Consider the following 576,716-nt stretch of genomic DNA (forward strand, 5'->3'; position numbering starts at 1 on the left):
TCGATCCCCACATTATATTCTTAGCATTGAAATCTCCTCCCATTATAAATCTATATTTATGGGATTCTATAAGTTGTTTGTATTGTTCACTTGTTATATTGTGCCGAGGAGGACTATAGACGGACGTGAAGGACAATGGGGTTTTGTTTTCCATTAAGGTTACCGTTGTTGCTTGAAATTCATCAGTAGATATAATATTTTCCAGCCAATGTTCAATTGATTTTTTAATAATGATAGCGCTACCTCCCCTCGCATTGTTACTCGGATGGGTTGCATGATATATTTCGTGTTTTTTAAAGTTTACGTACGAGGTTCTGACAAAGTGAGTCTCACTGACTAGACATATATCTATATTTTTTTCTTCTAATAAGAGCAAAAGTTCGTCATTGTGTTTCATTAATCCATTTGCATTCCAATGCATAACCTTCAATGTGTTAGCCATTTAATTTAAGGAAGCAAAAAAGTTTTCTTCTAACATACTTAAGCGCAAATCTAGTGATTTATTGAATGATTCAATCGCCTCCAGTTTGGATAATATTTTAATGAGCGTGTTTTCTGGTTTTTGGTTTAATGTGTTTGATGGCTGGTTGTACGAAGCTTTTGTGGCTTCGGAGTAAAGTCTTTTTGAGTTTTGGTTTAGATTTTTTTGATTTAAATTTTTTTGATTTAAATTTTTTTGAGGAATTTGGTTTAATATAGCGTTTCCACTTGGGACGGGCGGTGTTGTGTTGCATGCTACTGGTGGCAATGATTCAGCTGGATTATTTGTATCTGTGGTTTCCTTATTGAACCTCATCTTTTTATTTCTAAGTTTTTGCAATTCTTTCGCAACAATGCAACCCCTATAAGTTGCAGGATGTTGTTCGCCGCAGTTACAACACTTTGGAAGGAAAACTGTCGGTTTTTCACAATTCCTTGTTTCGTGTTTGCCTGCACATCGTGCACATCTTGGTTGCCTTGAACAGTAGTTTCTTGTATGATTATATCCCTGACAATTATTGCATTGTGGGATATGTGTGGACGCTTTCATTTCTTCTATCTTTATGGCTGTTCCCAGTATTTCCTTTATACCGAAAATTTTTTGAATATTCTCTGAGGAGTCAAAGCTCAGCACGAACATGTTTAATGGTTCTTTAGTAAAATAGTGTTTTTTGTTGTAAGCATTTAGGACGTCAAAATTTTTTTCTTTTAGATCTGAAATTATTTTTGCAGGATCGCAGGTATGATGTAGTTTTTTTGCCACAACTCGGATTGGTCGAGTTTGCTTATTTTCGTACGAGTGCCATTGAATGGCTGCTGCATTGAGAGCTTTCGATACTTCTCTGTAGTCGTTTTCATCAAATGTTGAAATTTTAAGGGAGTTGTTATCCAACAAATTGGTTAAAAACCCATGTTTTGCTGTTGGTTTCACAATATTGTGTATGGTTTCAAAATTTTCAATGGATTTTACGATTATTGGAGGTGGTCGCTGGGCCCGTTGAGCTGGATTAGGTAAACAAGCATTTGGATTGGGATTAATCACCGATTCTGTCTCATTAGGAATCGGTGGAGTTGGTACATTTTCGACTTCCACGGTGTCTGTGGCATTTTTATTCTTTCTCTTATTTCTCTTCTTCTTTTTTTCTAGAATCCATTCGGTTTCTTTTGCTAGTTCGTCCTCATCAGTAACATATTCTGTGGGATTTAATTCGCCCGCCACGTTACAATTTGTAGCGTTTGTGGGGTTTGGGGTTTCGATTTGAGTTTCTGCCTGATTATTCGATACCTTAGAACATAGTTCTTCGCATCTTTTCTTCAGTTCCTGGTTTTCTAAATGTAGCTGTGTACATACCTGTTCTAATGACTTTATTCTTTCTAACAGGTGAAGATTATATTGCTCCAGTTCCTTTAGTTTTGTTACTCGGAAATGGCTAAGGCTGTTTCTTGGGGTTGAGAGGGACGCAGTCTCCTCCATTTCCCTTTCAACAATCAAATTTAACGGTTTTTGTTTTTTTCTAAACTGATTTTTTGATATGGCAATGCTGTTTTGAGGATCTTATGAACATATGGTACTGCAGCTAGCGTTGCCACTTTTTGAAGCGACACGTACAGCTGTTTTTTGTTATGTGCTGAATTTATTACTTATCTGTCCGTATCAGATGTTGTATCGTAATTTAGCTATTTATTATTTATCTATTTTGTTTGTGAACAAAAAGTTTGTGATTTTTTTTTTAAGAAATTATATGCACACATTGCGCACCTTCACTACCGGACGGAGAGTACACGGCGCGCAAGCGATCTATTAAACAAAGGTTTGTATTGGAGTTATTGATTCTTAGTTTTTTTGAGTGGCAGATGGAGCCAATAATAACACGTCTAAGCGAAGCGAATGTTTTTGTTGTACAATGATGTACATTTTTTGTTCAGAGACTTATGAAAATAAAAGTTTTAATTGGAAATCTGCAAATATACAAACATTTTTATGAGAAAAACATATAATAACTAGTTACAGTAGCTTAACAAATTTTGTTCGACCAAACCATTTCGGGGGGGGCCCGGGCCCCCCGTGCCCCCCCCCCCCCCTGCGTACGTCGGTGGATATAATGTGTTTCGTGAGCAAGACCATGCATCCAGACATAAAGCTGCGAAAGCTCAAAAAAATCCTGCGGTGATCAACTTAAATGGCTGTTGGTTGGGAACGATAATAATCAAAATGCGTCGACTTGCAAACATCGATCAAATTCCAAGATGTTCTTTGTTTATCTACTTTTTAGTTTCCAAAAAATAAGTACCTACTCCCTATGACATGCCCGTGTTAAAATAATGAGAAAGTCGCCAATTTGTAATGAGTATTTTTGCTGGGAATTGCTTAATCAAAGTACTCCTCGTCCCGATAACTTACCAGCAGAGTGCCCAGTCCATGGAAACAGCCCCAAGTTTCATACCCGAGACCTCCACCAGGGAACCCACGGTAAAACCAGGTGTGTCCTGTTGCTACCGAAGAGGACTGCCGCATATAGGGCTACTATACAATTAGTAGCAACGTGTAGCGCAAGAGACAGGTATCGAGAGAAAAGGAAAGAGGAGAAACGTCTTTTCCGCTGAAAAAAAAAGAAACGGAAAAGTGGGAATGTGAAAAAATCGAGATGTACAGGAACCAGAATGAAGTCCGAAAATTCTACCAAAGAGAGGAATATCAAACTGATGGCTTTGGTACAGGAACATCCTCCTGTAGAGACCAGCAAGGTAATTTGGTAACTGATACAGACAGTGTACTAAAGATGTAGAAAGAACATTTTTCTTCTTATAGGACAACTGTTCTGTAGACGGCCAACTAAGTAAGTAAGTATGTATTTTTGTTGGGCTGTTATTCCTAAACTACCTTTTGGTTCATTGTGACACTATTTAAGTAGGATATTTCATAACAATTTTATACCCTACACCACTATGCGGGGAGGGTATTATATGTTGGTTTTGGCCAAAAATTTTGTAACGCGTCGAAATAATGGTCGTAGATCCATACTTATATATATCATCTAAACCTTGTAATCATGCTACAGGTCGCAATTTTGATTGGATCGTCACAAAATTTTGGGTGTTTATCAGGGTCCCGGAGGGGAAGAAGCCTATTGATTGTGGTGATGGTCGAATAATATTCAGGGGTCGGAATAGGCAAAAAACATATTTGGAGAAAAAGTCAACATTTTATTTCAAAGCGCATATCTCCGCTTCTATAAGGGGTATATCAAAAACCTGCTAATGAATGTAGAAAATATCAACTTTACAACGATGAATAGTAGGTTGTCGTAGGTGGTCAAACAACGAAGATATCGCAATAGTCGCTAATACAACCCAACTTTTCATTTTTGCGATTTTAATTATAATGACGAATGTCACAGCTTTGGATGGGGAGCTTCCAAAAGCAAAGTCTGACTATGAAAGTAGAAGATCACATCTTTATAACGATGCAAACTAGGTCGGCGTAGGTGACCAACTAACGGAGATATCCCAATAGTCGGTAATACATCCCATTTTTCCATTTTTTGGAAATCACGCTACAGGTCGCAATTTTGATCGGATCATCACGAAATTTCGAGGGTTAATGGAGGTTTCACAGAGGAAGAAGCTTATTAATTTTGGTGATGGTCGGATAATATTTAGGGGTCGGAGTGAGCAAAAAATTTATTTGGAGAAAAAGTCAACATTTTATTCCATAGCAAATATCTCAGCGTCTATAAGGGGTATACAAAAGGCAAGACCTGGCAAGAAAAGTAGAAAATATAACCTTTACAAAGATGTAACGTAGGTTGTCATAGGTGGTCAAACAACGAAGAGATCGCAATAGTCGCTAATAGAACCCAACTTTTGATTTTTACGATTTTAATAATAATGACGGATATCACACCTTTGATTGGGGGACCTTCTAAAAGCAAAGCCTGATAAAGAAAGTAGAAAATCCCATCTTTAAAATTATGCAAAGTAGGTAAGCGTAGGTGGTCAAATAATAGGGATATCGCAATGGTCGGTAATGCATCCCTTTTTTCCACTTTTTCTGCAATCACACTACAGGTCGGAAGTTTGATCAGATCATCAAAAAATTTTCTCACAGAGATAGAAGCCTATTGATGTTGGTGATGTCGACAGTAGTCAAATATAAAATGAAATATTAATTATTTTGGTTCATTTTGCCTTAAGTCATTTGGTATAAAAGCCAGATAGGTGAAAACTTTCGTATCTCCGTAAAAGAAATGTTTTCGAATGAAAAGATTATGCACAGAGGTAGTGGTGTAGGGTATCACATAGTCGGTCCCGTACCGACTATAGCCTTTTCTCACTTGTTTATTACTGCGTTGGCAACCCTAATCACTAAAAACACCCTCGGTTGCTAATTCACTGAGACGAATGGTCAGCCGACTGCTAAATATGTAGCGTGGTTGTCGATTATGCCTAACGAAAAAAAGATTAGGCGTAAAGAACGAACGTTCGGTTGCTTACTCGTATTTAGCCGTGTGTGTGAATATGTGAATATTGTGTAGCAGTTGAAGTGTACATACAGCTAATGCTAATGGTTTTACATTTCTCAAAATTGTGGAAGATTGTTCGCTCAGATGAATCTTCTGTGATTCCCAACGGCGATCATTGGACGATTGTTTACATTTTTTTCTTCGATTTTTCAAATGATCGCCCTAGAGAATCACAGAAGACTCTTCTGGAAGAGCAACAGATGATTGTTACTAACATTTTTGATTTTGTTGCATATAATTCTCATATACACTTTCTTCAGAACTTTGATATAAATGACACGTATAATATTATGAGTATTGACAAACCACACATGTCCAGGTTTTGCCAAGTTTAACCAAACGACAACATAGTGACTTAGGAAACAGCACTGAGTGCAGTTCCTATAACAAATAACCACAACATAAAGGAATAATTAAAAACGATAACAAAGCAGAAAAGAAAACAAAAGGAGAAAACTAAACAACAAATGAAAGAAACAAAAAGCAAGTATTCTATTCTTTTTTTAATTTTTCTTTACATGTTGATCTTCTGAAGATATTCTAGATGATTAATCTGCGATTCTTCCTGGGGATTCGCTTCCCAGACACAGTAACTTTATGCTAGCGATTCTCAGAAGATTGTTAGGTGCGCTCTTCCGCGATTGAATTGATCATCCCCGCGAATCTCAGATGATTATTAAGCGAATAATATTTTTGAAAAATGTTTGCAGGGATGCTGGCTTTTAAACCCTGGTCACAAATGTTTCGATTTTTGCCAATGCGTGTGGAACTACTGTGCCCTGCTCCACAGTGGCACCGTTTAGATTGATTTACGTCACAAAATTTTCCATTTTTATAACTTAGAGTTGCACTTCTAATTGGCCATTGTAAATATTGAACATAAATCAGACAGTTTCATGCAGTTCCATGCGCATTAATTGCACTTTAATGACATGTAATGCAATTTACATTGACCCATTATAGTTCGCCTTCATTAGATTTATTATGTACATACATATGTATGTAAGTACATACACATTTACAAGTCATATATACATATGTTTGTACATACTTAGAATGTAGAAACATAGATTACGAATAGCGAATCGGATCGGAGTATCGCGTGCATACATGAATATAAATTATAATGGGTCAATTTTGCCATGTCATTGATTACCTTCAGAACAAGTTTATGGAAAACATACATTATGAGTTTTAATTTTCTACATTAGCTTCATGTTTTGTTGTACTTATGCAGGGGTATTCAATATATAATACAAACATCCAGCAACACATATTTAGGGATTTTCATGAGGTATTCACCATATTTTCTGTATGGGACTAGAAATTAGAAATTTGGGACGCTTAAGTATGGGCTGATCGAATATTGGCTATACAACAGGAATTCTTTGTTCTTCAAAATTATTTATTCATTCAGAATTGTATGGCTTTTCTTCAGAAATTATGAAATTGTCGAAAAACAAGTAAAAAAGTGTCAGTCGGCTTTGCCTACAGATATATACCCTCAGCCAATGTGAAGCGAAACTTTCACCTCCGGACAGAACGAATGTATTTAAGGTATCTTCAGAATTTTGTGGCCCTTTTTGGACATTTGAACTTGCCGACAAAAATGTGGAATAGGAATTAACTGCACTGCACTTAGTAGGGCAGGTACCCTTAGGGAGGACCGATATGGGGCATTATAGAAGTTAAACTAAATTTTGATTAAATATTAGGAGAACCAAAGTTTGGACCAAATTGGTTGCCCCATTCAAGTGATATCGTCCTAGCATTTTAGTGACATTTTTTAAATATTGGGGAGATGTACCGAAAGTTGTGGACCGGTTTTGCCCATGAGACTAAGTTTGGATATAATATGACGAAGGCCAAACGTTGGACCAAATCGGTTGACCAGTTCGAGAGTTATCGTGCTCTCCGACCGCCACATATGGTGCCATAGGGATTTTTACACCTTTCGGGCTGTTTTCCCAAGAAATATGGACTTGCCCCGGAAAAAACTTTTACCGTCGTAATGGGGGTAGCGAATGCAAATCGCTTCAACAAAAATCAAAGTGATTCGAGAGCAGGTCTTAAAGTGAACTTATCCGAAATTTTGTGTGGGACCTACCAGAAGGTGTAGACAAATATAGTCCATATTCGAACGTGATCTATATCTAGTAGATATATTAGGATGTGCAAAGTATAGATTACATCGGCCACTCGCTTCAAGAGTTATCGTGCGCAAAATTTTTCCGAACATTTTTGAAGTTTTGTGGGGGAGGTACCTGAAGGAGTGGACCGATATAGCCCATCTTCGAACTTAAACTATGTTTTGATAAAATATTACGAACCAAATCGACAGATCCGTTCGAGAGTTATCGTGCGCTCCAACCACTACACAAGGTGTCATAGGGGCTTTTTGCACCTTTCCGGCCATTTTCTCAGGAAGTATGGACTTGCCCCTGATGAAACTTGTATCGTCGTATGGAGGGAAGTGAATACAAGTTGTTGCAACAAAAATCAAAGCGATTCGAGAGCAGGTCCTAAACTGAACATATCCGAAATTTTGTGTGGGAGGTACCCGAATGAGTGGGCCGATTGAGTCCATATTGGAACCTCATTTAAGTCACGATGTGCAAAGTATGGACCAAATCGGTTACTCCCTTCAAGAGTTATCATGCCCACAAATTTTCCGAACACTTTGGAACTTTTGTGGGGGAGGTACCGGAAGGAGTGGACCGATATAGCTCATCTTCGAACTTAAACTAAGTTTGGAACGGTTCATCCGTTCGAGAGTTATCGTGCGCAGCAGCCAGTCAGACAGACGGACGGACATTGCTAAATCAACTCCAAATTGTCTGAAACACATTTCGTCTAAACATACTTGGGGTCTAAAACCATTATTTCGATGAGGCACATTTTGCCCGTATGAAAGTGTATATACCCTTTCTAGCCTAAAGGCTCAGGGTATAAATATGGGGCGTTTTGGATCTTTATGTAAGTATGTATGTACATATGTCTCTTATACAGTTGTATTGGGAACCGCGAGAACTATCCGAAATTAAGTTATAAATTTATCCACGAACATTCTTGAACTTTTGTGGGGCAGGTGCATTAAGGAATGGACCTAACTACTACATTACCAAACAATTTTGAAATTGTGTGAGAGAGGTACCTGAACGAATAGGCCAATACTGGCCATATTTCTATCTCTAAAATCGGTTGATCTGTTCGAGAGTTATCATGCGCACCAGACAGGCAGACAGACGGACAGACAGGGCTAAATCAATTCAAAATTGTCTGAAACGGATTGTCTGAAAAATTATTTCGATGAGACACATTTTTGATCGCATCAAAGTGTGTATACCCTCGTAAGTCTAAAAGACTTCAACATTTTTGTAACGTTCATCAAACATCCCCTCCTCTGGTAAACATGGAGTTTTTGTTTTTTTTTTTGCACCATACGATCCTAAAAACAACAAATACAAACAACCCCCATTTGCTCAAATTTTATTCTGTCTGTCCTTGTTATTGTTGTCCATTTACGTTGGACATCTGTCTGATCGCTTAGGGGATTTCCTTCTACCCTTATCCATATGGCCACAAAAATATCAGCAGCAGCTACACAATACTCCCTACGAGTATGCAAGTACACATGTATGTATGTATGTGTGTATTTATGTTTTTATGTATGAACTTGTTTTTGTACATTTTCATTCTTCTCTACGTTTATTCAATTACTGAACCTGGCAGTTTTGTTTTTTGTTTATGCCATGTTTTACAGCAGCAGCAGCAGATGTGCATTTTCCCCGGTTCCCCACCAACTTTTTTGAACAGCTCGTATGTCATGGGGGTAGTGAATGCTTGGCCTGTTCAAAGTACGCCATGCATATGTCGCCAGCAGGATCACCATATCAGAATCAGGAAGTATTGGTATGATGAAAAAAGATGAAAAAATGACATTGAGTTTTTTTTTCATTTTTGTATATAATATTTTTGTTTGCTATTTAGAGTTTTCGTGAAATTTTTGGAAGATGCCATTCTGTTGAAAGAATTTTGAATATTTTTAAATATTTGTATACTCTCAGTCTTTATGCTAACGAAGGTATAAAAACTTTGATAGATCAAAAATGTGCCTTCTTGAAATAATGGACCAAAGTACTACGTTTGGACGAAATCCAATTCTGAAAATTTAGTCAATTTAGCCTTGTCGTCCTTCTGTATATCTCTATAACTTTCAATTCGATTTGGTCGAAATGTTGCACCTGGTGATATTTTTATTTTATTAAAACGTACAAAAATTTCGATGATGGACCAAGTTCATACTTCATACTTTCGGAGGCAAGTTCATACTTCAGAGATAATTACCCTATAGCTGCGAAAACCTATGACCACAAATTAAAATGACTGAAGGGAAAGCTATCTGTTGGATAGAGTACCCAATTAGGTCCGCGTCGCACAGTGTCACGACCGTGGCCAAAAATGGTAAAAACTAAATACTTCGTTGAACAAATTTATTGATGGGGAGTGATAGAAAACATATTAATTAAGAAGAATCTGAATTTTGGTACTGATACGTGAAGTAGTTTTTGCTATATGAGGATTTAAATCCGACAATTTTAGTTAATACGTATTTTTGTGTGTTTTTTTCTAAAATTAATAAATTATATTATGCGTTAATATTTAAAATTTAAAAGTAACGGTCGCTGCAAAAATTGTTCCTAAGTTCTCTTGGGATGTAATAAACTTGGCTACACCTTTGTTTGCATGTAAATATTAATCATATGGTGTTTACATTTACCCAAACATGTATTACTAAGTTTATTAATTTTCTGAAGCAAATTTTAAATTGAGTGGAGTGGGAAAAAAATTGTATAAAAGTGTATATCGATATTTTTTGCTGTATGAGTAGTAAAAAGTGACTACTTCAAATATATAAAGGTCCCAGCTGCAGAGGTTTGCAGACGAATGTGTCACTTCTCTTTTTCAGCGACCACCTCACTGAGAGGATACCCCCTTTTTTAACAAATCGTTTTGCGGTGTTGGCTATAGCCCGAAAATGAATGAACCGATCATCATATATTTTTGTGGGCTTATTAAGTACCTAATAGTCTTGCTTTAAAACGAGAGAATTTTTAAAAATATAAATTTTTAAAAAAATGGTGAACAGCGAATATCAAAATTCTATTTTTTACAACAAATATACCGTTTTTTGACAACTAATCGGTCAAAAAAAATTTTTTTAAGGAAATTTCTCATATATAAGGACAAGAGTTTGATATATTCAATATGCTCATAAACAATATGAAGACTAAACACCAAATTTCAGTCATATCGGGTGGATATTGAGGCCACAACACTCAAAACACCGAAAATGAGGAGGCACGGTTCTATGGGGGCTATAGGAAGACGAGGACCTATACCGACATATTTCTGGTGGAAGGATATAAGTCCCCCAACGGGGGATAATCAGGCTAAAACCTCCAAAATACCGAAAATCGGGAGGTACCGTCCTATGGGAGCTATATGAAGGCGTGGACCTATGCAGACAAATTTCATGGTGAAGGTATAATGCCCCCTGCGAAGACTAAATACCAAATTTCAGCAATTTCGGTGCAATAATGAGGCTAAAATCTTCAAAATACCGATAATCGGGAGGTACCGTTATATGGGAGCTATATCAAAACGTGGACCTAAGCCCACAATTCTCTGTTGGAATGTTTGATACCTCTGCCGAAGACTAACCACAAAATTTGAATACTTTCGGTTGGTCATTGTGTCTTAAACATTCAAAATACCGAAAATCGGGAGGTACGGTTCTATGGGGGCTATATCAAAACGTGGACCGACCAACCCAAATTTTTGTCCTGAAGATTGTAAGTCAATAATAGGTGCGTGTACCAAAATTGATGCACCTACGACAACTCCTTCTATTTTGGCCACAGTTAATATGAACTCGCGACATAGTGCGTCGTTGTAGTTTTTCCAAACTTACATCAAATTCGAAGATGTCCTATATCGGTCCACTCATTTCGGTACCAATGCGATGGTAGCGATTTATCTACACAAGGCCGTCCTACTGGTGCTTCGGAGGAATTTAAAAGCATATTCTTACAAATCCGAAATGTAGTGTTCTCCAGTATTATCAGTGGCAAACTTTACGACAAGTTAACTAACTATTCTTCGGAAAGAAATTTAAAATCATCAAACTTCCCATCCGAAGGCCGACGTTCTGTTTCTGCACTCAATTCAATATCCTGTTCAGCTCTATACAATGGGGGGATATACATACTAAGGCTTAATATTCGACATTGGATCTCAGCAACAGACCGCCAGATTACTGCCTTCCCAAAGTGTCATTAACATTAATGACCTCGACTTCTTTGAACAGGTCTCTGTCCTAGCGGTACGTTGATCTGATCCACAGAGTCTGAGATGAAGATGTCCCTGAGATGACCCTTAATTAGCTACCAATGGCTATCAAAGATACACCCATAGGTATCAGCCTTGTCAAGGATCGCAAACCTCTGATCATTCAGTACCAACCAAATGATTCGGGTTAGGCAAGCAAGGTTCCTGCAAAGGACAGGTATTCCCATTGACCTTGCTCGTCATCGCAAACATACAAGGTTGACGCGAAGATGTAGTGACTAAATTGATTTTGGTCCCTTCAGCATCTGAGATGAGTATGACCCTTGATTAGCAACCAATGACGACCACTGATACCCCATTGATATCAGCCTTTCAATGTTCGCAAACCTCAGACTATTCGGCACCAATCGTCTCTCAGCTTTTTCAATATGCATTGGGTTAGACGAGCAAGGTTTCTGTGAAGAACTGAGCTTACCACGTACCCTGTTCATTTTCGCAGGCGTAAGTGAATTGATTGTGGTTTCTTCAGTAGTGGTCTTCTCACTAACCTTCATTCTTACCGAGGCATACGAAAGAAACGAATGAACCGGTTCTGGCATTGTCGACTTCTTTGCGTCAAGATACTTTTCTCAGACAACTTCATCCTTTTCACAACCACTGGTACTGGTTTCGGGTTGGTTGATTTTGGACTAGCGGCCTTTGAAGTGGTCAACACTGTCACAGACGCACCATTACTCCGTCTGCACGCGTTTGCACTACCGGATGGTTTCCTACTGCCCACCAGGCAGCTGAGAGCAACAGCGAAACCGTCTCTAAGAATTTGTGTGTCCTCTTCGCTTGTTTTAGCTTCTTCTCAATTTTCTTGAAAAACTGTGACTTAACCGCCTTGGTCTAGGACTTGCAATAAGTTGGATATCTAAAGGTCTCAACACCTTTCAACCTTCACAGATTGAGACTGGGTTATCACTTTTAGATTCCTCAATGAGGTGGATGGGATAGCTAACCTCAACCGTTACAGGTTGCGGATATACCAAAGCAGTACTGTTACCAGAACAGAAGATGACATATTTCGGTGAAAGATAGTTCCTTTCAAAGCTCCTCACAAAATTGAGGTTCCTTGTTATCAGTTGAAATATCCTTTCCCTGATGGTTTTTGGATCCTTATCAATGTAGCGACAGCAGAATGAAATTGCCCTTCGGTAAAATTTTTTCCATGCTTCCTTTAATTTGGCATTTTTGGAGGTTTTTTTAGTTTGGAGGATAATTCTCCCTTACCAAGTTCCTCCTCCAATGCTTCGCATCAAAGAAGTATTGGTCTGTCGGGTTTTTTTTTCCGACGCTAACACATTAGGTCCGATGGAACAGCTCGATTCAGCACCCTTTCCAATAGTTAGGGATGCAGTTTCATCCTCTTCCGTCAATGTTAAATTATCAAAGATGCAGTCTTCCCTGAAACTTTCTCCTCGATGAAGTTGAGAACCACCCTGTTTGAGCTTCAAGTGTGTTAATACTACCCCATAAAATGTGATGTGAGTTAGCACCACTACCTATTAGAACTTCCTTAACAATTACTTTTGGTCTCCGGACAAGCCGCAAAACTTCCAACAAATGTGATAATGTTGGCGAGTCGACAGTCGAGTCCTTTGTTTCAGTGCAATGGCGCCCGACGTTGACTACTTTGCATATGTTTCTTCAGAGAACATAAAGTCCCGCAGACATCGATAGTACATTAGCCATCGATTACCGCTGATTTCCTGATCAGGGTTAACTCTATCGATAACGGCCACTCGAAATTCGTCTAGAAGCATTGATAGTTTGGTGTTCTCTTGTTGTCGGCGTTGCTACCCGTGAGATGATATCTTGAGACTACATTGTGGCTTTGGTTAGATTGTGAGTCTTTTTATAGCAAGCAGAGGAGTTAGAGTGTTTGAAGTCCGAACTCGTGTTCGGTATCTCGACCTGTGGGTTGGGTCTCCCTTCATCTTTCTCGCGCACAGGGGTAGAGCCCGTCGCTGTGTCAGTCGTTGCTTGGTTTATCTTGGGTCTGCTTCTGAAAGGGGTGAAATTTCTTTTCAGAATCCCCAGTCTTTCCAGAAAATTCAGTGCTCGGCTTACCTTCTTTATGTCCGCGCTTACTGTGTCGCCCTCAGGCAAAGGATTCTCGCGAAAGTCTCCTATGCGTTTATCATAACAAGGTTTACTCGGATAATTTGAAGGTGTATATGTCCTTTTCTTCTTCAATGGTTTCGCAGTGTTCCGCTCTTCGGTATATCTTATCCTCGTTTCCGCTTCCAAGGAAGTGCAGGGAGCATTCTACTGCTTTTGTTAAGCCAAGTTTGGTGTTGTTGAGTCCCTGAAAACAGCTTCATTTCTGTTGTGAGCTATTCGTTGCTCTCGTTCACTTCGTCCAGCATCTTACTCCTCATTAGTGTGAATTTCTACAACGCACAGTGGTTCAGAATCGATTTTTCTGGCCAAAGCCCCAATTTTTTGTCGTCACTGATTGTTAATTTCTATATGGGTTTATATAGTAAACATATTGAAACTACCCAGCAAACCAATCGTAGCGACATCGTAACGAAATCGAACCAATTTCGGATCCGTCCGATTTCGGATCCGAAATCGTAACGATATCTTTACGAAAGTTGTATGAAGTGGTTGACATAATTTCGGAACGAAATGTCGTAGCGAAATCAGATCGATTCCGTTCAGAATTCGGAACGAAATCGGAAGAAAATCCTTGGGATATTCGGAATGCGAAATCTGTACTTTCGTACAGATTTCTGAACGATTTCGGAATAATGTCTTATGAAAATCTGAGGTACCTTTCGAATTTTCGTAAAGATTTCTGAACGATTTTGCAATAATGTCGTATGTATATCGAAGGAAAAAATTTTTCTCTGACGCCTCGGTGGAAAAAATAGCATTCCGAATATCCCAAGGATTTTCTTCCGATGTCGTTCCGAAATCCATCCGATTTTTCTCCTACATTTCGATCCGAAATTATGTCAACCACTTCAGATATCGGGCGTAACGTCCGAATTTAGATACATACATATATACAAAAGGCGGTTGTTGTGCGAAGGGAAATTTGTTTCCGACATTTCGATCCGAATTCGTACCGAAATCGGAAGAAAAACACTAGCATATTCGAAGGGAAATTTACTTCCGACATTCTCTCCAAAATCGGAACGAATTCACCTACGAAAATTCGTATAGAAATCGGAACGACATCTGAACGATTTTGCTTCCGAAATTGTTCCGATGTGTCGGACATCCGACATTTGGTTTGCCGTCTGTCCGGTCGTCCGTCTGTCTGTCTGTTGAAATCAAGATACAGCTCGCAATTTTAAAGATAGAGAGTTAAAATTTGGTACAGAAGTTTTTATTACTTGCAGGAAGGTTGGTATTGAAAATGGGATATATCGGTCCACGTTTTCATATAGCCCCCATAGAGCGGTACCTCCCGATTTTCGGTATTTTTAAGGTTTTAGCTTAATTATCCTACCAAAATGGCTGAAATTTGGTACGTAGCATTCTTTAGGGGTACAAAACTTTCCTCCAGAATTTTGTCGGTATCGGTCCACACCTTCATATAGCCCCCATAGAATGGTACTTCCCGATTTTCGGTATTTTGAAGGTTTTACCTTCATTATCACACCGAAATGGCTGAAATTTGGTACTTAGTCTACGCTGGTGGTATAAAACTTTCCCCTAGAACTTTGTCAGTATCGGTCCATGCCGTCATATAGCCCCCATAGAACGGTACCTCACGATTTTCGGTATTTTCAAGGTTTTAGCTTCATTATCCTACCAAAATGGCTGACATTTGGTACTTAGTCTTCGTTAGGGGTATAAAACTTTCCCCCAGAATTTTGTCAGTATCGGTCCACACCTTCATATAGCCCCCATAGAACGGTACCTCCCGATTTTGGGTATTTTTAAGGTTTTAGCTTCATTATCACACCGAAATGGCTGAAATTTGGTACTTAGTCTACGTTGGTGGTATAAAACATTCCCCCAGAACTTTGTCGGTATCGGTATATGCCTTCATATAGCCCCCATAGAACGGTACCTCCCGATTTTCGGTATTTTGAACTTTGTGGCCTCAATATTCCACCGAAATGGCTGAAATTTGGTATTTAGACTTTGTTGGGGGTACTCAAACTTCCCCTTTAAATTTGTCGGTATAGGTCCATGCCTTCATATAGCCCCCATGAAAAGGTACCTTCCGATTTTTCGTATTTTGAAGGTTGTGTCTTCAATATTCCACCAAAATGGCTGAAATTTGGTATTTTGTCTTCAATGTGATATAAAACTGTTCGCCAGAAATATGTCTGTACAGGTCCACGCTTTCATATTGCCCCATTTCTGACATAAATTCGTCGGTATAGGTCCACGTTTCGATATAGCCCCCATAGAACGGTATCTCCCGATTTTCGTAATACTGAAGATTGTGACGTCAATATCCAACCGAAATGGCTGAAATTCGTTATTTCGTCTTCCAAGAGTTATAAAATATTCCAGAGGAGTATTATCAGTATAGGTCCACGTCTTCCTATATCTCTATAGAAGAGTACTTCTTGATTTTCGGTATTTTTTTAATTTTTAACCAGGAAAAAACGATTCTGAACCACTGTGCAACGGTTGTGTAGGTTTTGCTGTTTCTGTCGGATTCGGAGTCCGAATCGCTTCCAGTTTCTGATAGTTGGGCCAAGATTTAACCATCCCTGAGCATCTCTGTATACTCTTCCCTTTTTGCTCGTAGACTGTAACAAGACCTATCTTTGGGGAAAACTTCGAAACGATCATCGAACAGACAAAGGAGTTGTCCAAAACAAGATTTGAGGAAAATATTAATATGTGCAAAGGTTGAACCAATATCATCAGTCATCTAGGGGAGGTACCCGAAGGAGTAGACCTAATTGTTCATCTCCGAACTTGATGTAAATTTGGAAGAAATATTACGATGTACAAACTGTTACTCCTTCCAGAGTTATTGTGTTATCGTAAGCCTGACAGTCAGACGGATATACATACATAGCTGGATCGTATCCAAGTTGTCGAAAACAACCCACCTGGGGATCTAAGGCAATGATGATGGTCTCGCTGAAATTATGGCCTTTGCGGACCTAAAGTAAAAAAAAGAAAATAGTTAAGGAACAATGCCTGAACATGTGGGTCCATGTTTTGGTTCTTCGCTTTAGAATCTTCAAACCGAACATGATGGATACACATTTTACGTACATACAATATAAACTTTGTTTCCATATAAGAGTTCCTCTACATTTTATTTATAAAATCTATAAAAGCAAACATAATAAAGAACAACAACAACAACTCAAAAATATACACATCACTCATTCAGCGTACACCGTCAGTCAGTCAGGCAGTCGTATGCTTCATCATCAACGCTGATCGTTTTGAAAAACATAAACCATTCCATTGTGAGGTTTATGTTGGAGTCATCAAAGCTAAATAAAAAAAAAACCCCAAAACTTTGTGTGTGGGTTTTCGGTTGAATATTTTCTATTTTCGTTTCGTTGTTCTATAATTCTAAAGTGCGGGAGTTTGGTTTTTGTATTCAAATATACAAATACACGTATGTGTGCGTGCTTTTTCAATACGACTCCAGCGGTTTTCATGTGCAAAAGTTGTAGGGTAACGACGACGATGATGATGATGATGTTGAGGTTGTTGCCGATGATTTGTATTCCAGTTATGGAAGTTGATGACTAAATTCGTTAATTAGCTTTTAAAATGCATGAAAACACTCAATTTAGAATTTTCAAAGTTCAGCCGAAGGGGTTACCTATCTCTGTGCTCTTTCTCTATTCTACTCGTAGGTGCTATTATATAAAAACAAACTGAATTTTTTTGACGGAATATTTCTAAATTGAATTTTTACCGGATGTTAGCATAGGATGTGATATGCAGGTTCTTTCTGTTGCTACTAATTACGTTTCGTTGGTGTTTGTTTTTTTAATACTAAAATTATAATATTTATCGCTTGTATTTAAACATTATATAATGTAAACATTGGTAAGCATAACCTTGAGAATAATGATATCAACATTTTAATATAGAGAATTTTTGTTTCTCTCTTTTGTATTACCTCAGGCCTTTAAACAAAGGTACCTCCTAGAAAAAAATGGTTTGGCGACCCAAATATGTTTGGTATAAATCTAAATCATTGATGTTGTTGTTGTAACAGTGTTTATTAGTATGTTTGTCCTATGTTCATTCAGGCTCTGGGTCTATCTCCAGTTCCAGGAAAGTGGCTGATTCGATGGGATGTACCCCCAGATCCACTGGAGTTAGATGAGTAGGTTTGGCTGGGCAGTTGAAAAGGTGTTTTATGTCGTGCGGGCCCATGCCGCATACTGGGCAGATGTCCTGCACGGCGCGGTCGATTTCCGCCCAATAAGAATTTAGGCGAATGCAATATCCCAAACGTAATTGAGCCAAAACTCCTGTAGTTTGTCGTGGCAAGTGACGCTCCTCAGCTGCGATACATGGGGGATGTATTTCGAGGACTTTATTCACACTATATTTGCTTATGGCCTTAGCAACTGCATCCGTGTGAATACTATTTAAACCTGCTTGATATGCCTGTTGATCTGAGGTTCTCTCCGAACGAATGTGTTTACGGTGTACGTGTGTGTCGTATGCCCGCGGGCATAGGGAAGTTGTTGTTGGTGGCCATCACTGCTTTAGAGCATGAATATCCTTCCTAATATGCCTGAATGTGTCGGGCCTAGCCAACAGATGATGATTGGGTGATTGGGCTCCCACGGTAACACTCAAGCAAGTACTGCAACGAAAGCATCTCATTGTGTTGCTTTACTGCAAGAATCTTTGCCTCCTCATGTAGATGGTCCACTGAAGACTTGAGGTGGCACCCTGTTGCTGTTCTCAGTTCGGCATTCTGGCTGGTTTGAATCTTTTTACAATTCGTATCACAAAATCCCGGGGACCAAACTGGCGACGCATAGCTTACCACAGACCGACCTATAGCGTTATATGTGGTCAACAAGGTTTCTTTATGTGCACCCCAAGTGCTGCAGGCTAGGGACTTCAGTTTGTCGCAGATAGCTGTGGCGCTCGGGCACGCACAACTTGAAACTACATACTGTCGAATGTGAATGTGTGTGTGTGAATTTTGGGGCAGTTTGTAGTCGGAATTCTGCTACCGTCGACCACGATATTCAATTCTCTTCCAAACTGCGCTGTCCATGTGGTGAACAGAGTGGCTGTTGATTTTGTGGCGGAAATCTGCATATTCCTCGAATGGAAAAAGGTTAAATAGGAGTTCAGTCTCTCACAGATGTCATCATGATAGGTACCTGACGCCAGGATCGTGCAATCATTCGCATACGTTACGATCTCGATGCCGTCTGGAGGGGCCGGAATACAGGAGAGGTAGAGGTTAAAAAGTTCCGGAGATATCACCCCACCTTGGGGAACTCCCTGTTTTACTCTACGGGGTTTGGACTTCTTGTTCCTGAATTGCACGTACTACTGGTGTCCACACATATAATTGACTATCCAAGGTTTCAACCTTGGCCGGAGGGTTGTCTGCTCAATGCCCTCAAACAGCGTGGTGTGCCTGACTGTATCAAAGGCTTGTGATAAGTCAAGCGACACTATCACTGTTCTATCGCACGGTCGTCTCTGGTTGACTCCTTGACAAATATGTGTGGTAATGGCGTGCAGCGCAGCTGTCGCGCTGTGCTGCTTACGGAATCCATGCTGATGATCAGCAACTTGATAGCTATTTTCGATACTGGGGAGGACTAAGGCTTCAAGGATCTTTGCTACGGGCGACAAAAGCGAAATCGCCCTGTACGATTCACTTTTGCTGGCATCCTTGCCGGGCTTCCCTGCCCATTTTCCAGACTTCGGCAACAATGAGGGTGGACAGCGACATGTTGAGAACTTGAGTGAGATATTCCACACCCGGCTCATCCAGCTGCTTCAGCATTACCATGCAGATTCCATCAGGGCCCAACGCTTTGGATGGTTTAGCGTTCCTGATGGCATTTGCAACATCATCCATTGTAAACTGTGGTGGTTCCTCCTCGGCAGGAAGAGATCTGATGCGACGTAATACTCTTCTCTTCTCCCTGTCACTCTCTGGGTGCTCGACAAACTGTCGATTGAAATAACTTGCGCACCCCTTCAGGTCAGTCAACGTAACCTCGCCAAACGTGACTGAGGTCCTATCTTCCCTTCTTTCAGGGTTCGAGAGTGACTTAACCGTTGCCCACAATTCATCTATACCGTCTCCAATATTGCAACTCTTCAGATGATTTAACCACTTTTTCCGCTTATGCTCGCCGAACAGCCTGTTAACTTCCAGTGTCAGCTCCCTGACTCTGGGGTCATTCGGGTTGGTTCGACGAAGCTTATCACCCTCATTTGCTAATCCCGTCGCCTCTGCTGGGAAGTTTGGTCTTACTTCGGGTATTCGACCAGCAGAGATATGGCGAGCGGCTGCAGCAGTGATGATGTCTCGGAACGTCCTTTCCGCTACCCGAACATGAGAAGGATTGGACAGTTCTCCGAAGAGTTGATTGCTGAACTCTCTGAAACCCGGCCAAACAGCTTTATTATGATTGACGAATGTGCGGCATTCGGAGGTAATGAAATCAGGTGGTCTGCTAATGCAGACAATTACGGGGAGATGGTCTGATCCAAGGGAAATGACGTGTTTCCAGGTAACGTCATTTGTCAGACCAGGTGACACGATGGTAATGTCTGACGAGCTGTGACACTCTCCTCTAATTCTGGTAGGGGCGTCCTCATTGACCGTGAAAAACGTAGAGCTATCCATCTGCTCAGCCAGCGCTGTACCCCTCTTGTCGTTTGTGAGGGCCGAATGCCACATCTCATTATGCGCATTAAAGTCCCCCAGGACCAGACGCTTATGACCTTCCAAAGCGGGCTAATGTCGGGCTCGTAATCCGAGATATAGTTATTTCTCGGCGGGATGTATTGGCTCAGCAACTCTATCTTGGCAGTTCCACACCTGACTGCTACCCCCATACATTCCATGTACGGGTCATTAGAGACAGGCTGAAGCGAGATAGATCTGTATTGAAGAGACTAGTGCAACAGGAAAGCTAATTCCCCACCTCCACTTCTGGTGCGATTCTTCCTTAGCACGTTGTAACCATCACAACGTTGTAAGCTACAGTTGTTGTTGAGCTTAGTTTTCTGCACCTCCGACTCATGAAATCTACTATTTCCTCGATCTTACCTCGGAGTCCATTGCAATTAAATTGCAAAAAAGATGCATTTTCCGGGATTGGGACAATAACGGCAGGGGTTAAAAACTGCATGTGCGGTTGTTGTCGAGGGGACTGCGGGGGAGTCTCATAATCAGACGACGAGGGAGTTTCGTAATCCGATGACGACTTACTGGGGACTGTATTCACGCAGCATGCAGCAACATTGTCCCTGTTGTAGTCCCTCACGTGGATGTGGGTGAAGATGCGGATGTGGCAAACCGAGCACTAATATATTGGTCCTGGGTTTTCCTCCGTCCCGGTACGGACGTATATATCCAGGCGTATATATCAGATTCGAATATGGACCATATCAGTCACCCAAGCAGGATTTCAACATTTTTTCTCAAATGTGGAGCTTAAGAACATGTTTTGCGCTCGTTTTCTAATTTATTGCAACAGGTAGACCGCGCGCGGCCCCTATTACAAGGGTACACATATTGCTTCCTGTTTTAATCCACAGTAAGCTCTAAAATACGCTGCCGGCACCAACTAAAATGACTGGCGCGTCCATAAATACTCTTGTCCCTGAGTGTCTATTGACGCCTTCATGGCAAGACTGTGAATGATCATTTCCCATAAGCTTGTCTGGAGGTTGGGATTCTGCCTACCGATAATTGCCAATATGCCTGATCGCTGATTTTGCCCGACCCTAATGGAAAATCAGCGAAAGAACTGAAAGGCTATATCGATGAGGGTAAGTCAGAGCTAGTCTGTAACCATTGGTCTTCTATTCGGCATAGCTAACGTTGAGTCTGGAGGACTCCTTGTGGCTCTGGTTAGTTTGTGAGGCTACAGTTGTATCTTTCCGGTTGGTTTGGAGTCCTGACTTGGATTGGGTATCTTCGCCTTGTGCTCGCCATTTATTGTCAACTGCATACTACTTATTGTCTTCATACTCAAAGCCGCTAGCTGACAGGCCATCTACTGTGCAACAAGGAAGTTAAAGGATTCCTTGACTCCCGCGGACACAATGTCTCGCAGACGATTTTCGTTTAGCAGTCTTCGATAATTACTGATTTTCCCCCATCAATATCTGCTCCACTGATGACGTTCACTCGAAGCTCGTCTGGCGTTGTTTGGTGCTCTTATTTTCGTCATTGGTACCCGTGTGATGAGATCTGACTTTCTTTAGTTTGTGAGGGTACTTTGGCAGTATCTCTCCGGATCAGTCTTGTCATATCAAGCAAAGGATATATAGCGTTTGGAGTCCTGACTCGAATTGGGTCTCTGTTCACCTTGTTTTTCGGTGGTTCTGCCTACTAAGTATTGTCAGAACCCATGTTGACAATACTCTTCTACAGGGGATAGTCTTCGTACTCACAGTTGCTAGCTTAATGTTCCCCGAGCAATCGAGTGTGCTGAGCACGAAGTCCAAGGGTCCGTTGTTCTCACAGCAGACAAGCATGACACAGCTATAGGGAGCATCGCTATCGAACTGAACATATTTAGGAGATCCTCACCGCCTAAGAATACAATGTTTCTGATCATATGCGAGATCTTTGATCAGCAGCCATCGTTATGCTGATTTCCCCATCAAGATCAGCTCTATTGATGACTGTCACTCGAAGCTCATCTGGAAACTTTCGTCGTTTGACGCTATTCTTTTCGGCATTGCTACAAGTGAGATGAGATCAAGAGGATGCCTTGTGGGTTTGGTTTGAGAGCCTACTTCATCAGTATATTTCCGACTCTCAGTATTAGAGGGTTTGGAGCACTGACTTGAATTAGGTTTATTTCTCCTTGCTTTTGGTTGTTGTCGTTGTAGCCCCTGCAAGTTTTCTAAGTATGTATGTTCGAGGGAAGAAAGAAAATAAAGAGAAAGAAAGATTTAAGGTTAAAAATAAGACATTTTACATATCCACGTCCATTCCAAGGAATATTGCTGCTTGGATTGGATGTGTCCAAAGTGGGTCCAAAGTGTGGGTTTTTGTGGGCACATGAAAAGATGCCTATTGATGTGCGGAGACTGTCCACAATCTGGGCACTCGTTTTGCATTTCAGGGTTTAGGCGGCATAGGTAACTATTTAGGTACCTCGATAGTCCAGATCTGAGCTGTGGTAGAATGCATCTGGGCTCTCGTGGTAGCTTAGTTTCCTGATTGGAGGAGGTCTACCGCCTAGGACGACACTATAGGTGTATGCATCTATAGCTTCTTGCACAGCATCTGTATGAGCTAGGTTTATTGCTCGTTTAATTTCTGCCTCATTGGGTGTGTTCCGTGGGAGAAGGGTGTGTTTGTCCCTCTTGAAGTCCCACCTGATTGGTGTGTCCCTTTCTGAGGGGGGATTTATGAATGTGAGGTGATTTGAGTGGTTTGGGGAGAGACACTTCAGTTGGTGTTGTTTTGTGAGGAGTTTTGAATGTCATTTGACATTCAGCATCTGGCATTCATGACGCAAATGGTCTTCGGGCGTTTTAGAGTGACATCCCGTTGCTAGTCTGAGGGCAGTATTTTGTGTTATTTGGAGGTTATCCCACTGAGTGTCACTAATTTTGGGGGTCCAGACTGTGGCCGCGTAGTCAAGTAGCGGACGGCCTATGGCTTTATAGGTTGTTACAATGGTTTCTTTTTCTTTACCACATGTGCTTCCAGTTATGGCTTTGAGGATTTTGTTTCTGCCACCTACCTTTTTTGCCGTTTGTTCAGAGTGCTTACTGAACTGAAAGGTATTGTCGAAGGTAACTCCTAAGATTTTTAAGGTTTTTGACAGTAGGTGTGGTACTGACGTTGATATTTATTTTTATTGGTGTATTTACCTCTTTTGTCCAGGTTGTGAACAACGTCGCGGAGGATTTGGGAGCTGAAAGTTTTAGATTTCGACTTTCGAAAAAGTTATTTAGTCGATTTTCTATAGTGTAGATTTTTCTGTCAGACTTAGTACACTGCAGTCGTCTGCATAGGATATAAGACTGATGTCTGGAGATGGGGTTGGTGCTTTCGCCACATAAAAGATGAAGAGTAGTGGCGATAGTACTCCTCCTTGAGGAACCCCTTGTTTGTTGCGTCGTTGTTTGGACTTGGTTCCTCTGAACTCGACGTAGGACTGTCGTCCGGCCAGGTAGTTTGCCATCCATCTATTCAACGAATTTGGGAGAGTTGTCTCTTTGATATCATTCAGGAGTGTGGAGTGGCAGACTGTGTCAAAGGCCTTTGACAGGTCCAGGGCTACAAGTACTGTTCTCTTGTGAGGTCTTTTACTATTGAGCGACTCAGCTATGGTTGCTGTTATTTCGCAGAGAGCTGTGGTCGTGCTCCTTCCCGCACTAAAACCATGTTAGTGCTCTGCGAGTTGGAGGTGCTGGGAGAAATTTGGGAGAAGTATGGCTTCTAGGATTTTTATCACCGGAGATAGCAGGGTGATTGGCCTGTATGACGATCCTAATTGGGGGGCTTCCCAGGTTTGGGGATGGGGATAATTTTGCCTATTTTCCACATATCTGGTATCTCAAGGGAGTTTAGGTAGATATTGAAGGAGCGGGCTAGGAAAGAAATGCCTTTTGGAACCAATGTGCTTTAGCATTTTGGTGTCCAGACCGTCCGGACCGATGGCCGTCGAGCTTTTGGAAGTTTTGATGGGGTTTACAACATCTTCTTCGGTTATTTGGATGGGTGGCGTGTCTGGCTTTAATGACTGGAAGTGACGTTTCAACATCCGGAGGAGGCGGTTTTCCCATGGCTTTTGGGAGTATTGCTATCAAAACTAACTGCTATTTTGTCGTTTCTCCTTGGATTGGAGAGATTTTTTATGGTAGACCATAGTCTTTTGGTGTCCAAGTCGGATTCTTTCAAGTGTTTCCTCCATTTGTCCCTATGGTTATTGATAGGCTCAATTTCTTTGTTCAGAACAGGTATTCTCTGATCAGCTGGATCAGTTGCTCATCCCTTTTATTGGCTAGCCTTGTATTCCGTTTGCTAAGAAGATATCTACAGGATCCCTTGTGGTTTTGTTTAATTTGTGAGCCTGTATTGACAGTGATACCGGCTCTCAGTCTTTTGATATCAAGCAGGGAATGTACACCCTGTTTTTGGGTGGAGAAGGGTCAAATCTACACGCCCAGGTGCGTAGGGCTCAGTGCTGCTGCTGTATGTGTTTTTGGTTTATCTTGGGGCTGATTCGTGGAGTCCCGACACAAGTTTGATCTCTTGGACCTTAGGTTGGGGTTCTGTTCACATTGTTTTCCCGTGCAGATGGGTTGGTCTTGGTCGAATCTAAACGCTCAGGGGTCGAAAGTGGCAATATTTCAATCGTCCCAGCCTTCTTGGTTTCTTGATGATGGTTTATCTTGATGCTGAGTCTTGGAGTCCTGACTCAAGGTGGGTCTCTTGGATCTTGGTTTGGGATTCTTTCCACCTTAGTTTTAGGTGGAGTGGGATTGATCTCCCAGGTGTCGAGGGCGGCACTGAGTCAGTCGTCCAAGCCTTCTGCATTCATGGTTTATCTTGAGACTGGTTCTTGGAGTCCTGACACAAGTTGGGTCTCTTGGACTTTGGTTTGGGATTCTCTTCACCTTGTGTTTTGGTGGAGAAGGCTTGGTCTTGGTCACATCTACACGCCTAGGTGTCGAGTCCGGCACTGAGATAGGTATCCCAGCCCTCTGCGTTCTTGGTTTATCTTGGGGCTGGTTCGTGGAGTCCTGACTCAAGTTGGGTCTCTTGGACCTTGGGTTGGGTGTTTTCACGTTGTTTTTAGGTGGAGAAGCGTTGGTTTGGGTCGAATCCATACGCCTAGGGGTTGAGACCGGCACTCAGTCAGTCGTTTCAGCCATCTGCGCCCTTAGTTTATCTTAAGACTGATTATTCCCCTTTGACGTCACATTCTACAACTCCTACCGGTGTGGGAGACTGCCACCGATGTAGAAGGTGTTGAGGTATAAAGGAATGGAAGGAAGAGGCAAATCAGTATCGCTCGATGTGGTCTTTAAGTGCTATTGGGGTTTAGGTTTCATTGTACCGGACTGTATATTTGATAGGATCTTCATCGCCCGAGAACACAATGTCGCCAGACGATCTTAGATCAGCACCCATCAATTGTCGCTTGTTTTCCCATCAGGGTCAGCTCTATCGATTTCGATCACTTGAAACTCTTCTGGAACCATTTGTCGTCATTTGGTGCTTCTCGTTACGGCTTTGCTACCCGTGATATGAGATCTGGAGGATTCATTGTGGTTTTGGTTATTTTGTGAGGCTCTAAGTCTTTTGATAGCAACAGATTAGGTAGAGGGTTTGAAGTCCTGGCTTTGATGTGGTCTCTTGGCATTACGCGTGGGTCAGATCAAGATTTCTCTTGGTCAAGTGAAGGTATCTCCTTTCGAATTTGTTCACCACTATCAACTTACAAATTCTCGGCGTGATGGACAACGGTTTCGGTGAAGAACATCCTCTTTTCTTAGGCATCTTGGTGACATTCTTGACTTATTTGTTTGGCGAGGTTTTTTTCTCAACTACATCCAGCCTCGTATGACCATTCCTCCTGGATTTTGAGGCACAACAAATGAATAACCAATGGAAAATTGTTCCCGATGTGGCCTTTAGGGGCTACAGAGGTAAATTTTTAACTGAATTTACCCTCTGTAAATATCAAAGAGAGAGAGAGAGAGTTGATATAAGCATTTCTCTCGAAGAAGTTAGGGAATCTCCTTTCGAATTTGCTCACCACAATCAAGACGCACTTTTCACCGTCATAGACAAGGGTTCCCTGCGACAAATTTTCTTAGAAATTGAGTACATCGGCCTAAGATAAACATTTATTTTCCATAGCCATTTGCACGTTATAATATTCTTCGACTTTTTGTTGGTCGAGCTTCCTTTCTCAACTGCATCCTGCCTCAGACGTATTATTTTATCGGCTTTGGTCAATGGACAGATCAGATCTTTTGAATTCGCTACAGTCCTGGCTTCATAGGGTTAGTGTTTTCTACTGACGCTGCTGCCTGTTAATCGACTCCTACAGCCGCTGGGTCAACTGTGGTATCAACTTTGTCCTCATATAAACTGTCCCTGGCGCCACTACCCTGACTGAACCCCCGGACCACTGTTTGTTCCAGAAGAGATAGCCGTTGTCTGTTTTGTTTAGGTCGATCATAATTCACCAAATGTACATTTAAAAACCCGATCCCTGATCAACTTTCCCGTCGACCGTATAATGCATCTTTCTGGTCCTGCCCAGCAAAAATTCGGATCCGGTAGTCATTACGTAACCCATTACAAAGTAATGTAAACAAACTTATTTTCCCATTACAAGTAATCTGAAAAGTAATGGGATACTTCTTAAAAAAATTACAAGGCAAACCTACTTACTTTGCTCCTCACTAAGTAATGAGGACGGTGGCACAGTGAGTGTGTGTCCGACTATAAATCCTAGGGTTGTGTGTTCAACGCTCACTGTCAGCACGCGAGTTTTTTTTTTTATTAAAAAATAACAATTCGTGGTGCACATGTGCACTGTACATTTAAGTTCTTAAGCAACCCTTAATGTTTGTGTGCGTGGCATACATAGTATTTAGTGTCTTTGGCTAGAAATCAGAGGGTTCGTGTGTTCAACTCACACAGCAAGCGAAATAAAATAAAGTAAAATAAAAGTAAGAAGTGTGATGAAATTAAAAAGAATCTCTACATCAACTGTTCTAAAAATAGATTTTTTTCAACTTACTTTTCAACTTCTAGTGGCCACAGAATAACTACAAACTGAGTGCGACATGCCCTTTTAAAAATAATGGGGAAGAAAGGGGGTTTGCGAGTAGTTACGGCTGCCAAAAATCCCTTACAAAATCCATGATTTTGGGAGGACTTTTTTTGCTGGGTGGTTTTATCATTTTCCATTGGCATTGCTTTAGTGTTGTTTTTATTTTTAATAATTTTCCAGAATGCATGTGTCATTATGTGATGGGGGTATAGGGGTCCATCATAGCATTGCCCTGCTTTCCCATCGCACAGACTTGACAAGTACGACTTTACTACATTAAAGCGTCCAGTTATAAACAAGTTTCCGTTCTAACACAGTGGGTACCCTGACTGCAAATCTTGGAATACCGACAGGTACGCGTTCGACTGACATCCCGGCATTAGCGGATCTCTGATTTGCACTTTGATAACCTTTGGTCGTTCACTATTTCTTCTGCTCAATATTTCCAATATATTAAGCAAGGACAATTTCTGAGGCTACCTTAGCAGTGGTATCTTTTCGGCCCTCAGTCTTTTGATAGCAAGCAGAGGTGGTAGAGGGTATGTGGATATTTATATTTGGAGCCGGAAGTTTGTGTAAGTCTAACTACCTACTTATCAACCGGAAATAATACTCAGATTGCAAAAAATGTAACCCTTATACTTGAGATCCTTACCTTACCAACCAACATTAAAGGAATACACCAAATGTCACCAACAATTTGTAGTTTGTGTACACAACAGCAGTGTAAAACTTGTACCCACATGTTGTAGGTCTCGTCGTCGTCACATCAACATCTCCACCACCTTTGTGGCATTGAGACTTACAACATTTCATTTTTTATCACACTGACGCTTCATTTTTTTGTTTTTTGTTTTATCTTTTGCCTTTGGGTACGCACGTTTCCGTATGTGTGGCATAGCCAGAGCGTTGGGTACGACATAATTATGAAAACAAATAAGCAAAGAGGAAAAAATAACAACTCGATGCAAAAACAAAAATGATAAAAAATGAATTTCTTTGGAAAAACATAAGGTTTTTTATTGCGTATTTTTTACACATGCAAACATACCATATGTATGTTTTAGCGCGTATGCTTATATAGGTGTGTATGCACGTATGAAGCAAGGTATATTTTTCTTAGCACTGGTCTGCTGTAGACATGTAGTGTTGCCATTTCTTAATAAGAAATGTCTAATATTTAGAATAATTAGCTGTATTTAATTTGCAGCCACATTTTAACGCATAATGCAGTTTTTAGTGGTTCAACTTGACCTGTTAACACTTCTTGACCCCACTAAGGCATCAACCTTCAAAAAAGTGTTTATTCTCTCTAATAAAAGATATGTATATTGCTATGACTAAGACAACACTGAAAATTGGTACAATTGGTGTTAAAAGGTCATAGCGATTCGAGTGAGGCCGCTAAACTGTATAATTTCTTCCAAATGTACATCAAATTTCAGAAGCAATTTTTCAACGATATAGGTACATAATTTTTACGACCATTAAGTTCACATATGGACTATATCGGGCAAGAATAACTCCCTCAAAATATCAATAATATTCATTTAAGTGTATTTGAAGAGCTGTTTGAGAAGTGTTTGTAAATTTTCATCGTGATTCATTGCGCTTGTAATGTCCATTCTTCCAAACATAATGACCCAAAAGCTCAAAGAAATCATGCTGTGATTAACTTAAATGGCTGCTTGGCTTCTATAGACCCTTTCTGAAAGAAAGGGTGCTTCTATAGAACCTTTCTCAAAAAAGGGTGCTTTTATGGACCCTTTCTGGAATAAAGGGTGCTTCCCTTTCTGAAAGAAAGGGTGCTTCTATAGACCTTTATGAAAGAAAGGGCGCTTTTATGATTCTATAGATCTTTCTGAAAGAAAGGGCTCTTCTATGAACCCTCTTTGGAAGAAAGGGGGCTTTTATAGACCCTTTCTGGAAGTAAGTGTGCTTCTATAGACCTTTTCTGAAGGTAAGGGTGCTTTTATGGACCCTTTCTGGAAGAAAGGGTGCTTCCCTTTCTGAAAGAAAGGTTGCTTCTATAGACCTTTCTGAAAGAAAGGGCGCTTTTATGGACCCTTCCTGAAAGAAAGGCCCTTTCTGAAAAAAATGGTGCTTCTATAGACCCTTTCTAAAAGAAAGGGTGCTTCTATGGAAAGAAAGGGTGCTTCTAAGAACCCTTTTTGCTTCTAAGAACCCTTTTTGAAAGAAAGGTACTTCTAAGAACCCTTTTTGAAAGAAAGGGTGCTTCTAAGAACCATTTTTGAAAGAAAGGGTGCTTCTAAGAACCCTTTTTGAAAGAAAGGGTGCTTTTAAGAAAACTTTTTGAAAGAAAGGGTGCTTCTAAGAACCATTTTTGAAAGAAAGGGTGCTTCTAAGAACCCTTTTTGAAAGAAAGGGTGCTTCTATAGACCTTTATGAAAGAAAGGGCGCTTTTATGGACCCTTCCTGGAAGAAAGGGCGCTTTTATGGACCCTTCCTGGAAGAAAGGGCGCTCTTATGGACCCTTCCTGGAAGAAAGGGCGCTTTTATGGACCCTTCCTGGAAGAAAGGGTGATTCTATAGATCTTTCTGAAAGAAAGGACGCTTCTATGAATCCTCTTTGAAAGAAAGGGGCTTTTATAGACCCTTTCTGGAAGTAAGTGTGCTTCTATAGACCTTTTCTGAAGAAAAGGGTGCCTTTATGGACCCTTTCTGGAAGAAAGGGTGCTTCCCTTTCTGAAAGAAAGGTTGCTTCTATAGACCTTTCTGAAAGAAAGGGCGCTTTTATGGACCCTTCCTGAAAGAAAGGGTGCCTTTCTGGATGAAAGGTCCTTTCTGGAAGAAAGGCCCTTTCTGAAAAAATGGTGCTTCTATAGACCCTTTCTAAAAGAAAGGGTGCTTCTAAGAACTCTTTTTGAAAGAAAGGGTGCTTCTAAGAACCCTTTTTGAAAGAAAGGGTGCTTCTAAGAACCCTTTGTGAAAGAAAGGGCGCTTCTAAGAACCCTCTTTGAAAGAAAGGGTGCTTCTAAGAACCCTTTTTGAAAGAAAGGGTGCTTCTAAGAACCCTTTTTGGAAGAAAGGGTGCTTCTTAGAACCCCTTTTGAAAGAAAGGGTGCTTTTAAGAACCCTTTTTGAAAGAAAGGGTGCTTCTAAGAACCCTTTTTGGAAGAAAGGGTGCTTCTAAGAACCCTCTTTGAAAGAAAGGGTGCTTCTAAGAACCCTTTTTGAAAGAAAGGGTGCTTCTAAGAACCCTTTTTGAAAGAAAGGGCGCTTCTAAGAACCCTTTTTGAAAGAAAGGGTGCTTCTAAGAACCCTTTTTGAAAGAAAGGGTGCTTTCAAGAACCCTTTTTGAAAGAAAGGGTGCTTCTAAGAACCCTTTTTGAAAGAAAGGGTGCTTCTAAGAACCCTTTTTGAAAGAAAGGGCGCTTCTAAGAACCCTTTTTGAAAGAAAGGGTGCTTTCAAGAACCCTTTTTGAAAGAAAGGGTGCTTTCAAGAACCCTTTTTGAAAGAAAGGGTGCTTCTTAGAACCCCTTTTGAAAGAAAGGGTGCTTTTAAGAACCCTTTTTGAAAGAAAGGGTGCTTCTAAGAACCCTTTTTGGAAGAAAGGGTGCTTCTATAGACCCTTTCTAAAAGAAAGGGTGCTTCTAAGAACTCTTTTTGAAAGAAAGGGTGCTTCTAAGAACCCTCTTTGAAAGAAAGGGTGCTTCTAAGAACCCTTTTTGAAAGAAAGGGTGCTTCTAAGAACCCTTTTTGAAAGAAAGGGCGCTTCTAAGAACCCTTTTTGAAAGAAAGGGTGCTTCTAAGAACCCTTTTTGAAAGAAAGGGTGCTTCTAAGAACCCCTTTTGAAAGAAAGGGTGCTTTTAAGAACCCTTTTTGAAAGAAAGGGTGCTTCTAAGAACCCTTTTTGGAAGAAAGGGTGCTTCTATGAACCCTATTTGAAAGAAAGGGTGCTTCTAAGAACCCTCTTTGAAAAAAAGGGTGCTTCTATAGACCCTTTTTGAAATAAAGGGTGCTTCTATGAACCCTATTTGAAAGAAAGGGTGCTTCTAAGAACCCTCTTTGAAAAAAAGGGTGCTTCTATAGACCCTTTTTGAAATAAAGGGTGCTTCTATAGACCCTTTTTGAAATAAAGAGTGCTTCTATAGACCCTTTTTGAAAGAAAGGGCGCTTCTAAGAACCCTTTTTGAAAGAAAGGGTGCTTCTAAGAACCCTCTTTTAAAGAATGGGTGCTTCTAAGAACACTCTTTTAAAGAAAGGGTGCTTCTAAGAAACCTTTTTGAAAGAAAGGGCGCTTCTAAGAACCCTTTTTGAAAGAAAGGGCGCTTCTAAGAACCCTTTTTGAAAGAAAGGGTGCTTCTAAGAACCCTTTTTGAAAGAAAGGGTGCTTCTAAGAACCCTCTTTTAAAGAAAGGGTGCTTCTAAGAACCCTCTTTTAAAGAAAGGGTGCTTCTAAGAAACCTTTTTGAAAGAAAGGGCGCTTCTAAGAACCCTTTTTGAAAGAAAGGGTGCTTCTAAGAACCCTTTTTGAAAGAAAGGGTGCTTTCAAGAACCCTTTTTGAAAGAAAGGGTGCTTCTTAGAACCCCTTTTGAAAGAAAGGGTGCTTTTAAGAACCCTTTTTGAAAGAAAGGGTGCTTCTAAGAACCCTTTTTGGAAGAAAGGGTGCTTCTATAGACCCTTTCTAAAAGAAAGGGTGCTTCTAAGAACTCTTTTTGAAAGAAAGGGTGCTTCTAAGAACCCTCTTTGAAAGAAAGGGTGCTTCTAAGAACCCTTTTTGAAAGAAAGGGTGCTTCTAAGAACCCTTTTTGAAAGAAAGGGCGCTTCTAAGAACCCTTTTTGAAAGAAAGGGTGCTTCTAAGAACCCTTTTTGAAAGAAAGGGTGCTTCTAAGAACCCCTTTTGAAAGAAAGGGTGCTTTTAAGAACCCTTTTTGAAAGAAAGGGTGCTTCTAAGAACCCTTTTTGGAAGAAAGGGTGCTTCTATGAACCCTATTTGAAAGAAAGGGTGCTTCTAAGAACCCTCTTTGAAAAAAAGGGTGCTTCTATAGACCCTTTTTGAAATAAAGGGTGCTTCTATGAACCCTATTTGAAAGAAAGGGTGCTTCTAAGAACCCTCTTTGAAAAAAAGGGTGCTTCTATAGACCCTTTTTGAAATAAAGGGTGCTTCTATAGACCCTTTTTGAAATAAAGAGTGCTTCTATAGACCCTTTTTGAAAGAAAGGGCGCTTCTAAGAACCCTTTTTGAAAGAAAGGGTTCTTCTATAGTCCCTTTCTGAAAGAAAGGGTGCTTCTATAGTCCCTTTCTGAAAGAAAGGGTGCTTCTATAGTCCCTTTCTGAAAGAAAGGGTGCTTCTATAGTCCCTTTCTGAAAGAAAGGGTGCTTCTATAGTCCCTTTCTGAAAGAAAGGGTGCTTCTATAGTCCCTTTCTGAAAGAAAGGGTGCTTCTATAGTCCCTTTCTGAAAGAAAGGGTGCTTCTATAGTCCCTTTCTGAAAGAAAGGGTGCTTCTATAGTCCCTTTCTGAAAGAAAGGGTGCTTCTATAGTCCCTTTCTGAAAGAAAGGATGCTTCTATAGTTCCTTTCTGAAAGAAAGGGTTCTTCTATAGTCCCTTTCTGAAAGAAAGGGTGCTTCTATAGTCCCTTTCTGAAAGAAAGGGTGCTTCTATAGTCCCTTTCTGAAAGAAAGGGTGCTTCTATAGTTCCTTTCTGAAAGAAAGGGTTCTTCTATAGTCCCTTTCTGAAAGAAAGGGTGCTTCTATAGTCCCTTTCTGAAAGAAAGGGTGCTTCTATAGTCCCTTTCTGAAAGAAAGGGTGCTTCTATAGTCCCTTTCTGAAAGAAAGGATGCTTCTATAGTTCCTTTCTGAAAGAAAGGGTTCTTCTATAGTCCCTTTCTGAAAGAAAGGGTGCTTCTATAGTCCCTTTCTGAAAGAAAGGGTGCTTCTATAGTCCCTTTCTGAAAGAAAGGGTGCTCCGATAGTCCCTTTTTGAAAGAAAGGGTTCTTCTATAGTCCCTTTCTGAAAGAAAGGGTGCTTCTGTAGTCCCTTTCTGAAAGAAAGGGTGCTTCTATAGTCCCTTTCTGAAAGAAAGGGTGCTTCTATAGTCCCTTTCTGAAAGAAAGGGTGCTTCTATAGTCCCTTTCTGAAAGAAAGGGTGCTTCTATAGTCCCTTTCTGAAAGAAAGGGTGCTTCTGTAGTTGATAGGTTCCAAGAGAAATAAAACGGCAACCCTACCTTTGGATGATCTCTTTTTCCACAACACCAAGGCGAAAAACATTTTATTTTTTATTTGTAGACTCCGTTTTGTTCATTTCTGTGTAAAATATTAATGCGATGTAAAGAGCAGCAACTTTCAAAGTGAACAAAACACAAATGTTGTTATTTTCCCTCATGGCATTAATTCCCCCTTTTTACCCTTTAAACGGTGGCTAACTCTTCCCTTTTTGGCGTCGGCGTCAATGTTATTACAAAACGGAAATTAATGATGGCCGACATAAAAGGTGAATGTGTGCATCACTTACATACATACCTACAGCAGTTGTTTGTATCTCCAGCTAGATATTGGCACAAAAATCCGCCAGCTTGTGCGTGAGTGCAATTTTCATTGGAGAGGGTCTGATGACGAAGATGAGTGTATGATGAGTTTTTCAATGCTTTGGTGGTATCTTCTCGTTGGTGTTCCACAACAAAATGCCAATGCTTTTATTTTTATACGACTTCTCTGTTGAGCAGGAGGGATTTTTTCGATTTTCTTGAAAAATAAAAAACGATTCACAAGAAATTGTGGTTACAATGTTGCGGTGTGGAGAAACAGGAACTTAGTGTATGATGACTCACTCACTCGTGTGATGGGGTTTTGTAACGAGAAATAGCATTTTGAAAGCGTTTTTATGGAAATGTTTTGCTTTTGTAGACAACATCAAAGAGTGATCCCATGTTGCAAGAAGGTCTTATAAACTAGATGCAATGTAAAGGGAGAAGAGACTTGGAAAAATACAGATTGTCTTCTATACGCTGCGTTATATCTCCTCATATATCTTATGACCTATTTAAGTGGAAGTCCCAGTAATGTTTCCTAATAAGTAAACCAAACGGCCTTCGGCCAATCCAAAACTTAATGGTCTTCCACCGGGGCTAGATTTTATATTAAGGTCCAACATTTTCTTAATTGCAATGATGTAATCCCTAATGAATCCGGTACCCTGCGAATCAAGTTCGCGTAAAAAAACAATAATATCCGATGAAAGTAATTTCTTATGTACTTCTTAAGCGATTGACTTCTAATGATGATGGCCATATAACGAATTTAATGTCAATATTTTAACATTGTGAAGTGAAATCCGCCGCTTAACATTTCTCCAGCAGCTATCAACAGCATATGGGTAAAAAAAAGAAATATTCAAGTACTTTCGGAAACAACCACAAAAAACCAGATACAATTGCTGGTCAATACATTAACTCTTTTGTTGTGCAAAACAGCAGAAGGCCACAATTAAAATTGTGAATATGGATGGCCAAAAGGATGGAAGATTTAATGATTTTAGAGGGTGGTGGAGAGGAAAAACCACAACAAGTACCCACGTTTTGCAAACGTCAAATATTTATGGCCCTGGCCATGATTACCTACCTGTCAGTTAAGTACTCAATGTGAAATAGTCGAACAACGAACATACAATTATTATCGCAACAACATCAGAGTTATCCCGCTCGCCTGCATCCCCCGCCAACACTTGCCCATATAAGAAGCTGACAAATCTGTTGACAAACACAAAACATACACACAAGCGAAAATTTGAATATTTGAAGAAACAAACATATGCATTAATTTGTCTTAAATGGGGGAGGGGGGAGATTCTTAATGGATGAAAAACTGGTTTTCGGTTATGTGTGTAAATTTTTTGGAAATAATTTCTCACCGTATTGAGTCCCACATTGAGGGGAGTTGAGCGGGGTAATTTGGTTGGGGAAAAAATTCGGAAAAGAAAAAATAATTTTAAACAAAGCAATTTTTTTACTGCTTTCAATGGACCAGTAGAGAACAGTGGTTTCATGGATACTCAATGATGATGAGCTATACACCAAAGTAGGCAAAATGCCCCTAATAATGGGAATTATTACAAATATTCAATAATTGTAGATTTAAAAAAGTATATTTTCAATAATCGTGGATTTTTTAAAAAATATTTTTCAATAATCGTGGATTTTTAAAAAATATTTTTTTCAATTATCGTGGATTTTTTAAAAAATATTTTTCAATAATCGTGGATTTTTTAAAAAATATTTTTTCAATTATCGTGGATTTTTTAAAAAAATAATTTTTCAATAATCGTGGATTTTTTAAAAAATAATTTTTCAATAATCGTGGATTTTTTAAAAAATATTTTTTCAATAATCTTGGATTTCTTAAAAAATATTTTTTCAATAATCTTGGATTTCTTAAAAAAATGTTTTCAATAATTTATGGATTTTTAAATTTTTTTTTAAAAAATATTTTTTCAATAATCGTGGATTTCTTAAAAAATATTTTTTCAATAATCTTGGATTTCTTAAAAAAATGTTTTCAATAATTTATGGATTTTTAAATTTTTTTTTTAAAAAATATTTTTTCAATAATCGTGGATTTCTTAAAAAATATTTTTTTTTCAATTATCGTGGATTTTTTAAAAAATATTTTTCAATAATCGTGGATTTTTTAAAAAATATTTTTTCAATTATCGTGGATTTTTTAAAAAAATAATTTTTCAATAATCGTGGATTTTTTAAAAAATAATTTTTCAATAATCGTGGATTTTTTAAAAAATATTTTTTCAATAATCTTGGATTTCTTAAAAAATATTTTTTCAATAATCTTGGATTTCTTAAAAAAATGTTTTCAATAATTTATGGATTTTTAAATTTTTTTTTAAAAAATATTTTTTCAATAATCGTGGATTTCTTAAAAAATATTTTTTCAATAATCTTGGATTTCTTAAAAGATATTTTTTCAATAATCTTGGATTTCTTAAAAAATATTTTTTCAATAATCTTGGATTTCTTAAAAAAATGTTTTCAATAATTTATGGATTTTTAATTTTTTTTTTAAAAATATTTTTTCAATAATTGTGGATTTTTTAAAAAATATTTTTTCAATAATCGTGGATTTTTTAAAAAATATTTTTTCAATAATCGTGGATTTTTTAAGAAATATTTTTTCAATAATCGTGGATTTTTTAAAAAATATTTTTTCAATAATCGTGGATTTTTTAAAAAATATTTTTCAATAATCGTGGATTTTTTAAAAAATATTTTTTCAATTAACGTGGATTTTTAAAAAAAATATTTTTTTAATAATCGTGGATTTTTTAAAAAATAATTTTTCAATAAGCTTGGATTTCTTAAAAAATATTTTTTAAATAAGCTTGGATTTCTTAAAAAATATTTTTTCAATAATCGTGGATTTCTTAAAAATAATTTTTTCAATAATCTTGGATTTCTTAAAAAATATTTTTTCAATAATCTTGGATTTCTTAAAAAATATTTTTTCAATAATCTTGGATTTCTTAAAAAATATTTTTTCAATAATCTTGGATTTCTTAAAAAATATTTTTTCAATAATCTTGGATTTCTTAAAAAATATTTTTTCAATAATCTTGGATTTCTTAAAAAAATGTTTTCAATAATTTATGGATTTTTAATTTTTTTTTTTAAAAAATATTTTTTCAATAATCGTGGATTTTTTAAAAAATATTTTTTCAATAATCGTGGATTTTTTAAAAAATATTTTTTCAATAATCGTGGATTTTGTAAAAAAATATTTTTTCAATAATCGTGGACTTCTTAAAAAATATTTTTTCAATAATCGTGGATTTTTTAAAAAATATTTTTTTAATAATCGTGGATTTTTTAAAAAATATTTTTTCAATAATCGTGGATTTTTTAAAAAATATTTTTTCAATAATCGTGGATTTTTTAAAAAATATTTTTCAATAATCGTGGATTTTTTAAAAAATATTTTTTCAATAATCGTGGATTTTTTAAAAAATATTTTTTCAATAATCGTGGATTTTTTAAAAAATATTTTTTCAATAATCGTGGATTTTTTAAAAAATATTTTTTCAATAATCGTGGATTTTTTAAAAAAATATTTTTTCAGTAATCGTGGATTTTTTAAAAATTTTTTTTTTTCAATAGTCTTGGATTTTTTAAAAAATATTTTTTCAATAATCGTGGATTTTTTAAAAAATATTTGTTCAATAATCGTGGATTTTTTAAAAAATATCTTTTCAATAATCGTGGATTTTTTAAAAAATATTTTTTCAATAATCGTGTATTTTTTAAAAAATATTTTTTCAATAATCGTGGATTTTTTAATAAATATCTTTTCAATAATCGTGGTTGTTTTAAAAAATATTTTTTCGATAATCGTGGATTTTTTAAAAAATATTTTTTCAATAATCGTGGAATTTTAATAAATATTTTTTCAATAATCGTGGATTTTTTAAAAAATATTTTTTCCAAAATCGTGGATTTTTTAAAAAATATTTTTTCAATAATCGTGGATTTTTTAAAAAATATTTTTTCAATAATCGTGGATTTTTTAAAAAATATTTTTTCAATAATCGTGGATTTTTTAAAAAATATTTTTTCAATAATCGTGGATTTTTTAAAAAATATTTTTTCAATAATCGTGGATTTTTAAAAATTTTTTTTTTTCAATAATCTTGGATTTTTTAAAAAATATTTTTTCAATAATCGTGGATTTTTTAAAAAATATTTTTTCAATAATCGTGGATTTTTTAAAAAATATTTTTTCAATAATCGTGGATTTTTTAAAAAATATTTTTTCAATAATCGTGGATTTTTTAAAAAATATTTTTTCAATAATCGTGGATTTTTTAAAAAATATTTTTTCAATAATCGTGGATTTTTTAAAAAATATTTTTTCAATAATCGTGGATTTTTTAAAAAATATTTTTTCAATAATCGTGGATTTTTTAAAAAATATTTTTTCAATAATCGTGGATTTTTTAAAAAATATTTTTTCAATAATCGTGGATTTTTTAAAAAATATTTTTTCAATAATCGTGGATTTTTTAAAAAATATTTTTTCAATAATCGTGGATTTTTTAAAAAATATTTTTTCAATAATCGTGGATTTTTTAAAAAATATTTTTTCAATAATCGTGGATTTTTTAAAAAATATTTTTTCAATAATCGTGGAATTTTTATAAATATTTTTTCAATAATCGTGGATTTTTTAAAAAATATTTTTTCAATAATCGTGGATTTTTTAAAAAATATTTTTTCAATAATCGTGGATTTTTAAAAAATATTTTTTCAATAATCGTGGATTTTTAAAAAATATTTTTTCAATAATCGTGGATCTTTTAAAAAATATTTTTTCAATAATCGTGGATTTTTTAAAAAATATTTTTTCAATAATCGTGGATTTTTTAAAAAATATTTTTTCAATACTCGTGGATTTTTTAAAAAAGATTTTTTCAATAATCGTGGATTTTTTAAAAAATATTTTTTTAATAATCGTGGATGTTTTAAAAAATATTTTTTTTAATAATCGTGGATTTTTTAAAAAATATTTTTTTTAATAATCGTGGTTTTTTTAAAAAATATTTTTTTTTTAATAATCGTGGATTTTTTAAAAAATATTTTTTTTTTAATAATCGTGGATTTTTTAAAAAATATTTTTTAAATAATCGTGGATTGTTTAAAGATTATTTTTTTTTTCAATAACCGTGGATTTTTTAAAAAATATTTTTTTTTAATAATCGTGGATTTTTTAAAAAATATTTTTTCAATAATCGTAGATTTTTTAAAAAATATTTTTTCAATAATCGTGGATTTTTTAAAAAATATTTTTTCAATAATCGTGGATTTTTTAATAAAATATGTTTTCAATAATCGTGGATTTTTTTAAAAAATATTTTTTCAGTAATCGTGGATTTTTTAAAAAATATTTTTTTCAATAATCGTCGATTTTTTAAAAAAATATTTTTTCATTAATCGTGGATTTTTTAAAAAATATTTTTTCATTAATCGTGGATTTTTTAAAAAATATTTTTTCATTAATCGTGGATTTTTTAAAAAATATTTTTTCAATAATAGTGGATTTTTTAAAAAATATTTTTTCATTAATCGAGGATTTTTTAAAAAATATTTTTTCATTAATCGTGGATTTTTTAAAAAATATTTTTTCAATAATCGTGGATTTTTTAAAAAATATTTTTAATAATCGTGGATTTTTTAAAAAATATTTTTAATAATCGTGGATTTTTTAAAAAATATTTTTTCATTAATCGTGGATTTTTTAAAAAATATTTCTTCAATAATCGTGGATTTTTTAAAAAATATTTTTTCTATAATCGTGGATTTTTTAAAGGGATAATCGTGGGTTTTTTAAAAAATATTTTTTCAATAATCGTGGATTTTTTAAAAAATATTTTTTCTATAATCGTGGATTTTTTAAAGGGATAATCGTGGGTTTTTTAAAAAATATTTTTTCAATAGTCGTGGATTTTTTTAAAAAAATATTTTTTCAATAATCGTGGATTTTTTAAAAAATATTTTTTTCAATAATCGTGGATTTTTTAAAAAATATTTTTTCAATAATCGTGGATTTTTTAAAAAATATTTTTTCAATAATCGTGGATTTTTTAAAAAATATTTTTTCAATAATCGTGGATTTTTTAAAAAAATATTTTTTCAATAATCGTAAATTTTTTAAAAAATATTTTTTCTTCTTATGTTAATTTGGCTTGAGGTCGGTAAAATAAAAAACAGACAAAGTTTGTTTTTTAAAAAATATTTTTTCAATAATCGTGGATTTTTTAAAAAATATTTTTTCTATAATCGTGGATTTTTTAAAGGGATAATCGTGGGTTTTTTAAAAAATATTTTTTCAATAGTCGTGGATTTTTTTAAAAAAATATTTTTTCAATAATCGTGGATTTTTTAAAAAATATTTTTTTCAATAATCGTGGATTTTTTAAAAAATATTTTTTCAATAATCGTGGATTTTTTAAAAAATATTTTTTCAATAATCGTGGATTTTTTAAAAAATATTTTTTCAATAATCGTGGATTTTTTAAAAAATATTTTTTCAATAGTCGTGGATTTTTTAAAAAATATTTTTTCAATAATCGTGGATTTTTTTAAAAATATTTTTTTCAATAATCGTGGATTTTTTAAAAAATATTTTTTCAATAATCGTGGATTTTTTAAAAAATATTTTTTCAATAGTCGTGGATTTTTTAAAAAATATTTTTTCAATAATCGTGGATTTTTTTAAAAATATTTTTTTCAATAATCGTGGATTTTTTAAAAAATATTTTTTCAATAATCGTGGATTTTTTAAAATATATTTTTTTCAATAATCGTGGATTTTTTGAAATATATTCTTTCAATAATCGTGGATTTTTTAAAAAATATTTCTTCAATGATCGTGGATTTTTTAAAAAATATTTTTTCAATTATCGTGGATTTTTTAAAAAATATTTTTTCAATTATCGTGGATTTTTTAAAAAATATTTTTTCAATTATCGTGGATTTTTTAAAAAATATTTTTCAATAATCGTGGATTTTTTAAAAAATATTTTTTCAATAATCGTGGATTTTTTAAAAAATATTTTTTCAATAGTCGTGGATTTTTTAAAAATTATTTTTTCAATAGTCGTGGATTTTTTAAAAAATATTTTTTCAATAATCGTGGATTTTTTAAAATATATTTTTTTCAATAATCGTGGATTTTTTGAAATATATTTTTTCAATAATCGTGGATTTTTTTAAAAAATATTTTTTCAATAATCGAGGATTTTTTAAAAAATATTTTTTCAATAATCGTGGATTTTTTAAAAAATATTTTTTCAATAATCGTGGATTTTTTAAAAAATATTTTTTCAATAATCGTGGATTTTTTAAAAAATATTTTTTCAATAATCGTGGATTTTTTAAAAAATATTTTTTCAATAGTCGTGGATTTTTTAAAAAATATTTTTTCAATAATCGTGGATTTTTTAAAAAATATTTTTTCATTAATGGTGGATTTTTTAAGAAATATTTTTTCAATAATGGTGGATTTTTTAAGAAATATTTTTTCAATAATCGTGGATTTTTTAAAAAATATTTTTTCAATAATCGTGGATTTTTAAAAAAATATTTTTTCAATAATCGTGGATTTTTAAAAAAATATTTTTTCAATAATCGTGGATTTTTTAAAAAATATTTTTTCAATAATCGTTGATTTTTAAAAAAAATATTTTTTCAATAATCTTGGATTTTTTAAAAAATATTTTTTCAATAATCGTGGATTTTTTAAAAAATATTTTTTCAATAATCGTGGATTTTTTAAAAAATATTTTTTCAATAATCGTGGATTTTTTAAAAAATATTTTTTCAATAATCGTGGATTTTTTAAAAAATATTTTTTGAAAAATATTTTTTTCAAAAATCGTGGATATGTTATCCACCTTGTAACCACAGTCCAAAAGAAAACTACACCCGCACTGGATGCCTTTTTAAGCCCCTAAAAATAAACCCAAACCTCTCAAACAAAAAAAACCGCACACAAGCATTGGGAACAACGAAGCTGATGAAAAAGAATCAACAAAAAAAAACTTCAAAATTAAAGAAAATATTAAATGTCGAGTTGTTTTTTCTTCTTCTTTCGAAGTTTTTCGCTGGAACATCAGCAGTGATCGGCTACAACAGCAACGACAGGCGAGACAAGAAACATATTTCTTATTTTTATTGCCTTTTTTCTGGGCAATGGCAACAACAACAACAACAACAATTACTACTGTGGCGCACCCCGTACCATTAACACATAACCGTCGATCAATGTTTCGATTAAACAAAAAATCCGGCAGCAACAAGAAAAACAACAACAAAACGAATTAAAACTCGAAATTTGTTTAAGCGAGTGAAGAAAAAGTAATCTGTTGTTGTTTGTTTTTTTGAGGCGATTTGCTGTTGTTGTTGTCTGACGTTGTTTTTGGCATTTTCAAGCCAAACTTGAAAGCTTTTCAAGTTGTTGGTAAATTGATGGTGTTGATGTTGTTGTTGTTGTGTTTTTATTATTTTAGACTTATTTGCGTCATGTTTTCTTTTTTAGAGATGTTGTTTGTGGGAGGTGGTAGGGGGAATGTTGCTAGTGCTGCTGCTTGCTCCCAATGTGGTTACTCCTCTGGCATTGTTTATTATTTTAAACTGTTGCTGCTGCTGCTGCCGCGGCTGCAATGATTGATGGTGCAAATTGCTGTGGTTATTTGAAGATATTTTTGGATACGTTGTTACCCCACCAGCTCCATGAAAAAGCCAGAGCATATGTATTTAGCTGCCATAGAAATGAAACATGGGGTATTACGGTACCAAGCAAGCAGTCTAGCTAGCTGCTAGCCAGTCAACCGCATAATGAAAACAATGACAGTTGATATCATAAAATAAAATAATGAACATGAATTATAATCACATCTAAAATAAATAGGTTGTGCGGAGGAGATACAACCAACCAGTGGAACTGCTATCGCGTCATTAATTGGGAATACCTGTTTCTAATCTGGAGATTTTCCATTTGATTATAATGTTGTAGTCATCATGATCACACTCAAGCCAGGGATGACAATTACGATGCGATGTTGGTTCGAAGAGCCAAAATTTAGCTTACTTATTAACAAAAGATTATCCACGTTGAGATCTCCTTCGAACGAGAGATCTCCTAAAACCGCGATGTCCGGCGAACGCGTGCCTATCGGTGTTCCAAGGTTTGCAGTTTGGGTACCAACTGTATTAAAACGGAGCCTCGTTGATAACTGGCCGCCACAACGTATTAAGACCCAGTTGTCAAGTCCTTGTCATGGCAGAGGAGGACTATGTCATGGTGGCCCTCTACACACCTGTCACACATGGGTTCGGGGAGAAAGTGCCAGTTGATAGTGGTTAGCAAATTCGAAATTAAATATCCTCACTTGCCCCAGAGAAATCCTGATCACAACAAACACACTCTCATCCCCATGTCCACATAGGGCAAATTGAGTTTAGCATCAACCCGAATTGATCAATGGGTGATTCATCATTTGTTGTTCAATACCATCCTCAACGAGATTTTATGCTACCACATCGGCAGGATACATCTCGAAAACATCCATTGAGCATTTTGAGGAGCAAACATAAACTCGGACCAAAGAAATTGTTACAGCAAAGGTACGTAAATGTAGCAAATAAAGTACGGACAGACACAACACGGAAGTTGGACATCGGTGAGCTATCATCAAAACAGATAGCCACAGCGTATTTCACTCAACTGAGCGCTTTCATTCCTCGTGCCGAAAACATATCTACCCAATGGCAAAGAATTGCCCACTCCCACTCCACCAAGGAACCCATGGTATAGAGAAACGTTTATTTTTTCACAAAGAAAGCTTATTCAGAGAAAACTTGATGCATAGCACAAGAAGTGGTGCGTCTGTTCAGTACAGACCTATCTCGCTTGAGCTGGCTGTAAAGATCCGTTCAATGAGTGTGTGGGGTACATTCAGGTGTGGATCTGTCGCGGTAGAGTTGTTTAAAGCATACATCCCGCCGATAAATAGCTGTGCTCCAGGTTATATGCCTAACTGAGTGATGGCTGAGTACATTGATAGTTCTACGTTTTGCACGATAAGGACGCCCTACCAGGATCTCTGCAAAGTGTCAAAGTTCGGCAGACGTAGCCATCGCGTCACCTGGTCTGACAAATGACGTCACATGGCAACTCGTCGTTTCTCTTGGGTCAGACCATCTCCCCTTAATTGTCCCCATCAGCAGATCGCCGTTTTCATCCCCTCTGAACACCGCACTTTCATCAATCATTGAAAAAGTAATTGGTCGAGTTTCAGAAAGTTCACTAATCACCGCTTCAGAGATCTATCCAACCCTTTTGATGTTCGGCTAACAGAAAGGACGTTCCGTTACATCAACACTGCTGCAGCCGCTCTCCATATACCCGCTGATCGAATACCCGAAGTGAGAAAAAATTTCTCAGCAAAGGCAACGGGATTACGAAGTGAGCATGATGACCTTCATCGTGGAAACCCCAGTGCCAGCTCCCTGACACTGGAAGTTAACAAGTTGGTCAGTGAGCATAAGCGGAAGAAGTGTCTAAATCATCTGAAAAGTTACAACATTGCAGCCGTAATAAGCGAATTGAGGTCAACGGTTAAATGACTCTCGAACCCTGGAATGAAGGAAGATAGGACCTCAGTCACGTTTGGCGACGTAACACTGAGTGATCCTAAGAGGTGCGCAAGATATTTTTATTGACAGTTTGTCGAGCACTCCGGGAGTGATACGGCGAAGAGAAGAGTACTACGTCGAATTAGATCTCTTCCTGCCGAGGATGAACCACTAAAATTTACGATTGTAATTAGAAACGCTAAATCTTCCAAAGCGTTGGTCCCTGATGGAATCACCATGATAACGCTGAAACAGCTGGATGAGTCAAGAGTCGAGTACCTCACTATAGTTCTGGACCTGTCGCTAGCCACAAATATCGTTCCCGAAGTCTGGAAAATGGGTAGGGTGGTCCCAATACTGAGGCCGGGACGATTTCGTTTTTGTCGGCGGTAGCAAAGACCCTTGAAACTTTAATCCTCCCCAGCGCCAGCATGGATTCCGTAAGCAGCGCATCATGACAGTAAGGCCAGAACAGAATCAATCGTTGCTTGCTTCATAAAATGTCAAATTATAAAGAAATGTCAGAGCCTCTTTGCAAATCCGCCTGCGTTCCCCTCTAGCAGGCTCTGGCATTCCTTTATAATTTGACATTTGGAAAGCACGCAAAGCAAGCAACGATTGATTCTGTTCTGGCCTGTAGCGCCGCACGCTATCTCCACACACATTAGTCGAGGACTCGACCAGAGCAAGCCGTGTGATGGTGCCCCTCGACTTATCCAAAGCCTGAAAAGTGTCAAAATCAATTGTATGTGTGGACGCCAGTCGTACGTGGAATTCAGGAACACGACTTTAAAGCACCATAGAATGAAACAGGGAGTTCCCAAAGGTAGGGTGATGTCTCCGGAACTGTTTAACCTCTACCGCTTCTGTATTCCACCCCCTACTATCTTGACGTCAGGTTCCTTCCCTGATTTCATTAAATCTACTAAATCTACGGCCACTCTGTTTAGCAGTTTAGAGGCTACCTTCGACAAGCTGAGATGTGGGTACAACGTCCGCAAGTTCCTAGCCGGTAACACTTGGGATGCGGATAAAGAAACCTTGTTGACCACATATAACAAGATTAGTCGGTCCGTGGTAAGCTATGTAAACCGCGAATATAAGTGCAACGGGATGGAAAAATATTCAAACCTGTCAGAATGCCGCCCTGAGAACTGCGACAGAGTGCCTCCTCATTCTTCCGGCACCTAAACACATTGGCATGCTTTCGTTGCAGTACTTGCTAGGATCATCAGGTATTTCAGAAGCGATCTGGATGATCTAAGAAGAGGTGTCCAACATTGCAAAAGAGAACCCCTACATCAAAAAGCCTAGGAAAACATCCAGTAGCTTTGTGGGTACAACCCTCGAAGCAGAACTGGAGATAGAGCCAGATTAAACAGAAAAACGAACATACAAACATATCATACATTATTACAAAAACAACAATAGATCAGTGCCGTTCGTTGGTATTGTTGATATTACGAAGTTTTTCGGCAAATCACACACACACGACCCAAACGCAAAGAAAGAGAGTACATGAGAGAACCAATGTTTTGATTTGTTTTTGTTTTGTAGCTGGCGTCCATACAAACTCACTAACACACTGTCATAAAGTACCAAAGTTTTTAATACAATCACATTTTTGTCTTCTCTCTTCTGGGTCGGTACTGCAATAGATATGTAAAGCAGTGTTCACCAGCGAGCCCGTACTGAGAGCAACTGAGCATACATTACCGTGTGTTTTGGATTGAAAGTTACGATAATTTGCTCTCAGTAGCAGCTCGCTGGTGAATACTGATGTAAAGCAACAAGTAGAGAGGAATGGAAATCTTTACTTAGTTCGGCTTATAGACAAATGTTCTGTAGAGGGCCAACTAAGTAAGTAATAAGAATACACTCTGGTCTTCTACAATAAGACCAAAAATCCTCTTTTAATGAACACCAAATTGCCTTCTCGTTTAAAATCTGAATGTCTTCTTGTATGAGACCTTCTCATAGATAACCAAAATGATTCCTCAGAGGAGACAAAAGGTCTTCCCATAGAAAACCAACAGGTCTTTTCATAGAAAACCAACGGGTCTTCCCATAGTAGACCTTTTGTATCCTCTGAGAACATATTTATTTGTATTCTCTGAGAAGGTTTCCAACAAAAAGACCTACTGGTCTTCAACGAGAAATTTGGTCCTTGATGAAAAGACCTTTTGGCCTTCAATGGGGGAATACCTTGTTACCTCTCTCAGAAGATCTGTTGATCTTCTATCGGAAAATCTTTTGTCCTCTCTGAGGAGACACGTTGGTCTTCTTGTCTCCTGCGGTCTTCTATAGGAAGACCTTTTGGAATTCTATAAAACCACTTGGTCCTTTATCAGAAGACTATCTGATTTTCTGTAAGGAGAACGTTGGTATTCTATAAGAAGACCTTCTTATCTTCTATAAGAAGTCTTTCTGGTCTTCTACGAGAAGGTATTACCGTCTTCTATAGACAGATCTTCTTTATACCCTTAGCCTTTAGGCTAAAGAGGGTATTTACACTTTGATACGACCAAAAATGTGCCTCATCGAAATAATGGTTTTAGACCCCAAGTATGTTTCTACGATATCCGTTTCCGTCTGTCTGTCCGTCTCTCTGTCTGGCTGACTGGTGCGCACGATAACTCTCGAACGGATCAATCGATTCGGTTCAATTTTTGGGTATCGAAATACTTTGTCCAGATTTGATTTAAGTTCGAAGATGGGTCATATAGGTCCACTCCTTCAGGTACCTCCACCACAAATGTTCAAAAATTGTCGCAAAACTTGTGCGCACGATAACTCTTGAAGGGAGTAACCGAATTGAATCAAACTATGCATAAGGTAATACTACCTCTAGGCATACATAAAGTTCGAGTATGGATTATATCGGCCCACTCCTTCAGGTACCTCCCACACAAAATTTCGGATAAGTTCAGTTTAGGACCTGCTCTCGAATCGCTTTTATTTCTGTTGCAACTACTTGTATTCACTTCCCCCCACACAACGGTACAAGTTTCATCAGAGGCAAGTCCATACTTCGTGAGAAAATGGCCGGAAAGGGGCAAAAAGCCCCTATCACACCTTGTGTAGTGGTTTGGGCGCAAGATAACTCACCAACGGATCTGTCGATTCGGTCCAAAATTTCGCCTTCGTAATATTTTATCAAAACATAGTTTAAATTCGAAGATGGGCTATATCGGTCCACTCCTTCAGGCACCTCCCCCACAAAACTTCAAAAATGTTCGGAAAATTTTTCCGCGCGATAACTCTTGCAGGGAGTGACCGATGTAATCTATACTTTGCACATCCTAATATATCTACCAGATATAGATCAGGTTCAAATATGGACTATATTTGTCTATTCCTTCTGGTACCTCTCACACAAAATTTCGGATAAGTTCACTTTAAGACCTGCCCTCGAATCACTTTGATTTGTGTTGAAGCGAGTTGCATTCGCTACCTCCATTACGACTGTAAAAGTTTTTTTCAGGGGCAAGTCCATATTTTTTGGGAAAACAGCCCGAAAGGTGGAGAGCACGATAACTCTCGAACTGTTCAACCGATTTGGTCCAACATTTGGTCTTCGTCATATTATATCCAAACTTAGTTTCATGGGCAATACCGGTCCACAACTTTCGGTACTTCTCTCCAATATTTAAAAAATGTCACTAAAATGCTACGACGATATTACTTCAATGTGGCAACCAATTTGGTCCAAACTTTGGATCTCCTAATATTTCATCAAAATTTAATTTAACCTCTAAAATGGCCCATATCGGTCTCCCCCTAAGGGTACCTGCTCTACATAAGTTCAACATTTGTGTCTTAGTGCAGTTAATTCCTAATCGGCAAGTTCAAATATCCAAAAAGTGCCACAAAATTCTGAAGAGATCTTAAATACATTCGATCTGTCCAGAGGTGAAAGTTTCGCTTCACATTGGCTGAGGGTATAAATCTGTCGGCAAAGCCGACTGACACTTTTTTACTTGTTTCTTCTATAGAAAGACAATTTGGTCCTTTATAAGAAGTCCTTTTGATTTTCTAAAAGTAGAAATTTGGTCTGCTATAAGAAGACCTTCTTGTTTCTATTAGAAGGCCTTCTGGTCTTCTTCGAAAAGTCCTTCTGGTCTTCTAGGAATACCTTCTTCTATAAGAAGAACTTCTGGTCTCATACATATAAGAAGACCTGCAGATCTTCTATAAGAAGGCCTTCTGGCCTTCTATTAAAAGAACTGCTTGTATTTTATAAGAATACCTTTCGGTCTTCTATAAGATAGCCTTCTGGTCTCCTATAAGTTGACCTTCTGGTATTTTATTAGAAGACTTTCTAGTCTCTTGTAAGAAGGCCGTCTGGCCTTCTATAAAAAGTACTGCTGGTCTTATATAAGAATACCTTCGGGTCTTCTATAAGAACTCATTCTGGAGAACTTCTGGTCTTCTGCAAGATAACCTCCTGGTATTCTTATATAAAGTCTTCTGGTCTTCTATAAGAATACCTTTTATTCTATTCTATAAATATACCCTCTAATCTTCTACGAGAAAACAATTTATTCTTCTATAAGAAGGCCTTCTCGTCTTCTATAGAAAACCGTTTGGTCTTCTATAAAAAGACTTTCTGGTCTTCTACAAGAAACGCTTTTGAGAAGACTCTTGATCTTCTGCGAGAGTGGTTTTGGTATTGTATGAGGGGACTCTTTGGACTTTTATGAGAAGAACATTTGGAGAAGACTTTTTAATCTTCTTTAATTGTTCTATGGGAAGAGCAACTATCGAAGAGGTTTTTTACGATTTTTAGGGGGACCCCGAGTGGAAATTAGGTTGCAGTTTTTTGAGGAAACAGAGTAGACAACGTGCTTGGATTACACTGTGCAACATTTTTAAGGTGATCTTGTGCAAACAATTCGAACTGTGGATTTTTTGAAAGTGCAGACCCAAACGACAAGAAACCCTAGTTGGGTTTTGTTGTGTCAGATCCAGCTCGGATTTTATGGCCCCATCTAAACATGGTTAAATATTGAGTTTTTAAAGAAATTCGGGGCTATATCTCTGAAACCAATGCGAATCTTCTTTGACCTCTGAAGCAAATTTGTAGATAAGGACAAGAATACAATATTTGGAGAATTAATGAACTCGAAAAACTACATTTATCCACAATTTTTATACATTTCGCACCGTATCTCCAAAACCGTTCATTTTTGCTGAATATTTTCTTTCGGAAAAATATTCCCTGGAATGTAATACACAACCCTTCTGAACATGTCATTGTTGTAAAATGCCTCTACGCCGTACATTTTTCAACGACGATTTAATAAAAATGTCAATAATGTTGTGAAATCCGAAATGCGAGAATAAACTGTTGGTGTGAAGTGTGTTTGAAATACGTGTTGTAAAAGATATGATGCAAAATACCGCTGAAACAACATGAAGTAAGCATTTTAGAGTTTCAGAATGTTCTAAAGAATTGATAAGAACTTTATTTGGAAGATTTTCGCAAAAGGTTACTTGGTTCAACTCAAACCAGAATTTCAGCAATTATGTAAAATTTTCTATATTTTATAGATTTTGATGCCCTAGATGGAATTTTTCTTATGTGGTTTTTTCCAAAGATAAGTTCTACTGGTTCAGGGCTACAATATTGCTAAAGACAGCAAGGCCAAAGTCCTATTCGTTTTTGAGATAAAGGCCTGATAAATGCACAAAAGTGTATATTTAGCCCGGTTTATATGAGGCCATAAAATCCGAACTGGATCTGACAGGACAAAACCCTACTAGGGGTTTTGTAATCTAAATATGTACTTTCAAAAATTGCATACTAGAAGTTATTTGCATCTTCAGTGTTGCATAGTGTTATTGAACTCTTTGATCGACGACTGGAGTTCCAACTCTCTGATTGACCAAAGGATTGGGAATCGGATTAGTCACGTGAAATAACTAAGGTTTATGTAATATTTTTCAGTAGTGACTGTAAATGAGGGTTTCTACAGTTATGTGTAAGTATGTAGTTACTCAAATGTTTATATAAACATATGTATTTATTATTTATAACCAAGATGATTATCATGTTTGAAACAAAAACTCCATGAATTCCTTTCATTTTCAGGCATCATATTTAACGAAATATTTCCACTTATTTACATACATGTATAAGTATGTATGTATATACATATGTATGTATATTTTTAAAAAAAATATCCCAATAACAACAACAAGAAAATGTGATAAACAAATAATTGCCAAAAAAACATAAAAGAGAGTTATTTTAATGGAATTTTTTTATTAACTTTATTTTTATGTTCTTTTGTTCGGTTGGGGCTAATGAAGCCGCCCGCCAACCATGTGATTGTGAGGGAGGGGGCTTTTTGTACTGTGCGCTATACGTTTTTTGGATATTTTTTGTTGCCTCTCCAGCATGTCTGCACGATGACACACTGACAGTTGACACACATTCCTTCCATTTATGTGGTGATAATGTACGATTGGGGTACCACCAACAAGCTACGACGCTGCGATCAGTTGTCGGATGGGTAGCCAGACGGGTACGGCGATATGTGTTGGGGGATTTTGTGTTTTTTGGCATAACATGAAACATGTGAAACAATGAGACGTTGTTAAAGAGACCAACGCCTTAAAAACTCAACTTCATTGGCTAACGGTTACTTTCTATTTTAACTCGCTTTTGATGAACAATCATCCATCCATCGTTGGTCGTCTATCGGATCAAATTTGCAAATCTTAGGGTATTTTTTATTGGGAGTTTGTTTTTTTTATGGCGGAGGGATCTTTATTTTATTATTTCCCAAAAAAAAATATTTATTTACAAACACTTATCTTTTGCTTGAAATTTTCTCATGAAATTTCGTAAAGATTTCACTTGACTGGCAGTTGTTATTTGGTTTTTTATGTCTAATGTCAAAAAATTTCAAATAAACTTTTAATGTTTTGAGATTATTGACCCTGGAACACATATTTGCTATTATGAAGAAATGATGGTTGGATCGGCACACCCACTTATGCTTGTCGTTTGAAAAAAAATGACGGTGGTAATAAAGTTTCCAAGAGAAAATAAAAAATTGTGTTTAAAATATGAATATTATCAAATAATGTTGTTTGTATGGAAAAATCCGAAATGGATAATACACCTTTTTCAGATGTAATTCGAAAACTGTTAGTTGAAATTCGTAACATTCGATTTGTTATTCGAATTATTCCATTTGTAATTCGAATTATTCCATTTGAAATTCGAATTATTTCATTTGTAGTTCGAGTTATTCTATTTGTAATTCGAATTATTCTATTTGTAATTCGAATTATTCTATTTGTAATTCGAATTATTCCATTTGTAAATCGAATTATTCAATTTGAAATTCGAATTATTTTATTTGAAATTCGAATTATTCCATTTGCAATTCGAATTGTTCCATTTGTAATTTAATTTGTATTCAATTTGTAATTATTCCAGCAGGCATATGGCGAGCGGTTGCAGCAGTGGTGAAGTCTCCGAACGTCCTTTCCGCTACCCGAACAGCAGAAGGATTGGGCAGTTCTCTGAAGCGGTGATTGGTGAACTCTCTGAAACTCGACCAATCAACTTTCCCCGATTGACGAATGTGTGGCGTAATGAAATCGGTTGGTCTTCTAATGGAGACAATTATGTGGAGATGTTCTGATCCAAGGAAAATGGCGTGTTGCCAGGTAACGAAATCGGCCTGTACGATTCACTTTTGCTGGCAGCCTTGCCTGGCTTCAGTAGCGGAACCATCCTGCCCATTTTTCAGACTTCGGGAACAATGAGGATGGCTAGCGACAAGTTGAGAACTTTAGTGAGATACTCCTCTCCCGGCACATCCAGCTGCTTCAGCATTACCATGGAGATTCCATCAAGGCCCAACGCTTTGGATGATTTAGCGTTCCTGATGGAATTCGCAACATCATTTATTGTAAATTGTGGTGGTTCATCATCTCTTCGTTGTGCTCGATTGAAATATCTTGTGCACCTCTTCGGGTTAGTCAACATAATGTCGCCGAACGTGACTGAGGTCCTATCTTCCCTCCTTCGAGAGTGACTAAACCTTCTTCGGATGATTTAAGCACTTGTTCCGCTTATTTATTTTATTTTATTTTATTTTATTTTATTTTATGTTATTTTATGTTATTTTATGTTATTTTATGTTATTTTATTTTATGTTATTTTATTTTTATTTTATTTTATTTTATTTTATTTTATTTTATTTTATTTTATTTTATTTTATTTTATTTTATTTTATTTTATTTTATTTTATTTTATTTTATTTTATTTTATTTTATTTTATTTTATTTTATTTTATTTTATTTTATTTTATTTTATTTTATTTTATTTTATTTTATTTTATTTTATTTTATTTTATTTTATTTTATTTTATTTTATTTTATTTTATTTTATTTTATTTTATTTTATTTTATTTTATTTTATTTTATTTTATTTTATTTTATTTTATTTTATTTTATTTTATTTTATTTTATTTTATTTTATTTTATTTTATTTTATTTTATTTTATTTTATTTTATTTTATTTTATTTTATTTTATTTTATTTTATTTTATTTTATTTTATTTTATTTTATTTTATTTTATTTTATTTTATTTTATTTTATTTTATTTTATTTTATTTTATTTTATTTTATTTTATTTTATTTTATTTTATTTTATTTTATTTTATTTTATTTTATTTTATTTATTTATTTATTTATTTATTTATTTATTTATTTATTTATTTATTTATTTATTTATTTATTTATTTATTTATTTATTTATTTATTTATTTATTTATTTATTTATTTATTTATTAATTAACACTGAAGCCTTCAAGGCCAATAATTAGTATTGACATATTATATGCCCAATAGACGAAGCATAGCACGCTCATTTGATAATCCCGTCGCCTTTGTTGGAAAGTTTTCGTCTTACTTCGGTATTCGACCAGCAGGTATATGGCGAGCGGCTACAGCAGTGATAATATTTCCTTTCCGATTTGAGAGTTCTCTGAAGCGGTGATTGATGAACTCTCTGAAACTCGGCCAATCAGCTTTACCATGATTGACGAGTATGCGGTGTTCAGAGGTTCAGAGAGGTGGGGAGATGGTCTGATCCAAGGGAAATGACGGGTTGCCAGGTAACGACATTTGTCAAACCAGGTGATACGATGGTTATGTCTGGCGAACTGTGACACTCTCCTCTAATTCATATCGGTCGTATGTGCTAATTCGTCTGTTAGCACATAGTTTCCTGCTTTCTTCCCAGTCTTAGGCATATTTCCCCTGAGGTCCTTCTCAAATCTATTTAGCTGTCTACGATTGATAATTTGATTCTCACCCAATCAATCCTTCCACTAGGCACTTGACACTCACTCCACTCTTCTCAACCTGTGACCCGTTCATAAAACACTCAACTATGCTTTTCCAACGTGGATTGTTTCTAATTTAAATAATTAAATATCATGTAAAATTATATACTTTGTACTTATGTACTTATATGAATGTGTGTATGTAAATTTTACATACATACATATGTACATTTATGATATACTAAGTTTTCGGACGACCAACAAGCAACCAACTAACTATCCGTGGCTTGTCTATTCTTCTCCACTTTTGTATGCCATGCGTATGCCCAGAAGTTTAAATGTAGAACAACATTACAATACAAAACAATACATACTTACGTTGGTATGTACATATGTAATAAAACAACAACAACATTTATCCTTGAAACGCATACAACAATCAAATAATTATACAAAAAAAAAAAAAACAAAGTAAAGAGGTGCTCGGAGCAAGAAGTGAATAAATGTGTATTTACATAAAGAATGCAACAAAAACAAATAAAATACAAAAACAACAACAAAAGCTCTTGACAAAACAAAGCCAAAGTTGTGTGTTGTGGCCAAAAGAGGTTTTATGGCGGCTCGGCTGAAGAAGGTAAGGGGCGATCGGTAGTGGGAAGTAATGCAGAAAAAGGAAGTTCTAGAAAGTGGAAAAAACCAACATATGCTGATGGAATATATGTACATATAGTATGTATTGTATGTGTATTGTCAGGACAACTAAACAAAGCAACTAACGTACATAAGTACACGTAAGCCCACGAACATCCGTTTCCATGCATTTTAATAAGGTCTATTGTTGGTGCCATAGAATTGGTTATTGGTAATTTTGTCATTTATGAGAAGACTTTTTGTCTTCCAAGAGAAAACATTTTGTGTTCTACTAGAAGACCTTCCTTTCTTCTACAAGAAAAAATTCTGATCACCTATAAGAACACATTTTAATCTTCTTCGGGAGACCTTATGCGAAGACCTTCTGATTTTCTATAAAAAGAATTTTTAGTCTTCTATGAAAAGACCTTTTGGTCTCCTATACACACAGAAGAATATATGTTAGAAATATGTTTGGTTCCAAACAAATATATGGAAGGGACTGGTTGTAAACACATTTAAGTTTGGATCCAAACATATTATGTTTGTGTCCAAACAAATACATGTTTGCAACATTTTGTACAATAATATATACATATATGTATCTCAATTTTATTTGTTTGGGTACCAACATATTTTTTATGATGGAACATATTTTTTATGGGTGGAGAGAGGATTTTTGTAAAGGAGTGTAACAACAGGGCTCTCGCTTATTTTATAATAAAGACCCATGTGTATGGTGCAATAGAAGTCACAGAAGCGACGACGGGAGGGTAAAAAATTTGTTTGCTTTGGTGGTGTATATGCGGTATAGGACCAAACGCGTATGTTTCGTGCTTTGTTGTTGTTGCGATTTATTCATCCACAAGCAGTCACTTTATTCTGTAACTCACAGTTAACCAACCTAGCAAGTGAAGAGGATTATTTCTTCTTCAGTTTCCTTCAGACAATCGTTGAGTAAAGACGGTAAAGTGAGTAAATAAATCAGCGTTTTGCGTTTTCTTAAAGTAATGGTGCTTTTTAGTAAATTAAATGCCCAATAAATTTTATAATTGGAAATTGTAAAATTGAATCAAAAAGGTGAATGGAAATATTTTATTGAACAAAGAAGAAATCGCATTTAATATTGGTAATAACAATAATACCAATTTTAAAATACATGTACATATATATTTGAAATATGCATGTACCTATTTCAGATGTCGATTTCCCCTTGATGATTTAAATTTTGAGGAGAATGTGTTTTTAACAAGAAACGTTCAACGATGTTTCTATATTTTAAAATTAATAGCTTTTATTTGTTTTTCCTTCTAAACGTGTGACACTATTTATTGTATTTGGAATTTTGTATGTACCTATACGTCTGTTGTTGCTTTTGTGTTTGGTATGTCTATGCATTTCAATAAAGAAAAACCACCACGATTTATAAATGTGTGTATGTGTATGGTTTTTGTGGATTTTGGGTTATTATTTATATTTCATCTAAACAAATAGTTGTTTGCACCTAAACATATATTTGCTTGTAGGACCCAAAAATATGTTATGTTTGGGACTGTTGCAAACATAAATATGTTTGCTGCAACATATGTTTTGGACATATGTTAACGAGGCCATTTTTTCCCTCCGTGTAGGAAGAATTTTTGCTTTTCTATGAGTGGACCTTTAATGAACAGAGCTTTTGGACTTTTATGAGAAGACATTCTATTAGAAGACCCTTTGGTCTTCAACGAGAAGACCTGATGGCCTTCTATGAGAAGAGTTTTTAATCCTTTGCGAGAAGACCTACTGCTCTTATTTCAGAAGAACTTTTTGGTGTTCTATGAATAGACTTTTTTGACTTCTTTGGGAATGCTTTTTGCTGATCGTTGAAAATACCTTTGGACACCTATCAGAGTTCCCTTTAGTGGGAAGGCCTTTAAGTCTTCTCTGAGAAGACTTTTTGGTATTCATTGGGAAGACCTTTTTGGTCTTTGGTCACCTATGAGAATTACTTTTGGGTTACTATAGAAAGTCCTTTTGATAATCTATGAGAAGATTATTTAGTCTTCTATGGGAAAATCTTTTGGTCTTTTAGTATAAGACGACCTTTACGTCTTCTATTGGAAGGCCGTTTTGTCTCTATGAGAAGATCTTATGGTCTTATCAGAGAGTATATTTTCATTTTGTTTATTTTATCAGAGGATCGTTTAGACTTCTATTAGAAGATCTGTTGGTCCTTTACGAAATGACCTGTTGGTCTTCTCTAGAAAGACACTTTTGACCTTCTAAAGAAACCCTTATGGTCTTCTATGATAAGAACTCTTGGTACTCGATGAGAAGGCCTTTTAGGCTTCTATCTCAGGACATATTGGTCTTCTATGAGAAAACCTTCTGGTCCTCTACGCGAAGATCATTTAGTATTCTATGAGGAGATCTTTTGGTCCTCCATGAGAAAATATTTTAAAACTCTATCAGAGGAACTTTAAGTCTTCTATGAGAAGACATTTTCGTGTTCTTTCAGAGGGATTTTTGGTCATCTATGGAAGACCTTTTGGTTTCCAATGAGAAACTCTTTTACTCTTCTACGAGAAGACTATTTGGAGTTCTATTAAAAAAACCATTTGTTCTTCCATGAGAAGAGCTTTTGGTCTTCTATAAGAGGACTATTTGGTATTCTATGAAAAGATCTTCTATTATTCTATCAGAGGAAATTCTGCTGTTCTATGAGAAGACCTTTTGATCTTCCATCAGAGTAGCTTTTAGTCTTATGTGAGAAAACTTTTTGAAAAGATCCTTTAGTCTTCTACGATGAGAACACATTTTAGTCTTCCATGAGAGGAGCTTTTGGTCTTTTGTGAGAAGACTTTTTGGTCTTCTATGAGAAGATCCTTTGGTCTTACAGGAGAAGATCTGTTGGTATTCTATTAGAGGAACTTCAAGACTTCTATGAGAAGAACTTTTGGTCTTATTTGGGACTCTTCTAAGGGAAGACTATTTGTTCTATTAAATGACCTTTTGGTATTTTATGAGAAGACATTTTCCTCACCAATGATAATTCCATTTGGTGTGCTATGAGACGTTTTTTTGGTCTTCTATGGGAAGGGCTTTGGTCTTCTCTGAGAAGACCTATTGGGCTTCAAGGAGAGTACTCTATGGTCTTATATAAGAAGACGTTTTGCTTAAAAGATGTGCTCTCCCATGAGAAGAACTCTTGGTATTCTATCAGCGGACATTTAAGTCTTCTATGAGAATACCTTTTGGTCCTCTTTGAGAAGATTTTTGATCTTCTATGAGAAATGCTTTTGGAGAAGCGCCTTTGTTCTACTATGAGATGACGGTCTTCTATGAGAAGATTTTTGTAGTCTTCGGTGAGAAGATCTTTTGGTCTTCTATGAGAAGACCTTTTGGTTTTTTCTGAGAAAAACTTCTGGTCTTGTATGAGAAGACCGTTTGCTCTTCTATGAGAAAACCCTTGGCTCTACTATGATAAGACCTTTGGATCTTCTATGGGAAGAACTTTTGGTCTTCTATGATAAGACGTTGTTGTTATAACAGCATATGATATACTGGCCAGATGTTTTGCACGGTCTCATCAATTCTGTCCTATAGAAATTTAGATGGCTGCACCATCCCGAGCGTGGTTAAGCTAAATATACTGAGGTTTTTCGTGACAGATGATGTTCCTCAGCTGCGATAGATGGATGATATTTTCGGAGAACCGATGATGGTGGACTGATTAGAATGGTTCTCACCTTAACACCCGAGTAAGAACTGAAACGGAAGCATGACATTGCGTTGTTGCTCTGCGTGTTGCGTGTGCGTTCAAAAATACAAAAACAAAATACATGTATTTGTTGTTGTTTTCAATTTGAAATACATGTATTTTGTTTTTGTATTTTTGAACGCACACGCAACACGCATAGCTATAAGTTTCGCCCTTATGTCAAAACTTTGTTGGGGAAATTACAACAAAAATATTGTTTTTATTAAGGGATTTGACATTTCATATTCGAACAGCTGGTGTGATACCACTACCTTGGTATTTGTGCCATGGAACTTACACAAACGAACGACGACCTGAACAACCGTGCCGAGTGCTGAATCATCGAGTGACAGAACCCCTAAAACAGGAGAGTCGAGGGCCCGAGCAACCATACGAACCCCTAGTGGCCGAACATCTACAACACGAATCGCCGAACCATACGAAACCCGAGTGGCCTAACATCAACACGAATCACCGAGTGGTCGAACACCTACGACACGAAGCGCCGATCTACCCCGCTACGAGCCTCAAATTGCCTATTACAGAACAGCGAATCATCAAGTTCCCGATTATCTTTAAATCGCCTACTACAGAACAGCGAATCACCGAGATCCGGATTATCATAAAATCATTCACAACGCAGCAACGAATGTCCATTCCGGTCGTTCTTCCGTCTATTGCTGAACACCGAGTCATTTACGAATCGCCGCATCCGATCCTAATAACGAGTCGTTGGGCCCTACCAATCCAACAACCGTGGTCCTGCCCATACTTACCTATGGGGGGCTGGTCTGGTGGCAGGCTCTTGGGAACAAAGCGTTACTCTTCAGACTATCAAGTGTACAAAGAACCGCGTCATTGCTGATTACCGGATCGATTAAAAGCACTCCTCAAGCTGTTTTAAACTACATCTTGGATTTCAAACATTTAGATATCCTAATCCAGCGGCGAGAACTGCTTTTAGGATTCAGGATTTTGGCGTGGTTCACACTTTGGACACTCGAATGTCCTAAAACTAAATGATAGTCGACTTGAGTTAGGTGACAGTGGTTACGTAAGCGATTATATGCCTACCTCCTTCAAGATCGACACCCTAACCGTCATCCTCCCAAGCAGGGACGCATGGGCTGAGTGCATATATCCTATGGATGGTCTGGCAATATACACAGACGGGTCCTAGATGGAAGAAGGTGCTGGCGCTGATGGAAGAAGGTGCTGGCGCTGATGGAAGAAGGTGCTGGCGCTGGCGTCTACTGTTTCAGGAGGAGATTCTTGCTATCAGGTGAAAGGGCTTGAAGGCAGTCTTACAGGACTGGTGACTACATATGTCTATAGTCAGGCGGCTCTCAAGTCATGGACCATAAATAGACGATATCGTAAAGCTATGTTGGGTTCCGGGTCACAGCAAATTTGGGGAAACGAGGTAGCAGATGAACTAGGGATAGGTAATGGAAAGCAATAATCGATTTTTCGACTTTTCGATTTTGGTCTAAAACTAAAAATGCGATTTTTCGGTTTTGCGATTATTTCAGATGTCTTAAAACTTGACTTTCGACTTTTTCATAGCCGCAGAAAATCAATTATAATCGACTATTCGTCGATTTTCGAGTTTTCTTTTGAAACTGTAAAAACCGCCGCTGTAAAACCGCCATGCCACAATCTATGGCAGGGGTGCTCACATTGAAGATGTGTTTCTCCGTTGCAGGCCAAACAACGACTGATGCTTACTCTCAATTTACGCTACCGCGAAGAAATGAGCAGCCCTGATCTATGGGCAAACTCGAAAATCGATCACAAGATAATCGGTTATGCGATTTTCACTCTAGACAAAAGTCGACTACGATTTTTAGGTTTTTGACTGCAAAGAGTCGATTAATCGATTAACCGAAAGTCGACTTACCTATCCCTAAGATGAACTAGCTCGAGGTGGCTCTAAGTATATCGACTTATCAGTTGATGAAACCGTCCGGCCACCGATGTGCTACTACATCGGCAAACTTCGGTAGATCTTCAATCAGAGGGCACATCAAAGATGGCTATTGGAACCTGGTTGTAGGGTATCCAAGGCGATCTGGCCTGTGGTCTCTCGTCGAAGAACGGCGTCCCTTCTCTCACTTAATAAGTTAGGGATGAAAATCGCGGTGGGACTTATAACAGGTCACTGCAGAGTGAGATCTCTAACCTCAAAATGGGATGACAGTGGCATAGACTACTGCAGACTGTGTGAAGATGCGGATGAGATAGAGACTGTCGAACATTTGCTTTGTAGGTGCCCCTTGTTGCAAACAAGGAGATACCGAACACTGGGCAGATATGAGATAGACACTCTGACTTTCCTGTCTAACATAGATCCCATTGTTCTACTCAACTTTGCCAAACATCTATCATGGCATGGGAAGGGTCCTTAACTATTAAATACTAATCAAACCTCATCTATTTTCCAGTACAATATCATCTATACCTTGGCATCAAACTTCTCATCTCTACATCTTCAGCTCACCTGTACTTCACCATCATCTCTACCCTATCATCCTCATCTTACTGTACCACATCAACATCCTCACATCTTTAAATCTGCAAATTCAACCTACACAGGATGAACATAATGGACCAACGGTCTCCGAGTGAAGCACCACTTATGTCGTACGACGCTTCCAACCACAAATACTGAATACAAGTTGCCGAACTCCCAGTCAATTATCCGACCTACCATTTGCTATTTAAACACTTCTTATCGCATTTAAACATCTGTAGATTATAATTTAGTTTTACATCAATAAAAATCCGATTTAACCGCCAGGAAAGGGAGATTATTCGTGTTAATATTCTATAAGGTTTTGTGGGCCCTTATGGCGACCCAGGACACGACTAAGTCTATCCCAGCCTAGGACAAAACCACGTTATAGTTGGCTCGACGAAACTCTTCACGCTCATTTGCTAATCCCGCCACCTCTGCTGGGATATTTAGGTATTCCAACAGCAGGTATATGATGATCCGCTTCAGCAGTGATGATTTGGAAAGTCCTCTCTTCTACCGGAATATCAGAAAGTTTAGGCAGATCTCTGAAGAGCGCATTAGTAAACTCTCTGAAACTAGACCAAGTAGCTTTCCCATAATTGATGAAAGTGAAGCGTTCAGAGGTGATGAAATCGAAAGGTCAACGGATTTAGAAAATTATTGGGAGTGGTGATGTCATTTGTCCGACCAGGTGATAACATGTTTATATCTGGCTAACTGTGACACTCTCCGCAAAATCTGATAGGGGGATGCTCATTAACCGTGCAAAACGTAGAGCTATCAATCTGATACCCCTCAGATCATTGCTGAGGACCAAATGTTACAACTCATGATGAGCATTAAAGTCCCCCAAGAGAGGTCCAATTCCACGACAGCGGGTTCTTTCGTACCGTATTGACCCGGAACAACACAAAATCATCGTTGCAGCCAGCGGCTGCCACCTCCGTGTACATATGTTTGTATTTGTTTCGTTTTTCTGTGTTGGGAGCAGCATATCCCGGAATGTCTGTTCCGAATTCTTTTGGTCTCTGCCGGGACGGAGGAAAACCCAGGACCAATATATCTGTGCTCAGTTTGCCACATCCGCATCTTCACCCACATCCAACCTTCGGTGAGATGCAATAGATGTCAGGAGGGGGTGCATCTAAGGGGTTGCTCTGGACTTGTCCACATGAGGGACTACGACAGGGACCAGTGAGTCGTCTTCGGATTACGAAACTCCCTCGTCGTCTGACCACGAAACTCCCCCGCAGCCCCCTCGACAACAACCGCACACGCAGCCTTTAACACCAGCCGTTGTTGTCCCAATCCCAGAGAATGCATTCTTTTTGCAATTTAATTGCAATGGACTCCGAGGTAAGATCGAGCAAATAATAGATTTCATGAGTCGGAAGAAAATCAAGGTCGTTGCGGTGCAAGAAACCAAGCTCAACAACAACTGTAGCTTACAACGTTGTGATGGTTACAATGTGCTAAGGAAAGATCGCACCAGAAGTGGAGGTGGGGGATTAGCTTTCCTATTGCACCAGTCTGTCCAATACAGACCTATCTCGCTTGAGCCTGTCTCTAATGACCCGTATATGGTATGTATGGGGGTAGCAGTCAGGTGTGGAACTGCCGAGATAGAGTTGCTGAACGTATACATCCCGCCTAGAAATAGCTGTATCTCAGATTACGTGCATAACATTAGCCCGCTTTTGGAAGGTCATAATCGTCTGGTCCTGGGGGACTTTAATGCGCATCCTGCGTTACCTGGCAACCCGTCATTTCCCTTGGATCAGACCACCTCCCCATAATCGTCTTCATTAGCAGACCACCCGATTTCATTACCTCTGAACGCCGCACATTCGTCAAACATAAGAAAGCTGATTGGCCGGGTTTCAGAGAGTTCACCAATCACCGCTTCAGAGAACTGCCCAATCCTTCGGATGTTCGGGTAGCGGAAGGGACGTTTCGAGACATAATCACCGCTGCAGCCGCTCGCCATATCCCTGCTGGTCGAATACCCGAAGTAAGACCAAACTTCCCAGCAGAGGCGACGGGATTAGCAAATGAGCGCGATGAGTTTCGCCGAACCAACCCCAATGACCCCAGAGTCAGGGAGCTGACACTGGAAGTTAACAGGCTGGTCGGCGAGCATAAGCGGAACAAGTGGTTAAATCATCTGAAGAGTTGCAACATTGGAGCCGGTATAGGTGAATTGTGGGCAACGGTTAAGTCACTCTCGAACCCTGGAAGAAGGGAAGATATGACCTCAGTTACGTTTGGCGACGTTACGTTGACTGACCCGAAGAGGTGCGCAAGTTATTTCAACCGACAGTTTGTCGAGCACCCCGAGAGTGACAAGGCGAAGAGAAGAGTGTTACGTCGCATCAGATCTCTTCCTGCCGAGGAGGAACCACCACAGTTTACAATGGATGATGTTGCCAATGCCATCAGGAACGCTAAATCATCCAAAGCGTTGGGCTCTGATGGAATCTCCATGGTAATGCTGAATCAGCTGGATGAGCCGGAAGTGGAGTATCTCACTAAAGTTCTCAACTTGTCGCTATCCACCCTCATTGTTCCCGAAGTCTGGAAAATGGGCAGGGTGGTCCCACTACGGAAGCCCCGCAAGGATGCCAGCAAAAGTGAATCGTACAGGCCGTTTTGTCGCCCGTAGCAAAGACCCTTGAGGCCTTAGTCCTCCCCAGTATCAGAAATAGCTATCAAGTTGCCGATCATCAGCAAGGATTCCGTAAGCAGCACAGCACGACAACTGCTCTGCACGCCATTACCACACATATTTGCCAAGGACTCAACCAGAGACGGCCGTGCGATAGAACAGTGATGGTGGAGCTTGAGTTATCACAGGCCTTTGATACAGTCAGGCACTCCACGCTGTTTGAGGACATTGAGCAGACAACCCTCCGGCCAAGCTTGAAACGTTGGATAGTCAATTATATGTGTGGACACCTGTCGTACGTGGAATTCAGGAACAAGAAGTCCAAACCCCGTAGAGTGAAACAGGGAGTTCCCCAAGGTGGGGTGATATCTCCGGAGCTGTTTAACCTCTACCTCTCCTGTGGGGTCACATTCGACACTACTTTCACGTCGTGCGCGCACGCCACAGCTATCTGCGACAAACTGAAAAGTAGGAACAAGGTCCTCAAGTCCCTAGCTGGCAGCAGATAAAGAAACCTTGTTGACCACATATAACGCGATAGGTCGGTCTGTGGTAAGCTATGCGGCTCCAGTCTGGTCCCCGAGATTATGTGATACGAATTGGAAAAACATTCAAACTTGCCAGAATTCCGCCCTCAGAACAGCAACAGGGTGCCTCCTCAAGTCTTCAGTGGACCATCTACATGAGGAGGCAAAGATTCTTCCAGTAAAGCAACACTATGAGATGCTTTCGTTGCAGTACCTGCTTGGATGTTACCGTGCGAGCCATCCCAATTACCATGTTGTAGGTAGGCCCGGTACATACAGGCAGATCAGGAAGGATATCCATGCTCTAGAGGGAGAGGTCCAACGATACAGGAGAGAACCCCTAGATCAACAAGCGTATCAAGCAGGTTTAAATAGTAATCACGCGGATGCAGTTGCCAAGGCCTTAAGCAATTATAGTGTGAATGAAGTCCTCGAAATACATCCCCCATCTATTGCAGCTGAGAAGCGTCTGCTGCCACGACAAACTAGAGTAGTTTTGGTTCAACTACGCTCGGGATTTTGCAGTGGCCTAAATTCTTATTTGGAGGAAATTGACCGCGCCGTGCAAGACATCTGCCCAGTATGTGGCATGGGCCCGCACGACACAAAACACCTTTTCAACTGCTCAGCCAAACCTACGTATCTAACTCCAGTGGATACGAACATACAAACATAATAACAAACACTGTTACAACAACAACAACAACAGAAAGGTCAGTCGGTTATGACCTTTCAAAAATGGACTTATGTTGGGTCAATAACTTGGAATACACCTATTTATTGGCGGGATGTATACGTTAAGCAACTATACCTCGGAAGTTCCACATCTGATTGTTACCCCCATACATTCCATGTGCGGACCATTATAATCAGGCTCAAGCAAGGTAGGTCTGCATTGAACAGAGTAATGCAATAGGAATATAATATAAGAAATATTTTTTCAAGATGACAAGATGACTCATATTTCGGGAAAACTTTTTTGCCTTCTATGAGAAGACCCTCTGATCTGAAAGACCTTCTTGTATTCTATAATAAGACCCTTTTTATCATTATTGACGCCTCATATTACGGTACTACGCAATTGTAGGTATTGGTTCTTTAGACTTTTGAACAAGCATTTTTTGGCTGTGTAGGTATAACCTACATTTCTTCAATCCTGCTCCAAAAGCTGAATATGATCCCCACTTATAATGTCCACAACAATAGCAAGTACAAAAAGGAATGACATACATATATTTGTGTAGCTGTGTGCGTGTAGTGGTATAAAACAAAATGAATAAAGGACTTTCTTGTTGGCCTTATAATAAACCTATCATAAATCCACCCTTAACCAGCTGGTCAAAGGAAATAAAATATGTAGTTGGCGGGTAACCGAAAGAGGGTGGTTAGTTGATAGGGATATTATATTACAATGACAGTTACACACACACGCAAATGCGAACCTAAATTCTCCCTCTTGCACACACACAAATACATAACCTTCGTAAAATCTCCTACCCCAAATATCGCATGATTAACGTCTCTCTGAAAATAGAGTGGCAACATCGGCGAAGGAAATATCAAAGAGAATGCGGCATTTATTTTGAATCATTTTCACCATCACTCACCATTGTGTCCTTAATAGTTTTGACAATTCCTTCTCCATTGTGTGGTGTAATTATGAAAGCATTTTTCTCTTATCTTTAGGTATATGAAGTAGAGCTTACTCTTAAATGAAGTAATGCTTAAGAGAAATGTGTCCTTTTCATTGTGTATCCTGCTTGTAAGATTATTTCGTTAATGCAAATGTTAAAGAAAACAAGTTATCGACAACATAGACCTTTGATATTGAATTTTCCATTTGGTTCGGTAGGTACAAAACAAAACTCATTTCTCAAAAGCTAAAGAATTTCACAATATACGAACGAGGTGCACCTCCTCTATGGCATAAAAAGAAAGCACATTTTTATATTTTAAATTATAGCTACAACTTTTTCATAAATAATATTGCATAAAACATCGCCAACTATTTTTAAACGAAAAACGTCACAAAAACCTTTCTCCCGTCTAATCATAAGTTATGGTGCCTCTCGTTTAACAAATAACATCGCGATATTTAAAATAATTTAAATTACCGTTATTGCGAACCATTCTTTTGAATTGAAATTCGAATCTTTTTTTAAAACAAAACAAAAACTTGTTGTCGATAAATAACCAAAAATTATTGTTCAACAATTGCTGATGGTGAAGGCGAGGATACCGATAATGATCATTAGCTTCATATTGAAGATCGTTGATGTTATCGTCAATTCATTGAGTCAACTCTATGCTAATTTCATAAAAAAATATATATATTTTTTAAAGATTTTTACAAGATAACAAAGAGGCAAGTAGGCGTGGATTTTTTAAAGATTTTTACAAGGTAACAAACAGAGAAGTAGGCGTGGACTTTTTTAAAGATTTTTACAAGATAACAAAGAGGAAAGTAGGCGTGGATTTTTTAAAGATTTTTACAAGATAACAAAGAGGCAAGTAGGCGTGGATTTTTTAAAGATTTTTACAAGGTAACAAAGAGGCAAGTAGGCGTGGATTTTTTAAAGATTTTTACAAGGTAACAAAGAGGCAAGTAGGCGTGGATTTTTTAAAGATTTTTACAAGGTAACAAACAGAGAAGTAGGCGTGGATTTTTTAAAGATTTTTACAAGGTAACAAACAGAGAAGTAGGTGTGGATTTTTTAAAGATTTTTACAAGGTAACAAACAGAGAAGTAGGTGTGGATTTTTTAAAGATTTTTACAAGGTAACAAACAGAGAAGTAGGCGTGGATTTTTTAAAGATTTTTACAAGGTAACAAAGAGGCAAGTAGGCGTGGATTTTTTAAAGATTTTTACAAGGTAACAAAGAGGCAAGTAGGCGTGGATTTTTTAAAGATTTTTACAAGGTAACAAAGAGGCAAGTAGGCGTGGATTTTTTAAAGATTTTTACAAGGTAACAAAGAGGCAAGTAGGCGTGGATTTTTTAAAGATTTTTACAAGGTAACAAAGAGGCAAGTAGGCGTGGATTTTTTAAAGATTTTTACAAGGTAACAAAGAGGCAAGTAGGCGTGGATTTTTTAAAGATTTTTACAAGGTAACAAAGAGGCAAGTAGGCGTGGATTTTTTAAAGATTTTTACAAGGTAACAAAGAGGCAAGTAGGCGTGGATTTTTACAAGGTAACAAAGAGGCAAGTAGGCGTGGATTTTTTAAAGATTTTTACAAGGTAACAAAGAGGCAAGTATGCGTGGATTTTTTAAAGATTTTTACAAGGTAACAAAGAGGCAAGTAGGCGTGGATTTTTTAAAGATTTTTACAAGGTAACAAAGAGGCAAGTAGGCGTGGATTTTTTTAAGATTTTACAAGGTAACAAAGAGGCAAGTAGGCGTGGATTTTTTAAAGATTTTTACAAGGTAACAAAGAGACAAGTAGGCGTGGATTTTTTAAAGATTTTTACAAGATAACAAAGAGGCAAGTAGGCGAGGATTTTTTAAAGATTTTTACAAGGTAACAAAGAGGCAAGTAGGCGTGGATTTTTTAAAGATTTTTACAAGGTAACAAAGAGGCAAGTAGGCGTGGATTTTTTAAAGATTTTTACAAGGTAACAAAGAGGCAAGTAGGCGTGGATTTTTTAAAGATTTTTACAAGGTAACAAAGAGGCAAGTAGGCGTGGATTTTTTAAAGATTTTTACAAGGTAACAAAGAGGCAAGTAGGCGTGGATTTTTTTAAGATTTTTACAAGGTAACAAAGAGGCAAGTAGGCGTGGATTTTTTTAAGATTTTTACAAGGTAACAAAGAGGCAAGTAGGCGTGGATTTTTTTAAGATTTTTACAAGGTAACAAAGAGGCAAGTAGGCGTGGATTTTTTTAAGATTTTTACAAGCTAACAAAGTGGCAAGTAGGCGTGGATTTTTTAAAGATTTTTACAAGGTAACAAACAGGCAAGTAGGCGTGGATTTTTTAAAGATTTTTACAAGGTAACAAACAGGCAAGTAGGCGTGGATTTTTTAAAGATTTTTACAAGGTAACAAACAGGCAAGTAGGCGTGGATTTTTTAAAGATTTTTACAAGGTAACAAACAGGCAAGTAGGCGTGGATTTTTTAAAGATTTTTACAAGGTAACAAACAGGCAAGTAGGCGTGGATTTTTTAAAGATTTTTACAAGGTAACAAACAGGCAAGTAGGCGTGGATTTTTTAAAGATTTTTACAAGGTAACAAACAGGCAAGTAGGCGTGGATTTTTTAAAGATTTTTACAAGGTAACAAACAGGCAAGTAGGCGTGGATTTTTTAAAGATTTTTACAAGGTAACAAACAGGCAAGTAGGCGTGGATTTTTTAAAGATTTTTACAAGGTAACAAACAGGCAAGTAGGCGTGGATTTTTTAAAGATTTTTACAAGGTAACAAACAGGCAAGTAGGCGTGGATTTTTTAAAGATTTTTACAAGGTAACAAACAGGCAAGTAGGCGTGGATTTTTTAAAGATTTTTACAAGGTAACAAACAGGCAAGTAGGCGTGGATTTTTTAAAGATTTTTACAAGGTAACAAACAGGCAAGTAGGCGTGGATTTTTTAAAGATTTTTACAAGGTAACAAACAGGCAAGTAGGCGTGGATTTTTTAAATATTTTTACAAGGTAACAAACAGGCAAGTAGGCGTGGATTTTTTAAAGATTTTTACAAGGTAACAAACAGGCAAGTAGGCGTGGATTTTTTAAAGATTTTTACAAGGTAACAAACAGGCAAGTAGGCGTGGATTTTTTAAAGATTTTTACAAGGTAACAAACAGGCAAGTAGGCGTGGATTTTTTAAAGATTTTTACAAGGTAACAAACAGGCAAGTAGGCGTGGATTTTTTAAAGATTTTTACAAGGTAACAAACAGGCAAGTAGGCGTGGATTTTTTAAAGATTTTTACAAGGTAACAAACAGGCAAGTAGGCGTGGATTTTTTAAAGATTTTTACAAGGTAACAAACAGGCAAGTAGGCGTGGATTTTTTAAAGATTTTTACAAGGTAACAAACAGGCAAGTAGGCGTGGATTTTTTAAAGATTTTTACAAGGTAACAAACAGGCAAGTAGGCGTGGATTTTTTAAAGATTTTTACAAGGTAACAAACAGGCAAGTAGGCGTGGATTTTTTAAAGATTTTTACAAGGTAACAAACAGGCAAGTAGGCGTGGATTTTTTAAAGATTTTTACAAGGTAACAAACAGGCAAGTAGGCGTGGATTTTTTAAAGATTTTTACAAGGTAACAAACAGGCAAGTAGGCGTGGATTTTTTAAAGATTTTTACAAGGTAACAAACAGGCAAGTAGGCGTGGATTTTTTAAAGATTTTTACAAGGTAACAAACAGGCAAGTAGGCGTGGATTTTTTAAAGATTTTTACAAGGTAACAAACAGGCAAGTAGGCGTGGATTTTTTAAAGATTTTTACAAGGTAACAAACAGGCAAGTAGGCGTGGATTTTTTAAAGATTTTTACAAGGTAACAAACAGGCAAGTAGGCGTGGATTTTTTAAAGATTTTTACAAGGTAACAAACAGGCAAGTAGGCGTGGATTTTTTAAAGATTTTTACAAGGTAACAAACAGGCAAGTAGGCGTGGATTTTTTAAAGATTTTTACAAGGTAACAAACAGGCAAGTAGGCGTGGATTTTTTAAAGATTTTTACAAGGTAACAAACAGGCAAGTAGGCGTGGATTTTTTAAAGATTTTTACAAGGTAACAAACAGGCAAGTAGGCGTGGATTTTTTAAAGATTTTTACAAGGTAACAAACAGGCAAGTAGGCGTGGATTTTTTAAAGATTTTTACAAGGTAACAAACAGGCAAGTAGGCGTGGATTTTTTAAAGATTTTTACAAGGTAACAAACAGGCAAGTAGGCGTGGATTTTTTAAAGATTTTTACAAGGTAACAAACAGAGAAGTAGGCGTGGATTTTTTAAAGATTTTTACAAGGTAACAAACAGAGAAGTAGGCGTGGATTTTTTAAAGATTTTTACAAGGTAACAAACAGAGAAGTAGGCGTGGATTTTTTAAAGATTTTTACAAGGTAACAAAGAGGCAAGTAGGCGTGGATTTTTTAAAGATTTTTACAAGGTAACAAAGAGGCAAGTAGGCGTGGATTTTTTAAAGATTTTTACAAGGTAACAAAGAGGCAAGTAGGCGTGGATTTTTTAAAGATTTTTACAAGGTAACAAAGAGGCAAGTAGGCGTGGATTTTTTAAAGATTTTTACAAGGTAACAAAGAGGCAAGTAGGCGTGGATTTTTTAAAGATTTTTACAAGGTAACAAAGAGGCAAGTAGGCGTGGATTTTTTAAAGATTTTTACAAGGTAACAAACAGGCAAGTAGGCGTGGATTTTTTAAAGATTTTTACAAGGTAACAAACAGGCAAGTAGGCGTGGATTTTTTAAAGATTTTTACAAGGTAACAAAGAGGCAAGTAGGCGTGGATTTTTTAAAGATTTTTACAAGGTAACAAAGAGGCAAGTAGGCGTGGATTTTTTAAAGATTTTTACAAGGTAACAAAGAGGCAAGTAGGCGTGGATTTTTTAAAGATTTTTACAAGGTAACAAAGAGGCAAGTAGGCGTGGATTTTTTAAAGATTTTTACAAGGTAACAAAGAGGCAAGTAGGCGTGGATTTTTTAAAGATTTTTACAAGGTAACAAAGAGGCAAGTAGGCGTGGATTTTTTAAAGATTTTTACAAGGTAACAAAGAGGCAAGTAGGCGTGGATTTTTTAAAGATTTTTACAAGGTAACAAAGAGGCAAGTAGGCGTGGATTTTTTAAAGATTTTTACAAGGTAACAAAGAGGCAAGTAGGCGTGGATTTTTTAAAGATTTTTACAAGGTAACAAAGAGGCAAGTAGGCGTGGATTTTTTAAAGATTTTTACAAGGTAACAAAGAGGCAAGTAGGCGTGGATTTTTTAAAGATTTTTACAAGATAACAAAGAGGCAAGTAGGCGTGGATTTTTTAAAGATTTTTACAAGGTAACAAAGAGGCAAGTAGGCGTGGATTTTTTAAAGATTTTTACAAGGTAACAAAGAGGCAAGTAGGCGTGGATTTTTTAAAGATTTTTACAAGGTAACAAAGAGGCAAGTAGGCGTGGATTTTTTAAAGATTTTTACAAGGTAACAAAGAGGCAAGTAGGCGTGGATTTTTTAAAGATTTTTACAAGGTAACAAAGAGGCAAGTAGGCGTGGATTTTTTAAAGATTTTTACAAGGTAACAAAGAGGCAAGTAGGCGTGGATTTTTTAAAGATTTTTACAAGGTAACAAAGAGGCAAGTAGGCGTGGATTTTTTAAAGATTTTTACAAGGTAACAAAGAGGCAAGTAGGCGTGGATTTTTTAAAGATTTTTACAAGGTAACAAAGAGGCAAGTAGGCGTGGATTTTTTAAAGATTTTTACAAGGTAACAAAGAGGCAAGTAGGCGTGGATTTTTTAAAGATTTTTACAAGGTAACAAAGAGGCAAGTAGGCGTGGATTTTTTAAAGATTTTTACAAGGTAACAAAGAGGCAAGTAGGCGTGGATTTTTTAAAGATTTTTACAAGGTAACAAAGAGGCAAGTAGGCGTGGATTTTTTAAAGATTTTTACAAGGTAACAAACAGAGAAGTAGGCGTGGATTTTTTAAAGATTTTTACAAGGTAACAAAGAGGCAAGTAGGCGTGGATTTTTTAAAGATTTTTACAACGTAACAAAGAGGCAAGTAGGCGTGGATTTTTTAAAGATTTTTACAACGTAAAAAAGAGGCAAGTAGGCGTGGATTTTTTAAAGATTTTTACAAGGTAACAAAGAGGCAAGTAGGCGTGGATTTTTTAAAGATTTTTACAAGGTAACAAAGAGGCAAGTAGGCGTGGATTTTTTAAAGATTTTTACAAGGTAACAAAGAGGCAAGTAGGCGTGGATTTTTTAAAGATTTTTACAAGGTAACAAAGAGGCAAGTAGGCGTGGAATTTTTAAAGATTTTTACAAGGTAACAAAGAGGCAAGTAGGCGTGGATTTTTTAAAGATTTTTACAAGGTAACAAAGAGGCAAGTAGGCGTGGATTTTTTAAAGATTTTTACAAGGTAACAAAGAGGCAAGTAGGCGTGGATTTTTTAAAGATTTTTACAAGGTAACAAAGAGGCAAGTAGGCGTGGATTTTTTAAAGATTTTTACAAGGTAACAAAGAGGCAAGTAGGCGTGGATTTTTTAAAGATTTTTACAAGGTAACAAAGAGGCAAGTAGGCGTGGATTTTTTAAAGATTTTTACAAGGTAACAAAGAGGCAAGTAGGCGTGGATTTTTTAAAGATTTTTACAAGGTAACAAAGAGGCAAGTAGGCGTGGATTTTTTAAAGATTTTTACAAGGTAACAAAGAGGCAAGTAGGCGTGGATTTTTTAAAGATTTTTACAAGGTAACAAACAGAGAAGTAGGCGTGGATTTTTTAAAGATTTTTACAAGGTAACAAACAGAGAAGTAGGCGTGGATTTTTTAAAGATTTTTACAAGGTAACAAACAAAGAAGTAGGCGTGGATTTTTTAAAGATTTTTACAAGGTAACAAACAGAGAAGTAGGCGTGGATTTTTTAAAGATTTTTACAAGGTAACAAACAGAGAAGTAGGCGTGGATTTTTTAAAGATTTTTACAAGGTAACAAACAGAGAAGTAGGCGTGGATTTTTTAAAGATTTTTACAAGGTAACAAACAAAGAAGTAGGCGTGGATTTTTTAAAGATTTTTACAAGGTAACAAACAGAGAAGTAGGCGTGGATTTTTTAAAGATTTTTACAAGGTAACAAAGAGGCAAGTAGGCGTGGATTTTTTAAAGATTTTTACAAGGTAACAAAGAGGCAAGTAGGCGTGGATTTTTTAAAGATTTTTACAAGGTAACAAAGAGGCAAGTAGGCGTGGATTTTTTAAAGATTTTTACAAGGTAACAAAGAGGCAAGTAGGCGTGGATTTTTTAAAGATTTTTACAAGGTAACAAAGAGGCAAGTAGGCGTGGATTTTTTAAAGATTTTTTCAAGGTAACAAAGAGGCAAGTAGGCGTGGATTTTTTAAAGATTTTTACAAGGTAACAAAGAGGCAAGTAGGCGTGGATTTTTTAAAGATTTTTACAAGGTAACAAAGAGGCAAGTAGGCGTGGATTTTTTAAAGATTTTTACAAGGTAACAAAGAGGCAAGTAGGCGTGGATTTTTTAAAGATTTTTACAAGGTAACAAAGAGGCAAGTAGGCGTGGATTTTTTAAAGATTTTTACAAGGTAACAAAGAGGCAAGTAGGCGTGGATTTTTTAAAGATTTTTACAAGGTAACAAAGAGGCAAGTAGGCGTGGATTTTTTAAAGATTTTTACAAGGTAACAAAGAGGCAAGTAGGCGTGGATTTTTTAAAGATTTTTACAAGGTAACAAAGAGGCAAGTAGGCGTGGATTTTTTAAAGATTTTTACAAGGTAACAAAGAGGCAAGTAGGCGTGGATTTTTTAAAGATTTTTACAAGGTAACAAAGAGGCAAGTAGGCGTGGATTTTTTAAAGATTTTTACAAGGTAACAAAGAGGCAAGTAGGCGTGGATTTTTTAAAGATTTTTACAAGGTAACAAAGAGGCAAGTAGGCGTGGATTTTTTAAAGATTTTTACAAGGTAACAAAGAGGCAAGTAGGCGTGGATTTTTTAAAGATTTTTACAAGGTAACAAAGAGGCAAGTAGGCGTGGATTTTTTAAAGATTTTTACAAGGTAACAAAGAGGCAAGTAGGCGTGGATTTTTTAAAGATTTTTACAAGGTAACAAAGAGGCAAGTAGGCGTGGATTTTTTAAAGATTTTTACAAGGTAACAAAGAGGCAAGTAGGCGTGGATTTTTTAAAGATTTTTTCAAGGTAACAAAGAGGCAAGTAGGCGTGGATTTTTTAAAGATTTTTACAAGGTAACAAAGAGGCAAGTAGGCGTGGATTTTTTAAAGATTTTTACAAGGTAACAAAGAGGCAAGTAGGCGTGGATTTTTTAAAGATTTTTACAAGGTAACAAACAGAGAAGTAGGCGTGGATTTTTTAAAGATTTTTACAAGGTAACAAACAGAGAAGTAGGCGTGGATTTTTTAAAGATTTTTACAAGGTAACAAACAGAGAAGTAGGCGTGGATTTTTTAAAGATTTTTACAAGGTAACAAACAGAGAAGTAGGCGTGGATTTTTTAAAGATTTTTACAAGGTAACAAACAGAGAAGTAGGCGTGGATTTTTTAAAGATTTTTACAAGGTAACAAGGAGGCAAGTAGGCGTGGATTTTTTAAAGATTTTTACAATGCAATATTCACAACAAATATGAGGTGTGTTGTGCATTATCAATGTATTGATATGACGTTAATATGTACATATGTAAGAATGTATATCTGTAGATTATTGTATAATTTCCATATACAGTCGGACCTCGATTATCCGTGATGGTCGGGACCGGAGCCATTACGGATAATCGATTTTCCCGGATAATGGAGGCAATGCTTTTATGGAGTTTCTGAACATATTTTTAAGTAAAAATTACATAATATTGTACAATAATATGAAAATTTGCTATTTTTATTAAATTTGTTACGGTAATCCGCCAAATTTCAAAAGTATACATAATATCATCATCATCAGATTCATCTGAATTGACTTTGCCCCATGGTTTTTGTTATACCATAAATACACAAATTGTGTAATACGGGAGAATTTCCAGTTTTCGTTTGTTTACCTTTTGTTTGCTTCATCAGATTAATTGGAAAGTGTGTTTTTACTCCCGGGCAATGAAGTTTACAACGAAAAATAGAAGAAATGGAAAAAAGTCCAACATTTCTTTTCTATCACGGATAATGGAGGTTCCCGGATAATCGATTCACGGATAATCGAGGTTCAACTGTACTAATAAAGCTATGAACTTATCGCTGAATCGGTGTAGGAGAATCATATGAATGTTACCATCCAACATTGATGTCATTAACATGCATTTGTTTGCACTGCGTGTTACCAACATTCAACGAGTACATCATCGTCATCGTCAATAAAGCAACAGCAATAATTCCTATTTTTGTTGTTGGCGACATGGCGACGTGGAATAAGAAGAGATGGCAAGGTGTTGAAATTAAAGGATGAATATATTCAAGAGAATTTACAATTTTAATTAAATTTTTACTAAAACCCTTTTGATGCAAACATGACCTTACAGAATGACTTAAAGAATTCATTGCTATATGTAGTTTCGGACCTCTCTTGTTATTACAACTCTCCTGATTAAGAATAGCTTGGAGCTATGATATTTTATGGCAACATCAGCAGTAGTGCCATCAAAAAAACATTTTCAAAACATTTGTTACTCGTTCTCGAACTGATGTTTAGCTGTTGTAGCTGATGATGATTTCAGCAAAAAAGTAAACAACAACTAAAAAAAATAAACTTTGAACACAAAAAAATATGCATTCGTACAATTTTAAATACATTAACTTGCTGTAGCTTAAAATGCAAAGCACAATAACGACAGATTTGTAGTAAATTAATCCATATTTGCATTTGGCAATTTTCCTTGCGGCAATTTGTCGGTAGGAGAGGGTGTTGAGAGGCAAAGGGTTACCTCACCTACCTCTCTCTCTCCATCAAACTGACAATGGCCGCAAAGAAAATTGCCTAGTATAAATATGGACTTAGCTAAAGATTTTAAAAGTTATGCGCAACTTTTTCACTTATTTTTAATAACATATGTATCAAAATAGAACATATTTCCTCAAAATATAAAATAATTAATAAACCCCCGTAAAGTCATATATAAATAAATTAATTGTTTAATATTAATTTAAGTATTTTGTACGTCATATTTACATTAGATATTTTTGCCGGATTAACCTTCTTTATGTGGATTTTTATGATGTATACACAATTAACTTGACTTTAAAATTCTGCGGATTTTTTTAATCCAGTTATATGTACGCGTACTTTTAGTCTCTTTTGCATTCTATCAGGCATCTACCTTGTAATGCTAAATGATTACTCTAAATATGTATTTAAGTTGTAAACGCTTCGCATGTACACATTATAAACATATAAAAATGGGTACATACATATGTACGTACATATAAATTAATGTACTAAATGTGCAAATTCATGCAAATATTGTAAAGTACGCAAATATGTTTTTATGTGTGTGTATGTTTGTCTAGTAAATAGGTTTCATAAACATATATTATCAGATATGTCGTAAGTAGTACGTACGTACATTTTACTGTCATGGCTCTGCCCATTTTATTGTTTAACACTACCATAGAAATAATGAGCTCTTAATGTAATTGGTTTACAACTCGAAATGCCTCCTAACTATAGATAACCTTCAAAAGGTTGTTTGTCTATAGGGAAGGCAAGGATCTATAGAAGCACCCTTTCCCTTGGAAAGGTTCTGTCTATAGGGAAGGCAAGGATCTACAGAAGCACCAATTCCTTTGGAAGGGATCTATTTAAGCACCCTTTCTTTTAGAAAGGGTTCATAGAAGCACCCTTTCTTTCAGAAAGGGTTTATAGAAGCACCCATTCTTTCAGAAAGGGTTTATAGAAGCACCCTTTCTTTCAGAAAGGGTTTATAGAAGCACCCTTTCTTTCAGAAAGGGTTTACAGAAGCACCCTTTCCTTTAAAAAGGGTCTATAGAAGCACCCTTTCTTTCAGAAAGTGTCTATAGAAGCACCCTTTCTTTCAGAAAGTGTCTATAGAAGCACCCTTTCTTTCAGAAAGTGTCTATAGAAGCACCCTTTCTTTCAGAAAGTGTCTATAGAAGCACCCTTTCTTTCAGAAAGTGTCTATAGAAGCACCCTTTCTTTCAGAAAGTGTCTATAGAAGCACCCTTTCTTTCAGAAAGTGTCTATAGAAGCACCCTTTCTTTCAGAAAGTGTCTATAGAAGCACCCTTTCTTTCAGAAAGTGTCTATAGAAGCACCCTTTCTTTCAGAAAGTGTCTATAGAAGCACCCTTTCTTTCAGAAAGGGTTTACAGAAGCACCCTTTCTTTCAGAAAGTGTCTATAGAAGCACCCTTTCTTTCAGAAAGGGTCTACAGAAGCACCCTTTCTTTCAGAAAGGGTTTACAGAAGCACCCTTTCTTTCAGAAAGGGTTTACAGAAGCACCCTTTCTTTCAGAAAGTGTCTATAGAAGCACCCTTTCTTTCAGAAAGGGTCTACAGAAGCACCCTTTCTTTCAGAAAGGGTTTACAGAAGCACCCTTTCTTTCAGAAAGTGTCTATAGAAGCACCCTTTCTTTCAGAAAGGGTCTACAGAAGCACCCTTTCTTTCAAAAAGGGTTTACAGAAGCACCCTCTCTTTCAGAAAGGGTTTATAGAAGCACCCTTTCTTTCAGAAAGGGTTCATATTAGCACCCTTTCTTTCAGAAAGGGTTCATATTAGCACCCTTTCTTTTAGAAAGGGTTTAGATTAGCACCCTTTCTTTTAGAAAGGGTTTATATTAGCACCCTTTCTTTCAGAAAGGGTTTATATTAGCACCCTTTCTTTCAGAAAGTGTCTATAGAAGCACCCTTTCTTTCAGAAAGGGTTTACAGAAGCACCCTTTCTTTCAGAAAAGGTTTACAGAAGCACCCTTTCTTTCAGAAAGGGTTTATAGAAGCACCCTTTCTTTCAGAAAGGGTTTATAGAAGCACCATTTCTTTCAAAAAGGGTTTACAGAAGCACCCTCTCTTTCAGAAAGGGTTTATAGAAGCACCCTTTCTTTCAGAAAGGGTTCATATTAGCACCCTTTCTTTCAGAAAGGGTTCATATTAGCACCCTTTCTTTCAGAAAGGTTTATAGAAGCACCCTTTCTTTCAGAAAGGGCTTATAGAAGCACCCTTTCTTTCAGACAGGGTTCATATTAGCACCCTTTCTTTCAGAAAGGGTTTATATTAGCACCCTTTCTTTCAGAAAGGGTTTACATTAGCACCCTTTCTTTCAGAAAGGGTTTATATTAGCACCCTTTCTTTCAGAAAGGGTTTATAGAAGCACCCTTTCGTTCTTTCTTTCTTTCTTTCTTTCTTTCTTTCTTTCTTTCTTTCTTTCTTTCTTTCTTTCTTTCTTTCTTTCTATAGAGGCACCCTTTCTTTCAGAAAGGGTTTACAGAAGCACCCTTTCTTTCAGAAAGGGTTTACAGAAGCACCCTTTCTTTCAGAAAGGGTTTACAGAAGCACCCTTTCTTTCAGAAAAGGTTTACAGAAGCACCCTTTCTATCAGAAAGGGTTTACAGAAGCACCCTTTCTTTCAGAAAGGGTTTATAGAAGCACCATTTCTTTCAGAAAGGGTTTATAGAAGCACCCTTTCTTTCAGAAAGGGTTTATAGAAGCACCCTTTCTTTCAGAAATGATCTATAGAAGCACCCTTTCTTTGAGAAAGGGTTTATAGAAGCACCCTTTCTTTGAGAAAGGGTTTATAGAAGCACCCTTTCTTTGAGAAAGGGTTTATAGAAGCACCCTTTACTTAGGAAGGGTATATAGAAGCACCCTTTACTTTAGAAAGGGTCTATAGAAGCACCCTTTTCCTTTGGAAAGGGTCTATAGAAGCATCCTTTTCTTTGGAAAGGGTCAATAGAAGCGCCCTTTCCTTTGGAAAGGGTCAATAGAAGCACCCTTTCCTTTGGAAAGGGTCAATAGAAGCACCCTTTCCTTAGGAAAGGGTCAATAGAAGCACCCTTTCCTTAGGAAAGGGTCAATAGAAGCACCCTTTCCTTTAGAAAGGGTCAATAGAAGCACCCTTTCCTTTAAAAAGGGTCAATAGAAGCACCCTTTCCTTAGGAAAGGGTCAATAGAAGCACCCTTTCCTTAGGAAAGGGTCAATAGAAGCACCCTTTCCTTTAGAAAGGGTCAATAGAAGCACCCTTTCCTTTAAAAAGGGTCAATAGAAGCACCCTTTCCTTTGAAAAGAGTTTATAAAGCACCCTTTCCTTTGAAAAGGGTTTATAAAGCACCCTTTCCTTTGAAAAGGGTTTATAAAGCACCCTTTACTTTATAAAGGGTCTATAGAAGCACCCTTTCTTTAAAAAGGGTCTTTAGAAGCATCCTTTCCTTTGGAAAGGGTCAGTAGAAGCACCCTTTCCTTTGGGAAAGGTCAATAGAAGCACCCTTTCCTTTGAAAAGGGTTTATAAAACACCCTTTCCCTTAGAAAGGGTCTATAGAAGCACCAGTTCCTTTGGAAAGGGTCAATAGAAGCACCCTTTCCTTTAGAAAGCGACCATATTGCTGCATGCTACGTGAACACAGCCCCTAGTGAGCCGTCGTCAACAGAATACGAGACTCAATCGCAGTCTCCCACCAGCAACCGCACACGCAGCACTTAACGAAGCAAAATTCATCTTTTTTGCAATTAAATTACAATGGACTCCGAGGTTAGATCTACGATATGGAGGATTTCATGAATTGGAAGAAGAACTGCAGCTTACAGCATTGTGATGTTAAAACGCACTGAAGAATGATAGCACCAGAAGTGGAGGTGGAGGACAAACATTCCTGTTGCACGGGTATACAAACCTATCTCGTTTTAGCAAAGCTCTAATGACCCGTACACGGGGGTAGCAGTCCAGGTGTGGAATTGTCGAGGTAGAGTTGCTTAACGTATGCATCCCGCCGATAAATAACTGTACTTCAGGTTATAGGCCAAACATTAGGCCACTTTTGGAAGGTCATGCGTTGTGACAATCGGTCCTCAGGAATGACCATGACGGTCAATGAGAACGCCCCTACCAGAATTACGGAGAGTGTCACAGTTCGCCAGACATAACCATCGCATCACTTGGTCGTTTGGTCGTTTCTCTTGGGTCCGACCATCTCTCTACAATTGTCTCCATTAGCAGACCGCCCGATTTCATCACCTCTGAACGCCGCACGTTTATCAATCGTGGGAAAGATAACTAAAACCCCGCTTGCCATATAACTGCTGGTCGAATACCCGAAATGAGACAAAATTTCCCAGCATGGCGACGGGATTAGCAAATGAGCGTGATGAGCTTCGTTGTGCTAAAGAATTGTAACATTGAAGCCAGAATAAATGAATTGTGGGTAACGGATAAGTCACTCTCGAACCCTGGAAAGAAGGAAGATAGGAAAATCCTTGGTGTAAGTAACACGACCCTTTTTGGCCCGGTAACGTTACCTATGAGTTCAGATTACCAAGTTTTGCTTACACGGGAGATATCTATAAACTCATAGATAACTACGCGTAGAAATTACGGGCATTAGTCGAGGACTCAATCAGAGCAAGCATATCAAAAGCCTTTAATACTGTAAAACACTCCACGCTGTTTGATGACTACCCTCGGCCAAGTTTGAAACGATAAATAATCACTTATATGTGAGGAAGACACCCGTATAGTGAAACAGGGAGTTCCCCAAGGTGGGGTGATATCTCCGCAGCGATTTAATATCTACCTCTCCTCTATTCCATCCCCTTCATATGGTATTGAGATCGTAATGCGGATCATTGTACAATCTTGGCGTCAGGTACCTTCCCGGATGTCATTGGTGAAAGGCCAAACTCCTATTGGACTTATCTTACCACGTTTTCACTTGAGGAATGCACAAATACCCACCACTAAATCTAAGGCCACTCTGTCCACCACATGGACTCCAGAGGTAAGCACAGTGTTTAATGTTCCGATCGATGGAAACATAATTCCGACAGCCAACTACGCCAAAATTCTAGGAGTCACATTCGACAGAATTCTCTTGTCGTTTACGCATATCACAGCTATCTGCGACAAGCTGATAAGTAGGAACGAGACCCTCAACGTAGAACCACCCTTCCTTTAAGAAAGAGTCTATAGAAGCACCCTTCATTTGAAAAAGGGTCTGCAGAACCATCCTTTCTTTCAGAAAGGGTCTATAGAAGAACCCTTTCCTTCAGAAAGGGTCTATAGAAGCACCCTTTCCTTCAGAAAGGGTCTATAGAAGCACCCTTTCTTTTAGATAGCGTCAGTAGAACCACCCTTTCTTTCAGACAGGGCCTATAGAAGCGCCCTTTCTTTCAGATAGCGTCAGTAGAACCACCCTTTCTTTCAGACAGGGCCCATAGAAGCAGATAGGGTCTATAGAAGCAACCTTTCTTTTAGAAAGGGTCTGTAGAAGCACCCTTTCTTTCAGATAGCGCCCTTTCTTTCAGAAAGGGTCTATAGAAGTACCCTTTCTTTCGGATAGAGTCTGTAGAAGCACCCTTTCTTTTAGAAAGGGTCTGTAGAAGCACAATTTTTTTCAGATAGGGTCAGTAGAAGCACTCTTTCTTTCAGATAGGGTCTATAGAAGCAACCTTTCTTTGAGAAAGGGTCTATAGAAGCAACCTTTCTTTGAGAAAGGGTCTATAGAAGCACCCTTTCCTTCAGATAGCGTCAGTAGAACCACCCTTTCTTTCAGACAGGGCCCATAGAAGCACCCTTTTTCAGAAAGGGTTTGTAGAAGCACCCTTTTTCAGAAAGGGTTTGTAGAAGCACCCTTTTTCAGAAAGGGTTTGTAGAAGCACCCTTTTTCAGAAAGGGTTTGTAGAAGCACCCTTTCTTTCAGAAAAGGTCTGTAGAAGCACCATTTCTTTTAGAAAAGGTCTGTAAAAGCACCATTTCTTTCAGAAAGGGTCTGTAGAAGCACCCTTTCATTCAGAAAGGGCCTAGAGAAGCACCCTTTCATTCAGAAAGGGCCTAGAGAAGCACCCTTTCTTCAGAAAGGGTCTATAGAAGCACCCTTTCTTTCAGAAAGGGCCTATAGAAGCACCCTTTCATTCAGAAAGGGCCTATAGAAGCACCCTTTCTTTTAGAAAGGGTCTGTAGAAGCACCCTTTCTTCCAGAAAGGGTCTGCAGAAGCACCCTTTTTTTAGAAAGGGTCTGCAGAAGCACCCTTTTCTTCAGAAGGGGTTTATAGAAGAACCCTTTCAATTAGAAAGGGTCTGCAGAAGCACCCTTTCTTTCAGAAAGGGTCTATAGAAGCATCCTTTGTTTCAGAAAGGGGTTATAGAAGCGCCCTTTCTTTCAGAAAGGGTTTATAGAAGCGCCCTTTCTTTCAGAAAGGGTTTATAGAAGCACCCTTTCTTTCTGAAAGGGGTTTATAGAAGCACCCTTTCTTTCTGAAAGGGGTTTATAGAAGCACCCTTTCTTTCTGAAAGGGTTTAAAGAAGCACCCTTTCTTTCTGAAAGGGTTTATAGAAGCACCCTTTATTTCAGAAAGGGGTTATAGAAGCACCCTTCATTTCAGAAAGGGGTAATAGAAGCGCCCTTTATTTCAGAAAGGGGTTATAGAAGCACCCTTTTTTCAGAAAAGGGTTTACAGAAGCACCCTTTCTTTCAAAAAGGGTTTATAGAAGCACCCTTTATTTCAGAAAGGGTTTATAGAAGCACACTTTCTTTCAGAAAGGGTTTATAGAAGCACCCTTTCTTTCGGAGAGAGTCTGTAGAAGCACCCTTTCTTTTAGAAAGGGTCTGTAGAAGCACAATTTTTTTCAGATAGGGTCAGTAGAAGCACTCTTTCTTTCAGATAGGGTCTATAGAAGCAACCTTTCTTTGAGGAAGTGTCTGTAGAAGCACCCTTTCTTTCAGATAGCGTCAGTAGAACCACCCTTTCTTTCAGACAGGGCCCATAGAAACAGATAGGGTCTATAGAAGTAACCTTTTTTTTAGAAAGGGTCTGTAGAAGCACCCTTTCTTTCAGATAGCGATCTTTCTTTCATAAAGGGTCTATAGAAGCACCCTTTCTTTCAGAAAGGGTCTATAGAAGCACCCTTTCTTTCAGAAAGGGTCTATAGAAGCACCCTTTCTTTCAGAAAGGGTCTATAGAAGCACCCTTTCTTTCAGAAAGGGTCTATAGAAGCACCCTTTCTTTCAGAAAGGGTCTATAGAAGCACCCTTTCTTTCAGAAAGGGTCTATAGAAGCACCCTTTCTTTCAGAAAGGGTCTATAGAAGCACCCTTTCTTTCAGAAAGGGTCTATAGAAGTACCCTTTTTTCGGATAGAGTCTGTAGAAGCACCCTTTCTTTTATAAAGGGTCTGTAGAAGCACAATTTTTTTTCAAATAGGGTCAGTAGAAGCACTCTTTCTTTCAGATAGGGTCTATAGAAGCAACCATTCTTTGAGAAAGGGTCTGTAGAAACACCCTTTCTTTCAGATAGCGTCAGTAGAACCACCCTTTCTTTCATACAGGGCCCATAGAAGCACCCTTTTTCAGAAAGGGCCTATAGAAGCACCCTTTCATTCAGAAAGGACCTAGAGAAGCACCCTTTCTTCAGAAAGGGTCTAAGAAGCACTCTTTCTTTCAGAAAGGGTCTATAGAAGCACCCTTTCTTTCAGAAAGGGTTTATAGAAGCATCCTTTATTTCTGAAAGGGGTTATAGAGGCGTCATTTCTTTCAGAAAGGGTCTATAGAAGCACCCTTTCTTTTAGAAAGGGTTTATAGAAGCATTCTTTCTTTCTGAAAGGGGTTAAGAAGCGTCATTTCTTTCAGAAAGGGTCTATAGAAGCGCCCTTTCTTTCAGAAAGGGTTTATAGAAGCACCCTTTCTTTCAAAAAGGGTTTATAGAAGCACCATTTCTTTCACAAAGGGTTTATAGAAGCACCCTTTCTTTCAGAAAGGGTTTATAGAAGCACCCTTTATTTCAGAAAGGGTTTATAGAAGCACCCTTTCTTTCAGAAAGGGTTTACAGAAGCATCCTTTCTTTCTGAAAGGGGTTATAGAAGCGCCCTTTCTTTCAGAAAGGGGTTATAGAAGCGCCCTTTCTTTCAGAAAGGGTTTATAGAAGCACCCTTTCTTTCAAAAAGGGTTTATAGAAGCACCATTTCTTTCACAAAGGGTTTATAGAAGCACCCTTTCTTTCAGAAAGGGTTTATAGAAGCACCCTTTATTTCAGAAAGGGTTTATAGAAGCACCCTTTCTTTCAGAAAGGGTTTATAGAAGCACCCTTTCTTTCAGAAAGGGTTTATACAAGCAGCCTTTCTTTTAGAAGCGGTCTATAGTAGCACCCTTTCTTTCAGAAAGGGTCTAAAGAAGCACCCTTTCTTTCAGAATGGGTCTATAGAAGCACCCTTTCTTTTAGAAGCGGTCTATAGTAGCACCCTTTCTTTCAGAAAGGGTCTATAGAAGCACCCTTTCTTTCAGAAAGAGTCTATAGAGGCACCGTTTCATTCAGAAAGGATATGTAGAAGCACCCTTTCTTTCAGAAAGGGTCTATAGAAGCATTCTTTCTTTCATACAGGGTCTATAGAACCACCCTTTCTTTTAGAAAGGGTCTATAGAACCACCCTTTCTTTTAGACAGGGTCTAAAGTAGCACTCTTTCTTTAAGACAGGGTCTATAGAAGCACCCCTTCTTTCAGAAAGGGTCTATAGAAGCACCCTTTCTTTTAGAAAGGGTATAAAGTAGCACCCTTTCTTTCAGACAGGGTCTATAGTAGCACCCTTTTTTTCAGAAAGGGTCTATAGTAGCACCCTTTCTTTCGGAAAGGGTCTATAGAAGCACCCTTTCTTTCAGAATGGGCTTATAGAAGCATCCTTTCTTTCAGAAAGGGTCTATAGTAGCACCATTTCTTTCAGAAAGGGTCTATAGAGGCACCCTTTTTTCAGAAAGCGTCTGCATAAGCACCCGTTCTTTAAGAAAGGGTCTGTAGAATCATTCTTTCTTTCAGAAAGGCTCCATAGAGGCACCCTTTCTTTCAGAAAGGCTCCATAGAGGCACCCTTTCTTTCCGAAAGGGTCTGCAGAAGCACCCTTTCTTTCAAAAAGGGTCTGTAGAAGTACCCTTTCTTTCAAAAAGGGTATATAGAAGCACCCTTTCTTTTAGAAAGGGTCTGCAGAAGCACCCTTTCTTTCAGAAAGGTTCTTTTAGAAAGGGTCCGCAGAAGCACCCTTTCTTTTAGAAAGGGTCTATAGGACACTCCCCGGAAGGATTGACTACCGGTCCTCCATTAAAAATTTAACAATTTTACACTTAAATACAGATTAAGACCATTAGTCCGACTAGTCTTTGCGATTGAAACGAGATCAGTAACAATATTTTTAGAGGAATATATAGACTTCGAAATTACCCAATATATGAGGCCCCTGCTTCCTACTGCAGGTATTGTTTGTTATCTATTTTACAATGCTATTGGATAGGTCAGTAATATAATACAATTTTCCGTTGGAAACTTCCAAAACTTCTTTTGTCTTCTAGGACTGTCTCTCTACAGAAGACCTCCTAGAGGTCTTTTGTTTATAGGTTTAGTTGGTTTAAACCTCATCAATTGGTTTAAACCTCATCGTTTAAAATCCGCTGCATTTATGTTATTTCCTCCATTTATATTTCAGAGAAATATATGATAGTTGTTTTCATCCACATCCGCTGTGGCCCAAAGCTTCGAACCCAGACGTAACATTAAGTAGAATTTCCAACTGGTTTTCATCATTGAGTATTTATTTCATTAACAAGTCTTGTGTTTTTTATTGAAATGTATTTCAGGTGAAGTCGGGATTAACGTTATTCGTGGAAATTATGAGTCATTTCACAATCATGATTAGCTTCATCTACCACACACGTCCGTCCCCCCTTCTCCATTCACTCTTTGATATATCATGTTAAAAATCGCAACATGTACATATGTATGTCGGTGGAATAACATTAAGAATGAATGATTGATGTTTTAATTAAATGATTTAAACAAATCTATGAACATAAATAAATATGCATAAAGAACATTTATACAAACATATATACATGTATATGTATGTTCGAGTGCATGTATTTAATAATATGCATAATTTCATTTTGAAGCCCAAAGACAAATATAAGTAATCAACAAACTTGTTAAAAATTCAAATTAATAAAAATAATATGTGTAATTAAAAATTAAAAAAAAATTACCAGTAGCCAGTTAATTATTAAAATAACAATAAAGAAACTATATATACTTTAGAAAAAAAAATAATTATTTAAAAAAATATTTTTTTATTTACCACAACAAAATTTTAATACATTTATTTCTAGACACTCGAGAGAATATGAGATTTACATTATACGAAGATGAATGGGTTTTTTTCATATGTTATTTATAGGAAAAATTACACTCTAACCCAATACCACAATTGAAATAAAAATCTACGAATAAGAATGGCAATTACTCTCCATTCGTTATTACGATCACAGATTTTTAAGAGATAATAGCTAATAAGATTTCTGATAAATTTTTATTTTCAGAATACTGAACTTCTGGGATTAAAAATCCAGTGCTCATAGAAAAAAAAATTGTGCAAGAACTACCTCTAGTGCTGGATATTTGCATTAAAATTACAGTGTCGACACTTCTCAACACTAGTTTTGTTGATGAAAGCAAAGACTAAAACCAAATTCAAACAAACTTAACACAGCTCCATGATAACTACAAAGAGGGTTGTTAGAAATAATAAAGCGATCGATATGTTACCATACTTTTTACATTTTAAAATTGTGTGGGAAAAAATGACCAAATTACTTATTAACAATAATTGGTATGTTCCTTTACTTTTGAAAATGGTAAAACCGGCAAAAGTAGCAAAAGTTGTAATCTGCTTCCATATGAATTGTATGGTGTCTGAAGTAAAGGAACGCTTTTCGAGTGAAAAGTTGTAAAACTTGAAGATTCTTGCACGTAAAGGAACAGAGCTAATAAGTAATTATCATATTATATTATTTGCAATTCTTGGCAAAAAAACATAAGCAAACATTTGGTTATAAAAATAATTACAAGATCAAAAGGGAAGAAATAAATAAAAAAATTATGGAAAACGAGATGACAAGTAAAATTACTTATTTTGTAGTTTGTGAATTCTATTTTTTTTAAATTAAAGGTATCAAATCCCAGCAAAAGCGGTCCATCTGTGCAGTAGGAGAAACACCATGTAGGCGTCCCTGGAGACACACTATATCTATTTTCCTTTTGTTGCTAATATTAGCTCTGTTCCTTTACGTTCAAGAATCTTCAAGTTTTACCACTTTTTACTCGAAAAACGTTCCTTTACTTCAGACGCAATATAATTTATATGGGAGCATTTTACAACTTTTACTACTTTTGCCGTTTTTACAATTTTCAGAAGTAAAGGAACAGACCAATTTATTTAATTTTCAGTGGAAAATCAAATACTTTTCGTTAACAACCTTCAACTGTTAAATTAAATCTTTTCCGCCAAACTTCTTCTTTGTCAAATCAGCTGACTACTTGCAAGTGATTGCAAATTATTGTTCGATAACATTCTGCAAATTTTTAGCTTCGAAAGAGTAAAATTCATTGAGAGAAGTTACTGAGTACTTGCAAGCACTTTTTACTTGCGAAGTTATCGAACAGACCTAATTATTACTCCTAATTATTATTATAATAATCTATTCGATAACTTTGCAAGTAAAAAGTTCTTGCAAGTGCTAGCAAGTTCTCTCAGTAGTGCGATTCTCTAACTCATTTTTTTAGTTACCGATAAATGGCGGCAAAAATAAAATGTTTATAATTTCGGTAATTAACGATTTTGATCGGTAAGTCAGCGACCAATAAAAGGTAGTTGTAATGCTACCCATTTTTGTCGTTAACTCAAATAATGAGTTATGGCCCCGGCACATACGGTCCGTTGTGAGTCGCGTTACGCGTTGAAAACAACAACCACATGAAAAACGTGTAAGTGATGTCAAGTTTGTTCTTGAGTTTTTCATGTGGTTGTTGTAACGCGACGCTCAGCGCGCCGTATCTGCAGCGGCCTTTAGAGAATCGCACTACAGTTCTCTTTTATTGAATAAGTTTGTTATAGAACAGTTTTTAGTAAAAGTTTGTACAAATTTTTACAAATGTTTGGGTTATCGAACAAGCCTAATAATTTATTATGGTACAATTACACCATGCAACACTGAAAATGAAAACAACGCATAACTGCAAGTATCGGATAACTGAAATGCCATTAAAGTCTATTAATACACTTGCCATTGAAATCACTCTGCTTCACTGAAATAATAGACTATTTTTCAATAAATCGATAAATTACACTGTGCAACAAAATGGAGCTCAAAGTCTGGGGGGTGGAAAATTCCTTTTGGGGATAAAAGCTCTTGGTGTGTATATACAGAACCCAGAAGGACAGATCCGCCGTGAGTCGAACTTTTGAGATATGGCGTGATGAATATTTTGCTGGAGACCCTATAAGACCGCAGATATTAGCGTTATATCTTTGTCCGCTTTTGTTTTAGCTTATTTTTGAGATCACATTTCTGCAGCCAAATCAAATGAGGATTATTTTCGTAGAACATTTTGACCTTCTATCTCGCTTCCTTCAATGCCCTTTTCGTCCTTTATTTTAAGAGCCGCTATAGAAGTACCACAAGATGACGTTTTTAAGCTTTGAAATGTTCTGCAAAAATGTCGTTCAGAAAATTTTAGGTACGGCTGTCATTGACAACTAATCGATTTTGTCGCGTTTTCATAGTCATTTTTGCCATTTACCCCTGTTTGCTCAGAAAAAACTGTGTTTTGTGTTTTTGTATGTTCTGTAACGAATATTCAAAAAACAAAATATAGTCTTTTTCTGAACAAAAACAGGGTAAATGCACAAAACCACCACGAAAACGCGACAAAATCGATTTGTTGTCAATGAGAGCCGTACCTAAAATTTTCTGAGCGACATTTTCGCAGAACATTTTGAAGCTGAAAAACGTCATCTTGTGGTACTTTTATAGCGGCTCTTAAAATAAAGGACGAAAAGGAAATTGAAGGAAGCGAGATAGAAGGTCAAAATGAACTACGAAAATAATCCTCATTTGATTTGGCTGAAGAAATGTGATCTCAAAAATAAGCTAAGGCAACAGCGGACAAAGATATAACGGTAATATCTGAGGGCTTATAGGGTCTCTAGCAAAATATTCATCACGCCATATCTCAAAAGTTCGACTCACGGCGGATCTGTCCTTCTGGGTTCTGTATATACTCACCAAGAGCTTTCATCCCCAAAAGGAATTTTCCACCCCCCAAAATTTCGGTTCACAGTGTTATAGAACAAGGTCGGGGTTTCCTAGAAAATAAATTTATGAATATTTTAAGTGTTTTCCCGCGGCAATAAACGAATTAGAACAAATAAACAAATGATCACCAATGCAGAGGGGGTGAGGTAGGGGATGGAAGATACCAAAGAACGGTCCTGACCGGCTTTAACATGGCAAAGCCCAGGATTTATCTTGGTCCCTCTTTCATCTCAAGTGGACACTGACCTCCCCGTGGTGTCAGCTGGGGAACTGCCTTTAACACCCGTTAAAAGTAGTGAGCTAACGTGTGCCGCGCGTTCAACCATAAGAACGTTAAAAACTTGGGTTTGGGCGTCGGGTTAGTAACACTCCCCTAGAAAAAAGAGCCTACGCAAACGTTTTAAGGACCATGGCCTGCGAATCTGCACCTGGAATGTTCGCACTATTAATAGAGAACGTGCAGTTTACGCACTGGCAGATGTACTTACTGCCATTAAGGAAATACGATGGCATCACAACAACACCTAAAAGTGACGCCACAAGGCATGAGTTTGGTTGCGGATTCGTAGTTAGTCGGAGACTAAAACATCTGGTATCCAACTTCACCCCAGTGAATGAAAGACTTGCTGCAATTCGATTAAAAGCTAAATTCTTCAACATCAGCTTTATTTGCGCTCATGCTCCCACTGAAGAAAAGGACGAACAGACCAAAGATATATTTTACGAGCGCTTAGAAGAAACATATGACCGTTGCCCTGCCCATGACATTAAAATCATTCTAGGCGATTTTAATGCCAAAATTGGAAAGGAGAATATCTTTGGCCCAACAGTCGGGAAATTCAGTCTCCACAGTGAAACATCTGACAATGGTATGAGGCTGATAGACTTTGCAGCTGCAAAAAACATGGTAGTTAGCAGTACCAGATTTAATCATCTCGATATTCATAAGGGCACCTGGCTGTCCCCAGATCAAAGAACAAGTAATCAAATTGATCATGTTGTGATAGATGGAAGACATTCATCCAGCGTGTTGGATGTACGATCGTTCCGAGGCGCAAACATTGATTCGGACCACTATCTTGTTGCAGCAAAGGTACGTACCCGTCTAAACGTTGCAAATAAAGCACGAACAGACACAACGCGGAAGTTGGACATCGATAGGCTGCAAACACAACAGATAGCCACAGCATATTCCACTCAACAAGAACTACGAGAGAGTTATCGAGAGAAAAGGAGAGAAGAGAAACGTCTTTTCCGCAAGAAAAAGAGAGAAATGGAAAAGCGGGAGTGTGAAAAAATCGAGATGTACAGGAGTCAGAACGAATTCCGAAAATTCTACCAAAGAGTGAAACATCAAATAGATGGCTATTGTACGGGCACATCCTCCTGTTTAGACCAGCAAGGTAATCTGGTAACAGATACAGATATCGTGCTCAGAATATGGAAGGAGTATTTTTCCAATCTGCTGGTATTCAATAGTAGCGAAGAAGATGATACCACAAATCCAGTCCGAGAAGATGGTATAGAATGTATACCACCCAATATGAGGTAAAAACAGCAATCAACCGGCTGTAGAATAATAAAGCAGGAGGAGCCGATGGCTTACCAGCCGTGCTGTTTAAAACCGGAGGCGACGCGCTGATAAGGTGTATGCATCAGCTAGTTAGCACCATCTGGCAGTAAGAACGCATACCCGACAATTGGAACCTGAGCATCCTGTGTCCCGTCCACAAGAAAGGAGATAAGACCGTATGCTCCAATTAGGAGGGCATAAGTCTTCTCCCTATTGCCTATAAGATAGTGTCAGGCATATTGTGCGAACGACTAAAGCCAATGGTCAACGAAATAATAATAAAGCGGCAGAAGCCGATGGCTTACCAGCCGAGCTGTTTAAAACCGGAGGCGACGCGCTTATAAGGTATATGCATCAGCTAGTTAGCACCATCTGGCAGGAAGAACGCATACCCGACAATTGGAACCTGAGCATTCTGTGTCCCGTCCACAAGAAAGGAGATAATACCGTATGCTCCAATTAAGGGGGCATAAGTCTTCTCCCTATTGCATTTTGAAAGTACATATTTAGACTACAAAATCCATAGTAGGGTTTTGTCCTGTCAGATCCAGTTCGGATTTTATGTCCTCATCTAAACCCGGCTAAATCTACACTTTTTGCATTTATCAGGCCTTTATCTCAGAAACGAATAGGAATTTGGCCTTGCTGTCTTTAGCAATATTGTATCCCTAAACTAGTAGAAAAACCAAAATCTATAAAATATAGAAAATTTTACATAATTGCTAAAATTCTGGTCAGTATTGGCTAAACTATTGAGAATTGAACCAAGTAACCTTTTGCAAAAATCTTCCAAATAAAGTTCTCAACAATTCTTTAGAACATTCTGAAACTCTAAAATGCTTATGGTCCGTACTGTGGCGCGTGCGCGTTGAAAACAACAACCACGTTGAAAACAACAACAACCGTTGAACGTCGTGTTACAACAACCACATGATAACTTCAAGACCAAACTTGGTATCACTTATGCTTGGTTTACATTTACGAAATCCACTCGATTTCAACTGTCAATTCCTTTGCGTATACGTCAAATGAAAACACATCTGAAATCCATTGGATTTAGTTTGACGTTTAATCAATGAAATTGACAGTTGAAATCGATTGGATTTCGTAAATGTAAACCAAGCATAAGTGATACCAAGTTTGGTCTTGAAGTTATCATGTGGTTGTTGTAACACGACGTTCAACGGACCGTATGTGCCGCGGCCAATACTTCATCTGGATTTCATTTGACGTTTAACCTATGGATTCGACAGTTGAAATCGAGTGGATTTCGTAAATGTAAACTAAGCACAACAGTTTATTCTCGCATTTCGGATTTCACTACATTATCGACATTTTTATTAAATCATCGTTGAAAATGTTCTGAATAGAGGCATTTCACAACAATGACATGTTCTGAAGAGTTGTGTATTATATTCCAGGGAATATTCTTCCAAAAGAAAATATTCAGAAAAAAACAAGAAAAAAGGCTATAGTCGGACGGGGCCGACTATGTGATACCCTAAACCTTTACCCCTGGGAATTAGCTTTCCACATACTAGGAACAAATAAACTTATTGTAACAAGTAATTTGTGCATTCTGGAGCCGTATCACACCAAGCTTAAATAATAGCTTCGTTCCCGTACTTTTTTATAGTAAAACTCGTAAAAGAGAGATAGAGAGATAAATTGTTGTCACAAAAAAGTTTTTTCAAAAAGTTCGGGAACGGAAAAATGGAAAATACGTCAAAAAAAACTGGAACAAATGTCAAAGTCGGCGTATCAGCCAATCAGACGCCGGCAACCATGTTACTATTTTTTACTCGCCCAAATTTGTCGTGTAAAAAGTTTTTAAAGAGAGCGTCATTCAGCGCCATTTTTGTTTAAAGAGAAGTGAACATTTTACAACTTTTTTGTGTACGGGAACGCTTTTTCGAGTAAAATGTGTAAAAGTCGTAAAAATTGTAAAAAACTTTTTAGTTCTGGAACACAGCTAATAATATAATAATTGTTTCACAAACATCTTAGAAGAGACAACGGGAGACTTCTCTCATATCAATGAGTGAGTGTACCCCGATTCATATTCGCTCAATGATATGAGACCCACAGCTTATCTCCGAGTCCGAACGGCGTGTCCTAAGACACCACTTGTAGAGAAGTTTTACATGGCTGAAATACTCAGGAAATGTCTCAACCCTTATGGCCCCGGCACATACGGTCCGTTGTGCGACACGTCATGCGTTAAAAACAACAACCATATGAAAAAAGTGTAAGTGATGCCAAGTTTGTTCTTGAAGTTTTCATGTGGTTGTTGTAACGCGATGCTGAACGGACCGTATGTGCCGGGGCCTTTACTGAAGGATATTTCGGCACCGATGAACATTTGATTTTGCCTGGCTGGGGAATAGTTTTTAAAAAGGTGGCAATGTATGTATAAAAATCCAATTGGACAATTAAAACGTTAGGGCACCATGTAATTTGCAATATTGCAACAACTGGGAATGGGAAAATGTGGTTCTCCACACAAAACCCATTATATATTAAGCAGTAGACCCATTATCTAGCAGACACGTTATTGCAATTTGCATGTAGTCTACTTTGCCGGTATATGTCCTCCAGGAAATAAAATATAGACCAAATGTTTTTTTGTATTTTTCATACAAATGTAATGGTCCATTTGATAATTTACTACTAATTTTTACTATTTTTTCCGATAACATAAAGGAAAAACTGTTATCGTAGTAAAAAATAGTAGCTTCTTGCAAGTTCTGGAACATAGCAATTATCTGATCGCCATCTCGAATTGCAAGCTGCTTCTATGTCATATTATCTTACCTTATTTAAAATTTCGAGGCGATCGGACTATTATTGCGACATACAGAGCAACTACAAATTCGGATAAAAATTATGTTTTTGGTCCATTTCACCCGCTTAATATTTCAATATCATCACAAATTAAAATAGCGATCTATTCTGATGTGAAACCGACCTCCATACCAAATTTCGTGACGATCGGTCCATAATTGGGGCCTGGAGTTTGATTGCAATTTATAATGGACAGACGAACGGACGGACACACATCTCAAAATCGCTTTATCTCGCCGAGATATGAAGATTGGTATACCACATTGGGGGTCTCCGACAAGTATTTCGCGGTGTTACATGAATTTTTACCAAAACAAACTTATAATACCCTTTCCACATAGTGCTGTAGGGTATAATTAACGGTTTTGGGAGTACGGTGCGAAATTTATAAAAATTGTGGAATTTTTGCATATATGTTGAAATTTGAGGCAATAAATGTAGTTTTTCGAGTTCATTATTTCTCCAAATATTTTATTTTTGTCCTTATCTAAAAATTTGTTTCAGAGGTCAGAAGAAGATTCGCATTGGTTTCAGAGATATAGCCCCGAATTTCTTTAAAAACTCAATATTTAACCATGTTTAGATGGGGCCATAAAATCCGAGCTGGATCTGAACAACAAAAACCCAACTAGGGTTTTTTTGTCGTTTCGGTCTGTAATTTCAAAAAAATTTTCAGTTCGAATTGTTAGTACAAGATCACCTTAAAAATGTTGCACAGTGTTATTGATATACTATTGGTCTGTTCCAGTACTGCAAAAATCTACTACTTTTTACAACGATAATAAATTTTATTAATTTTCTCGTTTAGAGTTAAGCTTAATGATCTGAAATTATTTGCAAGTGAAAAAGGAAAGCCATGGACTCGAACCCACATAGTCACCAAATTACGTTACCTGGTTTCATTGGTGGTAAAGCAAATCTTCGGACGTATCGACTATGTAATGGCTTCTCTGTCCTAGAGCTTATCGTTTTTCAAATGCAAATGTGTTTTTATACATTAACGGATATTTGGCCGTTGAAATGTATTTTCTTCACAACAACCGCTTTTTGCGATGCCTTTGAAGTTATGAGTTTTGGCTTTGAACGCTAACACGCCGTGACAACATTTTTTTTCACTTGCAAATAATTTCAGATCATTAAGCTTAACTCTAAACGAGAAAATTAATAAAATCATTAAAAAAATGATCTTCGCCCTAACAGGCAAAATTTCAAAAAATAAAAAATAGGCTGAGCCCGGCTGGGATTTGAACCCACGTCCTTGAAAACATATCAAAAAAATGTTGTCACGGCGTGTTAGCGTTCAAAGCCAAAACTCATAACTTCAAAGGCATCGCAAAAAGCGGTTGTTGTGAAGAAAATACATTTCAACGGCCAAATATCCGTTAATGTATAAAAACACATTTGCATTTGAAAAACGATAAGCTCTAGGACAGAGAAGCCATTACATAGTCGATACGTCCGAAGATTTGCTTTACCACCAATGACACCAGGTAACGTAATTTGGTGACTATGTGGGTTCGAGTCCATGGCTTTCCTTTTTCACTTGCAAATAATTTCAGATCATTAAGCTTAACTCTAAACGAGAAAATTAATAAAATCATTAAAAAAATGATCTTCGCCCTAACAGGCAAAATTTCAAAAGATAATAAATTTTTCCTTTATGTTATCGAAAAAATAGTAAAAATTAGTATATAATTGCAGTACTGGAACATACCATATGATACCTACTGCCCAGCAAAAATATTTGGAAGTAGTGCAATTTTAGGTTAGGATTTCACTACATCTTTCGATGCAGTCAACACGGAGTTATTAACAAATGCACTCCGTTCTGTACATTTTATAAGCACTCTCTTAAGTATAGTACACATTGACAAGCAAAACTGACAGTCATCGAGGTCTATTTCGTGAATATCAAAGCCTAACTGAAAAATTTCTTTTGTAATCTCTAAATAACACCGTATATATTGTATTTCAAACGTTTTTAGCTAAATAAAAGTTGTTATTTGCCCGAAAATTGTCCTAAAAGTACGTTGACTGTCAGTTTTGAATGATAGTGTGTACTCCCCTTTAAAGATCCCTACAAACAGCAACATATTTAGGGATAAAAAAGAGTGTATACATTTCTATGAATTTGTTATTAAATAAAGGAATACAAACTAAAGTTGAGAACATTTTTCCGGTAATCCACGAGACGAAAATTCTTTTGTAGTGGAGTTGGAGTTCATGTCGAAATTTGAATTGGTGATGGGAAGACAATCATGATGAAATTAGGTGTGTTCGTTTACTCAAAAAAGTCCAGTAACTTCTTGTAAAGAGTTGCCGCATCTTTACGCGGCTGAATGTGTGCTGAAACACGATTTTCGTATGCTTTGACTTTCGACTTAAAGCCAGAAGAACATGCAACTTAATGAATTAAGCCAGAAATCCTTTTATGTGACGAGGCCTTTAGAATCATATAAATTCAGGGATTTGTTAGGAATATATTAGGAGTATTTTCTCAATCAAAAACCAAGGGATTGACATATAAGGATACACCTATATTACCCTCCAAAGTTTTTGGCACTTTTAAAAAATGGCCCGATTGCAGCAAAAACTGTACGTTTTAGAGAAAAAAGTTATTTTTTAAATATAATTTTCATAAACAATTTTAAGTTTTCTCGCAAAAAAATTCTCGTCGTTAAGTGGGTTAAGAATGTGGATAATGCACGAATTAATTTGAGCTCTGTTCCTTTACGTGCAAGAATCTTCAAGTTTTACCACTTTTTACTCGAAAAGCGTTCCTTTACTTCATACACCATACAATTCATATGGGAGCAGTTTACAACTTTTGCTACTTTTGCCGGTTTTACCACTTTCAAAAGTAAAGGAACAGACCATTGATTTAAGACGCGTTGACAACGGACCGTTATGCGTCGCGTCGCGCATTAATAACAACAACCACTTAAAAAATATGTAATGGATGCCAAGTTTGTTCTTGAAGCCGCGAGACTTAAATGTCCCCGGCACATACGGTCCGTTGAGGGCCGTGTTTCAACAACCACATGTAAAAGTCAATAACAAACTTGGCATCACTTGCACATTTTTCATATGGTTGTTGTTTTTAACGCGTGACGCGACTCACAACGGACTGTATGTGCCGGGTCATAATAGTGTTGTCAACTTTTATTTGAACTTTTCATTCATAATTATGCTTTTTAATTTTACCGATTTTTGTCGGTAACTCAAAAAATGTGTTAAGCCCTAAACACATCCAACGATTGAGTAAAGTTTTGTGTCGTTTCTGGTAGAAGAATAAAGAAAAATTGCAACTTGGCAGCAATTTGTCCTTTATTCATCTACTAAAAATGGCACAAAACTTTACTCAAACGTTGGATGTGTTTAGGACTTTAGAGGATCGCACTACACATAAAAGAATAAAGAAAGTTCGATCTATGTTGTCCTTGTTTTTTAAAGGTGAAACACAATGAGAAATTCATGCTTATCCAGGCCTGAATTTGTGTAAAGGAATAAAGAAATCCAAAATCGCATTTGAATTAGGTAGTACATGGCCTTTATTCATTTACTTGAAATTGAGCGTGAAGCAAGCATCAAAAGTCATTGTGTTTCTACCTTAAAGGCCACAACAAAATCAATCGTCGCTTGCTTTTCTTGCTTCCCCAAATGTCAAATTATAAAGGAATGCCAGAGCCTCTTTGCAAATCCGCCTGCGTTCTCCTTTAGGAGGCTCTGGCGTTCCTTTATAATTTGGCATTTGGGAAGCAAGCGACGATTGATTCTGTTCTGGCTTTTATTCCGTCATTAGAATTGACGCCCAATTCGGCTTTAAGCTGAAAGCACATCCAATGTTTGAGTAAAGTTTTGTGTCATTTCTGGTAGAATAGAGAAAAATTGAAACTTGGTAGCAATTTGTCTTTAATTCGTCTACTAGAAATTACACAAAAATGTACTCAAACGTTGGAGAAGTTTTCAGCTTTACTGTGTCAAGATCCAATTTCATGTAAAAATTGATATTTGGCCATGTCACCTTTCTGTATTTCGTCACAATGGATTTCGCTCAACGTGGCAACGCCAGCTCTCGTCTTATTGGAAATGTCAAGTAGAAGCAACACGAACGAACTAACGAGAACAAAAAGATTGGAAGCAAAGAAGAGGATTAATTTTCAGTCGCAAAAGAAATAATCAATAAAAGCCATACACAGTGAAATAGCGGAGAAACAATCGAGGAAGTGTGAAATTTGTAAGAAAAGTTAAAACAAAAAGAAAACTACAAAACACAACGGAAAGGGCGGTTGTTCAGTGTGTGTTGTGTAAAACAAAAAAGAAAGAAGCGAAAAACAAGAAATATAATGAATTATTTGTTGTGATATAACACGAAAGAACAAAAGAAATATGTTAAAATATTATCCCAAAAGTTTGTCGTCTTCGTCCGCCATTTGTGCTTCAATTTTCACGATTTGCAAAGGTGAACGACGAATGAAATGAATGTGTCTGTCTGCAATGCCGCGGTTCGCCCCGCTGCCACACACGAAGTTGAACAATACCCGTCTTTAGTTCATCAAAAAGGTGTCGTTTTGTTGTCTTGGACTTTTATGCAAATTATTAGTGTTTTTTTGTAAGAATATCGGAATAAAAACACAAATCTCCCAAGAAAAATGCAGATGGAAGAAGAAACCCTGACAGATTGTCTCCCGGTCATAAAATGTGTGTGAGTGATTTTATCATGAAACGAGACATGGCAGAAAGGGAACAAGCGCAAAACTTTGACAACTTCAACTCAATTGGAGTTGCCACATGTATTCCAGTAGGAACAAACATTCATTCATTAAATGTGGGAAATGTTTAAATGCCGCGAAAAATGCTTAAGCTCTGTTCCTTTACGTGCAAGAATCTTCAAGTTTTACCACATTTTACTCGAAAAGCGTTCCTTTACTTCAGACACCATACGAGTCATATGGGAGTAGTTTACAACTTTTACTACCTTTGCCGGTTTTACCATTTTCAAAAGTAAAGGAACAGGCATTTAGTTTTTTTTTGCATAATTTCCCAAATGCATTGAAATTAAAACACTAACGGCAATTTCACATAAATACTAACACATACACAATTCAACCAAAAATAGCTCATTTTTCACGCTTATTAGCGTAAACTGCCATCAAATCTTTGCCAATTTGTTGTACGTTTGATTTGTGTAACCCACTTTTTTAGTTTGTTGAATGCGATCGCTCGCGTGTTTACACTAATTTCTCGAACATCACAATTATTTTATTGCAAATTAGATTTTGTGCATTTCCAATTCAAATATGGTAATGTTCCAACCATAAACTGTTGGTTCGTTGTACTTTGCTCTATTCTTCAACTCGTACCTGCCGCTTAACATCACTGCTACTGTTCAACAAATAAAATTATTTATTAAAAAGCTTGACACCGATTTGCTGCAGTCAGTCCGTCTGTCTTCTATACAAAAAACTGAAATTTTAAAATACCATCACCGCCCACCACTTGCGCTGTTTGTTATTTTTGTTTATATCGCTTTGTCCGCGCCAATTTTTTTTAATTATTCTCACTTCTCCCTTCCCCCCTTTTCCAATACATTAAAATGTGCAATTTATCGTATTCGCCAACCAAAAGAAGAGATGATGCGCAAAACGATGTTGCAAAAAACATAGAACAATGCAGAAGCGAAAAAATACAAGTGCGAAACAAGAGCACCACACAAAAGTCCAAAAATAGAAGCAAAATCAATCTCCTCCATCTGTTTCGTATTGTTGCTTTCGTCCGTTTCTTTTGTTCTTTGGCGCAAAAGTGAGACAGATGTATTAATATATTCTCTATCTACTTGTCATGTAGTGTTGCCATACTTGGTTTTTGGGGGAGTGCCATATGTTTTGAATAAACGGTAAATTTATTGAAATTAGAAAAGTTGATGGGTAGTAGAGCTGGCAAAAAATCGATGGCACTATCGATAGTATCGATTACATTTTAAAAATTCAATATCGATATAGTTTTTTTCTATCGATATTGTTAAATTAAAAAATCCCTATCCTAAAATCCATTGAAATAAATAGAAATTACGCGGATTTTCGGTTTTGTGCAGTTGTCAATTCCATACAATATCTGTCAAATAAATGACGTAAACTCCCAAAAGACCTGTTTTAAGTGCAAGTGTAAAATGCGTATAAGTAAAGCTGAAAACACATCCAACGTTTGACACAAAATTTTACTCAAACGTTGGATGGGTTTCCAGGTTAAGTCCGTAGTCACACGTACAAATTTTTCGGAAAAGTAAATTGTATTTTTTTCAAATCAATGTCGATGACAAATTAACGATAATATCGATAGCTATCGATTTTTTAAATGAAATATCGAAAATATCTAATGTTGGGAATATCGATATTTTGCTAGCTATAATGGGTAGTTAACACATCGGTAGTAAAACATTCCATTGCTGAAAATTAAAGCTGTAAACACATCCAACGTTTGAGTAAAGTTTTGTGTCATTGCTGGAAGAAGAATAAAGACAAATTGAAACTGGGCAGCACTTTTTCCGTTATTCATCTACGAGGAATGTCACAAAACTTTGCTCAGACGTTGTATGTGTTTATGGGGTTTCTACACGGTATGTTTTTTACATATTCATGCATAGCAACTGTCACTTTTTTTCGCCCATATGTAATTCCTTCTGCACGGCAAAATTTTATTTTTCATTCGTTTTCTGTTGTTTTCTTTATTTATATCGCGTACAAACAAAACAGCTGTTTACCTTTGGTTGTACAGACGAGAATAGAGCGCGTTCTATTCAAAAAATATACATATGTATGCACATAACACTTTGATGCATTGAAATTTCTGTATGGTTCACACCATGTGTAAAAAATTCAGATTTGCAAAAAGTGACAGTTGGTATGCACAATTATGTAAAAAACATACCGTGTAGAACAGCTTTTAGGGCTTAAACTTCTGGATTTCAAGTGCAGTCCGCATTGTCATCTTTGAATGACGATTTTTCGCAATTATCGATAACTATCTACCCGTCCAACAACCACAAAATATTTAGTGGTTGTATGAGCATTGTTCATTTAGTTTTTTAATAGTAAAAGTAGCAAAAGAGAGAATTTCTCTCTTCTTTCAGAAAACTGCGAAAATTGCTCTCACGTAACAAATTTGCACAAAAGTAAAGTAAAGGAAAACCAGTAAGGAAAGGTTCAAAGTCGGGCGGGGCCGACTTTATAATACCATACACCACTGTGAATATTTAAAATACATATGGGAGCTAAATCCAAATCAGAACAGATTTCGATATAATTTTTCACATTTATTTGTAGATCAAATTTCGTCACATAGTCCAAATTTCATCAAAATTGGACATATATAGCGTGCTAGTGCATCAAATACCTCAAATCGGTCGAAAATATAAATGGGAGCTATATCCAAATCTGAACCGATTTCGATATGATATGGCACAGTTATTTCTAGGTGAAATCCCGCTAAACATTCAACATTTCATTGAAAATGGACTAATATGGCGTGTTTCGTGCATCAAATACCTAACATCGGCCGAGAATATATATATGGGGGCTATATCCAAATCTGAACCGATTTCTATATAATTTGGCACACTTATTTCTAGACTAAATTCCGTCGCACATTCCATCCAAAGGAATTGACAGATGAAATCGAGTGGATTTCGTAAATGTAAACCAAGCATTAAACTAAGTTTGGACAAAATTTTAAGGCCAAATTTTGGACCGCAGCGGCTGATCCTTTCGAGAGTTATCGTGCGCTCCAGTCACTACACGTGGTGCCCCAGAAAACAAACGTATACCATCGTAATGGGGGCAGCGTATACAAGTTTTTACAATTGCAATGTTCAGAAATTTTGTGTGAGATGGTACCAGAAGGAATTGAAACATGTATATAGTCCATATTCCAACCGTATCTATGTAGAAATATTACGATGTGCAAAGTATGGACCAAATCGGTTACTGTTACCGTGCGCACTATTTTTGTCAAAAGTTTTGAACTTTTGTGGGGGAGGTACCGGAAGGAGTGGACCGATATGGGTCATCTTCGAACATAAACTAAGTATGGACAAAATATTACGGGTGCCAAATTTTGGATCGAATTGGTTGATCCATTTGAAAGTTATAGTGCGCTGCATCCACCACACATGGTGCCGTTGGGGTTTTTAAAGCTTTCGGGCCATTTTCTGAGGAAGTATAGACTTGCCCCTGCTAAAACTTGTACCTAAAACAAAAATCAAAGCGATTCGAAATGAGGTCCTAAACGGAAAATTTTCGAAATTTCACGAGATACCGGAAAGAGTGGACCTTTATAGCTCATCTTCGAACTTATATTAAGTCTAGACAAAATATTACAAAGGGCAAAGTTTGGACCAACTCGGTTCATCCGTTTGAGAGTTATCGTGCGCACCAGTCAGACACACTGACGGAAGGACATTGCTAAATCGATTCCAAATTGTCTGAAACGGATTTCTTCCAAACCATGGCACAATTACCAAGGTAGTGGTATCACACCAGCTGATCGAATATAAAATGTTAAATTCCTTTATAAAAAATTATTTTTGTTGTAATTTCCCCATCAACATAAAGGACATTTTGACATAACATATTCAACAATTTACGATACCACTACCTGGGTAATTGTGCCATGTTCCAAACATACTTGGGGTCTAAAACCATTATTTCGATGAGGTACATTTGAAAGTGTATACACCCTCGTTAGCATAAAGGCCTGGGTACATAAGCAGCCTTGCCTGATTGCCGTACTTTCTTGCTTCATTTCTGACATAACAAAAATAAAAGAATAAAGAAGGCCGTGCAAATTTCCAACTGGGTTGCCCTTTTGGTTTTTTTTGTTTGTTTTTTATTCTTTTATCAGAAGCAAGCAAGGCAAGCAGGCGAGGCAGCTTATGTACCCAGGCCTTAAATGCTGAGCGTATGAAAGTAGCGTTTCAACGTGTTGTGGAATTCCGTTAGCTGTGGGTTTTCTTAGTGTTTTTTTGTAATGTCAATAAATAATATATGTCCCATCTCTAACCAATGAGAGAATATATCGAAACAAATTAACTATGACAGGAAAAATACAAATTTTAAAAATTTTTAAAAAACCCAAATATTTTAAGAAAAACTGCGAAATTTGAATCAAAAGTAAACGGTTTAACGACTAGTATGCACTCAAATCATAGCAAATTTTGTCTTCTCTTTCATTCCAGTTACATTTCTTGACCAATGTTTCAAATTTGCGTACACATCTAGAAACAATAATCAAATACCTGCCAGAAAGTCTGTATACCAAAAAGATATTTTGGCAGGTCTCTTCTCTCTCGTTAATTTTGAAAATAGAAAAATTGAAAAGTATACTGAAAACACCAAAATTGTGAGAAATAAAAAACTGTAAAAATAGCAAATATGAATGAAATTGTCGATAAACTTGCAAAAGCTTTCAATTTTGAATGTCATCTAGTGTCAGACTTTCTATGGATATATTAGGGTATAATTGGCATCAATGGAAAGGTCAATAATTCTTCCAAATATGACTTAAGGCCTGCGTACATAAGCTTCCTTGGCTTGCTTTCCTGCTTCATTTTTGATATAATAAAAATAAAAGAATAAGGAAGGCCGAGGAAATTTCGAACTGGGTTGCCCTTTTCTTTTTTATTCTTTTATCAGAAGTAAGCAAGGTAAGCAGGCAAGGCAGCTTATGTACTCAGCCTTTTACGTTGGCGGTGCTTGCCTTCCAAAACTAAAATTTTGGTGTGTTTAACACTCTAAATTGGTTGGTTTTTACGCTGTTTTGGAATATTTTTTGTTTCCCCATGCCTATTTTTGCATCTGTTCGTGACATTTTGTATTAACAGCATAAAACAATACGCCCTTCAGAGGGGAAAGGGGGATAATGCTACGCTCATCGTTTCTTAAAACAATCTTCGCTACAACACACATCTATTCAATCTATCTAATTGAGTTAAACTCAGTGGTCAATTATTGTTAAGTTACTTGACCACTAGAAACCCTGAATGTCAAATTATAGGCAAATCCGGCCAGAAATTGTAGCTAAAAACGTCAAAATACCGGAAATCGGGCGGTACCGTTATATGGGGTATATAAGAAAACGTGGACCTATGTCCATAATTTTTTGTATAGAAGTTTCTTGCTCACTGTAAACCCTAAATTTCAAATAATAGCTAATTCGGTTTGAAAATGTAGCTAAAAACGTCAACATTTCGTTATATGGCGGCTATAACAAAACGTGGACCGATAAAGCCCATCTTCGAATTTGATCTAAGTTCAGACCAAAAACACATGTGTACAAAATTCCGGCCGTGTTCCTCGATTCATTCGGAAGTTAGCGTGTTTACAACAGACGGACGAACAGGGCTAAATCGACTTAGAATTTTACGCTGATCAAGAATATATCGCACCTGTTCAACAAAATGGTAGTAACTCAAAATTTTGATTTTTTTTCACTTTTTATCAAAAAACGATACACCATGATCAACTCTACGTACTGTAAAAATCTCGTATTGTTTTGTCTACTCTTCCGTCGAAAATACTTTTAAGTAACTCTTCATGTCTTCAATGTAACTACTATGTATCAAGAAAAGAGTCGTATTTCTAGTTCCACCCACGTATATCAGGTATTTACATCGCCATTTTTTCAACAAAAGAGTAGTATTTCGAATTGTTCCCTCTTTGTGTCATCAATCGCCGCCCATTTATTCAGTTAAAAGGGCATAAGTCGTAATAATTCTCTGCTAAAATCAAGAATTTTTTCAACAAAATGGTAGTAACTGGAAAATTGGTTAGAAATATAATTAAATATTTAACGAAATAAAAATAAATATAATGCTGTAGTACAGTGAGCAATATATCCTTACGATGGCATAGTTTTTACGGTTTTTTTTTTTTTATAATATACCTTTAATATTAACATAAATAATTTTTTGTCTCTACTGAAAACTTGGCAATTTCGATTTGGTACCCTTTTGATGAACAGGTGCGATATGTATATTCATAAACTTTTTAAGAATTTTGGGTGGGAGGTACCCTAAGGAGTGGAACGATGTAGTCCATGTTCTAACCTGATACATGACTGGATAAAATAATACGATGGGCAAAGTCTGTACCAATCAGAAACTCCCTTCGAGAATTATCTTGCGGATTTGCCATTTTGGCTGGTGCCGTCAAGGTTTCATGGAGATTTTAAGCTAATATCTCAAGAAGTATGGACTTCCGCAAGAAAAAAAATTGTACCGTCGTAAAGGGAGCCGCAAGGAAAACTTACTGAAAAAAATTCAAAACGATCCGAGAGGTGCTCTTAAACTTCACGTTATCGGAATTTTGTGTGGACCGGTATAGTCCATATTCGAACCAGATCTATATCTGGAAAAAAGCAAAAATGTTGAACTTTTGGGGGGGAGGTACCCGAAGGAGTGGACCTATGTAGTCCGTATTCGAGTCCGATATATATGTGGAAGGAATAATACAATGTGCAAAGTTTGAGCCAAATCAATTGCTCCCTTCAAGAGTTATCGTTCACTCTATTTTAAAGAAAAAATTTTGAACTTTTGTGGGGGAGGTACCCGAAGGAGGGGACCGATATGGCCCATCTTCGAACTTAAACTAAGTTTGGACAAAATATTACGAAGTGCAAAATATGGTTCGAATCGGTCGATCCGTTCGAGAGTTATCGTGCGCACTAGCCAGACGACAGACGGACGGACATGGCTAAATCGACTACAAATTGTCTGAAACTAATTTCGTCCAAACATACAAACATACCGCCATTTCGATGAGGCACATTTTTGGTCGTATCAATGTGTATACACCCTTTCTAGCCTAAAGCCTGAGGGTATAAAAATCTACTTTATAGATATAATGTTTCAGATCCCACAAATGTTAGGACCAAATCAGTTTCAGACAACTATGGATCTATTTAAGTAGTACCCGCTTGTTTGGCAAGCAAGAGCAAAGTTTGGGAATCGTAATGTTTTTCCTAACTTCCAAGATGGACTTATGGAAATCCGCTATTGCTCTTGCACCTTACGAAATCTATACTTGTGATCGATAAAAACACACAATATGCGATAAATTCTAATTAGCTACCATCAGCAAGCATAGTTCACACATTCTATTAATTTCACCACACTGTTACCATTTGACATTCAATTAATCTGGTAACACTCGCACATTTACTTTATAAATCGATAAAAGAGCGAGACAACCGTACACAACAAACCAAAACTTCAACTGAACGAAGAAACGAATAAAAACGAAAATGGCGAACAAACAACGACGACGAAGAACAACGAATGTAATGACGAAGAAACAGAAAAAAATCATTTTCTAAATTATTATTCGAAATTACTCTTTGCCAGTGAAATTCCTTCATGTCTGCTGTGTCTCTGTAGATTTGGAAATGTGCAAATTAACAAAAATGCCAATAAAAATGAATCAAATACAAAAGCAAATGAAGAGAAAAGTTTAAGAAAATCTGTTTAGCAAAAAGACCAACAACTAAACCAACAAAAAATGAATAAAAATTGTGACGAAAAATAAGCGAGCAGAAAAGCCACCAAAATTTAGTGTGTGGAACCGACCACACGAAGGAAAAAAACCATAGAAGTGAAACGACGACGACGAAGACCTTGGAAGGAACAAAAAAATAAAAAAAAAAACATCAAAAACATCGTCCAAAAAGAAGAATTTGTTGTGTGTGGAGTGCGAAAAAAAACAAACGAGCAAAAATTTCCCCCCCACTTTTGAAAAAAAAGAAGTGCAAAATCCAAAAAGAAAATCAAGTTTTTATGTTTATGTGTGAGAAAGAAGTAGAATAAAAAAACAAACATCTTTGAAAAACATAATTAATAAAAATAAGAAGCCAAAACAAGAATTTTGAGAAAGAAAATCATGAAAAGTGAATTAATTAAAGAATCAATGTGAATTTCAAGAAGTTTGTGTACTGAAATATCCATAGATAAATAAAAATCTACAATTAAAATTTCTGGAGAATTGCAAGAATTGCGTGGATAAAAATTCATTTATGATTCGCTGTGCGAAAGTTAAGCAGTGTGAAAAAGTAAAAGAGTATGCAAAACAAGAATACATAATATAATATCAAATTCAAGTGAAGTGAAATAAATTATACAAATAAAACAAACCCCCCCCTCACACAGTAACTTAAAAGCTATTTAATTTATTTGTGACGTCAAAAACTGCCGCCAACGCCGTCAGCGATCTTCATTGTGTTTTAATGTAGCAACAATTTGCGTGAGTTCCACGAGTGCGTGCGTTTTGTGCAAAAAATTCAGCCAACAACTACTGTGTCCCCCATCATTTATTTCAATAGAAATTTGATGCCAAACATTTATTGGAAGCATCCTTACGTCAGGCATTAGTGCAAGCCACGAAACAGTACCCTCCACCACATTAACAACAATTTCACCTTAAAATTAAAATCTAATTTATTTTGTTTATAAAGTGACAAATGCCAGGGTGCGGGTAATCAAAACAAAAACGAAAAAAAAGAAACAACATATCTATTTGAAATTGATTTCTATTTAAAAATATAAAAAAGAAAACTGCAACAAAAGCAGCAACAACAATTGCTAATTAGCAACAGTGCAGTAGTGCAACAGCTTGATTTTAATGCAACCAACTACACCCTCTCTCTCTCCCCTCAAACAACTACAGCAACAACAAGCATAAATTGTAGTAAATAAAATTACTTAATTTTGCAGTTATTCAGCACCGCTGTCTCAGTCGTCGTTTGCATTCGTTTCATTTTTTTGTGCAAAATTATGCTAAACTAATCAGAAAAAAACTGGCAACAACAGCAACAACAATACAAAAACTACATTTGCAGTAATTTTTTTGTCCATCAAAAGTGCATTCAACTGATATCATTTTATTTGTGCTATTGGTGGCCTCTCAATTACACATTTGCGAGAGTATAATTTATAGAGACAGAATTCTCCTCTCCAGTATCTATGATCACTGTACTGTCATCATCTTCATCTCTAATCACAATTGGATTGGATTAAGCAACAGCAGTTTATGCCGCAAAGGTAAGTTCAGCTTTGTAATTGACTGGGTGCAACTATTTATTGGTATACATTTTTTAGAAAATGAGGAGGATTTGGAACAAACATTGGTGGGTAATATTTCAAGACATCTGGAGGCATAAGTTGAATATACGGACAGGATTCGGATCGATGATACAAAATTTTCGGTTTGAAGGAACATTTTGTTCGCGTTAGCCGAGATTTGTTCCTGTCCATAGGAGAAAGTCTTAAATCCCCAGCCGAAGGCCGGCTATATATGAAAAAAATCCGATTTAAACTAACATATCGTCAAAACCATGGGATTTTTTGAACTTTTGGAGCCTACATATATTTCGGGAAGTATGGACTTCCTGCCCATGATATATATATTGACGTGATAAGCACTGCAAGCCCTATTTCAGGTCGATCCGAATCCAGTCCAAACATTCATCCTGCTCCCATCTGGATACACTGTGCATTGCAGAAGTAAATTCATATTCGACTAAGGTCTATTTTAGAGGTTCCACTCGTTTCCTCGTTATGCTGATCCCAATGATTATTTGGAGAAATTTCATTTCATGTTGATGTCCAGTTTACAACGATCAATATTTTTTGTTGCGGAAGTCTGGGGTGGTTATTCTGAACGAAAATTCCCCGTGAGTTTTGTCCCTCAGCCGTTTCAACTTAAAGGAGGAAGTGAGAAATCTCACGGGGGTTTCATATAGAATAAACCCCTATACTTCAAAGTTCCCTAAGCACTGTATCTATACATTTCGAGGCTTAGAATTAGTCCAGTTTAAGGGCCCCTCGCAGCGTTGGTGCCCTATTAATATCCATACATGTTTTTATACCCTCAGCCCTCAGCATTTATGGTAACGAGGGTATATGCACTTTCATACGGGCAAAATGTGCCTCTTCGAAATAATGGTTTTAGACCCCAAGTATGTTTGGACGAAATGTGTCTCAGACATTTTGGAGTTGATTTAGACTTGTCCGTCCGTCCGTCTGTCTGTCTGTCTGCCTGGCTGGAGTGAACGATAACTCTCGAACAGATCAACCAATTCGGTCCAAAATTTGGCTTTAGTAATATTTTGTCCAAACTTAGTTTAAGTTCGAAGATGGGTTATATCGGTCTACTTCTTCCAGTACCTCTCCCACAAAAGTTCGGAAATGTTCGGAAAATTTGTGCGCACGACAACTCTTGAAGAAAGTAACTGATTTGGTCCATACTTTGCACATCGTGAAATTTCTACCAGACTTAGATAAGGTTGCAATATGGTCTCAATCGGTTCACTCCTTCGGGTATCTCCCACACAAAATTTCGCAAAAGTTCAGTTTAGGACCTGCTCTCGAATAGCTTTGGTTTTTGTTGTAGCAACTTTTATTCACTACACCCGAATCATTTTGATTTTTGTTGAAGCAAATTGCATTCGCTGCCTTAAATACGAAAGTAAAAGTTTTTTCAGGGGCAAGCCCATACTTCTTGAGAAAACAGCCCGAAAGTTGTAAAAACCCCGTATACTTCGTTCGTCCACACTTTGGATATTGTAACGTTTCCTCTAATATTAGATGAAATTCGAAGGTTGTGCTTATAGGTCCACTCCTTCCGGTACCTCCCCCACAAAAGTTCGAAAATATTCGCTAAAATGGTAGGCGCGATATCACATAGACGTAGCAACCGATTTGGTCCAAACTTTGGACCTATCTGTCCAATCCTTATGGTACCAACCACACAAATGTTCAACATTTTTGTGTGGTTAAGGGTCTGTTCGTGGATCCTTTGCACATTTTTACCAAAGATTTTCCTAGTGGCCCTGTGATAAAAATGCCCTATCTATCGATATTCCCGCAAATTTTTGAGCTCAACATTTTGAAAAACCCCCCTAAATACATAAGTTATTTTTTTTTTTTTTTGAAAAAAGTATTTCAATCCACACAGGCTGAGGGTATATCTCTGTCGGTAAAGCCGACTGAAACTTTTTTACTTGTTCTTGAGGAAGTTCATAATTCCGAAGACATAGTTCTTCATGTTCCGTATGTACCCTTGAATTTCTCGCACTGTTTTGAAGATAAACAAGATTTATTACATGGGTTGTGAATTTTAGCATTCGCCTATTCCAACATCGGCTACGCGATAAAATCTCTCTTTAAAAAGTATATGTTTTAGTGGTGGCCCGCTTTCTCCCGGGAATTAATGGATAAAATCCAACACCGGCTACGAGTTAAAATCTCCCCTACTGTCATTGTTGGGTTTTAAAAAATAATCAAGGGTACTTACGGAACTTTGGGTCTTCCAAGCCGAGATCTTCACTATCAAAAAAAAAAAGCAGCAGAGTTGATAAGTAACTTGAAGAGGCACATAGCAGGACCGGTGACAATCTGCGTGGATAGTCAAGCGATCCTTAAATCGCTTAGGTCCCACTCCATCAAATATGCAGCGGTTTTGGACTGCAAGATGAGTGAACACAATTTGCAATCTCTGACAACTTCAACATCTTCAATATCTCTCAAATCTCTGTTATATACATTATTCCTTATTTCCCCGACACCCTCTTCGGCTAAGCTATATAGAGGTTCCATACGATCAAAATTTTGCCTCGTCGAAACAATGGTTCCATAATGGATCCCAAGTGTTTTTGGACGGAAATCCGTTTCAGTAAATTTAGGGTTGATTTAGCCATGTCCTTTTGTCTGTCTGGCTGTTGCGCACAATAACTCTCGAACGGATCAACCGATTTTATTTTGTCTAAACTGAGTTCTCTGAGTTCGAAGATAGGCCAAATCGGTTCATTCTTCCGGCACCTCTTCAACAAAAGTTAAAACATTTACAATGAACATGAACTGTGTCGGTCCACTCCAGTTTTTGGTCGGAATTCTGCTAACGTCGACCACGACATTCAATTCTCTTCCAAACTGCGCCGTCCATGTGGTGCACAGAGTGGCCGAAGATTTAGTGGCGGATATCTGCATATTCATCGCGTGGAAAAAGGTGGTAAGATCGGTTACATAGGAGTTCAGTCTCTCGCAGATTTCATCGGGGTAGGTACCTGACACCAAGATCGTACAATCATCTGCATACGTTACGATCTCAACGCCGTCTGGAGGGGTGGAATACAGGAGAGGAAGAGGTTAAACAGTTCCGAAGATATCACCCCACCTTGGGGAACTCCCTGTTTCACTCTACGGGGTTTGGACTTCTTGTTCCTGAATTCCACGTACGACTGGTGTCCACACTTATAATTGATTATTCAACGTTTCAAGCTTGGCCGGAGGGTTATCTGCTCAATGTCCTCAAACAGCGTGGAGTGCTTTTGATAAGTCAAACGCTAACATTACTGTTCTGTCACACGGCGGTCTCTGGTTGAGTCCTCGACAAATATTTGTGGAGATGGCGTGCAGCACTGTTGTCGTTCTGTGCTTGAGGAATCCATGCTGATGATCGGCAACTAGATAGCTATTTCTGACACTGGGGAGGACTAAGGCCTCAAGGGTCTTTGCTACAGGCGACAAAAGCGAAATCGGCCAGTACGATACACTTTTGCTGGCATCCTTGCCTGGCTTCAGTAGCGGGACCACTCTGTCCATTTCCAGACTTCGGTAACAATTAGAGTGGCTAGCGACAGGTAGAGAACTTTAGTGAGATACTCCACTCCCGCCTCATCCAGTATTACCAACGCTTTGGATGATTTAGCGTTCCTGATAATATTCGCAACATCATCCATTGCAAACTGTCGTAGTTCATCCTCGGCAGGAAGAGATCTGATGCGACGTAGTACTCTTCGCCCTGTCACTCCCGGAGTGCTCTACAAACTGTCGATTGAAATAACTTGCGCACCACTTCGGGTCAGTCAACGTCGCCAAACGTGACTGAGGTCCTATTTTCCCTCCTTCCGGAGTTCGTGAGTGACAACCCTTGTCCACAATTCACTTATTCCGGCTCCAATGTTACAACTCTTCACATGATTTAACCACTTGTTCCGCTTATGCTCGCCGATTAGCCTGTTAACTTCCAGAGCCAGTTCCCTGACTCTGGGGTCATTAGGGTTGGCTCGACGAAGCTCATCACGCTCATTTGCTAATCCAGTTGCCTCTGCTGGGAAATTTGGCATTACTTCGGGTATTCGACCAGCAGGTATATGGCGAGCGGCTGCAGCAGTGATGATGTCTCAGAAGTCCTTTCCGCTACCCGAGCATCAGAAGGATTGGGCAGTTCTCTGAAGCGGCGATTGGTGAACTCTCTGAAACCCGGCCAATCAGCTTCCCCATGATTGACGAATAGGTGGTCTGCTAATGGAGACAATTATGGGGAGACAGTCTGATCCAAGGGAAATGACAGGTTGCCAGGTAACGTCATTTGTCAGACCAGGTGACACGATGGTTATGTCTGTGACACTCTCCTCTAATTCTAGTAGGGGCGTCCTGATTGACCGTGCAAAACGTAGAGCTATCAATCTGCTCAGCCAGCGATGTACCCCTCTGGTCATTTCCGAGGGCCGAATGCCACATCTCATGATGCGCATTAAAGTCCCCCAAGACCAGACGATTATGACCTTCCAAAAATTTGCTAATGTTAGGCCTGTAATCTAAAATACAGCTATTTCTCGGCGGAATGTATACGTTCAGCAACTCTATCTCGACAGTTCCACACCTGACTGCTACCCCCATACATTCCATGTACGGGTCATTAGAGACAGGCTCAAGCGAGATAGGTCTGTATTGGACAGCCTGGTGCAATAGGAAAGGTAATCCGCCATCTCCCCTGCTGGTGCGATCTTTCCTAAGCACATTGTAACCATCATAATGCTCTAAGCTGTGGTTGTCGTTCAGCTTGGTTTCTTGCACCACCGCGACCTTGATGTTCTTCCGACTCATGAAATCTACTATTTCCGCGATCTTACCTCGGAGTCCATTGCAATTAAATTGCAAAAAGGATGAATTCTCTGGGATTGGGACAACAACGGTTGGTGTTAAAGGCTGTGTATGCAGTTGTTGTCGAGGGGACTGCGGGGGAGTTTCGTAGTCAGACGACGAGGGAGTTTCGTAATCCGACGACGACTCACTGGGGACTGTGTTCACGCAACATGCAGCAACATAGCCGCTGTCGTAGTCCCTCACGTGGACACGTCCAGAGCAACCCCTTAGATGCACCCACTCCTGACATCTATTGCATCTCATCGAAGGTTGGATGTGGGTGAAGATGCGGATGTGACAAACTGAGCACAGATATATTGGTCCTGGATTTTCCTCCGTCCCGGCACGGACCAAAAGAATTCGGAGCAGGCATTCCGGGATATGCTGCTCTTAACACAGAAAAACGAAACAAATACAAACATATGTAGACTGAGGTGGCAGCCGCTGGAAGAAAGATGATTTTGTGTTGTTCCGGGTCCATCCGGTACGAAAGAACCCGCTGCCGTGGGATTAAAAAATACCCTTGAGTCTCATCTGTACTACACCTTTTAACATTTACTACTACAACGTCATCCCCATAAGCCTCCGTCTTAGATTTTAGCTGGTCGATACACACTAGAATTATGTATTATTGCCAGAGGTTATACCTCCCTGAACCCCTAGATCAGCAAGCCTATCAAACACGTTTGAAGAGCATTCACACAGATTCACTACAATCATTGGAGGGATGCGGTACAGGTTAACAACAACAGCCTTGGAGTAAATACACAATCCCACGGCAGCGGGTTCTTTCGGAATATAAATGTTTAACTCTTCGGGGTTTCGACTTTTTATATCAGAATTCCACAAACGACTGGAATCCACACCTATAGTTTATTATTCAAAGTTACCAACATGGCTGGAGGGAAGTCCTCAAACAGCTCGACATATTTGACGTTATTGAAAGTTCAGAATTGTTCTGATTCAGTTCTTGACTGAAATTTCATTTATTTTTTCATGTGTGGAAATGGATGCATGGTAATGTTGAACAACTGGGAAACAGCTATAACAAGCGCATCACTTCGGATCTGTTCGGATCATCCTACTTTCCCTGATTCAATACTGATTTAACTTTTGACCACAATTGCATTTTTCCCAATAATGTTGTTGACCTACTAGGCTATTGATTCAAGAGTAAGTTCCCTAACTCTTCGGTATTCGGTGTTAGTAAGTAGGACGAATCTCATTACTCTCATTTGCTAGTCACATCGCCTCTGCTGGGAAATTTGGTCTAATTTCGGGAGTTCGACTAGAGCGGCAGCAGCTGTGATAATGTCCCAAAAATCGGTCAGCTACATCTGATTTTTCAAGCTTTGCGATGGTTGTGGACAATAGTTGTTTAATTCGGCTTTTCATCGTGATTACATATGTAGTAAGATTTTTTTCTACTAACGTTCGTGTGTGTGAATGAATTTCCCACGTCCCGAGTGGCACCACGAATGTGTCCGTGGCCACTTGTAATGATAGAAAAACCATAACACTCTTGGTATATTCTATTACCACTTTCATTGATTGCCTCAACCAGTGTTCCTTTAAATAGATCAAACTTTTGGGTTCAATTGTGTTTCTTAAGTAAACATTGAGTGGGATTTTCTTTAGAAGAAGTGAAAATGCACAAGATTGGTTTTTGTTGAAAATGTTTTTCACTTAAACCACCTATGAAGCCGGTTAGGCCAAACATCATTCATCACGAATAGCAAGCAAACCATAAACACCTCAATCAACTTTTTCTGTTCATTCCTCGCATTGTCTCGTCTCTTATATTTTCAAATTTTCATTAATGTTTTGTTTTGCCTCTTTTCCTTTTTAAAGTTGTTTTCTTTTATTTTCTGTTGTTGTTGTTTTATCTGCCCCTTGTCTTGCTCCAATAGTAGTTGTCTTCGTTTTTGTTGTGTTTGTTTTTCCCTAACAATGTTGTTGTTGTGTTTCTTTTTGTTCCTTACCTTTTTATCTTTGAAAGTTGCTGCTGTTTTTTGTTTTGTTTTTATCTACTTCTCGTTTTTCTTCTTCTATGGTGCTCAATTCATTATTATATTGTTTGTCTAGGTGTCGTTGTTGTTGTTGTTGCTTGGGTATTCCATAAAAATTATTGAACTGCCGTGCGCGTAGTAAAGTATGTTTAGGGGAGAAAAATATAACCGAGGGAAAAGAAAATAATCAACATTTGTCTTTGGAAAATAGGCAAAGATGAGTTGGGAGTTTTTAGAAGTTGCAAAGGCATGAGAAACTCAAATCACAATAATATAAAATGAAGTATGTTTGTTGTCAAAAGTTGTTAAAAGAACTCAGAATGGCCGACCTTTCTGTAGGCCTTGGAAATTCCACACTATTTAACCCGCTCTAAAAGTTTTCCCTGAACAACACTTGTTTTGATACAATTACCGCAATTCGTTTGATATTTATTCGATGGCGACAACCCTGTTATTGAAAATATGAACCCCTCCCCCCTTCTCTCCTTCTATTCTCCAATGACTACTCTGTTGCATATTTTCTTCCACAACTAAATTTCTGATAAATAAAAATTTCTTTTTCATTTTCTTCTTGCTTTCAACTTACTCCGCTTCTTACTATTTTTTATTGTCATTTGATTGTTTTTGTTTCAATTTTCTTAATGGAAAAATATGGTGGTCGTCGCCGCACACTCAAAGCAACAAACAAACAATTGGTGTGCCAGGAAATAGAAGGAAGGTAACGAACGAGGAACATTAACGGCAATAGATGATGAATGGATGGATGGGGGCATTAAACATGCCGACTGTAATGGTATTGGTGATAGAATAAGCAAAGAACAGCACTACCCAGCAAAATTCAGGAGTTAAAATTAAATTGCAGAGAATTGCTCAAAATTCTAAGAAATGAAATGGTGAAAGTGGCAGTGATCCAGAGGTTTACGTTTTTCCCTTTGACTTATCCATAGACCGTCCTATTGCTTTATAAGAGGTCAACAATCCTGTTTTTATGCCCGACACCATAAAATGGAGGGTATAATTATAACCTCAGCATTTATGCTAACGAGGGTATATACACTTTCATACGGGCAAAATGTGCCTCATCGAAATAATGTCCAAGTATGTTTGGACGAAATGTGTTTCAGACAATTTGGAGTCGATTTAGAAATGTTCGTCCGTCTGTTTGGCTGGTGCGCACGATAACACTCCAACGGATGAACCGATTTGCTCCAAAATTTACGCAATATTTTGTCCAAACTTAGTTTAAGTTCGAAAATGGGTTATATCGGTCCACTCCTTCCGCTATCTCTCCCACAAAAGTTCGAAAATGTTCGGAAAACTTGTACGCACGACAACTCTTGAAGGAAGTAACCGATTTGATCCATACTTTGCACATCGTGAAATTTCTGCCAGACTTAGATGGGGTTCCAATATGGACTCAATCGGTCCACGCCTTCGGGTATCTCCCACACAAAATTTCGGATAAGTTCACTTTAGACCCTGCTCTCGAATCGCTTTGATTTATGTTACAACAACTTGTATTCACTGCCCCTCATACGACGGTACAAGTTTCATCAGGGGCAAGTCCATACTTCCTGAGAAAATAGCCTGAAAGATGCAAAAGGCCCATATGACACCGTGTGTAGTGGTTGGAGCGCAATATAACTCTGGAACGAATCTGCCGATTCGGTCCAAAATTTGGCCTACGTAATATTTTGTCCAAACATAGTTTAAATTCGAAAATAAGCAATATCGGTCCACTCCTTTAGGTACCTCCCCCACAAAAGTTCGAAAATGTTCGGAAAATTTGTGCGCACGATAACTTTTGGAGGGAGTAACCAATTTGGCCCATACTTTGTACTTCGTTAAATTTCTACCAGACTTAAATGAGGTTCCAATATGGACTCAATCGGTGCACTCCTTCGGGTACCTCCCACACAACATTTTGGAAAAGTTCAGTTTAGGACCTGCTCTCGAATCGCTTTGATATTTGTTGTAACAACTTGTATTCACTGTCCGCCATACGACGGTACAAGTTTCATCAGGGGCAAGTCCATACTTCCTGAGCAAACAGCCTGAAAGGTGCAAAAAACCCCAATGACACCGTGTGTAGTGGTTGCAGCGCAAGATAAATCTCGAACGGATCTGCCAATTCGGTCCAAAATTTGGCCTTTGTAATATTTTGTCCAAAGATAGTTTAAGTTCGAAGATAAACCATATCGGTCCACTCCTTCAGGTACCTCCCTCACAAAAGTTCAAAAATGTTCGGAGAATTGTGCGCACGATAACTCTTGAAGGGAGTGACCGATGTAATCCATACTCTGCACATCCTATTATATCTACCAGACATAGATCAGGTTCAAATATGGACTTTATTTGTCTTCTCCTTCTGGTACCTCCCACACAAAATTTCGGATAAGTTCACTTTAAGACCTGCTCTCGAAACACTTTGAAGCGATTTGCTACCTCTATTAGAACGGCAAATGTTTTTTTTCAGGGGCAAGTCCATATTTCTTAGGAAAACAGCCCGAAAGGTGTAAAAACCCCTATGCCACAATAACTCTCGAACTGTTCAACCGATTTGGTCCAACATTTGGTCTTCGTCATAGTTTATCCAAACATAGTTTCATGGGGCAATACCGGCCACAACTTCCGGTACTTCGCCCCCAATAAAATGTCACTAAAATGCCAGGACGATATCACTTGAATTGGTCAGCCAATTTGGTCCAAACTTTGGTTCTCGTCAAAAATTTTTTTTTGGTCTTTTCAAAATTTAGTTTAACTTGTAAAATGGCCCATATCGGTCCTCCCTAATGCCAAGTTTACACTTGCGCTCCAAAATCCATTGGATTTCACGAAATCCTGAAATACACCCCGGTGTTTACACTTATTTTTTGTTGATTTCAAACATATGACAATGATCAAGGTAGATGCATATGCGCAGCTGATTGAACATGAATTTTCAAGACAAGTTGTTGTAAATTGAATTAAAGATCAAAAATATTCGACAATACAGAACTTTACAACTTTATTTAAAAAATTATCGTAAAATTATCTATATATCATATCAATTGTGTATAGTACCAAAAAATAAAAAAATAAATAATGATTTTATAGTTGAGACATCATAATAATAAATTTTGATAGATAAAAGTTGTGCTCAGACCTACAAAATATTAGTACATGCAGTAGTTGTCCCGTTTAGTACTAAAAATGAGTTCCCGTATTCCGAAATCTAGCAAGACATGCACTTCTCTTTAAACAAAAATAGCGCCGAATAACACCCTCTTCTCCTGTTTTCTGCCATACAATTTTGGCCTATCAGAAACTAGCAGCAAGCATGTTCATATGTTCATTGGTATCTAATATTATAGCTGATACGTTGATTTTGACATTTTTGCTGGAGTTTTTGCAATTTCCGTCATTTCCCGTTTCCGTATTTTTAGGAAATTTGTATAGGGGAGACATTATTTTACAATTAGATCCATTTTCTAAAATTACCATTAAAAAAATAGCATTGTAAGAAAGTTTTTTAATATTTTTGACGTTGTTTACAAATTTTGATACTAAAATTTGTTGTTTCAGCAATTCGCACATCTACCTTGTTTATTGTGATACGTGAAAAGTGTTGCAACTTTTGGTACTTTTTTAGGCAAAAGCAAGGTTGTATATCATGTGTACTGTGATTTCGATGTTGATTTCGCTGAAATCACGAAATAAGATGATTTCATTTTTGTATGCGAAATCATGATAAATTTTGCATGATTCCGCGCGAAATCACGAAACGCCTTCGAAATCACGAAAAGACGCCGAATGTAAACCAAACATAAGGATACCTTCTCCACAAAAGTTCAACATTTGTGTCTAAGTGCAGTTAATTCCTAATCCACATTTTTGTCGGCAAGTTCAAGTGTTCAAAAAGGGCCGCAAAATTCTGAAGAGACCTTCAATACATTCGATCTGCCCGTAGATGAAAGTTTCACTTCACCTTGGCTGAGGGTATATCTCTGTCGGCAAAGCCGACTGACACTTTTTTACTTGTTAAGATAGAGCTTTGTAATTTGGTATAGAACTTTCTATTACTCCTAGGGTGTTTGGTATTGCAAATGGGCTATATCGGTCCACGTTTTGATATAGCCCCCATATAACGGTGCCACCCGATTTTCAGTATTTTTAAGGTTTTAGCTTCATTATCACACCGAAATTACTGAAATTTGAAATATACAACATTCTCCCAGAGTTCTGTCGGTATAGGTCCACGCCTTCATATAGCCCCCATAGAACGGTACCTCCCGATTTTCGGTATTTTGAAGATTGTGGCCTCAATATTCCTCCGAAATGTCTAACATTTGGTATTTAGTCTTTGCTGGGGGTATAAAACTTTCCCCAGAATTTTGTTGGTATAGGTCCACGCCTTCATATAGCCTCCATAGAACGGTACCTCCCGATTTTCGGTTTTTTAAGGGTTGTGGCCTCAATATTCCTCCGAATTGACTAAAATTTCGTATTTAGTTTTCGTTGGGGGTATCCAACTTTCCCCTGTTATTTTGTCGGTATAGGTCCACGCCTTCATATAGCCCCCATTGAACGGTACTTCCCGATTTTCGGAATTTTGAAGGTTGTGGCCTCAATATTCCTCCGAATTTGCTGAAATTTGGTATTTAGTCTTCATTTGAAGTATAAAACTATCGCCTAGAATTTTGTTGGTATAGGTCCACGCCTTCATTTAGCCCCCTAGGACGGAACCTCCCGATTTTCGATATTTTGAAGGTTGTGGCTTCAATATTCCTCCGAATTGGCTGAAATTTGTGGGTATAGGTCCACGCCTTTATATAGCCCCCATAGAACGGTACTTCCCGAATTTCGGTATTTTGAAGGTTGTTGACTGAATATTCCACCGAATTGGCTGAAATTGGATGTTTAGTCTTCATTTGGGGTACAAAACTTTCCATATGAAATTTGTCGGTATAGGTCCTTGCCTTTATATAGCCCCCATATAACGGTACCTCCCGACTTTCGTAATTCTAAAGGTTTTAACGTCAATATCCCACCGAAATTACTAATTTTTGTTATTTAGTCTTCCAGGGGGTTATAAAGTATCTCTGAAAAGAATTATTAGTATATGTTCACGTCTTTCTTTATCCCCCATAGAAGCATATCTCTTAATTTTTGGTATTTTTTAGGTTTTAGCCACATTATCTTACCGAAATATCGGAAATTTGGTAATTAGTCTTCTTTGAGTCTAAAAACTTTGTGCAGGAATTTGTCGGTATAGTTCGACGAAATTTGCTGAAATTTGGCAATTAGTCTTCTTCGTAAACGAAAGGAAGCTAATTGTTCCATATTACTTCAATATAACTCGGGGTGGAGGGTATAACAAGTTCGGCACGGTCGAACTTCACACCTTTCTTACTTGTTTTTTGATGTCGAAATAACAGTGACCTGGACGTTATGGGCCGTATCAGGTCAACATTGCTTAAAATAACACCCCATTTTGTTGTTGTTCTAGAAAAGCTGGCAGTTAAACAAATGCAGCGTGTCGTGTGGTCCCAATCCAGATGCCGGACATGTTTGGGTATCGTGGCATCAATTTGAATTGAGGCGGCATCATTGTCCGGATCTTAACTGGGCTAATCCACGCGTGTTTGCCTTGGCAGCTGGCGTTCTTCGGCAGCGATGGGTGGGGTTTTGTCCCCAAGTACGGTATTCACACTGTATCTCTGTACTACCTGTGCGACTGAATCAGTGTGAATGCTATCAAAGCCTGCCTGAAAGGATTGTTTGTCTAGAGGTTCTCGTTTATACCTTTGGACCTCTCTCTCTCTCTCTCTACATAATGAACATCTCTTTTGACGTGCCTGAAGGAGGGAAGCCTTTCCATTAAATCGTGACAAGAATGCTCACGGCGATAACACCCAAACAGGTACTGCACCGACAACATCCTGTTGTGCTGATGCATCGGTAAAACCTTCGTCTCTCATGAAGATGGTCCACTAGTGTCATGAGGAGGCACCCTGTTGCAGTCCTCAGGGCGGCATTCTGACAAGTTTGAATATTTTTCCACTGCATAGCGCTAACATAGCTTACCACAGACCGGTCTATTGCTTTGAAAGTGGTCAACATGGTTTCTTTATCAGCACTCCACTTGCTGCCGGCCAGCGACTATAGGACCTTGGTCCACTGAAGACTTGCTGTTTCCAAGGCGGCATTCAGACAAGTTTCAATCTCTTTCCAATGCATATCAACTAAATTCGGGGACCAAACTGACGCCGCATAGCATACCATAGACCGACCTATCGCGTTATATGTGGCCAACAAGGTTTCTTTATCTGCACCCCAAGTGCTGCGGGCTAGGGACTTGAGGACCTTGTTTCTGCATTTCAGTTTGTTGCAGATAACTGCGGCATGAGCGGGCATGAGCGGACGAGATGAACGTAGTGTCGAATGTGACTCATAGAATTTTAACTGGTAACTGTTTAGGTACCTAGAGATGCCAGACCAAAGTTGTGATAGTATTGATCTGGTCTGTCTAGGTAGTACCCTCTCATCCTCGCTTATGGGTGGTGGTCTTCGACCGATCACAACACTGCTTGTGTATGAGGAAATATGGTTCTCCACAGTCGTTGCGTGAACCTGTTTGAGGGCGCTTTGAATATCATCATTTGATGAATTATGGGGGATTGGGGGAATGTTAGGAAGTTCCTTGCGAAAATCGTGTCTGATAGGCTCGCGACTTTCGTTCGGATGGAGGTATGTTGCAGCTCACATGGTTAGGGTGGTCAAGTTTTTGTAATTTTATTGTGTGTTGCCTTGTAAGGAGGGTACAGTGTGGTTTCACCGGGAGAAGCTTGGCTTCAAAGTGTATGTGGTCTTCGGGTGCCTTGGAGTGGCGGAGATGACTTTTCCTATACAAAAGTTCACCGGAGATGACTTTTCCTATACAAAAGTTCACCGGAGATGACTTTTCCTATAGAAAAGTTCACCGGAGATGACTTTTCCTATATAAAAGTTCACCGGAGAAAACTTTTCCTACATAAAAGTTCACCGGAGATGACTTTTTTTATAGAAAAGTTCACCGGAGATGACGTTTCCTTTACAAAAGTTCACTGGAGATGACTTTTCCTATACAAAAGTTCACCGGAGATGGATTTCCTATACAAAAGTTCACCGGAGTTGACTTTTCGTGTAAAAAGTTCACCGTAGATGTCTATTCCTATATAAAAGTGCACCGGAGATGACTTTTCCTATAGAAAAGTTCACCGGAGATGATTTTTCTTATACAAAAGTTCACCGGAGATGGATTTTCTATACAAAAGTTCACCGGAGATGACTTTTCCTATACAAAAGTTCACCGGAGATGACTTTTCCTATACAAAAGTTCACCGGAGATGGCTTTTTCTATAGAAAAGTTCACCGAAGATGACTTTTCGTGTAAAAAGTTCACCGTAGATGTCTATTCCTATATAAAAGTTCACCGGAGATGGCTTTTTCTATTGAAAAGTTCACCGGAGATGACTTTTCCTATGCAAAAGTTCACCGTATATGACTTTTCCTATACAAAAGTTCACCGGAGATGACTTTTCCTATAGAAAAGTTCACCGGAGATGGATTTCCTATGCAAAAGTTCACCGTAGATGACTTTTCCTATACAAAAGTTCACCAGAGATGACTTTTTCTATACAAAAGTTCACCGGAGATGACTTTTCCTATACAAAAGTTCACCGGAGATGACTTTTCTTGTACAAAAGTTCACCGGAGACGACCTTTCCTATACAAAAGTCATCTGCATCTATTCAAACCTGCTTGATAGCCTTGTTGAGATAGGGATTCTCTGTTGTAACACAAACTAGAGTAGTTTTAGATCATACCTTCCTAGTCAAAAATAGAATCGTATAATTACGCCTTCGAGATTTCGGTTAGACTTTAGCAAAATTTTGTAGGAACAAATTACAGTCGGGGCAACTCTGACCATTATATTCCGCCATTAATATCACTTAATGCTAAGGTAGATAGGTATATTATTTAGGGGAAAAGAGTCAGGAAAACGAATGGCAATGAGGAAGGGAATCGCATAAAAATAAAATCGACGAAAACCATTAAATAAGGCTAAACCTCAAGTAGAGTAAAAGAGCTTGGACAAATACAACCTAATTGATTGCTGAATAAAATGGAAACGAATGATTGCTTGGTTGGTTGGTTTATTGGCGGGAAGTCGTCATCCCTTGTGGTTGGAATAATTTTTATTACACGCTCCTCACTTCAATCAATTACTTTAAAAAATGTGTTTAGGTCTTTATGAGTGAGTGTATTTGCTGTGGTCGTATTGACGACAATATGAAATAGGAGGGCACAACCGCTACACTTTCTCGCTCTCTACTTTGACGACAGAACGAAGGGGGCCAATCTCGCTATTTTTGTTTTCATTTGTTTTTTTTTTGTTCTTCTTGCAATACGGTTATGTGTTATGCCATTCATCACATTTCGGACTTTCAGTTTTGCGCCAGAAAGAAATTTAAAACAGCAACAACCACAACAAAGTAAGAACAAACAATTTTTTGCATAAACTTTGCTGCCTGAGGCAAAGGAAAGAATGAAAAAAAAACACACTGCACACAAACAATACGCAAAAATATTTGTAGCAACAACAAACATTTTTTTCTTTTCTTGCATTCTCTTTTTCGTCACCATCACCTCTCCGTCGTAATCAAGACGAATTAAAAAAAATCAGTCCTCATCCATTCACCACATGTAGGTGCTGCGTACGAGAAGAACACAACGCAGGTCGGCCTCTGCATGGCATTCGGCATTCCACTCATACGCCACGGCACGGCTATTTGTTACTCCTCACACACAACTTTTGTTTTTATAACAACGTACGTACATATAACAATTTTGTTTTGATTATAAATTTTCGTTAACCATTTTCTTTTCTGTTTTTATGGGGAATGTGGTTTGGTGGTGGTGCTGCATTTGTTGTGAGTTTCATGGTTGGCATGGATAATTTTAACTCTGACATTTCTTTTGTTTTCGGTTTTTTCAATGTGTTTTTGGAGGGACCATTTTTTTAGTCTGGAATTTCAGATTTTTCCCTTGAAATATCTGTAAAATGAGTAAGAGACAGTCCCAAACACTCAAGGTTATCAATATAAATAGACATAAATATCGTTTAGGGGCACCTCTCGGATCGGCTTATCCGGATCTCAAGAATATGTAGTGGCCTGGGAAGTCCATAATTCCGTAAATATGGGTCTTCACTTTTTCGGCTAAATTAAGACCATTATGTTGCTTAGGGAAACTTCTTGGATCGAGTTGATATTATTATGATAAGTTGTCCTTGTTATTCTCATCTCAACGATATACTGCTTAAGTCTCGTCTAGGGGCACCTCTTGGATCGGGCTTAAAATTTTACCACAGGTAGTCCTAGGCACCTTGATCACAACGACATATAAATTTCCCCGGGAAAGTCCATACTTCCCGAGATATGGTTCCTGCCTTTTCGGAAATGACTAAATTTAACACCGTTGTCTTGTTTATGGGCACCTCTCGGATCGAGCAGAAACTTATACCATAGGTAGTCCTTTGGAACCTGATCACAACCATATAGAGCTCTCCCCGGGGGAAGTCCATACTTCCCGAGATATGGGTCTTGACATTTTACATATGCAATATGGGTATCGTTTAAAAGCTTATGGTGAGTACTTTTGTTCGCGTAGCCCAGTTTTGCACATGTCCATAGGAGAAAGTCTTAAATCCCCCGCCGAAGGCCGACTACTTAAGAAAACTTAAAATTTTGAAGAAAGTTTTGTTCGCGTAGCCCACATAGAAGAAAGTCTTAAATCGACGGCCAAAGGCCGGTCTCTTCTGAAAACTTACAATTTTGAAGAAAGTTTTGTCCGCGTAGCCATCTTTTGCAAATTAATGACGGCATTAGAAATTACTCTTCCTGAGCTTAAAAATGATACCCATATTGCATATGGTGAGTAAAAAAGTCAAGATCCATATTTCGGGAAGTATGGACTTCCCCCGAGAAAGCTATATATCGTTGTGATAAAAATGCCAAGGACTACCTATGGCAAAAATTTCAGCCAGATCCGAGAAGTGCCCATAAACAAGCCAATGGTGTTAAAGACATTTCCGAAATGTAAAGACTTATATCTTGAGAAGTATGGACTTCCCCCGGAAAAACTATACATCGTTGTGATCAGGATCCCAAGGACTACCTATGGCAAACATTTTAGTCCGATCCGAGAGGTGCCGATAAACAAGTCAACGGTGTTGAAGTAACACATTTCCGGAATGTCAAGACCCATATCTGGGGAAGTATAGACTTCCCCCGAGAAAACTATTTATCGTTGTGACCAGGATCCCAAGGACTACCTATGTACTAAATTTCGGCCCGATCCGAGTGGTGCCGATAAATAAGTCAATGGCTTTAAAGACATTTCCGAAATGTCAATACCCATGTCTCGGGAAGTATGGACTTCCCCCGGGAAAACTATAGATCGTTGTGATCAGGATCCCAAGGACTTCCTATGTCAAAAATTTCAGACCGATCCGAGAGGTGTCCACAAGCAAGTCAACAGTGTTGAAGTAATACATTTCCGGAATGTCAAGACCCATATCTGGGGAAGTGTGGACTTCCCCCGGGAAAACTATAAATCGTTGTGATCAGGATCCCAAGGACTACCTATGGCAAACATTTTAGTCCGATCCGAGAGGTGCCGATAAACAAGTCAACGGTGTTGAAGTAACACATTTCCGGAATGTCAAGACCCATATATGGGGAAGTATAGACTTCCCCCGAGAAAACTATTTATCGTTGTGATCAGGATCCCAAAGACTTCCTATGTCAAAAATTTCAGCCCGATCCGAGAGGTGTCCATAAACAAGACAATGGTGTTAAAGACATTTCCGAAATGTCAATACCCATGTCTCGGGAAGTATGGACTTCCCCCGGGAAAACTATAAATCGTTGTGATCAGGATCCCAAGGACTACCTATGGCAAAAATTTTAGTCCGATCCGAGAGGTGCCGATAAACAAGTCAACGGTGTTGAAGTAACACATTTCCGGAATGTCAAGACCCATATCTGGGGAAGTATAGACTTCCCCCGAGAAAACTATTTATCGTTGTGATCAGGATCCCAAGGACTACCTATGTACTAAATTTCGGCGCGATCCGAGTGGTGCCGATAAATAAGTCAATGGCGTTAAAGACATTTCCGAAATGTCAAGACCCATATCTTGAGAAGTATGGACTTCCCCCGTGAACACTATATATCGTGGCGAGCAGGATCCCAAGGACTACCTATGTCAAAAATGTCAGGCTGATCCGAGAGGTGTGCCTAAACGAGACTTGATCCCATCTTGGACTTATCAATGGATTAGGTCCCTTTGTAATTAGATCCTTAGATCCTTACCTATCTGAGGCGGGTAAGAAGTAAGTCAAGGTCCATATTCGCTGTCTACTATATATCCTTGTGACCATGATAACAAGGACATCCCAAGTGTTGCCGGCGTTTTATCTGGAGAATATCTATTTAGGAGCCGTGGTGCAATGGTATGCACAACCGCCTTGCACGCAGAAGGCCGAGAGTTCGATTCCCCGGCTAGGCAACATCAAATTTTCAACGGTGGCAAAATACCCCTTCAGTAATGTTGGCGACATTTCCTGAGTATTTCGGCCAAGTAAAACTTCTCTACAAGTGGTGTCGAAAAGTTCGGACTCAGCGATAAACAGTAGGCCCCATTATCATTAAGCTAATATGAATCGGTGTGCACTCATTGATATGAGAGAAGACTCCCTCGTCCCGCCTGGGAATTATAATTGTATCTATAGAAGACCCTTTTAGGAGGTTTTCTATCTTCAGAAGACCCTTTAGGATGTTTTCTATCTATAGAAGACCCTTTAGGAGGTCTTCTATTTATAGAAGAACCCTTTAGGAGCTATTTTGCCTACAGAAAGGTACCTTAGAATGTTTTTTTTTTGATAAGTCAAGCGCCAACATCTCTGTTCTATCACAGGGTTTGCTTTGCCTAAGTCCTCGACTAATATGTGTGGAGATTACCATGGAGATTTCATCAGGGCCCCGATGCTTTGGATGATTTAGCGTTCCTGATGACTAGACAGCGAAATCAATTATCAATAATATAGAGAAATGTATAACCACAGCCACAACCTTCAAAATACCGAAAATCGGGAGGTATCGTTCTATGGGGACTATATGAAGGCCTGAAACTTAACCGACAAATTTTAAGTGGAAAGTTGTTTATCCCCAAGGAAGATTTAATACCAAATTTCAGCCGTTTCGGGAGGATATTGAGGTCAGAAATCCGGAGGTACCGTTCTATGGGAGCTACATAAAGACGTGGACGAATACCGACAAATTTCAGGTGGAAGGCTTTATACCCTCAACGAAGACTAAATACCAAATTTCAGTCTTTTCGGTGGGATATTGAGGCCACAACTTTCAAAATACCGAAAATCGGCAGGTACCGTTATATGGGGGCTATATGAAGACGTGGACGCATACCGACAAATTTTAGGTGGAAAATGTTATACCCCCAATGAAGACTTAATACCAAATTTCAGTCTTTTCGTTGGGATATTAAGGCCACAACTTTCAAAATACCGAAAATCGGGAGGTACCGTTCTGTGGGGGGCTATAAGAAGACGTGGACTCATACCGACAAATTTCAGGTCAGAGGTTTTACACCCCCAACGAAGACTAAATACCAACTTTCAGCCATTTCGGTGGGATGTTCAGGCCACAAATCCTTGCATATGGTTTTGCATATGCTCATTTTATGCAAATATGTAAAAATATGTCAAAATATGCAAAATATGCAAACATTTCTGGGCCTAATTAATTTCACTTTGTGATAAAAACTCATCTAATCAGATTTTCTCTACGACCATCCTAACCATATATGCATTTGCATAAAATTCTGCTGTCTACTGATGACATTCGCAACATCATCCATTGTAAATTGTGGCGGTTCATCATGGACAGGAAGAGATCTAATGTGACGTAGTACACTCCTCTTCGCACTCTTCGCTCGACATACTGACGATCTGTAAAAAACTTGTACACCTCTTCGGAGCAGTCGGCGTAACGTCGTCCCTCAAACCTTAATAAAGTTCGAAAATGGATTATTAGGTGAATTCGGCTTTCGAAATGTAAGGGATCTCTATGCACCCAGAAATCTTAGACACTTCGGGGCTTTCCACCATCGGTAACTTGCGTACGCGTCTGGTAGCACTTAGAAGAGAAAGATGAAGGGAAAGGATATAATCTGGCAACAACGATCTGAACCCCATTTGCAATGTTCTCAGTCACAAGTTATGTTGCAGTGACAGTGTCTAGTTTGTTCTTGCAAAATATTGTTATATTGTTTTATATTTTTTCCATGGAACAATGCACAAACCCTTCTTCATTCCCCACCAAGCTGCTGTAAACGGAAAGCTAAAAATAAAAATTACGATAAACTCGTAGCTTACGTAGAATAGCCAAGGATGAAGGTTATAAGTTCATAACAAATAAAACCAAAGGGGATACGAATGTTCATATGTGGATGGATATGTACATATAGTGTCCATACCAACCACATACATTCATCTATCCTCCATATTGTTCATTGAAAAAAGAAGTCTCTGATGTTTGTAAAACAGCAACAATACCTGGCACCATTACATTTTTACGTTACACATTACCAATTTTTCGCTTTTGGAAATCCATCCATTGCTTGCTTTGGCTTGTTTTGCGCCGACATGGAATTGCGTTTCTTTTTTTTTGTCGAGAGTCATCCAAAGCATATGGTGGGGGGATGGCCTTTTGTAAGTAATATCAAACAGTGGTTTTGGGGGATATAAATAAGAAGACGTCATTAAAAGACCACCCCCCTCAACAAGCCTTCTCTCTACAGAAGTCATACTTAAGAAACATTCTATACGTAAAAGACCCCTTTAGAGGGTCTGGAGAAGAATCCTATAAGAGGCCTCCAATGGACAGAAGATCTTTTTGGGGATCGTCCATCTAGAGATGACCCTCTTTTGGGGACCCAAAGACAGAAGACCACTATAAGAGGCCTACGCTGTTGTTATATGCTGCTACAACAACAACAACGTTGTTGAAAAGAACCCTTTAAGTCGTCCTCTATCTAGATAATACCGATCTAGGAAGAGTTCTTCATAGAGAAGACACATTTATGATGGCTTCCATCTAGAGAATACACCTTAACGAGAGCTTCGGTCTATAGAAAAGCCATTTTGGAGGTCTTCTATGTAGAAAAGATCTATTTCTAGATGACGCCTTTAAGAAGAAGAACCTTTTAGGTCGTCCTCTATATAGAGATTATCCCTTTATGACGTTCTCTATCTAGAGAAGGTCCCTTTTTTGATGGCGTATATCTGGAGAACATCCCTTTAAGAAGCCATCTGTTTAGATAAAAACTCTCTTAGAAGTTTCTTATTAGACAAAAAACCACTTTTGGAGATTTTCTATCTATAGAACACTCCTTTAGGAAATCTCCTATATATAGAATATCCTTAAGGAGATATCCCCATTAAGAGGTCTTTTACTTATAAAAGATCGATTCAGGATATCTTCTACCTATAAAAGATCCCTTCAGGAGGTCTTCTACCTATAAATGATTCCTTCAGGAGGTCTTCTACCCATAGAAGACCCCTTCAGGAGGACTTCTACTTATAGTAGACCCCTTCAGGAGGACTTCAACCTATAGAACACCCCTTCAGGAGGTCTCCTACTTGTACAAAACTACTTCGGGAGGCCTTCTACCTGTAGAAGTCCTCATCAAGAGGACATCTACCTATAGAAGACGCCTTCAGGAGGACTTCTACCTATAGAAGACCCCTTCAGGAGGATTTCTACCTATAGAAGACCCCTTTAGGAGGTTTTCCACCTATAGAAGAGACCTTCAGGAGGTGTGCTACCCCTTTGTGAGGTGTCCTATTTATAAAAGGCCCCTTTAGAAGGTCTTCTATTTATAAAAGGCCTCTTTATGAGGACTTCTACCTATAGAAAACCCCTTCAAGAGTCTCTTTATGAGGTCTTCTGCCTAAATAGGACCCCTTCAGGAGGTCTTCTACTTGTAGAATATCCTTTAGGAGGTCTTCCACTTTTACAATACCCCTTTAGGAGGTCTGCTATTTATAGAAGCCGCCTTTAGGAGATCTTCTATTTTTAGAAGACCCCTTTGGGAGGTCTTCCATCAATAGAGGACCCCTTTAGGGAGTCTTCTATCTATAAAATACCATTTAGAAGGTATTCTATCTAAAGAAGACCCATTCAGGAGGTCTTCTATTTTTAGAAGACCCCTTTTGGAGATGTTCTATTTATAAATAGAAGACCCTTTAGGAGGTCTATTTATAGAAGACCCTTTAAGAGGTTTTCTATTTTTAGAAGACCCCTTCAGGTGGTCTTATACGTATAAAAGACCACTTCAGGAGGTCTTCTATTTAGAGAAGACCCCTTTAGGAAGTCTTCCATCAATAGAAGAGCCCTTTGGGAAGTCTTCAGTCTATAGAAGACCCCTATAGGGAGTCTTCTATCTATAAAAGACCCGTTAGGAGGTATTCTATCTAAAGAAGACCCCTTTAGGAGGTCTATAGAAAACCCTTTAGGAGGTCTTCTATCTATAGAAGACCCCTTATGGAGGTTTTCTGTATCTGGAAGGTCCCTTTGAGTGGCATTTTATCTCTAGAAGACCCCTTCAGGAGTCTCTTTTTGAGGTCTTCTGCCCATAGAAGACCCCTTCAGGAGGTCTTCTACTTATAGAAGATCCTTTAGGAGGTCTCCAATTTTTACAATACCGCTTTAGGAGGTCTGCTATTTATAGAAGCCGCCTTTAGGAGATCTTCTATTTATAGAAGACCCCTTTCGGAGGTCTCCCATCAATAGAGGACCCCTTTAGGAAGTCTTCTATCTATAAAATACCATTAAGAAGGTATTCTATCTAAAGAAGACCCATTTAGGAGGTCTTCTATTTTTAGAAGACCCCTTTTGGAGATGTTCTATTTATAAATAGAAGACCCTTTAGGAGGTCTATTTATAGAAGACCCTTTAAGAGGTCTTCTATTTTTAGAAGACCCCTTCAGGTGGTCTTGTACGTATAAAAGACCACTTCAGGAGGTCTTCTGTTTATAGAAGACCCCTTCGGCAGGTTTTCTATTTATAGAAGACCCCTTCAGGAGGTCTTCTATTCATAGAAGACCCCTTCAGGAGGTCTTCTATTCATAGAAGACCCCTTCAGGAGGTCTTCTATTCATAGAAGACCCCTTCAGGAGAAAACCCTTTATGAGGACTTCTATCTATAGAACACCGCTTCAGGAGTCTCTTTATGAGGTCTTCTGCCTATAGAAGACCCCTTCAGGAGGTCTTCTACTTATAGAAGATCCTTTAGGAGGTCTTCCAATTTTAGAATACCCCTTTAGGAGGTTTTCCACCTATACAAGAGCCCATCAGGAGGTGTGCTACCTATAGAAGATACCTTTGTGAGGTCTTCTCTTTATAAAAGACCCCTTTGGGAGGTCTCTATATGAGAACTTCTTTTAATAAAAGGCCTCTTTATGAGGACTTCTACCTATAGTAGACCCCTTCAGAAGTGTCTTTATGAGGTCTTCTGCCTATAGAAGACCGCTTCAGGAGGTCTTCTTCTTATAGAAGACCCTTTAGAAGATCTTCTATTTATAGAAATAAAACCCCATTGGGAGGTCTTCCATCAGTAAAAGACCCCTTTAGGGAGTCTTCTATCTATAAAAGACCCGTTAGGAGGTATTCCGTCTAAAGAAGACCCCTTTAGAAGGTCTGTTATCTAAAGAAAACCCTTTAGGAGGACCTCTATCTATAGAAGACCCCTTATAGAGGCTTTCTACATCTACAAGATCCCTTTGGGAGGTATTTTAGCTCTAGGAGTCCCCTTCAGGACGTCTTATACTGATAGAAGTCCCCTTTGAGAGGTCTTATCTTGGGAAAACCCTCTAGGAGGTCTATGAAGACACATTTAGAAGGTCTTTTATCTACAGAAAGGCCGCTTAATAGTTCTTTTACCTGTAGGAGAACCTTCTAGGAGGTCTTTTGTATAAAAATAAAACATTTGGGCGGTCTGCTATATATAAAAGCCATTTAGTAGGTCTTCTATCTGTAGGAAACCCCTTTAGGAGTTATTCCATCTATAGAATACCCCTTTAGAGGTCCTTTTATGTACAGAAAAGTCATTTAGGATATCATCTACCTATAGAAGATGCCTTTAGGTTTTCTATTTATAGAAGGCCCTTTTAGACCACTTTTGGTGGTTTTCTATCTATGTAGAAACCCCCGCCTAACTTTTTCTATCTATAGAGGACTCTTATAGTTAGTGATACACATCTAAAACCACTGTGTGTTGGCTCATTGCTCTTGTTTCTCCCGCACACCTTTGTTCAAGACTGGTTGGTTGGTTGGTGCTGTCGTTATCCTTTTTTGTGTAACAAAACAAAAAACATGCACATAATTTTGTTCGTTTTCATTTTATTTATTTTTTGGCTATTTAATGGCGAAGACTCTGACGACTACTTTTTGTGTTGAACATGGTTAACATTTTTACGAGTGATTTCAAGGTCTGGTCCATCAGGGAAACAAGTTTACTTCATGAGAGGCTGCTGGCTGCTGTTATGTATTGTGCCCATAAATACGACGAATTGCATGCATGCCTGCATCAGGATCAGCAGCATTCCTAAGAAAATGTTCACTGATGTGTTTTCGTTTTCTTTGTTGTTGTTGTTATCGTTAAACTGTTTTGCCACAACACAATTGTCGAGACTGTTTCATAGATCTCGACTTATTTTACCTTACCTATCCGCAGCCTATCTACAACATGTGAATGTGGCACGAGATACACATTGCGTCTGTCTGCCTGCACTTTGTGGTCGTTAAGTGGATTGAAGGTGGTGGAATAGCAGCAGTGTTAAGGTTTTGTTGTCCTTTCATTCAGTGTGTGCAGATGATAATGATGATGACGAAAAACGAAACTTTTAATTGCACATTATGTTGCTTAGCTTGGTGGCGTAGGTCTTGTCTATGTTGTTGCCTTAGTGGTTACAAAAATGTTGTACCTTCCTAGCGTGGTATTTAGATGGCCATATAATTGACGTGTAAAAAATGTGAATAGGTGAATATGACCGAAGGGGAATTTGGTATGGTAATGCCAATGTCATGGACAGACTTCTACTCATTACAGAAATGAAACAGACCTTCAAAGGAATCACTCAAATTTACCTCCCAAGGAAATTTTCTTCCTAATGGCTACCAAACATGGTATGTGTACTTCCCTTCAAAATTGTCCTTTAAAATCATTCAAAAATCCAGGATGCCTTTAAAAATCTTTACAAAATCACGATCATTGTCCTCCACAGTGGTCTTCTTAAAAATTTAAATCATATGTTTTTTTTGTTGGGTTAAGTGGTCTTCCATTCATTGACCCCATATCAGCAGGAAAGCTATACAATGTTGAAACCCCTTATAATGCACAACTAATTATTGTTCCTTTCATTGCGACAAGACGGAAATAAAATCACTGACCTGTGACAACAATTAAACCTATACAACACTTATCGCCTCAAAAAGGCTTTGTTTGAAAGAAGTTTGGAAATGTTGTTTTTTTATTCTCAAAGACGGATTACTTTGTTGCATGGATGGAGGAAGCCTTATATAACTCACGACAATTGCCGAAAAAACCAAACCTAAGCGAAACCCTTTTCAAAAGCAATTCAAACTGGTTTTTTGATCTTAAAGATCGATCATTTTGGGGCAGTCAGACAGTCAGCCAACCAGCCAGCTATCCAGACATACAGTAAGGGACAAAAGTGAATAATAATTTAAATTAAACTTTGAGGATAATTGATCTTAATTGAATTCAAAAAAGTTTCGAATCAGAAGTCTTTCTATTTAAAGGATGACCTCTTATGGAGGTCTTCTATATACAGAAGACGTATTTAGAAGACTCCTTTGGAGGCCTTCTACGTTCAAAAATCACTATATGTTGGTCTTCTATCTACAGAAGACCTATTTAGAAGACCCCTTTGGGGGCCTTCTACGTTCAAAGATCCCTTTATGTTGGCTTCTATCTAGAGGATACCCCTCTAAGACGTTTTATATCTAGAGAATACCTCTTTGTAGATAGAAGGCCTCCTAAAGGGTCTTCTGTAGGATATCATCTACCTATAGAAGATCCCTTTAGGATGTCTTCTATTTATAGGGCCCCTGTGTCAGACCATCTTTGGTGGTTTTCAATCTATCTACGTTCAAAGATCCCTCTATGTTGGTCTTCTATCTACAGAAGACCTCTTTAGAAGATCCCTTTAGAGTCCTTCCACGTTCAAAGATCCCTTTATGTTGGCTTCTATCTAGGGGATACCCCTCTAAGATGTCTTATATCTAGAGAATACCTTTTTATGGTGTGTTCTGCGGGTAGAAGGCATCTTCTTTCTACATACTATTTCTTTACTAGGTCTTCTATCTATAAAACAAGTAAAAAAGCATTAAGTTCGGCCGGGCCGAACTTTTTATACCCTCCACCATAAAATATTCTGAACTAAAATGGAATAATTGGTTTTCATTCCTGTCCCCAACTTTAAGTGGGTACGTTAAAATGTCAGATAATGTACATAAAATGCTTCATTCGGAAGGCTCATTTTTATGGTGCCTATATCTAACTATGTATATTGACAATGGTGGGCTAGAAATTGGGAGGTACCGTTATATAGGGGTTATAATAAAACATGGGCCTATGTTGACAGTTTTTGATGGTAGCCTTTAATGTCAAATAACTCCTAATTCGGTTAAAAATTTTAGCTAGAATCCTCAAAATACCGAAAATCGGTAATATTATAGCTAATTTGGTCTAGAAATGTGACTTAAAATGTCAACATACCGTAAATCGGGGGTACCGTTATATGGGGGCTATACCAAAACGTGGCCCTATGTCCACGAGTTTTGTTATATATATTTATTGACACTTAAGAACCCTAAATGTCAAATTATAGCTAAACCGGTCTGAAAATGTAGCTAAAAACGTCAAAATACGGTAAATCGGGGGGTAACGTTATATGGGGGCTATACCAAAACGTGGACATATGTCCACAACTTTTGTTATATAAGTTTATTGATACTTAGGAACCCTAAATGTCAAATTATAGATAAATCGGTCTGAAAATGTTGCTAAAACCGTCAAAATACCGTAAATCGGGGAATACCGTTATATGGGGGCTATACCAAAACGTGGACCTATGTCCACAACTTTTGTTATATATGTTTATTGACACTTAAGAACCCTAAATGTCAAATTATAGCTAAATCGGTCTTAAAATGTAGCTAAAAACGTCAAAATACCGTAAATCGGGGGGTACCGTTATATGGGGGCTATACCAAAACGTGGACCTATGTCCACAACTTTTGTTATGTAAGTTTATTGATACCTAAGAACTCCAAATGTCAAATTGTAACTAAATCGGTCTTAAAATGTAGCTAAAACCGTCTAAATACCGTAAATCGGGGGGTACCGTTATATGGGGGCTATACCAAAACGTGGACCTATGTCCACAAGTTTTGTTATATATGTTTAGTGACACTTAAGAACCCTAAATGTAAAATTATAGCTAAATCGGTCTGAAAATGTAGCTAAAAACGTCAAAATACCGAAAATCGGGAGGTATCGTTATATGGGGACTATACCGAACCGTGGACCTATCTTGCGAACGGACGGACGGACGGACATGCATAAATCGACTCAGAAAGTGATTCTATGTATATCCCTAGAAGGAACTATGGGTCTATCTCGCTTCCTTTTGTATGTTACATACAAATGCACTAACACATAATACCCCTTACCACATAGTGGTGTAGGGTATAATAAGGGGTATTCTGAAGTTAGAGAACCTAGTAAATATGTCTTCTCTAGACAGAAACCCTCTTCAAGGGATCTTCTTTACATAGAAGCCTCCACAAATGGATCTTCTTTCGATAGAAGGCCTCCTGAGCAAATGTTCTGTAGATAGAAGGCCTTCTAAAGGGTCTTCTGTAAATAGAAGGCTTCCTAAAGAGATCTTCTCTAGACCGAAGTCCTTTTAAAGGGTTCTTCACTCGATAGAAGCCTTGATAAAGTGGCCGAAGGGCTCCAAAAGAGATTTCTGGAGATCACCATAAATGGGTCTTCTCTGGATAGAAAACGTCTTAGAGGGGTACTCTCTAGATAAAAGACTTGCTTGCTGAATGGGTCTTATCCGAATGCATGCCTCTTATTGATTTCTTCTCTTAATAGATGACCTCATGAAGAAACCTTCTTTAAATAGAAGACGTTCGAAAGAGGTTTCTTTGGAGTCTTCTCTGGACAGAACACCTCTTGAATTGGTCTTATCTGGATAGAATGACTCTTATTGGTTTCTTTTCTTGATAGAAGACCTCATGAAGAGTTGTTCTATAAATAGAAGACGTTCGAAAGAAGTCCCTTTGGATATATTGCTCCTACACGGAGTCCTCTCTAGATAGAATATCTACTAAAGAGCTCTTCTCTAGATTGAAGGCGACCTAACATGATTTTCTTTAGCTTGAAGACGTCTTAAAAGGGTCTTCTGTAGACAGAAGGCATCAAAAATGGTTTCCCTTAAGAACGTCATATGTCTTGAGAATACCCGTTTAGAAGCCTTATCTAGAGAAGTCCATGTTTGGATGCCTTCTGTCTACAGAAGACCGCTTTAGGGCGTCTTTAAGCTAAAGAAAACCCTTTTAGGCGTCTTCAATCTAGAGAAGAGCTCATTAGAACGTTCATATCCAAAGAAGATCTCTTTAGGAGTCCTCCTGCATAGAGAAAAAGCCCTCCTGCATTAAAAAATAACCACTTTAGGACGTCTTCTATTTAGAAGAACTCTTCATGAGGTATTCTATCTGGAGAAAAAACCAATAAGAGACATTCTATTCGGATAAGACCCATTCAAGAGGTGTTCTTTCCAGGGAAGACCCCTTCAGGAGGTCTTTCATCTAGAGAATAACCCTCTAATACGCCTTCTATCTAGAGAAGACCCTTTCTTCCACAGGCTACCAGACAAATTTCTGCAGGTAAAAAATTGTAGAACTGATTTTTCGACATTTGTATGACTATTATTTCACAATGAAGAAGAAAATGAACGAAAAACAGAAGAAAAATTAGAATGCTTACAAAACAAAATTAAAAACTGTGATATAAAAGAAGAAATTTGATTTTATGTTTCTTTTTGACATTGCTACCAGAGCTACAATTTTTCCGTTCCTTTACTTTTCTGCTAAAAATGTTCATGAGAGAGCAATTTTAAACAAGTAAAGGAACAAAGCTATAATTGCTCCACAAATATGAGAAAATATGAGAGAAGTCTCCCTTGTGCCTTCTGAGATGACTGTGGAACAATTATATTAAATTCCACAAACATCCCAGAAGGGACAAGGGAGACTTCTCTCATATCAATGAGTGCCCCCCGATTCGTATTAGCTTAATGATAATGGGACCTACTGTTTATCGCTGAGTCCGAACGGCTTGTCTTTCGACACCACTAGTAGAGAAGTTTACATGACTGAAATACTCAGGAAATTTCGCCAACATTACTGAGGGGTATTTTGCCAACGTTGAAAATTTGATGTTGCTAGGCCTGGGAATCGAATCGCAGAACTTCTGAGTGCAAGGCGGGTGTGCATACCATTGCACCACGGTGGCACCCAAGACCCCTTTAGATCGTCCTTTATCTAGAAAAAACACTTCTAAGACGCCTTCTATTTAGTGAGGACCCCTTTATAATGCCTTTTATAGAGGGAAGACCTCTGTAGGACCCCTTATATCTCCTGAAGTCCACTTTTGTTGCCCTTAGACCATTTATGATGACTTGTATCCCTTTAGTAGGCCTTCTGTCTGGAGAACAACTCTTTTGGAGGCTCTCTGTCTACAGAAGACCCCTTTAGAAGGCCTCCTATCTATAAAAGATCCGTTTAGAAAGCATTCTATCTACAGAAGATCCGCTGGTTTTCCATATACAGAATACCTCTTTAGGGGACTTTCATATACAGAAAAGGAGTCTTCTCTCTCCTCTTTATGATGACTTCTATCGTGGGAAGATCCCTTTTGGGGCCCTTCGAACCTTTATGATAACTTCTTTTGAGAGAAGGCGCCTTTAGGATCAGTTCTATCTCCAGAAGTCCCATTTTGGAGCCCTTCGACCCCTTTATGGAGGCTTTTATTAAGAGAAGATTACTTTAGTAGGCCTTTTATCTAGAGAAGAGCTCTTTAGAAGGCCTTCTGTCTACAAAAGACCTTTTAGGATGACTTCTATTCACAGAAGATCCGCTTGGAAGGCCTTCTATATACATAGGATGCGCTTATGATGGTTTCTATCTAGAGAAGATGCCTTTTAGAGGTATTCTGTCTAGAGAAGACCCAAAAGACCCCTTCTTCTATCTAAAGAATACCTTTTTGGAGGTTTGCATCTACAGAAGACCTCTAAAGGTGGTTTTTTATCTATAGAAGATACCCTTTAGGAGGTTTTCTATGTCCAGAAGACTACTTTAGGAGGGTTTTCATATACAGAAGACCCTTTAAAAGCCTTCTCTCTACAGAAATTCTCTTTCAGAAATATTATAGCCACAGACTACCACTTTAGAAGAACTTTTATCATTACTTTAAATTGTCTTCCATATAAAGAACACCCCTTTTAATAGGCCTACCATCTATGGAAGATCCCTTTGGGAGGGATTTTATTCATAGAAGACCCCTTTCGGAAGTCGTCTATCTAGAAAAGACCCATTTAGGTCCTCCTTTGTCTAGAGAATACCCCTCTAGGACGTCTTCTATCTAGAGTAAAGTCCTTTATGATGGCTTCTATCTAGAGAAGACCGATTCAAGATACCTTCTGTCTGGTGGAGACCTCTCCTAGAGGCCTTCTATCTACAGAACACCTCTGGAAAAGGCTTTCTGTCTACAGAAGACCTCCCAAGATGCCTTTTTAGGAGGTCTTCTTTCTATGGGAGGTCATTTACCTACAAAAGTCTCCTATAGGAATTCTTCTGTCTATAGAGGAGGACTTCTATCTATCAGCCTGATCATGAATGTAAACTCCCTGAAAACTCACGGGGAGGTGGTATTCATGATAGGGCTGTATAAAAACAACCCTTTAGTAGGTCTTCTATCTTCAGAAGACACCTTTAGGAAGACTGCTATCTGCAAACGATCCATTTAGTGTCCTACTATCTATACAAAACGTATATGGGAGATCTTCTATCTATAGAAGATCTCTTTAGGATGTGCATTTTATCTATAGAAACCCTTTTAGAAGCTCTTCGATTTGTGCAGGATATTTTTGTCTTATGTATCTAGAAGACCACCTTACAAGTTCCATCTATAGACGGCCCCTTAAATAGGTTTTCTATATATAGCAGACCCCCTTAGGAATTAGAGTGGAGAAAATCTTTTTAAGAGAAGTTCCATCAAGAGAGAGCCCATTCAGTACATCTTCTATCTATAGAATACAGCTTTAGGACGCCTTGTTTCTGGAGGCGACCCCTGTAGGAGGTCTTCTACCTAGAGACGACTTCTTAGGAGGTTTTCTATCCAGAGAAGACTTCTTAGGAGGTTTTCTATCCAGAGAAGACTATTTAAGGTGATTTTGTTTATTTAGAGAAAATACCGTTAGGAGGTTTTTTTAAGTACATATATAAAAGTTCTTTGGGAATGAATGACGGAAGTTTGAGATTATTTCAAAGAATACAATAAAAACTATTTATATTCTTCCGATTCGTTTAACACTAATATTATAGGCCTTAGATCATTACCAAAGACTCCAATTTCTCCAGGAAACATATGATATCTTCATTTTAACATCAGAAGATCACGTGCCCAATCTGCTGGGTAAAAAAATAGTCGAGATCCACACCCCGGTAAATAACATGGATATGTTTTACAAAGCTCGATAGATGGCATCTCTCTATTCCAAGCTGGATGAATCGCAATTTTATTAAAACCGATCATATATGTCGCAGTATTGCGGTAGGGTCCTTCTTTGTGAGAGGTCCTTTGGGAATGCTCCTGGGAAATAGTTTTTCCTATTAAAACCAGTTTCACCTTTGAATATAGACTTGGATATTAAACTACTGTCCCTTTTTTGTTATGTTTTCCCTATTTATTTGTATTTCCCACTGCAACATTTTGTCCTTAACTGTAACACATATCACACAAAAAAAGGGAAAATACAAGGGGTCAGAAGGGAGAGCTGCCGCCAAAACAACACCACAGTAGAAAATACAATGCAATACCTTGTTTTGTATTGTTTGAAAAAAAGTACCTTTAAACTTTTTTTACAAAATCCCAAAAAACTTTATTTTCTGATTCTCCATTGTTGTTTTGAGATTTTATTTCGAATCCAAAATGCTTGACAACTGTTGTGTGGCGGCAAGGCAGCTTCCTGCAGCAGTAATGAATGCAGCAACAGCAGTTGTTCAATTCTGGTTGTACTCTACAATTGTAACTAGCAACGTTTTTTTACTTACCACCAATCTTTCTTTGCCTACCTAACTACCTACCAACCTACCTATGTACATGCATACACACAGGGATGCAACACAAAAGCAAAGAACTATGCAACATGCTTCTTTTTTAAGTCAGCCAACAAAAAGTTTCTCTTTTTTCTGTTGCTGTGACCATTGAAATGCCGACACCAATTTTTTCTCATTCTTTCCTTTTACAAATTCACAGTAAAACAAAATTTTTTTGTTGTTGTCCAACCATCCAAGCACACAAAAAATATCGACAGACTTTATTTGTGTGCTGCTGCCCTGCCTGCCATTGACTCTTCAATGTTTAAGCTTTACCTTACCTATAACAATAAGCTCTAAGCTTCTTAAGATCGTTGGCAAGGTAAACTCTAAACACCAACAACAGCAACAAAAAACTTTTCCTTTTTTCCAACATGAGGGGCAGGCAAATTCAAATAAAATAAACCGCTGAGCTCCTAAAGAGCTCTGTGGTTATACGCTTTTTATTCAGTGATACTCTCTCTAGGTCTTTTTAAATGGTTGCATGGTGTGGATGTAGGGTTGTCAGTGTTTGCCGTTTTTCGTGGTGGGAAAGATTTATTTAGAACGACAGATTAGATTAAACAATGGATCCCTGCAAGAAAGCTTTTTTATATAGAAGGCCTTTTCCGGAAGTCTTCTTTTCAAAGAAGACCCCTTTAGGAGTTCCTCTGTGCATGGAAGACCCCACTAGGAGGTCTTCAATCTACAGAAAACTCCTTTAGGAGGTCTTCTATCCACAGAATACCACATGAGGAAGTCTTGCATCTACAGAAAGTCCGATTAGAAGGTATTTTATTTTTGGAAGATCCAATTGGGAGGTATTCTATGTATAGAAGGACCCGTTAGTAGGTATTCTATGTATAGAAGACCCGTTTCGAAAGTTTTCTTTGTAAAGAAGTCCATATCGAAGACCCTTAAGAAGTCTTCGATCTACAGAAAACCTCTTTAGAAGGTCTTCTATTAATAGACGACCTCTTTAGGTGGTACTCTATCAATAGACGATATCTTGGGGAGGTCTTCAATCAGTAGACGATATATTTAGTAGATATTCTATCAATAGACAATCTCCGTAGGACATTTTCTATCAAAGGACGACCTATTCAGGAGGTCTTCAATCGATAGACGACCTCTTTAGGAGGTCTTCTGTCAACAAACGACCTCTTTAGGAGATTGTCAATCAATAGACGACCTCCTTAGGTAGGTTTATATCAATAAACGACCGCCTTAGGAGGGCTACTATCAGCCGACGACCTCTTTAGGTGGTCCTCTATCAATAGACGACCTCTTTAAGAGGTCTTCAATCAGTAGACGATATATTTAGTAGATATTCTATCAATAGACAATCACCGTAGGAAATCTTTTATTAAAGGACGACCTATTCAGGAGGTCTTCAATCAATAGACGACCTCTTTAGGAGGTCTTCTGTCAACAAACGACCTCTTTAGGAGATTTCCAATCAATAGACTACCACTTTAAGAGGTCTTCAATCAATAGAACAACTTCTTTAGGAGATCTTCTATCAATAGATGAAGTCTTTAAGAGGCCTTGTATCAATACACGACCTCTTAGGAAGTGGTTGGACCCTCTCAGGAGGTATTTTATCTATACACGACCTCTTCAGGATCTTTAATCAATAGCAGACCTCTTTATGTTGCCTTCAATCTTTAGGAGGTCTTCAATCAACAAACGACCTCGTTATGAGGTTTTCTATCAATAGACGACCTCCTTACGAGGTCTGCTATCAATAGTTGACCTCCTTAGGAGATCTTCAATCAATACACGACCTCCTTTAAGAGGTCTACAATCTTCTTAAGAGGTCTTCTATCAATAGACGACTTCTTTAAGAGGTTTTCTACACACAGAAGACTTTTTTAGGAGGTCTTCTATCAATAGACGAACTTTTTGGGACGCCCTTAGGGGGCTCCTTTCAATAGACGACCTCCTTACGAGGTCTGCTATCAATAGACGACCTCTTTAGGAAGTCTTCTATCAATAGACGACCTCTTTAGGAGGTATTCTATCAATACACGGCCTCTTTAGGAGGTATTCTATCAATAGACGACCTCTGTAGGAGGTCTTCTATCAATAGACGACCTCTTCATGAGGTCTTCAATCAATAGATGACCTCTTTAGGAAGTCTTCAATCAATAGACAACTTCTTGAGGTGGTTTTCTATCAACAGATGACGCCTTTAAGAGGCCTTCTGTCAATACACGACCTCTTTAGGAAGTCTTCTATCAATAGACGACCACTTTAGGAGGTATTCTATCAATAGACGACCTCTGTCGAAGGTCTTCTATCAATAGACGACCTCTTCATGAGGTCTTCAATCAATAGATGACCTCTTTAGGAAGTCTTCAATCAATAGACAACTTCTTGAGGTGGTTTTCTATCAACAAATGACGCCTTTAGAGGCCTTCTTTCAATACACGACCTCGTTAGGAAGTCTTCTATCAATAGACGACCCTTTCAGGAGGTCTTTTATCTATACACGACCTCCTTAGGAGGCCTTCTATCAATAGACGACCTCTGTAGGAGGTCTTCTATCAATGGTCGACCTCTTTAGGAGGTCTTCAATCAACAGACAACCTCTTTATGAGGTCTTCAATCAATATACAACTTCTTCAGGTGGTTTTCTATCAACAGATGACACCTTTAATAGGCCTTCTGTCAATACACGACCTCTTTAGGAAGTCTTCTATCAATAGACGACCCTCTCAGGAGGTCTTCTATCAATAGACGACCCTCTCAGGAGGTCTTTTATCTATAGACGACCTCTTTAACAGGTCTTCTATCAATAGTCGACCTCCTTAGGAGGTCTTCAATCAATAGACGACCTTTTCATGAGGTCTTCAATCAATAGATGACATCTTTAGGAAGTCTCCAATCAATAGACAACTTCAGGTGGTTTTCTATCAACAGATGACGCCTTTAAGAGACCATCTGTCAACACACGACCTCTTTAAGAAGTCTTCTATCAATATACGACCCTCTCAGGAGGTCTTTTATCAATAGTCGACCTCTTTAGGAGGTCTTCAATCAACAGACAACCTCTTTCGGAGGTCTTCTATCAATAGACGACCTTTTTAGGACTCCCTTAGGGGGGCTCCTATCAATAGACGACCTCCTTACGAGGTCTGCTATCAATGGCTGACCTCTTCATGAGGTCTTCAATCAATTTATGATCCTCTCAGGAGGTCTTTTATCTATAGACGACCTCTTTAGGAGGTCTTCTATCAATAGACGACTTCTGTAAAAGGTCTTTAATCAATAGACGCCTCTTCAGGAGGTCTTCAATCAATAGACTACATTTTTAGGAACCTCTTAGGGGGGCTCCTATCAATATAACCTTCTTACGACGTCTGCTATCAATAGTTGACTTCTTTCAATCAATACAAGACCCCTTTAGGAGGTCTAGAATCTTCTTAAGAGGTCTTCTATCAATGGAAGACTTCTTTAAGAGGTCTTCTACCCACAGAAGACCTTTTTAGGAGGTCTTCTACCCACAGAAGACCTTTTTAGGAGGTCTTCTATCAAGAGACGACCTTTTTAGGAGGTCTTCTATCAATAGACGACCTTTTTAGGACGCCCTTAGCGGGATTCTTATCAATAGACGACCTCCTTACGAGGTCCTCTATCAATAGTCGACCTCTTCTACCTACAGAAGACCTTTTTAGGAGGTCTTCAAACAAGGGTTTTTCAATCAATATCAGACCCCTTTAGGAGGTGTTCAATCAATAAAAGATTTTATTGGGAGGTCTTCAATCAACAGACGACCTCTATAGAAGGTCTTCTATCAATAGACGACCTCTATAGGAGGTCCTCTATCAATAGTCGACCTCTTTAGCAGGTCTTTAATCAATAGAAGACCTCTTTATTAGTTCTTAAATCAATAGAAGACTTCTTCTTTCTTTAGACATCAATCAAAACACGACCTCCTTAGGAGGTCTTCTACGTATAGAAGGTCCCTTTACGAGGTCTTTTATCAATGGACTACCTCTTTAGAGGGTCTTCTATCATTGGACTACCTCTTTAGGAGGTCTCCTACCACCTTCCATCAATAGACGACCTCTTTAGGAGATCTTTTGTCAATTGACGACCTCCTTAGGAGATTTTTTGTCAATAGACGAGCCCTTTAGGATATCATCTATCAATAGCTAACCTCTTTAGAAGGTCTTCAATCAATGGACGACCTCTTTAGGAGATCTTCAATTAAGAGACGACCTCTTCAGGAGGTCTTCTATGGAGAGACGACCTCTTCAGGAGGTCTTCTATGGAGAGACGACCTCTTTAGGAGGTATTCTATCAATAGACGATGTCGTTAGGAGGTCTTCTAGCGATAGACTACCGCTTTAGGATATCTTCAATCAATAGACGATCTCTTAAGGAGATATTCTGTCAATAGACAACCTCTTTAGGAGGTCTTCGATCAATATACGGCCTCTTTAGGAGGTCTTCAATCAATTGACGACCCCTATAGGAGGTCTTATATCCATAGATGACCTCTTTAGGAGGTATTCTCTCAATAGACTTCCTTTTTATAAGGTCTTCTATAAAAAGACAACCTTTTTGGAGGTCTTCTAACAACAGACGACCTCTTTAGGTGGTCTTCTAACAATAGGCACCTTTTTTAGGATTTCTTCTATTAATGGACAACCTCTTTAGGAGGACTATCAATAGACGACATCTTTTGAATGTCTTCTATCATTAGAGACGTCTTTAGAAGACCTCTTTAGGAGCACTTCTATCAATAGACAATGTCTTTGGGAGGTCTGCGGTCGATAGATGACCTGTTTAGGAGGTCCTCAATCAATTAACGATTTTTAGGGGGTCTTCCATTACTAGACGACGTCTTTTGGAGGTCTTCTATCAATAGCAGACGCCTCTAGGATAGCTTCTACATAGAAAAAACTAATTTAGGAAGTCTTATGAAGGTCTTCTATCTACAGAAGACACCTTGTGGAGGGCATTTGTCTATAGAAGACACCTTTATGAGGTTTCTATCTACAGAAGACCGCTGTATGAGGCCTTCAATCAATAAAGGATCCTTCTAAGAGGAGGTCTTCTAACTACAGAAGAAAAATGTAAGAAATCTTATATCTATAGAAGACCCCTTTAGTGGGTATTATATCAAATGAAGACCCCTTCAAGAGGCAATCTGTCATAGAATACCCCTTTATGTGGTCTATATCCATAGAAAACCCCTTTAGAACATCTTCCATGTATAGAAGGTCCCTTAAGGTGGTCTTCTATGTGTAAAAGCCCGCTATAGGATGTCTTTAATCAATAGGCGATCTCTCAAAGAGTTAGAGAAAACTACTTTGTGAAATTTTAAGGCAAATGAAGACACTTTTAGAAGGTCATCTATGTACGAAAGGCAAATTTCTATCTACAGAAGACCACTGTAGATTGGAGATAAACTATCCACCACCCTTTTCTGAAGGCTTTCTATCAATGACAGACCCCTTTAGGGTCTACAAAAGGAGAAAAAGCCCTTTGGGGGCCCTTCCATCCTTTATAAGGTCTTATATCTGCTAAGACAGTGTTGCTTACGTAATTAGCAGCAGAACACAAAAACCACCACCATTAGTTTTACACACAAACTATACCCACACAAGAAGCGTAAGCGCAAGTAACACAAACGCATATGAACTCGTGCAAAGGACTTAATGTCGCTTTTTCTCTGCTGGCCAACAATGCTGTAGAGGATCCCTTTGGGATGTCTTCTTTCTGTAGAAGACCGTTATAGGAGGCCTTCTGTATATAGAATACCTTCTTAAGAGTTCTATGCATAGAAGACCCCTTTAGCCTCATTTTTATAGAAGATCCCATTGTACCTTTAGAACCAAATGAAAAGTTTAATATACCCTCTATATTATGATGGAGAATATACATACATAAAAATAAAACCTGAACCGACAACCCTGCTTAACCAACCAGCCCAGCCATCACATTCATATGACAACGGACGCGGCACCACTAAACAATGCAATTTGCAAAAATGCAATTGAAGGGTTTTTAAATACATTTCAAAATCAATTTTCGTTTTAATTCGACGGGGTATGGGTTTGCTTCTTTTTCATTGTTGTTGTTGTTGCTACATTGTCTTGGTTTTCTTTTTCACTTTTCAAAAGATGGAGGGAGAGTGGTGAGCGAGAACTACCGACCGGCATTCATTATCCAACAATATAAAGTCACCCTGGAATATTGTTGTTGTTGTATCTGTAGATTTGTATGTCGATAGGAGGGGGGTATTGTTTTTTTATTGAAATCTGCCTATAATAAATGTAAAACCATTGTTGTTGTAGATTTATGCAAATTTCAGAACAAAACATTCTTGCTTGCAATTTGAGGTTATTATTTTAATTTTTATTTTTTAATTAAAACATATTTTGAGATCTATTTGCAAAGGTCAGTGGTTGTATTATGATTTACAAGCTTATAGGTTTTATAGTGAGAGAAGGGTAGTTAAGGGGAGATTTGGTGTATTGGATGTGATTTCAAATTCAATAGCATAGAGTTTTTTAAAATGATGAAATTGATAAGTTATTTAGGAACTATTTTTAGACCGTTAGCAAGTGTTCTAACCATAGAACACTGTTTAATGGCCTTTTACTTACGGAAGGTCCCTTTAAGAGGCCTTATATAGTGAAGACACCTTCAGGAGATCATCACCCTGAGCAGGTATGTTTTTATAAAAAGACTCCTCTAGGAAGTATTCTCTCTATAAAAAATCCCATTGGGAGGTCTTCTATCTAAAGAAATATCGTTTAGAAGGGCAATTATGTAAAGAAAATCCCCTTAGGAGGTCATTCATGTATACAGGAGGCTCTTAGAAAGGCTTTTATTTATATAAGACAGTCATTTATCTATAGAATATCCCTTTAGGAAATTATTGGCCTATAGAGGCCCTGTTAGGTGTTTATCAATATACCGACCTCTTTAAGATGTATTCAATCAATAGAAGACTTCTTTAGAAGGTTTTCAATCAACAGACGACCTCTTTAGCAGATCTTCAATCAATAGACGACCTCTTTCGAAGTCTTCAATCAATAGAAAACCTATTTAGGAGGTCTTCAATCAATAGAAAACCTCTTTAGGAGTACTTCAATCAATAGATGACCTCTTTAGGAGGTCTTCAATCAACAGATGACCTCTTTAGGAAGTCTTCAATCAGTATAGGACCTCTTTATGGCGTCTTCAACCAATAGAAGACTTCTTTAGAAGGTTTTCAATCAACAGATGACCTCTTTAGGAGGTCTTCAATCAATAGAAAATCTCTGTAGGAGGTCTTCAATCAACAGATGACCCCTTTAGGAGGTCTTCAATCAATAGAAAACCTCGTTAGGAGTACTTCAATCAATAGATGACCTCTTTAGAAGGTCTTCAATCAATAGAAAACCTATTTAGGAGGTTTTCAATCAGTATAGGACCTCTTTATGACGTCTTTAATCAATAGAAGACTTCTTTAGAAGGTTTTCAATCAACAGATGACCTCTTTACGAGGTCTTCAATCAATAGAAAACCTCTTTAGGAGGTCTTCAATAAACAGATGACCTTTTTTGGAGGCCTTCAATCAATAGAAAATCTCTTTAGGAGTTCTTCAATCAATAGATGACCTATTTAGAAGGTCTTCAATTAATAGAAAACCTCTTTAGGAGGTCTTCAATCAATAGAAAACCTCTGTAGGAGGTCTTCAATCAACAGATGACCTCTTTAGGAGGTCTTCAATCAATAGAAAACCTCTGTAGGAGGTCTTCAATCAATAGATGACCTCTTTAGGTGGTCTTCAATCAATAGAAAACCTCTGTAGGAGGTCTTCAATCAACAGATGACCTCTTTAGGAGGTCTTCAATCAATAGAAAACCTCTGTAGGAGGTCTTCAAACAATAGATGACCTCTTTAGAATGTCTTCAATCAATAGAAAACCTCTTTAGGAGGTCTTCAATCAGTATAGGACCTCTTTATGACGTCTTCAATCAATAGAAGACTTCTTTAGAAGGTTTTCAATCAACAGATGACCTTTTTAGGTGGTCTTCAATCAATAGAAAACCTCTTTAGGGGGTCTTCAATCAACAGATGACCTCTTTAGGAGGTCTTCAATCAATAGAAAACCTCTTTAGGAGTACTTCAATCAATAGATGACCTCTTTAGAAGGTCTTCAATCAATAGAAAACCTCTTTAGGAGGTCTTCAATCAGTATAGGACCTCTTTATGACGCCTTCAATCAGTAGAAGAAGGTTTTCAATCAACAGATGACCTCTTTAGGAGGTCTTCAATCAATAGAAAACCTCTTTAGGAGGTCTTCAATCAACAGATTACCTCTTTAGGAGGTCTTCAATCAGTATAGGACCCCTTTATGACGTCTTCAATCAATAGAAGACTTCTTTAGAAGGTTTTCAATCAACAGATGACCTCTTTAGGAGGTCTTCAATCAATAGAAAACCTCTTTAGGGGGTCTTCAATCAACAGATGACCTCTTTAGGAGTTCGTCAATCAATAGAAAACCTCTTTAGGAGTACTTCAATCAATAGATGACCTCTTTAGAAGGTCTTCAATCAATAGAAAACCTCTTTAAGAGGTCTTTAATCAGTATAGGACCTCTTTATGACTTCTTCAATCAATAGAAGAGGGTTTTCAATTAACAGATGACCTCTTTAAGAGGTCTTCAATCAATAGAAAACCTCTTTAGGAGGTCTTCAATCAACAGATGACCTCTTTAGGAGGTCTTCAATCAATAGAAAACCTCTTTAGTAGTTCTCCTATCAATATATGACCTCTTTAGAAGGTCTCCAATCAATAGAAAACCTCTTTAGGAGGTCTTCAATCAGTATAAGACCTCTTTATGACGTCTTCATGCAATAGAAGACTTCTTTAGAAGGTTTTCAATCAACAGATGACCTCTTTAGGAGGTCTTCAATCAATAGGCGATCTCCTTAGGAGGTCTTAAAGTGATAGACGACCTTCTAAGGAGGTCTTCTATAAAAAGACGACCTCTTTAAGAAGTCGTCTATCAATAAACGACGACTTTAGAAGATTTTTTTTTTATAAAAAGATGACCTCTTTAGGGTGTTTTCTATCAATATACGATCTCTTTAGGAGGTCTTCAATAAATAGACGACTTCTTTTGGAGGTCTTATATCAATAGACGACCTCCTCAGGAGGTCTCTTATCAATATACGACCTTTTTGAGAGATCTTCTATCTATAGGTGATATCGTTAGGTCTTCTATAAATAGACGACATGTTTAGATCTCTGTGGGAGGTCTTCAAACAATATATGACCTTTTTAGGTGGTCTTCTGACATTAGACGACCACTTTAAGAGGTCTTCAATCAATAGAAGAGTTCTTCAGAAGGTCTTCTATCAATAGACACCCTCTTTAGGAGGTCTTCTATCAATAAAAGAAGTCTATAAGAGGTTTTCAATCAATAGAATACCTCTTTAGAAGGTCTTCGATGACCTCTTTAGGAGGTCTCCATTCAATAGTCGACCTCTTTAGGTTGACTTCTAACAATAGACAACATCTATTTTTTAGGAGTTCTTCAATCTGTAGACGACCGCCTTAAAAGGTATTCTATCAACACACGCCTCTTTAGGAGGTTTTTCATCAATAACAAAAGTCTATAGGAGGTTTCCAATCAGTAGAAGACCTCTTTAGGAGGTTGTCAATAGATGACCTCTTTAGGATTTCTTCAATAGATGACCTCTTTATTAGGAGGTCTTCAGACAATCGAAAACTTCTTTAGGAGGTCGTCAATCAACGGAGGACGATTTTAGGACCCCTATAGATGTGCTCGAATTGTCCGTCCTTTCCATCAACTGAACATCAAGATATTTAAGTTTACATCTGCAATTACTACCCAAAAAATGTTTCCATTTTTTAAATTTTTTTTTATTTTTATTTTTTTCAATTTCAGAAAAACAACATATTATTGAATTACAACAACACAAGACCACCAAAAAATTATTGAAAAATTGAATTAAAATATATAAAACCGGATAATTTGTATCACATTTGTTGCACAGCCAACAACAGAGCTAAGCGTCTTTTGGCAAAGCCTCAAACAACAAACACAGCAGCCGCTGCCAATATAGAAACCCTATTTCTATCAATTAAGAAGCAAAAGATCAAGAAGGAAAAAAACGCCACGCCAAATTAAGGCAATTGCGCGTAACAACAACAAAATAAAAATTACAAAATACCAGCAACAAAAAGAAAAACAACGGCAACAAAATGGCTCAACGAAGTCATCAATATTTTAGTTTACGATGGAATAACTATCAGAACACCATGACTTCGGTGTTCCAACAACTGCGTGAAGATCTATCATTTGTTGATGTCACCCTATCCTGTGAACATGGTTCACTCAAGGCCCACAAGGTAAGTTGAAAATGAGTTTTGTTATCTTTGAATGGACTAATTGAATTTGTTGTTTCTTCTTTTCCTTTCCTTTAGGTGGTCCTATCCGCCTGCTCATCATATTTTCAAAAGCTCCTGCTTGAGAATCCCTGCAAACATCCAACAATTATATTGCCGGGCGATATTATATTCACAGATTTGAAAACCATCATTGATTTTGTATATCGCGGTGAAATTGATGTTACCGAATCTGAATTACAGGTAAGTTTACGAAAATAGTTGACTTTCAGTGGGTTAGCGATCAAGAAAAAGTAGAAACGTATTTGTCGATATTGATTAAGTTTCAAGGAAGTTATAGAATAAAATAAAGGAAGAAGAGTTGTCTTCCCAGGTCTTCCAACTGTAGAAGTTCCCTTTAGAAACCCTTCTATCTAAAAATACCGCTTTAGGAGGACTTCTTTCCATATAATATTAAATCGATTATGCGATTTCCCCTCCAGTCAAGAGTCGACTATGGTTTTTAGACTTTTGATTGCAAAAAGCCGGTTTATCGGAAGTCGACTTACCGATCCCTAGTTGGAGGACTTCTTTGGATACTCTAACCACAAAAGTTCAACATTTTGATGTGCCAAAAAGGGTTACAATTCTTTTCCTAAGGAAATCTATACTTTACATTTTCGAAAACTTATAGACCAAATATCGATTTAAATTCAAACTAAAGATCATTTCTTTTATCATCGTTTTGAAATTTATGTCGTAGGCACTCTTTTCGGTCCTGATTAAAACTAAGTATTTCTTCGTGGGGAAGTTCTTTAACAATTTTTTAATTACTCCAATACATACATTCGGAGGTATGGACCTCGAAAAAACACCAATAAAAACTTCGTTTTGTAAAAAATTAGGGAGTAAGAATACCGAGTACAAGGCTGTATTTTCCGGGAGGAAATTCCTATTTTCCGAAATGAAGGGATCAAATCGATAGTTTAAAAAACTCGCTACTGTCACAAAGCTTAGATAGGAAACAAGTAAGCAAAGGCTATAGTAGGACGGGGCCGACCATGTGATACCCTACACCACAACCTGTCGGAATTAGCTATGTAAAACCGCCTTGCACGCTGAATGTCCGGGTTCGATTCCCATCATATTGTCAATGGTGGCAAAATACCCCTTAGTAATGTTGGCGATATTTGCTGAGTATTTCAGCCATGAAAAACGTCTCTACAAATGGCAACTTAGGACACTATCAATAACATAATATGAATCAATTGATATAAGAGAAGCCTCCCTGGTCTTTACTGGGATGTTTGTGGAAAAATATATAAATTATACATTTCTAAATAATATTCGAAAATTGGAAAATTCACATTTATTAGCCCCTCCTGCTACATCTTCAAATTGTCTTTGAGTATCAGGTTGCTCTTTGGAATACACCTAAAATAAATACATATATACCACGCAATTTGATTATTGGGAAAATTGGGAGTTTATTGAAGATCTATCGTCCAAAATTGTGCACTTGTATTTCACATATGCTTCGAAAATAGTTCATTGTGGGCATATATTGTGATATCTAAAATATATTTTATACCGGTAGAAATAACTAATAATGAATAGAAATTCAAAAATTTTGCATGCAAACAAATTTATAAATCCCAAAATTATTCATATTCAATTAAACAGCAACAAAGGGAGTATAAGTCAGCGGCTCTAATGGTGATATACCTTTAGCCTCTAAAAATATATTTATTTTGTAACACGAGATTGCTTCAAAATACGTGGAATCTGTAGGTATCGTAATATGGGGATATACCAAATCAATTTTAGTAAGCTAAATTCTACATTTTGGAAATATTTGAGAATTATTTTTTCAGATTTGTAATTTTAGTTGGAGCCGGCAAGGATGTTTGGAACTTCTGAACTATTATCTCAGGAAGTATGACTTACCTTGGGAAAGGGACCAGAATACAGAACGTAAAAAGAACCTTCTTCAAAAAGAAAATAATAATCAAATAGATCCGATACGGGTTTTCAAACTGCACTTTTCCCAAATTTTGTGTGGGAGGTACTCGAAGGACGGATAGATATGGTCCATATTCCGACCTGACACATGACTGGATGAAATAATACGATGTGTAAAGTTTCGACCAATCAGAAAATCCCCTTGAGAGTTAACTTGCGGATTTGCGGCGCAAGTACAATATGCTGAAAAAATTCATAACGATTCAAAGGGACTCTTAAATTTCCCTTTTCCGAATTTTGTGTAGGAGGTACCCTAAGGACCGATATAGTCTTATCCGATCTATATCTGGAAGGAATAATAATATATGGAAAGTTTGGAGCAAATCGATTGCTCACTTCGCCAGTTATCGTTCACACAAATTTTCGAAAACAATTTTGAACTTTTTTGGGGGGGTGTGGACCAACATAGCCTACATTGGAACTTAAACAAAGCTTGGGCAAAATATTACGAAGTATAAAATTTGGTTCTAATCGGTAGATCCGTTCGAGAGTTATCGTGCGCACCAGCCAGCTAGACATTAAGAGAGACAGATGAACGGACAGGGCTAAATAGACTCTAAATTGTCTGAAACGAATTTCGTCCAAATATACTTGGGGTCTAAAACCTATATTTCGATGAGACACGTCTTTGGTCGTATTTTGTTTGTATCCCCTTTACCCTAAATCCTGGCGAAGCGACCCCATGTTGCAATATTTGTATAAAAATCCAATTTGACAACTGAACTGAAAAATTCTCTGTCATGATAGAGACGATTTGTAGCATGGGAGAAAACTGTGGTTCTCTACACAAAACACATTATATATATCAGGCAGAAGGTGCGTTATCTAGCAGACACATTATTGCAATTTGCATCAGGGGGAAGATCAGTAGTTATTTTTCCATATGTAGGCTGCCTTGCCGGTATATGCCCTCCAGAAGTGAAAATATGGACCAAAAATTAAATTTGTATATTTTTCATACAAAAGTAATGGTCTATGTCAACAGTTAAATAATATCAGATAATCATGCAAAATTATAGACACTTTCATCAACCTAAACTCTTACCTCGTGCAAAATTTCGTGACTATTGAGCTATAATTGCGACCTCTAGCCGGTTTATGATGACACTACAAACAAAAAACTGGATATATTAGGAACTGGAACTCTGTTATCTGATCACGTACATCAACATAATTGACATCAATTAAAAGGTCAAGAGATCGTCTTCCAAATGTAACTCACGAGGGGGGAAGGTGTCTTTCAGGAACAAAGATATAAGCTGTTTATTAAAATTTTTCACAAATTTCACACAAAAGTTGTGGTCCATTTAACCCTCTAAACATTATCTGATCGCCATCTTAAATTGCAAGCTTCTTCTTTGTCATATACTCTTACCTTATTTAAAATTTCGAGGCGATCGGACTATTATTGCCACCTACAGAGCAGCTACAAAATCTGATAAAAAATATGTTTTTGGTCCATTTCACCCGCTAAATATTTCACAATCATCACCAATCAAAATAGCGATCTATTCTGATGTGAAACCGACCTCCATACCAAATTTCGTGACGATCGGTCCATAATTGCGGCCTGGAGTTTGATTACAATTTATAATGGACAGACGGACACACGGACGGACGGACGGACACACATCTCAAAATCGCTTTATCTCGCCGAGATATGAAGATTGGTGTACCACATTGGGGGTCTCCGACGAATATTTCACGGTGTTACATGAATTTTCCCCAAAACAAACTTATAATACCCTTTCCACATAGTGGTGTAGGGTATAAAGAGATTTTCGGGCTCAGGCATTGTTCCAAACATAATCGAACTTTATATTCCTTTAACTCCTCCTGGAGTTCCACATGCTCCTTTAGCTCTAATTATTTTAGCTTCTACCTATACTTCCTTATCGCCTAAACTTTTTAAAATAATTCTACTAAGCCATAGCTTGTTTAGCTCTGCAAGTAGCTCTGGTTCGGATTGGTCCAAACACTCAAGTATTTTTTCTGAATTTATGTCTATATTATGTTTTCTCAATAGGCAAATGTCATAAAACGTGTAATCTATTCGCCATTGGATATTACATCCTCGATAACAATACGCTCCATAGGCATATGACTTGTCTTAATCCACATTCACTTCGTTTTAGTCAATCTGTAGTTGATCTACTAGACATGTGTCTCCTCCGCCTGTTTGTCTGGCTGAAGCGCTCGTAAACTCGAGGACCAAACTTTCTTAAAAAACGAAGATCAAAATTCGAAGATGGGACTATATTGGCCTCATCCTTCGTATACCTTCCACACATGAGTTCCAAACATTTTGATTAAGTGCAGATTAAGGTGTGTTGAAGGATAGTTTTGACAAATTTTATGGATGTATTTCTGATTACAATGATACAATTGTTTTCAAGGGAAGTCCATACCTCCTGATGTGATGGCCCGATTGATTAAACAAATTTTTACGATAAATGGCTTGTGGACACTATATCTATCGAAAAGAGTGATTCACATTGACCCACACTTTGCACATTATAATAATTATTTAAAACTTAAATCAAGTTTGAAGACTGACTCCACTTCATCCTTTTGGACTACTTTCCCAAAAAAATTTTCGTTTAAGAGCAGTTCAAGGTTTGTTCTTGTGGTCCTGAATACAAGGTAATATTTTTTTTTTTTGTGGAGAAGTTCATACTTTTTAACATAATGGCCGGAAGGTTAGGTTAGATTTAAGGATGCGCGGCCCTAATTCATAATAGCCGCTTCACTCGGAGACCATAGGTCCAATGTGTTCATCCTGAAAGTAGAAAGAAATAGAGGAATAAATACGAAGGGTTCGTATTAGGAGAAGATAGTAAGGTAAAAAGCGTAAATTGTACAGATTGTAGAGAATGAGAAATGAAAAAATTGAAAATTTTTAATTTTTTGTATCATAATCACACATTACACCCAGTTTTGTGTGGGTCTTGCACTATTTTCCCAGAGCCAATTGCACGACTTTGAAAAACGGACAAGGGTTGCATGATCTGTTGATGAGACTCCAGTGAGGGTAGATATCTCGTAGTCACCCAGCAGTCTCTGCCTAGTGTTACTATCGTCTCTAACTCTCCCTCATGCACACAAAGCCTACAGAAGTCAAGTTCTTGACCTGATGCGACAGTGTCCCGTGATTATACCTATCGCGATTCCCTTCTCGGACTTACTAAGCGAGAGTAGGGATAGAGTTCTGCGTGCCGATATAACTGGCCAGATAAGTTTCGCCACCCGACACTTCGGTTCCTCATACCAAGCTCTGGTAGGTAGATTTCCGCCGTATTAAAGTCTAACACTGGCGCAATACAGTCGCTAACTTTAGAACCGTCCTGTTGACCGGTCGCTTGTAAGATGCTTGCGTGTCCTACTTGTGAAGTAGGACAAAATTTAATCCATAATGGCCCAAAACCTTAAAAAATCCTACGGTGAGCAACCAACATCGTTGATGGTCACAATCCTAAAATCCCTTTAAAAAGTCTTGTGCCATATGATGTATTTTACAAGAGGAAGACCTCTTCTTCTATAAGAAGACCTTCTTCTATAAGAAGACCTTCTTCTATAAGATGACCTTCTTCTATAAGAAGACCTTCTATAAGAAGACCTTCTTCTATAAGAAGACCTTCTTCTATAAAAAGACCTTCTTCTATAAGAAGATCTTCTTTTATAAGAAGACCTTCTTCTATAAGATGAACTTCTTCTATAAGATGAACTTCTTCAATGAAAAGACTTTCTTATATAAGAAGACCTCATTTTTTAAGAATAACTTCTTATATAAGCAGGTCTTCTTATATAAGGAAACCTCCTTTTATAAGAAGACCTTCTTCTATAAGAAGACCTTTTTCTATAAGAAGACCTTCTTCTATAAGAAGACCTTCTATAGGAATACCTTTTTCTATAAGAAGACTTTCTTCTATAAGAATACTTTTTTCTATAAGAAGACCTTCTTCTACAAGAAAACCTTCTTCTAAAAGAAGACTTTCTTCTCTAAAAAGACCTTCTTCTATAAGGAAACCTTCTTCTGTAAGAAGACCTTTTTCTATAAGAAGACCTTTTTCTATAAGAAGACCTTCTATAAGAAGACCTTCTATAAGAAGACCTTCTTCTATAAGAAGACCTTTTTCTATAAGAAGACCTTCTTCGATAAGAAGACCTTCTATAAGAAGACCTTCTATAAGAAGACCTTCTTCTATAAGAAGACCTTTTTCTATAAGAAGACCTTTTTCTATAAGAAGGCCTTCTTCTATAAGAAGACCTTCTTCTATAAGAAGACCTTCTTCTATAAGAAGACCTTCTTCTATTAGAATACCTTCTTTTATAAGAAGACATACTTCTATAAGAAAACCCTTCTATAAGAAAACCTTCTGCCATAAGAAGACCTTCTATAAGAAGACCTTCTTCTATAAGAAAACCTTCTATAAGAAGACCTTCTTTTATAAGAAGACCTTCTTTTATAAGAAGACCTTCTATAAGAAGACCTTCTTCTATAAGAAGACCTTCTTCTATAAGAAGACCTTCTTCTATAAGAAGACCTTCTTCTATGAGAAGACCTTCTTCTATAAGAAGACCTTCTATAAGAAGACCTTCTTCTAAAAGAAGACATTCTTCTATAAGAAAACCTTCTATAAGAAGACCTTCTTTTATAAGAAGACCTTCTATAAGGAGACCTTCTTCTATAAGAAGACCTTCTTCTATAAGAAGACCTTCTTCTATAAGAAGACCTTCTATAAGAAGACCTTCTTCTAAAAGAAGACATTCTTCTATAAGAAAACCTTCTTCTATAAGAAGACCTTCTTCTATAAGAAGACCTTTTTCTATAAGAAGACCTTCTTCTATAAGAATACCTTCTTTTATAAGAAGACCTTCTTCAATAAGAAGTCCTTCTTCTATAAGAAGTCCTTCTTCTATAAGAAGTCCTTCTTCTATAAGAAGACCTTCTTCTATTAGAAGACCTTCTTCTATAAGAAGACCTTCTTCAATAAGAAGACCTTCTTCTATAAGAAGACCTTCTTCAATAAGAAGACCTTCTTCTATAAGAAGACCTTCTTCTATAAAAATACCTCATTCTATAAGAAGACCTTCTTCTATAAGAAGACCTTCTTCTATAAAAATACCTCATTCTATAAGAAGACCTTCTTCTATAAGAAGACCTTCTTCTATAAGAAGACCTTCTTCCATAAGAAGAACTTTTTCTATAAGAAGAAGGCCTTCTTCGATAAGAAGACCTTCTCCTATAAGAGGACCTTCTTCTATAAGAAGACCTCCTTCTATAAGAAGACCTTCTTTTATAAGAAGATCTTCTACAAGAAGACCTTCTTCTATAAGAAGACCTTTTTCTATAAGAAGACCTTCTTCTATAAGAATACCTTCTTTTATAAGAAGACCTTCTTCTATAAGAAGTCCTTCTTCTATAAGAAGTCCTTCTTCTATAAGAAGACCTTCTTCTATAAGAAGACCTTCTTCTATAAGAAGACCTTCTTCAATAAGAAGACCTTCTTCTATAAGAAGACCTTCTTCTATAAAAATACCTCATTCTATAAGAAGACCTTCTTCTATAAGAAGACCTTCTTCTATAAGAAGACCTTCTTCTATAAGAAGACCTTCTTCTATAAGAAGACCTTCTTCCATAAGAAGACCTTTTTCTATAAGAAGAAGGCCTTCTTCGATAAGAAGACCTTCTTCTATAAGAAGACCTTCTTCTATAAGAAGACCTTCTTCTATAAGAAGACCTTCTTCTATAAGAAGACCTTCTTCTATAAGAAGACCTTCTTCTATAAGAAGGCCTTTTTCTATAAGAAGACCTTCTTTTATAAGAAGACCTTCTTTTATAAGAAGACCTTCTTCTATAAGAAGACCTTCTTCTATAAGAAGACCTTCTTCTATAAGAAGACCTTCTTCTATAAGAAGACCTTCTTCAATAAGAAGACCTTCTTCTATAAGAAGACCTTCTTCTATAAAAATACCTCATTCTATAAGAAGACCTTCTTCTATAAGAAGACCTTCTTTTATAAGAAGACCTTCTTCTAAAAGAAGACCTTCTTCTATAAGAAGACCTTCTTCTATAAGCAGACCTTCTTCTATAAGAAGACCTTCTTCTATAAGAAGACCTTCTTCTATAAGAAGACCTTCTTCTATAAGAAGACCTTCTTCTATAAGCAGACCTTCTTCTATAAGAAGACCTTTTTCTATAAGAAGACCTTCTTCTATAAGAAGACCTTCTTCTATAAGAAGACCTTCTTCTGTAAGAAGACCTTTTTCTATAAGAAGACCTTCTTCTAAAGGACTACCTTCTTCTATAAGAAGACCTTCTTCTATAAGGAGGCATTTTTCTATAAGAAGACCTTCTTCTAAAGGACTACCTTATTCTATAAGAAGACCTTCTTTAATAGGAAAACTTTCTTCAATGAGAAGACTTTCTTCAATAAGAAGACTTTCTTCAATAAGAAGACTTTCTTCAATAAGAAGACTTTCTTCAATAAGAAGACTTTCTTCAATAACAAGACTTTCTTCAATAAGAAAACTTTCTTCTATATGAAGACCTTCTTCTATAAGAAGACCTTCTTCTATAAGAAGACCTTCTTCTATAAGAAGACCTTCTTCTATAAGAAGACCTTCTATAAGAAGACCTTCTTCTATAAGAAGACCTTCTTCCATAAGAAGACCTTCTACTATAAGAAGACCTTCTTCCATAAGAAGACCTTCTTCTATAAGAAGACCTTCTTCTATAAGAAGACCTTCTTCCATAAGAAGTCCTTCTTCTATAAGAAGACCTTCTTCTATAAGAAGACCTTCTTCTATAAGAAGACCTTCTTCTACAAGAGGACCTTCTTCTATAAGAAGACCTTCTTCTATAAGTAGACCTTCTTTTTCTATAAGAAGACTTTTTCTATAAGAAGACCTTCTTCAATAAGAACTTTCGTCTAAAAGAAGACCTTCTATAAGGAGACAATTTCTGACAAGAAGATATTTTTCTATTTACGCTGGGAATTTACAAAACTCCTGAGTCAACTTCGAAAATTTTATTTCTTTATAAAACAAGTAAAAAAGTATCATTTTTGGTCGTATCAAAGTGTATAATTAGAATTATATTCGTAAGACATTTAGGTCAACCTGGTATTATTATACCCTCAGCCTTTAGGCTAAAGAGAGTATTTACACTTTGATACGACCAAAAATGTGCCTCATCGAAATAATAGTTTTAGACCCCAAGTATGTTTGTACGATATCCGTTTCAGACAATTTTGAGTAGATCTAGCAATGTCCGTCCGCCTGTCTGTCTGTCTGGCTGGCTGGTGCGCACGATAACTCTCGAACGGATCAATCGATTCGGTTCAAATTCTGGGTATCGAAATATTTTGTCCAGATTTGATTTAAGTTCGAAGATGGGCTATATAGGTCCTCTCCTTCATGTACCTCCCCTACAAATGTTCAGAAATTGTGGCAAAACTTGTGCGCACGATAACTCTCGAAGGGAGTAACCGAATTGAACCAAACTTTGCATATGGTAATACTACCTCTAGGCATACATCAGGTTCGAATATGGATTATATCGGTCCACTCCTTCAGGTACCTCCCACACAAAATTTGAAATAAGTGCAGTTTAGTGACACCTCACTAATCGTTATGAAATTTTTTGTAACAGGATGTTCGTGCGGCCCCCGTTACGTCATTGTAATTTTTTTCGTGGGCAAGTCCGTAGTTCCCGAGATAATGGCTGCACTATGTCGCGAGTTCAAATAAACGGTGGCCAAATATAAAAGGTGTTGGCATTGTTAGATGAATTTTGTGTATAAATACTTATAGCTCACTGACAATGTGGAGACTCAATCGGTTTAAGGGTAAGTTTAGGGCCTGTTCAAGAATCGCTTTGATTTTTGTTATAGCAACTTTCACTCTATAATGTTCATCAGGGCCAAGTCCATACTGCCTGAAAGAAAAATAGCCTGAAAGGTACAAAAAAGACCTATGACACAGTGTGTAGTAATTGGAGCGCAAGATAACTCTCGAACGGATCTGCCGTTTCGGTCCAAAATGTGGCCTTCGCAATATTTTGTGCAAACTTAGTTTAAGTTCGAAGATGGGCTATATCAGTCCACTACTTCCGGTACCTCCCCCACAAAAGTTCGAAAATGTTCGGAAAATTTGTGCGCACTATAACTCTTGAAGGGAATAACCGATTTGGTCCATACTTTGCCCATCGTGAAATGTGTATCAGACTTAAATAAGGTTTCAATATGGACTCAATCGGTTCACTCTTTCGGGTACCTCCCACACAAAATTTCGGAAAAGTTCAGTTTAGGGCCATTTCTCGAATCGCTTTGATTTTTGTTTTAGCAACTTGTATTCACGGCCCTCCATACGACGGTACAAGTTTAAGCAGGGGCAAGTCCATACTTCCGGAGAAAATAGCCTGAAAGTTGCAAAAAACACCTATGACACCGTGTGATGTGGTTGGAGCGCAAGATAACTCTCGAAAGGATCTGCCGATTCGGCCCAAAATTGGCCTTAGTAATATTTTGTCCAAACATAGTTTAAGTTTGAAGATAAGCCATATCGGTCCACTCCTTCAAGTACCGCCCCCACAAAAGTTCAAAAATGTTCGGAAAAATTGTTCGTACGGTAACTCTTGAGTGACAGATTTGGTCCATACTTTGCACATCGTGAAATGTGTACCAGACTCAGATAAGTTTTCAATATGGCCTCAATCGGTCCACTCCTTCGGGTACCTCCCACATTCACTTCAAGACTTTCTCTCGGATAGCTTTGATTTTTGTTGAAGCAACTTGCATTCGCTGCCTCAATTACGACAGTAAAATTTTTTTCAAGGGCAAGTCCATGAGAAAAAAGTCCGAAAGTTGTAAAATAAATATTGTCGAAACTCAGTTTAAAACAAGTGAGCCAAGGCTATAGTCGGGTCGTGGCCGACTATGTGATACCCTACACCACTACCCCTGTTCATAAGCTTTTGACTAATAAAATTCAAAATATTGAAATTGGGATAGCTTTGCGCCTTTGCTCTGAATGTCTTCATTACATAGGTCAATTTTTTTGAAACGCATTTAAGTGCATCGACAGTACAACCCAAATAAAAAATGGAAAAGTGGGATGTATGCCAATAGGCTTCTTTCTCTTTTAGACCCCATCAACCCCCAAAATTTCGTGAGGATCCTATCAAAATTTCGTAGTGTGATTGCACAAAAATGGAAAAAGGGATGCACTACCGACTATTGCGATATCTCTGTTGTTTGACCACCTATGACAACCTACTTCACATCGTTGTAAAGGTGATATTTTCTACATTCCTTGCCAGGTTTTGCTTTCGATATACCTCCTACAGAAGGGAGATATTAACTTTGAAATAAAACGTTGGTCTTTTTTCCAATTTATTTATTTTTGTTGTCACATTCCGCTCCTGAATAATGTTCGACCATTATCAAAAATCAATAGGTTTTTTCCTCTGTGGGACCTCCAATAACACCCAAAATTTCGTGACGATCCAATTAAAATTGCGACCTGTAGCGTGATTTCCAAAAAAGTGGAAAAATCGACTATTGCGATATCTCCGTTATATGGATACCTACGCCAACCTGTTTTACATCATTGTAATGATGGGATTTTTTATTTTCATTGTCAGACTTTGCTTTTGGAAGGTCCCGAACCATAGCTGTGATATTCGTCATTATTATTAAAATCGCAAAAATGAAAAGTTGTGTTCTATTAGCGGCTTTTGCGATATCTTCGTTGATTGACCACCTACGACAACCTACGTAGCATGGTTGCAAAGGTGATATTTCTACTTTCATTATCAGGTTTTGCTTTTGATATACCCCTTTTAGAAGCGGAGATATTCGCTTTGAAATAAAACGTTGACTTTTCCTCCAAATAAGTTTTTTGCCCATTCCGACCCTGAATATTATCCGACCATCACCAAAATCAATATGCTTCTTTCTTTAGGATCCCCATTAGCCCCCAAAATTTCGTGACGATCCGATCAAAATTGCGACCTGTAGCGTGATTACAAGGTTTAGATGGACAGACGGACAGACTGACGGACGGACACACATAGCCATATCGACTTAGCTCGTCGAGACATTCATTTTGGTATATATAAGTATGGGTCTACGACCATTATTTCGATGCGTTACAAACTTTTTGGCCAAAACCAACTTATAATACCCTCCCCACATAGTGGTGTAGGGTATAAAAAGGCCTATCAATCGATATCCCCGCAAATTTTTGCGCTTTAATCCTATCTATATTGTTTTGAAAACCTCCCTAAATAACTAAGTTTTTTTTGGAAAAAAAGTATTTCAATCCACACAGGCTGAGGGTATATCTCTGTCGGTAATGTCGACTGATACTTTTTTACTTGCTCTATAAGAAAGACATTCTTCTATAAGAAATTTACCCTGGGAATTTACAAAACTCCTTGAGTCAACTTCGAAAATTTTATTTCTTTATAAAATGAGAATTATATTCATAATACCCCGTTTACACTTAAACGGATTAACCCAGTGGGTTTGGGTTTCAAATGTCAATTTCATAGTGTAAACGTCAAATAAATCCTCATGAAGTGGGTTATCCTGGCAAAAAACTCTAATGTAACCGTACTATAAGACATTTAGGTCAACCTGGTCTTGTTATTTTTCTTTTTGTTTACAGTCATAGCCTGAGGATAATTAGCTGTCAGCAAAGTCGGCTGATTTTTCTTTAATTCAATGAGGACTTATCTGAATTTGAAAATCCGTTTTATGGTCAACAATCTCAATTCAAACATACATCGTTCGTTATTTTATTACACTTAACACGACTATATGATGACTATTGTGATGTAATCACGGCCTTTTGTGTAAACAGAACTCTGGTAACAAAGACAGGCCTAATTCTGATTACAGCTATTAATGCTGTACTAAATGTTATTTTTAGAGTTTGTATATGTACCGGATTAAAACAAAGTCTAAATGGTTTATGTCTCGGCTACGATACCTCATGTGGTGAATTCTTTGCACATACTTTCAACACATCGCTTTATGTGTTAAAATTAACTGTCTTTAACATGCATGGTTACCCTGTTATATCTGGAATATTAACAGGGTGACATATTTAATGTTTAGTTATTTAACAGAGGTTATGACTGTTACATTTAAAATACAAATAAAAATAGAATTTTATTGTTCGGCATTTTTAACTTTTTGTGAAAATATCATTCAAATTTTATGTAAAAATATGTTGTCCCTATTATTAGAAGTTCCTTGCACACTAATGGTCTGTTTCCATAAGACGATTCGAATTGGACTTTTTTTTTTGGAAAAATTAATCAAATATTTTTTATTAGACAGAGGTTTGGTAGTATTTCGAACGAATTTGAATTCGAATCGTCTTTGTGAAACAGGACCTGAGTTCAAGCAAAATAACATCAATAAATTTTCCAACGGCGTTTAAACCCCATATAAAGCCAAACATATAATCAGGTTGTTCTCTTCGGGTATGCTCGAAACATGTTTTAATGGACGACTTGTTTCAAAAAGTTCTTGTTTTTGCAGGAAATTCGAAATTGTTTTTTTCATTAAATCCTAACTAATCCTATTATCCAATCAATGGTTTCATTACCATTAAAAAAGTAGAACCTACTAAAATTTATTGCAATATAAACCTATTTGCATTCATGTAGGCTATCATGTGGTCCTTTGATCCTTCCCAACAACATATAGCTAGCTCATTTTTAACATTTTTTTATTTCTGAAGAACATTCCAAACTCCTTCCTCGAAAGAAAATGGGTTGAGTGGCAGGGTGGGAGACAGTTATATTGATTGTGCGTGCAACTTTTTTTACATTGCAAGAAATACATATGTATGTACGTTAGTCTCTGCATCTACCTTAATCAAAATGAGAGAGTGCCTGTGTGTGTGTGTTAGCATTTGCCTTCCAAAGGATTTTCGTATGTCTTGCCGTCACTACTTCGTGTTCTGCATCACACCGAACATCGTTTTTTGCAGTTCGTGTGCTACTAACGTAGCTGTTGTTTTAATTGCAATGTAGTGGTCACTTCGTTGTCGTCGTCGTCGTCATCGTTGTCGTTATTTCCTGTGTTTGGTAGTTGTCGTTTTTTTCAACTTCGTTTCCTAATCCTTTACAACTACTTCGTGTCTGCCTAACAGTGTTTGTTATTAATCGTAGAAATATTGTCGTGGAGGACTAGACATCATCATCGTTATTTTGTTGTTTATTTGTGTGAGTCTAGTTGTTGTTCTTGTCGTGCTTTGTCGGCTGTTAAATAGGTGGTGGTTGGTGGTAATTTCTTTGGCTTATATTACAGGGTGTTGCATTGTGGATTCAATTGGGATTTCGTGGAAATTTTAAATAAGACATATAAAAATGTAAAATATACTAATTTAGCATAGTTTTTGATTTCTGAACAAAAAATATAATTTACATACTTTTTGTGATGTTCGAAAAATATTGAATTTCCTTTTTTTGATATAAAATTTGAAAATTTTTGAATGTAAGCTATAATAGGCACTTAATATAAATTTATAATAATATGCAATGCGAATTTTAGTACATAAAATTTGTTAACCATATTCGAAAAATTTCGAACTTAATTTCAACATTAAATAGTACTCTTATGTGCTATGAAAGTATTTGCCAGCAAACTATTATAAGAGCTCAATACACATAATACAAATTTGATTACATATAATAGTGATTTTGCTAAGTTCGAAATTTTTCGAACTTAAATTTTATGTCTAAATATGGACCCTGAAATGTAAAATTGACTTAACTTGCTTATCTTTTTGATTCCAGAACAATAATAATATAATTTACATAGTTTTTCTGAAGTTCGAAAAAATTCGAAGATTAAGTTGTGGCCTTAACATACCTAAAAAATTTAAATGAAAGCAAATAAGCATTTAATATCAATTTCTAATAATATGCATGACGAATTTTAGTACGTAAGGCAATTTGTAACATGTTCGAACATGATTCGAACTTAACATTTACATTTAAAATACTCTTATGTGCTGCAGGCGTACTTGTCAGCAAAATTGTATGAAATTAAAAGAAAATTTTAAAAAAATTGGCTGCAAAATCCTTATTTTCACTAGTTCGAATCTTTTCGAATTTAAATTTTATTAATAAAATTCGATATTAAGACGTAAAATAGCAAAATTGTATGAAATTAGGAAACAAATCAAAATATTTCCTACAAAAATCGTAATTTTGGTAAGTTCGAAAATTTTCGAACATAAATTTTATGTCTAAAATTCCACCCTAAGACGTAAAATAGACAAAATTAGCTTATCTTTTTGATCCCAGAACAAAAATAATATAATTTACATAGTTTTTCTGAAATTCGAAAAAATTCGAAGTTTATGTTGTTGCCTTAACATATCTAAAAAAATTGAAATGAAAGCAAATAAGCATTTAATATCAATTTCTAATAATATGCTTGACGAATTTTAGCACTTTGACAATTTTTAACATGTTCGAAATTTTTCATTAAAAATACTCTTATGTGCTGCAAACGTACTTGTCAGCAAAATTGTATTAAATTAGAACAAAAATTAAAAAAAATGACTGCAAAAATCCTTATTTTGGCAAGTTCGAAAATTTTCGAATTTAAATCTTATCAATATAATACCGAATTTTATTGATAAGATTTAAATTCGAAAAATTTCGAACTTGCCAATTGGTAAAATATACCAATTTAGCGCAGCTTTTGATCACTGAACAATAATAATATAGTTTTCTTAGTTTTACTGATGTTCGAAAATTTTCGAACAATAATTGGTAGCCTTAACTTATAAAAAATAATGAAAAGTAATAAACATTTAATATCAGCACATCATAATAGGCATGACGAATTTTAGTACATTAAACTATTTTTATCATTTTCGAAAAAATTCGAATTTAATTTCGAAATTAGAAATATTCTTATGTGTTATGAAAGTACTTGCCAGCAACATGTTATGAAAATAGGAAACAAATTAAAAATATTTTCCACAAAATTCGTGATTTTGGTAAGTTCGACAAATTTCGAACATACATTTTTTTTTAATAAATTTCGGTATTAGGATGCAAAATTTATTAATTTAGCATAGCTTCAACCACTGAAAAATAAACATAATATTTACATATTTTGTGATGTTCGAAAATATTTCGAACTTCAAGTTTTTGCTTTAACATTACAAAACCTGTCTAATGCAAGCAAAAAAGCGCCCAATATAATTTAATAATATGAACTAATGTTATAATACATATTAAACAATTTATAGCATGTTCGACATATTTTCGAAATTTTACATTTAACAAATATTTTCGAACTTTATTTAAAATATAAATTTTTGTCTTGAGGCGTAAAATAGCTGAATTTTGGACTTGTCTGCAAAACTTTATGAAATTAAAACAATTAAAAAGGTAAATAAACAAATTTAAAAAATGTCTAAAAATCGATATTTTGCTAAGTTCGACAAATTTCGAAGTCAAATTTTATTAATGAAATTCGAAATTAAGACGTAAAATAGACTAGTTTAGTATAGTTTTTGATCTCTGAAGAATAAAAATATATTTTACATTGTTTTTTGTGAAGTTCGAAAATTTTCGAACACCTAGTTTTTGCTTTAACATACTAAAAATAAAAATAATGACAGCAAATAAGCATTCAATATATTGTTATAATAATATGAACTAAATATTTTAGCATATTAAAAAAATTTTAACATGTTCGAAAATTTTCAAACTTTTTTTTACATTAAAAAACTATTTTCGAACTTTATTTAAAATATAAATTTTGGCCTTGAGGCGCAAAATAGCTGAATTTAGGACTTGTCTGCAAAACTTTATGAAATTAAAACAATCAAAAAAATAAACAAATTTAAAAAAAATTTCTAAAAATCGAAATTTTCCTAAGTTCGAAAATTTTCGAAGTTAAATTTTATTAATGAAATTCGGTATTAAGACGTAAAATAGACTAGTTTTGTATAGTTTTTGATCTCTGAGGAATAAAAATATAATTTACATTGTTTTTTTGTGAAGTTCGAAAATTTTCGGACTACGAGTTTTTGTTTTAAAATACTAAGAAAAATAATGACAGCAAATAAGCATTCAATATAATGTTATAATAATATGAACTAAACATTTTAGCATATTAAAAAATTTTTCGCATGTTCGAAAATTTTCGAACTTTGTTTTTACATTAAGAAATTATTTTCGAACTTAAATTAAAAATATAAATGTTGGTCTTGAGGCGTAAAATAGCTGAATTTACTACTTGTCTGCAAAATTTTATGAAATTAACACAATTAAAAAAAAATTATACAAATGATAAAAATGTGTACAAAAATCGATATTTTGAAAAGTTCGAACATTTTCAATGCAAAATTTTATAAATGAAATTCGGTATTAAGACGTAAAATAGTTTAATTTAGCATTGTTTTTGATCTCTGAGGAATAAAAATATAATTTACATAGTTTTTTGTGATGTTCGAAAATTTTCGAACGCGGAATTTTTGCATTTAAAATACTAAAAAAAATAATGACAGGAAATAAGCATTCAATATAATGTTAAAATAATACACACGAAACATACTTAAATATTAAAAAATTTTTAGCATGTTCGAAAAATTTCGAAGTTTGTTTTTACATTAAAAACTATTTTCGAACTTTAATTTAAAATATAAATTTTGCTCTTGAGACGCGAATTTAGCATAATTTTTGATTTCTCAACAACAAAAATAGAATTTACACAGTTTTAGTGAAGTTCGAAAATATTCGAACTTACATTTTTTGTATAAATGTTGGTATTATAAGACCTAAAATAGGTCAAATTAGCATAGTTTTTGATCCACAGTATAATTAAAATACAATTTACACAGGTTTTGTGATGTTCGAAAAATTTCGAACTTAAATTTTATGTATTAAAGATCCGAAATAGACTAATTTAGCATAGTTTTTTGATCTCTGAACAATAAAAATATAATTAACATAGGTTTTTGTGATGTAGGAAAATTTTCGAACTCGGAGTTTTTGCTTTTAAAATACAAAAAAAAAAAAAAAAAAAAAAAAAAAAAATAATGACAGCAAATAAGCGTTCAATATATTGTTAAAATAATATGCACGAAACATATTTGAATATTTCGAAAATTTTCGAACATTGTTTTTACATTGAACAAATATTTTCGAACTTAAATTTAAAATATAAATTTCGCTCTTGAGACGTAAAATGGTCGAATTTAGCATAATTCTTGATTTCTGAACAATAAAAATAAAATTTACATAGTTTTTGTGAAGTTCGAAAATATTCGAACCTACATTTTTTGGTATAAATGTTGGTATTATAAGACCTAAAATAGGTCAAATTAGAATAGTTTTTGTTCTCTGAATAATAAAAAAAATTACATAGGTTTTGTGACTTTCAAAAATATTCGAACATACAATGTTCTGATGTTTGAAAATATTTGAAATTAAATTCTTTGTATAAATGTTGGAATTATAAGACCTAAAATATAGTTTTTGATCAATGAATAATTAAAATACAATTTACACAGGTTTTGTTATGTTCGAAAAAATTCGAACTTAAATTTTATGTATCAAATTCGGTTTAAAGTTCCGAAATAGACTAATTTGGCATAGTTTTTTGATCTCTGAAAAATAAAAATATAATTAACATAGGTTTTTGTGGTGTTCGGAAAATTTTCGAACGTGGAGTTTTTGCTTTTAAAATACAAAAAAAAAAAAATAAAATAATGACAGCAAATAAGCATTCAATATAATGTTAAAATAATATGCACGAAACATATTTGAATATTAAAAAATTTTCAGCATGTTCGAAAAATTTCGAACATTGTTTTTACATTAAACAAATATTTTCGAACTTAAATTTAAAATATGAGTTTTTGTTCTTAAGACATAAAATGGGCGAATTTAGTATAATTTTTGATTTCTCAACAACAAAAATAGAATTTACATAGCTTTTGTGAAGTTCGAAAATATTCGAACTTAATCGAACTTAATTTTTTATATATGTTGGTATTATAAGACCTAAAATAGGTCAAATTAGAATAATTGTTGATCTCTGAATAATAAAAATACAATTTACATAGGTTTTTTGATGTTCGAAAATTTTCCAACATAAATTTTATAAATAAATGTTGGTATTAATACTTAAAATATGCTAATTTAGTATAGATTTTTATTTCTGAATAATAAAATTTACCACTTACAAAGTTTTAGTGATGTTCGAAAATATTGGAACTTAATTTTTGGATAAATGTTGGTATTATAAGATCCGAAATAGGCCAAATTAGCATAGTTTTTGATCTCTAAATAATAAAAATACAATTTTCATAGGTTTTTTGATGTTCGAAAATTTTCGAACACAAATTTTATAAATAAATTTTGATTTATGACCTAAAATAGGCTAATTTAGCATAGTTTTTGATTTGTGAATAATACGATTTACAACCTACATAATTTTAGTGATGTTCGAAAAGTTTCGAACTTGAATTTTATATATAAAATTTGGTACTAAGCCTATTTTAGGTATTTAGCATAGTTTTGTTGTTTTTTTAATCAATTTATATAGGTATGGTGATGTTCGAAAATTTTCGAACTTTAAATTTTCACTTAAAAAATATTCAAAAATAATACTACTGAAAGTAATAACACAATTCCATAATTTTTTCTTTGTTTTTAACATTTGAACCAATATCCGAAATTATATTCGCCTAAAATTTTATGTTATTAAATTTCGAAGATTTTTGCATTCGAAAAAAATTCTACATGTAATTGTACTACAACATGGAACTATGTGCGTTTGTCTTATTTAAACCCAATATTTTTTTTTTCATTTTTGAGACAATGTTCAGACTATTTGTCGACTTTGTCTACCCCATTCCTTGGCGTGGAACAACGACTGACTGGCCATTAAGAAAAAACATGTTTTATGCTCTCTTTTTTGTTCGGGATTTCCTCGTTGTTATTATTGCACAACTCTTCCTGAAGGACAAAAAAAACGTAACCACTACAAGCAACTTATTCCAATTTTTTGTTATTGTTTTTTTTTCTTTCTCACCATCATCGTCATCTATACTTCCCACATCCAACTCCTTCTCACCTCGAAGAAGTGACTACAACAACATTTCATTCATTCCTTAATACATACGCATGGACATACATATGCGGCGCCACGTAAGCGTGTTCTAATTTTTTTCCTTTAAGCCAAAAACCCAGGAAATCGCATCGCAAAAAAATGGGTAACCAATTTTTTTTGCTTACCTTTCCACCTACTTGACCTCCACTTGGGAGATTTTGTTATTGCTGTCGTTTTCTGCCAACGACGTCGTCGTCATCATTCCAGGACAGCGTCGTCTTTTATAGACGTTTTTTCTGGCCTAGACAGCAGCCGTGGACACACGATGAAGAGTAGGAACAAAAAAAAAAAAAAAAAAATGGAACAACTTTTGAATTGCTTAGCGTGTGGCCTGAGGAGGATGGATGAGATGAAGTGAAATTTTTTCTGAAGGAATATGTTGTGGGTTGTTGGAATGAAAAAAAAAAAAAAAAAAAAAAAACATAAAACGGACCAAAAAGCCACGATGAAGCAGCATTTGTAGGATTAGATAAGGAGATGAGGGCGCGCTGTTGATGAGGATGGTTAAAGTTGGTGTTGGTTAAGCAGAGCTGGCTCGTCGCCTGATGACGGTCGGTGATTAAAATGTCAGGGTGGTAATGGTGGTGGCGCGGTATTGAGTCATGTTGCATATGGTGTCACTTGGATTGCAAACCAGCAATAGTTTCCCTCCATTTGTATATATGTGTGTGTGTGTTTTGTGTCCATTCTCAATTTACATCTTTTTCCGTGATGTGACTGCCGCCAGTCTTTGCCAGCTAAGCCACACTCTTCTTGTAAGTTAGTCACAACTACTTTGTTGCTTGTTGTTTTTGTTGCTGCTGCACCAAGTTTGTTGATAGCTTATTGCTGCTGTTGTTGGTTGTTTGGTTGGTGTTCCTTGGCAAGGCAACCAGCCAGCCAAGCCACCACGTTAAAAGATAGCATTTCAGTCGACATTCATGGTTAATGGGACTCGCGAAAATCATTTTTTCCTCGTCTGTGTAGTTGTTGTTTTTTTCGTTCATTCTTCCGCCGATATCTTTTGCCTTACCACAATGTGCCCTAACTCATCTCACCTCACCCTCCTTCCTAAACTCATGCTGCTGTTGTAATGTATCCTCCTCAATGAAAGAGCGCAACCACAATGACAACCTTTGGAGTGAATGGCTGTCTGTGACTCTGACTTGGGACTTGTTGGCCACCAGAGTGTCAGGGTGTTTGCTTGTGTTTTGTGAATTTCTGATGAGCGTTGATGTCGCTGTTGTTGTTGTTTTTAGAAAAAAAGTCTGAGAGTACTTTTTTTGAATTGCATATTTTTTATTCAAACTTCCACAAACTTTCTGCCGCTGCTATTTCTTGGAGATGATAATGATATGTTTATTGTTGTTGTTGTTTGCAGTTGCTTGTTTGATTGCGTCAAAGAGTGCAATTTTTTGTGTGTGTCTTTGTGGCAATGGGAGAAAACAAATCAACTTTCTAAAGGGCAATACATTGGGTTAAAATCAGAAAATAAAAAAAAAAAAACACCAAGTATTTTTCACGAATGTTCGAAAATTTGTCGAACATGGAAAGTTGAATTTCGAAATTATTGAAAACTTTAAAGAACAAATAAGAAATTAATTTCAAATTATACAAAATTTCAAACATTGATTTAGAAAAATAAAAGAGTTAATCGAAATAGGGAAAAGTACAAATCCCTAAATTTTTTTTATAATATGCCAATATTTTCCAATGGTAAGATATATGTGAACTTCCGGATTATATTTATCAAATGTCAAATAAAAACAATTCCTGTTTTTCAATATTCGACATTGTAACTAACTTTTGAATTAAAAAATAAATAATTAAAAAATTAAGGTACAGTGTTTTATTTATAAATGCACACTGTACCTTAATTTTTTACCTATTTATTTTTAATTTTTTAGATTCACTTTGGCAGTTTTGTTGAGATGTGTGTTTTACTTACCATTTGTATGTAAGTCAAGCTTAATCTCATACTTGTTGTTTTCAAATTTAAAAACAACAAGTTTAAAGTGGGATGTAGTTACAATTGATTACGTTAGGGGATGGCAGAGAAGACTAGTTTCGTCCAACGCCACTTGGACTCATCAGTTCTCTTAGTTCTTTGTATTGAAACAAAGAACCCTTCCCCAATTTTATGACGACTCGAGCTGAAGAATAAGTGTGACTGATGAATTCGTTTAAATGCGAATTCAACCGAAACACCTAAAAACACTCGTAGCCGCATATGTAAACCAAATTAACTACTCCCACTGTCATGTGTCTCCACATTGCAGAGAATGTACATAATTTTTTAGTAAATGCAGTTTTTTACCACTGAGAACCTCATAACCAAATTACAGCCAATTTTGGCCGGAACTGAAGACATTCAAGATACCTGAAATCGGGTGGTATCGGTACATGGGGGCTATGCCAAAACCTGGACCTAGGTCTACAAAATTTGGGAACACTAAATGCCAAGTTACAGCCACTTCGGCCAAGTTACAGCCACTAGGTACAAACATCGAAATACATGAAATCGGGTGGCACCGCTATAGGGGGCTATAGGAACAAATGGAACCATATTGGTTTTGGTTTCATATTCATGTATTGTCATCCAAATCTGAAAAGTGTCGATTGGACAGCAACTGTGTTAAGAATTAGTTACTAGATTTGAACTAAACAGAAAGATAACAATGCAAGTTAAATAAAACCCTGTAAAAATCGATAAAAGTTTATAAAAATTTTTCAAACTTAAAAATGAAAATTTGGGAAACAGGTGTAAGGAAAATTTGACAATCTAAAAAATTCGTTCAAAAATTTTCGTTAATTATATTTTACACATTTGGGAAATGAGTTTTGAAATTAAAACAAGTAAGAAGGGTCTTAAGTTCGGTCGGGCCAAATTTTTTATTCCCCCACGACGAACTGTATTGAAGTGAATAGGAACACTTAGTTTCCTTTCGTTTATAAAAGTACTAAGTTCTTCCTCTTTCTACTCTCCCTCCAAAAGAGCTCATATGGGGCGTCATCGTAGTTATTTCCAAAACATGGACCAATATTTACAAAATATGGATGGACTGTTCGAAGAGGGCACATGGAGCAATAACGGAAAATTTTAGGCGGAAAATTGTATACCATCGAAGACTAAACTTCAGACGTTTTGATGGGATATTGAATACCGAAAATCGGGAGGTACCGTTCTATGCACAGTGGATCCACCCATTGGCCAAAAATAAAAAAATGAATGTCAAAATTTTGATATAACATATACTTAAATTTGACCTAAGGTTTTAGTTATGATGCCCACCAGTGCCCACCTCGGGAATAATTTTCCAAAGTAGGTCATGGGTTTACGATTATTCAGTAATAAAATCAGCTGCCATCTAGTGCCAGACTATAAATGGTGGGTCGCTGCCCTAGAATAAGGTTTCTATGGATATATTAGCGTATAACTCTGTTATCTGACCACATTACATTAACATAATTGGCATCAGTGGCAAGGTGAAGAAATCTTCTTCCAAGTTAGTCTTGCGTTGGCGGTACGTGCTTTCCAGGAAGAACGCTATAAGATCTTTTTAAAAAATTTTAGCAATTTCAGTCAAAAATATTGATTTTTTAATCCGCAAAATTGGTTGGATTTTATGTTGTTTTGGAGATTGTTTTGTTTCCCCAAGCCTATTTTTGCATCATAAGATAATCCGGACCTTTCTTGATGTCATTTTGTATTAACAGCATAAAACAATTGTTACCGTATACCCCCTCCAGAGGGGAAACTGGGGAGAATGCCATGTTCGTGGTTTCTTAAAACACTCTTCGCAGCAGCACAAAGCTGTAACTGGCACATTGGCTTGATTTTTACACTCTAAATATTTTTGGCCACTTTCTCCGTACAAGTGGATCCACTGTGCTATGGGGGCTATGTGAAGGTGTGGACGTATACCGACGAATTTCAGATGAAAATCGGTATACCTTCTACGAATAATAAATCCGAAACTTCAGCCATTTCAGTGCGGTACTGAGGCCAAAACCTTCAAAATACCGAAAATCGGGAGGTACCGTTCTATGGTGGCTATATAAAGGCTTGGAAAGTTTCATACCCCTGACGAATACTAAATATCAAATTTCGGCCATTTCGGGAGGAAATTGAGGCTACAATCTTAAAAATACCGAAAATCGGGAGATGCCGTTCAATAGGGGCTATCTGAGGACGTGGATCTATATCGTCAAATTTCAGTTGAAAAGTTGTATACCCCCAACGAAGACTAAACGCCAAATTTCAGCCATTTCGGTGGGATATTTAGGTCACAACCTTCAAAATACCGAAAATCGTAAGATACCGTTATATGGGAGCTACATGAAGGCATGTACCTATACCGAAAATTTTCAGGTGGAAAGTTTTTTACCCCAAACGAAGACAGACTATATACCAATTTTCAGCCATTTCGGGAGAAAATTGAGGCTACAATCTTAAAAATACCGAAAATCGGGAGGTACCGTTCGATGGGGGCTATATGAAGGTGTGGAACGTTGTTGGAAAGTTGTATACCTCCAACGAATAATAAATCCCAAATTTTAGACGTTTCAGTGCGGTATTTAGGCCAAAAGCTTCGAAATACCGAAAATCGGGACGAATCCGTATTTGGGGGCTATATACATAAAGGCTTGGACCTATACCGAAAATATTCAGGTTGAAAGTTTTTACCCCAAACGAAGACTATATACCAATTTTCAGCCATTTCGGTGTGATAATGAGGGTAAAATTCTCAAAATACCGAAAATCAGGAGGTACCGGGGCTACGTGAAGGTGTGGGCCTATACCGACAAATTTCAGATAGAAAGCTGTATACCTCCAACGAATAAGAAATCCCAAATTTCAGACATTTCAGTGCGGTATTTAGGCCAAAACCTTCAAAATACCGAAAATCGGGAGGTGCCGTTCTATGGGGGCTATATAAAGGCATGGACCTATACCGACAAATTTCAGCTGGAAAGTTTCATACCCCTGACGAATACTAAATATCAAATTTCGGCCATTTCGGGAGGAATTTGAGGCTACAATCTTCAGTGTGATAATGAGGGTAAAATTCACAAAATACCGAAAATCGAGAGGTACCGTTCTATGGGGGCTATATGAAGGTGTTGACCTATACCGACAAATTTCAGGTGGAAAGTTTTTTACCCCAAACGAAGACTAAATACCAATTTTCAGCCATTTCGGTGTGATAATGAGGGTAAAATTCTCAAAATACCGAAAATCAGGAGGTACCGTTAATAAAAACGTTTTTTTTAATACAAGGTAAGTCATTGATATGAACGAAGGATTATGGTATTTTTGGTATAGTCTTTTCCTGATTCCTACTCCCAAACTCCTTAAAATGTAAGACGGAATCTTCTCAAACTTTAGTGATATCATAAAATGAGGATATGGATGCACCTTGCAATGGTTAGTGAATTCTTGGCATAAATTCCTTGGATTGACAACTTCTTAAATTTTTAACATTGTATGCAGTGACACTGGATGTGCTTAAAACAGCGTTAGCTCTTCAACGCTTATTCAATCAAATGTTGGTCAAAGAACGCCACAAACTCATATGCAAAAGCAATGTTTAGAAAAGAGCAAATAAAGCTCAAGTTCTGGTCCAAATATGTTGATCCGTCCGTGCCCCTGAAAAAACTTGTACCATCGTAGTAGTAGGGGCCTCGAGGACACACTGTTGGAAAAACGAATCAAGAGGTCGGTCTTAAATTGCCATAATGGAGATATAACGTGATAACGTGTAGTGTTATCTAGACCAACAACTTTTTTCTAGTAGACCTCGTACTCTCTTTAGCCTAAAGGCTGAGTGCATAGAAATTATAAATATCCTAAAAGTCTTTATTAACATGGGAATTCTTTCGAAATGCAGTAACTCTAATTTGATGCTCCATTGATTATTCGATCCACTTCGACTGGTAGTTTTGTCCCCAAAGTTCGATATTAATACTATATACTGATTTCTATACCCTCAGCATTTATGCCACACTTGTCGAATCGTTTTGATTTTTCTTGCAATAGGTTGCACTCAAGATGTCTATTACTATGGTACAAATTTTTTAAGTTTCAAGTCCATACTTCTTGAGAAAATGACCCGAAATCTGTAAAAACAAGTAAAAAAAGTGTCAGTCGGCTTTGCCATAGGGTTTTTTTACAACTTTCGGGCTGTTTTCTCAAGAAGTATGGACTTGCCCCTGAAAAAACTTTTACTGTCGTAATTGAGGCAGCGAATACAAGTTGCTTCAACAAAAACTAAAGTGATTCGAGAGCAGGTCTTAAAGTGAATTTATTCAAAATGTTGTGAGGGAAGTACCCGAACGAGTGGAAAAAAATATAGTCCATATTCGAACCTGATCTATATCGTGTAGATATTTTAGGATGCGTAAAATATGGACCAAATCGGCCACTCCCATCAAGAGTTATCGTGCGCACAATTTTTTCGAACATTTGTGAACTTTTGTGGGGGAGGTACCTGAAGGAGTGGACCGATATGGCTTATCTACGAACTTAAAGTAAGTTTGGAAACAATATTACGAAGGCCAAATTTTGGACGGAATCGGCATTTCCGTTCGAGAATTATCTTGCGCTTCCACCCATAAACATGGTATCATAGGGTTTGTTTTTCAACTTTCAGACTATTTTTTCCGGAAGTATGGACTTGCCCCTGAAGAAACTTGTACGTTCGTATAGGGGACAGTGAATACAAGATGTTACAACAAAAATCAAAGCGATTCGTGAACAGGTCCTAAACTGAACTTTTCCGAAATTTTGTGTGGGAGGTACCCGAAGGAGTGAACCGATTGAGACCATATTGCAACCTTATCTAAGTCTGGTAGAAATTTCACGATGTGGAAAGTATGGACCGTGGTCGGTCGGTTACTTCCTTCAAGAGTTATCGTGCGCACAAATTTTCGAACTAAGTTTAGACAAAATATTACGATACCCATAATTTGGTTCGGATCGGTTGATCTGTTCGAGAGTTATCGTTATCGTTTCTTGGAACATTAAGGCCAATATCTCAGGAAGTATGGACTTGCGCAAGAAAAAGTGTACCGTCATAAAGGGAGTCGCAAGGACAACCTGCTGAAAAACATTCAAGACGATCCGAGAGGAGCTCTTAAACTTCACTTTATACGAATTTTGTGTGGGAAGTACCCGAAGAAGTGGACCGATATCGTCCATATTCGAACCTGATACATGAAATAATATGTTGTGCAAAGTCTGCACCAATCAGAAACTCCCTTCGAGAATTATTTGCGGATTTGCCATTTTGGTTGCTGCCGTCAGGGTTTCTTGGAACTTTTAAGCCAATATCTCAGGATGTATGGACTTGCGTCCATCCCAAAGGGAGTCGCAAGGACAACTTACTGAAACAAAACTGCAAAAAATTTCAAAATGATTCGAGAGGAGCTCTTAAATTTCACTTTAACCGAATTTTGTGTGGGAGGAACCCGAAGGGGTGGACCAATATAATCCATATTCCAGCCTGATACATTAAATAATATGATGTGCAAAGTTTGGACGAAATCGATTGCTCCCTTCGAGAGTTATCGTTCACACCATTTTACAGACACACTTTTAACTATAGTGGGGAAGGTACCCGAAGGAGTGGACCGATATGGCCGGCCTTCGAACTTAAACTAAGTTTGGACAAAATATTACGATACCCAAAATTTGATCGAAGCAATTGATCCGTTCGGGAGTTATCGTGCGCACCAGCCAGCCTGACAGACGGACATGGCTAAATCGACTCCAAATTGTCTGGAACGAATTTCGTGCAAACATACTTGGGGTCTAAAACCGTTATTTCGATAAGGCATATTTATACCCTACACCACCTTGTGGTAAGGGGTATTATGTCTTTGTGCATTAGTTTGTAACATGCATAAGGAAACGAGATAGACCCATAGTTCCTTTTAGGGATATACATATGATCACTTTTTGAGTCGAGTTACGCATGTCCGTCTGTCTGTCCGTCTGACAGTCTTTCCGTCTGTCCGTGTATTTTTGTAAAAAAAGTACAGGTCGCATTTATTGTCCGATTCGCATGAAAATTGAGGAAGATATATTTTTTTTGGCCAAAGGACGAACGCTATTTATTTTGGTAAAAATCGGTTAAGATTTGGATATAGCCCCCATATATATCTTCGCCCGATTTAAGGCATTTGGTGCACGAAACACGCTATATATGTCCGATTTTAATTAAATTTGGAATGTGCTACGGTATTTAGTCTAGAAATAAGTGTGCCAAATTATATAGAAATCGGTTCAAATTTGGCTATAGCTCCTATATATATTCTCGGCAGATTTTAGGTATTTGATGCACGAAACGCGCTATATATGTCCGATTTCAATGAAATTTGGAATGTGCGTAGGGTATTATATAGTCGGCCCCGTCCGACTGTGATCATTTCCTTACTGGTTTTGGTCGTATCAAAGTGTATATACCCTTTCTAGCCTATAGGCTGAGGGTATAAAAAAGGAATTTTTGAGGCTGCAAAAAACTGAGGGTAACCTTATAACCATAGATGCCATATTTTTGGTTAGACTAATCCTTGGTTCGAAATTAATAATACATATTCAGACTTTTTCTTTTTTAGTAAAATATGGGGAAAATTGACTGACAACTACTGACATGTTTTCTCTCTAATAAAAAAATTAAAATTGTGATTTCCTGACAAACGCTTTTTATTTTGATTAAAAAACTTCCTTTGAACTTTAAAATAATTCACCAATTTTTTTTTTTAAACCGTCATACATATGGATGTACCTTTATGTTGATCCTTTCCTGTTTTTTATGAAACCTCTGTAATTACTTGGTATCACAACAAAACCGAAAAAACTTTACACATCCTGTGAATTTTAAAACACAAATGAATTATATTTCTCCATTACAACAAGGAAACGCAACACTACTTACGCCTTCGAACTTGTTTTTGTTGTTGTCACTTGTTTTGTTTTTGTCTGTTTGCAAATTTTATTGATTACAAATGCTGACACCTCTCAATCCTGTAGGAAAAATTTTCCAAAGATCCTGTTTTTGTATGGCCTCTATTGCTGGCTGCCCGCCCGGCTATCAATCCTTGTTAGATTTCCTTTGGTTTGATGTTCTCTTTCCCAACTTTGTTCCTCTTTTTTCGATAATATCAATCACAATTCATGCTGGCCTGGCCTTTTTCCCAATTATTTATGGACTATTTTCCGTTTGAATTTGTATTTAAATTTTTTTGTTTTGTTTTCACTTCGATATCGAAGTTTGTCGTGTGGAGTCAAAAAGGTTAACAACAGCCGTCGTCATCGTCGTTATGCGCCAGCCAGTCAAAAACAAAATAAAAATCTATTTCAAGACTCTTCCGCCGTTGCTTTGGTTGATACATTGAGAATTCAACTGCCTGCCAGTCTTCTTGCAAATGAATTTTGTTAAATTATTGTTGTCGTTGCTGTTATTGTTGTTGCTGCTGCTGTTGTTTTAGCGGAATTGTGTTTTGGTTTTGCCCCAGCAATAAAACAACACAGGATATCTCCGGCGTTTTGTTATTTGTTGGGCAGCAGCAGGAGTACTCCTTCTAGATTTGGTTTATGGTAAACGTCTGAGCCAGTTTTTTTACCGCGTGCATTGTAAAGTCACAACTGTAAAAGCTTTGGTAACGAATAAAAAAACATGCAAACCCAAAGAAGACCCTTTTTTCTGAGGAAAAAATACTCTATTTTTTCACAACAACTCCCGAAGCTGCTGTGTTATTTGATTGCGCCGCTAAAGAAACGATGAAAAAATAGAAAATAAAAGCTTTTGGAAGGAGTTTTGGAGATGTTTGGATGATGACGGCAATGTTATAATGCCGCCATGGCTGTTGAGAACGGACACCATTACCCCAACAGCATCCTCAGCTCATCCTCAACACACCTCACGCCGACCACCGCCTGCCTGGGCTATGTAGTTCTTTCTGTTGTGTGCGTGGAATCTAAGACTGGTTGGAGGAGATTCGTGCCGTTTTTTTCAACTTGCTTCCGGTAAAAAGAGTTGCCTGCTTGCCTTGTTTTCTGCTGCCTTCAACAACAACTTCAGGTGGTAATGGAGGAGTTTGCATTTTTTTCTAACTAGGATTTTTCAAATGAGTTGTTTGCCATATAACCCATTTCTGTTGTTGTAGTTGTTCGCTTTTGTATCTTCATTTGAAACTTACGGTGGCTGTGTGTGTGTTTGTGCTATTCTATGCAGATTGTTATTGTCGTCAACCGATGGTTGATGTTGGGCCAACCAATCTATTCATCCGCATGTCTGTCTGTCTTCCTAGTGACCATTTTTAAGAGCCTTTTAAACCACGTCGTTTTTTGTTGCCTTTGTTTTTGCAATTTTTTCCCTCAATTTTCCAAGTATTTTTTCCAAGTTGACTATTTTAGCGCGGCACTCTTGTAAGGTTTCTTCGTTCATGTAAAGGAAGAAGGCAACTGGAGGTTGTTGTGGGGTTTATGTGCTGTTCGTATTGTTGTTGTAGTGTTGCCTTGTAGAGTTTTGTGCTTTGTAAAAAATAAAGCAGACAGCTGCTTGACTGCTGCCTAAGCATTGGCCATGCTGACTGAGCTTAAATCGGCAAAAATACCACATTTTAACTCTGCTGATAGCCTCGTTTGCTGCTGCCTGCCTACCTTTACCTTTCTTCTTGGATAGGATTTTTTCGCGTTTTTTCTTTCCTTTGCTTTTCTGTTTCTACTTATTTCACCAAGCCTTGTTGGTGGCGTTCTAGAGACACAGAGACGTAGGGGCAAATGAATACAGACAGAGGGCTCATAAAAAATAATAATGAATTATAAAATAAAATTATTAAATAATGTTAAAAAATAATAAAATAAATCATAATAAAAATATAAATAATAAAAACTAGTAAGAAAATATAAATAATAATAAAAATGTACCGTAAACAGCAGCATTAGAATCCAGCGGCTTTTCTTATTCAATTTTATCCCTGAAAATTGTTGACGATGTCAACCGAATATCGAAAAAAAACACTTAAAAATATACAACTTTCTTATTGACCTTAAGGCGAAAAATATAAAAAATATCGGAAAAAACTTAAAAAAATATACAACGTTTTTTATTGAACTTAAGGCGAAAAATAACATCAACTTAAAAAATAAACGTAAACAATAATAATTAAAAAATAGTACAAAATAATAAAATAATAGGAACAAATATTTATAATAATAAAAAATATAAAACAAATATTTAAAATATTAAAAAATAAAAACATTAAAAAATATAATAAACATAAAGAATATTAAAACAGAATAAAGGAATATTAAAAAAAAATAAACAATAATAAAAAAATATTAAAAAATAAAATAAAAAATATTAAAAAACAATAAAACCAATAAAATAATAAAAATAATAATAAAAAATAGTTATAAAAAAATACAAAAAATGCAGTAAAAAATACAAACAATGCAGTAAAAAATAAGAAAATAATTATAAAATAATACAAAATTATAAAAACTAATGCAAAAAAAAATAAATAAAAAAATTTCAATAAAAATAATTATAAAAAAATAAATAGAAATTATCAAAAATAATACAAGTAATAATAAAAAACTAAACATACAAGTTATAGTAAAAAATAATAATTGTAATAAAAAATATTAAAAAATAAAATTATAATAAAATAACAAAATTATAAGAAATTAATAAAATTATAATAAAATAAAATAAATTTATAAAGCAATAATAAAAAATTATAAAAACTAATACAACAAATAATAAAAAAAATTTCAATAAAATAATTATAAAAAATTAATAAAAATTTTCAAAAATAATACAATAAAAAAACAAAGCAGGGAATAAATTAAACATACAAATTATAGTAAAAAATAATTATTATAATAAAAATATTAAAAAATATAATAAACAAATTATCAAAAATAATACAAGTAATAATAAAAAACTAAACTTTGTATGTTATAGTAAAAAATAATAATTGTAATAAAAAATATTAAAAAATAAAATTATAATAAAATAACAAAATTATAAGAAATTAATACAATAATAAAATTATAATAAAATAAAATAAATTTATAAAGCAATAATAAAAAAATATAAAAACTAATACAACAAATAATAAAAAAAATTTCAATAAAATAATTATAAAAAATAAATAAAAATTTTCAAAAATAATACAATAAAAAAACAAAGCAGGGAATAAATTAAACATACAAATTATAGTAAAAAATAATAATTATAATAAAAATATTAAAAAATAAAATTATAAACAAAATTAAAATTAAATGAAAAAATTTTAACAAATTAATAAAATAATAAAATTATAATAATATAAAATATAATTATGAAAAAATAATAAAAAATAAAACAAATAATAATAAAAAATAAAAAACATTTAATTGTAAAATTGTATTTTTTTATTACAATTTTTATAATTTTTTATTATTATTTGTTTTATTTGTTTATAATTATATTTTATTTTATTTTATTATAATTTTATTATCTTATTCATTTGTTAACATTCCTTAGTTTAATTTTAAGTTTCTTTATAATTTTATGTTTTAAATTTTTTTATTGTAATTATTATTTTTTACTATAATTTGTATGTTTAATTTATTATTACTTCCATTGTTTTTTATATTATTATTTTTGATAATTTTTATAATTATTTTTATTGAATTTTTTATTATTTTTTGTTTATAACAAAAAAATAAAAAAATAATTATAAAATAATAATAATAACAAATTGTACAAATAATACAAAAAAAAATTATAATATGTAAAATTTGGAAATTAAGCCGAAAAATAACATCAAATTAAAAATGTAAACATAAACAACTATAACTAAAAAAAATAGTACAAAATAATAATAAAAAAATTAAATTTTAAAAATAAAAAAATATTAAAAAATAAAATAAAATAAAAACAATAAAACTTATAAAATAATGAAAAATAGATATAAAACAATGATAGAAATTATAAAAAATATAAAAATTTCAGTAAAAAATAAGAAAATAGTTATAAAATAAAAAATAATAAAACAAATATAATAAAAAATATCAAATTAAAATAAAATAAAAAAATTTAACGAATTAATAAAAAATAAAATTATAATAAAATTACAATAAAATAAAATTATAAAACATTAATAAAAAAATAAAAACTAATACAAAAAATTATAATAAAAATATAAAAATTGTAATCAAAAATAATTATAAAATATAAAAAATTATAAAAATAAGTAAAAAAAGTATAAAAAATAAAACAAATAATAATAAAAAATAAAAAAAAAATTGTAATAAAAAAATTATAACAAACAAATATAAAAATTAAAATAAAAAAATAATTATAAAACAATAATAATACTAACAAATTGTACAAATAATCGTAAAATGATAATATTGTAAAAATTGGAGATTAAGGCGAAAAATAACATAAAATTAATAAAAGTAAGCATAAACAATTATGATTTAAAAAAAAAAAATAGTACAAAATAATAATAAAAAATTTCAAAAAAAAGTAAATATTAAAAATAAAAAAATAGTAAAAAATAAAATAAAAACCAAAAAAATAATAATAAAAAATAGTTATAAAACAATAATAGAAATTATTAAAAAATACAAAAATTTCAGTAAAAAATAAGATAATAATTATAAAATAATAAAAAAATTATAAAAATAATGCAACAAATATAATACAAAAATAATAAAAATTGCAATAAATAATAATTTATAAAAAATTATCAAAAAAAAAAAAAAAAAAATCAATAAAAAATAATACAAGTATTAATAAAAAAATAAGCATACATAATATTAAAAAATAAAATAATAAACAAAATTAAGATAAAATTAAAAAATTTTGACGAATTAATAAAAAATTAAATTATAATAAATAATAAAATCATAATAAAATAAAATATAATTATTAAAACTAATACAAAAAATTATAATAAAAAATTTATAAATAGTAATAAAAAATAATTATAAATAGTAAAAAATTATAAAAAAATAATAATGAAAAAACAAATAATAATAAAAAAAAACAAATAATAAAAAAAATGTAATAAAAAATTATAAAATATTAAAAAAAAATTATAAAATATTAAAAACAAAAATAATTATAAAATAATAATACTCAGAATCGCCTAAGTAATAGTTATGACAAAAAAATATTAAAAAAATAATATAATGAACAAAATTAAAATAAAATTAAAAAAATTAACGAAGAAAAAATAAAATTATAATAAAATAAAATGTAATTATAAAACATTAATAAAAACTTATACAAAAAATTATAATAAAAATATAAAAATAGTAATAAAAAATAATTATAAATAATAAAAATTATAAAAAATAAAAAACAAATGATCATAAAAAAATAAAAAAAATATAACAAAAAAAATATTAAAATAAAAAAAAAATAATTAAATAATAATAATAATAATAATACCACTAACAAATTGTACAAATAACTGAAGTGTATCTAAAAAATTAAATATTAAAAATAATAAAAAATATTACAAAAATAAAAAAATTGTAATGAAAAATTATAATAATGAAATAGTAATAATACAAAATAATAATAACAAATTTTAAAAAATATAATAAAAAATAACATGATTAAAAATATTAAAAAAAAAAAACAATAAAACTAATAAAATAATAAAAAACAATTATGAAATAATAATAAATTATAAAAATAATACAAAAAAAAATAATAAAACATAAAAATAATACTATATTTTTGTAAAATAAAAATAATACAAAAAATAAAAATAATACAAAAAATTAAAATAATACAAAAATAAAAAAATAATTATAAAAAAAAAAAATAAAAATTATCGAAAATAACACAAAAAAAAAAATGTACAATAATTATAAAACAGTAAAAATAAAAATTATTTACATAATAATAAAAAGTATAAAAAATTGTAATAAAAATAATTATTACATTATAATAAAATAATACAATTTTAATAAAATAAAATATAATATAATTATAAAAAATAATAAAAAATGAAAAATAGAATAAAAAAATAATACATGTAATAATAAAAAGTAAACATAAAAATCATAGTAAAAAAATAATAAAACATATTAAAAAAATAATAAAAAATTATAAAAAGAATTTAATTATTTTATAGAAATTTATTATTTGTATATTATATATATATATATTTTTTTTATATATATTTAATTATTATTATTGCTATAATTATTATTATTATTATTGATATAATTATTATTATCATTATTATTATTATTATTATTATTATTATTATTATTATTATTTTATAATTATTTTAAAAAATAATTAATAAAAAATAAAAAAATGATAATAAACAAATATTGAAACAATGCAAAGAAATATAACAAAAAATAATACAAAAATTATTATAATAACATTAAAAAATAAAAAAATGACCTTTGCCTTAATAAGGCAAAAATAAAAAAATAATTTCAGCATGAGCAAGGCTGGGATTCGAACCTGGGGCTCCGACAACTGAGTTTCAAGGTTGCCGTCGTCTTAGCGTTCTGAGCCACCATCAACTTGTCAAAACTTTAGTAGACAATAATTGATGATCAAAAACAAATCTTCTGATATAGAGGAGCAATTACTAATGACGTAGGAATAAAACTTACCATAGTATTTGTGAACATTGAAAAATGGGATTACCAAGCAGGACTATAGGAAAAGTTTGAAGTTTCAATTAAGTGACATAATTTCGCATATGTATTTATCTAATGAAGTGCGATATATATACTAGTTACCAAGCTTTGCCTTCGTCTGCCACAAAAACAACATCCTAATACGCTTGAAGATCGGCTTAACCACCCGTGAAACGTAGCGTAATGGTTGGATGCGTGGGACTTCGATAGACTCCCAATTTTTATACCCTCAGCCTTTAGGCTAAGGAGGGTATATACACTTTGATACGATGAAAATGTGCCTCATCGAAATAATGGTTTTAGACCCCAAGTATGTTTGGACGAAATGTGTTTCAGACAATTTGGAGTCGATCTAGCCATGTCCGTCCGTCTGTCTGTCTGTCTGTCCTGCTGGCTGGAGCGCACGATAACTCTCGAACGGATGAACCGATTCGATTCAAATTTTGGCTTTCGTAATATTTTGCCCAAACTTAGTTCAAGTTCGAAGATGAGATACATCGGTCCACTCCTTCCGGTACCTCCCCCACAAAAGTTCGAAAATGTTCGGAAAATTTGTGCGCACGATAACTCTTGAAGGAAGTGACCGATTTGGTCCATACTTTGTATAATGTAAACCTTCTACCAGAGTAATATGAGGTTCCAATATGGTCTCAATATGTCCCCTCCTTCGGGTACCTCCCACACAAAATTTCGGAAAAATTCAGTTTAGGGCCATCTCTCCAATCGCTTTGATTTTTGTTTTAGCAAGTTGTATTCACTACCCTCCATACGACGGTACAAGTTTCATCAGGGGCAAGTCCATACTTCCTGAGAAAATAGCATGAAAGCTGCAAAAAACCCCTATGACACCGTATAAGGTGGTTGGAGCGCAAGATAACTCTCGAACGGATCTGCTGATTCGGTCCAAAATATGGTCTTAGTAATATTTTGTCCAAACATAGTTTAAGTTTGAAGATAAGCCATATCGGTCCACTCCTTAAGGTACCTCCCCCACAAAAGTTCAAAAATGTTCGGAAAAATTGTTCGTACGGTAACTCTTGAAGGGAGTGGCTGAATTGGTCTATACTTTACACATCCTAATATATCTACCAGATATAGATCAGGTTGAAATATGGACTATATTTGTCCACTCCATCCGGTACCTCCCACACAAAATTTCGGATAAGTTCACTTTAAGACCTGATATCGAATAATTTTGATTTTTGTTGAAGCAACTTGCATTCGCTGCCTCATTTACGATGGTAAAAGTTTTTTTAGGGGCAAGTCCATACTTCTTGAGCAAACAGACCGAAGAGTGTAAAAACTTCCTATGGCACCATATGTTGCGGCTGGAGATCCACTTCCATAACGGTCAATGTCGATCCATTCCTTTTAGTATCTCCTCCGCAAAACTTTTGATCTTTAATCCTAATCAAAATGTTTGTCTGTTCAAACGCCCAAAATTGTTTCAATATACACAGGCTGAGGGTATATCTCTGTCGGCAAAGCCGACTGATACTTTTTTACTTGTTCAATGTACATAGTATATCTAAGGTCTAATAAGCTCAACTCGAAAGAGAATTTATTAAATATCACTATAAATGACCTTCGCCTTAATAAGGCAAAAATAAAAAATTAAAAAAAGAATTATAGTATAATAAAAAATAATTATAAAATAACAAAACAAAAAGTATATAAAAAAATTCAAAAACAATTATAACAAAAAAAAAAAAAAAAAATAATAATAATAAAATATTATACAAAACGTTATGATAAAAACTACTTATAAAATAATAACAAAATAATTATAAAATAATTATAAAATAATAATAAATAAATTCAAAAATAATATAGAAATGCATAATAAAAAATAATTATAAAATAATAACAATTATCGAAAATAATACAAAAATTATAATAAAAAATAATACAAATTAATAATGTAAAGGCAGTAATAAAAAAATAATAAAAATAAATATTTTTTTCTCTAAAAATCCACCTCGCCATCACTGGCAGCTTCGTCCACATTGGCATTTTTTTCATAATTCTTCTAAATTTTACTTGCATTCAAGTTCCGGTTTCCCTCCTTACCATTTACCATTTTATGCGCTATCCATGTCCCTCTTTTTAGTTCTCAGCAATCTTTCACAATATCGTGCAAGGGCGAGCCTCTGTTCCTTTTGCACATCATCATTTTCTCCACTACTTTTGTTGGTGATATTGTGCCTGTATGTTGTTCTACAACTGCCCTGAGTTCAGACCATCGTCTACATCAGCCAAGATCATCCATATACGTTAACGTGACTGCAACAACAACATGCGTACTCTTTATTATCATCTGTCCATGGCACAATCATACAGGTACCCGCATCAGCCCAGCTGATGTACTGTGAGCTGTCAAAAAAGTTGTTGTAATTGAAAACACAAAATTAAAAAACAAAATTTTAAAAGAAAAACTGTGAATTTTTGACTGATTTTTGTTATAATGTGTTTATTAATAACTGCCTAACAAAATTTTGTTGAAAAACATGTGTGAATCGCTTTATTTTTGGAAAACATTTTTGACATTTCACAGTACTGAACTCGTTTTTGTTGTAGTTGTTTGCTGATGCATCTACCTGGTAATTGTGCCATGCATCTGTCGTGGTTTTGCAAAGGAAAGACACTCTCAGAGAGACTAATGAGCAAAATATTTTGAGCATCAATGGTCTACATGAAAAGAATGTGTGCTCCGCTTTATCTGTTGTGTTCTCTTATTCACAACCATGTCTGGAGAGCAACTGCGTAAGGTAACGTCGCCAAGATTTCTTTCCACCCATGTTCTTACGCTTGGGACAAGTTTCCGATCCTCAAAATTTTGGGTCCTGCTTCTAACCTCTAACTGTCCCAAGATATTGGATGGTGTAACGTTCGCCAACATGTTTAAGTTTCCGCACAAGCCACAGCTATTTGCAATGAGATCAGAAGTAGGAACAAGGTCCTCAAGTCGCTGCTGACCGTCAGTCAGCACTTGGGTTTCTGACAAAAAAACTTTGTTGACCACTTAGGCGGCCATCAGACAATCTGCTTTTTCACATGTATGTAATCACTTTGGGTATACTAATATACAGAACAGCTGATGTAATACATGTGAAAAAGCAGATGGTCTGATGACGGCCTTATAAAGCGATAGACCGGTCTGTGGTAAACTATGCTGCGCCAGCGTGGTATGTCCATGTTACGCTGTGGAAGAATATTCAAACCTGCCAGAATGGCGCCCTAGGACTGCACCCTGTTGAACTACTCATGACACCAGTGGACCATATTCTTCCAACTGACCACAGTTGTGTTAAATGGTCCTTCGACATGCGTTTTTTCTCTCTCACAGTTTCTTAATGCAGAATATTGTGACATTTCAAATAACTGTTTTGATTTGTGCAGGTCCTGTGGACTTATATTAGACGCTACTGACTTTCTGCTTATATGAGTTACTGGAAACGTAACGTACACATGAGAGAAGTTCTTGATTGCTGGGTAGTTTTACTTCTTTATTCTTCTTCCAATTTCTTCCCGGCTTCCTTAAAAAGAAAAAATATAACCTGACATATACAAAAGTTAGTTCCACTCAATATAAACTTCTCCTCCAGCTGACCACAGTTGCTTTAAATGGTCCTTTTACATGTTTTTTTTTTCAAAGTCCTTCCATTGCAGAATTTTGAGTGTTGTGGACTTTCTTATGCTCATCTTAGACGCTACTGATATTTTTACTCAAATCAAACTTAGCTCCGTACTGAGTTTAATTTATCCTTTCACTTGAAACGTACATACCGCCCGATATCTCCAACTGACCAGCACCTCAAGAATTTTGTGTATCATTCTGCTCCATCCAATAGCTCAATTCAATTTGATTTTTTTCGTCCACCTTTTGATTATATTGAGAAGAAAAAAACCAAGAAATACGAATTTTTTGCAAGCCTTGAGAGAGAAAAGACACCCTGCTTCGTGTTTCTTCTCCAATCCCATTTGTTTTTTCTGTCTTTTTGGTGGTTTTTGTGATGATTTTTTCGTTGTTTTTTATTTCTTTTGTTGGGTTTTCTTTTGAGACTTCCTGGGGTTGTCATGTTTCTTATTCTTTTACTCCAAAGGATTTGTGGGTTCGCCAGCGAATAAGAATGACAAGGATTGAGTTATTGGTTTTGGCAAACGTTTTTTTTTGTTTTTGCTTTTTCTTCTCATAGTACCGATACAGAAATATTAGTGGCGAACTTCTTTTTGAGTTTGTAGTATTTTTTTCCTTTACTTTTGGCCACATTTCTTTGCATGACCAAGTGGGTGGTAAGGAGGGAGGACTGCAAATGAAACTCAATGTGAGCTTGTGTGTGGGAATGATTGTGGTGTTGGTCGTTCGGTCAGTCCAAAGAACTTGAGAAGCTTTGAGGAAAGTGCTATACATATGCCAGTGTGTGGGTTTACTGTTACAACTGTATTTGTATGAGTTGAGAGCAAGAAAAAACAAAACGAGCAAAGAAGCTTCTCCAGTGTCCAGTCCCAGTGTGATGGCTTATTGCAGTCAGAGTTGCCGCGAAATGCCATTACCCGACCACCGCCTTTATATACCAACAATCAACGCAAGCAACACCGTTGTGGTTGTTGGTGTTGTTGTATGATGGGTTATAGCCTTACTGGTGCCTTCACCTTCGTCTTTGGTCAGCTATACCACCCTACTCCTCCTCTTCCTCCTTCTTCGCCCAAAACACATGCTTTGCTAGCCAGCCATTCAGTCATCAGCAGCCCAATTGATCCAATTCTTCTTTGTCGTCACCATCGCCATCTCCATCATCATCATCATCGTCGTCAACGTGGTTGGGTTCTTCTTACAATGGCCGCGTGTGTTGTTGATGTTAAACAATGTCGTAATGTGTGTAGCATGTTGCTCCTGCACACAGACCAGACATACATACATACATCCGTACATAAGTTGCTTGTATACGCGATGTCCACCATCGTTGGTTGTTATCCTCTTCATCGTTGTAGTGTGGCGACTTTGGACGTTGCTTGTTGTTGGATGATGGCCATCGTCTACCAAGTCTCACGGCTGTTGGTGTTGCTGTTGTGTCCACTTGTACATCTCATACGTTTACTTTTGCCAGTTCTTTGCTCGTGGATGTTGTTGTTATTGTCCGTTCTTCCCATATACTTCTTTGCGTTTTTTTCAAGCTCTATAATTTTTTTGCCAATGTATTTCTTTTTTCGCTTAAATGTTTTTTTCCCATTGCTTTGCATTAAATGACGACGGCGACGACGTCGTCGGGACGAAGAAGATGATGACGAAGAGCAAGCACTACTAGTGCTGGCAGCACCACCGCACCATTCATATATAAGCAGACCAAGAGCACACATCTCCACACGCGGACCTACACACAGATACGGCAATATCTTTTGGTTTGTAGATTGGCGGAGGCATGTCCGTATGTCGTCTGCACTACAGATGTCGCTGCTATTTTTGTGTTGTTGTTGTTGTTGTATATATTGTGTATTCATATCTCACTACATACCTACAACAAATTGATATATTTATTTGTTGTAGTTGATGTTGCTCTTGCTGCTGTTGTTGTTGTTTTTGTTGTTGGAATTGCTGCTGCTCCTCAATGATTATAGCACGAATGTTAAAAAAAGGGCGCAGTATAAATGTGTGTTGTTGTGCTTCTTGTATGATTTTTTTTAATTCTTCCTCCAAGCATTAATCGCCGAAGCATTCAGTTGTTTTTTTCGTGCAAATTTTCTGTCATTCAAAGCAGCTACAGGCACAGTGGGACATGAATTTGTTGGCGATTTAATGGAATTATAAGTTTTTGTTGATCTCATCGGTAATGATTTTCACATAAATAAAATCGGGATTTTACATTCTCCGCATGGTACTTCTCTGTTGTACCATCATCAGTATCAGTCAGAATCAGTATCTCACACACACACTGTTATTTAAAACACAGTGGATTTTTTATAGATCAGCTGTACGCCCTATACTATGGTCAATCTCAATCCTCATGCCACAGGCATATTAGACGTGAAGGCCTGAACAGTGAGATGGAGGTTGGTCCCATCTGTTCGTCTCTAAATGGAACTACTGCAACAAATTTTTGTATGAATGTTTCTAACATCTGTAACCACCACCAAGATCGCGAAATTAGGACAATGCATCAGATCTGTTTGCAGGATTTCAAAGAATAAAATATTCCAACGCCTTTGAACTCCAGATTGTGAAGTCATTGGCTATCGTGTCCCAATCGGAGGCACGCGCGATCTGACAATATATAAATTTTACGAGCGCCTCGCAAAAACAAATCACCGATGCTTCTCCGATCCTGACCGAGGCACAACAATTATTATGGATGAATTTTAGGTCAAAATATCAAAGGAGAAATCTTTTCGGAATTGTTCCAAATTTAGACATTACATTAAAACACGGAAATACTTCGCCTTAATAAGGCAAAAATAAAAAAGGAAATACTTTGCGGTGGAATAAATTTTTTCACCTGATTCGAACACTTCGATAACCAAATTGATATTGTTTTCATAGATGGAAGACATTCAAGGATTGCGTTCGACATACGATCGATTCGAGGAGTAGATATCAACTCTCTGATAACACTTTTGTTGCAGCAAAGATTCGCACCCGCTTGAAGGAATAAATACGAACGGATGGACATCCAAAAGCTGGAAACACAACATCAATCGTCGAATACTCCCCTCAACTCCTCGTCCCAATGAACATCAGGACACGGTTAAATTATTGCCCGCACTAAGTAAACAGCCGTAAAATCAGTACTTCCATATCAAACCCCTTCGCCAAGGAACCAAACCAGCAACCGGAAATGCCGTGAAGTGAAAATGCTTCGGCAAAGAATAATGAGACATATAATGTTAACCTGTAATCAGAAGTAACACCATCTGACGAGATAGGTATCAGGAGAAATGTAGGAAGTACTCATATTAACGTATTTTCCTCAGGGAAAAGGGAAATAAAACAGTATGAGGAGGGAACCCGGGCAAAAAAAAAAGAACATATACACAGGCATAAACCTGCTCCACAAACATCCTAGAAAGAACAAGGGAGACATTTCTCATATCAATGAGTGCACCCCAATTCATATTAGCTTAATGATATGGGACCTACTGTTTATCGCCGAGTCCGAACGGCTTTAGACGCCTCATTTGGAGGCCTTCTATGTTATAGAAGCCTCCTATGGAGACCTTCTATGCTATAGAAGCCTCCTATGGAGACCTTCTATGCTATAGAAGCCTCCTATGGAGACCTTTTATGCTATAGAAGCCTTCTATGGAAACCTTTTATGCTATAGAAGCCTTCTATGGAAACCTTCTATGCTATAGAAGCTCCTATGGATGCCTTATATTCTTCAGAAGCCTCCATGGAAGCTTTTATACAAGCTCCTTTGCTACAGAGCCTCATATGGAGGGCTTCATTGCTACAGAAGCCTCCTGTGAAGGCCTTATATTCTTTTGAAGCGTCCTATGGAGTCCTTCTATGCTATAGAAGCTTCCTATGGAGGCCTTCTATGGAAGCGGTCTATGTTATAGAATCCTCCAATGGATGCCTTATATTCTATAGAAGCCCCCTTTGGAGGACTTCTATGCCAAAAAAGCCTACTATGGAGGCATTCTATGCTATTGAAGCCTCTTATGGAGGCTCTATACTTATTTATACACTTTTTAGAGTGTAAGGTGGGTGTGCTTATCATTGCACTTCGGTGGCTACCGCTACTTAGAAATACTTCAATACAAACCGCTAAACAAATTTCGATTTTTTTAAAGCGATAAGTGGGAATAACCCCTTAATGGGTTTGTATGCATGACCTCCTAAAGGAGTAGGACAGAGAAGTACGCAGGGGGTGGGCCATGGGGTCCATCGAAATGAAAATTTTTCATACACTTTTTGAACATTTTGCTTCCAAAAAGTCAAATTGGGTCTAGTGGGCCCACTCTGAAATGAATTTCTGTGTACGTTGGTGCTGTAGGGAAATATTATAGATAAAGGAATTTTCTGCAGATAGTTGTAGTAGGCGTTCTAATGGGTCCCCTCAATACATAGAAGACCTTCTAAAGGTATCATGATAGCAAAAGGAGGTTCCTTGATAGATAGAAGACCTCTTAAATGTATCGTCGACAGGTAGGAGACCTTTGTAAGGTTTGTATCTTCTTAAATATATCTTCTACTGATAGAAGACTATTTCAGATATCAGAGTCTTCAATAAAGAGAAGACATCCGAAAGGGACATTTCATGGGGTCTTCTTTATAAAGGATATCTCCATAAGGAGTTTTCTATAGATAGAAGATCTCCCAAAGCGGTCTCCTAAGGATAGCAGACCTTCTAACGAAGTTTTCTATAAATAGTAGACCCTCCAACGAAGTCTTCTATGAAACGAAGACCTCCCAAGGATGTCTTCTATGTATAGAAATCCTCAAGGGGTTCTTCTGTAAATAAAAGGACTCATAAAGGATGATTTTTAATAAAGAAGACTTCATAAAAGGTTCTTATATAGATGAAAGACCTTGTAATAGGGTCTTCTATAGATAAACGACATCTAAAATGGATCGCCCATATACATATATAAAAGACCTCTCAAATCTATTTCATCTTAGAGAGGTATCTGTAGATATGCTGGCTTTTAAAGGGGTCTTCTACAGATAGAAGATAGATATAGAAGACTTATAAGATTGCCCTTCCTTAGATGGAAGACATCGGTATGCTATAGGTAGAAGACCTGTTTATAGGGTCTTCAATATAACAAGACATCTTAGAAGGGTCTTATGTTGATACACAGAAAAAAATCCGGCGATAAAAAAAATTATCATATTGACGAAATTCGATAAAATTATTTGATCACAAAGTAAAAATACAACTGATAAAATATTTCACATATTGACTAAAATATTTATCGATTTTTTATATTGAACTGATAAAAAGGAATATGTGGAATATTTTGATAAATATTTTTGTCAATATGTGAAATATTTTATCAGTTGTATTTTTACTTTGTGATCAAATAATTTTATGGAATTTTGTCAATATGAAAATTTTTTTTATCGCCGGAAAATCGATAAATTTTTGATTGAATCTTTGAATTTCTTTATCAAATGGCTAAAATTTTTTTCTGTGTAGATGACTTCCTAAAGGTGTCTTATATATAATACATCTCAAATAGGTCGTCGATATAAAGAATACCTCTTAATGGTATGCGCTTTTAGAGAGGTCTTTTGAAGATATACAACCTCTTATAGGGGGCTTCTACATACAGAAGACTTATAAGATGGGTCTTCCTTAGATAGAAGACTTCGTAAAGGTGTCCATCTAAAACAAACCCTTAGAGGTATGTTTTTTTATTACACATAGTAGAAAAGTCATCGGTATAAAAAATGAATAGTTATAGATAGAATGGCTATTTAAAGGTTTTTGGTAAATAGAATACCTCTATAGAGGATAGATAAACGCTCTCTTTAGTGGGTCCTCAATAAATAGAAGACATCTTAGAGGGGTCTTCTTTATATAGATTAAAGGGTTCTTCTATAGATAGATTACTTTCTAAAGGACTCTTCTATAAATTTGAAATCTCCTTAAACAGAATGACGTCTCGAGGTAGTATTAAAGAACTCTTGAAGATTTCTTTCATAGATAGAAGACATTTTGAAGGTGTCTGCTATAGATATAAGGTCTCTTAAAGGGACCTTCTGTGGATGCAAGAAGTCTTAAATAGGTCTTTAATAAATTAAATATATCTTAAAAAGGTTTTCTGTAGTTAGAAAATATCTTAAAAGAGTCTTTCATAGAGAGAAAGTCTTCTGTACATATAATACCTCCTAAAGTGATATTCTGCAGATAGAAGCCTTCCTAAAGGATGTAGACCTTATAAGGGAGATTTTAGAAGTAGAAGGCCCTTTATTTTCTTCCTTTAGAAAACTTTCTATAAAATTCTTCTGTTCATAGAAGTCTTTAAAAATGTCTTTGTTCCACTAAATGCCTTCAAAAAGTCTTCGTTACATAAAAACCCTCGAAAAGTCTTCGTTGCTTACAGAAGAACCTTTCGTAGAATTCCTTTAAAATGCCATCAAAAGACTTTTCACAAAAACCTTTCTATTCAAGACCTTTCTTCTTTCTCCTTACAATAGAAAACTTTTAGAAGCAGTTATTCTCATAGAATACCTTCAAACGGTTTTATTTCCAAATTAAACCTTCAAAAGATCATGGTTTTAAAAAGGACCGTAAAATGTTTTTTTTTTCCAAAATAGACCCTCTAAGGATATTCAGCCCTAATCTTAGCATAAATTCCCTGGGAGTTTTTAAATATCGTTATAATTTGTAGCTGTAATTGATATGATACTTTCGGGATTATCTCGGGAAGTAGAGATTTCTCCAACAAAAAGTTTGCTGTTGTAACTCTAAAATGTATCTGCGAATATGCCTCAATTTAAACCAAAATGTTTTAAATTATGTTGGGGAGATACCGAAAGGAGTGAACCTATACAGTCCATAACCGAATTTAATGTAAGTTTGAAGAAACAATTACAATGTATAAAGTTTGGACTAATTCGGTTTCTCTACTCTGCACGGAGGAAAAACAGTCCTCCCTAACATATGTCCCAAACATATTTTGTTTGCAATCAGTCCCAAACATAACATATGTTTGGGTCCTGCAAACAAATGTATATTTGGGTGCAAACAAATATTTGTTTAGATATAATATAAATACAAACCCAAAAGCCACAAAAAAAAAAACAAACACATGCATCAGAGGGCGCTTACTGAGAGCAAGAGAGCGTAAATTTCAATGTAAAACATATTGAAATGTATGCTCACTGGCTCTCAGTAAGCGCTCGTTGGCTATATCTAACATATATACACATTTAAAAATGGTGGTGGTTTATTGAAAGGTATAAAAATACCAAACACAAAAGCAACAACAGACACATAGGTACATAAAAATTCCAAAGAAATACATTACATATTTTAATAAAAGGAAAAGGGAATGAAATTATAATAAATAATAAAATTCACACTTTTAAAAAGAAAAACTATATAGAAATATCGTTGAGCGCTTCTCCTTAGTTGTGAAATAAAACCCATTTTCCTCAAAGTTGAAATCATCATCGGAAAATCGGCATCTGGAATCAAATGATTATATAATGTAATATATAGGCACATCCATATTTCAAATATACATATCGTCACCATAAATGCCCGAAGACGTAACCCACAAAACCAAAACTTTACAGGAGAAGCAAAAAACGTTATAAAATAAAAAACTGTTTTACGGAATATTAATCTTATGAAGGTGAGTATATGGGATATTATCGATCATATACGAAGGGGAATAAGTAGTGAAACCAAAACCGCTAAATTGGTTAGTTTTGAGATCCTCCATTACAACAAAATCTGCAATATTATCCCATTTTCCGAAATGCAATTTCTTGAATAGGATCGTTGTTTTTGAACGTAGAAGCTTGAAATTTTGCCAGAGCATGTATTTTAGCTTTATGTATCAGATTACGTCAAAAAACGAATTTCGATTTTCATGTCGGTTACGTCTTCGGGCATTTATGGTGACGATATGTATGTATGTGAAAAATGTATTGATGTAATTACCAATATTAAATGCGATTTCTTCCTTCTCCAATAAAATATTTCCATTCACCTTTTTGATTCAATTGTAAATTGTATTGGGTATTTAATTTACTTACTAAGAAGCACAATTTCTTAAAGAAAACACAAAACACTGATTTATTCACTCACTTTACCGTCTTTACTCAACGATTGAATTTAGAAAACAACATTTTTTCTTTTCCCCTAAGCTTGCTACGTTGATTAACAACAACAAATCTGTTACTCTCTTTGACAAAAATCCTCTCTCCACCCATACCAAATATGTTCTAACATAAAAAATATGTTGGTACCCAAACCAGCGATGCCAAGTTGGTGGTTTTCCCGCTACTTGTGGTGATTTTTGACGTACAAAGAAACACTTTTTAGGATTTGTAGCGATTTTTTATTTTAAATCGCTACAGTAGCGATTTTGGGTGTTCAAGTTAGCGATTGTAGCGATTTTTATGCAACATTGTTTATTGTCATCACTTTTAAAGCAAACGAAAAATAGTATATTGTGAAGCGAGTTAAATATTCATATATTTAGAGGCCAGATAGTGTTCAAGAATATAGAAAAGCATGGGGATTGGATAAAAACCTGTATGTGCGATTTTTTAAATTTCTCTCTTTCTGTGTAACAGTTGATAATTTCTGCCGTTTTTACACAGTTTTTTGTAGTGTTTTTTGTTCTTAGTCAGTGGAGATTTGTGGTGGTTGTTAACACAACTTTTCGGTAGCGATTTTTACCTAGGAACAGTTGGCATCCCTGACCCAAACCAATAAAATTGATATATGTTATAAAATGTTGCAAACAGATATTTGTTTGGATCCAAACAGATATTTAACATATATTTTTTTGCGTGTAGAGGTATCGCTTTACCCAACTAACCAGGCAGACAGTCGGAAGTATATAATTAGATCGACTCGAAATGTTTGAAGTGGATGTGGTCTTAACATAACCCTGGGTCGCTCACTGAAGTACGTGCATGCGCCCAAAAAATATTTTTTTGTCAGAACACGGGCGTATTGACCTCTCTATAGATGGTCACGAAGCCCAAATTAAATATGATATAACACCAAATTTTTGTTGTGTTTCTTCTTCGAGATGAGCTGAATGATCAGAAGGTTTTTAGTTTTGTAAATGGAGAAGAATGTCAGAGAAATTGTCATCACAAACACTACTACATGTCTCGCACATGGTGGCGGTGCCCATTATGTTGGACAATCTGACTTTTTTTCGTTCTATATATATATATACCGAATTTATTAATAAGTGGCAATTAAAAATGCAATATAGCGAATTTTTGAGTTTATAGAAAAAAAAATTTTTTGGTTTATAGAAATACGTTTTCTTTGAGTTGCCGACCTTGGATCGGGATTTGAAACTTTCGCCATGACTTAAAGCTGGCTATGAGTTCAAACTCCTCCTTAGTAACATTTTTATTAAAGACGGACTTAATGGCCAATAGGCTTTATGAACGGCATTGTGTAGGTCATAACGCCCAAGATTATATTTTGGGCTTAACTCCCTTTGGCGTTAGTCAGGTCGCCGACTTTTCTTCCTTATATTACAGTCTTTGACGTGGATGTCTTAGAATCATTCAATTAGAATAAAAATGTATGTCTTCGTCTGATTTGGTCCTTCGAGCGTGAAGCACAAACAATTAGACATATGCTCTGTGTTTCCTTCCTTCAAATTTATATATGTCTTTAAAATTTCTTTAATGCCATTTTAACAATTGTTTTCTTTTGTCTTCTTCCAGGTATGTTCGTATTTCAATAAATTTCTGAAAAATACTATAACTTTGTGGTAAAGGTAAGTTAGGTTGTGAAGGAAATTAAAAAGTTCTTCCATTTAAAGACGATGGAAGGACCGACCCTTTACTGTACGCAGTTGAAACATGGACAATAAAATCTATGGACGAGAGGAAATTGGAGGCCTTTGAAATATGGTTATATCGAAGAACATTAAAGATTCCATGGACTGATTGTATCTCAAACGAAGATATTCCTAGAAAATCCTTTTTAAAAGGATGAATATTGACAAACAGCTGCTAAAGATAATCAGAAAAAGAAAAATAGCATACCTCGGACATATAATTAACAACAAATATAAAATTCCGCAAACGAATCTCAAGGAAACAATTGAAGGAAAATGAATCAAATGAAGGCGGGAAATGGCGTGGCTACGGAACATACAAGACTGGACAAATTTCTCTGATGAACAAAATCTAAAAATGTCAGAACAAATAGACAACTCATTAAAAAAATTATGATCGCTAATATCCGACTATTTGCAAATAAAGAAGAAGGAAGGACCTTTGTGGAGAGGCGAGGAAAATTACAACATTTGTATGTTTTGTATGAAACCATGCCTGGAGAATTTAAGGTCCCATTTTAAGGTCGTCCTTCATTCGATTCCTTAAAGTCTTTAATAAAATTAACCATCCGAAAAAACAGACATTTTTTCTTAACCTACCAATTAGAAGCACAATAAATTTTCAATCCTTTCCAAGATTTTGCAATACTCATCAAAAGTGTTAAGATTCATAACTTTTTTCTGATTTTCGTTGTTGTTGTTGGTTCTTCTAAAAACTGATGATATTTTTTCTGGCCTAGGAGGGACAGCGTAGAGTTTCGTTCGTTTTGTCTCTTTTTAAATTGAAAAATTTAAATTTTCTTCGCCATATGGCCATCTCTTTCTAGCATTCATTAAGGAAACCCCTTTTTCGCTAAAAAAAAAGGTAGGATAACTGTGGTGGTGAGTCCACCATAAAGTTCACAACCCACTGTTATGTGTTGCTAGTTTGTGTTTTTTTTCTGGTATAGTTTTTACCATTCTTAATTACTACAAGTACATTAGGGTCTTCCCAAGAAGAATGAATTGCTGCTGCTGCCCCTTGCTGCACCCTTTCTCCATTGTTTATGTATTTAGAAGGATGCCTCCCATTAGCTATGGTAGTGTCATGTTTTTTTGGGGGGAGTTATTTACCTCCAACCTTCCTTTACAACATGGTATTTTTTTGTTGTATATAAAGAAATGGTAGAAATGGACCCAAGAAAGTTTGAGAAAAAGGGGTATTTATGCACAACAACACCACTGTGTTGTTGTTGTTGCTGCTGCTGGGCCAAACACATCCGTATAACAGAGCAGCCAGTCATTAATAAGATACGTTGTGGCCAAGTGGCGATTTCTTTTTTCTTCCTTTGCTTCTTCTTCCTCTTCGTCATCTTTCTCCAGCTTATCACATGGGTCGTAGTCCTCCCCCTTCCAAACATATTTTGCATTGTGTATAGCAGGAGATATTCTTTTTCTGTGTGCTTTGTTTTAGGCCAGCCAGGCACTCAAGCACTGCCTTCTTCTTCTTCTTCTACTTTACGCCTTAACGGCGTCTAAACCTTTTAGGCAAAAGGAGAGAGCGAGGAGGGGGTCATTTCAGATCTACATTTAAGACATTCATCAATACTTTGCTTGTCCATATTCATATTGCCATTCCATGGCAATAATGGATAGATGGATGGATGGTTGAAAAAAAAATCGCTCAGAATTGATATGAGGGACCCTTCATCAAACATATCGTAAGCGGCGGGTAGCGAGTCCGAGGAAACAAATCACTTGACTGCAATGCTGTTCTTTTGTGTGCTTTATGTTTCTCCAATACGTTTTTTTTTTGGTTTTTGGTATCGGATTCTGAGGTTTCTTGTCATTTCAGTTGTTTTTGTTTTTTCTTCTACTTCGTCTTCTACTTCGTCTTTTATTTCTTTCTTTCTTTGCTGGCGAAAACCACCAAGAACATTATTGCAATGAAGCATAACCTCTGACCAAATGGATGTGTCACTAGTTTTCATATATAAGAATGCCTCGAACATGATTTTCAGATTTTTTTCTTGAAGAGAAGGAATCTCAGAGCTTATATAGAAGAGAGTGCACATTGGCTGCTCTCTCAATTTCTGTGTGAGTGTTTTTTCTCCAGAATCTTGAGTATTTTTTCTTTATTTTATGCATTTTTTTTTAGCTTTTTCCACTTTTTTTCTTTGTGTTTTTCTTTCTTCGCATTTTTCCTCCACTTTCTTTGAAAAGAAATTATGAAAAAATGCCTTGCCCTTGTACATATCTGCTTGGTAATTGTTCGAGTACGACGAGAGCGCATCTTCATTTGAATGTATCTCAAGAAGTTTTCGCGCTGGACAATGGTCAAAATGCAATGGCTGGCGTCGTCGGCACCTTGCAAGTATCACTTTGCACCCACCATCTAGGAATACAGGGTTTGGTTGTAGGAAAATGAAAGGGCGAATGTGTTTATTTGTGGAATGGGATTGGATGGCTGCACAAGAGGAATTGGCTTTTCTAAGGGGCAGTTTAATAAGTTGGGAAATTGTGCGGGTTATTTAAAGTTAGAGTAATGTGACGTAAACCTATATATATTAAAGTGAGGCGTAGCTGTTGCGATCTAGCGTCTCAAGGTTGTTGTCATATCGCTTGTAAAGTTGGAAACTTATTATCAGGAAACTCAGAGCGAAGAAAAACTGTTCCAGGAAACTACAAAAGAGCACAACCTTGTCACGTCGAAATCTAATTCCAACCTCTATGGAGTTCCGAAGCAGGTGATGGAAATTTGCATTTTATTGATGGAACATTTCGAGCAAAAATTAGGGACAAAGTCCGAACAAAAAAAATTCCACAGGATTTTGTCTTTTAACGGGATAATGATTCAAAAGACATCGCTCTTAATTGTCGACTTTGAATCTTATATAACTGTCCAGAATATCTTAAGACCCCTCCTCAAAGTTCCGACATCAATCCTATTGACAACACACATTATGGTTCAACTTATATGAGAGAGAGAGAGAGAGAGAGAGAGAGAGAGAGATAGAGGGAGAGAGAGAAAACATCCATGCTCATTGATGGCTCCATTCGCTGTAGAGTCGCAGCTTGCCCTACGAATACGGTCAGGTGTCATAATTTCAGTTGCTTGAGGTTGAGTGCATTCTTGGGTGTCAGTTCCTGCACTACCAGATCCAGTGGATGAGGATCAAGTAGCACATTGAGGGCAGCTTGTGGCTATGGGCAGCCAGTGACTAGGGACAGACTGTGACATTGTGGGAGAGAGCATGACTATAGTAATTAGGATTGATACTGTTCTTTGGACATTAATCAATTTGCGCAAACTCGATGTCTTGCTACGAAGCATTCTACCTAACCAGAGCTCTATAGGTCAAGAATTTGGCGTACAATTAGTTCTCAGCTCTTGCCAATGGAATTATTGCAGGAAAATAGAACTATAAGCCATCTACTGGTACGTTCCCCACATTTCTTTTCTATCTTAATTGATGGTGCTGCCAATGTACTTGGGTTCTAAAGAGAGCTCTTGGGTGATTTCATCCGACTTTGGTAAGATGAATGGTTTCATTTCTCTCTTGTTCGTGAACAGAACCAGATCAGTCTTTGACGAAGGGGTGCTCAGAATAGTTCGTATATTAGTAGTGGTAAGACACTCTCCCCATTACTAAGCAATGGCAAATGAGAAATAAAGAGAGAATACGTGTGGTTTGTTTTTACGCTACCGTAAGGAAGTGATCACCAATGCTTTGACGGGTCAACCTAAAGATCCTCGTGTGCTCATAGCAATAGCGGAGAGTTTCGGATCGTAAATCGTAAACTATATCAGTCATTCTCTGAGTCCTAGACAAATTATAGGTTGAAATAACTAGCGCACATTTCGTCGAACGTGACTGAAGTCTTATCCTCCTTATTCCCAGGGTTCGAGAGTGACTTAACCTTTGTCGACAGTTTACACTGTGAACACAAATTTTTGGGGCATAGATAATTCCTTTTGGAGATAAAAGCCCTTGGTGAGTATATTAAAAATCCCAAAGGACAGATCCGCCGTGAGTCGAACTTCCGCGTTATGGCGTGATGAAGTATTTGCTAGAGACCCTGTAAGGCATCAGGTATTACCGTTATATCTTTGTTCACTGTTGTTTTAGCTTATTTTTGAGATGACATGTCTGCAGTCAAATCGAATGAGGATTATTTTCGTAGAGCACTTCGACCTTCTAACTCGTTTACTTCAATGTCCTTTTCGTCCTTTATTTTAAGAGCCGCTACAAATGTGCCACAAGATGACGTTTTGCAGCTTCGATAGGTTCTGCAAAAATGTCGCTCAGAAAATTTTAGGTACGGCTCTCATTGACAACTAATCGATTTTGTCGCGTTTTCGTGATCGTTATGTGCATTTTCCTACGAAAATAAAATAATCCTCATTCGATTCGACTGAAAACGTGCCATCTCAAAAATAAGCTAAAGCAACCGTGAACAAAGATATAACGCTAATTCCTGATGCCTTACAGGGTCTTTAGCAAAAACTTCATCACGCCATAACGCGGAAGTTCGAATCACGGCGGAGCTGTCCGTTGGGGTTCTTAACAAGGCCTATCTTCCCCAACAGGAATTTTCCGTGCCCCAGACTTTCACCTACATTTTGTTCTACAGTGTATCGGCTGCAAAAGATGTACCTACCTTTTCTGCTTATGCTCGCTGACCAACCTTTTGAGTTCCATTGTCAGTTCGCCGATTCTGGGGTCATTAGAGTTGACGACGTAGCTCGTCACGCTCGTTTGCTAGTCCCGTAAACCCTGCTGGGAAGTTCGGTCTTACTTCAAGTATTCTTAGACATCCTATCTGCTATTTGAACACCAAAAAGAGTTGGGCCGTTCTCTGAAGGGATGATTGGTGAACTCTCTGAAGCAGTGAGGCGTTCAGGGGTGATTAAGTCGGGCGGTTTGTTGATGGATACGATTATGGGGTGATTATTTGATCTAATAGAAACGACGGGTGGCCAGGTGACATGATGGTTATGTCTGGGAGAACTATGACACTATCCAATAATTCTGGTAGGGCGTCCTCATTGACCCTGTAACACGTACAGCTTTAATCTGTTCAGTCTGTACTACATACAGTCAACTAAAAAAGTCTATATACACCCTATAAATCTCCACTTGAAATCATTTGTCATATTTTTAGAATTTGAGGTGAATTTATTTCCAATTTCCCCACGATCCACATTTTTATTTTTTACGGTCATCATTCTTGTTCAATATGAATTGTGGCAGACCTACTCTGGATAGTCGTGACAGCTGACGCTTTCCAGATGCAATAGTTGGAAGAATTTACCCCGAGGTCGGAATTCACGTGGCACTTATTCATGGCAACAGCGGCTGCAACTGTGTGAATAACATTCAATCCGGCCTGTTAATGATTCCCTCTTGTAGCGTTTGACCTCTCTCTATCTAGATCATAAAGATCCCCGCTGACGAGACCCCCACTACATGACGATTATGACGAACAATAATATTGTTCTCCGCATAAAAAAAGTTCACTGAAGACATCAAGAGGCACACTGATACAGTTCTCGGGGCACACGCTTCCATTACATTACACTTGTATTCGCGAACCGCACCAGCCTCGGATAGCTTATCAAATACCAACCTATCACATGTACTCAACAAGGTTACGTTTCGTGTTGCCGTTTAGTGACTGGAGGACCTTGTTCCAATTTTTGAGTTTGTCGCAGATAATTGCGTCACTCGCGGCCGACATAAACATACCATTAATCCTGACCCAAGTATACTGAGGTTGTTGTTCGTTATCTGAATTGTTCTAGCGTCGACCTGGCCCTTCAAATGGCATTCTCATCTCCGCAGTGAGCGATATTTGTATATTCCCCTGCGAGGAATAGGAGTTTAAACTTGCACAAATGTCTTCAAAGTTGAAACCCGACGCCAACATCGTCCAATCATACACTTAGCTAAGGATCTTTATTCCGCCGGTAGAGGTTGGAATACAAGAAAAGTAGAAGTCAAACAGATACCCTCGTTGGGAACCTCTCTGTTTCACCCTACGGATCTTAGAATTTTTGTATTGTACGTATGACTGCCATCCACAGTTTCAAATTAATCGGAAGGGTGCCTCAAATATAGTGGCGCGCCGGACTGTATCAATGGCTTTTGAGAGGTCAAGCGGTATTATGTGTCTCGTCATCCTATGTTTGTTAAGTTTTTGTTATTTTACTTTACTGACTGTGGAATCTATCCTGATGTTCGGCAACTGGACTAAAGCCTCAAGGTTCTTTGCTATAATTGTTCCATAAACATCCCATACGGGACAAATGAGACTTCTCTCATATCAATGAGTGCAATCCGATTGATATTACCTCGATGATATGGGACCTTTTGTTTATTGCCGAGTCCGAACGGCGGGTCTTAAGACACCACTTGTAGAGAAGTTTTACATGGCTGAAATATTTTGCCACCGTTGAAAATTTGTTGATGTTGCCTGACCGGGGAATCAAACCCACGTCCTTCTGCGTGCAAGGCGGGTGTGCATACCATTGCACCAAGGTTTTTTGCTACTGGCTACAAAATTGAAATAAGCTTAGGATTAATCTTTCCTGCACCATTGTCTGGATTTAGTAGCTTCACTACTCTGCCCTTTCGTCAGATGTTGAAGAAGTTGGGGTCTTTCAAGAAATACTTGACTCCCGACTGTTTCAGCATAATTTTTCGTTCAGGAGCAACCCTTTGGATGAGATGGCGCTTTGGATGACATTTACAGTTATTATCCATTGGGACATTTTTATTCTCTTGTGCTCGATAAATTGTCGGTTAAAATAACTCGTGAACCTCTTCGGATCAGTCAACGTGATTTCGTCGAATGTGACTGAAGTTATATTCTCCTTTCCCAGAGCTAGAGAGCGACTTTTCCTTTGTCCACAGTTTTCTAGTACCGGCAGTTGTAGCTTTTGCTCTCCGACCAACATGTTGACTTTCATTGTCAGTTTCCTGATTCTGTGACCATTAATCCTGGTATGAAAAAGCTCATCACTATCGTTTGCTCTGCTGCGAAGTTTGGTCTTACCTCTAGTATTCAAATTGCAGCATCATGTTTGAGCAGTTCTCTGAAGCTGTAATTAGTAAATACTTTAAAATTAGGCCAATTAGGTCCAAGAGAAATAACGGGCTGCCAGGTGACATCACATTTTTTGTAGGCTTATTTAGTACCCAATAATTTTGTCCTTAAATTCCTGTCGATATGAATTCATCGTAGATTTTTTAAAGCTTTTGGATCATTATGGCAAGAAGCACTTGACCACTAAAGAATTATACCATTGCACAGTGGCCAAATCTCCGAACAACCTGGCCAAAAATAAAAAAAAAAACTTTATCAATTTACGCAAAATTGTGTCAAATATTGTTTGCGTGTAGTTATGAAAAAATATATACGTTTCTTGTTTAGTAAGTGGGTATAAAAGCAGGTCAAAGTGACCCTATTAAGAAAAAAATTTCAATATTTATGGTGTTTATTAAAATATTATAATATCCAAAATTCTATAGGAGAAGGGACCAAAGAGACCCTTTTAATGACCGTCCGATGGTTTAAAAATATGAAAAATGAAACCAGCGACCCGAAAAACATAAGAACCCAAGGTTTGTTAATTTTTAAGAGATTTGGCGAGGTTTTTCGAAAAAGTGGCCACTGTGCATTGTAATCAGAACACCAAATAAACCTTCTTTGAAAATTTCAAGACCAATCCCGAACTGCCTTTAATATGCAATTAAGTGAAAATTTTGAATTTCTGTGAGGGCGATACCGAATGAAGTTTTCCGATATAGCCCATCTTCGAACTTGATTAAAGCTTGAGAGAAATATTACAAAAGTTCGATCTTTGTTAGTTACAAATTGGGATGCTTAATTTATTTTATTTATGTAAAGGTTCGCAATGGACATACATGATATTTAAATCAATAAATCTCCCGATAAATGCATTTTTCATTCTTGTTTCAATTAAAGCATGGTGTGGATACTAACTAACGAGTTTTGAAAAAGAAATATGAAAATCAAGAGGCTACGTGACACGAACAAATGACATATTTGTAGTTTAGACTATGCCTATTACATACAAGGATTATCTTCATAAATGCTAAACTTTGTAAGAAGTTTTCTTGTGATGGGGTACTTACCACTATACTATCGAGGAAAGTTGAACTGAATAACAAAATTTAAAAAGTAAGTTTATATTTGGCATGAATTCAAGCCGTAGAGAATATTTTGAAACAATAAATTTAATCTGCAGTCTGAAGAAATTTGTGGTCACGACATAATTTATGCGAATGTGATACTAGCTACCAAAAGAAAAGCTAACTGCACTAACTGCAAGATTTTCAATGATATGCCTACTAACCATTATACTATCGAGGAAAAGTGTTTTCGAACAAGAAATATGGATATCAGTACACTACGTGACACGAACCAATGACATATTTGAGGTTTCGATTCTTCAACTATTCTAAAGTACTACAAGTTCAATTATCTTCATGGAAATAAAACGTTGTTAGTAGCTTTCTTGTGAGGTGTACTAACCACTATACTATCGAGGAAAAGTGCTGTGAACAATACATTTGAAAGACAATATTTTATTTGATACGATTCCATGCCGTGAAAAAAGTTGAAACAAAAAATCTACGGCCTGGAGAAAATTGGGTTCATGACAGAATGATAGTTACCAAAACAGCAAAGTTAATTGCTCCGACTTTTTCCTACAATTTCCAACGAAATATAGGATTTTCAATGATATATGGCTACTAACCACTGTACTATCGAGGAAAAGGAAAAGTGTTTTTGAAAAAGAAATGTGAAAATCAGAAGACTACGTGACACGAACTAATAACATAACGCTCGGATTATCTACATAAAAGAAAAACGTTGTCAGAAGTTTTCTTGTGATAGGGTACTTACCACTATACTATCGAGGAAAAGCGTTCTGAATAATAAATTAAAAGCCAAGATTTTATTTGATGAGAATCCACGCGCCGCACAGTGGTCGAAATCACTGATCTAGCGGCGCGAAATTAATAACTTGGAAACGAATGGAGATATCTTTCTGAAATTTTGCACAAACTCAGTCTGTGTCTGTGGGTAATAATGTACTAAATATGAACAACATCGGCTAATATTTTTTTATAGCCCTCCTGATATTCGGTACCTCCTGATATTCGGTATTTTGAGGATTTAAGCCACCCTTTCCTTCCAAATTAGTTGTAATTTAGTACTTAGTGTTTCTAGTGATCACTAAACCTTTCCACAAAAAATTGTGGACATATGTCCACGTTTGGGTATAGGTCCCTTTTAAGGTACCTCCAGATTTTCAGTATTTTGGGGGTTTAAAGCAACATTTTCCGGCCAAATTAGGTGTAATTTGGTATTTGGGGTTCTCAGTGGACACAAACATTCTTCACCAAAAATTGCGGACATAGGTCTACGTTTTGATATTGTCCCCATATAACGGTACCTCAAAATATTCGATATTGTTAGGATTTTGTTGTCTACATTTTCAGACCAAATAAACTGAATTTTGCATAGGAGGTTCTCATTGGTTATACATCTTCTCCACCAAAAATAGTGAACATTGGTCTACAGTTTGATATACCCCCCATATAACTGTACCCACAGATTTTGGGTATTTTGAGGATTTAAGCTATTTTTCAAGACCATTTATCAGCAAGATTTGCAGCTAAATTGTGGTTATTCGGAATCTAGGAATCTTTTATACTTCGATTTCTTTACTTTCGCGCCGCTAGATCCATGGTTTCGACCAGTATGCGCCGTAGAGAAGAAATTGATAGTTATTTAATCTGTGGCCTGGAAAAGTTGTGGTCATGACAGAATTTATCCGCTTTATCGTCAAGCTCTCCTTATATCAGTTGATAATTAAAGTATTCATAATCTAAAATTTTCGCAGCAAATTTCAGACCCACTTATCATACGACCTTAAGGTCTGCAATCACTCCCATCCTCCTATGATTAAACCACACTTCAAGCAATCACCCACATTCCAATTGGAGGATAGTGGATAGGGTACCAATTGTATTCCGCTTATTTTTTTTCGTTCTTGGCCTTTTATATGAAATTTCAATTGAGTGAGATCTGCTATTTTCTTTCATGCGATGCGACGGCAGCTCTTCTTCACTTCTTAAGGGATGCCTGAAACATTTTGCTCAAAAAATATCAAATTTTTCTTTGTTTTTCCCTCACAATATTTCCAATATATAAGAATGTTTTATATAGAGCTACAACAATATTTTTCTCTCCAGGATATTTTTTTTTTTTCGTAACACAGCTTCTATATAATTTGAGTGGTATTATTATGATGTTAACTCAGTTTTTTTGCATTCTCTTTCGCTCTCTTGCGATTATGGCTGGTTTACTAAAAGCGGTACCGTTTTTATGAGCCATAAAGACATTTCGCTCAGCTACCCAGCCAGCCAGGTTACCCCTAACTTGTCTCGTCCACCCCATAAAAACCTTGCCACTCATACACTGGCTGTACCACGTTTTTTTTGCCACCCCTTCTAAGTTTTTGCAGAATGTGACCGCCACCGTCACCAACCACCCCTTGTTGAAGCCGGCCGTACCCAAAGCATTTTTTTTGCTTTAGTTCTCTCTGTATTAGAGAGTTAGCAGTGCCAGCCAGCTAGATGGCTGATTACCATTACCACCACCCTCCTTTTATTGTGGGTTATACTCTGACTACCGCCTGACTCTGACGGCGGCGGCTGCTCTCATTGCCTTGTTTGTTGTTGGATTTCTTGGCAAGAATTCTTGGACTCTCTGCTTGTTTGTTTTTTTTTGCCTTTGTCCCCCTTTCCTCCTCATTTATCTTGCAATTTCCTTTTGCAAGTTTTTCTCGATTTTTTTTTCTCTCCGGATTTCTCAGTCTCTGATTTTTGGGCCATGTCGTCCCACTGTGTGTGAGACATGGTGTGGTGTCGCCCTTCCCCCTACACCTTTGGAACAAATATTGCATTCTTTTTTCCAGCAGGGCTCTTGTGCAGCTTCATCTTCGTCTGTGTCTGCTCCTTCTTCTTCTTCTTTGTGGCGGTTGCAGTACCTTAACCTCCCCTCTCCTCCCCCACTTTCCTGCATCACTCTTCTTCTTCTTCCTCTACTTTTACTTTGATTTTTTTCGCTTTTTTCTGCTGATTTTTTTTTTTTTCACTTTTTGTGGTTGCTGATGGTTTTTTCGCTCTCTTTTTTTTTGTTCCTTTTTCCCTACAATCATCCTCTTCCTGTTGTGTGCTGGCTGGCCACCTTCTTGTATTGGGATTTCTTAGTTTACAATGAAAGAGGGGGACCTGCTGCCATGTCTGATGGATTTTTTTATCCACTTCGATTTGTATTTACGTTTTTTTCTGCTTCTTTGCAATTTATCTGTTCTTCGTCTTCTTTGCTGCTCCTACTTCTTGTTTTTTTTTTCGTTCAAACTGAGATATCAATTTTTTTCTGCCTTCCATGCGGATTGTGATATGTTAGGAGGCTCTTCGATGGATTTTCTTGGAGTATTAAAGGGGAGTTGTTTTTAACCTTTTTTTGGCTTGGGCCCACTGTACCCTTTGCCTTTGCTTGGCTGGCTATGGCGGCTGTTTGCTCCTTGACTCGCATAGTCTTTGGCTGAACTACTGAATGGCTGGCTGGCTGGTTGGTTGCCTGACTGCCTTTGCTTTGCTTACTGCTATTTTTTCCGTGCTTTTTTTTCTCATTTTCCCTTGTTTTTTTCACGTCTTCTTCTCGGCCTGCCAATCTGAGTACACGTGTGCGTGTGTTTGTGGCTCTGTGTGGCAGTTTGTGAGTGTGGCACTTTGTGCAGTGGTGAGTGGTTGGTGGCATAGTAGTACCGTGGCGGTGTAGTACATGACGACGGTGGCGGTGTCGGCGGCAAGAGTAAGCTTGAGTGTGAGTATGCTTTTACTCCTGTACGTTTCAGAATGTCTGCTGGGTGAGTGTGATTGTGTGTGTGTCGGTTCATAAATGTGTGAGTGTGCTAATCGTCGTCGTCGCCGTAGTTGTTGTCGTCATTGTAGTAGTCACATTGCCTGCCTTTGGTCGTCGGTCGGTCGTCTTTTTGCATCATCTTTTATTTGTAATTCTGTTCATCATCATCGTTCATCGCGTTAGTCGTTGTCGTTACGGCCGCCGTTCTGCTCAATACAAATCATTTGTCGCTTAAACGGAAAAGTGTCAATAATCTCTAGCTCCTCTACTACCGTTCTTCTAGCCAGTCCAGGCGTCGTGCACACACAGAGCCCAAGCCAAGACTCGGACAAGAAGAGAAGTGAGCCACAAAGCAAAAACAAACCTCCACATATGCCAAAACAAAAATAACCAACCCGCATTCCTTGTCGTCATTGTGGACGCGACTCGACTCACCTTGCCACATTACATGTGTGCCAGCAGTGGTAGTGGTCTAAAGTTACTACGCGAAAAATACCCCGCTTCGAACGCGATCTTTTCCACAAGGAAAATTGTTCAAAACAGAAACCAAGAATCCTAAAACGTGTGCGGTAAAAAACGTGCAAAACCTAAAAAGTAAATCATTTGCTTCCTTTACAAAAATAACCACAACAACAAAACAAGTGTTCCAAAAAATTACAAAACAGATCCTAAGAAATTAAAAGAATAAATACAACAACAAAATCAAATAAAATAAAAAAAGAAATTTATCTTTAAGAAGAAAATTGCGTCCAGATTTTTGTTATCATCTGCTGTGAAAGCCTCTCTCACGCTCTCTTTTGCCCCCAAAACAACCGGCCTCCGCCCGTACAAGAAAAAAGAAAACATCCAATAAAAACCAGGAAGAGAGCCAGCGAAGAGAGTCTTCTAAACGTCTTCTACAACCACAACTTTAAGCTGTGTCGTCGTCCTCCACAACACAAGAGTGGCCAAATGTAATTATCCAATAAAAAACACAAAAATAATATAAAATAAATAATAACAAAATAAATATAAATAATTTATTTTATTTATTATTATAAAACCAACAAAAAAAAAATTACTCTTCTCACCAAAAACATTAACACAATTTCCTTTTGTGCTTGTGTTCTGATTTTTTGCATTTCTTTTGTGTATTTTTTTCTTCGTCTTCTTCATTACACATGTCTTTTATTCATGACATTCACGACAAGAACTCTGCGTCCGTCTTTGTGTGTGTGTGATGATAGAAAATAACATAAAACTCTTACGAAAATTGCACTTTTTTTTTGAGGTGAAGGCTAACCATATGTTGTTCTTCATTCGCTTGCCATTCATTCACTATTTTCCTTTGTAAAAAGAACGAAAAAAAAGCAATGAAAACAAGAAAAAAAGAATTTACCAAAAAGAAAACAAACAATAAAAATTGCATCACTTACACACTCTTACATCAGGGGCAAGATCATCAATGCTCAAGTTGAAAAAGGGTGATCTTCACCAGAAAAGAATCCAATTGGAAGAGGAAATTGGCTATAAAATTACATACGAAATTATCTTCAAAAGATTGTGGGTGCTAACCGCTATACTATCGAGGAAAAGTAGTTTGAAAAATTGTTTTTATATGATATTTTATATAGAGGTTATATTTCGAAAAAAAATTGTGGGTGCTAACCACTATGCTATCGAGGAAAAGTGTTTTGAAAACGAAATATCAAAATCAAAACTGATACTTGGCACGAATCCATGCTGTATTTATAGTCTGAATAATGTGTCCCGCCATTTGAACCGAGAACAAGTAAGGATTATTATCCCCAGAATTATCAAAATACTGATTGCCGAATACCTACAATCGATGAAAATTTTAATTAAAGATTTTGAGGACACTAACCACTATACTATCGGGGAAAAGTAGTTTGAAAATTTATTTGTTTTTATTTGATTTATTGATTTAAAATAGTTTTTCTTTTATATAATGGTTATATTTTTAAAATTGTGGGTGCTAAATGCCGAACTACCGATGAAAAGTTTGTTATAAAGTCTGTTGTGGATACTAACCACTATACTATCTTCACCACAAAATAACCCAATTGGAATAGGAAATTGGCTATAAAATTACATACGAATATATCTTGAAAAGGTTGTGGGTGCTAACAGCTATACTATCGAGGAAATGTAGTTTGAAAAATTTATTTATATGATATTTTATATAGAGGTTATATTTTACAAATTGTGGGTGCTAACCACTATACTATCGAGGAAAAGTGTTTTGAAAACGAATTATCAAAATCAGAATGATACTTGGCATAAATCCGTCCGTATTTATAGCCTCAATAATATGTTCCACTATTTGAACCTACAACAAGTACTTCTAACCTACTACAAATCGGGATTATTTTAATAAACTTTGTAATTATTGAGGAATAGGGAACTGAAAAACAAATTTAAAAGCTAACATTTTATTTGATAAGTATCCATGACATAGAGAAGAAGTTGAAACCTTATATTTAATCTGCAGTCTGGAGTAAGTTGTGCTCATGACAGAATTTAACGAGCCAATTGCTCCGATTTTGTCTAAAATTTCCAATGAAATGTAGGATCTCCAACGATATGGCTACTAACCACTATACTATCGAGGAAAAGTGTTTTGGAAAACGAAATATGAAAATTAGTAGACTACGTGACACGAACCAACGACATATTTGAGGGTTCTATTATGTCTTGCAACTATCCTAACCTACTACAAGCTCGGTTATATTCATAAAAGTAAAATTTTGTTCGAAGTTTTGTTGGGAGGGGTACTGACCACTATACTATCGAGGAAAAGTGCTGTGAATAATAAATTTGAAAGTCAAGATTTTAATTGATACGATTCCATGCCGCAGAGAAGAAGTATAAACATTATATTTAGTCTGGAGCCTGGAGATAGTTGTGGTCATGACAGAATTTATCCAAAAGTGATACTAGTTGCAAAAAGTAAAACTAATTGCTCCGATTTTCTCTAAAGTTTTGAAGAAGAAATATAAAAATCAGAATGTTACGTAACACGAACCGGTTGCACATTTATAGTTTCGATTATGTCGTCTACTACTTCTAACCTATTACAACTCAGGATTATCTTCATAAAAGCTAAACTTGGTAAGAAGTTTTCTTGTGATGGGTACTAACCACTATACTATCGAGGAAAAGTGTTCTGAAAAACATATCTGAAAACCAGAATTTTATTTGACACAAATCTATGCCTTAAACTGCAGTAGTTTTCTCTTGCGACCTACTATTTTCAAGTAGAACAAGCTAGAGTTATCTTCATAAAAGCAACACATTGTAAGAAGTTTTCTTGCGATGGTTACTTGGACTCGACGTCTATTTGCCACATATCCATTCTAACTTAGGCTGAGGGTATAGCCTTTAGGCTAGAAAGGGTATATACGCTTTGATACGACCCCAACGGTTTTAGACCCTAATTTGGAGTCGATTTAGCCATGTCCGTTCGTCTGTCTGGCTGGTGCGCACGATATCTCTCGAACGGATCAACCGATTCAAACCAAATTTTGTCCAAACTTGTTTAAGCTCAAAGATAGGCCATATCGGTCCACTCCTTCGGGTACCTCCCCCACAAAAGTTCAAAATTTGTCTGTAAAATGGTGTGAACTTTAACTCTCGAAGGGATCAATCGCACGAAGTTTCTGATTGGTGCAGACTTTGCACATCGTATTATATCATCCAGTAATGTATTAGCTTGGACTATTGAGTGTATCGGTCCACTCCTTCAGGTAGCTACCACACAAAAATCGGATAAAGTGAAGTTTAAGAGCTTCTCTCGAATTGTTTTGAAATTTTTTCAGTAAGTTTTCCTTGCGGCTTTCTCTACGACGGTACAATTTGTTTCATGTGCAAGGCCATACTTCCTGAGATATTGGCCTAAAAGCTCCAAGAAGCCTTGAATGCACCAACCAACATGTTAAATCCGCAAGATAATTCTCGAAGAGATTTTCTGATTGTTGCAAACTTTGCACATCGTATTATTTCATTCAGTCATGTATTAGGTTGGAATATTGAGTATATCGGTCCACTCCTTCGGGTACCTACCACTCAAAATACGGATAAAGTGAAGTTTAAGAGCTCCTCTCGAATTGTTTTGAAATTTTTTCAGTAAGTTTTCCTTGCGGCTTTCTCTACGCCGGTACAATTTGTTTCATGCGCAAGGCCATACTTCCTGAGATATTGGCCTAAAAGCTCCAAGAACCCTTGAAGGCACCAACCAAAATGACAAATCCGCAAGATAATTCTCGAAGAGATTTTCTGATTGTTGCAAACTTTGCACATCGTATTATTTCATCCAGTAATGTATTAGGTTGGAATATTGATTGTATCGGTCCACTCCTTCGGGTACCTCCCACACAAAATTCGGATAAAGTGAAGTTTAAGAGCTCCTCTCAGATTGTTTTGAAATTTTTTCAGTAAGTTTTCCTTGCGGCTTTCTTTACGACGGTACAATTTGTTTCATGCGCAAGGCCATACTTCCTGAGATATTGGCCTAAAAGCTCCAAGAACCCTTGAAGGCACCAACCAAAATGACAAATCCGCAAGATAATTCTCGAAGAGATTTTCTGATTGTTGCAAACTTTGCACATCGTATTATTTTATCCAGTCATGTATTAGGTTGGAATACTGAGAGTATCGGTCTACTCCTTCGGATACCTCCCACACAAAATTTGGATAAAGTGAAGTTTAAGAGCTTCTCTCGCATCTTTTTGATTATTTTTTCAGTAGGTTGTTTGACCAGCCTCATTTACAACGGTTAATTTTTTCGGAGTAAGTCAATACTTCCTAAGATAATGACATAATAATTCTGTTTGGTTTTGTGATTTTTTGGTCAGTGGCTGAGGGTATATCTCCGTCAGCACAGCTGACTGATACTTTCTTACTTGTTTTTAATCAAACTCGTTACTCGTTGAAGGTGTATATACCTTCAAACGATCACTAATGTCCCTCATTGAAATAATGCTTTTGTACGACAAGTATGGTTGGACAAAGTACCTTCCAGACAATGTGGATTCGATTTAATTCCATTCGTTTATCTGGATGTTTGGGACGATAATTCTCGAATAGATAAATCTACAGAAAGCATTGAACATCGTATTTTTTTTTAACTTTGATCAAGTTTGAAGGTGAGCCATATCGTCTACTTCTTCGGGTAAATCCCCATAAAAGTAAATTTTTTCGAAAATATTGTACACACTATAAATCGCGAAGGGTGTAACAGAATTGATCTAAACCTTGCATATCGTGTCCGAACTCATATCAAGTTCGAATTTGGACTATATTTGTACACTCCTTTCGGGTATCTCCCAAACAAAATTTCACAAATGTCCAGTTAGTTTAGATACATGTCTCGAATAGTCTGGAAGTATTATGTAGCAGGTTGTTCTCGTGGTCCCTATTACAACGGAAGAATTTTTTTTTTATTACATACAGAATTGATCTAAACTTTGCATATCGTGTCCGAACTCATATCAAGTTCGAATGTAAAATATATTTGTTCACTCCTTTCGGGTATTTCCCAAACAAAATTTCACAAATGTGCAGTTAGTTTAGGGACATATTTCGAACCTTCTTGAAGTATTATGCAGCAGGTTGTTCTCGTATTCCCTATTTAATGGAAGAATTTTTTTTTATTTCGTTGGCAGCTCAAAAATTCCTGCGGTCACCAACTAATATAAAAGATGAGAACGATTAATCTACAAATTAAGTATCCGATTAGAATGAAACTTTGCAAAACGCAAAAAAACAAAAACGTAAAAAACGTCTTTATCGGACAACACCTTCGGATACCTACACCATGAAATTTTAAAAATTTAGTTTAAAATTGTCAACGAAGGTAGCCCGAAGACATTCTCATGTTTCTTAACATAACAACTTCAAAGATCTATAAATTCTACGGCGATCAACTAAAGTGACTGGATCACCGTTTGATTTTTTAAATTTAAAATCTGGGCAATGCATATCAACTCCATTGGTCATGGGTACTAACCGCTATACTATCGAGGAAAATTATTACAAATAAATTTCAACAAAAACGGCCAACAGTCCATTCATTCCACAAAAGTTCACCACAAAAGTTAATCCTTTTGAAGATCACTTCGGAATGTCGGCCCTTTCCTTCCACAAAATTTGAACACCTTTGAGCTTTAATCCATTTTAAAGTCACTTATCGGACAGTGCTTAGATTTTATTTAGATATGTTTGTTAGGCGAAACCAATAAACTTCGCACTTAAATTTTTAGGCTTTCTGATCTTTGTTGTAACTCTCAATTGTATTGTCGTCGATAGTTATTTCGATAGGAATGTTTCAAAATTGACGCCCAAGTGGTGTCCTTGGTAATCATCGTGGAGATTAGGTCGTCAGTGGAATGAATAACTTTCTTAATTCGTATCAAAGTGTATATTTTTTCATTAGCCTAGAGTGGGAAAAATTCTACTATAACCGGACCTTGGTTGTGTCGGTATTGAATGAGCCTTGGAAAAAGTCGGTCACTACACGAAATTGTTGGAGGAGGTTGACTTTTCGGAGACCGCCTGATGTACTACTTAATGGAATTCGCTTTAGACAGTAGTTTGACGTCTTGGATGTCCTCATGATAGGAACTGAAGTCCTTATAAATGCTCGGGGATTGGTTAGGTACGGATGACTTACTTGGCTTATAATGTGGAACACATATTGAAGACTGAACTTTGTTGATAGGGTCTTTTGCGGTTTTTGAGTGCTTTTACGATATAATTTCAAATAATTTTTGGCGCAAATCAATTCACCGTTTAATTTTTTTAATTTAAAATCGGGGCAATGTGTATCAACTCCATTGGTTATGGGTACTAACCACTATACTATCGAGGAAAATTATTAAAATTAAATTTCAACAAACCGGACCTTAGTTGTGTCGGTATTGAATGAGCCTTGGAAAAAGTCGGTCACTATCCGAAATTGTTGGAGGGTGTTGATTTAGGACTTTAACGGTTTCGGCGACCGCCTACTACTTAATGGAGTTCGCTTTCAACAGTAGCTTGACGTCTTGGATGTCCTCATGATAGCAACTGAAGTCCTTATAGTTGGTTACGTACGGGTGACTTGGCTGATAATGTGGAACATATATACTGGACAGAAACATATATTGAAGAATGAACTTTGTTGATAGTGGCTTCTTGCGGTGTTTTTGCATGCTTTTACGATATATTTTCAAATAATTTTTGGCGAAATTCAATTCACCGTTTGATTTTTTTAAGTTTAAAAGCGGGCAATGCATATCAACTACATTGGTCATGGGTACTAACCACTATACTATCGAGGAAAATTATTAAAAATAAATTTCAACAAGAGCCTCACAGCGAATCTTATGAACTCTAGCGCAATTAGTCTTTTCAAGTTCCGTCTTCGTGCGATTGATCCTCCGCTTCTGATAAATGGTACTTGAAGATATTTTTTATCTGCCTGGCGCCTTTAGGAGTGTGCTAGAAGAGTTTCCTGCTTTGGATAGTTCGTCTGATATTTCGATACCTTATGATCTTAGACCCAGTAAGAACTTCTGTAGCCAGACGCCCTAACTGAGGAAGTTCTTTACAATCTTTCACCAACGCTGATCTTTATCTGATTCATCTATGAGCCGTCCGTCTCCATGGTTCTCCATTATTCCATTCTTTCCTGGGATAACATTAATTGCTATCCCTCTAGGGAGCACGCAGGCATATCCGTGTTCTCTGTCTCTCCACATTCCTAGAGAATTACATCTACTGGAAAAGAATATGCATAATTGTATTGAGTGCTTCAGCCGGACAAGCATACGAATCTTTGTATACTGTATAGTTTATTTTGTATTGTCCGCATTTTGCAGTATTTTCGACAAGGATAGAAGCTGTTAATGACCCATGTGATCTTTATTCGGACTTATTATCTTGTCGACTTTTATGTTATTTTTAGTAATATTGGTTTGTTCTCTGATGGTTCTATACGTATAAACCGGATAAGCCTCATACAAAGTCGTTCTATTCTTTAGAAACATCCTAGAGATGTCTTCTATTCTGTAGTAACTTCCCACAGAAGTATCCTTTTCTATAGTATCTCCATAAGGAGCCGATTCTGCGGAGTTTTCCGAGCGTGTGCCGTAATTTCTTTTTATATATGTAAGTGGGATTTGAGTGGCCTTTTGCCATTACTTATCATGTAAAGTAATGGCAAAAAGGATCTTCCGATCCACAGAATTCAATGCAGGATTGATTTTTTCTCTGACTATAGCTTTTTTGTAACCCATAAGCTTATTCTTGTATGGCTGGCAGGATCCGCTTTGTTAGCTGATGCTGAACGTTTTTCGTGATTGTTTTTAGCTTTGAGAGCTCCTCCATGTTGGATAGTTTTTCTCAGTGGCGATGTTGCTTTAAAGTCAGTATCTAAGGATTTTTCTAGAATAGATATAGCCTTCTCTATATCTGTTGTAGTGTGACCTCTGTGTGGAACCTTTGGTTCGTTTAGGGTTGTGAGACATCTCATATGTGTTGAATAGTATACAGTTGTGGTCTCAAAATGCTTTGTCGTCTGTCGAATTCTAGCGTGAGATCCTCCTGAGACCACTTAAAGTTGTCCGCCTGGTGAGACTTCTCTTGAGTGGGTCATATCGTAAAAACAAAACAATAAAGAAGACCTGCATACCGATTTAAAGTTCCACTCTTACCACGATGAATGTGCTGTGCTAAACAGGGAACATTTATGGTGTTTTTAACAATTAGGCACAATCTATGCTTATTAGGCTTATCTAAACATAGGAAGGCTTCTTGTCTAGATCCTCCAGTTTATCTGACGCGAGAGTGCTTCAGCTTGATCTGCAAAAACTTACGCATCATTGTTGTTGGGCTGCTTTTCGTCATCGTCGACGTAATATTTGTCCTCTCTTCAATTTGGGACAGGCTGGCGTAGTTTTTTCTTTATGCGTAGTCGACAAAAAAGTTTTGCTATGCTTGAATTCAATTAACGGAAAACTCCATAATGAAAGGGTAAAATTTTTTCCAAAAAAACTGGGTTTTATTTCCTTAACGGCCAAGTTGTGCCAAATGCTTCTTAATTATGGATTCTAATCCGATTTTCATCAGCACTTCAGGCTGACTGGCAGAACCTTAAAATTATAAACAATTGAATATCAATGGGGTTTTGTGTCTATTGTCTTAATTGAACACATTTCAATACTTTTGGTCTTTAATAACAATGATGGCAGCATCTCACCATCAACCACCAACACCGCAACGACTGCCAGACACTCCGACAACTTCCACCTTTAGTTTTAGGTTAAAAATTTCCATTGATTTTTTTCTCTCGGTTTCGGTTTTTTATCAATAGAAAATTTTAATGATTTTCCTTTTTTGCGTTTTTTTCTTTTTTGTTTAATGAATGAAACAGCAGGATAATGACGTTGAACGCGGTTTCAGCCTGTAACCGTGGCAATGATGATTTTTCACAGCATTAGATTTTTGCGTGTTTAGAGTGCGTTTTTTATGATTTGTTCGCTTTCTTCTTCTTTACGCGTACGGAAATATTCAAATTAAGCAATTTTTTGTTTTATTTGCTTTTTTCGGTTCGCCATAATTTCAATTTCACGTGAAAAACAACCCCTAAAAGTAGACATCGGTGTTTATGTGTTGTGCCATTAATCCCCTTAAACATATGCAGCATTTCCAAAAGGTTAGAGCTAATCATAATCGAAAAAAAATATTCAAATTTTGGGTTATTTTCGATAGAAAAAATTTCACATAAATCTGTGGTGTTTATTTGTTAGACGACCAACCAAACGTTCAGCACATTGCCATTGACATTAAAATTATGAAATGAATCACATAGTTCCGGCGGCGGGTGATCATACAACCAACACCTAAAAGTAGTCTTTGTTTGGTTTTTTCTTACTCCATGTAAGTGTGTGTCGTTTCGTGTGCCATTTTTTAATGCTTGTAATGTTGATGGTATTTTTTTCTTGTTTTCATAAATCATTAACCAAAATGTTATGTGAAATGAAAACTACCTAAAATACATTCCATTAATATTCCACCTCGTCCTCGTAGCGCACACCCATTATCCATTTACAAATTGCAAATGTAAGTCTAAAACTTCAAAATTTTTCAATTGTTTAAGTTTTTTTATTTTTTTGTAGATGTTTCATTTTAATTTTTTTGTAGATTAATGTTATAAATAGTTGGAATTTTTTTATTCAATATATTTTGCAACATTAGGCGGAACCTAGTGTATAGATTAAAAGCTGTTAAATATTTTCAAAGAATAGTATTTTTAATTTTATGCAATTTATTGAAGTTTGAATCTTAATTGACATTTTCTTATTATCAATGTTGTGGACTAAAACTTATATAATGATAAAAACTTCTGTATAATAATGTGTAATATTGACTTACTTATGGAGAAAAATGGTCTTGAAAGATCGACCTCTTAAAACTTAAACTTTAAGAAGCAACTCAAATTTCAAAATTGGCGAAAATATGTTTTATATCTGGGATATGATATAAAACATATTTTCGCCAATATTTCCCCCAAAGAAATTCTCAAAAGCTTAAGTTTCTAAAGCCATAACGACTTTAAAATTTGTCAAATCAAGGATTAAAATTACATTTGGAAAGATTTGACAAAAATACTTCAATTGTTAGTAATAAATCTCAAATCTGCCTGCACACACTTTGGAGATGGCTTGTGGCCCAATCACGGAAACTGCCCTCCAGATCAAATGAAGCAAATTTGACTTCCTCGAAAAAATTAGATAAAATATTTCGGTCTTTACATAGATGAAACTTACTGAACCTAGAACACACACATAAAAATAAAAAGAGGAGCTCTTGATATTCAAACAAACAAAATGAATTACCTTATCGGCCAAAATTCCAAAATATCACTTGAAAATTAACTTTTTTTTGTATAAAAACGTATCATAAAGCCAATTTGGACATACGCACCCAGTTAGGGGTACCGTCCCCAATATAAAGATCAAAATACTGCAAAAATTCCAATCAAAAATGTTATGGAAAGTGAATCTAAATACATAACAAATGCTAGAGTTTACAAGAACCGTAAAAGAAAAAAATTCATACCAGATGAAAAAGTACAAATTGATAGTTGAATAGGGATAGGTAAGTCGACTTTCGATTAATCGATTAGTCTAGTTTATGTAGTCAAAAGTCTAACAATCGAAGTCGAGTTTTGAGTGGAGGGTAAATCACATAATCGATTATTTTGTGATCGAGTTTGCCTATAGATTTTAGTTGACTTTGTCGGTTCTACAGTCTTGTAATAGCTACATAATCATCTACGCAAAAGATCTAAAGAAAACTCCAAAATCGACGAACGGTCGATCGATTTTCAGCGGTTATCAAAAAGTCGAAAGTCGAGCTTTAGGACAATTGAAATAATCGCCAGATCGAAAAACTGCATTTTTAGTTATAGACCAAAATCGAAAACTGAAAAATCGATTATTGTTTTACATTACCTATCCCTAACCCAAAAACATTTGTAAATATCATTAAACTTACTTGAGATGGCTGCGTGTAATCTCACCTTAATTTCTATATGGTTTATATACAAAACTGTTTTATTGTCCTGGTGGTGTCCATATTTAGAGCCATCTCGGCCGTTCTACAGAGCAAATTTGGATTCTTTCCGCTGAAAAAAATATAACGTCTTCTGCATAGAAGACGGGTTCGAATCCTTCTTTATTTACAGTGCTGCTCAAAATATTTGCAACTGGAATGACTAGTTCATATTTTATATATTTCTGATGAGGTAGTATGTGGATTTCAAATGTACATATTTTTGTAGATTGATTGTTTATTGTGTCATTTTAAAAGATTTAACAAGTAAAAAAGTATCACTAGGCTTTGCCAACAGAGATATACCCTCAGCCTATGTGAATTGAAAATTTCATCTTCGGACAGATCGAATGTATTTAGGGTCTTTTCAGTATTTTGAGGCCTTTTTTGAACTTGCCGACGAAAATATGGATTAGGATAAAAGTTCAAAAGTGTTGCAGAGGCGAACAGACATTAAACTAAGGTACCTCCATTTTAGAAGTTAAACTAAATTTGGAAAAAATATTGTGAGATCAAAAGTTTGGACTAAATTTGATCAAGATATATCGTGCATACAATTTAAGTTACATTTTGTAAATATTCGGGTGAAGTACCGGAAGTTGTGGACCGGTATTGCCTATCTTCGAACTAAAACTATGACAAGATATGGCAAAGGCCAAACTTTTGGACCAAATCGGTTGATCAGTTCGAGATATATCGTGTTCTCCATACACTACATATGGTGCCATAGGGGTTTTTTGATCTTTCGGGCTGTTTCCTTAAGAAGTATGGCCTAGCCCCTGAAAAAAAAACTTTTACCGTCGTAATTGATGCAGCGAATGCAAGTTGCTTCAACAAAAATCGTGATTCGAGAGCACGTCTTAAAGTGAACTTATCCGTAATTTTGTGTGGTAGGTACCCGAAATAGTGGACAAATATAGTCCATACTCGAACCTCATCTATATCTGGTAGATATATTAGGATGTGCAAAGTATGGATTACATCGGTCACACCCTTCAAGAGTTACCGTACGGACAATTTTTCCGAACTTTTTGAATTTTTGTGGGGGAGGTACCTGAAGGAGTGGACCGATATAGCTTATCTTCGAATTTAAACTAAGTTTGGACGAAATATTACGAAGGCCAAATTTTGGGCCGAATCGGCAGATGCTTTCGAGAGTTTTCTCGCGCTTTAACCACTACACACGGTGTCAAAGGGGCTTTTTGCAACATTCAGGCTATTTTGTCAGGAAGTATAGACTTGCCCCCGATAAAACTTGTACCGTCGTATGGGGGGCGGTGAATACAAGATGTTACAACAAAAACCGAAGTTATTCGAGAGCTGGTCCTACACTGAACTTTTCCGGAATTTTGTGTGGGAGGTACCCGAAGGAGTGGACCTATTGAGTCCATATTGTAACCGCATTTAAGTCTGGTAAACATTTCACGATTTGCAAAGTATGTACCAAATCGGTTACTCCCTTCAAGAGTTATCGTACATACAAATTTTCCAAACATTTTCGAACTTTTGTGGGGGAGGTACCGGAAGGAGTGGACCGATATAACCCATCTTCGAACTTAAACTAAGTTTGCACAAAATATGCACAAATTTGCATAAAATACTACAAGTGTATATGCTGAGGGTATAAAAATTTTCAGAAAAACTTCACATCAATGATTCTTCAGTTCTTAAGTCTTAGTCTCAAGTAAAATATTTGAGCAGACATGTTTTTGAGGTTGCGTCATTTTAAATATAAAGTTTTAAACCAAGACGTATGAATAATATCCAGTTCGAAATAATTTTTGCCCTTTGTGCCCTGAAGCGGTTTAAAGACCGCTCTTTTTCAGAAATGTGGATTAACAGACCAAACGAATTTAGTTTGGTAGAATGCTTTCGAATTGACAAAGAGACCTTTAAATGGATTTGCATATTGCTTACAAATTGAAAACGTCGTCGATTCCCTTAAGATAATCAAATTGGCATCAACGTTAAGGTATGGGTTATGGCTGAAGGCAGTTTCAACCATCAGTAGGCAATGATCCGCACTAGAATCAGTGTACGAAGAACTTCCCTCAAATCTGAAAATACTGTCGGACGTTTTTCGTTTGCTTTGAAGGCAACATGCGTCACGTCCGCCTACTACTGTGAACAATGCACAAAGCCTGGTGATCGCTTCAGTATTGCCAATTTTCTTTTAATGATCGATTTATTGTTTCCGAAATGTTTTCGATTTTTGTTCTATTTCCGTTAGGAAACTAGATACGTGTCAACTTTAGGTGTTTCGTAGGTTTGAGTCACATTTTGTGGGGTCTTCCCAGATTATACAAGATAAAAACCATGACGGTACGTTTCACGGGTGGTTAAGCCGATCTTCAGGCGTATTAGGATGTTGTTATTGTGGCAGACGAAGGCAAAGCTTGGTGTGAGTGTCAAGGTTGCCGGCGTCTTAGCGTTCTGAGCCACCATCAACTTGTCAAACCTCTAGTAGACAATAATTGATGATCAAAAATCTTCTGATATAGAAGAGCAATTACTAATGACGTAGGAATAAAACTTACCATAGTATTTGTGAACATTGAAAAATGGAATTACCAAGCAGGACTATAGGAAAAGTTTGGAGTTTCAATCAACTGACATAATTTCGCATATGCATTTATCTAATGAAGTGCGATATATATATACTAGTTACCAAGCTTTGCCTTCGTCTGCCACAATAACAACATCCTAATGCGCCTGAAGATCGGCTTAACCACCCGTGAAACGTAGCGTAATGGTTGAATGCGTGGGACTTCGGTAGACTCCTAATTTTTCAATGTATCTCATAGGACATGAAAGCTCAACTCGAAAGAGAATTAATTAATTAAAATAAAAAATTCACTATAAATGACCTTCGCCTTAATAAGTAAAAAAAAAAAAAAAAAAAAAACATTTTCAACGGTGCCAAAACCCCCCAACGTAATGTAAGTCCACTTGTCCTCGTAACTTTGCATTTCTTTACATTGCGTGTCGTTAGACACAACGTTCGGAGTCGGCAATAACAACAAGGTCCCATATCATTCAGCCAAATATGTCACTCTCATTTCCTTCAAGGACATTCTTGTGAATTTTTTATTAAGCCACATTTTTTAGTTTCATACTACAATTATACCGTCAACCATTAGGTTAAAAAGGGTCTATACGCGTTGCTATTACCAAAATTGTGTCTAATCGAAATAAGTAGGTTTGGACGGAATACGTTTCAGACAATTTGTAGTTGATTTATTCACGTCTGTTCGTCTCTCTAGCTGATGCGTACGATAACTCTCGAATGGATTTGTTCAACCGATTTGCTTCAATTTTTAGGTATCGTAATCTATTGTCCATACTTAGTTTAAGCTCGAAGATTGGCCATAACGGCCCACTCCTTCCGGTACCTTCCCCAAAAAAGGTCAACAATTTATTTGAAAATTTTGCCATTTTAAGCGAAGATCATTTTTAGTATTAATCTTTAACTAATTTCTCGTAGGAAATAGGGCTTTATGATCAATAAAGCATCTGAAAAAGGAAAGCCGACAACTCGAACCCACACACCCACCACTATGTGACATGACATGTTTCGCCTTTGGTAATGAAGGCTCCTCAGACATATCGGATGTGGGACGGCTTCGCTATCATCTAACTTTTACTCTTTCAAATCCAATTTGTTTTTTACAATACTGAATGTTTTGTTCAGTAATTATATGGCTTTCATGACAAACGCTTCTTAGCATAGTCTTTGAAAGTTATGAGTTTGGCTCTGAACACTAACACGCAGTGACAACACTTTTTTCCTTGTGTTTTTCAAGGACGTGGGTTCAAACCAGCCTGGTTCAGCCGATTTTATTTATTTGAAAATTTGCCATTGTTTGTCGCTAAAATGGTGCACACGATAACTCTCGAAGAGAGTAACCGAATTGGCCATAACTTTGTATATGGTAATGTTACTTCCACGCATAGATTAGGTTTGAATATGGACTAAATCGGTATACTCTGTTGTGAACCTCCCACACAAACTTTGGGAAAAGTACTGATTGGATTGTTTTGATTTTGATTTGCAATAATTTTTTCTTGAGGGTCCTGTTACGACTGCGTAATTTTTTGGGGGAAAGACCATACTTTCTGGGACAATGCCCCAAAAGCTCCAACAACGGTTGCCAGCACCAACTAAAATGGGTAGTACGTAAGATAACCCTCGAAGAGAGAAACCGATTCGGTCCAAATGTTTTACATCGAATAATGTCCGAATATTCATGTCCGAATATTTACTACATCGGACCACTCTTTCGAAGTGTAAAAGAGTGTAGTTTAAGGACTCGTCTGGGATGGTTTTTACATTTTTGGCAACATATTGTGTATGTGGACCTTGAAACGGTACATTTTTTTCGGGGGCAATTCCATAATTCCTGAGAAATTGGCCCAAAAACTTAAAAACCCTTATAGACTTCAGAAGTATTATGTTTACTTCTTTTCTTTAGGTCCAATGCTGAGATTATAACTCTGCCGGCACAGGTGAATGATACATATATTTAAGCTTCGCGAAGAATATTTACCGTTTTCTTATGCCTTTTGTGGATATTTCGGCCAAAATTGTTTGACAGAAAATGAAAACTACGACTTGAATTCGCCTTTTGGATCACGTTATTAAATTCGCCTTGATTCGAGCCACCCAAAAATCTTTCAAAATCCAATACCCTCACAAAACTTTAAAAATACGTCATTATTGCCCACTGGACCACCCAAAAATTCAGCAGTATTGTCTGGATAGGTTTGACGCTGTGTCAATCTGGTTCATTGAATCAGCTGTCTATGCTGCACCAAAAACCTTTAAAAGTCACGGTTATTGTCCCCTCGAAACAAACAAGAAGCTGTCAAAGAGCACGAATATTGTTCCCTCTAGCCACAAAAATCCTTTAAAATCCTCAAACATTATTCACTCGGCCAAAAAAAACCTTTAAAAAATCACAAATATAGCTCCCTCGATCATCCCAAAAACCTTTCAAAATCCACGAGTGTTGTTTCCTTTAATCATTCATTGTCCTCTCGATCATCCCAATTTTTTTAAAGCTCTCATCAATTGTCTTCTTAACACCCACACAAAAACTTTTAAAAATCTACGAAACCCTTTAAAAATCCACGGTTATATTCCCTTCGAGCAATGGTAATTTCTTTCTACAGAAAGTTGGAAAAATTACTTATTTTCCAAATAGAAAAAATAGTAGTCTTCAGAGGCATGCTCGCGTCTTCCATATTTTTGCCTAATTTTTGCATTCCTTAGTTTTCGTATTTTTAGAATCGATTTCCTCAAATAAATCAGAAATCGATGGTGCCAAATACGGGGGTTTGATTAAGAAAATCGAATTGTGAATCACGGTGCGCCGGGTTATCTCGCGAGGTTAACCTTTAAAACATTTTTAACGATTTTCTTGCATAATATGCGGTGTTTTTTTAATTTTCAGAATTTTGTACAGTGAATCAAGAACTTTTCGAAAATATTTGCTCAATGACTATCTTTGATCTTGATCTGAGGAAGCTTCTGATAGACAGGTATAGGCTAGGCATAGGTAGAAAGAGACATCATAACCTTATAAAAGTCCATTGTGATAAAAGATTACCCAAAATTCCCACAGCCTAAAGGTATGCTTACCTTTCGCAATTTTTTCACAGTTCCTAAAAGTATGCCTTTGGTTTTTTACTTAAAGAAAAAAGCCCCCTCATATTCAAATTAATTTACTTCACACGTACTTCCTTTTTTTTCTTCTTGAGATAATCAAACAAGTAAATAATGAAAAAAAGAACTTGACTTTTTATACGCCCACTCATACTCTCTGATACACACACAAGCAATCGTACAAGGATAAAAGGAATATAGTCGTCGTATGTATGTGGCTGCTTCTGATGACGATGATGATTTCCAATTGGCTGGTGCTTACATTTGTTTAATTTCTACGTGCTCTTTTGGCCTGTTGGCATCTTTCCATAACTTGTAGTTGTTGTTGCTGCTGTTGTTGTTTTTGTTTGCAATTTGCAATGGAAGACAAAAACAACCGCAACAACAAGACCAACAACAACAGTAGTAGAAAGAACAGTAAAACCACTCCTTTTGCCTTTTTTGCAAAAACAAAAAAAAATACAACAAAAAAAACCGAAGAGATGAACTTTTGACATAACGACATCAAAGTTTGACATTCATTGTCATGCCGCATCACAGTGTTTGGTAGTGCTGATGTTTGTTTGTAGGGCCTACCTGGCTTCCTGGTGCTATGACATTATTTTTTTTCGTCTTAGTTTTTGCATTCATTGCTGGCTTAACGTCTTAAGCGTTAGTTCGAATGTTTTTTCTTCTTTCATTTCTATGGCAGATTTCAGAGTTGGTGTCTTTTCAAAATTGGCCAGCTTGAATAGTAATCATAGTCCTATAGAATGGTCGTGGCGGCGGAGGTTGATGTCGTTTTGTGGCAAATGTCTGGAAAGTTTTTGACTAAAATGCCTTACGTGGCAGCCGTGTTTATCCTCACTCGCTCGCTCGCTGCCTGCCACATTCTTCTTTGTCAAAACACTTGCGATTCATTGACTTGACTCGTTTCGTTTTTGTGTGTTCTTTTTTGTAGCCTAAGTGTATGCCATAAATTAATGTAATTATGACGCCTAATAGCATGCCATGATTTGTGTAATAGTACCACCCAAACATTTAACTGACTCTCGTCCGTCGTCCATCCAACAAGAAATTCGTAGTTTTTTTGTCATTGTAGTTGTTGTAATGGTTATTCTTGTTGTTGTTTGATTTCATAAGGGTTGGGCGTACGAGTGATTATTTTATTAGTAATTTTTTAATGTTGGCTGCTTCGCTCAGTTGTTTATGGCAAACCAATGGCTTTAGGGCGTTGGACAACAACAACACCAACAACAAAAAACGTGTAATGATTATGACTATTACCACCGAATTTCAATAAGGTATTAAATATGGAAGAATAAGTTTCTTTTTGTTATTAACTCTAATTAAAGGACAATTTGACCACCACTAAGGGTTAATCGATCAAATTTAAGGCGTTCGCCTAATGAAGATACTTTTGGAAAGTTATTCACAGTGGATAAACAAATTAAGACCACATTGGTTTCAGACAATTTGGTGTCGTTCTAGCCATGTCGTGTCATATGTCCGACAGGCTGGTTGGTTTGCACAACAACTCTCGAATGGAGTTACCGAATTAGTACAAATCTTGTAGATCAATTTCGAAGCGGTCCACTCCTTGAGGCATATTCCCACAAAACTTAAGAATGGTGGAATATGTGCATTTTGCGGCCTGTTCGAGAATTGTTTTGAATTTTTTTGCCGAAGCTAGTCCTTGTGGTCCAAATTACAATGATATAATTTTTAGTAAGTAAACCTACACTCCCACCGGCACTAACTGAAATGGCTCATGAACACGATAATCTTAAGTTATCGTCGTATACCGAGGAGGTACAAAAGATCTATCCGTCGAGTCCTTTAATTTCCTCTGCCACAAGAGGTCGAAAATTTCCCTTTAGGACAGTTTAGGTCCTGTTCGATTATTGTTTTAACTGAATGTACTTCTTGTGGTCCTGATTACGTTATAATGTTTCCCTGGGAACGTCTACACTTCCGGACATGTTGTTCTATAATATAAAAAACCGCGGTGACCAACTAAAATGGATAATACGCACTAAAACTATGGAAAGTTGTAAGTGAAATTAGTTCAACTTTTAATCATCATAATACTTCTTCCAAATGAACATCAAGTTCCAAAAAGATCTATAACTGACAACTTTTTTCCGATACATTCTTCACAAGTAATGCTTTTCGCTGAAGTGTAGAGGATAGCTTAGATCCTCGGACAGAGCCCAAACTACACTTCAGCGAAAAGCATTACTTGTGAAGAATGTATCGGAAAAAAGTTGTCAGTACTCAAATCAGTTTTTTTCATGGGATTAATGGCTTGAAAGCTCTTAAAAAATTCTGCGGTGACCAACCTTAATATCTGGTGGGCACGATAACTACAGAAATAAGGGGGGCTCACAAAGTTAGATCAACGACTAAGATGGATGGTCTATTCATTTATTTACCTCCTCCTTCGCAACAGTTCGGCACTTTTGTGCTTCAATCCAGTTTAAGGCCAATTCTCAGATCTTGTAAGGAAAGCTAGTAGTTCCCGAGATATGGACCTTCACGTGTCGCAATTTATAGCGCTACTCATCCATACACCATCTAAAGTGGTCTTTTATAGGTAGAAGGTCTCCCAAAATGGGTATTCTTTAGATAAACGGCCTCTTAAAGGCATCTTTTATGGATATAAGGCCTTCGATATAGGGCTCTTCCTCACATAGAACGCCTCCCAAAAAAGGTATTCTATAGATAAAAGCGTCCTAAAGGGGCCTACTATTGATAGATGACCTCCTAAAGAGGTATTTTCTAGATAAATGGCTTCGCAAAAGAGATCTTCATCAATAGAAACCCTCCCACAAAAGGTCTTCTATAGACAAAAGGGATCATAAAGAGGTCTTCCATAGACAGAAGACCTTTTAAAGGGAGGTCTTCTATAGACGGATGACCCCCTGAAAGGGTCTTCTATAGACAGAAGATCTCAAAAATAGGTCTTCTTTGGAAAGAAACTACCCTAAGAAACCTATTCTAATCCGATGGACAGAAGAGTCCCCAACAGGATCTTTTATAGACAGAAGACCTTATAAAGGGGTCTTCTATAGACAGAACGCCTCCGAAAGGGGTCTTCTATAGACACAAGACCTCCCAAAAGGGGTCTTCTATAGACAGAACGCCTCCGAAAGGGGTCTTCTATAGACACAAGACCTCCCAAAATGGGTCTTCTATAGACAGAAGACCTCCTAAATGGGTCTTATATAGATAGAAGGATTCCTTAAATGGGTCTTTTATAGAGATAAGAGCACCTTAAGGAGGCTTCAATAGACGGAAGACCTCTTAAAAAAGGGGTCTTCTATAGGCATACGACATACTAAAGAATTCTTTTATAGACAGAAGGCCTTCTAAAGTGGTCTTTAATAGACAGAAGACCTCCTAAAAGATTTTTCTATAAACAAATTTCCTATTCAAGAGTTCTTCTAAAGACAGAGGACAACCTAAAGTGGTATTCTATAGGCAGAAGTCCTCCTAAAGGAGTCTTCTATATACCGAAGACCTCCTAAAGGTGTCTTCTATAGACCGAAGACCTGCTAAAGGAGTTTTCTATAGACTGAAGACCTACTAAAGGGGTCTTCTATAGACCGAAGACCTCCTAAAGGGGTCTTCTATGGAGAGAAGGCCTCCTAAAGGGGTCTTCTATAGACAGTATACCGCTTCAAGGGATCTTTTCTATAGACCGACGACCTCCTTAAGGGGTCTTCTATTAACAGAAGACCTCCTAAAGCGGTCTTCTATTAACAGAAAACCTCCTAAAAGGGTCTTCTATTAACAGAAGAACTCCTAAAGGGGTTTTCTATGGAGAGAACGCCTCCTAAAGGGGTTTTCTATGGACAGAAGGCCTCCTAAAGGGGTCTTCTATAGACAGTATACCGCTTCAAGGGATCTTCTATAATCTTTTATAGACAGAAGTATCCCTAAAAGACAGACGAATCCCTAAAATACAAAGACCTCCTAAATGGGTCTTCTATGGATAGTAGACGTCCTAAAGATAGAAGAGATCTATAGACAGAAGACCTCATAAAGGGGTAAAGACCTCCTAAAAGGGTCTTCCATAGACAGAAGACCTCCTAAAAGGGTCTTCTATAGACAGACGACATCCTTAAGGGGTTTCATATCGACAGAAGATCTTCTAAAGGGAGCTTCTATCGATAGAAGTCCTGCTAAAGGGGACTACTACAGATAGAATATACTCCTTATTGGTCGTCCGTACATCAAATACCTTCTAAAGGGATATTATATGCACTGAAGCCGTCCTATGAAGGTCCCTTGGTATCCCTATACATCGAAAACCTGAAGAGGTCTTCCATAAAAGGAAAACATTCTGAAGGGATTTAGAAGACCTTCTAAAGGGGTCTTCCCTAGTTACAAGACCTGTTAAATGGACCTTCTTTACGTATAAGACCTCTCGAGTGGGTCTTCCATAAATCTGAGATCTTCTAAACGTGTCTTCCATAGTTACAGGAACTCCAAAAGTCTTTGTTGAGGTGAAGACCTTCTTAAGAGGTACTGTAAAGTAAGAAGACCTACAATTTGTCTTCTATAGATAGAAGACATCCTAAAGGCATCTTCTATAGATAAAAGTCCTCCTAAAGGGGTTTTCTTTCTACCTCCTAGAGGAGGAGATCTTCTGAAGGGGTCTTATAAACATAATAGTTGTTCCACAAACATCCCAGGCGGGACAAGGGAGACTTCTCTCATATCAATGAGTGCACCATGATTCATATTAGCTCCATGATATGGGACCTACAGTTTATCGCCGAGTCCGAGTCGTAGGACACGACACCACTTGTAGAGAAGTTGTACATGGCTGAAATACTCAGGAAATGTCGCCAACATTACTAAGGGGGAATTTTGCCACCGTTGAAAATTTGATGTTGCCTAGCCGGGGAATCGAACCCACGATATTAGCACACTATCTGTATCAGTTACCAGATTACCTTGCTGGTCTCTACAGCAGGATGTGCCAGTTCCAAAGCCATCAGTTTGATGTTTCACTCTTTGGTAGAATTTTCGGACTTCATTCTGTCTACTGTACACACACTCCCGCTTTTCCATCACTCTCTTTTTTCCTGCGGAAAGGACGTTTCTTATCTCTCCTTTTCTCCCGATAACTCTCTCGTGCGCTATGCGTTGCTACTGATTGTAAAGTAGCCATATATGCCGCATTTTTCTCTTCGGTAGCAGCACGACACTCCTGGACATACCATGGATTCCTTGGTGGAGGTCTCTGGTATCCAAGTACTGATTTTGCGGCTGTTTGCATGGAGTAGGCATTGTTTTGCCATTGTCCTGATATGTTATCGGGACGAGGAGTGCTTTGTTTAAGCATTTGGGCCAGTTGAGTGGAATATGCTGTGGCTATCTGTTTAAAGGGGTTTTCTATACATAAAAGACCTGAACATCTCCCAAAGGGGTCTTTTTACATTCTTTACATAGGGGGTCCTTTATATAGATGTATATAGAAGACATTTTAAAGAGGTGTTCTATAGATTGAACATATTCTAAACGGGTCTTCGATAGTTATATCCTCTCCTAAAAGTCCTTCTAGATGTGGTATCTGTATAATAGGTCACATGTCATCAATTCAAATCATTGAAATATTATGCACCCAGACAGTTCCAACTCCTTAAAGTATGCAATAGAAAATTTGTTGCCGATACCTGTTTTAGATGTTTGTAATAGATTTAAATGTCTCCTAAAAGTAGGCTATAAATATTATAACGAAAACGGTTTTTTCTTTCAAGTTTCCAAATTAAACAGTAGGCATTTTCCTACTATAAATATTTATTTTCCAAAATATCCATTACATCCAAAAGAGGCATTACCCTTTTTCTAAGAAACCCAAAACTAACCTTAAATTACTTACAACTGGCCGCATAACATGCCTCCCGTGTGTTTGTGTGTTCTGGAATTAAAAAGCAAGTTTCTTGCGTATTTTTTTTTGCCTGATATCGGCTTGTTTACATTTTGTTTTCCGTATTGTTAGCAGCGAAAAAATACACGTGTGTCATGTGGAATTTCAACAAGAATTGGTAGAGAAAAACGCCAACGAAGAAGAATAACAACAAAAATACTAACAAAAATAAAGGAATTCTATAAAAAAAATATAAAACAGGAAAAATAAATAAAAATTTCGCTTTCGTTGGAAAATAACAGCAAAACAACAACAACAACAAACAGCGCAACCTTTAACAATAAAAAATAGCGTAAACGTATGGAAAAAGGAGACGACGACAACAACAAGGAAAACAACGCAAAAAAAAACAAGCTGCGAAAATGCAAGACATATGTGGTGGTGGTATGTGGCAGGCTTGTTGACTGGCTGACTGGCTGGCAACCCACCATTCAAGTCTGCTTCATGGTTACTTGTCAAGTTAGCAACCAGTCTGCCATTCAGTCAGAATTCTTCTTCTAGTAGTAGTAACAATAATAACAATAATAATAATACTGCTTAACAAAAAGGAACCAAAAAAAAAAGCGAACAGCGACTAGAAGAAATAGTCGCTTTTTTTTGTTTTCGTCCACACGTGTGTATGTCCTCGCTTTTGTATTTCTGTATGGATGTCAGTCTGTCTGTTGGTGTAGTAATGTGTGGCAGTAAATATTTTATTTTCTTTTTTTTTAGCAAAACAATTTTGTTGGTCGCCTTTATAGCGTCATTGTCGTCATCGCTCGCCATCATTTTCGTCCTCCTCATTGCCGTCGCCACCGCCGTCGTCATCATCATCGTTACCATCATCATATGTTATACAAGTTTATTGTACCGGTTTTCCAAGGTTTTCCTCCTTCACTTTCTAGGTGTTATTGTTGTTATCATCCTCCTCATCGTCGTCATCGCCGTTGTTTATTTACTTTTCTTGGGTATTCTTTTCCTTGGCATTTTTTCTTGAAGATTTTTAGGTTTTTGCTAAAATAAAATTCTTGGGATTTTCTTACCTCTTTAAGGAATTACAGGCACTTATTTTCTGCTACTTTGGGATAAAGAAATGCTTTAGGAGAGCCAAGAGAGGGAATATATTGCATTAGAATTAGATGATAAAGAGGTCTTCTTATAGAAATCCAAGAGGTATTCCTATTTAAGACCATGACGTCGTCTTATGGAAGACCATGAGGTCTTCTTATGGAAGACCATGGGGTCTTCTTATGGAAGACCATGGGGTCTTCATATGGAAGACCATCGGGTCTTCTTTTGGATGACCATGGAAGAATCGAGGTCTTCTCATAGAAGACCCGAGTTCTTCTCATAAGAGACCAGGGGCAGAGTTCTTCTCATAAAAGACCAGGGGTCTTCTCATAGAACACCAGAGGTCTTCTCATAGAAGACCAGAGGTCTTCTTATAGAATACCAGAGTTTTTCTCATAGAAGATCAGAGGTCTTCTTATAGAAGACCAGAGGTCTTCTCATAGAATACCAGAGGTCTTCTCATAGAAGACCAGATGTCTTCTCATAGAAGCCCAGAGGTGTTCTCAAAGAAGACCCGAAGTCTTCTAATAGAAAGGTCTTCTCATAATAGACCAGAGGACATCTCATAGAAGGCCAGAGTTCTTCTAATAGAAGTCCAGAGGTATTCTAATACAAGTCCAGTGGTCTTCTCATAGCCCAGAGGTTTTATCATAGAAAACCATAGGTATTTTCATAGAAGATCAGAGGTCTTCTCATAGAAGACCCGAGTTCTTCTCATAAAAGAACAGAGGTCTTTTCATAGAAGACCAGAGGTCCTTTCATAGAAGACCAGAGGTCTTCTTATAGAAGACCAGAGATCGCCTTATAGAAGACCCGAGGTCTTCTCATAGAGGTTTCTCATAGAAGACCAGAGGTCTTTTTATAGAAGACCAGAGGTCTTCATATAGAAGGCCAATGGTCTTCTCATAGATCACCAGAGGTCTTCTTATAGAAGACCAGAGTTCTTTTCACAGAAGACCAGAGGTCTTTTATAGAAGATCGAATGTCTTCTCAGAAAAGACCAAAGGTCTTCTAATAGAAGACCGATGGTCTACTCATAGAAGACCCGAAGTCTTCTCATAGAACACCCGAGGTCCTCTTATAGAACACCCGAGGTCTTCTCATAGAACACCCGAGGTCTTCTCATAGAACATCCGAGGTCTTCTCATAGAAGACCCTAGCTCTTCTATTAGAAGACCCGAGGTCTTCTCATAGAAGACCAGAAGTCTTCTCATAGAAGACCAGAGGTCTTCTAATAGATGGCCCGAGGTCTACTCATAGAAGACCAGTGGTATACTCATAGAAGGCCCGAGGTCTTCTCATAGAAGACCAGAGGTCTACTCATAGAAGACCCGAGGCCTTCTCATAGACGACCCGAGGCCTTCTCATAGAAGACCAGAGGTCTTCTCATAGAAGACCAGGGGTCTTTTCATAGAAGACCAGAGGTCTTCTCATAGAAGACCCGAGGTCTTCTCATAGAAGACCCGAGGTCTTCTCATAGAAAACCCGAGGTCTTCTCATAGAAAACCCGAGGTCTTCTCATAGAAAACCCGAGGTCTTCTCATAGAAGACCCTAGCTCTTCTATTAGAAGACCCGAGGTCTTCTCATAGAAAACCCGAGGTCTTCTCATAGAAGACCCTAGCTCTTCTATTAGAAGACCCGAGGTCTTCTCATAGAAAACCCGAGGTCTTCTCATAGAAGACCCTAGCTCTTCTATTAGAAGACCCGAGGTCTTCTCATAGAAAAACCGAGGTCTTCTCATAGAAGACCAGATGTCCTCTTACAGAAGACCAGAGGGCTTTTCATAGAAGGCCAGAGGGTTTCGCATAGAAGACCTCGTTGTCTTTTCATAGAAGATCAGAGTTCTTTTCACAGAAGACCAAAGGTCTTCTCATAGAAGACTAGAGGTCTTCTCATAGAAGACCAGACGTCTTCTCATAGAAGACCAGAGGACTTCTCATAGAAGACCAGAGGTCTTCTCATCATGGAAGATCAAAGGTCTTCTCATAGAAGACCAGAGGTCTTCTTATAGAACACCAGATGTCCTCTTATAGAAAAGCAGAGGTCTTCTCATAGAAGACTCGAGGTATTCTCATAGAAGAGCCGAGGTCTTCTCATAGAAGACCAGATGCCTTCTTATAGAAGACCAGAGGTCTTATTATAGAAGACCAGAGGTCTTCTCATAGAAGACCAGAGGCCTTCTCATAGAAGACCAGAAGTCTTTTCATAGAAGAGCAGAGTTCTTTTCATAGAAGACCAGAGGCCTTCTCATAGAAGACCAGAGGTCTTCTCATAGAAGAGCCGAGGTATTTTCCTAGAAGACCAGAGGGTTTCTCATAGAAGACCAGAAGTCTTTTCATAGAAGAGCAGAGTTCTTTTCATAGATGACCACAGGTCTTCTCATAGAAGACCACAGGTCTTCTCATAGAAGACCACAGGTCTTCTCATAGAAGACCACAGGTCTTCTCATAGAAGACCACAGGTCTTCTCATAGAAGACCACAGGTCTTCTCATAGAAGACCAAAGGCCTTCTCATAGAAGACCAAAGGCCTTCTCATAGAAGACCAGAGGCCTTCTCATAGAAGACCAGAGGTCTTCTCATAGAAGATCAGATGCCTTCTTATAGAAGACCAGAGGTCTTATTATAGAAGACCAGAGGTCTTCTCATAGAAGATCAAAGGTTATCTCATAGAAGATCCGAAGTCTTCTCATTGGAGACTAGAGGTCTTCTCATAGTAGTCCAGAGTTCTTCTCATGGAAGACCATAGAAGGACAGATATCCTCCTCCTATAGAAGGCCACAGGTCCGCCCATAGAAAACCAGTAGTGTTCTTAAAGAAGTCCACTGGCCTTCTCATAGAATATCCGAGGTCTTCTCATAGAAGACCCGAGGTCTTCTCATAGAAGGCTTGAGGTCTTCTCATAGAAGACCCGAGGTTTTCTCATAGAAGACCCGAGGTCTTCTCATAGAAGACCCGAGGTCTTCTCATAGACAACCAAAAATCTTCTCATTAAAGTCCAGATGTCGTCTTATAGAAGACCAGAGGCCTTCTCATAGAAGATCCGAGGTTTTCTCATAGGAGACCCGAGGTTTTCTCATAGAGGACCCGAGGACTTCTCATAGAAGACCCGAGGTCTTCTCATAGAAGACCCGAGGTCTTCTCATAGAAGACCCTAGGTCTTCTCATAGAAGACCCGAGGTCTTCTCATAGAAGGCCCGAGGTTTTCTCACAGAAGACCCGAGGTTTTCTCATAGAGGACCCGAGGACTTCTCATAGAAGACCCAAGGTCTTCTCATAGAAGACCCGATGTCTTCTCATAGAAGACCAGAGGTATCCTCGCCAAACCAATCGGTCTCCTTCAAGAAGTTCAAAGGGAAGTCCGAGAAGCCTTCTGCTATAAAACCAAGAGGGACGCTAAGGCTTTATAGATGTCCAAGATGTCGTCCTACAAAGAGGACCAAAAGGTTTTCCCATAGCAAACATCCTATAGCAGACCAAAGGGTTGTCCCATAGAACACCAAAAGGGATTGAAAGACCGAAGGGTCATTCTATAGAAGACTATAAGGTATTTCTAACGATGACCACAGGGTCTTCCTAATAGAAAACCAAAAGATTTTTATATAGAAGACCAACAGTTGTTTTTAACTAAACCAAATCTTCTATAGAAAAGCAAAGGGTCTTCTTTCAGAAGGCCAAAAGGGTTTTCCAAAGAAAATCAAAAGGTTATCCAATAAAAGATCAAATGGTCGCCCTATAGAAGGCCGAAAAGTGTTCCTAAGTAGACCGCCCGTCGTGTCTTTAGCGATGAACAAAAATTCTCTAATAAGTTTCCTATTTCCTTTTTTACTTCGTTTGGTGATTTTCATTGCTGTTTAGCAATTTCGTTTCATTTTCCACATTTTCCTTCCTTACTTTTTATTTTATTTTCTATATTTTCTGTCTGGCTAGATTTTGATTTGCTCACGGACTTGACTCTGTCTAGTATTTGATTTAAGTTCCGAGTAAAATATTAATGAGAAGAGGAGGGGGCACGTCACATTTGCTTCATGTGTTAGTTCTCTATTTATTTGCTGTTGTTGTTGTTTCTATTCTAATGTCCTGAGATATGTCTGTCCCTGAGATAACCTTATTCGCTTTACGTTAAATATTTTTTTCTACTATTAACAATGGTTCAAGTTGTCTGGTGATTCTCTACTTTTTTTTCTATGGAGGCGACCTCTTTATAGAGCTCTTGATGATGACATGCAACCCAATCGCACCCTCACCCACCCTAACACGCTTAACACTGAGACGATTTCTACCGGTGTTGGAAAAAAAATACACAGAGGAAAAAAATCACAATCTCAGGAAAGACGTTTTAAGGGTAGTTGTTTGAAGGATGGTTGGCTGCCTGGGTGGTTATAAATATATACACTGTTTTTTTTTTTGCCGGCTGGATAAGAGAGAGCGTACAATTATCAGCAGCGTCAGCCACGACCGTCAACATTATTATTGATGATGATGCGGCGTTGTAAATAAACCATGTGTGATGTGCGTGAATGGAAGTTCTTCGGTGAGAGAGAGCCACCCATCCATCCACCCGTAAAGTGAATATTCCATGTGTGAGTCATTTTTTTTCTCTTCCTTGCAATTTTTTTCTTTGCCATTTTGTGACTCAACCTCTCTTTCACTCTCTCTACTCTATCATGGTTGTTCCTTCTTAAGCAGATTTTTATTCTGCCATTAAAAATATATATTTTTTCCTTGGCGATTGTTTGTTGTTACTGCTCTTTCTCTTTGGGGTTTTTTTTTGCGAAAGAACATGTTTCTCCCAACAATTGTGTTTTTTCCATATATCCGAAATATATGTGGCATGGTAGATATATAGAAATTCAATGGAAGAAGAGAGCCTCGCTTTTCCTTCCTTGCATCCTGCATTGCATTGAGTTTTTCTTTTTGAGGGATTTATTGTTGTTATTATTATTGCTGATTATAGTTTCAGTGACATTTCGTTCAGCTCTCTCTCGCATTTTCTCTCAGTATTTTTTTCACAATTTCGGACTCTCTTTACGTATTTTATATAAAGGTAATTTTTTTCTTTGGTCATAAAAGAAAAACTTGATGTTTTGCTTGTTCAGACTCAGGTTGTGTAAGGTTTTATTTATTCTTCGTTTTCCTTCACTTCCGCTTTTCTCATTTAAAAATTTTTCTTATTATTCTTCTTGTCATCTGAAAACGTTTTGAAACATTTTCTGAAAATATTGTATGGCAATGCAGAATTTGCCACTAGTTTCTTTTTTAATTTCTTCCATTCTATTTTTATCTTTCAAGCGACAATTTTTCCAGTTGTTACAAACGTTCCATAAATAAGAGTTTTTCCGTGGAAAAGTGGTCTATCCACAGTTGTTAAGATACATAAGTCATCCTAAAAAGGTCTTCTATAGATAGAAGACGACCTAAATGGGTCGTCTATAGATAGAAGACCTCTTAAAAGTACTTTTATATACAAGAAATCTACAACATAAAGCGGTCTTCTATAGGTAGAACAGAACACCTTTTATAGATAAAAGACCTCCTAAAGTTGACTTCTATAGATAGAAGAACACCTAAAGGGGACTTCTGTAGATAGGTAGAAGTCCTCCTAAAGGGTCGTCTATAAATACAAACCTCCTGAAAAATTCTTTTAAAGAAAAAGGACATTCTAAAAGAGTCTCTTATAGCTGGAAGACCTCCTAAAGGGGTCCCCTATAAATGGAAGACCTCCCTATTGACAGATCACCTCCTAAAGGGGTCTTCTATTGATAGGAACCTCCCTAAAAGGGTTCTAAACATAGAAGACATCTTAAAGGGGTATTCTAGAGGTAGCATACCTCCTAAAGGAGTCTTTTATAAATAGAAGACATTCCAAAGGGATCTTCTATTGATAGGAGTCCCCCTAAAAGGGGTATTCTAGATGTAGAAGACCTCATAAAGGGGTCTTCTGTAGATAGCAGACCTCCAAAAGGGGTCTTCTATAGATAGAAGACCTCATAAAGGGGTCTTCTATAGATAGAAGACCTTCTAAAGGGGGCTTCTATAAATAGAAAACCTCCTAAGCGGGTCTTCTATAGATGGAAGACCTCCAAAAGGGGTCTTCTATAGATAGAAGACCTCCAAAAGGGGTCTTCTATAGATGGCAGCTCTCTTAAAGGGCTCTTCTATAAATAGCAGACCTCCTAAAGGGGTCTTCTATAGATAGCAGACCTTCTAAAGGGGGCTTCTATAGATAGAAAACCTCCTAAGCGGGTCTTCTATAGATAGAAGACCTCCAAAAGGGGTATTCTATAGATAGCAGACCTCCAAAAGGGGTCTTCTATAAATAGAAGACCTCCAAAAGGGGTCTTCTATAGATAGAAGACATCCTAAAGGCGCCTTCTATAGATAGAAGACCTCCTAAAGGGGTCTTCTATAGATAGAAGACCTCCCAAAGGAGTCTTCTATACATAGAAGACCTCCCAAAGGAGTCTTCTATTGATAGAAGACCTCCTAAAGGGGTCTTCTATAGATAGAAGACCTTCTAAAGGGGGCTTCTATAGATAGAAAACTTCCTAAGCGGGTCTTCTATAGATAGAAGACCTCCAAGAGGGGTCTTCTATAGATAGAAGACCTCCAAAAGGGGTCTTCTATAGATAGCAGACCTCCAAAAGGGGTCTTCTATAAATAGAAGACCTCCAAAAGGGGTATTCTATAGATAGCAGACCTCCAAAAGGGGTCTTCTATAAATAGAAGACCTCCAAAGGGCTCTTCTATAAATATCAGACCTTCTAAAGGGGTCTTCTATAGATAGCAGACCTCCTAAAGGGCTCTTCTATAGATAGAAGACCACCTAAAGGTGGAGGTCTTCTATGCATACAAGGAGGTCTTCTATCTATAGAAGAGCCCTTTAGGAGGTCTGCTATCTATAGAATACCCCTTTTGGAGGTCTTCTATGTATACAAGACCCCTTTAGGAGGTCTTCTATCTATAGAAGACCTTTTTATGAGGCCTTCTGTCTATAGAAGACCCCTTTATGAGGTCTGCTATCTACAGAAGACCCCTTTAAGACCCCTTTAGGAGGTCTTCTATCTATAGAAGACCCCTTTATGAGGTCTTCTATCTATAGAAGACCCCTTTAGGAGGTCTTCTATCTATAGAAGACCCCTTTAGGAGGTCTTCTATCTATAGAACACCTCCTAAAGGGGTCTTAAAGGGGTCTTCTGTAGATAGCAGACCTCATAAAGGGATCTTCTATAGACAGAAGGCCTCATAAAAAGGTCTTCTATAGATAGAAGACCTCCTAAAGGGGTCTTGTATACATAGAAGACCTCCAAAAGGGGTATTCTATAGATAGCAGACCTCCTTGTATACATAGAAGACCTCCTAAAGGGGTCTTCTATTGATGGAGGACTTCCTAAACGGGTCTTTTATAGATAGATATCTTCGTAAATAGGTATTTTATAGATAGAGGACTTCCTAAAGGGTTCTTCCATAGATAGAAGACCTCCAAAAGGCGTCTTCTGTATATAGAAGACCTGTTAAAGGGGTCTCCTATAGATAGAAGACCTCCAAAAGGGGTCTTCTATATATAGAAGATCTTCTAAAGGGGGCTTCTATTGATTGAAGACCTCCTAAAGAGGTTTTGTATACATAGAATAGGATGTCTTCTATATATAGAGCATAGAAGACCTTGTTCATGGGAATTCTATAGATAGAATACCTCCTTCAGGGGTCCTGTATACTTAGAAGACCTCCTAAATGGGTGTTGTATACATAGAAGAACTCCTAAAGGGGTGCTCTATAGATGGAGGACTTCCTAAAGGGGTATTTTATAGATAGATGTCTTCCTGAAGGGGTCTTTTGGAAATAGAAAACTTCCTAAAAGGAACTTTTGTACATAGAAGACCTCCTAAAGGGGTCTTCTATAGATAGGATACCTTCTAAAGGGGCCTTCTATAGATATTCCTCTAGAAGATATAAGACCTCCTAAATGTTTCTTCTATAGATAGAAGGCCTTCTAAAGGGGTCTTCTATAGATAGAAGACCTCCTTCATGGGTCTTGTATACTTAGAAGACCTCCTAAATGGTTTTTTTTTTTATAGATAGATGTCTTCCTAAAGGGGTCTTTTGCAGATAGAGGACTTCCTAAAAGGAACTTTTATAGATAGAAGACCTCCTAAAGCGGTATTCTATAGACAGAAGATTGATATAGACAGAAGATAGATATAGATATAAGGCCTCCCAAGGGGGTCTTCTATAGATAGAAGAAAGTTTAAAGGGGTCTTCTATAGAAAATCATCTAGAAGATATAAGACCTCCTAAATGGGTCTTCTATAGATAGAAGACCTCATAAGGGGGTTTTTCTATAGATAAAAGAACTCCTTAAGGGGTCTTCTATAGACAGACGACCTCCTAAGGGTGTCTTCTATAGATAAAAGACCTCGTAAATGGGTCGTCTATAGATAGAAGACCTGCTAGGGGGTCTTCTCTAGATATATGATCTTCTATAGATAGGGATCTTTCATAGATAGGGATCTTCTATATATAGAAGACCTCTTGTTGGGATCTTCTATAGATAGGAAACCTTCTAGGGGCTCCTCTATTGGTAGAAGACCTCCTGAGGGTGTTGTTCATAGATAAAAGACCACCTAAAGGGATCTTCTGTTGATAGAATACCTCCTAAAGGGATCTTCTATAGATAGAAGAAATCCTAAAGGGGTATTCTGTAGATAGAAGACATTTTTAAGGGAAATTCTGTACATAAATGACCTCCTAAAAGAATCTTCTATAGATAGAAGACCTCCTAAAGGGATCTCGAATACATAGAAGACATGCTAAAGTGGTCTTCTGTAGTTAGAAGTCCTACTAAAGTGGTCTTCTATAAGGATAAAATATCGTCTGTATACAGAGGACCTCCCAAAGGAGTCTTCAATAGATAGAAGTACCTGTGAAGGGGTCTTCTATGGACAGAATACCTCCTATAAGAGATTTTTATACATAGAAGACCACTTGAAGTGCTCTTCTCCAGATAGAAAACCTCCTAAGTACTCTTCTATAGATACAAGACCTTCATATAAACGCTTTCAAGAACATGAGAAATGTAAATGCCATCAGGAATAGATCTTATAAGATATCAGAGCTTATTCGAAAAGGGAAACAACTATTTTCTTAAATATTTCGAAATCACAAAAACCTTTCTGTCGCTTTCAACGAATAAAAAACCAACGCTAATGCTGTCTGGCTAAATATTTATTAACAAATAAACATGCCGTTTGAAATACAAAATATTACACCTATTTCTAGGCGTTAGGTAAAGTGTGGCATACATTTAGGCTGCCAAACGAACCCCACCTCCTCAAGGAAATATGCTTTAATGCCAGCTGGTAAAATAAACAGAAGAGAATGTCTGAGAATTTTTGCAAATACAGAAACCGAATACCGATAAAACATTTTTTGTTTGCCAAGAATAAAAAGAGAAAAAACAACAACTTAATAACTCTGGCCAATAGTTTTTTAAGCAAACGAAATGAAACTTTCACATCAAGGATACAGAGACATGTTCGAGTAAAAGATGATTGAATATTAAGGAAATTGGGAGCAATGACGTCGAAAAAAAAACAGAAAAACTTCTGTTATTGGCAACAATATTTGTTTGATTCAATGATTTTTATTGATTGGAAATTTATTTTTCTCAAGTTTTGTCAGAGGAATTATTCTGACGCCTCACAAGAAGAGTCGAGAAGGTGGGGTAGAGGAATGAGGAGAAAATTTTTGTAGCAGGAGGCGGCCACAAAAAGTTAATTGGAAGTTCGATAATCTAAAGAAATGCCATTGGAGGTGTAAATGCTAAGGGAATTGTTGTGGAAGTAAAGTGAAGGGAATGTTTAAATGTTTGTCTGTCGGTCGCAGGAAAATAAGGCGAGGCTTGTGCTTAATTTTTATTTTGCCTTCGATTATATTTTTTGCTGAATGCCATAACGAAGAAGGGTGTGTCAAAATAGCTACTAAACATGTAAAGACAACGACAACAGCAACAAAAGTGTTGGTAATCAATAATCCAAGCAAGCAATGGGAGGGAGTTGATGAGACATGTCCATGGATTACTATTGTGTTTAAGGATAATTACCTCCTTAGAAATTGTCAATGGGAATGTGAATTGTATCCTATGTTAAAGAAAATCGAATGACAATAAGTTCTAGCTTTAGATGACCGCTTTAGAAGATTTTCTGTTTATAGCAAATCCTTTCAGGAGATTCTCTAGCTGTAGACGACGCCCTTTCGAAAGTATTTTATCTATAAAACACCTATTTAGGAGGTTTTCTATCTACAAAAAACCCTCTTTGGAGACCTATCTACAGAAGACCCCCTTGGAGGGTATTCAATTTAAAGAAGATCTCTTTAGGACGCCTTATATCTACAGAAGACCCTATTAGGAGGTTGTCCATCCATAGAAGAGCACTGTTGGAGGTCTTTTATCTGCAGATGACCCCTGTAGGAGGTCTTCTATGTACACATAGCCCAGAAAGTCTGCGTTCACCTTACTACTTTTCAAAAACGATGCTAAAACTTTAATAAATAGGTAAATGAGATCAGTTTTTCTTTCATAAATATGTTATTGGCACTCTTTACTACCAGAATAAAAAGAAAAATTCCTGAAAATATATTATTATTACGAAGATAACGGTAAAAAAGTGTTACAACTGCTAAATCAGAGCCCCAAAAAGTCTGCGTTCACTTTGTATGTTGCAATAATACCGTTAATTTTTTTGATTTGTTTTGCAGTTTTCTCCCATTTTTAATCAATATTGTTACAACTGGTCATTCTGTGAGTTCGTTTACACACTTAACTTAAAAAAGTAAAATATTTCAAGAATGGAAAACAAGGACAAAGAAATTGGCATCGATAAACGGAAAATTCTAGGTAAATAATGGAAAAAGCTATCGAAATATTGGCGAAACTGTAGGTAGAACATATTAGTCTATACATAGAGTGATAATTAACTATAAAAAATCGGAATTTTGAAGTCAATGCCCAGATCTGGACGGTCAAAGCTCAGTTTTGGACGGTCAAAAATATTATCAGAACGGGAGGAGCGTAACATAACTAATATAGTTAAAACAAATAGTCCGATAATTACTTCAAAAATTGTTGAAAATGTGAAAATGACATCCAAAAAAAGTATTTGTGCACAAACCGCCAGAAAAATACTGCATAAAGCTGGATATCATGGTATAGTCGCACGGCGAAAGCCGTACATATCACCAGAGTACGTAAAAATACTTTAAATAACATTTCCAATCGTTTCGTTTCGTATTTTCCATAGGAACAATACAAAACGAAACATAACCCTCGTTGGCCGAGCTCGCTGTTTAGTTTTGTTTTGTTTATATTCGTGAGTGCGAACAAAACGAAAAGCGAAAAGTACTTAACTCCACAAGAGCAGATAGAAAACGGAATAGTACTAAACACATGTGAATAAATCAAAAACGTTTGGTGGTTGATAAAATTCACTTTGGTATGCTGATTGGTGGTTGATAAAATTCACTGTGGTATGCTGATGCTCTCTTATAGGGTTGTTAAGCAATCACATGTGTGTATGTCTGAGTGTGTCATTGACAATACGCACGGCAAACGTTTCCCAAAAATACTTCTTGTTTCGGTGGTGAATGAAACAACTCGGCAAAGCATAACCGAAGTTACATTTCCGCAATCGTACGGTTTCCATCTTTTTACATTGAAAAGTTTGTGTTTTTGTTTTGGTTGTGAGAATGAAACGATTCAGAGAAGCTGAAAAGTTTGTGGCTTTGTGTGATTGGTACGGGAATCGTTTTGTTTGTTTCCGTTCATTGCATATCACTAGTGAACAGGCAGAAGCATATTGAATTTGCTAATGAATACATAAACAAGCCTCCAAGTATTCAGGAATCAAGTCATATTTTCGGCCGAAAGCATGTTCTATATGTTTGCAATGAAAGCACTTCAAAATGTTTGGAGAAAGCTCGAACAGCGCTTGAAAAAACAAAATCTTGTTTTACACTGTAAAAACTGGCGAGGGTGCTGTTTTGGTTTGGGGTGTGTAGCAGCTTCTGGCGTGGGCCAACTTGTATTTTTTGAATCGACAATGAACAAGTATGGTTACCTAAACATCATGAAGCACAATTTGAACCAAAATGCAGAAGAACTACGAAATTTTGTTTTCAACAACATAACGTTTCAAAGCATACTGCTGAGACTGTAAGGTTTTGGCTCCTATATAATGCCCAGATCTGGGTTTTGACGTAAAAATTCTGGTTTGTTTATAGTTAATTATCACTCTATGTATGGACTAATATGTTCTACCTACAGTTTCGCCAATATTTCGATAGCTTTTTCCATAATTTATCTAGAATTTTCCTTTTATCGATGCCAATTTCTTTGCCCTTGTTTTCCATTCTTGAAATAACTTACTTTTTTAAGTTAAGTATGCAAGCGACCTCACAGAATGACCAGTTGTGACAATATTGATTAAAAATGGGAGAAAACTGCAAAAAAATTCAAAAAAATTAACGGTATTATTGCAACATACAAAGTGAACGCAGACTTTTTGGGGCTCTAATTTAGCAGTTGTAACACTTTTTTGCCGTTATCTTCATAATAATAATATATTTTCTGGAATTTTTCTTTTTATTCTGGTACTAAAGAGTGCCAATAACATATTTATGAAAGAAAAACTGATCTCATTTACCTATTTATTAAAGTTTTAGCATCATTTTTGAAAAGTACTAAGGTGAACGCAGACTTTCTGGGCTATGTGTATATACCTTTAAAAGGTCTCATATCTATAGAAAACCTCTGTAGGAGACCTTTTAGCTACAAAAGACCGAATTTTCTATCTATAGAACACTCTTTTAGGAGGTCTTCTAGTAATATACAACTTCTTTAGGACGTCTTCTATCTATAGAGAAACCCTTTAGGATCTATTGTATTGAAATGGTCAATAGAAAAGTGAATCGTATCCTAAGTTAAAGAAAATCAAATGACAATAAGTTCTAGCTTTAGAAGACAGCTTTAGAAGATATTCTATTTATAGAAAATCCCTTCAATATATTCTCTAGCTATAGATGACGCCCTTTCGAAAGTATTTTATCTATAAAAGACCTCTTTAGGAGGTTTTCTATCTACGAAACAAAACCTTTGGAGATTATCTATCTACATAAGACCCCCTTAAAGGTATTCAATTTACAGAAGATCTCTTTAGGAAGCCTTATTTCTACAGAAGACCCTATTAGGAGGTTGTATATCTATAGAAGAGCACTGTAGGAGGTCTTCTATCTGCAGAAGACCCCTGTAAGAGGTCTTCTGTCTATGAAACACCCCTTTAGAAGGTCTCATATCCATAGAAAACCCCTGCATGAGGTTTTCTACATGCAAAAGACCGAATTTTCTATCTAAAGAACACCTTTTTTTAATAGAAAACTTCTTTAGGATGTCTTCTATCTATAGAGAAGTTCTTCTATCTACAGAAGACTCCCTTGGAGGTATTCAATTTACAGAAGATCTCTTTAGGAAGCCTTTATCTACAGAAGACCCTTTTATGAGGTTGTTTACCTATAGAAGATCACTGTAGGAGGTCTTCTATCTGCAGAAGACCCCTTTAGGAGGTCTTATATCTATAGAACACCCCTTTAGGAGGACTCATCTATAGAAAAGCCCTTTAGGAGGTCCTTTACTAGTATATATAAAAACCTCTATAGGAGGTCTTCTACACACAAAAGACAGAATTTTCTATCTATAGAACACCCTTTTCGGAGGGATTCTATGTATTAATAGAAAACTTCTTTAGTTGGCCTTCTATCTATAGAGAACCCCTTCAGGAAGTATTGTATATATAGAATATCCTTCTAGAATAGAATATCCCATTTTAGAAGGTCTTCTAGGAGGTTTCTATTTACAAAATATGGCTTTAGGAGGTCTTCTATTCATAAACAAGTGAGCAAAGGCTATAGTCGGGATGGGGCCGACCATGTGATACCCTACACCACTACCCCTTTGCATAAGCTTTTCACTGCTAAACATTTCTTTTAGGGAATATAATCCGACTACCACCAAAAATAATATGCCCCTTTCTCTCTGAGACCCCCATAAGCAACCAAAATTTCGTGACCATCCGATCAAAATTACGACCTGTAGCTTGATTGCAAAAAATTGAAGAATTCGATGCATTATCGACTATTGTTGTATCTCCCTTGTTCGACCACCTTCGCCAACCTACTTTACACCAATGTAAACGTAATATTTTCTTCTTCCATTTACAGGCTTTGCCGTTGGAATACCACTACTAGAAGTCGATATATTCACAAAGAATAAAACTTTGAATTTGTCTCCAAATGAGTTTTTCCCCATTCCGACCCCTATATATTATCCGACTATCGCCAAAATCAATAGGCTTCTTCCTCTGTGGGGCCCCCATCTACCCCCAAAATTTCGTCACCATCCGATCAAAATGTCAACTTGTAGCGTGATTGCAAAAAATGGAAAAATTACTGAATTTTGCAATATCTCGGTTTGCTCACTTACGCCAACATACTTTGCATCAATATAAACGATATCTTTTCTTCTTCCATTGACGGTTATTCCTGTTGGAATACTCCAACCAGAAGCGGAGATATTCGCATAAGAAAAAAACGTTGACTTCCCTCCACATAAACTTTTCGCTTATTCCGACTCCTGAATATTATCCGACCATCACCAAACTAAATTGGCTTCTTCCTCTGTGGGACCCGCATCCACTCCCAAAAAAATCGTGACGATCCGATCAAAATTGCGACCTGTAGCGTGACTACAAGCAAATCAGAAAATGGGATGCATTACCGACTATTGCGATATCTCTGTTGTTTGAGCAGCTATGACAACCTACTTTACATCGTTGTAAAGGTGATATTTTCTACTTTCCTTGCCAGGTTTTGCTTTTGATATACCTCTTAAAAACAGAGATATTGGATTTGAAATAAAACGTAGACCTTTTCTCTAAATAAGTTTTTGCCCATTCCGACCCCTGAATATTATCCGACCATCATTAAATTCAGTAGGCTTCCTCCTCTGTGAGACTCCCATTAACCCCCAAAATTTCGTGACGATCCGATCAAAATTGCGACCTGTAGCGTGATTACAAAAAAATCGGAAAATGGGATGCATTATCGACTATTGTCATATCTCTGCTATTTGACTACCTACGACAACCTACTTTACATCGTTGTAAAGGTGATATTTTCTACTTTCCTTGCTAGGTTTTACTTTAGTTATACCTCTAAAAGAAACAGAGATATTGGCTTTCAAATAAAACGTTGACCTTTCCCCAAATAAGTGTTTGCCCATTTGAACCCCAGAATATTATCCGACCATCATCAAAATCAATAGGCTTCTTTCTCTTTGGGACCTCCATTAACCCCCAAAATTTCGTGACGATCCGATCAAAATTGCGACCTGTAGCGTGATTACAAAAAAAACGGAAAATGGGATGCATTATCGACTATTGCGATATCGCCGTCACTTGGTTACCTACGCCGACCTAGTTTGCATCATTTTAAAGACGGGATCTTCTACTTTCATAGTCAGGCTTTGCTTTTGGAAATTTTACAACTAAAGCTGTGATATTCGTCAATATATTTAAAATCGCAAAAATGAAAATTGGGGTTTTATTTGCTACTATTGCGATATCTTCGTTGTTTGATCACCTACGAGCACCTACTTTACATCATTAGAAAGGTGATATTTTCTACTTTAATTGTCAGGTTTTGCTTTTGGTATACCCCATATAGAAGCTGAGATATTCGCTTTGGAAAAAAACGTTGTCTTTTTATCCACCTAAGTTTTTTGCCCTTTCCGACCCCTAAATATTATCCGACCATCACCAAAATCAATAGGCTTCTTCCCCTCCGAGACCCCCATCAACATGCAAAATTTCGTGAAGATCCGATCAAAATTGCGACCTGTAGCGTGATTACAAGGTTTAGATGGACAGACGGACGGACGGACGGACTGACGGACGGACACACATAGCCAGATCGACTCAGCTCGTCGAGACATTCATTTTGGTATATATAAGTATGGGTCTACGACCATTATTTCGATGCGTTACAAATTTTTTGGCCAAAACCAACTTATAATACCCTCCCCACATAGTGGTGTAGGGTATAAAAACTTCTGTAGGCTGTTCTCTATGTATCGAAGACTAACTACAGAAGACTCCTTTAGGAGGTTTCTATTTACAAAATATGGCTTTAGGAGGTCTTCTATTCATAAAAAAACTTCTGTAGGCTGTTCTCTATGTATCGAAGACTAATTACAGAAGACTCCTTTAGGAGGTTTCTATCTACAAAATATCCCTTCAGGAGGCCTTCTATTTACAGGAGACTCGTCTAACCGCGTCTATCTATAAAAGACACAATTAGGAGATCTGCAATCTATAGAATATCCCACTTAGAAGGTTTTCTATCTACAGAGCAGCCCTTTAGAAGGTCTTCCATCCATAGAAGATCTCTTTAGTAGGTCTTTTATCCATATTAGACCTCATTAGGAGCTCTTATATCCCTCGAAGACGCCTTTAGGAGGTGTTCTGTCTGTAAACGACCCAATTAGGAAATCTTCAATCTATACACGGAAAAAAAATCCGGCGATAAAAAAAATTATCATATTGACGAAATTCGATAAAATTATTTGATCACAAAGTAAAAATACAACTGATAAAATATTTCACATATTGACTAAAATATTTATCGATTTTTTATATTGAACTGATAAAATGGAATAAATATGTGGAAAATTTTGATAAATATTTTTGTCAATATGTGAAATATTTTATCGGTTGTATTTTTATTTTGTGATTAAATAAATTTATCGAATTTTGTCAATATGACAATTTTTTATCGCAGGAAAATCGATAAATTTTTGATTGAATCTTTGATTTTTTATATCAAATGGCTAAAATTTTTTTTCTGTGTAGAAGACCCTCATTTAGGAGGACTTCTCTCTACAGAGAAGTCCTTTAAGAGGTTTGTATCTACAAAATACACCTTTAGAAGGTCTTCATCTTAAGGAGATGCCTATTCTATCTATGGAAGACCCAATAAGGAAATATTCAATCTATAGAACACCAAATTTGGAAGGTTTTCTTCCTATAGAGGACCCGTTTAGGAGGTTTCTATCTACAAAATATCTCTTTAGGAGGTCTTTTATCCATCGAAGGCGTCTCTAGGATGTCTTCTATCTATAGAAATATAAAAGATCGTCTTATCAGGTAGTTTATCTATAGAAGACCTATTTAGGAGGTATTCATCTACTACATCAGAAGAAGGCTACATCAGAAGATTTTCTATCTATAGATCATCCATTCAAGAGGTCTTCTGTTCACATAAGAACCACTTGAGAGGTCTTTTCTCTACAGGAGACGCCTCTAGGAGGTACTCTATCTATAAAATATCCCTCTATGGGGTGTTCTACCTATAGAAAACCCCTTTAGGAGGTCTTCAACATATAGAAGACCGCATCAGAAAGTTTTTCTATCTATGAAACACCCCTTTACGAGGTTTTCTAGTAATAACAACATCTGTAGGATGTCTTCTACCTACAGAAAACAGCATCAGAAGATTTTCTATCTATAGATCAGCCACGTAAGAGGTATTCTATTTACATAAGAACCACTTGAAAGGTCTTTTCTCTATAGGAAACCTCTCTGGGAGGTCTTCTACCTATAAAATATCCCTTAATGGGGTGTTATATATATAGAAACCCCCTTTAGGAGGTCTTCTACATACATCAGACCGCATCAGAAGGTTTTTCTAACACCACTTTAGGAGGGTTTCTAGTAATACCAACATCTTATGGAGACCCTCTACCTATGGAAAACCCCTTTCGGTGGTCTTATATTTATAGAAAACCGCCTTAGGAGGCCATCTACCTACAGAAGACGGCATCAGAAGGTTTTCTATTTATAGAACACCCCTTTTCCAGTAATACAAAACTTCTTTAGGAGGTCTTCTATCTACAGAAGACGGCATCATATGGTTTTCTATTTATAGAACACCCCAATAGGAAGTTTTCTAGTAATAAAAAACTTCTTTAGCAAGTCTTCTATCTATGGAAAACCCCTTTCGGTGGTCTTTTATTTATAGAAACCCGCTTTAGGAGGTCTTCTACTTACAGAAGAGTCCTTTTATCTATAAACGACCACTTTAGGAAGTCTTATATCTACTGAAATACCCCTATAGGAGATCTTCAATCTATAGGTGATCATAAAATTTAAATTAAATAATTAATTTATTTAATTTGCTGACAGCCTAAAAGTATGCACCACACATTGAAAATTTCTAAAAATTAATATATTTAAATTATGGTTGAATGCATATTATTATTATTATTATTATTATTATTATTATTATTATTATTATTATTATTATTATTCTTATTATTATTATTGGAGATAACAAACCTCCCATGGCTTTTGAAGAAATATTTCTTCATGATCGCAGTCCGCAGTTGCTTTAATTCTTAATTTGTAATGTAACAGCTAACCTAAAAGTATGCAGCGTGCATTGGACACATATCTTTTGCTTTATGAGCAGGAATGTCGATTATCTTTTATTGCATAAGCAAAATTATCAATTCTTGGCTATCTTTCGGTTTTTGTTGTTTTTGTGCATAATCCCCAATGTCCAGCCGTGCTATTTTCCTTTAAGGTTTACAGGTGATGACGCTGTGTGGGTGTTATTGCATAAATATGCAATTATTCATGTTTCATATTCATGCATAACCATAAAAATGCATCTTGGAACGAGAGTGTGTGTGAGCAAACACATAATACTCAACAACTTGCATTTATAATTCCGACTTAAAAAACGGCAACAGCAGGAAAAAAAAAATATCAAAAGAAAATGCACGCAGGAAAATCTTTGTAAAGCTGATGGCTGGGGTGGATGGATGGTGGTGGTGGGTCAGTGTGGATTAAGAAGTTTGTGTGGTTCTTTGTTGATGCTGAAAAAAAGGAAATGTCGAGGTTATAGTGTAAAGCAGGAGTGGGAGGCGAGATGGGCCTTGGGGAGGTTCTTCTACTTAAAATCAAAGACATAAAAGCAAGTAATTAATGCAGCCTCATACGGGCCAGATATGCAGCATTCTCTACGCACCATAAATATGTATACGCTTGTGAACCACATAGGGAGGAAGAGAGAGAGGTAGAGAAGAGCTGAAGGAAAAGAGCAATAATGCGTGTGCATGATAAATCTTGTGCACAATAAGAAAAAAAATATGCAACCACCTTTATATTGAGGTTAAGAAAAAAAGAAACTGTGTATTTAACTCCTACAATCATTAGCAGGCCCATACCCAGGATCTTGATTTTTTTCTCTTAAGGAAAATTACAAATACAACTCAGCTGTTTGTTCATGCCCACCCACATACCCAGCAACTTATATCGAAAAAGAAAGGACACTTGAATACCAATAACCAGCCAAAGGCGGCTTGGTTGTCCGACCACAGACCGAGTGAGACCTCCACAAAGAAATGCAAATGATATACAAGAGTGTGGTTGGCGTTTTTTTCTTCTTCTTTGGTAGCAACCAAGAAACAGATGTATGTATAAATAAAAAAATACATATTCTATATATACACACACACACATGGAAATGTGTCGCATATGTTTTATATAAATAATAAAAAAGCGTGCACCACAATTCTCCCTTCCCCCATCCCCCATATTTCTTGGCATTTGTGCCTGCCTCCTCCTTCTCCTCAAGCAAAAGTTGCCACCAAGAGATGCCAAAGAAACACAATCATGTATTAAACATTATTTAATGCATATTTTTGGGCGGTTTGGGCAACAACTTAAAAAAAGGACAAATGCACGCACACACACATTCTCAGACACTCTCGAGAAACATCCACAGTTGCAAGTATGACACTTCTTGCCACAAAAAAAAAAAAAAAAAAAAAAAAAGAATGAACCAACAACCCAACATCAAAGGTATGAATTGTTCGTTTGCGAAAGTATGGCGGCGGCGGCGTCATTGGCAAACAGAAACGGCAACGGAAATGACTTGGTTATGAAGGAGTTTCTTTCTTTTTTATTTTTGGTGGGCATAAAAGATTCTCAAGGACCCAAAATGATGGAGAGGAGGTGGTGGTGGGGGGTGGTCTGTACTAGCCTGGCATAGCAATTGATGTTAAGTCTTCTTGCGAAAACTTTGTAATAACTTATTGACATCTTATGTATGGCATTTTAATGTTGCATCGCCACTGCAGCCTGCATGCCAATGATAGGATGTCATTTTACTTCAAAATCAAATGCATACTTTTAGGATATCACAATAAACGAAATCTTGTTCCTTTATCAATAGGAAAACTCTTAAGGACTAAGTTTTCTAGAGGATAATAACTATTGGCTATAATTAAGTGGAAGGAAATTCGGTTTATGCTAATGAGCGGATGTCAGTTTTCATGTCAATATCACCACTGACTTCCCTCAGTTACCATTAAGGCGAATGGAATGCCAACAATTTAAAAATAATCAGTAAGCTTTGACGATAGCCAAATGCTCTCAACATATGACTGTACAAAAAACGGAGCGTTCAATCCATTATGCCAGAAAGCATAGACTAGCCAACGAACAAAATTATGTCGTTGTAAAAGTCGTCCAACCTTCGGTGAAAATTTATGCGAACACTTTCAACTTTTGTGAGAGAGGTATCCAAAGGATTAGTCCGATATGGACCTTCTTGGAACTTGATGCACGTTTGCAATAAATACATCTTTCGGATCATTATCGAGGAAAGTAGGGGGAATAAAATTATAAAGGGACATTCTTTGTATAGAATAACCTTTTTTCAGGTTTTCATTTCATAGAAACCACCTTTGGGGAATCTAACAATAGAAGAACTCTTTAAGAGTCCTTAAAATTATATCATACTCCTTTGGGAGGTCTTCTACTTACCGACGAAGCCTTTGGACGTCTCCTATCTATAGAATACCCCTTAAGGGGACCTTTTATCTACCTAAGAACCCCTTTAGAAAGTCACCTATCTATAAGAGACGCCTTTAGGAGTTCTCCTATCTATCGAAGACCCCCATTAGGTGGTCTCCTATCTTTAGAAGACACCTGTCGAAGACCTTTTATTTATAAAAAAAGGTCTTCTATCTATAGAAGACCCCCCGTAGGTGGCCTCATATCTATAGAAAACCCATGTAGGAAATTTCTAAAAATCTCCTTTAGAGGGTCTTCTACCTATTGAGGACCTGAGGAGTCTATCTATCGATAGAAAACCCTTGTCGGAGGCATTTTATTTATAGACATCTCCTTTAGGAGACCATTTATCAAGTGTCGTCCTCTTAGGAGGCCTTCTATCTTTCCTTTAGGAGGTCTTTTATCTATAGCAAACCACTTTAGAAGGCCTTCTATCTATCTAAGAAGCCTTCTATCTATTGAGGGATCCTATCAGAGGCGTTTTATTTATAGGAATCATAGGAGGCATTATATCTATAGAGGTCTTTTATTTTTAGAAGGTGCTTTATTTCTTGAAAATCCCCTTTAGGAGGACTTCTATCTATTGATGACTACTTTCCGGAGTCTTCTATCCGTAGAATATCCCCTTTAGGAGGTCTTCTATCTATAGGAGTGCCCTGGTGGAGTCCTTTTATTTGTAGAAATCTCTTGAAGACTCTTGTAAAAGGCCTCCTATCTATAGACGACACCTTTTGGAAGTATCCTATTTATAGAGGTCTTTTATTTATAGAAAACCCTCTGTCGGAGGCCTTTTATTTATAGAGATCACTTTTAAAAGGACTTTTATCTCCTTTAGGAGGTCTCCTAGATATAGAAGACCTCGTTAGAAGATCTTTAATGTATAGAAGACCCCGTTAGAAGGTCTTTTAAGAGGTCTTCTAGGTAAAGAAGACCCCGTTTGGAGGTCTTCTAGGTATAGAAGACCCCGTTAGGAAGCCTTCTAGATATAGAAGACTCCGTTAGGAGGTCTTTCATGTATAGAAGACTCCGTTATGAGGTGTTCTAGATATAGAAGACCCCATTAGGAGGTCTTCTAGATATGGAAGGCTTCGTTAAGAGTTCTTGTAGATAAAGAAGACCCCGTTAGGAGGTATTCTAGGTATAGAAGACCCCGTTAGGAAGCCTTCTAGATATAGAAGACCCCGTTAGGAAGCCTTCTACATATAGAAGACTCCGTTAGGAGGTCTTTCATGTATAGAAGACTCCGTTATGAGGTGTTCTAGGTATAGAAGACCCCATTAGGAAGTCTTCTAGATATAGAAGACCCCGTTAGGAGGTCTTCTAGGTATAGAAGACCCCGTTAGGAGGTCTTCTAGATATTGAGGAGGTCTTCTTCCCCGTTAGGAGGTCTTCTAGGTATAGAAGACCCCGTTAGGAGGTCTTCTAGGTATAGAAGACCCCGTTAGGAGGTGTTCTAGATATAGAATACCCCGATAGGAGGTCTTTTAGATATAGAAGACCCCGTTAGGAAGCCTTCTAGATATAGAAGAGTCCGTTAGGAGGTCATTCATGTATAGAAGATCCCGTTATGAGGTGTTCTAGCTATAGAAGACCCCATTAGGAGGTCTTCTAGATATGGAAGACCTCGTTAGGAGTTCTTGTAGATATAGAAGACCCCGTTAGGAGGTCTTTTAGATATAAAATACCCCGTTAAGAGGTCTTCTAGGTATAGAAGACCCCGTTAGGAGGTCTTCTAGGTATAGAAGACCCCGTTAGGAGGTCTTCTAGGTATAGAAGACCCCGTTAGGAGGTCTTCTAGGTATAGAAGACCCCGTTAGGAGGTCTTCTAGGTATAGAAGAACCCGTTAGGAGATCTTCTAGGTATAGAATACCCCGTTAGGAGGTCTTCTTGTGTAGAAGACCGCGTTAGATGGTCTTTTAGATATAGAAGACCTCGTTAGGAGTTCTTGTAGATATAGAAGACCCCGTTAGGAGGTCTTTTAGGTATAAAATACCCCGTTAAGAGGTATTCCATGTATAGAAGACCCCGTTAGGAGGTCTTCTAGGTATAGAAGACCCCATTAGGAGGTCTTCTAGATATAGAAGAGTCCGTTAGGAGGTCTTTCATGTATAGAAGATCCCGTTATGAGGTGTTCTAGGTATAGAAGACCCCATTAGGAGGTGTTCTAGATATAGAATACCCCGTTAGGAGGTCTTTTAGATATAGAAGACCCCGTTAGGAAGCCTTCTAGATATAGAAGAGTCCGTTAGGAGGTCTTTCATGTATAGAAGATCCCCTTAGGAGTTTTTTAGGTATAGAAGACCCCGTTAGGAGGTCTTCTAGATATAGGAGACCCCATTAGGAGTTCTTCTAGATATAGAAGACCCCATTAGGAGGACTTCTGTATATATAAAACCCCGTTAGGAGGTCTTCTAGATATAGAAGACCCCTTTAGGAGGCCTTGTTGATATAGAATTCACCGTTAGGAGGTCTTCTACACCTTTTTCAGATGTAATTAGAATTATTTTAATTGTAATTCGAGAATTCTATTTGTAATTCGTAACATTTCATTTGTAATTCGAGAATTTCATTTGTTATTCGAATTATTCCATTTGTAATTCGAAATATTCCATTTGTAATTCGAATTATTCCATTTGAAATTTGAATTATTCCATATGTAATTCGAATTATTCCATTTGTAATTCGAATTATTCCATTTGTAATTCGAATTATTCCATTTGTAATTCGAATGATTTCCTTTGTAATTTCAAATAAAAAAATTCGAATTACAAATGGAATAATTCGAATTACAAATGGAATAATTCGAATTTCAAATGGAATAATTCGAATTACAAATGGAATAATTCGAATTTCAAATAGAATAATTCGAATTACAAATAGAATAATTCGAATTGCAAATGGAATAATTCGAATTACAAATGGAATAATTCGAATTGCAAATGGAATGTTACGAATTACAAATAGAATTCTCGAATTACAAATGAAATGTTACGAATTACAACTAAAATGTTTCGAATTACATCTGAAAAAGGTGTAGATATTGATGACCCCGTTAGGAGGTCTTCTAGATATAGAAGACCCCTTTAGAATGCCTTGCTGATATAGAATTCGACGTTAGGAGGTCTTTTAGATATAGAAGACCCCGTTGGGAGGTCTGCTAGATATAGAAAACCCCGTTAGATATAGAAGACCCCTTTTGGAAGTCTTCTAGATATAGAAGACCCCTTTAGGATGCCTTGTTGATATAGAATTCACCGTTGGGAGGCCTTCTAGATATAGAAGACCCCGTTAGGAGGTCTTCTTGACCTCTTCTATACCTAGAAAAACTTCTAACGGGATCTTCTCTACATGAAAGACCTCCTAACGGAGTTTTTCTAGGTATAGAAGAACCCATTAGGATGTCTTCTAGATATGGAAGACCTCGTTAGGAGGTATTCTAGATATATAATACCCCGATAGGAGGTCTTCTAGATATAGAAGAACCTGTTAGGAGGTCTTCTAGATATAAAAGACCCCGTTAGGAGGGGTCAGACGAAGCCGTTGAGAGGTCTTCTATGTATAGAAGAACCCTTTGGGTGGTCTTCTGTACAGAAGACCCCGTTAGGAAGGTTTCTATGTATAGAAGAACCCGCTAGGAGGTAGTCTGTATATGGAAGACTTCGTTAAAAGGTCTTCTATAATAAACATCCCGTTAGGAGGTATTTTAACTATAGGAAACCCCGTTAGGAGGTCGTCTAACTATAGAAGCCCTCGCTATATGGTCTTTTAACTAGAGAGGACCCCTTTAGAAGGTCTTCTAGGTACAGAAGACTCCCTTAGGAGGTTGTCTGTGCATAGAAGAATCCTTTTGTAGATCTTCTATTTATAAAATACCCCTGTAGGAGAACTTTTATATAAAGAAGACCCTTGTAAGACGTCTTCTATTAATAGAAAACCCTTTTAGGAGGTCCTATATCAATAGAACGCCTCTTTAGGAAGTATTCTATCAACAGGAGACCTTTTAGGAAGTCTTCTATTAATAGAACTTTTTAGGGTAAACAAGGTAATACGGAAGATAACCCTCGAAGTGATAAACCGAATTAGTATTAGTATGATAGAAGAATAAGCCCTTAAAATGCACTTTTTCCCAAGTGTGTGAGGGAGGTACCCGAAAGAGTCTTCCGATGCAGTCAATATTCTGACATAATCCGAGTCTGTATGGAATAATACGATGTACAACGTTTGGACTAATTCGGTTTATCACTTCGAGGGTTATCTTACGTATTACCCTATTTAGTTGGTGACGGCAGCTTTTTTTCTTAACAGGGCCCACAAGAACTTGTTGCAAAAAAAAACGATCCGACACGAACGGAGGTATAGGATGTCATATACCGATTTAGTCCATAGTCAAAGCTATCTATGTAAAGTTATTACCAATCTGGTTACTCCCTTATCGTGCGCACCATTATAGCGAACAATTTTGAATGTACCGGAAAATGTTTGATTGAAATATTTCGATACCCAAAATTTGAACGAAATCAGCTGATCCGTTATAGAGTTATCATGCTCACCAGACAGCCAGACGGACATGGCTAAATCGACTCCAAATTGTCTGAAACGAATTTCGTCCAAACATACTTGGGGCCTTAAAACATTATTTCGATGAAGCACAATTTTGGTCGTATCAAAGTGTTTACAACCTCTTTAGCCTTAAGGCTGATGGTATAAAAATCTCACAATTTATAAATATATTTTTCGAAAGTATGTTCCAGACCTATTAACTAGAAGGGCCATTATTACATGTGTTCTTTTACTATCTGATGGATTTGAAAATGCAAAATAAACTAACTTGGAGGCATTAAACATATAATTTTCACTTTGAAAGTTAATGACAAGAAGCACCTCCCTTAAATTCCATCATCACCTTTAATTTTAAGTTAACCGGAACGCTATAAATCTGTTCGGTAAATCCAAACTATAACAAAAGAAGACTTATAATAATGGGGATAAGACTATAATCATACTTTCAGGCACCTTCTTTTCAATACATGAAATGTGTAATACAAATCCAAATGTCCTTTTTTGGTGAAATTAAAATTATGCAATACCACAACGAACAGTTACATTACACAACAGTTTTCTATATCTGTACTACGAAAACCATAATCCGATTTTTCTAAATCGTTAATTATTTTCTTTCTGGAAAAATTCTCCAAAAAATCACCCAAAAAAAGATAAGCCAATATAATTCAGATTTTCTTTTGCTACGGTATGAGTATTTTTTTTAATTTGTTAATGCTGCTAAGCTCCTCACCATTACTCTCCCCTCTCTCTCTCTCTCCAGAATTTTCGCTGTGACGCCACAAAGTATACTATGTTTTTTTAACAGGAATTACAAAATTAACATTTTTCTTTTGGTACAACTGAAACGAGAGTTTTGACTTTTTTAATGGTGAACTTTGGCTATTTGTTAAAAAAACCTCGACATTTTTTCTGGACTTTGGAGTTTTTTCTTGTTCCTATTACACAACCTTTCCTTTGTCTTCCATTTTATTGTAATTTGTTTCAGGGAGTTGGCTGGAAGGTTTTTTTGTGTATGTGTGGCCGTTTTTTTGCTTCGTCTTAGCATCGTTAATGAAAATAATTTTTTAATTAGAATTTTTTTTTTTTCATTTGTAGCTGTGCTTGTGGCGCGACGCTAATTTTTTTGTTTTTCGTTCCAATTGTAGCATTATTTTTAATGAACATTTCTGGCTAGTGGAGGAGAGCTTGTTAGTAGCCGCCACGCCAGTAACAACAAGAACAAAATATGTCGAGAATCCTCTCAGTAACCACCTAAAAGTATACTGTAGATATTTTATTTATTTTTGTTCCTTTTTTCTCTCATTAACGTTTTTAATTCCCATTTGGACATTTTGGAGGTTGGCGCCCGTTCTTTGACCTGTAACGACCATGTCTGCTAAAGTAACGCCAACTAAAGTGATTTGTTTTGAGTTTTTCGTTTTTTTTTTCTTTCTGTGGAAAAAAATCAAGAAAACCTTATTGTCTGGCGAGCACCATCATGCCAAGTTGTTGGAAATAAAGTGCATTTTTGTGTATATTGTTTGTTTTGGACACTACTATTGTGGGCGGAGTTTGAAGCATTTTTTGTTTTGGAAGCCATATCAACTCATTAATGTCAACGGGACCTCATTAACTGATGTCTGTGACCAATTGACTGTAGGTATAAAATCAATCATTGCAATGTCTTCAATTTTTTTTTTTTAATTTTCTTCAGGAGTTCAAATTTTATTAGAAGATTTTGATAAAAATGATAAAACCTACGAAAATTCCATAAAGGTCAATCTTGTAGAGAATTTTCATAGCAACAACATTTTCTTTTGTCCCGATTCGATCGGACTTGCGGTTTCTAAGCAAAATCGTGAAAACCTGAAAACCACCTAAAAATGTCAACTTGAATCGCGATTTATTTAAAAAACGCTCCGGCGATTTTTTTAGATTTTTGATTTTTCTCATCTATGAGAAAGATGAGAGAAAGATATGAGATGTAAGCACCTTCCATTTAACGTTGTGTCAAGAGCACCGTGTATATGCTCGCAGCCTAACCACTAACCACTCTTTAATCTGGGCTCCTAAATGTAGGCTTTCCTTTATGAAATAGGGACTCATTATGTTTATGATAATTAATTTTTTTTTTTTTTTTGCCATTTTCAGCAAAACTACACATTCCAAATCACATGAAATTGAAATGAAATTTCAATACAATTTCCTACAATGGCCTGTCAAAGATTTAATAACAATGCCAAAGAAATGTCGTTTTTTTAATATTAAAAGCTTACACTGCACTATATGAAAGGTTCTGCAATGTTCATACAAAAAGCCGCGACAATTGATGGATTATCTTGAAATGATTGTTCTTATAAAATTGTCTAAACAACAAAATAAAAGTTTGCTTTAATATTTTTTTTTTCATTTTTCCAGTTGTCCCATTTTGTTTTTAAAGAGCAACAATTGCCATATTAAGTCGTGTACAGCAATTTAAATCTTCTCATGAACAATTTAATTTTATTTTCAAAGAATTATCAGATTCAGGTTCACACACACACAAAGCTCAACCTGTAACCCCCCTTTACTTAGCACTGAGAATTAAAATACTTTGTCGTTCGAGGTTACTGCTGCGGCAGTGTTAATTCCTCCTTCATAATGAATTTCTTATTTAAAAACTTCTCCATTGCCTTCCTGTTTGTTGTAAACAATTAGCAATGTTTACACTTTGTTGTTGTCAGGTGATATGTAAAACTTTTCCCATAGCATACTTTTACCATAACCTTAGATGTGATACGGTGTTGCATACCTTAAGGCAGCAACAAAAAAAAGGGTAAATGAAACATGTGTGTAAGCAAACGTTCGGGTTCACACATGAACACCAAATTGATGCTTAGTATGTGGTATTTAAAAAGTTCTTCCTTAAGGAAGTAAGAAGGATTTTTTTTTTACTTATTTGTGGTTAATTGGATTCATATGGCTTATTTATGGATTTAAGGACATATGAGTTTAAATAATTGAGGTTAGGTTAAATGGCTATCCTCGATGGATAATCGTTTAAGGACAAAAGTCTTCCACAAATAGAAGACAAAAGTTTTCTATGGATGAAGACAAAAGTCTTCTACAAATGGAAGACAAAAGTCTTCCACAAATAGAAGATAAAAGTCTTCTACAAATGGAAGACAAAAGTCTTCTTCAAATAAAAGACAAAAGCCTTCTATGGACAGAAGACAGAAAAAAGTCTTCTAGAGATAGAAGACAAAAGTCTTCTATGGATAGAAGACAAAAGTCTTCTATGGATAGAAGACAAAAGTCTTCTACAAATAAAAAACAAAAGTCTTCTACAAATAGAAGACAAAGGCGTTCCACAAATTGAGGACAAAAGTCTTCTGCAAATAGAAGACAAAAGTCTTCTACAAATTGAAGACAAAAGTCTTTTACAAAAGAAGAAAGACTTCTACAAATTGAGGACGAAAGTCTTCTACAAACAGAAGCCAAAAGTGTTCTACAGATAGAAGGTAAAAGTCTTCTTCAAATAAAAGACAAAAGTCTTCTTCAAATAAAAGACAAAAGTCTTCTATGGATGGAAGCAAAATTCTTCTAGAAGTAGTAGACAAAAGTCTTCTACAAATAGAAGACCAAATTCTTCTACAAATAGAAGACAAAAGTCTTCTACAAATAGAAGACAAAAGTCTTCTACAAATAGAAGACAAGAGTCTTCTATGGATAGAAGGCAAAAGTCTTCTACAAATAGAAGACAAATGTCTTCTACAAATAGAAGACAAAAGTCGAAAACGAAAAGAAATGGAAGGGATAGGGCTGGCGGTGTGGCAGCACAGTGATTTTATTTGTCAGCAACCGAGAAAGCTTTTACTGTGAAAAAAATTCTTTCTCAGCGACTGCAAAAGACTTTCCTATAGAAAAGCCTTTCTCAGCGACTGAGAAAGAATCCATCTATTCTTGGATAGATGGGCTCAAAGGCCATCTATCGTTGGATAGATGGGCTCAAAGGCCATCTATCGTTGGATAGATGGGCTCAAAGGCCTTCTATCGTTGGATAGATGGGCTCAAAGGCCATCTATCGTTGGATAGATGGGCTCAAAGGCCATCTATCGTTGGATAGATGGGCTCAAAGGCCATCTATCGTTGGATAGATGGGCTCAAAGGCCATCTATCGTTGGATAGATGGGCTCAAAGGCCATCTATCGTTGGATAGATGGGCTCAAAGGCCATCTATCGTTGGATAGATGGGCTCAAAGGCCATCTATCGTTGGATAGATGGGCTCAAAGGCCATCTATCGTTGGATAGATGGGCTCAAAGGCCATCTATCGTTGGATAGATGGGCTCAAAGGCCATCTATCGTTGGATAGATGGGCTCAAAGGCCATCTATCGTTGGATAGATGGGCTCAAAGGCCATCTATCGTTGGATAGATGGGCTCAAAGGCCATCTATCGTTCGATAGATGGGCTCAAAGGCCATCTATCGTTCGATAGATGGGCTCAAAGGCCATCTATCGTTCGATAGATGGGCTCAAAGGCCATCTATCGTTCGATTTACATTTTATTATAGAAGACAAAAGTCTTCTACGGATAGAAGACAAAAGTCTTCTACAAATAGAAGACAAAAGTCTTCTACAATTATAAGAAAAAAGTCTTCTACAGATAGAAGACAAAAGTCTTCTATAGATAGAAGACAAAAGTCTTCTATGGATAGAAAACAAAATTCTTTTATGGATAGAAGACAAAAGTCTTCTATGGATAGAAGACAAAAATCTTCTATGAATAGAAGACAAAATATCTCCTATGGATAGCAGACAAAAGTCTTCTACGGATGGAAGACGAACGTTTTTTATGGATAGGAGACAAAAGTCTTCCATGGATAGAAGACAAAAGTCTTCTACAAATTGATGACAAAAGTCTTCTACAAATAGAAGACAAAAGTCTTCTACGGATAGAAGACAAAAGTCTTCTACAAATAGAAGACAAAAGTCTTCTACAGATAGAAGACAAAAGTCTTCTACAAATAGAAGACATGGATAGAAGACAAAAGTCTGGATAGATAAAAGACAAAAGTCATATATGGATAGGAGACAAAAGTCTTCTACAAATAGAAGATAAAAGTCATCTATGGATAGAAGACAAAAGTCTTCTACAGATAGAAGACAAAAGTCTTCTATGGATAGAAGACAAAAGTCTTCTATGGATAGAAGACAAAGGTCTTCTACAAAAAAGAAGACAAAAGTCTTCTACAGATAGAAGACAAAAGTATTCTACAGATAGAAGACAAAAGTCTTCTATGGATAGAAGATAAAAGTCGTCTATGGATAGAAGACAAAAGTCTTCTATGGATAGAAGACAAAAGTCTTCTATGGATAGAAGACGAAAGTCTTCTATGGATAGGAGACAAAAGTCTTCTATGGATAGAAGACAAAAGTCTTCTATGGATAGAAGACAAAAGTCTTCTATGGATAGAAGACAAAAGTCTTCTATGGATAGAAGACAAAAGTCTTCTACAGATAGAAGACAAAAGTCTTCTACAGATAGAAGACAAGAGTCTTCTACAGATAGAAGACAAGAGTTTTCTACAGATAGAAGACAAAAGTCTTCTATGGATGGTAGACAAAAGTCTTCTACAGATAGAAGACAAAAGTCTTCTATGGATAGAAGACAAAAGTCTTCTATGGATAGAAGACAAAAGTCTTCTATGGATAGAAGACAAAAGTCTTCTATGGATAGAAGACAAAGGTCTTCTACAAAAAAGAAGACAAAAGTCTTCTACAGATAGAAGACAAAAGTATTCTACAGATAGAAGACAAAAGTCTTCTATGGATAGAAGATAAAAGTCGTCTATGGATAGAAGACAAAAGTCTTCTATGGATAGAAGACAAAAGTCTTCTATGGATAGAAGACGAAAGTCTTCTATGGATAGGAGACAAAAGTCTTCTATGGATAGAAGACAAAAGTCTTCTATGGATAGAAGACAAAAGTCTTCTATGGATAGAAGACAAAAGTCTTCTACAGATAGAAGACAAAAGTCTTCTACAGATAGAAGACAAGAGTCTTCTACAGATAGAAGACAAGAGTCTTCTACAGATAGAAGACAAAAGTCTTCTATGGATAGTAGACAAAAGTCTTCTACAAATAGAAGACAAAAGCCTTCTACAAACAGAAGACAAAAGTCTTTTATAAATAGAAGACAAAAGTCTTCTACAGATAGAAAAAAAGTCTTTTATGGATAGAAGACAAAAGTCTTCTACAGATGGAAGACAAAAGCCTTCTATGGATAGAAGACAATAGTCTTCTATGGATAGAAGACAATAGTCTTCTATGGATAGAAGACAAAAGTCTTCTATGGATAGAAGACAAAAGTCTTCTATGGATAGAAGACAAAAGTCTTCTATGGATAGAAGACAAAAGTCTTCTACAGATAGAAGACAAAAGTCTTCTACAGATAGAAGACAAGAGTCTTCTACAGATAGAAGACAAAAGTCTTCTATGGATAGTAGACAAAAGTCTTCTACAAATAGAAGACAAAAGCCTTCTACAAACAGAAGACAAAAGTCTTTTATAAATAGAAGACAAAAGTCTTCTACAGATAGAAAAAAAGTCTTTTATGGATAGAAGACAAAAGTCTTCTACAGATGGAAGACAAAAGCCTTCTATGGATAGAAGACAATAGTCTTCTATGGATAGAAGACAATAGTCTTCTATGGATAGAAGACAAAAGTCTTCTATGGATAGAAGACAAAAGTCTTCTATGGATAGAAGACAAAAGTCTTCTATGGATAGAAGACAAAAGTCTTCTATGGATAGAAGACAAAAGTCTTCTATGGATAGAAGACAAAAGTCTTCTATGGATAGAAGACAAAAGTCTTCTATGGATAGAAGGCGAAAGTCTTCTACAAATAGAAGACAAAAGTCTTCTATGGATAGAAGACAAAAGTCTTCTATGGATAGAAGACAAAAGTCTTCTACAAATAGAAGACAAAAGTCTTCCTCAAATAGAAGACAAAAGTCTTCTACAGATAGAAGCCAAAAGTCTTCTTTGTGTAGATGACAAAATTCCTTAATGGATAGAAGACAAAAGTCTCCTATGGACAGGAACAAAAGTCTTTTATAGATAGAAGACAAAAGTCTTCTACAAATAGAAGACCAAAATCTTCTACAAATAGAAGACCAACATCTTCTACGGATAGAAGACAAAAGTCTTCTATAGGTAGAAGACATCTCTTCTATCCTATAGTTATTGTCTTATATCGTATTGAGGACCCTGGTCTTCCATTTGGACCTGCAAGCTTTTCATTTGTTATTTTTTAATTGAAATGCTGTGTTTTTTACCTAAAAGTATGCTTTTAATTTTAATTTGCCATTTCATTGCCTCTTCAAATAATTGAACAGAACAAAACTGATTTTGGTAAACTTATATAACTGTCAAAGTCTTGTTAAACTTTTTAACAGCAACAACAAATTTAACAAGATGTAAAATTTGTTATTATTATTGTTGTTGGTGGCAACAACAACTAAACAACAGACACACTCCCTAAAGTATGCAACAATCTTGCGAGTTGTAAAGTGTTAATTAAAAGTATACTTGACTTCTTGTTGAAATTAGCTTGTCGATGAGAAAATGAATTGCTTTGCTTGGAAAGTGTAAAGACAGTTAAGCAGTTTTAAGGGCAATTAGTTACTTGAACTCCTGCAACACCTAAAAGTATGCACAAAGGAGGAATAATTCAAAAAATCTAGTGAATGTAATAAATGCTGGTGAATATTCTATGAATTGTAGAATTACCATGAATGAATCATAGAGGGAAGTCAATACTAACTGAAGTAAGGGGTTCGAAAGTTCCAAGAAAATCCGATATCTCGGTTTATCTTCTCAATTTTATCGTGCTTCTTAGACTGAGAAAAAAAAAAAAAATTAAAAACACTGTGGAAGTAAAATTATAAAAAAATATTCTATGATTTCTAGAATTCTCATGCATGAATTCTGGGGAAAGTCAATACTAAGCGAAATATTTTTTTTATTTTCAAAATATTTATTATATTTAAATTATAATAAAAATTATATAAAAAGTACTAGCAACTAGGGCTATCGGCTTCTAATCGAAATAAAAGCCCGAATATTGCAAGAAAATCCGATTTCTCGGTTTATCTTCTCAATTTTCTCGTGCTTCTTAGACCAAGAAAAAAAAAAAAAAAAATAAAAATACTGCGGAAGTAAAATTATAAAAAAATTGAAGAAATATTACAAAAAGTAAATAAAAATATCTCAAAGAAAACGAAAAATCTCTATTATGATGACATCAAACGCTTATGCCACCACAGATGATGATGATGGCGTAACAAAATCGAAAAACAAACAACAAGAAACAGGACAAGAATCCAACATAACCTCCAATGCCATCACACATACACACTGCCCTACTCCCTCCTCCGTTCACCCCACCCCAACAATCTTCACATGCATGTGACCGAATTATAGAAAACTGGATGGATGTTTGAATTCAGAGTGAATGGCTGGCTGACGCGTCGCAATTTGGCCACAATTTTATTTGGTCTTATTTTCTTCCTTTTTATATTTTTTATTTATTTTATTGTTTTTTTTTTTTTACCGGTTATTCTTTTCAGGCAGCAGATAAAGGAGCGGCTATTTTATTTACGTTCTTTTTTTCTCTACTTCTGCCACATGGCTTTTATTTGCTGAATAAGCTTTAAGTTAAATGTTATTCACTCAAAGTAAAGGTGAAACCTGTCTGCCTTGCCTGGTGGTGGCTGGATGGCTGGCTGGTAGACAACAAATTTCAATGGCCATCAACATTCACATTACCTTTGTTTCGGGCAGCTGAAGCCGACGCCGCATAGTTGTAGGCTTCAAGCAAGCACCATCGCCGCCGCCATTCACTAACTCTCTGTGTCTGGCTGGCTTGCTGGCTTACCTAGACCCTCAGTCTTTAGCCATCCATTCCACCTTCCTTCTACTCAATTGCAATGTGTTATATTCTGCTGCCATTATTTCTTTTATTTTGGATTTTTTTTTTCATCTTTGAATGAGGCATTTTATTTTTTGCCGCTTCTATTCTGGGAAAGTTGTAGAACCTGCTGCTGCGTTTACAACTTCCGTTTTCTGTGTGTGTGTGTTTGGCTGCTTTTTTATATTTTGCTTGCAAAAAATTCAGCCGGCTTGTCTTTAACTTGCGGCGGCTTTCTACAGAGATATTCACGGAACAGGAATATTTTTATTTTGTCGGTTTATTTTTCATCACTTGCTTCGTGTTCCCCATATGGTTTGTGTTTTTGTTCAGCATTTTATTTCGTTTTATTTATTTATTTTGTACGTTTTGCTGTAACAATTTTTGTTGTTGCAGGTTGTTTGGCTAGTGGAATTCTTTGATATCCCCATTTTTTTTCTGTATGTCATGTTAACAGGATTTTTGGCGTATGTTGTTTTTTTTTCTTTTACTACGACTTGTTCTTTTTCTTCTTATTTTTATTCTTTTTTGCTTTATTTTCCCCATAAAAAGAAATTACTTTTGCTTTTTCGCCACAATTCTTTTCTTTGGTTTGCAATGTCAAAAACCTCTCAAATATGCTGGGGGAAGTAAGTGTTTAGTTTAGATTTTATTTTCTACCGGCTTTTTCTTTGCAATTTATTTCTTTCATTTTTCTTTTATTGTTGTTATTTTTATTTTGATTCACATGTTGTCTCTCGGTGTGACATAAGGTCAATGACGTCTGATGTCTATTTTTTTTTTTTTATTATTTTTATTTAATTTTCTTGTTTTGCTATATTTTTTCTTTAAACTGCGTTGTTAGGGGACCTAAAAGTATGCTTTAATAGAAGACAAAATCTTCTACAGGTAGAAGACGGATAGCAGATAACATTTTCTATGGATAGAAGACGTGGTCCTCTATACATAGAAGATGTGGTATTCTATCCTTAGAAGACTTGGTCTTCTTCTATACATACAAGACCCTAGTCTTCTATAGATACAAGGCCCTAGTCTTCTATGGATAGAAGACCAAGTCTTATATGGATAGAAGACCATGTCTCCTATGGATAAAAGACCAAAGTCTTCTATGGATAGAAGACCAACGTCTTCTATGGAAAGAAGACCAAGTATTCTATGGATAGAAGACCAAGTTTTCTATGGATAGAAGACCAAGTCTTCTATTGATAGAAGACCATGTCTTCTATGGATAGAAGACCAAGTCTTCTATGGATGGAAGACCAAGCCTTCTATGGATAGAAGACCAAAGACTTCTATGGATATAAAAACTAAGTCTTCAATGGATAGAAGACCAAAGTCTTCTATAGATAGAAGACCAAAGTCTTCTATGGATGGAAGACCAAAGTCTTCTATGGATGGAAGACCAAAGTCTTCTATGGATAGAAGACCAAGTCTTCTATGTATAGGTCTTCTATGTTTAGCAGACCAAGTCTTCTATAGATAGAAGCCCAAGTCTTCTATGGATAGAAGCCCAAAGTCTTCTAGGGATAGAAAAGCAAGTCTTCTATGAATAGAAGACCAAAGTCTTCTATGGATAGAAGACCAAATTCTTCTATGGATATAAGACCAAAGACTTCTATATCTAGAAGACCAAAGTCTTCTATGGATAGAAGACCAAAGTCTTCTATGGATAAAAGACCAATGACTTCTATGGATAGAAGACCAAAGTCTTCTATGGATAGAAGACCAAAGTCTTCTATGGATAGAAGACCAAAGTCTTCTATGGATAAAAGACCAAGTCTTCTATGGATAGAAGACCAATGACTTCTATGGATAGAAGACCAAAGTCTTCTATGGATAGAAGACCAAAGTCTTCTATGGATAGAAGACCAAAGGCTTCTATGGATAGAAGACCAAAGTCTTCTATGGATAGAAGACCAAAGTCTTCTATGGATAGAAGACCAAAGGCTTCTATGGATAGAAGACCAAAGTCTTCTATGGATAGAAGACCAAAGTCTTCTATGGATAGAAGACCAAAGTCTTCTATGGATAGAAGACCAAAGTCTTCTATGGATAGAAAACCAAAATCGTCTATGGATAGAAGACCAAAGTCTTCTATGGATAGAAGACCAAGTCTTCTATGGATAGAAGACCAAGCCTTCTGTGGATAGAATACCAAAGTCTTCTTCTATGGATAGAAGACCAATGTCTTCTTCTATGGATAGAAGACAAAAGTCTTCTATGGATAGAAGACCAAAGTCTTCTATGGATAGAAGACCAAGTCTTCTATGGATAGATGCCCAAGTCTTCTATGGATAGATGCCCAAGTCTTCTATGGATAGAATACCAAAGTCTTCTATGGATAGAAGACAAAGTCCTCTATGGATAGAAGACAAAGTCCTCTATGGATAGAAGACAAAGTCCTCTATGGATAGAAGACCAAGTCTTCTAGGGATAGAAGACAAAGTCCTATGTGGATAGAAGACAAAGTCTTCTAAGGATAGAAGACCAAGTCTTCTACTTATAGAAGACAACGTCTTCTATGGATAGACGACCAAAGTCTTCTATGCATAAAAGACCAAAGTCTTCTATGAATAGAATACCGAAGTCTTCTATGGATAGAAGAACAAGTCTTCTATAGATAGAAGACCAAGTCTTCTATAGATAGAAGACCAAGTCTTCTATAGATAGAAGACCAAGTCTTCTAGGTATACAACACAATGCCTTTTATGGAATTTTTAAGATTCTAAAATTATGCAGCCTGAAAATGGGCTTTAAACCTTAAGAAATAATATCCCCTAATTGTATGCTATACATTAGTGAATATGATTATAATTTGTATTTTTATTTATTAATTTATTCACAAGTTAGACATAATAAAAAAATATAATCTGTGTACGCAGTCATCTAACCCACAATGAAATTTGTTACTTTTATGACTATTGTTCTGTATGATGCCTAAAAGTATACCTTGTGAAACATTTGTAAAACATCAGGGGTTGTTGGTCTGTTTGTTTGTTTCTACTCTATTATTCTCTTTCTCATGCGAATGAATGTGTGGCGGAAGAACACAATCGGATGTGCCTTTTGTGTGGACAGACAATATATGTTATCAACATATCATCATCAAATCATAGCCCTTTTGTGTGTGTGTGTGTCGTTTAATTTTCAAATTGAGCAGAAACCAACCTAACTTATCCTCCTTGAAGTAGGACAACTTTTGAGAATAGAGGGTAATTAACAAAAGTTAACGAGAGATAAACGGTGAAGGGGAATGTTTTTGATGAAACCACATTTAGATTAAGAAGATGGGTTCTGAAAGGGTGTTTCAACGATAGTTCAAAGTCTGAGATAAACATACCAAGAATGCAATAGAGGAGACTTTTCTCATATGAAAGATAGATAGTTCATAGCTTCTAAAGAGAAATTTGGCTTTTGACCGTGGACTGGTCGCCAACATTTATTTTCTTTTTGCATAATCATCAATCATTTTTGTCAACCATATCTTTGATTTTCTTTTCATTTTTGTTGTTCGCCCCACTGTATGCTTTGGAAAAGTTATCCTAACAGACACCTGAATGTATGCTTTAATTGAGGTGTCAAACAGGAAATGTTTTCATACTATGTGCTGTGGCTAGTGGAGGATTGAATACCCCGTTTACACTCGATTTTTTTTTTTTTGTCTTACTTTTAAGCAAAGTCACGGCACGTCATAGCAATTTGCGTATCCACCAAGCAGGAAAAAAAACGAAATCGGAATGCAATTGATACAGCCCTACAGCCAGATAAGAGTCTTTGCATTTAAGCCTTAAGAAAAATCCTGGAAAAGACCATTTAAAACGGTTCACATGAAGTGGTTTTCAAATAAAATAGAAAAAGTAAATGGTGTTGACTCCTAGAAGTATGTGTTGCTTATAGTAAATGTTGCAACTAAAAGTATACCTCAGATTTTCAGATTTTGCATTTCATCAGCCATAACAAATCCTTGAAAATACAGTTTAAAACTGTTGACATGGAGCTATTGGGGATTAATTGCTTGAAATTTAAACAATTCTTAAAAAAGTATGTGTTACTTTCTGTAATTGTTACTCCTAAAAGTATACTTCAAAATGTTCAGTTATAATATACAAATGGAGTAATTATCATCTTGACTATAGAAAATATTATCCATTAACATTTTCTGCCGAGAAAATGTCATCCAATAACATTTGAGGTAGAGAAAGTGTTATTCAATAACATTTGCTGTAGGAAGAAAAGGTTATCCATTAACATTTGCTGTAGAGAAAATGTTATCCAAAAAGGTTTGGTGTAAAGAAAATGTTATCCAATAACATTATCTGTAGAGAAAATTTTATTCATTAATATTTCTGCATAGAAAATGTTATCCGTTAACATTTTCTGTAGAGAAAATGTCATCCATTAACATTTCTGCAGAGAAAATGTTATCTAATAACATTTGCTGTAGAGAAAATGTTATCCATTAACATTTCTGTAGAGAAAATTTTATCCAATAACATTTGCTGTAGAGAAAATGCTATCCAATACCATTTGCTGTAGAGAAAATATTATCCATTAACATTTTCTGTAGAGAAAATGTTCTACATTAACATTTCCGTAGAGTAAATGTTGTCCAATAACATTTGCTGTAAAGAAAATCTTATCCATTAACATTTCTGTAGAGAAAATGTTATCCATTAACATTTCTGCATAGAAAATGTTATCCAATAACATTTGCTGTGTAGAAAATGTTATCCATTACATTTTTTTGTAGAGAAAATGTTATCCAATAACATTTACTGTAGGGAGAAAATGTTATCCATTAACATTTCTGCAGAGAAAATGTTATCCAATAACATTTGTTGAGAAAATGTTATCCAATAACATTTCTGCATAGAAAATGTTATCCAATAACACACTTGCTGTAGTGAAAATTTTATCTAATAACATTTACTGTAGGGAGAAAATGTTATCCATTAACATTTTCTGTAGAGAAAATGTTATCCATTAACATTTCTGCAGAGAAAATTTTATCCCATAACATTTGCTGTAGTGAAAATGTTATCTAATAACATTTCTGCAGAGAAATGCTTAGAAAGTTGTTATCCATTAACATTTCCGTAGAGAAAATGTTATCCAGTAACATTTTCTGTAGAGAAAATGTTATCTAAATACATTTACTGAAGGCAGAAAATGTTATCTATTAACATTTTCTGTATAGAAAATGTTATCCAATAACATTTTCTGTAGATAAAATGTTATCCCATAACATTTCTGTAGAGAAAATGTTATCCATTAATTTTTTTTGTAGAGAAAATGCTATCCAATAACATTTTACTGTAGAGAAAATTTTATCCAATGACATTTGCTGTAGAGAAAATTCTATCCAATAACATTTGCTGTAGAGAAAATGTTATTCATTAACATTTTCTGTAGAGAAAATGTTATCCAATAACATTTGCTGTAGAGAAATGTTATCCAATAAGATTTACTGTAAGGAGAAAATGTTATCCATTAACATTTCCGTAGAGAAAATGTTATCCATTAACATTTCTGCATAGAAAATGTTGTCCAATAACATTTGCTGTATAGAAAATGTTATCCACCAATTTTTTTTGTAGAGAAAATGTTATTCATTAAAATTTCTGTAGAGAAAATGTTATCCAATAACATCTGTAGAGCAAATTTTATCCAATAACATTATCTGTGGAGCAAATTTTATCCATTAACATTTCTGCATAGAAAATGTTATCCAATAACATTTGCTGTAGAGAAAATGTTATCCAAAAACAATTGCTGAAGAGAAAATGTTATCCAATAACATTTACTGTAGGGATAAAATGTTAACCATTAACATTTTCTGTAGAGAAAATGTTATCCATTAAGATTTTCTGTAGAGAAAATGTTATGCATTAACATTTCTGCAGAGAAAATTTTATCCAATAACATTTTCTGTAGAAAAAAATATCCATTAACATTTCTGCAAAGAAAATGTTATCCAGTAACATTTACTGTAGGGAGACAATGTCCATTAACATTTTGTGTAGACAAAATGTTATTCGTTAACATTTTCGGTAAAGAAAATGTAATCCGTTAACATTATCCTTTAGAGAAAACATTTTCTTTAGAGAAAATGTTATTCAATAACATTATCTATAGAGAAAATGTTATCCAATAACATTTTCTGTAAAGAAAACGTTTTCTGTAGAGAAAAAATTATCCGTTAACATTGTCTGTAGAGAACATATTATCCGTCAACATTTTCTGTATTGAAAATTTTATTAAATTACATTTTTTATAAAGAGAATGAATGATATCCAATGTTTTCATTCTCTCCTGAACATTATTTTATTTCTTTCAAACTTTTTAAAAACTGCCTCAAATTTTTGTTTAAAAAATAGCTTTGTTTTTAATTACCATATTGGCTCGTGTCCCATTAAAGCCGTAAAACCCTTTTTTATGGAATAAAAAAAATATTTCCGTTTGATAAATATCCTGCAGCCAACAACTCCCAACCACCCATTGCAATACTAGATTTCCTTTTAAATGTTTTTTCTATTCATAATTATAACGAATCTGCTGGCAAACAATTGAAATTTATAGCTGTATTTAAGTTGATTTGTGAAATATGAACCCAAAATTATGCCGTGGTTATTTGGTGTAGCAATGCAACCCTTTTATTTCTTTGACTATTAAACAACAACAAAAGTTTGGACAAAAAACATAATTTAAGGTTCACTAAAATCAAACAATTGAAATAGAAACCCTCAACCCTTTCATTTCAAAAAAACTGATATTCACGCAGAACATCCCTAAAAATATGTCGCGTGTTTCGCAACAAAATTCCATAATTAAAAACACTCCAAGAAAAACAATAATGGTATTTAAAAGGATTTTTAACTCTACAATTTTTTGGAAGAAAAACATGATTTCTGTTATTGACACGCGCTTTTGTTTTATTTTGGGAATTAGTCAGCCAGCCAGCCAGCCGCCTAAAAGTATGGCCTAATGAAGGAAGCACCATCCTTTGTTTCAGTTATTCTTTAAATAAACCATCCCCACTTTTAATTGAAAAAAATCAAATTTCTTAACAAATTATCCTCAAGGAATTGTGCCAGAAGACGTCCATCCTTTAGACAAATCTTCTACCGTGGTCACGCTTCTTACCTACCTAAAAGTATGCTTCATTTGTCAATTATTGTATTCTTTAGAACATGGAGTTTATTCCTAAATAAATTTCATATTTGTCAAGGACTTTTGTAACAAAAAAATAAAAAGGGTTTCATGTAAATTGCTATCATAAAACATAAATAGTTGTTGTTGTTATTATTGCATCAAAAGGGTTATTATTTATCTTGGCTTGTCCTTACAAGCAACCCCCAAACATAAAAAAATAAAAAATGGAAAATATGCCATCATTTAATTTTGGTGATAGTCTATAAAACTGCGTTGCGTTCCGCCCATATTCAAAAAAGTATATTTTAGAAACGAATTCTTCATCTTTTTTTGTCCTTTACCAAACACACATTTAAGTCCTTTTGTTTGTTTTATTTGCTGCCACTTAATCAAATAATTAATTATTTACTTTTCCCCCTTCTTTTTTCTTGCAGGTAAGTGTCGCCTTCTACCCCACTTCTACTTGTGCTCAGGTCTTGCTTGATGATAGAATATCGAAAAAAAGAAAAATTCTTTCGTAAGTATTCCTGCACGACAAAAAATGCGTACGGCATTTCCTTAAGAGCTTCCGCACCACACCTAGAGAACGCCACCAAGTTGGCAAAATTGTAAGGACACCTCACTCAGCCCTTTGAAGTGTGATAAGCATTTTATTGCGTTTATTAAAATTAAGTTATCCTCATTGACTTTACGACATGATATGGAGATATGGAATTTAGAGACTTTATTTACCATGGAGCGATTAAGAGACATGACAAATGTTCAAAATGGGCACGGGGGTTAGAGAAAGGTGAAAAGGTCAACAGGGTGGCTAAGCAATGAAAATGTTTTAAAATTTTCTGTTGGGAAGAAATATGGACTTGCCCCTAAAAAACTTTTATCGTCGTAATGGGGGAGTGAATTCAAATCGCTTCAACAAAAATCAAAGTGATTCGAGAGTACGTCTTAAAGTGAACTTATCCGAAATTGTGTGTGAGAGGTACCCGAAGGATGGACGTATATAGTCCATATTCGAACCTGTTGTATATCTGGTATATATATTAGGATGTGTAAAGTATGGATCAAATCGGTCAAACTATTTAAGAGTTATCGTGCGCACAATTTTTCCGAACATTTTTGAACTTTTGTGGGGGAGGTACCGAAGGAGTGGACCGATGTGACTTATCTCCGAATTTAAACTATGTTTGGAAAAAATATTACGAAGGCTAAATTTTGGACCGAATCGGTACATCCGTTCGAGAGTTATCTTGCGCTCTATCCACTACACACGGTGTTATAGGGGCTTTTTGCATCTTTCAGGCTATTTTCTCAGGAAGTATGGACTTGCCCCTGATACAAAAGTTCACGGGAGATGACTTTTCCTATACAAAAGATCACCGGAGATGACTTTTTCAGTTATATGGGGGCAATGAATACAAGTTGTTGCAACCAAAATCAAATTCGAGAGCAGGTCCTAATCTGAACTTATCCGAAATTTTGTGTGGGAGGTACCCGAAGGAGTGGACCGATTGACTTCATTTTGGAACCTCATCTAAGTTTAGTAGAAATCCCACGATGTGCAAAGTATGGGTCTAATCGGTTACTTCCTTCAAGAGTTATCGTGCGCACAAATTTTCCGAACATTTTCGAACTTTTGTGTGGACCGATATAGCCCATCTTCGAACTTAAACTAAGTTTGGACAAAATATCACGAAAGCCAAATTTTGGATCGTTCAACCATACTTGGGGTAAAACCATTATTTCGATGAGGCACATTTTGCCCGTATGAAAGTGTATATACCCCCGTTAGCATAAATGCTGAAGGTATAAAAATGTTATCCAATAACGAAAATGTTGTCCAATAACATATTGTGTATTGAAAATGCTGTCCAATGACATTTTCTGTAATGCCAATGTTATTCAATAATATTTTCTGTAATGAAAATGCCATCCAATAACATTTCTGTTAAGAAAATGTTATCCAATAACATTTACTGTAAAAAAAATGTTATCCAATAACATTTTCTGTAAATAAAATGTTGTCCAATAACATTTTCTGAAATGAAAATGTTATCCGATAACATTTCTGCTAAGAATAATTTATCCAATAACATTTTCAGTAACGCAAATGTTATTCAATAACATTTTCTGTAATGAAAATGTTATCCAATAACATTTTCTGTAATAAAAATGTTATCCAATAACATTTTGTTAAGAAAATGTTATCCAATAATATTTTCTGTAATGAAAATGTTATTCATTAACATTTTCTGCAATGAAAATGTTATCCAATAACATTTCTGTTAAGAAAATTTTATCCGATAACATTGTCACTAACGAAAATGTTATTTAGTAATATTTTCTGCAATGAAAATTTTATCCAATAACATTTTCTGTAATGAAAATGTTATCCAATAACATTTCTGTAAAGAAAATGTTTTCCAATAACATTTTCTGTAAATAAAATGTTGTCCAATAACATTTTCTGTAATGAAAATGTTATTCATTAACATTTTCTGCAATGAAAATGTTATCCAATAACATTTCTGTTAAGAACATTTTATCCGATAACATTGTCACTAATGAAAATGTTATTCAATAATATTTTCTGCAATGAAAATGTTATGCAATAACATTTCTGTTAAGAAAATGTTATCCAGTAACATTTCCAAATGTTATCCAATAACATTTTCTGTAATGAAAATGTTATCCAATAATATTATCTGTAATAAAAAATTTATCCAATAAAATTTTCTCTAATGAAAATGTTGTCCAATAACATTTTCTGTAATGAAAATGTCCAATAACATTTTCTGTAATGAAAATGTCCAATAACATTTTCTGTAATGAAAATGTTGTTCATTAACATTTTCTGCAATGAAAATGTTATCCAATAACATTTCTGTAAAGAAAATGTGTTCCAATAACATTTTCTGTAAATAAAATGTTTTCCAATAACATTTTCTGTAATGAAGATGTTCTCCAATAACATTTCTGTTAAGAAAATTTTATCCGATAACATTGTCACTAACGAAAATGTTATTCAATAATATTTCCTGCAATGAAAATGTTATGCAATAACTTTTCAGTAACGAAAATGTTATCCAATAATATTTTCTGTAATGAAAATAATGTCCAATAACATTTTCATTACATTCAATAATATTTTCTGCAATGAAAATGTTATCCAATAACATTGTCTGTAATGAAAATGTTGCGCAATAACATTGTCTGTAATGAAAGTGTTATTCAGTAACATTGTCTGCAATGAAAATGTTATCCAATAACATTTCTGTGAAGAAAATTGTATCCAATAACATTTCTGTGAAGAAAATGTTATCCAATAACATTTCTGTTAAGAACATGTTATCCAATATCATTCTCTGTAATGAAAATGTTATCCAATAACATCCTCTGTAATGAAAATGATATCCAATAACATTTTCTGTAAAGAAAATGTTGTCCAATAACATTTTCTGTAATGACAATGTCATCCAATAACATTTCTGTTAAGAAAATGTTATCCAATAACATTTTCTGCAATGAAAATGTTATCGAATAACATTTCTGTTAAGAACATGTTATGCAATAACATTTCTGTTAAGAATATGTTGTCCAATAACATTTTCTGTAATGAAAATGTTATCCAATAACATTTCTGTTAAGAAACTGTTATCCAATAACATTTTCAGTAACGCAAATGTTATCCAATAAAATTTTCTGTAATGAAAATGAACATTTTTTCTGTAATGAAAATGTTATTCAATACATTTTCTGCAATGAAAATGTTATCGAATAACATTTCTGTTAAGAACATGTTATGCAATAACATTTCTGTTAAGAATATGTTGTCCAATAACATTTTCTGTAATGAAAATGTTATCCAATAACATTTCTGTTAAGAAACTGTTATCCAATAACATTTTCAGTAACGCAAATGTTATCCAATAACATTTTCTGTAATGAAAGTGTTATTCATTAAAGTTGTCTGCAATGAAAATGCTATCCAATAACATTTCTGTTAAGAAAATTTTATCCAATAACATTTTCAGTAACGCAAATGTTATCCAATAAAATTTTCTGTAATGAAAATGAACATTTTTTTCTGTAATGAAAATGTTATTCATTAACATTGTCTGCAATGAAAATATTATCCAATAACATTTCTGTTAAGAAAATGTTATCCAATAACATTTCTTTTAAGAAAATGTTATCCAGTAACATTTTTTCTAATAAAAATGTTATCCAATAACATTTTCAGTAACGAAAATGTTATCCAATAATATTTTCTGTAATGAAAATGTTGTCCAATAACATTCTCATTACATTCAATAATATTTTCTGTAATGAAAATGTTATCCAATAACATTTCTGTTAAGAAAATGCCATCTAATAACATTTTCTGTAATGGAAATGTTATCTAATAACATTTTCTGTAATGAAATGTTATTCAATAACATTTTCTGAAATGAAAATGTTATGCAATAACATTTCTGTTAAGAAAATGTTATCCAATAACATTTTCTGTAATGAAAATGTTATCGAATAACATTTCTGTAATGAAACTGTTATCCAATAACATTCGTTAAGAAAATGTTATTCAATAACATTTTCTGTAATGCAAATGTTGTCCAAACACATTTTCTGCAATGAAAATGTTATCCAATAACCTTTCTGTGAAGAAAATGGTATCCAATAACATTTCTGTTAAGAAAATGCCATCTAATAATATTTTCTGTAATGAAAATGTTGTTCATTAACATTTTCTGCAATGAAAATGTTAGCGAATAACATTTCTGTTAAGAAAATGTTATCCAATAACATTTGCTGTAATGAAAATGTTATTCAATAATATTTTCTGTAATGACAATGTCATCCAATAACATTTCTGTTAAGAAAATGGTATCCAATAACATTTACTGTAATAAAAGTGTTATCCAATAACATTTTCTGTAAATAAAATGTTGCCCAATAACATTTTCTGTAATGAAAATGCTGTCCAATAACATTTTCTGTAATGAATATGCCATCCAATAACATTTCTGTTAAGAAAATGTTATCCAGTAATATTTTCTGTAATACAAATGTTATCCAATAACATTTTCTGTAATGAAAATGCTGTCCAATAACATTTTCTGTAATGAAAATGCTGTCCAATAACATTTTCTGTAATGAAAATGTCATCCAATAACATTTCTGTTAAGAAAATGTTATCCAATAACATTTTCTGTGATGAAAATGTTATCCAATAATATTTTCTGTAATGAAAAGGTTGTCCAATAACATTTCTGCTAAGAAAATGTTATCCAATAACATTGTGTGTAATGAAAATGTTATTCATTAACATTTTCTGCAATGAAAATGTTATCCAATAACATTTTCTGCCAAGAAAATGTTATCCAATAACATTTTCGGTAACGAAAATGTTATCCGTTAACATTGTCTGCAGAGAAATTGTTATCCAATGACATTTAATTATAGAACATTTTATTGCATAAAATTTTTTTATAGAGAAAATGTTATACTGTCACATTTTTGTAACAAAAATATTATCCGTTTACATTTTCTATTGGGAAAATGTTATCGGTTAACACCTTCTGTAGAGAAAATGTTATCCATTACTATTTTCTATATAGAAAATGTTATCAATAGTAGTTTTTTTTTTTTTTTGGAATATTTTATCCGTTTATATATTTCTGTAGAGAAAATATCATCCGTTAACTTTTTCTGTGGAGCAAATGTTATGAGTTAATATTTTCTGTTTAGAAACTGTCAGCCATTAACATTTTGGGTAGCGAAAATATTTTCCAATACCATTTCTTCTAGTATAAATGTCATCCAATAAGATTTCTTGAGGGGAAATGTTATCCATTAACATTTTCTGTAGAGAAAATGTTATCCCTTAAAGTTATTCAAAAACATTTTTTATTAAATTCCGTATGTTCAAAGAATGCAATCTTCGCCCATTCCTTCAAAGGATTTCTTTTGGCTTTTCAATAAAAATTGTAGGCAAAATATATTGCTGCCTACATTTAAGAACATTCCTTTTTCATTAATGCTTTCTTCAAAGTTTCTTTTATCAGCAATCTTAAAAATACCGAATGTTTTGTTTCTCTGAGCTCGCTTACATATGAACGTGGCTTATATCTGGCCTGTTGTCCATTCATTTGTTTTTAATTAAATGAAGCTATAAAAAAATTCTTTCGAGTTATGCCTGCCATTTTCAAATTTCTTATTACTCAGTGAGTTTCTTGATTGGAAATTTCGCACAAGATCCAACTCAAGCCGTTTTTTTTTCTTCTATGGGAATTGAAGAAAATATGCAAACGAATCAAAGAAAGTGGGGTGGAGCACCGTACACTCGAAATGGAGGCCCAGCAGTGCAAGGAAATAATTGAAAAATACTGTTTCTACCTATGCACAAGAATACGAAAAAGGATAAGAAGGGGCCAAGAGGGTTTGAATGGAGTTGTTGATGATTACTCAGGATGTTGTTTAAAAATGGCATTTCAGTGTAAATGTTTCGTTTTCGATTCGTTTTTTTGTCTTACCAAACAACAAATCTAGCAAAGCCATTAGTGGAGAAAAAAAGAGTTGGTGGTACATATTGATTTCTAAGGATGCACACATCCTTCTTCTATCCACACAGCCACTCTCCTATTGGTAACTAACACCAACATCATCGGCCGTGCTTCATCTTCATCTAACATTGGTCAAGATTTAATTACAATTTCATGTCGTTGTTTCATTCTTTCCTTAACAATTTCATTCTTCTTTCTTCAGCTTGTTTTGTAAGTCTGTCTGCTTTTTTCTTAGTTTTGTTTTTCATTCTCTTTCTATCGTAACACAACTTCCTGTCTCCTCATGGTAATGTAGGATGATGGTGAGGATAGCAATGAACGGAATGCTAACATTACTGCAATTGCCAAAGAAAGAATTGAATGAGTGGCACAAAAAAAGAATAGAAAAGAAACTGATTCGACATTAGTAATACCTTGGAAAAACGCCTTTCTTCATTCCCTATTCCCTACAATGACCGGAAGACCCTTGCATGAAATCGCATTTTTCCATTTCAAGGAGGTAATGAAGATTTTCAAAATACGTGAAAAAACACACAACCAAATGAAGTTCCTAAGAACGTTGGAGGCAAAAAAAAAAAAAAAAACTCTTCTATCGTAGGAGAATACACAATTAGTGTGATGATACATCGATAGCAGAGGAGCCCAGGCTTCAGGCTTAAGCATTAATGCAACCTCTTACTTCCTGTAGCCAGGTTTTTTCAAATCTCCCTTTTTTTCATTTTCCTTCCAGTAAACAATGTTAGTGGACAATATTTCGCTTAAAGAAAATGTTTTTGGACATGATTTCTTCAACAGAAAATGGTGGATTTTACAAAGCTTAATAGGAGCAGCTTGAATGGGGTAATTTCCCCTGATCTACTTCGCTGTCAGAAATGGCTCAGTGTGTCGACCTGGTTGCGAAAACATTTGAAAGAGCAAGAATCTGCCACGAGATGTCAGCTAAACCTTTCTCAGACCCTTTCTGAAATAAAGGATGCTTCTGTAGACCCCTTGTGAAAGGAAGGGTGCCTCTTTAGACCTTTTCTGAAAGAAAGGTTGCTTCTATAGACCCTTTCTGAAAGAAAGGATGCTTCTATAGAGCCCTTCCTATAGAAAGGGTGCTTATATAGACCCTTTCCGAAAGAAAGGGTGCATATATAGACCCTTTCCGAAAGTAAGGGTGCTTATATAGACCCTTTCCGAAAGAAAGAATGCTTCTGTTAGACCTTTTCTGGAAGGAAGGGTGCTTCTATAGACCCATTCTGAAAGAAAGGGTGCTTCTGTAGACCCTTTCTGAAAGAAGGGATGCTTCTATAGACCCTTTCTGATAGAAAGGGTGCTTCTATAGACCCTTTGTGAACGGAAGGATGCCTCTGTAGACCTTTTCTGATAGAAAGGGTGCTCTAATAGAAAGGGTGCTTCTATAGACCCTTTCTAAATGAAAGGGTGTTTCTACAGACACTTTCTTATGGAAAGGGTACTTATATAGACCCTTTCTTATAGAAATGGTGCTTATATAGACCCTTTCTGAAAGAAAGCGTGCTTCTACCCTTCTTCCCTTTTTGAAAGAAAGGGTGCTTCTATAGACCCTTTCTCAAAGAAAGAGTGCTTCTATGGACCCTTTCTGACAGAAAGGGTGCTTCTATGGACCCTTTCTGACAGGAAGGGTGCTTCTATGGACCCTTTCTGACAGGAAGGGTGCTTCTATGGACCCTTTCTGACAGAAAGGGTGTTTCTGTAGACCTTTTGTGAAAGAGAGGGTGCATCTGTAGACCTTTTGTGAATGAAAGGGTGCCTCTGTAGACCTTTTGTGAAAGAAAGGGAGCCTCTACAGATCTTTTGTGAAATAAAGGGTGCTTCTATAGCCCTTTTTGACAGAAAGGGTGCTTCTATATCCCTTTCTGACAGAAAGGGTGCTTCTAAGGTACCTTTCTGACAGAAAGGGTGCTTCTATGGACCCTTTCTGACAGGAAGGGTGCTTCTATGGACCCTTTCTGACAGGAAGGGTGCTTCTATGGACCCTTTCTGACAGAAAGGGTGTTTCTGTAGACCTTTTGTGAAAGAGAGGGTGCATCTGTAGACCTTTTGTGAATGAAAGGGTGCCTCTGTAGACCTTTTGTGAAAGAAAGGGAGCCTCTACAGATCTTTTGTGAAATAAAGGGTGCTTCTATAGCCCTTTTTGACAGAAAGGGTGCTTCTATATCCCTTTCTGACAGAAAGGGTGCTTCTAAGGTACCTTTCTGACAGAAAGGGTGCTTCTATGGACCCTTTCTGACAGAAGGGTGCTTCTTTGGACCCTTTCTGACAGAAGGGTGCTTCTTTGGACCCTTTCTGACAGAAAGGGTGCCTCTATAGACCCATTCTGAAAGAAAGGGTGCTTCTGTAGACCCTTTGTGAAAGAAAGGGTGCCTCTGCAGATCTTTTGTGAAATAAAGGGTGCTTCTATAGCCCTTTTTGACAGAAAGGGTGCTTCTATAGCCCTTTTTGACAGAAAGGGTGCTTCTATAGCCCTTTTTGACAGAAAGGGTGCTTCTATAGCCCTTTTTGACAGAAAGGGTGCTTCTATAGCCCTTGCTGACAGAAAGGGTGCTTCTATGGACCCTTTCTGACAGAAAGGGTACCTCTTTAGACCCATTCTGAAAGAAAGGGTGCTTCTGTAGACCTTTTGTGAAAGAAAGGGTGCCTCTGTAGACCTTTTGTGAAAGAAAGGGTGCCTCTGTAGACCTTTTGTGAAAGAAAGGGTGCCTCTATAGACCCATTCTGAAAGAAAGGGTGCTTCTGTAGACCTTTTGTGAAAGAAAGGTTGCCTCTGCAGATCTTTTGTGAAATAAAGGGTGCTTCTATGGACCCTTTATGACAGAAAGGGTGCTTCTATGGACCCTTTATGACAGAAAGGGTACCTCTTTAGACCCATTCTGAAAGAAAGGGTGCTTCTGTAGACCTTTTGTGAAAGAAAGGGTGCCTCTGTAGACCTTTTGTGAAAGAAAGGGTGCCTCTGTAGACCTTTTGTGAAAGAAAGGGTGCCTCTATAGACCCATTCTGAAAGAAAGGGTGCTTCTGTAGACCTTTTGTGAAAGAAAGGGTGCCTCTGTAGACCTTTTGTGAAAGAAAGGGTGCCTCTGTAGACCTTTTGTGAAAGAAGGGGTGCCTCTGCAGATCTTTTGTGAAAGAAAGGGTGCTTCTTTAGCCCTTTCTGACAGAAAGGGTGCCTCTGTAGACCTTTTGTGAATGAAAGGGTTCCTCTTCAGATCTTTTGTGAAATAAAGGGTGCCTCTTCAGATCTTTTGTGAAATAAAGGGTGCTTCTATGGACCCTTTCTGGCAGAAAGGGTGCTTCTATGGACCCTTTCTGGCAGAAAGGGTGCTTCTATGGACCCTTTCTGACAGAAGTGGTGCCTCTATAGACCCATTCTGAAAGAAAGGGTGCTTCTGTAGACCTTTTGTGAAAGAAAGGGTGCCTCTGCAGATCTTTTGTGAAATAAAGGGTGCTTCTATAGCCCTTTTTGACAGAAAGGGTGCTTTTGTAGCCCTTGTTGACTGAAAGGGTGCTTCTGTAGCCCTTTCTGACAGAAAGGGTGCTTCTATGGACCCTTTCTGACAGAAAGGGTGCCTCTATAGACCCATTCTGAAAGAAAGGGTGCCTCTATAGACCCATTCTGAAAGAAAGGGTGCTTCTGTAGACCTTTTGTGAAAGAAAGGGTGCATCTGTAGACCTTTTGTGAAAGAAAATGTGCCTCTATAGACCCATTCTGAAAGAAAGGGTGCTTCTGTAGACCTTTTGTGAAAGAATGGGTGCCTCTGTAGACCTTTTGTGAAAGAAAGGGTGCCTCTGTAAACCTTTTGTGAAAATAAGGGTGCCTCTGCAGATCTTTTGTGAAAGAAAGGGTGCTTCTATAGCTCTTTTTGACAGAAAGGGTGCTTCTATAGCCCTTTCTGACAGAAAAGGTGCTTCTATGGAACCTTTCTGACAGAAAGGGTGCTTCTATGGACCCTTTCTGACAGAAAGGGTGCTTCTATGGACCCTCTCTGACAGAAAGGGTGCTTCTATGGACCCTTTCTGACAGAAAGGGTGCTTCTATAGACCCATTCTGAAAGAAAGGGTGCCTCTATAGACCCATTCTGAAAGAAAGGGTGCTTCTGTAGACCTTTTGTGAAAGAAAGGGTGCATCTGTTGACCTTTTGTGAAAGAAAATGTGCCTCTATAGACCCATTCTGAAAGAAAGGGTGCTTCTGTAGACCTTTTGTGAAAGAATGGGTGCCTCTGTAGACCTTTTGTGAAAGAAAGGGTGCCTCTGTAAACCTTTTGTGAAAATAAGGGTGCCTCTGCAGATCTTTTGTGAAAGAAAGGGTGCTTCTATAGCTCTTTTTGACAGAAAGGGTGCTTCTATAGACCCTTTATGAAAGAAAGGGTGCTTCTATAGACCCTTTATGAATGAAAGGGTGCTTCTATAGACCCTTTATGAAAGAAAGGGTGCTTCTATAGACCCTTTATGAATGAAAGGGTGCTTCTATAGACCCTTTATGAAAGAAAGGGTGCTTCTATAGACCCTTTATGAAAGAAAGGGTGCTTCTATAGACCCTTTATGAAAGAAAGGGTGCTTCTATAGACCCTTTATGAAAGAAAGGGTGCTTCGCCCAGTAAACGACCAGACACTCTTTAATATTACACATAGTTAGGTTTAATATTAATTTGTAAATTAGACTATAAACAAATAATTGAAAAAAAAAATTAAGAAGTACATTCAATGGGTTAAACAAAATTTAGTAAAGTGAAAAAAGAGTGAACAATAATTTTGTCTGCTCTATTGGCTGGCCTCCTTCAATGTTCCATTTGTTGTTGTATTTATTTGTTTATTTTATGTTTGTAAGAACAAAAAAACTTTTAAACGAAAACATCAACAACAATAATCACGATAATGTCTACTGAAGCGAACTTATCATCAACTAACTACCCCAGCTTCCTTTAAACTTCCTGTCCTAGATTCCTTGTTTTTGTTCAACAAAATAGTCATTCAGCTAGCAAGCCAGCCAACCAACCAGACTAGCAGCAGCATCCACACCGTAAGCTAAAAATCACAGATACTTATTTATGTTCTGTCTTTTTATATAAAAACACAGTTCGTTTTTTATTTGTCTGTGTGCAAAGTATTTAAAAATACTGTTTCCTGTTAGTGGCTTACTTCCGTTTTTATTCAACTAAATACTGTCGTTTTTTTTCTTTCAACCGAATGATTTATGATATTATTGTGTTGTTGGTTGGACTCATTTTAACTAATGACTGATTTCAGAAATTACTTGGCATTGTTGAAGACGGTAGGTAGATAATATTTTTTTCAATATTTTATTTATTTATATTTAGGTTGCTAACTTCTTAGTACGAGTATATTGTTTTAATTTAATGGTTGCCAAACACTGCCACTATTGAAGCCTAAAAATATACTTCATTAGGAAAACAAGTTACAAAAACAAATTGTATTTTCATTGCGATCAGGTCAGTGATAGGCACAATATTTTATTCTGCATAATTTAGGGCGCTATAACTAGTGAATACATGCTTTTTCAATTAGTTGAATTGTGTGTGAGAAATTTTTCCACACACAATTACAAATGGCAGCCCCATTGCCTACCATTGGATCAGTTTTCATTTCTGTATAAACTCTTAAATCATTCCATTTCGTGTCTTTTCCCACGAAGAGAACAAATATCAAAGATTCCCATTATAAGAATCCACATCCTAAATATATGCACCACTTTTCGATGTTCCTACTTGCAAACTTTAGAACAGGTATCGACATCATATTTTTCTATTGCATACTTTTGGGGTGTCATTTTATTCTCTTTTCGACATTATGATGTACGGATTTTAATTTATTTTTGAACCAAGCTTAAAAGTTATTTCTTGAATGTTCTCTTCTTCTCCAACGACATTTTTTACATGTTTTGCCAGCTTTTTTTCTTTTCTGGCAACAAAAGAATAATTGTTTTCCCCAATTTGTTCCTTAAATTTACCCTCAAACTCATTCGTCAACATCAACAACGCAGGTATTGTTGTGAAGTTTGTCAACAATTCTCTTCTGGCAATTATAATAACAATAGAGAAGACACTCCTGCTCACCTCACTCACCTATAGCATATGTTGTTGTGACGTTTTTCTATGGCTTTGTTAAGCAGACGAACAATACTCCATGACAGTGCGGAAGGAAGCAAATTGTTGCTTTTAAAACAATACCACCGCATATCCGTGGTAAAGTAGACAATTAGTTGCAAAAATGAGAGATAAATACGAGTGAAGATCACAAATGTTGTTGGCGGCGAATGATTTCATAGTAGTTTGACGTTGGTGATTCACAAAATGGCTCGGAGTTCTACGCCAAATAAGTTAAATGGGATGGATGCCAAGTTCAGTATGGTATAAGGAAGTGTTTAGATAATCCATTCTCTGCAATAGCGTTTTCGATCAACTTCATTTATCAACCACGGCTTCTTGGACTATATGGTGAATTGAATACCGTCTACCACATACATAAGTTCTGTGAGGACAAACGTATCGAATTCAGCAAAGTTTACTAAGTAAAATACGAATTCCCACTAACACCACAGAAGGGGTTAGGGTTGACTTCTCTCATATGAGTGAGGGCAGCTCAATTCCATTTTTATCTCATTATTTGGCACCACCTTTTTATGGCTGAGATCACAAGCTAGAATTTAATCTTGGCCATATTTTCTTAAAGTACAAGTTACTTTCCAAAACTATTCAATAAATATTTCCGACGGATGTAGCAATGTCAGAATTTTTAACGACAAACATCAGATTTTTATACGACATTTTCGCATTTATACGAGGGCAGTCCAATTTCATTTAAATCTTATTATTTTGCACCTCCTTTCTACGGCTAAGACCGAGGGCGTGTCAAATATGTTGAATCTACCTTTATATGACTTCATGGCCGAAATACTCAGAAAATACGAGTATGTCTAGAAGTTGCTCCTGGCCAGAGTTTCTAAAGTACAACATATTTGCCAAAATTATGTATTAAACACGAGTATATCCGATGAATGTAGCAATGTCAGAACTTTTACCGACATTACTTCAGAATTCGGACAGAAATCTGACCGAAAGCTTTATTTTGCTACCATATTTCCATTTCTGTTCAGAGTTCGGATCGAATTCGGCCCGAAAGTAGTTAAAACATCAGACTGTTGTACATTGATTGCATGTACATTTCCCTCTGAAACGCCCGAACTTTTCATGCGAAATGGAAAGGTTCTTCCACCTTTGTACCGAATTCGAATCGAAAAAATAAATGAAACGGGTGGAAATTTATGCTTAATGGCAAAAAATGTGAGGGCATTATGTTTAAAGATCTCAAGAAACTTCTTTATTCCACTGCCAGGAGATTTGAGGCAGTGGTTGCAGGCCGTCCTATACAAGACACTGATCAGATTAATACATAGAGGTTGTTATATACTGGCTAAGGCAAAGAACATGTTTTGGACATATCAACGTATAATAAGGTCTTCGAACGGTCTTTGGCAGGTTGTGAAGTTATTGATCTATACACAAATTATTAGGCCTATAATCACATTCCCAGTATGGTATCTCATTTCATCAAGTGAACAGACTCCGACATTGAGAGTATGGTTCTTTGGCCTTGTATAAGGCCTTGGTATAAGGCCTCAATTCGACTGAGATGGAAATTGAAGGCGGCCTCACAATTCCAAAGTATATAATAACAGCCCATTTGACAGAATAGATGTGATTTTTTTACCTAGAAATGCACTGAACTTCCTAGAGAGGACTTCATACCTGAGCAACAGCTTTATTGCTGACAGTGTTGATCAGACTATAAATTTTGAACATGTTATCGGCTCAAAGTATCAAGCAGTGTTATAACATTACATACGGAAGGTCTACTATATCTGCGTGGAAATCTGCAGTTCTATCACCGCAGATGTGGAACATTTGAAGTCTACAACAACGTTCATGAGATCACCACAATTATAAGTTAATACCCCAGCAAACCAATCGTACCGACTTCGTAACGAAATCGGAACAAAATGTCGGACGTATCGTCCGAAATCGTAACGATATCTTAACGAAAGTTGTATGAAGTGGTTGACATAATTTCGGAACAAAATGTCGCAGCGACATCGGATCGATTTCGGTCCGATTTCGTAACGAAATCTGAAGAAAATCCTTAAGAAATTCGGAAAGGAAATTTCTATCCGACATTCGTTCCGAAATCTGAACGAAATCGGTACGAAATCTGAACTATTTCCTCTCCGAAAAATCGTTTAGAAATCGGAACGAAATCTGAACGACTTTGCTTCCGAAATTGTTCAGACGTGTCGGACATCAGACATTTGGTTTGCTGGGTACCCAGCAAACCAATCGTACCGACATCTTAACGAAATCGGAACAAAATTCGGACGATACATCCGATGTCTGATCCGAAATCGTAACGATATCTTAACGAAAGTTGTATGAAGTGATTGACATAATTTCGGAACGAAATGTCGGTGCGACATCGTATCGATTTCGTAACGAAATCGTTTAGAAATCGGAACGAAATCTGAACGACGTTGCTTCCGAAATTGTTCAGACGTGTCGGACATCCGACATTTGGTTTGCTGGGTAATTACATCAGCATTCGGACAGAAATCTCTCCTCAGTGGGGGTTCGAATGCAGATCAGAGGTCGAAAGCTAAATCTTCCGTAATGGACAGAAGGCTGAATTCACTATTTGAGTCAGAAGATCGAAGTCACTTTCAGGGGCATAAGAGCAAAGTACATTTGAGGTAAAACTTCTCTACAAGTTGTGTCTTAGGACACGCCATTCGGCTCGGCGTTCAATAGTAGGTCCCACATCATTGAGCTAATATGAATCGTGGTGTACTCATTGATATGAGAGAAGTCTCCCTTGTCCCGTATGGGAACAATTTGTGGAACAATTACAATTACATTTGAGGTGCAGAAAGCCGTTGTCGTTGTGGGGATTGAAAGCCGGAGATGTTAAAGAATTAAACTTTATGAGGAACTGAAGACCGTGATGGACAGTAAATCGTAGAGTCTGTGTGGGACATGAAATTGAAGTCTCTTGGTGGTTACAGTAAACCATAGAGTCTGAGAATATTTATTGGCATGCCTGGATTTAACGGCAGTTTTTTGCGGGAGGGGTAAAAAGGAAGGGTCCTAAATATTGAGATATTCCGGGGCCCATACCTCGGGGATAATCGATTTCCAGCAGAATACAAATTATATCATTTTCAATAAGCGCTATTAAAATTTCAGCACGCTCAGAGAAGTGGCCTTAAACAGGATTTAAGTGCAAAATTGGACATGGATCGGGTCATTGTGTAAGGATGTATGGACTTCCCATGAAAAAATATATATTTGTAATCAGGACCACTAAGACAACCATCTGGCAAAATATCAAAACGATCACCGAACATCCCATAACATATCGTGCTCATCTGTCATGTTTATATCCTCAACCGTATGGAAGGTATAATTAAATTTGTCATTCCGTTTGTAACACATCGAAATATTCGTCGGAGACCCTATAAAGTATATATATTATTGATCAGCATAAAATTCTATGTCGATTTAACCATGTCCGTCTGTCCTCCGTCTGTCTGTTGAAATCAAGATACAGCTCGCAATTTTAAAGATAGAGAGTCAAAATTTGATACAGAAGTTTTTATTACCTGCAGGATGGTTGGTATTGAAAATGGGATATATCGGTCCACGTTTTGATATAGCCCCCATAGAACGGTATCTCCCGATTTTCGGTATTTTTAAGGTTTTAGCTTCATTATCCTACCAAAATGACTGAAATGTAGTACGTAGTCTTCTTTAGGGGTATACAATTTTCCCCCAGAATTTTGTCGGTATCGGTCCACGCCTTCATATAGCCCCCATAGAACGGTACCTCCCGATTTTCGGTATTTCGAAGGTTTTAGCTTCATTATCACACCGAAATGGCTGATGGTACTTAGTCTACATTGGTGGTATAAAACTTTCCCCCAGAACTTTGTCGGTATCGGTCCATGCCTTCATATAGCCCCCATAGAACGGTACCTCCCGATTTTCGGTATTTTGAACGTTGTGGCCTCCATATTCCACCGAAATGGCTGAAATTTGGTATTTAGACTTAGTTGGGAGTACTCTTTAAATTTGTCGGTATAGGTCTACGCCGCCATCTAGCCCCCATGGAACGGTACCTCCCGATTTTCGGTATTTTGAAGGTTTTAGCTTCATTATCACACCGAAGTGGCTGAAATTTGGTATTTAGACTTCGTTGGGGGTACTCAAACTTCCCCTTTAAATTAGCCGGTATTAGTCCACGCCTTCAGATAGCCCCCATGGAAAGGTACCTCCCGATTTTTCGTATTTTGAAGGCTGTGTCTTCAATATTCCACCAAAATGGCTGAAATTTGGTATTTAGTCTTCAATCTATATATATAAAAATGGTGTAAAAAATGTATAGTAATTCATAAAATGAGAACGGCTAGGCCGATTTCTGTAAAATTTTTTGTCAGTTATTCGCATTTTCGAGGAGAAGGTCTTTGCGGAAGAAGATTTTGGAAAATCCCTCTGGAAAAGGCGGAAAATTGCAAAAATCGAAAATTGAGTTTTTGTATGAAATTTTATTCCTTAATAGCGAGACGAAGTTCGCCGGGTCCGCTAGTGTGATATAAAACTGTTCGCCAGAAATATGTCTGTACAGGTCCACGCTTTCATATTGCCCCATTTCTGACTAAAATTCGTCGGTATAGGTCCACGTTTCGATATAGCCCCCATAGAACGGTACCTACCGAATTTCGTAATACTGAAGATTGTGACGTCAATATCCAACCGAAATGGCTGAAATTCGTTGTTTCGTCTTCCAAGAGTTATAAAATATTCCAGAAGAGTATTATCAGTATAGGTCCACGTCTTCCCACATCCCCATAGAAGCTTACTTCTTGATTTTCGGTATTTTTTTTAAGTTTTAGCCACATTCTCTTACCGAAATATAGGAAATTTAGTATTTAGTATTCCTTGAACCTAAAAACTTTCCGTCAGAAATTTGTCGGTATAGATTGACGTTTTGAAATAGCCCCCATAGAATGGTGCCTCACATTTTTTTACCGAAATTGCTGAAATTTAGTATTAAGTCTTCATACACGAAAGGAAATTAATTATTCCATTTTACTTCAATACAACTTGTGGTGGAGGGTATAACACATAACATTTTTTCTTATAGTCCCCATATAGCAGTACCACCCGATTTCAGGTATTTTGAGGATTTTAACTTAATTTTTAGCCCGAATTGGCTTGGCATTTGGAGTTCCCAATGGTACATTAACTTCCCCACCAAAAATTGTGGACATAAGTCCAGGTTTTGGTGTAGCCCCTATATAACGGTACCACACGATTTCAGGCATTTTAAATGTTTTTGCCAAAATTATTTTTATAAATCGGTTAACAACTGGCTAAGCTATAGTGGTTTAAGTCTGAAAAAACCCCACAAAAAAACTATAACCGCATTTCTCATAATTTTCAAAAATATGTTTTTTTGTTTTGTTCAATATTTATTTTGAAAATTGTGAGAAATTCAGTTATAGTTTTTTTTCAGACTTAAACCACTATAGCTTAGCCATTTGGTAACCCTTGAACTTATTTGAAAAATATTATTCACCCCTTTAAAATTAAGAAGGATCAATAGAAATCCGTTGTGAAAAAAGAGGATATGCCCTTTTAAATTTGAAAATGTAAGAAACCCAGATTTTCACTACTTTTACCGTTATAAAAAAAAAATAAAACGAAGTGACCCACCCAAACGAACTAAGGGCACTTTCGCTGTCCATGGATCCCAACACGATAGAATTTTGCATCAGAACGCTTCAATATTTTTCTGGCCAACTTTTGTAGCACAGTGCCATTTATCGACATTTTTCGAAAAGTTTGCAACTTCTCAAGGCCAAAACTGCCTGAAGGAGCGTTCCAATGCTTTTGCGATGTATTAGAGAGTTCTTAATTACTGTCTTGGCTACAATTTTTGTCTTTGTGTTGGATCGAAAATCTCAATGTTTTGGCCGTTATATGCTAAAATGTCCAAAAAACGTGGATAACAAACATAAAGTCAAATTCGGGAAGCTCAATTTTCACCGTAGACCTATGGTCTAGTGGACTTTTTTGCTCAGTTCAATCCCAGGAATCGGAAACGCGAAGAGCCTATTAAGGTTTTTTCCATCCATACAAATCGCCCCGGCCTAATATGGATACTTGTTTTCATGACTTGGTAATGGATAATTTCGCTTGTGTAAATTTCAAAGTTTTGTTGGTTCACACGACTTCGACATTTCCCCTCAAGACAGATTTGGCCAAAGATCTTCCGATGATTCCCAGCAAATTTTCGAATCCGTTAGTCATTATGTAACCCATTACAAAGAAAGGTAAACAAAAATAACTACTTATATTAGTCCTTACTAAGTTATTAGTACGGTGGCACAGATCGTGCGTGTCCGACTACAAATCCGAGGGTAGTGTGTTCAACGCTCACCGTCGCCCGGGTACGTTTTGTTAAAAGAAAGAAAAATGTCTCTCATTCTTTGTACATGAACAATCATAATTTTCCAATGTTATAATCTTCAATCATCCTTATCTTTATACGGAAGTCAAAAAACCTGCTCCCAAATTAAGAAGACTCCTAAAAGTATGCACAACATTATTTTAAACTCTCGACTACTACTAATTACATTCAAAAGAGTTTGGCAAAGATTTACATTGGCATAATGTTACAACAATAACAAGCTGAACAGATTACTTGTAAAACAAGTTTAAACCTCATTAGATAAACGGGCGGACAGACAGACAAGAGTCATCAGGCCAACTGGTTTCCGATGGCGTTCAACCAAAGTGTTGACTTCCGATTTTTATAACTTTTAATTGCAATCATTTGCACATTTTATGCTCAATTAAAACTCAACTTATGGCTTTTTGACACCGACCGACGGACAGACACCGCACACAAATTAGTTTCAACTTTTTGGCAGAGTCATCATATGACAACAGTGCTAACTGCCTTCCTGTACGTATATACAACCCTTCCTTCCACTATAGCATTATAGCATACGAGATACACTATGCAACAATGTCATTAAGAAATAGCTTCTATTATTGGCATCCTTTGGTAATTGAGAGGACATTCTACCACTACCCCTCACCAGTGTCCGTCCGCCAGTTTGTCCATCTCACCCTTATCACGTGTCCACGTTAAGCTAATTAAGTGTTTTCTGTTATATAGATATAGTGTCATTGGCATATCTACTTGTGTGCCCTTTTAACCCCTGTCCTGACCCTTTGCCACCACCTAAATTGAGATAATAAAAACTGGACCTTACAATTGCTTTTGATGATCAATGAGCGTTTGGCTGGCTAATGTCCAACCCTTCCAGTTTTTTTGGTTGGGAAACTATTGCCATTGAAGGACCTTACAAAACTATTTGGTGGTTTTAAACAACTTAACCCTTCATGTTTTACTGTTCACACACTTCATCATCCTCATCATGAATGAGCATTATGAGGGGCTGGCATAATTGTGGCTTACTCATGGTTAAACAACAAATAATTATCCTTTTGACATGTTTTTGTGTGTTTTTGAGAGTAGGGAGGGACAGAGGTATATCAGTATCCTTTCAAAGGACTCACAATTCATTATTGTTGTATTTAAAAGTTAAAGGGCTTGTTCAGAAGATAAAATCATCAGCGTCATCATCTACATCAACATTATTTGTGATAACGCCACACAAGTAGCTGTCGCTTGGCACTGGCATCATCATCACCCGGACTCACTCACTAAAGCTATTCATCCTAAAAGTATGCTTGTAATTTGTTAAATATAATTCCTCAAATGCTGTGATTCTCTGGCAAGAACTGGCGCAACTAGTAGTGGTGTCGTGTGAGTGAGAGCTGGAGGAGTAATTCACACACACACACACCCACCCGTTGCATGTGCGGCTTGAGTTCTTCAAACTTAAATTTAAATCAGTTCAGAATTCACAGTTCACAGCTCACTAAGAATGTAAAATAATATTCCTTACACCAGCTGTGGAACCGTAGCATCCTAGTCGTCACTGGTATCTCAGTGTATTTTAGCATAAACTCTTTTGAGAGCCTTGGTGCAAACACACAATGAGACATTTGCCGTAAAATTGATAGCAAAAAGATTACCCTTCTACTAATAGAGGTTTTCCGCCCAAGTAAACTTTTCCAAACAGTTGCCAAAGTAAACACTTTCCGGAAACAGAACAACATGGGCGGGCGTCTGTAGCATTATTGTTATGGTTTGGAGAGACCCGGTTGTACATACCGCACAATCACAAATTCATGGTTAAGCTCAAAAAGACAGACGAACGAACAAACGGACGGACGCACAGACATAAGCAAAGGATAAGTTACGTTCTCATCTGTTGTGTGTCTGTCTGTCCACCCATCCGTCCGTCCGTCCATCCATCTGTCTGTGTGTGTATCTTGCCAAAAAATTATTACAAAGTCTTATTAGATTAATGAAAATGTTTGTAAAAAGGCAAATATGCATTACAACCAACTTAAGATATGAATATTTAATTGTGTTATTGTTGTTGTCATTGTTGTTGTAAAGTCAAACATGTTGATATCCTTGTCAACATCATAGTCATCTGTAGCAGCAGTCGAAGTGGCTTCGGCAGTAACATTTGTAAAATTTCACACAAACAAAAACCCTAAAAGTATTCAACAAATTGTATTTTAAACGCCCCCCTGTCTGATAGGCAATGAGTTTCATGTTAATAGGTTTACGTTTGTGAAAGTTTGTGTGTTTTGTTATTAATGAACAAAATTTGTTGAAATTAAGTCATTAATTAACTCAATCCTATTTGAAAATCTGAGCTGTCGAAAATCGGTAACTTTTAATAATTGAACAAAACAAAGGGAGCTTTAGCCTAAAATTATGCCACAAATTGTTGGTTAATTAATAAGTGGTTATAAGTAACAAATATTGCAAATAATCAATAATATTAATTATATATTATATGATTAAATAGTATACCTTAAATACATTTTATATATTATACCTTAAATATTAAATAACAAATAATAAATAATGAGTAATAAATAATAAATTAATAAATAATAAATAAAAAATAATAAATAAAATATAATAAGTAGTAAATAATAAATAACAAATAATAAATAGTAAATAATAAATAATGAATACTACATAGTAAATAATAAATAATAAAAAATATAATATTAAAATATCAAAATATAAATGATAAATAAAATATAATAATAGATAACAAAAATAAATAAACAAAAATAAATAGTAAATTAAAATATAAAAAATAAAAATATAATTATTATAATATATTATTATAATATAAAAATTGTACAATACTATAATATTAAAATATTGTCATATAACAATATTGTAATATTAAAACATAAAAATATTAAAATATTTTAATAATAAAATATTAAAATATTAAAATATTAAAGTATTAAAGTATTAAAATATTAAAATAATAAAATATTAAAATATTAAATATTATATATTAAAATTTTAAATATTAAAATTTTAAATATTAAAATTTTAAATATTAAAATTTTAAATATTAAAATTTTAAATATTAAATATTAAATATGATTTTTTATTTTTATTTGAAAATTTTGCCTATTAGGCGAAGGTCATTTTTTTATTAACTTTTTAAATTAATTTCTCGTTAGAGACGAGCTTACTGACCAAGATGCTTTTTGAAAAAGGAAAGCCGACGATACGAACCCACACAATCACCACTGTGTGACATGCATGTTTCGCCTTTGGTTTAGGAAGGCTCCTCAGACACATCGACTGTGGGGCGGCTTCGCTATCCTCTAACTTATTTCCTCTTTCAAATGCAAGTTGTTTTTTTACAAAGTTGAATTTTTTGTTCAAATCTTTGTATGGCTTTCATGACAAACGCTTAGCGTAGCCTTTGAAAGTTATGAGTTTGGTTCTGAATACTAACACGCCGTGACAACACTTTTTTCCACGTGTTTTTCAAGGACGTGGGTTCGAACCCCAGCCTGGCTCAAGCTGATTTTTTATTTTTATTTGAAAATTTTGCCTATTAGGCAAGGCTACGCTAAGCGTTTGTCATGAAAGCCATACAAAGATTTGAACAAAAAATTCAACTTTGTAAAAAAACAACTTGCATTTGAAAGAGGAAATAAGTTAGAGGATAGCGAAGCCGCCCCACAGTCGATGTGTCTGAGGAGCCTTCCTAAACCAAAGGCGAAACATGCATGTCACACAGTGGTGATTGTGTGGGTTCGTATCGTCGGCTTTCCTTTTTCAAAAAGCATCTTGGTCAGTAAGCTCGTCTCTAACGAGAAATTAATTAAAAAAATTAAATATTAAATATTAAATATTAAATATTAAATATTAAATATTAAATATTAAATATTAAATATTAAATATTAAATATTAAATATTAAATATTAAATATTAAATATTAAATATTAAATATTAAATATTAAATATTAAATATTAAATATTAAATATTAAATATTAAATATTAAATATTAAATATTAAATATTAAATATTAAATATTAAATATTAAATATTAAATATTAAATATTAAATATTAAATATTAAATATTAAATATTAAATATTAAATATTAAATATTAAATATTAAATATTAAATATTAAATATTAAATATTAAATATTAAATATTAAATATTAAATATTAAATATTAAATATTAAATATTAAATATTAAATATTAAATATTAAATATTAAATATTAAATATTAAATATTAAATATTAAATATTAAATATTAAATATTAAATATTAAATATTAAATATTAAATATTAAATATTAAATATTAAATATTAAATATTAAATATTAAATATTAAATATTAAATATTAAATATTAAATATTAAATATTAAATATTAAATATTAAATATTAAATATTAAATATTAAATATTAAATATTAAATATTAAATATTAAATATTAAATATTAAATATTAAATATTAAATATTAAATATTAAATATTAAATATTAAATATTAAATATTAAATATTAAATATTAAATATTAAATATTAAATATTAAATATTAAATATTAAATATTAAATATTAAATATTAAATATTAAATATTAAATATTAAATATTAAATATTAAATATTAAATATTAAATATTAAATATTAAATATTAAATATTAAATATTAAATATTAAATATTAAATATTAAATATTAAATATTAAATATTAAATATTAAATATTAAATATTAAATATTAAATATTAAATATTAAATATTAAATATTAAATATTAAATATTAAATATTAAATATTAAATATTAAATATTAAATATTAAATATTAAATATTAAATATTAAATATTAAATATTAAATATTAAATATTAAATATTAAATATTAAATATTAAATATTAAATATTAAATATTAAATATTAAATATTAAATATTAAATATTAAATATTAAATATTAAATATTAAATATTAAATATTAAATATTAAATATTAAATATTAAATATTAAATATTAAATATTAAATATTAAATATTAAATATTAAATATTAAATATTAAATATTAAATATTAAATATTAAATATTAAATATTAAATATTAAATATTAAATATTAAATATTAAATATTAAATATTAAATATTAAATATTAAATATTAAATATTAAATATTAAATATTAAATATTAAATATTAAATATTAAATATTAAATATTAAATATTAAATATTAAATATTAAATATTAAATATTAAATATTAAATATTAAATATTAAATATTAAATATTAAATATTAAATATTAAATATTAAATATTAAATATTAAATATTAAATATTAAATATTAAATATTAAATATTAAATATTAAATATTAAATATTAAATATTAAATATTAAATATTAAATATTAAATATTAAATATTAAATATTAAATATTAAATATTAAATATTAAATATTAAATATTAAATATTAAATATTAAATATTAAATATTAAATATTAAATATTAAATATTAAATATTAAATATTAAATATTAAATATTAAATATTAAATATTAAATATTAAATATTAAATATTAAATATTAAATATTAAATATTAAATATTAAATATTAAATATTAAATATTAAATATTAAATATTAAATATTAAATATTAAATATTAAATATTAAATATTAAATATTAAATATTAAATATTAAATATTAAATATTAAATATTAAATATTAAATATTAAATATTAAATATTAAATATTAAATATTAAATATTAAATATTAAATATTAAATATTAAATATTAAATATTAAATATTAAATATTAAATATTAAATATTAAATATTAAATATTAAATATTAAATATTAAATATTAAATATTAAATATTAAATATTAAATATTAAATATTAAATATTAAATATTAAATATTAAATATTAAATATTAAATATTAAATATTAAATATTAAATATTAAATATTAAATATTAAATATTAAATATTAAATATTAAATATTAAATATTAAATATTAAATATTAAATATTAAATATTAAATATTAAATATTAAATATTAAATATTAAATATTAAATATTAAATATTAAATATTAAATATTAAATATTAAATATTAAATATTAAATATTAAATATTAAATATTAAATATTAAATATTAAATATTAAATATTAAATATTAAATATTAAATATTAAATATTAAATATTAAATATTAAATATTAAATATTAAATATTAAATATTAAATATTAAATATTAAATATTAAATATTAAATATTAAATATTAAATATTAAATATTAAATATTAAATATTAAATATTAAATATTAAATATTAAATATTAAATATTAAATATTAAATATTAAATATTAAATATTAAATATTAAATATTAAATATTAAATATTAAATATTAAATATTAAATATTAAATATTAAATATTAAATATTAAATATTAAATATTAAATATTAAATATTAAATATTAAATATTAAATATTAAATATTAAATATTAAATATTAAATATTAAATATTAAATATTAAATATTAAATATTAAATATTAAATATTAAATATTAAATATTAAATATTAAATATTAAATATTAAATATTAAATATTAAATATTAAATATTAAATATTAAATATTAAATATTAAATATTAAATATTAAATATTAAATATTAAATATTAAATATTAAATATTAAATATTAAATATTAAATATTAAATATTAAATATTAAATATTAAATATTAAATATTAAATATTAAATATTAAATATTAAATATTAAATATTAAATATTAAATATTAAATATTAAATATTAAATATTAAATATTAAATATTAAATATTAAATATTAAATATTAAATATTAAATATTAAATATTAAATATTAAATATTAAATATTAAATATTAAATATTAAATATTAAATATTAAATATTAAATATTAAATATTAAATATTAAATATTAAATATTAAATATTAAATATTAAATATTAAATATTAAATATTAAATATTAAATATTAAATATTAAATATTAAATATTAAATATTAAATATTAAATATTAAATATTAAATATTAAATATTAAATATTAAATATTAAATATTAAATATTAAATATTAAATATTAAATATTAAATATTAAATATTAAATATTAAATATTAAATATTAAATATTAAATATTAAATATTAAATATTAAATATTAAATATTAAATATTAAATATTAAATATTAAATATTAAATATTAAATATTAAATATTAAATATTAAATATTAAATATTAAATATTAAATATTAAATATTAAATATTAAATATTAAATATTAAATATTAAATATTAAATATTAAATATTAAATATTAAATATTAAATATTAAATATTAAATATTAAATATTAAATATTAAATATTAAATATTAAATATTAAATATTAAATATTAAATATTAAATATTAAATATTAAATATTAAATATTAAATATTAAATATTAAATATTAAATATTAAATATTAAATATTAAATATTAAATATTAAATATTAAATATTAAATATTAAATATTAAATATTAAATATTAAATATTAAATATTAAATATTAAATATTAAATATTAAATATTAAATATTAAATATTAAATATTAAATATTAAATATTAAATATTAAATATTAAATATTAAATATTAAATATTAAATATTAAATATTAAATATTAAATATTAAATATTAAATATTAAATATTAAATATTAAATATTAAATATTAAATATTAAATATTAAATATTAAATATTAAATATTAAATATTAAATATTAAATATTAAATATTAAATATTAAATATTAAATATTAAATATTAAATATTAAATATTAAATATTAAATATTAAATATTAAATATTAATATTAAATATTAAATATTAAATATTAAATATTAAATATTAAATATTAAATATTAAATATTAAATATTAAATATTAAATATTAAATATTAAATATTAAATATTAAATATTAAATATTAAATATTAAATATTAAATATTAAATATTAAATATTAAATATTAAATATTAAATATTAAATATTAAATATTAAATATTAAATATTAAATATTAAATATTAAATATTAAATATTAAATATTAAATATTAAATATTAAATATTAAATATTAAATATTAAATATTAAATATTAAATATTAAATATTAAATATTAAATATTAAATATTAAATATTAAATATTAAATATTAAATATTAAATATTAAATATTAAATATTAAATATTAAATATTAAATATTAAATATTAAATATTAAATATTAAATATTAAATATTAAATATTAAATATTAAATATTAAATATTAAATATTAAATATTAAATATTAAATATTAAATATTAAATATTAAATATTAAATATTAAATATTAAATATTAAATATTAAATATTAAATATTAAATATTAAATATTAAATATTAAATATTAAATATTAAATATTAAATATTAAATATTAAATATTAAATATTAAATATTAAATATTAAATATTAAATATTAAATATTAAATATTAAATATTAAATATTAAATATTAAATATTAAATATTAAATATTAAATATTAAATATTAAATATTAAATATTAAATATTAAATATTAAATATTAAATATTAAATATTAAATATTAAATATTAAATATTAAATATTAAATATTAAATATTAAATATTAAATATTAAATATTAAATATTAAATATTAAATATTAAATATTAAATATTAAATATTAAATATTAAATATTAAATATTAAATATTAAATATTAAATATTAAATATTAAATATTAAATATTAAATATTAAATATTAAATATTAAATATTAAATATTAAATATTAAATATTAAATATTAAATATTAAATATTAAATATTAAATATTAAATATTAAATATTAAATATTAAATATTAAATATTAAATATTAAATATTAAATATTAAATATTAAATATTAAATATTAAATATTAAATATTAAATATTAAATATTAAATATTAAATATTAAATATTAAATATTAAATATTAAATATTAAATATTAAATATTAAATATTAAATATTAAATATTAAATATTAAATATTAAATATTAAATATTAAATATTAAATATTAAATATTAAATATTAAATATTAAATATTAAATATTAAATATTAAATATTAAATATTAAATATTAAATATTAAATATTAAATATTAAATATTAAATATTAAATATTAAATATTAAATATTAAATATTAAATATTAAATATTAAATATTAAATATTAAATATTAAATATTAAATATTAAATATTAAATATTAAATATTAAATATTAAATATTAAATATTAAATATTAAATATTAAATATTAAATATTAAATATTAAATATTAAATATTAAATATTAAATATTAAATATTAAATATTAAATATTAAATATTAAATATTAAATATTAAATATTAAATATTAAATATTAAATATTAAATATTAAATATTAAATATTAAATATTAAATATTAAATATTAAATATTAAATATTAAATATTAAATATTAAATATTAAATATTAAATATTAAATATTAAATATTAAATATTAAATATTAAATATTAAATATTAAATATTAAATATTAAATATTAAATATTAAATATTAAATATTAAATATTAAATATTAAATATTAAATATTAAATATTAAATATTAAATATTAAATATTAAATATTAAATATTAAATATTAAATATTAAATATTAAATATTAAATATTAAATATTAAATATTAAATATTAAATATTAAATATTAAATATTAAATATTAAATATTAAATATTAAATATTAAATATTAAATATTAAATATTAAATATTAAATATTAAATATTAAATATTAAATATTAAATATTAAATATTAAATATTAAATATTAAATATTAAATATTAAAATATTAAATACTAAAAATTTAATATTAAATATTAAATATTAAATATTAAATATTAAATATTAAATATTAAATATTAAATATTAAAATATTAAATACTAAAAATTTAATATTAAATATTAAATATTAAATATTAAATATTAAATATTAAATATTAAATATTAAATATTAAATATTAAATATTAAATATTAAATATTAAATATTAAATATTAAATATTAAATATTAAATATTAAATATTAAATATTAAATATTAAATATTAAATATTAAATATTAAATATTAAATATTAAATATTAAATATTAAATATTAAATATTAAATATTAAATATTAAATATTAAATATTAAATATTAAATATTAAATATTAAATATTAAATATTAAATATTAAATATTAAATATTAAATATTAAATATTAAATATTAAATATTAAATATTAAATATTAAATATTAAATATTAAATATTAAATATTAAATATTAAATATTAAATATTAAATATTAAATATTAAATATTAAATATTAAATATTAAATATTAAATATTAAATATTAAATATTAAATATTAAATATTAAATATTAAATATTAAATATTAAATATTAAATATTAAATATTAAATATTAAATATTAAATATTAAATATTAAATATTAAATATTAAATATTAAATATTAAATATTAAATATTAAATATTAAATATTAAATATTAAATATTAAATATTAAATATTAAATATTAAATATTAAATATTAAATATTAAATATTAAATATTAAATATTAAATATTAAATATTAAATATTAAATATTAAATATTAAATATTAAATATTAAATATTAAATATTAAATATTAAATATTAAATATTAAATATTAAATATTAAATATTAAATATTAAATATTAAATATTAAATATTAAATATTAAATATTAAATATTAAATATTAAATATTAAATATTAAATATTAAATATTAAATATTAAATATTAAATATTAAATATTAAATATTAAATATTAAATATTAAATATTAAATATTAAATATTAAATATTAAATATTAAATATTAAATATTAAATATTAAATATTAAATATTAAATATTAAATATTAAATATTAAATATTAAATATTAAATATTAAATATTAAATATTAAATATTAAATATTAAATATTAAATATTAAATATTAAATATTAAATATTAAATATTAAATATTAAATATTAAAATCTTAAAAAAATTATTTTTTTTAATATTAATAATAAAAATGTTAAAATATAAAATTATTAAAATATTATATATTTGGAATTCTGAAAATTTTTTCTAAAAGCATAGGGCGGGAGTTTATATAGATTGAAAATTATGGCCCCAACTATTGTGAAAATTTAAGAAAGCTGATTTTTATGATGATAACAAAAATTCGAACGCAATTTTTATGAGAATAAATAAAAAAAAATTTGAAATTAAATGTTAGCGTAAACACAATAAAGAGGCTTTAAGGAAAGACTTTGTGATCTTTCATAATATTGTGTCTCTCACTCAATCCGAATACTAAGAACAATAAAAAAATGCTATCATTGGATAGCTGAAGAACATTGTGGTTCTGTGAAAAAAAAACTTGTAAATCTCAACAAATGTTACTGAAGACAATATTATGAGCTACGATAGAAAATCATCCTCTGCAGAACATAAAGAAACAACAACAGAAACTCTCAACATGGCTCCATCATTCAAAGAATCTGACATCATCAACCAAGAAGATCTGGAGTGTCCCTCTACTGGATCCACCACAACAAATGTGCCTTTAGAAGAAAGAGAAATGTTTAAGACTGAAATACCAGCCATGTGTTCAACTTCATCCTCAGCCGAGCCCAACCCACCACCATCACAGGAACCACAATTTGTTAAACTTAATACTGCAGAAAAACGTCGCTTCAAAAAAGCCTTGGCTGAGGGTCTGACGCGAAAAGAAGCATTGGAAAGGGCCAAAAATCCCACAGAAAAAAGATATCCCGCCAAAAGAAATCTCTCCTCCTCTCCTGCATCTCCTTCTCATGTGGCGGTAAAAAGATCTCGAATCGACGAATCCAGCAGTGTAAATATGGGTTTAGTACCACTGGATTTATTTGAGAACCCTTTTGATCACCATGATTTGGATAGACTCCAGGAAGCCATCATTGATGCTGCCATTGAAACAGGTTGTGAAATAAAACCCCAATTCGAGGGATGCCACCCGCGAAGAGGTTGGCTAATGGTTAGCTGTAGTAATGCGAACACTGCCGAATGGTTGGAAACAAATGTGGATATTATTAAAACGAAAAGTGGTTTGGAACTGAGAATTATACCAGAATCGGATTTTCCATGTAACTATTTTGTCCATGCGAAGTTTCCCAATAGTCAAGGTCTGCCGAATGATAAGATACTCGGCACCATTGAAGCTCAAAATCAACTAAAGGCAACAACATGGAGAGTATTGCAACGGAAATGGTCAGAGGGTTCAAATGTGGAACTTTCGCTTGCGATCGATAAGAAATCATGGCAAAAACTGAAGGAATTAAAAGGTCATATTGCCTATAGATTTGGGCATATTTATTTAAAAATGCAACAACAACAACCACAGCAACAATGTGAAGAAAAGGCATCTAAAGCTGTGGCACGATTAAGGGAATTTGATTTAGATCAACCCTCCACCAGCCAAGAAGCAAGATACAGAAACTTCGCCTGGAGTTATTTCTACAATCAACAGCAAGCTCGCAATAGTTTACCAGCAGTACCACAAAACTTTACATCACCTCCCCCCATGCAATCAATGTCTCTACCGCCACCTCCCATGCCACTTTTTTCGTTTTCCATTAGTAATAATTTATCATGGCAAGGTGATACCTCCAGAAGATTTTCTACCAACGAACATTCCAGAAGAACTCCTGCACCTGCTACAAATACTAATTATGTCCGCCTACCACACCGTCAAAGTGATGACAAGTCATCTTATGATCCTACGCGAAATCAGCATGGTCGCAGATAGAAACCGTGACCAATAGACAAATATAGGTTAATATCAACAACAACAATTCCTATGCAACATTGTGCCTTGAAGAAGTTCCTGCGTTCATCGATTGCTGTTCATATTTCTCATGAATCCATAAAGAAAATTGGTGAGTCCCACAACAATTCATAGATAAGTAACTACTAGAATTTTATTCCCCGGGAGGAAAGAGATAATTATGATCTCTCCCTCGCTCTCCGCAGATTAATGAAAGCCATGTGGGCTTAGATAAAAATTAAAAAAAGTGACAGTCAAAGGGAATCCCCAAAAATCTATAATTTTTGATTTAGTACAGTTAAGGAGATGTTAACGAATAACTGGAATATTTATCGAATGTAATCATTGTGGTCCAGATAACAACTATATATTTTTTCGGCAAGTTCACACATCCTGAGATAATGGTACATAATTATATTTCTTCTAAAACGTACATCAATTTCGAAAAAGATCTATAGGGGACAGCTTAAAATAAAATAGTAGGTTGACCCGATGACTTTAGAAAGGAGTGCCTGACGTCATTGGTCCAATATTTGAACTTCGTAATATTTCTGACATCGTTATCACCTTCACAGATGGACTATATCTACGGTGGCCAATGTCTTTATCAATAAAAATCAAATGTCGTTCGTTGGTAATGGCATCAGTTGAGAACGGCTGGACCAATTTGGATAATTCTTTTTGTGCAATGTTCGCCATTGATTTTTGCAAAGAAATTTTGACCAAGCCCACTTTTATCAATTTTCAATTTTTATCTTTTCCAAAAAAGCTACTGAACCGATTTTTCTGAAATTACCTATTTTTTATGAGCCAAAGACTTGACCACGCCCAATTTTTAAAATATGTTACATCAACAAAACCACTGAACCGGTTTTCCTGAAATGTTCAGGAATGGCCACCGGTAAAATAGGATGCATATTTTCTTGAATTTTGAAGGAGGCGGGATTCTTGTTTTTGCCATATTAAAAAAAAAACGCCACATCTTTATGAATAAAAATCAAATGGCGTCATAACACAATTTTAGGAGGTAATAGGGTTGTGTGTACCCTAGGTACATATTTGAAGCCAAATACCGGACCACCCCACTTTTTTAAATATGTTTTATCTTGAAAGCGGATGACCACGTCGACTCTTTTCAATACATTATTTTTCCAAATCTGCTGAACTTAATTTCATGAAATTTTCAGAAAATGTTCAGGAATGTCCCGTGGTCCAAAATGTTATTTATTTGTAGATGAATTTCGGGGGCCTATTGTTTTATAATCGTTATATTTGCTAAACTTATGAGTGTATCGGCTGGCAAATCAATTTTCTAGACAACGGTGGTTGCGCCCCCGATCAAGAAAAAACGATATATTTACAAATTTCCTTAAACGGTGAGGTTCAATGGTCCATCATAGTCTCAAATAAGCGGGAGAATTCGACTTAACAATTTTTTATCTCTTATAATTAGACCGCTTTAGGATAAAGACAGAGGACATGGACGATAATAAATCCTAAACAGCATCAATGGGCGAAAAAATCCGATAAAGTCCGTAAGAGAAAAGAAAGGTTACACACAAAATCTGTTCATAAATTTAAAATCCTCCTCGATTTGAATTGTTAAGCAGCATCATTACGACGGACCAGCAACGCGAACCGGGGTCTGCTAGTTTTTGGTTAAAAATAGAGTACATATAACAAGGCGAAAAGTTATAGGACAAAAAAGTTGACGGGCTTCCTTAGACCCTTTAAAAAAGAAAGGGTGCTTCCTAAGACCCTTTCCAAGGAAAGGGTGCCACCTAAGACCCTTTCCAAAGGAAAGGGTGCCACCTAAGACCCTTTCCAAAGGAAAATACTTCAACAATGATCTACCTTCCACAGTTTGAAATCAACAGAATAGTCAATGATTTAATTTAAACCAAGACAATATATTAGGAAGCACCCTTTCCTTTGGAAAGGGTCATAGGAAGCACCCTTTCTTTTGGAAAGGGTATTAGGAAGCACCCTTTCTTTTGGAAGGGTCTTAGGAAGCACGCTTTCCTTTGGAAAAGGGTCTTAGGAGGCACCCTTTCCTATGGAAAGGGTCTTTGGAAGCACCATTTCTTTTCGAAAGAGTCTTAGGAAGCACCCTTTCTTTTGGAAAGGGTCTTAGGAGGCACCCTTTCCTTTGGAAAGGGTCTTAGAGGCACCCTTTCCTTTGGAAAGGGTCATAGGAAGCAGCCTTTCCTTTAGAAAGGGTCATAGGAAGCACCCTTTCCTTTAGAAAGGGTCATAGGAAGCACCCTTTCCTTTAGAAAGGGTCATAGGAAGCACCCTTTCCTTTAGAAAGGGTCTTACGAAGCACCCTTTCCTCTGGAAAGGGTCTTAGGAAGCACACTTTCCTTTGGAAAGGGTCTTAGGAAGCACCCTTTCTTCTGGAAAGGGTATTAGGAGGCACCCTTTGCTCTGGAAAGGGTCTTAGGGAGCAACCTTTCTTTTGGAAAGGGTCTTATGAAGCACTCTTTCTTTTATAAAGGGTCTTAGGAAGCACCCTTTCTTTTATAAAGGGTCTTAGGAAGCACCTTTTCTTTTGGAAAGGGTCTTAGGAAGCACCCTTTCTTTTGGAAAAGGTCTTAGGAAGCACGCTTTCCTTTGGAAAAGGGTCTTAGGAGGCACCCTTTCCTATGGAAAGAGTCTTTGGAAGCACCCTTTCTTTTCGAAAGAGTCTTAGGAAGCACCCTTTCTTTTGGAAAGGGTCTTAGAAGGCACCCTTTCCTTTGGAAAGGGTCTTAGGAGGCACCCTTTCTTTTGGAAAGGGTCTTAGGAGGCACCCTTTCTTTTGGAAAGGGTCTTAGGAAGCACCCTATCCTTTGAAAAGGGTCTTAGGAAGCACCCTTTCCCTTAGAAAGGGTCTTAGGAAGCACCCTTTCCTTTAGAAAAAGTTTTAGTAAGCACCCTTTCGCTTAGAAAGGGTTTTAGGAAGCACCCTTTCCTTTAGAAAGGGTTTTAGTAAGCACCCTTTCGCTTAGAAAGGGTTTTAGGAAGCACCCTTTCCCTTAGAAAGGGTTTTAGTAAGCACCGTTTCCCTTAGAAAGGGTTTTAGGAAGCACCGTTTCCCTTAGAAAGGGTCTTAGGAAGCACCCTTTCCTTTAGAAAGGGTTTTAGGAAGCACCCTTTCCCTTAGAAAGGGTTTTAGGAAGCACCCTTTCCCTTAGAAAGGGTTTTATGAAGCACCTTTTTCCTTAGAAAAGGTTTTAGGAAGCACCCTTTCCCTTAGAAAGGGTTTTAGGAAGCAACCTTTCCCTTAGAAAGGGTTTTAGGAAGCACCCTTTCCCTTAGAAAGGGTCTTAGGAAGCACCCTTTCCTTTAGAAAGGGTCTTAGGAAGCACCCTTTCCTTTGAAAGTGTTTTAGAAAGCACCTTTTCCTTTGGAAAGTGTTTTAGGAAGCACCTTTTCCTTTGGAAAGTGTTTTAGGAAGGAAGCACCCTTTCCTTCGGAAAGTGTTTTAGGAAGCACCCTTTCCTTCGGAAAGTGTTTTAGGAAGCACCCTTTCCTTCGGAAAGGGTCTTAGGAAGCACCCTTTCTTTTGTAGAGGGTCTTAGGAAGCACCCTTTCTTTTGTAGAGGGTCTTAGGAAGCACCCTTTCTTTTGTAGAGGGTCTTAGGAAGCACCCTTTCTTTTGTAGAGGGTCTTAGGAAGCACCCTTTCCTTTGGAAAGGGTCTTAGGAAGCACCCTCTCTTTTGTAGACGGTCTTAGAAAGCACCCTTTCCTTTGGAAAGGGTCCGTGGAAGCACCCTATCTTTTGTAGAGGGTCTTAGGAAGCACCCTTTCTTTTGTAGAGGGTCTTAGGAAGCACCCTTTCCTTTGGAAAGGGTCTCAGGAAGCACCCTCTCTTTTGTAGACGGTCTTAGAAAGCACCCTTTCCTTTGGAAAGGGTCCGAGGAAGCACCCTTTCTTTTGGAAAGGGTCCTAGGAAGCACCCTTTCTTTTGGAAAGGGTCTTAGGAAGCTCACATTCCTTTGGAAAAGCAAGCCTTGCCACCATTATTTGGGATAAGATTCGAAGTAGGAATAAGGCCTTCACGTCTAGGTAAGCCAACAACACTGAGAAAGGAACTTCTTATAAAGCGCTCCACAGCGGAAACATATCCAAACCTGCCAAAATACCGACCTGAGCACTGTAACATGTGGACTATATTCATTGCCATGTGAATTAGCACAACAAGATGTTTTCGATGCAGTAATTGCTTGGGTCATATTAGAACATTCATTGCCATAAACGTATGGGCAGGATTACCTACCTTAACGAGATATGATCCAATGGTATAAACAGTAGCCTCTAGATCAAGGAGCCAATTAGTCAGGCCTGAATATAATTCATACTTATGCAGTACACCACCCATACACGAAGTTTAGCACTCATTCGTACTAGGCCAAAATTAACAGCACTATGACGAACACATGCACAATATGTGGACTGGGACCACACACCTGTCTCCCAATTCGTTTAACAGCACGTTCAGGTGAAAGAATTTCTGAATGTGGACACAGACTAACCGAAAGCACATAACTGTCATTATACACGAACAAACACATGTATTTGCATTGCTACAGCAACAACAACAATCATAGGACATTTTAAAATAACTACCTACATTAGCGAACGGCGCCATCCGTGGTGCAATGACATTCACACACGCCTTGCACGTTAAAGTTCAGGGTCCCAGGTCAGACAACATCTTACGGTTGCAAGATACCCCTCAGTAATATTGGCGACATTTCCTGAGTATATTAGTCATGAAAAACTTTTCTACAAGTGGTGTCTTAAGACACGACGTTCGGACTCGGCAATAAAAGGCCAATATGCAGCGTCTCGATGAATGCTGACGACAAAGTGGCTGGTGTCAGCTTTGGCACAGAAGCGGCTCGATGAAAGTGGGCGGTAGCTTTTAGCACAGCAGCTGCGCACACTGGTCGAAACCATGATCTAGCGGCGCGACAGTCAAAAAATCAAAATGTAAAATTGCGAAATGTTTTCCATTGTACCGAGTACAGACACTCTGCGGACTAAAATGTTGTTTTTACTTTTATTGTTGTTGTAAATATTCACTCAGTTATTCACTGTCAAGTGCAAGAAATTTTGTTGCATCAGATTTTACCAAAATTGTTGCTAAAAACCTGACTTCGTATTTGTTTAATTGTTAAATAAATTCGTAATAAAGTAAGCCCAGCTTAATCACAGATTTGTTGTTTTCAAATTTTAAATCTTGTTGTTTTTAAATCTGTAAGCTGGGCTTACTTTAAAAATAAAAAGTAAACTCACATCACAACAAAACTGCCAAAGTGAATCCTAGATTCCGAATAACCACAATTTAGCAGCATAAATGGTCTTGAAAAATAGCTTAAATCCTCAAAATCTGTCGGAACTGTTATATGGGGGCTATATCAAAATGTAGACCTATGTCAACAATTTTTGGTGGAGAATGTTTGTGTCCACTGGGAACCCCAAATACCAAATTACACCTAATTTGGCCGCAAAATGTAGCTTTAAACCACCAAAATACTGAAAATCGGGAGGTACCTGAAAAGGGGCCTATACCCAAACGTGGACCTATGTCCACAATTTTTGGTGGAAAGGTTTAGTGGTCACTATAAACCCTAAGTACCAAATTATAACTAATTTGGAAGGAAAGAGTGGCTTAAATCCTCAAAATACTAAAGATTAGGAGGTACCGTTATATGGGGGCTATACCAAAATATTAGCCGATGTTGTTCATATTTAGTCCATTATTACTCACGGACACAGATTGAGTTTGTACAAAATTTCGGAAACATATCTCCATTCGTTTGAAAGTTATTAATTTCGCGCCGCTAGATCAGTGATTTCGACCACTGTGCGTCACCTAAATAGTACTATTATTTTGGGGCTATATTCTCCAAAACGCAAAGATAAAACTGAATTCTTTTCTACGACTGATTCCGATTATTTTGCTCGATTTAATATAGCTATTGTTTCTAATATTTTTTTATTTCCGTTCATTAAAAATTGCTTGAACTTTCCTGGAAGCCCATAATGCCACAGGATAATCTGAGAGGTATTGAAAAAAGAAACAAGCACACACACTGATACATACAAAAGATATAGAAAAAACAGCATTGTTAAAAATAATTGTTCATTAACTTTTGTATTGTTTTACACCATTTTGTTTCTGGTGGTGGATAGATTTCCATATTCAAGGAATTTGTGTAACCCCTAAGAAGTGAGGAAAAAGAGGTGAAGGAGAAGGTGGAAATATCTCTAACAATGGCTGGATGGTCAGCAGAATCTACATTGCAGACTACTCAAAAACAAAAAAAACTATATATTATTATTTAAAATATATGTGTTTATGTAAAACTATATAACTATTCTATATATACACGGAAGACACGGGAGGGGAGGGTATACGATTCACTGCATCATCCACTGGACACTATGAATTTGATATATTTTTCTCCCTGGCCATAGTTTGTTTTGTCACTCTGCATTATGTCCTCTCTTTCCAAGTGTTTTTTTATTTTCGTTCTTTCCATTTTTTTTCATCCTGATTCCACTTTTAGCTCCACCATGGAATTGTTTTAGGTAGCCAAGTTTGCAAGTTTCCATTTTTTTGTTACTTGGAAAACAAAAATTGTGCAAAGTTTGAAGTTTTGTCTCCCAAGAAGGAGAGCACTCCATAGGTGGCAGAATGGCCAGAACTGGGTTGCTTGGTTGAGGTGTTGGTTGGGTTTTTTTTCGACTAATCTCGAAACTATGGTTAGTCCATTTCCTACTTATATACCAACACCCCTAATGAATCCCCCAGCTTTTTTTTAGGATTTTATGTTGTTGCTTTTTTTTACCCAGCTTGGTCCATCTGGTTATATACATACACACTCTCTATGAATTGTTTTTTTTTCACCATAACATTCATTAACAACTACAATGATATCTGGGCTCTAACCCGCTCCATTACCTCCATCATGCTGTTGTCATCGAGATGTATTTTGGTGTGCGTGTGTTTGTATTCTTGATATGCTGTTTCTTTCATTCCCATTTATTTTTGTCCATTTTTCCCATTCTTACAAGTTGCAGCGATTTGTTGCCCCATCCCCTGATGTGGGTCCTTTTTTGCATATTTTTTCGAAATGATTTTTTTCGCTCGCTCGCATCATCGTCATCCTCGTCTACACTTTCATCTTTTGTCCAGGCTCCTCTTGCTTGGCAAAAGTGCAAACTAATGAAGCCTTTCTTCTTCTTCTAGTTTTTTATTCTACCCATCCTTAGATGGTCACACAGCAGCAGCAGACGACGGACATAACTCTCGTCTCGTCGTCTATTGTTATATTGGTTGGCTGGTGTTGTTGGTTTTTTCTTGCTTTGCTTTACTTCTGCCAACATTTCTCCTGGTGGCTGCTGGGATGTTATTACTACTGTATCTGTGTGTGTGCAATAGTACTGACCATCGGAATACAATTGTGTGTGTTTGAGTCATTCCTTGAACAACTTGGAAAGTTTTGCAAACATCCTTCCACCTCTTGGTATGCTAATCCCGCCCCATAATGACTACTCCACAAGATGCAAAGAGAGTGGGTAGAGGTGGATGGAAGATCTGTGCATTAAATACCAATTTTTTTCGCCACAAAACTTGAACACCGCCACTCATTTCTTTGCAACAACAAATTCATTCTCACCCCCATTTTTGCACATTTGCAGCCAGTTGTCATCAGTAACAACAACTACAACATCACCACCAGATACTTGGAGGTGGCTGGCAGGAGTCACACAACACTTTCTTCTTCCATTGGCTCAACCCTCTTGCCTGGTATGCAGATTCTTATGTAAGTGTAAGGGTTGCGGCAGTTAGTTCTTGAATTGTTTCCTAGCAGTCTAGGAGGAAAGAGTTGGCCACATTTAATCTCTGGTCCCTCCCGCCTTAGGCCAAAACATATGACTACCTATCCTACCTACTACCACCACAAATAAAAAAACGAGGTTGAGGTCCTTTTTTTAATAGTGAAAAAATAGATTTTTTTTCCCCTCGAGGGTGATGGGGACTTTGCTGATGCTTCCATACATATTCATTTTGAGATTTAGTCTATGCGTTATTGGAAAGGTGTCAGGCATATTTCAGGGTGTTCTGTTCGCGAGGAGTCGTAATAGTTTTTTTTTGCTATTTTTTAAGAGGAAGAAAATTATTCGTTGTAGTGCCGTTTTTTATGGAGACGTTCGACTTTATTACGATGTAGAAAGTTTGGACCAAATGTCAGTCACTCTTCTTGGTAGTTATCGTGCCTGCCAGCAAGATTTTTTAACTTTTGGGCCGTCATCTCAGGAAGTGAAAAAATACATCCTCAATCCTTGAACATCTATTAACTGTACTTAATCCAAAAATGTTGAAAGAACATCCCAGAAGGGACAAGGGAGACTTTTCTCATATCAATGAGTACACGTCGATTCATATTGGTTCAATGATATGGGACCTACTTTTTATCTCTGAGACTGCAAGGCGTTTCTTACGACACCACATGTAGAGAAGTTTTTCATGGCTGAAATGCTCAGAAAATGTAAGGCAACATTAACTGAAGGGATTTGCAACCGGCGAAAATGTTGATGTTCTAGTCAGGGATTGAACCGCAGACATTCTGAGTGCAAGGCGGACGTGCTTACCACTGCACGACGGCGGTGGCTCCCAATGGAATAATTATTACGATGTACAAAATTTGGACCAAATTGTATACAAACTTCGATAGTTATCGTGTTAAGCAGCGAGCCAAACAGACGGGCGAAGGGATTTTGCCGGATTTGGCCTGAACATATGTTTGTGGGATCTGTAGTGGGATTCTCTAATGCATTTTTTTGGTTACCGAACAAAAATCGGCAAATTTAAAACGCAAATTTATGAATGAAACGTACCAATAAATGTTGACAACACTGTTGCTATCGGTAGTACCTAGCGACAACTTTAATTTTAGCGATTTCTGCCGGTAACCAAAAAAAATGCGTTAGATAATCCAACCACTGAAACCATTATTTCAATGAGCCACATTTCTAATAGTGACAACGAAGTGTATATTTGCCCGGTATCCATAAGGCTGAGGGTATAAAAAGGTTTTGTGTTATACAATACAACATTTCGGGTACAAGCTCTATTCCTCCTGGAGCAGACTGCTGCTCAACTTTCTGAAAAAAATACTCTCCGTCTCTGCAAAATGACTCCCCGTTGAAGCAGTTCGCATAATGAAGACCCTTCCTGCAGGTGGATTGTAAAACTTTTCTGCTGCAGCAACTGGCTTACAATACCTTCCCTGTTACTGTTAGTCTTTAACAGAATCTATTCTTTAATCTATCATGTGCAACAGCAGCTTCCCTATCGGAATTCCCTGGTGTAGCTGATTGCCTATAAGGAGTCTCTCGTTTCAGCAACTGGCTAAAAAAGACTTTCAACCACTGTAACTCGCCTATAAAGACTTTCTGATCTCATTACATCTCGTATATAAAGACTACCTACTGCTATAGCTTGTCAATAAGGCTCTCAGCTCCTCTATAAATATCCCTTGCTATTGAAGTACTCTATAAAATTTCTTGCTGGTGTAGCTCCTCTATTAAAAATGCCCAGATGCTGTAGCTAAGCTCATTGGTACTTCCTATACAGATTTCCTACAGCTTTAGTTCGCCTATAAGGAGTCTTATATTGCTGCAGCTCGTCTGCTATTGCGCAACTTATTTTCATGTTGCTGTAACTCTCACCAAAAATACTTTTAATCTGCTGCAGCTGGTCTACGAAGACACTAATGCTGAACCCAAATGCTCAAGTATTTCCCCTAAAATGAATTTTCTTCTTCTGCAGCTCATCCACAAAGACACTTCCGTTGTATTCACAAACTTGTAAATGCTTTCGACTAAGGCTTTTGAGCTGCAAATTTCCTATAAAGACTTTTCTAATGCAGCAGCTTAAAGTTTTCCTGCAGCTATAGTTCGCCTATAAGGAGTCTAGTATTGCTACATCTCAGTCTATAAAACTCATTCTGCTACAGCGCATCTTACTCTCATGTTGCTAAAGCTATCCTACAAAAATTTTCATGTGCTGCAGCTCGTCTACAAAGACAGTCCTGCTGAACCCAAAAACGTCTCCCACAAAGACTTTTTTCTGCTGCAGCTCATCCACATAGAAATTCCTGCTAAATCAATTAAGGTTTCCTGCAGCTATAGTTCGCCTATAAAATGAATTTTCTTCTGCTGCAGCTCATCCACAAAGACATTCCCGCTGAATCCACAAGCCTACATTACGACAAAGGCTTTCTGCAAAATGTCTTAAGACTTCCCTCTGCTACAGCTCGTCAATTAAGACTATAAGAACTGCTGCAGCTGTCCTAATGCAGCAGTTCCTCTATAAAGACTCTCCAAACTACAGCATCGTATCCATAAAGACCCTCCAGCTTTAGCACTATAATTTATATAGTCTCCTTTGCCGTTACTGCTTCCTCCAGCTACTGCAGCTCATCTATAAAGAAACTGCAGTTCGTCTATAAAGACTTTTCGGCTATTGCAACACTTCTATAAAAGCCCTCCAGCTATTGGACTCATCTATAATGATACTCCAGCTGCTGCAGCTCTTCTAAAAAGACTATCCTGCTGAAGCTGCTCGTCTGTAAAAACTTGCCTGCTCCTGCAGCTCACACCAGCTGTTGCAGCTCAATTATAAAGACTCCCCAGCTACTGCAGCACGTCTATAAACACTGTACAGACTCTCCATCTACTGCAGCTCATATATAAAGTCTCTCTAACCTGTAACGAGGCTCAAGCTACTGCAGCCTGTCTATAGAGATTATCTTGGTACTACAGCCGGGTTAAAAAGCCTCTCCAGATGATGCAGCTCTTCCATAATGATTCCCCAACTGTCTCTCTTGATGCTGCAGCTTGTCTCCAGCTAATTCAGCTCGTCTATAAAGTCTCACATTCACCTATAACGACTCTCAAACTACTGCAGCTTGTCTATGAAGACTATCATGTTGCTGCAGCTGGGTTAAAAAGTTTCGTCTATAAAGATTCCCCAGCCAATGCAGCTCGCCTTTAACCCAGATAAAGCCACTGGTCGTTTAAACGCCACAAAAAACGGTTGCAAAAATTGACGTAAAACTCTGGTTTTTTCAAATATTTTTGTGGGGTTTTTTGCATGTTGTTATAGTATTGTCTGTTATCTGTAATTTCACGCTGATAGCGCTTCATTTGACCCACGCATTTCCACGCAATTGGCCAAAAACCCAAGCTATTCAAAAATATCGACTTTTTGTAATTTTCGACTTTTGATGAAAAATTTAAATATGCGATAAAAATTTAATCAAAAATGTTAAAATCATATAAAGTCAGGGATTTGTTAGGAATATAGAAAGAGTATTTTCTCAATCAAAAACCAAGGGATTGGCATGTAAGGATACACCAATATTACCCTCCAAAGTTTTTGGATCTTTTAAAAGAAGGCCCGATTGCTGGAAAACTATACGTTTTAGAGAAAAATGTTATTTTTTACAAAATGCTTAAAAAATCTCAAAAATATAATTTTCATAAAAAATTTTAAGTTTTCTCGCAAAAAAAAAATCTCGGCGCTAAGTGGGTTAAAGTCTCTCCTGCTGCTGCAGCTCATCTATGAAGACTTTATTGTTACTGCAGCTGGATCTACAGCTACCGCAGCTCATCTAAACCCTCCGGCACTGCAGCTCTTCCATAATGTTTTCTAGCTACTGCAGCTCGTCTATAAAGTCTGTCTTGATGCTGCAGACTCCCCACCTACAGCAGTTCGTCTATAAAATTTTTCCTGCTCATCTATAAAGACTCTCTGGCTATCATCTATAAAGACTCTCTGGCTACTGCAGCTCGTCTTTTAAGACTCCTGCTGCTGCAGTTCAGCTATAAAGTCTCTCCTGCTGCTGCAGTTCAGCTATAAAGCAACTATAGCTACTACAGCTTCTCCATAAAGACTTTCTCGTCGATGCAGCTGGTGTATAAAGTCTCCCATGTACTGGAGCGCACTCATAAAGATTCTGCAGCTCGTCTATAAAGTCGCTCTTGCTTCTGCAGCTCGCCTGTAAAGTCTCTCCTGCTGCTGCAGCTCATCTATAAAGACTCTCTGGCTACTGCAGCTTTTCTTTAAAGACACCTTCTGCTGCAGTTCAACTATAAAGTCTCTCCTGCTGCTGCAGTTCATCTATAAAATAAAACCTCCGGCTACCTCCTGATTCTCCAGTTACTGTAACTGGTCTATGAAGTCCTTCCTGCTGTAAAAATGTTCTTGATGCTGCAGCTCGCCGGTGAAGTCTCTCCTGCAGCTGCAGCTCATCTATAAAGACTCTCGGGCTACTGCAGCTTTTCTTTAAAGACTACTGCTGCTGCAGTTTAACTATAAAGTCTCTCCTGCTGCTGCAGCACATCTAAAAAAACCTCCGGCTACCTCCTGATTCTCCAGTTACTGTAACTCGTCTATGAAGTCCCTCCTTCTGCTGCAGATCACCTATAAAGACTCTCTAGCTACTTCAGCTCGTCTTAAAGAACACTCTAGATCTTGCAGCTCGTCTGTAAAGTATCTCCTGTTGCTGCAGCTCACCTATAAAAATCCTATAGGTACTGTAGCTTATCCATAACTGATTCTCCAGTTACTGTAACTCGTCTATGAAGTCCCTCCTTCTGCTGCAGATCACCTATAAAGACTCTCTAGCTACTTCAGCTCGTCTTAAAGAACACTCTAGATCTTGCAGCTCGTCTGTAAAGTATCTCCTGTTGCTGCAGCTCACCTATAAAAATCCTATAGGTACTGTAGCTTATCCATAACGACTCTCTTGTCGCTGCAGCTGGGGTATAAAGTCTCTCCAGCTGCTGCAGCTCATCTGTAAAGACCTCCACCTACTGCAGCTCGTCTATAAAGAATCTCGCGTTGCTGCAGCTCATTTATAAAGACCCTCCAGCGACTGTAGCTCATCTATAAAGACCCTTTAGCTACTGCAGCTCATCTATAAAGACCCTACATCTACTCCAGCTCGTCTGTAAAGACATTCCAGCTACTTCCAGCTCGTCTATAAACAAGCTCCTGTTGCTGCAGCTCACCTATAAAAACCCTATAGCTACAGTAGCCTATCCATAAAGACTCTCTTGTCGCTGCAACTGGGATATAAGTCTCTCCAGCTGCTGCAGCTAATCTTTAAAGACCCTCCAGCTACTGCAGCTCATCTATAAAGACCCTCCAGCTACTGCAACTCATATATAAAGACCCTCCAGATTTTGCAGCTCGTCTATAAAGAATCTCCCGTTGCTGTAGCTCATCTATAAAGACCCTCCAGCAACTGCAGCTCATCTGTAAAGTCACTCCAGCTACTGCAGCTCGTCTATAAAGACCCTTTAGCTACAGCAGTTCATCTATAAAGACCCTCCAGCTACTGCAGCTCATCTATAAAACTTCCACCTACTGCAGCTCGTCTATAAATACCCTTTAGCTGCAACATCTCGTTTATAAATACCCTCCAGCTACAGCAGCTCATCTATAAAATCCCTCCAGCTACTGCAGCTCATCTATAAAGTTCCTCCAGCTACTGCAGCTCGTCTATAAAGACTCTCCAGCTACGGCAGCTCATCTATGAAGACCCTCCAGCTACTGCAGCTCATCTGTAAAGGCCCTCCAGCTACTGCAGCTCATCTATATAGACCCTCCAGCTACAGCAGCTCATCTATAAAGACCCTTCAGCTACTGCAGCTCGTCTATGAAGAATCTCCCGTATCTGCAGCTTCTAGATAGAATGTGTCCAGCTACTGCAGCACGTCTATAAAGTCTCTCCAGCTGCTGCAGCTCATCTATAAAGACCCTTCAGCTACTGCAGCTCATCTATAATGACTCTCCTGTTGCTGCAGCTAGGGTATAAAAACTCCCCAGCCACTTTAGCTCATCTATAAAGACTCTCCAGCTACGGCAGCTCATCTATGAAGACCCTCCAGGTACTGCAGCTTATCTATAAAGACCGTCCAGCTACTGCAGCTCGTCTATAAAGACCCTCCAGCTACAGTAGCTCATCTATAAAGACCATTCAGTTACTGCAGCTCGTCTATGAAGAATCTCCCGTTGCTGCAGCTTCTATATAGAGAGTCTCCAGCTACTGCAGCTCATCTATAAAGACCCTCCAGCTGCTACAGCTCATCTATAAAGACCCTCCAGCTACATCAGCTCATCTATAAAGACCCTTCAGCTACTGCAGCTCGTCTATGAAGAATCTCCCGTTGCTGCAGCTTCTAGATAGAGAGTCTCCTGCTACTGCAGCTCGTCTATAAAGTCTCTCCAGCAGCTCATCTATAAAGACCATCTAGCTACTGCAGCTCATCTATAAAACATTTTCAGTTACTGCAGCTCGTCTATAAACACTCTCCTGCTGCAGCAGTTTGTATGTGAAGTCTTTTCTTTTGCTGCAGCTCATCCATAAACGCTCCCGCAGCTCTTTCATGAAGACCATCCAGCTGTTGCAGCTCATTTTTAAGGTCTCTCGTTGCTGCAGTTCGTCTATAAAGACTCTCCAGCTACTGCAGCTCGTATATAAAGACTATCCTGTTGCTGCAGCTCGTATATAAAGACTATCCCATTGCTGCAACTCGTTTATAATAATTCTGCAACTACTCTGTTCGTCTTAAAATATCTTTCTTATTACTGCAGTTCGTCTATAAAGTCTCTCTTGCCGCATCAGATCGTCGATGAAGACTCTCCTGTTGCTGCAGCTCATTTAAAAAGACTCTTCCGCTACTGCTACCAAGCTATAAATAATCTCCAGCTACTATAGCTCATCTATAAAGCTTCTCCTGTTGCTGCAGTTCGTTTTTTAAAGACTCTCCAGCTGCTGCGGCTTGTCTAAAAGGATTCTGTGCTGCAACAGCTTGCATTTAAAGGCAAAGTGTGTTTCTTTATCTGTAGTTTGTCTAAAAAACACCACGTGCTGCAGATTGAAAAACATTTCCATTAAAACGGTGGGGACATCTGATAACTTTTGCTCTGATATCACCATTCGTAAAGTTTACTCAATGGCCATGCTGCCAACTGACAAATAAATGTTGCTCAGAGAATCTTTAATTCTTTGATACAATTTCGATTTTTGTAACACTAAAAAATGTCTCACCTTAAATCCGTTGTCTAATGTCATTTCTATCGAAGTGTTTTAGTATCGGTTGTAGTAGTTTTTTCACAAAAAAATTGCTGACTATGCAAAGTTTCCATTAAAACACGTTTCTTTACGCTGCCGACATTGATGATAAGCCGTAACGGTTTGTGGCTCCTCCTACTCCCTTTTTTGCCTACCTTTGCCTTCCAACAAACTTAAATACCCCGGCTGCAGAGGTTGTCTTTTTCATTTAAATCTTTGTTGTTGCTGCAAAGAAAAGGAGCAACAGCAGGAGGGAGGGAGGAAGGTGTGAGAGAAGCTCTGACAGGAAGTAGATGATATGTTGTTGCACACGGTTGGTTGTATTGCAATGTCGTTGCCGTCGTATCTCAGATTTAATTACAATTCTTTTCGGTGGATAATCGAATTTTTCCAGTAACATTTTGTAGGAGGTTTTTTTTGTTTCTTTTTTATCCACTCTCTTCTTCTATATTTCTTTCGGTGGCATCCTTTATCCTTACGTTAATTTTTCTTCTTTTGGTGTATTTGTTGTTAGTTTGCATTTCCATGTTTCGATTTGTAGGTTTGTTTTTTTTTTCGTTTGGTCCATGAAATCACAGTCGTCGGCAGCGCTCAACTCATTCTTAGATCCTTGTTGTGGTTCTTCTCCCTGCTGCAATGTGGCCATATTTGTGTTTGGTGCCCTTTTTTTCGTTCTTTTCTACTCCTTCGCCAAGCATATCTTTGCTAAAGTTAGCTTTTCTGTGTGGTGCCTGTATCCTCAGTGCCAAGGATTTTGCTGTTGTTGTAAGTTTTCTAACATCCCCCCAGAAACAACGACTAGTTGTTCTTATTTGATTTCTCTGTTGCATTTTTTTAACAGCATACCAGGCTTCCCCCTATTTGGTGCCAATGACAACAACGACGATGATGATGATGCATTGTTTATAGCATCTCCTCATGAGGTTAGGCTTGTCTATAGTTTCAAATATAGATTCAATGTCTTCTACTCCTACTTACACCTTCTGCGGGAAAAAATCTCAGCTAACCACTGAAGCTATCTACATGCCTTGTGTGTGCTTTTTTTTCCTTTCAATACGTATTCAAATCACCAGGCATTTTTTTCATACACATCCATGTTACGGTTTCGAATCGCATATTTGTAGCTAAAAAATTACAAGATTTTTATTCATTGCCATTTCATCATTCATTCTCGTTGTTGTTTTTTTCTCTTTCTTTTTTTTTTTTTTTTGTTTGTTTCGTTTTCTATCCATGTGACATCCTGCCTTCTTTCCTTCCTTCCTGTGCAATTAAGTTTTGAATTTCAATCATTACTTATACGAGGCCTTTTTTGTTTGTAGTCGCCTTTTATTTTTGGATCTAAAGCCTAGGGGGAGAAGAGAAGAATGTGGGGTATTATTAGACTTGATATTTTCTAAGATTTCCTAAGGTTTACTTCAGGAAAAATTCCGTATAAAATATGATACGGGGCTTTTTGGTTCGTTCTTGCTAATATTATGGGTTTCTCGCCTATAGAAACTGTCCAGCTGCTGCAGCTCATCCATAAATATTATCCAGCCTGCTGCAGCTCTTTTATAAAGACTATTCTGTTGCCCCAGCTTATTTGTTAAGACGCTATTGCTGCTGGAGCTGCTACAGCTCGTCTTTAAAGACTCTTCCGTAGCTCCAGTTCATCTATAAAAACTCTTCAGGTACTGCAGGTAGTCTATAGATACTATCCTCCTGCTGCAGATCATCTATAAAGAATCTTCTGCTGCTGCAGATTGGGTATAAAGATCCTCCAGCTACTGCAGCTCATCTAAAAAGTCTCTCCGGCTGTCGCAACTCATCTATAAAGACTCCTGCTACTGCAGCTGGAGTATAAATACTTCTCAGCTACAGCAGCTCGTCTATAAAGACCCTCCAGCTATAGCAGCTCATCTATAGAGTCACTCCTGCTGTTGCAGCATAGGATATAGTAATCATACACTTAAATCATTTTATATATCATATATATTTTTAAATAAATAATTAACTCTCTGTCCTTTTCTCTCTCTTTTCAGGTAAGCTTCCCGATAATGAAACTATATAATACAAAATAGTGAGTATTGACAACATGTCACAATCTGATCGTTATCATAGTTAAGTTATCCGAATATCAGATCAGCGTTAGATATATCAGTATGCTGATTAGGAGTATTTCTTCCTGAGGTCTTCTATCTTGAGATCTTCTGTCTTATTATATTTTGAAAATACCTTTTGGAGACCTTCAATCTTAGGAATTCCTTTAGTAAGAACCTTAAGGGGCTTTCTATCTTAAGAAGATATTTAGTATGTATTTTATCCGAATAAGACCTTTCAATATTTATCCTTTAAGGGCTCTTCTATGAAAGAAAGAAAATCTTCTTTCTGAAGAAGAGCTTCTCTATCAATGTTCCTTCATCAGAAGACCTTAAGGTGGTCTTCTATAAAAAGAAGACCTTTAGGAGGTTTTCTATTGAATGCCTGCGGAAAGAAGACTAATTACCCAATTTCCGATATTTCGGCTAAAACCTAAAAAATACCAAAAAATAAGAGGTATGCTTCTATGGGGGATAAAGGAAGAAGTGGACATATGCTAATAATTCTTTTCAGGAATACTCTATGTCGCCCTGGAAGACTAAATAAAAAAAAACAGTCATTTCGGTGGGATATTGACGTCACAACCTTTAGAATTACGAAAATCGGGAGGTACCGTTCTATGGGGTTATATAGCCCCCATAGGCAAGGACCTATACCGACAAATTTCATATGGAAAGCTTTATACCCCAAATGAAGACTTAAACACCAAATTTCAGCCAATTCGATGGAATATTAAGGCAACAACCTTCAAATTACCGAAAATCGGGAGGTACCGTTCAATGGGGGCTATATAAAGGCGTGGACCTATACCCACAAATTTCATGTGGGAAGTTTTATATCCCAAATGATGACTAAACACCAAATTTCAGCCATTTCGGAGGAATATTAAGGCCACAACCTTCAAAATAGCGAAAATCGGGAGGTATTGTTCAATGGGGGCTATATGAAGGGGTGGACCTATACCGACAAAATTAGAGGGGAAAGTTGAATACCCCCAACGAAAACTAAATATCAAATTTTAGCCATTTCTGAGGAATATTTGAAGCCACAACCTTCAAAATTTCGAAAATCGGGAGGTACCGTTCTATGGGGGCTAAATGAAGGCGTGGACCTATACCAACAAAATTCTGGGCGAAAGTTTAATACACCAAATGAACACTAAATACCAAATTTCAGCCATTGCGGTGGAATATTGAGGCCACAACCTTCAAAATACCGAAAATAGGGAGGTACCGTTCTATGGGGGCCAGGGACGTACGCAGGGGGGGGGGGGGGGGGGCACGGGGGGCCCGGGCCCCCCCCCCCGAAATGGTTTGGTCCGACAATTTTTTTTTAGATACTTTAACAAATTATTACGATTTTTTCTCTAAAATAATTTTTGTTTTTGAAATTTCAAATGAAAACTGATATTGTTCTGAAGGTTCTGTACTGAAAATGTACTTTGTCACATGGTACAATAATACAGGTAGCATTATCATGCCAGCTGATGGTAACATAATGTGTCAACTGCATTGAATTGATGTCAAATTTTGACACCTTATGTTACCAACAGTTGCCGATGCGGCTACCTGTGTATTTGTACCATGCTTTGTCAGCAAGTTGTTTTTTTTTTTTGTGAATACTCTTTTTAGAGAAACTTCCAGTAAAACTGAATTCCTTCTTAATGCCATGCCAGTGTTTTGAAATTCTGTAATGAATATAAAGGTCTTGAGGCTTTAAATTCATTTTGTATTCAAAACGATTACAAATTCAGTATTGTGCGGATTAGAAGTACATAAAATTAAATGTCTATTGGACAATATGTACGACATACCAAGGGTTTTTCGTGGAGTATATCTCGAAAACCATTTAGAAAATTGTTTTACTGCCTTAATCAAAATTGTGTATTCCTAGTTTATATCAATTTGTTGCTAAACAGTAGAATAAAATAATGGAGAAAAATGTATTGTTGTGTATTATAAAGTGATAATATCTGCTATAAATAGCATGACAATCTGAATTTTTCCCTTTCAGTAACAAATTTGTAGCTGAAAACAACCGTAAACGAAATTAATGCTTAAACTTTGGTTATATGGTATTGTATTAAAATATGCTGTTATTTGTATTGTATATCACGATGCTCTTGAACCAACTTTAAACGAAAGAAGCTTAGATGAGAAAATAAAAAAATCGCAATTTTAGGGTTTTTTAGGTTTGCACGGTTTGGCTGGGAAACCAAAAGCCATATCAAAATGTAACTAAAGAAAATGTTGAAGCAGTGAAAATTCTCTACAATATTGTTTTTATATGACATTTTCGTGGGTTTTACCATTTTTGAAATATAGAAGTTCAAATTGGTACAATTCACTGAATGTATCGTCTCCTTATAAAACAATGTCATGACTACAATTTTCTAACTTAAACTTATATTGAAAACCTAAAATATACCTAAAAATGTGAACTTATTTAAAATTCCCTCCAGCGATTTTTTCTTGTTTTTGGATTTTTCTCATCTATGAACATTGCTGTTTCAGAATCCTCAAAAACTTCTCAGTTGTAAACTCCTTTTATTTAACGTTGATTCAAGAGCACCGTGATATTGAACCATCACGATAAAAATTTACCTAATCGAAATAATATTCTCAGACTAATCATATATTTTGGCAAAACCCGCGCCAAACAATTTGGAGTCGATTTATTCCAGTTCTAGGCTCGTGCTCATTATAACTCTCGAACAGATCAGCAGATTTGGTCCAAATTTTGGATCGCGCAATATTTTGTCCAAACTTCCTTAGGGCACCAGACTTCAAAATGTTTCCCCAAATTTTTGAGCAAAGTCCAATTCGATTTTTGCGAGACCTAGAGTAGGTTCGAATATGGATTATATCGATTCACTCCTTCAGATACCTCCAACACAAAATTTCTATTCTCCGATTTGACCGAAACTATAAACATCCTAAAATTACGTACATATATCAAGTACCAAGAGGGTCTATTTGGGACAACATCTTCGGATACATCCCTCACAAAAGTTCAACATTAGTGTAGTTTAAGGGCTGTTCGATGAGCCATTGCACTTTTTGACCAATGGTACTTCTTGCGGTCTTGTTTACAGCGATCTTGTATTTTTAGTGCGTAAGTCCATGGTATGTCAGGATTGGTCCAAAAGCTCTAAATCTTACGCTGACCAACTAAATTGAATTCCAAAATTAGGTCCACATCCAAAATGGACTATATCAGTCGATACTTTCAGGTATCGGTTGTACAAAACGTTTGCGCTTTCATAGAAGTCACATTTTTGAGCACAACATACATAAGCATTGATTCGTAACGCCAACAATCGTGAAGTTATACACCCCAAATGTTTCGAAATTATTGTTGGAAAGTTTATACGTCGAAAACAGGAGTCGAAATTCTGAATCTTCTTGGCTACACAATTTATAGAAAAAAATTGGCTATGTAGCCCGTATTCGCTCTGTCTATATATAAAAGTCTCAACCCATACAGGCTGAGGGTATATCTCTGTAGGCAAACCCGACTGTTACTTTTTGCTTGTTTTTCACAAAACAAAAGTTATGAATTTTCATCAGTTTGTCTCGGCTGTGCCGACAGAAGTGATTGGTCGTTGGAAAGTTTTAAAGGTCATCGAGTTCATAAACATCTAGTCGTACAATTAAGAAAGAAATAAGCGGGAACAACAACAATTGATGTATCAGATGGAGTTTTTCGACTTAACCTATTTCTTCAGAATTTAGCTAAAATGTTGCCGAGCTCTTTTTAGAGATATTTTTTCGACCATGTTTTTGCGTAGTCTCAAACAATACAGCAAGTTGGGTTCGGAGTCTATGAGTCATAGATTGCAACGACCGGCTCCTTTCACGTACTCCATCACTTCTGGTAAAATAGTAAAGTTTTGGCGTTTTTATGACATTAAAGAATATTATTTTTTTACAATAATACAAGACTTTTTTAATGCCACTGAAGTTAGTGTGTGATATATCGACACCACTAACTAATAGTATGCTAAGTCTAAAAAGTGAGTTTTGCAGGAGAAGCTCTCAAAGTTTGGAAATTTTTTAACTTCAGTACTATGCTAAGTCAATATTTGTTTATAACTTCTGTTCGGATTGACCGATCATTACCAAAATTAGGCAGAATTTAATTTAAAGGACGTTCGACACCTCCAAATAATAGTATGCTAATTCTGAAAAGCGAGTTTTGCAGGACAAGCTCTAAAAGTTTGGAAATTTCTTTGACCTTCAGTACTATGCTAAGTAAAAATTTGTTAATAACTTCTGTTCGGATTGTCCGATCATTACCAAAATTTGACAGAATTTAAGTTAAAGGACGTTAAATATAAAAATGTAAAGAACTTGAAAACATGCTAAGTCGACTTAGCATACTATTATTTGGAGGCGTCGATATGTACTTTAAAGAAGAAACGGCGTCGGATCGAACTGGTTATATCCTCCAAACACTGTATATATCTATTCGACATATTCGCGAATGCAATCCCTGTGTTCGAACGTGGATCTATTTGCACCACTCTTTTCATGGAAGTTCTCCCACCAAAAGGATTTCCAAAATCCATATTACTGACGATATTTTTAAATACTATGCTAATAGCCTCGAATTACAGAAAATCTTTCGAAAGCTATTCGCTGCGGGATTTAGAACCCAAAATGCCAAATAAGAACTAATGTGGTTGAAAAATCTGGGATACACTAAAACGTACATCTATATGGGTAATATTCATTTGAAAGATTTTTTAGTTATTGCTTCAATTCTATTGTATAATTTGGTTAAAAACTTTTGTATGGAAACTATACCGAACGTGGTCTGATATGGTTCATTTTCAATTCTAAACATCCAATGACTAGTATATTATAATCAGTTCCAAATTTCAATCTTGTATCTAAAATATTGTGATCTCTCTCTATTGAATGTATATACTTTGTGCTAATATTGAATATACATAAAATCAACTAAAAACCCTTAAAAATAGCTTTACGTAACGATACACAACATTTTTAATTTTCATGATTTTTGGTCAAGTTGGGCCCCCCCCGAAATGAAATCCTGCGTACGTCCCTGATGGGGGCTATATGAAGGCGTTGACCTATACCAACAAAATTCTGGGGTAAAGTTTCATACTCCAAGTGAAGATTAACTACCAAATTTCAGCCATTTCGGAGGAATATTGAGGCCTCAACCTTCAAAATAACGAAAATAGGGAGGTACCGTTCTATGGGGGCTATATAAAGGCGTGGACCTATACCAACAAAATTCTGCGGTAAAGTTTCATACTTCAAATGAAGACTAACTACCAAATTTCAGCCAATTCGGTGGAATATTGAGGCAACAACCTTCAAATTACCGAATATCGGTAGGTACCGTTCTATGGGGGCCATATGAAGGCATTGACCTATAACAACAAAACTCTGGGGGAAAGTTGTATACCCCCAACGAAGACTAAGTACCAAATTTCAGTCATTTCGGTGTGATAATGAAGCTAAGACCTTAAAAATACCGCAAGTCGGGTTATACCGTTATAAGGGGGCTATATCAAAACGTGGACCGATAGAGCCCATTTGCAATACCAAACATCCTAGGAGTAATAGAAGCTTCTATACCAAATTGCAAAGCTCTATCTTAAAAATTGCTAGCTGTATCTTGATTTCAACAAAAGGACGGACGGACATGGTTATATCGACTTAGAATTTTACCCGGATCAAGAATATATATACTTTATGGGGTCTCCGATGAATATTGTGATGTGTTACAAACAAAATGACAAATTTAATTATACCCTCCATATTATGGTGGAGGGTATAAAAATACTTCTATCAGTTTTTTTTTTCTAAAGAAGATTAGGAGGTCTTCGATTTGAAAAAGGAGACCTTATAAATGTTGTCCATTTGACGAACGTCTTAAGGAGGTCTTCTATCTGGAGATATATATAGATATCTAAGAAGTCCTCCATCTAAAGAAGGAAGAAAACCCACTAACTTCTATCTCAAAAATAAATTTAATAGACCTTCCATCCAAACAAGATCTTTCTATCTGAAGACGATCTTTAGTAGGTTTTATATCTGAAGAAGAGCTTTATGTAGTCTTCTATCAAATAAATATTTAAAAGATATTCTACCTGAAGAAGACTTTTACGAGGTCTTACAATTTAACAAACCCATAAGAGGTGCACTCATTGAGGTCTTCTGTCTGAAGAAGGCCTTTAGCAGGTATGCTATTTGAAGAAGATCTACCGGAAGCCTTCTATCTGAAGAAGACCATTATGAGGTTTTCTAATTGAACGAATATAACTTTATGCAGATCTTCCATTTGAATAGGATAGTTAGGAGCTATTTTAGCTTAAAAATACTTTCTGTCTTAAGAATTAAGTTAAGAGACCTTCTATCTGAATAAGATCTTAGGCGAGCTGTTATCTTTTGAGGACCTTAAGAAGGTGTTGTATCGGAAAAAGGCTTTTAGAATTCTTTTCTAATATTTAAGTGGTATTTCTCTTCTACAAAAAGGGTCTCCTGAAGATAAAAAACCCCTTAAGGGATGTATTCTATCTGAAAACGGCATTAGAGAGGCCTGCTATCTGAAGAAACAATTAATAGTTTTTCTATCTCTCCACCCTAAATACTGTTAGAGGGTCTTTAATGTCCAGAAAGGTTCTTCTATTGCAACCTTTTATAACTTATTTAGGAGACTTTTGCAAGGACTAATGTCTAAAGAAGACCTTTAGCAGGTCTTCTATATTAAGAAGGTCCTCTTAATATAGAAGAAGGAAGTCTTCTTTTTAAAGAAGTCTTTTATGAAATTTTCTGGCTTAAAACCCCATTAAAAGGGCTCTGTCTCTAGTAAACATTTTATCCAGAGAAAAGGCGTTCCACCTTACGAAAGCCTTTAAGGCGTCTTCTATCTGAAGGCCTTTATCAGACCTTCTATTTGAAGAAGGCTTTATGCAGTTCGTGCATTCTGGGAAGACCTTTAGCAAGTTTTCTATCTGGAGAGAACCTTTCGGGATCCCTGGGATGCCTGGGATCTCAAAAAAAGTCTTTGGAATTTTTGTGTCCGACAAAGACCCTTAGGAGGAATTCTATCTTAAGAAGTTCTTTAGCTGGTATTCTATCCTATGAGTGTCTATATTTGGGGAGAGAAGTTCTACTATTCAATCTTTTAACTCAAGAAGATCTATAGGAAAGATCCTAAAGATAACTTTTAGTAGGTATTCTATCTTAACCCATTAATGCCCATTGGCAACTTAAGATGCCAGCTGACTTCTTCTCTTTTTTTGTACTCTGAGAAAGAAGTGGGAATAGGGAATATAAAACTAACTGTACTATCATTAAGTAGACACTTGTTATTTTCAATTGTGCTTTTGTTTAGTGTCAATTGCTTCTTGCGTTTGCATTTTATTGGCTGCTGATTTTCAACCTGTTTCAAAAATCCCATTTCATTTGAGACTGCTGTTTCAAAATGTAAGTTTTTCTATTATAGTAAATAATTTCATAACAAAGTGTGTTTGTATTTAAAGAAATATATCTTGATTATGTTTTAGATCAAAAATATTTAGATTTACTGTTTTGTGCTTAGAGAAATAATGTGTTTTTTAGTGGTGGCAACTTAAGTTGCCAATGGGCACTTACGTAAAGTATTTTGTTATCGGATATTTGTTTTCTGTGAATGTTATTGTAACAGCATATATGTTTAATTTTTCTACGATCTAAGAACTATTCACGTTTTCGTGTCTTAGGGCATTCGAAAAGCGGACTATCACGTTTGATGAACTACTAAATGAATTGGAATTTGGATAATGATGTGCCGCCTGTGGAAACTTTCCAACAAGACACAGATGTTGATTCTGATAAATCTGATGTTGAAGTGCTTGGTGATCCAGAGAGATTGCCTGGGCGTATTATGAGAACGGAAGCAGAAAATCGTATAGATGTTGATGCAAACAAATATGCAGAAACTAATGAGCCACAATTCAAAAAGCGCAAGGTTATACAACGGAAGTGGGGAAAAGCTCTACCAACATTTACCATACCAGATGCTAATTCAATTCCTGACCCTTTTGATTTCAATTCATCGGAGGAAATTACCCAACCTATAGATGCGTTTTTTGTTTTTTTCTCAACAGAGTTTATTGATAAAATAGTAACTGAAACAAACTTATATGCACACCAAAAAGGACATCATACATTTTCTGTCGATCACGACCAGTTCAAAACATTTGTTGGAATTTTGATTTTCAGTGGATATCATTCACTGCCTTCACGATATATATAATCATAAAAGGGGTCTCGAAATACCGCCGATGTAAAGAGTGTAATGGCCGTACCATTTTTATATGCAAAAAATGTAATATTTCCCTTCACCCTAATGAATGTTTTTCGAATTACCATACAAATAAAAAATAATATAATAATATATGTAATTCTTATACTTGAATGAATAAAGCTTTGTGTTCAAACTGAATATACATACGTATTTTCAATATGTAACCTATGTGCCCAATGGCAACTTAAGTTGCCGGGTGAAAACTCCCACCTACCCTAGTTTTTTCTTAAAGTTGCTGAACAAAGTATGTTTCTTGACCACTAAGGACTCCGTGTGCCAAATTTCAGGCCGAAATTCCAAAAAAAAAAAAATCTGGGCATTAATGGGTTAAGAGGATCTTTAGGAAGCCTTTTTTCTAAAGAAGACGTTTGGAAGCTTTTCTAGTTTAATCATCTTTGGGATGACTCGTTTTATCTAGATAATACCTTTAGGAACAATTCTGCCTTAAAAAGTTTTAGTTTTAGGGAGTGTTTTCTCTGAAGAAGACCTTTTTTGATAAAGTGTTCTAGGAGATCTTCTTTGTATGAAAAACATTAAAGGGTCCTATATCTGAAGACGACTTTTAATAATTGTTCCACAAACATCCCATAAGGGACAAGGGAGACTTCTCTCATATCAATGAGTGCACCCCGATTCATATTATCTCAATGATATGAGACCTACAGTTTATCGCCGAGTCCGAACGTCGAGTCTAAGACACCACTTTTGTAGAGAAGTTTTTTATGGCTGAAATACTCAGGAAATGTCGCCAACAATACTGAGGGGTATTTTGCCACCGTTGAAAAGTGTTTTGATGTTGCCTGGCTGGGGAATCGAACCCACGACCTTATGTGTGCAAGGCGGGTTTGCATGCCAATGCACCACGGTGGCACCCATGCTCGACGACGTTTAATAGGTCATTTATCTCAAGGGGCCCTACTATCTAAAGTGGACCTTAAGACGGCCTTCTATGTGAAGTGTACCCAACAATTTTGGTACGTCTTTTATGCCAACATCTCGAGATGGCCTATGGGAGGTCTACAATCGGAGGAGGCTCTGCTAATCTATTTTAAATGGTACTCTACGCTGTCTTCTATTTAAAGAACCACATCATATTGAATTTTTCGCCGTATTTATTTTTTAAAGATGATGTTCGTAGATGGACAAAAAACGTCTTCTATCTGGAAAATATCCTTAACAGGTCTTCTATCCTTTAGGAGGTTAGATAACCTTAAAAAATACAATCGGCAGATCCTTTATCTTAGAATGTCCTATAGAAGGCTTTTGGAGGTCTTCCATATAAACAAACCTTTTAGGCTTTCTATCTAAAGAAAAGGTTTGCGGGGTGTTTTTTCTGAAGAAGAATTTTTATTTGATAAAGAGTTCTAGGAGATCTTCTTTGTAAGGAAGAACTTTAAAGGGTCGTTTCACTATCTGAAGAAGACCTTTAGTAGGTCATATATCTTAGGGAGACATCAAGTGGCGTTTCTGTCTGAAGTAGACCTTAAGAAGGCCTTATATGTGAAGTGTACCTAAAATTTGAAGAAAATATGTTGGTAGGACTATCATGAAAACATCTCAAAAATAGGCCCCCTACCCTACCTTATAAAGGGGATTCTATTTAAAGAACACCATCATCATGGTTTTTTTTATAGCCTCAGCATTTATGCTAACGAGAGTATATACACTTTCATACGGGCAAAACGTGCCTCATCGAAATAATGGTTTTAAACCCCAAGTGTGTTTGGACGAAATCTGTCCCAGACAATTTGGAGTCGATTTTGCAATGTCCGTCCGTCTGTCTGTTTTTCTGGCTGTCTGGTGCGCACCATAACTCTCTAACGGATGAACCGATTTGGTCCAAAATTTGGCTTTCATAATATTTTGTCCAAACTTAGTTTAAGTTCGAAGATGGACAATTTCTGTCCACTCCTTCCGGTACCTCCCCCACAAAAGTTCAAAAATCTGGCGATCGGGTCTGCCGATTCGGTCCAAAACTTGTCCTTCATAATGTTTTTTCCAAACTAAGTTTAACTTCGAAGATAAACCACATCGCTCCACTCCTTTAAGTACCTCCCCCACAAAAGTTGAAAAATGTTCGGAAAAAATGTGCGCACGGTAACTCTTGAAGGGAGTGACCGATTTGGTCCATACTTTACACACCCTAATATATCTACCAGATATAGATCAGGTTCCAATATGGACTATATTTGTTCACTCCTTTGGGTACGTCCCACACAAAATTTCGGATAAGTTCACTTTAAGACCTGCTCTCGAATCACTTTGATTTTTGTTGAAGCTACTTGCATTCGCTACCTCCATTACGAAGCTTCTTCTTCTATGAAAACTGCCCAAAAGGTTGAAATAACCCCTATGTCACCATAAGTAGAGCTCGATAACTCTCGAACTGATCAACGGATTTGGTCCAAAATTTGGCCTTCGTCATATTTTGTCCAAACTTAGTTTCTGTTCGAAGATGGGCAATACCGCTCTACAACTTCCTATACTTCCCCCAATATCAAAAAACTGTCACTAGTATGATATGCACGATATCTATTGAACGAGTTGGTCCAAACTTTAGATCTCCTAATATTTTGTCCAAATTTAGTTTAACTTCTAAAATGGTTCATTTCGGTCCTCTTCTTAGGGTACCTTCCCCACAAAAGTTCAACATTTTTGTTCAAGTGCAGTTTAGGGTCTGTTCGAAGATCCTTGGAAATGTATACCGATGATGTTTGTTGTGGTCCTGTTTACAGCGATATTATGTTTTCCGTGGACAAATCCATGATCCAAATTTATGTGATGACCCACTAAAATGACTAGTGGGATATGACTCCCAAAATAAGATCCACTGCTATAATGTACCAAGTCGGATGAAAGTTTAAATTTGCATAGGCTGAGGGCATATCTCTGTCGGCAAAGTCGACTGATAGTTTTTTACTTGTTTTTTTTTTTTCGTTTTACCGCTTATAAGCATTGATGTCCCCCTTGGAATGCTATTTAATTTGTGGTGCTACGATTTAGGTGTTGCAAACGTTGGACACATTGGGGAATCAATAACCTTGGGAGAGACCCCAACGCCATTTTAAAGTTATTCCCGGATTTTACTTATCGATTCTCTGCCGCAAATCAAAAATATTTTCATTAATTTCTCGTTGGAGTCGAGCTTAATGACCGATCATTTTTGCAAGTGAAAAGGGAAAGCCGAAAATTCGAAAATACACAACCACCACTATGTGACATGTTTCGCCTTTGATAGAGGCTCATCACCCGTAATAGGTAAAATTTTCAAATAAGCAAAAATACTTTCATTTAGAAATCCATAGATCAAGTTCTTCCTTATTCAAAACAAATACAACAATAACAAAAATTATTTTAACACAACACAAAAACAACTACACAATTTAATTGGTGTATCTTTTTTACCTGTCCATTTCGATGGAAGCCGCCACTGTCTCCTAAGAAGAGGGAGTGAGGATTATCGCCTGAGAGCGTTTTGTCTTTTAAGAGTTTTGAAAGTAATTGAACACTGACAATGTACCTTGAAGACGACCGCAGACCCCCTCAGTGAATGTAGGAACAATTTTGCGGTTGAATAAAAATTCTTACAACTGTCTTATTTCTGGCGCAGCCACACACTCACTCACACAGAAACACCTTTTATAGGGGAATGGACATTCTTATTATGTTGTTTGGCTTAATTTTACATTTAAGCCACAGCTACCTGTTTATAATGAGTGGTGCTCTGTTCCTTCGTGTTTCTACAAATTTGACATTACACATTTGAAGGAAATGCAGCTAATAATTTCTGGACAATTTATTCTTTTATAGGGTCGACTTTAACACCTTAGATATTTATTTTCTAGAGTTGCCCACTTATTGTAGGAATATTTTTATACCATTATTGTTTAATTATTTGCTAGAGTTACCCTCCTTTTTTCTTCCCCCAAAATCGCAATGCCAAATATTGCTCGGCAAATTCACACACACACACACACAGACATCGTTTTTAGTTTTCCAAAATCATTGGCCAGAGTTTTGGTCGTGTCGTCATCATCACCATCATCGTTTCCATCTTTCCGATGAAGATGATTCGTCGTCGCTTCCTACTTCGACAATTCATTTCAAAACGAAAATCATTCGTCTTTTAGTATTTCGTTTACCATTCAATTCACTCGTTCGGAGTTAACGGCAATTAGTCGGATGGTGCAATGTTAGGTTGTTGGTAGGTAGTTCGGTCGGTAGGTGTGTTTGTCGCTTCGTTCGTCGCAGTAGTTTGTTAACCGACACTATTTTATTTGCCAAAAACACCCAACAATGACTAAAAACTATACTTCGGTTCTTTCACACCATAGTGTGGATAGTAACAAAAGCAACAACAACAAGAAGTGTAAATTGAAACTATTTTGCAAATCATATTTCAGGGTTTGGACATTGGCTCCAATGATTTAGGGTTATTTTTAAGTAAAACAAGGGAAAAAATAAGGTACGAAGAGTTCCGATATAATATTGAAATGTATTTAGGAGGACTTCTATCTGAAGAAGGCCTTTAAGAGGGCTTATATCTATTAGAATAACCCCTTTAGAAAGTCTTCTAGCTGCATAAGTCTGTTTGGAGGTCTTCCATCTGAAGAAGACTTTTAGAAGTTCTCCTATCTGAACAAGACCTTTAGGAGGTCTTCCATCTGAATAAGGCTGTTAGAAAAATTTCTTCATGAAGGCCTTATAGGTCTTATTTCTGAATAAGACTGTTTGGGGGTTTTCTATCTGAAGAATACGTTTTTCTACCCGAAGAAGGCCAAGAAGACCTGTAAGGTGTCTGTCTCCTCATTTAGGTGGTATTTTATTCTAAAATGACTTCATCAGACCTATTTGAAGAGGACGTTTAAGAGGCTTTCGAAAACCTTTAAATAGTCTTCTATTTAATCTTCTGAAGGAATCTTTATATCATCCTTAGATCTTCTTAAGATAGAAGGGCTATTGAATGTCTTCTTAAGATAGAAGACCTATTTAAAATTTTGTTAAGACAAAAGACCCTAGTAAGATCGTCTTACGCTAGAAAATAGGAGGTATTTTATCAACTAGCGTAAGATCTGAGGAAGATATAAAGAGACTTTCAGTAGGTTTCCCATTTTAAAAATACCTTTTGGAGCTCTTTCCGCTTAAGAACACCTAATCTAGTGGAAAATATTTTATTCTATAAAGACCTATAGGAGGTCTTCTGTTCTCAGAAGAGCATCGGAAGGCCTTCTATTTGAAAAATATTTCCAAGAGCTCTTCTAGCATAAGAATACCTTAAAGACGTCGTGTATTTTAAGAATAGGTCGCATATTCTAAAACCACCTTAAGGAAGTCTTCTATGTTAAGAATACCTTTAGCTTCTTTTCTGGGTTCAGAATGGCTCTAAGACGTCTTCTATCATAAAAAAGATCCTCAGCAGGTCTTCCAACATCAAACCATTTTCTCCCAATGTCCCCCATTAGTCTTTCCACCAATCTGGCAACCTCTCATTTCCCATATTCTCTCTCACCACACACATAACCCAACACAGCCACTACTGCGAGAAGAGATTAACGCTCTGGCTTGGCTTATTAGCTACGGAAACCTAAAACCGTGTCTTTACAATTAAAGCCTTATTTTTGTTCAAGTAAAGACTGCCAACAGCAACAACAACAACACCAACTACACAACAACAAAAAATACAAAGTCATAGCGAGTCGACATGCAAGAATAGGAGGGAGGAGAGGTAGTGACGACGATTGGGATTTTGATGGACGACATGCAGACAGTGAAATACCGGCACACAAACAGACTGATAGACGGACAGACAGATACCAATACAATGGTAATAAAACACCGTCTTAAAACATAAATGTCAGTGACGGCGTCATTAAATCAATGACGCGCTCTCTCATGCTCTTCTTACAATGAGCGATAGCAGGGATGGGAGGTTTAAAAATGAAAAAAACAAGACCTAAATGACTTCTTTCAAAAGAAGACCTCATGGACTTCAATCAGACACCTCATATTCTTCTATGAGAAGAAGATCTCAAGGTATTTTGTGAGAAGAAGGACTAATGGCCTTCTACGCGAAGAAGACCTCATGTTGTTCCATAGCCCCTCAGCCATCTAAGCGTGAATTTTTAAAAAATATTTTTCCTTCATAGCCTCCTCAGCCGTGTAAGCGTGGATTTTTAAAAATATTTTCCAATAGCTCCTCAGCCATTTAAGCCATAGCCCCTCAGCAATCTAAACGCGCATTTTTAAAAATATTTTTCCATAGCCCCTCAGCCATCTAAGCGTGGATTTTTAAAAATATTTTTCCTTAGACCTTCAGTCAGCTAAGCGTGGATTTTTAAAAATATTTTTCCTTAGCCCTTCAGTCAGCTAAGCATGGATTTTCAAAAATATTTTTCCTTAGACCTTCAGTCAGCTAAGCATGGATTTTTAAAAATATTTTTCCTTAGACCTTCAGTCAGCTAAGCGTGGATTTTTAAAAAAAATATTTTTCCATCATAGCCCCTCAGTCAGACCTCGTCTTCTTCTATGAGAAGAAAACTTCAACTTCTTCTATGAGAAGAAAACTTCATCTTCTTTTAAGACCTTATCTTCTTATATGCAAAGAAGACTTCATCTTCTTCTATAAGAAGAAGACCTCATCTTCTTCTATGAGAAGAAGACCTCATCTTCTTCTATGAGAAGAACTCATCTTCTTCTATGATAAGAAAACTTCATCTTCTACGCGAAGAAGACCTCATCTTCTTCAATGAGAAGAAGACCTCACCTTCTTCTATAAGAAGACCTCATCTCCTTCTATGAGAAGAAGACCTCATCTTCTATGCGAAGAAGACCTCATCTTCTTCTATGAGAAGAAGACCTCATCTTTTTCAAGAGAAGAAGACCTCATCTTCTTCTATGAGAAGAAGACCTCATCTTCGTTTATGAGAAGAAGACCTCATCTTCTTCTATGAGAAGAGGACCTCATCTTCTATGAAAAAAAAAGACTTCATCTTCTATGAGAAGAAGAACACTTCTTCTATGAGAAGAGGAAATCTTCTTCTATGACAAGAAGACCTCATCTTCTATGAGAAGAAGAACTCTTCTTCTATGAGAAAAAGACATCATCCTCTTCTATGAGAAGAAGAACTCTTCTTCTATGAGAAGATGAACTATTCTTCTATGAGAAGAAGAACTATTCTTCTATGAGAAGAAGACCTCATCTTCTATGAGAAGAAGACCTCATCTTCTATGAGAAGAAGACCTCATCTTCTATGAGAAGAAGACCTCCTTCTCTTCTATGAGAAGAAAACCTCATATTCTTCTATGAGAAGAATACATCATGGTCTTCTATGCGAAGAGACCTAAACTTCTTTAATGAGACCTCATCTTCTTCTATAAGAAGAAGACCTTATCTTCTTCTATGAGAAGAAGACCTCAGCTTCTTCTATGAGAAGAAGACCTTATCTTCTTCTATGAGAAAAAGACCTCATCATCTATGAGAAGAAGACCTCATCTTCTTCTTTAAGAAAAATACCTCTTCTTCAATGAGAAGAGAACTCTTCTTCAATAAGAAGAAGAACTCTTCTTCTATGAGAAGAAGACCTCATCTTCTTCTATGAGAAGAAGACCTCATCTTCCATGAGAAGAAGAACTCATCTTCTATGAGAAGAAAAACTCTTCTATGAGAAGAAGACCTCATCTTCTATGAGAAGAAGACCTCATCTTCTTTGAGAAGAAGACCTCATCTTTTACGAGAAGAACTCTTCTTCTATGAGAAGAAGACCACTTCTTCTATGAGAAGAAGACCTCTTCTTCTATGAGAAGAAGACCTCTTCTTCTATGAGAAGAAGACCTCTTCTTCTATGAGAAGAAGACATCTTCTTCTATGAGAAGACCTCTTCTTATATGAGAAGAAGACCTCATCTTCTTCTTTAAGAAAAATACCTCTTCTTCAATGAGAAGAGAACTCTTCTTCAATAAGAAGAAGAACTCTTCTTCTATGAGAAGAAGACCTCATCTTCTTCTATGAGAAGAAGGCCTCATCTTCTATGGGAAGAACTCTTCTTCTATGAGAAGAAGAAATCGTCTTTTATGAGAAGAAGAAATCGTCTTCTATGAGAAAAAGACCTCTTCTTCTATGAGAAGAAGAACTCTTTTTTCTATGAAAAGAAGACCTCTTTTCTATGTGAAGAGGAAATCTTCCTCTATGAGAAGAAGACTTCAACTTTTATGAGAAGAAGAAATCTTCTTCTATGAGAAGAAGACCTCTTCTTCTATGAGAAAAAGAACTCTTCTTCTATGAGAAGAAGAACTCTTCTTCTATTCGAAGAAGAACTCTTCTTCTATTCGAAGAAGAACTCTTCTTCTATTCGAAGAAGAACCCTTCTTCTATGAGAAGAAGACCTCATCTTCTATGAGAAGAAGACCTCAGCTTCTTCTATGAGAAGAAGACCTCATCTTCTTCTATGAGAAGAAGACCTCATCTTCTTCCATGAGAAGAAGACCTCATCTTCTTCTATGAGAAGAAGACCTCATCTTCTTCTATGAGAAGAAGACCTCATCTTCTTCTATGAGAAAAAGACCTCATCTTCTTCAATGAGACGAAGACCTCATCTTCTTCTATGAGAAGAAGACCTCATCTTCTTCTATGAGAAGAAGACCTCATCTTCTTCTATGAGAAGAAGACCTCATCTTCTTCTATGAACAGAAGACCTAATGGTCTTCTATGAGAAGAAGACCTCATCTTCTTCAATGAGAAGAAGACCTCATCTTCTTCTATGAGAAGAAGACCTCGTCTTCTCTGAGAAGAGAACTTCATCTTCTTCTATGATAAGAAGACTCAATGTCTTCTATGCGAAGAAGACCTCATCTTCTTCTATGAGAAGAAGACCTCATCTTCTTCTATGAACAGAAGACCTAATGGTCTTCTATGAGAAGAAGACCTCATCTTCTTCAATGAGAAGAAGACCTCATCTTCTTCTATGAGAAGAAGACCTCGTCTTCTCTGAGAAGAGAACTTCATCTTCTTCTATGATAAGAAGACTCAATGTCTTCTATGCGAAGAAGACCTCATCTTCTTCTATGAGAAGAAGACCTCATGGTCTTCTTTGCGAAGAAGACCTCATCTTCTTCTATGAGAAGAAGACCTCATCTTCTTCTATGAACAGAAGACCTAATGGTCTTCTATGAGAAGAAGACCTCATCTTCTTCAATGAGAAGAAGACCTCATCTTCTGCTATGAGAAGAAGACCTTTTCTTCTATGAGAAGAAGACCTCAACTTTGCGAAGAAGACCTCATCTTCTTCTATAAGAAGAAGACCTCAACTTCTTCTATGAGAAGAAGACCTCATCTTCTTCTATAAGAAGAAGGCCTCATCTTCTTCTTTGCGAAGAAGACCTCAAGGTCTTCTAAGATAAGAAGACCTCAAGGCCTTCTCCAAGAAAATGTCATGGTATTCTATAAAAAGAAGACTTCGTGGTCTTCTATGAGTAGAACGACCTCATGGTCTTCTATTGGAAGAAGGCGTGAATGCCTTCTGTTAGAAGAAGGCCTTCAGTTAGAAAAAGGCTTCTGTAAAAACAGTTTATGGTCTTGAATGAAGAAGATGTTACGGAAGAACTTCCATGAGTAGATCTCGTGGTCTTCCAAGAGAAGACCTCACGATCGTCTATAGGATCTTGTGATCTTCTATACGAAGACTTGTATGGTCTTCTTTGAGAATACCTTCTCTTCAATAGGAAAATATCCGTAATAAGAAACGAAGACTGTATACCTCCCATCCCTGGCACCCAGTAGCAGCAAGTGTTTGTATGAGTGAGAATGGTATCTTGTAAAAGAGCAATCCATGGATTTTGAGTATCTATGTGAGTATCTTTGGATGTGTGCGTTTTTTAAGCCGTTGTTATATCTTTAAGTGTATTTGTGGTAAAATGAGGAAAAAAAGACATTGACAGGAACAACAACAAAAACAACACTACACTGCTGTTGTTGTTGTTTGGAACTACAGTGAAAACAACGCTCAGCCGACCGACTAGCAAAAAGAAATACATGAGCGAGCATAACATGAAACAATTTAGGTTTTTGGAATTATTTTTTTCCTCTTCTGGTAGTATTGTTGTTGTTGTTGGTTTCCTCTTATTGCTGTTAGTTGGTGTTATTGTTGCTGCTGCGCCGGCGACAGCACTTCTTGGGTTCAAACTGCTGGTGATTTTCTTTGGCTTCAGTGTTTTAATTTCTTGCACAGAGCGCACGTTTCTTTTTTTGTTCAAGCCAAATACACGGCAAAAAGGTATAACGAACCCCAGCGAGCGAGCGGTACGACGACTACGATACGTTAAACGCGGAGTAATAGGCACAAGAGGTACAACATACCACAACGACGACGGTGCAAAACGGGAAAGCGGTGTTAAAAGGCGTTTATTCCTTTTTTAACACAAAGAAAAATAAATTGTGACAATAATTAAAAAAATCAAAAAAATCTACAAAATCCGCTACAAGTGCATTTTGTGCAGAACAAAAGTAAAGAAGAAAAAAAAAACAACAAAAAATATTTTTTGCTTGAATGCATTCCAATATGCTGACTATATACTAAAAACGGAACTTCCCCATTCTTATTGTGTGAACTAACCCGGTTTTTCTTCGCTGCCTTTGCGATCTAGAGCTCTCCTGACGTTTTTTTTATTTATTTGTTATTTTTGTTGACTTCATTCATTGCCAGACGACGGGTTTTCTTGTTCCTCTGTCCTGCTGGTGATTGTTGTCTGCAAAGTTTTTTTTTTATTTTATTTCATTTTTTTTTATTTATTTTTCTTTCTTAAACATCTCTTCTTTGTTGCAAATTCCACCGCCACACATGTGAGACGGTTTTTTTTTATTATTTTTTTATTTCCTTCTTCATTTTCTTTCTTTTAAAAGTATTTTCTTATACGTCACGTTTTATTTTTAGATTACATTTTTCCCACTTGTATGATCTTCCGGATTTTATTTTTGTGTTTGAAAAAAAAAAAAATACAATAATTTTTTTGAGTGTCTCTCTTTTGTGTTTGAAATTCTAAACAAACCGGCATTTATTTGGGTGTTGTGACTTTAAATTTCAAGTTTTTTTGTTCGTCGTTAATAACGTGAACGTAATAGCTACGCAAAGTGAATAACCTACCATCTCCCTCCTCAATTATCTAACAAGGATATATTGTTGCCTGCTTGTCTTCACACGCATTATCAATCAACAACAAAATTGGAATACATAATTCAACAAGTTGCAACCATTTTGGAATCTTAAAATTAGCTTTTTTTAAGTTTGGATTATTAGCAGAATTTTTTGCAAGTTAAAATAAGGTAAGAAGAGATTTATATTTTCGTTAGCTACGAACGCCAATATTTAGTGATTTTTTCTTGTCTGCACCTTGGAAGATTTGTTTTCAAAATTTTCAAAAATTACAAATATATTACTACTGATATCTCAAATCATTTATTATTTTTCTGAAACCCTAAGAGCTTTGAGTTTCTAGTGTTTTGTTACTACATTCAAGACCTATTGTTTTCAAATATTTAAGGTCTTATCTTTTACTTTTGTAGAGGATCAATTAGTCTTTTATTGGAAGACCTATCGTCTTTACCAAGAAAATACCTTCTTGTCAATAAGAATACAATGTTGTCGGCCTTCTATAAGATTCCGTTTCTCATTATATTCATGCTTTTTAGTTTTATTAATTTCAGAACCAAAATACTAAATACCATCATATCAGCTTATTATTTCTAAAATAGGATTACGCCGCACAGTGGTTCAGGAATCGATTTTCCTGACCAAAACCCCCATTTTTTGTTGTCACTGATTATTAATTTCTATATGGGATTCGATAGTAAAAATATTGAAACTAAGAAAACCAAAAAATTAGGTAAACATTTTTGAAGGTGTGGGCGTGGCGTTCTCCTAAGACGTAAAATGTTCCCCAATTTTGGAAAACACGTAATTTTTGCAAATTCCTGGAGAAAGAAATAGCAATTTATCGGAAACTATAACAGATGTTGTATTCATTGTTTTTTATTAGGTAGGTAGGATTGCTGCCTTTAATAATCGTTTTAACAAATCACCGTAACGTTTACACGAAGTGAGCTATTTTATTTTTCCTCAAATTCTAAATTTTAGTGAAATTCCAACTTTAGTGGACTAGAACTTTTAGGAAACAGCATGGAACAAAGTTTCGTTTTCGCAGAATGATGCCTCCCTTTTAGCCCATATATACTTTTGTAACCGTCCCGTTCCGTCCGTTGAACACTTTTTTAAATGCATTGAAATTACATGGGTAAAAATGTGTGTTTTTTTCTCTCCGTTTTCCCATATGAATTATCGGGTATGTTCTGGGACACACTTCACCTCTCACTTCAGGCCTCACCCCATTTACTCCTATTTTGGCGAATTTATTGGGGCTAAGATTCACTAGAGTATTTAAAAAGAAGAATACACCCTAGTGCGTCCATAAAAAAAAAAAAAAATTCTCGAAAAATAAGCGCAAACGGGGAGAATAAAATGCTTGAGGTGTGAAGTTAGGGGTGAAGTGTGTCTCAGAACATACCCGTATAGCTTTTTTACACAAATGAACATTTAAAAACCCAAGAACTATGTTTTTAATATTTTAACAAATTTTAAATTTTTTGAATTTTTTTTTTTTTAAACTTTAAAGCAAAACTACATTTTTTTATGGTCTGTTTTTTGACCGTTTAAATTAAACATATGAAAACTCTAAAAGCGCTCATATTATGATGCAAAATATGAAAATGTTAACTTTGTCCTTGAATTCCTCTAAACCTGCTAAACCGATATTGACTGCTTACAATGCATAGGAAAGCTGATTGTGTTATCTGTCAAACAAAAAACAAAATTATGAAAATATCTCTATCCGTTCAAAAGTTACAGAATTTTGACCAGGAAAAAAGATTCTGATCTACTGTGCACCGTTGTCTTTCATAAAAGTTCTCTAGGTATTCTGTAAGACTATATTAGGGTCGTAAAAATATCTCTTGGCGTTTTTAAGGGGAGTTTACCTCTACCTTTAGGCTTTGATACCATAAAATTATGTACCACAATTTTGAGTCGATTTAGCGCCTGTTCGTCCGTATCTCTGGATCTGCCGATTTGGTTCAAACTAAGCATCGCGTAATATTTTGTGCAATCTTAGATAAAGTTCGAAGATTGGTCATACCTGCCCCACAAAACTTCACAATTTTTCCGAAAAATGGTAGTCGTTAAAACTCTTGAAGTTAGCCAGCTAGCAATTTTTTCCGACAGCTCTGATTTCCGATTTTTTCCGAGGTTTTCTGATAGTTTTTTTTTCAGAAATTTGTCGATTTCTCAAAATTTTCCTAGAAATCTGACCGATTTTCTGTTTTTTTTTTTACGAATCTCTGCACTTTTTCTGAAGCATCTTAAGAATCTTCGTTCCGATTTCTAATCGATTTTCTCAGTGATTTTTTTTGTTTGGTTCTTGTCGAAACACAAAGTGAAATTCGCATATATAAATTTAAAATTTTTTAATATAAATGCACATTCAAAATACCCGTGCACATCGTTGACATTGTTCTACTATTAATCACAAAATGATAACAAAGGGAAAGTCATTAGAATGTTTGGAATTAGAATCTTAAAAAAACGCATTAAAAGGGACCAACGCCAAAGAATTCTTGCAGATTTTTTTTCAGAAAATCTAAATTTTTTTCGAATTTTTGCAGAAAGTTTTTCCGAAATCGGATCGATTTCTTTCAGAAAATCTAAATTTTTCTCCAAATTTTTTCGGACCGAATTCGTCGGGAAACTCGAATATATTTTTTGGAATTTCCTTAGAAAAACTTTCCGAATTCGGTGACCACGTCCATACAAATTTCGAATTTCGTACCCAATTTGGTATAAATTCTGCATTAGAATCGGAAATTTGTTCAGAAATTCTAACCGAATTCGGAAAAAATGTTATCTGGGTAGTGAACGATTTTGTTCATTAGGTTGGAGTAGGAGTACCATACGGCACCCCTCCTTCGGGTATCTCACACATAAAATTTCACAATTTTTCGTAAAAGTTCAGCTTAAGGACAATAATCTGACAGGTCAGACGGTCATTATACCCACAAATAATTTGGACGTAAAGTCCAGTTTCACTTTCGGACTTATGGTCACAAAGTTCAAATTAAAAGGACACAGCGTTCATGGTTTTAATTTATTAAAACTACATTTTCTTGACGTTGCGCAGGCCTTCGACCGCATTTTAAGATGTTCACCTTAAGGCATATACTAAATTAGCTACACTTATGAACCTCTTTGTCCTTATAATTTTTCTTTTGATTGTTTAAGCTGGAGTATTCCCCCAGTGGCTTAACTTCATTTATTACCGTCTATTACAGAGAGTAATGTTTTTCAAAACGAACTGACAGTGTTGCAAAATTTTACTGATCGCTACCAATATCATGATTTTATCCCGGCGAAGGGAATTATCAATTGGCTTTTTCAGCTTTTTGAAATGATGCCTTTTTAGCGAAAAACCGAACTCTTTAAGTGTCTAGTATTCTCAAATGAATGAGAATCACACTCACTTTTCGGCTTTTCCAAAAAACATCAGAACAAAACAAGTAAGAAAAGTCTATAGTCGGACGGAGCCGACCATGGGATACCCTATACCACTATCCCTGGACAATCGCTCTCCACGGAACTTCTTTTCAATGATTGTGAAAATTTAATTATCAAATATCAGAGATGTAATATATAATACTTATGACCAAAACCAAAAAGTTATCTAGCATGACAAAGACATTTTTGTAGCAGGAAAGGAAAATTTAGTTCACGTTAAATGTAATGAAACCCACTTATGTAGTACTACTTCCGTTGTTTAACCGCTACGTTATTGAAATTTTTACCAATTTCACACAAAAGTTTCAGTTCATTTAACCCGCTAAGTATTATCTGATCTCGAGAGATATGAGATATGAATTTTGGGATACCAAATAAGGGGTCTAGGACGAATATTTCGTGGTGTTACATAAACTTTTGGAGAGACAATATGTAGCATGGGATAAAAATTTGGTTCTCTACACAGAACCCATTATATATTAGGCAGTGGGCCCGTTATCTAGCAAACACTTTATTGCAATTTACATCAGAGGAAAGGTCAGTAGTTTTTTTCCATATGTAGGCTACTTTGCGAAATATATATGTCCTCAAGGAATTAAAATATCGACCAAAAATAAAATTTTTATATTTTTCATATTAAAGTAATGGTCCATTTCAACCGCTAAAGAATATCAGATCATCATTCAAAATTGTAGGAATCTTTTTCGACCTGTACTCTTACCCGGTGCAAAATTTCGTGACTATTGATGTATAATTGCGACTTCTAGCGAGTTTATTATTACACTACAAACAAATAACGGGATATATTAGGCTGTAACTCTGTTATCTGATCATGCACACCAACATAATTGGCATCAATTGAAAGGTCAAGCGTTCCACTTTCAAGTATATCTCACTTGTCCGGAATGTCACTTCCAGGAATTAAGATATAAGCTGTATATTAATATTTTTCACAATTTTCACACAAAAGTTTTGGTCCATTTAACCCTCTAAATATTAACCGATCGCCATTTCAAATTGCAAGCTTCTCCTTTGTGATATACTCTTACCTTATTTAAAATTACGCGTTGATCGGACTATTATTGAGACCTACAGAGCTGCTAGAAAATTGGATAAATATTATGTTTTTGGTCCATTTCACCCGCTAGATATTTCACGATCATCACCAATAAGAATAGGGTTCTATTCTGATCTGAACCCGACCTCCATACAAAATTTCGTGACGATCGGTCCATAATTGCGGCCTGGAGCGTGTTTACAATTTATAATGGACAGACGGACGGACGGACTGACGGACGGACACACATCTCAAAATCGCTTTATCTCGTTGAGATATGAAGAATGGTATACCACATTGGGGGTCTCCGACGAATATTTCGCGGTGTTACATGAATTTTTACCAAAACAAACTTATAATACCCTTTTCCACATTGTGGTATAGGGTATAAATATTTGCAAACAATTATCAGCACGTATCAACTAAGAACTCATCGGGTTCTGTAAGTTGAAAAAACATCATCACAGTTGCCTGTGAGTGATTGTTGTTGGAATTTATCCAAACTCCCTTTGCGCGTGCCATTCGCTGTTTTTTGTTTGTTTTGGTTATATAATTTTTCGCAAAAAAAAAAAAAACATTTCTAAAGGGACAAGGAAGACTTCTCTCATGAGTACACCCCGATTTATATTAGCTCAACAATACGGGACCTACTTCGTCCGAGTCCGAGCAGTATAATTTAAGACACCAGTTGTAGGGAGTAGAGCGTTTCATGTCTGAAATATTCTGGAAATATCTCTAACATTAGGTATATTTTTTCCACCTTTGAAAATGTGGTATTTTCTGACCTGGAAGTGGATCCCGAGGATTTAGTGATTCCAAAACATGACTTTATATTCAGATTTAATTTCAAAGCGTTCAAAATTCCTCTTTATATGTGACCGATATTTTGACGCTCAGAACTCTAATAACCAATTTTGGTTATATGACCGCGGTTTGGACAGTCATTACTATACAGTCTCAATATTTATATTGGGATTTAAGTCCATCCGCTGGACATTGTCAGATCGCCTTTTAGGGAATTTGCCTATATACCTTTGGCCTGCTCCCGTACTTTAAAAAGTAGTAAAAGTCGTAAAAGTCGTAAACGATTTAAAAAAAAAAATGTAAAAACTTTTTAGTTCTGGAACAGAGCTTTTGTGATTTGTTTTGCAGCAGGTTGTCCTCGCGGGCTCTATTACAATTAAAATTTTCGCGGACAAGTCCAATAATTCCTCAGATAATAATAATAACCCAAAAGCTCAAAAACCCCCAGTCGGCATTAACTAAAGTGACTTATGGACCCGAAAAGAATGAATCGACCAATTTGACCAATGTCGATCAATTTCTTCAGGTACATCATCCGAAGACGTTCAACACTTTTGCGCTTTATTCCAGTTTATGACAACTTCTCCGATCGCGTTGAAATTTTAGTAATGGCTAGTCATTGTGGCAAATACTTCCTGAGATATGGTCACGAAATGTCCCAATATATACAGATCTCTCACTAAAGTTATATGTGTAGTTCTTGGAATCATATTTTAAGAGCATAATTGGTAGTTTGAGTAAAAAAGAAGAACCATTGTTATGGTAGCAGCCCAAAATATATTTAGTTGCATTAACAATATTTTTACATATTTACAATACGTACAAAATAGATCTCCTGTAGCTAGGGAATGTACATAAAATATTTTATGTTCTGTCTCCTCTTAACAGTTCGTGCTTTGTGTCACGCAGTTCCTAGTAGCGCAGTTTCATAATGCCATTCTTTTGAACAGCTTCTATTTTAGATAAGGCATTTTTCATGATGTCTAACACTTAAACATATTCAGAGGATTGGAGTAGGAGGTGTCAATTCCTCCAATCTAAACACCGAGAAATAATATTCACTAGCATTTAATTTTGGAAACATAATCAGGGCAATCATGAATAAAAATTCCGTGAGAAATTTTTCCCTTTCCTCAATTTCAGAATTTTTATTTCCATATTGTCTAAAAGGAGAATATTTTTTGACGATTCAGCGAGAATATTGCATAATTAAGTTACTTCAGTAGTTTCCAATGTTTTAAAATATTGATTTTAAAAGAATTTCACTTTTTAAAATTATTTTCCGTGCGGAAAATTCCGAGGGAAATATTCATGATTGCCCTGAATAAGTTTTTTTTTTGATTTATTTAGAAATACATATTGTTGTCTGAACCAAATTAAATGGTTGGATCAACAATATTTGCGTAGGTATGCAAATATTGTTGTTGATATCTAAAGTTGTTTTCAGTTGCCAGAAGACATACAGACCATACTTCCTGTTAGTCATCCTTTAAATATCTCGTGTTTCGTGTCACGCGGCACTAATTCGGGCAGCGCCGTTCCTCAATGACTGTATGGACAGTCTCTATTATTTTATTTGTCTTTTCGTAAAGTATGTCCTCTGTCGATTGAATCTATCAATAGGATTGCAGTAAGCGATGTTAACTCCCACAATCTGAAGACAGAAAAATAATACTGTCTCGTTTTCTCTTAATAGTTCGTGCTTCGTGAGACTTGGGTGCAGTTTCGTTCAGCGTCTTCCACTAATCTCTGATGATTTAAAAGTATCTATAGGATTACAGTAAAATAGCTGTTAACATCTTCAACGCAGAGGAATAATATCATCGCGGGCATAATATGCATATTAATTATTTAGAAATACATATCGTTTGCAGAAAACATATAAAACATATTTCTTGTTAAGCATCCTCAAAACATCTCGTGTTTCGTGTCACGCGTGCACTTTTTCACGTAGGACAGTTTTCTAATGATCTTCCTTTGGGACAGCTTCAATTAAAAAGTTGGCATTTTCATGAAGTCTGACCTCCGACGCTTTACGCTTAACCCCTCAAATATGTACACAGAGAAATAATGCCATCACAGGCATCTTATTTTGAGAGCTAATAGGAATTTAATTAATATTAATATGCTCACAAGTATGCTCACTAAAAATATTACATATGGCCAGAAAATATGCTGACCCTATTTTCTGTTATGTTCTTCTTAATATTTCGTGTTTCTTCGTGTCACGCGAGTACTATTTCTTTACTAAACACAAGCATCAAAAATCATATCTGAAGAATTAGCAGCCTAATTTTTTTATTGTTGAACATTCAGTTCGGATATTTAAACTATTCATATAACATTATAGTAAGAGATTTTGAACAATTTTTTATTACAATTTACATAAGGAGCCGCCAGCAGATTTATAAAAAACCCACAAAAATAGAATGTTATAGAAAAACATCTTCCATTTTTTTCATTAACAAGTGTTAGACATTTGATGAGAAATTTTGGGTTATTTCAAATAAAAATCTAATATAAATTTTACTGTCTCATCAGATACGATATAGGAGGTCTCCTTTGAGACAGTTTGAGGGCAAGATTCGCTGGGAACTATAAATATAAAACTATACTAGTTCATCCAAAATACACCTCTTAAAGGTTTAAAAACCTCAAACTTTAAAATTAAAAAATATTTATATATGAATGAATTATAAACTGAACAACATAATGATATATTAACATTCACATTTAATTCCTCTCTACCCTTGACCGGATGTGAGTTTGCGTTTTGTATTCATGTGTTGAAAATCTCTAAAAGAAATCAATTTTGTTAAGCCTATCATTGTTTAAAATCATTTATACGAAAAAAAAACAACAATTTTTTCCTCTCCTTCGACACAAAAACTCATTGTTTCATTAATGGTGATATTGTTACCCTGGCTTAGTGTGGTAGGTAGGCCTAGTAGCATTTCGACTTTGAAGATATTCTTTGCCATAATTCAATATGATTGTTCATGTTTTAGTTGCTTATTGTTGTTGCATATTTGTTGTTGTATGTTTCTTTCTTAGGTTATTCGATCGATGGTGCTTTAATTAATATTGATTAATTATTGCTGACGCGTAGAGTGCGTTGTTCATTGTTTGAATTCTCTAGCAGTTGTGTGTGTATTAATTTATTTCTTTAGTTGTGTTATTGTTGGTGGTTTAAAAATTATATTCAAAGATTTGAAGTTGCAGATAAATATTCGGTATTGTGACTTCTTCAATAAAATTTATTCAATTGTCTTTTGGATGTTGGCCTAATTCTTGTTTTATATTATTAATATTGAATTTGTCCCCGAACAATGTCCCAGATTTAGAGAGAATAGTCGTACTGAAAACTTTTGTTTTAGTCAAGTTTAGTCCTAGTCGAAGGACTAATAGTGGTCGCAGCAATCATATTTAAAATATCTATTATATATATTTATATCCTGTGAACAGCTATGCCTCTTAATATTTCGTGGTTCGTGTCACGCGTGCATGGTTCCTTGTAGCACAGTTTCACTTTCACATTCTTTTTGGAAAGCTAGTGATTTTGCTTTTTGTGACCAGAAAACATACAGACAACACGCGTGCACAGTGATCAATGATTTTTTCCTTGGACATCTAGTGGTTTTTAGAGGTTTTTTTCCTTGTCGAAGGACCGATATCATTTACATATGTATCATATCTAAAAAAAAAACACCGATTGAACCTTATAGGTATCTTATAAAGATTTCTTCAAAAGCAAGAGCCTTTATTAAAATTATGAATAAATTAATATATTAATTTATACATGATTTTTTTTTATTTTTTAATTCTTCAATAAATATCTCTTTCCGAAAATACATCAATCAATCTGACATGTCTCTGCATCATTATGATTATTATAATGGGTTATTTTATGTCTTTTGCAAGCTATAATCAGCAGCACAAAAAAAACCCATAATGGATAAATTAAAAAAAAAAATAAAACAAAAAAAAAAAACTATAATTTCTTTCAAAACTTCCAAGCGATTTTGAAATTCAATTTTGATTTCACTTAAAAAAAATAAAACTCAACTATGACCCCTCAAGCATTGATTTGATTTAATCTTTAACAACCCTATGGGGTTTACAACACAATCTTTAAGTTAATATTTTGTTAAAAAAAATATTTATTTTTTAATTTTAATATTTGCCTTGACATTTGTTGTTGTTGCTGCCTCTTCATCTTCTTCCCAATTCATTAGGTCTTCTCTTGTAAATTTCTTCATTTCTTTATAAATAACATTTTTGGACCGTGTTAAATTCGCGTTTTCCCCACTTTTTCTTTAAGCATGATGCCATGCTGCGTATGTCTCCTCCATCCATTCAGATTTCGCTATTGCCATTTTTTCTGCACATGTCAAAGGCTAATTCAGCAGATTGGTCAAGGTCATTAGGGTCATTATTGCTTTTCTCTTCCATCTTTAGCTGCGGTTTCTTTGTATAAATATTTTAATTTTTGGTAAGCAAAATTGCAAATTTTATGAATATTTTAATGAGAAATTGGCTGAGATATGAATTTTAATTATTATTTTTTTTAAATGAAAATTTTCAAAAATATTTAGCTACACATATTAAATATCAAGTATAAAATATTAAATATTAAATATTAAATATTAAATATTAAATATTAAATATTAAATATTAAATATTAAATATTAAATATTAAATATTAAATATTAAATATTAAATATTAAATATTAAATATTAAATATTAAATATTAAATATTAAATATTAAATATTAAATATTAAATATTAAATATTAAATATTAAATATTAAATATTAAATATTAAATATTAAATATTAAATATTAAATATTAAATATTAAATATTAAATATTAAATATTAAATATTAAATATTAAATATTAAATATTAAATATTAAATATTAAATATTAAATATTAAATATTAAATATTAAATATTAAATATTAAATATTAAATATTAAATATTAAATATTAAATATTAAATATTAAATATTAAATATTAAATATTAAATATTAAATATTAAATATTAAATATTAAATATTAAATATTAAATATTAAATATTAAATATTAAATATTAAATATTAAATATTAAATATTAAATATTAAATATTAAATATTAAATATTAAATATTAAATATTAAATATTAAATATTAAATATTAAATATTAAATATTAAATATTAAATATTAAATATTAAATATTAAATATTAAATATTAAATATTAAATATTAAATATTAAATATTAAATATTAAATATTAAATATTAAATATTAAATATTAAATATTAAATATTAAATATTAAATATTAAATATTAAATATTAAATATTAAATATTAAATATTAAATATTAAATATTAAATATTAAATATTAAATATTAAATATTAAATATTAAATATTAAATATTAAATATTAAATATTAAATATTAAATATTAAATATTAAATATTAAATATTAAATATTAAATATTAAATATTAAATATTAAATATTAAATATTAAATATTAAATATTAAATATTAAATATTAAATATTAAATATTAAATATTAAATATTAAATATTAAATATTAAATATTAAATATTAAATATTAAATATTAAATATTAAATATTAAATATTAAATATTAAATATTAAATATTAAATATTAAATATTAAATATTAAATATTAAATATTAAATATTAAATATTAAATATTAAATATTAAATATTAAATATTAAAAATATTAAATATTAAAAATATTAAATATTAAAAATATTAAATATTAAAAATATTAAATATTAAATATTAAATATTAAATTATTAAATATTAAAAATATTAAATATTAAAAATATTAAATATTAAAAATATTAAATATTAAATATTAAATATTAATTATTAAATATTAAATATTAAATATTAAATATTAAATATTAAATATTAAATATTAAATATTAATTATTAAATATTAAATATTAAATATTAAATATTAAATATTAAATATTAAATATTAAATATTAAATATTAAATATTAAATATTAAATATTAAATATTAAATATTAAATATTAAATATTAAATATTAATTATTAATTATTAATTATTAATTATTAATTATTAAATATTAAATATTAAATATTAAATATTAAATATTAAATATTAAATATTAAATATTAAATATTAAATATTAAATATTAAATATTAAATATTAAATATTAAATATTAAATATTAAATATTAAATATTAAATATTAAATATTAAATATTAAATATTAAATATTAAATATTAAATATTAAATATTAAATATTAAATATTAAATATTAAATATTAAATATTAAATATTAAATATTAAATATTAAATATTAAATATTAAATATTAAATATTAAATATTAAATATTAAATATTAAATATTAAATATTAAATATTAAATATTAAATATTAAATATTAAATATTAAATATTAAATATTAAATATTAAATATTAAATATTAAATATTAAATATTAAATATTAAATATTAAATATTAAATATTAAATATTAAATATTAAATATTAAATATTAAATATTAAATATTAAATATTAAATATTAAATATTAAATATTAAATATTAAATATTAAATATTAAATATTAAATATTAAATATTAAATATTAAATATTAAATATTAAATATTAAATATTAAATATTAAATATTAAATATTAAATATTAAATATTAAATATTAAATATTAAATATTAAATATTAAATATTAAATATTAAATATTAAATATTAAATATTAAATATTAAATATTAAATATTAAATATTAAATATTAAATATTAAATATTAAATATTAAATATTAAATATTAAATATTAAATATTAAATATTAAATATTAAATATTAAATATTAAATATTAAATATTAAATATTAAATATTAAATATTAAATATTAAATATTAAATATTAAATATTAAATATTAAATATTAAATATTAAATATTAAATATTAAATATTAAATATTAAATATTAAATATTAAATATTAAATATTAAATATTAAATATTAAATATTAAATATTAAATATTAAATATTAAATATTAAATATTAAATATTAAATATTAAATATTAAATATTAAATATTAAATATTAAATATTAAATATTAAATATTAAATATTAAATATTAAATATTAAATATTAAATATTAAATATTAAATATTAAATATTAAATATTAAATATTAAATATTAAATATTAAATATTAAATATTAAATATTAAATATTAAATATTAAATATTAAATATTAAATATTAAATATTAAATATTAAATATTAAATATTAAATATTAAATATTAAATATTAAATATTAAATATTAAATATTAAATATTAAATATTAAATATTAAATATTAAATATTAAATATTAAATATTAAATATTAAATATTAAATATTAAATATTAAATATTTAAATATTTAAATATTTAAATATTTAAATATTTAAATATTAAAATATTAAAATATTAAAATATTAAAATATTAAAATATTAAAATATTAAAATATTAAAATATTAAAATATTAAAATATTAAAATATTAAAATATTAAAATATTAAAATATTAAAATATTAAAATATTAAAATATTAAAATATTAAAATATTAAAATATTAAAATATTAAAATATTAAAATATTAAAATATTAAAATATTAAAATATTAAAATATTAAAATATTAAAATATTAAACTATTAAAATATTAAAATATTAAAATATTAAAATATTAAAATATTAAAATATTAAAATATTAAAATATTAAAATATTAAAATATTAAAATATTAAAATATTAAAATATTAAAATATTAAAATATTAAAATATTAAAATATTAAAATATTAAAATATTAAAATATTAAAATATTAAAATATTAAAATATTAAAATATTAAAATATTAAAATATTAAAATATTAAAATATTAAAATATTAAAATATTAAAATATTAAAATATTAAAATATTAAAATATTAAAATATTAAAATATTAAAATATTAAAATATTAAAATATTAAAATATTAAAATATTAAAATATTAAAATATTAAAATATTAAAATATTAAAATATTAAAATATTAAAATATTAAAATATTAAAATATTAAAATATTAAAATATTAAAATATTAAAATATTAAAATATTAAAATATTAAAATATTAAAATATTAAAATATTAAAATATTAAAATATTAAAATATTAAAATATTAAAATATTAAAATATTAAAATATTAAAATATTAAAATATTAAAATATTAAAATATTAAAATATTAAAATATTAAGATATTAAGATATTAAAATATTAAAATATTAAAATATTTAATATTAAATATTAAAAATATTAAATATTAAAAATATTAAATATTAAAAATATTAAATATTAAAAATATTAAATATTAAAAATATTAAATATTAAAAATATTAAATATTAAAAATATTAAATATTAAAAATATTAAATATTAAAAATATTAAATATTAGAAATATTAAATATTAGAAATATTAAATATTAGAAATATTAAATATTAAAAATATTAAATATTAAAAATATTAAATATTAAATAATAGTTAGTATTTAATATTTAATATTAAGTGTTAAATAGATATTCAATAGACAAAAGACCAATTATTTCCATAAACATAACCCCACTTTCTTCAACATCAAATCATACGAGCTTTAATTAAATCTTAACTGTTTCTAATATTAGTAATTAAGTTATTAACAACAACAACAAGAAATTACACAGATATTATGTCTAGAATCTATTTTACAATAAACCGATTTTTAACATAAACCTTAAAAAACGAACGGCAACGTGTTTTTGTCGATACGAATATTGCCTTGCAAAAAAGAAGAAAACAAATTTTGTGTTACCCCTTCCACTCTTTGCAAAGAAAATCCGTTTAGTAAAATGTAAGCCTAAGAATATGATGATGGCAACAAAGTATTTTTTTTTAAGCTAAGTAGCAGCAGTAGAATAGCGGAACGGTTCCACATGGTCGGTCGGTGGTGGTCGATGACGACGATGAGACGACGATTGGGGCAACAACGGACATTATTTACTACGGCTACTTATTTACACCATAAGAAAATTAACAAGAAATGTTTATTGGAAAAGAATGAGTAGGGAGAGGATGGGGGGGAAATCTTAAACAGGCCTTCTAGGACAATCTTCTGCACCAGCTGTGGTGGTCGGACACAGACCCCTAATACCAGCCAGCCATTCTGTATAATATGTTAGCCTTCACTAAGCATAATATGATTGCGTTGGCTAGTTAACTGGACGGATGGATGGCTGGATGGATTGTTGATGGACAGACGGACAGATATACTTTTTAGCTACTTAGCATGACATGGCGACGTGTCCATGATGGAAGCCACATTTATGCCAATTGAGTTAGCTGCTGCCGTTGTGCCTGATATTTTTGCCAGCCACTGTGGTGGGGTTATGTAGGCAACACGAAATGTTATATTAAATACATACATACATAGGTACGTCATATGCTTGTATGTGTATATAGGATCACGTTTTTTATGTAGATGCTAGATTTATGAGTACAAAGGGCCTTGGTGAACTAAATATGACTTCACCATTTAAATATGACTTCAACTGCATACCTTATATAGGACTTCTAGAAGAAGAACACATTTACAGCTCTAGCTTTTACGGCTGTCTCTCTCGATATGCGAGATCGGACCCTTTACCCGGCCTGTAGGGAAACAAGAGCCCTCAATCTCCCATTAAGGCTTGTCATTTTGTCCCTTCCTGGAACATAACAAGGGGCCCCAATTTTCCATTAAGGCCTGTCATATTTTCCCTTTCCACCTGCCACTGTGGCCTGCCATTTTTACAATACTTTTTCACATATCGATTGAATAGTTTCCGTGGCTGAATTTTGTTCCCCCTCTCCCTCACTCTCTGGCAATGTGGTGGCAGTTCATCAATGCACGCCATGGATTATGGTTTGGTGTGGCATTGCAAATTACATGTACATAAGTATAAATATATCCGTTTAAATGTACATACATACATCCATACGTATATACATATGTATGTATGTTTCACACTTATTTTATACCCGGATAGCGAACGGCATAGTCATGGTACAAGCAAAGAAAGACAAGCCAAGGCAAAGCAAAAGGCAAGGCAGCCAGCCGGCAGTTGCATGATGCCAAAGAAATGAGGCTTACGGTTACTTGGCTTCTTTTGGTTTTACAGCAATGCCATATACATGCAATGTGCATACACATAAATACATATATACACATACATATATTTATATATCTGGTACATATATACCCTTAAGTATATACAAATTCATTTTCTTATTTACCTGATTGCTTGGTAGCTGGATGATTGCTTGCATTATACTTCCCCATATATGCCGGTCGGTTAGTCGGGCGTTTGCTTTCTTGCTTGGTCGCCGCTGGTTCGATCACAACTCCATTAAATCCCTGTGGTATTTATGAATCAGCAGCAACAGCATACAACCAACCCGTTAACCAAGAATTTGTTATAGAGAAAAAATCTGTTCTCCTCAAAAAATATATTCCCTTCACTTGTTTACTGCCACTATTTTGTTGAGTGTCGTGTAAAAGCCAAAACGGTATGGCCACCAACCTGTCAGCGCTATGCAACAAACATTTCATCCATATGTGGCAAATCTCCCTTTCCAAGCTCAATTGGTCGTCCAAGCATTCAATCTGTTCGTTCATCCATCCAACGTTTATTTATCATCATAACATCATCAAGCTGCTGTTTCTACTGCTGTTAATTGAAACATATCAGCTGCAACTGCTGTTGTTGTTGGCGAATTGGAAGTGAAACTGTTTTGATGTTGCAAAATGAAGATCAAGTCCTTTAGAAGGTCTTATAGCCATTGAAAACCTTTAAACATACCCGCTTAAAGACTCTTCTAACTATAGAATACTCCTTCATGAGATATTTTAACCAAAGAAGACCGACCCCTTTAGGAGTTCTTTTATTTAAAAAAACTTTGTTGCATCTTCTATCTAACAAACACACTTATATCTGCAGAGATCTTGTAGCTATAGAAAGCCCCTTTCGGAGGCCTTATATGTATAGACGTCCACTTTCGGATGACTTCTATGTATAGACGACCACTTTCGGAGGTCTTCTATGTATAGACGATCCCTTTCGGAGGTCTTCTATGTATAGAAGACAAGTTTCGGAGGTCTTCTATGTATAGAAGACAAGTTTCGGAGGTCTTCTATGTATAGACAACGCTTTTCGGAGGTCTTCTATGTATAGAAGACGCGTTTCGGAGGTCTTCTATGTATAGACGACCCCTTTCGGAGTTCTATGTACAGACGACCCCTTTCGGAGTTCTATGTATAGACGACCACTTTCGGAGGTCTTCTATGTATGGACGACCACTTTCGGAGGTATTCTTTGTATAAACGACCCCTTTCGGAGGTATTTTATGTATAGACAACCCCTTTCGGAGGTCTTCTATGTATAGACGACCCCTTTCGTAGTTGTTTTATGTATAGACGACCACTTTCTGAGGTCTACTATGTATAGACGATCCCTTTCGGAGGTCTTCTATGTATAAACGATCCCTTTCGGAGGTCTTCTATGTATAGACGACCCCTTTCGGAGGTATTCTATGTATAGAAGATCACTTTCGGAGGTCTTATATGTATAGACGACCCCTTTCGGAGGTATTCTATGTATAGACGACCCCTTTCGGAGGTGTTCTATATAAAGACGACCCTTTTCGGAGGTCTTCTATATATAGACGACCCCTTTCGGTGGTCTTCTATGTATAGAAGACCCCTTTCGGAGGTCTTCAATGTATAGAAGACCCCTTTCGAAGGTATTCTATGTATAGACGACCCCTTTCAGAGGTCTTTATTTCTAGAAGACCCCTTTCAGAGGTCTTTATTTCTAGAAGACCCCTTTCGGAGGTCTTTTATGTCTAGAAAACTCCCTTCGGAGGTCTTTTGTTTCTAGAAGACCCCTCTTGGAGGTCTTTTATGTCTACAAAACCCCTTTCGGTGGTCTTTTATTTCTAGAACACCCCTTTCGGAGGTCTTTTATATCTAGAAGACCTCTTTCGGAAGACCCCTTTTAGAGGTCTTTTATGTCTATAAAACACCTTTCGGAGATCTTTTATTTCTAGAAGACCCCTTTCAGAGGTATTTTATTTCTAGAAGACTCCTTTCGGAGGTCTTTTATGTCTAGAAAACCCCTTTCAGAGGTCTTTTATTTCTAGAAGACCCCTTTTGGAGGTCTTCCCTTTTGGAGGTATTTTATTTTTAGAAGACCCCTTTCGGAGATCTTTTATGTCTAGAAAACCCCTTACAGAAGACCCCTTTCGGAGGTCTTTTATTTCTAGAAGACCTCTTTCGGAGGTCTTTTATTTCTAGAAGACCCCTTTCGGAGGTCTTTTATTTCTAGAAGACCCCTTTTAGAGGTCTTTTATGTCTATAAAACACCTTTCGGAGATCTTTTATTTCTAGAAGACCCCTTTCAGAGGTATTTTATTTCTAGAAGACTCCTTTCAGAGGTCTTTTATGTCTAGAAAACCCCTTTCGGAGGTCTTTTATTTCTAGAAAACCCCTTTCGGAGGTCTTTCAATTCTAGAAAACTCCTTTCGGAGGTCTTTTTTTCTAGAAGAACCCTCTTGGAGGTATTTTATGTCTAGAAAACCCCTTTCGGAGGTATTTTATGTCTAGAAAACTCCTTTCAGAGGTCTTTTATTTCTATAAGACCCCTTTCGGAGTTCTTTTATGTCTACAAAACCCCCTTCGGAGGTCTTTTATTTCTAGAAGACCCCTTTCGGAGGTCTTTTATTTCTATATGAAACCTTTCGTAGGTCTTTTATGTCTAGAAGACCCCTTTCGGAGGTCTTTTATGTCTAGAAACCCCCCTTCGGAGGTCTTTTATTTCTAGAAGACCCCTTTCGGAGGTCTTTTATTTTTAGAAGACCCCTTTCGGAGGTCTTTTATGTCTAGAAGCCCCCTTTCGGAGGTCTTTTATTTCTAGAACACCCCTTTCGGAAGTCTTTTATGTCTGGAAAACCCCTTTCGGATGCCTTTATTTCAGAGGACCTGTGGCTATAGAAGACACCTATTGGAGGTCTTCTATTTTTAAAAGACACCTATCGATGGACTTCTACCTATAAAAGACCCATTACGGAGGTTGTCTATCGGAGGTCTTCTATCTATAGAAAACCACGTTAAGTGGTCTTTTAACTAAAGAAGAAGACCCATTACGAAGGTCTTCTATCTATAGAAGACAATCTTCAAAGACCTTCTATTTATATTCTATGTATAGAAGAACCCTTCAAATGGTCTTCTGTCTTTATAAACCCATTTCGGAAGTTTTCTATGTATAGAGAACATCTTTCGGGGATCGCCAATCTAAAGAATATCACTTTCGGAGGTCTTCTATCTATATACGACCCCTTTAAATGGTATTCAGCCTTTAGAAGACCCATTTCGGAGGTACGCCATCTATAGCAATGAGCTTTCGGAGATCGTCTATCTAAAGAAGAACACTATCGGAGGTCTTCTATCTACAAAAGATTCCTTTCGTCTTCTATCGATGCAACACCCCACTATGTTGTATATACATATCTATAGAAAACGACGTTAAGTGTTCTTCTACCTGAAGAAGATCCCTTTCGAAGATCTTTTATCTATATAAGACAAGTTTCGGAGGTTGTCTATCTATAGAAGATCCCTCTAAGTGGTATTGTACATAGAGAAAACCACTATCGGATATCCTTTGTCAACATAAGACCAGTTTAGTAAGTTCTCAATCTATATAAAGGGTATTATATAGATTGAGAACTTACCAAGAGGTCCCCAATATATAGAAGTAATTTTATCTATAGAAGAGGTATTTTATCTATCGAACACCCCTTAAAGCTGTATTTTATCTATAGAAGACTTCTTTAGGAGGTCTTCTGCCTTTTGAATACCTCATTAGGAGCCTTCCCCCTTGGGAAAACTTTTATCTTTAGAAGATCTTTTATATAAAGAAGACACCTTTAGGAGTTCTTCTGTCTATAGAAGGCAGCTTTCGGAGGTCTTCTATCTATAAAAGACCCCTTTCGGAAATCTTCTAAAAAGACCCCGTTCGCAGGTCTTCTATCAGAAGAATACCATTTTGGAGGTCTTCTGTCTAAAGAACATAGCTTTCGAAAGTCTTCTATCTATAGAGGGCGCCTCGGAGGTCTTCTTTCCATAGAAGACTTTTCAGAGTTCTTCTATCTACTGGGAGATCTTTTGCCTGTAGAAGGCTACTATTAAGGAGGTCGTATATTTATAGAAGTCCCCTTTATGAAATCTTCTGTCGTTAGAAGTCTTCTTTAGTGGGTCTTTTATCTACTGAATGCCCTGTTACGTATAAAAGGCTCATTTTGGAGCTTTTATGTGTGTAGTAGACCTCTTTATCTTTAGAAGACCTTAAAGAGATCTTTAGTAGACCTTTAAGAAATCTTCTATCAGATGAAAACGTTTAGTAGGGCTTCAATCTCAAGGTGGCGATTAGGGGTTTGTCCTTTGAGTTTTTGTTTCACAAATTTATAAGCTTTTCCCAACCATTGGCCACCGAACCTCGTCTTTTTCTCTGGCTGACCACCACCTTGAACGCTAAATAATCACGGAATGCAATATTTTTTCCAGCGATGCAACATTTTTGCCAAGTTATGCATGGCTATCGCACATGAATTGATTATAACTTCATTTAAAACGATGCACCCCATACAAACCGCAACACAGATACATATGGAAAGCGTTTACACTTGTTCACCGACTCAAAAATGCAATTGGTTTGTTTAGTTTCTGCATGTGTGTGTCTGTACGAATTTCTGTAAGCAATATTGGCAATTAACACTTTTTCCGATTTTGTTTTTCTTCTCTTGTAGTCAATTTTTGTTGTTGTGTTGGTGTGACTGTCGTGACGCACACGTATTGAAACAAATCCATACACGTTACGGTTGCATTACGTACGTGATACATACCGACGACGATACGATGCGATACGATGGCTGTTTACGTGCACATGTTGAAAGTTCATTTCATTGCAATTGTGATGGTCTTGAAAAAAATGCTTCTTCTTCATCTTATGCTTGACCTAAACATCATCAGCGCCGTATTTGAATCAATGGATTCACCCAACACATTTATTTGAATCGCCAAGAATCAAAACAGAAATTATTTTTTTTAGTTTTATGTCCACTTTTGTTGCTCTGTCTTTTATAATTGAAATATTAAGAAGCTTGGAAACCTATAACAATAACAACAATGCAATTGCCAGTTGCAATTTTCTTCAACTCTAAAAGAAAAAAAAAACAACAACACCAAACAGATGTTGTTGGTCGGTCGCTTGCGTGTTGTTGTTGTGGTTTAGGTTAGCAGCCTGTGGAGTTATGTTGAACAGCAGCAGCTTTCTTCATTTGCCGCTGCAGTTATTGACCCATAGCCAATGAACTGAAATAAGCACAGGCCGCCAGCCACCAACCAATCGACCAAACGACCAATAATGATTGCCGACCACCGCCATTCATTGAAAATTGAATTGATTTTTGTTTTCTTCCACTGTTGCTCTGCTGCTGCTGCTGCTCTCCACAGAGAATCGCATGTGGATTTTTTAATTAAATTAATAAAAGTTTCTAGGTAAAGTGCGCGGAGAGGAGACTACAAATGAAATGAAAATATCGTCCAGCGTTGTAGTTTTGCCTTAGTTACCATGTGGTGGATTTGTAACATAATGTCATGTGCATGTGTGTGTGTATTTTTTACCATTGACCTGACTCTTAGCCTTAATTATATTAGTCTTGAATTGGGATGAGCCAGTTAGCTCTCTCGGGGTCGCAGTGTTTTGTTTTTTGCTTTGCAATTTCAAGGTATAATTATTGCACAAATTAAATTATGATTGATTGTCTTTTTCTTCTGATGGCGATTATTAGTTTTGTTCACAATGAGGGTTTTGAGATTGGCGGATTTTCCCAGCCATGATGTTGTAATGAAAGTTTAAAAAAATAGAAAAGCTTTCCTGTGAAACCTATCTCAGCAATCATTATCTATAAAGAAGGTATATAAAAAAGGTTGTAGAAGGTGTTGTATCTAAAGAATAACTTTAGAGACAACTCCCACGTTCTATCGTTAGAAGACCGTGTAAAGGTGTAATCTGGATGGAAGACGTCATAAAGACATCCATAGACGACTTTTAAGGGGTATTTTATCTATAGAAGATATTGTACATGACTGCTTTAGATAGAAGACCGCCGCCAAAAAGTATTCTATAGCTAGAAAACTCTCATATGTTATTCTATAGATATGAGACCTCCTTAAGGTCATCCATAGATACCTCCTAAAGTTCATCTATGAATAGGGTAACTCCTTGAGGTCATCTTTAAATGGAAGACTTACTACAAATCTTCTAAGACAAGTAAGAAAGTATCAGTCAGCAGTGCCGACACAGACATACCCTTAACCTCGGAAATTTTAAAAACCATCTCAGACGAGACCTTAAAATGCACTCTTTCCACACTTTGTGTGGGAGGTACCCGAAAGAGTAATCCGATGTAGTCAATGTGAACCAAATAGGTTTCTCTCTTTGAGGGTTATCTTACGTTCTACCCAGTTTAATTGGTGCTGGCATCCTTTTTTGGATATTTTTGGGCCGTTATCTCAGGAATATTGCTTCGCCGTAACAGGGCCAGCAAGAAAAAAAATGGGTGGGAGGAAGCCGAAAGTCGGGACCGCTATAGTCCATAGTAAGATGTTCAAAGGTTGTTATAATCAGAAACTCCCTGAGAGAGTTATCTTGCGGATTTTCCATTTTAGTTGGTACCGTCAAGGTTTCTTGGAGCTTTTAAGCCATTATCTCAGGAAGTATGGACTTGCCCCCGAAAAAATTGCTCGGTCTTAACAGACCCCGCAAGACGACTTTATTCGAAAAATCTTTAATAAGTAAGGAAGTATCAGTCAGCTATGCCGACAGAAATGTACCTTCAGATTCCGACTTCTCTCGTCTATAGGGGTTTTTTGAATTTTTGGGCTAATGTTGCCAAAAATTTTAAGACGATCAGAGACGAGTGCTTATACTGCACTTTTTCCAAATTTTATGTGAGAGGTACCCGAAAATCGCGACCGATATAGTCCATATTCCAACCTGGAGAAATAAGGCGATGTGCAAAGTTTGGACCAATCAGAAACTCCCTGCGAGAGTTATCTTGTGGACTTTTCATTTTATTTAGTGCCGTCAAAGTTTCTTGGAGTTTTGATGCCATTATCTCAGGAAGTATGGACTTGCCCCCGAAAAAAAATTGTACCGTCGTAAAGGGGTCCCAAGGACAACCTGCTAAAAAATTCAAAACTATCCGAGAGGAGCCTTTAAAATTCACTTCTTCCGCATTTTCTTTTTTTATGTGGGTGGTACTTGAAGGAGTGTACCGATATAGTCCACATTCGAACCCGATCTATGACTGAAATTAACATTACCTTATGTAAAGTAATGACCAATTCAGATACTCCCTTCGAGAGTTATCGTGCGCACCATTTTAGTGAAAATTGTTTAACTTTTGTGGGGGAGGTACCGGAAGGAGTGGACCAATATGGTCCATCTTCGAACTCAAACTAAGTTTGGACAAATTATTTCGAATACCAAATTTTTAACCGGATCGGTTGCTATGTTCAAAAGTTATGGTGTGCACCATGCAGCCAGACAGACGGCTAAATCGACTTCAAATAAGTTTGGACAAAATATTTCGAGTGTCAAACTTTTGACCCGATGCAGCCATTCAGTTACTCCCTAAGAGAGTTATCTTGCTCACCATTTTAGTGAAAATTGTTGAACATTTGTGGGGGAGGTACCGGAAGGAGTGGACCGATATGGCCCATCTTCGAACTTAAACTAAGTTTGGACAAAATATTTTTGTCCCGATCGGTTGCTATGTTCAAAAGTTATCGTGTGCACCATGCAACCAGACAGACGGACGGACATGGCTAAATCGACTTCAAATTGTCTGAAACAGATTTCATCCAAGCATACTTGGGGTCTACACCCATTATTTCGATGAAGCACATTTTTTTATCCTATCATACACTTTGATACCCTCTTTAGTCTAAAGGCTGAAGGTATAATAAAAGGCTTCCCAAAGTTTTTTCTATTTTTAAAAGACTTCCCCAAGATTTTACGGTTATAGAAGACCTCATAAAGGTCTTCTATAAATAGAAGAGCTATTATAGTTGTTCTATGGATAAAATACCTCCCAGATGTCTTCTAGAGCTAGAAGACATCCTAATGTTCTTCTATAGATATAAGGCATCTTCGTTTTCTATAGAACACCTTCTGTGGATAGAAGACTTTGAAAAGGGGTCTTTCGATGATAAAAGACTTCTTAAGACTTCTTCGACACTCAGACGACGATTTAAAGGGGTCTTCTAAAGATAGAATATTTCTTAAAGGAGTGTTCGATAAAGTGAAGGCCACATAAAGATAGATAAAAGACCTCTTAAAGGGGTCTTCTGTAGAGATAAGACCTCTTAAAAGGGGCTTTTCTGTAGATAGACGAACACTTAAAGGGAACTTCCGTAAATAGAAGACCTCTTAAAGGGTCTTCGGTAGATACAAGACTTTATCAAGGGATGTTCGATAGATAGAAGACTTCTTAAAAGAGTATTCTATAGATAGAGGACCTCTAAAAGGGGTCCTCTCTAGATAGAAGACCTCTTAAAGGGGTTTTCTGTAGACCGAAGAAATCATAAACGAGTATTCTATAAGTAGAAGAACACTTTTAGGGGTCTTCTATAAATAGAAGTCTTCTTAAAGGGGTCTTCTATAGATAGCATACTTCTTCTATAAACAGAAGATCTCTTAAATGGATATTCTATAGATAGAAGACTTCTTATAGAGGTCTTCTGTAGATAGGGAGTGTTCTTCTATCTACAGAATACCCTTTTATAAGGTCTTCTATCTACGGAAAGCGTCTTCAGGAAGTATTCCATAGAGAGAAGACTACCTGAAGAGGACTTCTGTAGATAAAAGACCTCTTAAAAGGGTCTTCTGTAGACCGAAGACCTCTTAAAGGGATCTTCTGTAGATAGAAGACTTCCTAGAGAGGTCTTCAGTAGATAGAAGACTTCCTAAAGAGGTCTTCTGTGGATAGAAGACTTTCTAGAGAGGTCTTCAGTAGATAAAAGACTTCCTAAAGAAGTCTTCTGTAGATAGAAGACTTCCTAAAGAAGCCTTCAGTAGATAGAAGACTTTCTAAAGAGGTCTTCTGTAGACAGAAAACCTCTTAAAAGGGTCTTCTGTAGACCGAAGTCCTCCTAAAGGGGTCTTTTATAGATAGAAGACTTCTTAAATGGGTTCTTTTTAAGGGGTCTTCTATAGTTAGCATACTTCTTCGATAAACAGAAGATCTCTTAAATGGGTCTTCTATAAATAGAAGACTTCTTAAAGAGGTCTTCTGTAGATACAGAAGACCCTTTTAAGAGGTATTCTATCTACGGAAAACGTCTTCAGGAAGTATTCTATCTATAAAAGACTTCTTAAAGGGGTCTTCGATAAACAGAAGACCTCTTAAAGGGGTCTTCTATAGATAGAATACCACCAAAAGAGGACTTCTGTAGATAGAAGACCTCTTAAAAGGGTCTTCTGTAGACCGAAGACTTCTTAAAGGGATCTTCTATAGATAGAAGAACACTTAAAGGGAAGACTTCTTATAGGGGCCTTCGATAAACAGAAGACCTCTTAAAGGGGTCTTCTATAGATAGAAGACTTCCTAAAGAGGTCTTCTGTAGATAGAAGACTTCCTAGAGAGGTCTTCAGTAGATAGAAGACGTCCTAAAGAGGTCTTCTGTAGATAGAAGACTTCCTAAAGAGGACTTCAGTAGATAGAAGACATCCTAAAGAGGTCTTCTGTAAATAGAAAACCTCTTAAAAGGGTCTTCTGTAGACCGAAGACCTCTTAAAGGGGTCTTCTGTAGATAGAAGACTTCTTAAATGGGGTCTTCTATAACTAGAAACTTCTTAAAGGAGTCTTCGATAAACAAAAGACCTCTTATAGACTTCCTAAAGAAGTCTTCTGTACATAGATGACCATTTAAAAATGTCTTCTGTAGACCGAAGACCTCATAAAGGGGTCTTCTATAGATAGAAGAACATTTAAGTCTCCTAAAGATAGGAGACTTTTTAAAGGGGTCTTCTGTAGATAGAGTAATTCCTAAAGGGGTCTTCGATATACAGAAGAACTCTTAAAGGGGTCTTTTATAAATAGAAGACATCCTAAAGAGGCCTTATATCTACGGAAGACCTCTTTAAGGTATTTTCTATGTATAGAAGAAATTTTAAGTTGGTCTTCCGAAGATAGAAGACCTTTTAAAGGAGTATTCGATAGACAGAAGGGCTTTTAAATGGATCTTCGATATATAGAAAACCTCTTAAAATGGTCTTCCGACGAAAGAAAGCTTTTTAAAGGGGTATTCGAAAGATAGGGATCCTCTTAAAGGGGTATCCTTGTATAGAAGACCCTGTGTATAGAAGACCCTTTCATGCGATCTTTGATAGGTAGATGACATCTTAAATGGGGTCTTCGATAGATAGAAGATCGCTTAAAGCGACCTCCTAAAAGTCTATGAATAGAACTTCTTAATGTTCTCTTTAGGTGAAGACATGCTAAATTTTTTATAGTTAACTGACCTCCTGTAGGCCTTTTAAAGGAGTATTCGATAAACAGAAAGCCTTTTAAATGGATGTTCGATATATAGAAACCCGCTTAAAATGGTCTTCCGACGAAAGAAAGCTTTTTAAAGGGTTATTCGAAAGATAGATATACTCTTAAAGGGGTCTTCAGTATATAGAAGACCCTTTCAGGTGATCTTTGATAGGTAGATGACATCTTTAATGGGGTCTTCGATAGATAGAAGACATACTAATAGAGTATTAGATAGAAGATCGCTTAAAGCCACCTCCTAAAGGTCTATGAATAGAACAGCTTCTTAAAGTCGTATTTAGGTGAAGACCTGCTAAATTTTTTATATTTAACTGACCTCCTGTAGGCCATCTATAAATGCTTTGTATAGAAGACCTCCTAAAGGATAGAAAAACTATAGTGCGATTCTCTAAGTCATTTTATTTGAAGTTTTTATTCAAGTTTTATTTTATTTTTGTCGTTAACTCAAAAAAAAAAAAAAAATGATGCTATTCTCTAAGCACTACCCTGATAAGGGTCTCCTAAAAGTCTTCTATGGATAGAAAACCACACAAAAAGTCTTTTTGAGATAGAATACCTCCTAAAGGGCTTCTATGGATTAAAAATCTACTAAAGTCTTCTATAGACAGAATACCTTCTAAAGGTCAACTCTAAGTAGAAGACATAATTAAGGGCTTCTGTAATTAGAAGACCACCTAAAGGTCTTCATTTGTTAGATCGTCTTTCAGGGTGGTTTTTAGAAGGACATACTTTAGTTGTGGTTATTACACTTTGGGCGCCAATGGGCAAACCCTTAGCTCCCCGAAAAAAACCGAAAGTGAAGGATATTTTATAGTTTCAGACAATTTTAGACACTTTTAGATATGTTAATTGATTGTCTCATGCTCTCTCACTTGATATGATACACGTTGGGCGCCAGTTTCACAAATGTTCAAATGTTTGTGTTTTATTTATTTTTTATTTTATAAAAAGTGTACTTTCGGGTAACAGCAATCATATATACTAAGGTGAATTGACTGCTACTCTCTTCCATGATACGATCTACATTGGGCGCCAATAATTGTTGATTGTTCTTATTGGCAAATTTAGTATAACTTTGGATATAACTTGTGTTAAGTGACGATCACTTGTGTCTTGAGAATCAATAATTAATTTTTTAGATAGGTTGGGCTTTGCTTATGTCCCATGAGTCTTGGACTCATTGATACGTTGGGCGCCAATTAATTAAATTTTTGACCTTAGACATTTTTTTAACCACAAATGTTTGATATTTATGTACAGTTAAACTATTTGAAGAGTCGGAATGTATAATAACTGTGTTATGAAATCAGTTACAAATTAATATTTGGCAAAATAACTTTTTTTAAATCAATTTCTCTTCCTTATTCTTGGAATTCCCTTACACTTATTGCAACCAAACTTTCACTTTATAATTTGGAATATTTTAATTGGATTGCAACAACCTTAACGAATTTATCAAATTTATATGAAAGATATTCACAACTATTTGCTTGTCCTCTTTAAGCTTAACTTTTTAATTAATTAATTGTTTATAACAGCAAATCTATGATTCTTCTTTTGTTAGTTTTCCAAATCTCTTCTTTTGAAAGCCTTACCTATTTTTGATAATCAAGATTTGGACATTCATATTATTTAAAATGATAATATCCCAAGTGTTGTATTACAAAATATTTCAAACAAAACGCACGAAAAAAAATCCCTTAAAGGTTTATAGCTTTCGATTTTTAAGCTGAGATTTCTTGCTGAGGCTATGCTTTTGTGTTTGTTCACTTTTACGAAAAAAAAAAAACGAAAAATTAAAGCGTGTAATTAAAGCTAATTAATCATAATTCCATAGACACATCGAAGAAATCATTAAATTTGATGATTTGACTGACTGACCGGCTGGCTTGCCAGTATCTCTATATGTGATCAAACCATCGATGATTGCCGGTTACAACAACAGCTTTCAACAAAAACAACAATAAAATTAAGAAACCAAAAACCCGGTGATGCCAGCAATTTTTGTCGATTTCCCCCCTTCTCTCGTAATAATAATTGTTGTTCACACATAATTTTACCCCAAAAACCTCATCTATCTACCGGCATCCATCACAAACCACCATCTATTTATATCTACCAAACAATAAAAATACAAAACCATGCAGAAAGGCCTTGAACTTGTGTACGTACTCCTCAGGTTACCCCCGAAACAAAAATGAGACGCTTCATAATGTTTATTTGTTTGGTCTTTTTGATGATGACTTTGGTGTTGCTTACTCGCTTGCCATTGCTTGGTCGTTTTTTTGGTGAGCCACCAGGCTATTACTATTACCATTAGGCTAAGTGCGTAAAAACATCATTATCTTCGTACGAGGTATGCGGGAAAATTTGTGAAAATAAAACGTGAGAAAACGGGATTTTGTTGGGAAATGTCGTTAACATAATTTGAAGTGGATACATTGGGCGCCAATAGCAATTTTTTGTTTTCCTTTACAGAGCTAGTTTTCTTGATGCTGGGTTAATTTTTACCAAAAAGTAATAAACTGTTTACGTTGTCTCTAATTATTGCCTTTTAGCCTTGAAGACATTGCATATTTGCACAACGAACCACGTTGGGAGCCAATTACATATAGCATTTTCTGATCACTGAGACATTTTAAATAATTTGCACTTTTTTCGGACACGATATGACGCAAAGGAAGTTAATTTCAAGTTGAACGGCTTTGCAATTTAGAATTTTGCTTATAAATGTTTGATCTACAATCACGTTGGGCGCCATTTGGGCAATTTTATGATCTGTAGTGCGATTCTCTAACTCATTTTTTGAGTTACCGACAAATATCTGTAAAATTAAAATGCTTTTATTTTTAACTTCGGTAATTAACGATGTTTTTCGATAAGTTAGCGACGAATAAACGGTAGTCGTAAAGTTCTACCGATGGCAAGAGTGTTGTCAACTTTTATTTGAATTTGTCATTCATAATTTTGCGGTTTAATTTTACCGATTTTTGTCGGTAGCTCAAAAAATAAGTTAGAGAATCGCACTACTGAAGTACTTTAGAAAAAAAATCAGCGCAATTTTTTTAGTACTCAGTATGTTATTTTGTAGTCACCGACTCCGATATTTTAAAGTCAGATTTTTTTTCATAAAAACCAGAAAATAATTTATTGGTCTTTAGAAATATTGGGCGCCAATAGGGACATACATTCTATAGTATTCTTCGTCAGAATATGTTTATTTTTTGTCTGGTTATAGATTGATGATCCCAAAAGGAGTATATCATGCGAGTAAAGGACTTATTACCACGTTGGACGCCAACGAACAAGCTGAGATAATTATAGGCAAAACTTTAGATGCATGAAAATCCATTAGGGAAATTCTTAGCATATTCTACCTCAGCACAGATGATCATGGGTTAAAAGTCTGACAAGAATCGGAACAAGCGTAGCATAGTTTAAGTTGATCGGTGAGTTACGTTAAAGCTCTTTGACACATTACCACGTTGGACGCCAATAAGGTTACGCTAAAGAACAGGCTGAGGTTATTATAGGCAAAACTTTAGATGCATGAAAAGCCATTGGGGAAATTCTTGCCATATTCTACCTCAGCACAGATGATCATGGGTTAAAAGTCTGACAAGAATCGAAACAATCGTAGCCTAGTTTAAGTTGATCGGTGAGCCATGTTGGGCGCCATTAATAAGCAATAATTAGAAAAAAAGGAAACACAGCAAAGACAACGGCATATGAACTATGGATGCAGACAGAGATAAGACCCTTGGAATATAACATCTAAAAATCACATCTTTTCTTAATTAAAGTCGATCGATGACCTATATTGGGCGCCATTGACTGAAACCTGAGTAGCAAAATCCTTAGCACATTTTGCTTCAGCACAGATATTCGTGGTTTAAAAGCCTGGTAAAAATATCCAATTTTGTCGCCTATTTTTAGTTGATCGATGATCCATGTTGAGCGCCACTAACTTAGAAGAATTAGAAAAACACAGAAAAGACAGCGGCATATGGCATATGTATTGTGGAAGCAAGCAGAGGGGAAGACTCTTTAAATTCAAGATCTAGGAAGCTCATCTCTTCAACAAACATTTTGATCCTGATAAAAATTTATCGATGAGCCACGTTAGGCGCCACTAACTGGTACATCAGCGGCAAAGTCCTCTAGTAGATTCTACTTTAACACAGATGCGCATAAAATGTTTGGTATATAAAATATGGAAGCAACCAGAGAGAAGACTCGTTCAATACAAGATCTAGAAAATTGGCCAATGACCTACGTTGGGCGCCAATAACTAGAATTTTAATGAAAATCTACACTGATAACCATGGTTTAAAGTCTGACAAGTAGCGGAAAAGTCTTTTTAAATTCAAGATCTAGGAAGCTCATCTCTGGAACAAACATTTTGAGCCTGACAAAAGTTTATCGATGAGTTACGTTAGACGCCACTAACTGGGACAACAGCGGCAAAATCCTCTAGTAGATTCTACTTCCACACATGCTCATAAAATGTTTGGTACATAAAATATGGAAGCAACCAGAGAGAAGACTCGTTCAATACAAGATCTAGAAAATTGTCCGATGAGCCACGTTGGGCGCCACTAACTTTCAATAACTGGAATAACTGCAATCAGAGGGAAGTCTCTTCAAATTCAAGACGTAGGACGTTTATAATTGGAACAAAAATGTTTAGGCTAATTAAAGTAGGCCGATGGCCTACGTTGGGCGCCAATAACTAACAATAATTTGAAGAACAGCGATATCTCAGCTATGAAAGGAAATAGCGAAAATACCATTTAATTCAAAATATTGAAATTTCATATTTGGTCTTTGAGCCACGTTGGGCGCCACTTACAATAATTAGAACAACACATATGAAGTACAGCGGCATATAAATATGGAAACAAACAGAGGGAAGACTCTTTAAATTCAAGTTATACAACGGTTATCTTTATAACATAATCTTTGGCTTAATTAAAGTTGGCCGATGACCCATGTTGGGCGCCACTAACTCTCAACATGGAATAAGACATAGAGAAGAATCCTTAAATTCAAGGTCGAGAGACCTTATCTTTGTGCCTCATCAAAATAATGGCTTTGGATCCCAATTACCTTTGAACGAAATGCGTTTCAGATAATTTGGAGTCGATTTATCCCCTATTCGTTTGTCTATCTGGTTCTCGAATGGATCAGACGATTTGGTTCAAATTGTTCACTTTGTAATATTTGTCCCAAACTTTGATTAAGTTCGAAGATGGTCCTTCGGGTACCTCTCACGCAAAAATCCTAATTGTTTTCGCTAAAATGCTTTAAAAAATACATATGTATGTGCCCACAACATCCCCAATGGGACAGGGGAGACTTCTCTCATATCAATGCGTGCACGTCGATTGATATTGGCTCAATGATATGGGACCTACTTATTATCGCCTAGTCCTAACGGTGTGTCTTACGACAACACTTTATAGAGAATTTTTTCATGGCTAAAATACTCAGGAAATGAAAGCCAGCATTACACTGAGGGTAGTTGTCACCGCTGTCAGGTATTGAATCGCCACAAAATGTCAAAGTTGTTCGAGGATAGACATTTTTGCAGCAGGTTGTCCTCGCGATCCCTATTACCCCGGTACAATTATTTTCGTGGGCAAGTCCACGCTTCCTGAATTAATGGCCAAACAGCCCCAGGGTTTTCTCGACACCAACTAAAATGACTTATGATTAAAGCAGTTTGCGGTGACCACTCTTGTCGGCAAATTAATTAATTATCTGAAACAATATATGTAAGTCTCGGATTATATAAGTCTCGAATGGCGCCCAACGTTGGTATTTTCTAAAAAGAATAATTTTAAAAGGACTCAAGATTAAATGTTTCATTGTAGATTTAAGGTCGATTAGTTTGGACTTAAATGGCGCCCAACGTGGCAAGGAGTCTATATTTTTTAAATAGAACAATTTTAAGGTTGCCGATTTTTTTATTTTTAGCTAATTATGAATTCTATCTGAACCCTATCTAAAGAATTTTTACTAGACCCAGAGCAGGAGATTTGATTTGGCGCCCAACGTTGGTATTTTCTAAAAAGAATAATTTTAAAAGGACTCAAGATCAAATGTTTCATTGTAGATTTAAGGTCGATTAGCTTGGACTTAAATGGCGCCCAACGTGGCAAGGAGTCTATATTTTTTAAATAGAACAATTTTAAGGTTGCCGATTTTTTTTAGCTAATTATGAATTCCATCTGAACCCTATCTAAAGAATTTTTACTAGACCCAGAGCAGGAGATTTGATTTGGCGCCCAACGTTGGTATTTTCGAAATAAAATAATTTTTAAAGGACTCAAGATCAAATGTTTCATTGTAGATTTAATGTCGATTAGTTTGGACTTAAATGGCGCCCAACGTGGCAAGGAGTCTATATTTTTTAAATAGAACAATTTTAAGGTTGCCGATTTTTTTATTTTTAGCTAATTATGAATTCCATCTGAATCCTATCTAAAGAATTTTTACTAGACCCAGAGCAGGAAATTTGATTTGGCGCCCAACGTTGGTCCTGAAAATTATGTCAATATGAAATAAGCATTTTACTGGCATAAACGGTATTTATATTCCCTAAGGAAACTTTTTTAAGAATGAATACATTTTCTAAACGACCTTTTAACACAAAGAAGAACATTTTCATAAAAATTATATTAATTCAGACGTAAATGGCGCCCAACGTTAGGTACAGAAATTGCAGCAACATCCTGAAAGTAATGGAGAATTTTCTCAAGACTCAAAGTTTCAAATTTGGTTTGGCGCCCAATGTTAGGTACAGAAATTGCAGCAACATCCTGAAAGTAATGGAGAATTTTCTCAAGACACAAAGTTTCAGATATGGTTTGGTGTAAGTGGCGCCCAACATGGGTATGGAGTCTATATTTTTGAAATAGAACGATTTGAAAGGGGACCCAAGGGCAGTATTTTACTTAAATGTTGCATTGGAGAGTTCTGGCTTACAATTCAGACGTAAATGACGCCCAATGTCAAGTACAGAATTGCACCAAAATTCGGAATGGGTGGGACATTTCTCACATATGTAAGAGAATCCTCTTTTTATATTTTTTTAACTGAATTTGCATACCATCTACAACATATTTAGACAAATTTTTCAAGACCCAGAACTGGAGATTTGAGTTCGTTGGGCCCGAAAATTATTTTAATAGACATAAAGTCTGATGTGAACGTCAATGGCGCCCAATGTTTGTAAGAAGTCTATACTTTTTAATGATTTCAACAGTATCCAAGATCTATGTCTTATCTAAATTCTTCATAGTTTTGTTAAGGCTTTATAGTTCGAAACTGAATGGCGCCCAATATAAAATACCAACATTCCTCGATTCTGGAGGGAATGGACATTTGTCACACATGAAAATGTTGGTTCTTTTTATATTTTAGGCGAATTTACCTAATTTACCCATCTGAAACATATTTAGAGAATTTTCTCAAGCCTCAGAGCTGGAGATTTGTTTTGGCGCCCAAGGTTGGGGCTGAAAATTATTCTAACAGGTAATAAATCTTTAAAACCCACAAGGGGACTTGGAAAACCCTAGGACAACTTTCTTAACAATAAAAAATCTTTTTAAACTACTTTTTTACATAGTTAAAGGATTTCCTTTAGTAGCAAAGCTGGAGACTTGAGTTGGCGCCCAACGTTGGGCCTGAGCATTACTTTAAAAGGCACTAAGTCTGGTTTATACGTCAACGCGCCCATCGTTGGTAAGAAGCCTATATTTTTAATGATTTGTGGAGGACCCAATATCAATGTCCTACATAAATTCTTCATTGTAGAGTTAAGGCTTTATACTTCGAAGCCGAATGGCGCCGAATTTCCTCGAATATTCTGGAGGAAATAGACGTTTCTCACACATGAAAACGTTGGTCCTTTTTATGTTTTTAGGTGAATTTAAAACTCATCTGAAACATATTTAGAGAATTTTCTCAAGCCTCAGAGCTGGAGATTTGTTTTGGCGCCCAAGGTTGGGGCTGAAAATTATTCTAATAGATAATACGTCTTTAACACCCACAAGGGGGCTTGGAATACCCTAGGACAACTTTCTTAAGAATGGAAAAAAACTTTCTAAACTATTTTTTTACTATTTAAAGGATTTCTTTAAGTGGCAATGCTAGAGAATTGAGTTGGCGCCCAACGTTGGGCCTGAACGTTACTTTAACAGGCAATAATTCCGGTTTCTATGTCAATGCGCCCATCGTTGGTAAGAAGTCTATATTTTTTATGATTTGTGGAGGACCCAATCAATGTCCTACATAAATTCTTCATTGTAGAGTTAAGGCTTTATACTTTGAAGCCGAATGGCGCCTTTATAGTTCGAAGCCGAATGGCGCCTAATGTAAAATACCAACATTCCTCGAATATTCTGGAGGGAATGGACATTTGTCACACATGAAAATGTTGGTCCTTTTTATATTTTTAGTTGAATTTAAAACCCATCTGAAACATATTTAGAGAATTTTCTCAAGCCTCAGAGCTGGAGATTTGTTTTGGCGCCCAAAGTTGTACCTGAAAATTATTCCAATAGGTAATACGTCTTTAAAGCACACAAAGTGGCTTGGAATTCCCTAGGGAAGCTTTCTTAAGAATGAAAAAAACCTTCTAAACTACTTTTTTCACATATTTAAGGGATTTTCAAGTCACAAAGCTGGAGACTAGAGTTGGCGCCCAACGTAGGGCGTGAAGATTATTAAAATGTGGAGTACGTCTACAAATCACATTACTATACTTCAGATTGCCTAAGGAAACTTTTCAAGAATGAAAAAAAATTAACAAATTTTTTGGCTAACTCTACTGGCAACAGCCACCCTCGTTTCTCTTCCCATATTACTCACATGTTTTTCATGTATGCCATCGAATAACAACAATATCCGCTTGTCTTGTCTTCCGTCTAAGCCGAGCAGGTAAAACAGAGACACAAGCATTCCTTCTGGTCTTGTTGGCTATGGCTACAAGTGCCTATTTGTGATTACTCTTTTTTTCGGTTCCCAGGAGAGGGAACATTACCTTTCAAGTGTTGTTGTTGTTTACTACATTCAGGTAATGTTGTTTGTGTCTGCTACTGCTATACTCAACTTCTCTTTGCCAGACTGTCTTCTGTCTGTCTGGCTGGTTGTTGTTTGTTGGTGGTTAACGACCAGCATATTACGCAAGTAATTCAAAAATAAAATTTTTTTGCCGGTAATGATAATGATTTTCAACTCTTATTGTGTGTTTATTAAGCAAAATTATAATTTGCTTTTCAGTTTTTTTTTGTGTGAAGGGAATCTAGGCAATAGGCCTAGTTATTTTATGCTTCTTCTTCGTCTTGGCTATATAACCTTGTTTTTTCATTGAAAGTTTTTTTTTCGGGGGTAATGATCATCATCATCGTTTCATAATGCCAGCTAGCAACTGGGCCGTAGTTTTTTTTTTGCTTTGCTTTTCTTAAAACTAAGCCTATAACCATTAACCTTGATTAAAATTTAACGTTGCGCTTCATTAAATGTACCCCCAGAGTTAAGTGTAAAAAATCCCAGTCATGGTCACAAAAAAATATGATTTGAAATATAAAATAATATTAATTTTTGTAATTAGATTATGCATTTTTTAATAATATATACTTTATTTGCTTAACCTTCCAGGCGGGTAAATGGTCCAAGACTGAGGGTTAAATTTGAGGCCAAAAATTGGAACACAATTTTGTATAGTTTTCAAGGAATTTGAAGACCATCTAAAACTTGTTTAAAGAATTTTTCCACGACTAAAGGTTTAAAGTGTTATTGGATATTTGATTTTGGCGCCCAACGTTGGGCTTAGTAAATGGTCTAGACAGAGGGTGGTTGTATTTGTGGCCACTTTGTATAAATTTAGGAGAATTTGATGTCCATCTAAAACATATTTGAATAATTTTTACATGACTCGAGGTTTTGAAGTTGGCGCCCAACATTGGACTTAGCTTCATCAGTGTTTTGTCTCTTAGAATCTTCTTTTCTTTTTCGTCTCAATAAAGAATACACTTTATTCTCGCCATTTTTACATATCATCCTTCCTTTGTATGCCTTTTGTTTCCCCTTTAGCAAGCCTTAAGGTTGCTTTTCCATTCCCTTCCCCTCAATCAATTAATTAAAATAAGTCTTGCTTGTCAATTTTATGTTTTTTTCGACCTCCTTCTGTGACTAAATTTTAAACTACCTGTCACAGTGGCACCTGCTTCCTTGGTACTGCCCTTTATTTCCTTCATCCAGAGAGAATAATTGCCGTATTTGTATGTGTGCGTGTGAAATGAAATGTTGTTTTCACTTTAAAGATGATTTGGTTAAATGTGAAGAAAACACCTTTTCTTCATCTCATGCTGGCCGACCCCTATAATTAATCAAATTTTGTGTTATTTGAAATTCTGTGAAATCTTGGCTGGTTTCTCTTTTGAAAATTCAGTTTGATAGACACACCTGCAATACCAAATAAGGAATGAATATTACAAAAATAGAGAACGGAATTTTTTTTTGGAAAAAATGCCACTTTTTTGGTTAAGACTCGAATGGCGCCCAACGTGGGTAAAGAGTTCATATTTTTGAATGATAATTATTAAGGCTTATTAGCATGGACGTGAGTGGCGCCCAACATTGAAATATTTTTGGAAATATAATGATTTGAAAGAAGTCTCGAGGTCTAAGTTTTACTCAAGACTTATTAGTTTGGACGTGAATGGCGCCCAACGTAGGTAAGAAGTCCATATTTTTTTTAATAGAATTATTTGAAGGGGAGCCAAGAACAATTTTTTTATTTGATGTGGATCAAAGGTCAATGTTATACATAGGGCTTTTAGTTTGGGTGTGAATGGCGCCCAACGTTGATGGATTTCGTACCGACGTTGGGCGCCATTCATAGATTTGAAGAGGTCGCAAGATCAACGTTATAGTTAAAATATTCTTTAAAAATCCACGTTTATTGGTCTGATGACCCATGAAAAAATATTCTTTAAAAATCCACGTTTATTGGTCTGATGACCCATGAAAAAATATTCTTTAAAAAATCCACGTTTATTGGTCTGATGACCCATGAAAAAATATTCTTTAAAAATCCACGTTTATTGGTCTGATGACCCATGAAAAAATATTCTTTAAAAAATCCACGTTTATTGGTCTGATGACCCATGAAAAAATATTCTTTAAAAAATCCACGTTTATTGGTCTGATGACCCATGAAAAAATATTCTTTAAAAAATCCACGTTTATTGGTCTGATGACCCATGAAAAAATATTCTTTAAAAAATCCACGTTTATTGGTCTGATGACCTATGAAAAAATATTCTTTAAAAAATCCACGTTTATTGGTCTGATGACCCATGAAAAAATATTCTTTAAAAAATCCACGTTTATTGGTGTGATGGCCCATGAAAAAATATTCTTTAAAAATCCACGTTTATTGGTGTGATGGCCCATGAAAAAATATTCTTTAAAAATCCACGTTTATTGGTGTGATGGCCCATGAAAAAATATTCTTTAAAAATCCACGTTTATTGGTCTGATGGCCCATGAGAAAAAAATTCTTTAAAAATCCTTGTTTATTGGTCTGATGGCTCATGAAAAAATATTCTTTAAAAATCCACATTTATTGGTCTGATGGCCCATGAAAAATATTCTTTTAAAATCCACGTTTATTGGTCTAATGACCCACGTAAAAATATTCGTTAAAAATCCACATTTATTGGATTATTTAAAGGATTTAAAGTACCAATATTCCATGAACATTTTTGTCCATGATCAATGTTCCATTTCGCAGTCAAATGGCGCCCAACGTAAAGTACCAATAATCCGCGTATATTCTGCAGGAAAGTCTTTAAATTACACAACGAGACTTGAGCTTCCCCATTGCACTCATTTTTACAAAAAGAAAGGGATTTGTCATTAAAAATTGAAATACATGTCCCGTCTTGAATGAGAATGACTGGCTGACTACCTGTTTTTCTTGACGCCTGACAAAACAGTCCAGTTTAACACTACTTTCCTGGCGTAGACAAGAATATCAAGTTTTATTTTCATTCTTTGGAACAACAACACAAAACCTGGCTATAAAAACAAACATATTAACAAAAGAAAAACAAAAACAAAGCTGCAGCACAAAAATATAGGTAAGATGTCTAGGAAACAGGAATTGTAAGAGATTCCCCTCCTAAAGCAACGCCAACACCAAGACATAATGGCTAAAAAGATACTCCACACACACAAAATACTTTTACCGGAAAAAATATTTAAGAAAAACGCTTTGTCTTCCACATAAGACGCCAGCAGCAGCCCCTCTATGTGCTGCAGCGCGTACATGTGTTGGAGGACTCAATAAAATAATAAAAACGGTGGAGAAATAAACAACAAAACGACCTTTAAACATAAAACTAGTTTTCTTTCCTTTTTTCGTCTTGCCTTGTCTTTATATTATTTTGCTTGAAGCTATAAGTGGCGCCCAACGTTCAAAGAAAAGAAAATAACAAAAAACAAGCACATAATAAAAATATTTAGGCCAAAAACACCGCATATGAAGAAGAAAAATGCAAAAAGGTAAAAAGGAGGAAATCTTCTTTTCGAGCAAATACAATAAATAAAAGCAGCCGGAATATGCAGGAGTGTTGGCAGTGTGCAGAGCAAGGAGTGGCAGATATATGCTGTCACAAAATAAAAATAAAGGGAAATGAAATGCTACCAGAGGAAGGTCTCTTTAGGATGTATTCTACATTTAGGAGGGCTTCTATATTCAGAAGCAGTCTTCTTATGAAGCAGTCTTCCTTATAAGGTGTTTTAGATACAGAATACCTTCTTCTAGCCATAGAATACCATTTTAGGATGTATTCTAGCTATACGCGATTTCTTTAGGAGGACTTCTAGCTATAGAAGACTGCCTTAGGAGGTCTTCTATTTACAGATGACTGATTTAGGCGGACTTTTAGCTATAGAAGATTCCTTTGGGAGGTCTTCTATCTTTAGCCGACTCCTTTAGGAGGTCTTCTAACTACAGAATCACAGAAGACTTTTTTAGGAAAATTTGCTAGCTATAGAAGACTCCTCTAGGAAGTTTTTTAGCAATATAAGTCTCCTCTAGGAGGTCTTATAGCTATAGAAGACTACTTTAGGAGGTCTTCTTTCTTTACACCATTTTCACATGTAATTCGAAGAATTTCACTTGTAATTTGAGAATTCCATTTGAAATTCGAATTATTTCATGTGTAATTTGAATTTTTTCAGTTGTAATTCGAATTATTTCATTTGTAATTCGAATTTTTCTATTTGTAATTTGAATATTTCTATTTGTAAATCGAAGTTTTTCATTTGGAATTTCAAATGAAAAAAATTCAAATTAAAAATGGAAAAATTCGAATTATAAATGAAATAATTCGAATTACAAATGAAAAAATTCAAATTTCAAATGAAATCATTCGAATTTCAAATGGAATTCGCAAACTAAAAATGAAATAATTCGAATTTCAATTGGAATTCTCAAATAACAAGTGAAATGTTTCGAATTACAACTGAAATTCTTCGAATTACATGTGAAAATGGTGTAGAAGACTCCTTCAAAAGGTCTTCTAGCTATAGAATACTAATTTTGGAGGTCTTCTAGCTATAGAAGACCCCTATAGGAGGTCTTCTAGCTATAGAAGACCCCTATAGGAGGTCTTCTAGCTATAGAAGACTCCCCTAGGATGTCTTCTAACTATAGAAGACCGCTTTAGGAGGTCTTCTAGCTATAGAAGACTCCTCTAGGAGGTCTTCTAGCTATAGAAGACTACTTTAGGAGGTCTTTTAGCTGTAGAAGACTCCTTTAGGAGGTCTTCTAGCTATAGAACACTCCTTTAAAAGGTCTTCCACCTTTAGAAGACTCCTTTAGGAGGTCTAGCTAAAGAAGACTCCTGTAGGGGGTCCAGCTATAGAAGACTCCTTTAGAAGGTCTTCTAGCTATAGAGACTCCTCTAGGAGGACTTCTAGCTATAGAAGACTCCTTTAGCAGGTCTTCCAGCTATAGAAGACTCCTTTAGGAGGTCTTCTAGCTATAGAAGACTCCTTTTGGAGGTCTTCTAGCTATAGAAGACTGCTTTAGAAGGTCTTCTAGCTATAGAAGACTCCTTTAGGAGGTCTTCTAGCTACAGAAGACTCCATTAGGAGGTCTTCTAGCTACAGAAGTCTCCTTTAGGAGGTCTTCTAGCTATAGAAGACCCCTTTAGGAGGTCTTTTAGCTATAGAAGACCCCTTTAGGAGGTCTTCTAGCTATAGAAGACTCCTCTAGGAAGTCTTCTAGCTAAAGAAGACTCCTGTAGGGGGGTCTTCTAGCTTTAGCAGACACCTTTAGAGAGATTTCTTTTCTTCTACCTACAGAAGAGTCCTTTAGGATGTCTTTTATCATTGGAAGACTCTGTTAGGAGGCCTTCTAGCTATAGAAGACTCCTTTAGGAGGTTTTCTAGCTATAGAAGACTCCTTTAGGAGGTCTTCTAGCTAAAGAAGACTCCTTTAGAAGGTCTTCTAGCTAAAGCAGACTCCTTTAGAAGGTCTTCTATCTTTAGAAGACTCCTTTAGGTGGTCTTTTAGCTGTAGAAGACTCCTTTAGGAGGTCTTCTAGCTATAGAACACTCCTTTAAAAGGTCTTCCAGCTGTAGAAGACCCTTTAGGAGGTCTTCCAGCTGTAGAAGACTACTTTAGTAGGTCTTCTAGCTATAGACGACTCCTTTAGAAGATCTTCTAGCTATAGAAGACTCCTTTAGAAGGTCTTCTAGCTATAGAAGACTCTTCTAGGAGGTTTTCTAGCTATAGAAGACTACTTTAGAAGGTCTTCTAGCTATAGAAGACTCCTATAGGAGGTCTTCTAGCTGTAGAAGACTCCTTTAGTAGGTCTTCTAGCTATAGAAGACTCCTTTAGGAGGTCTTCTAGCTATAGAAGACCCCTTTAGGAGGTCTTCTAGCTATAGAAAACTCCTTTAGAAAGTCTTCTAGCTATAGAAGACTCCTTTAGGAGGTCTTCTAGCCATAGAAGACCCCTTTAGGAGCTCTTCTAGCTATAAAAAAACTCCATTAGAAGGTCTTCTAGCTATAGAAGACTCCTTTAGGATGTCTTCTAGATATAGAAGACTCCTTTAGGAGGTCTTCTAGGTATAGAAGACTCCTTTAGGAGGTCTTCTAGCTATAGAACACTCCTTTAGAAGGTCTTCCAGCTATAGAAGACTCCTCTTGGAGGTCTTCTAGCTATAGAGGACTCCTTTAGGAGGTCTTCTGGCTATAGAAGACTCCTATAGGAGGTCTTCTAGCTATAGAAGACTCCTTTAGGAGGTCTTCTAGCTATAGAAGGCCCCTTTAGGAGGTCTTCTAGCTATAGAAGACCCCTTTAGGAGGTCTTCTAGCTATGGAAAACTCCTTTAGAAAGTCTTCTAGCTATAGAAGACTCCGTTAGGAGGTCTTCTAGCTATAGAAGACTCCTTTAGGAGGTCTTCTAGCTATAGAAGACTCCTTTAGGAGGTCTTCTAGCTATAGAAGACTCCTTTAGGAGGTCTTCTAGCTATAGAAGGCCCCTTTAGGAGGTCTTCTAGCTATAGAAGGCCCCTTTAGGAGGTCTTCTAGCTATAGAAGACCCCTTTAGGAGGTCTTCTAGCTAAAGAAAACTCCTTTAGAAAGTCTTCTAGCTATAGAAGACTCCTTTAGGAGGTCTTCTATCTATAGCGACTCCTTTAGGAGGTCTTCTAGCTATAGAAGACTCCTTTAGGATGTCTTCTAGGTATAGAAGACTCCTTTAGGAGGTCTTCTAGGTATAGAAGACTCCTTTAGGAGGTCTTCTAGCTATAGAACACTCCTTTAGAAGGTCTTCCAGCTATAGAGGACTCCTTTAGGAGGTCTTCTAACTATAGAAGACTCCTTTAGGATATCTTCTAGGTAGATAAGACTCCTTTAGGATATCTTCTAGGTATATAAGACTCCTTTAGGAGGTCTTCTAGCTATAGAACACTCCTTTAGAAGGTCTTCCAGCTATAGAAGACTCCTCTTGGAGGTCTTCTAGCTATAGAGGACTCCTTTAGGAGGTCTTCTAGTTATAGAAGACTCCTTTAGGAGGTCTTCTAGCTATAGAAGACTCCTTTAGGAGGTCTTCTAGGTATAGAAGACTCCTTTAGGAGGTCTTCTAGCTATAGAACACTCCTTTAGAAGGTCTTCCAGCTATAGAAGACTCCTCTTGGAGGTCTTCTAGCTATAGAGGACTCCTTTAGGAGGTCTTGTAGCTATAGAAGACTCCTTTATAACATCTTTTGGGATATATAGGACCCCTTAGGAGGTCTTCTAGCTATAGAAAACTCCATTAGAAGGTCTTCTAGCTATAGAAGACCCCTTTAGGAGGTCTTCTAGCTATAGAAAACTCCTTTAGGAGCTCTTCTAGCTATAGAAGACCCCTTTAGGAGGTCTTCTAGCTATAGAAAACTCCATTAGAAGGTCTTCTAGCTATAGAAGACTCCTTTATAAGGTCTTCTAGCTTTAGAAGACTCCCTTAGTAGGTCTTCTAGCTATAGAAGACTCCTTTAGGAGGTCTTCTAGCTATAAAAGACTCCTTTAGGAGGTCTTCTAGCTATAGAAGACTCCTTTAGGAGGTCTTCTAGCTATAGAAGACTCCTTTAGGAGGTCTTCTAGCTATAGAAGACCCCTTTAGGAGGTATTCTAGCTATAGAAGGCTCCTCTAGGAGGTCTTCTATCTTTAGAAAACTCCTCTAGGAGGTCTTCTAGCTATAGTAGACTCCTTTAGGAGGTCTTCTAGCTTTAGAAGACTCCTTTAGAAGGTCTTCTAGCTATAGAAGACTCCTTTAGGAGGTCTTCTAGCTATAGAAGACGGCTTTAGGAGGTTTTCTAGCTATAGAAGACTTCTTTCAGTTGACTTATATCTTCAAAAGACTCCTTTAGAATGTCTTCCAGCTATAGAAGAAAAAATTCATTGAGAGACACTTCTGCCTCTAGAAAACCCACCTTCAGGAGAACTTCATATTGAAAAAGATCGCTTAGTAGCTTTTAATCGATAGAAAGTTTGTTTTAAAGGTCTCATCTTTTAAGAAGACCTTTCAGGAGGTCTTCTCGCTAATGAAATGCTTTCAGATTATCCCTTTCGGAAGTCTGTCATTCATAGAACTGCTATTGTAGCTTCTCTATCCATTAAATAGTTCCAAGGCGGTATTCTACCTTGGAAAACGTTGGAGCCCTTTAAGAACAGTTCTTTAGAAGATCACTTTAAGGTATCTACTACCCTGTTACTACGACTTCCTTTGCCTTTAAGAAGTCTTTTGTCTATAAAAAAGTTCCCTTTAGAAGGTATTGCATACAAAGACTATACCTTCAATTAGCTCAATTACACCGCTCCATGTAAACATGTTTTCTTATTCTTCTCCTTATTTGGCTTATTTATGGAATTGACCTAATTTTGTAAGACCAAAAAGAAAAGAAAACTAAAATAAACAAAAAGTTAAAAAAACGCCAAACAAAAATCACAATAAAGTCCTCCATCCTACACATAAAAAAATCACATATGACGGTGATGCTAGGTGAAGGTGATTCCAAAGAAAGACTAGAAAGGGGAGCGAGTGTTGGTTGCACATTTGACTTTAAGAAGCAATACCTATATGGTTGCTTCTTTAGCTAGCAGACAAAGAGTAGAGGAACTGGCTAAAGACTAAAGGATGTCAGCCAGCCAGCGAACCAGCCACTTACTCCATATAAAATGCCGTAGAACAACATATTGGTGGTAAAGAGTTGCTGGCTAGCTGCTCCTTTTGCTTTGGGTTTCACGTTGTTATTTTTATACGATTAAAGCGTCCCTTAGCTACTTATTGTTGTGGTGCTTGTTTGGTTGCTTGACTGGTTTCTTTCTTGGTGTTTGCTAGATGTTCTTCTTCTTTTTCATCTTGTGGTCTTATGATGCCACATAATAAAAATAAATCTTTCAAGGACGTATAACGTAGAAAAACGAAACCAACAACTACACCAATGATGCTCTGGAGGAGCATCTTTTGATGTCTAGAAAACAAAAAACGAGTTGTTTAATGTTATGCCAAGATTTGGCATCAGTTAACCACAATAAACTCTGGAACCACCAACAACTCCAAAAGCGACAACATCATCATGCGGCGACGTCTTTCTCATAGTCAGTCGTCAGTCATATCTTAATTCTGGGAGAGGAGTTTGTTCCTTTGTTGTTGTTTTTGTTGTTAAATTAAAGGCAACCATAAAAAAGATGTGGTAAAAAGCAACGAAGCGTAGTAAACCAGTTAAGAAACCATTGTGGATTTTTTTTAGAGGCGAGAGGGAGGAAGGACGGCAAGAGCTTGAGAGAGTTTCTGTGTGTTTGCCAAGGAAGTAGTCAATAATTGCTGGTGGTAGCATTTGTTTGTTGTCTGGAAATCCTAGAGGTAAATAAGAAGCCCCAAAGTCAAAGTAGACAAGACCAACAAATAAATTATCTAAACATTCCTTTCAATGGTTTTGTTTTATTGTTGTTGTTGTCGTCATCGTTGTCGCTGGCTTTTGTAGATGAAGTGCAAAACCACAAGGATTAGTTGGTGGTTTTACACACAAATTACAGGCAAATATTCTTTCTTAGCTGTTGCATGAAAAAATATGGCCAACTATAATTAGGTGGGATTTTCGGGAGGTGATTTAAAGTTGTAAACTGTGGAGAATTTAAATTATTGGAGATTTTGAAGGAACTTCTAATATATAGAAGATTTCATTGAGGAGATTACTATGGACAGAAGAATTCATAAATGGGTTTCTGTAGAGAGGAGATCTTTTGATACATAGAAGACAATAAGTACTCGGAACACTTCCTAAAGATGTCTGATATATTTATACGACCTTGCAAAGATGTCTCCTATAGATAAAAACATTTTCCACAACTAACTTCTGTGTATAAAAGGCCCCAAAATGCTGTTATAAAGAGAAAAAACTTCCAAAGGGATTTTCGAAAGACAGATGAACTCCTAGAGAGGTCTTCCATGAATAGAGCAGTTCATAAAGTTGTCTTCTACTGTAAAAAACTTAGGGGTCTACTATAAAGGGGTATTTTATAAGAAGATTATCTTCCATAGATAGAAGACTACCCAACGGTATCTTCTTCCCAATATTGGGTATTGGAGTCTTGTATAGTTATGTGACCTATAAAAAGAGTCTTCTACAGATAGAAGACTTCCAAAAGGAATCTCCTATAGAATATATAGATAGAAGATCTGCCAAAGGAGTCTTCTATATCTCAAAAAGTTCATACAGGAATTTTCTCTAGCTACACCTCCCATAGAAGTCTTCTTTAGCTCAAAGATCTAAAGAAATTTCCTCTGTATGTGTTTTCTATAGATAGAAGACCTCCTAAAGGAGTCTTCTATACCAACAAATCTCCAAACGGAGACGGAGACTAATTAGCAGACCTTCAAAAGGATTTTTCTATAGATAGTGGACTTCCTAAAGAAGTCTTCTATAGGTAGAAGATCTCCTAGAGTAGTCTTCTATAGATACCGGACTTCCAGAGAAGTCTTCTAAAGGTAGATCTCCTAAATGAGTCTTCTATAGATTGCGGACTTCCTAAAGAAGTCTTCTATAGGTAGAAGTTCTCCTAAAGTAGTCTTCTATAGACAGAAGACCTCCTAAAGGGTCCTCTATTGCTCTAAAAAAGTCTTCCATAGGTAGAAGATCTCCTAAAGGAGTCTTCTATAGATAGCAGACTTCCTAGAGAAGTCTTCTATAGGTAGAAGATCTCCTAAAGTAGTCTTCCATAGACAGAAGACCTCCTAAAGGGTCCTCTATTGCTCTAACAAAGTCTTCCATAGGTAAAGGTCTCCTAAAGGAGTCTTCTATAGGTAGAAGATCTCCTAAAGAAGTCTTCTATAGACAGAAGACCTCCTAAAGGGTCCTCTATTGCTCTAAAAAAGGAGTCTTCTATAGATAGCAGACTTTCTAGAGAAGTCTTCTATAGGTAGAAGATCTCCTAAAGGAGTCTTCTATAGACAGAAGACCTCCTAAAGTGTCCTCGATTGCTCTAAAAAAGTCTTCCATAGGTAGAAGATCTCCTAAAGGAGTTTTCTGTAGATAGAAGACCTCGAATAGGGGTCTTATATAGATAGAAGACCTCCAACAGGATTCTTCTATGGCTATAAGACTTCTGTAGGAAGCCTTCCATAACTCAACGAACTGCTAAAGGACTTTTCTGTAGCTAGAAGACTTCCTTAGCGAAGTTTTTATAACAAGAAGACCTCCGTAAGGAGTCTTCTGTAGATTGAAAATCTCCAAAGGGAGTCTTCTATAGATAGCAGACTTCCTAAAGAAGTCTTCTATGGGTAGAAGATCTCCTAGAGGAGTCATCTATAGATAGAAGATCTGACAAAAGGGTCTTCTATTGCTCGAAGGTCTCCTTAAGGAATTGACTATAGCTAGAAGACATCCGTAATGAGTATTCTATAGCTAGAAGGCCTCCGTAATGAGTCTTCTATAGCTAGAAGACCTCCAAAAGGAGTCTTCTATGGCTAGAAGAAGACTTCCTTAGCGAAGTTTCTATAGCTAAAAAACCTCCGTATGGAGTCTTCTATAGATTGAAGACCTCCAAAGGGTAGTCTTCTTGATAGAAGATCTCCAAAGGAAGTCTTCTGTAAATAGGAGACCTCCATAAGGAGTCTTCTATAGATAGAAGACCTCCGAAAGGAGTCTACTATAGCTCGGAGACATCCTAAAGGAATTTTCTATGGCTAGAAGGTCTCCTAATGGAGTCTGCTATAGTTGGAAGGCATCCTATAGTGGTCGCTAGACGACTTCCTAGAGGAGGCTTATGTAGTAGAAGCCCTCTTAAAATAGTATTCTATAGAATACTTCTTTCAGTGCATATATAAACTCCTTAAAGAGTCTTTTATAGCGAGAAGACTAGACCTAAGGTGTCTTGGAGAAGTTAGAAGACCTTCTAAATGAGTCTTCTGCAAAAGATTGAAGACCCAAAAAGAGACTCATAGATGGAGTCTCTATAAAAAGAGTTTCCATAGACGATATACCTCCTATAAAAGTGTTTCATAAGCAGGTGATATCCGGTCTTGCGTAGTTACCAGATCTTGCGAAGGTGTCTTTAAGTTATTATACTTTTTCAATTATAAAATTATTTGTTTTTTTTTATTGTTTTTAAATTTTAATAAAATATATAATTTATATTTTTCTTTTTTTCCTTTTTTTAGGTGAGTTGTCCTTTTAATAAAAATTATAAATAAAACTGTGTAAGTACTCCTAAAATATTCAAAAACCTTAGCGATATAAGATTGAAATATTTATTATTAGAGCAACACAAAATAAACCTTTTGGGGCCAAGTTTACGTTACTGGCTAATTGGCGGATTAAATACTGCATCGAAAACAAAAACTATTTGCCGCTAACATCCAAAAAAAAGACAAGAGGAGTTATCTCTCATAGCAATGAGGGTAGTATGATTCCATAATTAAGTCGACAATATGAAGCTTTCTGTTGTTTTCAAGTCCGAACGGCCTTGTCTATTTTAAAATTATGCATTTTTGTATTGGAAAGCGACAATCTTTCGAAAGCGACAATCTTTCGAAATAACGCTTTGCGAAGGTCTACGTTGTCAAAACGATTCTACTTTTTGCCATTGACTTCCCTTGAGAAATTGGAAACATTCTGAATTATTTCAACATAATTTTATAGAGCACAACAATGAAATAAGTCATCCATTCCAGGAATTTCAAAATTAAGACTAGAAATTACAATGAACCGTGACACACACACACACACACACAATGAACATTAAGCTCAACTTCAAAGTAAATGGCCTTAACCGAGAACAAACGACAGCAAATTCAACAGAAAACTCTTTATTGGCAAATATAAAATGCCAGTGGTAATTAAAAAAAAGCAGCAGCAGCAACAACAACAATAAAATAAATGAAGTTCAGTTGACAATTTCAACATACAATGGAAATGACACTCAATCACTTCAACAGACACAGAACAAGTTGGAGTTTGTCATAATTTTGCCCAAGAATAATGACATGGATTTACACATTTTACTCATATTTTATGTGCGTTGTGCTGAAAAATAATAAGGACACTTCAATCCATAACCAAGATTGCATTGAAAACGGACTAAAAAGGGAAATTGTCTTTAGTTTATAAAATTTATTGTTTTCTTAAAATTTGAAGAATAGGTTTTAAAAAATATTTTGATTGTTTGTAAACATATTTTATTTTATTTTTATATTTCATACGAATTGACGTAGTTTGGCGTGTGCGAAAACATAAGGACACTTCATAACATCTTTTAATAAGGACCAACTTTGAAAGATATTAATGCAGGTTTTTACTAAATAATGGTAGATAAAGCATTTCAGTTTCATTAGTACTTTGTAGACGATCCTTTGTCCCAGCGCATCGTCTGGCATTGACACGGTGCGCCTTAACCAAATTTAAATGGAAGGAGCTTACACCTGGGAAATTTTTGCGGATTCTGAAACTTCAAAGATCATATATGAGAAAAATCAAAAAAACTAAAAAAGCCGGAGGGCTTTTGCATTATCCCAATTTGAACTTCTATATCTCAAAAACGGTAAAACCTACTAAAATATCATAGAGGTCAATCTTGTAGAGAATTTTCACTGCTACAATATTTTCTTCATTCCCGTTTCCATAGAACTTGCTGTTTTCAACCAAAATCGTTAAAACTTAAAAATCCCCTAAAAGTGTGTACTTTGACCGTGATTTATTTAAAAAGCCCTCCGGCGATTTATTTTTTTTTTTTTTTTTTTTTTATTTTTGTCATCTAGGAACATTGCAGTTTCAGAATCCGCAAAAACTTCCCAGGTGTATGCTTCTTCCATTTAAATTTGGTTAAGGTACACCGTGTCACCGTGTTGAGTCAACCAAATTTTGGCACTCCTGTACTGGTATCGCGTCGCACGCAACCTGTATATGTTGCCAAAGATCGTCATAATTTGATGGGCACTTTCCCCTGCTTGATCTTTTAACTTCATTCCAAAAATTTTCAATCGGGTTCAAATCAAGGGACTTTGCGGGCCATTCTAACAACTTAACTCAATTGTCCTGGAACCCCTTTTTTATGCTGCCGTATGCTTAGGCTAATTATCCTGCTTAAAGGCTCATTTGAGAGGCACATCCTCTTCAGCATACGGTAGTATTATATTTTTCAAAATTTTAATGTAATCTGGTGATTTCAAAAACACTTTGAATACTGTATAGAGACCCCACAGATGAGTAAGAAAATGAGCCACACACCATGATGTTAACTCTGCCATATTCAACCGCCTTTAGAGTATATTTTGGGTTATATTATTGGTCTAGTATTAGGTCTTTTACCCTGATGAACTCCTCTATCGGACAAAAAAAAAATAACTTCGGTTTCATCCGACCAATATATGGTACACAATTTTTTTTAGACCAAGCGTTGTGATTTCTAGCAATCTGTTTTATTTGTTGAATATTTTTATACCCTACACAACTACGTGGGAAGGGTACTATTTATTTTTCGATTAAACTGATACTTTTTCTGACACTGTGAACTCTAATGTGGTCACCAAAGAGGGTTTTACGAGTTGTTGATGCATCATAATTAATATTTTCTAGGCGTTTACACACAGACAGTATTGGCAAGACAATAGCAAAGTTACAAACCATTTCTTTGTCAGACTGGCCATGGAGAGATGGTCAATTCCGACCACAAGGAGAGTTCCGTCCTCCTGCTCCTCCCTGTGGAAGACCTCCCATCTCTTCACGTCCAAGCCCTTGTTTTGGCGACCAAAGACTTCGAGCATGCGCTCCGTCTCGAACTTGCTGCCAGAGCCTCCGACGAATACCGCAGTCTTTGTTAGTTGAGGAATTTAGTCTTTCCTCACCAACTTTAGTTTGTCGCTTTCCCATGGAGGTTTTATGCTGCTGATAATATCCTTAAGGGCGGCAACGTTTGCATGCTGGGCAAATAGGAACACCACCACGTCCCCTTTGACCCCGCTGCTGATAATTTGAATTGGATCACCTCCATTCATTATGTGATCCAATATTTTATTGTTGACCATTTCCTCAATTGCTGGAAGATGGTCTTTGAGAGTTCGTCCCTGTACCGTTTCTTGGCTACCTTGGCGTAAGATGGCGGCTCTCTACCAGTCTCCGCAGCCCTCTTCCTCTTCTGCCCGGTGGAGCTCTTTTTCTTCTTTGTCGGCTTTACAGTGTACTGCTCTTCGGGGGATCTGATCCTCTTCGCCACTTCCGAAGAAATGGAGGGAGTGTTCATGATCCCTTTGGGAGCATCCTGTGATATAGCCTTTTTGCTTGCCCGTTGCTTCCTGAACTTGCGTCGTTGAGCCCCAGACAGCTGCTTCTTGTGTGTTGTGAGCTTAGCAATGCTGTCGCTCACTTCGTCTACCATCTTGTGGACCTCCTCCTTATCTGGGATTTTCATGGCGGTTATATTATTGTTGCTTTCGCTATCGGATTTGGAGTCTGAGTCTCTACCTGTATCTGAAGGCTGGGTCGAACATGAACTTCCCCTTAGCTTCTCAGTCTCTTCCTCCCTGTATTTGCCCTTAGGCTGTGTGATCTGTTAGGCCAATAATTATATTCCACAATTAATTTAACTCAATGATATTTAACTTTGTTCTTATCGCTGGGCCTGTCCGAGTGGTTGGAAATGTATTCAACATTACACAGAAGTTTAACTTCTCTATAACGGATATAAAAAATCCAAATACCTATATGAATTTTAACATAAAATAGTCTCTTTGTAACGAAGTTTATTCATAAAGTATTAATTTTTTATTGCCAACTACAGCTACCTAGGTTGGCAACACTGGTTGGTTGGTGGAATTTTATCCTTTCAATTGATTTTTTGATGGCACTTTTGTAGCCGATTCACACTACATAATGATTTTCGAATGTAGAAAATATCTCAACTCAGAATTGTGATCGTCATTTGATCCTCAACTCTTCGTATTTTAATTTCTTCACTCACTTCTCCTCCCTCCCACTCAAAACCATAATTTCGTCAAGCCCCTAAGCAATAACAATTTGCAATAACTTTATTAAAACATTTGTGGCCATAACCATGACTTGATTTTGAGGTCAACAAACAGCTGGGAAAAAATCAACTCATCACACAAATTCACACACACACAATCACTTATTGTCCCTCCCCCTCCATGTTCTTTATTCATTGTCGTCATCATTTGAGGCAAACGACAAACAAAACCTTACAAGTGCAAATAAAACATTACCACAGATACTCACTCATACTCTCTCCCTAAATCTCACTCGCAGAAATATTGGAGCTCTTTTTGTTGTCATGAACTTCCTCAATATTTTTATTCTCACAAAGAAGACCCCCAATGTGTGGTGGCTTCCCTTTTTTAACAAAAAATTACATTTTATTATGTGTGTTAATATTAGGTGTGTTCGTTTACTCAACAATTTGTACAAATTTGTATAAGTCCAGTAACTTCTTGTAATCGACTCAGGTCTTTTGCATTGTACTGTAGAATAAAGGAACAACATTCAGTAACAATTTGTACAAATTTTGAGTAAACGAACACAAATACCCAGCAAAATAAATTGGAAGTAGTGCAATTTGGACTAGTTCTGTCACGGCATGTTTTGATGCAGTTCAAACGGAGTCGTGAAAAAGCCACTCCAGTCCTCACATTTTAACTGCATTTGGATGCAATCCAAAGAACCACATCCACTTGTCACTTTATAACAACATCCGGATGCAGTTCAGCGGAGTCGTGAAAAAGGCACTCCAATTCCTCACAATTTAACAGCATCCGGATGCAGTCCAAACGGAGTCGTGAAAATGGCACTCCGTTCGCTACATTTTATTAGCAGTTGTTAGAGATCCCTACATGTACATAAATCAGTTTGTACATCTCTACAGGCAGCGGCATACATTTTTCGAGTCGTGTTAACATTTCCAAACATTTGTTAATACAAACTAAATAATAAAATATTTGATTTGTGAACATTTTTCCGGTAACTCACGAGAAGAAAATTTCCGATTGGAGTGCTGTTGGAGTTCATGTCGAAATCTTAACTGGTGATGAAGGCAACCCATTTAGCAAATGAAGTAAAAACAGTTCAGCTTGGAACAAATGGAGAGCGGAGAAAACACGACTGTTTGCGATTGAATTAAATGGAGAATTTTCATAATTTGTGTTAATGTAATAAAGTTCTTAATATTTTTGTTTTAAACAAATAATAAATTCATTTTATTTGTTCTGGCATATTTTGTAATGGCTTGCACAATTTCCGCAGAATGCCTGTATCAAAACACGTGCTTTGGACTGCCTCCCATTCCACCCCAAAGGGTTAGTTAAAATGCAATGCCAAAGGGTCAGTTAAAATGCAGTGCCAAAGGGTCAGTTAAAATGCAGTGCAAAAGGGTCAGTTAAAATGCAGTGCCAGAGGGTCAGTTAAAATGCAGTGCAATGGAGTGCCTCTTTCAGTAGTCACGCCCTTGTAAAAATCATGAGTGAAAATGCATAATTTGATGCACTTCCAGATCACTTGTACATATCATTTAACTGCCTCTTTGGAGGCAAACTTTTTGCTGGGATATTGTATGTGTAAATTTACTCTCATCTTGTGTGTCGTCTCGGCAACATACATACGAAGACGACCGACACGCACTCTTTATATTTGTTTGCAAAAACTTCATGTTTGTTAGGTTTGTTTGTTGGTGTTTTTCTTACGTACTTAGCCGAGTAAATATTTCATTAAAAAAAAAAAAAACAAGAAAAAAACGAAAAATTAAAGAACTTTATGTGTAAATTAGCCTTACAATACTCACTCTCCCCATTTTGGGGGAGAATAAATACATTTTGGTGGGGATATTCCCACACTCATATACATACTTGTCACTAATCGTGTGTTATGGTAGGTAAATTTTGAAAAACTCTTCTTGCTCATGTTGTTGTTGGTGGAATTTCTCTCTCTCTATCTTTAAAATGTTGGGGATCTGTGCAAGTGTTGGCTTATTAGTGTGCTTCGTTGGTAACTTTGCGATTGGAAATTAATGCCATTAACCGAAGCTTATGTTGTGTTTACATCAATGGTGGGCAAATTGCGAGAGACTCATGTATTTTTTACACTTTTGTGTATGAGGAGAACCGATATGGGCCATTTTAGAAGTTAAACTAAATTTTGATAAAATATTAGAATATCCAAAGTTTGGACCAAATTGATTGCCCCATTCAAGTGATATCGTTTTAGCATTTTAGTGACATTTTTTAAATATTGGGGAGAAATACCGAAATTCGGTACCGGTATTGCCCCATGAAACTAAGTTTGGATATAATATCACGAAGACCAACTGTTGGACCAAATCGGATGAACAGTTCGCGAGTTATCGTGCTCTCCGACCGCCACATATGGTGACATAGGGTTTTTTTTTACACCTTTCGGGCTGTTTTCCCAAGAAATATGGACTTGCCCCTGAAAAAACTTTTACCGTCGTAATGGAGTTAGCGAATGCAAATCGCTTGAACAAAAATCAAAGTGATTCGAGAACAGGTCTTAAAGAGAACTTATCCGAAATTTTGTGTAAGAGGTACCTGAAGGAGTAGGCAAACATAGTCAATATTCGAACCTGATCTATATCTGGTAGATATATTAGAATGTGCAAAGTATGGATTACATCGGTCACTCCCTTCAAGAGTTATCGTGCGCACAATTTTTCCGAACATTTTTGAACTTTTGTGGGGGAGGTACCTGAAGGAGTGGAACGATATGGATTATCTTCGAATTTAAACTCTGTTTGGACAAAATATTACGAAGTCCAAATTTTGGACCGAATCGGCAGATCCGTTCGAGAGTTATCTTGCGCTCCAACCACTACACACGGGGTCATAGGGTTTTTTTTTTTGTACCTTTCAGGCTATTTTCTCAGGAAGTATGGACTGGCCCCTGATGAAACTTGTACCGTCGTATGGGTGGCAGTGAATACAACTTGTTGCAACAAAAATCAAAGCGATTCGGGAGCAGGTCCTAAACGAAATTTTGTGTGGGAGGTACCCGAAGTCGTGGACCGATTGAACATCATCTAAGTTTGGTAGAAATATCACGATGTGCAAAGTATGGACCAAATCGGTTATTTCCTTCAAGAGTTATCGTGCGCACAAATTTTCCGAACGTTTCCGAACTTTTGTGGGGGAGGTACCGGAAGGAGTGGACCGATATAACCCATCTTCGAACTTAAATTAAATTTGGACAAAATACAAATTGCGATATTTTGGACCAAATCGGTTCATCCGTTCGAGAGTTATCGTGCGCACAAGCCAGACAGACGGACGGACATTGCTAAATCGACTCCAAATTGTCTGAAACAGATTTCGTCCAAACATACTTGGGGTCTAAAACCATTATTTCGATGAGGCACATTTTGCCCGTATGAAAGTGTATATACCCTCGTTAGCATAAATGCTGAGGGTATAAAAAATGTAAATATTTTATACCCTCGTTAGCATAAATGCTGAGGGTATAAAAAATGTAAATATTTGTTGAAATCGTTGAATAATACAATGGGTAATAATAATTTGAATATGGACTATATTGATCTACTACTCCGGTTACCTCCCACACAAAATTTGGGAAAAGTGCAGTTTAAGACCTCCTGGCGGCCCCTTTTACGACGTTACATACTTTCTGAGATAATGGCCAAAAAGATCCAAGAAACTCTGACGGCACCAACTAAAATGGCAATTCCGCAAGATAACTGTCGCAGCAATTTTTGGATTGCTCCAAACTTTGTACATCGTATTATTGCATCCAGCCATGTATCTATCAGGTCGGAATAATGACTATATTGGTCTTGTCCTTCTGGTACCTCCCCTCGGATCTATTTGAAAATAATTGTTGTTTGTTTTCACGGTCCCTATTACAATGGTATTATATTATTTTTCCAGAGTAAGTCCATAGTTCCTGAGATAATGTGCATAATATGTGTCAGATAAACCTCAAGCTTTTTCAAAATTTCTTTTTTCTGAAATAAAAGTTGATTCCATAGACCTTTTTGATGTATTTCAATGATTTGGCATAGTCCCGTCCCAAATTTCAGTACCTACAGATTCTACATATTTTGAAGCAAACTCGTGATACAGAATCAATATATTTTATATACGGCATAATTAGTATGCTTGCTTCTTTTTTTAGGCAGTCCGTTAGCACAGTACTGATACCTCTAAAACTCAACGAGTTACAGTTCATTTACAAAGAGATTCGCATAAATCAACATAAAAGTTTTTTGAATGAAGCACCAAAACACTTCAAATCATGCTTGATCCTGCATAGAAATTTAGCACTGATATCTGGCTAGGTCTTTGCAAAATATGGTCCAAGTAGTTATTTTACTTTTTGTGTAATAATCTTTTCTCGAAACTTGATTTTTTGAGATGTATCACTCTTTGAGTAAATGAACGATATGTGTGTCAAATCTATCACTATATCGGTTTGAGCATTCATTTTGGGTGGCAATGGGGTTGTTTCTCCGACCCTAAGTAGTTATTCGGTGTCAAAATACTCGACCACGTCCACTGTTATATCTTGAAAACTGATGGCCATTGAACATATTTATCCTAATTTCATGAAATGTTCAGAAAATGTGCGGGAATGTCCCGTGGTGAAAATAGGTTATATATTTGTAGATGAATTTCAGAGGGCCCTATTGTTATTTTTCTCTCCTCTTTCCCATCCTCTACGACACGCAATTCTTAACATCAAAAATTAAAAAAAGAATTTCCCACAATTTGTACATTTTTTTATTACAATGACCTTTAACCGACGAACATCATAACCTGTTTGGCTGAATGACTGACATACACGTGACAATATTTTTTTATTCTCTTGTGGTAGACTTACAGAAGCTGCCTTTGAGGGTCAATTAATGACTTGGTCATCATCATTTCGTCAATGTTTTTTTTTTTTATTTTTTACTTAACGTCCAATCTATTCTTCACATCATTCCCAGACATAAAACTTCTCAACTCAAAGTTTGCTGCTCTCTGTGGCCATTTTATGCAACGAAGCGTATTAAAATGCACGTTTCTCTTTACAATTGCATGATTAGCTGTTGTTGCTGGTAAACCAAAATATTTTTCCCCAAAAAATCTTGTTGTTTTGTTGTTGTTTTAGTAATTTACTATTATAAGTACAGATGTTAAAAAAAAATAAATAAATCGGTGGCCAACTGCTTGATGAGTTGTCTGGAACTTAAGAAAATAACATTTTAAGAAGGGGGAGGTAGATTTGTTCATCCTTTTTGAAGTAAGGGCAGAAACTCGTCACTGTACTTTAATTTCTTTACAGTGAAGAAAAATGTTCACACATGACTGACGTTTTCTTGGCGTTTTGTGGTTTCGGTGAAAGGGAAAGGGGAGGTAAAGAGGAATGGATGGTTGGTATTTTTTGATTATTTAGCCTGATGATTGCTGTTGATGTTTGACCATTAATCCCTTGAGGAATATTTGTGGATTTTTAATCAAAATATGAAACCAGCTTTTATGAAATTTTCTTGAGGTGGTAACGTTTTGGACACACATTTGAAAGATGAAATACCTCCTAACGTCTTTTTCTGTAGATAGAATACCTCCCCAATTGGTCATATCAAGACGGATGACCTCACAAAGTTGTCCTGCCGATATAGAAGCATCCTATGAACGCAGTCATACTCAATATGTTTTCTATAAACCGAAATCGTTCTAAAGGAGTCTTCTGTAGAAGAACATTTCTAAAAAGATGGTGAAACGATTCTCTTTAAAGATGAAAAACCTTCTAATGGGTCTTTTATCAATAGAAGATTTCCTAAGGATATCCTCTATATTTAGAAGTCGTCCTAAGGGAGTCTTTTGTATATAGAAATTTTTCTTATGGAGTCTTATGAATATCTTCTATTGATAAAGACTTCAAAAAATGGTTTTCTGTATGTAGAATTCCCCCTAAATGCCTATTTTAAAGATTGAGACGTCCTTAAAGGGGTTTCTATAGAAAAATGAGGTCTTCTATACACAGAAATCCTCCTAATTAGACCTTTTAAAGATAGAAGACCTCTTAAAGAGTTTTATGTAGAAAAAAGTCTTCTTAATGCGATCTCCAAAAAATAGAATGTCTCCTGAACGGGTTTTCTGAAAAGAGAAGATTGATTCTTTAATAGGTATTTTAAATATAGAAGAATCTTAAATAGGTCCTTTAAAGATATATCACCCCCTTTAAAAAAGTCTTTTCTATGCAAATGTCCTCTTAATTGGGTGTCCTAAAAATATAACACCTTCTAAATGGGTTTTCTGTAAAAGAAGTCCTCCAAATGATGTCTCCTACAAATATAAGGCCTCTTTAATGGGTCTTCTAATGATAGAAGACTTCCATAATAGATCAACTACAGATCGAAGACCACGTTAATGGGTTTTCTATAAAACGAAGACCTCTTAATGAGATCTTCTAAAAATAGAAGACCCTTTAAAGGATATTTTAAAGATTGAAGACCTCCTAAATGGGTTTTCTAAACATAGAAGACTTCCTAAAACGGTCTTCAAAAGGTAGAAGGAGAGGTTTTCTGTAGAAAGAAGTCCACCTAATTGGGTCTCCTTAAAATAAATGGGTCTTATACAAATAGAAGGTCTCCTAAATGTGTGTTCTAGTAGTTTAGCCTCCAAAAAGTATACAAAAATTATACATATAGAGATCCTTCTGAATGATATTCTAAAGAAAAAATTGTCCTTATAAATGTCCTTCTGAATGTTCTTTTATAGATAGAAGTTCTCCTAAAGAGGTCTCCTACTGAGAGAAGACCTCCTAGTGGGTATTTTTATACCTTAGCATGCTAACGAGGGTACATACAGTTTCATACGGGCAAAATGTGCCCCATCGAAATAATGGTTTTAGACCCCAAGTATGTTTGGACGAAATGTGTTTCAGACCATTTGGAGTCGATTGAGCAATGTCCGTCCGTCTGTCTGTCTGTCTGTCTGGCTGGAGCGCACGATACCTTTCGAACTGATCAACCAACTTAGTTTAAGTTCGAAGATGGGCTATATCGGTCCACTCCTTCCGGTACCTCCCCCACAAAAGTTCGAAAATGTTCGGAAAATTTGTGCGCACGATAACTCTTGAAGGAAGTAAGCGAGTTGATCCATACTTTGCACATCGTGAAATTTCTACTAAACTTAGATGAGGTTCCAAAATGGACTCAATTGGTCCACTCCTTCGGGTACCTCCCACACAAAATTTCGGATAAGTTCAGATTAGGACCAGTACTCGAATCGCTTTGATTTGTGTTGCAACAACTTGTATTCATTGTCCCCGATACGACGGTACAAGTTTAATCAGCGGCAATATACTTCCATACTTCCTGAGAAAATAGCCTGAAAGGTGCAAAAAGCACCTATAACACCGTGTGTAGTGTATGGAGCGCAAAATAACTCGAACGGATCTGCCGATTCGGTCCAAAATTTGGCCTTTGTAATATTTTGTCCAAACATAGTTTAAATTCGAAGATAAGCCATATCGGTCCACTCCTTCCGGTACCTCCCCCACAAAAGTTCAAAAACGTTCGGAAAAATTGTGCGCACGATAACTCTTGAAGGGAGTGACCGATGTAATCCATACATTGCACATCCTAATATATCTACCAGATATAGATCAGGTTCGAATATGGACTATATTTGTCTACTCCTTCTGGTACCTCTCACACAAAATTTCGGATAAGTTCACTTTAAGAGCTGCTCTCGAATCACTTTGATTTTTTTGAAACGATTTGCATTCGCTACCTCCATTACGACGGTAAAAGTTTTTTCAGGGGCAAGTCCATATGTCTTAGGAAAACAGACCGAAATGTGTAAAAAAATCCCTATGTCACCATCTGTGGTTGTCGGGGAGCACGATAACTCTCGAACTGTTCAACCTATTTGGACCGATCATGTGGCAATACCGGCCCACAACTTCCGGTACTTCTTCTTCTTCTCAATATTTAAACAAAAATTACTAAAATGCTAGGAATGGGGCAACCAATTTGGTCCAAACTTTGGATCTCCTATTATTTTGTCAAAATTTGGTTTAGTTCTAAGGGTACCTCCCCCACAAAGGTTCAACATTTGTGTCTTAGTGCAGTTAATTCCTAATCCACATTTTTGTCGGCAAGTTCAAATGTCCAAAAAAGGGCCACAAAGTTCTGAAGAGACCTTAAATACATTCAATCTGTCCGTAGGTGAAAGTTTCACTTCACATTGGCTGAGGGTATATATCTGTTGGCAAAGCCGACTGACACTTTCTTACTTGTTAAAGATGGAATATCTCCTAAAGTGATCTTCTATAGATAGAAGAACTACTAAAGCGGGTCTTCTACAGATATAAGACCTCCTAAATTAGTCTTCTAAAGGTAGAATGGATAGAAGTTCTCCTAAAGAGGATTCCTACTGAGAGGACCTCCTAGTGGGTATTTTTAAAGATGGAATATCTCCTAAAGTGATCTTCTATAGATAGAAGACCCCCTAAATGGGTCTTCTACAGATATAAGACCTACTAAATTAGTCTTCTAAAGGTAGAATGTCTCCTAAAGTGGCTTTCTAAAAATAAAAGTTAGCAGGTCTTTTCAGATAGCTTTCCCATACAAAGAAGCCCTTCTAAGTGGGTCTACTAACGATAGAATATCTTATAAATGGAAGACCTCCTAAAGCGGGTTTCTAAAATTAGAGGGTCCCCAAAACTGGGTTTTCCATAGAGAGAAGTTCCTCTAATGAGGCCTCTAAGGCCCCCTTAATGGGTATTATATAGATATAAAGAACTCATAAATTAGTCTTCTAAAGATAGAATGCCTCCTAAAGCGGTTTTCTAAAAATAGAAGACCTGCTAAATAGGTTTCCCGTAGAAAGAAGCCCTTATAAGTTGGTCTACTAAAGATAGAATATTTTATAAAAATGTCTTCTAAAGATGAAAGACCTACTAAAGCGGTTTTCTAAATTTAGAAGACCCCCCTAACTGGGTTTTCTATAGAAAGAAGTACCTCTAATGGGGTCTCCTTAATATAGAAGACCTCCTAAATGGGTCTTTTAGAAGAGTCTTTTAGAAGGCTTGCTAATTGGATCTTCGAAAGGTAGAAGAATGCCTAAATTGGTCTTCAACAAATGAAATATCTCTTCTACATATAGAAGACCTTCTAAATGGGTCATCCTCTGGGATAAAAAAAACGTCCTAAATTGCTCTCCTAAAGAATGAACACAAAAAATCCGGTGATGAAAAAAATTATCATATTGACGAAATTCGATCAAATTATTTGATCACAAAGTAAAAATACAACTGATAAAATATTTCACATATTGACTAAAATATTTATCGATTTTTTATATTGACCTAATAAAATATTTCACATATTGACAATGTGGAACATTTTGATAAATATGTTTGTCAATATGTGAAATATTTTATCAGTTGTATTTTTACTTTGTGATCAAATAATTTGATCGAATTTTGTCAATATGACAATTTTTTATCGCCGGAAAATCGATAAATTTTTTTATTCAATCTTTGAATATTTTTATCAAACGACTAAAATTTTTTTCTGTGTAAAAATACCTTCTGAATTGTCTTCTAATGATAGAAGACCTCCTAATGGGGTCTTCTGCAGATAGAAACTTCCTAAATGGGTCTACTAAAGATAGAATACCTCAGAAATGAGTTTTCTCAAGGAGAATGCCTCCTTAATCGATTTTCTAAAAATAGAAAACATTCTAAAGAGGTTTCTTATAGGAAGAAGTCCACCTAATGGGGTCTCCTTAAAATAGAAAACCTCCTATGTGGGTAATAGAAGACCTGTGAAATCGATCTTTTCAAGACCGAAGACCTTCTAAATTATTATGAAATATGATATTTTTTTATTGAATTTCATTATTTTATTAAAATGAAACGAAGGAACAAATCCCTAAGATCAAGAAATAAATAAAATGTTAGTGAAGGGAGGATGGAAGGCATGGAAGAAGACCACCTAACAGAATTTTCTGCATGTAGAAGTCCTTCTGAATGCTTTTCTATAGAAAAATACCCTCTTGTCCTCCTAAAGGGACCTTTTAAAGATGGAAGGGATCTTCTATAGAAATAAGGTATGTTTAATGGTTTTTCTCTTGACAAACGACGATTTGAAGATATTGAGGACCTTCTAAACTTTCTAAAGGTATTGAAGACCTCCTAGCGGGAGCTCAATTCTGTTTCTATGAAAATGTTAAATGAAAACTTTTATAAAGAAAACAAATGTCAAATGAATTTATAAAGGAAATATTTTTCATTTCAAATTTTCATAGAACAAGAATCCAGCTCCAGATTGTCGCATAATAGTACGTTTATATCATGGCACAATTACCAGGTAGTGGCATCGTAAAATGTTAAATATGTTATGTCAAACCTTTCTTTATGTTGTTGGGGAAATTACAACAAAAATAATTTTTTTATAAAGGGATTTGACTTTTCATATTCGATCAGCTGGCGTGATACCACTACCTGGTAGTTCTGCCATGGTTTATATATAACCGGATTTAACAAACCCACTGGGTTTCAAATGTCAATTTCATTGCTTATATTTCCAATCAAAGGATGGGACTGTTCTAACAAACATTGATGAACAAATTTCTCGCTGGCGCACGCACTTTATGGAAACATTAGATAACACTCCGAACTCTCCTTCAAACTTTAATACCATGTCCGACGTACCCATACCTACGTCTAATCAACTTAGCACCGAACCACCATCCCTCATTGAAATAGAGAATGCTATTAAAAGGCTCAAAAACAACAAAGCTCCAGGATACGACCGTATTCCCCCAGAAATAATAAAATGCTGTCCTACAAAAATATCACGACTTTTTTACCCACTATTTCAAGATATTTGGAGAGAAGAAAAACTACCCAACGACTGGTTACAAGGCATTCTACTAAAACTGCCGAAAAAGGGAGACCTTTCCCAATGTAAAAACTATAGAGGGATTTCTCTTCTTTCCATACCTTCCAAAATACTCACAAGAATTCTTCTTAATAGAATCAACTACACGGTAGAAACAAATCTTCGGAAAGAACAAGCTGGGTTCCGCGCAAATATGTCATGTGTAGACCATATAAATACGCTCCGAATAATCGCTGAGCAAACAATAGAAATGCAAAGTAATATATATATGACGTTCGTGGACTACACAACTGCTTTTGATAGCGTATTCCGATCCAAAATATGGGAGCTACTACAAACAACAGGTATCCCATCGAAGCTCATAAGCCTTATTAAAGCTCAGTATGACGGATTCCATTGCCGGGTCCTACACAATGGCCGTTTATCGGAACCATTTCGTCCAAAATCCGGTGTGAGGCAGGGTTGCCTACTGTCGCCGCTACTATTTCTTCTGGTAATTGATAATGTGATGAAGGAAACAATCGCAGGTAGCCGTCGTGGTATCCAATGGACTATAAGCAGCCATCTTGAGGATCTAGACTACGCAGACGACATTTGCCTACTATCCACCAAGCACTCAGATATGCAGTCTAAACTCGATGACTTAGTTGCCCACTCAGCGAAAGTCGGATTAAGAATTAACACCGCAAAGACAAAGGCTTTAGCAATAAAAGCATCAAACAACAATCATTTTGTCATTGGACAGGAACAAATTGAGTTCGTAAACAAATTCTGCTATCTGGGAAGCATGATCTCAACCGAAAGCAGTGCACAGGCTGACATTGAATTCAGAATTGGTAAAGCCAACAGCGCCTTCTTTCAATTAAGAAACATCTGGAACTCAAGGGTTATACTAACGAAGTCAAAAATCAACATATTCAAATCAAACGTTCTGTCAGTACTATTGTATAGTTGCGAATCATGGTTAACAACAACAACCCTTAACAACAAATTGCAAAGCTTCACAAACAGATGCTTGCGATCTATTTTAAAAATCTGGTGGCCAAATGTAATAAGCAATGAAAATCTGTACAAAAAATGTGATATAGAACCTATTCCCGTTATAATAAAAAGAAGGAAGTGGCAATGGATTGGTCACACATTGCGAAAAGAACAAGATGAGATATGTCGCCAAGCCCTAGACTGGAACCCCCAAGGGCACAGAAGGAAGGGTCGGCCAAAGACCACTTGGAGAAGAAGCCTGATGAAGGAAGTGGAGAGCAGCGGCAGTAGCTGGAATGAAATTAAACGTATTGCGAATGATAGAATAGTTTGGAAAAACTTTGTAAAGGCCCTATGCTCCCCAAGGAGTTAAGTGGAAATAAAGAAGAAAGATATTTCCAATAATTCCTCATAAAGAAGGTTAACCCTGCAAAAAGCTATAATATAATCATGGCCTAAAAAAAGTTCATGTATGCTTTTTATGAGGTTTGCTTTCAATAAATAATTGTTTTTTCTCTGTGCATGTTAACATTAAACATTCCCACCTTTAAATGAAAAAAAGCTGAATACCCACGCTATGAAATTGCGAATCCTCATCTCCTAATTGGGGATTTATTTCCCCCAATCGATTTGTTTTTTTGTACATTCACTCATAATCTTAAGGATTCTTTAAGGAATTTCTTTGCATTAATATAAATAACCCTTTTTTGCAAAATGCAAAATACAAAAAAGCAAATCTACACAAACGGAAGACATAAAGCAAATCAATAAATCCATTGGGAGTTTGTTCCATCGACCAACAACAAATTATGTAAATTTTATGCATAAAAATTTCTGTATTTTTTCTTCTTCTTCTTCTCTGTCAATATGAAATATGATATTTTTTCTTCAATTTTATTCTTTTATTAAAATGAAACGGAGGAAAAAATCCGTAAGATCAAGAGATAAAGAACATGTTAGTGAAGGGAGGATGGAAGGCATGAGGTGAAGGGGGTTACACCAAAAGGTAGCATTGATTGAATAGCAGCAAGGCTACATAGCAAATAACTCAATAAGATAAGCTTAAGAAAGAAGCCCAATGGCGTGGAAAGGCGTAGGCCAAACTTTTTTTGGGGGATAATACCCAAATTTTGTTATGCAGCCACACTATGCCACAAATGTTATTAGACGGTTCAAAAATATTATTAACGCCCCTAACATTTTTAAATATTCTTCCCCTAACCCCAAGCCAAAATAAATTGTCTAAAATAATAATTTGTCTAAAATTATTTCTATCTTTTTTAAGGAATTTTTTGGTATTTGAATACAAACGGCTTAAACCTTCTTCAACCCTTAAAAACATTTTAAAACACAAAAAATATATCAAAATTCTTCAACACAATGACAGCAGGAGCACCACAACGACATTTAACCATTTTTGTTTTCAAATCAGTCCTCATTTATGTGTGTACCTTGTTGTACATAAGCTCTGGAAGGGGTCATCTTGAATGTTAACTTTGCCGGGTTGGTTGGTCGTTTAGATGATGAAGATGGCAGTGGACAGCGCGCAGGGGAAGAGTTACAAAAGGGTTGTTAAATGTACATGACGAATAGACAGGTCATCGTTATTAGTGGTCGTGGTGATGGTGGTGGCTCTTATAAGCATAACCTCGACCAATACCCAACAAGCTTTTGAAACCTTAAAAATGGCAAATTAACCAAAACCAATGGCATTATAACAGAAGCTCACACCACCACCACCACCAGCACACTTGCTCTCATTCCCTCTCCCTCAAACGCTTGGCAGAGACACTGGGCAGCCAAAGCAATGCTTAGCCATGGATGGGAACAATCAATGAAGATTAAAGACAGAAAATGAAAGCCTTTTGGGGGAGCTTTAAACTCTCAGATGAAGATAGTCGTTGAGGAATGTTTTTCTCCCCAAGGAAGAGAGCATTTTTGCTATACACAAAAGCTCGCCTTTCAGATGACCGCTTTAAAAGGCCTACTCTTTATAGAAAAAGACTTTAAAAGGTATTCTATCTCACCACTTTAGGAGGTATTTTATCTTTAGAAGGCCACTTTAGGAGGTCTTCTATCTATAGAAGACCACTTGAAGAGGTATTCTATATAGAAGATGTCTGCCATCCATAGAAGACCTCTTTAGGAGGTATTTTATCTATAGAAAACCTCTTTGCAAAAGACCACTTCAAGAGATCTTCCATCTACAGGAGCCCATATTAAAAGGTATTTTACCTATAGAGGACCACTTTATGAGGTCTTATATCTAAAGGAGGACACATTAGGAGGTATTATATCTATAGAGGACCACCTTATGAGGTATTATATCTATAGGAGCATACTTTAGGAGGTCTTCTATCTATATAAAACCTGTTTAGGAGGTCTTCTGTCTATACAAAATCACTTTAGGAGCTCTTATATCTACAGAAGACTTCTTTAGGAGGTCTTCTATCTATATAAAACCTGTTTAGGAGGTCTTCTATCTATAGAAGGCCTTTTTAGGAGGTCTTATATCTATAGAAGACCTCTTCTATCTGTACAATACCACTTTAGGAGGTTCTCTATCTATAGAAGACCTCCATAGGAGGTCTTCTGTCTATAGAATACCACTTTAGGAGGTCATCTATCCATAGAAGATCTCTTTAGGAGGTCTTCTATCAATAGAAGATCTCTTTAGGAGGTCTTCTATCTATAGAAGATCTCTTTAGGAGGTCTTCTATCTATAGAAGATCTCTTTAAGAGGTCTTCCAACTATAGAAAACCTCTTTCGGAGGTCTACTATATATAGAATACCTCTTTTGGAGGACTTCTATCTATAAAATACCACTTTTGGAGGTCCTCTATCTATAGAAGAGCTCTTTAGGAGGTCTTCTATCTATAGAAAACCTCTGTAGGAGGCCTTCTATTTATAGACGACCTCTTTCGGAGGACTTCTATCTATATAATACCACTTTAGGAAGTTCTCTACCTATAGAAGGCCACTTTAGAAGGTCTTTTATCTATAGAAAACCTCTTTAGGAGGTCTCCTATCTATGGAAGACCTCTCTAGGAGGTCTTCTATGTATAGAAAACCTCTTTTGGAGGTTTTCAATCTATAGAGGACCACTTTAGGAGGTCTTCTATTTATAGAAGACCCCTTTAGGAGATCTTCTATACACAGAAGCCCCCTTTAGGAGGTCTTCTATTTATAGACGACCCCTTCAGAATGTATTCTATGTATAGAAGACCCCTTTAGGAGGTCTTCTATCTATTGAAGGCCCCTTTAGCAGGTCTTCTATCTTTAGAAGACCCCTTTAGGAGGTCTATATATAGAATACCTCTTTTGGAGGACTTCTATCTATAAAATACCACTTTTGGAGGTCCTCTATCTATAGAAGAGCTCTCTAGGAGGTCTTCTATTTATGGAAGACCCCTTTAGGAGGTCTTCTATTTATGGAAGACCCCTTTAGGAGGTTTCTATTTATAGAAGACTCCTTTAGGAGGTCTATCTATAGAAGACCCCTTTAGGAGGCCTTCTATGTATAGAAGACCCCTTTAAAAGGTCTTCTATTTATTGAAGACCCCTTTAGGAGGTCTTCTATCTATAGAAGACCCCTTCAGGAGGTATTCTATCTATAGAAGAGCCCTTTAGAAGGTATTCTATCCATAGAAGATCCCTTTAGGAGGTCTTCTATTTACAGAAGAACCCTTTAGCCGGTCTTCTATCTATAGAAGAACCCTTTAGCAGGTCTTCTATCTATAGGAGACCCCTTCTGGAAGTTTCTATTTATAGAAGACCCTTTTAGGAGATCTTCCATATATAGAAGACCCCTTTAGGAGGTCTTCTATTTATAGAAGGCCCCTTTAGGAGGCCTTCTATCTATAGAAGACCCCTTTAGAGGTATTCTATTTATTGAAGACTCCTTTGGGAGGTCTTCTATCCATAGAAGACCCCTTTAGGAGGTCTTCTATCTATAGAAGACCCCTTTAGGAGGTCTTCTATCTATAAAAGACCCCTTCAGGAGGTATTCTATCTACAGAAGACCCCTTTAGAGGGTCTTCTTCCTATAGAAGACCCCTTCAGGAGGTACTCTATCTATAGGAGGTACTCTATCTATTTATAGAAGACCCCTTTAGGAGGTCTATCTATAGAAGACCCCTTCAGGAGGTCTTCTATCTATAGAAGACCCCTTCAGGAGGTATTCTATCTATAGACGACCTCTTTAGGAGGCCTTCTATCTATAGACGACCTCTTTCGGAGGTCTTCTATCTATAGAATACCACTTTAGGAGGTTCTCTATCTATAGAAGACCTCTTTAGGAGGTCTTCTATCTATAGAAGACCGCTTCAGGAGGTATTCTATCTACAGAAGACCCCTTTAGAAGGTATTCTATCCATAGACGACCTCTTTAGAAGGTATTCTATCCATAGAAGACTTCTTTAGGAGGTCTTCTATTTATAGAAGACCCTTTAGAAGGTCTCCTATTTATAGAAGACCCCTTTAGAAGGTATTATATTTATAGAAGACCCCTTTAGGAGGTTTTTTTTATAGAAGACCCCTTTGGGAGGTTTTCTATCCATAGAAGACCCCTTTAGAGGTATTCTATGTATAGAATACCCCTTTAGAAGGTCTTCTATCTATTGAAGACCCCTTTAGGAGGTCTTCTATGTATAGAAGACCCCTTTAGAGATATTTTATCTATAGAAGAAGACCTCTTTAGGAGGCATTCTATCTATAGACGACCTCTTTAGGAGGCCTTCTATCTATAGACGACCTCTTTCGGAGGTCTTCTATCTATAGAATACCACTTTAGGAGGTTCTCTATCTATAGAAAACCCCTTTAAGAGGTCTACTATCTATAGAGGACTCCTTTAGGAGGTCTTCTATCTATAGAACCCCCTTTAGGAGGTCTTCTATCTATAGAAGACCCATTTGGGAGGTCTTCTATCTATAGAAGACCCCTTTAGGAGGTCTTCTATCTATAGAAGACCCCTTTATCTATAGAAGACTCCTTTAGGAGGTCTTCTATCCATAGAAGACCCCTTTAAGAGGTCTTCTATCCATAGAAGACCCCTTTAATAGGTCTTCTATTTATAGAGGACCCCTTCAGAAGGTATTCCATTTATAGAGGATACCTTTAAGAAAGAAAGAAAACCTCTTTAGGAGGTCTTCTATCTATAGAAGACCCCTTTAGGAGGTCTTCTATCTATAGATGACCCCTTTAGGAGGTCTTCTATCTATAGATGACCCCTTTAGGAGGTCTTCTATCTATAGTAGACCCCTTTAGGAGGTCCTCTATCTATAGAAGACCACTTTAGGAGGTCTTCTACTTATTGAAGACCCTTTTGGAAGTCCTTCTATTTATAGAAGACGCTTTTAGGAGGTCTTCTATATACATAAAATCCCTTACAAGGTCTTCTATTTATAGAAGTCCATCCATTTATTGAAGACCCCTCTTGGGGGTCTTCTATTTATAGAAGACCCCTTTAGGACGTCTTCGGTCTATAGAATTCCTTTTTTGGAGGTCTTTGGTCTATAGAAGACCCTTTGGGAGTTCTTCTGTCTATAGAATACCCCTTTGGGAAAATCTTCTGTTTAGAGAGGAGCCTTTTTGGGCTGCCTAGAGAAGACCACTTTTAGAGATGTTCTATCAATAGAAGACCCCTTTAGAATGTCTTCTATCTACAGAAGGCCACATAAGGAGGCCTTCTTTCTATAAAATTACATTAGACCATTTAGTAGGTCTTCAATTCATAGCAGACCATTTTACAAGCTCTTATATCTATGGAGTTCCAATTTAGAAGGTTTTCTGTCTGTGAAAGGCCACTGTAGGAGGTCTTCAATCTATAGAAGACCACGTTACAAAGTCTTCTATCTATAAAATACCACTTTAGGAGGTCTTCTATCATGTTCAACAGAAGTTAATCATGTTTAAGTAATCGAAGTTACGATGGTGAGTGGCTACCTGCTGATGTCCCGATACATTTAAAGAGTAATTATTCCAAGTCGTAACGTATCGTAAAGTCTCGTGAAAGGTATAGGGGGTTATCATGAATGAAATTTCCCCGTGAGTTTCGTCTTTCCGCCGTTGCAACTTAATGGAGAATGTGAAAAAATTCACGGGGAATTGCCGTTCATGATAACCCCCATAATTTGTTTACATTAAAAGCATCTTTAAAAGAATCCGCCAATGCATTCTTTAAATTCGCAACATTTTTTCATTTCGTCTTAAATTCACTTGGCGCAAAACTCAAGAAAGAGACTTCAAAGGAAAAAAATAAACGCAGAAAATGTATGTCAATGTCGAATTTCTTTTAGATTATAAAAATAGAACATCTTCATGGCAAAAAATAAAAACGACAAAAAAGAAAATAAAAATAAATACTAAAAATAAAAAATAAATAAAAAGCAAAAAATACAAAAAAAAAAAACAGAGAAGAGGAGGATAGGTGAAAAAGAAACATTTAAATTCGTATTGTAGAAAAAAAAATCGCAAATAAAAAACCAATAAAAATTCCTTAAGAATATCGCAGACAAAACAAAAGGCAAAGAATAACACACATTTCAGAGAAAAGGGCAAGTGAAGAAAGAAAATTCAATTTCTTTAAGCTTAATATTATAACAAAATATATCGTCTTTAAAGCTAAAAAGGGAATAGGCAAAGAGCAAAAACCAAAAAAAAAACAATAAAAATGTAAGAAAACAAAATAAGCGAAAAAGATGTAACACAAAAAAAGTAAAAGTAATAATTTTTCCCAAGAAACCAGAATTCAGAGACAGTCAGCCAGACAGACAGACGTTTATTTAGCCCTTGTGAAGCGTAGTCTCGCCGGTTTGGTTTCAAATTGTGGGTGCAGAATGGAATGGTGAAAGAAGCGAAGAATAAGAAAATGATAACAAAAGCAAAAATTATATAATGTAAATAAAAAACAACTTCATGTCACATATAAAAAGAACCATAACACACATACAGCAAAGCAATTTCTAAACATGTGTAAACGCAAAAGACCGGCCGGTTAGTTGGTCGGTCGGTCTGTCTTCCTTGCTTCGCCATATTTACGCGTTTACACAAACATTTTTGTAATGGCAATGCTAAGGAAATTGCAACCAAAAAATAAGTATAAAGAAAAGAAGATGAAAACAAATAACCATCTTTTTTATTGCCGTTACAATGGGAATGATATGGCCAGGTAACCCCTGTATCTAAGGCAAATATTGGGTAAGACTAGACGACTGACAAGGTAAAGGAACTAGATTTTTTTCTCTAGAAAACATAAATAGAAAATGAGGAGGAAATGAAAGAAAAACACTACAAAGGATATGAAAAGATTTCCTAAATTGGTCTTCTATGGATACAAGACTTACTGAGGTGGTTTTCTTATTCGTATAGAAAAGCTTCTACATGTTTCTAAATTAAATTTTTCATAGAACAATGATCCAGCCCCAGGTCTTTCTAAAGGAATCCCCTGCAGAAGTTATCCTATCTATAAAAGAGAACCTTAGGAAACCCCCTTATGGGGTTTCTAACTATAGAAGACCTCATTGAAAGGTTTTCTTGCTACAGAAGGTCCCTTTAGGAGGTCTTCCACCCTTATGCATGTGGATTTAGTTGACTTCGTTGCACTTCTCCAATGATTTCAAAGGAAATAATTCTCATTCACCTCATGCCATCTGTAGACTAACTAAGAATAATAGTTATTTATTATTATTACTAAAAATAATTATTAATAATTAAATATTATATTATAAACAATTATTATATTATTTTAATTTGTTCGACATACAGCCAAAAATTGTCTTTGTATAAATTATAATAACTTCAATCCTGACTTCCTATATACATACATAATTATTTATTATTGTTTTGTTTGTAATTTCATGCCCAGAGAATTTTTGCACATTTTGTTAAGCCAAAAAACTCCGCTTTTATTTTCTTAACGAGCCGACAAAACAAGAATAATTTTGGCATATTATTGACAGCATTCATTCAAAAATATGGTGGCCATGCTAATTTATTGTGCAAATATGGAAACCATTTAAAATAAATACAAAAAATATGCCTGTCGGCAGCAATTACTTACAGCTTGGCATTCTCAAATGCTTGCTTATACAACAGACAATGTTGGACTCCGGGGCCACTCACTGTCTGTCCGTTGTAGTCTTGAAAAAGACTTTTCATGATTTTTGTTGTGTTTGTATGTATAACACCACCTCTCCCTTTATTAAGTCTTGTATTCATATATTACATATTTATTTGTATAATGAATGTGCTATCTCTAGTGGTGAAGGAGATATACATAACATGTTAAGTATACATATATAAAAATAAACACTTATACATTAATTGACATGACAAAAAAGGGTGAACTTTTGATGTGTGATACAAGTTTTGTTTTTTGTTATTAAATATTGTAAACAAATTTGGTATTTTTTTATTGGCTCCATTTGATTTTTTTTACATTTTTTTACGTTACGTTAATTTTTGTTTACGTTACGTGGACAAGTAATTGAAGGTAGATCAGCTGATTTGGTATTTTTACCATATATTAATAACAACTAATAATAATTATTATACGTAATAATTATTATAATTATTGTTATATAATTATTATAATACATATATATTTATTATTATTGTTATATAATTATTATATAATTATTATTAATATAATAATTAAATTATTATTATAACTAATAATTATTATTAGTATTAATTATTATAATAATTTATAATAACAAAAAATTATATTAATTAAATAATAATAATTATTATATAATTATAATTATTTTTTATAATTATTATTATTGTTATTTAATTATTATAATAATAAATAAAATCATTATTTTTATTTTATTATTATAAAAATAAATAAAATTACTATTATTATTGTTATTAATGATTATATTTATATAATTCTATTATATAATAATTATTACTATTTTTAATTATAATAATTTTTAATAATAAATAATTATATTAATTAAAAAATAATATTAATTATTATTATTTAATTATTATAATAATAAATAAAATTATTATTATTATTTTAACTAAATAATAAAAATTATTATTATTTTTATTATAATAATAAATTATTATAATAATTAAATTATTATTTTTATAGTTATTATTATAAAAATAATTATTATTAGTCTTAATTATTATAATAATTTATAATAATAAATAATAAAATAATAATAATTGTTATAATTATTATAATTTTTATAATAATTATTATTTTAAATTATATAATAATTATATTATTGTTATTATTTTTTTATAATTATTATTATAATGACAATTATTATTACTATTATTATTATTATAATTTTTAATTTTTTAATTTTAATTTTTAATAATAAATAATTATAATAAATAAAATTATTATTATTACTAAATAATAAAAATTATTATTACTTTTATTATAATAATAAATTATTATAATAATTAAATTATTATTTTTATAGTTATTATTATAAAAATAATTATTATTAGTATTAATTATTATAATAATTTATAATAATAAATAATTATAATAATAATTATTATCATTTTTAATAATTAAATAATAATAATAATTATTATTTTAAATTATTATATAATAATTATATTATTATTATTATAATGACAATTATTATTATTACTATTATTATTATTTTAATTATTATTATTATAATCATGTATAATAATAAATAATTATATTAATAAAATAATAATTATTATTTATATTATTATAATTATTTTAATTATTATTATAATAATAATTATTACTATTTTAAATTATTATAATAATTTTTAATAATAAATAATTATAATAATTAAAACATAATAATAATTGTTAATAAATAAAATTATAATTTTGAAAATTATTATTATTTAAACTAAATAATAAAAATTATTATTATTTTTATTATAATAATAAATTATTATAATAATTAAATTATTGTTATTTTTATAGTTATTATTATAAAAAATAATTATTATTGGCATTAATTATTACAATAATTTATAATAATAAATAATTTTAATTAATGTAATAATAAGTAAAAATAATAATAATTATTAATAATGTATTTCATTTCAAACAATTATAAAGGTCGAATAAAAAAACCAAAATTGATTAATAATTAATATCATTTTTAATAATTTATAATAATAAATTACTATAATAATTAAATAATAATTATTATTATTTTAAATTATTATACAATAATTATTTTATTATTATTATTATTGTTATTATTATTATAATTATTCCTATGCCGACAAATTTCTTGGGGAAAATGTTATACCCCCAAAGAAGACTTAGTACCAAATTTCAGCCATTTCGGTGGATTACTGTGCCCACAACCTTCAAAATACCGAATATCGGAAGGTAACGTTCTACGGGGGCTATATGAAGGCGTGGACCTATACCGACAAATTTCTGGGGGAAAGTTTTATACCCCCAACGAATACTAAGTACCAAATTTCAGCCATTTCGGTGGATTATTGTGGCCACAAACTTCAAAATACAGAAAATGGGGAGGTACCGTTTTATGGGGACTACATAAAGGCGTGGACCTATACCGATAAATTTCTGGGAGAAAGTTTTATATCCCCAACGAAGATTAAGTACCAAATTTCAGCCATTTTGGTGTGATAATGAGGACAAAACCTTCAAAATACCGAAAATCAGGAGGTACCGTTCTATGGGGGCTATATGAGGGCCTGGACCTATGCCGACAAATTTCTGGGGGAAAGTTTTATACCTCCAAAGAAGACTAAGTACCAAATTTCAGCCATTTTGGTGGATCATTGTGGTCACAATCTTTAAAATACCGAAAATCGAAGTCGTGGACCTATACCGACAAATTTCTGGGGGAAAGTTTTGTACCCCCAAAGAAGACTAAGTACCAAATTTCAACCATTTTGGTGGATTATTGTGGCCCCAACCTTCAAAATACCGAAAATCGGGTGGTACCGTTCTATGGGGGCTATATGAAGGCGAGGACCTATACTGACAAATTTCTGGGGGAAGGTTTTGTACCCCCAACGAAGACTAAATACAGAACTTCAGCCATTTTGGTGTGATAATGAGTCTAAAACCTTCAAAATACCGAAAATCGGGTGGTACCGTTCTATGGGGGCTATATCAAAATGTGGACCGATATAGTACTTACTTACTTAGCTGGCCCATTACAGAACATTTGTTCTATAGGCCGAACTAAGACAAGATCACCATTCCTCTCTATTTGGAGCTTCGCACTCTGGAATACCGCGCCTTGTCATCTCATCATCCACTTGTTTGCGCCATCTATTCTTTGGCCTGCCAATTCTGCGTGCACCGACATGTGGCATGTATTCATACGCCTCTTTAGCGGGTTCATCATCGCACATTCTCATGATATGGCGTAGCCAACGCAATCGTTGCATCTCAATACGTTTAACTATATTGATGTCGTTGTATAGCAGATACAGCTTGTGGTTCATGCGACGTCGATATTCAACGTCAATGCAGATTGGTCCGTAGATCTTTCGAAGAATTTTCCTCTCAAACACACCAAGCACTGCCGCCTTATCTGCTTGCGCAAGTACCCAAGCTTCGGAGCCATACATCAGCACGGGTAGTATCAGTGGTTTTGTTTGACGAGATGTGGCATTGTTTTTAAACTGCTTACTTAAGCCAAAGTAGCATCTGTTGGCCAATACAATTCTTTTTTTATTTTACAACTGATATCGTTAGTTGTGTTTACGGCGGTGCCGAGGTAGACGAAGTCTTTTACTACCTCAAAATTATAGAAACCAACGGCAACAGTTGGCCCGATCTCTATGGACGCATTGCGCGTCGATACCATCAACTTAGTCTTCCCGCCGTTTATCGCCAGGCCCACTTTAGCAGATTCTCCTTCGACCTTTATAAAGGTATCAGTTACTTCTTTTACTGATCGGCCCATGATGTCTATATCATCAGCATAAGCAAGTAACATGTGACTATTGGTTTAGATTGTGCCACTTCTTTTGACGTTTGACTCTCGATGTTAAAGAGATCACACGAGAGCCTGTCTCCTTGCCTGAAACATCTTTTGGTACAAAATTCTTCGGAGAGGTTCTTTCCTATTTTAACTGAGGATCTCGTGTCAGTTAAAGTCATTTTACAAAGCCGAATGAGCTTTGCAGGGATACCAAATTCAGACATGGCCTGGAATTAGGGTGGGGCCATTTGTGTGGAAGGAAAAACCCTTAATGAGCCCTTCGCGTTTCTGATTCCTGGGATTGAACTGAGCAAAAAAGTCTACTGGACCATATATCTACAGTGAAAATCGAGCCTCCCGATTTTGACTTTAATTTTTTATTGACGTTTTTTAGATATTTTGACATATAACAGCCAAACCATTGAGATTTTCGATTCAACACAAACAAAAATTGTAGCCAAGACAGTAATTGAAAACTCTCTAATACATCGCAAAAGCATTTTGCATCAGAACACTTAAATATTTCTCTGGTCAACTTTTGTAGCACAGTGTCATTTATCGACATTTTTCGAAAAGTTTGCACCTTCTCAAGGCCAAAACAGCCTGAAAGAGCGTTCCAATGCTTTTGCGATGTATTAGAGAGTTTTCAATTGCTGTCTTGGCTACAATTTTCGTCTTTGTGTTGAATCGAAAATCCCAATGGTTTGGCTGTTATATGCCAAAATATCCAAAAAAACGTCCATAAAAAACTTAAAGTCAAAATCGGGAGGCTCGATTTTCACGTTAGATATATGGTCCAGTGGACTTTTTTGCTCAGTTCATTCCCAGGAATCAGAAACGCGAAGGGCTCATTAAGGTTTTCAAATCGCCCCGGCCTACCTGGAATACCTTTGAACGTAGTGGGCTGTCGAAGGCTGCTTTATAATCGACAAAAAGGTGGTATGTGTCGATCTGCATCTCTTGGGTCTTCTCCAGGATTTGCCGCAGGGTAAATATCTGGTCAATGGTGGACTTGCCAGGTCTAAAGCCGCATTGGTATGGCCCCAATTATCTGGTTGACCATAGGCTTTAGTCGTTCGCACAATATCCCTGACACGTTCTTGTAGGCAATCGGGAGTAGACTTATGCCCCTATAGTTAGAGCATACAGTCTTATCTCCTTACTTGTGGACGGGACACAGGATACTCAGGTTCCAATCGTCGGATACTCATTCTTCCTGCCAGATGGTGCTAACTAGCTGATGAATACACCTTATTAGCGTGTCGCCTCCGGTTTTGAACCGCTAGGCTGGTAAGCCATCGGCTCCTGCTGCCTTATTATTCTTCAGCCGGTTTATTGCTGTCTTTACCTCAAATTGCCTGGGCGGTATACATTCAATACCATCTTCTGGGATTGGATCTGTGGTATCATCGTCTTCGCTACTATTGGATACCAGCAGATTGGAGAAATGTTCCTTCCATATCCTGAGCACACTATCTGTATCAGTTACCAAATTACCTTGCTGGTCTCTACAGCAAGAGGTGCCTGTACCAAAGCCATCAGTTTGACGCTTTACTCTTTGGTAGAATTTTCGGACTTCATTCTGGCTCCTGTACATCTCGATTTTTTCACACTCCCGCTTTTCCATCTCTCTCTCTCTCTCTTTTTCCTGCGGAAAAGTCGTTTCTCCTCTCTCCTTTTCTCCCGATACCTCTCTCGTGCGCTACGCATTGCTACTGATTGTAATGTAGCCCTATATGCCGCATTTTTCTCTTCGGCAGCAGCACGACACTCCTGGTCATACCACGGATTCCTTAGTGGAGGTCTCTGGTATCCAAGTATGGATTTTGCGGCTGTTTGCATGGAGTGGGCAATACTTTGCCATTACGCTGATATATTATCGGGATGAGGAGTGCTCGCGTTAAGCAATTGGGCTAGTTGAATGGAATATGCTGTGGCTATCTGTTGTGTTTGCAGCCTATCGATGTCCAACTTCCGCGTTGTGTCTGTTCGTGCTTTATTTGCAACGTTTAGGTGGGTACGTACCTTTGCTGCAACAAGGTAGTGGTCCGACTCAATGTTTGCTCGATGAATGTCTTCCATCTATCACAACGTGATCAATTTGATTTCTTGTTTTCTGATCTGGAGACAGCCAGGTGCCCTTATGGATGTCGAGATGTTTAAATCTGGTACTGCTAACTACCATGTTTTTTGTCGCTGCGAAGTCTATCAGCATCATGCCATTGTCAGATGTTTCATTGTGGAGACTGAATTTTCCGACTGTTGGGCCAAAGATATTTTCCTTTCCGATTTTGGCATAAAATCGCCTAGAATAATTTTAATGTCATGGGCAGGGCATGACCGTTGCCGATGTTTCTTCTAAGCGCTCATAAAATATATCTTCGGTCTGTTCGTCCTTTTCTTCAGTGGGAGCATGAGCGCAAATGAAGCTGATGTTGAAGACTTTAGCTTTTATTCGAATTGCAGCAAGTCTTTCATTCACTGGGATACGAATACAGTGCGTCACCTTTAGGTGTTGTTGTGACGCCTTTCCCAATCCATCGTATTTCCTGTATGGCAGTAATATCGGCCTTGTTATACCCTCAGCATTTATGCTAACGAGGGTATATACACTTTCATACGGGCAAAATGTGCCTCATCGAAATAATGGTTTTAGACCCCAAGTATGTTTGGACGAAATGTGTTTCAGACAATTTGGAGTCGATTGAGCAATGTCCGTCCGTCTGTCTGTCTGGCTGGCTGGAGCGCACGATAACTCTCGAACGGATGAACCGATTCGGTTCAAATTTTGGCTTTCGTAATATTTTGCCGAAACTTAGTTTAAGTTCGAAGATGAGCTATAGTGGTCCACTCCTTCCGGTACCTCCCCCACAAAAGTTCGAAAATGTTCGGAAAATTTGTGCGCACGATAACTCTTGAAGGGAGTAACCGATTTGGTCCATACTTTGCCCATCGTGGAGCGTGTACCAGACTTAGATCAGGTTTTAATATGGACTCAATCGGTCCACTCCGTAGGGTACCTCTCACACAAAAAATTGGAAAAGTTCAGTTTAGGACCATCTCTCGAATCGCTTTGATTTTTGCTTTAGCAACTCGTATTCACTGCCCTCCATACGATGGTATAAGTTTCATCAGGGGCAAGTCCATACTTCCTGAGAAAATAGCCTGAAAGTTGCAAAAAAAACCCCTATGACACCGTGTGAGGAGGTTGGAGGGCAAAATATCTCTCGAACAGGTCTGCCGATTCGGTCCAAAGTTAGGCCTTAGTAATATTTTGTCCAAACATAGTTTAAGTTCGAAGATAAGCCATATCGGTCCACTCCTTCAGGTACCTCCCCCACAAAAGTTCAAAAATGTTCGGAAAAATTGTGCGTACGATAACTCTTGAAGAGAGTGGCCGAATTGGACCATACTTTACACATCCTAATATATCTACCAGATATAGATCAGGTTCAAATATGGACTATATTTGTCCACTCCATCCGGTACCTCCCACACAAAATTTCGGATACATGTTCACTTTAAGACCTGCTTTCGAATTACTTTGATTTTTGTTGAAGCAACTTGCATTCGCTGCCTCAATTGCGATGGTAAAAGTTGTTTCAGGGGCAAGTCCATACTTCTTGAGCAAACATCCCTGAAGTTGTAAAAAACCCCTATGGTACCATATGTAGTGGCTGGAGATCCATTCTTTTTAGTATCTCCTCCGCAAAACTTCAAACGCCCAAAATTCCCTAAATACATGAGTTTTTTGGGAAAACATTGTTTCAATATACACAGGCTGAGGGTATATCTCTGTCGGCAAAACCGACTGATACTTTTTTACTTGTACTTTTCAAGTACATCTGCCAATGCGTAAACTGCACCTTCTCTATAAAGATTGCGAACATTCCAGGTGCAGATTCGCAGATCACGGTCCTTAAAACATTTGGGGGGGTTCGTCAACTTTAGAGTTGTTTGTTTTTCTTTTGTTTTTTCATAGTAGGTTGCTTTTTCTAGGGGAGGGTTACTAACCCGACGCCCAAACCCCAGTTTTTAACGTTCTTATGGGTGAACGCGCGGCACATGTTAGCTCACTACTTTTAACGGGTGTTAAAGGCAGTTCCCCAGGTGACACCACGGGGAGGTCAGTGTCCACTTGAGATGAAAGAGGGACCAAGATAAATCCTGGGCTTTGCCATGTTAAAACCGGTCAGGACCGTTCCTTGGTACATTCCATCCCCTACGTCACCCGGACCACGAGGGCTACTTTCGGTAAAAAGTTCAAAACAAATCTTGTCACTCCAAATCCACTTGGTTTTGCTAATTTTTTTTATTTATTTATTTATTTTTTTTTTTTTTTTGCAAAAAAACGAGCTTATTCCAAAAACCAAAAACTGAAACTCATTAGTATGCCATGGTGGAAGCTCGAATTTTGTTGTTGTTGTTGCTTTCTGGGTTTGCTGTTACTGTGTTTAGCATTATTTGTTGTTGCGGTGTTGTAGTTGTTGTTGCAGTTGGTGTTCCACAGCGTGCTAATACGCTGCTGCTGTGCTGTGTTGTAAATAACAACAAAAATTATAATGAACTCTCGAAAAAGAGCAAACGAACGACAACTACAACAATTTATAGCATTTGCTAAAAAAAACCATCGACAACAAATAAAGTTCAATAAACTTTTGCTTAAACACCACAACACCAATACACATGCACGCCCTGCTGCTGTTGTTATATCTATCACACACTTGCAAATGACTGACCGACCGAACAGAAGAATTGCCCAGCAGTTGAATACAACAAACACAAGTGGCAGATGATAGATAGCTGCGCGAAATGACGACACGACAAGGTTTTATGTGTGCTGATTTGTTGGTTTGCAAGAAGCGGCAAACTTGCGAATTTCGCTGCCCTCAAAAATCTCACTCTAGATAAAAATTTGCAGCAAATCATCATTTACATTTATCTACCTTATTGACTCTTGGTCTACATACTCCCCCCGCCCCTTCCACTCCTGCAAATTTAGTAAAATGTTTTTCATTACTTGGCTTCCCATCCCGCATCTTCTTCCCGCCGTCGTTGTAAAGAAGAAAACAAATCACTTTGCCACATATTTAACCATTGAACTTTTTTGTGAACTTGGCGCAATTTGTTTAACCACGTTTTTCAAAAAATAACTTTTCGGTGGGAACTTTTTAGCGGAGCGCAATTTGCGGGAAATAAATGTTTTTGCGGTAAAACATGGGTTTCTCTAGTCTGTTTTTTGTTTCGCAAAGTCAGCTGCTGGCAATTTTTTTGGGAAGAAAATTGAAACATAATTAATTTACAATGGTAACTTAATTGAAACGTTTAGCAGCGGTATTTAACTGCAGCTTTAGGGAAGATGGATTCAAGATTGTGGGATGAGAAAGAATGAGGTATTTTTTTTGTCAACTTTGAAACTATGTTGGATTGTAAAAGTTGAGATGTATAGTGTTCAATAGATGAAATTTCAAAATTTCAATACTCATGTAAGCCGTCTTTTATGTCAGGGAGCATGGAATTGCCCACGCTGAAACTTATATAGTTGTAATCAGAACCACAAGGACTACCTTCGGTGAAAATATCAAACCTATACTCGAACAGTCCTTAAACTGCACATAAGGGAAAATGTTGAGCTTTTTTGAAGTAGGAGCCGGAAAGAGGTATATGACTAGGCCCTAGGCCCGCTTCTATCAGTACAGAAACTAGAAAGCAATTATCCCCAAAAATATGGCAACAAATTTAACCGTTTCATAGTTATAAAATTCGAAGACTATCAAAGATGTCCCCACGTTGGGCGCCATTAACGACGCTAATACTAGGAACGTATCACGTTTGTTTTCCACCAAAGGAATTGAAATTTGATCAAAACTCAGAATACCGGAGATGTAGACACCTTTAGTAGGCTTCTGTCTGTAGAACTCCCTATTTATCTTCAGAAGGTAGTTTCAAGGACTAATAACTGAAAAAATTCCCCTTATGAGGTAATCTATCTATAGAAGATCCATTTCGAAAGTCTGGCATCTATAGAAGTCCCCTTTAAGAGGTCTGCTATCTGTAGAGGACCCCTTAAGGAGTTTTTCTTTTCATAGAAGACCCTTTAGGAGGTATTTTATGTATAGAAGCTCTTACCCGAGACGTCCCTTTAAGAGGACTTACATATATCTATAGAAGATCCTTTAAGGTGATTTTTTTTTATCTATAGATGGCTCTTTTTGTTGTGTTAAATTTATAGGAGACCTCTCTCGGAGGAGACCCCTGTAGAAGTTCCTTTGGGATGTCCGATATCTATAGAAGACTACTTAAGGGAATTTTCTGTCAATAGAAATCCCTTTATGAGGTATTCTATTTACAGAAGGTCACTTTCGGATGACTTCTATCTGTGGAAGTCCCCTGTTGGAAGTCTTATATCTATGGAAGGCTCATTAATGAGGGTGTGTATCTATCTATAGAAGACCCTATAGAACATCATTTCGGAGGTTTGCTATATGTAACAGTCCCATTTAATTTAGGAGGTCCTCTATATACAGAAGACCATTCTTTCGTTCCCTTAGGCGTTCCTTTAGGAAGTTTTCTACCTCTACAAGACCCCCATTCAGCAGTTTATCTATAGAAGATCCCTTATATAAGTAGAAACCGCATTTAGCTGGTCTTATATACATATGCAGAAAACCCTTTCCGAGGTTCTTCTATCTGTGGAACTTTACAGATAGAAGAACCTCGGAAAGGAACCTCTAGCAGTTCTTTTACCTAACCATGTAAATACCCTTCCATATATTCTATTCATAGATGTCCCTTTGGAAGGTTTTCTATCTATAGAAGACCCCTTTCGCATTTCTTGTATCCATAGATGTCCACTTTGCGAGGTCTTATCTCTGTAGAAGTAAGTTTAGGAGAACTTCTATCTATAGAAGAACCCTTTTCGAGGCATTCTATGTGTAGAAGAACCCTTTCCGAGGACTTCTATATGTAGAAAACCCCTTTCCGTGGACTTCCATATGTAGAAAATCCCTTTGCGAGGTCTTCTATAGGTAGAAGATCTTTTTCCGAGGTCTTCTTTATGTAGAAGTCCCCTTTCGGTAGTGTTCTCTCTGTAGTAAAAGTCCCGTTAGGAGGTCTGCTATCTATAGAAGATCCTTTTGGAGTCGTAAAAGTTCCCCTTAGTAGGTATTGAATCCATCCAATCCTTTTAGGAGAACTTCTATCTATAGAAGAACCCTTTTCGAGGTATTCTATGTGTAGACGAACCCTTTCCGAGGAGTTCTATATGTAGAAGACCCCTTTTCCGAGCACTTCCATATGTAGAAAATCCCATTGCGAGGTCTTCTAAATGTAGAAGATCCTTTTCCGACGTTTTCTATATGTAAAAGTCCCCTTTCGGTAGTGTTCTCTCTGTAGTAAAAGTCCCGTTAGGAGGTCTTTTATCTATAGAATATCCGTTTAGAGTCGTAAAAATTCCCTTTAGCAGGTGGCAAAATACCCCTCAGTAATGTTGGCGACATTTCCTGAGTATTTCAGCCATGTAAAACCTCTTTACAAGTGGTGTCGAAGACACGCCGTTCGGACTCGGCGATAAACTGTAGGTCCCATATCATTGAGCTAATATGAATCGGGAAGCACTCATTGATATGAGAGAAGTCTCCCTTGTTCCGTCTGGGATGTTTGTGGAACATTTATTTATCTATAGATAATTTTTTTCTGTACGTAAAAGTTCCCTTTAGCAGGTCTGTAAGTCTCCTTACAGAGGAGACTTAACTTTAGAAGTAACTTTAGGACGTTTTATATCTATAGAAGGCCCTTTTCTGACTTTTTGTATCCATATATGTCCCCTTCGGAGGTCTTCCGTCTGTAGAAAATAGTTTAGGAGATCTTCTATATACAGGAGACTCCTTTCAGAGGTCTTCTGTATGTGGAAGGCCCCTTTCCGAGGTCTTCAATATGTAGAAACCCCTTTTCCTGGGTCTTCTATATGTGGAAGACTCCATTCGGCGGTCTTCGATCTGCAGACGTCAGTTTAGGGGATCTTCTATGTATAGAAGACCCTTTTCGAAACCTTCTGTATGAAAAAGAACACTTTTCGAAGTCTTCTATATGTAGAAAACCCTTTTCCGTCGTCTTCTATATGTAGAAAACCCCTTTGTCCGAGGCCTTCTATATATAGAAGACCCCTTTCAGAGGTGTTCTATATATAGAAGACCTCATTCCCAGGTCTTCTATATATAGAAGGCTACTTACCTAGGTCTTGTATCCATAAGTGTCCCTATTCGGAGGTCTTTCATCTTCAGAAGTAAGTTTAGGAGATCTATATATAGAAGACCCCTTTTTTACGTCTTCTGAATGTGGAGTACCCCTTTTCGAGGTCTGCTGTATGTAGAAGACCCCTCTCGGAGGTTTTCTATACGCAGAAAACCCCTTTCCGAGGTATTCTATATGTAGAAAGCCCCTTTTCGAGGTCTTCTATATGTAGAGGACACCTTTTCGAGGTCTTCTATATGTAGAAGACCCCTATTCGAGGTCTTCTATATGTAGAAAGCCCCTTTACGGGGTCTTCTATATGTAGAAACCCCCTTTTCCGAGGCATTCTATATATAGAAGACCCCTTTCAGAGGTGTTCTATGTATAGAAGACCTCATTCCGAGGTCTTCTATATATATAGAAGACTACTTTCCGAGGTCTAGTATCCATAAGTGTCCCCATTCGGAGGCCTTTTATCTCTTTTCTAGGTCTTCTGAATGTGGAATATTCTATATGTAGAAGGCCCCTTTCCGAGGTCTTCTATATGCAGAAGACCCCTTTCCGAGGTCTTCTATATGTAGAAGACCCCTTTTTGAGGTCTTCTATATGTAGAAGACTCCTTTCCGAGGTCTACTATCCATAAGTGTCCCCATTCGGAGGTCTTCCATCTGCAGAAGTCAGTTTAGGAGATCTATGTCTAGAAGACCACTTTTCGAAATCTTCTGTATGTAGAAGATCCCTTTTCGAGGTCTTCTATATGTAGAAAGCCCCTTTCCGGGGTCTTCTATATGTATAAAACCCCTTTTCCGAGGCCTTCTATGTATAGCAGAACCCTTTCAGAGGCCTTCTTCTTTATATAGAAGACCATATTCCGAGGTCTTCTATATATAGATGGCTACTTTCCGAGGTCTAGTATCCGTAAGTGTCCCTATTCGGAGGTCTTTCATCTTCAGAAGTCAGTTTAGAGATTTTCTATATGGCGAATAACAAAATTCCTTTACAATTCCATTTGAAAAAAATTAAAAATTTTTTTTGCGAGCACATCTACGATTTTTGGTATAGAGGTAAAGGAAAAAAATACGGTTTCAAATCTGCTCGCGTTCACGAAATTGGCCAATGCGCGCAAAAGTTATAGCGGTTTTTATTCTCATATAAAGAAAAAATATTTAAAAATATATTTGTTGTTGTTATGAGAAAATGTATGCATAAATCGTTAACAGCATTTCATATCTATTCGTAGATGTTTAAATAGTTATTAAATTTATTATTATTTTCGCGGAAAGTCAACAAATAATAAAAAAATTTTGAAGTAAATCCAAATTATCCTGTCCCAGAATCCGTACAAACCCTCAAAAAATAAATTAAAGACATATGCGGAATCTAGACAATGCGTAGAAAAATATGATACCAAATTTATAGAGATTGGGTACATAAATTGCATATTATAGCAACAACAAAAGAGAAAAACTTATTGTTGGAAAATATTGTTGCAAACATTTTTTTGGTTTGATTCTAAAAATTAGAAAAAAATATTTGGGAGTTCTCCAACTATTTTGCTAAAATCCCATAGAATAATGAATGTATACAGTTAAAACTTCATCAAAACATATGGTTTACGATCGCGAGAGTTTAACTGATTACTGTGATAACTTATAAGGGTAGGAAATAAAGAGTAATATTGAAATTACAATCATTCAATTAATATTATAATTAAAAAGCCTGTTATTCGCGAATTAGTTAAAGTCGGTTGATGCGCATCCGTTTTTGGATACAGCGAATCAATCTCTGTCAAAATTTATGCATATTTCGATGTTTAACTCAGGGGCCATTGTGTGCCACCAGTTGCATCATACACTGCAAAAAACCTTAAAGTTGGTAAAAGTCGCGCAATGTGCATACGATTTTGATGCGCATCCGGTTTCGTCAGCGCCTATCAAAAATACGTCCAAATATGCCAATTTTAATTAGATTCTTCAAGAACCGCGGATGTGCCTCCACATTCTATTTTTGGTGAAAAACCCATATTACACGCGAATCTCTGCAAATTATGACACGCGTTTTCGCAAATATTATAATCGCGTATAAAGGATTCCATTTACGTAAAAAAATTTCAAGAAAATCGCGGTTTAGTACGCGGATTTGTCGAAATAATTTTTTGCTGCTTTTCCTATTTTCAGGGTATCTATATCCGCGGTTTTAGTGTATGGATTCGATCGCGGAAGGTCTCATTAGATCCGTCGCGTAAAAAAACTAAATTCACGCGGGGTACAAAGGAAATTAAATGGCACTTGTAAATTTTAAACGCAAAAAATAGGTTTTTTAAAAAAAATCACACATCAAATATTGGCCTTTAGACTCCAATTACTTGGATGCTGTAAGGAGCACACTCATGAGATATGCATTAAACGACGTAGAATTAAGAGTTTTATAATCCTAATGTGAGTTTTGAATATTATCTTGTTGCGCGTCCGAATTATTAAAACAATTCAAAAAACCCCGAAATTCCGGCTTCAAAATGTCAGCATCAATTTTAGGTGGATGCAGTGGATATATCGAAAAATGATACACTAGTATCATATTGCCCATGAAGTATTCTTTGAGTCTTTCTTTGGGCATATGTCTATAAAATGTAAGGTTAAGCCTAAAATCGGAAGGGAGCATAAAAAAACTTGTTGGCTTCAACCCATTTTTACCTATTTTTCTACATTGATGCCAACACAGCTTCCACGTAAATTAATTTTAATGGTCGACCTTATGGGATTCCTCCTAAAACACTTCAGTTTAAAGAATGTATATCATACTATATAGAATATGTTAACAGTTCGCGAATTCTGAAAGGGTGAAACTCGGATTCATCGATTGTAAAAATTTTTTGTTTTTCGCCATATATAGAAAAAAATCTTAAAAATCCACGCCTGAAAAAATTCTAAAAATGTAAAAAAAAATCTTAAAAATCCACGCCTTGAAAAAAGTTTTAAAAATCTATACCTTGAAAAAAATCTCAAAAAATCCATGCCTTGAAAAAAGTCTTTAAAATCCATGCCTTGAAAAAAAGTCTTAAAAATCCACGCCTTCAAAAAAATATTAAAAAATCCACGCCTTCAAAAAAATATTAAAAAATCCACGCCTTCAAAAAAATATTAAAAAATCCACGTCTTGAAAAAAATTCTTTAAAAAATCCACGTCTTGAAAAAAATTCTTTAAAAAATCCACGCCTTGAAAAAATTCGTTAAAAAATCCACGCCTTGAAAAAATCTTAAAAATCCACGCCTTAAAAAAAAAAAAACTTAAAAATCCACGCCTTAAAAAAAAAAAACTTAAAAATCCACGCCTTGAAAAAAATCATAAAAAATTCACGCTTTGAAAAAAATCTTAAAAATCCACGCCTTGAAAAAAATCTTAAAAATCCACGCCTTGAAAAACATCTTAAAAATTAAAAACAAAATCTTAAAAAACCCATGTCTTGAAAATTTTCTTAAAAATTAAAAAAAAAATCTTAAAAACTAAAAAAAAACTCTTAAAAATCCACGACTTGAGACAAATGCATAAAAATTAAAAAAATCTTAAAAAATCCAGGCCTTGAAAAGAATTCTTAAAATATAAAAAATCTCTTAAAAAATTCACGCCTTGAAAAAATTCTTTCGTACGCCGTCTATTTGTGGAAAAACCACTTTAGGAGCGCATTTGTCTATAGAATCCATTTCAGAAGATACTCTACCTGCGGAAGACACCTTTTTGTGGTAAACAACGAGTATGTTACCTATTGAAATTTCTTTCTAATGGTCTTCTATCTGTAGAAGATGCCTTTAAGATATGTGATCTTTATAAAATACCGTTGTTGGGGGTCGGATAACTAACCATAGGAGAATCCTCTATGAAGTCTTCTTTATACAAACGTCCCATTAGCAGGTCGTTTTTCATAAAGATGCACCCCTTCGGAAGGCCTATTTTTAGATCCTTTTTCAAAAATTTCCATCTTTCGAAGACCTTTCTAAGAAAAACAGTAGAAGAACCACTTACAAAGTCTCATTTCTATAGAAGAATCTCTTTGAGGGGTTTGTTTCCTTTGAAAATACTTTTTAAGAGGTTTTATATTTTATGCCAGTAGAGGACTCCCTTTCAACTTTGTTGTAAGAAAATAATAAAATGTGTTAAAATCCGTTTTTCTAAATACTCCCTTTTTTCATAGAAAAATTAAACCTGTTTTCCATTCCAATTGCATAGCGCCACAATGTCATTAAATTTTTAATGTATAGTGTTTTTTTTTTTGTCAAATTAAAATATGCAAATTATACATTTTAAATGCATTATTTTGTTAAATACCCACCACCATCATTCACATAACCCTTTCATACTGGTTCCCTCGTTCCTTCCATCCTTCCTCATTGGCTTGATGTCACCAATTGAGAGAGTTGGTGCTGCATTTTTTGTGACTTAAATCATTGAAGTTTTATTTTTTTTAACAATTCCACACTTGTTCATAGAGGTTACATGGCATGTATATCATCTTTCCAAAAACACCTTCCTCCTCTCTCTCCTCCCTTATACACCAAAACACAAGGCGAGTCAAAGTCCTATGATGATAATCCCAACGAAAATACTTGAAAAAAATAATTTAAAATTCATATCATGTTGAAACCACCACCACCACCCAATTCACAACCAACAACCTCATTGACTATAGCGGCGACACGCCATCAAACCCTGGAGTTTGCCTTTTTTATTAATTCGTCGTTCCATTACAAAAAAAATTCAATACTTTTTTACACGGATTTATATCTTTTAATCTTAAGAATTTTCTGTGTGAAATAAATAAACCCAATACAATCATGATGATGTTGACGGTGATGATGATGTTTGGGCCAGAAGTTCCGTTTCCAAAAGTCTACCCTACCCATCACCACCACCAGCCAGTGACATTACTACCCATTGCTCTCTTTCCACTCGTCGTTGCCAACGTTATCGATTTGCGTGTGTCACATTAAATTAAAATAATTACATAAAATTTTACATTTCGCCCCGACTGAGTCTTTTGGTTGTTTTCTCTATATATTCCCCTCTCTTTTCCTGTATCTTTTTTGATATCTCTATTTTCTGCCTGCATTCTGAAGATTTTTTTGCAAATATATTTCTTTGGGTTCTGAAATCTTTGCGTTTGTATTTCCTTCTTATTTTTACCTCCTCAGACCACCATTTGGCTTGGCTGTGGGATATTCACACATGTACATATCTATCTCTCTGACAGCTGAGGAGTCCACATTGTTGCAACGGCTCTGCACACAACTTTCTTTGAATAATTTCGTATTAATTCTCTCACCTTGTACACCGTTGTCTGTCATGTGGGAAATGGCGAGGAATGTAAAGTGCTACATTTCCGTTCTATAAAGTTTTTTTCTTTTTGTTGTTTTTTTTTTTTTTGTTCTTCTCTTTAAAGGAAGTGCACAGTTGCTGCAATGTCATTCTCATGCTTAAATTTTGTTTGCTGTTGTTGCAGTTCAGTTACATATGGAAATAGATTTTGAGTTATTTGTCATTTTGGATTATTTATCCACATCCTGCTTTTTGCAGGAAACCAAATTATAGAAGTCACCTAATAATTCCAAATTCTAGAAATGTCCTCTTTTCTACATTTGGTCCTTCCAGTGTGTACCTTTGCGGATTAAGAAACATGCGAAAAAATGTGATAATGTTTGAAGGCGAGAACAAAGGATAAAATGAGTCCTTAGAATTCAACAACGAGGATAGACACAGGGTGTAATGTATAAAGTTGGATGAGTCCTTGTTATTCCAGCACTAGGATATACATCATATAAAATTTAAAAAATCCACTCGTTGCAAATTTTTTATAAAAGTCCAAGCCTTGAAAAAATCTTAAAAAATCCACTCCTTGAACAAATAAAGTCCATGCCTTAAAAGATATTTTTATAAAATTCCAAGTCTTGGAAATTTTTTTATATAAGTCCACGTATTAAAAAAATATTTTTATAAAAATCCAAAACTTGTCCAAGCCTTTAAAACAATATTTTTATAAAAAATCCACGTCTAGAAAAATTATTTTTTATAAATGTCCAAGACTTGAAAAATATTTTTTATAAAAAACCAAGTCTTAAAAAAATATTTTTATAAAAGTCCAACCCTTGAAAAAAAACACTTAAAAATTCAACCCTTGAAGAAATTCTTAAAAATTTAAAAAACAATCCACGACTTAAAAATTTCTTTAAAATTAAAAAATCTGAAAAGAAACAAATTTCTTAAAAATTAAAAAATCTTAAAAGTTAAAAAAAAATCCTAAAAAATCCACGCGTTGAACAAATTCTTAAAAATTAAAATACATTAAAATAAATCTCAAAAAATCCATGCATCGAAAAAAATCTTAGAAACCCCACCATTTGAAAAAAATCATAAAAATTGAAAAAAAAAAACTTAAAAAATTCAGGCCTTGAAAAAAAAACTTATAAAAAAATACTCCTTTAAAAACAATTCTTAACAATAAAAATTGAAAAAAAATCTTAAAAACCCACCCCTTGAAAAATTCTTAAAAATTGAAAAAAATCCACAACTTGAAAAAATTTAAAAATTAAAAAATAAATAAAATTAAAACAAATCTTAAAAATTAAAAAAAAAAATATAAAAATCTACGCCTTGAAAAAATTCTTAAAAACCAAAAAATCCTCGACCTATAAAAATTCTTAAAAAATAAAAAACACTTAAAAATACACGCCTTGAAAAAATTCTTAAAAATTAAAAAAAAATTTTAAAAAATCCACGACTTAAAAAATTTCTTAAAAATTAAAAAATGTCTTAAAAATTAAAAAAATCTTAAAAGTTAAAAAATTTCTTAAAAATTAAAAAATCTTAAAAGTTAACAAAAACTTAAAAAATCCACGCCTTGAACAAATTCTTAAAAATTAAAATAAATCGCAAAAAATCCATGCATCGAAAAAATTCTTAAAAATTAAAAAAAAATCTTAAAAATCCACGACTCGAAAAAAAAATCTTAAAAATTGAAAAAAAAAATCTTTAAAAATCCACGCCTTGAGAAAACTTTTTTAAAATTAAAAAATAAACTTGAAACTTCAACTAAAACAAAACAAACTTAGAAATTAAAACAAAATTCTTCCTCTTAAAAATTTATAAATCTTAAAAAAATCCACGCCTCGAAAAAAATCGAGGCCATAAAAAATTCTTACTTACTTAGTTGGCCCATTACAGAACATTTGTTCCATAGACCGAACTAAGAAAAGATCTCCATTCCTCTCTGTTTTTCGCTTGACTTTTTGAAATACCGCGCCTTTTCATTTCTTCATCCACTTGTATGCTCCATCGAAGCTTAGTCCTGCCGATTCTGCGTGCACCGCCATGTGGCATGTATTCATACGCCTTTTTAGCGGGTTCATCATCGCTCATTCTTATGATATGGCCTAGCCAACGCAATCGTTGCATCTCGATACGTTTAACTATATTCATGTCTTTGTATAGCTGATATAGCTCGTGGTTCATACGTCGTCGATATTCACCGTCAACGCAAATCGGCCCGTAGATCTTTCGAAGAAATTTCCTCTCAAACACACCAAGCACTGCTTTATCTGCTTGCGCAAGTATCCATGCTTCGGAGCCATACATTAGCACGGGTAGTATCAGCATGTTGTATAGTGTTATTTTTGTTTGACGAGATGTGGCTTTGTTTTTTGCTTGCTTACTTAAACCATAGTAGCATCTGATGGCCAATACAATTCTTCTTTTTATTTCACAACTTATGTTGTTTGTTGTGTTTATGGCAGTGCCGAGGTAGACGAAGTCTTTAACTACCTCAAAATTGTAGGTACCAACTTCCACAGTTGGTCCAAGCTCTATGGACGCTTTGCGCGTCGACATCATCAATTTGGTCTTTTCGCCGTTTACCGCCAGACCCACTTTCGCAGATTCTGCTTCGACCTTCCTAAAGGTATCAGTTACTTCCTTTACTGATCGTCCCATGATGTCTATGTCATCAGCATAAGCAAGTAACATGTGGCTATTGGTGTAAATTGTGCCATTTCTTTTGACATTTGCATCTCGTATAACCTTTTCCAGCAAAATGTTGAATAGGTCACACGAAAGGCTGTCTCATTGTCTGAAAACTCTTTTGGTACAAAATTCTTCGGAGAGGTTCTTTCCAATTTTAACTGAGGACCTAGAATCAGTTAAAGTCATCTTACAAAGCCGGATGAGCTTTGCGGGGATACCAAATTCAGACATTGCATGGAATACCTTTGATCGGAGGGGACTGTCGAATGCTGCTTTATAATCGACAAAAAGGAGATATGTGTCGATCTGCATATCTTGGGTCTTCTCTAGGATTTGCCGTAGGGTAAATATCTGGTCAATGGTGGACTTGCCAGGTCTAAAGCCACATTGGTATGGTCCAATTATTTCGTTGACCATTGGCGACAGTCGTTCGCACAATATCCCTGACACTATCTTATAGGCAATAGGGAGAAGACTTATGCCCCTATAGTTGGAGCATACAGTCTTATCTCCTTTCTTGTGGACGGGACATAGGATGCTCAGGTTCCAATCGTCGGGTACGCGTTCTTCCTGCCAGATGGTGCTAACTAGCTGATGCATACACCTTATCAGTTCGTCGTCTCCGGTTTAAAACAACTCGGCTGGTAAGCCATCGGCTCCTGCTGCTTTATTATTCTTCAGCCGGTTGATTGCTGTTTTTACCTCATCTTGGGGCGGTATACATTCTATACCATCTTCTGGGATTGGATCTGTGGTATCATCGTCTTGGCTACTATTGGATACCAGCAGATTGGAGAAATGTTCTTTCCATATCCTGAGCACGCTATCTGTATCTTTTACCAGATTACCTTGCTGGTCTCTACAGGAGGATGTGCCTGTACCAAAGCCATCTGTTTGATGTTTCACTCTTTGGTAGAATTTTCGGAATTCATTCTGGCTCCTGTACATCTCGATTTTTTCACACTCCCGCCTTTCCATTTCTCTCTTTTTCTTGCGGAAAAGATGTTTCTCTTCTCTCCTTTTCTCCCGATATCTCTCTCGTGCCCTACGCGTTGCTATTGATTGTAAAGTACCCTATATGCCGCATTTTTCTCTTCGGTAGCAGCACGGCTCTCCTGATTATACCATGGATTCCTTGGTGGAGGTCTCTGGTATCCAAGTATGGATTTTGCTGCTGTTTGCATGGAGTGGGCAATGCTTTGCCATTGCGCTGATATGTTATCGGGATGAGGAGTGCTTTGATTAAGCAATTGGGCTAGTTGAGTGGAATATGCTGTGGCTATCTGTTGTGATTGCAGCTTACCGATGTCTAACTTTCGTCTTGTGTCTGTTCGTACTTTCTTTGCTACGTTTAACCGGGTGCGTACCTTTGCTGCAACAAGGTAGTGGTCCGAATCAATGTTTGCGCCTCGGAACGATCGTACATCCAACACGCTGGATGAATGTCTTCCATCTATCACAACATGATCAATTTGATTACTTGTTCTTTGATCTGGAGACAGCCAGGTGCCCTTATGAATATCGAGGTGATTAAATCTGGTACTGCTAACTACCATTTTTTTTTGCAGCTGAAATGTCTATCAGCCTCATACCATTGTCAGATGTTTCAATGTGGAGACTGAATTTCCCGACTGTTGGGCCAAAGATATTCTCCTTTCCAATTTTGGCATTAAAATCGCCTAGAATGATTTTAATGTCATGGGCGGGGCAACGGTCATATGTTTCTTCTAAGCGCTCGTAAAATATATCTTTGGTCTGTTCGTCCTTTTCTTTAGTGGGAGCATGAGCGCAAATAAAGCTAATGTTGAAGAATTTAGCTTTTATTCGAATTGCAGCAAGTCTTTCATTCACTGGAGTGAAGCTGGATACCAGATGTTCTAGTCTCCGACTAACTACAAATCCGCAACCAAACTCATGCTTTACGTCATGGCAGCTATAATACAGTGCGTTACCTTTAGGTGTTGTTGTGACGCCTTTCCCAATAAATCGTATTTCCTGTATGGCAGAAATGTCGGCCTTATACTTTTCAAGTACATCTGCCAGCGCGTAAACTGCACCTTCTCTATAAAGAGTGCGAACATTCCAGGTGCAGATTCGCAGATCATAGTCCTTAAAACGTTTGCGGGGTTCGTCAACTTTAGAGGGGTTTGTTTTTCTTTTCTTTCGTTTTTTCATAGTAGGCTGTTTTTTCTAGGGGAGGGTTACAAACCCGACGCCCAAACCCAATTTTTTAACGTTCTTATGGGTAAAAGCGCGGCACATGTTAGCTCACTACCTTTAACGGGTGTTAAAGGCAGTTCCCCAGGTTACACCACGGGGTGGTCAGTGTCCACTTGAGATGAAAGAGGGACCAAGATAAATCCTGGACTTTGCCATGTTAAAACCGGTCAGGACCGTTGCTTGGTATCTTCCATCCCCTACGTCACGACTATGGGATTAAGCCTGACTATTTTGAAAAACAGAAAAGAAAAAATATTCTTTAAAAAATCCACGATTATTGAAAAAATATTCTTTAAAAAATCCACAATTATTAAAAAAATATTCTTTAAAAAATCCACAATTATTGAAAAAATATTCTTTAAAAAATCCACGATTATTGAAAAAATATTCTTTAAAAAATCCACAATTATTGAAAAAATATTCTTTAAAAAATCCACAACTATTGAACAAGTATTCTTTAAAAAAATCCACGATTATTGGAAAATATTCTTTAGGAAGACCAAGATTATTGAAAAAAATATTCTTCAAAAAAAACCACAACTATTGAAAACATATTCTTTAAAAAATCCACGATTATTGCAAAAATATTCCTTAAAAAATCCACGATTATTGCAAAAATATTCTTAAAAAAATCCACGATTATTGCAAAAATATTCTTAAAAAAATCCACGATTATTGCAAAAATATTCCTTAAAAAATCCACGATTAGTGAAAAAATATTCTTTAAAAAATCCACAATTATAAAACAAGTATTCTTTAAAAAATCCACGATCATTGAAAAATATTCTTTAAAAAATCCACGATTATTGCAAAAATATTCATTAAAAAATCCACGATTATTGAAAAACTATTCTCTAAAAAATCCACGATTATTGAAAAATATTCTTTAAAAAATCCACGATTATTAAACAGATGTTCTTTAAAAAATCTACTATTATTGAAAAAATATTGTTTAAAAAATCCACGATTATTGAAAAAATATTGTTTAAAAAATCCACGATTATTGCAAAAATATTCTTTAAAAAATCCACGATTATTGAAAAATATTTTTTAAAAGAAACCACGATTATTGAAAAAACTATTCTTTAAAAAATCCACGATTATTGAAAAAACTATTCTTTAAAAAATCCACGATTATTGAAAAGATTTTCTTTAAAAAAATCCACGATTATTGAAAAGATTTTCTTTAAAAAAATCCACGATTATTGCAAAAATATTCTTTAAAAAATCCACGATTATTGCAAAAATATTCTTTAAAAAATCCACGATTATTGCAAAAATATTCTTTAAAAAATCCACGATTATTGCAAAAATATTCTTTAAAAAATCCACGATTATTGCAAAAATATTCTATAAAAAATCCACGATTATTGAAAAATATTTTTTTTTTAAAAATGCATGATTATTGAAAAAATATTCTTTAAAAAATCCACGATTATTGCAAAAATATTCTTTAAAAAATCCACGATTATTGAAAAAATATTCTTTAAAAAATTCACTATTATTGAAAATATATTCTTTAAAAATCCACAATTATTGAAAAAATATTCTTTAAAAAATCCACAATTATTGAAAAAAATATTCTTTAAAAAATCCACGATTATTGCAAGAATATTCTTTAAAAAATCCACGATTATTGAAAAAATATTCTTTAAAAAATCCACGATTATTGCAAACTTATTCTTTTAAAAATCCACGATTATTGAAGAAATATTCTTTAAAAAATCCACCATTATTGAAAAAATATTCTTTAAAAAATCCACGATTATTGCAAAAAATATTCTTTAAAAAAATGCACGATTATTGAAAAAATATTCTTTAAAAAATCCACAATTATTGAAAAAATATTTTTTTTTAAAAAAAATGCACGATTATTGAAAAAAATATTCTTTAAAAAATCCACGATTATTGAAAAAATATTCTTTAAAAAATCCACGATTTGAAAAAATATTCTTTAAAAAATCCACAATTATTGAAAAATATCCTTTAAAAAATCCACGATTATTGGAAAATATTCTTTAAAATATCCACAATTATTGAAGAAATATTCTTTTAAAAAAAAAATCCATGATTATTAAAAAAAAATATTTTTTTAAAAATCCACGATTATTGAAAAATAATTTTTAAAAAAGCCACGATTATTGCAAAAATATTCTTTAAAAAATCTACGATTATTGCAAAAATATTCTTTAAAAAATCTACGATTATTGAAAAAATATTCTTTAAAAAATCCACGATTATTGAAAAGACATTCTTTAAAAATCCACGATTATTGAAAAAAATTCTTTAAAAAATCCACGTCTTGAAAGAATATTCCTTAAAAAATTCACACCTTGAAATTTTCCTAAAAAATCCAAACCTTCTAAAAATAATTTTTAAAAATCCACGCTTTGAAAAAATTTTCTTAGAAACTCCACGTCTTGGAAAAATATTTAAAAAAAATGTTATTAAAAAAATTGCTTAAATGACACTTTTAATTTACATTTCCAATTATTTTTTCATAGCGTGTTTATTTTTTTCTAATTTTATTTGTTAATATTTTTTTGCTTAGTTGTGAATTTTCGCTTTAAGCTTTGCTGGGATTTTGTCATAATTGGTTCAAAGCCTCTGGTGAAACCATGATCTCATTTCAATATTTCTGTGAATCTTTTGCAGACTTGAGCAAAAAAAAAAATAAATTTTGTTTTGCAAAAAAATTGAGTCGTTAAGAAAATATTGTTTTTTCATTCGTTTTTTATATTAATTATATATTATTAACATATTTTTATAAATGTAGTTGTAAAGTTGTATATTTGTATGTGTGTATCTTCTATCACTCTTTATTGACATCAACATTTACTAATTTGCAAAAAACATTTCTTTTTGTTTCGTTACAGGTAAATGTTTGTAGCCGACACAAATGGCCAGATAAAAAAATCCCCCCCTCCAACCAAAAAAATATTGGCTAAAATTAACATAATTTTGGCTAATAGTTTTCATTTTGAACACACGCACACTCCCATCATCAGTGGCTGGCCAACCAATAATAATAGTTAATAGAAACTTTTGTTTAAATATTTATTATTGGTGGCCTCTGGGGGTTTAAAGGTAACATTTTGTCTTTAATCACCACTTTTTTAGTAGTGACTGACTTCTCCTCAATGAAGGGAGCAATTCATTGGAAATTTTGTATTCATTTGACATGTATTTAGGTTTGTTGTGGCTTTATTTATTGGCATTTAAAAAGCATTGATATCGTGCATATTGACAGCTTTGTTAATAAAATTTGAATTATGGTTTTGAAAGTTGGGTTGATTTTCATCTTCCAATTTAAAATTTGCACGAAAGTTTTGCAAATATAAAATGCTAAAAATGTTTGTTTATCGTCAAGCGGTACTATTAGATTTTGTTGGGATAATAAGAAGTCAATATGTATTCAAATTTGATATTTTAATCTCTAGATCAAATTCAGAGTATTAGGTGAATCTGAATCATGTGAAGAAATTCAAATGATTCTTTTGGTTCAATCTAAACATATCATAACTCTGCTTGAACTTCGCTAAGAAATTCCTGTTTTTTATATATTTTTTAATAATAATTTCCTTATATAAGTTCAATTTTAATATTTTTTAAGTTTCAAGTTTTTGTATCAAATTTCCTTTTTTCTCATTACAACGAACTTGATACTTTTTCAAAAGGATACTTTTTTCCCTCATTATGCCAAGCAATGTTCTTAACGAAAAAAAAAAATACAAAATAACCACGACAACTTTAATTAAAATCAATAATTAATCTTTCTTTTTTTCATAAAAAACACAACAACATTTTTTTTTCTTTGTGTTCATAAGAATACCAAGTATACATACAAAAAATGGGGAAAATAATGGAGAAAATATCCCCAAAAACAAGGCGATAAATAAGTATGTACAGCAGGACATTTACTCAAAAGAAATGCATGCATAAATAAAAAAAAAAAACAGAAAAGAAAACTTAAAAATGCCAACAACAACGACTTTTGAAAAGGGTCATTTATTTACTCTCAGATTTATTTTCTTACATACACATTGTTGTTCAAGTTGTTTTTGTAGTAGTAGTTGTAGTAATGAAGGACTTTTGTCCACCCTCTTTATTCTCCTCCTCCTCCTCCCATTCTTCATAATCATCTTTATATACATGCATACTTACATAAATTAATTTTAAAACAAAAGGAACCTCTGAAGATGAAAAAATACATAGTATAAAAATTGGAAAAAAAAAATTATAAAGAAACTTTGTAATTTCTTACTTGAAAACTAAAGAAAAAATCTTAAGAAACGAAACTCACAATTGGAATACCTACCGACCCCTACCCCCTTATATAGTTTAAAGCAGTACATTATAAATGAACTCCTTCCTCAAAGGGAGCAATTTGATGGGTGGGAGACTTGAAGAAAGATTTCAGTTTTTATTTGGTTTTGACGGTTGTTTTTCCATAAATCATAAAAAATATATTTGAAAAATTATAAAGACAGTTGTTCGATAAATCACTCATATTTTCTCCACATATTATTATTATTATTAGCTGCAATAGATCTACAAAAGTCCACAACAGTTCAGGCAATAAGACTAGTTTTCATAATAAAATTTGAACTATTTGGATTCGATTTTCTTCTTTGAATTTCAAATCACAACGTATTTTGACCGCAAATTTGGCAGATTTACGATATTTGAATTAATTCTCTTTCAAGTTGAGCTGTTATGACCTATGAGGTACATTGAAAAATTTGGAATCCACCGAAGCCCCACCCATTCACCCATAATGCTATGTACGTTTCACGGGTGGTTAGACCGATCATCGGGCATATTAGAATGTTATTTCAGTGGGTGGACGAAGGCTAATAGTACGGTTACACTATACACTTCACCCCGGTTATTTGCCTCTCTGCTTAACTGCCTTTCCCGTTTAATTGCCTCATAATCTAAATCCCCAAAAGTTTTTAATATAAATGAGTTCAAACTGTCCCGGTTAATTACTTTTCTATAAGTACCCAATTCGGATATTTACCTGTCAAATATTTTCCCAAAAAGAAAATTTATTAATACTTTTCTCGGTTTATTACCCGCAATGTTATATTTCTGAGACAATCGATTTCGATGACTATGGGAATTGTGATGAAGATATAAAAAAGAATAAATTTCTTATTGATTAAATAATATAACTTACTCTTATAGTATGTTTATATATAACCGGATTTAACAAACCCATTGAGTTCTAAATGTCAGTTCCATTACATATATGCCAAACAAATCCTGATAATGAGGGTTAAACCCGCAAAAAGCTATAGTATAAACAGCATATTAGACTTGGTTTTATTTTTTGACTTATTAGCTCTGTTCCTTTACGTGCAAGAATCTTCAAGTTTTACCACTTTTTACTCGAAAAGCGTTCCTTTACTTCAGACACAAACAATTCATATGGGAGCAGTTTACAACTTTTGCTACTTTTGTCGGTTTTACCACTTTCAAAAGTAAAGGAACAGACCAATTGTTTTCTAATTGTTGTCATTTTTTGTAAGGTTAAGATGAGATTTTTGTAACTACCCACATGAGGTAGATATGCGAGATTTTCGCAACTGCCTTTCCCGCATAACTACCCCAATTTTTTGGAATTTTTGGAAAGGTAGTTAACCGGGGTGCAGTGTAGTTGTTTGCCGGGTTAACCCACTTCGAGAGGATTTATTTGACGTTTGCGCTATGGAATTGACATTTGAAATTCAAACCCACTGGGTTAATCCGGTTAAGTGTAACGCAGTTCTAGAAATATTTTCTACTAATTATTTATAATTTTTTTTTAATATATTCTATTATATGCTAAAGTGGCATATGCCAAACAAAACACATATTGTCCAATTGTTGTCCAAATATTTGATAAAAAAAAGTTTAATAAGCTCAGAAGCACCTGTTTATGTTTAATATAAATGTATCATAACATTATTTCCATTGATTACACTGTGCAGCAGCATTTTTGGGGGGTGGAAAATTTCTTTTGAATATGAAAGCACTTGATGAGTATACTAAGAACCCAAAAGGAAATTTTCGCCATAGGTCAAGTTTCTGAGATATCGCGCGATGAAGTTTTTGATTTTTTCCCTAAAATACTTGGTAAAATAGCTCCATATCTCTATTTGGCGTTGTTGTAGCTTCATTTTGAGGTGACATATCTGCAGTCAGATCGATTGGCGAATCTTTTTGTAGAACATTTCATTCTTCTAACTCAATGCCTTGCATGTCCTTTTCGTCCCTTATTTCTTGAACCGTAGTGAAAGTACCACAAGATGAGATTTTTCAGCATCCAAATATTCTACAAAAATGTTACTCAGAAGATTTTAGCTACGGTTCTCTTTGACAGCTAATCGAATTTGTCACATTTTCATTGTCCTTTTTGACATTTAATCGGTTTTGGTTCAGAAATAAACTATGTTTTGTTTTTCTGTATATTCGGCATTGGTTATTTATTGGTATGTAGACATAACAATTGGTTATTGCTTATGTATACATCTGGGGTGCTTCTGAAATATTTACCACAAATAGCTCTTGTAATGGTGAACACGTTAATAACAAATTTTCTTGGAGGATAGATCCGGTTATCTCAATTTTTGATCCGGATATTCCGATATTAAAACGGATTTTTGAACCGGGTTTAAGTAACCGATTAAACTTATATGTATAACCGTTAAAAAGCTTATAGAGTTGTCAATCAAATTGAATTAATTCGCTTCTGAAAACTTTGTTAGTTGCAGTTCTAGAACAAAAAAACCGATTTCTTAAACCGTTTTTAAGGAAAAATATCAGTACGCGCAAATATGGAGATCAAAGGCTGGGGGGCGAACAATTCTATTTGGCGATGAAAGTCGATGAAGATAATATTACGGACCCGGAATGACAGTCATGCCGTAGGTCAAACTTCAGAGTTATAGCGAAATGAATTCTTTCTTCGGTTACTTAAAACCGGTTCAAAAATCCGTTTTAATATCGGAATATCCGGACCAAAAATTGAGATAACCGGATCTATCCTCCAAGAAAATTTGTTATTAACGTGTTCACCATTACAAGAGCTATTTGTGGTAAATATTTCAGAAGCACCCCAGATGTCTACATAAGCAATAACCAATTGTTATGTCTACATACCAATAAATAACCAATGCCGAATATACAGAAAAACAAAACATAGTTTATTTCGGAACCAAAACCGATTAAATGTCAAAAAGGACAATGAAAATGTGACAAATTCGATTAGCTGTCAAAGAGAACCGTAGCTAAAATCTTCTGAGTAACATTTTTGTAGAATATTTGGATGCTGAAAAATCTCATCTAATGGTACTTTCACTACGGTTCAAGAAATAAGGGACGAAAAGGACATGCAAGGCATTGAGTTAGAAGAATGAAATGTTCTACAAAAAGATTCGCCAATCGATTTGACTGAAGATATGTCACCTCAAAATGAAGCTACAATAACGCCAAGTAGAGATATGGAGCTATTTTACCAAGTATTATAGGGAAAAAATCAAAAACTTCATCGCGCGATATCTCAGAAACTTGACCTATGGCGAAAATTTCCTTTTGGGTTCTTAGTATACTCATCAAGTGCTTTCATATTCAAAAGAAATTTTCCACCCCCCAGACTTTGAGTTCCATTTTGTGTCACAGTGTTATAAACGTATCATAACTCTGATAACTAAGTATTATTGTGAATGATTGTCGTTAGAGTTGACACAATTAATTTGTGTTAAACTTGAAAAGATATTCTTAAAAAAAATCCACGCATTAAAAATATTCTTAAAAAATACACAACTTGACAAAAAATTCTTCAAAAAATCCACGGCTTGAAAAAATATTCTTAAAAAAAAAAAAACATCCACACCTTGAAAAGATATTCTTAAAAAAATCGAAGCCATAAAAAATTTTCTTAAAAAATCCATGCATTAAAGAATAAACTGACGACTTCATACCTAAAAAATGACGAGTTCAAAAAATATCCTTAAAAAAGTCCACGACTTGAAAAAATATTCTTAAAAAGATCCACGACTTGAACAAATATTCTTAATAAAGTCCACGACTTGGAAATATATTCTTAAAAAGTCCACGACCTAAAAAGTAAAGTACACGACTTGAAAAAATATTCTTAAAAAGTCCACGACTTGAAAAAATATTCTTAAAAAAGTCCAAGGCTTGAACAAATATTCTTAAAAAGTCCACGACTTGAAAAAACATTCTTCAAAATGTCCACGACTTGGAAACATATTCTTAAAAAAGTCCACGCCTTGAAAAAATATTCTTAAAAAATCCACGACTTGAAAAAATATTCTTAAAAAAGTCCACGACTTGAAAAAATATTCCTAAAAAGTCCACGACTTGAAAAATATTCTTAAAAAAAGTCCACGACTTGAAAAAATATTCTTAATAAAGACCACGCCTTGAAAATCCAATCTCAAAAAATCTTAAAAATATCGACGAGTAGTAAAATTATTCTTAAAAAAAATCGACCACTTCAATCAAACAAATTTGTTAAAAAAGTCCAAGTCTAAAAAAATTCACGACTAGAATATTCTTAAAAAACACGGGTCGAAAAAATATTCCTTAAAAAAATCTACGCCTAGAAAAGGTGTTTTTAAAAAATCTACTTCAAAAAATATTCTTTAAGAATCGACGACTTGAAAAAATATTCTTAAACAGGTCCATGCATTGAAGAAATATTCTTAAAAATATCGACGAGTTGTAAAAGTATTTAAACGGCTGAAAAAAAGTATCCACGGCTGAAAAAATATTTCTTAAAAAATCCACGGTTGAAAAAATATTTCTTAAAAAATCCACGGTTGAAAAAATATTTCTTAAAAAAATCCACGGCTGAAAAAATTGAAAAGATATGCTTGAAACAATCCGCACCTTGAAAAAATATCCCTAAAAAGTCGTCGACTTGAAAAAATATTCTCATAAAATCGACACCTTAAAATATTATTCTTAAAAATTTCGACGAGTTGTAAAAATATTCTTAAAAAATCGAAGGCTTAAAAAAATTATTTTTAAAAAAGCCCACGCCTTTAAAAAATCAACGTCCTAGAAAAATGCTCTATAAAAAGTTAACGTCCTTGAAAAAATTTTCTTTAAAACTCGAACTCTTTAAAAAGTCCACGTCCTTAAAAGAATATTCCTAAAAAAGCCGGCCCACGCCTTGGAAAAAATATTCTTAAAAAATCCACAGCTTGAAAAAATATTCTTAAAAAATCCACATTTTGAAAAAAAAATATTCTTAAAAAACCAAGTGTTGAAAAAATATTCTTCAAAAATCCACGTGATGAAAATAATATTCTCAAAAAATCCAAGTCATAAAAAAATATTCTTAAAAAATCCACGTCTTCAAAAAATATTCTTTACGAAATCCACGATTGTTGAAAAAAATATTCTTTAAAAAATCCACAATTATTAAAAAAATTCTTTGAAAAATCCAAGATTATTGTAAAAATATTCTTTAAAAAATCCACGATTATTGGAAAGATATTCTTTAAAAAATCCAAGATTATTGCAAAAAAATTTTAAAAAATGCACGATTATTGAAAAAAAATTCTTGAAAAATCCACGCGTTGAAAAAAATTTTCTTGAAAAATCCAGGCGTTAAAAAAAATTTCCACGTCTTAAAAAAACTTTAAAATAATTCACGTCTTGAAAAAATCTTAAAAACTTCACACTTTGAATTCTTAAAAAAAATGTACGGCTTGAATTCCACGTGCCACGTGCTGAAAAAATCTAAAAAAAAATCCAAGCTTGGATTCTTAAAAAAAATCCACGTCTAGAATTCTTAAAGAAAATCCACGTCTTGATTCTTAAAAAATCCACGTCTTGGATTCTTAAAAAATCCACGCCTTGGATTCAAAAAAAATCCACGCCTTGGATTCTAAAAAAATCCACGCCTTGGTTTCCTTAAAAAATCCACGTCTTGAAATAAAATCTAAAAAAATCCACGCCTTGGATTCTTAAAAAATCCACGTCTTGAAATAAAATCGTTAAAAAATCCACGTCTTGAAAAAATTCACACCAAAATAATTCTTCAAAAAAATCTAAAATTATTGAAAAAAAAAATATTTAAAAAATCCACGATTATTGAAAAAATATTCATGAAAAATTCAAGCGTTGAAAAAAATTTTCCACGTCTTAAAAAAACTTAAAAAAAGGCACTCTTAAAAAAAATTTTAAAAAATGCACACCTTGAATTCTTAAAAAAATACACGCCTTGAATTCTTAAAGAAAATCCACGTCTTGATTCTAAAAAAATCCACGTGCTAAAAAAATCTAAAAAAAAAATCCACGCCTTGGACTCTTATAAAATCCACCTCTTGATTCTTAAAAAATCCACGTGCTGAAAAAAATCTAAAAAAAATCTACGCCTTGGATTCTTAAAAAATTCACGTCTTGAAATAAAATCGTTAAAAAAAAATCCCATCATGAAAAAAAGTCCACACCTTGAGTTCTTAAAAAATCCACGTCTTGAAATAAAATCGTTAAAAAAAAATCCCATCATGAAAAAAGTCCACACCTTGAATTCTTAAAAAATCCACGTCTTGAAAAAAATCTTTAAAAAAAATCCACACCTTGAAAAATAGTATTATTAAAAAGGTCCACGCCTTGGAAAAAATATTCTTAAAAAATCCATGCCCAGAAAAAATATTGTTAAACAATTTATGGTTTGAAAAAATGTTCCTAAAAAACCAAGTCTCAAATATTCGTAAAAAATTGACGACTTCAAAAAATAGTCTAAGAATTTTTTAGGAACATTGTTTCAAGCCTTGTATTTTTTAACAATATTTTTCAATTCGTGGACTTTTTAATAATATTTTTTCAAGGTGTGGGTTTTTTAAAAATAATTTTTAAGTCGTCGATTTTTTAAGAATTTTTTTTCAAATCGTCGACTTTTTAAGAATGATTTTACAACCCGTCGATATTTTTGAAAATATTTTTTTCAACTCACCGTTTTTATACCCAGCAAAATAAATTGGAAGTAGTGCAATGGGGACTAGTTCTTTCACGGCATGTTTTGATGCAGTTCAAACGGAGTCGTGAAAAAGGCACTCCAGTCCTCACATTTTAACCGCATTTGGATGCAATCCAAAGAATCACATCCATTTTAACAACATCCGGATGCAGTTCAACGGAGTCGTGAAAAAGGCACTCCACTTCCTCACAATTTAACAGCATCTGGATGCAGTCCAAACGGAGTCGTGAAAAAGGCACTCCGTTCACTACATTTTATTAGCAGTTGTTAGAGATCCCTACACGTTCATAAATCAGTGTATACATCTCTACAGGCAGCGGCAAACATTTTATAAAAAGAAATAAGCGTGTTAAAATATCCAAAAATTTGCTAATACAAACTACAAAATATTTAATTTGTGAACATTTTTCCGGTAACTCACGAGAAGAAAATTTCCCAATGGAGTGCTGTTGGAGTACATGTCGAAATCTTAACTGGTGATGGCAAAACAATATCAAACCCAAATAGCAGATGAAGCATAAACAATTCAGCTTGGATTAAATAGAGAGTGGAGGAAACACGCATGTTTGCGATTGAATTCAATGGAGAATTTTCATAATTTGTGTTAATGTAATAAAGTTCTTAATATTTTTGTTCTCCACAAATAATAAATGCATTTTATTTGTTCTGGGATATTTTGTAATGGCTTGTACAAAAACACGTGCTTTGGACTGCATCCTATTCTACCCCAAAGGGTTAGTTAAAATGCATTGCCAAAGGGTTAGTTAAAATGCAGTGCCAAAGGGTCAGTTAAAATGCAGTGCCAGAGGGTCAGTTAAAATGCAGTGCAATGGAGTGCCTCTTTCAGTAGTCACGCTCTTGTAAAAATCATGAGTGAAAATGCATAATTTGATGCACTTCCAGATCACTTGTACATACAGTAGTTTTGACTTAGCTTCCAAAACAAGTTTTGCACGCATTTTGTGGCAGCAAAGCGAATTTCGCACTTATCTTTAATATTTTTAGCTGCCAAAAAGTGGCTGTTATCCGATTCGCTCACCTGCCAAAGAGTTGGCTCTTCATAAAATAAAAACATATATGTAATCAAAAAGCTTATTTTGCATCAGCTGAAAGAATCGAAATGGAATTAAATAACAATTATTATCGTAATATTTGCTTCCACATCTGTCATTCAATTTCTGTTTTAAAGAAAGTGATGTTAACTTTTTCTTTGTATTATGGCAACAACCTGCGTGTGACACAATAAATATGCCTTAAACCTTCAGATGTGATATGAGAAAAGTCTCCCTTGCCCCTTCTGGGATGTTTGTGGAATAATTAATAAATATTATTATAAGTTCGTAGAAAAAGTTCCCACGACTAAAAAAGCCTAACTATTTTTTCCATAATAACATAGGTTGTCTACAAATGATCAACATAAAATAGTTTTCTTCTGTACAAAAGAGCCTGTGCATGAGTTAGCAACTGTCGCATGACTTGATTTTAGTTTTGGCTGGTAAATACAAATTTCTCTGTGAAAATGAGTTAATTTTTCCAAATGTTATTGGTAGTTAGATAAAATTCGCACTTAGATGATTAGCAGTTAAAAGTGTAATTTGCATTGAAAATTTGACAAAAATGCAAATATTTTAGTTTTTGGGCAGGAAAATCAAATTCGCACTAAAACGATTGGCAGCAAAATCAAAACTACTGTATCATTTAACTGCCTCTTTGGAGGCAAACTTTTTGCTGGGTACCCTCAGCCTTTAGGCTAAGGAGGGTATATACACTTTGATACGACGAAAATGTGCCTCATCGAAATAATGGTTTTAGACCCCAAGTATGTTTGGACGAAATGTGTTTCAGACAATTTGGAGTCGATCTAGCCATGTCCGTCCTGCTGGCTGGAGCGCACGATAACTCTCGAACGGATGAACCGATTCGGTTCAAATTTTTGCTTTCGTAATATTTTACCCAAACTTATTTTAAGTTCGAAGATGAGCTACATCGGTCCACTACTTCCGGTACCTCCCCCACAAAAGTTCGGAAAGTTTGTGCGCACTATAACTCTTGAAGGGAGTGACCGATTTGGTCCATACTTTGTATAGCGTAAACTATCTACCAGGATAATATGAGGTTCCAATATGGTCTCAATAGGTCCACTCCTTTGGGTACCTCCCACACAAAATTTCGGAAAAGTTCAGTTTAGGGCCATCTCTCGAATCGCTTTGCAGCAACTTGTATTCGCTTTCCCCCATACAACGGTACAAGTTTCATCAGGGGAAAGTCCATACTTCCTGAGTAAATAGCCTGAAAGTTTCACAAAACCCCTATGACACCGTCTGAGGTGGTTGGAGCGCAAGATAACTCTCCAACGGATCTGGTTGGTTCCAAAATTTGGCCTTAGTAATATTTTGCCCAAACATAGTTTAAGTTCGAAGATAAGCCATATCGGTCCACTCCATCAGGTACCTCCCCCACAAAATTTCAAAAATGTTCGGAAAAATTGTTCGTACGGTAACTTTTGAAGGGAGTGGCCGAACTGGTCCATACTTTACACATCTTAATATATCTACCAGATATAGATCAGGTTCAAATATGGACTATATTTGTCCACTTCATCCAGTACCTCCCAAACAAAATTTCGGATAAGTTCACTTTAAGACCTGCTATCGAATCACTTTTATTTTTGTTGAAGCAATTTGCATTCGCTGACTCAATTATGATGGTAAAAGTTTTTCAGGGGCAAAACCACACTTCTTAAGCAGACAGCCCGAAGGAAGTAAAACCCCCCTATGGCACCATATGTAGTGGCTGGAGATCGACTTCCACAATAGTCAATGTCGATCCATTCATTTAAGTAATTCCCCCGCAAAACTATTGTTCTTTAATCTAATCAACATTTTTGTGGGTTCATATGTTCAAAATTTTTAAAACCCTCCAAAAACATACGTTTTTTGGGAAAAAATTGTTTCAATATACACAGGCTGAGGGTATATCTCTGTCGGCCAAGCCGACTGATACTTTTTTACTTGTTTTCACTAACATAAATCAACGAAAAATAAAAACAGATGATTGATTGTTTTTAAGAAAAAGAAGGAGAGTTGCTAGTGGTTGCTAGAAGAAATTTGTCCAGCAAGAATTTGCAAACTCTCAGTAAAAGAACTGTCAAAATGTCTCTCTAGAATCGCTCTCTTTTGCTGACTTTTTGCGTAAACAGACGAGTTCCAGCAACAATTGGTACAAGTTGGTACAAATTTTGGGGGTAACCAGACAGACTTATTCACGCTAGTGTAGACCGGGACTTATGATTTTATTCACAATAATGCATTTTGACAACTGGTATGAAAATCAGCTGTTTTTGCCGCTGTACCTGTATTATTGTGCCATGGGCAAGTTATTTATTGTGTCATAGATGGACTTGTTTAATGGGGTTTGCTATTTGTTAATATTTTGTATCAACTGTAAAAGTGTTGTCAACTTCCATTAAAAAAATGTTGTATTAATATGTAGCGATTTGTGTACTTAACTGCAAAAAGGTACACCGCCATTGATATTTCTTGGAACCTTTTTGAGCCTTATGCGGTGATGAATATATGTTTTCCTTCCATTTTAACTTCGGAGAGTTATTTATTTATTTTCACACACAAAGCTGATCTTGCTATGATGTTATACTTTTAAATAACAAAAGTGGTGCATACTTTTAGGCAATAACATACAATTTTTAGTAAAAACGCTTTAAAATTCTTTTTTAATATGCATTTAATGACAACTTTATTAATTATTGTGCTTCCAAATTATCTTTCATGTAATTTCCCTTTCGCCCCAACCCAATGTTCACTTTGTTTAATTTCGATTTAATATCACATAACAGTGTGCTGTTGCATGGAAAAGCCTTATTACCACCTCCATCCAACCCTTTAACATAATTTCCCTATAATCAAGCAGGAAAAAATTCCACGAAATTCGTGGCATTTACTACGAAAAAAAGAGCTGTGAACCGATTACACCCAAAACGAAAGAAAATGAAATGAAGTGGGAGGGCCGGTCATAGGAGGAGGCATTAGGCAAAAAATTATATATTGTAACTAAGTACCAACGATACACTATGCCGTCAGTTAAGTATATAAGCATCCCAACAGAGCATATTGGCGTTGTTGCTGCTGTTGTTTTTGTGCGCATTTAAATGACACCAAAGGGTGTTAAAATTATATATAAAGATTAGTTTTTTTTTCTCTCTCTCGTAGTTGTTTCAATGGTTGTTGGTTGTTCCTTTTTCTTGTTGTTGGTCGATCGGTGGTCATGCCCCCATGCCAACCACACTCCGTAACTGTCGCTGGCTGCTACCCCCACCACCACCACGAGTGGTGGACAACTAACCCAGCGCTAACAAAAACCCATTCTTGGGATATAAATGAAGCCAACCGACCCTAGGAAGTTTAATGGAAGTTTTGTAAAAGATGCCCTTCGTTGAAAAAACTGCACAAGAAAGGCGAAGAAAAAAAAAACAATCCACAGAAAATTATGTAAATGAGTTGAATTTTTTCCATACAATTCTCTGCTTGCTATTTTGTGAACATTAATGCCATTGATGGTTTAGTGCTGTTGTTGCTGCTGCTGCTGAAAAAATACCTTCTTTTAATTCCTGGCAGCTGATGGCAGCAGACACCGCGCTTTACCCCACTGACAGCCCAATGCCTTACATTGCTTTTAACTATAAAAAGAGGGGAAAAAACTTTTTTCCGATGTAATTGTCTAGTGAAGTAAATTTTTTACTTTGCTGTTATTGTTGTATTTTTCTGTTTGTTGTTGTTGTATATACATTTTAAAATTAATTACATACAAAGGCTAAAGTGTGGAAAAAAGTATATAAAAAACATTAAAAAATCTACAATGGCTCATGAGCGCAAAAAAAAACACGCTAAACCTTGCAAGAGGCCAGCCAGCCAGCTATGGGTAAACTTTTTACACCCAGATGCCAAATGCAATCCACCCAACAGACAGCCAGGCAGGCACAAAATCAACCCCACTCAAACTCATCCCTTTTCTAATGACAGATAGCTTAGCGGCCAGCCTGCCACCGGCAACAGAAGATAACCCAGCCAGCCAGTCAGCCACCCAGCAAGCACGCATAACATGTTTCATATTTAACACCCAAAACCTTGATAGTCATCGTTGTGTGTGTGTGTCTTTTCACTCTCTACCCCCTTCCAGTTTTCATTACACAGATCAAGCTCCCACCCCCTACTTACCTTACCCTTGCTAATGCTGGGATCTTGTTCCCCATAACTTCCTTTTGTACAATACTAATTACCAATGTAAGCGCTGCTGCTGGTGTCTTGGTGTGTGTGCTTTTCCTTCTGCCACATGTATTTGTTGTAGGTTTGAATTGGGTGTTATGAAATGGGTTTAGTTCTTAAGTCCGTCTCTTGGTCCTTCAAATGGTCTGTTTTATATATTTAAAAAAAATATAGCGCGCTATTCAATTTTTTCTTTACTTTCGGCCTTGCAACCATTCTTCCTGCTGCCAAGTATTGCTTCTCTTCAGTACAAATGAAGGAGTAAAAATACCAAACCAGGCAGGCGGCGTTGGTGTCTGAATGAATGAATGACTGGTTTGAATGGCATGGAATTGTCGGAGTAAACGGAAATGTAAGCTTGATTGCAACATTATATCATTAATTTTTTTTAGAAAAAAAAGGACTGTATAAAAAAATAACATTTCATTTACTAATACATAAAAGGCAGGCTGACTGGATGCCGCCTGCCTGCCTGGTTGCTGGATGACTAGCTCACATAATCTGAGCAATGACTTGTGTTTATATAAAAATGTACAAAAATGGCGGGGGTTGCCGTATACAACAAAATCTATTTTTTATGTAAAAAATTTACTTTTTTTCAAAGCAATTATATGTAAATATGTATATGCTCCACTCTGGTATATAATAATCAATTCATATTATATACATTTAACTCTGACAGACAATAAAAAAACGCCATTAATTAAAGTCGGAAAGTTTTTTTTTTCAAATCTAAAAAGGGGTTTTAGTGTTACTGCATGCATTATCCATTCCCATTTTCAAATGGCCAACATGAATTAATCTGTCATTCAATGAGAGTAAAAGAGAACATGTTATATCATCACAAGAGAATTTTATTTTTTTTTTTTTTATATATAATATTATTTTATATGTTCGAAATATTCGAAGTTATTTTGTAATTGTTTTCCCAACATAAAACCAGTAAAAGAACACAAAGCGGCGGACAAGTGAGCAAAAGAAAATTTGTTAAAATTGTGTTGTGTAATACAAATAAAGGGGTAAACATAAAAGAAATTGTGATATATTTTGTGAACAATAAATTTAGTACACCATAAAAAATAAAATAGACGTAATGTGAGTTAAAATAAAAATATTAAATATGGGAGCCAACTAAAATTAATATGTATTTGCAAAAAACGGCAACTTTGAAGCAACCACAAAACACAAAGTTGGCATCATTGGAGATAACGGCCAACGTAACTCTGTCTCTCTTTCTCTTTTCTACACAAATATTGTGAATAATTGCATTAACTCATTGTGTGTTTATGACTATTGTGAATGATCCGAAGTAAAAATACTATAAAGTGATATTTATTTATATATGTGGAAAATTAATGAATGAATGAATCTAAAAATGACCGATATATATTTAACACTAAAAGCAAGGTCGGACAATAAGCCTGCCTGTAGTGCGATTCTCTAACTCAATTTATAATTTCGGTAATTACCGATGTTTTTCGGTAAGTTAGCGACGAATAAAAATCATTGTAAAGTTCTACCGATTGCAAGAGTGTTGTCAACTTTTATTCATTCATAATTTTGCGTTTTAATTTTACCGATTTTTAACGTTAACTCAAAAAATGTGTTAGAAAATCGCACTAAAAAAATCGGTAACCTTAAAATACTTATAAATTCGGTAATTAACGATATTTTGCGGTAAGTTAGCGACCAAAAGAAAGTTGTAAACAAGGCCTACAGAAGGTCGGCCATTCAGAGTACTGTTAACAATATTTGACAACAAACATAATAGATTTTACATTATTGTGATTTTAGTTTCTTTGTATTTTAAATGACAACAATGTTTTTGACATCAAACATAACAATCAGCTGGGCTTATTGGCCGACCTTATGTAGGCCTTGGTTGTAAAGTTATACCAAAAGCAACAGTGTTGTCAGCTTTTATTTGAACTTTTTATTCATAATTTTGCGTTTTAATGTTACGACCTTTGTCGGTAACTCAAAAAATGAGTTAGAGTTAGTCGAAGGTCACACTAGAGTGGTTTCATTGAAACTTTTAGGTATTTATAGATCGAGTTCCCACTACAACAACTTTATGATATCACTCTACTGTGAAACTCGACCTAGGAACCCTTGTTTTCATGAATTTGTTTCAATGAAACACTCTAGTGTGACCTTCGACTTAGAGAACTACTGGTTACATTTGTTGTCAAAAATTACAAAAAAAATCAAATAACAATAATGAAAAATCTATTATACTTGTTTTCAAAAATATTATAAGTGGGCGACACCTTGTGTAGGTCTTGACTAAAATATGGGACCTAACTTAAATTTATTTCAAAATAACAGTGATACAAAACACAAAATTGACTTAGAGAACTACTGGTTACATTTGTTGTCAAAAATTACAAAAAAATCAAGTAACAATAATGAAAATACTTGTTTTCAAAAATATTTAAGTGGGCGACACCTTGTGTAGGTCTTGACTAAAATAATATGGGACCTAACTTAAATTTATTTCAAAATAACAGTGACACAAAACACAAAATTGGTATCACTGAAAATAACAACAATAGTCGTGTTCCTTTACGTGCCTAAGGATACAACTTTTTACCTCTTTTTACCCGCAAAGTGTTTCCCTTACTTTAAAAAGCATACAATTTATATGATAGCAGTTTTTAAAAGTAAAGGAACAGACCAAATATATGTAACTCTCACGTAATATGATACTAACTATTGTGAATGATCCCAGTAATATTAAATTACTAATTTTTTAATGATTTTTCGTGCCAATGTACCCCCTACACCACTCTTAAAGGGAGTTTTGTCTCATTTTTCAGCGTCTACCTTAGTTTTTCCTATTTCCAAACTTGACGGTTGCAGTTCTAGGTATTCTCTACATCAAAACAAATGTAAAGGTGTAGACTGGCACAATAATACAAGTAACACAGCAAAAACAGCTAATTATCGTTCTTGTTGTCAAAATGCATTATTATTTTGACGTTTGGCCTGAATTTGAGCAACTGATGGAACACCTTATTTCGCAATACAATATTCAATAAATAGATTGGCAATCGGCGCGATGCAATAAATAAGGTGAACCAGTAACTACAACAACAAGACTACTTTGATTGAAAGTCTTTCAAGCTGTAAAACTATTTGTTTGCGTTTACATACGATTAATTCACAATGACAATTTAACAGACTGGGTGAAATCAAGTGGCCTTCGCTATTCCAACTTATGTATTGCGCACCATATTAGGGATAGGTAATGGAAAGCAATAATCGATTTTTCGACCTTTCGATTTTGGTCTAAAACTAAAAATGCGATTTTTCGGTTTTGCGATTATTTCAGTTGTCTTAAAACTCGACTTTCGACTTTTTCATAACCCCAGAAAATCGATTATAATCGACTATTCGTCGATTTTTGAGTTTTCTTTTGAAACTGTAAAACCGCCAAAAGTGTAAAACCGCCAAGTCCACAATCTATGAGCAAACTCGAAAATCGATCACAAGGTAATCGATTATGCGATTTTCCCTCCAGACAAAAGTCGACTACGATTTTTAGATTTTTGACTGCAAAAAGTCGATTAATCGATTAACCGAAAGTCGACTTACCAATCCCTACACCATATCATCAGAGTTGTTAAAATGCATTATTGTGAGAAAATAACATACGAAAAGTAAACAAACTTGAATAAATTATAAAGTGGCCATGGTGAAATAATGTGTAACGACAAAAACAGCTGATCTTCATACCAGTTGTCAAAATGCGTTATTGAGAATAAAATCACATACAAAATGTAAACAAGCAATTCACAGTAATGCATTATTGTAAGCAAATTTGTGAATAAACTGTATGAAAACATAAACAAACATTTTGACATATTGAACGTGATGAAATTATAAGTTGGCGTAAAACGACCAGCTGATTGGTTTCAATCTGTCAATTTTTTTGTTATTGTGAATTATTTGTATGAAAACGAAAACAAACAATTTGACATATTGGAGAATTTTTAGCCAAAAAAGAGTTGTTGTTGTGCTACTGCCGTGACCTGATAAATAGATCTTGATATTGAAGAATTTTCGCCCAAAATAGAGTTGCTGATGTGCAACTTACATGACCTGCATGGCACAATAATACAGGTGCTACGCCAAAAACAGCTGTTTACCATTCTAATTGTCAAAATGTATTTTGTGTATGATGAAATTATAAGGTGGCGTAAAACGGCCAGCTGATTGGTTTCAATCTGTCAAATATTTTGTTATTGTGAATAAATGGTATGAAAACGTAAACAAACATTTTGACATATTGAAGAATTTTCGGCCAAAATAGAGTTGTTGTTGTGCTACTTACGTGACCTGTTAAATAGATCTTGATTTTGTGAATAAAATCACATAAAGACGTCAACAAGCAATTGACAGTAGGGTTGTCTTTTTACTTACTAAATGTTGCTGAAACAATTTTTTCAGCAACTTATCCTTTATACAACTGTCAAAATCTGCAACATTAGTAATAATTATTACTAACTAGCAGACCCCGGTCCGCGTTGCTGGCCCGTCGTAATGAGTTTTAATTCAAAAGTAGGTATTTTCTACCTCACTTCTTCGGTCCATTGTCAAACCGAGAAGGATTTTAAATTTATCAACAGATTTTGTCTGTAACCTTTCTTTTCTCTTACGGACTTTGTCGGATTTTTCGCCAATTTGTGTCTTTTAGGATTTATTATCGTCCATGTCACTGCCTTTATCCTAAAGCGATCTAATAATAAAAGTTAAAAAAATGATCCGAAAGTCAAAAAATATGTAGCCTATTTTTATCGGGGACCAACCCTGTACATTCGCTGAAAGTTTCAGGAAAATCGATTTAGTAGTTTCGTAGATATAACATATTTAAAAAAGTGGGCGTTGTCCAGTCTTAATGCCCCAAATAAGCACGTAAGGTCGGAGACACAATCGCCATTGACTCGGAAATTAATTTTCAAGGCGATACATTTGTAATTGTTGCAAATATTGAATTTTTACAAAAATAGGGCATAGGGGAGGTACCCCGCCCGATACGAAATTCAACCAAATATGTAGCCTATTTCAACCGGGGGCCATCACTTTACGTTCCCTGCAAATTTCGGGAAAATCTATTGAGTAGTTCCGTAGATATAACATATTTATAAAAGTGGGTGAAAAAGTGGGCGTGGCCAATTTTTCTTTGCATAAAAACCTAAACTGGACTATGACTAACATTTCCACAAAAAATTATACAAATCGCTCTAGCCATATTCAACTGATTCAATTACCAACAAACGACAATTGAGTTTTATATATAAAGATTATCACGTAAAAAGACACAGCTAGTAATGCGTTAATGTGAACAAATTTTGACGTTTTGACTGATTTTGGACAACTAACGTAACACCCTCTTATTCCGCCATGGTGACTTGATAAATATATCTTGTAAACAAACAATTCACGACAATGTATTGTTGTGAACATCAAATCATAGCAAACGTCAAATTTGATCACAATAATGCATTGCTGTGAATTGCTTGTTTACATTTTGTATGAGATTTTATTCACAATAATGCAATTTGACAACTAGTCTGAAAATCAGCTGTTTTTGGCGCTGTACCTTATTATTGTGCAATGGTATGAACCATGATAAAATTATAAGGTGAAATAAACAAACATTTTGACATCTTGAAGCATTTTCGGCCAAAATACAGATATAGTTGTGCTACATACGTGACGTGGTAAATATATCGTTAATTGCCGCGTTACAAGAACCACATGGAAAATTCAAGAAAAAACTTGGCATCACTTACGCTTTTTTCATGCGTTTTTTTCCTTAAGCCCCCAAAAAGTGGTAAAACTGGAAGCAATTTTTTAGAGAGAGAGATAACAAGAATGGCGTTATCTTCTACCAGAGGCTACCAAACAAATTTCTTCGGGTAAAAAATTGTAAAATAAAAAAAGAATGCTGACAAAACAAAATTAAAAACAGCGAAAATTTAAATTTTTATGTTTCTTTATGACATTGTTACCAGATCTACCATTTTTCCGTACTTTTACTTTTCTGGTAAAACTGGTCATGAGAGACAAATTTTGACAGTTTTCTCTTTTACTTAGCTTAGCTACTAGTTTATTTTTGTCACTAATTTAACAAATAAACAATTGAACTTTTTATTAGCAGAAAACTCTACCAAAGAGTGAGCTATGAAACTGGTGTTTTCGGCACAGGCATATCCGCCTGCAGTGACAGTTATGGTAATCTGGTAACAGATACATATGTATATCATGCTCAGGTTACAGTCATGCCACAAAAATGAATGTATACCTGCCAATTAAAATGACAATAAGACAGAAAGAAATAAGCAGTCTGAAGAATAATAACACATCAGTAGCCGATGATTTGCCAGTCAAGCTGTTCTAGATTGAATAGGGAGGGACGACAGATGATGGGATGGGAGATGGATTTCTTCTCAAAAGTAGTAATGCTATAAATGTCTTTGTTGCTGGCCACAAAGGTAAAATAGATCCGTAAAATTTACCTTCTCTGGCATCTTTGCTTGCCTGCAACGTTACGACCGTTTCCATTGCCTTAGACATCGGAAACAATTAGGATTTAAATTGACGGATAGAGAACTTTTCTTGATTTGCAAAAAAAAAATTCTTAGTCGACATTGACATTTCTCCTTCACTTTGCGTTAGACGTTGCTATATTTGATATTTCAGGTTCTCCATAAAGAATATCATCCCTTAAGAGACAAAGGAAGCATTTTGTCTTATAAATGATTGGAGACAGATTAGTATTTAACTCAAACACATGGAACCTTTGGTAGAGAAATAATATATCTCTGAAATTTTCTCAGTAAAAGTAAGTCAAGATCATGCTAAAGGGGATTTTAAAAACGCTGATTTTTGTTCATCAATTTCTAGCATTGATTAATAATACAATGTGCCTGGTTACACACTGCACCACGGCACTATAGACCTAATAGTACGTTTACATTTACGAAATCGAGTGGATTTCAACGTTCAATTTCTTTGCGTATACATACGTCAAATCAAAACGCATATGAAATCCATTCACTCACCCATATGAATACCATTCATACACTTTGGGCACCATTCCATTTTAGGTAGTTTGAATAGATTGAAAAATAATTTGGATATCCAATCAAACTGAATTTGTATTTCGGGTTTGCAAAGACTGAAACCCCCCTTTAAAAAATTGTCGATATAGGTTCACGAAAACGCGACAAAGTTCTAAGAAACAGCACTTTCCATCCCTGGTTGAGTGAATGACTGTTATTGTGAATGATCGCAATAGTTCATTAATAAGGTTGCGTTTACGTCACAATGTTTTAATAAAACTGTTTTTGTTTTTCAATTTTCAACTTACAAAATGTGATAAATAATAATTAATTATAATAATTAAATATAATAAAACAAAAAAATATTAAAAACTTAAAATTAATTACATATGGATTTTATGCAGACCATTATTATTTTCTTTAAAATAAGTTAACTCAAAGCCAAATTTAAATTAATTAATGTTTAAAACTTTCAAAAGGCCATATTTAACTTTAAGTTATAGCGCCTTTGATTCACAAAATACAATTGCTGGAAATATTGACCTCTGAAAAAAGAACACTTTTTCTTCTTTTATAAAAATAAAAAAAATATTTATATTTAGTTTGAAATATTATGACAACTCAGTAATTATTAAACTATAATCTCTTGTAAAGTCAATCATTTTTTATTTCTGCACCAGTAACTTTTTTTTCGTTGACAGTGAAGGGATTAATTAAGAAAACTTCTAATTATTTACAAGAATATCAAAATACTAGCAAAACTGTCATTGGTTTCTTTTTGCATACTAGGAGAGAAAAGCAAAAAAAACATCCTTTAATAACAAGGACAGTAAGAAAGAAAGGAAAAAAGGAGGATGACCAAACATTGGAAACACTTTTCATTACTGCCTCTGGCACAAAGGCGAAACAAAATTAAGGCGTACAATGAAGCACCCTAAAGAAATGAGAAACAAAAACCAACTACAATTTAATCATGTACTCCTCCTTGCCAGAAACAAGTAAAAGAAAATACAAAAAAAAGAAACGTACAACAACAAGAAACCCTGTTTCACATCATTTATATTTTTAATTAGAAAAGAAAATCTAAAGAACATGAAATATCCTTTTTTTAGGTGGTCTCACTTTCGTGTACACTCAATATCCTGTCCAGCAAAAGCTTCTTTGCCAAGGGACGAACTCAGTGTTGTTCGCCACCACCACCTACATAAAAACACTTATTATGTAAATTTTTTCTTTCCTAATGAGTTCAAATTCATTTTTAAAAGATTTTTTTTCTTTTACTTGGAGAATTCGCTTTTCTCTCTTTCGCCTTTTTTTCACTATTGAATATCCTTGTCATCTGCAATGTCTTCTTCTTCGTTTCTCCCACTTTTTTGTCTTATATACAAATTTTATAAATTAAACAGGAAAAATTGTGTATTTTTTTCAAGTGAATTCTCATTAATTTCTTGTGTTCATTCAACTTGCAATGTAAAAAATACAATCCTTTTACAATAAACACAACAACAACATCCCATCATCATGGACAGCTTAAAGAAAAGGCCACCAAGAACACCATAAAAAATCAAGTGAAAATCTAAAAGTGTTTTCCACTCTTCAATGTTTTTTTGTTCGCTCGCTCGCGTCACTATAAGATGTTGATGATGCTGGTGATGGACCTCGTTTGATTTGTATTGTGACGGTCTGTTACTGCTGCTGTCTGCCACCCCTCATCAATGGCAAATGTTAGACACAGGCATTAGCTCTATATACTACCACCCCCCTACAACCACAGAGCAGCACCCCACTGTCCATCACCACCACCACCACCTCTGACACCATCAGCTGCTGCTGCATTACTTACCATCACTCATTTATAAGGCAACCTTTTACAAAGTACAAATTCCAAGCAATGGCTTATTCAGCGCATTTATACCATTCACTGTCACAGTCATTGTACTCACTTACCGCCAATAGTCGGTCGTCAGCCGTCATTTGTTTGATGTTCTTAAAAGTAACATCAACCCTGCACCAAAATTACTTTGAAAAAAAGAGTTAAAATCCCTTTTTTCTGAGTGATTTTTTCCAACTTAAAGCATTTTCTTATATCACGAGGGTCACGTTGTAATATCAACTGCGGAAATTACGCAGGGCAAATTGTTAAGATTTCTCTCACCCCCAAAAAACGACTGGCACTGATTTGAACTTTAGCCATCCTCAACAACAACAACAAAAAAGTTGTAAGGATACCACATAGACGACTCTGCATACTAAAAGGAGTAGTTCTTAATTTGACATCATAACCGTTTTGTGTTCAAAACAATACAGAGTCTAATTTTATTATTTGTGTCCTTAATTTCCTCGGGGTAAGTTGGATTTTAGCGTTCTTTGTTATAGACCTTTCATTCTTTTGGAAAAGCCTTTCCATTTTATAGGGTTTTTTGCGGGTGCTCTTTGTTTACATTTTGTTTTTATTTATTTTTTCAATTTTTTTAGTACTTCTTCCAATTCAATTTATCTGGTCTAACTTTAATTCCTTCTTACATGGCTGTTTTATCACGAATAAACAAGATATACATTCACAATATTATCTTACATATCACGTTATTAGGACTGTGCTTTCCACGTTTCTCTTTTTATATCTATAATTTTTTGTTATTATTTTGTAGTCTTTTTTAATAATAAATTAATTAATATATTTTTCTATAATTTTGTATACTAAAAAGTTAAAGTATCTTTACCTTACGTCTTTCACTAATTACAAGACATGGTGTCTCATAAAACAACCATTCACAATAGTGTAATAAACAGGTGATCGTATCAATGATAATTGATTTTTTATTTAGCGGGCTATTTCATAATTCGTTAGCACATTTAAGCCAAGATTTAATACAAATCCTTTAAGACTACTCCACTTGATATGGAGTGTCCCAATGAGGGTTTTGCATTTAAATAATAAACTGAAAAATAACAAAAATAAAAACAATTTCTTATTGGGAGTATCTCAACGAGGTGTTGACTACCTTTAATAAAGTAAAAACAAGAAAAGAAAATACTAATCCCAACCTTTTACCCCTTCTTCTCTTTGCAGGGTCTCTTGCGTACTGCTGAGCAATTAAAAATCAAAGGTCTGTGCGAAACCGCCGAAAACGCTGATGATCTTAATGATGCTGCCACAGCCACTATAACCGTATCCGAGAATATACAGCAAGCCGTAGTTGGTAATATAGTCAATGCTACGGTAGTACCGGGACAACCCTCACCACCCATACCCCAGCAACATCATCACCAACAACAACAGCAGCAACAACAACAGCAACAACAACAGCAGCAGCAACAACAGCAACAGTTAGCCAATACAGCTGTACTCACACAAGCCGTCAGTCCCAATAGTGCACAACAATTGGCCGCTGCCGGACAATTGGTAACCTCTACACCCATATCATCACAACAGCTAGGTGGCGGTCGCAAATCAAGAGTCCGCAAACGTTCTAAATCACCGGACATAATATTGGCACATCACGAACAACAGACCCAACAACAACAGCAACAGAATCAACAACATCCCCAAGCTATAATAATACAAAATCAAAATCAAACGGCTATAGTAAGTCTACAACCGACATCGGCTGGAAATTATATACCGGTGTCAGGTGTACAAACGGTAACAACAACTGTAGCAGGTGGTCAGCAACAACAACAAGAGGGTGGCACAACCATAAATACAGGTGAAGATTCAGATTCGGAAAAGCCAACATTACAGAAAATTTGTAAAACTGAAACATCATCAGCTTCGCCAGCATCTGCATCATCGGCATCAGGATCAAATAATGCTGGTGGTGTAACTACGGTAGCAGCACCAGGAACAGCGATCGTAACACAAATTGTAGTAGCTAGAGACGGAAAAGATAAAAATATGACTAGTTTAGGCATGGGAATGGTAAGTGGCCACCGACAAATGTATAGCAAGCACCACAATAACAACAACAACTACAAAGAAATGGTTGACAATTTGCTATGCTCCTCTCACTCTTTAAAGTTGTGAGCAAGATTTAATGTCCCCTTTTCTCTTGTTTTATTTTGTAGAACGGTGGCATTCTAGGAGTCCCAATGGGTTTCTTAGATTTTGCTCCAGAACCACCGGCACCATCAGCGACACCAGTTACAGTTACAGAACATGTGGACTTGTCATGTAACCCAAGTACGGATACCAGAGATTTATCAAGTAAGTTTAAAAAATTAAACTTTTAGTAGAGAAAATATTAAAGAAGTAGAATTTGAGTAAAATTTAAGTAAAAACGGACCAAATAGGACGTGTCGCATAATGTGTCAGTGATGGATAGCCCCACACTGAAGATAGTTATCCTTACTCTGAATGTAAACTCCCAGCGTGTTTTGTCTCTCTGCCGTTTCAATTTAAAGGAGAGAGTGAGAAAAGTCACCGGGAATTTACGTTCATAATAAGGCTGAGTGTCATTTCCGTGTATGTGTTTATTAGAAATGATAAACTCTGTAAATGGTACGGGTACCATTTCGGTCGTGGCGGGGAAAGGCATTTCATTAAATTGTGCTAAAGTATGTTCAGACTTCAATCAGTGGCATACGAGAAGTTATCACTTGGCGATACGAAAGAAGTTCCACCTCATCTAGGAAAGTGGAATCGGAACACCTTCGGTGATACAAGAAGTGTTATCTCCTGTTACATCTGGGATGTTTGGGTCTAACAAAGCATCAATTTCGGCCGTAAAACATGGCATAATCAGTTTATTCAAAAGATGGAAACAAGTTATGTCTCCACTTTGGAAAAAAACTTCTGCCATGCATGAAGTATTTTCGCGTTAAAATCTCCTAGAAGTCCAACTTAGATTAAAATGGTTTTATGATTGTCGTACGTAACTTCGAAATGAGTCAAATCGAGCGGTTCCGAATTAAAGGGGCTAAACGAAACGTTAGGTAACCATATTTGTAGATATACGTGGTTTTAGGTACCTAGTTTGACTGTCAGGCGAACTAACAAATACAGACGATCACGACTGTTTTACAATCACAGCTTAATAATTCCGTTTTATGAAGTGCATTTTTATTCTTGCATACTTTATTAACGATTTATTTTTCTCTTTACCCTTTAGACCCCTCAGAACCGCTCGACATAGACAATCATTTGGCCCAACACATGATACAACGGCTCGATCAATCTCCAATGCACTCTATGCACCATCAAACCGGTGACGAATCAAATTCGAATCTGGTACAGCATATAAAAAGTGAAGTCCTTGATGCCAAACAGCAACAACAACAGCAGCAGCAACAGGTTCAGCAACAACAGCAACAGGCTGCTGCAGCTGCCGCCGCCCACCATCAAGCTCAGCAACAGCAGTTGCATGCCCAACAAATGGCTGCGGCGCAAAATCAAAGTCACCAGCAGCAACAGCAGTCGCATCAACAGCAACAACAATCACACCAACAGCAGCAGCAACATCACCAACAAGCCCACCAACAACAACAGCATCATCAGGACATCACGGGTGCAACAGTGATGGAGATTGATCCGAGCCAAATAAAACATGAACCGGGCATGATAATAACACCGGAAATTGTAAATATGATGACCACCGGACATATGGGTAAGTTGAGAATTTTACACTAGAACTTTCATTAAGGGCAGCATAGTTCCACTTTGCATAGATAATTAATTTTTTCTTCACATTTCCTGTCTTCTTTTGCAGATATGTACAACTCTGATACAAGCGATGATTCAATGATGATTGCCAATGGCTCACCACATGATCAAAATGAACCACACTACACCAATTTAGATCAGCAGCACGGTGGAGATATGAAAGGTCAGTTTAATGGTCCCAAAACTTGGACACAAGATGATATGAATTCAGCTTTAGATGCATTGAAGAACCAAAACATGAGTCTGACGAAAGCATCCGTTACCTATGGCATCCCCTCCACCACCCTATGGCAGCGGGCCCATCGTATGGGTATTGAGACACCGAAGAAGGAAGGAGGCACCAAATCATGGAATGAAGACTCACTGAACAGTGCTTTGGAAGCATTACGCTCTGGACAAATATCAGCGAATAAAGCATCGAAAGCCTTTGGCATACCTTCATCGACGCTGTATAAGATAGCACGACGTGAGGGTATACGATTGGCTGCACCATTCAATGCGGCACCAACAACATGGACACCTGACGATTTGGAGCGTGCATTGGAGGCCATACGTGCGGGTCATACATCCGTACAGAAGGCAAGTGCTGAATTCGGTATACCAACAGGTAAGTGTTTAATGGCATTTCGAAGACAATAATACCCATCAAAAGCTACATACATAACTTACAACTCCGTATGGATGTTTATATTTGTTGCAAAGAAAAGGGGCTGAATAATCTTTATTTGTTAAAACCAAAGAACATTTATAATGTTTTATTCTTTTTTTCTTCCAATGTTATCCCACAATCCACAAAAAAAGGCACACTCTATGGTCGTTGTAAACGTGAAGGCATCGAATTATCACGTTCAAATCCTACTCCCTGGTCGGAAGATGCTATGAATGAAGCTTTGAATTCAGTGCGGTAAGAAGTGATTTCAAACATTTACAAATGTAAATGTTGTTGTAGGGTGATTATGTTGATGGTAATTTTCTTTCCTCCCGTCTCTCTTACAGTATTGGTCAAATGTCCATCAATCAGGCTGCTATCCATTACAATTTACCCTACAGCTCTTTATATGGCCGCTTTAAACGTGGCAAATATGATGTCTCCAATACAAGTGGAACTTCCATTAACAACACATCGGGTAATACATCGGGTAGCATTGAAATTATCGAGCATAGTCAAGAGAATTCGGTAAGTTACTATAATTTTTAATTTTGAATTTTTTATTTCTGTGTTTTTGTGAATTTATTTACATACCTTTTGCTTTTAATGTTTGTATGGAAGTGTCTTTTTTTTTTTGCTTTTTAATGAAATGTTAAAAGAATGAATTTTATGAGAGAGTTTAAAGGATTTGTGATTTTTATTTATTCAGTATTTTTTTTTTTTTTTTTTTTTTTTGTAATATTAAATATTTTTACCATTAATGAGTATGAAATGTAGTATGAATTTATATTCGACCTTGTCAAAAGAATTTGTATTCCAAAGAATTCTAATTATAAGTTGTATATAAAGGCATATAATAAAATGAAATTTGTACCGTGGATTTTATAATATTGTGTGATTTTGATTTTTTACTTAAATTGGCAACAATACTCGTAAATAATGCAAAAAATATTTGTGGCGTAATAGATTGACCCCTTTCGCAAAAACAATTTACAAAAATGTTGTCCGTAGAATTGTGTTTTATCCTTTAAGAGATTCACTGAAGGGATCATTACTTAGACTTAGGTTGTCCAAAGGGAATAGATTGTCCTCCAGGCGACAGACAAGTGGTAATCAATCTGCTTTCCTTATGTCTTCTTCAGGATATAATAATGGTATAATAATTCAGTATTTTCAGATCTAAAGGCCCATTCATATGTACCAATGGCACTTTGATTTATACCAGGGTTTCTAAAAGGATTATAGATACACTTCACCATCTAAAGATCTTCTATAGTCATGTAAACACATTTTCTATAGGACTTTTATACGCCGAAACATTTAGATCTTCTATGAACTGATGGCGCAAACAGAAGATATCTATATATATAAAAGAGCTTAGTGATGAGTGAGTGAGTGAGTGAGTGACTGACTGACATATCATCGCCCAGACGAAACCGCTGAAGCTAGAAAGCTGAAATTTTGACTGTGGGTTGCTGTCGGTGTGTAGGGGTGAGATAAGGCTGGGTTTTTGGAAATTCGACCTAGAAGGGTACGAAAAGTACTAAAAGGTACTAAATATGGTACCCTTTATATTAGGCAAACGGGAAGAGCTAGAATTCTGAAATTTGGAATGAGGGTAACTGATGGAGAGTTAGAAAGATGTACCAAAGGGTTTTTGGAAATTCAACCTCTAAGTGTACGAAAAGTACTAAAATTTAGTACCAGTTGTATATTTTGAACGGAGATAGCTAGAATCATGGAATTTGGTATGGAAATCAAGGTTGGGAAGTGGTGCTTCTAAAAGGAAATTGTTTGGAAAATTACTAATCATGTGTACGAAAAGTACTAAATGGTACTAAATTTAGTACAATTTAGATTTGGGTGAACGTAAAGAGCTGGAAACCTGAAATTTGGAATTAAGATTACTGTTGTAGTGTAGGATTGAGATATGAGGGTAGTTTTGGAAATTCGTGCTTATGTGTACGAAAAGTACTAAATAGTACTAAATTTGGTACAATAGGGATTTGGGTGAACGGATAGAGCTGGAATTCTGATATTTGGAATTGAGATTACTGTTGGAGTGTAGGATTGAAGAACTTTTGGAAATTCGTACTTATGTGTATGAAAAGTACTAACAAAAAAACATTGTTCCACAACGTCCCATACGGGACAAGGGAGACTTCTCTCATATCAATGAGTGCACCCCGATTCATATTTAGCTCAATGATATGGGACCTACTGTTTATCGCCGAGTCCGAACGGCGTGTCTTAAGACACCACTTATGGAGAAGTTTTTCAAGGCTGAAATACTCAGGAAATGTCGCCAACATTACTGAGGGGTATTTTGCCACCGTTGAAAAATGTTTGATGTTGCTTGGCCGGGGAATCGAACCCCGACCTTCTGCGTGCAAGGCGGGCGTATATACCATTGCACCAAGGTGGCACGGTGAAAAGTACTAAATGGTACTAAATTTGATACAATGGGGATTTGGCTGAACGGATAATAGCTGGGATCTCGAAATTTGGAATTGAGATTACTGGTGGGGTGTAGGATTGAGGTAGTATTGAAAATTCGTACTTATGGGTACGAAAAGTACTAAATGGTACTAAATTTAGTACAATTTGGATTTGAGTGAACGGATAGAGCTAGAAACCTGAAATTTGGAATTAAGATTACTGTGGAAGTGTAGGATTGAGATATGAGGGTGGTTTTGGAAATGAGTACTTATGTGTACGGAAAGTACTAAATGGAACTAAATTTTGTACAATGGGGATTTGGGTGAACGGATAGAGCTGGAATCTCGAAATTTGGAACTGAGATTACTGGTGGAGTTTAGTATTGTGGAAGTTTTGGAAATTCGTACATAGGGTACGAAAAATACTAAATAGTACTAAATTTGGTACAGTTTCGATTTGGGTGAACGGATAGAGCTTGATTCCTCAAATTTGGACTGAAGAAAGATGCACCAAAGTGTTTTTGGAAACTTGAGTGTACGAAAAGTACTAAATGGTACTAAATTTAGTACAATTTGGATTTGGGTGAACGGATAAAGCTGGATTCCTGAAATTTGGAATTCATATTACTGTTGGAGTGTAGGATTGGGGAAGTTTTGGAAATTCTTACTTATGTGTACGAAAAGTACTAAATGGTACTAAATTTGGTACAATGGGGATTTGGGTGAACGGATATAGTCGGAATCTCGAAATTTGGAATTGAGATTACTGGTGGGGTGTAGAATTGAGGTAGTTTTGAAAATTCGTACTTATGGGTACGAAAAGTACTAAATGGTACTGAATTTAGTACAATTTGGATTTGCGTGAACGTATGTAGCTGGAAACCTGAAATTTGGAATTAAGATTACTGTGAAGTGTAGGACTGAGATATGAGGGTGGTTTTGGAAATTCGTACTTATGTGTTCGAAAAGTACTAAATTTGGTACAATAGGGATTTGAGTGAACGGACAGAGCTGGAATCCTGAAATTGAGATTACTGTTGGAGCATAGGGTTGGGGAAATTTTGGAAATTCGTATTTATGTGTACGAAAAGTTATAAATGGTACTAAATTTATTACAATTTGGATTTGGGTGAACGGATAGAACTGGAATCCTGAATTTTAAGTATTTTAATTTTATTTATTTTAATTTAAAGTATGAATTTTAGTAAACGGATAGAGTTTTAATTAGGAATTAAGATTACTGTTGGAGTGTAGGATTAAGGTAGTTTTAGAAATTCGTACTTATGGATATGAAAAGAACCAAATGCTACTAAATGTGGTAGAATTTGGATTTGGGTGACGGATAGTGTTTGAGTCCTGAACTTTGAAAATAGTGTTACTGTTGGAGTGTAGGACTGAGGTAGTTATGGGTACGAAAAGTACTAAGTGGTACTACCTTTGGTACAATTTGGATTTGGGGGAACGGATAGAGCTGGAATCCTGGAATTTGGTCAGACTGCTGTTGGAGTATAGGATTGAGATGGAAGTAGTTTTTTAAATTCGTACTTATGGGTACGAAATGTACCAAATGGTACAACATGGATTTGAGTGCACGGATAGCGCTGGAATCCTGTTATTTGGAATTATGGTTACTGTTGAAGTGAAGGATTAAGGTAGTTTTGGAAAATCGAATTGTACAGAATTTGTTACAATTTGTTTTTGTGTAAAGGTATTTTTGGAAATTCGTCGTAGAAAGGTACGAAAAGTACTAAAGTGTACTAAATATGGAATCCATTGTATTAGGGAAACGCTAAGAGCTCGAATTCTGAAATTTTGAACGAGTGGTCATTGATGGAGAATTAGGAAGATGTACCAAAGGGTATTTAGAAACTCGACCTATACGTGTACGAAAAGTACAAAAAGTTTCTAAATTTGGTACCAATTGCATATTTTTAATGGATAAAGCTAGAATCTTCAAACTTGGTATGGGAATCAAGGTTGGGAAGTGGCGTTGAAATAAGGAAATAGTTTTGGAAGTTCGTATTTATGATTACGAGCAGTACTAAATTTGGATTTGGGTGAACGGAATGAGCTGGAATCCTAAAGTTTTGAATTAAGATTACTGTAGGGGTGTAGGATTGAGATAGTTTTGGAAATTCGTACCTTTGGGTACGAAAAGTACTAAATGGTACTAAATTTGGTACAATTTGGATTTGGATGAACGGATAGAGCTGGAATTCTGAAATTTGGAACTAAGATTACTGCCGGACAGTAGAATTGAGGTAGTTTTGGAAATTCGTACTTATGGGTACAGAAAGCACTAAATTTGGTGCAATGTGAATTTTAGTAAACGGATAGTGTTGGAATTAGGAATTAAGATTACTGTTGGAGTGTAGTATTGAGGAAATTTTGAAAAGTGGTACGTGCCCATACGAGAAGTACTAAATGGTACTGGATTTGGGTGAACGGGTAGAGCTGGAATCCTGAAATTTGGAATTAATTGTACTGTATAAGTGTAGGATTCAGGTTGTTTGGGAAAGAAATGGTACTAAATTTGATACAATTTGGATTCGGGTGAATTAATAGAGCTGGAATCCTGAAATTTGGTATTACGATTACAGTCGAAGAGTAGGATTCAGGTTGTTTTGAAAAAGTAATCTTATGGTTACGAAAAGTACTAAATGGTACTAAATTTAGTACAATTTGTATGTAGGTGAACGGATAGCGGTGGAATCCTGCAATCTGAAAGTATGATTATTGTAGCCCTGTTGCGTTGAGGAAGTTTTGAAAATTCGTACGAAAATTCTAAATTGTTCTAAATTTAGTACAATTTTAATTAAGTACAATTTAGAGTTTGTATCCTGAAATTTGGAAGTAAGATTACTGCTAAAGTGAAGGATTGAGGCAGTTTTGGAAAATCTTACTTATGGGTACGAAGAGTTCGACTTGATACTAAGTTTGGAATTGGACGAACGGATACAGCTGGAATCTTGAGATTTGGAATTACTGTAATTATTATGGAATTTACTGTAATTATTTTGTATTAATGTCCGTGTATGGTTGAGATATGTCGTCGAAATACGTACCATAAGTAAACGAAAATTACTTAATGGTACTCAATTTGTTTTTGGGTGTAGGGACAGTGCTGGAATCTTTATTTTTTGGAGTTAGGGTGTGTATTGGTGTGCAACGTTGATCTCGCTGTTAATGTGTAAGGGTGAGATACGGCTGATCTTTTTGAAAATCGAACTTAAGGGGTACGTACAGTACTAAGATAAAAACAAATATTGATTAAAATTGGTATTAGTGCAACCAAATTTTCAGTGTTTGCCATTTCCATATTATATATTGTTTATTTGTTTTTTTATATCCTTTCCGCATACGAAGTAGCGGGCATTTTGCTAGTATTATATAGACAAAATCCTTCTTCTGAAGACATTGTAGATATGAAAGATCTCCCAGTAGTGTTCTATAGACAAAGGATCTTTTAGAAGTTTTTTTTTACACAGAGAACACGTTTTAGGTTTAGAGGGAGGTTTTTTTCTAATCGATACCCAGATGGCCTTATAAATAAACATCTATGAAAATATAACATTAGGTATTCTATAAACGGAAGGAGTTCTTAACGGAAAACCTTCTGATAGTCTCATGGACAAAAAAATCATGCGATGTCTTTTGAGCAGAATTCGAAGACTTTTGTGGAAAGAAAGCTACTTTAGATCCTCTACAAACAGAATACTTTATAAGTCCTTCATACACAGACCTTTCGTTGTAATTGGAACATCGTTCTTTCCATCTTCTGTTTTTCTATTAGGATACCTCCTTTGTGTGGAAAGCATTGATACAAATTTGGTAGCAACATGGCAACATGCGACCCAGTCATCATGGGTTTCTTGACTGATACTTCTGTTTAGAAACAATGTGTTTTCTTTAGAAGTCGATAATGCTACTGTAATCGGACCTTAGTTGTACCAGAAGCCGCTCATTATTCGAAATTACTGGAGGATGACGGTTTAGAACGTTAGAACTTCGGAGACAGCCAGCCTGTTTATGTCCCGTTTTCAAAGAGTTCTCTATGGATAGTCGATTGAAGTTCAATGGAATGACGTCTTGGATGTCCTCACGATATCACCTGAAGTCCTTATGGATGTGTCAAGGTGGTTGGTGGATTTTCCATCACAACGTGGTGGTTAACACACAGCAACACATCATCTTTCCTGACTGACAGCATTTTGGTCCCGTAGCAATTTTGGGAGCGTTATTTTTTTATGTTTACAGGCTTCTCTATTGCATATCGATCAGGAATAAGGTCTAAAACGAGGCGGTATAAAGGAAGACAAAGCGCGCAGAGACCTTATATCTCGCTATCAATGTCTCCATACATCTGCCCCAGGCGATGCCAGCTCAGCTAATGGTTTTAGTACTTTGGTCCTAGATTTCATCATCTGGTTGGTGTGGGTGGCATGCGAAGAGAAGAGAAGGAGATTATCGAAGACTACCCCAATGATTCTTGCGAAAATGTCGAGCTGTGTGTTGTATTCTCTCCTCCAGGAAGTGAATAGGGTAGACTAGAGATTATCAGACATAACTTTAAATTATGGTCTCGGAAGAAATTTGTGATGGTGGTTAAACAGCTGGATATTTTAGCCTTGGGTTGGTTGAGTCGGGGTATGATGTTTCTCTCTCAGATTGTTCAGATTGTATATTTTTAACATGCAGCTTCCGCGTTGCTTCAGTTCGTACTTTGGTCAAAACGTTCAATCGGGTGCGAAGCCTTGCTTCAACAAAATAGTGATTCGAGTCCACATTTGAATCTTGGATTGATCATGGGTTCAACTCACTCGATGAGTGCCTTCTTTCTACAATCCACTAACCCACCTTCTATATACCACAACAAATTGGTTTCATGTTAGGTTTAGAATAGGTGGCTGCTTCACTACTAGAATAGGTGACTGCACCACTCGGAGACCGTTGGTCCATTGTGTTCATCCTGTGAAGGCTGTTTAAAGATGATGGAGATGATGATTTAAAGATGATGAAGGTGTGTTGTTGAGATGATTAAAGATGAAAGAGATGATAGAGTGTTGATGCAGCTTGATCAGATGAGGATGATAGGATAGAGATGATGGTGAGTGTAGGAGATGTAGAGATTGACGCCAAGGAATTATCTGGAAGAGTGATAAGAGTCTGATTATTAAGGGTTGTTAAAAACCCTTGCCAAGCCATGCTAGATGTCTGGCAAAGTTGAGTAGGACGATGATCTTCCTTTCTAACATAGATCCCATCGTCCTGTCTATGTATCTCATATCTGCCTAGTGTACGGTATCTCCTTGTTTGCAACATGGGGCACCTACAAAGCGGATGTTCGACAGTCTCTATCTCCTCCGCATCTTCACATAGTCTGCAGTAGTCAATGCCACTGTCGTCCCATTTTGAAGTTAGGGACCTCACTCTGCAGTCACCTGTTATAAGTCCCACCGCGATTTTCATCCCTAACTTATCAAGTGAGAGGAGGGAAGCCGTTCTTCGACGATAAACCACAAGCCAGATTGCCTTGGATACCCTACAACCAGATTCCAATAGCCATCTTTGATGTGCCTTTTCATTTCATGTAACTATGTAACAGTCATTTTGTCTTGTGTATATCGATCGGTGCAACGGTAAGCATGTCCGTCCGCCTTGCATACTTAATGCCCAGGTGACAAAAACCCCTCACCAATGTAAATTCCCACCACAAATAATGTTGTTAGGCAAGGCGTTCGGAAATGTTAATCGGGGTGCACTCGCTGATATTGAGAGAATGAGTCCTTCCAGGAATGATCGGGGGCCTTGTTTTTTCGGTTCTCTGTTAGTTTGGCTGCCTGGTGGAGGGTACAATTACTCTCCCTTCACCATGTTATAGATTTGGTCCAAACGTTTCCCAGGGTATGATTACTTCCAAACGCAGATCAAATTAATATCTCCACCCACAAAAGTTTTAAAATTTAAGTAGGGCCGTTCCAGGATGATAATATAATATATTATATTAGGAGTCTATCCTTCCGCTTTGCCCCAAACTATAATAAGATAATAAGGATCCCCATACTTCCCATTAAAGACTTTCAAATTTCCCGACGACCCTACAAATAACAACCACTTGAGCCACTTTAAAGGCCTGCGTACATAAGCTGCCTTGCCTGCTTACTTCTGATAAAAGAATAAAACAGAAAAGGGCAACCCAGTTCGAAATTTCCTCGGCCTTCTCTATTCTTTTATTTTTATTATGTCAAAAATGAAGCAGGAAAGCAAGGCAATCAGGCAGAGCGGCTTATGTACGCAGGCCTTTACTTTTCAGTTCTTTTTATACCCTCAGCTTTTAGGCTAAGGAGGGTATATACACTTTGATACGATGAAAATGTGCCTCACCGAAATAATGGTTTTAGACCCCAAGTATGTTTGGACGAAATGTGTTTCAGACAATTTGGAGTCGATCTAGCCATGTCCGTCCGTCTGTCTGTCCTGCTGGCTGGAGCGCAAGATAACACTCCAACGGATCTGCCGTTTCGGTTCAAATTTTGGCTTTCATAATATTTTGCCCAAACTTAGTTTAAGTTCGAAGATGAGCTACATCGGTCCACTCCTTCCGGTACCTCCCCCACAAAGGTTCGAAAATGTTCGGAAAGTTTGGGCGCACGATAACTCTTGAAGGTAGTGACCGATTTTGTCCATACTTTGTATAGCATAAACTTTCTACCAGAGGAATATGAGGTTCCAATATGGTCTCAATAGGTCTACTCCTTCGGGTACCTCCCACACAAAATTTCGGAAAAGTTCAGTTTAGGGCCATCTCTCGAATCGCTTTGATTTTTGTTTTAGTAACTTGTGTTCACTGCCCTCCATACGACAGTACAAGTTTCATCAGGGGCAAGTCCATACTTCCCGGGAAAATAGCATGAAAGTTGCAAAAAAACCCCTATGACACCGTGTGAGGTAGTTGGAGCGCAAAATAACTCTCGAACGGATCTTCCGATTCGGTCCAAAATATGGCCTTAGTAATATTTTGTCCCAACATAGTTTAAGTTTGAAGATGGATTATATCGGTCCACTCCTTCCGGTACCTCCCCCACAAAATTTTGAAAATGTTCGGAAAATTTGTGCGTACGGTAACTCTTGAAGAGAGTGGCCGAATTGGTCTATACTTTACACATCCTTGTATATCTACCAGATATAGATCAGGTTCAAATATGGACTATACTTGTCGACTCCATCCGGTACCTCCCACACAAAATTTCGTATAAGTTCACTTTAAGACCTGATATCGAATCACTTTGATTTTTGTTGAAGCAACTTGCATTCGCTGCCTCATTTACGATGGTAAAAGAGTTTTAGGGGCAAGTCCATATTTCTTGAGCAAACAGCCCGAAGAGTGTAAAAACCCCCTATGGCACCATATGTTGTGGCTGGAGATCCACTTCCATAACGGTCAATGTCGATCCATTCCTTTTAGTATCTCCTCCGCAAACGCCCAACAGTTTTAAAACCCCCTAAATACATACGTATTTTGGGAAAAATTGTTTCAAGGCTGAGGGTATATCTCTGTCGGCAAAGCCGACTATAACTTTTTTATTTATTTATTTTATTTTTTTCTTTTTTGAACTGAGCAAATCTACCACAAAATTATTTTAAAAGAAGTTAGCATTTCCTTTACTTACTCTAAGAAGTCCTCGGGTTATCTAAAAAAGACATTTCCCTACAAACTTTATAACCAATGGCCTGCTGCTTGATGTCGATTAGAAAATTGAAATAAAATACATCCAAATTAATCTCTAGAGAATTGTTAATGCCTCAATTTGTTTTCTTTCAAAACAAAAAAATAAATAAAAATGGGATTTTCATTTTCCAAACGACATCGAAGAACCATGGCCTTAATTTTAAACTATTAATAAATATGTATTTAATTTAACATATTATATATATTTTTTAATTATAATTTCATAATTGCTGCTGTTTGTCACATCTCATTTATAATCTCATTATTATTTTATATCTCTTTTTTTATTTTTTGTTTTAACTCTCGAACACACAACAACACAACTACTACTACTACTCCCCCTTAATTTGAATTCAACAATTATTACAACAACACATAAATTTATCAAGTTGCCTATGTTTCAGCAACAATTCCAATATAGTCCATCACCGCATCAGCACGGTGGCAGTAGTACACCGCAACAAAGCCAAACACCACAACATCTGCAGCAACACGTAGTCCATATACAACAGCAACAGCAGCAGCATCATCAGCAACAGCAGCAATCGCAACATGGGCAACATATCCAACAGCAACAGGATGTTGTAACCTCATCGAGTCAGCAACAGCAAGTTCAACAACAGCACGCCAGCAATTCAGCCGCAGCGGCATCACAACAACAACAGCAGCAGCAGCAACAACAAATTCAGCAGATCTATCATCATCACAGTACACCCGAGAGAAGTTGAGAATCACTGCAAGTGGTACCAGCAGCAGCTACAGTTGCAGCCGCTGCTGTAGCGGCTGCGGCAGCAGCAGCCAATTTAAGTATCGGCGGTGGTCATCATCATCATAGTTCGACAACAACAACTGTAACACATCAGCAGCAACACCATCATAGTGCAACAAGCTCCTCCTCGATGGCAGCCGTCGCCAACAAACGCAAAAAACCATCAAAATCGAAACGTTGAAAATTGCGAACGTTTTAATTTAAAGAAGCAAAAAAAAAAAGAAACAAAAACCCATGTAGAAGAAGAGCAAAAACAAACAAACAGCGGCGGCAGCAGCAGCAGCGGCATTGTTTTTGGGACTGATTGACCTATACAACTAAACAGAAACACACCTACAGATAAGGCAAAGAGACAGACAGGATATACATAAAATATTTAAAAATTCATATACAACAATTTTAATTGAAAGAATTAAAACAATTCAAACGGAGTATAAGATCAACAAAAACAACAGAAACAACAACATCAAGTATAAGACATTAGCAACTATAAATCCGAAGAATCATTGTGTAAAATGGAAATATTTTTAAATTATATTTAAACAAAAGAAAGAAAAAAAAAACAAACCCTTATTATTATTACTAATAATTAAATCAAATCATGAAGAATTCAAAACAAAACAAGAAAATAATGTTAAACAAAAGAAGAAAGAAAGAAAAAGAAAATAATAATAAAAAATCAAACAAGGTATACCAATTTATTTAGACTTAACGAAAAAACAAACAACCAATTTTAACTTCTCTACAGCAAACTGAAGAGATGTTTTATTTTTCCCATATTCTGGATATTACTTTCCATATATGTTTTCCACACTTTTAATTAGTTATGGAAGGACTTTTCTGTAAATTTTAAACCTTCCTCCCACAGGAATTTGGAGAATTCAAATTAATCACTTTGGAACACAAAACTTTATTTCTGGTTGGTTTATGGGGTCTTTAAGCTGATATATTCAACCAATAACACACCACCCACTATGACTGATTGAAGGTATAAAATGGCTCCACACAAAATTCACACTCTCTATGTTTTCTTTTTTTTTATTTAACTACCCATATAATTTTGTATGATAAAATTGATGATTAACAGCTGGACAGGATGTGGATATTATTTGGGTGTTTCTACGTTTTATTTTTCATCTCTACTTTTAAGGTTTAAGTTTATTATTATTTTTTATTTAAAAGAAAAACAAACAAAAAAGAACTATTATTTCATAATTTAAGTATGGATTTTTTTATAAGAAATAGAAGATGAAGAAAAACTATTGTAACAAATACAACAACAACAACCAACAAATAGAGTTAATAACAACAAACGGCAAAGAATGATTTATTATAAATGGAGTTTATTATAGATTTTTCTTTCTTATGTTTTAATCATTTAGTTTTAATAATAACTATCTACCAACCAATCAACCAACCAACAACAACAACTTACTCAATACCTAAACTAGCCTGTAATCATAGAAAAAGAAAAGAAAAAACAAAATAAACTGTTAAAACGTTTTTTTTTTTTTTTAACTTTAAAGCAAAATGCAAAAAAATAATATTCATTTCTTCTTTAAGAATTTCCTTTCATTTCATTTTGAATTTTTAAATCTTAATGTAATTATAATTGTTCCATTTAGTAAATAACTTGTTGATTATTATTTTTTTCTTGGAGAAAGAGGTGGTGTTATACAAAATACAAACATATTCGAAAACCACAATAGTGTGGAGAGAAAAAAGAAAGTGACTTTTTAATGAATTATTTTTCTATACGAATTTTTGTGAGCTATTATTATCATCATCCCCTATTTTCATACGTACATATTTTGTAATTATATATTTTTGAGTTTGGTATTGAAGTGCGTCGCGTCGTACTCCTGCTCCTCCTCGATACCATTGTAGCATTATCATAGTTATCCTTTAAATGTAAAATCATAAATATAGAATTCAAATTAATATTAATTTTAGTAGTACATATTATTTTCAAGTAAAAGAAAATTTCTTAAAAAAAACTCATCATCTCTATGAATATAATTTAATGGTATTTTTTCTCTTTTTTTCAATAAAAAGCTTTAAATTTGTTTAATTAAATAACAAATACATCAAATATTCTTTTATTTTATTTTCTTACCTTTTGTTTGGAAGTTGAGCAATTTTGTATACATTTTTGTAATTAAAAAGTTTCACTTAGTGGAAGAGGATATACCACCACACTTGATTTAATGGGTAAGGATATGATTTTGAAAGTTAATATGAAGAATATTAAAAATGTCTTAGAAGAATGAACTCTGTAGAAGCAATTTAAATAAGCTAATTTTTATGGGCCTGACAGAATCTTGATGTCGTTTCAAATACGAAACTGAGTTTAAACTAAGCCAATTTTAATAATCAATTTTACAAGGAACTCCTCTTTGTTAGAAATGAAGGGAACACACCGCTTACGAGTGAAATAAAATCATTAAAATTGCATTAATCAAACGATTACTCTGAAAATCATTCTGTACAACGGCAGCTCATATCAAAACATCATCCCAGTCAGTCATAGGTGAATATAAATGAATCTTTTATTTTATTTTTTTTTTTATTACCTAAAAATTATTATTTTCTTTTCCATGTTTTCATTTAGAACATATTTATGAATGAGAATACAACATTTATAATTAACTGGAGAAAATTAGGCAGCTAAATTTTGCTTTATTATTGGAGTTCCATATCTATTTGACATTTTTTTATTGATGTTTTTTCGGGTTAAGGTCAGTAAAAACGTTGTGTATTTTTGTTTTTAAATTTTTATTCCAATATTTCGGTTGACATAAAAATGTTTTTTTTTTACCAATTTTGTGTAAAGAATCATGCCGACAGCTATATACCCTTACCAGGCTTACAAAAAGAAGAAAAATTAAAAAAGAGAAGAAGGCCTTAGTTTCCTATGAAAAAATCCGGTGGAGCGAATAAAATTAATCCCACCCAAAATGTTCGATGTAAAAGACGTTATTCTACAAGGTGGCGCAAAAGTAATCTTCCGAAGTTTTTTGGCTGTAATTTAAAAAAAAAATGAAAAACTTTGATTTTTCTTGTTGATTATTTTTATTTGGTCTTTTATTTTTTTTTTTTTTTACATCAAGTCGAGAATATGATATCAGATAAATGGCCGCCGCCACAGTTTATTGTCTTTTGAGCCCTTTTTATGCCATTTTCCATCACTTTGGCCAAAACTTCCGGCGATAGGTCCTCACATTCTTGTCGGATATTGTCTTTAAGAGCTGAAAGAGTCTGAGGCTTGTTGACATAAACCGGCGACTTCAAAAAGCCCCACAAAAAGAAGTCTGGAGCGCCTCATCACTCAGGATTATTTTTGATGAAAAATCATCTTCCTGTTGGTGGTGATTAAGGATGGCTTGATCGTATGTTAGACACCATTGGCGGCGAGTATCTAACAGCTGATGCACCGTCTGGACTTTGTACCGAAACATCTTCAAATCTTGTACCAAAATTCGCTGTCGGCTACAGCAGCAATATTCTCTGCAGAACGGATACTCCGGGGTCTGCCATGCATGGCAGCATCACGTGTTGAGCCAGTCTCTTCGAGGCGAGCGGCTAAACGTCTGCGAAGAAATTCACGTTGTGCCAAAGTCACCGACCGATTATTGGCCAAATAAATAGTCACCAATATTCCGCGTTCTGGAGCAGTGTAGCGTAACATTGTTTATTAACGTGTATTTTACATGTGTTTACTACACAAATGTCAAAACAGAACTGACATTAGGGGCCAATCGCAAAAATTATAGCATTTTCTGATAGGAGGATTACTTTTGCGCCACCTTGTATAACACGGTGCGCCTTAACTAATTTTAAATGAAAGGTGCTTACACCTGGGATGTTTTTGCAGATTCTGAAACTACAAAGCACATCACCGGAGGGATTTTCAAATAAATCGCGATTTAAGTTCACATTTTTAGGGGTTCTTTAGGTTTTCACGATTTTGCTTGGAAACCGCGAGTCCTATGTAAATGAGCCTAAATAAAATGTTGTAGTTGTGAAAATTCTCCACAAGATTGACCTTTATGATATTTTCGCAGGTTTTACCGTTTTTGAGATATAGAAGTTCAAATTGGAACAATACACTGACTGTATCGCCTCCTTACAAAACAATGCCATAGCTGCAATTTCCCAACTTAAACTTATATATCTCAAAAATGGTACAACCTAAGAAAAAATAAATCATTCTATCTTGTAAAGAATTTTCACAGCTTCAACATTTTCTTTAGTCGCATTTTGACATGACTTGCGGTTTCCAAGCAAAATCTTGAAGACTTAAGATAAAAACCTAAAAATTTGAACTGAACCCCTCTATATCTCAAAAATGGTAAAACCTACGAAAAAACCTAAAGGTCAGTCTTTTAGAGAATTTTCACAGCTACAACATTTTCTTTAGACTCATTTCGATACGACTTGCGGTTTCCAAGCAAAATCGTGAAAACCTAAAAAAACCCTAAAATTATGAATTTTGATGGCGATATATTTAAAAATCTCTCCAGCTATTTTTTCTGTTTTTTTTTTCTTATCTATGGATATTGTTGTTTCAAAATCAGCGAAATCTTCCCATGTGTAAGCGGTTTTCATCAAAAGTTAGTTAAGGCGCACTGAGCATGATATTGTTTTATAAGGAGGCGATACAGTCAGTGCATTGTTCCAATTTGAACTTCTATATCTCAAAAACGGTAAAACCTACGAAAATATCATAAAGGTCAATCGTGTGGAGAATTTTCACAGCTACAACATTTTCTTTATGCCTATTTACATAGGACTCGCGGTTTCCAAGCAAAATCGTGAAAACCTAAAGAACCCCTAAAAATGTGAACTTAAATCGCGATTTATTTGAAAATCCCTCCGACGATTTTTTTTTGTTTCTTGATATTTCTCATCTATGAACATTGTACTTTCAGAATCTGCAAAAACTTACCAGGTGTAAGCACCTTCCATTTAAATTTGGTTAAGGCACACCGTGATAATGGTGCAAGTGATCTGGCACGACATTTTTTTAAGGTGAATGATCTATGAATTTTAAACCTGCCTGACCTTCATATTCGGATCCTGTCATTTTCACATTGTATTGTTACAAACGCTGAAGAAAATATCGACGTTTCACGACTTCTTTTGAACTAATGAATAAATCGGGGCGAATCCTGCAGTGCAATAATTTATAATTATTATATAAAGCCTATACTCTCCTCTTTAATATGACACCAATACCAGCATCGTACGACGAGTACAAGTATTTAAAATATTTTTTTTAAAAATGCTGACCTTTGAAATTTGTTTGACCTCTAAAAGGTCAAAACGATGAGAAAACGAAAAATTAAAAATGCCATTGTACCCCATTTTGCCTATATTTTCAAAAGTATATAGTCCGGTTCAAGTGTAAAAAAAATTGTTGAAATTTGTCGGATGGTGTTATCATGGAAAGTACGGACTTTCTCGAGATTACAACTAACCATAGTATATCCCACAGTATCCCAATATTACAATTGAAGAATCTGAACATCATTCCCCATTAGACTGGTAACTCAAAAGGAAAAAGTCAATGTCGGAGTTTTTATGCGGCACCCTCCTAAAATGTTTAGCTTTGTTAAAAAATAAGATTGCCAAAGTTTGAGCTCAATCGGAATATGTTAACACGTGCCACTCACTGGGGCCGCAAAGTTTCCATGGGCCCTTTATATAGCTAATGTTAAAATCTGACCCGATTTTCAAAATTTTTTGTAGGATTACTTGTTTAGTCAATAAAAACAACTGGTAAACTGTTTTCATTTTTTTTGTTGAAAATTCGCCTTTGGTGCCATACAAATTTGCCTTTGGCCCCATTCAAATTTTAAAGAAATTGCACTAAAGACCACATTTACTGTCCAATCGATGACCAGGCTTATCTAACCAATAATATCGAGTCATTGAAATTCTTCCACACCTCTACTCAACAAGACCGAGATCAGAATTGCTGTAGGGATTTTGTAAAAAAAATCTCAAATGCCGCAATTATTGTTGTGACTAAAGAAGAACAATTCCTACAAAAATTTATGAAAATCGGGTCAGATTATAATATTGCTTTAGTAAACATATTTGGCCAATTATAGGTAAACTGGGTCCTAAATACAGCAAGTATTAAAATCCTATTTTTCAAAATTTTTGTTGTTGTTATTGTTGTAGCAGCATGAAACCTACGTAGAAGCATAGGTTTGATACTGGGTTGGCAGCCGCTAGCCAAAACACAATGGGTTCGTAAGAACCCGCTTCCGTGGGATTGTAGGATACGTTTTTTAGCAACAACAATGAACTAGGCGGGTTGGCGTTTTTTATTTGGGATGATGACTTCAATTTTGTTTTCCAAAATAGTCAGGCTTAATCCCATAGTCGTTGTTTTGATATTTTATTAAAACAACTTTAATTTATTAGTGGGAAAAAATTGGCGATGTTTACCAAGGGGTAAGGTAGGGAAGACTATAGTTTCAGATCTCGCCACAGATCTTCATCAGTTCCCTTGTTTTAAAATTTGTTTATCGATTGGTCATAAAATTTAATATTTAACATTCTTAGATAAAGTGGAAAAAATATATGCGGGCTGAAAACCCCAACACGATCCGAGAAGTGGCCTGGAACTGGATTAAAGCGCAAACGTTTTTAAGGGGTAAATTATCGATAGCAATTATCGTTGAATGGAGTTGTCAGTTATCGAAATTACTTTATGTATGGCAACCTTCAACTGAAGTTGCGAATCTCAGTTGACGAATCGGCTATTTTTCAGCAACCAGTTATTTTCAGTTGCAGTGAATATTTTCGAAGAAACAAGAAGTCAAATTGAAAGGAAAAAAAATTTTCTTAACAATTGTTGATTACACTGTGCAACAAAATTCAATTTTTTTCAAAATGATGGGAAAAATCGGGTAGATTATAAAAGTAGAGCTAAAAATATGAGACACGTGTATCGGCGTTTTAAAAGTTTACGTCGGAAAGTAACCAAAATAGGCGGGGCAAGTTCCGCACATTTTTAATTTTTTCGAAATGTTCGAGTTAAGATATCTTTGAATCCTTGCATTTCAGGTATATAGTGTCTTTGGCAACTTTACAGAGGAGGATGTGGGCAATATTTTTGTTAAAAAGTTTAACCCTCATGCGGTTCATCAAAGGGGTCTTTTTTGTCCTTTTTTCAAAAATATTTCAAAAACTCCTTAAAAATGTGATTGTATCAAATCCAAATATTCTACAAAATTGTTCGTCATAAAATTTTACTAAAGGTCTCAGAATGCACCAAATCTGTAACTCTTGTCTAATCGCCAGGAATCTCTAAAAATGAAAAACACGTTTTAGGGTTAAAGTCGGACTTCATCCGAGTTTATTCAAAATTGTTCCACAAAACATAATTTTAGAGAGATGATGTCAAAGACAAAAATATTCTTCGTCAAATTTCACTATGGGTCACCAAAGAAATGAAATGTCTATTTACATTTTATAGCATGAAAATATCAGTATCAATTTTGCTGAAAAAACATGAAAATATTTCCCAATTTTTTTGATGAAAAATTTTTCCTTCTTTTTTCGAGTTGGTACATGGAAGTAATATGAAACTTAGTTGTAGCTGAAAAGTGTCAAAGGATGAAATATTCTACACAAAATTTCACTATGAGTTTCGAAATAAACCATTTATCTATGTATACTATTTCCTTAAAAAATTAGATTACAAATTTATATATATTAGGATGAAATTATATGTTTTAATTTTGGACTGTTAATTTTACATAATTCCATACTGGATCAAAATCTAGCCAAATCCTTTACTTTTTGGGAATATTGTTAAAGAAAGAAATGTTCCAAATGAAATTTCATTATGGGTCTCTGAATAAAAGAAATCTGTAACCACAGCATATAACATTCTTAGATGCACTTGTTTTTGATATATATGTTTTAGGGCCATATTTCCCAATTTTCATACAGATTGTCGTTGTGATTGGATACTGTAAATATCATATTGATGGTTTTTCGTTGTGAATTCATACAGAAGATGTTGTGCGTTCCAATTATAATGCTTTTGAAATATTTGTGGTGCATTTATAAATTTGGAATATAAAACACCCACATTGGACATGCCCAATTTGTGTATTTTTAGTATTTTCAACTTAAATTCCCCAGTTTGGATAAGCCATTGGTTGCTTATATTGTAAGTGAAAATACATTAGAGGTCTATGGCTATGGTCAAGTGAAAATATAGGTGTCATATGGGCTCTCACATGAACAATTTGGTGTGGTCCAAAAAACTACAATCATGGGACTAACTCCTACTTTGGTGGCATTTACGGAATTAACACTAGCATTTGGCATAAATAGCTGTATCATGAATCACCATGACGAACCCAGTTACGATATAGTCATTTATGTCAATTTCTAAGGTTTATTCCGTAAATGCCACCAAAGTAGGAGTTAGCAGAATGAATGTTATATGCTATGGTTACAGATTTCTTTTATTCAGAGACCCATAATGAAATTTCATTTGGAACATTTCTTTCTTTAACAATATTCCCAAAAAGTAAAGGATTTGGCTAGATTTTGATCCAGTATGGAATTATGTAAAATTAACAGTCCAAAATTAAAACATATAATTTCATCCTAATATATATAAATTTGTAATCTAATTTTTTAAGGAAATAGTATACATAGATAAATGGTTTATTTCGAAACTCATAGTGAAATTTTGTGTAGAATATTTCATCCTTTGACACTTTTCAGCTACAACTAAGTTTCATATTACTTCCATGTACCAACTCGAAAAAAGAAGGAAAAATTTTTCATCAAAACAATTGGGAAATATTTTCATGTTTTTTCAGCAAAATTGATACTGATATTTTCATGCTATAAAATGTAAATAGACATTTCATTTCTTTGGTGACCCATAGTGAAATTTGACGAAGAATATTTTTGTCTTTGACATCATCTCTCTAAAATTATGTTTTGTGGAACAATTTTGAATAAACTCGGATGAAGTCCGACTTTAACCCTAAAACGTGTTTTTCATTTTTAGAGATTCCTGGCGATTAGACAAGAGTTACAGATTTGGTGCATTCTGAGACCTTTAGTAAAAATTTATGACGAACAATTTTGTAGAATATTTGGATTTGATACAATCACATTTTTAAGGAGTTTTTGAAATATTTTTGAAAAAAGGACAAAAAAGACCCCTTTGATGAACCGCATGAGGGTTAAACTTTTTAACAAAAATATTGCCCACATCCTCCTCTGTAAAGTTGCCAAAGACACTATATACCTGAAATGCAAGGATTCAAAGATATCTTAACTCGAATATTTCGAAAAAATTAAAAATGGGCGGAACTTGCCCCGCCTATTTTGGTTACTTTCCGACGTAAACTTTTAAACGCCGATACACGTGTCTCATATTTTTAGCTCTACTTTCATAATATACTCGATTTTCCTCGTCATTTTTTTGTTGTCGCACAGTGTTATTTGTATGATTAATTAATTTTGTGTATCAAAAATCTGGTGAAAATAACAATAAAACAACAGTTTGAAATATTAATTGATAAATTGAGTGCAAATCCAATGTTTTTTTTGAATAAAAATGATTTTTGTTTTGTCTTTTTTCCTCTTCCGTCAACTTCGAAACGATCCCATTTGTCCTCTATCAAGTGGACAACTTCCTTCAATACGTTCGACAATGTAGATTGAGCCATGCAATTGTTGTAATCATTGCCATGGGACTTTTGGAAACTTCCCTCCGCAAAAAATCTCAACGCAGCGCACCCTTTTGAAAGTGGGGCTATTGCTGCTGATCTGTAACTTACTTTGAAATCATCCTTTAACGTTTCCACAATATAAACTACAGCATCCTCTTCAATCGAAAATACACCTTAAACCTAAAATAATTTACTGATTATACAGATCTTTCCAACATGAGCTTCAACTTACAGTGCATATGGCAATTCCAATGGATTCGACTTGTCCCTCAAATTTCATATAATAGATGTCATATCCTGTACATTTCTTAATCATCAAAAAATAATTCCACTGAACTTATCATTAGTTTTTTTTTTTTTTTTTTTGCGAGTTGTGTCTTTTTGGTTTTAATATTAATAGACTTCACAAGCTTGAAAAAAACACTGATCGATAACACGTTTATCGACAACCCAGTTGGGTTGACATCAATAATACAACATTTCATCTCAGTTGTGCTGACAATTGATAACGCAACTCAAGTTTAGTGGCATTGCATAATCGACCCCTAAGATTTGTGGTGAGGATTTCAGAACTTTTAACCCATTATCTAAGGAAGTATGTGGTTCTCCAAGAAACAAATTTTATCGTTGAAATAAGAACCAAAATTACAATCTTCGAGAAATAAAAATGTTTGAGCAACGTAAATATGCTGGTTGTAGATATATCTTTTAAGTCATCTTTAAATAATTCGTTGTCCAGATTCAAAAATTCTTCAATATGGGCAGGCTTTATCCATAAATAATGAGGAGACATGTGAATGGATTTAGCTGGACAGTTAAACAAATTCAGGGGTCTAATTCTCGCATACCTGATCGAGTTATTTCGATCGAAATTTTCAGTATTTGGATTACGGCATTCGTTGTCGAATACACTTTCGAGTGGAATTTTGCACACCACACATCATCTGTCGAAATGATTATTTTTGTTTCCGAAAACGAACTTTAATGAAACATTTTGCAATAAAACTAATCAAAATCGCATACTGAAGACTTTTTCCAATAAAATGAGTAAACAAACTAGACAAAAAGGGACTGTTTCATAAAAATTAAAAATATTTTTTCCAATGCCAAAATGTGATTTTTGGAACAACTCTAGTTTAGTAAAAACTCACAGATTTTTTTGAAAATTTGTCCAGAGGTAGATATTGTTGCGCTGATCATGGTAATGTATAATTTTCTTGGGGACGGATCCGGTTACCCGGTTATTGGACCCGAAAGTCCGGGTACAAAACCCAGGTTAGACCCGGCTCTACTGAACCGATTGCTACAAAATGGGTATCATTGGAAAACTTATAGAAATACCTATCCAAAAAGTGGTCATATTTTAAGATGGTCAGGTGATATAACCCAAAAACTGATTTTTGGACCCAGATTTTTTCATAAAACACTCAAAAAGTCGAAAATGTGGCCATTATGGGTTCCCATTTAATGTAAGTCTGATTGTAGCTCACACTTTAACCTTTCCAAAATGGTGCTATATGTTGTAATATCTTCCCTGGATCCAGATATATGGCTTTTAGAATCTCGACAACCCAGTTTATCTAAGTGGCTATTTATAGAAAAAATTTTAATTTAAAAGAACATTTTGTTCCCGTTCAGTAGAGTCGGGTCTAACCCGGGTTTTGTACTCGGACTTTCGGTTCAAATAACCGGGCCCGCACCCCAAGAAAATTATACATTTCCGTGATCAGCGCAACAATATCTACCTCTGGAAAAGATTTCAGAAAAATCGGAGAGTTTTAACTAAACTAGAGTTAAGCCTGATTTTTATATTTTTACATAGTGGAATTTATTTCGGGTCACTATTAATTTTAATTTTAAACAATTTTCTATTATTTTATACAATTTTCATGTTTTCATTTCATTTTACGGGAAACTTGCCACACAACAACTTTTTTGTTTGTTAGTCCCAATCATGGTGTAAGAAAGAAGGTGATACAATAATAGCAACCTATGTCTTCATTTGCTGTCAAAACATATTTTTAATCAAAAATAAATAACAAATATTTCGCTTCTATAAAAAATATCTGTGTACAACATCTTTGTTTAAGCTTCGCGAATAATATTTTAACGTTTTCTTCTAACTTTTGTGGATATTTCGCGCGAACAAAATTTGACAGCAAATGAAGACTACAACCTAACGTCAACTATTGGATCACCTTGTTAAATTCGCCTTGGTCCCAATTTACATTAGGCGAGTTTACTTGCGGCAATTGTCAGTTTGTAGGTGAGAGAGGGTGCTGAGAGGCAAAGGGTTACCATATGCCTCACCTCTCTCTCATACAAAATGACAATTGCCGCAAGTAAACTCGCCCAATGTAAATTGGGACTAATATTTTGTGTTTACCACATGTTTCACGGTTCGATAACCGCATCAATATATTTTTTAAATAGTTTCGATCATATAAGAGAATTCAAAAATTTCAATCGTTCGTAATTTGTCTTCGAACAAAAACTCGCTCGATAACGGAGCCGATAATTAGGCCCCAGCATGCGTTTGTGGAGGAGAAAGGTATTTAAAAAATATGGAAAAATATTCACCCATTATGGAACGTATTGGAAAAATATTCACCCTTATTACGGTTGGCGTCTTATTTATTTATTTTTTAAAGATTTTTTTTTTGTAATAAAACACGAAAATTTTCTTATGAAAATGAATAAAAGTAGTGAAATTTGTATTTATTATAGTTATTTTCCAATATATTTTACTAATCATTGCCAAAAAAAATATTTTGAAATTTATTTGTTTTTATTTTTATGGCGTCGTTAGCAAAACTGGTCACGACTCTTTTGTCGGATTTCAACGCCACACGTAATACCGCTTTGTCATATCAAGAAAATAAAATTAATTTTTAATCAAAGAAATGTGACCTGGGAATGGTGAATGTGTTTCTTTCTATATTTTATGGATCAAAGATACTATAATACCCTAGACAGACGGCAGTGTTAATTCGCATTAACTGCCTTAATTCAAATTAATTCGTGCATTATCCACATTCTTAATGCACAAAATCAAACTGAATTAAAAACGCATTTAGGTATTTCAATATGGCAATACCGTAAAAGAGAACTCATTTTTATGTAGGAGAGAGAGAGCATATTCATGCTCTGAGACACAAGGAAAACAACAAATTGCAAGGCAAACAACAACAAAACAGTTGTTTACAAGTAATCAGCTGTTTCGTAAATGCAGAAACTGTCGTCTGTCAGGGTAAAGTTAAATACAGTTCTTAATGCAAATTAACGCTGCCGTCTGTCTAGGGTATAAAATACAAAAATGTCCATAGTATATACATTTTTCATCATATAAAAAATGTAAGCTACGCCTACGACAACGTCTACGGCACTTGAACGACTACGCCAACCGTAATAAGGGTGAATAAAAACTATTCGAATTTATTGGGTCTATCTTGTATTGCCACTAAACTTGAGTTGCGTTGTCAGTTATCTGCGCGACTGAGACGAAATGTTGGACCATTAATGACAACTCAACTGGGTGGTCGATAAACATGTTATAGATCAGGGTTTTTTTAAACTAGTGACCTCTATTCGCCAAAAAAAAAAAAAAAAAAAAAAAACACCATTCAATATGCCTGATGATCGGTCTAACCACCCGTGAAACGTAGCATAGTGGTTGAATGTGTGGGACTTCGGTGGATTCCTAATTTTTTAATGTACCTATTAGGTCTAAATAGCTCAACTCGAAAGAGAATTAATTAAAAAAAAAAACATTTTAAAAATAATTGCGCTTTGGATAACTCTTTTGTGTATTCTAGACAATATTTTAATATTTTGGCTGAGTTTTCGAGCAAATTTGGAAAACAACCCAAGATTGGATCTTCGGATCGTCAAGTTTCATTCGCTGTCCCAAAAAATGGAAAGTTCGGTGGAATTATTTTTTAATGATGAAGAAAATGTACAGGACATTGCATCTATTAGAAGAAATTTGAGGTACAAGTCGAATCCATTGGGATTGCCATCTGTACTGTAAGTTGAAGCTCATGTTAGAAAGATCTCTATAATCAGTAAGTTATTTCAGGACGAAATGGACCTCCACGCTTCATCCGCTGTGGCTTGCTTTGGTTTCACCAAAAACCCGAACTCCTCGGGCTAAGTTTGGATTTTCATTCAGTTTATCAATTAATATTTCGAACTGCTGCTTTGTCGTTATTTTCACCAAATGATACACAAAATTAATTAATGATGCAAAGAATAAATAATTGTTAAGAAAATGTTTATTTTTCCTTCTATTTTACTTCTTGTTTCTTCGAAAATGTTCACTGCAACTGAAAATTGGTGGTTGCTGAAAAACAGCCGCTTCGTCAACTGAGATTCGCAACTTCAGTTGAGAGTTGTCATACGTGAATCAATTTTGACAACTGGCAACGCCACTCAACGATAATTGTTATCGATGATCGACCCCTATATTTGTTAATGTCCGAATTTGTAAATTTAATATTTTGTTAACATAAAATTAGTCTCTTTGACTGGATATTTTTTACAATTTTCATTTCGTCACCTAAAATGCCCAATGACGTATCTCAACAATCAGGAAAAACAAAAAAATACGTTATAAAATGAAAACTGTGTTATAGAATATCAATCTCATGAAAACAAAACCGCGGAAACACTTTCATTTCAGATTCAATCAAAACTAATTTTGATTTTTCTTTTTTGAATTCTTGTTCTATGAAAATGAGAAATGAAAAAAAAAAAAAATATAAAGGAAAGAAATTTCAACTTAAAAAAAATTACAAAGAAAATATTTTTCATTTTTTTTTGAAATTTTGCCTGTTTGGGCGAAGATCATTTTTAATTATTTTTTTAAATTTTTCATTTCAAATGTGGTGACGATATATAACAAAAGTGTTGAATTATCATATTTTTAAAAGTTGTTTTTTTTTATAGAATGTGTCACATCCTTTGTATAACACCACCTCCAGAAAAGAAAATAATCTCGTCGTTTAAGAATTGCTTTAATTTTATAATCTTCTATATTCTCCATTTCTTGACTAAACTTCTTTAAAAATGTAATTATAATAACACAGAACTCCGATCCCCCCGACAAAAAAGAAGATAAACAACTAAATAATAACAAAACAACTCGAAACAAAAAACGATTCAATTTACATGTAAAATAAATAGTTCTTAACAAAACAAAGAATAAAAACAAAACACCCCAATCCTCCTAAATTTACTAATTCTGTAAACTAAAAAAAGAAAAAAAAAACAAATAAAATGTTATAATTTAAAATATGTATTTTTCTCTTTGTTTAAAAACTTTTTGAAATAAACTGTAGTATAAAATACAAAAAAAAAAAATAGTAAACAATATTGATTTTAAGTGAATACATATTAAAATATTAAAAATAAAAACAAATACAACACCCTTAACTTTTAGAAAATTAATATTAAAAACAAATGAACTTTAAGGCTTAGGCGATTAAGAACATTATCGTTATAAACACACTCACACACAAAGAACAACAACAACCAACCAACAACAGTAACATAAACATTATGGAAGGAAACCGTTTAATGGATTATAAAACTTAAAAAAGAAAAACATAAAATTAATGAAAAAAAAGAAATAAAAATTATTCAATAAAAATAATTATTAAACATAATAATAAATAATAAAAAGAAATAATCAAAGTGTTTGTTTTATTTTTCCATTTAATTGTTATGAAGGGGGGGGGGGGGGGGGTGTGTTTATCTGGATAAATCGAATTCAATATTTCAAATACGAATTATTCATTCAGGCATGTCACAGATTCCGATTTAATGTAAATTTATTAATAAAACAACGTTTTTGTTATTTCTAAGTGTTTTTAGAGTATTTTAAAGTGGTAAATTAAAAAAAAATACAAACAAGTAAAAAAGATTCAGTCGACTTTGCCGACAGATATACACCCTCAGCCAATGTGAAGCGAAACTTTCACCTACGGACAGATCAAATGTATTTAAGGTCTCTTCAGAATTTTGTTGCCCTTTTTCGACATTGGAACTTGCCGACAAAAATGTGGATTAGGAATTAACTGCACTAAGACACAAATGTTGAACCTTTGTAGGGGAGGCACCTTTAGGGAAGACCGATATGGGCCATTTTAGAAGTTAAACTAAATTTTGACGAAATATTAGGAAATCCCAAGTTTTGACAAAATTGGTTGCCCCATTCAAATGATACTGTCCTAGCATTTTAGTGACATTTTTTAAATATTGGGTAGAAGTACCGTAAGTTATGGCAAAGTAAGAATTACACTTGTAACTCACTACAAGAGTTATCGTGCGCAAAATTTTTCCGAACATTTTATAACTTTTGTGGGGGAGGTACCAGAAGGAGTGGGCCGATATGGCTTATCTTCGAACTTAAACTATGTTTGGACAAAATATTACGAAAGCCAAATGTTGGACTGAATCGGCAGATCCGTTCGAGAGTTATCTTGCGGTCCAACCACTACACACGGTGTCACAGGGGCTTTTTGCATCTTTCAGGCTATTTTTTCAGGAAGTATGGACTTGCCCCTGATGAAACTTGTACCGTCGTATGGTGGGCAGTGAATACACGTTGTTGCAACAAAAATCAAAGCGATTCGAGAGCAGGTCTCAATCTGAACTTATCCGAAATTTTGTGTGGGAGGTACACAAAGGAGTGGACCATATTGGAACCTCACCTTAGTCTGGTAGAAATTTCACGATGTGCAAAGTATGGATCAAATCGGTTACTTCCTTCAAGAGTTATCGTGCGCACAAATTTCCAGAACATTTTCGAACTTTTGTGGGGGAGGAACCGGAAGGAGTGGACCGATATAGCCCATCTTCGAACTTAAACTAAGTTTGGGCAAAATATTACAATATATTGGACCGAATCGGTTGATCCGTTCGAGAGTTATCGTGCGTTCCAGCCATCCAGCCAGACATACAGACGTACGGACATTGTTCAATCGACTCCAAATTGTCTGAAACACATTTCGTCCAAACATACTTGGGGACTAACACCATTATTTCGATGAGGCACATTTTGCCCGTATGAAAGTGTATATACCCTCGTTAGCATAAATGCTGATGGTATAATAAAACATTCCATTTGTCGGTATAGGTCCACGTCTTCATATAGCCCCCATAGAACGGTATCTCCGGATTTCTGGTGTTTTGAAGTTTGTGGCCTCAATATCCCTCCGAAATGGCTGAAATTTAGTATTATGTCTTCCTTGGGGGTATAAAACATTCCACCTGAAATTTCTGGATATGGGTCCACGTCTTCATATAGCCCCCATAGAACGGTACCTCCGCTTTTCTGGTATTTTGAAGGTTATTGCCTCAATATCCCTCCAAAATGGCTGAAATTTGGTATTTAGTCTTCGTTGGGGGTATAAAACTTTCCACCTGGAAATTTTCGGTATAGGTCCACGTCTTTATATAGCCCCTATAGTACGGTACCTCCCGATTTCCGGTATTTTGAAGGTTTTGGCCTCAATATCACGCCAAAATGGCTGAAATTTGGTATAAAGTCTTCCTTGGGAGTAAACAACTTTCCACCTAAAATTTGTCGGTTTAAGTTCAGCTCTTCATATAGCCCCGATAGAACGATAGCTCCCGATTTTCGGTATTTTGAAGGTTGAGGCTGTGGTTATACATTTCTCTATTTTATTGACTTGTCTGAAAAGAATTTTAAACAAAAAAATTGTACATACATACAAAGATTTTTGTACCTATTATTGAAATATTTCTTGAATAAAAAATATGTAAAATGCATAAATTTTGCATATGCAAAAATGTATGCATTTGCATAATTTTGCATTTGTTACGATTGCAATTTAATCGGAAGCCAAAAGTATCCCCAGTCGCAAAATTTGACATGAATCTAATCTGTCTAATTCATATATAGCCGAATTTGCATGTTTTTTAAAACTCAAATATAAAAATTTTGATATTGTGGATAATATGGTCTGTTCCAAAACCTGCAAGAAGCTACTAATTTTTACTACGATAACATTTTTTCCTTTATGTTATCGGGAAAAATAGTAAAAATTAGTAGATTCTTGCAGTTCTGGAACAGACCAATAAATTATTTAAAAATTTGGCAAAATATGTTCTAAAAATCATGTAAGAATGTCAAAATTTTTTATTTGAATTTTACTAATAATACATATAAATATTAACAGCCGGTTTCTGTAAGTCGAAAGAAGAATGTGTGCGAATGAAACACGTCCAAACTCTTGTGTGTTTTCCAAATTTGTTTTTGTTTTGAAACAAAATCAAAGGTAAAATTATTTCGAAAACTAAAGTTTGGGCGTGTTTCATTCGCACACATTGTTCTTTCGACATACAGAAACAGGCTGTAAATTAACTAACAAAATAAAATAATTAAAAATATGACAAAAAAAAATATGTTTAAAAATCATGTGAGAATATCACAATTTTTTATTTGAAATTTAGAAAAATTTTCAAAATTCCGCTGTCTAATTTGCTGTCCATTTTCTATTTTTTTGGTCAATTTCAATTTTTAACGGCCTGTTATTTTTCGTAAAATTACGTCATCAGAATTTTTGATTGTCTGAATTGGACAAAGACCTATAACTATTAAAGATTGGACAAAGTGCATTTTCCAATGAAAATCCAAGCTTGAGGTATAGATGGCGTTGAAATCGATTGGAAAAGTGTGCATTTACTACAGCTCTCTCACGAAAAAATATGGCTACCAACATTGAGCAAAATGTTAATGCATTGTCAAAACATTGTTGTCTCTCGTCGAAAGTAAAGAAAGTTTAAATGGCATATGTCAAAAAACAGTAGACAGACAGAAGACAAATGGCAGAATCAGAAAAGTACGTCCGGTGTGCAATGAAATAAGAATAAATCAAATTCCATTTCATACAGAATGTTGACGCTGTGCCTGATTTAAAGTAGATGCTGATAAATGAAATAATCAGGACTTCGGTCTAGCATGAAATTATTTATAGAAGAACGGGGTATATTTGTTACAAGGCAATTTATCTTGATTTGCTATTACCATTACAATAAAAAAAGTATAAAACAAAGGGTTTTGCTTATTCCATGATTTTTATTGACACCTTTTACCTTTGCCCATAGATTTGACAGCTACACCTAATTTAAGTCGTGACGTACAAAAAATATTCATGTAGCTACCACAACAACGCTCTCTGAGCGTCCGTGTTACCCAAATACGTTGAATCCGAAATCCCATTTAAAACACAAAAACCGCGACAGAAACTTTATTAAATGTTTTCATTTGTAAAACAAACATTTTTCCTTTGCAATAAATTGTATTTCATGTTTTGTTGGGCTTTTGTTTTCAAAATACAAAACACGCACATACATACATACAATAACATATCGTACGTTCTGTCAAAGTTGAAAATGTTCAACTTACAAAAAGGATACGCTCGACGTATTTCGGTAGTTCTCATAAGAATACATGTGTTCTACTTTTTTCACCACACACGCCCTGGGTATACGTCCGTATATAGGTATGGGCCTGATATAGATATTTTCTGTCGATAGGGAACTCAATATGCCAAACTTTGTCCAATATATTTTTATAACTGAAATATTCACCAATAACAACAAGATTTCACAAGGTACGCTAAAAAGTGGATTGCAAACCCCTCAAAATCCGCAGGTACTGGTGTATGGGAGCTATACCAAATCATTGACAGCCAAACTATCTGAAATAAATTTTAAAATTTACCCGCGAACAGTTCTCAACCTGTAGTTAGCCAAATTTTTTGAACTTTTGTGGTAGGTGACGGAAGGATTGGACCGATATAGTCTATCTACAAATTAGTTTTAAGTTTGGAAGAACTATTACAATGTGCAAAGTTTGGACTAATTCGCTAAAAGCCATTTTAGTTGATGTCTGTAGACTTCTTACCGTTTTAGAGTAATTATCTCCGGAAGTATGAACTTGCCTCGAAAAAACTTATATCTTCGTAATGGGAGATGCGAGGGCTACCTGTTGTTAAAAATTCAAAACGATCCGGTGGCTGGACTTTTAGCATTTTCGCGAAAAATAACAATTTTGTGGGGAAGGTACCCGTAGCAGTGAACAGATGTACTTCATATTCGAACTTGAAACTGTACGAGCTGTAAATCGGTTGATTTGTTCAAAAGTTATCGTGCCCACAAGGCAAACGGACGGAAAGTGATAACTCGACTCCAAATGGTCTGAAATGGATTTGGTCTTAACATACTCGTATGTTCAAAATCACATTTTTCATCGTATCTAATTGTGTATACCCTCGGAATCCTAAAGGCTGTGAGTATAATTATATGGGTTAGCTCCATTGTTTTGCCACCTACGTCTTTGGCAGAGTTTTGATTTGAATCTGGCTGCTTGCCCCACCCGGGATTTTGGAACATTTCTTTACTGAAATCTTAGGAAGTATTGGCTTTCCCTAGAAAAAATTATAATACGATTCGAGAAATGCTCATGGGGGAATTTTAGATCTTTTGCGTCAGAATGCATAGACTTGCCCACAAAAAACATACATTTCTAAACAATCCTAGAACAGCGCTTAAACAGCAATTATGCGAAAATTTTGAACTTTTATGTGAGAGATATTCGAAGATGTTGTCCGATATATGTAGACCATCTTTGGAACTTGATGTACAAACGTTTTGATGAAATTGTAAGATATTCCAATTTTCACTTAAATTAATGGGCCGATTCTGTGCAGCGAGGCGAGTCGTGTCGCGTTGTCAAATGCAATTTTTCGATTCCGTATGGCAATATCGCCTGACGTCGTCAAATTTTGTCGCCGAAATGTTAATTTTCCGGCGACAACAAATTAGCTGTCGCCGTACATTTTTACTAACGAATAAAAATAAAATAAAAAATAAAAATAACTTGTTATCGACGATTATTTTCTATCGCTGTACGTAGTGCATTTTTTAAATTTTGTCACAGAGACGATAGACGACGCGACATGACTCGCCTCGCTGTACGGAATCGGCCCATAAAATACTCAATTCTTAAATTATCGTGTTCTTTTAGTTATTTTCGTTGTTGCGGTTGAGGATTTTTTAATAGTAGTCTTCCGATTGAACATAATTAAATTTTCATATAAAAACGAATAAATATTTATTAAGACACAATTTTTCATAATACATAAACAACATAGAAAAAGAAATTGAAGGTACATAGATTGTTGATGCTCAGTTGATTGCATCGTTGATGCCATGATTGGACAACAATGATAACACTCTGTATTACATTCATAACAGCCCGTCCAAGGGACATAACCGCAACTTCACTGGCATAATAAAAACCAATCTTGTCCTCTGTGCTTTACTACTACCAAATACATGTCCCATGTTTCTTGAAAAACGGATGTAGGCACTTGCGACATATGGTTCGGTTGGACTGCCATTACCCAGCTCATAGATGGTAATAGCCAAACATAATTTTCATTCATTACAGAAAGGCAGATAACAATTTGAGAAAGAACATTTTCAGCCGCACGGAACATGGCAAACACAATCCAATTTGTCATCCCACTTTATGTATTCTACGTCCACAGATTTAGTCTAATGTCTTATCTTGTTATGTTATATATCTTTGATTTGGATCATGCCATTCAATAGATGGCGCTAAACACATGAGTTTGCCAGTGTTACCAACCTATTTACAACAACTTATATTACGCCTTAAAGTATGCTAAGTACTTCAAGGGATATAAAATGTAGTTGGTAACACTGGAAAAAACATGTGTTTAGCGCCATCTATTGAATGGCATGATCCAAATCAGACAATCATAAATTTTGATGACGTAATTTTATGAAAAATAACAGGCCGTTAAAAATTAAAAAGAAATAGAAATTTACCAAAACTAATGGTCAAAAAGGTAAGACATATTTATATAGATTAATTTTATACCCTCCACCATGACATGGAGGGCATATAAAAAATTCAAGGCAATCTTAAATATTGTTACGGAATTAGATTTAACTAATCTCCGTGTAGACGTTGTTTTATTCCCCAGTACGATTTGTACCAAATAAAACAGGGTTCGTTTTAGATTACGTTTCTACAATGCTTTATTTACTTTATTACACTTATTCGGAATCGACTTTAATTACTAAGCACACAGCTTGTATCTAGTTAGCACTTCTTTAACCGATCTGTTCAGTTCAACTCTTAAAACACAACTAACCCGTCATTGCCAGTTCCCCTGTATTTATATCCCAAAGTCTCCCTGTTCGAGAGTTCTCTAGAAAATGTCTGGCAACTCCTCGAATATGTACAACGAACACACAGACGCACATTCGCACTAAGCGAACAACCAGACTCACATACATGGGGGATGATCAATGACGTAATTACAACAACAAATAAATGCAAGAAAGAAGTAGCAACTAAACGATAATTACATGATTATGGCAAAACAGACAAAAGCACATTAATAAAAGGTAAAGTAACATCTAGAATAATGAAGAGAGTTCTACATGGTAGTTGTTGTTGCTTAAATAAAGTAACTGCGTAATAAAAACTTGGGCCTAATTATGTGATTCGATATCGAGTTGTTTCGACCTGAGTACTCAAAGTTGGGATGACAACATTCGTTATCGAGTAAAATTATCGAGAAATTGAGCATAAATTTGCGAGTAATTTCTCGAGGCCAAATTACCTATCGTAAACGAATAAAATGAAAGATTTCCTTATTGTCTTTTTGTTTAAAATGTAAAAATTGTTGTTTGTTTTCGTTTTATAGAAGAAAAACGATGTTAGTAAATAATTGGCAGCATTTTTTAGACAATATAACAAGAGAAATTGGGAAAAGTCCTTTGCAGTCGTTTTGAGAAATTGTGATAAATTTAGAATTAAAATGCATGCAATCATTAACCAAAAATTACTTTTGCAGTCGTTAAAAAGTAAGCATTTCTGGAAAAAAGAAAAAAAATATTTAATATTAATAGCCTTTATTGTATAAGGGAAGTACATTTTAAACATTTCATCCCCCGTTGTTTACCAGAGGAAATATTCTCTCAGAGAGGCTAATGCAAAACATCCACCAAACTCTCTCTCATTTTTTTTGAGAGAGGATTATTAAGGTAGATGTATCAGCAATCCGTTACAACAATGTCAAAAAGATTTTGCAAGAATTAATAATTTTCTTATTTCCATAGCACAACTTCATTCCGAAATTATTATTGAATGTATTGTTCAACAAATTCCACAAATATTTACATTTTTCATTCATAATTTAGTTTTTTTTTTTGGTTCTTGCTTTCAAAAAACACCTTTTTTACATCTACCTTCATCATATTCCCTATAGTACACATAGGTTTTCATAGTTCGATTACCGGTTACTCTCGAAACATTCGATCAACGATTTCGATCGAATCTCGTCATGCCGCTTTTTTATCGTGTCGAAATCTTTTTCACGAGCAAATACTCAATCGAATCGAATCACGTAATTAGGCCCCTTTACGTTACAATTCAAATTTTTTAATTAACGGAAATTAAACTAAATTAACCTAAACCTATCAGTTACATTCGTTATGCCAAGTTTACACTTGCGCTCTAAAATCCACAGGATTTCACGAAATCCTGAAATACACCCCGGTGTTTACACTTATTTTTTTGTTGATTTCAAGCATATCACAATAATCAAGGTAGATGCAAATGCGCAGCTGATCAAACATGAATTTTAGAAAAAAGTTGTTGTAAATTGAATTAATCATCAAAAATTTACGACAATATAGAACTTTACTGCTTTATTTCGAAAATGATCGTAAAATTATCTATATATCGTATTAATTGTTTATAATACTAAGAAATTTAAAACTAAAAAATGATTTTATCGTTGAGACATTATAATAATAAATTTTGATACATAAAAGTTGTGTTCAGAAACTGCAAAATATTACTACTTGCAGTATTTTCCCCGCCGTTTAGTGCTAGAAATGCGTTCCAGTACTCCGAAATCTAGCAAGACTTGCACTTGATTTTGAATAAAAGCCTCTTCTCCTGTTCTCTGCTATAAAAAATTGGCCAAGTAAAAACTGGCAGCATGTTTTTTGGCATCTGAACACGATGGCTGATACGCTGATTTTGGCATTTTTGCTGGAGTTTTTGCAATTTCCGTCATTTTTTCGTTCCCGTATTTTTTAAGAAATTTGTATGGGGAAGCAATTTTTGACAATTCGGTCTATTTTCTAACATTACGATTGAAAAAAGTACGGGAACACAATGAAAAATAGCATTGTAACAATGTAATTTAATATTTTTTCACGTTGTTTACAAATTTTGATATTAACATATTTTGTTTCAGCAATTCGCACATCTACCTTGTTTATTGTGATACGTGAAAAGTGTTGCAACTTTTGGTACTTTTTTAGGCAAAAGCAAGGTTGTATATCATGTGTACTGTGATTTCGATGTTGATTTCGCTGAAATCACGAAATAAGATGATTTCATTTTTGTATGCGAAATCATGATAAATTTTGCATGATTTCGCGCGAAATCACGAAACGCCTTCGAAATCACGAAAAGACGCCGAATGTAAACCAAACATTACAATATTTTTCCCTCGGAAATTTTCCGCACTGAAAATAATTTTAAAAGGCGAAATTCTTTAAAAATCAATATTTTAAAACGTGGGGAAACTACTGGAATCACCTAATTATGGAATACTCTTGCCTAATCGACAAATATATTTTCCCTTTTTTGATATATGTATATACGGAAATGAAAATGGGAAATTGGCGAAAGGGAACTGATACCGCACGGAATATTTATTCATGATTGCCCTGACTCCATAACAAAACGTAACATGTGACAAAAACAAAGATGTTTCTCACCAAATTTCAATGTATGGGGTTAGCAGTCCGTGTGGAACTGCTGAGATAGAGTTGCCGATCGTATACGAGAAACAGCTGTATCTCAGATTACGTGCTTAACATTAGCCCGCTTTTGGAAGGTCATAATCGTCTGGTCCTGGGGAATTTTAATGCGCATCATGAGATGTGGCATTCGGCCCTCGGAAACGACCAGAGAGGTACAGCGCTGGCTGAGTAGATTGACAGCTCTACGTTTTGCACGGTCAATGCCAGCTTGCCAGACATAACCATCGTGTCACCTGGTCTGACAAATGACGTTACCTGGCAACCCGTCATTTCCCTTGGATCAGACCATCTCCCCATAATTGTCTCCATTAGCAGACCACTCGATTCCATTACCTCTGAACGCCGCACATTCGTCAATCATAAGAAAGTTGATTGGCCGTGTTTCAGAGAGTTCACCAATCACCGCTTCAGAGAACTGTCCAATCGTTCTGATGTTCGGGTAGCGGAAAGGACGTTCTGAGATATCATCACTGCTGCAGCCGCTCGCCATATCCCTGCTGGTCGAATACCCGAAGTAAGACCAAACTTCCCAGCAGAAGCGACGGGATTAGCAAATGAGCGTGATGAGCTTCGCCGAACCAACCCCTATGCCCACAGAGTCAGGGAGCTGACACTGGAAGTTAACAGGCTGGTCGGCGAGCATAAGCGGAACAAGTGGTTAAATCATCTGAAGAGTTGCAACATTGGAGTCGGTATAGGTGAATTGTGGGCAACGGTTAAGTCACCTGGAAGAAGGGAAGATAGGACCTCAGTCACGTTTGGCGACGTTACGTTGACTGACCCGAAGAGGTGCGCAAGTTATTTCAATCGACAGTTTGTCGAGCACCCCGATAGTGACAGGGCGAAGAGAATAGTATTACGTCGCATCAGATCTCTTCCTGCCGAGGAGGAACCACCACAGTTTACAATGGATGATGTTGCCAATGCCATCAGGAACGCTAAATCATCCACAGCGTTGGACCCTTATGAAATCTCCATGGTAATGCTGAAGCAGCTGGATGAGCCGGGAGTGCAGTATCTCACTAAAGTTCTCAACTTGTCGCTATCCACCCTCATTGTTCCCGAAATCTGGAAAATGGGCAGGGTGGCCCCACTACGGAAGCCTGGCAAGGATGCCAGCAAAAGTGAATCGTACAGGCCGATTTCGCTTTTGTCGCCCGTAGCAAATACCCTTGAGGCCTTAGTCCTCCCCAGTATCAGAAATAGCTATCAAGTTGCCGATCATCAGCATGGATTCCGTAAGCAGCACAGCACGTCAACTGCACTGTACGCCATTACCACACATATTTGTCAAAGACTCAACCAGAGACGGCCGTGCGATAGAACAGTGATAGTGGCGCTTGACTTATCAAAAGCCTTTGATACAGTCAGGCACTCCACGCTGTTTGAGGACATTGAGCGGACAACCTTCCGGCCAAGCTTGAAACGTTGGATAGTCAATTATATGTGTGGACGCCAGTCGTACGTGGAATTCAGGAACAAGAAGTCCAAACCCCGTAGAGTGAAACAGAGAGTTCCCCAAGGTGGGGTGATATCTCCGGAACTGACTAACCTCTACCTCTCCTGTATTCCGCCCCTCCAGACGGCATCGAGATCGTAACATTTGCGGATGATTGCACGATCCTGGCGTCGGGTACCTATCCTGATGACATCTGTGAGAGACTGAACAACTATTTAACCGATCTTACCACCTTTTTCCATTCGAAGAATATGCAGATTTCCGCCACAAAATCAACAGCAACTCTGTTCACCACATGGACGGCGCAGTTTGGAAGAGAATTGAATGTCGTGGTCGACGGTAGCAGAATTCCGATCACAAACTGCCCCAAAATTTTAGGGGTCACATTCGACACTACTTTCATGTCGTGCGGGCACGTCACAGCTATCTGCGACAAACTGAAAGGTAGGAACAAGGTCCTCAAGTCCCTAGCCGGCAGCACTTGGGGTGCAGATAAAGAAACCTTGTTGACCACATATAACGCGATAGGTCGGTCTGTGGTAAGAAAGGCGGCGCAAGTCTGGTCCCGAGATTATGGGGGTTATCATGAATAAAATGTCCCCGTGAATTTTGTCTTTCCGCCGTTACAACTTAAGGGAGAAAGTGAAAAAAATCACGGGGAATTGCCGTTCATGATAACCCCCTATGTGATACGAATTGGAAAAAGATTCAAACTTGCCAGAATGCCGCCCTGAGAACAGCAACAGGGTGCCTCCTCAAATCTTCAGTAGGCCATCGACATGAGGAGGCAAAGATTCTTCCAGTAAAGCAACACAATGAGATGCTTTCTTGCAGTACCTGCTTGGATGTTACCCTGTGAGCCATCCCAATCACCATCTTGTGGGTAGGCCCGACACATTCAGGCAGATCAGGAAGGATATCCATGCTCTAGAGGGAGGGGTCCAACGATACAGGTATAGTGTGAATAAAGTCCTCGAAATACATCCCCCATCTATTGCAGCTGTGGAGCGTCAGCTGCCACGACAAACTAGAGTAGTTTTGGCTCAACTACGCTCGGGATATTGCAGTCGCCTAAATTCTTATTGGGCGGAAATCGACCTCCGTGCAAGACATCTGCCCAGTATGTGGCATGGGCCCGCACGACACAAAACACCTTTTCAACCGCCCAGCCAAACCTACTCATCTAACTCCAGTGGATCTGTGGTTACATCCCATCGAAGCAGCCACTTTCCTGGAACTGGAGATAGACCGAGAGCCAGGTTGAACAGAAGAATGAAAATACAAACATTATCAATCCCACGGCAGCGGGTTCTTACGTACCGGATTGACCCAAACCCATTGTGTTTCGGCCATTTGGATGTGTTTCAAAATATGGCGCAAAAACATGTATTAAAGCAGAATTTTTGTAATAAATTTAAAGCATACTTTCAGGCGTAAATAAATTGCCGTGTTTATTTTATTGCACACCAATAAAAATTCAACTTCTTGAACAGAAATCAACATCAAATTTAAAACTTACCTTCACATATAAGAAATTTAAATGTATAATAAATAAAAAATCACATTGTTCAGTCATTTGTTTTATTAAATACTTTATTATATTGCTTATGCAGTTATATTTATGGTTGTTTTTTATTTTTTTTGTTCATTAATATTTTCGTATATTATATAATGTTATCATATAAGATATATAGTAGTGAATATATATAAAATACATTTGACAATATCACAACTGTACATAATTTTAAATTATTTTTTTTTTGTTTGCTATCATTCATATTGGTAATAATTATTGGCTATATCTTCATACATCTCTTCATAATCATATTAATTCGTTTCTAACTTAAATATGTCTTTTATTTTGTTGTGTATATAAACCAAAAGAAAAAATGTTGTTCTGTGTAACTTCATACTTTTTTTGTTTAGAATAAAAAAATCGATCTAATTACGGTTGGTGCTTTTTCTTTGACTCTGCTTTGAGAATTCGATCCCCTCTTTAAGAATTTAGAAAAATATTTTTTATTTATAAATTGTTTATGTGAAAAATATCAACAGCAAAATGACTTCGGTGCGACCATGATGCAATGAACTTAAATTAAGCTTGGCTGCCACAAATTAAATTGATTCGTAGTAAAAACTCCAATTAGTAGTAATTAGTTTGGATATATTATACAATACAGGACGTTCCAAAATCGATGGAGAAGCATAAATTTTGGATAGTACTTTCTATAAGACATTTCTGACTGAAGAGGTTTTAAAGTTTTCGGGAAATAAAATTTTAGCACTGTAATATGGACAGAAGAACTTTGGGCTTTAAAAATGTGAAAGGATCTGATAATTGTGTTAAAGCTGCACTTTTGATTTTTTGTGGGAAACAGAAGAAGTGAATTGCTAACATACGTTAGCAGAGCGTATATAAATTGACTATTTAAGCAGCGGAACGTGGCCTACCTGCTATTATTTGTTATAAAGAATTGGACACAATCTGTGTTACCAACTATTTTCTGACATTCATCCACGAATATAGACTTCTTCATTGTTAGAATGCTTTGGATTATAATTCAGGGAGGATATAGGGACAATATAATGATATATGGCAGAATTCCGATAATCCGAGAACATTCACCTCTTACTTAAATATGAATTGAGGTGTACTCATTGACATGGTAGAAGTCTCCCTTGTGCTTCTTGGATGTTTGTCGGAACATATGTATGTATATGTGTATGATTGCATTATAATTAGACAGCGGAATTTTATGCAACCCCTATTTTTTGTCCGATTCATGTCAAATTTTGGGACTGGGTATATTTTTGGCTTCTGATTACATTGCAATCGAAACATATGACATATGCAAAATTATGCAAAATGCATAAATTTTTGCATATGCAAAATTTATGCATTTTACATATTTTCTTATGCAACAAATATTTCAATAATAGGTACAAAAATGTCTATGTGTACAATTTTTCTGTTTAAAATTCTCTTCAGACAAGTCAATAAAATAGAGAAATGTATAACCACAGCCACAACCTTCAAAATACCGAAAATCGGGAGGTATCGTTCTATGGGGGATATATGAAGGCCTGAACCTAAGCCGACAAATTTTAGGTGGAAAGTTTTATACCCCCAACGAAGACTTAATACCTAATTTCAGCCTTTTTGGAGGGATATTGAGGGCACATCCTTCAAAATACCAGAAATAGGGAGGTACCGTTCTATGGGGGCTATATGAAGACGTGGACCAATACCGATAAATTTCAGTTGGAAAGTTTTATACCCCCAGCGAAGACTTAATACCGAATTTCAGCCATTTCGGGTGGATATTGAGGGCACATCCTTCAAAATACCAGAAATCCTGAGGTACCGTTCTATGCGGGCTATATGAAGACGTGGACCTATACCGAAAAAATTCTGGGAGAAAGTTTAATAGTGATTAAAGACTAGGTACTAAATTAAAGACTAAGTAATTAAAGACTATGTACTAAATTTCAGCCATTTCGGTTTAAGGCCTCAACCTTCAAAATTCCGAAAATCGGGAGGTACCGTTCTATGGGGGCTATATGAAGGCTTGGACCTATACCGACAAATTTCAAGTGGAAAATTTTATACCCACAACGAAGACTAAATACCAATTTTCAGTCATTTCGGTGGGATATTAAGGCTACAATTCTCAAAATACCGAATATCGGTAGGTACCGTTCTATGGGGGCTATATGAAGACGTGGACCTATACCGAGGAATTTCTGGTGGGAAGTTTTATACCCCCAACGAAACCCAAATACCAAATTTTAGTCATTTCGGTGGGATATTGAGGCCACAACCTTCAAAATACCGAAAATCGGGAGGTCCCATTCTATGGGGGCTATATGAAGACGAGGACCTATGCCGACAAATTTCAGGTGGAGCGTTTTATATCCCCAAAGAAGACTAAATGCCAATTTTCAGTCATTTCGGTGGGATATTGAAGCTACAACTTTCAAAATACCGAAAATCGGTAGGTACCGTTCTATGGGGCCTATATGAAGACGTGGACCTATGCGGACAGATTTCAGTTGTAAAGTTGCATATCCCTAACGAAGACTTAATACCAAATTTCAGCCATTTTGGTAGGATATTTAGACCACAAATCCTTGAATATATTTTTGCATATGCTCTTTTTATGCAGATATGTACAAATATGTCAAAATATGCACGATATGCAGAATATGCAAAATATGCAAAAATTTCTGGGCCTAATTCGTTTTATTTTGTAATAAAACGAGTTTCTGTCTAATCAGATTTTCTCTACGACCATCCAAACCATATATGCATTTGCATAGGATTCCGCAGTCTAATTATAATTCATGAAGCATTTCCCCCACCAACTTTAGATACATCCTGTATATACAAAGGAAAAAACTTTCGAGCTTAATATAAATTACAGAATAAATCTTAATACATACAAAATTATTATAAAAAACATTGTTGAAAAAATTGACCTGTGACAAAAAAACATAGTTGTAAAATATATCAAAATCAAAAATATTAACACTAGTTTTTAGTTCTTGAGAGGAAGCATAACAAAGGCAATTAGTACGAGTACATAATTCAAATAGTCAGCCGGTAATGAAAACATCTGTGCCTCTTAAAAGTACAAAAAAAAAATCAAAAGAAAATAAAAACTTTTCAATGTGTTATACACATTTTCTTAAATATACATTAAAAAAAAAGAAAAATTGAAAAAAAAACCCACACATACAAAAGCTCCTCCTCTTCACACAATATCACCTGGTGCCGAATAATTCAAACCATTATTACGATGATGTGGAGGCCGATGATGATCATCCATATGGTGATCCTGTTCCATTTGTTCTTTGAGAATTTCCAATTCACGTATACCCGATACGGTTACTTCGTATTTGTGTGTCACCAGTGACCGATAAAAGTGTATGGCAAAGGCCAAGAATACAATCAATACCGGTATAAGTACAATGCACGCAGACCATGCTGCCGGTTGGCTAAGATCGTAGAATTTCACCCAACACAATATGGCAATTTCGAGTAGGAAAAGTATCAGACCCAGCAGTGTTGAAAAGGCCCATGCCGTTTCGATGTACCAGTGTAGACGTTCATGTGGTGATTCATGAACCAATGAGATGCTGTGTAAATTGCATACAGTCTCAATATTCGGCAGTATACAGGTACTTATCATCAGGGCCAACATGTGAACAGCTACAAGCAGTGTTGTACAGATGGCAAAGGCTACCAACATACCGGCAGGTACTTGGGTATCATTATTCAATTGGACTTCTACCATGGCAACCTGAAAGAAGGCGAGAGAGAGAACAAAAAAATTAGATTGCATATCACATAAAAATGGCAAGATGAAAAGAAGCAAAGAAGAGATGAGACAAAGCTGTTGTAAGAAAAAGAAAATATCAGAATATCTAAATGACAGCTATTAATTTATTTACGAAACTACAAACGCGAATAAGCAATTAAATTACACTAATTTACAACATACAATAATATGTGTGTTCGTTTACTCAAAATTTGTACAAATTGTTACTGGATGTTGTTCGTTTATTCTACAGTACAATGCAAAAGACCTTAGTCGATTACAAGAAGTTACTGGATTTGTACAAATTTGTACAAATTGTTGAGTAAACGAACACACCTAATAGCATGTTTACATTAGAGCTTTTTGGGGTTAACCTCCTTTATGGGGATTTTTGATGTATAAACAATAGAATTGGCAAATTAAATCCACCGGCTTTACTAATAACAGTAACATGTAAACGTACTATGATAATCACGCACGGTGCTCTTGAACGAACTATAAATGGAAGGTGCTTACACCTGAGAAGTTTTTTGCGGATTCTGAAACTACAATTTTCATAGATGAGAAAAATAAAAAAAGAACAATTAAAAAAGTGTCAGTCGGCTTTTCCGACAGATATATACCCTCAGCCAATGTGAAGCGAAACTTTCACCTCCGGACAGATCGAATGTATTTAAGGTCTCTTCAGAATTTCGTGGCCCTTTTTGGACATCTGAACTTGCCGACAAAAATGCGGATTAGAAATTAACTGCATTAAGACACAAATGTTGAACTTTTATAGTGTAGGTACCTTTAGGGAGGACCGATATGGGCCATTTTAGAAGTTAAACTAAATTTTGATAAAATATTAGGAGATCCAAAGTTTGGACCAAATTGGTTACCCCATTTAAGTGATATTGTCCTAGCATTTTAGTGAAATTTTTTAAATATTGGGGAGAAGTACCGAAAGTTGTGGACCGGTATTGCCCATGAAACTAAGTTTGGATATAATATGACGAAGACCAAATGTTGGACCAAATCGATTGAACAGTTCGAGAGTTATCGTGCTCTCCGACCGCCACATATGGTGACATAGAGGTTTTTTACACCTTTCGGACTGTTTTCCCAAGAAATATGGACTTGCCCCTGAAAAAACTTTTACCGTCGTAATGGAGGTAGCGAATGCAAATCGTTTCAACAAAAATCAAAGTTATTCGAGAGCAGGTCTTAAAGTGAACTTATCCGAAATTTTGTGTGAGAGGTACCCGAATTAGTGAACAAATATAGTCCATATTTGAACCTGATATACATATGGCAGATGTATTAGGATGTGTAAAGTATGAACCAAATCGGTCACTTCCTTCGTGCGCACAAATTTTCCGAACATTTTTGAATTTTTGTGGGGGAGGTACCTGAAGGAGTGGGCCGATACAGCCCATCTTCGAATTTAAACTATGTTTTGATAAAATATTACAAAGGCCAAATTTTGGACCGAATAGACAGATCCATTCGAGAGTTACCTTGCGTTCCAACCACTGCAGAAGGTGTCATAGGGGCTTTTTGCACCTTTCCGGCCATTTTCTCAGGAAGTATGGACTTGCCCCTGATAAAACATGTACCGTCGTATGGGGGCAGTACATACAAGTTCCTACAACAAAAATCAAAGCGATTCGAGAGCAGGTCCTATACTGAACTTTTCCGAAATTTTGTGTGGGAGGTACCCGAAGAAGTGGACCGATTTAGTCCATATTGGAACCTCATCTAAGTCTGGTTGATATTTCACGATGTGCAAAGTATGTGAAACATGTAACAAAGGTTCTGGTGGATAGCTATGAGGCCTCCTGCCCACTAACTCACCCTGGTAGGAGAAACCAACCGGCCTGGTGGTCAAAAGATCTTGCCAATCTAAGGAAGATTAGTAGGAGGCTTTATAATAAAGCAAATAAGTCAAAGTTGTCAACCGATTGGGAGAACTACAGAGTATCTTTCAATAAATACAACAGTGAAATTAAGAAGGCTAAACGCAAATCCTGGATTTGCTTTAGTGAGACGATAGAAGGATTAAAGGACGTGGCTAGATTCCGTAAAGTATTATCAAAGGACCCGAAAACCATTGGTAGTATTAAACGGGCTGACGGCACATGGACGAACTCAGGCCTAGAAACTCTAGATCTCCTTGCTACCACTCACTTCCCTAACTGCATGGATGTATCAGAACTAACTGACGTTCCAACGATACAAAACCATGCCACCGTAGTTGCAGATGTGAGTGCTATTGATGAGATCATCAGTCAGCCAAAAATAAGATGGGCCATAAACACTTTCAAGCCCTTTAAGTCACCCGGACCAGATAGAATCATACCCGCAATGCTACATAATGCCTAGGAGTCACTGATTCCACATCTGGTACGTATCTTCAGGGCTTGTTTGTGTTTATCGTACATACCGGTTCTATGGAGGGAAGTGACTGTGGTATACATCCCTAAAGCGGGGAAGTCAAGCCACACACTTCCAAAAGACTATAGACCAATTAGTCTTTCCTCCTTTTTTACTAAAAACTCTAAAAAGGCTGCTGGACCTTGGCATTAGAGCCAAGTTTTCAGCCACAGACCTAAGTTCCGCCCAACATGCCTACCTAAAAGGCAAATCGGTGGAAACAGCATTAAACGAGGTAGTTGGACATATTGAGAGGAATATGGATGGCTCGGACTATACGCTAGCGGCATTTCTCGACATAGAGGGGGCCTTCAATAACGTTAGACTCGAATCCATACACAGCTCTCTAATAAATCTAGGTGTCTCGACTATACTGGTCAACTGGATTGACGGCATGCTCAGTAGCCGAATAATCAATTCAAGCATCGGTGGAAGTTCCATTCGGAAGCAGGTCACTAGAGGTACACTTCAAGGTGGTTTAATATCACCACTACTGTGGCTTCTAGTGATAAATGAAATACTCAAGGATTTTGATAGGCAGCGCATAAAGACGATCGCGTATGCAGATGACGTTGTCATCATGTTCAGTGGGAAGTTCCCACAGACACTATTAGAACTCTTGCAAGGAGCTCTAGTCAAATTATCTAGATGGGCACTTAACAACGGACTCGGAGTGAACCCATCGAAAACAGAGCTAGTATTGTTCACAAATAAAAGGAAGGTCAGACCATTCACCATTCTACTCTCTTCGGAAGCCAAATACCTCGGCATCATTCTTGACCACCAACTCACGTGGAAGAGGAACGTCGAGGAGCGCACCAAGAGAGGTCTAATAGCTCTATATTCCTGCAAGAACTCCATTGGTAAGAGTTGGTGTCTGAGACCAAAGGTCGTTCATTGGATCTATACGACCATTGTCCGCCCAATTCTTACTTATGGCTCTCTGGTGTGGTGGAATGCTCTGAACAAAACGACATATCTAAACAAACTGAACAGCGTCCAAAGAGCGGCATCACTTCTAATAACTGGTGCCATGAGGAGCACTCCACAAGCTGCCTTAAATGTGCTACTAGATCTACACCCACTGGACATAGTAGTGCAGGAACTGGCAGAAATGAGTGCCCTTCGGCTGAAGGAGCTAGGTTCATGGCGCAGTTCCGAACACGGACGAACTGCAGTCCTACGTCGATTCGGACTACCAACGGCCTTGGGGAACATTAGTGACTATATGTCACCACAAATGTCGTTCGAGGCAGCGAAGGTGCATATACCCCATAGGGATGATTGGACACTTAGTAGCCCACCTTTAGACGGTATAGAGATTTATACCGACGGCTCTAAGATGGAAACAGGCACAGGAGCAGGTGTCTATAGCAATTCTCTGGATCTACGTATTTCATACAAGCTGAACGAATATTGCAGTGTCTTCCAAGCTGAAATCTTTGCTATCAGGAAGGCCGCGGAACTGATTAATAACATGAGAGGGGATATATCTGGACCGGAGACTATCTTTGTTGATAGTCAAGCGGCCCTAAATTCTCTCAGGTCCCTATATATCAAGTCCGCGGCAGTTCTGGATTGCAAACACGCTTTGGAGCCACTAAAATCAATCGTCACCTTGTGTTGGGTCCCAGGGCATTGCAACATCGAGGGAAACGAGGCAGCCGACGAACTGGCACGCTGCGGATCGGAGTCACAAAATATTGAAATCGACAACTCCATCAAGCCACCATTGTGCCACTTCAGGAGAGAGATAATACAAAAAGGTCGAGAAAAATTCTGCCAACACTGGCAAAACTTGCCCAGCTGCAGCACATCAAGGGCAATCTTGCCAGTCCCGTCGAAGACAAGAACCGTCTCACTGCTCTCAATGAGGAAACCAGACCTGAAACTAGCAGTGGGGATCATCACTGGTCATTGCAGAACGAGATCCATGACGAGTAAATGGGAAGAAGACTTAGCCGACTACTGTAGGCTTTGTGAGGATGTGGAAGAAATAGAGACGATTGAGCACCTTTTATGCCGCTGTCCTATGCTCATTTCCAGAAGACTGTGTACCATGGGGGTACATACCATCCAATCATTAACAGCATTTAGCCAAGCAGAGCCGTCCGATCTACTTCACCTTGCTAAAGGCCTGAAATGGCTCCAACGTACTGGGATTGCGACAAACACCACCTCTACACAGTAGCATTGTCTAACGCATCCCAGCTACATTTCACCCAATTTCACCACCTCAATACCAACAATATTCACCACATATTTCAATATTTAGTCAACAACATCACCACAACTATAGTCTCAACAACCTCTTCTTACCTTTACAGACGTACCGCTAATTGCTTCTCATCCACAGGCAACACCTTTACACCACATCACCACACCACCTATGGTCTCATTTAAATCACATCCAATAACCATCAATCCATCAACAATCACCACCACTAACTAAGATGCCGAACAGTCATACACACACCAGCTCAGAACCCCCAGAACCTACATCCACAACCACATCACCTACAATCTTCATCTATACACAACCACAGTCACACATACGTATCCACATCACACCAGAATATCTTCAACCAGTTTTTTCAATATCCAGGATGAACACAATGGACCTCAAGGTCTCCGAGTGGAGTGGCTGCCCATACAGCAGCTGCGCATCCTATAACCTAACCATGGACCAAATCGGTTACTTCCTTTAAGAGTTATCGTGCGCACGAATTTTCCGAACATTTTCGAACTTTTTGTGGGGGAGGTACCGGAAGGAGTGTACCAATATAACCCATCTTCGAACTTAAACTAAGTTTGAACAAAATATTACGTAAGCCAAAATTTGGACCAAATCGGTTGACCAGTGCGAGTGATATATTCCGCTCCAGCCACTACACATGGTGCAATAGGGATTTTTACAACTTTCGGGCTATTTTCTCAGGAAGTATTTACTTGCCCCTGAAAAAACTTGTACCATCGTAAAGGCGGTCAGTGAATGCATTTGCTTCAACATAAATCAAAGTGATTCGAGAGCAGGTCTTAAAGTGAACTTATCCGAAATTTTGTGTGGGAGGTACCCGAATTAGTGAACAAATATAGTCCATATTTGAACCTGATATATATATGGCAGATGTATTAGGATGTGTAAAGTATGAACCAAATCGGTCACTCCCTTCGTGCGCACAAATTTTCCGAACATTTTTGAATTTTTGTGGGGGAGGTGCCTGAAGACGTGGACCGATATGGCTTATCTTCGAACTTATACTAAGTTTGGACAAAATATTACGAAGGCCAAACGTTGGACCGGATCGGCGGATCCGTTCGAGAGTTATCTTGAGCTCCAACCACCTCACACGGTGTCATGGGGGTTTTTTGGAACTTTCAGGCTATTTACTCAGGAAGTGTGACTTGCCCCTAATGAAACTTGTACCTTCGTATGGGGGGCAGTGCATACAAGTTCCTACAACAAAAATCAAAGCGATTCGAGAGCAGGTCCTATACTGAACTTTTCTGAAATTTTGTGTGGGAGGTACCCGAAGAAGGCCGATTGAGTCCATATTGGAATCTCATCTAATTCTGGTTGATATTTCCCGAAGTGCAAAGTATGGATCAAGTCGGTTACCCCCTTCAAGAGTTATCGTGCGCACGAATTTTCGAACATTTTCTGGGGGAGGTACCGGAAGGAGTGGACCGATATAACCCATCTTCGAACTTACACTAAGTTTGGACAAAATATTACGAAAGCCAAAATTTGACCAAAACGGTTGATCCGTTCGAGAGTTATCGTGCGCTCCAGCCAGCCAGAAAGACGGACGGACATGGTTAAATCAACTCCAAATTGTCTGAAATACATTTCGTCCAAACATACTTGGGGTCTAAAACCATTATTTCGATGAGGCACATTTTGCCCGTATGCAAGTGTTAGCATAAATGCTGAGGGTATAATAATGCGTGTTAAAACCCGTCACAATGACCAATGTGATCGGCAATAGAATGGTTTCAACGACTTATGGTTCTGCCACCCCAGATCATATTCACTGACTGTAGCACAATGTAAATAAAGGATAGGATTTTTCATGTTTCTCTTATGTGGCAAATATTCATTCATTCTATTTGTTTGGCAATGCATTGTGCCAATATTTTCTAAATTTATAAAAAACAAGTAAAAAAGTATCAGTCGGCTTTGCCGACAGAGATATACCCTCAGCCTGTGTATATTGAAACAATTTTTTCCCAAAAAACGCATGTATTTAGGAATTTTGGGCGTTTGAACTGACAAAAATGTTGATTAGGATTAGAGATCAAAAGTTTTGCGGAGGAGATACTAAAAAGAATGGATCTCCAGCCACTACATATGGTACCATAGGGGTTTTTTACAACTTCAGGGATGTTTGCTCAAGAAGTATGGACTTTCCCCTGAAACAACTTTTACCATCGCAATTGAGGCAGCGAATGCAAGTTGCTTCAACAAAAATCAAAGTGATTCGAAAGCAGGTCTTAAAGTGAACATGTATCCGAAATTTTGTGTGGGAGGTACCGGATGGAGTGGACAAATATAGTCCATATTTGAACCTGATCTATATTTGGTAGATATATTAAGATGTGTAAAGTATGGTCCAATTCGGCCACTCTCTTCAAGAGTTATCGTACGCACAATTTTACCGAACATTTTTGAACTTTTGTGGGGGAGGTACCTGAAGGAGTGGACCGATATGGCTTATCTTCGAACTTAAACTATGTTTGGACAAAATATTACTAAAACCAAACTTTGGACCGAATCGGCAGACCTGTTCGAGAGTTATTTTGCCCTCCAACCTCCTCACACGGTGTCATAGGGGTTTTTTTTTTGCAACTTTCAGGCTATTTTCTCAGGAAGTATGGACTTGCCCCTGATGAAACTTATACCGTCGTATGGAGGGCAGTGAATACAAGTTGCTAAAGCAAAAATCAAAGCGATTCGAGAGATGGTCCTAAACTGAACTTTTCCAGATTTTTGTGTGGGAGGTACCCGACGGAGTGGACCAATTGAGTCCATATTAAAACCTGATCTAAGTCTGGTACACGCTCCACGATGGGCAAAGTATGGACTATATCGGTTACTCCCTTCAAGAGTTATCGTGCGCACAAATTTTCCGAACATTTTCGAACTTTTGTGGGGGAGGTACCGGAAGGAGTGGACCGATATAGCTCATCTTCGAACTTAAACTAAGTTTGGGCAAAATATTACGAAAGCCAAAATTTGAACCGAATCGGTTCATCCGTTCGAGAGTTATCGTGCGCTCCAGCCAGCCAGCCAGACAGACAGACAGACAGACGGACGGACATTGCTCAATCGACTCCAAATTGTCTGAAACACATTTCGTCCAAACATACTTGGGGTCTAAAACCATTATTTCGATGAGGCACATTTTGCCCGTATGAAAGTGTATATACCCTTCATAGCCTAAAGGCTGAGGGTATAAAAACATGTATTTAGGATGGTTTTCAAAATTTTGGGCGTATGAATCGAATATGGATAGGATTAAAGCTCAACAATTTGCGGGAATATCGATAGATAGAGCTTTTTTTACCATACTAGCCTACGAAAAACATAATATCGCTGTGAACAGGGCCACTAGGAAAACCTTCGGTAAAAATGTCCAAAGGATCCTCGAACAGACCCTTAACTACACAAAAATGTTGAACATTCGTGTGGGTGGTACCCCAAGGATTGGACAGATAGGGCCCAAATTTTAACATAAACTAAGTTTCGACAACATTTAGAGATCCAAAGTTTGGAGCAAATCGGTTGCTACTTCTATGAGATATCGCGCGTACCATTTTAGCGAATATTTTCAAACTTCTGTGGGGAGGTACCGGAAGGAGTGGACCTATAAGCACCACCTTCGAATTTCATCTAATATTCGAAGAAATTTTACGATACGCAAAGTGTGGACTAACGCAGTATTCGCTTCGAGCTCTCCAGCCACTACATATGGTGCCATAGGGGTTTTTACAACTTTCGGACTGTTTTCTCAAGAAGTATGGACTTGCCCCTGAAAACCTTTAACTGTCGTAATTGAGGCAGTGAATGCAGATTGCTTCAACAAAAATCAAAGTGATTCGAGAGCAGGTCTAAAAGTGAATTTATCCAAAATGTTGTGTGGGAGGTAGCCAAAGGTGTGGATCGATAGAGTCCATATTGGAAGCTGACCTACATTTGGTAGATAATTAGGATGTGTAAAGTATTGACCAAATCGGTCCCATATAGAGTTATCGTGCACACAATTTTTCCGAACATTTTTGAACTTTTGTGGAGGAGGTACCTGAAGAAGTGGACCGATATGGCTTATCTTCGAACTTAAACAAAGTTTGCACAAAATATTACAAAGGCGTAATTTTGGATTCGGCAGATCCGTTCGAGTGTTATCTTGCGCTCCAACCACTACACACGGTGCCATAGGGGCTTTTTGCATCTTTCAGGCTATTTTCTCAAGAAGTATGGACTTGCCCCTGATAAAATTTGTAACGTCGTATGGAGGGCAGTTAATACAAGTTGTTGCAACAAAAGTCGAAGCGATTCGAGAGCAGGTCCTAATCTGAACTCATCCGAAATTTTGTGTGGGAGGTACCCGAAGGAGTGGACCGATTGAGTCCATATTGGAATTTCATCTAAGTGTGGTAGAAATTTCACGATGTGGAAAGTATGGATCAAATCGGTTACTTCCTTCAAGAGTTATTGTGCGCACAAATTTTCCGAACATTTTCGAACTTTTGTGGGGGAGGTACCGGAAGGAGTGGACCGATATAGCACATCTTCGAACTTAAACTAAGTTTGGGCAAAATATTACCAAAGCCAAATTTTTGACCGAATCGGTTGATCCATTCGAGAGTTATCGTGCGCACCAGCCAGCCAGACAGACGGACGGACATTGCTAAATCGACTCCAAATTGTCTGAAAAACATTTCGTCCAAACATACTTGGGGTCTAAAACCATTATTTCGATGAGGCACATTTTGCCCGTATGAAAGTGTATATACCCTTTCTAGCCTAAAGGCAGAGGGTATAATAAGGTTAGGTTGAAAAGAAGGGTGATGCAGGACCACCACATGTCCGTGTGGACATTCACTTAAGCCATAAAGTAGGCCTGTTGTGCGCTCTAATTTGCGGTCAGGATAAGGTTCTAAATTTTGTGTCTGAATTCGTCGTCCTCTCTGCATGCTCTGCATTCACTGCTTCCTGCACAACCTATTTTGTGCAGGTGCGCTTGTAGACCCAGGTGTCCTGTAAGGATACCCGTCAGTCTACTAATGTCGTTTTTACTTAGTAAAAGTAGTCCCTTTGTTTTGTCTCCGTCTGGGTTCCCCCATAGGATTTTTGTGTTTTTTCCCTTGTCTTCTCTATTCCAGAGGGATATACATATGTGCATCTTTTGCCCATGCCTTTAGCTCTATGTGCGTCGCCTTTAAGGGCTTCGCGTTATCTAGGCTGACTGTAGGTTGCTCCCTTGCCTGTTTTGCTAAGGACTTTGCTATTTCATTACTCCTAATCCCAATGTGCCCTGGTACCCATATAATGTTTACCGCACCATGTTGGGAGTAGTTGTTAACAGACTGTATGCATTCCAAAACAGTTATGTCTTGGCCGTTATAGCCGTGATGGCTGCTTTGCTGTCCGTAAGGCTTTGTGTGAGTTTCAAACCAGTTCAGACAATCTGTTATCGCTCGGACTACCGCCTGAAGAATCGTATTATCCGGCAGTCGGAGGGAGATTTTCGTTTCCGGTCCCATTATATATAGATCCAGTACGGTTCTCCCCTCTAGCACAGCCCCATCCGTAAACCAGCACCTTCCAGCGGGAAACTGTGCTAGGGTTCCATCGATCCACATGTCTCTGTCTGGTATTGAAACTTCACACAAAGCTACTTCACTAGTTTCAGGTATGTGGTCTGCCTCATATCTTACCTGAATTTCTATTGGGTGTATAAACAAAATTGTTTCTAGAGCCCTAGTCGGTGTAGTCCTCATTGCCCTGGTAATGCTTAGACAACATGTTCTTTGGACTTTTTGCAATATCTTCACATTGGATTTTTTGTCCATAGCTGTCCACCATACAACAGACGCGTATGTTAAGATTGGTCTAATTAAGCCCCTGTAGAGCCAGTGTGTCATCCTAGGATTGAAACCCCATTATGAGCCTATTGCCCTTCTACATGTTGACCAACATCTTTGTGCCTTGTTGGCCCTTTCTTGAATATGGTCGTTCGAATTTAGTTTCCTATCCAGAATTACTCCTAGGTATTTAACTATTTAGGAAAACTGGTCCCAAGAAGTTACCCACTTTCGTTTTCCTCGTAAATAGACATATTTCCGTTTTTTTGGGTTAACGTTCAGACCTCTCGGTCTGGCCCAGTTGTATGCAAATTTGTATGTAATTTTTGAGAGCTCTTCTGCAAAGTATATTCGGATTCTTTCCCTTAGAAGTATTATAACGTCGTCTGCGTAGCAGACTGGGTCAAATCCTTCTTCGGTTAAGGTCCTTAAGAGACTGTTTATGGTAGTAACCCACAAAAGAGGTGATAGTATCCCTCCCTGTGTCGTTCCTTGTCCGACTTTGTCTCTTATTTTGACGTCATATAGCCCGCAGCTTATCCATTTGTTCCTTAGCATATGGTTGATCCAGTTCCTTAAGGCCCTGTTCACCTGAAACTCGTCTAAAGAGTGGATCAGCGTTTCAGTGCTGACGTTGTTAAAAGCGCCTTCGATATCAGTGCATACAGCAAGTGTATACATCTTCATTTCAAAGGTTCTGTCTATATGGTGTACTACCTCGTGCAACGCGGTTTCCACTGATCGGCCTTTAACGTATGCGTGTTGTTTGAATTTGAGCATATCGTTAGGGTTTCTACTCTTTATCATGGTGTCGACCGTCCGTTCTAATGTCTTGAGTAAGAATGAAGTTAAACTTATCGGGCGATAATATTTTGGTATTGCGTAGCTTGCCTTGCCAGGTTTAGGGATAAAAACTACCCTTGCCTCTTGCCAGGCTATCGGGGTGTAAGCAAATTTTAGACAAGCGTTGAAGATCCCGAACAGTTTGGACGCAATAAGGTCCACTTCCAGCTGTAATAGGGCCGGGAGGATCTGGTCTGGTCCCGCTGCTTTGTATGGTGAAAAGCTTGTTTGACCATCGAGCAGTCAATTTTTGGTGCATCTCCTGATGAGTAACCCGACTGAATCGATGCCTCGGTGCTGGCCGTGGTATTCGACGGAAATTGAGTTTTCATCAAAAGGCCTAGAGTTTCTTCTGTTGTTTCCGTCCGTCGTTACCATAAATGCTGAGTGTATAATAATGCGTGTTAAAAAACCCGTCACAGTGACCAATGTGATCGGCAATATAATGGTTTTAACGACTTATGGTTCTGCCACCCCAGATAATTTTCACTGACTGTAGCACAATGTAAATGAAGGGTAGGATTTTGAATGTTTCCTCTTATGTGGTGAATATTCATTCATTCTATTTGTTTGGCAATGCATTGTGCCAATATTTTCTAAATTTATAAAAATATATCTATGGTCGTTTATAAATACATAACATCATGTGCTACATACATACTATAATATACTATGTCGTTTTATCAATTAACATATTATTTCCCACGTCTTATTTTGTCAAAGCACTCGAACCAAGTAAACCTTACTAAATCTAAAGGAAAATAAAATAACCCGATGTATGTTACCTATCATTACAGGTACATATATACAGATATAGTATTGAAATTATTTTTAAACATTGCAGATGGCCACCATCAACCTTGATGCAAAAGAAACTGCAGCATATAAAACAAACCTATTGTGAGAATTGGAATAATAAAAATTTGATTCGTGTGTGTTTCAATTTTTACTTTAAGCCCAGGTCAGGCAATGTGCGCTTGCTGAGAGCAAGTGATCATACATTTCAATGCATTTTACATTGAAGTTTTCGCTCACTTGCTCTCAGCAAGCGCACATTGCCTGACCTGGCTTTAAGCACAAACACGCACGACAACAAAAACAATATTGTACCCGCGTGACACGAAACACAAGAAGCACAAACATTTAAGGGAAGTACAAATCGTAACACGTTAACAACCGGGGACTCCTCTGAAAGTAATGCTATAAGCCACATTTGTCCGTTCGTTACCTGTTTAGGACCTGTGGTATACCTACAAGTGGACATTTTGAAGCCCTAGTAAGGATTTTGAGAATATGTTCGCATGGGTGAGTAATACTTTGCAATTAATTACATTGATATGTTATCTCTTTTATGTTTTATTTCATAAAAAAATTGATATTCTTTGAAAACGAAACGACAATTCATTTGTCAAAGAGTTCATCCATCCATCACCTTGAACTTTGGGCATTGCACTCGTGATGAGAAACCATTTATTTAATGAAACATAAAATGAGACAATAACAAAACAAGAAAAAAATATTTTCGCACTGACAACGTAAGCAATGACGTAATTAGCCGGCCAAAAAATGTATGTATAAAGAATGTTATTGACATTAATTTGTCTAAAAGTCACCTAAATAAAAATACATTATAAAAATGTTGCGCAAATTTATAGGTCTGGCCACCCTCAACATATATTGTGAAACAAATTGTTCTCTGCAACCGACAACGACTTGAGAGATGAGAGAGTGAGGACGGTTAGTAGAGACGATTAAAATAAACAATGGACGTTGAATGAATTGATGATTCTATCAATTTCCTCGTGATACAAATTTGTCTGTCGTAACGGCTTTTGTATTAATTTTCGTTTGTTTTTTTAATTAAACTGTTTCTTTTTTATCCCATAAATAATTTCCTGTGTCGTTTATCTAAAATGACCGCGTTATAATTGTTTTAAAATTTGATAATTGCATTTCATTAAAACAGTTAACAGTTGTTGATACCAGAGATTAGAAAGCAAAAATACTGACATCTAGTCAGACCAATCAATTCCCCAAATTGCTCTACAGGAATGGTCCGTTAGAAACTGTCGCGTATATGACATACTTTTTCGTTGCAATACATTCGTAAATAACGTCGTGTACCTAGCAAAATATTTAGCTTTAGGACATTTGAAAAATGTGATGCTCTCATGCCATCTTTCCATATGCATCTCTGTAGTGCGATTCTCGACCTCGTTCTTTGAGTTATCGACAAGACTCGGTAAAATTGCAATGCTTACTCGTATTATCACTGTAATTAAGCGACCAAAAAGTAGTCGTAAACTTCTAACGATAGCAAGAGTGCTGTCAATGTTAGTTTGAACTTTTCATTCTTTTAATTTAAACGACTTTTGTCGGTAAGTCAAAAAATGAGTTAAAGAATCTCCTACTGCTGTAGGGCGATTCTCTAACTCATTTTTTGAGTTACCGACAAATGTTGGTAAAGTTAAAATGCTTATAATTTCGGTAATTAACGATGTTTTTCGGTAAGTTATCGACGAATAAAAAGCAGTCGTAAAGTTTTACCGATAGCAAGAGTGTTGTCATTCATTCATTCATTCATAATTTTGCATTTTAATTTTAGCGATTTTTGTCGGTAACTCAAAAAATGGGCTAGAAAATCGCACTACTGACGCACAATGGAAAAAATACCGATCTAGCGTGAAGAAAATGAAAAAATGGACTTTAAGGAAACTGTGAAACGCTAGTACAGTATTGAACTAGAGCCTTGACTGTACTCAACGGTATATGTAATAATTGGAAATATTTAGTCAGAACGGAAAAAAGGTACATTTAAAATTTTTTTCTAAATTCTTCAATTAAAATAGGGGTTTAGTATGGAAATTAGTCGAGTTTAGCTTTAATTTTTTTTTTTAATTTTTATGTATCTTGTCTAGAATGTCTTAATTTTTTTCCTGCGACTTCCTGCGACTTTTAGTTTTATAGCAATTTTAAGGAAATATGCCAATTCGGGAACTAAGCCTCAATTATCACTTGAAATTGATAAGAAATTACAAAATGAAAAAGTCGGTCCTACGAAAAAGTCGGTAACGATACGGTGATGCGTCTCCAAACAAACTGTTAAATACAAGTTTTTATTACCAAAAAGTGCAGAACGGGGTGATCTTGAGCTCTTATTACACCTTCCACAATAAATTATGTATATTCAAAGCAGATTTCAGCCATTTCGTTTGGATGATGTGGTCGAAATTTTAAAAATACCAAAAATCGGGCAGTACCTTTCTATGGGGGTTATATCAAAAAGTGGACCTGTACCGACAAACAATTCTATGTCGGAATATTTTGTACCCCTAACGAAGACTAAATACCAAATTTCAGCCATTTCAGTTGGATAATGCGGCTAAAATCTTTAAAATTACCAAAATCGGGCGGTACCTCCTTATGGGGGCTATATCAAAAAGTGAAACTGTGCCGACAATTCTTTGTTGGAATATTTTATACCCCCAACGAAGACTTAATGCCAAATTTCAGCCATTTCAGTTGGATAATGCCGCTAAAATCTTCAAAACTACAAAAATCGGGCTGTACCTTCCTATGGGGGCTATATTAAAAAGTGGACTTGTACCGACAATTCTCTGTCGGAATATTTTATACCCCTAACGAAGACTAAATACCAAATTTCAGCCATTTCAGTTGGATAATGCGGCTAAAATCGACAAAATTACAAAAATCGGATGGTACCGCCCTATCAAAAAAAAATATATATAGATAATACAAATCGGCCAAATATATCAATAGATAAAGTAAAATTGTCAATCTAAAGCAATTCTTTTCATTTTTATGGATAAACATACAATAAAACATCGACTTCTATTTTCTGGGAGCTAGATCTGTAAACTCGCCTAATGTAAATTTGGACTTTTCAAATAACTTTAAGTGCCTGTTTATGTATGTCGATAAGAAAATGAATGCATAAGAAAAACTACCAAATTTGAATGTGATTTTCAAATTTGTTTTTTGTTTTGAAGCAAAAGCAAAGGCAATAATATTTCAAAACCTAAAGTTTGGGTGTGTTTCATGCGCTCACATTTTCGTTTCGAAATACATAAACAGGAGGTCGATTGGTTGAAAAGTCATCTAGAGAACAACCACTTTGAAAACAAGAACATGTACCTTCTACAAAGAATTTGTGCATGCCGAAAAAATAAGGCGAACATGTTTAAATAATTCACATATCAATTTCCTAATAACTTTCATATAAATCAGCATCCAATAATAGAAGCCAGTGTTGATGGACTGAACATCGGTGGTCCTCAAAATATTTTGATAAATTACGACAGATGAGAACATTACAGTCACCTTAACGTATATGGGTGATCTTTGCTGTCGTACATAAGCTTTGTTACTTTACTTTTTAATGGTAAAAGTGGTAAAAGAGAAAACTGTCAAAATTGCTCTCTCATGAACAGTTTTACAAGAAAAGTTAAGGAACGAAAAAGTGGTAGATCTGGTAGCAATTTCAAAAATAAACATAAAAATTTAATTTTCTTCTTTTATTTCACATTTTTTAATCTTGTTTTGTCAGCGTTCGACATTTTCTTCTGGTTTTGTTCATTTTGTTTTTCTTCATTGTCAAATAATCTAAAAATTAGTTCTACCATTTTTTACCTGAAGAAATTTGTCTGGTAGCCTGTGGTAGAAGAGATCACAAATGCCTTACCAGATTTAAGCATCTCGACATTTGGCATTACCAGATTTAAGCATAAGGACCTTTGGCTTTCACCAGATAAAAAACAAGATACCACATTGATCATGTTGTTATAGATGCGAGCTATTAATCGGCCATGTTGAATATATGATCGTTCAAAAGAAGCAAACATCGACTAGGGATCACTTCCCCTGATGTTGGGAAATTTCCAGCAACAACAGATAGCCGCAGCATATTTGACTTAACTTTTCAAGTTGCTAAATGAAACCACAAATCAAATAACAGAAAATGGTATTGAGTGTATACCGCCCGGCCAGGATAGGTAAAGCTGAGCTTTTCAAGACTGGAGGCAACACGCTGATATGTTTGTTAGAGACATCTGACAGAAGGAAATCGACTTATATGGCATAACTCGCCTCCCTATTGCCTATAAAATAGTGTCGGGAATATTGAAAATTGAATGAAATAATTGGCCCATATTAGTACGGATTAACCAGCAAATCCTAGAAAAGACTCAAGACATTTTTGCTGACAGCCTGTGACATAATGAAAAGAAGCTAACCCAATATGGATTACTTAAAAAACTGTTTTAATGAGTACTGCGAGAACGTACGAAATAAAATTTACATTTTATCAGCGAACAGGTCTTAACCTGTTTTTTCAGCTTTAGGGTAATTATCTAAGTCAGTATGGATGGACCTACTACCGATAAAAATTTCAAAACTATTTTAGACATGCCCCTAAACTGCACATTTGCAAACAATTTGGAAAATTGTATGGAAAGTACCCGAAGGTTAGCAACGATATAGTCCATATTCGAACATGATTTAAGTGTGATAGAAATATTACGATGCGATAGTTTTTGTGTCCCATCAGGCACTTTAGTTGGTAACAGTGAAATTTTAGAGCGAAAAACATTATATCGTTCTAAACAGAACACAAGAAGTACTTTCGGTAAAGCTTTGCAAAATTTTGTGAGGGAATTACCCGAAGATTTTTCCTAAAATAGATTTTCTCGGAACTTAATGTAAGATTTTACGATTGCAAAGTTTCGGTTAAATCGGACACTAAATTTCTAAGTTTTCATGCTCATCAGTCATTTGAGTTGGTGGTGGGAGAATTATTGAGAGCTTTTGAGACATTATCTCAAAAAGTATGGACCTCCCCTCGAAAAAAAATTACAATAGTAACAGAGGTCGCGAGCTGCAACATGCTACAAAAAATGTCATGGCAATCCCAGAAGTGAACTTAAACTGTGTTTAAAAAAATTGTGTAGGAGGTACCCGAAGGAGTGTACCGTTTCGCAGCTCATTTATGCCTGGAAGAAATATTACGTTATTACATTATTACGAGGTATAAAGTTTGAACCAACCCGTTTTAGAGTCCGTTTTCCTCAAAAGTTAGAGTGCGCACCAGCTAGCCAAACGAACGGACAGGGTTAAATCGACTTTTTAAATTTCTGAAACGGATTTCATTCAAACCTTCTATGGGTAGAAGGCTTCCTAAAGCTATTTTCGGTAGATAGAAGACCTCCCGCAGGGGTCCTATATAGATAAAAGTCCTTCCAAAGATAGAAGACCTCTTAAAGTAGTATTTTTTAGATAGAAGACCTCTTAAAGGAGTCTCTCTAGATAGAGTAACTCCTAAATGGGTATACGCTTCACAGAAGACCTCTAAAAAGGTTTTTTCTATGTAGAACACTTCCTAAAGAGGTCTGCTATACATAAAATACCTCCTAAAGGGGTGTTCTTTAGATAAAAGGACTCCAAATGGGGCCTTTCTAGATAAAGGAACTCCTAAATGCGTCTCCTTTATCTACCTCCTAAATGATAAGACCCATACATAGAATATCTCCTAAAAAATGTCTGTTATAGATGGAAAACTTTCTGAAGGGGTCTTTTATAGATAGAAGTCCTCCCAAAAACGTGTTCTATAGATAAAAGTCCTCTCAAAAGCTTCTTCTGTAGATAGACAACTTTTCAAATGAGTCTGCTTTAGATATAAAGCATCCTAATGGGGTCTCTCTCTAGATAAAGGACCTCCTAAATGGGTCTACCCATCATAGAAGACCTTTAAAGTCGGGTTTTCTTGATAGAAGACTTTCCAAAGGAGTCAGCTACGGAAAAAAGACTTCCCAAAGGAGTCTTATAGAGAAGACCTCTCGAAGGGGTATCTCTAGATAAAAGACCTCCTAAATGTGTCTACGTTCATAGAAGGCTTTTAAAGGATATTTTTCTTGATAGAAGACTTTCCAAAGGGGTCTGCTATGGATACAAGACTTCATTAAGGAGTCTTATATATATATATATATATATATATATATATATATATATATATATATAGAAGACCTGCTAAAGGGATCTCTCTAGCTAAAGGACCTCATAAATGGGCCTTCTCTACATAGAAGGCCTCTTAAGCGGGTTTCTCTTGATAGATGACCTATCCTAAAGAGGTCTGCTATACATAAAATACATCCTAAAGGGGTATTCTTTAGATAGAAAGCTTCTTAAAGGAGTCTCTCTAGATGAAGAACCTCTTAATTGGGTCTACTCTACATAGAAGGTCTCTAAAGGGGGGTTACTCTTGATAGAAGATTTCATAAAGGGGTCCGCTATACATAGGAGGCCTTAAAATACCTCCTTAAATTATGTTCTTTAGATAGAAGACCTCTTAAAGTGGTCTCTCTAGATAAACGACATCCTAAATGGGTCTACCCTTTATGGAAGGCCTTTAAAGCGGGTTTCTCTTCATAGAAATCTTCCTACAGGGGTGTGCTATACATGGAAGGCTTTCTATAGGGGTCTGCTAAGGATAGAAGACTTCTTAAAGGTGTCTTCTTTAAATAGAAGATCTCCTAAAGGAGACTTCTTTAGATAGAAGACCTCCTAAAAGGATCTCTCTAGAAGAGGACCTCCTAAATGGGTCTTCTATACATAGAATATCTCCTAAAAGGGGTATGTTATAGATTGAAAACTTCCTGAAGGGGTCTTCTATAGATAGAAGTCCTCCCAAAAGCGTGTTGTATAGATAAAAGTCATCTCAGAAGCTTCTTCTGTAGATAGACAACTTTTCAAAGGAGTCTGCTTTCGATAGAAAGCATCCTAATGCGGTCTCTCTAGATAAAGGACCTCCTAAATGGGTCTACCCTTCATATAAGGCCTTTAAAGTGGGTTTTATTGATAGAAGACTTTCCAAAGGAGTCTGCTACGGATAAAAGACTTCCCAAAGGAGTATTATAGAGAAGACCTCTTGAAGGGGTCTCTCTAGATAAAAGGCCCCTTAATTGGGTCTACTCTACATAGGAGGTATCTAAAGGGGGTTAACCTTGATAGAAGACTTCATAAAGGGATCTGCTATACATAGGGATCTGCTACGGATAGAAGACTTCCTAAAGATGTATTCTTTAGATAGAAGACCTCCTAAAGGTGTCTTCTTTAGATTGAAGACCTCCTAAAGGGTCTCTCTTGAAAAGGACCTTGTAAATGGATCTTCTGTACATAGCATATCTCCTAAAAGGGTCTGTTATAGATGAAAAACTTCCTGAAGTGCTCTTCTATAGAGAGAAGTGCTCCCAAAGGCGTATTCTATAGATAAAAGTCCTCTCAAAAGCTTCTTCTGTATATAGAAAATTTTTCAAAGGAGTCTGGCTTTAGATAGATTGTTCCTTGAGATAAATTCGTAGTGAACTACGAATGCACAAACCACTCTAGCAGATGCACAAACCACTCTAGCAGATGCAAGTTAAGAGACAAAATGTTGAACGTATCACATAACCAACCATCCAGCCATGGGAACAATCAACGAAATTCATTCTCATAATTATTGTATGCAATATCAGGTTGCACCAAAATGTGGGAATGAAATAATGCCTGCTCGGGCGCCAGTTAATTAAAAACAGGATATTTTATTTTTTTAAAAAAGACTTAGTGTTGACGGAGCAACACGTCTTCACTTTATTAATAAAATATTGGCACTGAAATTTACAATTGTGATTTAAAGCTACTTAACTAATTTATTCTGCTGCAACGACAACACGTGCGCTGAGTAGGCATTATTTCATTCCCACATTTTGGTGCAACCTGATATTGCATACAATAATTATGAGAATGAATTTCGTTGATTGTTCCCATGGCTGGATGGTTGGTTATGTGATACGTTCAACATTTTGTCTCTTAACTCCTCCCCCTTTAAATTCATACGTCCTCGTATGAATCAATTGGTCATCTTTTTTTCAGAAAAACGGGATATTATTAAGACTTCTGATCCTCTTGTTTGAAGATGAACAGGGTACATTTTCTATTGTGATTTCCTCTGTTGTTGATTCTTGGTCTGGTTTTGTTGCACTTTCGTTGTTTTTTGGGTAGTTATGTTTCCGTTTAGTGATTACGGTTATTATGATAAGTATTATTATGAAAATAAATACAGCCACTCCGATGTCAATCTGTTCTCTTCTTTGGATAGTCTCTATCATTTTTGTGTTGTTAAATGATACAGATTTCATCATTTCAAGTGACAACGTTTCTATTTCTCTATCGGCCTCTTTGGGTTGCACCAGTGCTGGTAATGGTTTTAGACCCGTAATTTGTTTTGAGAAAAATGATCGTCCTTCTATTGTTACATTCGTTTCAGCATGATGGACAATAAATGTGCCGTTTAATAAAATGGGGGATTCGTTTACAAAAACTTCGCCAGAATATTGGTTTAGAAATATCAGGTCATCATTAAGTTGTTCAACTGAGGGGACATCGTCATTATTAGTAACAGCGCACGTGGATGGTTTACTTTGTAATAATTGTACAATACAATCTGTGTCTTTAAGTTTCTCTATATTTTCAATGTTACAGATATTTAAGCTTTCGTAGCTGTCACATTTGTTCTTAATACCTAGTAATTTATTTTTACAAATTATTATTTCATTATATTTTATTTTATAAACAGAGTTTTTAAACTTTACAGGTTTTAACAGATTATGGTTACAATTTTCATTGTCTGTGGTTGGAATGCTTACAATGTAAATTAAACTCTCTGAATCAGATGCTACCTTTACTTTGGCGAATTTTAGTAATTCATCTACGCTATTAAATGGAATTTCTGATTTTTTGAAAAGTTTTTGCAATGTCTCTACTTCGATTTTTGAAAATATAAATGAATTGATAATGCCGGCCTTCGCCCATTCTATGGCAAATTCCACGTTGAAGATTTCTTCTTTTATTATTTCTAATCTGTATTTCAACTCAGTTATTTTTTCCATTGAGGTTTCTTTATTGTTTTTTAATTCTTTCAAAATCTTGTTGGTAGCATTTGAGAGTAAATTCAACCTTTCTATTGATAATTGATTAATTATGGCCTGGTTGTTGGCCAGTACATTCTCAACTTTTTCTGTAATTATTTGAAAATCGTGGTGGTCTGGCGATCCAGCCAGCCATTTCCATGCACTTCCTAAGAAGTCAATGGATCTTTTTGACCTTATTTTTGGTTTTAAACGATAAATACATGATTTTATTTGGGAAAGGGAATGATGAAGGAAGGGAAGGAGAGGATGATTCTTTTCATTATTCTGCCAGACACTTGATTCCAAATCTTGTATTATGCTCTCATAATTTTTCAGGTCGAACATGTGCACTAGCTTGAAGGTGCCAGTTTGAACCTTTGCCAGTCCGACATCAATTGCAACCAGTTTCGAGTTCGAATAATCCAAAATCCGAAACTCTCCCATACATTGACTAAACGCCATTAAAAACCTGCAAAATGTTTGTTCTGATTAATTTCTTATGAATTTTTTGTGGACAACTCTTCCACCTTCCGTAACAATGGTGGATTTGCGGTCCTCTTTAACAATCTCTTCTTTGTATCTTTCAGATAGTTTTGTTCCTAAACGTTTGTTAATTTTGACGAAAATTGTTTGTCCCGGAAGGTATGATTTAAAGTCCTTCTTTTCTTTATTGTGGTATTTCAAGTCCTTTTTCTGTTTTTCCTTGATCTTTTCCATATTCGATTGCCTAGTCCTTTCATAACTTCCTGGTGAAAAATCCACCGTCCTTCCAAAGAATATGTCTACCGGTTTTCTACCTATGGTGGAATGAATTGAGTGATTATATTCATTAACCGACCTTTCTAGCAATTCCTCGAAATTCCTGCAAATCTCTTCTTGTTTTAAACATCTCATCAGTTCTGCCAATGTGGAGTGAAAACGTTCTACTTGTCCGTTAGCCTCACTCCGATATGGCGGTGTTGTAAAAACTTCTATTCCTAATTCATCTTTCATCATAAATAGGATAGTCGATGAGTTTAGTGATTTTTCATTGTCCATAATTATAGTTTTTGGGACTCCGTAGAAAAATATTAAATCTCGAAGAGATTTCCTAATGTCTTCTACAGATTTTCCATTTATTATTCTAGCCTGTGCGTACTTCGAAAACTTATCAATTGCAGTCAAGACTAGCTTTTTGTCAGTTGCAAAAATGTCTATGTGTACTACCTGACCTGGATATGATGGTACAGGTGTCTCACTCAATTTTGGATCATTCGGATGACGGTCATATTTACTTTTTTTGCAAATAGTGCAGAGTTTCACAATTCTTTTTATTTTTTTCATCATGCTAGGAAAATAGTATTTCTCCATTATTTGCGCTTTATTTTCTACAGCATTCCTATGAGCTCGCTTGTGCGTATCAATAATTATACCTTCCTCCATGGATTCTGATGTAATATCAATAACTACTTTTTGTGTAAACCGTGCTTTGATATTGACAAAATGATTTAGATATATTTCTTGAATTCTCCCCATTATTTCTTCTGGTGCTTTTATCCCATTAACGACGGAAGGGTTTAAATATCTTTTTAGTAATGAAAGCAATTTTTCATTAGTAAAATCTCTCTCTGTTATTGAATGCCTATGGTATCCTGGAAATACTATTTGAAATTGGTATGAAGTTTCCTCGCCTGCAATCAAAAACAACTGATTCTTGAAAACATTAATGGGTACTTCGACACTCGGTATAAGGTCCTCTGCTGAGCTTTCTGCGCTATGTACCGATCCCGTTAAGGTGTAGACGTTTGAAATAGGTGGCCTAGATAAGGCATCAGCCACTAAGTTCGTATTCCCAGGTTTGTATTTAATTTCATAGTTATACTCTTCAAGGATAGCCCTCCATCTCTTCATCTTGGTGTTAGCGTTCTTATTACTAAGGGCATATGTGAGTGGTTGGTGATCAGTATGAATTACAACTTTGGCTGTACCATACAAATAATTCCTAAGATTGTATAGAGACCAAACTATAGCTAACATCTCTCTTTCGTTTGTGGCGTAATTTTCTTCCTCGTGGGAAAGGGATCTAGAAATAAATGTCACAGGTCGCCCTTCTTGGCTAAGGACTGCACCAATAGCTTTATTTGACGCATCTGTCGTCAAATGAAATTCCTTTTCGAAGTTAGGGTAGGCTAGTACGACTTCCGGCGATATTATCGCATTTTTCAAAGAGTCTATTGCCTTTTTTTCTACATCACTTAGGAAAACTTTTATCCTCCTTGATTGTGTTCTTGTAACTTTTCCGTTATCTCCCCTTAACATGTTTGTAAGAGGTTTAGCTATTTCAGCGAATCCTTTTATGAACCTTCGATAAAAATTAAATAACCCTAGGAGTGAACGCAATTCCCTTAAGTTAGTTGGATATGGAAAATTTACAATGGCCTCAACTTTCTTCGGGTTCATTTTTACACCTTTTGCTGACACTACAAATCCAAGAAACTCTACCTCTTCTTTAAAGAAATCGCATTTATCCAGTTGAACCTTCATATTTGCGTCTTCCAAGGTGGAAAATATTTCCTCAAGATGTTTAAGATGACTTTCTATATCTTTACTAAAGATTATTATATCATCAATATAAACATAGCATGTCTTGCCTATGAACTCTCTAAGGATGTCGTCCAAAGTCCTTTGGAATATAGAAGGACCATTTTTTAACCCAAAAGGAAGTCTAGTAAATTCAAATTTACCATTACTTATGGAAAAGGCTGTTTTTTGCATATCTTCCTCTCTAAGGGGTATTTGGTGGAAACCACTTTTTAGATCTACAACAGAGAATATGTTATTTCCTCCCAAATTTGCTAATACCTCACTTATCTCTGGTATGGGGTATCTATCAGGGACGGTAACAGTATTTAATTTCCTGAAATCTACTACTACCCTATATTTTTTCTGTCCTGAGGCGTCCTCTTTTTTGGGTACTACCCAAATTGGTGAGTTATAGGGTGAGCGGGATGGTCTTATTATTCCGTCATTCAAAAGCTTTTTTATTTCATTATCTACCACTTCTCGTAAGGCCAAAGGATATGGATAATTTCTTGTGTACGTAGGAGATTCGTTTGAAGTTATTATTTCGGCCACCACCTTCGTTGTATAGGTTAGGCGTTCGTCTGGCTCTGAAAATAACTTCTTATGCTTTTTTACGATATCTGCTATTCTAGATGTTATATTTTCTGACAAATGAGATAAGCGAAGTTCTATATTTTTTACATCCTGAAAGAAATGCTGGCTTGTAGGTATTTTTCCAACACCGTCTAATGTGAAATAGTTTTCTTTAGTATGAATAACTGCCGAGAGTTCCCTCATTGTGTCGTTTCCTAATATTCCATCGAATGTCTGTAATCCAGGCAAAAGGAAAAACTGTAACGGCTGTGTTTTTCCTTCAAAAATATCTAAATATACGTGGTGGGATACATTAATTTCTTCTTTTACAGCTTTGGCAGCAAATGAATCTTTATTAGGTTGGGGATTACTAACTAAACTAGGTTTTATATAGTTTTTGTTGCTTCCAGTATCAACTAACATCCGTAATGAATGTCCGTTCCTCGTTCTTACGGTAAAGAATGGCAACGAGGAACTTTTTATGCAAAAAAATTCAAGTCAGCGTTGGTATCTTCGTCAGGAATGATATTATCAGAAGCGTAAATTTCACTGCCTCCTTGATCCAACAGATCATTTACATTTTCCTCTGTCATAATATCAGAGTAGCTGGCCAAGTCAGTATTATTATATCCGGCCTCTACCTGTTGTCCGTAGTCGGGTAAATTTATGCTTTCCCCGGCTTCAACCATTTGATCATTTTGACTTCCTGTATTTAAATGGAAGTTCCGTTGCACCTTTGGGGACGGCCCTTGGTACGATCCAGCTGCTCTCTTGACTGTAGGGTTAAACTGTTGCCTGTTTGCGTAATTGACCTGCCTCGTCTGAATAGACCTATCAATATCCATTGGTTCAGGTCTGGGTGAACTTGATTGGCCTGGAAATACCTGTGTGCTCCATGTAGGATTGGGTCGATGATACATCTGTTGTTGTGGGAAATTATTCACATAAGGATTCACAAATGTTCTATGCAGTTGTGGTTGCACCATACCATTACCATAATTTGGTCTAGATGGATATCTTGGTGGTAATGGTGGTTTTGCTGTTCCACCAATATGTGCTAGCTGTGGATAGAAATTTCCCGCAGAATTTTTTCGTAAATAATCTGGTTTTTGCGTATGCCCATATGCCTGACTCATACGATAATTCATATTGTCTAATTTAAGGCATATATGTAATGCTTGCGGCAATGATGAGGGTTCCCTAACGCTTAAGAGTCTCGGAAGATCCCCTCTTAGACCTCTAATAAAGGTATCAAGAGCTTTATCCCGATAAGCGTTAGTCATGGCCATTAGACTATTTTCGTCCAATTCTAAGCAGGCAATTTTATCAAGAATTAGTGATAAATGTTGGTACACTGCTTGATAATAGTCAGTTATTGATTTTTGTCCCTGTATCATCGTGGAGAGTTGATACTCCAAAGTCCCTATGTCTCTCTTATCTGAGTAATGCATCATGAGGCATTTTTTAATTTTAGGCCAATCTAAAGGTGTTCTATATGAATCTAAGGCTGTATCCGCTTCCCCTACTATTTTAGTTCTAATAGTGTGTAATATGGCATAATATTTACTTGTGCCTTTGAGTTCCTTAAAAAGGTCTAATACTCTTTCTACAGATTTTCGCCAGGATCCAAATTCTCCAGGCTTTCCTGAAAAATCCCTTATTGTTTTTACAATGTCTGGAATTTTTTCTAATTCCTCAACTTTTACGGTTCCTATGGGTTGATCGGAATCTTCATCTAAACAGTCACTGTTTGAATCTATTTTCAATATTTCAGATATTATCGTTCTAATTTCGTCCCTTTGCGCCGACGAAAATCTTGAAGTTTCACTGTTATTATTCATGTTGGCAATATTTAAGGTTGAACTAAGTCTATTTGACAATTCATCTATGGGATTTCCAGGCATTTTTTATGAATCAGGGAATTAGTTTGGTACTTAGAAAAATTAATTCTTGCAGTCAGGAAAAAATCATGTATTTGAAGGATTTTATTTTATGATCAAACCAAATGTACGGAACAATTTTTTCTTAATTATTTATTTAATTGAGTGCCAAGTTGAATTAACTAACTTACCAAAAGTAAAGCAGCATATTTCGGAATTTTAATCTCACTTCCTTTTTGCCTTTTTTTAAAATTAATATTTAGTTTTTCAATTTAAATTTCCTTTAATTCAATTATATTCTTAAAATTTTAATTTTTCAATTTAAATTTTCCTTAATTCAATTGTATTCTCTTATGAAATAATTCTTTTTCCTTATTTTTTTCAACAATTTAAAATTCTTTGTATTTTTTAAAGGTTAACTTCTTTTTTTCTTTTTTAATATTATTTTCTCATTTTTCAATACAATATTTCTTTATTTTAAATAATTTCTTTAATTTTCACAACTTATTTTTCTTATTTTAAAGTCACTTATTTATTTTTTATAATTTCTTTAATTTATTTTCACAAATTCTTTCTTATTTTAGAGTCACAATATTTATTTCTTTTTCTATTTTTCTCATATTTCAATGCAATATTTCTTAATTTTAAATAATTTCTTTCAATTTTCACAACTTATTTTTCTTATTTTAAAGTCACTTATTTATTTTTTATAATTTCTTTAATTTACTTTCACAAATTCCTTCTTATTTTAGAGTCACAATATTTATTTTTTTCTATTTCTTAGAGTCACTTATTTTTCATAAACTCCTTCTTTAGGATCATACAACATTTATTTTTTATAATTTCTTTTAATTAATTTTCACAAATTCTTGCTTATTTTAGAGTCAATATTTTTTCTTATGTTTCTTTATTTATTTAATATTTTTTCTTTGTTTAGTTCACTTTTATGTAGATAATTTTACTTATTTTCCTAAAGTCACTTATAATACAATGCGGCCGCTGTCCTTTTGAGGACTCCTTTTTGAATTGAATCTACTCGGGGGCATCATTTCCGCACTCTCTTGTTGTTTTCTTTCTTAATTTTTTCACGGTTTTTATTTTAATTTTTTTACTATCGACGTGGACCCGTCCTGGGAAAATGCTAACTCCGCGGTTTAGACTTATTTTTCCTCAGGATAACACCGTTCGGGTCCCTGCTCGGGCGCCAGTTAATTAAAAACAGGATATTTTATTTTTTTAAAAAAGACTTAGTGTTGACGGAGCAACACGTCTTCACTTTATTAATAAAATATTGGCACTGAAATTTACAATTGTGATTTAAAGCTACTTAACTAATTTATTCTGCTGCAACGACAACACGTGCGCTGAGTAGACATTATTTCATTCCCACATTTTGGTGCAACCTGATATTGCATACAATAATTATGAGAATGAATTTCGTTGATTGTTCCCATGGCTGGATGGTTGGTTATGTGATACGTTCAACATTTTGTCTCTTAACTTGCACAAACCGCTCTGGTAACGCTTTTTTAACAGCGCCTTAGCAGAGCACTGTTAAACTTAACACAGGCGTTGAAAAATCATTTTACGTTCTTTCAGAAAAATTCTGCCAGGACAACATGGGTAATGGAAAGCTTATCGAGATAGCTATATCCAGAGCTAATAAAATCTTCAAAAAATATTGCCCGATGTCGCGAGACTTACCGTTTTTGGGAATGACCCTGCAAATAGGGAAACTTATTTCGACCACAGATTCTTTATGAAACTTCATGTTGTCGTGGCAGGTTTTCCTTAAAGGATCTGTGGTCCAAATAAGTATCCTTATTGCAGGTCATTCCCAATAACGGTAAGTATCGCGACATCGGACAACACTTTCTCGATAAGCTTTCCAAGCTTTACGTCCTTAAAGGACCTAAAAGGAATATTTTTTACAAAGAAAAACATTTTAGAATAGCTGCTAAGTTTAACAATGCTCTGCTAACATGCTGTTAAGAAAAGCGTTAACAGAGCGGACTGAGCCTCCGGTAGAGTGGGTTGTGTCTTCGCTAATTAAATACAAATTTATCTTACTGGATAGAAGGTCTCCTAATGGAGTCTCTCTAGATAAAGGACCTCCTTAAAAGGTCTGTCTTAAAGGGGTGTGCTATACACAGAAGACCTTCTTATATAATTTTTTCTTTAAACCTAAAGTCAAACAGAGATGTGATCTTCGATTTAGTGAAGAAAATTCCTAGGGAACCATTCCCCTCTCCCTCCCTCTTAATTAAAACAAAAAGATAAATATAAAAAGCAAATCATTCCTACTTACCATTGCAAAACCCGACAATAGGGCCGATGTCTTACTGGAAGCCTTCAATTTGGCACGGCTCAGTTGCAGCTTGCGCCACGACAAATAACTGGGCGAGTGCAAATCTTCACCGGACTGCGACATACTGCTGCTGGTCTGACGTCTCGGCTGGAAACGAGAAAATGGTGGAAATGAACGTAAAGAATTAAAGGGCTGTGAATTGTTGGCTGATTGGGATTGCGGTTGAAGCGTTGTATTTAGCAGTGAAGCAGGAAAGCCTACCGATGTTAATGCAACAGCGGCGGGGGCGACGGCAGCCAACGCCGATGATGGCGGTGCCGAGAGAAAACGTTTTGCACTTAGATAACGCGAGCTATCACTACCGAAATTCGATTTGGGTGTTAGAAGGCCCGAACTTGAGGCAACCGAACGCGTTTGAAAGCGTAACGGACGACACGAATCACAAAGTTTATAATCGTGCGGCAGATGTGACGAAGTCGATGCGGAGGATCCACCACCGGGTGGACCGGTTGAACGTTCTGTTAGAAAATGATGATGATGATTTTCAACAAATGCTGTTGTTGCCAAAGCCTGTGTGGGAGGTGTTGAGATTGATCGATTGTAGTGCTGCTGCTGATGGTGGTGGTGGGGTTGTAGTTGTGGTTGTATTGACCCAGCCGCCGTTGATAAAGATGATGTGTCAATACCGTTTGTGGTCCGTGTGGATCCTGTTATCCGAGCAGATGTTGTTGACGACTGGCGATTTGATGAGCTGTTGGCTGTAGATGCGGCGGCAACAATCGATGCTGGTATTATGGTGGCGGTGAGTGTGGTTGTTGAAGAGCCTGCCGTTAGTGGTACAGTGGCATCGTCACTGAACATTGTTTCACCATCATCATCATCTTCCTCCTCACCTTCGTCTTCGATATCTGTATCATCGCTTTCACTGTGACTTTTCATGAGGCGATGAGCGGCGGCATGTTTCTGCGGTGATTTCCGTCTTTGTTGGTGATTGCTATCGTGTGAGGGACTACGCCGACCCAAAAGCTGAATATCGCTGAGGACACTTTGGTTTAGCAAAAGACTATTTTGGCTGAGATTTAGGTGTTGGGAATATCTTAAATTCGAATGCATTTGGTTGTTTCGTCCACTATCAGAGGGAAAGTTTGCAGCACTGCCAGCAGTTGTGGCTGCATCTAGGCCATTACCCGTGGCCACTGCACTGGGGTAAGTTGCCTCGACAACGTTAGACGTTGTGGTTGTTGCTGGCGATATTAGCGATATGGTGGATGTTTTTAATAAGTCATTTTCTGGCGTTGGCTGGCGGTTGGTTGAACGCTGATGAGTCTTCTCTCTGCGTGGTCTTCGATGATCTCTGGGTGGCGGTGCCAAAGGCTGAGGTGTGGTTTGTGGTTTCTGTAAATGTTGCTGTTGCTGCAAATGCACGGGCAACATGATGGTGTTTGTTGTCTTGAAGGGTGATCCTCCCACCACCCTTTCGTTGATTAAATTCCGAACGTTTATTCGCAAATTCTAGGTGAGACTATAACAATCTGTGGCCAAATGTTTGTGGCACAAATTTATTTTGCAAAAATATTTCGAAATTGTGGTGTCGCCAATAAAAGTAGAATACAGACCGCAGCACAGACACGCTAAGACGACGACGCAACACACACCCCGATGCACACTGAACTGAATTATTAAATTAATTTAGCAAATGGCAAATGAATTTGTTGTTGTTTCTTTGGTTTGTTTTGGTTTTTATGCGGTATTTCTTTTGAAATATTAGGAATTATTCTTCTTCTTATTTTTCTTGTTGTTTAGATTGTTTTCTCGCACTTCACCTCCTCCTTTAAAGAATCTCTTTTTCTATGCTGCCTTTTTTCTATGAGTCAATGGGACACTTGGCCTGGTTGCCCGCAACTTTTTGCTTTGGTAAGATTACACGACGAAGACACAACGATCTTGGTCTAATTGTTGTTGTATTTGTTGTTGATGATGTTCAAAATTATGTTATGTTAATAATTGCAAAACTATTTGTTCGGTTCTTTATCACATTTAAGTGTTTCTTTTGTTAATCATTTGTACGGGAATAGCAGTGCGGCAGATACACATCTTTGGCGTTTTTTTATATTTTCTTTTTAGGAGAAAACAGTTTTTATTTATTTTGTTCATATATGTTTGTTAACAATTTATAATTAATTTTTATGTCGATTCTTTTTATTCGGGCTGATTCAATTTTGTTTGGATTAAAGTCCACTTTTGGGAGGAATGTTTTAATTTCGCTTTTTACTATACATTTTGTAAACTGAAATGATGCTAAAGCGGTTCTTATATTTTATTGGTTACGACTTTTGGCGTTTATGGTGACGATATGTACAATAGGGTTATGACTTTTTGACATTTTTTCTCAAAAATAAATTCCTGTAGTGAGAATGAATGAACTTTTGCTATTAATGCCGGCGTTAAAATCGGCAGCGCCGAACTTGATATACGCTCAACCATGAGTTATATTGAAGTAAAATGGAACAAATAGTTTGTTTTCGTTTATGAAGAAGACTAAATACCAAATTTCAGCAAATTTCGTCGATCTATACCGACAAAATTTCGGTGGAAAGTTTTATACCCCCAGCAAAGACTAAATACCAAAGGAGGAATATTGAGGCCACAACCTTCAAAATACCGAAAATCGAGAGGTACCGTTCTATGAGGGTTATATGAAAGCGTGGACCTATACCGAAAAAATTCCGTGGGAAAGTTTTATACCCCCAGCAAAGACTAAATACCAAACTTTAGCCAGTTCGGAGGAATATTGAGGCCACAACCTTCAAAATACCGAAAATCGGGAGGTACCGTTCTATGGGAGCTATATGAAGGCATGGACCTATACCGAAAAAATTCCGTGGGAAAGTTTTGTACCCTCAGCGAAGACTAAATACCAAATTTTAGCCATTCCGGAGGAATATTGAGGCCACAACCTTCAAAATACCGAAAATCGGGAGGTATTGTTCTATGGGGGCTATATGAAGGCGTGGACCTAAACCGACAAAACTCTAGAGAAAATGTTATACCCACAACGAAGACTAAATACCAAATTTCAGCCATTTCGGTGTGATAATGAAGCTAAAACCTTTAAAATACCGAAAATCGGGAGGTACCGTTCTATGGGGGCTATATGAAGGTGTGGACCTATACCGAAAAAATTCCGGGGGAAAGTTGTATACCCCCGCAAAGACTAAATACCAAACTTTAGCCATTTCGGAGGAATTATGAGGCCACAACCTTCAAAATACCGAAAATCGGGTGGTACCGTTCTACGGGGGCTATATAAAGGCGTGGACCTATACCGACAAAATTCTGGGGGAAAGTTGTATACCCCCAACGAAGACTAAGTATCAAATTTCATTCATGTCGGTGTGATAATGAAGCTAAAACCTTCAAAATAGCAAAAATCGGGTGGTCCCGTTCTATGGGAGCTATATCAAAACGTGGACCGATATAGCCCATTTGCAATACCAAATATCCCAGGAGTAATAGAAACTTTTATACCAAATTACAAAGCTCTATCTTAAAAATTTCGAGTTGTATCTTGATTTCAACAAACGTAGGGATGGACAGACCGACAGACGGACATGGTTATATCGACTTAGAATTTTACCCCGATCAAGAATATATATACGTTATAGGGACTCCTATGAATATTTCAATGTGTTACAAACGGAATGGAAAATATAATTATACCCTCCATATTATGGTGGAGGGTATAAAGAATCAAAACGATGCGAGATTAGGATGACTGGATGAAATAATACGATGCGCAAAGCCTGCATCAATCAAAAACTCCCTGCGAGGATTATCTTGCGGATTTGCCATTTTGGTTGGTGCCGTCAGGGTTTCTTGGAGCATTTAGGCCAATATCCCAGGAAGTATGGACTTCCGCAAGAAAAAAATTGTACCGTCATAAAGGGAGCCGCAAGGAAAACTTACTGAAAAAAATTGCAAAACCATCCGAGAGGAGCCCTTAAACTTCACTTTATCTGAATTTTGTGTGGAAGGTACCCAAAGGAGTGGGCCGATATAGTCCATATTCGAACATGATCTACATCTGGAAGGAATAATACGGTGTGCAAAGTCTGGACCAAATCGATTGCTCCCTTCGAGAGTTATCATTCAGATCATTTTACAGAAAAATTTTGAACTTTTGTGGGGGAGGTAGCAGAAGGAGTGGACCAATATGGCCCATCTTCGAACTTAAACTAAGTTTTGACAAAATATTACGATACCCAAAATTTGGTTCGAATCGGTTAAACTGTTTGAGAGTTATCGTGCGCACAAGCCAGACAGACAGACATTTTTCGTATCAGAGTTTATATACCCTTCTAGCCTAAAGGCTGAGGGTATAATAAAAGCGATTCGAGAGCAGGTCATAAACTGAACTTTTCCGAACTTTTGTGTGGGAGGTACCCGAAGAAGGGAACCGATTGAGTCTATATTGGAATCTCATCTAAATTTAACGATGTGCAAGTATGGACCAAATCGGTTACTCCCTTCAAGAGTTATAATGCACACAAATTTTCCGAGCATTTTCGAACTTTTGTGGGGGAGGTACGGGTGTCATACATCTTGTCATAATGTAAATCAATTTAAAGAAGGTTAATTTGGGATACGTCTTTCGGGTAACTATCTGGCTGGTGGACACGATAACTATAGAAAAGAAATGTATCAAGTTCCGCTGTGGACTACTACAGGAAGTCTTTATGATCTCTATTACAACATTAAAGCTTTATTATCCATATTTTCCTCGATAATGAAACGAAAATTTCAAAAAAAAAAAAAATATGGATTTTATTTGCGTGGACTGTAGTTGATTGGATCTGCCAGTGGAATAAATAAGTCCATCTTAAATTCCATGAGTAATGACGTGTTTTGTTCCAGCTTACACAGATACATAAATTGTATGAACCAATTGGATAACAACATTGTTTTGTTGAATAAAAATTCATGACATATTAAATTCTTCATACCAAATTACGTCACTGAAACGTGACTAATTAAAGTTTTATTTTCTATAAAAAATACAAATAATATAAATAAGAATGCCTATGAAACATGTATCCAATTAATTTCCAAAGATGACGTCCAGTGTTGTAATTTATAGTAAGCTACAAATAAATTACTATTGCAATTTTCCAATAAATCATTAAAATCTTAGATAATTTTTCCTACTTTGCAAAGTGGGGCAAATTGTTTTTTGCGATAATAATCGATTTTTTTCTAAATGGGTTGAAGTAGGGCTACCACATCTTCACTATTTTTTCTTGAAAAATAAAAAAAAACAACATTTAAACTTATGTTAAAAATACCTCATTGACAAAAATATTAATTATGGCACAATAAATCGTTCTACCTTAAGGGGTTATCCCTATTTGTCAATTTCAAAAAATCGAAAAAAAAATTTATTGGGTTATTTTGAAGTACAGGATGTGCCGCAAAAAATTTCAAATCGATCGGCTGAGATATGACCTTTTAAAGTGGAGAACCCGTAGTGGTTTGTGTGTTTAGGCGTACTTTATTGATTTTAATGGTTTATTATACCACTTCCATTTGCATAATTTTAATGTACATCACAATTGCTACCTATTGGGAATTCCCTGAAATGAATTCACTTGAAACCTATGAATGAGACTCGAAGACGTACACTGCCTTCGAAGTTTAGTAAAAAGTAACAAAAAGCTTGGAAGGCAAAGGAATGTTGACATGAAAATTGATTGACAAGCTCACTGTCTACTATGGACTAGCAATTCGACGCCATTCGAATTCAATTCACGATATGCATGAGGCAATATGGGCGACATTTGATCATTACAGTTCAAGCGAGATGTCCAACCGGTGAAGACTCGTAGTGTTCATATCAACGGAAAAAAAACTTAAAACGCGTTTTTCTCGAAATGCCATTTTTGAAGTCGGTGCCAACGATAGGTCGAAAACGGATTGACCGATCTTCGTATATTTTGGTGAGCTTATTAAATACATAAAAGCCTTGTCTTTAAGCGAGACAGATTTTTTTTAAATTTTTTTTGGCCGATTTTTGGGAAAAAATCTGTCCATTTTTTTTTGTTAAAATCGAAATTGTGAGTTTTACAGGTCACTATTTTTGTTAAAATATATTTTTAAAAATTCTTTCTCTCTTAAAGACAAGATTATTAGGTTCTTAAAATGCACACCAAAAAGCGTTGGCACCGCAACATGCTTTCACAAAAAATGGGTTTCGCAGGCAGCCGTTTACCACAAAACTGTGCTATATTTTTCTACAACAAAAATTCCAAAGGTAGTTTAAGATGTGCTATTTCATAGGAATAAAAGATTTAAATACAAATATTGGTAGTTTTCTCAGAAAAAAATTATGAAAATTGAGTTTTTTTGGCCAGCCAGCTATCATTAATATATTGTCAGATTTTAGTGCAGTTTTCTTTAAATTTTATACATAAGAAGAGAAAAACTTGTGATCAATACCTAATTCTTGAATGTGTATATGTTCATATGTATGTATATTTAGTTTCCTTAAAAAAGCATTGCCAATGCTAATCCAACCATAAAAAATATCATCTTTCAAATGTCCTTGAAGTATATGGCCGTGGTCACGGTTAGCATAGATAAAGTGGATTTAAAACAGATTGGATTATTGTATTAAATAACACATTTGCAATGTGCACACGTTAGCTGTTTATATCAAAGCAATGGTGAGCGAAATCGCGAAAGAGGGAAATCTAATATTGATTTTTTTTGGTGTTCCTTTACATATTTTAAGCATAAATGTCGTCTAAAAACAGTAATAATTCAAATTAATAAATTAAATTAATAAAAAATGTTCATAAAAGTTGATTTGTTGATGTTTCAAAAAAAAAAACAAAGAGAAATTGACACCAACTTTAAAGCAGACGTGACCAACAAGAGAACAGCCCAAAATGTGAATGTATTCAAACTATTGGCAACTTATGACTGTGTGTTAGTGTGTTTTTATGCACGCACGCTACAAAACAAAAACAAATCAAAACATTATCTCTTTTTCGTACGATCTTTCTATGCATTCGGGTCGTATGTGTGTAAATTGCCGAAAAACTTCGGCACCGCTGTGTCAAAGAAGAACACATTTGCTTTAAAGACGCCTAATGCTCATGACTGTATTAAAGCTCTCACCGAAAATCAAAAAATATGAAACAAGTAACAACTACTTGTGAAAATCGTTGCTCATTTACTCAAAGAGTGACTTACCTGAAAATGTGGTATTAGAAGAGCTGAAAATGTAGATACACTGCGGCTCACATTTTTCGATGAAATTTTCAAAACTATTTTCAAGGTGACCTTATCAGAATCACAAGGAATTTCTTTGTGCAACTGCTATTGAACGAAAATGTTTTACTTTTGAGTCATAGCAACGCGAAGGTGTTATCCGATATAGTCAACACGGTGCTTTTGAAGCAACTTTAAATGGAAGAAGCTTACACCTTCAAGTCGGCATTTTTAAGGGTTTCTAGGTTTTCACGATTTTGCTTGGAAACCGCAAGTCCTATCGAAATGCGACAAAAAAAAATGTTGTAGCTATGAAAATTCTCTACAAGATTGGCCTTTATGATATTTTCGTAGGTTTTACCGTTTTTGAGATATAAAAATTCAAATTGGGACAATGTCCTGACTGTATTGTTTCCTTATAAAACAGTGTCATGACTGCAAATTTCCAACTTAAACTTATATATCTCAAAAATAGTACAACCTAGACAAAAGATACGAAAGGCAATCTTGAAGAGAATTTTAACAGCTATAACATTTTTAGTCCCATTCCGATAGGACTTGCGGTTTTCAAGCAAAATCCTGAAGACCTGAGAAAAAATCTGAATGATTGATCTGAACTTCTATATCTCAAAAACAGTAAACCTACGAAAATATTATGCAGGTCAATCTTGTACAGACTTTTCACTGCTACAATATTTTCTTTAGTCCCATGTCGATAGGACTTGCGGTTTCCAAGTAAAATCGTGAAAACCTAAAAATGTGAACTTTGACCGCGATTTATTTAAAAATCCCTCCAGCGATTTTTTCTTGTTTTTGGATTTTTTCTCACCTGTGAACAGTGCTGTATCAAAATCCGCAAAAAATTCCAAGATGTAAGCGGTTTTCACTTAAAGTTAGTTAAGGCGCACCATGTATAACATTGTTTTATAAGTTAGCGATACAGTCAATGTGTTGTCCCAGTTTGAAATTTTATATCTCAATAACGGTAAAACGTACAAAATTATCATAGAGATCAATCTGGTAGAGAATTTTCATAGCTACAACATTTTCTTTAGTCCCAATTCAAGCAAAATCGTGAAAATATAAAGAAACCCTAAAAATATCAACTTTAATCGCGATTTACTTAAAAAGTGCTCCGGCGATTTTTTTGTTTTTTGATTTTTCTCATCTATGAACATTGTAGTTTCAGAATCCGCAAAAACTTCCCAGGTGTAAGCACCTTCCATTTCAAGTTGCTTCAAGAGCACGGTGTCAATCCTGGAACATGATTTAAGTTTGTCAATGTCAGTAACTCCTTTCGATTAGTTGGTCGCCGTAGGATTATGTACAGCTTTTGGACCATTACGTCAGGAAGCACGGATTTACCCATAAAAACATTTTATCGGTGTAAAATGGACCGCAAGGAGTACCTTCATAGAAAATTTCAAAACAATCCTTCTTAAACTGCACTTAAGCGAACATTTTTAACTTTTGTGACTGAGTTAGCAGAAGGTGTTATCCGATATAGACCCTATTGGACATAAATATACTTCTGGAAGAAATTTTACAATTTGCGAAGCTTTTACCGATACTCAATTCGTTATTGTGCTCATTAATTATTTTATTTGTCATCGTCAAATTTGTAGAGCTTTCGGACCATTATGCCAAGCGTCTAGGACTTGCTCAGGAAAAACTTATATAAATCACTTAATTGTTGAAGTTTTGTGTGGAGATAATCGGAAGACTGATCGACGTGTATATTCTAGAAAATATAGGCAATTCAAACAACATATCCTCCAGTCAACACGCTTACCTTAAAGGGCTCTCGACAGACACCAGCCTACACGAAGTCGTTAGGACTATTGAGAAGTCCTTAGATCATAAACAATATACATTAGCCGCAGTTATGACTGCATGGGGATTGAGGTGGTTTCTGATGCGTCCGTGCTGAGTGACATCAGGGACAGAGCTCTGAAAACAGTGTATACTTGGATAACAATTTTATATAAGATAATATTCACTTTGTTATTAATTTTGCTAAATAAATTCAGACGTTAGGTATTCGATAACACTGTCCGACAGCCAAAATTACACTTGAACCGGACTATATAAGTTTGAAAATAGAGGAAAAAATGGAGTAAAATGTAATTTTTAATTTTTCGTTTTCTCATCGCTTTGACCTTTAAAAGGTCAAACAAATTTCAAAGGTCTAAATTTTTCAAAAAAATATTTTAAATACTTGTACTTGTCATACGATGCTGGTATTGGTTTCATATTAAAGAGGAGATTTCTGGATTTCATTTGTCCAGAATTGATGTTCTTTATGACAAGAGCTACAACTTTGCCTCCATGAACAAATTAAAATTCTTCGCGGTTTAGGAAATATGCGCCTGCCAAAATGCTCACTTTTGACTTAATTTTCAAGGATATTTTTGATGTCCTTTTTATCCTGGATTGCAATAATTTATAATTATTATATAAAGCCAATACTCTCATCTTTTATATGGCACCAATACCAGCATCGTACGACGATTACAAGTATTTAAAATATTTTTTTTTGAAAAATGTTGACCTTTGAAATTTGTTTGACCTCTAAAAGGTCAAAACGATGAGAAAACGAAAAATTAAAAATACCATTTTGCCTATACTTTCAAAGGTATATAGTCCGGTTCAAGTGTAACAAAATTTTTTGAAAATTGTCGGACGTTGTAATCGCACATTTCCTATACAATTAAATATTTTTATTCCCTCAGCCTTTAGGCTAGAAAGGGAATATACACTTTCATACGGGCAAAATGTGCCTCATCGAAATAATGGCTTTAGAACCCAAGTATGTTTGGACGAAATGTGTTTCAGACAATTTAGAGTTGATTTAGCCATGTCCGTCCGTCCGTCTGGCTGGTGCGCACGACAACTCTCAAACGGATGAGCCGATTTGGTCCAAAATTTGGCTTTCGTAATATTTTGTCCAAACTTAGTTTAAGTTCGAAGATGAGCTATATCGGTCCACTCCTTCCGGTACCTCCCCCACAAAAGTTCGGAAAATTTGTGGGCACGATAACTCTTGAAGGGAGTAACCGATTTGGTCCATACTTTGCCCATCGTGAAATGTGTACCATCGTGAAATGTGTACCAGACTTAGATGAGGTTCCAATATGGACTCAATCGGTCCACTTCTTCGGGTACCACCCACACAAAAAATCGGAAAAGTTCACTTTAGGACCTGTTCACGAATCGCTTTGATTTCTGTTGTAGCAACTTTTATTCACTGCCCCCCATACGACGGTACAAGTTTCATCAGGGGCAAGTCCGTACTTCCTGAGAAAATAGCCTAAAAGGTGCAAAAACCCCTATGACACCGTGTGTAGTGGTTGGAGCGTAAGATAACTCTAGAACGGATCTGCCGTTTCGGTCCAAATGGTGGCCTTCGTAATATTTTGTGCAAACTTAGTTTAAGTTCGAAGATAAGCCATATCGGTTCACTCTTTCAGGTACCTCCCCAAAAAGAGTAAACCGATAAAATGGTACTCTAAATATTGTCGAAATCGATATCCCCGCAAATTTTTGCGCTTTAATCCTATCCATAAATACGTAAGTTTTTGTGAAAAAAAAAGTATTTCAATCCAAACAGGCTGAGGGTATATCTCTGTCGGCAATGTCGATTGATACTTTTTTACTTGTTTTTGTTTCTTTTTATACCCTCCACCATAGTATGGAGGGTATATTAAGTTTGTCATTCCGTTTGTAACACATCGAACTAATCATTTGCGACCCTATAAAGTATATATATTCTTGATCAGGATAAAATTCTAAGACGATCTAGCAATGTCCGTCTGTCCGTCTGTTGTAATCACTCTAGCGTCCGCAATAATTGAGATAGAGTGCTGAAATTTTGCACCCGAGGGTCTTTTTTCCATCAAGTTTGAAGATAGGCTATATCGGTCCACTCTTTGGTATAGCCCCCATATAACGGTACCTCCCGATTTTCGGTATTTTGAGAATTTTAGCCACAATTTTTAACCGAACTATCTGCCATTTGACATTTGAGGTTCTCAGTGGTCACGAAACATCTCCACGAAACATCGTCAACATAGGTCCATGTTTTGGTATAGCCTCCATATATCGGTACCTCCCGATTTTCGGTATATTGAGAATTTTAGCTACAATTTTTAACCGAACTAGCTGTAATTTTCCATTTGAGGTTCCCAGTGTTCATGAAATATCTCCACCAAACATCGTCAACATAGGTCCATGTTTTGGTATAGCCCCCATATAACAGTACCTCCCAATTTTCGGTATTTTGTGAATTTTAGCCACAATTTGTAACAGAACTATCTGCAATTTGACATTTGAGGTTCTCAGTGGTCATAAAACATATCCAGCAAACATCGTCAACATAGGTCCATGTTTTGGTATGGCCCCCTTATAATCGTACCTCCCGATTTTCGGTATTTTGAGCATTTTAGTTACAATTTCTAACCAAACTAGCTGTAATTTGACATTTGAGGTTCTCAGTGGTCATGAAACATCTCCACGAAACATCGTCAACATAGGTCCATGTTTTGGTATAGTCCCCATATAACGGTACCTCCCGATTTTCGGTATTTTGAGAATTTTAGCTACAATTTTTAACCGAACTAGCTGTAATTTGCCATTTGAGGTTCTCAGTGGTCATGAAACATCTCCACCAAACATCGTCTACATAGGTCCATGTTTTGGTATATCCCCCCATATAACTGTACCTCCCGATTTTCGGGAATTTTCAGTGATCACGAAATTTCTTCACTAAAATTCGTCAACAAGGGTCCATTTTTGAGGGTCTTCATTGTTTTGATGAAACTACCCTCAATTTGACTATTAAAGTTCGCTGCAGCTATAAAACTTTTCCGCCAAAAAAATTAAAGATATGTTGACTCTTTGATATAGCCCCGTACGTGGTACCTTTCACCTAGCTGAACACCTTTTTTAGATTAGGTTAGATAACACTGTGCAACAAAATGGATTTGAAAGTCTGGGGCACGGAAAATTCCTCTTGGGAAAGAAAGGCCTTGGTGAGAATATTATGAACCCCGAAGGACAGATCCGCCGTGAGTCGAACTTCCGAGTTATGTCGTGATGAAATTTTTGTTAGAGACCCTGTGGGCCATCAGGAATTAGCGTTATATCTTTGTTCACTGTTGTGCTCTACAAAAATAACAAACAAAGATATAATGCTAATTCATGATGGCTTACAGGGTCTCTTGCAAAAACTTCATCACACCATAACTCGGAAGTTCGACTTACGGCGCATCTGTCCTTCGGGGTTTTTAATATAAACACACCAAGGGCTTTCATCTCCAAAAGGAATTATCTCTGCCCCAACATTTGTGTTCACAGTGTAATTTAAGCAATAGTGGGAGGCAGTAGGAGTCTATCCATTGTCGAAAAGTTGTTGCACCTTAAAATTTTGAAAGGACCCTAATTATTCCATTTTAATTAAGACTATTTTATGGTGGAGGGTATAAAAAGTTCGGCCCGGCCGAACTTAACGACTTTTTACTTGTTTATTTTAATTTAGAGTTAGTTCAGGCGCACCGTGATGACCGGTATGGTCCATCGGTTATTCGTGAGTTATCGTGCAGCTATGAGGCTAAGGGTATACACTAGGGATAGTCGATTAGTCGACTTTTTGCAGTTAAAAGTCTAAAAATCGTGGTCTACTTTTGGCTGGAGGTAAAATCGCATAATAGATTATCTTGTAATCGATTTTCGAGTTTGACCATTGATTGCGGACTTGGCGGTTTTACATTTTTAGAAGAAAACTCGAAAATCGACGAATAATCGATTAAATCGATTTTCTGCGGTTATGAAAAAGTCCAGTTTTATGACAAGTGAAATAATCGCCAGACCGAAAAATCGCATTTTTAGTTTTAGACCAAAATCGAGAAGTCGAAAAATCGATTATTGCTTTCCATTGCCTATCCCTAGTATACACATTTTTCATATCAAAGGACAGATAAAATCTATCGGTCTAAAACTTCATTTAAGTTTGGAAGAACTAAATCGGTATTTGAACAAAATCGGATATTTCTTTCGTCAGTTATTGTGCTTACCAGCAAATGGTCAGGTCGGTCGCACATGGGTAAATATAAACCTTTTTAATACATGAAATACACATTTGATCATGTCCTCTGTTCTTTAACCGTAGGGCTGAGGGTATAAAATATCATCTTTCATTCACTTTACGTATTGAATATTCCAATTTTAATCAATGAAAGCCATGTAAAAAATAACCTTTTCTCATAGACTAATGAATTTATAGTCGAAGGAATGCTCTCACCGAGAGTGATGTGCGTGAAGATAAAATCGATTTTGACTAGCGGAGACAAAAACCACATTGGTGGTGGTATAACAGTATAACAGTTGTATAGCAGATTCGTACGAAGGTAAAAACGATTTTGAAAAACGATTTTCAAGAATATATGTATGTTTTAGAATATTGCTCGGTATATAAAAAAAGATGAATGCATGCATAGCACTAAGTATTTCATTGTGGGAATTTTGAGAAAATCGGAAATTTTTGAAAAAAAAAAATATTATTACACATGAAAGTTAAACAAATCGACCGATGATGAAAAGCCTCCATATATGGGATGGACCTATTGAGGGGCCTCCTAGGCGAAATCTGTGAGGGGTAGAACATTTTGGCGTATGCAGCTAACTAGAGCATTGGCTTGGCTATCAGAATATGCTGATATCCAATGGATTCATTGTAGAAAGTTAAACAAAATCGACCGATTATGAAAGTCCTTCATATATGGGATGGACCCATTGAGGGGTCTCCTAGGCGAAATCTGTGGGGGGTAGGAATATTTGGCGTATGCAGCTATTTAGAGGATTGGGTCGGCTACTAGAAAGTGCTGATAGCTAATCATTTGATTGTAGAAAGTTAAACAAAATCGACCGATTACGAAATGCCTTCATATATGGGATGGACCCATTGAGGGGCCCCCTAGGCGAAATCTGTGGGGGGTAGGAATATTTGGCGTATGCAGCTATTTAGAGGATTGTGTCGGCTACTAGAAAGTGCTGATAGCTAATCATTTGATTGTAGAAAGTTAAACAAAATCGACCGATTATGAAAGTCCTTCATATATGGGATGGACCCATTGAGGGGCCTCCTAGGCGAAATCTGTGGGGGGTAGGAATATTTGGCGTATGCAGCTATTTAGAGGATTGGGTCGGCTACTAGAAAGTGCTGATAGCTAATCATTTGATTGTAGAAAGTTAAACAAAATCGACCGATTATGAAAGTCCTTCATATATGGGATGGACCCATTGAGGGGCCTCCTAGGCGAAATCTGTGGGGGGTAGGAATATTTGGCGTATGCAGCTATTTAGAGGATTGGGTCGGCTACTAGAAAGTGCTGATAGGGTCTTGTAGCCGACCCAATCCTCTAAATAGCTGCATACGCCAAATATTCCTACCCCCCACAGATTTCGCCTAGGAGGCCCCTCAATGGGTCCATCCCATATATGGAGGCTTTTCATCATCGGTCGATTTGTTTAACTTTCTTGTGTAATAATATTTTTTTTTTTCAAAAATTTCCGATTTTCTCAAAATTTCCACAATGAAATACTTAGTGCTATGCAAGCATTCATCTTTTTTTATATACCGAGCAATATTCTAAAACATACATATATTCTTGAAAATCGTTTTTCAAAATCGTTTTTACCTTCGTACGAATCTGCTATACAACTGTTATACTGTTATACCACCACCAATGTGGTTTTTGTCTCTGCTAGTCAAAATCGATTTTATCTTCACGCACATCCGAGAGTGTTCGAATTGAGTGTGGTAACTAAGAAACTCAATATAAAATGCCAAAAAAATACAAGTTAATAAATATTTTGTTCTGGCAAAAGACTACATGAGGTTTGTTTTTGATGGGAACTAGGTATATTCTCAGATAAAAATATCCAAGAAAATATTGTAATTTTCCTCAAAAATCGTCTTTGAACATTTTTGGGTGTTTTCGGGCTTGAGTGACTTGAAATTGAGTAATTCGTCGTCTATAAATTCATTAGTCTATGCTTTTCTCTCATCAATTATAAATTAGGAAGGAAGCCGAGAGGGAGGGAGGAGGTAGGTAGGTAGGAAGGTTTCAGCACATCACTTGTTTTGTTATAAATCACACAATAAACTATTAACCGCACAATTTCCATACAATTAAATATTTTTGTTTTGATTGTGGCGATAAATTTTTGTTGCTATAGAAAATACGATTTTCAAACACCCGTATACACGTTGGCGACTAATGGAATGTTGAGTTTTTTTATAAGGCAAGTTGAACAAACAAATATTCACAGGAGGAGCAAAATTTATTTTATTATTTTTATGCACTTTGTTGTTGGTTCCTCATGATTTATTTTGATTTTGAATATTTTGTGTTAAAATTTGTGTTGGTTTAGAAAAGAATCACTTGTTTGTTGTAGCTGTTTTATTAAACACCTCGTCATATATTTTAGAGGCGTTGACGGAAATATAAAAAAACACTATAAGCGGCGGCGTTGAGGGCGGCGGTTATCCGACAGAAACTATTTACAGGTGCCTTGGTTTCCTGACTTATCGGCAGTAATTGATGAACGAATGATGGCGAGCAGACAAATGGACAGATTAGAGATTGATGAATGATTTTGGGAGAGGATGGATTCGCAACGTTGTTGTTGATCAATTGCATGCGATTGTCTTGGCAAAAGAACCCACCACTTCCGATAAAAACTAAAGAATAAAGATACGTAATAGAGCAGCAGAATATGTTCATCAGCCCACCTGATATCGATAATGTTTCAAAACGAATATATTATGTTTTTTTTTTTTTTGTTTTTTGTAGTAAATCTAACAACGCGATAGCCGAGCCGGGTGCTTCTTAGCAAAGTAAAAACATCTAATTTTTGTACATTCTTTCTTTTTCGTTATTTTCTTCTACTTTTATGTTAATGTTTTTTTTTTTTGTTTTATTCGTTTGTCTTTTGTTTTAATCGCCACAAACGGCGGCCCGATGAACCAGCGACGACCACCAACAAGGGCAGAATTTTTATTTATTTTTTTTTGTTGATATGGCAAAAAAAACAAAACCACTAGAAGCCGCAACACACACTTGTTTTACTATCGATTATTTCTTGAAAATTGTCATGTTTCAAAACTAAAGAAAGCAAGGCACGCGTAAAACATCTCAAATTAACTGCCGCGCTTCGCTATCGGCTCATAATGCGGTACAAAGAAATGATTTTTTTTTGTTTTTGTTTTGAGACGCGCTTTTTCCAACACCGAACTTAACTCGCCTAGAACTCACAAGTCTTTGTCATCATCGATGTTCGCACTCATTTTGACGTTTTGTTTTTCGATACGACATCAGAGTAATTGTGAATGTGTGTGTGCGGGTCCGAATGCTCGCAAAATGCCATTGCTACGCCACACAGGCTACTCGGTATTGTTTTGTGTGTGATATTGAACAACCAACAACGGAGTCGAGTTATTGCCGGTAGTTCTGGGAAAAAAAGATTGCCATTCTTGCGTTTTTACAAGAAAAAAATCTAGGAATGTTGTGTAATAATTCCTAATACTGGCATGGTATCTTCCAAAAGTTTAGACTAAACAAAACGACGCACTATGTCGCGAGTTCATATTAACTGTGGCCAAAAATAGAAGGAGTTATCGTAGGTGCATCAATTTTGGTACACGTACTTATTGTGGACTTACAATCTCGAGGGAAAAAACTGGGATGTTCGGTCATCGTTTTGATATAGCCCCCATAGAACCGTACCTTCCGATTTTCGGTATTTTGAAACCGAAATGCTTGAAATTTGGTCTTCGGCAGAGGTATGAAACATTCCACCCCAGAAAATTGTGGATGTAAGTCCACGTTTCGATATAGCCCCCATATAACGGTACCCGATTTTTGGTATTTTGAAGATTTTAGCGTCATTATCACACCGAAAATGCAGAAATTTGGTATTTAGTCTTCGTTGGGGTTATATAACTCTCCACCTGAAATCTGTCAGTGTAGGTCCTCGCCTTCATATAGCCCCCATGGAACCGTACCTACCGATTTTCGGTATTTTAAAGGTTGTGCCCTCAATATCCACCCGAAATATCTGAAATTTGGCGTTCAGTCTTCATAATTTTTGTGGGCTTGAAAACTTAAACTCGAACTCTTGTCTTCAAAAATGAGAATTTTTGTTTAAAAACGTTTTTGACTGATTAGTGGCCAAAAACGGCAAATTTTTTGTAAAAAATCTAATGTTGAATTTGGCCATTCACCATTTTTTAAAAACATTATATTTTTAAAAGTCTCTCGTCCAAAAGGAGGATAATTAGGTATTTAAAACGCCCACAAAAATATAAGATGATCGGTCCATTCGTTTTCGAGCTTCAGTGGACACCGCAAAACATTTATATAACAAGTAAAAAAGTGTCAGTCGGCTTTGCCGACAGATATATACCCTCAATGTGAAGTGAAACTTTCACCTACGGACAGATCGAATGTATTTAAGGTCTCTTCAGAATTTTGTGGCCCTTTTTGGACATTTGAACTTGCCGACAAAAATGTGTATTAGGAATTAACTGCACTAAGACACAAATGTTGAACCTTTGTGGGGGAGGTAAACTTAGGGAGGACCAAAATGGCCCATTTTAGAAGTTAAACTAAATTTTGACAAAATATTAGGAGATCCAGAGTTTGGACCAAATTGGTTGCCCCATTCATGTGATATCGTTAATATTGGGGAGAAGTGCCGAAAGTTGTGGACCGGTATTGCCTCATGAAACTAAGGATATAATATGACGAAAACCAAATGTTGGACCAAATCGGTTGAACAGTTCGAGAGTTATCGTGCTCTCCGACAGCCAGGATTTTTTACACCTTTCGGGCTGTTTTCCTAAGAAATATGGACTTGCCCCTTAAAAAACTTTTACCATCGTAATGGACACACGCACAATAAAATTGCATATTAAAGGTTTTTAGATCAAATCGAGGAAGGTATGAATTGCAATAAAAATTTCATTTTTTGGACTTCGAAATTTTAAATACGACATGAAACTTTTTAAGAAGAATCGCGAATCTCCACTTCGAACGTACGAACTGATCGCCATATTTTGCTTGAAGTACAATCAAAACATGAATGACACTCAGCTTCGTTCATATGGCCACCTCGGGAACGTTTGTATCTGTCAGTACGTTAGACCCAATTTTCGATGTCTCCTTCACACATGTCTTCTAATGCGATAATGATTCTAATGCAGGCCAAAAATAATCAATTAGCATGGTGCGTAGCGTTGTCCATTCACGGTAACGCGCAGTGGTGGCAATTACATGCAAAGGTGTGACAAAAATACTTCTAGATAATATTTCGAACTGAAATTTTTATTAATCGGTCCTCGTGACCTAAAAACACTCTAAGGCATGAATAATAGTCCCTTGTTTCCCTTGTAATATAGCCATTTTTCTCATTTTAAAATACATAAAATACATTTAAAAATAAGTTGAGTTTCGAAAAATTTGAAATTCAAAGTTGTCAAGTCCCTATTGGAAACGTCGTCACTTTTCGACCGAACCTAGCGAATAAAGTACGAACTGACACAAGGTGGAATCTGGACATTGGAAATCTGTGATTAGAAGAAGCCAGCTACAGGTCAACATACCCAATTATTTCACGAAAGCAGTACTTGATGATATATCAGCGAAATGGCAACTTATTGGACTCTCCAAACAAATAAATCCGTACTTGGTTTCGGAAGCTTCCGCCAATCGTATAAGACTAATTTTAAATCAGTAGCAACATGTAGGAAATTGGTATTGGAGAGGAGGCGTTCCACTGGAAAAACACCAAAATTGAGAAAGTAACAACAGAGATATGTCCCCAGTATGAGATATAAAGAAAAGAAAAACAAGTAAAAAAGTATCAGTCGGCTTTGCCGACAGAGATATACCCTCAGCCTATGTGAATGAAACTTTCATCTATGGACAGGTCGAATGTATTTAGGGTGTTTTCAGAGTTTTGTGGGCCTTTTTGGACATTTGAACTTGCCGACAAAAATATGGATTAGGATTAAAGTTCAACAGTGTTGCGCAGGAGATACTTGAAGCAATGGACTGACAAGTCCATTATGGAAGTTGGTTATCTAGTTCCATTTCCCAAAAGGAACTAGTTCCTTAATATAGTTCCAAATAGTTCCGAGACAGATATAGTTCAACGAATCTTTCTCTTTCATCGTTCCAAATAGTTCCGAAACCGAAATAGTTCAACGAATCTTCCTCTTTCGTCGCTCTTTTTGTTTCCTTTGTTCCAAATAGTTTCGAGACCGAAATGTTTTCATGGTTTGGTGGATGAATGACATAAAAATAAATAAATTGCAGCGAAAAAACAGCAACGACGAAAGATCGACGTATGCTTTAAATTAAAGGAACGAAAAGAACGAAAGGAACTATATGAACTAAAGGAAGTATATAAACGCAAGAACTGGATATAGTTCCTATAGTTCCATGTCCGGAATAGTTCCTTGGAACTAGTTCTTTCCGGAACTACACAACTCTAGTAAACAGGACCACCACGAACAGCATCGGTATACATTTCCAAAGGAACTTCTAACAGACCCTTAACTGCACTTAGACACAAATGTTGAACTTTTGTCTGGGAGGTACTCTAAGGAGATCCAAAGTTTGGACCAAATTGGTTGACCCGTTCAGGAGATATCGTGCATACCATTTTAGTGGCCTTTTTTAAATATTTGGGGAAAGTACTGGAAGTTCTGGACCGGTATTCCATATTCCATTCGAACTGAAACTAAGTTTGGACAAAGTATAACGAAGGCCAAATTTTGGACCAAATAGGTATATCAGAACGAGAGTTAAGGCCTCGACACATAAGAAGCATGGCATTCTTACTTAAGTCATATCTGATAAAAGACTAAAGACCAAGTTCGACCTAATAAAAAGATTTCAGAATCACATTTGAATTAGGTAGAACTTTGTCTTTAGTCATTTACCAGATATAACTTAAGCAAGAATGCCATGCTTCTTATGTGTCGAGGCCTTTACGCTGCTCTCCAGCCACTGCATATGGTGCCATTGGGGGGTTTAGACCTTTCGGGCTGTTTTCTCAAAAAGTATCCATACTTTGCCCCTGAAAAAATATTTACCGTCGTAATGGATGCAGCGAATGCAAGTTGCTTCAATAAAAATCGAAGTGATTCGAGAGCAGGTCTTAAAGTGAACTTATTCGAAATGTTGTGTGGGAGAGGAGATAAGGAGTAGAAAAATATAGTCAATATTCGAATCTGATTTTTATCTGGTAGATATATTAGGGTGTGTAAAGCTTGGTCCGTGCTTTACACATCCTAATATATCTACCCCGTCACTCCCTTCAGGAGTTACCGTGCGCACAATTTTCCGAACATATTTGAACTTTTGAAGGAGTGGACCGCTATGGAATATCTTCAAACTTAAACTAAGTTTGGAAAAAAATATTACGAAGACCAAATTTTGGACAGAATCGGCAGATCCGTTCGAGAGTTATCTTGCGCTCCAACCGCTACAGGCGGTATCGTGGGTTTTTTGCACCTTTGAGGCTATTTTTTCAGGAAGTATGGACTTGCCCCTTACAAAACTTGTACCATCGCATGAGGGGCAGTGAATTCAAGTTGTTACAACGAAAATCAAAGCGATTCGAGAGCAGGTCTTAAACTGAACTTTTCCGAAGTTTTGTGTGGGTGGTACCCGAAGGAATTGGTTGAATAAGTCCATATTGGAACCTTATCTAAGTGTGGTAGAAATAATGCGATGAGCAAAGTATGAACCAAATCGGTTACTCCCTTCAAAAGTTATCGTACCCACAAATTTTCCGAACATTTTCGAACTTTTGTGGGGGAGGTACTCGAAGGTGTGGACCGATATGGGCAATCTTCGTACTTAAACTAAGTTTGGAAAAAATTATATGAATACCAAATTTTGAACCCGATCGGTTGATTCGTTCGAGAGTTATCGTGGTCAAGCAACTCGTACTTTAATTCGTTGATTTTAGCCATTGTTAAAACACTCTTGTGCGCTGGTGCGTTGTCTTGATAAAAATTATTTTTTTTGTGTTGTAAGCCAGGACGTTTTTCTCGAATTTGTACATTTAATTGATCCAAAAGGTTGCAATAGTACTCTGAATTTATTGTTTTACCCTTTTGCAGATAGTCAATCAATAAAATACCTTTGAAGTCCCAAAAAAAACCGTTGCCATAACCTTACCAGCCGATTGAATTGTTTTTGCCTTCTTTGGGGCACTTCCTCCAGATTCAGTCCATTTTTTGGATTGTTCTTTTGACTCTGGAGTATAGTGGTGGATCCGTGTCTCATCAACAGTTATGAAACGACGCTTGAGAAATGTTCATTCTTATGCGTTTTTGATCGACTGTTAACAAATGCGGCACCCATCATACAGAAAGCTTTTTCATCTGTAGTTCTTCATGCAAAATTAAATGGACTCGATCTATATGAAGGAGTTGCCAGATCGAAACAAAATTTAACATGTGTTCATTCATAACAGAGATGGAAGTTTCCAAAACACTTAACTTTTTTCTGTTTATACCGCGCTTTTTGTGCTAGGCTAAGAAGTTTCCGAACTGCCCTCGTAGCTTCGTTCCCATACTTTTTAATAGTAAAACTCGTAGAAGAGAGAACTGTAAAAAAAATTTCTCACACAAAAGGTTTTTTGAAATAGTTCGGGAACAGAAAAATTGAAAATACGTCAAAAAAAACTCGAACAAATGTCAAAGTCTGTGTATCAGCCAATCAGACGCTAATTTTACTCGCCCAAATTTGTCGTGCAAAAAGTTTTTAAAGAGAGCGTCATTCAGCGCCATTTTTGTTTAAAGAGAACTGAACATTTTACAACTTTTTTTTTTTTTGTACGGGAAAGCTTTTTCGGGTAAAATGTGCAAAAGTGGTAAAATTATAAAAACTTTTTAGTTCTGGAACAAAGCTTACATTTCGTCAAAATTTGACACTGATTCCCTGTTTTCGTATAAACTAAAATTGACAAATTTATGTAACCGGCTAAAAATTGTGAAATTTATCTAACCAAAATCCTTTTTGCCAAAAAATGATTTATTTAGAGAGTTTTCAGAATTCTGTGGCCAGATACAAAATTTGAGCCGAATCGGTTATTTCGAGAGTTGTCGTGTGCACCTTGTAATCAGACAGATCGACCCCAACTTGGCTGAGACGGATTTGGTCAAACTTATGCGTGCTCTACTGGTCTACACAATTGTATGTATTTCTATTTAAAATTATTCACCATAGTAGCAAATGTCGTAATGACTTTGGAAAATCGCTTAAATCCCCACGTTTACTTAAAAATCGCCAACATTGGCAAGCCTAGCGTTGGTGGTGGTGGTTTTGGTTGATTTAATAGCGAACAATGATGTCGTCATCGTTCATTGATATGTAGAGGAGTGGAGTAACACCCAAAATACGGGAGAGAGAGATATATAGCGACAGTGAGAAAAGACCACCAAAAAAGGAGAAATTCAAGAGCGAGAAATAAAAACAAAAGAATAAAAACTAAAGCTTACACTTGGATAAATTGGCTACAAAAAAGAAAACAAACACTATTTTATTATTGGATTGTGAAATAACAAAAAAAAAAAGAAAAAGAGATGGAGGTAGGGAAGAATTTGTTGCTTTAATGGGCCGCTACACCCTCATCCCCCAACCGCCGCGCCTTGTGAATAAGACGGTACATAGTAGCAATAGGTGGGTATTATAATAAACGATGGCATATGTAAATAATTAAAATCAACAACAAACGAACAAACAAAAATGGTAAAAACAAAAAAGGCCACTTTAAACTGTAACAAATATAAACTGTAATCAAAAACGAATGGTAGGCAGCCTACCATTGACTAAAATTTGTGGTAAGTGTCACAACTTTTTTAGACAGTATGTTGCAGGGTTTTGAGAAATGTATTGTGGTGCTTTGTCATTTTATTCGGTGCCGGCCGGAAAGCTTTCGGGTCATCTCAGGAAGTATGGACTTCCTCAATATACAAAACGTATCGTTATAATCAAGAGCACAAGGATTACTTTCAGTAAAATTTTAAAGCGAACTTCGAACAGCCCTTAAACTGCAATTAGGCGAAATTTTTGCGAGGGAGGTACCGGAAAGCGTTGTCAGGTAGACAGTCTTCGAGAAATATTATGTTTTGAACGCTTCAGCAAAATCGGATTCTCAATTCGTAAGTTATCAACTTTAAATGCGTACACCTGGAAACTACAATGTTCATAGATGAGAAAAAAACAAACAAAAAACAAAAAATCGGCGGAGCACTTTTTAAATAAATCGCGATTCAAGATGACATTTTTAGTGTTTTTTAGGTTTTCATGATTTTGCTTGGAAACCGCAAGTCATATCGAAACGGGACTAAAGAAAATGTTGTAGCTATGAAAATTCTCTACAAGATTGACCTTTATTATAATTTCACAGGTTTTACCGTTATTGAGATATAGAAGTTCAAATCGGGACAATGCATTGGCTTTATCGCTACTTTATAAAACAAGTTCATACGTGATGCGTCTTAAATAACTTTAAGTGAAAACCACTTACACCTGGAAAGTTTTTGCGGATTTTGAAACAGTAATGTTCATAGGTGAGAAAAATCCAAAAACAAGAAAAAATCGCTGGAGGGATTTTTAAATACAACGCAGTCAAAATTCACATTTTTAGGTTTATTTTGCTTGGAAACCGTAAGTCCTATCGAAATTGGGCTAAAGAAAATGTTGTAGCTATTTTGTTCATAGGTTTTACCATTTTTATACCCTCCACCATAGTATGGAGGGTATATTAAGTTTGTCATTCCGTTTGTAACACATCGAACTAATCATTTGCGACCCTATAAAGTATATATATTCTTGATCATATGTCATCTGTCCGTCTGTCCGTCTGTTGTAATCACTCTAGCGTCCGCAATAATTGAGAAAGAGAGCTGAAATTTTGCACCCGAGGGTCTTTTTTCCATAGGCAGGTCAAGTTCGAAGATGGGCTATATCGGTCCACTCTTTGGTATAGCCCCCATATAACGGTACCTCCGGATTTGAGGTATTTTGACGTTCTTCGCCACATTTGCAGACCGAATTAGCTATAATTTGGCACTTAGGGTTCCTAGTGATCAACAAACTTATATCCCAAAGGATATGGGCATAGGTCCATATTTTGGTATAGCCCCCATATAACGGTACCTCCCGATTGTCGGTATTTTGAGAATTTTAGCCACAATTTGTAACCGAACTATCTGCAATTTGACATTTGAGGTTCTCAGTGGTCACGAAACATCTCCACCAAACATCGTCAACATAGGTCCATGTTTTGGTATGGCCCCCTTAGAATCGTACCTCCCGATTTTCGGTATTTTGAGCATTTTAGTTACAATTTTTAACCGAACTAGCTGTAATTCGACATTTGAATTTTAGAATGCAATTTTTAACCGAACTAGCTGTAATGATCGGTATTTTGAGAATTTTAGCTACAATTTTGTCTATTCAAAAATAATCGTCAATATAGGTCCATGTTTTGGTATATCCCCCCACATAACTGTACCTCCCGATTTTCGGGAATTTTCAGTGGTCAAGAATTTTTTTTACTAAAACTCGTCAACATGGGTCTATTTATGAGGGTCTACATTGTTTTATGAATGAGGGTCTACATTGTTTTATGAAACTACCCACAATTTGACTCTTGAAGTTTCCTGCAGCTATAAAACTTTTCCGTCAAAAAATTTAAAGATAGGTTGACTCTTTGATATCGCCCCGTAGGTGATACCTTTCACCTAGCTGAACACATTTTTTTAGATTAGATTAGAAAACACTGTGCAACAAAATGGAGGTGAAAGTCTGTGCACGGAAAATTCCTCTTGGGGAAGAAAGGCCTTGGTGAGTATATTATGAACCCCGAAGGACAGATCCGCCGTGAGTCGAACTTCCGCGTTATGACGTGATGCAATTTTTGTTAGAGACCCTGTGGGCCATCAGGAATTAGCGTTATATCTTTGTTCACTGTTGCTTAAGTGCTCTACAAAAACAACAAACAAAGATATAATGCTAATTCATGATGGCTTACAGCGTCTCTTGAAAAAACTTCATCACGCCATAATGCGGAAGTTCGACTCACGGCGCATCTGTCCTTCGGGGTTTTTAATATACACACACCAAGGGCTTTCATCTCCAAAAGGAATTATGTCTGCCCCAACATTTGTGTTCACAGTGTGATTTAAGCAATAGTGGAAGGCATTAGGAGTCTATCCATTGAAAGGACCCTAATTATTCCATTTTAATTAAGACTATTTTATGGTGGAGGGTATAAAAAGTTCGGCCCGGCCGAACATAACGACTTTTTACCTGTTGAGATATATAAATGTTCAGGTCAGATTTTTAGCTTTTTTGTTAAGTTTTCACGATTTGCTTGAAAAAGGTAAGTCTTATAGAAATGGGACTAGAGAGAATCGTTTAGCTGTGAAAATTATCTATAAGATTGGCTTCCGTAATTCCTAGGTTGTACCATTTTCGAGATATATATGTTTAAGTTGGGAAATTGCAGTCAATAAGGAGGCGATACAGTCAGTGCTCTGTCTCAATTTCAACTTCTGTATCTCAATAACAGTAAAACCTACGAAATTATCATAAATCATGTACAGCATTTTCAAAGCTACAACATTTTCTTTAGTCCCATTTCGATAGGACTTGTGGTTTCCAAGCAAAATTGTTGAAACCTAAAAAACCCCTAAAAATATCAACTTGAATCTCGATTTTTTGTTTTTTGGTTTTTCTCGTCTGTGACCATTGTAGATTCAGAATCCGCAAAAACTTCCCAGGTGTAAGCACCTTCTATTTAAAGTTACTTCAAGAGCACCGTGCAAAATTGTATGACATTTTGTTTGGCAGATACTCGAGGAAGGTATCCGATATAGTCCGGTCAAAATAGACATGCGTATAAGGGGGAAATAGCAAAAACTAAAAGTCCCCATCGATCCCATGTGTGCAAAACAAGTTATTCGGGGTCAAAGGTCATTTTTGGAGGCATTATTCAGTTTTTTAATTTTTCTCAAAAACGGTAATACTAAGCAAAAGCCCGCTAAAGTAAAAGCTGTAGATTCAATAATTGTCTTCATGATTGGTCTTTATGATTTTTAAAAAGGACTTACAATTTTCGAGATATCTCGATCTAAAGGTCAAATAAAAAATTAGCCGCGTAAGTACATTATGAGCCGAACCGGTTAAAGTAACGACACTATGTGTTAGATACTTCCGTAAGCTTTCAAACGATATCCACTTTGCAGTAATCGGTTCAGTAGAACCGGGTCTAACCCGGTTTTTAAATTTGGCCCTTCGGGTCTAATAACCGGCGAACCGGATCCGCAACCGTTGAAAATTATACATTTCCGTAATCAACGCAACAAACCCTACCTTCGGACAAAACTTGAAAAAAATCGGAGAGTTTTCGTTGGGGTCGTTCCCGTTGGGCTTTCGATTATACATGTGGGTTAAATGGGCTATTTTTGCATTTTGTTGGAATTTTTTTAAGAAGATAGCTTCAAGAAAATATATATTTTTTGGGGGGACAGACCCGATTACTTCGCTTATTTTAGCCGGTTCGTCTGAATATGTGCACATTTCCCTTATAAGTGCATAAAAATCATGTGTTTTTTAGAACAGCTATATCTCAAGAATGGTTCCTTCTAAGAAAAAAATTATAAGGGTCAAACTTGTAGATAATTTTTCTGTCTACAATATTTACTTTAGTCACTTTTTGATTAGATCAACCGTTTTCAAAAAATAAATCCGAAAACCTAAAAACCCTTAAATTTTGACCTTTGACCCCGAATAATTTTTTTTGCACACATGGGATCGATGGGGACTTTTAGGACGTTGCTTCTAATGGCAAACCCTAGCTCTCCACCAAAATTCAGCTTTGTGGGAATTTTTGCTATTTCAATGCCTATTTTTACCGGACTAATATCGGAAATATGCGAAACTGAAAAAAAAAGTTCTGGGAAAAGGCTGTGGAGTACATAGCGCCACCAATCACGAGTTGTTCTGGTGTCCTCGGCTAATATATGCGGATATAACGTTAAGCGTTGTGTTAGCGCTGTGCTGTTTACGGTACCCAGGCTGATGATCGACAACTGGGTAGCTATTTCTGATGCTGGGGAGGAGTAAATCCTCAAGAGTCCTTGCTCCGGGCGACAAAAGTAAAATTGCTGTGTATGATTCCCCTTTTCTGGTATCCTTACCTGCCCACTTTAAAGACTTGGGTCATGATGTAGGTGGATAGCAACATATTGAGAACTTTCATAAGATACTTAACAAACCGGTTCATCCAACTGTTTTAGCATTACCATAGAGATTCCATCAGGGCCAAACGTTTTGGATAATTTGGCGATCCTAATGGCATTTGCAAAACAACATCCATTGCAAAATTGTGGTGATTCTTCCTCGGCAGAAAGAGATCTAATGCGACTTATTACTCTGTCACTCCAGTGGTGCTCGACAGACTGTCGATTGAAATAACTTGCGCACCTCTTGGGATCAGTCAGCGTAACGTTGCCAAACGTGACTGAGGCCCTATCATCCTTCCTTCTTCCTTCCATGCTTGGACAAAATATTACTAAAGCCAAATTTTGGACCCAATCGGCAGATCCGTTCGAGAGTTATCTTGCGCTCCAACCATCTCACACGGTGTCATAGGGGTTTTGTGCAACTTTCAGGCTATTTTCTCAGGAAGTATGGACTTGCGCCTGATGAAATTTGTACCGTCGTATGGGGGGCAGTGAATACAAGTTGCTAAAACAAAAATCAAAGCGATTCGAGAGCAGGTCCTAAACTGAACTTTCCGAAATTTTGTGTGGGAGGTACCCGGAGGAGTGGACCGATTGATATTGGAACCTCATCTAAGTCTGGTAGACATTTCACGACTTGCAAAATATGGACCAAATCGGTTACTTCCTTCAAGAGTTATCGTACGTACAAATTTTCCGAACATTTTCGAACTTTTGTGGAGAAGGTACCGGAAGGAGTGGACGGATATAACCCATCTTCGAACTTAAGCTAAGTTTGGACAAAATATTACGAAAGCCAAATTTTGGACCGAATCGGTTGATTCGTTCGAGAGTTATCGTGCGCTCCAGCCAGCCAGACAGACAGACAGACGGACGGACATTGCTCAATCGACTCCAAATTGTCTAAAACACATTTCGTCCAAACATACTTGGGGTCTAAAACCATTATTTCGATGAGGCACATTTTGCCCGTATGAAAGTGTATATCGGCCTTTTTGTAGAAAATTTACTTCTGTTGAAACTGAGGTATGGGGTATTGTATCTCGCGAATTGTTGTAATATACCATAACTTTTGAGCGCATTTAGGTAAAATAAACTGTTTTAGCACGATTCACCGATGGATTTCTTAAAATTATAATTTGAGCGGAACCTGTGGTCATATTAATGTAAAAAAAATAGAAAAAAATCGTTGAAGGAAACGAGTTTTTTTAAGTCAATTTTCAATTAGTGGCTTTACAATACAATGTAGAGTATAATGTTCAAAGAAGAAGTTAAAGAATACACTTCAGAGATGAAGTTTCTAATGTATGATTTTTTAATATAACCACCGCATCAATCTCAAACGGATGCTGACATTTTGAAGACTGAAAAATTGGGTTTTTTGAATTTTTGCTCTAATCGGAACGCGCAGCTGTACTCGTTTAAAAACTGATTATGAGATTGTAGTACTCGCGATTACGCATTTTTTGATGTATAACTCGGGCGTGTAGCCTTCAAAAATGTACTTCGTGGAAATTATGGGCATTTTACTGTTTTTTGCACCCTAACATGCAACTGATGCTACATCGTGGTCGTCAAATGGAATTTCACAAAGTGTATATCAAATAAGAGGGATTGATTCGCTGTTTTGGAAAATCGGATGCGCATCTTGTGATTTCCACTATTACGCGGTTTCTATGCGTTTCAAATGTTGTAATATTCAATATAACATTATTTCAATGTTATGCCACAATTGGAATTCCTTGTGATTTAATATAATGTTCTAAAAATATTCGCCAATAGGAAAACTATAAGTGAAAAAGTTGTTGCAACGGAATATCTTCATTATTGCGTGAAATTTGAACGAAAATGACGAAGAACTCAATCATTTTTTCTTCAACATTTCCTATAAAACCATAAAAAAATAAAATTAGAATAACATAATTTTTATTTTTTTCGTCACATTTTCATTGTATTTTTGCAAATAACACGAATACTATAGCTCCAAACTTCACGACTTAGGTTTCATTTTATTCCTCACAATGTCTGGATGCTGCTATAATTTTTTTATATATTTTTTTGTAAGTATAAGCGCTATTGTTTCAAAAATATGTTTGTAAATACGTGAAATTATTTAACAAATTTAATTTTTCGCGAATCCATTAAAACTTTTTGAATTTTTTTTTGCATATTCTCAAAGGGTGCGAATTCAGTTAACGACAATTGGATATAACAGCTTACTATATTAAGCCGCGATTTTTTTAGAATTTTTTCTAATTAGCATAATTAAAACGGTCATATCTTTTGCGCGCAACAATCAAAGTTGGTAACGAAAACAGATTTGGAATGACGATTTTTTTCTTAATCTATGTACCAAAAATCATAGATGTAGTATCAAAATTTTTTTTTGATTTTTTTGAAATGGAAAAGACGATTTTAGACATTTTTGCTGATATGCCCTCGTTAGCATATATGCTGAGGGTATAAAAACGTAGATAAAAAACTCAAAGTCAAAATCGGGACGCTCAATTTTCACAGTAGACCTATGGTCTAGTGGAGTTTTTTGCTCAGTTCAATCCCAGGAATCAGAAACGCGAAGGGCCCATTAATAGGGTGGGGCGATTTGTGTGGAAGGAAAAAAACCTTATTGAGCCCTTCGCGTTTCTGATTCCTGGGATTGAACTGAGTAAAAAAGTCCACTGGACCATATATCTACCGTGAGAATCGAGCCTCCCGATTTTGACTTTAAGTTTTTTATTGACGTTTTTTGGATATTTTGGCATATAACAGCCAAACCATTGAGATTTTCGATCCAACACAAAGACAAACATTGTAGCCAAGACAGTAATTGAAAACTCTCTAATACATCGCAAAAGCATTGGAACGCTCCTTCAGGCAGTTTTGGCGTTAAGAATGTGCAAACTTTTCGGAAAATGTCGATAAATGACATTGTGCTACAAAATTTGACCCGAAAAATATTCAAGTGTTCTGATGCAAAATTATATCGTGTTGGGATCCATGGACAACGGCAATGCCTTTATTTCGTTTGGGTCACTTCGTTTTATTTTTTTATAATGGTAAAAGTAGTGAAAATCTGGGTTTCTTACATTTTCAAATTTAAACGGGCATATCTTATTTTTTCCACAACGGATTTCTTTTGATCCTTCTTCCTTTTAAAGGGGTGAATAATGTATTTTGAATAAGCTATTATTGTTTTAAATCGGTTAACAAATGGCTAAGTTATAGTGGTTTATGTCTGAAAAACCCCACAAAAAACCTATAAAGGAATTTCTCATAATTTTCAAAAATATAATGTTTTTTTGTTTTGTTCAATATTTATTTTGAAAATTATGAGAAATTCCTTTATAGGTTTTTTGTGGGGTTTTTCAGACATAAACCACTATAACTTAGCCATTTGTTAACCGATTTAAAACAATAATAGCTTATTCAAAATACATTATTCACCCCTTTAAAAGGAAGAAGGATCAAAAGAAATCCGTTGTGGAAAAAATAAGATATGCCCGTTTAAATTTGAAAATGTAAGAAACCCAGATTTTCACTACTTTTACCATTATAAAAAAATAAAACGAAGTGACCCAAACGAAATAAAGGCATTGCCGTTGTCCATGGATCCCAACACGATATAATTTTGCATCAGAACACTTGAATATTTTTCGGGTCAAATTTTGTAGCACAATGTCATTTATCGACATTTTCCGAAAAGTTTGCACATTCTTAACGCCAAAACTGCCTGAAGGAGCGTTCCAATGCTTTTGCGATGTATTAGAGAGTTTTCAATTACTGTCTTGGCTACAATGTTTGTCTTTGTGTTGGATCGAAAATCTCAATGGTTTGGCTGTTATATGCCAAAATATCCAAAAAACGTCAATAAAAAACTTAAAGACAAAATCGGGAGGCTCGATTTTCACGGTAGATATATGGTCCAGTGGACTTTTTTGCTCAGTTCAATCCCAGGAATCAGAAACGCGAAGGGCTCATTAAGGTTTTTTTCCTTCCACACAAATCGCCCCACCCTAATATATATATATACACTTCGTGTAAACGCTACGTTAATTTATTAAAACGACTCTTAAGGGCAATAATCCTACCTACCTAAAAAAAAACAGTGAACACAATATCAGTTAAAGTTTTTGAGAGATAGCTGTTTCTATCTCCAGAAATTTGCAAAAATTACGTATTTTCCAAAATTGGGAAACATTTTTCGTCTTTAGAAGCACGACACGCCTACACCTTCCAATATTTTGACTTAATTGTTGGCTTCCCTTAGTTTCAATATGTTTACTATCGAATCCCATATATAAATTAACAAACGGTGACAACAAAAAATTGGGGTTTTGGCCAGGAAATCGATTTCTGAACCACTGTGCGCCGCATAGCTCACCATAGATCGACCTATCGCGACCACATGGGTCAACAAGGTTACTTTGCCTGCAACTCAGTGATGCCGGCTAGGGACTTGAGGGCGTTCTTCTAAATCTCAGCTTGTTGCAGATAGCTATGGCATACATGGACGACTTGAACTACTATCGAATGTGATTCCCAGAAATTTGATGTAGCTAGTGATCGGAATTCTGTTGACATCGACTTATCGGCGGATTTTCAAATTACTCCTGTGGAAAACGAGTTAAGATCGACAAATATGTGTTTACAGATGTCATTAGGGAAGGTAGCCGACGCCAAAGTCGTACAATCATCGTCTCGCCGCCTCTGCTGGGGAAATTGGTCTCACTTCGAGTGTTCGACCAGCAGGTATATGGTGAGCGGCTGCAGCAGTGATGGTGTCTCGGAAGGTCCTTTCTGCTACCCAAACATCAGAAGGGTTGGGCAGATCTCTGAAGCGGTGATTAGTGAATTCCCTGAATTCCCTTGTTTGGCCTACAATCTGGAATACAGCTATTTATCGACGGAATGCATACGTTAAACAACTCTACCTCGGCAGTTCAACACCTGACTGCTACCCCCATACACTCAGTGTACGGGCCATTATAGCCAGGCTCAAGCTAGATAGATCTGTATTGAACAGACTGGTGCAATAGAAAGCTAGTCTCCCACCTCCACTTCTGGTATGATCCTTTTTCAGTACGTTGTAATCATCACAACGCTAAAATCTGCATTTGTTATAGAGCTTGGTTTCCTGCACCGCAGCGACCATGATATTCTTCCGACTCATGAAAAAGGATGCATTTTCAGGGATTGAAATAACAATGGCTCGTGTGCGCCTGCTGTTGGGGGGACTGCGGGCGCACACGACGACGATTCACTGGGTGCTGTGTTCAGGCAGCATGCAGCAACATAGTCCCTGTCGTAGCAATTGCATGAACAAGTCCAGAACAACCCCACTCCCGACATAATTTGTATCTCACCCAAGATTGGGTTTGTGTGAAGGTGGAGATGTGACAAAACGAGCACACATATATTGGTCCTGGCTTTTACTCCGTCCCGGCACGGACCAAAACAATGAATAGATGGCCCATAGGATCGTCTACTGTCGAGCAGATGTCCCATAGTGTCGTCTACTGTCGAGTAGATGGCCCATAGGGTCGTCTACTGTCGAGGAGATGGCCCATAGGGTCGTCTACTGTAGAGTAGATGGTCTATATGGTCGTCTACTGTCGAGTAGATGGCCAATAGGGTCGTCTACTGTCGATTAGATGACCCATAGGGTCGTCTACTGTCGAGTAGATGGCCAATAGGGTCGTCTACTGTCGAGTAGATGGCCAATAGGGTCGTCTACTGTCGAGTAGATGGCCAATAGGGTCGTCTACTGTCGAGTAGATGGCCCATAGGGTCGTCTACTGTCGAGTAGATGGCCCATAGGGTCGTCTACTGTCGAGTAGATGGCCCATAGGGTCGTCTACTGTCGAGTAGATGGTCCATATGGTAGTCTACTGTCGAGTAGATGGACCATAGGGTCGTCTACTGTAGAGTAGATGGTCCATATGGTCGTCTACTGTCGAGTAGATGGCCAATAGGGTCGTCTACTGTCGAGTAGATGGCCCATAGGGTCGTCTACTGTCGAGTAGATGGCCCATAGGGTCGTCTACTGTCGAGTAGATGGCCCATAGGGTCGTCTACTGTCGAGTAGATGGCCCATAGGGTCGTCTACTGTCGAGTAGATGGTCCATAGGGTCGTCTACTGTCGAGTAGATGGCCAATAGGGTCGTCTACTGTCGAGTAGATGGCCCATAGGGTCGTCTACTGTCGAGTAGATGGCCCATAGGGTCGTCTACTGTCGAGTAGATGGCCCATAGGGTCGTCTAGGGTCTACTGTCGATACTCGACGTAAGATACTTCAATACGTTGTAATCATCTCAACGATGTAAGCTGCACTGTCGCCAGCATGATATTCTTCCGAATCATAAAGTCCGCTATTTCTTCGATCTTACCTCGGAGTCCATTGCAATTAAATTGGTGTTAAATGCTGTGTGTGTTTGTAGCATCATAGTCCCTGTCGCAGTCTCTCACGTGAACGAGTACAGAGCAACCCCTGAGATGCACCCACTCTCGACATTTATTACACCTCACCAAAGTTTGAGTGTGACAAACCGAGTACAACAAAATTGGTCTTGGGGTTTCCTACGTTCCGCCGGCACGAATCCGGTGCAGAATAATCCGCCCCCTTGAGATTGCGTAAAAACAGTAATTTAATTTGGTGCCCGCAGAGAATATTATAGCTTTGGAGTTATTATTCAGAAAGTATGTTGTTACTACCCTCGAAAAATATGTACTTTTGTAATCGATATTACAAGGACCATTTTTGATGAATATTTCAAAATGATCCTCGAACAACCATTAAACTACATTTAATAGTTCTTTTTTTGAAGTTGAAGGTGAGGGTGAGATATCCGAAGAGGTGGACCGATATAGTCCATCTTGTAATTTCCTCTAAATTTGGAAGAAATATTACGATGTCCAAAGTAATCGGGGCTTCAATGCGAAAGTTATAGTACCGAGAAGCAGTAATTTTATTTGGTGGCTACATAACATCATTATCTCAGAAACTATAGACTTGCCGACAAAAATATATATTTTTGTAATCAGGACCATAAGGATTGCCACCCGTAAAAATCTTAAAGTAATTCTCGAAGAGCTGTAAACGGAACAAAAGCAAATTTGTTGACATTTTGTGGGAGTCGATCATAGTCGAGCTTGATCTTCATTTAAAAGTAATACCACGGTGTACAAACGTTGAACCAAATTGATTAACTACCTTCGAGAGTTATCGTACGCATTAGCCAGCAAGATGTTGGGTCCTTAATAATTATTCTTATGAGACGCGTTTTTTATCGTATCAAAATGTATATAGTCTCTTAAGCCATTTGCAATGGCAATACACCTTTGTTTAATTGAAGGATTAGTCTTCAAGAAGCAGCTTCATTGGCGTCAATAAAAGACATGAAATACAAATACAAAAATCTGTATTACTGCAGCAATTGGGTTGTGTAAATATTTAAATTTTCATTTTGCTGTTCTTCAGTAAAAATAAAATCCCAACACTAAACGACCATTAACGTATTTTCGCCTTTAAAGACATCAGAAGTAGAAAAGTGGCCGAGCGCATAAATTAATATCAATCATTTTATTTGTTAATTAATTGTGATACTGTGGTGGGTGATCGGAACAAATGTCAATAATGTCTCACGACATGTATAAAATGAACGGTATTCACACTGCAGAGAGAGAAACGAGAGAAAAGTGTGAATTGTATTTTAATTGGCAATTAGAGGCGAGTGAAAATTTAAAGTTATGTGCATTGGCGACTAAAGATCACCCTTTTCCTTGCGGAATATCAGAATAAGAATTTTCAAGTTTTTGTTGTCAACGTGAAAGGGTAGTAGAAGCAAATGGGGTCTGTTTGTTATCTGTGGTGATTAATAAATAAGAAGAAGTGTTCACAAATGACATGACATATCGGCCAAATATGCGATCTGTTTTCGTACAAAAATATACCGACATTTATTCGTCAACCTACGGATCTCCCCCCAACAAAATGTCATTTTACACATTTTCATACATTGTTGGTGAATTTCACTTTGATGAAATCAATCAATTTTGGGTGAGTGCGAGAGTGAACCTCAGACAAAATCCACAGATATCAAAGAGGAAAAAACTAATTAGAAAAAATGCGGAAGAACATAAGAATTGAATAGATGACAAAATAATAATCGAAAAAACAACAGCAACAACAAGACACATTCGATGAATAATAATTAGGTGGTAATGTGGCGACTGGTGGGAAAATTTACAATAAATACACTGAACAAAAAAAGTATTTCCAAAAAACGGTAAAACCCTGTACTCAACTGCTTCTATAAAATAGAAGACCTCCGTAGGAGGCTTCTATAGAATAAAAGACCTCCGTAGGAGGCTCCTATAGAATAGAAGACCTCCGTAGGAGGCTTCTATAGAATAGAAGACCACCGTATGAGGCTTCTATAGAATAGAAGACCACCGTAGGAGACTTCTATAGAATAGAAGACCTCCGTAGGAGGCTTCTATAGAATAGAAGGCCTTCGTAGGAGGCTTCTATAAAATAGGGGACCTCCGTAGGAGGCTTCTATAGAATAGAAGACCTCCGTAGGGAGGCTTCTATAGAATAGAAGACCTCCGTAGGGAGGCTTCTATAGAATAGAAGACCTCCATAGGAGGCTTCTATAGAATAGAAGACCTCCATAGGAGGCTTCTATAGAATAGAAGACCACCGTATGAGGCTTCTATAGAATAGAAGACCACCGTAGGAGACTTCTATAGAATAGAAGACCTCCGTAGGAGGCTTCTATAGAATAGAAGACCTCCATAGGAGGCTTCTATAGAATAGAAGACCTCCATAGGAATAGAGGACGTCCGTACGAGGCTTCTATAGAATAGAAGACCTCCATAGGAGGCTTCTATAGAATAGAAGGCCTCTGTAGGAGGCTTCTATAAAATAGAAGACCTCCATAGGAGGCTTCTATAGAATAGAAGATCCCCGTAGGAGACTTCTATAGAATAGAAGACCTCCGTAGGAGGCTTCTATAAAATAGAAGACCTCCATAGGAGGCTTCTATAGAATAGAAGACCTCCATAGGAGGCTTCGCTAGAATAGAAGACC

At 35.6% G+C, this 576,716-nt stretch overlaps 3 protein-coding genes and 3 long non-coding RNA genes across 47 annotated transcripts; 4 read left to right on the plus strand and 2 right to left on the minus strand.

Annotated features, from left to right (window-relative positions):
- Positions 1 to 97,341: 97,341 nt before the first annotated feature.
- On the plus strand, positions 97,342 to 482,073 carry psq (BTB-domain-containing protein pipsqueak). Of its 38 annotated transcripts, none has more exons than XM_073990999.1 (12): positions 97,342 to 97,496; positions 105,657 to 107,345; positions 107,403 to 107,431; positions 149,723 to 150,186; positions 150,262 to 150,426; positions 465,808 to 466,656; positions 466,803 to 466,941; positions 467,846 to 468,340; positions 468,443 to 469,003; positions 469,198 to 469,300; positions 469,393 to 469,573; positions 479,602 to 482,073. In XM_073990999.1, the coding sequence occupies exons 4-12, from the start codon at positions 150,040 to 150,042 to the stop codon at positions 479,938 to 479,940; spliced, it is 2,979 nt and encodes a 992-aa protein (XP_073847100.1). In that variant the 5' UTR covers positions 97,342 to 97,496; positions 105,657 to 107,345; positions 107,403 to 107,431; positions 149,723 to 150,039; the 3' UTR covers positions 479,941 to 482,073. The 38 variants fall into 38 exon arrangements, with proteins under 38 accessions (XP_073847100.1, XP_073847112.1, XP_073847096.1 ...); XM_073991011.1 differs by lacking the exon at positions 107,403 to 107,431 and having other exon boundaries at positions 468,443 to 468,559; positions 468,614 to 469,003; positions 479,617 to 482,073; XM_073991008.1 differs by lacking the exon at positions 107,403 to 107,431 and having other exon boundaries at positions 97,354 to 97,496; positions 105,493 to 107,345; positions 468,443 to 468,559; positions 468,614 to 469,003.
- On the minus strand, positions 179,011 to 180,612 carry LOC141406032 (uncharacterized). The gene is made up of 2 exons (XR_012413307.1): positions 179,267 to 180,612; positions 179,011 to 179,199 (listed from the first exon to the last, which is right to left on the minus strand). It is a non-coding gene; the product is annotated as an uncharacterized lncRNA (long non-coding RNA).
- Positions 199,756 to 207,060, plus strand: LOC141406033 (uncharacterized). Its single transcript, XR_012413308.1, has 2 exons — positions 199,756 to 203,256; positions 204,009 to 207,060. It is a non-coding gene; the product is annotated as an uncharacterized lncRNA (long non-coding RNA).
- LOC141406031 (uncharacterized) lies at positions 307,961 to 309,314 on the plus strand. Its single transcript, XM_073991041.1, has one exon. The coding sequence runs from the start codon at positions 308,007 to 308,009 to the stop codon at positions 309,312 to 309,314; it is 1,308 nt and encodes a 435-aa protein (XP_073847142.1). The 5' UTR covers positions 307,961 to 308,006.
- A 25,574-nt stretch (positions 482,074 to 507,647) lies between the features above and the next one.
- Orai (calcium release-activated calcium channel protein orai) lies at positions 507,648 to 559,375 on the minus strand. Of its 5 annotated transcripts, XM_073992660.1 has the most exons (5): positions 555,480 to 559,375; positions 547,276 to 547,401; positions 540,286 to 542,140; positions 540,025 to 540,171; positions 507,648 to 511,375 (listed from the first exon to the last, which is right to left on the minus strand). In XM_073992660.1, exons 3-5 carry the CDS (start codon positions 541,456 to 541,458, stop codon positions 510,827 to 510,829), a joined length of 1,869 nt encoding a protein of 622 aa, XP_073848761.1. In that variant the 5' UTR covers positions 541,459 to 542,140; positions 547,276 to 547,401; positions 555,480 to 559,375; the 3' UTR covers positions 507,648 to 510,826. The 5 variants fall into 5 exon arrangements, with proteins under 5 accessions (XP_073848761.1, XP_073848762.1, XP_073848760.1 ...); XM_073992661.1 differs by lacking the exon at positions 547,276 to 547,401 and having other exon boundaries at positions 540,286 to 542,311; positions 556,085 to 559,375; XM_073992659.1 differs by lacking the exon at positions 547,276 to 547,401 and having other exon boundaries at positions 540,286 to 542,295.
- LOC141406719 (uncharacterized) lies at positions 523,845 to 524,587 on the plus strand. The gene is made up of 3 exons (XR_012413488.1): positions 523,845 to 524,044; positions 524,154 to 524,307; positions 524,395 to 524,587. It is a non-coding gene; the product is annotated as an uncharacterized lncRNA (long non-coding RNA).
- Positions 559,376 to 576,716: the final 17,341 nt, after the last annotated feature.

Source organism: Musca autumnalis, unplaced genomic scaffold (genome assembly GCF_047663935.1).
Source record: "Musca autumnalis isolate F117 unplaced genomic scaffold, ASM4766393v1 scaffold_5, whole genome shotgun sequence".
NCBI classification, from domain to species: Eukaryota; Metazoa; Arthropoda; class Insecta; order Diptera; family Muscidae; genus Musca; species Musca autumnalis.

Excerpts from the sequence above, each read along its gene's own strand:
- Orai (XM_073992661.1), bottom strand. The coding sequence starts at position 541,458 with ATGTTGCCCGTGCATTTGCAGCAACAGCAACATTTACAGAAACCACAA. Across the intron at positions 540,172-540,285 it reads CCGCTGTTGCATTAACATCG|CCGAGACGTCAGACCAGCAG; the intron begins GTAGGCTTTCCT and ends TCTCGTTTCCAG. Across the intron at positions 511,376-540,024 it reads TATTGTCGGGTTTTGCAATG|GTTGCCATGGTAGAAGTCCA; the intron begins GTAAGTAGGAAT and ends GCCTTCTTTCAG.
- psq (XM_073990999.1), top strand. The coding sequence starts at position 150,040 with ATGGCTCAACGAAGTCATCAATATTTTAGTTTACGATGGAATAACTAT. Across the intron at positions 150,427-465,807 it reads TTACCGAATCTGAATTACAG|GGTCTCTTGCGTACTGCTGA; the intron begins GTAAGTTTACGA and ends TTCTCTTTGCAG. Across the intron at positions 469,004-469,197 it reads TGAATTCGGTATACCAACAG|GCACACTCTATGGTCGTTGT; the intron begins GTAAGTGTTTAA and ends CCACAAAAAAAG.
- LOC141406031 (XM_073991041.1), top strand. The coding sequence starts at position 308,007 with ATGGCTCCATCATTCAAAGAATCTGACATCATCAACCAAGAAGATCTG.